This window comes from Callorhinchus milii, unplaced genomic scaffold (assembly GCF_018977255.1).
Source record: "Callorhinchus milii isolate IMCB2004 unplaced genomic scaffold, IMCB_Cmil_1.0 Scaffold3, whole genome shotgun sequence".
NCBI classification, from domain to species: domain Eukaryota; kingdom Metazoa; phylum Chordata; class Chondrichthyes; order Chimaeriformes; family Callorhinchidae; genus Callorhinchus; species Callorhinchus milii.
In genome coordinates this window covers 90,584,843-91,028,121 of record NW_024704744.1, presented here as the reverse complement: position 1 = coordinate 91,028,121, position 443,279 = coordinate 90,584,843, and the positions used below count along the sequence as shown (strand labels likewise).

At 42.5% G+C, this 443,279-nt stretch overlaps 1 protein-coding gene and 3 non-coding genes across 5 annotated transcripts; 1 reads left to right on the top strand and 3 right to left on the bottom strand.

Annotated features, from left to right (window-relative positions):
• Positions 1–23,244: 23,244 nt before the first annotated feature.
• trnat-ugu lies at positions 23,245–23,317 on the bottom strand. Its single transcript has one exon. It is a non-coding gene; the product is annotated as a tRNA-Thr (tRNA).
• A 59,082-nt stretch (positions 23,318–82,399) lies between these two features.
• On the bottom strand, positions 82,400–82,473 carry trnat-cgu. Its single transcript has one exon. It is a non-coding gene; the product is annotated as a tRNA-Thr (tRNA).
• Positions 82,474–108,009: 25,536 nt separating this feature from the next.
• Positions 108,010–108,083, bottom strand: trnat-cgu. Its single transcript has one exon. It is a non-coding gene; the product is annotated as a tRNA-Thr (tRNA).
• Positions 108,084–134,777: 26,694 nt separating this feature from the next.
• Positions 134,778–417,914, top strand: arid1b (AT rich interactive domain 1B (SWI1-like)). 2 transcript variants are annotated; one of them, XM_007905499.2, is made up of 20 exons: positions 134,778–136,407; positions 158,927–159,112; positions 202,468–202,593; positions 234,406–234,516; positions 321,100–321,340; positions 334,798–334,887; positions 344,159–344,338; positions 355,853–356,195; positions 376,144–376,277; positions 385,784–385,896; positions 389,820–390,026; positions 390,804–391,008; positions 396,993–397,119; positions 399,045–399,217; positions 401,168–401,318; positions 403,618–403,737; positions 405,070–405,166; positions 405,904–406,687; positions 409,681–409,811; positions 414,656–417,914. In XM_007905499.2, the coding sequence occupies exons 1-20, from the start codon at positions 134,824–134,826 to the stop codon at positions 416,378–416,380; spliced, it is 6,828 nt and encodes a 2,275-aa protein (XP_007903690.2). In that variant the 5' UTR covers positions 134,778–134,823; the 3' UTR covers positions 416,381–417,914. The 2 variants fall into 2 exon arrangements, with proteins under 2 accessions (XP_007903690.2, XP_007903689.2); XM_007905498.2 differs by having other exon boundaries at positions 202,465–202,593.
• The last annotated feature ends 25,365 nt before the right edge of the window (positions 417,915–443,279 follow it).

The window sequence follows — 443,279 nt, the reverse complement described above, 5'->3', positions numbered from 1 at the left end:
TAAATTATTCTGGATATAGTTTACCATTAAGTCTCAAACCCACTGTTTAATAATAATAATAATCCTTGCATTTGATACAAAGCCTTATCATGTCTTCAAGACATCTCCAAGTGCTTCACAGAATATACTATAAAGTGTATATTTTGTGGGTGAAATTTATAGTTGTATTGTGCAACTTTGGAATTGACTTTGGAAATTCAGTGAAAATTCTACAAACAAAATGCAGTAATCTAGAATAGAATACCTCTAGACTTTTTTTCTCTCTCAGAACAGCAAATAATTTATATTATTGTTGATACACACAAAAAAATTTGTTTGAAGAATTATAGTGGGAAACCTTCCTGTTTGTGTATAGTTTTAATCATTCAATATGTAGCTTTATCTGGACTACTATGTGTAAGTATCTTACATATACAACAACAACAACTTGCATTCATATCACGCCCTTCATGCTGAGTATCGTCCCAGAGAGCTTGTGATATACAATAATCAATATACTTTAATCAACAGCTAAAAAATCAGCAAACTACTTAACTAAATAGTATCTCCTCAACAAGTTAAATATAAAAAATCTGCTCTCTAATTAGTTGAATTCAAATGATTTGTTTGATAGTCAAAATTCAAATCAACTTAAAGCTTGCCGCTTAAAATCGTCCTTCGTAATGAAGTAAAATAAATAATTTTCTTCTACGTACTTTACTACTGTATTTCAAACAAATAAAACATCTCTTCACATCAGCAACAGCTTACAATACAAGATTTACTACAATTTAATTTACAAAAACAACTTGGATTTATATAGTGCCCTCTCAGGCAGGGCAGCGTTCCAGAGTGCTTGATATTGGCTCAGCCCAACGCTGAGCCAGGGTGGGTGGGTGGGTGGCGGGGGGCGGGGGTTGACCATAGGCACGGTCAAAGAGAAAGGTCTTCAGGCGCGATTTGAAGACACGGAAGGAAGGAGAAAGGCGAAGGAAAGGTGTTCCAGAGTTTCGGGGTGTAGTAGCTGAAAGTGCAGCCACCAATGGTGGAACGGAGGCAGAGCCAGTCGAGCGTAGGCAGCGGGTTGTGGCTTAAGCACGTCGGAGAGGTAGGTCCTATTCCCACATTTTCATAGAGAGATGCGTTCAGTTCTAATACTAATAACAGCAACAACAACGAATCATACCGCTTTTCACACTGAGAGGGCGTCGCAATGTGCTGGACAGTCAGGGATTTGAGAAAAAATGCAGAGTTTCGGGGCATAGTGGTTTGTCAGCCATTATAATTATAATTTATAAATAATTATTTATTTGCGCAGGCCTTTCACATAAATAAAAAACATTTTGACTGAATGAATTTAATTCAAAATTAAGTCAAATTTATGTAGGCAAAGGTGGTGGCTCATGTTGGCCAGCAACATCCCACAAAGAGCAATGTGATGAGTGGTTTCATTCAAATAGTGGTTGAGGAGTGATGGAAACGGGACAGGTTAATTAATAATAATAATAATCTTTGCATTTGATATAATGCCTCTTCATGTCTTCATGACGTCTCAAAACGTATATATATATATAAATGCACATATATACATATATACAGAATATACTGTAAAGTGTAGTGACTGAATATTTTGTGGGTGGCAGACAATTGCGCACGGCAGTGTCCCACAAATAGTCGTGGATTGAGTGACCAAATTATTATTATCTGCCAATCAACTAGCAACCGTATTGTTACTTACTGCTAGGTAAACAGAGGTGTGTGGAGTAAGGAAACTTGCCCGATGTTTTGCCCTGCCCAGGAATCAAACCCAGGTCTCAAGGCAAGTGCTGTAACCACTAAGCTACAGGACTCCACAAATCCTCTATGTTGGAACATTACATTTGTAGTCTAGGCCAGGGTGGAACGACCAGCGGCCCGCGGGCCACATCCGGCCCAGGACTGATGTCATCTGGCCCGCGAATACAGTCGCACTGTGTGACCGGAGCCAAGACTTCATCTGATCCAGTGGGAAAAACAGAGGAGAGAGGTGCTGGTTAACAGCTGAACCTGTCAATCACTTTCAAAACCGTGAGTGAGGGAAAGGAAGAGAGATACATACAGACAGACAGAGAGATGCAACAAAACAACAACAAAATTAAATTTATAGAGCACCTTTCACGTCGGGAGGACGTCCCAAAGCGCTGAACAGTCAGGTGCCGGGGCCTGAGCCTGGGGAGGGGTGGTGTAGAGGTGAAGGAAGGGAGAGAGGTGGGAGGCAAAGGCACGGTCGAAGAGAAGGTTCTTGAGACCGGCCTTGAAGTAGGCAAGGGAGGAAGCGAGGTGCAGGGATCGTGGGATGGAGGTCCAGAGTGTGGGGGCAGAGAGGCTGAAAGCCCGGTCACCGATGGTGATGATGATGCACACACACAGACAAACAGAGAGAGAGAGAGAAACATAGACACACAGACAGTCAGACAGACAGACAGACAGAGAGAGAGAGAGAGAAATACACACACACACAGATAGAGAGAGATATAGACACACACACACAGACAGACAGACAGACAGACAGACAGAGACACACACAGCGATACACCCAGACAGACAGAGAGAAAAATACAGAGACACACACAGAGACAGAGAGGGAGAGATACAGAAACAGAGAGAGAGAGAGAATACAATGACAGAGAGAGAGACCGATACAGAGTCATGCATAGACAGAGAGAGTGACAGATATAGACACACAACAGACAGACAGAGAGACAGACAGATATGTCCACTCTAGTCTAGGCTGACCCTCCAGTACAGTACTATTCTGTGAAAGCAGCATTGAAAACAGCAATAAAAACAGAAGTGGCTGGGAACACTCAGCAGGTCAGGAAGCATCGATGGAGAGAGGAAAGTGAGTTAACGTTTCAGGTCAATAATCTTTCGTCAGAACCTCATCGGATCATCGACCTGAAACATTAACTGTTCAGTTGAATGTCAAGGATTTCATGACACTGTCTGAAAATTAAAAAAAGGAATTTCTTTTGCTGTTCTGTCGAACAATCACTGAAATAGGAGTTAGAGAACATATTAAACAACTTGTTCTTGGAGGTTTTTACCACGAAAAACGTGTTGCACAGAAAACAATGTTTGACACAAGTATGCCTAACTAAACTAAATAATAATAATAATCCTTGCATCTCGTCTCAAAGCGCTTCACAGAATATATTGAAAAGTGAATTGATGAATTGACTGTATAGTTTGTGGGTGAAACGCGGCAGCGAATTGTGCACAGCAGTGTCCCATAAAGAGTTGTGGATTGAGTGACCATATTATTATTATTATTTTTATTATTATCCCCGGAAAAGTGATCTGCCATTCGACTAACAACCAGGTTCCCACTCATACACTCACAGAGGTGTATGGATTAAGTAGACTTGCCTAATGTTTTGCCCTGCCCAGAAATCAATCCCAGGTCCTCTCACTTGCAAGGCGAGTGCTCTAACCACTGAGCTACAGGACTCCACTAAAGTTCAGCTTCCATAAACAACGTGTTAACCATCAGCCTGCTTTCTGGCTGGTTACATATAAATATTTGAATGAAATGTTTATCATCCTTAGAGCAGGTTTGAAATCCAGAAGCCCTTTGATGTTTCTATATCCTCCTACTTATTTAGCAAGGTCACTTATAGTTTTTCTTTTTACTTCCTGGTCCTCTCTTAATCTTGTCTGACTGAGAAACATACTAATTTCAGACATCAAAGAGGCACTATCTTCCAGGGGTTGGTAAACCCTCTGCCCACAAGAAAATTATATTTGGGGCAAAAAATGTTTTAAGTCTGATTTTCTGCCATTGCAAACTTTAATCCGTAATGTTCAATTGAGCAGAAACTGTTTCCCACAGTGTCAAACCGCTAGCTTATCTCATTACTCGAGGGCAGAACTGATCTACTTTTGACTCCTGCAATAGTGCACTAAAAAACTGTAGTCTTTTGCCACAAACAGAGCTCAGAGCAGTTCAGAGCAGGGCCAAACCAATAACTCTTTATGCTCTGATGAAGGGTCACATCTGAAACATTTTAACTCTAGCAAACATTGTTGAGTACTAAACCTTTATATATTAAAGGTTATGGCAATGCATTACTGGGAATAAGAATTTTGAATCCTGCAGCTTAGAGGTGAGAGCACTCGCCCTGCAAGCGAGAAGACCTGGGTTTAATTTCCGGGCCGGGGGAACTCACCTCTGTTTACCTAGCAGTAAGTAGGAACCTGATAATAATCCCTTGGAAAAAATAATTATTTGGTCACTCAATCCACGTCTGTTTGTGGGACACTGCTGTGAGCAATTAGCTGTTGCGTTTCGCCCACAAAAGATACAGTCGATTCACTTTATAGTATATTCTGTGAGGCGCTTTGAGACAGTGTTATATCAAATGGAAGGATTATTATTATTATTAATCAAATCTAAATGTTACAAAAAACAAAATTGCCCACAGACCACATTGGACTGCTAGTTGGGAATATTGGCTTACCTCAACCACAGAAATCAGAGTAAAGTTGGTGTATTTATTCTAAGCCTTCTCAATATCTTTCCTTGAAACCTCCTTTGCTGGTCTAGTTTTTGAGGTTGGTTCTGTGGCTCCCATATCATCATGATTGCCGCTGCCTTACTATGCCAAGTTGTCTTTAGCGGGGCCTCCCACGGCATATGGCTGTTATAAGTAACATTTAGTTGTGAACGTGGAGATGTATTTCTCAACATAGCTCTACAATGTGATCTGTGAAACAATTATTTGCGAGTAAAGGCATTTCTCCATCTTATGATGTATTCCTTTTCTTGACCATAATAATAATCCTTGCATTTGATATATAGTCTTATATCGTTGAGATGTCTCAAAGTGCTTCACAAAATATATTATAAAGTGAATTGGAGTATTTTGTTCCAGGCAATTTTGATGGCTATCAATTGATTTCTAGTCCTCACCAGTAAATTCAGTGCTGACATAAAGATAACTGAGAGGGATACGTCTCACTAACTTATGACCAATATTCATCTGACATTTCTAACAAAATCTAACGTTTTATGTACCATAGCAATGAAACTAAGATTAGTCAGTAATGGAATTTCACACACACAATACTCTACACTGCATCCACCCACTGCCCGAGTTAATCATTTATTGATTTATGGAACAGGCTCCCTAGGGAGACAGTAGAAGCAGAAACTGTTCTTGTTTCAAGAACAAATTAGATAGATTTTGGCTAGGAAAAATTCTGAAAATAATTATTATATAAAAGAATTTATAATAATATAAAGTGAATTGACCGTATATTTTGTGGGCAAAAAACAGCAGCCAATTACGCACAGTAGTGTCCCACAAACAGTCGGGGATTAAGCGACCACATTTTTTTTGGTAATTTTTTTGAGGAGGGATTATTACCCCCAGAAAAGTGATCCACCAATCGACTAAACAATCAGGTTCCTACTGACTGCTAGGTAAACAGAGGTGTGTGGAGTAAGAAAACTTGCCTAAGGTTTTTCCCCTCCTGGAAATCAAACCCAGTTCTCTTAATACCATAATTTATATAGCACAGAAAGTAGCCACTCACTGTTCCTGGGCTCTTTCGCTCTTTGAATCAGTTATCTGAGTAATCTGTTAGTGTGTGGAGGTGTGTAACATTTTAAATGGGATTGAAAAAGTAAACCTATATTCAATACTTAGGACGCACCAAGACAGTAGAACAAGAAGACATAGGTTTAGAGTGGAGTCATGTAGCTTAGTGGCTAGAGCAATCGGCTCGCAAGCTAGAGGACCTGGGTACCCTGGGATAAAAGAAAAAGGTAGTAACCCACTGTACCATCCCTTCATCATGAAATGTTTTATAACATGTTTGCTTTTCAACATATCGCTCGTAGCCATTATTACAGTGTAGAGGGCATCGCTATTTTGGCTTTTCAGAACTCAATAATTGTGGATATGTTTCATTCATGGAGATGATGATATTAAGTGAAAGTCTCTGATTTCTTCTGTTTTCCCATCTTTCGGAATACATGATGAAAGATTTTCTCTCATGAGAAAACACATGTTTATGGCAACTGGAGGGAATGTCAATATTCATCAAATATGCTGGAAGATATTGCTGGACTCCTAGAATCATACAGCACAGAAGGAGGCCATTCAGTCCATCGTATCTGTGCCAACTCTTTGAAAAGAGCTGCCCAAATCAATCCCACTCCCCCGCTCTCTCCCCATAGCCCTGCAAACTTGTCATCCAAATAATTATCCACTTCTCTCTTAAAAGTGGTTATCGAAGCGGCTTCCACCACCCTTTCAGGCAACGCATTCCAGATCCGAACAACTCGCTGTGTGAAAAAAATTCTCCTCACCTCCTCTCTGATTCTTTTAACAACTATGTTAAATCGGTGTCCTGGGTTACCAACTCAACTACCGGTGGAAATAGTTTCTCCTTGTCTACCCTCAAAAATTTGAAAACTTCTATTAAGTTTTCTCTTAACCTTCTCTGCTCCAAGGAGAATAATCCCAGCTTCTCCAGCCTCTCCTGATAACTGAAGTATCTCATTCCTGGTACCATCCTTGTAAATCTGCTTTGCACCCTCTCCAATGCCTTGACATCCTTCCTAAAGTGTGGGGCCCAGAACTGAACTCAGTACTATCGTAGTGTTTTATAAAGGTTCATCATAATTTCCTGACTTTTGTATTCCATGTCCCTATTTATAAAGCCTAGTATCCCGTATGCTTTTTTAACAGCTATATCTCCCTGTCCGGCCACCTTCAAAGATTTACTTATATGAACCCCCAGGTCTCTTCACCCTTTAAGATTGTACCATCAGCTTATATTGCCTCTCCTCATTCTTCCTCCCAAAATCCATATCTCCACATTAAACTTCATCTGCCACATGTCTGTCCATTTTACCAGGAGGCCTATATCTGTTTGCAGTCTACTACTATCCTCCTCACTGTAGCAATGTACTGTACTGAATGTGCAAGAATATACTGAATCTTTCTGCTGATCGTACTTTTCAATTATCTCCGTTGGACGAACTTGTGACCTATTTTGGAAAAGTAATTTTAAGTAATTTACGATTTTTTAGAAAACATCGAGAAGGTTTATATATGCCAAGGATTAGTCAATAAATAAACATTTCATGGATTTGAGAGTGGATTTAAAACTGTGCCCTTACAATACTTACTTACAAATATTGATTTGAACAATCATAGACATTAATAAGGTTAAATGCATGAAAAAAAGACACTAACATCTCTCATTAACATTTCTGAATCACTCTGTTGCATTTATAAAGCGCTGTATCAAATGCAAAGATTATTATTATTGTTATCATCTTCAAAGAGTAAGTTTCCTTACTCCATATGCCTCTATTTACCTAGAGGTATGTAGGAACCCAGTTATTAGACAATTGATGGATCGCTTTTCTGGGGTAAATAATCCCTTGAAAACAAAAAATAATTTGGTTATTCAATCCACAACTGTTTGTGGGACATATACGGTCAATTCACGTTACAATGTATTGTGTGAAGCGCTTTGAGACGTCCTGAATGTGATAATGCAAGGATTATTATTATTAAGACGGAAACTTCCATACACTTTATTACTGATATTGTCCTTAGGTGAATATTAATATGAACGTGTTGCTTTATTTAAATTGAGGAAATTAGCAGGCCTGCCCTTGTCACTAATCTTTGTTGATGTGCAAATTACCACCTTTGCTAACAAATGAATTACAGACTTTTCAAATGCTAATTTGCTGCAATCTGTATGAATCCCCTGTAGTTATTTTCCTGTACGTTTCTGTTTGGTTAATTTCCTGTGTCTTTTATTTTCCCCAACGGTAAAGATATTTGATTCTCATGTTTAGATCTCTCTCAATCATCAACCACGAATGAGAGGGTAAGTAATAATAACGATAATAATCCTTACATTTGGTATAGCTGCTTTTACGTTAGGAGGACATCCCAAAATGGTGCACGCGATATATTGTAAGTAGCAGTTACTGTGTTTTGTGGGCAAATGCGGCAGCTAATTTGCTCAAACAATAATGAAATGAATGACCAATTTTACTTGGGGTTTGTTGGCCAAGACTCCCTGCTTTTTTCGATTAGAGTTCATGGGGAGGTCAGAATTTTTTTCACACAGAGGGTAATTAAATCAAAAAAGGTTTTGCCAAATGTGGCTATTGAAGATAAGACCAGAGGACATTTAAAAGGGAATGGGTAAGTATTGAAAGATGGAATAATATGAAAGAGTACTGGAAAAGAGTAGGAAATTGGGATTGGAACAGATTTGTCGATCAGCATAGATCAGGTTTTTTTCTGGATGCAAATTTTTCAATTTTATGGTTTTGTCCTATCGTGGTTTGGGACACCTCAGCAAGCTAAGAGACTATTATTTAGTTGCATTGCCTAAAAGAACAATTTGCATTATCAGCTTCAAAGATACAAACTGGAGTCCTGTAGCTTAGTGGTTAGAGCACTCGCCTCACAAGGGAGAGGATCTGGGTTCAATTCGCAGGCAGGGTGAAACATTAGGCAAGTTTCCTTACTCCACACACTTTTGTTTACCTAGCAGTAAGTAATTGTTACTCAATTTCCAGTATATTCTGTGAAGCGCTTTGAGACATCTCGAAGATGTGATAAGGCGCTATATCAAATGCAAGGATTATTATAAACTTCCATACATTTTCATGGTACCTTATAGATCGGAAGGACATCTCAAAACGCTCCACAAATTATTTTTCAGTTTTATACCAAGTTCTGTGAGTTGCTGATGCAGTGGTTAGAGCACTCGCTTTGCAAGCGAGAGACCTGAGTTCAATTCCAGGCAGAGGGCGAAACCTTGGGCAAGTTTCCTTATTCCACACAGAGCCTAATAATAATCCCTCCAAAACCAAAAACAATAATAAATTGGTCATTTTCAATCTATGACTGTTGTGGGACATTGCTGTGCGCAATTGGCTGCCGCGTTCGCCCACAAATATACAGTCAATTCACTTTACAGTGTGTACTGTGAAGCGCTTTGGGATGTCCTCCTGACGTGAAAAGTGCTATATCAAATGCAAGGATTATTATTATTATTATGTTCTATATATGGTTAGAGCGACTAGTTTGAGAAAAGTATTCCCATGAGTAAATTTAGACAGAATAGTGAATTCTTAATCTATCCAATAACTTGATCATGCTCTTTTGTGAATAACATGAATGTTTACTTTGCAGTTAGAGTGTCCCAGCACACAATGAATCATATTGTCCTTCTAAATTCAATGATATTTGTGCCAATTGATATGCACAGATCCCCAGAGCAATGGTTACTTGAAGGCGTCAAAATATTTTTGAGTTCATAGCATTTGCCATCACCAATATCTCCCATGTCTCCTTCTCAAATATAAGAGCAAATAGAATAGACCACTATCTGGGGCAACATTAATTTTCACTTGGACAAGCATGGGTTAATAAAGGACAGTCAACACAGATTTGTTAAAGGCAAACAGTGTCTCACTAATTTGATTGAGTTAGTCAATGAAGCGAGAGGACGAAGAGGGTTGATAAAGGTATTGCAGTTGATGTTTGTTTATCTGGATTTCCAAAAGATGTTTGACAAGGTGCCTCGTAATAGATTCATTAGCAAAACTAAAGCCAAGGGGTTAAGGGAACAGTAGCAGCATGGATACAAAATTGGCTGAGAGACAGAAGGCAGAGGGTACTGGTGAATGGTTGTTTTTCAGTATGGAGGGAGGTATATAGTGGTGTCCACCAGGGGCCAGTATTAGGACCTCAGCTCTTTTAATATATATTAATGACCTGGACTTGGGTATAAAGAGCAACATTTTAAAGTTTGCAGATGACACAAAACTTGGAAACGGTAGTAAATAATGAGGAGGATGGTAGCAGACAGCAGGAGGACATAGACAAACTGGTGAAATAGGCAGACACATGGCAGATGGAATTTAACAACAAGAGTTACATTTGGATAGCAGCTTAATCGTCGGGAGGATGTCCCAAGGCGCTGGCCAGACAGAGTTTCGGACCTAAGCTGGGGGTTGGAGTTGGGGAGGGTGGAGGGCACGGGGAGAAGCAGGGAGATCGAAAGCACGGTCGAAGAGGAGGGTCTTGAGATGGGTCTTGAAGGAGGCAAGGGAGGGGGCGAGGTGGAGGGACTGCAGGATGGAGTTCCAGAGGGTGGGGGCGGAGTGGCAGAAGACCCGCCCGCCAATAGTGGAGCGAGCAAGGCGGGGGACGTGAAGCAGGCTGGAGCCCGCTGAGCTATCGGAGCAAGCAGGATGGTAGGGAGTTAGGAGGTCGCAGATGTAAGGGGGAGCAAGGCCATGGAGGGCTTTTAAGGTGAGGACCAGGATCTTGAACTGTATCCTCTGTGTGATGGGAAGCCAGTGGAGTCAGGAGAGAATGGTGGGGATTAGGGTCACGGAGCCTAGTGCGGGAGAGGACGAGTTCTGGATGATCTGCAGTCTATGGAGGGAAGAGCTAGGGAGGCAGACAAACAATGCGTTTGCATAGTCGAGTCTCAATGTAATGAAAGCATGTATGAGGGTATTGGCAGCCTGCAGAGTGAGATAGTGGCGGAGCCGGGCGATGTTGTGTAGTTGGGGGGAAGATAGAGAGGGTCATGGTGCAGATATGGGGTGAGGTGAGGAGGCGCTGACGGGAGCCAATAAGGAGAGCCTCGGTCTTGTTGATGTTCAACTGAAGAAGATTACCTCTCATCCAGAATTTGATGTCTGACAGACATTCTGTCAGGACAGCAGTGGCCCTGGAGTCAAGGGTGGAGGCAGAGAGGTAGAATTGGATGTCATCCATATACATGTGGAAGTTGATCCCAAATCTGCGGATGATGTCACCAAGAGGGAACATATAGATATTGAAGAGGAGGGGACCAAGGACAGAGCCCTGAGGAATGTCGCACGAGACGGTGTGGATGCTAGAGGAGAAACCATTTGTGGAGATGAAGTGGAGGCAGTGTGAGAGGCATGATCTGAACCAGTCAAGGACAGAGCCGTGAAGGTTGAGGTGAGAGGAAAGGCGGTGGATGAGGATAGAGTGGTCGACAGTGTCGAAGGCAGCAAGGAGGACGAGGAGGCAGAGGGACTCTTAGTTGCAGATGGACAGAATGTCATTTGTCACTTTGACTAGGCCTATTTCTTTGTGGGCAGCACGGAAACCTGATTGGAGGGGTTCGTGAAGGGAATGGCGGGAGAGCAAAGCTGGGAAGCAACAACTTGTTCGAGAACCTTGGAGAAGAAAGAGGTTGGAGATGGGGTGGTAGTTTGGGAGTAGAGATGGGTCCAGGGAGGGTTTTTTAAGGATATAAGTAATGATGGCGATTTTTAATGGGGTGGGAACAGTACCAGTGGACAGGGATTGTTTATGATGTCTGTGAGTAGAGTGCCAAGGAGGTGAGCTGGGAGGTAAGGAGAGGGGTAGGGATGGGGTCAAGGGAGAAGGTGGTTGATTTCATCGGAGTTATAGTGGTGATGAGAGAGGAAGGGGAGACAGATTCGAAGGTATGGAGGAAGGGATGGGTAGGGGGTGGAGTGGAGTGGAAGGGGAGATGGGGAGGGGGTAGCACATGAAATGGCAAAGGCAGTTGAGTGGATTCCCTCGACTTTAGATTTGAGGAAGTCCAGCATCGCCTTGCAGTTGGTATTTGAGGTGAGGCTGGGCGAGGCTTGAGAGGTTGGGTGGAGCAGCTGTTTCATGATGGAGAAGAGGAGCCTGAGGTTGTCCTTAGCCTCTAAAATTGTCTTGGAGAAGAATGACGATTTAGCGGAGGCGGTAGGATTTGATATGGTCCAGCCAGATCTGTTGATGGAATGTTAAGTTTGATTTAAGTCACGTGCGCTCAGCGGCAGTCACCTGTGCTTAAAGGGAGCGGAGGTGGCTGGTGTACCATGGTGACTTACGTAAGTAGGAGACGGTTCGGAAAGAGAAGGGAGCAAGGAAATCGAGAGTGGAGGAGAGGGAGCTGTGGAGTAGAGTGACCAAGGAGGATAGGTAATTTGGGGGAGGAAGCCCAGAGTGGAAGAAGTTCAGATGACTGCAAGGCAGCCAAGAGGGAGGTGAGGGAGGGATTTTTTTCCTGGGGCAATATGAGATGGAGGTGGGTTGGGTGGCGGTGAGGAGAGGGATTGAGGAGTTAAGGGAGATGAATTGATGGTCCAAGATTGCTTTGTCGATAATAGTGAGGTCCGAGACGGTGAGGCCCTGAGTGATCACCAGGCCGCAGACATGGGTGGTGGAGTAGATGTGGATGAAGAGGTTGAGGGAGGAGATAAGGGAGGAAAAGTCAGCAGAGGTAAAGCAGGAGGGGGTCAAGTGAAGGTTGAAGTCACCTAGGATGAGGAGGCGATCAGAGCAGAAGGAGATGGAAGATAGGAGAGTGGAGATATCAGGATGAAGGTGGGGGAGGGCTTGGGGAGACGATAGAGAAGGAGAATTTTGAGGGAAGGGTCGGATGGGTGGTAAAGGATAAGGTGCTCAAAGGAGGGGAAGGTTCCAGTGGATTAAGGGAATAGGCTGAGTGGTGACCGGGAGATGAGAGTCACCCTGCCATTACAACGGTTAGTTCGGGGGGTATGGTGGCAGGTGTACCCGGGTGGTGTGGCCTCTGTCAGAGGGAAGGTGTCCCCTGGAGTGATCCAGGTTTCAGTGAGGGCGAGAATGTCGATTTTTCATCGACGATGAGGTCTTGGATGGTGAATGTTTTGTTGGAGAGGGAATGGACATTTTAATGCAGAGAATTGTGAAAGTGATGCATTTTGGGAACAGGAATGAGGAGAGTCAATATAAGATAAATGGTACAATTTTAAATTGGTTCACGAACGGAGAGACCTGGGGGTTCACATCCACAAATCTTTGAAAGTGGCAGGACAAGTTGACAAATAAAGCATATGGGTCCTTGTCATTATAAATAGAGCCATAGAATATAAGAACAAGAAAGTTATGTTGAACCATTACAAATCGCTGGTTAGACCTCAGCTGGAATATTGTGTCCAATTCTGGGCACCACACGTTAGGAAGGATGTCAGGTCCTTGGAGAGGGTACAGAGAAGATTTACAAAATTGATACCAGGGATGGAGGGACTACAATTATGTGGAGAGATTAGAGAGGCTGGAATTATTCTCCTTAGAGCAGAGAAGGTTGAGGCGAGATTTAATAGAGGTGTTCAAAATGATGCAGGGTTTTGATAGAGTAGATAGGGAGAAACTGTTTCCTCTGGCAGGTGGGTCAGTAACCAGAGGACATAGTTTTAAGATAATTCGAAAAAGAACCAGAAGGGAGACGAGGAGATTTTTTTTACCCAGAGAGTTGTTACAGTCTGGAATTCACTGCTTGAAAGTGAGGTGGAAGTAGATTTGACAATAGCTTTCAAAAAGGAACTACATTGGTACTTAAAAAGGAAAAAAATGCAGGTCTATGGGATAGGACTAGTTGTAGCTCTTTCAAAAGTGCCGGCACAGACCGAATGGCCTCTGTCTGTGCTGCAGGATTCTATGATTCTATGATTCTATGCCATTGGCTTAAGGTATTCTGTTCACCTCAATGAACTGGACCCTCTTCTTTTCAAGCTCAATTGACAGGCCTGGGAAAAGCATAATGTGCATCCTGTTATGCCTCAGTTCCCCTTTCAATCAAACATTGCAAATATTTTAGTCTTAAATGAGAATGTGGGAGTTTGAAATTACAGCCCTCTGATCTCTCCATGGAAGCATGTCTTGGTTGGAGAGGCCAGAAGTTTCAAGCTGCAGTTACAATCTTCACCTGAGGATAACTCCAAGATTTTCAAGATTTTCTGCTGTAGGAATTCTCCCTTCTCCCTCAGGAAGCATTGTCAGTCACACCAGGCATTTACAATTTTTTTTTTTTTAGCGACCACCTCTGTGATGGCATTTCCACATGGGATGAAATATTGGGTAAGTTTCCTTACTTCACACGCCTCTGTTTACCTAGCAGTAGCTAGGAACCCGGTTGTTAGTCGATTAGCGGATCATTTTCCGGGGGTAAAAGTACCTTAAAAAATATACATTTGATCACTCAATGCACATCTGTTTGTGGGACACTGCTGTGCGCAATTGGCTGCTGCATTTCTCCCACAAAATATACAATCAATTCACTTTACAGTATATTCTGCGAAACGCTTTGAGACGTCTCGAAAATGTGATAAGGCGCTATATCAAATGCAAGGATTATTATTATTATACAGTATAGTGTCTCAGAGTGCAAATTGATCAGACAGCTAGACCCATTGCAATATCTAGCCCATAAATACATATTCAATTCACTTTACAATATAATAATATTCCATGCATTTGATATAGCGCCTCATCACCTTCAAGACATCTCAAAGCGCTTCACATGATATACTGTGAAATGCGGCAACCAATTGCGCACAGCAGTGTCCACAAACAGTTGTGGATTGAGTGACCCATTTATTTCTTTTTTGAAGGGATTATTACCCTCGGAAAAATAATCCTCCAATCGATGAACAACCGGTTCCTACTTACTGCTAGGTAAACAGAGGTGTGTGGAGTAAGGAAACTTGCCCAAAGTTTCACCCAGAAAAACTTACTGGTGGAAACTGTGTAGAGAAATAGGAGTCTAAAGATGATGACATTGGGGACATAGATTCAAGATAATTAGCAAAAGGACCAGAGGGGAGATAAGGAGAAATTTTCTGAGATAGTTGTTACGATCTGGAATGCATTGTCTTAAAGGGAGATGGAAAGAGAGTCAATAACAACTTTCAAAAGGGAATTGCATAGGTACTTGAACAGGAAAATTTTACAAGGAAATGGGGAAAGAGCTGAGAAGTGGGACTGATTCGATAGCTCTTCCAAAGATGCACTGGGCCAAATGGCCTCCATCTGTGCTGTAATATTCTAGGATTCCATGAAAAGCACAGATCAAAAGATATGTTTTTAAGTGTTTTTTTAAGTCAGAGAAATAGTGTTATCAATGCAAAGTGGTTTGGGAAAAATTGGGTTAGAGTTTGCTAAAGTCTATTTCAGCACTCACTAACTGCCAGTAGGTGGAGTATATATCTATGCAGGTAAGCGATTTGTGGCCCTGGTCTCAGCCCTTAAAGTGTAAGCTTGCACAGAATGGCAGAAAATACTTTGATTCAATGGAAGCTGGTAGTTCTGAAAAATACCAGCTTCCAAATTAAAATTGAATTTAGGAATTTTCTACAGTTCTGCTGTTTTTAACCAGATAATAATAATAATAATCCTTGCATTTGATAAAGCGCCTTATCATGTCTTTGAGATGTCTCAAAGCGCTTCACAGAATCTATGTGAATTGACTGTATATCTTGTGCGCGAAATGGGGCAGCCAATTGCACACAGCAGTGTCCCACAGCAGTGTCCCACAAACAGTCGTGGATTGAGTGACCAGATTTTTAAAAAAATATATATTTTTACCTCCGGAAAAGTGATCTGCCAATCGACTAACAAGCGAGTTTCTGTGTACTGCCAGGTAAACAGAGGCGTGTGGAGTAAGGAAACTTGCCTAAGGTTTCACCCTACCCAGGAATCAAACCCAGGTCCTCTCGCTTGCAAGGCTCATCTCAAAACCTTCCTCTTCGACTGCGCCTTTGGCCACCCTCCTACCCCTACCCTCCCGGCCCTCCACCCCTCCTGATCCCAAACCCCTACTCAGGTCCAAATCTCTGCCTGTTCAGCTCCTTGGGATGTCCTCCTGATGTGAAAGGCGCTGCGTAAATGTCACTTGTTGTTTGTTGTATTTATTTTGCATTTTGTTCAGTTCAAGAGAAATTTCACAAAACATTCTGTACAGTGTTACTTTCCATAAACATTTACTCCTCTTACAGCCTCACAATGGACTCCATGAGTAGACTTCCTTCCCCTATGATTTGATCCCTGTTGAGTATCTCCAACGCAGCATGTGAATAATAAATATTTCTGTTTCCTAATTGCCTTGCCACGTTTTTGCCAAGTTGGATGGGTATTTTAGCACAAAGCAGAACATTACATATTATATTTCGCCACAAAATATACAGTCAATTCACTTTACAGTATATTCTGTGAAGCACTTTGAGACATCTTGAAGATGTGATAAGGCGCTGTATCAAATGCAAGGATTATTATTATTATTATTATTATCCACTCTGAGACGTCGTCCTAGCATGAAAGGCTATGAAACGTAACAATTATTATTATTATATATTAAAATATTAAAATAAATACTAATTATTATACAGCCCATTGTTTCAATGATACAATTATTACTGCTTTTATTCAACACAATCAATTTAGCAAAAATTATTTTCTCAGTCTCTCTAAATTGGGTCGGCTGTAGGTTTTTCCTCTTCTGATCTTCAATGTAGTGGGATTTTCTTTGTCAAACACCAATTTCAATGGAGTAACAGAGCTAAAGAACTTGTTTTACCTTCTCCTTTACAAAGCTTCAAAATAGGTCATTAACATGTTCAGTTCACACTGGAATTTTCTTCTTCCCACGACATCAAAAGACCTTTGTCTAATGTCGAATTAACATAGGATTTGTCTTTCAGATATTCAGTGTAACGTTGGGCACTCACATTACATTAGGCACAGAAAACATACTTTACAGAGAAACCAGGCAATCTGCTCAATATGAAAGAAATCAAATCTGGAACATTCCTGAAAAATTACCAAATAATTTGGGAGCAAACACCTTTTTGTGGAATACCAGTGGGTTCCTTTCAGCTATTGATCTTGTCGTGTCTGACTGTGATTTGCAACAATGTTTGGTTAGCCTTTTTGTACTTCGCAAACCGTAACAGGAACTTTTAAATTCTGGTTTGGTTGTCCCTCTCCAGAGATGGAATGGTTGAATACAGCACGTAATAGATCATAGGCTGGATGGGCTGAATGGCCTGTCCTACAATAACAACTTGCATTTATATAGTATCCCTCACCCAGGTAGCATCCCAGAGCGCTTGACAGCTACGGAGCACAACGCTGAGCTGGGGGCTGGGGGAGGTCATGGTTGAATAGGAAGGTCTTCAAGCACAACCTGAAAATGGGGAAGAAAGGGGCAACGCGGAGGGATAGAGGAAAAGTGTTCCAGAGTTTCAGGGCATAATGGCTGAACACGCAGCCATCAATGGTGGAACGGAGGGGATGAGGCAGAAGGCCGAAGCCAGTCGAACAGAGGCAGTGGGTTAAGCACGTCAGAGAGGTAGGACCTATTCCCACTTTTTCATAGAGAGATGCATTCAGTTATAATACTAATAACAGCAACAACCACAAATCACATTTGTATAGCGCCTTTCATGTTGGGAGGATGTCTCAATGCCCTGGACAGTCAGGGATTTGAGGAAAAATGCTGGGCAGCATGAAAATAAATAATATCAATAATCCTGCATTTGATATAGCACCTTATCACTTCATTGAGACTTCTCAAAGCTCTTCATAGAAAATACTGTAAAGTAAATTGACTGTGTATTTTGTGGGAGAAACATGGCAGCTAATTGTGCACAGTAGTGTTCCCACAATCAGTCGTCGATTGAGTAACCAAATTATTACTATTTTGCTTATTTAATTTTTTTGAAGAGATTATTACCCCAGAAAAAGCGATCCATCAATCAACTAACAACCAGGTTCTTACTTATTGCTAGGTAAACGCGGGTGTGTGGAGTAAGGAAACTTGTTCAATGTTTCACCCTGTCTGGGAGTGAAACCCAGTCCTTTCGCTTGCGAGACGAGTCTCTAACCAGTAAGCTACAGGAGTCAAACTTAAAGGTTAAAATTTTAAAAATTCCTTCCTTCCCATCCAAGAGATCCTGGCTTCACCCTGTCCTGAGGACATTGAACAACCATGAGTGGAAATAGCTACATTGACCTAAAAGGCAGCAAAGATGCATTGTTGCATGCAACCCTAAAAACTGTCCACATGTTAGCAGTCAAAGAGCTACAGAGAGAATAACAAGCTGTGCCTGATTAATGCTGGTAAATCTCTCCCTGTCCTTATGAACAACAACAACTTGCATTTATACAACGCCGTTCACGTGGGGCAGTGTCTTGACAGTGGCAGAGTCTGACTCCGAGCCAGGTGGAGGGGGAGGTGACCATAAGCACGATCAAAAAGGAAGGTCTCTATGTGGGATTTGAATGTGTGGAGGGAGGGGGCAAGGCAGAGCAATCGAGGGAGAGTGTTCCAGAGTTTTGGGGTGTAGTGGCTGAAGACACGGCCACCAGTGGAGCAGAGGGGACAAGGGACAAACAGGAGGCCGGTGCCGGCTGAGCAGAGGCACCAGGTGGAGGGATAAATAAATTGGTGAGATAGGGAGGTGCAAGGGCAGGAAGGGATGTGAATACGAGTGAGAGAATCTTGAAATCAATCTGTTCTGTAATCGGGAGAAAGTAGAGCCTGGCAAGGACTGGTGTGATGGAACTCAAGTTCCCCACCTCTCAAAGAGGACACTCCACGTCTTTGCTTTCTATTTACTTCCTATCCTTCGAGTTATTCACCCCACCCTTCTCAAACAGCTTTCAGACAATTCTGCCACTGCTCTCTTTATTTTTATAATCAATTTTATTAAGAACTTTGATGCATTTATTTTGTGTGGAATGCAACAATGCTGCTTTATTGTTCACCAATACCTTTGATCCTTCTAGCTTACATATTGAAAGGTAAAACATTATAATATTAGCCAAGATATTTGTAAAATTATTTGAAGGATGTATTAAAAAACAATTTTGAATCGAAAGTTCTTTGTGCATCTCTCAGATTTTAACCTCAGGTCAGAATGTGTTGAGGGGAGGGGAAAGGGTCACAACTGACATGATAAAATGGAAGTGGCTAAGATTCCTACTCATTTACCTTAATCCTTCTTGGGGGACAGGAAAGTGGGGTCTCCTTGGAGCTGAACTGGCCCCAAGGTGACTTAGCTGGCAACAGAATGTGGGAATCGAGCCAGCCCTCTGTGACGGTCTCTAGTCCGGTTCCTGAGCCAGGAGGGTCTGCAGTATTCCAGAGCACTGCTGATGACAGCACAGCCCAGCCCATCAGCAGGACCTAGAAGGGCAGACCAGTCATTTAGGGAGTCGTCTCACTCAGCTCCTGTTAATCCTACAACTCAAAGCACTAACGGGTAGGGTGATCCTAGCTGGACAAGCAGCGGGAAAGCTTGTCAGACAGCAATATCAATGGCAAGCTATGCAGTTTTAGTTGGTTTGACCACAGCGGTTACTCCAACCCACACTCTGGGGTCCCCAAATCTTGCCTCTTGCCAACCTGTGCCTAATATTTTCCGGAATTAGGTAAGCAAGATGCGTCCTCCAGGGAGAGAGAGTGCATTCCATTCCAACAATCTATCTGGGATTTCCATGTATAGGTGGGATTGTGGAGTTCTGTAGCTCAGTGGTTAGAGCACTCATCTCGCGAGCGAGAGATCTGGGATCGATTCTCGGCAGGGCAAAATGCTGGGCAAGTTTCTTTATTCCACAAACCTCTGTTTACCTAGCAATAACAACTGGGTTCCTACTTACTGCTAGGTAAATAGAAGTGTGTAGTATAAGAAAACTTGCCCAACATTTTGCCCTGCCCGAGAATTGAAGGCAGGTCCTCTCGGTGGCGAGGTGAGTGCTCTAATCATGAAGCTGTAGGAGTCCAAAAATATCTCATGAGAACACAGTCAAATCCTGAAACAAGATTTGCAAAGAAGCACAAGTGCTAAGGAGGTATGTTCTGGCTCCTCATTAAAACAACTAATTGATCATTAAGGTTGTTCCAATGCCAAATTGGCAACCAACCACCGTGAATGCCGCTGTGAGTGACTAATCAGAAATGAGCTGTGGTCCGAGGTGGATGTTGTTGAAAACCTAATTGGAAAAAAGCTGCTATTGGATCCAGCACACTAAGATTAGGACTGATAATGACAAAGAGAATTCGAGCAGCTGCTGATGATTTCTAATACAGAACGAGCAGCTCCAAAGCTATTAAAAGGCACAACAACAACAACAAATTACAATTACACAGTGCCTTTCAGGTCAGGAGGATATCCCAAGGCACTTGGACAGTCAGGGATTTTGACCTGATCTGGGGGTTGGGATCAGGGAGCGTGGAGGGCAGAGAGGGTAGGGGTGGGAGGGTGGACGAAAGCACAGTTGAGGAGGAGGTTCTTGAGACATGCCTTGAAGGAGGCAAGGGAGGGAGCGAGGTGAAGGGCCTGTCTGATGGTGTTCCAGAGGGTAATAGCAGAGAAGCTGATGGTGACCAATGATGGTGGGGCAGGGGATGTGGAGCAGGACGGAACCTGCTGAGCAGAAGGAGAAGACAGGTCAATATTGCTGAGGTACTGAGGGAGAACTAGATATGTGAAGGAATTAGCTGTGTGACAGAAGCACTTCTCAACATTTGTAAAGTACAGGATATTTTGCACATAAGAAAAGTGATTGCCTAATGAGGAACCATGAGCTTTTAGAAGTAAAGCAAAACAGTTAGAAAATTAGCTTTTAAAGCTTGTTCGAACCAAAGGAAATGCCTTGAGATCCTTGAGAGTCTTCTATTATTGTCTGTGGTTGTATGTGTGGTTTGCTACATCAAGCTTGAATTGTCCTCAGCAATATGGCTAGCACCAAGTATTTCAATTAATTATATGCTGCTGTTAATTCTACTGGGGGCTTTGAGACAAAGAAATGTTATCTAGGTACAGGAGTAGGCCAATTAGCCCCTCGAGCCTGTTCTGCCATTCTATAAGTGGAGTCCTGTAGTTCAGTGGTTAGAGCACTCGCTTTGCAAGTGAGAGACCTGAGTTCAATTCCAGGTAGAGCGAAACCTTGGGAAAGTTTCCTTACTCCACACACCTAATAATAATTCCTCCAAAGCAAAACAATAATAAATTGGTCATTTTCAATCTACGACTGTTTGTGGGACATTGCTGTGCGCAATTGGCTGCCGCGTTCGCCCACAAGTATACAGTCAATTCACTTTACAGTGTGTTCTGTGAAGAGCTTTGGGATATCTAGAAGATGTGAAAAGCGCTATATCAAATGCAAGGATTATTATTATAAGATCATGGCTGATCTGTACCTCAATTCCAATTACTGCGCCCTTGTCCCCATATCCCTTGATTCCCTGACCTAACAAATATCTTATCCACCTCAGTCTTGAAAACGTGAATGGATTCAGCATCCACAGTCTTTTGGGGGAGAGAGTTCCAGATTTCCACTTCCCTTTGGGTGAAAAACTGCCTCCTGATTTCACTCCTAAATGGCCTGGCTCTAATTTTAAGATGATGACTCCTTGTTCTGGATTCCCCACCAGAGAAAACAGTTTCTCTGCGTGTACCCTATCGAATCCCTTTATTATTTTTAAAAAAACTCAATTAGATCATACTTCAATCTTCTAAACTCAAGGGATATAGTTACATATAGTTAATCTGTGAGATTTCCAGTTTTAGAAAAAACGACACCAGTAACAGGAACAAAGTTCACAGGTAGGTAGGGATGCCAGTGGTGACTTGACAACCCAGAAGTGGTAGCCTTTTTATCATGGACCCGTTATATAATAAAATACAAAATGACATTTGTATAGTGCCTTTCATAACATGGTACTGAGACACACTGTTGCCAGTATGATGGTACACGACTCTGGCCAAGGTAGAATGCAACAAAGCACCTGTTAATAATAATCTTTGCATTAGATATAGCTCCTATCAAATCAATTCAAAATTACTTTACAGATATTGCTACCAAGTGTATTTGTAGAGGCAGCAACCAATTTTCGCACACTTCTAATAATAATAATTATCCTTACATTTGATATAGCACCTTATCATATTGTTGTATTGTCCCAAAGCGCTTCACAGAATATACTGTAAATTGTAGTGACTGTGTGTTTTGTGATTGGCTGCTGCACTGGCCTACAAATAAAGAGCCATGAAGTGAATGATTAGGTTATGGAGACTTATCAGCGGGACCCCAGTGGGCATTTCCTTTTCTTTATTTTTATTATAAAGATTCGACATACAAAGAGCAGCTAAGATGGATAGTAAAATGAACATTAAAGCCATGTAGGATAACAATAATAACAATAATAACAATATGACCTTGTTATCAAGAAAGACAGATAACTTTTATTATTAAATATTTACAGCTTATAATAATAATCCTTGCATTTGATAGCGCCTTATCACGTGTTCAAGTCATCTCAAAGCGCTTCACAGCATGTACTATGAAGTCAAAATTGAGCATATATTTTGTGGGCAAAACGTGGGAGCTAAATGCGCATAGCAGTATCCTACAAACAGTCATGACAATTTTGTTTAAGGGATTATTACCCCCAGAAAAGCGATCCACCAATCGACTAACAACTGGGTTCCTATTTACTGCTAGGTAAACAGAGGCGTGTGGAGTAAGGAAACTTGCCCAACATTTCTCCCTGCCCAGGAACCAAACCCAGGTCCTCTCGCTTGCGAGGCGAGTGCTCTAACCATTGAACTACAGGACTGACTGTATGGCATCCCTGAGGAAAACCCTGTGATTCTGGAAGATGATGAACTTCATAATTCCTTTAGCTATTGCCTATCGATATATAAGTAAGTAATATAAGTAACTTCTTTTTAAGTAAGTTTCATAGTGCAATATCGATGAATAAGCCATGAACTATGGTTTAATCTCATATGAATGTTTTTCTATTTACCTACACAAATGTATAGTTAGCTGCATAATTCTAGCTTTTGCTATAATTTGTCTATTGAGCTTTAATGATTTGCTGCCACTTTCATAACCATTATGTTGATAATGCATGGCACTCTACTGCTTCCCCTGTTTGCACCCTTTGATAATATGCCTGAATGATCCTTTCCACAGTTATAATAATAATAATCCTTGCATTAAATATAATGCTTCATCTTGTCTTCAAGACGTCTCAAAGCACTTTAAGGATTATACTGTAAAGTGAGTTGATTGTATATTTTGTGGGTGAAACACAGCAGCCAAATGCGCACAGCAGTGTCCTACAAACAGTCATGGATTAAGTGACAAATTAATATTATAATAATAATAATAATCCTTGCATTTGATATAGCGCTTTTCACGTCGGGAGGACGTCCCAAAGCGCTTCACAGAACACACTGTAAAGTGAATTGACTGTATATCTGTGGGCGAACGCGGCAGCCAATTGCGCACAGCAATGTCCCACAAACAGTCGTAGATTGAAAATGACCAATTTATTATTGTTTTTGGTTTTTGGAGGGATTATTATTAGGCTCTGTGTGGAGTAAGGAAACTTGCCCAAGGTTTCGCCCTCTGCCGGGAATTGAACCCAGGTCTCTCACTTACAAAGCGAGTGCTCTAACCACTGAGCTACAGGACTCATTATCCCTGGTAAAGCGATCTGCCAATCAACTAACAAGCAGTTAGTCCTACTTACTGATGGTTAACAGAGGGTGTGGAGTAAGGAAACTTGCTCAACGTTTCCACTTGTTACCATTTCTGCTGATGCTCCTTTAAACCTTTTAAAAAAAACAAAAGTTTTATATAACACTACCTCCAAACATGTGTATTTTCAATTTCAAGGGATATGATATTGTGTCTGTCTGGTTCAGTTGTTAGCACTCTTACCTCTGGGTCAGAAAGTTGTAGATTAAACACCCATATCAGGGACTTTGAGCTCATGGATTAGGCTGATACTTCAGTGCAATGTTGGAGGAGCACTGTATCAATAATAATAATAATCCTTGCATTTGATATAGAGCCTTATCACGTCTTCAAGAGGCCTCAAAGTGCTTCACAGAATATATTGTAAAGTGAATTGAATGTATATTTTGTGGACGAAACAGCACAGCAGTGTTCCACAAACATTCACTTTACAATATATTCTGTGAAGTGCTTTGAGACGTCTTGAAGACATGATAAGGTGCTATATCAAATGCAACGATTATTATTGCTTTTATATCACCTGCATGTCTCTGGCTCTGATCTATCAGTCCCCATGCCTGGTGAAGCAGGTTATGCATATTTTTGGTGTTCTTCTCAACCCTGAGCTGAGTTTCAAACCTCATGTGGTCAGTCACTGTGAATTATTTTCTATCTCTGCACCGTGGACTCCTTACAATAACCACTTAAATTTACACAAGTGCCACTCACGCAGGGTAGCGTCCCAGAGTGCTTGACAGTGGCAGAGCAGGGCGCCAAACCGGTAGAAGGTGACCATAAGCATGGTCAAAGAGCAAGGTCTTCAGGTGCGATCTGAAGGTGGGGAAGGATGGGGCAAGGCAGAGGGATAGAGGAAGACTGTTCCAGAGTTTTGGGGTGTAGTGGCTGAAAGTGCAGCCATCAATGGTGATACTGAGGGCATGAGAGACGAGCTGGAATCCTTATCTCACCTTCGCTGCTGCTGAAATTTTTCTTCATGCCTTTGGGACTTCAAAAATAACTTTTCTCCGATACTCTCCTTGCCGTAGCCCTACATCAGAAGCTTCAATAGAAGAATTCTCTTCCGCAAAAGGTGATGTAGATCTATTAACAATAACAACAGCAACAAATTACATTTGTACAGTGCCTTTCACATTGGGAGGACTATTTGGGATTTGGACCTGAGCAGGGGGTTGGATCAAATGATAAATCCAGCAATTGTCCCATTGGCTCACTTGGTAGCTGTGGGTTAAAGCCTGATGGTCAGGACTTGACCCTATAATTGACACTCAAATTCATTCCTGGGAGAGTATTGCCAGAGCACAGTATTTATTATCAGAGATGCCGTCCTTTGGATGATGTGTTAAACTGATGTTCAATCTGCCTGTCAACTGGTGCATATTAAAGATCCCATGTCTATTAGAAAAATAAAGGAGTTTCACCTGGTATCCAATGTATCAAGAGCTTTGAACTGTTCAATGTTGTTGTTATTGCTGTGGTATTCAAAATCTGATGTTTTGTTTCAATACTAGGCGTATAAAAATTCTACTTTTCAGCATTCTCAGTCAGTCTTCTTCTTGACGAACGCAAACTTCATCCAAAATATTTAAGCAAATAGATTCACAACATGAAACATTTTATTAACTCTCTCACATAGCCAGAAGCCAATCCTGAATTCTGCTGTAGTAATGCCTGATGATAAATATCTGATGAATCAGTTTTGCATTGTACACACAGAGGGAAAGTGAACTTTTTAAACCAATCTGTTTGAAACCTAATGCAGTGTTAATTTAAATGGAATTGGTCAGACTCACTCTCTGCCTCAGGCATGTACAGATTAAGACAATTCAGATTGATCTCTGTAACTTTATAAATAAGACTATTCTCCATAGAGCCTTGATCTTCTGACTTAAGGATTATAACAATGAATCCTGCCTTGTGAAGTAAATAATTAGGTTGCAGTCTTTGATCTGTACAGTGGGATAGATTGGACACAGTTTAGCTAAATCACTGCAGGGTGAAACTAATGATCATAGTTTTGTAACATTGAACACAATTCACCATTGAAAACATTTAAATGCGTGTCATTTAAAAATGGAAAATATAAACATTCACTTATTGAAAATATAATAAGAAGAATCATCGCATTTGATACAGGGCCTTATTACGTCTTCGAGACTTTTCAAAGCGCTTCACAGAATATATTGTAAAGTGAATTGATTGGATATTTTGTGGGTGAAACGCGGCAGCCAAATGCGCACAGCAATGTCCCACAAACAGTCGTGGATTTAGTGACCCAATTTTTTTTAAATATGAAGGGATATTTATTCATATATAATCCAAAATGTAGCCTTGTCCAGAAATCTGTGCTCTCTATTCCCTCACATTTGTCAGGCTGCAGCAATTTCCCTGCAAACAATAAAATGATGCTCAAATGTGTCAGCAGATCAGTAAATATACAGCCAATACACTTTACAGTATATTCTGTGAAGCACTTTGAGACATCTCAAAGACGTGATAAGGGGCTATATCAAATTTAAGGATTATTATAATTAAAAAAGGAGTTTCATGATGATCATTTCACTTAGATACCAAAGACCATTTTGAGGTAATTTTAAAGGCATGTAGACCTACTTTTTTTTTACAGAGTTCTGCAAAATAGCCAAAGAACAACCATTGCCCCAATTTCTCTGGATGACTTGAGGTATTATCAAGTGAAGCTCAGTAATTGCCACATGACGTTATCAAATCCAGGTATCATCCGATCTAGAAAGACACTTTCAATAAGATTCATGCAGTCTTACAGGTCAAGTCTATTAATGTCAAGAAGACCTGCTGGGATTGCTTTGAGTAGAACAAAAGTATAGGGCAGGGAACCCTGCTACATTCACAAAATTAATGTCATCTACAGCAGAAGATATAATAGATCTTTACCCAAAACTATAGTTGATATGGTTGGAATAGATTCTATTGACTTCCCTTACTGGATTACTGATTTTGATTATTAGATTTCTTATGTTTATTGGAAATATTTTTAATTTAAAATATTCTTTATACAAAATGAATAGTTTAATGGGGAATCAGCTTCATGAAAATATGTTTGGCAAACATTTTTTGTCTGTTTATAAACAGTAAAAGTAATTGACCTAAATCTCAGTGAAGTGTTTAGTCAAATCAACATTACTACAAAAATGATAATAATAATAATAATCCTTGCATTTGATATAGCGTTTTTCACGTCGGGAGGACGTCCCAAAGCGCTTCACAGAACATACTGTAAAGTGAATTGACAGTATATTTGTGGGTGAACGCGGCAGCCAATTGCGCACAGCAATGTCCCACAAACAGTCGTAGATTGAAAATGACCAATTTTATTATTGTTTTTGGTTTTGGAGGGATTATTATTAGGCTCTGTGTGGAGTAAGGAAACTTGCCCAAGGTTTCGCCCTCTGCCTGGAATTGAACTCAGGTCTCTCGCTTGCAAAGCGAGTGCTCTAACCACTGAGCTACAGGACTCCAAGGATAATATCCTTGCATTTGATATAGTACCGCCTTATCACGTCATCAAGAAGTCTCAAAGCACTTCATAACATATAGAAGTAGGAGTAGGCCATTCGGCCATTCGAGCCTGCCCCGCCATTCAATCATGGCTGATCTTCTAATCTAACTCCAGCTAATAACCTGACCCTGCCTTATCCCCATATCCCTTAATCCCTTTTGCAATAAGAAATCTATCTATCTCAGTCTTGAATATGTTCAAGGACTGAGCGTCAACAGCCCTTTGGGGTAGTGAGTTTCATACATTCACCACCATTTGAGTGAAGACGTTCGTCCTCAACTCAGTGCGAAAGGGCTGCCTCTGATTTTAAGGTTGTGACCCCTGGTTTTAGTTTCTCCAACCAGGAAAAACAATCTCCCACTATCTACTCTATCATGCGCTTTGATGATCTTATTCTTCTATATTTTAGAGAATATAGGCCCAAATTGGTCAGCGTATCCTCGTAACTCATCCCCTTCATCCCTGGCACTAACCTAGTAAATCTTCGCTGCACCCCCTCCAAGGCAAGTACATCCTTCCTTAAATGAGGAGACCAAAACTGGACACAGTATTCCAGGTGTGGTCTCACCAGGGCCCTGTACAGTTGCCTGTACAGACTTCCCTCCTCTTATACTCTAATCCTTTCATAATGAATGCTAACATACCGTTCGCCTTCCTAATTGCTGCTGCACCTGCAGACTAACTTTCTGTGATTGGTGTACAAGGACACCCAAGTCCCTCTGGACACAAATACATTCCAATCTCTCCCCTTCTAAAAAATAACCCGCTCTACTGTTTTTTGTCCCTAGGTGGATGACTTCGCACTTCCCTACGTTATACTTCATCTGCCACCTACCTGCCCAATCACCTAACCTATCTATGTCTCGCTGCATTTTTTTAATGTCGTCCTCTGTGTTGGCACTTCCTCCTAGTTTTGTGTCATCCAAGAATTTAGATATATTAACTTCGATGTCCTCATCTAGATCGTTGATGTAGATGGTAAATAGCTGAGGCCCAAGGACTGATCCTTGTGGCACTCCACTAGTCACATCCCACCAATCTGAAAAGGACCCGTTTATCCCTACTCTTTGTTTCCTACCCGTTAACCATTCCCCAATCCCCGTTAATATGCTCCCCCAATTCCATGGGCCCTTATCTTTTGGACTAACCTTTTATGCGGCACCTTATCGAATGCCTTCTGGAAGTCCAAATAGACCACATCCACTGATTCACCCTTATCTAGTTTACTGGAAATGACCTCAAAAACTCTATGAGATTTGTCAAACATGACTTCCTTTTTGTAAAGCCATGTTGATTTGGCCTAATTATATTGTGCTCCCCTGAATACCGCACTACCACATCCTTAATCAATGATTCTAAATTTTTTCCTATCACTGATGTGAGACTAACTGGCCTATAGTTCCCCATCTTTTCCTTTCCACCTTTTTTAAATAGTGGTGTGACATTTGCGATCTTCCAATCCATGGGGACTGTTCCAGAATCCAAGGAATTTTGGAAGATCAGACATGAGGCCTCCACCATCTCATAAGCTCCTCTTTTAAAACCCTGGGATGCAAACCATCCAGACCAGGGGATTTGTCACATTTTAGTGCTAACAGTTTCGCGAGCACCAATTCTCTACTAATGAAAATTTCCCTAAGTTGCTCTCTGTCCTTAACCCTTTGGTGCATCTCTATTGTTGGCAGACTTGTGTCTTCTCGGGTGAAGACAGATGCAAAGTACCCATTTAGGGACTCTGCCATGTCCTTGTCCCCTATTACAACTTCTCCCGTCTCTGACTGTAGTGGACCTACATTTACCCTCACTAGCCTATTCCTCTTAATATATTTGTAAAAACTTTTAGAATCTGACTTAATGTTCCTAGCGAGCTTACCCTCATATTCTTTTTGCTCGCTCTTAATGAATTTTGTAGTTTTATTTTGCTGGTTTCTAAAACTCTCCCAATCTTCAGATTTTGCCGCTTTTCTTGGCAGTTTTATAAGCCTTTTCTTTTAATTTGATGCTTTCCCTAACGGCTCTAGTTAGCCACGGATGAATTGCTTTCCCTGTGGTACTCTTATTCCGCAAGGGAATATGCGACCGCTAAGAATTTTGCACTACATCCTTAAATATTTGCCACTGTTGGTCTGCATTTTTACCTCTTAATCTTATTCTTCAGTCTATTTTACCTAAATCTTTCCTCATACCTACAAAATTAGCCCTATTTAAATTTAGAATACTTGCCTCAGATTTAACTGTATCCCTCTCTAACGTAATGCAGAATTCAATCATATTGTTATCACTCTGCCCTACAGGATTCTTAATACCTACACTGCCGACTAGCCCTGTTCCGTTACGCAAAACAAGGTCTAGGATGGCCTGTCCCCTAGTTGGTTCCTCGGCATGCTGCTCTAGAAAATTATCTCTTATACACTCACATGCACTTCACTTAAAAGACCACAGCAGCCAGTAATAATAATAATAATCCTTTCATTTGATATAGCGCTTTTCACGTCTTCTAGACGTCTCAAAGCGCTTCACAGAATATACTGTAAAGTGAATTGGCTATATATTTGTGGGCGAAACGCGACAGCTAATTGCGCACAGCAGTGTCCCATAAACAGTTATGGACTGAGTGACCAAATTGTTATTGGATTTTTTTCTTGAGGGATTATTATCAGGTGTGTAGAATAAGGAAACTTGCCCAAGGTTTTACCCCTGCCAGGAATCAAACCCAGGTCTCGCTTGCAAAGCTAGTGCTCTAAGCACTGAGCTACAATATGCACATCCAACAAACAGCCATGGAGTGAGTGGCCAATTTTATTTGGGGGATTGTTGGCCAGGACACCGGGAGAGAGAAACTCCCTTCTCTTTTCGAATAGTGCCAATAGATCTTTAAAGTTCACCTAAGTAAGCAGACAGGACCTCGTTCTAACATCCCATCCGAAGGACAGCACTTCCGACATTGCTACCCACAAGCCAGCACTGCATTGAAGTGTCAGCTTGGTCTCTAAGTCCCGATGTGGAGTTTGAACCTAGAACCTTTTGACTCAGAGGCAAGAGTGCGACTCAAACACCCTCCTCGCCGGTCTCCCCTCCTCCACTATTCACAACATTCAACCAATTGCAAACTCCACCGGCCACATTCTCACCCGCACTAAACTCTGTACATCCATTATTCCAGTCCTTGTCAATCTCCATTGGCTCCCTGTCATAGAGCGGATCAATTTCAAGATCCTCACTCTTGTATTTAAATCCTATCATACCCTGGCACCCCCACACCCCACTCCCCAACTTCCTCTCTCCCTACACCACTGCCTACTGCCTCCGCTCAACTGGCTCCAGCCTCCTCCCCCGGACCCTCCACCCCACCAGCCGTGCTTTCAGCCACTATGCCCAGAAGTTGTGGAACTCTCTCCCTCAATCCCTTTGCCTCTCCCCATTTTCAGGTTCCCACTTGAAGACCTTCCTCTTCGACCATGCCTACGGTCATCTTTCCCCTCCCCTTGGCTCAGCATTGTGCTCCCCCACTCCGCCACATCATGCGTCAGGCTGGCACAGTGATAGCAATTAGCTTTGAGATGCCGTCAGGTGTGAAGGGCCAAATGCAAGTTTTTGTTGTTGCTACCACTGTGCCAGCTGACACATGATCCATAGTTGCAGTTTGTCCTCCCTATTTTCATTAAGACAGTGATCCAGTTTTCTTTATAAATGGTGAATTCAAATCTATTTGTTTATATCTCTCTGGCAGGGGCTGTTAAAAAGGCAGAGGCTACTTTAACATGTATCCAATCATGTCAGCTGCCTCTCTCTAGACATGGATTGTCAAAGTTTTTGAAATCTTTTAAGCAGGGATGAATTATTAAATTTACGGGTCCCTCTTGGCCCAGAAATAGAACATTATTACCAGTGAGCCAAGAAGCTAGGATAAGATAAAAGGCAAAATACTGCAGATGCTGGAAATCTGAAATAAAAACAGAAGTCACTGGGAACACTCAGCAGGTTCAGGCAGCCTCCATTCAGAGAGGAAAGTGAGTTAACTTTTCAGGTTGATGACCTTTCGTGAACAGGGAAAAATGGAAAAACTTCAGAGTAGAGTAGAACTTCTGCAAGCTAGGCAATCCTGGAAGAGAAGTGGCAGTAAATTAAACAATAAACAAAACAACAACATCAAAATTACATTTATATTGCACCTTTCACATCGGGAGGAAGTCCCAAGGTGCTGGAGTCAGTCAGTGTTTCAGAGAGGCTAAAGGCTCACCAGCCAATGGTGAGGCAGGCGAGGCAGGGACGTGAAGCAGGCCAGAGCCTGCTGAGCAGAGAGAGCAGGCAGGTTGGTAGGGGGTTAGGAGATCGCAGAGGTAGGGGGAGCAAGGCCATTGAGGGCTTTGAATGTGAGGACCAGGATCTTGAACTATATCCTCTGTGTGATGGGAAACCGATGGAGTCAGGCGAGTATGGGGTTGATAGGGTTGCAGAGCGGGAGAGGATACAGACTGCAGAGTTCTGGATGATCTGCAGTGTATGGAGGGAGGAGTTGGGAGTTTGCGTCAAGCCTGGATGTTACGGATACATGTATGAGGGTTTCGGCGGCCTGTGGTGTGAGAATTAGTAAGGTGGAGTGTGCATCCTTGGATGGTGATGTTGTCAGCGCCTGAGGTGAGGAGGCGCTGATGGGAGACAATCAGGAGAGCCTCAGGCTTGTTGACTTTCAACTGAAGAAAGTTAGCTCTCATCCAGGATTTGATTTCTGAAGCATACAGATATTGAAGAGGATATTGAAAAGATTGCTCTTTTAGGAGCCAGCGCAGACCCAATGGGACGAATGCCCTCTTTCCGTGCTGTATGATTCTAGAAGGGGACCAAGGACAGAGTCCTGAGCAATGCCACACAAGATGGTGCGGGGGCTCGAGGAGAAACCCTTTGCTGAGTTGAAGTTGAGAGGTATGAGGTATGATCTGAACCATTCAAGCACAGAACCATGAAGGTTGAGGTGAGAGTAGAGGTGGTGGATGAAGATAGAGTGGTCAACAGCAAAATACTGCAGATGCTGGAAATCTGAAATAAAAACAGAAGTCTCTGCGAACACTCAGCAGATCAAGAAAGTCATCGATCTGAAAACATCAACTCAGTCTCCTCTCTCCATGGATGCTGCCTGACCTGCTGCGTGTTCCCAGCGACTTCTGTATTTATAATAATCCTTGCATTTGATATAGAGCCTTATCATGTCATTGAGACATCTCAAAGCACTTCACAAGATATAACAGAGTCCTGTAAACTCGCAAGCGAGAGGACCTGAGTTCGATTCCCGGGCAGGGTGAAACATTGGACAAGTTTCCTTACTCCACACACTGCAGTTTACCTAGCAGTAAGTAGGAACCTAGTTGTTAAGCAATTGGCGGATCGCTTTTCCAAGGGTAATAATCGCTTAAAATACTTTTAAAAAAATAATAATAATTTGGTCACTCGATCCACGACTGCTTGTAGGATACTGCTGTCCGCAATTGGTTGCCACGTTTCGCCCACAAAATATACAATCAATTCACTTTACAGTATATTCTGTGAAGCGTTTTGAGATGACTCGAAGACATGATAAGGTGCTTATATCAATGCAAGGGCTATTATTAATATCATTATTATTATTGCTGTAAAGTGGATTGACTGTCTATTTTATGGGCAAAACAATCCTTCAATTTTAAAGACCATTTTACCCTTTCATCTCTCTATATCAAGTCACAGGGCTAAAACCTCAGCCTGACTCTGACTCAGTGCTGCAACTTGTTCTATTTTTGGGTCCAGATGCCCCCAAGCTGACACAGAGATGTCATGAATGTAGAAGCTTTAAACTGTAGCTGAAGCTCGCTCTTGTATCCCCCGTTGTGTTGGAGCAGTGCTGTACTAGAGGACATTGTCAGTTGGACAGAATTCCAATATAATCTTGATTCACAATGAGTTGGACTTTGGAAACAATCATTTTCTTGCAATTAATTTAACTTCAAATTATGAGTCAAAATTGAGATACCAGAAAAAAAATTGAGCTAAAATTGGAACACTGTTAAAATAGTGAGATTAACAGGAGCCATTCAGCTTCTGTTAACCCTGCAAAACCCAAAGCCCTAACAAGTAGAAGAGGATGCAGCCAATGTCACAGTATCGGAGGAGAGGGTAGAGAAATTGGATAAGATAATAAACTGAGAGGAGCTACAACAGAAAGTTAACAGTGCTCAAGGTAGATAAGTCATCCGGTCCGGACTGGATGCATCCTAGGTTACTGAGGGAAGTAAGGGTGGAAATAATGGAGGCTCTGGCCACAATCTTTCAATCCTCCTTGGACACTGGGGTGGTGCCAGAGGACTGGAGAGTTGCAAATGTTATTCCCCTGTACAAAACGGGCAGAAGGATAAACCCAGGAACTACAGCCAGTCAGGCTAATATCAGTGGTGAGGAAACTTCTATAGACAATAATCCGGGACAAAATTAATTTTCACTTAGAAAAGTATGGGTTAATAAAGGACAGCCCACATGGATTTGTTAAAGCCAAATCATGTCTAACAAACCTGATAGAATTTTTTGATGAAGAGAGGGTGGATGAATGCAGTGCAGTTTATGTAGTTTATATGGATTTCCAAAAGGCATTTGATAAAGTGCCACATAAGAGACTTGTAAGCAAAATAGACGCCCAAGGTATTAAAGGGACAGTGGCAGCCTGGATACAGAACTGGCTGGGAGACAGAAAGCAGAGAGTGGTGAACGATTGTTTTTCTGACTGGAGAAAAGTGTACAGTGGTGTCCCCCAGGGATCAGTATTGGGACCACTGCTGTTTTTGATCTATATAAATGACCTGGACTTGGTTATAGGGAGTATAATTTCCAAGTTTGTATATGATACTAAGCTAGGAAAAGTAGTAAGCAGTGAGAAGGATAGTAGCAGACTGCAAGAGGACATAGACAGACTGGTAAAATGGGCAGACATGTGGCAGATGAAGTTTAATGTGGAGAAATGCATTTTGGGAGGAAGAATGAGGAGAGGCGATATAAGCTGATGGTACAATCTTAAAGGGGGTGAAGGAATAGAGAGACCTGGGGGTCCATATAAGCAAATCTTTGAAAGTGGCAGGACAAGGAGATAAAGCTGTTAAAAAAGCATACGGGATTCTAGGCTTTATAAACGGGGCATAGAATAAAAAAGTCAGGAAGTTGTCAAAAGCCTTTATAAAACACTGTTTAGGCCTCAGATAGAGTACTGTGTTCAGTTTTGGGCCCCACACTTTAGGAAGGTTGTCAAAGCATTGGAGAGGGTGCAAAGGAGATTTACCAGGATGGAATCAGAAATGAGGGATTTCAGTTACGAGGAGAGGATAGAGAAGCTGGGATTATTCTCCTTGGAGCAGAGAAGGTTAAGAGGAGACTTCATAGAAGTTTTAAAAATTTTGAGGGGATTTGATAGGGTGAACAAGGAGAAACTGTTTCCACTGGCGGGTGGTTTGGTAACCCGAGGACACTGATTTAAAATAGTTGTTAAAAGAAACAGAGGGAGGTAAGGAGAAATTTTTCACACAACAAGTTGTTAGGATCTAGAATGCATTGCCTGAAAGGGTGCTGCATTCCAGATCCGATGCATCCGATGCCAATGATTTCTGGATCAGAAGCCGATTCAATAACAATTTTTAAGAGAGAAGTAGATAATTATTTGTGGAGGACAAGTTCTCAGGGCTATGGGGGAGTTGGATTGATTTGGATGGCTATTTTCAAAGAGCCAGCACAAACATGATAGGCCGAATGGCCTCCTTCTGTGTTGTATGATTCTATGAATCTATGAAACAGTCTTGGATTCAATGACCAATTATATAAAAAAAATTTTAAAGGATTATTATCCTGGAAAAGCAATCCACCAGTCGACTAACAACTGGGATCCTATTTACTGCTAGGTAAACAAACATGTGGCGTAAAGAAATTTGCCCAACGTTTCGCTCTGCATGGGAAACAAACCCAGGTCCTGTCGCTTGCGAAGCGAGTGCCCTTACCACTGAGCTACAGGACTCCCCGAGACTGATTCTACAGCTACAACCTTACGCCACTAACAGGAAGACTGTCTCTTGCGGGTGTTTGGCAGAAATTGAATCTAACATTCTCAGTTGTACATTTTACTCAAACCCACATGGGTCCCACTGGAGGACTGATTATTTTGAGGATTGATTAAGATGGAGGTGGCCTGGCAGCAGACAACTATCAGTTCCACAGGCGGCAGCAGAAGAGACAAAGGTTAATTGGCCATAATACACTTTAGAAAGAAGACAATTAAGTCAAGAGCTGGATCTAATTTTGTGATATGAACAGATGAACTATAAGTCAGTTATTAATAGGGTAATTAATTTATTAATCAGCTTGGAGCCTAGAAATAGCGATTGAACTTGTAAGTGTGAGCATTTCTTTACCCCACCCCCCACACACCCTCCAACCCAAAACGTGCCACCATCAGTGAAAGGCAATTTAACTTTGAGTGTAGGGACATGGGTTCTTGAACCCAGCTTTAATACTATTCTAATAGAATGAGTAGTACAGACTGTCAGTTGCTAACTAGTCTGATAATATGTAACCAAACCACCCCATAAATATTAAAATAAGGCAACGTGATGAGTTAAACATCATTGCAGTTAGAATCATAGAATATTACAGCACAGAAGGAGGCCATTCGGCCCATCATGCCTGTGCCAGCTCTTTGGAAGAGCTACCCAATCAGTCCCACTCCCCGCTCTTTCCTCATATCCTTGCAATTTTTTCTGTTCAATAACCTATACAATTCACTTTTGAAAGTTGTTATTGAATCTGTTTCCACCTCCCTTTCAGGCAGCGCATTCTCTAAGTAAAACAAATTCTCCTCTTATCCCCTCTGGTTCTTTTGTCAATTATCTTGAATTTACGTCCTCTGGTTAACAATTTATCCGTTACTTAAACATTACTGAACTCTGTTGCGCACAACACAATACACATTTTTACTTATATAGCACCTTTCATGTTGGGAGGACATCTCAAGGCACTTAACAATCCTGACTTAATAATAATAATCCTTGCATTTGATATAGCGCTTTTCACATCTTCTAGACGTCCCAAAGCGCTTCACAGAATATACTGTAAAGTGAATTGACTGTATTTTTGTGGCACCCAAGCTGGAGGTGAGAACCAAGTGAAGGGGGTTGCGTAGGGGAAAGGTAACCAAAGGCAAAGTCAAAGAGATAGGTGCCCTTGAAAGACGTGAGGGAAGGGTCAAGTTGGAGGGAGTCTGGGATAGAGTTCCCGAAAGTGGGGGACACTCCACTGAAATCCTGACTGCCAATGGTGGGGAGGGCAGGGCAGGGAACATGAAGCAGTCCAGTGCCCGCTAAAAAACATAGAAGCTCAGTTTGTAATAATAATATAATAATAATCCTTGCATTAATATAGCGCCTTATCACATAACCCAGCTACTCTCACTTGCAAGGCGAGTGGTCTAACCGCGAAGCCTATTTAATGTAATTGTCCAGCATGATACAGTATTGAGACTTTGATCATGGGGGTTCATTTCAAAGTGCTTTGAGACATTTTGACTTTGCAATAAGACTCAATATCAAATAAAAGGGGTTAGTATATAGATATAGTTTTACTTGCTCTCGGGTGGATTACTAGAAATATCATTGTTTGGCTTGGAGTGTCCAAATGCCAGCCCTCATTGGCAGATGAAGAGTGGGAAAGAAATATTAAACCAAAAAAAAGCTACAGGCTTCCACAATATATGACTATAAACTGAATCCAGTGTCTTAATTTTTGCACACTCACTTATTTATTTCCTTCTTTAGCATTTAAACCCCCTTCTGCTCTATCTCCTCGGAGTTCTCCTCTTTCCTCTCACAATCTCTCCCTCCACATCCACTCTGCCACCCACGTTCATGGCCATCCACTTGACCTGGTGGTTACCTGGGGCCTCAGTGTCTCGGACATCACAGACATAGCCATCTCTGATCACCATTTCATTTCCATTAACTCCTCAATTCCTCTTCCCATCGCCACCAAACCCACCTCCATCTCCTATCGACCCTGGAAAAAAATCTCCCCGCATTCCCTCTCCGCTGCCCTGGAGTAAGCTGAACTCCTCCACCTCTGGTCTACCTCCCCGCACCGATTTATTCTCCACTCTACTCTCCGACACCATCATTCTCTCCCTTTCAAAACAGTTCAAAATCCTGATCCTCACCTTCAAAGCCTTCCATGGCTTTGCTTCCCCTTACCTCTGTAACCTCCTAACCCCCTACCATCCTGCCTGCTCCATCTACTCAGCGGGCTGGCTCCAAGCCTGCTTCACATCCCCCATTGGCAGGTGGGTGTTATGCCACTCTGCCCCCACCCTCTGGAACTCCATTCCATAATCCCTCCACCTCACTCCCTTCCTTGCCTCCTTCAAGACCCATCTCAAGACCCTCCTTTTCGACCGTGCTTTTGATCACCCTCTATCCTCCCCAATTCCAACCCCCAGCTCGGATCCAAAACACTCACTGTCCAGCGCCTTGGGACATCCTCCCGCCTTGAAAGGCGCTATATAAATGTAGTGTTGTTGTTTCATCTGGCACCATTCCCATTTCCCCTAAAACAACTACAATCACCCTCATCCTGAAAAAATCTTCCCTGGACCCATCCCTGCCTTCTAACTACCGGCCCATCTCCAACCTCTCCTTTCTTTCCAAAGTCCTTGAAAGAGTCGTTGCTTCCCAGCTTCGTTCATTCCTCTCCTACCATTGCCTTTACAAGCCCCTCTAATCAGGTTCCTGTGCTGCTCACAGCACGGAACCTGCTCTGGTCAAAGTCACAAACGATATTTTATCCATCTGTGACCAGGGCTCCCTCTGCCTCGTCATCCTCATTGACCTCTCTGCTGCCTTCAACACAATGGCCCACACATCCTCCTCCACCACCTCTCCTCTCACCTCAACCTTCAAGGTTCTGTCCTTGAATGGCTCAGGTCTTATCTCTCACACTGTCTTCAATTTGTCTCTGCCAATAGTTTCTCTTCCAGCCCTGCACAATCTTGTGCGTTTCCTGAGGGCTCTGTCCTCAGCCCCCTCCTTTTTCAATGCCTACATGCTCCCCCTTTGGTTACATCATCCGCAGATATGGAGTCAACTTCCACATATACGCGGATGACACCCAACTCTATCTCTCTGTCTCCACGCTCAATTCCAGGACAACTGACATCCTGGCAGACTGCCTGTCAGACATCAAATCCTGAATGAGAGTCAACTTTCTACAGCTGAATGTCAGCAAGACTGAGGGTCTCCTGATTGGCTTACGCCAGTGCCTCAGCACCTCAGGCATTGGCAGCATCAGCATCCACGGAGACATACTCCACCTCACCAAGCCAGTCAAGAACCTGGGTCTCTTGTTCGACCCTCAACTGTCCTTTCTCCTCCATATCCATGCCATAACCCGCTTTACCTTCCCCCACTTCTGCAACATTGCCAGACTCTGCCACTGCCTTAACCCTCAGGACGCCGAAACCATCATACACACATTCGTCACCTCCAGGCTCAACTACGGAAACTCCCTCCTTGTCGGCCTCCACAAGCTGCAGATCATCCAGAACTCTGCAGCTCATGTCCTCTCTAGCACTAGGCCCCATGATCCCATCACTCCCACCCTCGCCCGGCTCCACTGGCTCCCCATCCCTCAGAGGATAGAATTCAAGATCCTCTTCTTCACTTTTAAGGCCCTCCACGGCCTTGCCCCCGCCTACATTTTTGACCTGCTGACTCCCTATCAACCTGTCCGTTCCCTCCACTCAATAGCCTGATCCATGTCTCCTGTGCAACCTGCCCTACCATCGGCAGCCGAGCTTTCAGCCTCTCTACATCCACTCTTTGGAACTCCATCCCACAATCCCTTCATCTTGCTCCCTCTCTTGCCTCCTTCAAGGCACAACTCAAGAGCCTCCTTTTTGACCGTACTTTCAGCCGCTTCCTACCACCCTCCCTCATCCCAGTCTTGCCCCCTCCCATGCTCAGGTTTTGATCCCTGACTGTTCAGCATCGTGATATTTCCTCCAGACGTGAAAGGCGCTTTACAAATGTAATTTTGTTGTTGTTGTAGACGGGAATATCATTGAAGATATTTTTAGCAAGTTTATGGTTTAAAGTGCTGACGAGCCAGTCTAATACATTGAGAAGCTTGACATTTAGTTGAGAGAACATCAGACTCAGCACATACAGACGGCACTAAGACAGGGTAGTAATGACTGACTGGGAAGTGAACATGAGGAGATCAGTTCTGAATGGTACTGACGAAGTGGGCCAAGGACAGCCCCGAGGGACAGCAACCAATGAATGCTAGAAATTGGACTCAACGTCCTGTTAGTCATGTCGTTTTTCATGTATGTTACCAACAAAACTTTCTAGATCCTACAAGACAAATGGTGAATATGGTACTTGAGAACTGTTTGATTGAAAAATTAAAGCTCTCACCAATGTTTTCTTGTTAGTTTTCTCCCGTCCTTTGCGGAAGTTATTTCACAAAATCATAAAATCCTACAGCACGGAAAAAGGTCATTCAGCCCATTGTGTCTCTGCCAGCTCTTTGGAAGAACTACCAACTAGTCCGACTCCCCCGCTCTTGCACCATAGCCCTGCATTGTTTTCCTTTTAAGTACCTATCTAATTCCTGTTTGAAAGCTATTATTGAATCTGCTTCCACCACCTTTTCAGGCAATGCAATCCAGACTGTAACAACTCTCTGGGTAAAAAAAATTCTCCTAGTCTCCCTTCTGGTTCTTTTGCCAATAATCTTAAATCTGTGTCCTCTAGTTACCGACCCAGCTGCCAGAGGAAATAGTTTCTCCCTATCTACTCCATTAAATCTCCTCTCAATGTTCTCTGCTCTAAGGAGAATAATTTGGCATTTGTTTCCATCCAGTGGGATCTGGTTTCACGATCACCCTCCAGTATCTCAGTGAATTGACTATATTTGGTGGGCCAATTGCACAGAGCAGGGTCCCCCAAACAGTTGGGGATTGAATGACCATATTATTATTTATTAATTATTTATTTTGAAGGAATTATTATCTCCGGAAAAGTGATCTGCCGATTGACTTACAACCAGGTTCCTACTTACTGCTAGGTAAACAGAGGTTTGCGGAATAAGGAAGCCTGCCCAGCGTATCGCCCTGCCTGGATAAACAAAGCCAGGTCCTCTCGCTTACGAGGCGAGTGTTCTAACCACTGAGCTACAATGAAGAATGGAATCTGACCCTTAATTGAGAATCCTTCTACCTAACTGACTCATTTTTACATGAAGATATTTAGTCGAGCTACAGAGGTAGTTAGAAGAGAATAATGAGGCGTTATACTGACCTATTAGCTGAACAATTAATACTGTTGATCTATAAAGGTGAACTTTGGGGGCTAGCAGCTTCTTACAAAATGTGCGCTATAGTGCAAAATGACGCCCTTAATCAAATACTGTCATTACAAGTCTCAGGAGAGAAATAAATTGGGTGGAAAGGTTTCAAAATCTACATATTAAATCCAGGCAAAAACTACAGCCACTCAATAAGTGCAAATTGGCATAACATTTTGCCCACAAAATGTACAGTCAATTCATTTTACAGTGGAGTCCTGTAGCTTAGTGGTTAGAGCACGCGCCTCACAGGAGAGAGGACCGGGTAGGGTGAAACGTTGGGCAAGTTTCCTTACTCCACACACCTCCATTCATCTTGCAGTGAGTAGGAACCCAGTTCCCTTTTGACAGCTATTACCGAATCTGTGGATTGTTTGGTCATTCAATCCACAACTGTTTGTGGGACACTACTGTGCACAATCGGCTGCCGTGTTTCAACCATAAAATTTACAGTCAATTCACTTTACAGTATATTCTGTGCAACGCTTTCTAAGAGATATCTCAGAGACGAGATAAGGTGCCATATAAAATCCAAGGATTATTATTATTATCATTATAACTGCTTAAAAACACTAATACTTTAGTTTGTTGAAAATATGTTTTCTATTTACACATTGGTTCATGCCATTTTGCCCACGTCCTGGAGTCTTGTGGCTTAGTGGTTAAAGCAAATGTTTCGCAAGTGAGAGGACCTGGGTTCAATTCCCAGCCAGGGCAAAATCTTAGGCAAGTTTCCTCACTCTGCATGCTTTTGTTTACCTCTACAGTAAATAGGAGCCTGGTTCTTAGTCATTTGGCGGAGCGCTTTTCTGGGGGTAATAATGCCTTCAAATATAAATATATAAAAACAATTTGGTCACTCAATCCATGACTGTTTGTGGGATGCTGCTGCGCTTCACCCACAAAACACACTAGAAGACATGATAAGGCGCAATTTCAAATGCAAGGATTAATATTATTACATTTTCATCAAACAGCTTTTGGGGAAAAAAATTAGTAGAGTGAATCTCTGCTGTGGCTGGAGGCGATATCTCTGTATGATCACGTGGCAAGGTCAGGACTTCAGAGAAACCTGGGGAGCAATGGCAGAGCAGATGTCACCACGGCAACATTAGTCCTCTGTGTCTTACCTGCACGGACTTTTCCACAGTCATTTGATTCAGCTTCATCGAGGAGAACTTCATTCAGCCTTTCAGGTGTTAAACCATGTGTGTCCAATTCTCTTATTTTACTTCTTGGCAAAATATTACAGATGCCGGAAATCTAAAATCAACTTCTGACCAAATGTCATCGACCTGAAACATTAACTCACTTTCCTCTCTCCATAGATGCTGCCTGACCCGCTGAGTACTCCCAGAGACTTCTGTTTTTATTTGCTTTTGCTTCATAATTGCCTCTCTTTCCTTAATTTTCTTTCCTCTCCATCACCTTTCCCATTTCAATAGTACTTTGCTTTGAATCATAGAATCATACAATTTTACAGCACAGAAGGAGGCCATTTGCTCCATGGTGCCTGTGCTGGCTCTTTGAAAGAGCTATCAACTAGTCCCACTCATCCACTCTTACCCCATAGCCCTGCAGGTTGTTTCCTTTTAAAGTACAGTCCAGACCGTAACAACTCTCTGGGTAAAAGCTTCTTCAAGTTAATTTCAACCCATTTTCTGCAGACCTATAATAGACTCTTATTCCTTGTGAGATGTTATGTATTATCACAACATTGAAAAATGGCGTCCTTCAGGTGAAGTGTTCAATCAAGGAATGTTCTTCAGGTGGACGTTGAAAAGATTCCAAGGTGCTATTCAAAAAAGGAATAATTTCTCCAAGTGGTCTTGGCATATGGATAAGCATTAACTTCCTTCAGCTGAACCTCAGCAACACTGAAGCTTGATTCCTGTTACTGCCTTCTTGACTCTAGCACTAACTCCATCAATCTCCCAGGTTTCTCACTCCAGCTCATTATGGAGTCCTGTAGCATAGTTGTTAGAGCACTCGCCTCGCAAGCGAGAGGACTTGGGTTTGATTCCTGGGCAGGGCGAAACGTTGGGCACGTTTCCTTACTCCACACAGCTATCTGTTTACCTAGCAGTAAGTAGGAACCTGGTTTTTAGTTGATTGGTGGATCGCTTTTCCGTGGGTAATAATCCCTTCCAAAAAAAATTTATAATAATAATTTGGTCACTCAATCCATAACTGTTTGTGGGACACTTCTGTGCACAATTAGCTGCCATGTTTCACCCACAAAATACATTCAATTCACTTTACAGTATATTCTGTGAAGCGCTTTGAGACATCTCAAAAATGTGCACCATATCAAATGCAAAATTATTATTCTATCATTCATACATAATAACCTTTGCATTTGCAGGACGTCTCAAAGAGCTTCAAGGGATTTAATGTGAAATGGGGTGATTAGGCAAATGTAACAGCACATTTCTGCACAGCAATATCCCACAAATAGCTTTGAAATGAATGACCAATTTTATTTAGGGGATTGTTGGCCAAGGAAGAAACTCTCTTCTATTTTCGAATAGTACCATGGAATCTTTAATGTCCACCTGAACAGGCAGACAGTACCTCGGTTTAACGTCTCATTGACAATGCAACAAATCTCCAGCATGCCATTGGAGTATCAGCTAATAATATGGGAGTTCAAGTCCCCCTTGAAAGACCCCCTTGAAACAGACCAGTTATTTTTTTCAAAACAAACAACAACAAAATGACATGTGTCTTTTACGTCGGGAGGACATCGCAAGGCGCTAGACAGTCAGTGTTTTGGACCCGAGATGAGGGTTGGGATCGGGGAGGGTGAAGGGCAGTGGGGGAAACAGGGTGATCAAAAGCACGGTCGAAGAGGAGGGTCTTGAGATGGATCTTGAAGGACTGTGGGATGGAATTCCAGAGGGTGGGGGCAGAGTGGCAGAAGACTGGCCGCCAATGGTGGGGCGGCAGGCCGGAGCCCGCTGAGCAGAGAGAGCAGGCAGGTTGGTAGGGGGTTAGGAGGTCACAGAGGTATGGAGGAGCAAGGCCATGGAGGGCTTTGAAGGTGAGGACCAGGATCTTGAACTGTATCCTCTGTGTGATGGGAAGCCAGTGGAGACGGGCGAGGATGGGGATGATAGGATCATGGAGCCTGGTGCGGGAGACGACAAGGACTGTAGAGTTCTGAATAATCTGCAGCCTATGGAGGAAAGAGTTGGGGAGGCCGACAAGCGGGGAGTTTGCACAGTCAATCCTGGATGTTATGAATGTTTGTATGAGGTTTTCGGTGGCCTGCCGTATCAGACAGTGGCAGAGCTAGGTGATGTTGTGGAGGTGGAGGAAGACAGAGCAGGTCATGACATGGATGTGAGGTAGAAAGGATAGTTGAGGGTCAAACAAGATGCCAAGGATCCGGAGTGGCTCAGTGAGGTGGAGTGTGCATCCTTGGATGGTGATGCTGTCAGTGCATGAGATGTGGAGGTGCTGACGGGAGCCAATCAGGAGGGCCTCAGTCTTGTTGAAGTTCAACTGAAGAAAGTTAGCTCTCATACAAGACTTGATGTCTGACAGACATTCTGTCAAGACAGCCGTGGTCCTGGAATCAAGGGTGGCGGCACAGAGGTATAGTTGGGTTTCATCCGCATATATGTGGGAGTTGACCCCATTCTTCACATTGAAGAGGAGGTGACCAAGGATAAAGCCCTAAGATGGTCCGGGGGCTAGAGGAGAAGCCATCCTCACCTTTAAGGCCATCAATGGCCTTGCCCCTTGCTACCTCTCTGACCTGCTGACTCCTTACCAACCTGCCCACTCCTTCCGTTCAGCGGGCTCCGGTCTGCTCCATGTCTCCTGCCCAACCTGCCCTACCAATGGTGGCCGGGCTTTCAGCCTCTCTGCCCCCACACTCTGGAACTCCATCCTACAATCCCTTCACCTCGCTTCCTCCCTTGCCTCCTTCAAGGCCGGTCTCAAGACTCTTCTCTTCGATCATGCCTTCAGTCACCCTCCCACCTCTCTGCCTTCCCTCACCCGTACACCACCCCTCCCCCATGCTCTGGCCCTGACACCTGACTGTTCAGCACTTTGGGACATCCTCCCAACGTGAAAGGCGCTCTATAAATGTAATTTTGATGTTGTTTGTGGAGATGAAGTGCAGGTGGTGTGAGAGGTACGATCTGAACCATTCAAGGATAGTATACCATGAAGGTTGAGAGGAGAGGCGGTGGATGAGGATAGAGCGGTTAACGGTGTCGAAGTCAGCAGAGAGGTCAAGGAGGACGAGGAGGCAGAGGGGGCCCTGGTCGCAGATAGACAGAATTTCATTTGTCACTTTGACCAGGGCTGTTTCTGTACTGTTGGTGGCACAGAGACTCGATTGGAGGGCTTCGTGAAGGGAGTGGCAGGAGAGGAAGGGGCGAAGCTGGGAAGCAATGACTCATTCCAGGACCTTGGAGAGGAAAGGGATGTTGGAGATGAGGTGGTAGACACCAGGAAGCATATCTTTACACAGATATTTATCAGCTCCAACAGGTTGCTATGAAGTCAGTTGAGGCCAAGACTCATTTAGGTTTCATGCTGTAATAATAATAATCCTTGCATTTGATATAGCGCTTCATCACATCTTCCAGACGTCCCAAAGCGCTTCATAGAACACACTGTAAAGTGAATTGACTGTATATTTTTTGTGGACGAACGCGGCAGCCAATTGCGCACAGCAATGTCCCACAAACAGTCGTAGATTGAAAATGACCAATTTATTATTGTTTTTGTTTTGGAGGGATTATTATTAGGCTCTGTGTGGAGTAAGGAAACTTGCCCAAGGTTTCGCCCTCTGCCTGGAATTGAACTCAGGTCTCCCACTTGCAAAGCGAGTGCTCTAACCACTGAGCTACAGGGCTCCACGAATTGAGTTGTGAATTGAGTGACCAAATTATTATTATTATTTTTTTGAAGAGATTATTATCCCCAGAAAAGTGACTAAATTGACTAACAACCGGTTTACTACTTACTGCGAGGTAAACAGAGGCGTGTGGAGTAAGGAAACTTGCCCGGTGTTTCGCCCTACCCAGGAATTGAACCTAGATCCTTTGGCAAGTGCTCTAACCACCGAGCTACAGGACTTCCGCCTCCAGATATAACATCTTCTTCATAAAGCCAACACTAATCAGCATTAGTGCTTGTCAAATCATGTGATTCACTGGTGACTTCACCTGTCAGTTTTCACCAAGGTACCCTGTTGGGAAATAAAGACACGTCGCAAACAAATCAATCATTTTGTGTGTTGCACAAAATAACATAACTGCGGTTTGTTTCAAGGCAGTACAATGTCTCACTTAGGCTGCTGTGACATTAGTAAACAGCTAGAGCCTTACAACATTGTATTAAACTTTTGATGCCTTACTGCTTTGTAAACATTGTACATTGTAAATATTGTAAACAGAATGTTAATATATCGCATATATTTTCCAGGGGGTAATAATCCATTTTTAAAAAAATTAAAATAATAATCTGGTCACTCAATCCATATCTAATGTGGGAAACTGCTGTGCGCAATTGGCTGCAAAATATAAACGATTCACTTTACAGAGTATTCTGTGAAGTAATAATAATAATAATCCTTGCATTTGATATAGCGGTTTCGCCCTCTGCCTGGAATTGAACTCAGGTCTCTCACTTGCAAAGCGAGTGCTCTAACTACTGAGCTACAGGACTCCACAGCTTTGAAACGTTTCGAAGACGTGATAAGGCGTGATATCAAATGCAAGGTTCAGTATTATTATATTATACCCTGCAAACAGAGCATTATCCTGTAATTCACTGCAAACAGGATAGTACCCTGAGTGTAGCAAACTGCTAACAGGACATTATTCTGTTACACACCACAAACATGGCATTATCCTGTATGTAACATAATACAGATTGACTGTGATGTTAGGCAAGTTTACCGAGCAGTAAGTAGGAACTCGGTTATTAGGCGAATGGCTGATTGCTTTCCAACGGTAATAATTTATTTTTAAATAATCATTTGTAATATGTAAAGTGAAATGCAGAGTAGACTGGGCTTTGGCTTGTATTATTGTGCTTCTCACCAAGTGACATTCTATTTCTTATTTTCTTCATATTCATTTATGCCTTCAGGATAACAGATCTCCCTCGTCTCTTCTCTTTTTGTTATTACCATTTTGGTTTTTCCACCATTTAATTTTAGGTTTTCTTGTACTCAAAAGTTTTTAAGCTTTGAGAAATACCAATAACACATGTTGTGATTTGGGACAGCATTTGTTGAACAAGGGAAGAACGAACGACAGTCTAATCCAATTGCCTAAAATATTGGTTCACATTCATCTAGTAGGTTTCCACCGTGATCACCCAGTAAGCCCCAAAGGCAGAAGAATTGGATATTAATCATTATTATTATTTTTGGGGGCCAGCCAGGTGTCTGACACATGTGGAAACCCGTCACCGTGCTAAAGAGTCTCCAAACCAAACTGAAAATTCCATGCATCCCACCTACACATAGAAATCCTAGAGATGGATTGTTGGAATGGAATGTGCACTCTCTCCCTGGAGCAATATATCCTGCTTACCTAATTCTGGAAAGTATAACGTTCAGGTTGGCAAGAGCCAAAGCTTGAAGACTCCAGAGTGTACGCTGGGGTCCAGATATCAAGGACCTCACCAAGCTACAAGGACTGGATGACGTGATGAGGCGGTAACCCAGAAAGACTGACCTTTCTGATGTGCGTTTATACAGTGAGCGCTGTAAATTTATGTATCATTTCTATCGAGTTGGGTTCGAAATTGCCCTATGTGCAGTTGCGTTACATCATTCAGCAAGCTGTGCACACAGGTCATTGCATTAAACATGAGTTGCGGGTTCCAAAATGAGGTTACAATGGAAGGGAAACGGGAGAAGCCATACTGAAATTGGAGAGTCCCACAGCAGGCAGAGGACACCCCACTCTAACCTCAATGTCTTTTTGTTTTGGGTTGCATTATTTATGTTTCTGAAGGATCGATTTTCACCAACAGTGCTAAGCACAAGCTGCCAAATGGTGCATCCATTAAAGATCACAGTCACAGTGAGAGGAATCCAACTCGAGGCACTCACTTGCCTTATGGCAGAGGTTTCAATGTTTCAAAACCACAGATGTCTTGTCTTGTAAAACGCACTTGTCTTTTTACAGTTTTACAGACGTTGGTGCTGGTTGAGAAAAAACGAAACAAAAATTTAATCTTCGCTAATTACATTTGAACAAAGATGTTGAAGGCAAATGTTTCACAGAAGTCTAATTATTGGCAGCATCAATGTGACATTATCAGCCTTACACTGGGTTGGGGGGACAAGCTTCATAGAAAGCAGTTTTTGTGTTGTTTATAACACAGTGAGCCTCTGGATAAGTGACAAGTTATTTTTACTAAAGGCAAAATATTGCATATGCTGGAAATCTGAAATAAAAACAGAAGTCGCTGGGAACACTCAGGTAGGTCAGATCAGGCAGCATCTATGGAGAGGAAAGTGAGTTAACTATCAGGTCGATGAACTTTAATCAGAACTGAGGGACGTTAGAAGGGAGGCCAGAACCATAGTCATATTTTACAATGGGAATGGCAGCACACTCTCATACAGGTACTATTTGCCATTAGGTCTATAGGTCGATGTGGAAAACGGATGCTTTTCTCACTGCAGATGATATGCTAATAAAACAAAACAGAAGAGAGATTTACACTTGCAGTGCATACCTGTTATATCCTTCTCGAATTTCTACATCAAGAGGTTCTGTGCAAACAACAGCCCTCTCTGGGTGCTCACCACACAGTGCAGTGAATATTTTAATTCAGAACTTTATTGTATTTCTCTCCCAAACCGTTGTATGGACAGGATGCGCGATAGTTAACCTTCAAAGCACCAGTTTTCAACACCATTCATGCCCTCGCAGCTCCCTACCTCTCCGATCTGCTTACCTCCCCCACTCCACCACCTGCTGCCTTCGCTCGGCTGGCTCTGGCCTCCTGTTTGTCCCTCATCCCCTCCGCTCCACCATCGGTGGCCGTGCCTTCAGCCACTGTGCCCCGAAACTCTGGAACTCTCTCCCTCAATCCCTCTTGCCTTGCCCCCTCCCTCCCTACCTTCAAATCCCTAGAGACCTTCCTCTTTGATTGTGTTTATGGTCACCTACCCCTTCCCTCTATTCCTGGCTCAATGCTACCACACAAGAAGGGCTCTATATAAATGCAAGTTGTTGTGGTTCTTGTTATCTTGAGTTCTTTGTAAAGAAATGAAGGTTGCAAAGGAGAGGCTCCCTGTGTAAAAGTAAGTGCTCTGAACACAGATTCTTCTGATTGACCAAAAGACAAGCTACTGCACAAGCTATTGCTGTACAAGTCAGTTCAGAGAGAGCTGGAAACCATCCAGGTAAAAGGAAAGAAGGTGCACTTAGAAGAGATAAATTTACCACAAGTCGAGGCTCTTTGGGGAACAGTAAGGCACTCATCTGCTTCTCAGTAGCACATAATGGCCCATAAGTCACTATGGAGCCTGGAAAATATCAATAGCAATACCAATCTTCTCTGTACAATATGAGATTTCTTCCTTTCTGCGAACTACCATTAACTCTCAGAAAGCTTTGCTTCAATTAGAAAAATGACACAACTCAGAAAGCTAGTCACTGTAATGTTCTGCTTGTCTGTTCTCTGTCAGCAGATTCGGATCAGAAGTGCCATACATTCCACATCACCACATTCCCAGCATTCAAAACAGCGCAATCGCAAAATACAAATGGCGTTTACCAAAAGTAATATACTGTCAGAGTCTTATTCACAGTCATCTTAACCTTATTCCTTAATGCGCTACCTGTTGTGAAGGACGCCATATAAATGCAAGTTGTTGTTGTTGTTATTGTTAATAAGCAATCTAATTCACACAAACTTTCCTGTAATTGGAAGCATACCACAATCTACTTCCAGAGCAGAGACAATAGGAATGCTAATGTGATTCTTTATTAAGGATTCCTGTAAAGAAACATTATAAGTTGCTTGTTCATCCTGTCTAATATTAAGGGATGTGTAGAAAAGAAGTGACCATAGACTAAATGCTCGAGCAGGTTCAATAATAGTAATAATAATTCTTGCATTTGATACAGCATCTAATAACGTTATCAAGATGCCACAGAGTGCTCCACAGAATATTGCAGTAAAGGGATTAACTGTATTTGCAGGCAAACGCAACACTAATATGCGCACAGCAATGCCCAAACAAACAACAACAAATTACAAATTATAGCGCCTTTCACTTTGAGAAGGTGTCCCAAGGCGCTGGACAGTCAGGGATTTGGACCCGAGCAGTGGGTTAGGATTAAGAGGTGCGGAGGGCGGGTAAGGAGGCTGACCAAAGGCATGGTAAGAGGAGAGTCTTGAGACATGCCTTGAAAGAGGCAAGGAGGGAAACAGCCATGAAGTGAGTACCCAATTTTATTTGGAGGGTTTGTTAGCTAGAAAAGTGGGAGAAACTCCCTTCTCTTTTCAGATAGTGATATGGGATGTATGACGATCCACATTGTCAATTGTTTAAGCAATCCCCCAGTGCTCGATCTGATGATCACCTAATAGTTACTGTTAGGCCGGGGAGAGCATGAATGTCGCCTCTCTTTGGAGGATCAAACCCTAAAACAAATATTAAACAAAAAACCTTAGAAAGTCAACAACTAAGCAACTAATAAAACATTTATTTTAAAAATCAATGATTAAAAAAAACAGCGGTCAAGAGAGCTAGGAGGAGGTTAGGACAGGCTAGGAAAGGTGATTCCACTCCCTGCGAAAAGAGTGTTCCACCTACTGGTGACTATCGAGGATCTCTTAATGATCACCTTCAACTTTTCTCTAATAAATCTCTTGAATCACTTTTCATAGCTTAGACTCTTAAGCTCGGTAATAATCAACATTATTCTTCTTTGAACACTTTCAGTGCATTTATGTCAGAATAGTTCTCAAATGTTTTGATGAGACAGTAAGTGGATTCTTTGAGTGAATGATCAATAATATCCCTCAAATCACCAATTTCTCACAAATTGGCCACATAGCTTTGTGTCATCCATCAACAAATATTTTACTATAAATAACCTTGTCTATATCATTGACAACATTGTCCCCTCAAAAATAAGTGATAATAGTTTGGTCACTCAATCCACAACTGATTGAGGGACACTGGTGTGTGCAATTGGCTGCTGCGTTTTGCCCACAATAATAATAATAATCTTTGCATTTGATATAGCACTTTTCACGTCTTCTAGACGTCTCAAAGAAATTCACAGAATGTACTGTAAAGTGAATTGACTGTATATTTGTGCGTGAAACGCGGCAGCCAATTGTGCACAGCAGTGTCCCACAAACAGTCGTGGATTGAAAATGACCAATTTATTATTTTTATTTGGTTTGGAGGGATTATTATCAGCCGTTTGGAGTAAGGAAACTTGCCCAAGGTTTCGCCCTGCCTGGAATTGAACTCAGGTGTCTCGCTTGCAAGGCGAGTGCTCTAACCACGGAGCTACAGGAATCCACAACATATACAGTCAATTCACTTTACAGTATATTCTGTGAAGCGCTTTGAGATGTCTTGAAGACTTGACAAGGCGCTATAACAGCTGCAAGGATTATTATTATTATTTAGGATAAATAAAGCACCACTAACCTGAATGGTTTCCAAGAACTGCTCTTCATCTCTATTTAGCAAGAAGTTTAAATACTTTGCTTCTTAAAGCCTCAGTCAGACCAAATAATCATAAGGTGGCAAAGTCAGAGAATAGCGTTCCCTTTGAACAATCCAAAATACTGTAATACAATTCCAAACTCTTTGGGATGTGGTTTCAGATTGATTCAGGCTCACCTTTCCCATAATGTTATTAAAGTTACTGGGAACCCAATTCAATTCAAAGAGCAAGCAGCAAGAAGCAGATTATTTGCACATCTCATTAATTTTCTTCAATATAAATTTCTTGGAACAAGTAAGTGATTGAATTCACAGTGCAATTCACTGAGTGCCCAGGGTGGTGTATGGTTTTGTCCTTAGCCTTAGTTTCCAAGTGCAGCTGTTACATAATGAATTGAATTGGACTTCAGGATTAACACATTTTGTCAGATGTATTGGATTTCCCTTGACAACAATTAGGACTCTCCATCATAAAGGGTAGCTTTCAATAAGACTGTTGCCTTTCCATCCTGTCCCTCAACCCATTCCCATCAATATTTAACGTTTAACTGTTGGAGACTTAAAGAGGGATGTTTACAGCAGAATATCTGCATGCCAGTCACTATACTGCTGTATTGCTTGCAATCATTCTCTTTCTTTCATTTTTAAAATGGAAAAAAAATACTACTATTATTAAAGAATTTCAATTTAATGTGCACTATCAGAACAACACCAACAACAAGATTCCATTTATAGAGCGCCTTTCACGTCGGGAGAACATTGCTATTTGGCGAGGGGTAATAATCCCTTAACAAAAAACCAAAAATAATAATAATATGGTCACTCAAATCATGACAAATTGAGGGACACTGCTGTGTACAATTGTCTGCTGTGTTTCGTCCACAAAATAAGTCAATTTACTTTACAATATATTCTGTGAAGTGCTTTGAGACATCTTGAAGACTTGATAAGGCATTATAGCAAAAGCAAGGATTATGTTGTTATTAAAATATACTGTCTTGTGTATATATACTTAGTATGTTTTCCTAAAAATATACTGTAAATCCTGTGAAGCTGTTTGATGCATCCTGATGTGAAAGGTGCTAAATAATAAGGAGTCCTCCCAGATGAGTATAGATAAAGATGAAATATCTGTCTGTGTGTTTGTCTGTATATCAATCTACATTCCATATTGGATCCTTTGGTTGCAAGTGAAGCTGCAATGGGTACAGGTAGTTTGATATAGCTCCTTTCACATTGGGAGGATGTTTCAAAGTGCTTCACAAGATTTACTGTACAGTGTAGTGGCTGTCGAATGGAAAGGCTATTATTTCTATATGTTAGGCTATTATTTTTGAGGGAAAAAAATGTTCTCATACCCCCAACTTAACCTTTACTTGCTGCATCCACCTTCCCCATGAACCACACACGCAGTTAGCTGCTAGGAACTCTGGTTGAACTTTTGCCCTCTTTCTTCCTCCTCTCCTGCTGGAGAGTAGGAAGAAAGTGAGCCTTGCTAATCCAGTTCCTGAGGCAGGCGGGTCCACAGTATTCCAGGGCTCTGCTGATGACAGCACAGCCCAGCCTGGCTTATCGGCAGGACCTGGAAGGGTAGACCAGTGACTGGGGGCAGGGAGTCATCCCACTCAGCTCCCAATAACCATGCAAGTCAAAGCCATAATGGGTCCTAGCTGGACAAGCAACGGGAAAACGTGTCACACAGCAATTTAAATGGCAAGCTATGCGGTTTTAGCTGGTTAGACTCCAGCAGTTACCCCAACGCATACTCTGGAGTCCCCAAGCCTTGGCTCTTGCCAACCTGTACCTAATACTTTCTGAAATTAGGTAACCAGGAAGAGAATGTGCATACCATTCCAACAATCTATCTCTGGGATTTCCATGTGGAGGCGGGATGCACGGAAATCTCAGTTTGATTTGGAGACTCCTAAGCACGATGATGGGTCTCTACATGTGTCAGACCAAACACTGGGTGACCACAAAAAAACAATGTCAAACATGCTATAAAAGCATCTTCTCACTTTATTCTGTTGTTTGATGTAAAACCAGGATATTTTGTTCTTCTGTACAATGAATCTTAACACAGACCGTAAGTTGAATCGCCAAACAAGCACATTGATTAATTTGGTAGAGTGACTGCTGAATTAGGGTTAGCCGTAGTGATGGAAGGTGCACTGCAATTGGCCTTTGTGTTTCTGGGCTGGACAAGCAAAAATTGTGTCAGTGACTCATGCTGGAAAGTGGACATCAGCTAAAGTCAGGATGAGGCTTGACTGTGATGTCCCCCCTTCCACAGCAGAGCAGAGGGGAATGCTCACACTCACTGTCCAGCGGCACAGAGGATCATTCACTTTGCGGAAGTTTGTGGAACATAAATGTTGTGCATAAATTGGCTAACGCATTCAATACACAGTCACTACATTTTACATTTTACAGTCACTACATTTTACATTTGGAGCTGTTTCAATGATGTGATAAGGCCCAATATCAAATGCAAGGATTATTAATATTATTATCAGATACGCCACTTGGACCAAGTACTGGGGGGAGTTTGATAATAATAATATTCCTTGCATTTGATATAGTGCCTTATCACATCTTCGAGACGTCTCAAAGTGCTTCACAGAATATACTGTAAAGTGAATTGACTGCATATTTACGGGTGAAACATAGCAGCTTATTGCATACAGCAGCATCCCACAAACAGTCGTGGATTGAGTAACTAATTTATTATTTTCTTTTGAATAAATTATTACACCCAGAAAAGTGATCCGTCAATCGACTAACAACCAGGTTCCTACTTCCTGCTAGGTACACAGAAGCATGTGGAGTAAGGAAACTTGCCCAAATTTTCGACCTGCCCAGGAATCGAACCAAGGTCCTCTCATTTGTGAGGCAAGTACTCTGACCACTAAGATACACAATCTCTGACCCTGCATTGCAGAGGTGTTGTCTTTCAGGTGAGATGTCAAACCAATATCCCGTTCCACTGGTTCAAGTGGTTGGTAAAGATCCTATGGCCTTTGTTGGAAGAAGATCAGTGAGTTCTCCCTGAGGCTGAATCCATATTCCTCCCATATTCACCAAAACTTACAGATTAATTGGTCGTTCATCACATTATTGTTTGTGTGATGGTTCAGAATATCTACTGTGTTCATTACATTGGATAGTGAGTAGGAACCCTAACATTGATCCTTACCCCAGTCCAAGAGCACTGCATTCAATAAAGTATGCGATGGGAAACTTTAGGCTACTAGCAAATATTTCTTTACACGGTAGAGTGGTGGACAGCTGAAATAGTTTAACAATACAGGTGGTTGAAGACATGAACTTGACTCACCTAATCGGAAGGCAGTAGAGTTGGTATTCCGGAAGGATGAGATTGAAACACCTCCTTCATCCGAACCTCTCGTACGTAATCTCTCTTGTGAATTGCTCTTCGTCCTCTATTACATCAGCTGAGACCAGCTACCACTGCCAGGCCAGAGATTCATCCTGACATTTTAGTATTATCATCACAATTTATTGTGCAAAGTGTTCGAGAGATATAATAATCCTTCCATTTGATGTAGAGCCTTATCACATCTTCTAGACGTCTCAAAGCGCTTCACAGAATATATTGTAAAGTGAATTGACTATATATTTTGTGGGCGAAATACAGCAGCAGTGTCCAACAAACAGCCGTGGATTAAGTGACCAATTTATTACTTTATTTTATTGTTTGAAGGGATTATTACCCCCCCCCCAAAGCGATCCGCCAATCGACTAACCACCGGGTTTCTACTTAGGTAAACAGAAGTGTGTGGAGTAAGGAAACTTGCCCAACGTTTTGCCCTGCCTGGGAATCAAATCCAGGTCCCCTCGCTTGCAGGTCCTCTCAAGGTGAGTGCTCTAACCGCTAAGCTGCAGAACTCCACTTTGGACAGGTGTCTCATAGAAGACGCTGTGTCATAGGCAATATGGTATCATAAGTAGGGGCTGACACAACGAGCAGATGACAGAACTGGTCGATAAATAGTACTGCAGTGAGAATTTTGGCCAGTGATGTGTTAATTAATACCAAAGTTGACAGCAATGTTAATGAGCACACTTTTGAAAAATTCAGGCAATTGATGTGCGTAAATCCTCTTACCTCGTTTCCCCCCACCCCGTTCCACTCCCCCCACCTCCTCCTCCTCCATAACAATGGTTAGACCTACAGTTTGTTATTTGTACCTCTCTCCCAGTGCCAGTTAATTGGATATCTGGATATCCCTAGTTGAAGCTTTCCCTCCTGGCTACACCTTCCACCACACCGCCCTAACAAACGCAGTGGCGAGGTGGCCCTCATTTCCCAAGCTTCCCTCGGTATATCCCCTTATTCCTCTGGCTGCTTCTCCTCATTTGAATACCTCATCCTCTACCATCCCTTCTCTCTCTCACTCAAAATTTTCCTGGTTTATCGCCCCCCAAAACCCCCAGGCTCCTTCCTCTCCGATATCTCCACTCTCCTCTCCTCCCTATCCCTCTGCTCAGAACGCCTGCTCATAATGGGTGACTTCAAGCTCCACCTAAACTCCCCTTGCACCACATCCTCAGACTTCACTGCTCTCTCTCCTCACTAAACCTCACCCTCGACATCAGCTCGTCGACCACAACCTTGGCCACCCCCTCGACCTTGTCATCACACATGGCCTTGACATTTCCGACTCATTCATCACAGACACGGACATCTCGGACAACTTCCTCATCTCCTTCTCCTCTCACATCCCTCTCTCTCCTCCATCAAGCCCTCAACCATACTTTTCTGCCCATGGAAAAGGCTTGCCCCGAGACCTTTACAAAGGCCCTTTCCTCCTCAGACCTCCTATTCCCTCTGGCCTTCCACCCACAACGACTCTGAAACAGCCATCAAGCTGCTCCATGATCGTCTCTCCTCCACCTTCAACGCCCTCATCCCCCTGAAATCCAGGACCGTCTCCAAACACACCAGTACAACAGCCATCTCCGCTCCCTAAAATCCTAAACCCAGCTGCTCGAGCGCAGGTGGCAGAAAACCAGCCTCATGGTTCACCACCAGCTATGGCTCGAGCATCTTCGCACTTACCACCGCTCCCTGTCACAAGCCAAAACTATGCACTACTCAAACATCATACTGGATGCCAACAATAACTCCAAAATCCTTTTCTCCACCGCCTACCACCTCCTCCATGCGCTCCCTCAAGCACCCACAATCGTCACATCTAATGCCAAAGGACTTCTTTGCCTCTAAAATTGACAACATTTGCCTGGCAGCTTCATCCTTCTGCCCTGTGTCGCCTACTACCACTCCCATTCCGTCTTCCTCACCACCCCTCCCTCAGCTCCTACCATGGCTCCCATCTCTCCTTCCTCCCTCTCATCCACCATCACCACAATGAAACCCACTACCTGCTGCCTTGACCCCACCCCACCCAACTGCTGGTCACCCAGCTCCCCCTCCTCTGCCCACTGCAGGCAGACACTATTAACCAGTCTCTCTCCTCAGGATCAATCCCACTCCCCCTCAAAACCGAGGTCATCAACTTCCTCCTTAAAAAACCTACCCTCAATCCCTCCAACCTCGGTCCCTACCTGTGCTTTCTTGCAAAAGCTCTGGAACACTGTTGCCAACCAACTTCGCGCACACCTCTCCCTCCACACCCTACTTGAACCCCTCCAACAACAACAATAAAATTACATTTATATAGCACCTTTCACGTTGGGAGGACGGCCCGGTCCGGTTTCCGCCCTGCCCACAGTACAGAGACAGCGTTCGTGAAAGTCACAAACAATATCCTCTCTATCTGTGACCAGAGCTCCCTCTGTCTCCTCGTCCTCATGGACCTCTCTGCCTCGTTCGACACAGTCAATCATGCCATCCTCCTCCACCGCCTGTCCTCCATTATCCACCTCAGTGGTTTGAGTCCGCCAGCACTACATTTCTGCAAATGGCTTTTCTTCTCTCTTCCACCTGGTCACCTCTGGGGTACCCCAAGGATCCATCCTTGGCCCCCTTCTCTTACTCATCTATATTCTCCCTCTCAGTGATGTCATCCGCAGACATGGGGTTAACTTCCACATGAATGCAGGTGACACTCAACTCTACTTTTCCACCTCCAGCTGCGACCCCCAGTCCCCTGATGTTCTGTCAGCTTGTCTATCGGACATCAACAGTTGGATGAGCGCACATATTCTGCAGTTAAACGTCAACAAGACGGAAGCCATACTCTTTGGCTCCTGCCGACATCTTCTGTCCCACAGTTCCGACCTCCTCAATCTACCCGACCTGTCCTTAAAACTCTCCAATCCTGTGCGCAACTTAGGCGTCAGGTTCGATCTCCAGTTATCCTTCCTCCCCCACATCCGGTCCCTGACCAGCACCACTTTCTTCCACCTCTACCACATTGCCCGTCTTCGATAATACCTCACCCCAAAAGCTGCCAAAACCCTTGTCCATGGCTCTGTCACCTCTCAGTTGGACTACTCTAAGGCACTCTACACTGGTTTCCCCTCCACTATTCACAAAATTCAGCTCATTCAAAACTCTGCTACCTGCATTCTCACCCGCACCAAACTCCGCACCCCGATTATTCCAGTTCTTGCCAAACTCCACTGGCTCCCTGTCACAGAGCGAATCGACTTCAAGATCCTCATTCTAGTGTTTAAATCCCTCCATTCCTTGCACCCCCCCCCATCTCCCTAACCTCCTCTCTCCCCACAGCAGTACCATCTGTCTCCGCTCTACTGAATCCGGCCTCCTCCGTGTCCCCCGAATCCTCTGCACCACCATGGGAGGTCATGCCTTCAACCACTACGCCCCAAAACATTGGAACTCCCCCCTCAACCACTCCTTCTCCATCTTCAGGTCGCGCCTGAAGACTTTCCTCTTCGACCGCGCCTACGGTCACCTTCCCTCTCCCCCTGGCTCGGCCTCGGGCTCCACCATTGTTAAGCGCTCTGAGACGCCATCTAGTGTGGAGGGTGCTATATAAATGTAAGTTGTTGTTGTTGCTGTTGTTGTGTCTTTTGGATTTTTAAAATGTAGTTAAGCTTTTTGCTTCTCATGGTAGTTAACACACCCCAGTTTTAACCCACTGTTGATTTTCATTTTAAATGAGATTAGAAAGAGGTCAGCTCCAGAAAAAAGGGCAGGAAAGTCACCAGCAAGGAAACTGCAATAAGTAGAAGCCAGTGAATTGGAGAGCATAGCGAGAAACACATAAATACATATATATCTGTACCTGTTAGGGGGGATTTCAAACTAATGGCCACTTAACTCTGCTTCATTACAATTGACACAATACAATCAGCCTGGGATCTGGAACAATTACTTGTGTAATTTTTTTTTTGCACTTGAATTAATGACCAAACATTGAAATGCTTTTTCGGACCAGCTTTCCGGTGTCAAAAGCTTTCAGTCACCTTTCACATACACCACCCCCCCACCCCCAAACACACACACTGAGCCCCTGTCAAGCGTGACTGTCTACCTCAGGCATTTCATCCTTTGCTCTTGTCACACTGTTACTGAACCAAATTACACTGTATCTCTGCTGTCAGACTCAACGTGCCTAACTCCACCATTACACCAGCATTATTTATTCGGCTTCCGGTGTTTCGAAAAGCATTTGTTTCCAAACAAGTGACAGGGCCACTAACATTTTAGTTTACTCCAAGAGACTCTATTACTAAAGGTACAGATTTTGTACTGTTTTCCCATCTTCTTCTGTAATGATTTAGTGTTGTGTGTCAGAGCGATTTGTTTCAAGAAACAGAACAATTCTGTGGTGTTAACAGTAATCCGATATATCTTTCTCTCCGGCTGGATTATACATTGTGGCTTTATCTCCAGCAAGTCATATTTTGCTGGTTTTCTGAAGGTGTGTGAGGCTTCAGAATACATTTAAAGAGCACTTAGTGTTCAGTGATATTCATCTTTAAGCTTGTAATTTCATTTCCATTTAAAATACCTGAAAACCAATGAAATGTTGTGAAAATTATCAATAGGTCAATAGTGTAAAAGGTCAATTGTAGAGCATGGAATCATACACGATAGGAAGCAAATCTCCAGTCAGGTACAATTTTCGTTGGCAGGTCTGTCACATCAAGGGCCATTAAGAAAATAGGGTCAGACTGTCACTTTGGCACCTCGTTGCTGGTCTACCCTAACGCCTTCCTCGCTGGTCTCCCCTCCTCCACTATTCACAAAATTCGACTCATCCAAAACTCCGCTGCATGCATTCTCACCTGCACTAAACTCCGTACCCCGATTACTCCATTCCTTGCCAAACTCCACTGTCTCCGGCCTCCTCTTTGTCCCTCGAATACTCTGCTCCATCATCGGCAGCCGTGCCTTCAACCTCTACGCCCCGAGGCTATGGAACTCCCTCCCTCAACCCCTTCACCTTGCCCCTCTTTCCCCATTTTCAGGTTGCGCCTGAAGACTTTCCTCTTCAACCACGTCTATGGTCACCTTCCCCCTCCCACTGACTTAGCATCGGGTTCTGCCATTGTGAAGTGCTCCAGTTAGCCGCCCGGCGTGGAGGGGGCTATATAAATGCAAGTTGTTGTTGTCATAGCTGCAGATGATGTGGCACCTTTGTTTCTAAGGTGACGCAGTATCTAATCAGTTATTAAAGTCCTGTAGCTCAGTGGTTAGAGCACTCCCCTCGCAAGCAAGAGGACCTGGGTTTGATTCCCTGGCAGGGCGAAACGTTGGGCAAGTTTCCTTATTCCACACACCTATGTTTACCTAGTAGTCAGTAGGAACCTGGTTGTTAGTCGATTGGTGGATCCCTGTTCCAGGGGTAATGCTCCCTTCAAAAAAAAATTATAATAATTCGGTCATTTCAATCCATGGCTATTTGTGGGATACTGCTGTGCACAATTGGCCGCCACGATTCGCCCACAAAATATACAGTCATTTGACTTTATAGTATATTCCTGTGAAGAGCTTTTAGACGTCTTGAAGACGTGATCAGGTATGAAATCCAAAGATTATTATTATTATTACCTGGAAACCAATGAAATGTTGTGAAAATTACTAATAGGCTGCTGTGTGAAAGGTAGATGTCAATTGTAGAACATGGAATCATACACGATAGGGAGCAAATCTCCAGCCAGGTATAATTTCCGCTGACAGGTCTATCACATCAAGGGCCATTAAGAAAATAGGGTCAGACTGTCATGACTGCAGATGATATAGCACCTTTGCTTCTAAGGTGATGCAAGATCTAGTCAGTTATTAAAGGGCAGGGTTAAAGGCAGTGTAGTGGCTTAGAGTGCTCAAACACCAGCACATAGTGAAGTGCTGCTAGCCAAATTCATCCCCTCCACCCACACACTCCTCTGCTGTCAGCATACTTATTGTGTGTGGTGGGGGAGGGGGGGAAGAGAAGGATACACTGAGCAAAGACTGCCTTCACCTCAATATAGCTCCACATTTCTTCAAAATGATAATATATAATTAATAATATAATAATCCTTGCATTTGATATAACGTCTGAGACATCTTTGAAAACGCTTCACAGAATATACTCTAAAGTGAATTGACTGTATGTTTTGTGGGCGAAACTCTGTAGCCAATTGCGTAGAGCAGTGTCCCACAAATAGTCGTGGATTGAATAGATTGAGTCGTGGACCTGCCAATATTTCACCGTGTCATTGATCCCACCAAAAACAAATTTGCCATATTAAATACAATGTCCTTTCTAACAAACGAAGCTCTGAGGTAAATTTCCACCCAGTCCAGATAATCCATTATGTTACACTTTTAGAACCACAATTATGTGGCAAATTCTTGTAGCTGGTTTTCTGTAAATTTCTTAGTTAAAAAAACACTGAAAAACAACTTCAAAGACTCAATTCAATAATTTGCCAAATTTGCTCACATAATATACAGTCACATCACTTTACATCACTTTACATATCCTATGAAGGATTTTGAGACATCTCAGTGAAGTGATCACGTGCTATATCAAATGCAAAGATTGTTATTATTAGATTATTCTCATTTTAAATTCTGAATGCTTTGAAGTGCCAAATAGAGTAAATCTAGATCCAGGTGGAATTTCTCTTCTAAATGGCTAATAAGATATATTCTTCTTTGATTGTCTAAGGTTAGTAGTCTCCCCTTTTATTTCTTATGTTGCTTTCTTTAACCATCTCACAAATCAGTGCATACCTACATTCCCATCACTAAAGGATCAAATAACTGCTATTAAATTACTGAGGCTTGTCTGACTGGCAGTAAGTGTCAGTCAAGGCAATATGCACAGTACATCGTCAAGTACAATCTTTAAGCGCATCCTCTGAAGAGTTTTCCATTACACACACACACATACACAGCCAGCTCCCAGGCTACATTTAATGTCTTTGAAGCTTTTTCTGTGAAGAATTGAAACATGATGAATTCCTTGTGGAAAATATAAAACCTTCTTGTAGCAACTGCAGAGCTATCACTCTGAAGTATAAAATTGGCTGTTTTCGCTGGCGTTCTCTTCAAGGACCTTTGTCTAGATTTAAGTAATCTGACCCCAAAGGCCAGGAAAGGCTATTAGAGGGTAAATAGCTGGCAGAACATTAGATTGGCTTTTGGTTGGTGGAATGGTTCCTGTCATTGTTCAATATCAAATACTAAATGCTTTGCAGTGTGAACTTGTTTGACCCTCAACTATCCTTTCTACCCCACAACTGTAGCATGACCCGCTCTACCTTCCCCCACCACTGCAACATTGCCTGGCTCTGCCACTGTCTCACACTGCAGGCTGCCGAAACCCTCATACATGCTTTCATTTACAGCGAGGCTTGACAATGCAAACTCCTTGCTTGTGGGCCTCCCCAACTCCACCCTCCACGGCTGCAGATCACCCAGAGCTCTGCAGCCTGTGTCTTCTCCCACACCAGGCTCCGTGACCCTAACACCGCCATCGTCGCCCAACTCCACTGCTTCCCATCACACAGAGGATACAGTTCAGGATCCTGGTCCTCACCTCCAATGGTCTTACTCCCCCTACCTCTGCGACCTCAAAACCTCCTACCATCCTGCTCGCTCCCTCTGTTCAGCAGGATCCAGCCTGCTTCAGGTCCCCCGCATTGCTCGCCCCACTATTAGCAGGCGGGCCTTCTGCCACTCTGCCACCACCCTCTGGAACTCCATCCTGCAGTCCCTCCACCTTGCCCCGTCCCTTGCCTCCTTCAAGGCCCATCTCAAGACCCTCCTCTTCGAACATGCTTTCGATCTCCCTGTTTCCCTCCCTGCCCTCCACCCTCCCCAATCCCGATCCCCAGCTCAGGTCTGAAACTCTGAATGTCCAGCACTTTGGGACGTCCTCCTGATGTGAAAGGATTTTGTTGTAATTTTGTTGTTTTTGTTGTTGAATTGTAGTACATTGTAGAACATAGGTACAGTTGGTATTGTAAAAGTAAATTACACAATTAAGGTAGATATCAAGGGCAAAGAGTTTCCTCAGCTACAGTCAACAAGAGTGTAAATTATAATAATAATCCTTAATAATTATCCTTAATAATAATAATCCTTGTATCTGATACAGTACTTTTCACGTCTTCAAGATGTCTCAAAGTACTTCAAAGAATATACTGTAAAGTGAATTGACCGTGTATTTTGTGGGCGAAACGCAGCAGCCAATTGTGCCCATCTGTGTCCCACAAACAGTTGCGGATTGAGTGAGCAGATTATTAATTAAAAAAATTTTGCTGACGGGATTATTATCCCCAGAAAAGTGATCCGCTAATCAACTAACAACCGGGTTCCTACTTACTGCTAGGTAAAAGGAGGCGTGTGGAGTAAGGAAACTTACCCAACGTTTTGACATACCCAGAAATCGAACCCGGGTCCTCTCGTGAACGAAGTGAGTACTCGAACCACTAAGGTACAGGACTCCATTTAATTATTGCTCCTAATAATGGTCTCTCCTACAAACGTGGGATTTGACTACTATTGCATCAATTTCAACAACATCTCAGCGAGGTAAAGCACAGAGCTTGTGGGTACATTACTGTAAAAGCATTCTCTCAACCTGCTGAGTGAAACCAACAAACTGGATTGCTATACAATCATTACTCTTAGCAGAAAACATGGAGCCAATGGGAAATGCATCAAGAACAAGCACTTGAATTAGCTCAACACCCTGATTATTCTATAATATTGCTGTGTGTAAATTTCATACAATAGCAAAGGAACCTCAATGCCACACGGATTTGCCAATGACTTGTTAAGTATCTGGAGAAGAATAAGAATGATACCAGGGATGAGGGACTACAATTATGTGGAGAGACTAGATAGGCTAGGAATATTCTCCTTAGAGCAGAGAAGGTTGAGGGGAGATTTAATAGAGGTGTTGAAAATTATGAGGGATTTTGATGGAGTAGATAGGGACAAATTGTTTCCTCTGGTGGGTGAGTCAGTAACCAGGGGACATAGAATTAAGATAATTGGCAAAAGAACCAGAGGGGAGACGAGTAGAAATTTTTTTTACACAGAGAGTTGTTACAGTCTGGAATGCACTGCCTGAAAGGGTAGTGGAAGCACATTTGATAATAGCTTTCAAAAGGGAATTGGATAGGTACCTAAAAAGGAAAAAAAATTGCAAGGCTATGGGGTAAGAACGGGGGAGTGGGACTAGTTGGTAACTAACAACTGGAACATGTTGCTTGGAAGGTTGGTTGAGGCCAGGACACGACTCATTTTAAAAAGGAGCTTGTTGCTGTGGTGGGAGGACAATAGGGTGTTCTGGAAGGTTGGACTGAAGGAACTCTTTCATCCAAACCATCTTGTGATCTGGCAATAAAGATTCCAATTGCTTGGATCACTGGAGATACTGCTTGGAAAATGTAGTGTCATCCCATTAAAGTAAGAACATTTATCAATACTGTATATATTACTTGTTAAAAACATTGCTGAAAGTATAGGGATCAATATGATTATAGATGAACAACATTGGCAAGCTTTAGTTGCACAAAGCTTAAGAATGAGTGCATGGATTGCAATATGGGTCCAGCCAACTTCTCCTCACCTTCAAGGAACTTCAAACAATGCAGAAAATAATAACACAATAATGATAATCCTTGCATTTGATATAGTTCCTTATCACGTCTTCAAGACGCCTCAAAGTGCTTCACAGTATACACTGTAAAATGAATTGACTGAATATTTTGTGGGCAAAACGCAGCAGACAATTGGGCATAGCAGTGTCCCACAAAGAGTCCACAATTGGGTAGAAAAATTTTTTAGAAAAAAATTGGCTAACAATTAATTCTTTTACTGCATTTAATGTAATGGGATACCAGGGAATACAGAGGGTTAGTGACTTGACAATGGATGTGAACCTCAAATTAGCTAACACAGCTATTTATCAATTTAATGACAATGTCATCAGCAGGTCCTTGAAATGAGCGGAGCCCATAAAAATGCAATGCTACACTGATCCTCAGCTCAAACAGGTAAGGCTGAGCTCATGTTCCATGATGGATAAGGTCACAGAGCTTAGTATGATGGGGATACATGTATTAAACTCGATTTTGGAAATGTTTATGAACAAAAATTAAAATGCCTAAGACTGAAATAAGGGTTATGAAAAGAGAGTACAGGGAAAAAATAGCCTCTGAAATCTATAAATGTTACAGTGTTAAATCAGGCTTGGAGAAATGCCTTATCACGCATTCTAGACATCACAAAGCGCTTCACAGAATATACTGTAAAGTTAAATAACTATATATTTTGTGGGCAAAACCCGGCAGACAATTATACACAGCAGTGTCTCACAAACAGTCATGGATTCCTTATTTATTTTTAAGGAATTATTATCCCTGGAAAAGTGATCTGCCAGTTGACTAACAACTGGGTTCCTACTTACTGCTGGGTAAACAGAGGCGTGTGAAGTAAGGGAACTTGCCCAATGTTTCGCTCTGCCCGGGAATCAAACCCAGGCCCTCTCACTTGCGAGTTGATTGCTCTAACCACTAAGATACAGGACACCAAATATAGTTCTGGCACTGCATCATGCAGCCATTTTAAAATGAACAAACCAGATCACTTTCAACTTGCCATCCCAGGTATCAAATGTTAGCAACCAAATGCGCCTTACATTGTGTAACATTCCTTGTGGTCATTGCCAAACCTTCTTAACACTAGTGAATCGATAAGCAGCTGAGAATGCAGGGTGGAACACCATGATAACAGCACACCATGTCCAGATAAACCAACTTTTATCCTTGAACAGTAAGTAATGTTAACTCCAAGTTCTACGTTATCCCATGAGATTGATTTCTGTTCATTGAACAAGAGAACATTATGGAAAGACTTCATTATACTACTATAGATGTACCATCCAGATGGCAATGTAATAATAATAATATAATCCTTGCCTTATCAGGTCAGAATGACATCTCAAAGAGTTTCACAGGATTGACTGTGGAATGAAGTGACTCTGTATTTGTAGGTAAATGCAGCAGCACAAACGCTCACAGCAATGTCCCACAAATGGCCATGAAATAAATGACCAATTTTATTTGGGGGATTGTTGGCCCGGATACCGCAGTTCAGTTCCATATGACAGGGGCAACAACATTACCTTAAAGCTGGCAGTAATGAAGGGCTGGTGCCACTGAGATTTAAACTCACCCACAGGACTGTAGCAGCTTTGTCTATACCTGTGCCTGTAGTGTCAGCTCTAACAACGGCTTTTATTTTATGATCAGTGAAATGAACGTTTTCTCACCAGGCTTGCGGGGTGAGTGCTCTACCCACTAAGCTACAGGATTGCGATGTGGGAAAATCTGCCTGACTTTCCCTTTCCTAACCCTCGGTTAAGCTGAGGGAACTCAATTATAGCACCCAAACCGCTGCCAGACTAACTTAGAACTATCGACTTTTCAATCCGCATGGTCCATTACTGCACCAATCATAGAACCATAGAATCATAGAATTATACAGCATAGAAGGAGGCCATTCGGCCCATCGTGTCTGTGCCGACTCTTTGAAAAGAGCTGTCCAATTCAATCCCACTCCCCTGCTCTCTCCCCATAGCCCTGCAAACTTGTCCTCCCCAAATAATTATCTACTTCTCTCTTAAGAGCTGTTATCAAATCGGCTTCCACCCCCCTTTCAGACAATGCATTCCAGATCAGAACATCTCCTCACCCGCCCCCCCCGATTCTTTTAACAACTATTTTAAATCAGTGTCCTCGGGTTAGCGACCCACCCACCAGTGGAAATAGTTTCTCCTTCTTCATCCTATCGAATCCCCTCAAAATTTTGAAAACTTCTATTAAGTCTCCTCTTAACCTTTGCTGCTCCAAGGAGAATACTCCCAGCTTCTATAGCCTCTCCTGGTAACTGAAGTCCCTCATTCCTGGTACCATCCTGGGAAATCTCCTTTGCACCCTCTCCAATGCCTTGACATCCTTCCTAAAGTGTGTTGCCCAGAACTGAACCCAGTACTCCAGTTGAGGCCTAACCAGTGTTTTATAAAGGTTCATCATAGCTTCCTGACTTTTGTAGTCTATGGCCCTACTTATAAAGCCTAGTATCCTGTATGCTTTTTGTAACAGCTTTATTTACCTGTCCTTCAAAGATTTCTATGTTCTTGAAACATTGAAAACATATAAGGACATAAGATATGTTGGACGAAAAAAGACCAAGATCCATCTAGTTTGCCCTCCACCTTCCTGGCGGTCACATGCACATATGTCCCAAACTGCCTATGTACTATACCCCATAAGGTTATTTCCTAAAAGAAAACTATCTAATCTGTGTTTGAAGGAATCAACACTTCCTATAAAATCTACCATCGACTAACAACCTGGTTCCTACTTACTGCTAAGTAAACAGAGGCATGTGTCTGGAGTAAAGAAACTTGCCCAACATTTCACCCTGAAGTGACTGTCTCTCACTCATTCATTGGGGGGAGTTTTTACCCAGCTTCAGACTGTAGATCAGTTACAGATGATTGAAAGTTCAGCTGCATTTTCTCTCTTATGTTTCCCATCAACACACAGGGAGTCACTTCAGAATTCAGGTTGGCTAAAACTTCCTGGCATAGCAACAGACAGAAGTTGTTACTAGTATTAATTGGCTCTATCGTTTTTAATTTATTTGCTGGCAGCATTATTTACTTAGTAAACTCACAATTACTGGGCTCCATCTTGTGTCTATTGCTGAATATAACAATCTTTTCATTACTTATTTATAACAGGACAAGTAACAGAAATAATATGTAGTCCATTGAGAGTTTAACTAAGCCTGTTACCCTACAATGTGCCATGTAAGTAATTGCATGTGTCGTTATTATTGATTTAGCAATAATCTGCTGAATAATATGCTTAAATGAAGAAATTAAAATAATGTGCTTAAATGAAGAAATTAAATGAAGAAATTAACCTGTAATTGATAGATATCAGCGAACAGCAGCACCACAGTACTTGTTACACATACATAGAAACATTTTTAAATCTATACTTAAAAGATTTGTTTTGGAATAGAGGCCAAAATCATGATGTCCCAGCCAAGACAGTTGCATTAATGGATAGGCAGGATAAGATTACCCTTGTCTAGTAGCTTCTCATGTGAATGGCTATTTCTTCTTGCCAAGCAAGATGATGTCAAGATTCATTACTCTTTGCTGCTAAACCAAGGTATTTTCCAAGGTGGCTGACAGCTTGAATCTGCTGTGACCGTAATTTAATCCAATGTCACAATGGACTTCTCTGTTCTGCGTGGTTAACTTGCTAATGTCGTGTCAAAACTGTTGCTAATGTTTAGCTTTCAATGGTTCACATATTGAGCCGAAAATCGGTAAATGTCAAATGGTGTGTACCTGATTGAGGAACAACAATTTGGTTGAGAAATCCTCAATGTTTAGAAATCATTTCATTCACTCACACAAACACACACACACACAAACAAACTGATACCTATCAATTGCAAGTTGTATCTGTGACATTTTAATTTCTTCATTTAAGCATACTATTCACAAACACACACATACAAATGCACAAACACACACGCACACGCGCATGAACACACACACAACCACACAAACAAACACACAAACACATATACAAACATACACACAAACATGTGCGCATGTAATGAACAGGTGCTTTCCATTGCCTTGTTCAATAGAGCCCACAAAATACATATTCAATTGATTTTACAGTCCATTGTGTGAAGCACTTTGAGACAGGTTTAGTCGATTGGCAGATCGCTTTTCCTGGGGTAATAATCCCTTCAAAAAGAAAAAAAATGTGGTCACTCAATCCACGACTGTGTGTGCGCAATTGGTTGCCAAGTTTTGCCCACAAATTACACAGTCACGCCACTTTACAGTATATTCTGTGAAGCGTTTGAGACATCTCAAAGAAGTGATAAGGCGTTATATCAAATGCCAGGTTTATTATTATTATTATAAAACAACAACCTCTTAATGCAAGGAAAACTTCAGCTACAACCTGTGCATTACCAACACATTTCGGGGCAAAGATCACTACAGCTGATACCATAACTGCCAAACATGCATGGCTGTAACTTATGTTTAAGTAGATTAGTAACATCCAAGACGATAACTTTACTTATCAGACTTGCAGAAGCTTCAATGCTCCTATTCTTAGTATTTGGATTTGATTCAGTCTCAACCTTGATATAGCTACTCATTAAAATACCGTAGTGATAAATCACATCCAGCTTCCGGAAGATATAAATAACGTACTGTCTAATGCAGAATGCAGACTTGCTGTGGCAGCTTTAGAGAATTCCGATATTGTGCTTTGATTCTCTATCAGAAAAATAATTTGTGACAGAAGAGATGAATGTGAGCTACTTCATTTCAGGAAAATGAATAGGCAATGGAAGTTTAGTGTGAAGGGTTCAACACTCAATGGAGTGGAGGAGCAGAGGGATCTGGAGGTACAAATATATAAATCACTAAAAGTGGGATGGCAGAAACAAAAAGCTATCAAGAAAGCAAATGGTGTTCCAGGATTGATGAATGGGAGTGTTGAACAAATAAAAAGTAGGGAAGTTATGTTGGGATTATACAGACCCTGTAGTTCAGTGGTTGGAGCACTCGCCTCGCAAGCGAGAGGATCTGGGTTTGATTCCCAGTCTGGGCGAAACATTCTGCAAGTTTCCTTACTCCACACACCTGTTTACCTAGCAGTAAGATCACTTTTACAGGGGTAATAATCCCTTCAAAAAAAATAATATTAATTTGGTCACTCAATCCACGAATCTTTGTGCAAAATTGTGAAATTGGCTGCCACATTTCGCTCACAAAAGATAGTCAATTCACTTTACAGTATATCAAAGAAGTGATGAGGCGCTATATCAACTGCAAGGTTTATTATTCTGGGTGATTGTGAGGTAGCAGTTGGAATATGTTCGGCTTGGGTTCACCATTGTGAAAGGATGTCATTGACGTGGTGAGTGTTACAACGCAGATCCACTAGGATAACATCTTGTCTCTCCAGCCTAAACACTAGCTCCTGGCAGCAGTAGCTGTGCATGCATTGGAAGAGATGAGCTCCACGTGGTCTATTCCCTTGAAGGAAGACTGAGTTAAACCCAGTAGTCAGAATCAGTTCATAAGAGGTAAAGCTTCTGTGGCCTTTGTATGGAGGTTAATGCCTGTTTTTTTTCTAGGCTGCAATATAATGGGATAATCTGCCAGAAACTATGTTTCGCTGGTTTTATCTGGCTGTCTGTAGCAATTGCTATTTGCGTTAATAAAGCCACATAAGAGTCTGCTATGATGTCTGCAACTATTTCTGTTTCGCTCCTGTCATCTGAGATGTCCTAAAACTCTGGAACTCTCTCCCTCAATCCCTCCGACTTGCCCCCTCCCTCCACACTTTCAAATCCCACCTAAAGACCTTCCTTTTTGATCATGCTTATGGTCACCTCCCTCTCCCCTGGCTCAGTGTCAGACTCCGTCACTGTCAAGTGCTCCGGGATGCTACCTCATGTGAAGGGAGCTGTATAAATGCAAGTTGTTGTTGTCCGACACTATGTGGAGCCATTGAATACAAGAGCAACAAGATTATGTTTATTTGTAAAGGAGTATCTATGAACTCCTTCCAGCTTGAAAGCCAGCAGTATTGCATTCAGTTATGGGCACTTCTTCACAAAAAGAACATCACAATCATGAAGAGGGTGCAGTGGAGATTCACTAGGATGATACCAGGGATGAAAGGCTGTAGTTATGTGGAAATAATTCATAAGTTGATTTTGCTAAAGTTGAGAAGTTTAATGGGAAAATCTAATGAGTTTTCTGTGGAGTCCTGTGGCTCAGTGGTTAGAGCACTTTAACCACTTAACCATTTAACCATTTAAGCGAAAGGATCTGGGTTCGATTCCCGGGCAGGGCAAACATTAGGCAAGTTTTCTTACTCCAAACGCCTCTGTTTACCTAGCAAGGAACCCTCATTCCTACTTACTGAAGTCGATTTCATCCCATCCCATTTATAATGTGGGCACTCAATGACACTGCTGCGCCTCATTTCGCCCACAAAATACACAGTCAATCCACTTTACAATATATTCTGCGAGGCACTTTGAGACTTCTGGAAGACATGATAAGGCACTATATCAAATGCAAGGATTATTATTATTATTAATATTTATTATTATGTCACCTTGGAGCCAGCTTAGTCCTAAAGACACCATTTAACATTCTTAACTCCAATAATAATGCCTGTCCTACAGTCACTTGATTCTAATAGTTCATTGATGTAATATGCTAATTTTGACCAAATCAATTGACTTCATTAGGGTTGATTTTCATAAATTATTTATTTAAGTGACTACAACTAACTTGGAAAATATATGATTCTACAATAGCAGAATAGTCACCTCACTGTAGGTTCCGTGGCATACTATTATGTATTAACCTTTGATTCCAGGCAACAGCTCAGTACTGCGCATCATAATTTTACATCTAATTTATATAAATTATTTTACCAAAAAAAATCTTGGCTTAGATGCACAGACTGGAGAAGACAAGGTTCGAAAGGTTAATGATTTTTTCCACAATACATGCTTATAGTTTAATAAGCATATTTTCTAAAATATGTAGATTACCTTTGGTGGCATCATAAATCATCTGAACATATAAAGATTCTTCCTGGAGAGATACTGTTCACTATCAAGTTAATGAATAAGAATTGCTCTGTTTCTCTGAAGCAATCACCTTGGTAAACAGGGGTCATCCTTCGACTTATCCATCCGCTGCGCGGCAATGAGAGGTGAAAAGATTCTTTGCCCGACATTCAGAGATGATATTAAACATACTGAACTGCTTAATGCATTTCTCAATCGCCAAGATGCTTTAACTGCACTTAGGAATTGATATGCAAGGCACTGAGCAGTAACAAAATAAAGCTTTGTTTGTTGCTCAGCCGGTTGTCTGACACAGGCAGAAACCCATCATCGTGCTTAAGAGTATCCAAACCAAGCTGAGGTTTCCATGCATCCCACCTACACATGGAAATCCCAGAGAGAGATTGTTGTAATGGAATGCGCACTCTCTCCCTGGAGGGATACATCCTGTTTACCTAATTCCGGGAATTATAAGGCACAGGTTGGCAAGAGCCAAGACTTGGGGACCCCTGAGTATGCGTTGGGGTAACTGCAGGAGTCTAACCAGCTAAAACCACATAGCTTGCCATTGATATTGCTGTCTAGTAAACTTGGTAAGATGTCCAGCAGTGAAAGAGAAAACTGAGCAGGTTTTCTCCACCCACCTCTGTTTACCTAGCAGTAAGTAGGAACCTGGTTGTTAGTCAATTTTCTGTGCGGTTTTCTTCTTGTATACTGACAAACAATCCTCCAGATTAATTAGCCACTCACCTCATGGCTATTTGTGGGACCTTGCTCTGTGTAAATTGGCTGCCATGATTTCTAATGAAAATAGTCACTATATTTGATGGAAATTACAAGTGAACTGCTTTAGACATATTGACATGATAACAAATAGGAGAACTTTTCAGTTAACTTGCTACTGCCCTGTGTACCCGAATATCTTACCTTAGGTGAAGGGATGAAGTAAAGAGAAAACATCTGGTGGAAGATGATGGGCGAGTTTCTGTTCCTGTCAAGGCACTGAAGTGTCACATGATAGGGTGAAAATTGTTTGGTGTGAAGTGATAATTCTTATCAACAATGACAATGATCACATCACACCTTGCAATTTTCACTCTGTAAAATACTCTAAGATTTTGATCTGATAAAGAAGGTTAAAGTGGAGAAAGAAAGGCCTGCTGTCATCTGACAAAGGTCCATTTTTGCACTGAAACCACCAGCTTCAGTGAAATAATAAGACATCCAGCCAATAGCAGAAATACCAATTTACATTATATCACACCTCTCATACGTTATATAACACCTTCCCCATATTAATCCCATAGCTCAGTAGTTAGAGCACTCGAGTGGGTTTGATTCTCGGCAGGGCGAAATGTTGGACAATTTCCTTACTCCACACGCCACCGTTTACCTATCAGTAAGTAGGAACCTGGTTGTTAGTTGATTGACGGATCATTTGCCCGGGGATAATAATCCTTCAAAAAAATATAATTCTGTCACTCAATCCATGACTGTTTGTGGGACACTGCTGTGAGCAATTGGCTGCCGTGTTTCGCCCACAAAATTTACAGTCAATTCACTTTACAGTATACTCTATGAAGCACTTTGAGACATCTCAAAGTCTTGGTAAGGCGCTATATCAAATGCAAGGATTATTACATCAATGTTATTATCTTGATATCTCATCTCCAGAGAGACTACACATACCTTTCTCGGTTCCTGCTGTCTGGTTCAGGGCCTGTGCTATTGTTTGCACCTGTGGGAATTGGTGCATATCATATTGGGCTTGTGAGAATTAAGTACTTCTGAAACAAAGTAATTGGCTCTGAAGTAAAATGATTAGTGAGGGCATTCTCCAAGCTGAAACTAGACATGAACCATTATGACACCCTCTTGTGGGGCCCACACTTTACCTGATTATTCTCTTCTTTTCATGGTCTCTATAAAAGTCTTTATTTCTCTTATTTTGTCCACCTGTCTTATTGTCTACTCTCTCTTAGCTTGCCCTAAATCTCTTTGCTTCTGCACCGAGTTAATAAATAATAATAACAATCCTTGCATTCAAAGTAACCCTTTATTGCTTCTTCAAGCCATTTCAAAGCGCCTCACAGAATAGACTGTAAAGTGAATTGACTGTGTATTTTGTGGGTGAAATATGGCAACCAATTGCGCACAACAGTGACCCACGGTAACCTGCAGTGCAAATAACTGTACTTGCCTCCAAGTGACCGACAGTCAGACCATAAAGACACTTGCCCAATGAGTCCCCTACACTAGTGCAGGTATGTGTTGTCGCATTGAATAACATGGTGTGAAATAGCTGCTCCATTAGTTCTGCAGCAGTCTGTAAAATCAGTCCATAACATTTCAGCTATCAACATGATGTCATGCTATCCTTGCATGTAATTAGCTCAAAAGCCAAGTGGTGTAGAAGACACTCTGCAGGATTAATGTGTTTGGCCTCGGAAAACTGTACCAATAAAGCTCAAGTGTTTGAAATGTAAAATTGAGCTCTTAAAATGCCACTAACAGTGACAAATGTTGCCGGCCAAACCAGTGGCTGAACAAATGCATTTTTAAAATTTTGGCATCGATGAGCAATTTTTTTTTCCTCCATGTTAAATATTGCTATCGGTATAATACATCATTTGAAAATATAAAGATTCTGTCAAAATTAACAGCATTTCGATTTAAAAGCTCTTTTTAAAATGTACATGCTATCATCCTATGGGCACTGCCAGAAAGGCCTAGTCATCAGTTCTAAAGATGTACTCAAACTCAATGTCACTGTAAAATCCCTAGCAACAGTTTAATCAAAAAGAACACTTACCATTATTGCCTCGATGGGCTTCAACATACAGTCCCCACACTTCGCAGTAAATCCTGTGAAGCGCTTTGAGTCACGGACATGATGAGGCACTGTAAACTAATCCTTGCATTTGATATAGCGCCTTATCACGTCTTCAAAGTGCTTCACAGAATACACTGTAACGTGAATTGACTGCACATTTTGTGGGCGAAACCCAGCAGCCGATTGCGCAGACGCAGTGTACCACAAACAGTCATGGATTGAATATAATAATAATAATAATAATAATGATAATAATCCTTGCATTTGTTAAAGCGCCTTATCACGGCTTTGAGATGCCTGAAAGCGCTTCACAGAATATACTGTAAAGTGAATTGACTGTATACTTGTGGGTGAATGAATGGAAAATTATTTTTACTCTAAACACAGAGGCAGGTGGAGTGAGGAAACTTGCCCAAATTTTCGGCCTGCCCAGGAATCAAACCCAGGCGAGTGCTCTAACCACTGAGCTACAGGACTTTTTCTTACATGCTATTCAAACGAAAGCGGTTTAAAAACACTTTAAAAGCTAAAGGCTTAGTTCTTAAAATCAGTTAGAGCTGAAGACAGGAAGCATTTCTTTACAAAGTGGGTTGTGAAGATGTGGAACTCTCTGCCTCAGAAAGTTGTCAAGGCAGAGTCAATAGAGATGTTTAAAAGAGAGGTAGACAAATAGATGGGTAGTAAAGCTATCAAGAAATACGATAAAAGAGTTGGATTAAAAGATCTGGCAAGATCCAATAAACTGGAACAAGCTTGATGCACTGAATGGCCTTTCCTTGTTCCTGTCTTCCTATATTTCTAAGACAAACCAATGGACTGCTCCTGTTCCACTTTTAACCGTATATAAGACTTATAGTTCCCACAAGTTACAGCAACTCAATTTCTTCTCCAGCAGTGATTAACTTCTGAAACAACTTATTAAAGAGATAACTTCAAGAGCCGGCCTCAAATGATGCAGCTAGCCCTCACAGCCCTCAAATCAACTCCAAAGCTGCATGGTAAACGGTATATTTGTCTTTCTTAATTTTCTTTTTGTTTGGTCTCTACCTCTTCTAAATTAAAACAGAATTTCCATGGTCAAAACTGCCTTCAACTACACTTGAACCAGATATGAAAGATCATACCTTACCAACCAAGTAAGGTGATAGAGGCAGAGTCGTTTGTGGATTTCAAGAGGGAAGTAGAGAATTATATAAAGGATAAAGGCTTGAAGGGAGGATGGGGATCAAGCAGGACAGTGGGGTTCAATAAACAGCTTGCTCTGAGAGCTGTTGCGGACTTGATGGGCCGAATGGCCTTCTTCTGGGCTGTAAATGTCTACGGTTCTATTCTACTTCCTCTTTCCTCTTTTGTGTCAAACACTTCTTTTTCTTCTAAACGATTCTTAACTCTCTGGAAAGGCTCAGTTGTGCAATTATAATAATCCTTGCATTTGATATAATGCCTTATGATAATAAAGGTATTATTATCTCCAGAAAAGCGATCCACCAATTGACTAACAACCAGATTCCGACTTACTGCTAGGTAAACAGAGGCGTGTGTGTGGAGCAAGGAAATTTGCCTTAGGTTTCGTCCTGCCCAGGAATCGAACCCAGGTCCTCTCATTTGTGAGGGCGAGTCCTCTAACCACTAAGCTACAGACTCTAAATAATACCTTGCACACACCTCCACTTCTTTCCTGCATTAGATTTACATATATTTACATGAAATATGGAAACGGGCCATTCAGCCCATGCCGGCATACTCCACATAAGTCTCCGCCCACTCCTTACTCCCACCCCCATCACCTTCTATTCTCACTGTTCCTCAGTGTGTTTCCAAATGTTCTTCGGAGAAGAGAAGATTGAGGGATAATATGATTACTCTCTTTAAGATTCTGAAGGAACTAGATAATGTAGACCATGATAAGCTGTTTTATCTTGTACTGAACAGTAGAACCAGTGCCTGTGATTGAAGGGGGGTAAATTTGGAACATATCTGCGGAATCACTATTTCAGTGAATGGGTATGGAACAGGCTCCCTAGGGAGACAGTGGAAGCAGAAAGTGTCGTTACTTTCAAGAACAAGTTAGACAGATTAGGCTAGAAAGTAAAATTTCGGGATACAGTATATAGTTTGGGACACGACATGTCAAGCGACTGCCAGGATGGAGGACGACGAACTGAATGGTCTTCTTTTGTCTACAAATTCGTATGTACTTATGTTCCTTTATTCCATGCATTCTTTCCCAGAAGTTCAAACTGAAAAATTCCATACTTCCCTCAGTTTTCCTCCACTCTATATTTACTAACCACCATGTTTTGATTTAGCTGTTTTCTGTACTACCTTATGTTTTACAATATTCCCAAACTGTTTGAGATAACTACCAAAAGAATTAAAGGGAGATTCGAAGAAATTTTCACAGTGGTAATGAGAATTGTTTGTGGTTTCAGGGATCGGAGGCACACATTACAGAGTGTGATATTACCCCAAATAACCTGAGGACTGAACATATCACATCTTGGCGCAGATTGAGACTAGTGGCCCCAGCTATCTGCCACAAGAAATAATCCACTTCAATCCATGACACGTTCAACGTGTGAGTTCATTTGGGCTTTTGCTGTATTTTTTCTGTCCAAAAATTTGATAATACTACATTCTGTAAGATATTTCCCATCCCTGACAAATGCATGTCACTATAGTAATTTTCATCATTACTACATGCCCTTGGGGAATATACACACTAATCCAGTGCCAATGCATTGCATAGACTGCCAACGTTTACTAAATACAACAACAACAACAACAAGATTCCATTTATAGAGCGCCTTTCACGTCAGGAGGACGTCCCAAGGCGCTGCACAGTTGGGTCATGACCCGAGCAGGGGGGAAATGGTCAGGGTGAGGGGAGGGAAGGGAGGGAGCGAGGAGGAGGAAGAGAGTCGAGAGGGGAGCTGAAGGCACGGTCAAAGAGAAAGGTTTTGAGACCGGCCTTGAAGGAGGAAAGGGAGGAAGCAAGGCGAAGGCACTGGGGGATGGAGTTCCAGAGCCTCGGGGCTGAGAGGCTGAAGGCCCGACCACCGATAGTAGGGCGGTTGGGGCGGGGGACGTGGAGCAGACCGGAGCCAGAGGAACGGAGGTTACGGGCAGGTAGGTAGGGGGATAGTAGGTTGGAGAGGTAGGAGGGAGCAAGGCCGTGAATGGCCTTGTAGGTGAGGATGAGGATCTTGAAATCAATCCTCTGGGGGATGGGGAGCCAGTGGAGGCGAGCGAGGGTAGGAGTGATGTGGTCCCGAAGCCTGGTGCGGGACAGTACACGAGCTGCAGAGTTCTGAATGACCTGCAGCTTGTGGAGGGAGGTGCGGGAAGGCCGGCGAGGAGAGAGTTCCCATAGTCCAGCCTTGAGGTGACAAAGGCGTGAACCAGGGTTTCAGCAGCGTGAGGGGTGAGGTAGTGCCGTAATCTGGCGATATTCCGGAGGTGATGGAAGGCGGTGCCAGTTGTGGTGCGGATGTGAGGGAGAAAGGACAGCTCAGGGTCGAACAAAACGCCGAGGTTCCTGACTGGCTTTGAGAGGTGGAGAGTGCAGCCTTGGATGCTGATGGTGTCAGCGCCTGAGGTGCGGAGGCGCTGACGTGAGCCAATCAGGAGGGCCTCGGTTTTTCGCACGTTGAGCTGAAGAAAGTTGTCTCTCGTCCAGGACTCGATGTCGGACAGGCAGCTGTCAGGACATCGGTGGTCGTGGAGTTGAGAGTAGAGGAGGAAAGGTAGAGTTGGGTGTCATCCGCATACATGTGGAAGTTAACCCCATGTTTGCGGATGATGTCACCAAGGGGAGCATATAGAGGGTGAAGAGGAGGGGACCGAGGACAGAGCCCTGAGGGACACCACATGAGACAGTACGGGGGGTGGAGGAGAAGCCATTCGTTGAGACGAAGTGAAGACGGTGGGAAAGGTAAGAGCTAAACCATTCAAGGACAGTGCCTTGAAGGTTGAGGTGGGAGGACAAGCGGTGGAGTAGGATAGCGTGGTCGACCGTATCGAATGCTGCCGATAGGTCGAGGAGGACGAGGAGACAGAGGGAGCCCTGGTCACAGATAGTCAGGATATCATTGGTGACCTTGACCAGGGCAGTTTCTGTGCTATGAGCAGCACGGAAACCTGACTGAAGGGGTTCAAAAAGAGAATGGGTGGAGAGGAAAGAGCGCAGTTGGGAGGCGACAACTCTTTCCAAGACCTTGGAGAGAAAGGGGAGGTTGGAGATGGGCCGGTAGCTTGATAGCTGCGACGCATCAAGGGAGGGTTTTTTCAGGGTGGGCGTGATGATGGCAGTTTTTAATGGAATGGGGACAGAGCCAGAGGAGAGGGACAGGTTTATGATGTCAGTGATGTGTGGGGCAAGAAAATGGAGCTGGGAGATAAGGAGTGGAGTGGGGATGGGGTCAAGGGAGCAGGTGGTTGGTTTTAGGGATAGGATGAGTTCAGTGGCGAACAATAGCGAACAGTCGTTGTTTATTCAATCTAAGTTAGTAGGCTCTAGACTAGAAGGAGCACCTGGGGATGCTGCATATTATTTATGATTTCCTATTACTTATCATGCAAGAGGCTCAGGAGAAGACACCAACTGGTTGTCTATAGATGTTTATTGATCATAGACTAAGTCAAACATGTACAATGTTTCAGCGATATTAACAGAGAAAATACACGGTATTGTCTGGTCCTCTGGGTATAGTCGTAACCTTTCTACTCTTGTTCTTAATCTTCTTCTCTACACCTAAGTTGTGTTTAACTCGAACTCTTACACTGCCCTTGTCAGGTTTAAAGTATGGACTTGTTTTTTTTCACACTTGACCTCTTCTTTCCCTGATCAATAATTTGGTCACTTAAATCCACGACTATTGTAGGACACTGCTGTGCGCAATTGACTGCTGCGTTTCGGCCACAAAATATATAGTTGTTACACTTTACAGTATATTCTGTGAAGCACTTTGAAACGTCTCGAAGACGCGATAAGGCGTTATATCAAAAATGCAAGGATTATTATTATTGCAGGACACTGACTCATACCCTGATCAACCAATTCACATTAGTTTAACCAGAATGAGACAAAGGGAAATGATAACCAAGGGAATCGAGACACGTTAATCTTTGTTACAATATTAGACCCCACCCCTCCCTCCCCGCATTCAAATCCAGCCTAAAAACCTTCCTTTTTGATTGTGCTTACGGTCACTTCCCCCTCCCTCTCCCCTTGGCTCAGTGTCAGACTCCGCCACTGATAAGCACTCCAGGACGCTACCCCACATGAAGGGCGCTGTTGTTGGTGACCATGTTATAGTAACTTATTAAACCCACTAACCCCGATTAATTGCCCAATACATGTATCCTATTGATTATTAAAAAAAACATAATTAATTGAAACAGCTTGTTAAAACGACCCCACTACAATTTCAATCAGTTACATAGATTATGAATCGTAAAGGTGCCTAACCCCAAGGTCAGGAAGCTGTTAGTATACAATACAATACAAAATTACATTTGTATAGTGCTTTTCATGTCGGGAGGACGTCTCAAGGCGCTGGAGAGTCAGGGATTTGGACCCGAGCTGGGGGTTGAGATCAGGAGAGGTGGAGGGCAGGGAGAGTAGAGGTAGGAGGGTGGCTGAAGGTGCAGTCGAAGAAGAGGATCTTGAGATGTGCTTTGAAGGAGGCAAGGGAGGGAGCGAGGTGAAGAGACTGTGGGTTGGAGTTCCAAAGGGTGGGGGCAGAGAGGCTGAAGGCCCGACCACCAACGTTGGGACAGGATAGGTGGGGGACATGGAGCAGACCGGAGCCTGCTGAGCATATGGGACTTGTAGTACACACAAGTTTTACATGCTGCGACCACAACACAATGCTTCAATTTAAGACACAAGATTGATCTTGATGAGGAAAGGCACTTTGGCCCATCCGATCTCATCCCTCCAGAATACCTACCATCTCCCCATCACTGTATCAAACTGCATTCTAAATGAGTTCACTTGTGATCACTTGATGGAATTTCAGGATTGCACCTCAGGAGGATTACATTCTAAAATCTTGATTTGGTTGGAATATCAAACATTAGTTTTGCACCACTCTTACTGATGTACAGAAAATTCTACAGAAGGAAAGACAAATACTGGACTAATGAAATTGAAATGTACGGCAACTAATGCAAGCACAGTAAGCGGAAACCCGGTTGTTAGCCAATTGGCAGATCACTTTCCAGAGTTAATAATTCCTTCAAAAAATAATAATAATTTGGTCACTCAATCCACAACTATTTGTGAGACACTGCTGTATGCAATTGACTGCCACGTTTTGTCCACAAAATATGCAGTAATTCACTTTACTATATATTCTGTGAAGCTTTGAGATGTCTCAACAATGGGATAACGACAACAGCAACAAAATTACATTTGTATAGTGCCTTTCATGTCGGGAGGACGTCTCAAGGCTTTGGACAATCAGTGTTTCGGACCCAAGCTGGGAGTCGGGATCGGGGAGGGTGGAGGGCAAGGGGGGGGGTAGGAGGGTGACTGAAGGCATGGTTGAAGAGGAGGGTCTTGTTGACGTTCAACTGAAGAAAGTTAGCTCTCATCCAGGATTTGAAGTATGACAAGACATTCTGTCAAGACAACAGTGGTCCAGGAGTCAAGGGTGGAGGCAGAGAGGTAGAGTTGGGTATCATCCGCATACGAAAGTTGACCCCATGTCTGCGGATGGTGTCACCAAGAGGGGGCATATAGATATTGAAGCTGAGGGGACCAAGGACAGAGTCCTGCGGAACCCCGCACGAGACGGTGCGGTGGCTAGAGGAGAAGCTGTTTGTGGAGATGGAGTGGAGACCATGTGAAAGGAAGGATCTGAACCATTTAAGGACAGAACCATGAAAGTTGACGTGAGAGCAGAGACAGTGGAGGAGGATAGAGTGGTCAACGGTGTCGAAGGCAGCAGAGGGGGCAAGGAGGAGTCATTTGTCACTTTGACCAGGGCTGTTTCTGTGCTGTGATTAGCACAGAAACCCGATTGGGGGGTTCATGAAGGGAGTGGCAGGAGAGGAAGGAGTGAATCTGGGAATCAACAACTCATTCCAGGACCTTGTAGAGGAAAGGGAGGTTGGAGATGGGGCAGTAGTTTGAGGGTGTTTTAAGGATAGGAGTGATGACGACAGTTTTTAATGGTGTGGGAACGGTGCCAGTGGACAGGGAAAGGTTTATGGTGTCTGTGAGTAGAGCGGCAAAGAGATGGGAGGTAAGAAGAGGGGTAGGGATGGGGTCGAAGGAGTAGGTGGTTAGTTTCCTGTGAGTTATGGTGGTGATGAGAAAGGAGGGGGTGATAGTTTTGAGGGTGTGGAGGAAGGAATGGGTAGAGACCGGGGTGTGAGGGGGAGATGAGGAGGGGGTAGTAGACGGAAGGGCAGAGGTAGCTGAGCAAATCCCCTCGACTATGTGTTCCCAGCGACTTCTGTTTTTATTTCAGATTTCCAGCATCTGCAGTATTTTGCCAATCTTCATTGTTCTGACAGACACCAGTAGCAATAACTCACTCACCTACTCATTGAGCAGTGAGCACTCCATGTAGCAGAGTGTCATACTGCACTGTACTTTCTGTCCCAAGGGATGTTGGTAAGTACGGTAAACTTTTAAATTAAATTAAGTGTGTCATCCAATTTTAAATTAGATCTGGCCCACAACGTGCCTAAATAGGGTACGGATGGACCATGAGATGCATTAACTCTCAAGGCAGTAACCTTCACAGCACCTTTCTCTCCTCCGACTGAAGCCAGACTAGTTCTGTGGGGAAATCGTTTATGTTCAATGTGCTTAAAAACAAACATTTTAAAGGGGATTTGCTAAATGTTTGAAGAAAAGCAATACAAAGGGATAAGAGAAAAGAGCAAGGAGTCGGCATTAAAGTGAAAGAAAGATTCAGTGGGTAAGCCAGGATGGATGGATGAATAATCCTCAGTTTCTAGAACACACAGAGTGCCCTCAGGTGAATACCAATCAACAAAAGGATTTCAAGTTTGAGGCCAGCAGCCCCTCCCCATCTCAACTAGTCAAAATAAAAGGAATGGCAAATTAAAATTAACCTTCAACCATAACACAGACATCCCTCTCCCCAAACAGAGTCTTATTAACAATAATAATCTTTACATTTGGTATAATACTTGCATTTGATATAGTGCCTTATCACGTCTTTGAGACGACTCAAGGCATTTCACAGAATGTACTGTAAAATTTAGCGACTATATATTTTGTGGCCGAAACATGGCAGTCAATTGCGCACAGCAGTGTCCCATAAACAGTCGTAGATTGAGTGACCAATTATTATGATTCATTTTTTGAAGGGGTTAGTATTCCTGGAAAGGCGACCCTCTAATTGACTAACAACCTGGTTCCTACTTACTCCTGGGAAAACAGAGGCGTGTGGAGTAAGAAAACATGCCTAACGTTTCGCCCTGCCAAGGAATCGAACCCAGGTCCCCTCGCTTACGAGGCGAGTGCTCTAACCACTGAGCTACAGGACTCCACATGTCCACATTCCATTCCAACAATCTCTCTCTGGGATTTCCATGTGTAGATGGGATGCCTGGAATTCTCAGCTTGGTTTGGAGACTCTTAAGCACAGTGACAGGTTTCTGCATGTGTCAGACATCCAGCCGAGCAAAAAAAAATGTGACATCAGTTTAACAGCTTATTTGACAGACGGCACCTTCAACAAATCACTGCTCCTCAATACTGCACTGGAGTATCAACCCAAACTGAGCTCCAAGTCCTGACATAGGATTTGAAGTCACAACCTTCTGACTCAGAGACAAAGTACCACCAACTGAGCAAGGCTGAACCCTAAAATATGTGCTCAAAGCCTGGGGCCATCAATATTGGACAGATATTAGCAGAGTTTTTTTAAATTGTGTTAATGAAGAAGCAGGAATTTTATTTGCATTGTAAAAAACATGCCACAACAATATCATAGCGCAGCAAACATAGAAGGGCATTATTTACTCCTACAACCAAAAAGGACTCAGGCTTCTTTCCACCCACAATACACTGAGGATTCCCCCCTTTAAATCCCTACAAGCGTCTGTCTGTAGACTGGAGGGATAATAATAATCCTTGCATTTGGTATAGCACCTTATCGCGTCTTCTAGACGTCTTAAAGCACTTTGCAGAATATACTGTAAAGTGTAGCAACTGTATATTTTGTAGGTGAAACGCAGCAGCCAATTGTGCACAGCAGTGTCCCACAAATAGTGGTGCATTAAGTGACCAAATTATTATTTTCTTTCGCAGAGATTATTATCCCCGGAAAAGTGATCCAACACTCGATTAACAACCAGGTTCCTACTTACTGTTAAATAAACAGAGGTGTGTGGAGGAAGGAAACTTGCCCACCATTTCGCCCTGCCTGGGAATCGAACCCAGTTCTTAGCTCGTGAGGCGAGTGCTCTAACCACTGAGCTACAGTTCTCCACAAAGTTGAATATGGATGTTTTATGGATTATAATGTGAGTCATGTGACCATTGGTTGTCTTTTCGACAATCAAAATATAATTCCAGATCATAGAATTATAGAATTACACAGCACAGAAGGAGGCCATTTTTTGAAAAAAGCTATCCAATCCCACTTCCCCGCGCTCTCTCCATTGCCCTGCAAACTTATCCTCCACAAATAATTATCTAATTATAATTATCTAGATCTTCCAATTTCAATATCTAAATGCTTCAAGCAATTAACGATTTTAATACTCTCCGCAAAATCATTTTGAAGAGCTTTGCTTATTATAGAATATCTTAACTAATTTTATCTAATCTGGTTGGTTGAAGGGTGCTTGCAATGGAGAATATCATATTTGTCCATGCTTTTACAAATATAGTCATTATGTCTTAATCGCATTCCAGTGAATTTACATCAAATGTTGATGACCCGACTGGAAAAATTCGAAACTGCTAAGTAAGTGAATTGTAAAACACAATGGAATTTACTGGTTTTATTTGCGCCTTCATATCAGAACGGCTAGATTGCTTCTTGCTATGTGCCGGAGGATGGTTTATAGTTAATCTGCATTCAAAACACCAACACTGTAATTTCTTACTTCAGGATAAACAGGTAAGTCCGGCAATTGTGAATACAGATAGTGAATCATGCAAAATGGGCTATAATGAAATGAATCTCTGCAGGATCCTCGAATCTACAGATCGTCATGATGTACTTTAAGTTACTAGAAGGAGTCCCTAATTGCCACTTGCTGTCCTTTAAAAGGAATCCCATTAAAAATCTCTGCCTTAGACCACACACACCCCACCTCCCACCATTTAAATGAGATATGGATTAATTGTTTGAAGAGAAACAATATTAAAGCAGATGTAGAAAGAGTAGGCAATTGGGATAAGAGTACATAGCTTAGTGGAGGAGCCTTCAATAGAGAAGAGGAGCAAGAAAAAATATTTATACATGGGCTGCTAAATCAGAATCTGAAGGACATAAATTTAAGATTATTACCAAAAAAAAGCCTAAAGGTTGGTTAGGAAATTTTGTTTTACACAGAAGGCTACTGGGACATAGAACGCATGACCAAACCAATGCTGAAGCAGAATTCATGACAGGGAATTGGACAAATATTAAAAAATAAAAATATAAAAGGTATGCGGAAAGGGACTGGGACTAAATAGATAACTGTTTTAAAGGACCAGGGCCAATAGGATGAATGATCTCCTTCTGTGCTGTAAAATTGTGGTGTCCCGTAGCTCAGTGATTTGAGCACTCGTCTCGCTAGCGAATTCAATAAGTTCGCTTGTAGACTTGGATTCAATTCCTGGGCGGGTAAAATCTGAGGCAAGTTTCCTTACTCCATATGCCTCTGTTTACTTAGCAGTAAGTAAGAACCTGATTGTTAGTTGAATGACGGGTGCCTGCAATTTGTGGTTGCAAGAAAATATTAAGAAAACTATTGCGATAGTTGGATAGTTGTGAAAATGTTTTAGCTCAGATACGCAGAAGTAGCACACCCGCATTGTACAAAGCTGTTTGGCTACAGCTGTCAGCAGAATACCCATTGTGCTTGCTCCCGTTGCAAAGTGTGTAAGTCGTGTGTGTGGTGTGATTCACAGAACTCTGATCTGCACTGCAGGAGAGACGAGCAAATTTTGTATATGTGCAAGCAGCAATTACCTTCTGAAATTCACAAGCTGACAGTTGCACCTCCAGGGCAGATGAATCCACTTCCTGCAGATGGTTGCTTTATCCTCACGGAGGTGATGAAACCCGAAGGCAAGTCCCAAACAGGTGGTAATGGTGCCTGACACAATGACGAGCTGTGTAGACTTGTAAACCATGGACAAAAAAAACCTTGCACTTAGCTAACAAGGTCTCTGTGCAGTTTTTACATGATCTTTCTCTATCATCTGTAGTCAGGCTCCGCCACTGTTAAGGGCTCTGAGATGCTACTCTGGGTGAGGGGCGCTATATAAATGCAAGTTGTTGTTGTCTGTCAAGTCAAAACAGAAAATGTAGTTGGACCATCTTATTGGACTCGTTAATAATAATGATAATCCTTGCATTTGATATCACACCTTCAAAGCCAAAACATCTCAAAACGTTTTGCCTACTTGCCAACAAGTATAGTGACTGTGTAGTGGTTAGAGCAAGCGAGAGGACCTGGGTTCAATTCCCGGGCAGAGCGAAATATTAGACAAGTTTCCTTCCTCCACACGCCTCAGGTTTACCTAGCAGTAAGTAGGAACCCGATTGTTAGTCGATTGGTGGGTCACTTTTCTGCGGCTAATAATCCCTTCAAAACAATAAATATATAATCTTAAAAATAATAATTCAGTCACTTAATTCACGACTGTAAGTGGAGCACCACTGTGCGCAATTGGCTGCAGCGTTTCAACTGCAAAATATACAGACAATTCACTTTACAATCCATTCTGTGAAGCGCTTTGAGACATCTAGAAGACCTGAAAAACGCTTTATCAAATGCAAGGATTATTATTATTATTTGTATAGCGCCTTTCACATCAAGGTCCCAAGGTACTGGACGATCAATGTTTCGGACCCAAGCTGGGGGTTGGGATTGGGGAGGGTGAAGAGCGGTGGGGGGGGAAGGGGGATGATCGAAGGCACAGTCGAGGAGGAGGGTCTTGAGATGGGTCTTGAAGGAGGTAAAGGAGGGGGCGAGGCAGAGGGGTTCGGGATGGAGTTCCAGAGTCTGGGGGCAGAGTGGCTGAAGGCCCTGCTGAGCGGAGGGTGCGGGTAGGTTGGTAGGGGGTTAAGAGGTCACAGAGGTAGGGAGGCACAAGGCCATGGAGGGCTTTGAAAGTGAAGACCAGGATCTTGAACAGTATCCCCCGTATGATGGGAAGACAGTGAAGTGGGGTGAGGATTGAGGTGATAGGGTTGTGGAGCTTAGTACGGGATGATCTGCAGCCTATGGAGGGAGGAGTTGGGGAAGCTGACAAGCAGGGAGTTTGCGTAGTCAAGCCTGGATGTGATAAATGCGTATATGAAAGTCTCGGTGGCCTACGGTGTGAGACAGTGGCAGAGCCGAGCAATGCTGTGGAGATGGGGGAAGGTGGAGCAAGTCATGGTACGGATGGGGACTATGGCGACAGTTGAAGGTCGAACAGAATGCCGAGGTTCCCTATTGGTTTTGTGAGATGCAGAGGGAGATGCTGGTACCTAGAGAGTTAACTCATGGTAGGGAATTCTCACATGTGATGGCCTGGGAAGCCTTGACATTTCTTCCCAGTTTATGTTCAGTTCCTCAGGGATTAAAACCCCTTATGTTCTCAGTCAAGCTGGAGACCACATTTGGCTTACAAACTACGGGAACCAGGGAAAATATAACTTGGGATATCCCACTTCAGTCAGTATAATAACAACATTATTTTCAGATATGAGGTGAATCATTTAACGTAATAATAATAATCCTTGTATCCTTGTAAAGTACTCAAAGTACTTTAGAGAATATACTGTGGGTGAATCACGGCAGCCAATTGCGCACAGCAGTGTCCCACAAACAGTCATGGATTGAAGTGACCAATTTTTTAAAAACACGTTTAAGGAATTATTACCCCCAGAACAGCGATCCGCCAATCGACTAACAACTGGGTATCTACTTACTGCTAGGTAACCAGAGTAATAACTGGTATTCAAGTGCTAAGTCCACTTTGGGTGAATAGTTTCACAGTTGGCATCAATAACTGGCAATAATTGGTTACGTTAAAGTAATTGAGAAATCATTGAGCTGCAAATTAAACATTGAGACAACTTAGAAATCATCGTTATTGTTTTCTATCATTAATTCTAGGGTCAAATGGCTTTTTGAGCTGGGGTTTGATACAACGTCTTTATCAAAATCCATACAAATCTATTGTGCCACATTGACTCCACACATCTTGAACCCTGGAAAATAATTTTCCTTCATTGTCAGGTAATACCAGAGGTATTGTAGATATCTACAGAGTCCACAGTGTTTAAATACATTTACTGCCTGGGGCAGTTATTACTGTGATGGTATAAATTTCTTCTATTAAACATGCTCTTGAACCCAATCATTTATCATAGCTGCGGACACTATCCCAGCACAGTCTGGTCAAAGTAAAGGTTGATAAGCTTTCGTATACATACTACAACAACTTGCATTTATATAGTGGCCTTCACGCTGCACGGCGTCTCGGAGCGCTTTACAAGCATTCAATAAGTGCATAAGGACCACCCTCTTTGAAAATAAGGCAAACATCTAAAGCAAATCCCAACAACAACAACAAATTACATTTACACAGTGCCTGTCATGTCAGGAGGACGTCCCGAGGCGCTGGACAGTCAGGGATTTGGACCAGAGCTGGGGCTTGGGATCAGGAGGGTCGGAGGGCAGGGAGGGTAGCCGAAGTTGTGGTCAAAGGGGAGAGTCTTGAGATGTACCTTGAATGAGGCAGGTGGGGAGCGATGTGGAGGGACTGTGGGATGGAGTTCCAAAGGGTGGGGGCAGAGAGGCTGAAGACTTGATCGCCAATGGTGGGGTGGACCAGGTGTGGGATATGGAGCATTGCACAGCTCAGGTGCTACACACACCAATGGACGTGTTTTCCTTTTGCTAAAACAAATATGTGAGAGGTTAGACTAATGATTCTGTCATGTGTGCTCGATAGATGACCTGTCCGCTTATGTGTATTCATCTCATAGATCACAAAGTGGGACTTCTATGTGAATAAGTGGCCAGAATCCCGATTCGATCCTCACATTCCACAGGATCACGGCGAAATGCGTCAGTTGTTAAATGCATTTGAAAAGGTCTCAATCAACCATCTTGGTGACCTGTTCCAGTCGTTAATTACCCTCTGAGTAATAATAATAATAGCTTTCTCCGTATGCTGGAGACTACATATTTTGCAATCTACCATGAAAGTCTGCAATAAATGATCTGGCTCAACAAAGTAAACCTTTGCGGGGGTTATCTATTTACCCGCTGAACCAAGAAAGGACTGGAGATCTGGTTAGTTGGTTAGTTTCAACAATCTAAAAGGAATTAGTGCATCACTTTAAAATGTTTACATTAATAATAATAAATAATCCTTGCATTTGATATAGCACTTTATCATGTCTTCAAGACATCTCAAAGTGCTTCACAGAATATATTATAAAGTAAAATTTACTGTATATTTTATGGGCGAAATGCGGATGCCAATTGCGTACAGCAGTGTCCCACAAACAGTCGTGAATTGAGTGACCAAATTATTATTATTTATTAATTTTTTAAGGAATTATTACCCCTGGAAAAGCGATCTTCCAATCGAATAACAGGTTCTTACTTACTGCTAGGTAAACAGGAATGTGAAGTAAGGAAACTTGTCGAGAGAAAACCTTTCTGCTATCTCTCCTGAAATTGCACTTTGCAACTCTAAATTTCAGTGCATCCTAAAGTATTGTTCTGAGTTTACTTTTTCAATCCCATTTAAAATTTTACACATATCTTAGATGTCCCCTCTGACTAATCTGTTTAAACTATTCAAACTGAGTAGCCATCAGAATACATTCAAATGCTTGCCTACAAGATACACTGTCACTCTATTTTTTACAGTATTTCTTGCGAAGTACTTTGAGACATCCTCATGGGGGAAAATCTGGTAACTCCGATGAGTTTTAGTTAAATAGCGCAACACTGACACGATGTATTATAAACAAGATATACCATCTTTCAAAATTCCACACTTTGGGACTTTCAGAAGATTTATTTCATGCTTCTAGTTTTGTCATTTAAACTTTGTGCTCCAAATATTACTTCTGTCTGCTTTATTTTGCCCCATTTTGTAATGTAATAATAATAATCGTTGCTTTTGATATAATGCCTTATCACATCTTCGAGATGTCTCAAAGCTCTTCACAGAATATACTGTAAAGTGAATTGACTGTACATCTTGTGGGCAAAACACAGCAGCCAAATGCGCACAGCAGTGTCCCACAAGCAGTCATGGTTTGATAATTATTATTATTATTTTTACTGAAGGGATTATTATCCCCGGAAAAGCGATCCGCCAATCAACTAACAACCGGGTTCCTACTTACTGCTGGGTAAACACAGTCGTGTGGAGTAAAGAAACTTGCAGAATGTTTTACCCTAACCGGGAATCAAACCCAGATCCTCTCGCTTGCGAGGCGAGTGCTCCAACCACTGAACTACAGGGTCTGTATAATCCCAACATAACTTCCCTATTTTGTATTTGTTCAAAACTCCCATTCATTAATCCTGGAGCACCATTTGCTTTCTTGATAGCTTTTTGTATCTGCCATCCCACTTTTAGTGATTTATATATTTCTACCTCCAGATCCCTCTGCTCCTCCACTCCATTGAGTGTTGAACCCCCTTCACACTAGACTTCCATTGCCTATTCATTTTCCCGAAATGTGGCAGCTTATATTCATCTCTTCTGTCGCAAATTTTCACGTCGGGAGGACATCCCAAGGCGCTGAACAGTCAGGAATTTGGACTCGAGCTGGAGGTTTGGGGTCAGGAGTGATGGAGGCCAGGGAGGGTGAGGGTTGGAGCATGGCGTGGTTGAAGAAGAGGGTCTTGAAATGCACCTTGAAGGAGGCAAGGGTGGGAGTGAGGCGAAGGGACTGTGGGATGAAGTTCCAAAGGGTGGGGGCAGATAAACCGAAAGCCCGACTGCTGATGGTGGGGCGGACTGGGCGGGGGACATAGAGCAGGCTGGAGCCAAAGGTAGTGGACAGGTTGATATGGGGTTAGCAGGTCACAGAGGTAAGGAGGAGCAAGGACGAGGATTTTGAATTGTAAACTGTGGGCGATGGGGAGCCAGTGGAGCAGGTTGAGGGTGGGGGTGATTGGTTCACAGATCCTGATGTGGGAGAGGACACGAGCTGCAGAATTCTGGATGATCTGCTGCTTGTGGAGGGAAGAGTTGGGAAGGCCGACAAGCAGGGAGTTGATGTAGTCGAGCTTAGGTGTAATAAATGCGCGGATGAGGGTTTCGGCGGCCTGAGGGGAGAGGCAGTGGTGGATTCAGGGTCTTGAAGGGATAATTTGAGGACAGACACCAGGAACTATTTATTTAGAGGGTTTCCATAAAAGGTGGTTAGATCATTGGACACATTTAATAAATCGCTTGATGCTGTAATGTAATAGACATAATTATTATATTAATAAATTATTAGTAATAATAATCCTTGTATTTAATTTATTGCTATATCATGTCATCAAAACATCTCAAAGGGCTTCAGAGGACTGTATTTTACAAGTGAATGCCAATTTGCCCACAGCAACATCCCACAAACAGCCATGAAGTGTATAGTATGGGTTTTCTTGAAAGGGTGAGATCAAATGTCCGGAAGGGTCTGATTTATCTGAAGCTTTCCTTGAGCTACCAGCATTTAATAAATTCCACAGTGAACACACAGAGTCCTTCCTCCCTGAAATGTGGTTTGCACGGTGCTCGCTTTTATTGCAAGCAGAAATGACACAAGTATCTCTTGAAATGATCAATTGGTTCAATTCCATTTTGTTAAACTGATTCCTTTGTACATTTCCAACGTGCCATTAAATGGGAACTTTAACTTATCGCTGGCAGTATTATTGCAGCACTGAAAGTCAGAAATAACATGGTTACAGTTCGGTGGTATTACTATATTATTATAAACTACTGTTCAAATAACCTGAACGGACTAACCCATTGGAATATCCAAGCCTACGGAGGGCTCTGCGGAAAATGCTCTGGAGGGCAGTCAAATGTAACTTTTATATCTACTTATAAGCTATTGGATCTGCTTCACTAATGGAAATTAAATTATATTTGATATTATTCTATGGTCTTGCTCTCAATATTATAATGGACATAAATTTCCAAGTAACTGATTTGAAATCATTCTATTTTCCGGTAACAGAACCTCAGATAACAGAAATCACAATATGTTTCAATACCTTTCGATTATAATAATAATAATCCTTGCATTTGATACAGCGCTTTTTCTCAAAGCGCTTCACAGAATATACTGCAAAGTGAAATTAATGTATATCTTGTGGGTGCAACGTGGCCGCTAATTGCACACAGCAGTGTCCCACAAAGAGTCCTGGATTGAGTGACCAAATTATTATTGATTTTTTGTGTTTTTCTTGAAGGATTATTATCAGGCGTGTGGAGTAAAGAAACTTGCCCAAGGTTTCGCCCTGCTGGGAATCAAACCCAGGTCTCTTGCTTGCAAAGCGAGCGCTCTAATCACTGAGCTACAGTAGTGACTGAGCTAAACATCACGAGGCACTTTTCTCAGTTTACTTTACCAAAGAAACTAGGAGATTTAAGATCTAAGACTCACAGCATCTGTTTTATAAGAACAACTTGCACATTCATAAGCAAATTTCTCTATCCAATTTCACAGCTAGATTTTATCCTTCCCCCCCCGCCCCCATTATCAACAAAACAACAAATTGCATTGATACAGTCCCATTCATGTCAGGAGGATGTCCCAAGGTATTGGATCACAGTGCAAGTTAACCCATCGATACACAGAATCTCCTATTAAATCACTATCAGCCAAGCTCAATTTGCAGCACTCTTGCAGCACTCTGGTTGTGAGTTTTATTCCAATGTTGGGGACTTAGAATTGTGGTCGAAGTTGACACCCCAGTGCTTTGCAGCTTCACCAAAAGGATGTTAAATTAAGGAATAAACAAAAGACAAAATACTGCAGATGCTGGAAATCTAAAATAAAAACTGAAATGGTTGGAAACACTCAGCAGGTCAGGCAGCATCTATGGAGAGAGGAAAGTTGGTTAACGTTTCAGGTCGACAACCTTTTCTCGCTCGTCATTCTATCAAAAAGTCATCGACCTGAAATGTTAACCCTGACATTCGGGCCAACAATCCTCCAGTTAAATTGACCAGTATTGACTGACATATTGCATGTCGCAATTCTTAGAGCATACTTAACTTTAAATAACTAAGCTGAATTAGAGTAGTGATTAACTGAAGTGGACACCCATCAAAAGCAATTAAGAAATATCAAATGACTTCTTCATAAAAAGGATATATGGATAGATGCAAATTGTGAGAAGACCTGGGTTTGTTTCCCAGGCAGGGTGAAGCGTTGGGCAAGTTTCCTTACTCCAGATGCCTCTATTTACTTAGCAATAAGTAGAAACACGGTTATCAGTCGATTGGCAGATCGCTTTTCCAGGGGTAAGAATCGCTTTTAAAAAAATAATAATAATAATAATTTGGTCACTTAATTCAAACTGTGTGTGGGACGTTGTTGTGGCTGGCAAGTTTTGCCCACAAAATATACAGTCAATTTACTTTACAGTATATTCTATGAAGCGCTTTGAGATGTCTCGAAGACGTGATAAGGCTCTATATGAAATGCAAGGATTATTATTATAAAAACACGAATTCTACCTTACAATTTGCTGGGAATGTTGTACACACTATTTATTACAATTTATTGCAAATGTAATTTATTTTACCACTTAGAGTGTGTTGGAAACTCTTAAAGATCACTGGCAAACATCAATAGCAGTTTCAGCAAAGCCCAATAAGGAGCAAAAATGCATTTTCATGCTAGCAAAATCACTTTGGCAGTCTGAGAAGATTCCTAATTCCTAATTTTCACAGTGAGAATCATTTTATTTGCAGCAGTTACTTTTCAGGAAAATTCTACAAAAGTATTTCACTCATTTATAATTTTAAGCATTTTACAAACAGCAAAAACTGCAGAGAAAGCTGTTTTGATTTAACTAAAGTCAGCTGACAACTATTGTGCTACTGTGAAAATCTATTGGATTTACATCATTAAAAGATAATCAAACAGAACCAGAAAATAGGAGAACTGAAAAACGAAACAGGAGATTGTTGGAGAAAAAATTAGCGTGTAAAAAAGGAATTCTAAAGTATTGTATAAGCATATAAAGAATAAAAGGTTAGTCCAAGGTAAGGTGGGTCCAATTAGGGACCAAAGAGGAAATCTTCTTGTGGAGGCAGAGGGCATGGCTGACGAACTGAATGAATGCTTTGCACCTGTCTTCACAAAATAATAATAATCCTTGCATTTGATATAGCGCTTTTCACATCTTTCTAGATGTCTCAAAGCGCTTCACAGAATATACTGTTATGTGAATTGACTGTATATTGTGGGCGAAACGCAGCAGCCAATTGCGCACAGCAGTGTCCCACAAACAGTCGTGGATTGAAAATGACCAATTTATTATTGTTTTGTTTTGGAGGGATTATTATTAAAAGAAGAGGATGCAGCCAATGTCACAGTATCGGAGGAGAGGGTAAAGAAATTGGATAAGATAAGAATAAACCGAGAGGAGGTAGAACAGAAAGTTAACAGTGCTCAAGGTAGATAAGTCATCCGGTCCGGACTGGATGCATCCTAGGTTACTGAGGGAAGTAAGGGTGGAAATAATGGAGGCTCTGGCCACAATCTTTCAATCCTCCTTGGACACTGGGGTGGTGCCAGAGGACTGGAGAGTTGCAAATGTTATTCCCCTGTCCAAAAAGGGGTAGAAGGATAAACCCGGGAACTACAGCCAGTCAGGCTAATATCAGTGGTGGGGAAACTTCTATAGACAATAATCCGGGACAAAATAAATTTTCTCTTAGAAAAGTATGGGTTAATCAACATGGATTTGTTAAAGCCAAATCATGTCTAACAAACCTGATAGAATTTTTTGATGAAGTAACGGAGAGGGTGGATGAATGCAGTGCAGTTGATGTGGTTTATATGGATTTTCATAAGGTGTTTGATAAAGTACCACATAAGAGACTTGTAAGCAAAATAGAAGCCCATGGTATTAAAGCGACAGTGGCAGCGGATACAGAACTGGCTGGGAGACAGAAAACAGAGAATGGTAGTGAACGGTTGTTTTTTTGACTGGAGGGAAGTGTGCAGTGGTGTCCTCCAGGGATCAGTATTGGGACCACTTCTGTTTTTGATCTATTTAAATGACCTGGACTTGGTTATAGGACGTATAATTTCCAAAATTGGATATGATACTAAGCTAGGAAAAGTAGTAAACAGTGAGGAGGATAATAGTGGACTGCAAGAGGACAGAGACAGACTGGTAAATTGGGCAGACACGTGGCAGATGAAGTTTAATGTGGAGGAATGCAAAGTAATGTATTTTGGGAAGAAGAATGAAGAGAGGCGATATAAGCTGATGGTACAATCTTAAACAGTGTGAAGGAACAGAGAGACCTGGGGTTCATATAAGTAAATCTTTGAAGGTGACAGGACAGGTAGATAAAGCTGTTAAAAAAGCATACGGGATACTGGGCTTTATAAACAGGGCATAGAATACAAAAGTCAGGAAGTTATGATGAACCTTTATAAAACACTGGTTAGTCCTCAGCTGAAGACTGTGTTCAGTTCTGGGCACTACACTTTAGAAAGCATGTCAAGGCATTGGAGAGGGTGTAAAGGAGATTTACCAGGATGGTACCAGGAATGAGGGACTTCAGCTATCAGGAGAGGCTCGAGAAGCTGGGAGTATTCTCCTTGAGCAGAGAAAGTTTGGAGGAGATTTAATAGAAGATTTCAAAATTATGAGGGGATTCGATAGGGTGAATAAGAAGAAACAATTTCCACTAGCGGGTGGGTCGGTAACCCAAGGACAATGATTTAAAATAGCTAAAAGAAACAGAGAGGAGGTGAGGAGAATTTTTTTCACACAGCAAGTTGTTTGAATTCTGTAATGCACTGCCTGAAAGGATGGTGGAAGCCGATTCGATAACAACCTTTAAGAGAGACATAGATAATTATTTGGGGAGGACAAGCTTGCAGGGCTATGGGGAAAGCACGGGGGAGTGGGATTGATTTGGATGGATACTTTCAAAGAGCCGGCACAGACATGATGGGCCGAATGGCCTCCTTCTGTGCTGTATAATTCCATGATTCTAAATAAGATGTGTCCCTTCAGGGAGAGAGTGCACATTCCATTCCAACAATCTCTCTCTGGGATTTCCATGTGTAGGTGGAATGCATGGAAACCTCAGCTTGGTTTGGATGCTCTTAAGCACGGTGATGGGTTTCCGCATGTGTCAGACACCTGACCTGATCCCCCCAATTTTTTTTTAACATTCTCAAAGGAATTAGTGCATCACTTTAAAAGGTTTACTCTAGCCTTTAATGATAATGAGTAGCCTGATGCGGCTGCACAGGTGTCAGTGGTGACTGGTTTGTGGTGGTTTGTGTCTGGTAAAATATGACACTCAACCCTGTTGCTGTTTTCATTTATTATCTGGTCACTGGACAGATAATGATTTTGCTGCATATACATTTGAGGGACAATGGTTCATAATAGTGCAGAGATAAAAGGTCAATATAAGATTACAACAACAATAATAATCTTTACATTTGATAAAGAGCCTCATCATGTCTTGGAGATGTCTCAAAGCGCTTCACAGAATATTCTGTAAAGTGAATTCACTGTGTATTTTGTGAGCAAAACGCAGCGGGCAATTGCGCACAGCAGTGTCCCACAATCAGTCATGGATTCAGTGACCAAATTATTTTATTTATTTATTTTTTTTGAAGGGATTATTAGCCCCGGAAAACAATCCACCAATCGACTAACAACCGAGTCACTGAATGAAAAGTATAAAACCCAGCTGAGTTGTTCACTTTCCCCAGCCCAGAAAGCATAAGGATGTTACACCATCTCCACAGCTGTGAAGTGCTTTGAGACATTCTCCCGACATGAAAGGTGCTGTGTAATTGGAATCGTTCTTGTCGTTGTTACTGCTTTGGATGAGATAGCGGAATAACACAGATTGGGTTCCTGGGAACGTCTCTGTCCACATGGCTCAATTCCACACTAGTTAGTGCTTGCACCTCACAGCTGTCTGTGAAAACTAAGTTAGATGCTTTAATAAATTGGAGTCCTCTAGTGGTTAGAGCGCTCACCTTGCAAGCAAGAAGATCTGGGTTCAATTCCCAGGCCAGGCCAAAACATTGGGCAAGTTTCTTTACACCACCTGCCTCTGTTTACCTAGCAGTAAGTATGAACTCGGTTGTTAGTTGATTGGCGAATTGCTTTTCCGGCGATAATAATCCCTTCAAAAAAAAATAATTATTATTTGGTCACTCAATCCACAACTGATTATGGGACAATGCTGTTCGTAATTGGCTGCCGCGTTTCGCCCACAAAATATAGTCAATTCATTTTACAGTATATTCTGTGAAACGCATTGAGACATCTCGAAGATGTGATAAGATAATATATCAAATATAAGGATTATTAATATTGTTATTAAATGCGAGCTGTAAGAACTAACTATTGTGTGGCCTTGAGATAATGGCAAGGATAGCTTTGGCTCCATGAATCATTCCTGAAACTTACAGTTATTAGCTACAAACATTAGATGGAACTAACAGGAATTTACGGCATTGATGAAGTATGAAGGCGAACTGACTAAACACAAATACAAATACTACAATGTGATAACTGATAGCAAAATAAAATCAAGAGATCTTCTGTCAGTTTTTCTCACAGCACCTGCCAGTTTGGCATGAACACTATGCTAACAGAATATAGAAGCACTATATGTAATGAGATGCACTCATTCACTGCACCCCTAGTGTAGTTTGGACACTACAGATGACAAGATTTATAAGGTAGTTTGCTTCTATTGTTCTGCTGTCATTTCCATGTTTTTATCTTGCATTCAAACTTATTATAATAGCTTTCTATAATAATAGCTGCAGGGAAATTGTAGGACACTCGCTTACATTAACAGGTCAATGAAAACTTTTTTTTATATAATTAGACAAATAGCTGTTTGCCTATCTTCAAACCTTCCGTTATCTATTTAGTGAACTGATGTAAGAATAAATGTCCAGTTCATTGTAGTACACTCTGAGAGATATATAGCATCTGTAAATTATTATAGTACTGACTGGTTTGAATTCTATATAGACCCGAGCTGAGGTCGGGAGGGGAAGGGGAGTGGCCGATGGCATAGTCGTAGAGGAGGGTCTTGAGGAGGGACGTGAAGGAGACTAAGGAGGGGGCGAGGCGGAGTCACTAGGGGATGGAATTCCAGAGGTTGGGGGCAGAGTGGCTGAAGGCTCTCCCGCCAAAGGTGGGGGCCGGTGCGTCAGGAGACATGAGCAGGCCAGAGCCGACTGAGTGGAGGGAATGGGCAGGTTGGTAGGGGGTTAGGAGGTTGCAGAGTAGGGTGGGGCGAGGCCATGGAGGACTTTGTGGAGTCCTGTAGCTCAGTGGCTGGAGCACTTGCTTTGCAAGCAAGACACCTGGGTTCAATTCCAGGCAGGGCGAAACCTTGGGCAAGTTTCCTTACTCCACACGCCTAATAATAATCCCTCCAAAAACCCAAAACAATAATAAATTGGTCATTTTCAATCTACGACTGTTTGTGGGACATTGCTGTGCGCAATTGGCTGCCGCGTTCGCCCACAAATATACAGTCAATTCACTTTACAGTATATTCTGTGAAGCGCTTTGGGACGTCCTCCCGACGTGAAAAGCGCTATATCAAATGCAAGGATTATTATTATTATTATTATTATTTGTATGTGAGGACCAGGATCTTGAACTGTACATACTATGCATTAATAATAATCCTTGCATTTGATATAGGGCCTTTTCACATCTTCGAGACGTCTCAAAGCGCTTCACAGAATATATGGTAAAGTGAATTGACTGTGTATTTTGTGGGTGAAACACAGCAGCCAATTGCACACAGCAGCGTCCCACAAACAGTCGTGGATTGAGTGACCAATTTTTAAATTATTTTGAAGCAATTATTACACCCAGAAAAGCGATCCACCAATCAACTAACAACTGGTTTCTTACTTACTCCTAGGTAAACAGATGCAGTCTGGCCTCCGTCAGTCTGGCAATGGACCTACAATTGGCTTCAGTATCTGCGGGTGAGAGAAGGAAAAAAGCAACCAGGATTCAGACTTCTATCAGCTACCTAGAGACCACCATTAAAATCATTCTCCCCATTACGATCAAAGAGAAAATTCTTCAACTTCACCTGTCTTGCTGGATGCTTATCTCGTTGGCAATGTGGCGCTATTTAATGTAGATTACTGGGTTCAGCTGTTCCACCTGTCTCACAGCAGTGCCCGCAGGGACCTATCACTGGTACAATAATAGCAACACTTCACCTGACTTTTCCCTTTTTATTTGCTTTGTGGTAAGAGCAGCAGAGACAAAACCAAATGGAATCTGTCACCAGAAACATATTTCCCTGAGGTGCAGGAAGACATGATTAGAGACTGCAGCTGTATTCTCTGTGGGATAGCTATGTCTCCCCCTGAGTCTGCAGACAAATATTTTTCTTTAACTCTTTGGAAATAACATTTTATAGAAACAGAATACGTCCCGCGTGGGTATAATTACCACCCTTTGCTTCCTCAGTTCTCCCTGCCGTCAACCTCAGAATATGGCTCATATGGCAGATCCACAGGTATAACTGTAGTTACTCACTAGGTGAAATTTCCATCTTTGGCCACCTTCACTTTGGGAGGATGTCCCAAGGCGCTGAACAGTCAGGGATTAGGACCCGAGCAGGGGGTTGGGATCAGGGAGGGTGGAGGACAGAAAGGGTAGGATGGTGGCCGAGGGCACGGTCAAAGAGGAGGGTCTTGAGGCATGTCTTGAAGACAGCAAGGGAGGGAGCGAGGTGAAGGGAATGTGGGATGGAGTTCCAGAGGGTGGGGCAGAGAGAGACTAAAGGGCCGACCACCGATGGTGGGGCGGGCCGTGCCAGGGACATGGAGCAGGCCGGAACTTGCTAAGCGGAGGAAGCAGACAGGTTGATAGGGGTTAGCAGGTCCGAGAGATAGGAGAGGGCAATCCTTATAATCCTTGCATTTGATATAGTGCCTTATACAGGACTTGTGGAGTCCTGTAGCTTAGTGGTTAGCGTACTCACCTCGCAAGCGAGAGGACTTGGGTTTGATTCCCAGGCGGGACAAAACATTGGGCAACTTTGCTTACTCCACTCTCCTCTGTTTATCTAGCAGTAAATAGGAACCCAGTTGTTAGTCGATTGGTGGATCACTATTCCAGGGGTGACAATTCCTTAACAAAAAAAATTTGGTCACTCGATCCACAAGTGGACATTGCTGTGTACAATTGGCTGCTGCCTTTTGCCCATAAAATATACAGTCGCTACACTTTACGGTATATTCTGTGAAATGCTTTGAGACGTCTCGAAGATGTGATAAGGCGCTACATCACATGCAAGGATTATTATATATTATTGCCAGTGGAACAGGCTAGAATTGCAAAGAATTACTTTGGACAGCCTAACGCAGTGGTCAAAAGTAGCCCAGTCTCAGGTGTGAGCCTGTTTGGATCCATTAGCCCCTTTTGTGATCATCACAAATACTTTAATATCAATGGCAAACTATGCGGATTCAGCTGGTTAGACAGTTACCCCAACACACACTCTGGTGTCCCCAAGCCTTGGCTCTTGCTAACCTGTTCCTAATACTTTCCGAAATTAAGTAAACAGGATGTGTCCCTCCAGGGAAAGAGTACGCATTCCATTCCAACAATCTATCACTAGGATTTCCATGTGCAGGGTAGGGTGCATGGAAATCTCAGCTTGGTTTGGAGACTCTTGGGTTTCCACATGTGTCAGACACACGGCTGACCCCACTCAAAAAAAACTCCCCAATTTTATTCCGTCTTCTCCTGAAGATATTTAACAAATTTTTCCTTCTACTGTAGAACAGCTCCATTACCGCCAGTTACTTTGGGAAATGACCATTCTTCATGTGTGAGTCTTGCCAAAGAGCATCAGGTATTCAATTACAAGAGGACATCCATTAAAGCTGAATCTCATCCAGTGTCCACACAGTGTCCCTAAACACACACACACACACTACTTCCAGCAGAGGTCACTGGATACCAATTTGTTTTTGGTCAGCTGGTTAGTGCTGGAGTCTGACCAGTTGAAATTGTACGGCTTGTATTGATATTGCTGCCTGACAAGCCTTCCCGCTGCTTATCCAGCTAGGACCACCCTACCCATTTGGGCTTTGGCTGCAGGGTTAGCAGGAGCTGAGTGGGATGACTCCGTGCCCCCAGTGACTAGTCTGCACTTCCAGGTCCTGCCAATGAGCCAGGCTGGGCTGTCATCAGCAGTGCCCTGGAATACTGCGGACCCTCCTGGCTCAGGAACCGGACTAGAGACCGTCACAGAGGGCTGCCTCGATTCTGACATTCCATTACAAAACATGTCACCTTGGAGCCAGTTCAGCTCTAAGGAGACCCCGATTACCAATCTGAGCAGGAATTCTGCCTGAGTTTCATACCTCACTAACCCAAGGTAGGGAGACCAATTGTAGTGCGACTCTGATGCAACGCTGAAATTAGTTCAGCACAGACTGTACATCCTATCTGGGCCCTCCACAATCTGTAACAGTTACTTACTGCATAATCTCACTGAGACACCAGCAAAGATGGAAATTTTTCTTACAAAAATCTACAATTGAGAACATGGAACTCACTGCTGGAAGCTGTGGTTCAAGCAGAAAGCAAACACATATTCAACAACAAGAACATCTTGTATTTATATAGCGCCCCTCACCTAGGGTAGCGTCCTGGAGTGGTTGATAGTGGTGAAGCATGATGCCGGCCAGTGGGAGGTGAACATGGGCACGGTTGAATAGGAAGGTCTTCAGGTGGAGGGATAGAATAAGAGTGAGTGATCCAAAGTTTCAGGGCGTAGTAGCTGAAAGTGCGGCCACCAATGGAAGAGGATGTATTGAGAGGAAACTCAATACATACAAGAAGTAGAGGGGAATAGAGCAGTATATAGAGGAGAAGGGATTAGGAGAGGAGACTCATGTGGTGTATAAACACTGGCATGGATTAGTTTGGTAATTTCCGTGCTGTAATAGTCGAAGAAATTTTGTTATTACAGAACTTCACTTGTTATTACAGAACTAGTGTAACTGGTTCTCAACAATATTTGTTAAGTCAGGGTATTAAGGGATATGGGGCAAGGGCGGGTAATTGGACTTGAGGTACAGATCAGCCATGATCTGATAAAATGGTGGAACAGGCTCGAGTGGCTGAATAGCCTCCTCCTGTTTCTATGTCTTTTACTGCATCAAAATTCCCTGAATAAGATAAGAAGCTTTGGAGTGGGTGGGTGACAGTCAATGAAAAGAATGTGGTAATTGCTTCTGGCTTAGTCATCCAATGGTTTGAGTACGCTTCTTCCTAACCTTCTAGTTGCAATAATAATATACAATATCGGCGGGTCAGGCGGGAGACATGGAGCAGGCCAGAGCCTGCTGAATGGAGGGAGAGGACAGGTTGATAAGGGGTTAGCAGGTCAGAGAGGTAGGAGGGCCTTCAAAGTGAGGACAAGGATTTTGAATGGGATGGGGTTAGGGAGCCAGTGGTGCTGGGCGAGGGTGGAAGTGATGGGGTCATGGAGCCTGGTGAGGGAGAGGACATGAGCTGCAGAGTTCCGGATGATCTGAGTTACGGATGTCAGTTTGTCCTGTTGTCACTCTCCTCGGGAGAGATAGAGTTGGGTGTCATCTGCACACATGTGGAAGTTAACCCCATGTGTGTGGATGATGTCACCAAGGGGGAGCATGTAGATGTTGAAGAGGAGGGGACCGAGGACAGAGCCCTGAGGAACGCTGCACGAGATCTCCAAAAATTGGAGATGGTGTGAGAGATAAGACATGAACCATTCAAGGACAGACCCTTGAAGGTTGAGGTGAGAGGAGAGGCGATAGAGGAGGATGGAATGGTCCATGGTATCGAAGGCAGCAGAGAGGTCAAGGAGTATGAGGAGGCAGAGGGAGCTCTGGTCACAGATGGACAGGATGTCATTTGTGATCTTGACTAGAGCAGTTTCCGTGCTATGAGCAGCACAGAAATCCGATTGGAGAGACTCGTGAACAGAATGGTAAGTGAGGAATGAGCGAAGCTGGGAAGCAATGACTCTTTCAAGGACCTTGGAAAGAAAAGGGAGGATGGAGATGGGCCAGTATATAATATAATAATAATCCTTGCTTTTGATATAGCACCTGATCACGTCTTCAAGACTTTATTTTGTAAAGTGAATATACTTCGTTAACAAAACGCGACAGCCAATTGTGCACAGCACTGTCCCACAAACAGCCATGGATTGAGTGACCAAATTATTCATTAATTCAGTAATTTATTTTTGATGGAATTATTACCCCCAGAAAAGCGATCTGCCAATCGACTAACAACTGGGTTCCTACTTACTGCTGAGTAGAAAGAGGCGTGTGAAATAAGGAAACTTGGCAAACCTTTTGGCCTGCACAGGAATCAAATCCAGGTCCTCTCGCTTGCGAGGCAAGTGCTGCAACCAATGTGTCAGACATGTGTCAGACCAATGTGTCAGGCATGAGTCAGACATGGGTCAGACATGAGTGACCAAGAAAAAAATCTTAGCTCCATCCTAACTCCACACACTAGTGTGAATGGCTGGCTATCGGAAGTGGAAACCCTGAGCTATTTATTTTCTTCCATAACCCACTAAAGCTAAACCCTGGCTGAGTTTAGCTATTTTAGCACATTCCAGCTCCCAGGCTATGTAGTTTAATAGCACAATAGCCATTTACACTCAGCCATTCGGAAGGTGCATTTCTATTATTTGTTTTGTGCAACTTGTGGTAACACAGCAAAACAACACGAATAGTGCCTTTCATGTCGGGAGATCATCGCAACTGGGAATCCCAACTTTTACAACTGTGTTTTTGTGCATGTGGAATAATAATATAATAATAATAATAAACCTTGCATTTGATATAGTGCCTTGTCACGTTGTGAGAAGCCTCAAAGTGCTTCACAGAATATACTCTAAAGTGGATTAACTGGGTATTGTGTGGGCGAAACATGGCAGCCAACTGTACACAGCAGTGTCCCACAAATAGTCGATGTGCGTCTGTATGTGAGCGAAGTGGGGAGAGGAGATTGGAGCAGAGGAAACCTTTGCTGTAGCTGGGTTATTATGAAATGGTCTCTATATAATCCAGATCACCATAGGACCCTGGCCAACCTGGAGGTTTAGAGGGGGTGTTTCAGAGGTAAACCACTGCCTACTGCCTCTGCTCAGCTGGCTCAGGCTTCCTGTTCGTCCCTCGACCCTTCTTCTCCATTATTGGTGGCCGTTCACTACGTCTCTCTTAAAAGTTGTTCAGCCACTATGCCCCAAAACTCTGAAACTCTCTCCCTCAATCCCTCCCCCTTACCCCCTCCCACCCCACTTTCAAATCCCACCTAAAGTCTTTCCTTTTTGATCGTGCTTATGGTCACCTCTCCCCCGACTCGGGTGGGGTCAATATTTTGTGGGCCAAATGCAGCAATCAGTTGCGCACAGCAGTGTCCCATGAACAGTCGTGGATTGAGTGACCAAATTATTATTTTTTTTTAAGTGATTATTAACCCCTGGAAAAGCAATCCACCAATTGACTAACAACCGGGTTCCCACTTACTGCTAGGCAAACAGATGTGTGTTGAATCAAACGCAGGTCCTATTGCTTATGAGGCGAATGCTCTAACCACTGAGCTACAGGACTCCAGATTCATTTAGGTTTTAAGTGTAACTGATGAGGCTTTAGCCATGGTCCCAGCCACACGTCAAAGGAAGCTCGTGTCATCATTAATACAACTACATCAGACAGAGGTTCATTCAGGGTTGTCTCTTACCAGGTCTGAGCTGAATCCCCGTGAGACAAGTGTAGCAAATGCAGAAATAGCCCTTAATAAAGACCAAGGCTGCTTCATGACACTTAGAGGCTGTTTCAAATTCACTGCTTTCTTGTTTAAGAAATCCTGCAATCCTTTTATCTGTCATCTTCTGTCCTTCGGATGAGACAAGGCCTGTCTGCTGAGCAACCGGCTTCTACACTGCTGACCCCTGGAACTTTCTCCCTCCACCCTTCCATCTTGCTCTATCTCTATCTGTCTTTAGATGCTGTCTGCTAAACATCTCTTGACACACCAGGCTACCACTGGTGGCTGACCATAGAATCATACAGCACAGAAGAAGGCCATTTGGCCCATCGTGTCCGTGCCGGCTCTTTGAAAAGTGCTATTGAAATCAATCCCACTCCCCCACTCTCTCCCCATAGCCCTGCAAACTTGTCCTCCCCAAATAATTATCTACTTCTCTCTTAAAAGTTGTTATCAAATCAATTTCCACCACCCTTTCAAGCAATGTATTCCAGATCTGAACAACTTGCTGTGTGGAAAACATTTCTCCTCACCGCACCAGTGTTCCAGATTTCCATTACCTTTTGGCTGAAAAACTGCCTCCTGATTTCTCTCATAAATGGCCTGGCTCTGATTTTAAGATGGTGACCCCTTGTTCTGGATTCCCCACCAGAGGAAATAGTTTCTCTGTAGCTACCCTATCTAATCCCTTTATTATTTTAAAATTTCAAATTATACTTAAATTGTACTTCTTTCCCTTCTTATTGTTATAATAATAATATATTCTTCTTATTGGACCTTTTGTTAATTATCCATTCACTCTTAAAGGAGTATCCAACAGCAGTGAGTAAGGCAAACCAGATGCTGGGCGGTATGAAAAGGGCAATTTTGAGCCAAAATAGTAATCCTACCACTTTACAAATCACTGGTGCAACTGCACTTGGAATAGTGTGTGCAGTTCTGGTCACCACAATATAAAAAGGATATTGCAGCGATTGAGAGAATATAGAGGAGGGGAACCAAAATGATTGAGGGGTTGGAGGGATTGGACTATGAGGAGCAATTAGCTAAACTGGGCATGTTTATGCTGGAGAAGAGAAGGTTGAGGGGCAATATGATTACGGTCTTTAAGATTCCGAAAGGAATAGATAATGTAGACAATGATAAGCTGTTTTATCTTTTACTGAACAGTGAACACGGCCTGCGATTGAAGGGGGTAAATTCAAAACTAATCTGCGGAAACACTATTTCAGTGAGCGAGTAGTAAATTTATGGATCAAGCTCCCTAGGAAGACAGTGGAAGAATAAAATGCCATTTGTTTCAAGAACAAATTAAATAGATTTCTGCTAGAAAATAATATCTTGGAAAGCATTGCCTGAAAGGGTGGTGGAGGCCGATTCGATAACAACTTTTAAAAATGCGGTGGGCGGGTATTTGAGGAGGACGGGTCTGCAGGGTTATGGGGAAAGGGGAGTGGAATTGACATTGCATTGCTCTTTTCAAAGAGTCAGCACAGACTCGATGGGCCAAATGGCCTCTTTTTATGCTGTACGATTCTATGATTCCATGGTTATATACAATATATGTATATAACCATGGCGACTGCCAGGATGGTGGAAGGCAAACTAGATTGATCTTAATTTTCTTTCACCAGCAAATTCTTATGTTCTTTGAAGAATTCAAATTCTTCAAAGCCCTCCATGGCTTTGCTCCTCCCTTCCTCTGCGATCTCCTAACCCCCAACCAACCTGCCCTCTCCCTCCGCTGAGCATGCTGTGGCCTGCTTCCTGTTCCCCCGCCTCACCCACACTACCATTAACGATCGGGCCTTCAGCCACTCTGCCCCCACCCTCTGGAACTCCATCCCGCAGTTCCTCCACTTCCCTTACCTCCTTCAAGACCCATCTCGAGACCCTCCTCTTCGACCATGCTTTCGATCACCCTCCTTCCCTCCCTTTTCCCCCACCATTTTTTTCCAAGTTTTTACACTTTCTTTGTCAAACACTTTTTGAGACATTATACTATACGAAAGGCACTATATAGGTACTATATGTGCAAATTCTTGTGGTTCTTATAAATAACTCAGTGTATGCTTCTACGCAAAATAAGATGACAACCATCTACAGGTCCCATGATCAATACACTTGTTTTTCTGTGATCTACCTTCACTGGTATTCACTGACCAGGGAGAGTGGCCTTCAAAGCCTTCCATGGCCATGTGCCTTCCTACCTCTGTGATCGGCTAACCCTACATCAGCCTGTCCGCTCCCTCTGCTCAACAGGCTGCTTCACATCCCTCACCTGTCCCACCCCACCATTGCCAGTTGGGCCTTTACCCTCTATGTCCCCTGTGGAACTCCATCCCAAAGTCCCTTTGCCTCCCTTGCCTTCTTCAAAGTATGTCTCCAGACCTTCCCATCTTTGACCATGCATTTGGTCACCCTCCTACGCTCCCCGCTCTCCACCCCTTCTGATCCCAACCACCAGCTCAGGTGTGGATCCCTGACTGTCCAGCGCTTTGGGACGTCCTTCTGGCGTGAAAGGCGCTGCGTAAATGTAATTTGCTGTTGTTGTTTGGGGAGGTGGGCTAACACAGTGATTGGGCAAGTTTCAAATTGAAAAATAACAGTAGTATTTGTACATGCAGCAGTTTACAGTTAATAGAAGAAAGTTAAAAGACAAAAAATCAATTTCAACAACAACTTGCATTGATATAGCAACCCTCACGCAGGGTAGCATTCCAGAGTGCTTGACAGTGGCGGAGCACAATGCCGAGTCAGGAGGAGTGGGGAACTAACTTGCATTCATTTCAGGTTGAACTAACTTGCTTTAACCGATTGAATTTCTTGTTTGTGATCAATTATAATGGCATAGATTGTGTTGCTTGCCTTGTGACTCTCTCCTACCACGGTCTTCCCACATACAGCAGAGCGCCATCTGCTGCAAGATCAAACGAGGAATGTTGTAATTAAGCCAGGATCAGCATTTGAGGCAAATAATAATAATAATAAACTTCTTGCTTGCGAGGCGAGTGCTCTAATCACTAAGCTACAAGACATTTAAAAAAGTGTTTAAGTAAGACCACAAATATGTCATTTATAATGATAGGATGAAACGAGGTATGATTCATAGAATCATAGAATTGTAAAACATAGAAGGCCATTCAGCCCATCATGTCTGTACCAGCTCTTTTAAAAGAGCTATCCAAATCAGGCCCCCGCTGTCCCCATAGCCCTGCAAACTTGTCCTCCCCAAATAATTATCTAGACTTTGCATGTGAAGACTTTGTTTTTTTTTTCCATTGGAACAGAGGAGATTGAGTGGAGGTTATGAAGTCTTTAAGATACTGAAGAGACATAGCAGGGTTGATGAGATATTTATTTTAGTTGGCAAATCGATGACAACCAATCAGACTGGTTAGCAAAAATGAAGGGAAGGGTTATAGGAATTTCTTCACTCAAAGGGTTTGGAGCTCATTGTGGTAATTAAGACTCTATCAATAGAGTCATTCAAAAGGGAACTTGATAAGTGCATGAGCAGTAAAAACATGAAGGAGTATAAGAAGAGACAGAAAGTGGGAATGGTTAAAAAAGAAGGGCAATTCAGAAAGACAGGAAGCATGGCACAGACACGATGGGCCGAAAGGCCGACTTCTGTGCTGAAAATGTATACAATTCTATGTGAACAGCAGAAGTGCCACCAAATAAGAGGTTTGGAGAGCTATTAACCCTCCGCTCCACCATCAGACTAAATTCTTATTACTTAAAAAAAGCGATTCGCCAATCAACTAACAACCACATTCCTACTGACTGCTAGACAAACAGAGGTGTGTGGAGTAAGGAAACTTGCCCAATGTTTCACCCTGCCCGGGAATCAAACCCAGGTCCTCTCGCTTACGAGGCAAGAGCTCTAACCACTGAGCTACAGGACTCCACAGTGTATCTAACCTATGAGAACGCATCCTGTTGGGTAGCACCATGCATTACTGGGCAACTACCCAAGTAGGTGGTCATTTGGTTCAATTAGTAGCAGCATGTCTGCCTCTGGTTGTGAAGATTTTGGGTTCAAGACTCACATTGGAGACTTTAAGCTCACAGTCTAGGCTGATCCTACAGTGTTGGGGGAGTGTAACATTGTTTGTGATGCCATTCTTCAGATGAGACAACAACAACAAATTACATTTGTACAGCGCCTTTCACATCAGGAGGACATCCCAAGGCGCTGGACAGTCAGGAAGCCACACCTGAGCTGGTGGTCGGGATCAGGAGGGGTGGAGGGTTGTGAGGGTAGGGGTAGGAGGGTGACCGAAGGCTCCGTCAAAGAGGAGGGTATTGAGACAGATCTTGTCTTGTCTGCTTGTTGTAGCTGGATGTTAAAAATCTATGACACTGTTTGAAATGGGAAGGAAATTTTCTTCTGGTGTCTGGTATCCTGCCCAACAACCCCCAGATAAAATTAGTCATTCACCCACTTCCTGGTTGTTAGTGGGACATTGCTGTGCACAAATTGGCTGCTATGTTTGTCTACAAGTACACAGTAATTATTGTAAAAAGCTTTGAGACTGACTTTCTGTGTTATAGGCATTAGGATTATCAATTGTAAGTATTAAATATTATACTTACGAGTTGTTTTCCAGTATTTTGCCTAAGTGGCCTTTATTCATGTGTAAAACTTAACTGTGATTACTGCAAGGCTATTTGATTATAGAAGCATCAAAGCTCAGCCCACTCCTATACTTCAACCTCTATACACATGTATCTTATAATAAAAATAATAATCCTTGCATTTGATGCGTATAGCATTGTTTTGTTATGTATGTTTACCCACCAGCCAACCCCAGGCTTGCAGTGGAGGTGATGAGAAGCAGGTGTAAGAGAGAGATATTCTGGGCTGAGAGAAGGCAGTCCAGGTGATTGATCGTGCATGTAGTTTTAACTTTAGATGAGGGTTGAATCACCATCGGTGGCCGTGCCTTCAGCCGCTACGTCCCCAAACTCTGGAACTCTCTCCCTCAATCCCTCCACCTTTCCGCCTCTCTGCCCACGTTCAAATCCCACCTAAAGACCTTCCTTTTTGATTGTGCTTAAAGTCACCTCCCCTGTGCCTCTCCCCTTGGCTCGGTGTTAGACTCTGCCACTGTCAAGCGCTCTGGGATGCTACCCCACGTGAAGGGCTCTGTGTCAATGCAATGTATCAATCAATTGTTGTTGTTGTTGAGGTTGAGGTTATGCACCGCTGAGTTTCAACCTGAGAGAGCAGCCAGGGAGACAAATGGAATTGGGGATTAGAGGCAAATGTATTTGACTTCAGATGAAGGCTGATTGATGTTACAATGCTGTTGTTGCCATTGCCAATCTTCTCAATATTATTGTTAAATAATGTTTGTGTCCCATCCTCTTTAAAGCACGCTCCATACCTTTAAAAAGAAGTACAAACTGTTAAGAAAGGTGCCTTTAAATAAGAAATTACCCAGCTTTAGGTAAAGTTCTTACCTACCTGGACAGATATTTCAAATTCACACCAACTACAAATCGTACTTCGCTATTCAGACTCGATGTATTATCAAATCCACTGGAACCCTCCAACTCTCAAAGCCAATTTATCAAGCGGATTCATGACATTAAGGAGCTGAGACATTAAGTGCGCTTAATTAGAACAAATGAAAAAGGTGGCAATGGAGTTAAATATGAAATAAAGAGTAAATCAATGAATATCAAAGGCACAGATGCAGTGGAAAGTAATTCTTGCTGACTCAAGTATCTCAGACACTCGAATGACCTAAAAAAAATTGGATAATAATAATACATAATATAATCCTCGCACTTGATATAGCACCTTATCACGTCTTCGAGGCATCTCAAAGTACTTCACAGAATATACGGTAAATATTGTGTATTTTGTGGGAGAAACGTGGTAGCCAATTGTGCATAGCAGTATCCCACAAACAGTCTTGAATTGAGTGACCCAATTTTTTTTTAATTTTTCTTTATTCTTGAAGGGATTATTACCTTCGGAAAAGCAATCCGCTAATCGACTAACAACCAGGATTTCCTTTGGGGAAATAAAGGCATGTGGGGTAAAGAAAACTTGCCTAAGGTTTCTCCCAAACCGGGCATCGAACCCAGGTCCTCTCGCTTGTGAGGCAAGTGCTCTAACCACTACCCTAAGGGACTCCACTCTCTTGTATCCTACAATTTTATGGCACAATACAAGGTAGCCCTACTGTGCTAGCATACAGGCTGGCTCGAACAGTAACTCTTAATACGAGAGCATGTAATTGTTACATTCCCTGTTGTGGGGGGCGGGGGGCTGGGGGAAGTATACTTTTCACAACTAAGTTTCCTTACTCCACGCACCTCTATTTACCTAGCAGTAAGTAGGAGCCCGGTGGTTAGTCAATTGACGGATTTCCAGGGATAATAATCCCTCCAAAAATAATAATAATTTGGTCACTCAATCCACGACTGTTAGTGGGACACTGCTGTGTGCAATTGGCTGCCACGTTTCGCCAACAAAATACACAGTCAATTCACTTAGCAGTATATTCTGTGAAGAGCTTTGAGACGTCGCGAAGACGTGATAAGGCACAATATCAAATACAAGGATTATTATTATTATTATTTGTGACTCACACACTAATTTCTATTTTTCACTTGAAAGAAACTGATTCAACATGGGGCACAGTTCCTAGGGCACTTGCAAACTTTCAATAGCTCATTCACGTGTCCAATATGTGAGCATGGGCATGATTCTTAGCAGCTTTATCTGACCATAGTTAAGAGTGGAGGGAGAGAAATTCTGCCCACCCTCATCTTACATTTGCACATATCCATCCTCAGGAGGTACCACAGAACAATGAGTGCTTTAGCACTGTTTCTCCTAGTAATAATAATAATAATCCTTGCATTTGATATAGGCCCTATCACGTCTTCGAGACATCTCAAAGCGTTGGATTGAGTGACTTTTTTTTAAAGGGCTTATTACCCCCGAAATAGCAATCCGCCAATCTGCCTTTATACTGGGTTCCTACTTATTGCTAGTTAAACAGAGGCTTGAGCAATGAGAAAACTTACCCAACGTTTCGCCCTGCCTGGGAATCGAACCCAGGTCCTCTCACCTGCGAGGTGAGGGCTCTAACCACTAAGCTATACGATTCCACATATTCCAGCTAGTACTTCTTCCACTGCCATCCTCCTGAGTTTGGCTAACTCTGATGGAAAAATTCAATATCATGTGGTGCATTTAATCACTGCACTATCAGCAGAGATCAGAGAATACCCTTCAATTAGCCTCCTGCTCAGTCACTTGGCTTACCTGTTAATTCAGCTCAGGGATTCTGTACTTCAAGGATGTAGCCGATGAACTGACTCACGAGTATCCCATCATTGGGATGACTATTGTAAAGCTGAACGTGTAAATCCACGCTCAGAAAGATGATTTCAACAACCACAAAATTACATTTGTATAGCGCCTTTCAGAGGACGTTCCTAGGCGCTGGGAGTCAGTGCTTTGGACCCGAGCTGGGGGTTGGTATTGAGGAGGGTGAAGGGCAGTTGGGTGAAAAGGAGGGTGAATGAAGGCATGGTCAAAGAGGAGGGTCTTGAGACTGATCTCGAAGGAAGCAAGGGAAAAGGTAAGGTGGAGGGACTGCGGATAGAGTTCCAGAGAATGGGGTAGAGTGGCTGAAGGTCCATCCGCCAATGGTGAGATGGGCGAGGCAGGAGACGTGAAGCAGGCTAGAGCCCGCTGAGTGAAGGGAGTGGGCAGGTTTGTACGGGTTTAGGAGGTCACAGAGGTAGAGGGGAGCAAGGCTTGGCTTGGATCCAAAAACGACTTGAATTTACATTACACCTACAAAAGTCAGTACAATTTACGGTACATTCTGTGAAGCACTTTGAGACGTCTCGAAGATGTGATAAGGCGCTATAGCAAATACAAAGATTATTAATATTATTATATAGTGTCCTTCATGTGGGGCAGCTTCTCGGAGCGCTGCAAATCCAGAGTGGATTTACGCAGATGTTTTGTACATAGCAACATCACTGGGCGAGGGAATAAACAGCCCTAGTATCCCCTCCCATTCATGTCCCCACCCCCACACTTACTGGAATGTCCTTGTGTTTAAACATTAGATGAAGACAGGTTTGGGCACGGCAATGATAAAGGTAAGTCAAATCACTCTCAATGGAACCTATTGTGTGTTGATCACTGAAACACAGCAATCGTTTTACTGCTTCTTTATTAATTGGATTTACCTGCCATAAAAATAGAGTCTGTAACTGTAGGGATTAGGCAGACTGAACTCACACAGTCTGCAGGTGCCTAAGCATAAATCAGCACCTTCTTGCGAGGAGGCGAGACTTTACAGAGAGAGGGAGAAAGCAAACTATAACAGATTGAATTTCCTCGCAATTTTTTCCATCGGCTCGTTTTCAAGACATATTTATTTTCAAATAAAAACAAACAATGAGGTACAATATTGTTGTAAACTTTAATGGGTGAAAATATGATCAGTAATGTAACAATTATCATCAGTGCTAATCATCACACTGGGGTCAGCAACAAATTACATTGACACGGTGCCCTTCACATCGGGAGGACGTCCCAAGGCACTGGACAGTCAGGGAATTGGACCCCAGCTGGGGGTTGGGAATGGGAGGGTGGAGAATAGGGAGGGTAGGGGGAAATCATAGAATCATAGAATTGTACAGCACAAAAAGAGGCCATTCGACCCATTGAGTTTGTGCCGGCTCTTTGAATAGAGCAATTAATGTCAATCCCACTCCCCAGCCCTTTCCCCATAATCCTGCAAACCCGTCCTCCTCAAATATCCATCCACCGCTTTTTTAAAAGTAGTTATCGAATCGGCCTCCACCACCCTTTCAGGCAACGCGTGGCCTTTCAGGGTGGCCAAAGCACTGTCGAAGAGGAGGGACTTGAGACGTGCCTTGAAGGAGGCAAGGGAGGGAGCAAGAGGAAGGGAATGTGGGATGGAGTTCCAAAAGGTTGGGGCAGAGAAGCTGAAGGCCTGACCGCCGATGGTTGGGCAGGCCGGGTGGGGGATGTGGAGCAGGACGGAGCCTGCTGAGCGGATAGGTTGAAATGGGGTTAGCAGGTCACAGAGGTGGGAAGAGGCAAGGCCATGGAGTATCAATGTGATAATAACCCTCACTGCGTTTCTCATTGCTAAATGTGATTTCAGGACTCTGAGAAGTAATGTACCAACTGAACAAGTATTTTACTGCCTTTGAACCGTACAGTTTATACTGACTCATAAAGTATTATCGGATGGACTGGAGCCTTCTAACCATCAGCGCCAATTTACCAGTCAAATGTATGAGAGTGAAAGACAGTAAATGTGTTTATTAAAAGAAATGAAAAGGTACAGACAGAAATAAAAAGGAAATCAATGAACATTGAAGATAACAGCAGATGCACCATAAATAAAGAGAAAGAGGAGGATTGAAGAAAGCAGAACGCTTGATGCAGAATTAATTAATTAGTAATATTCCTTGCATTTAATATAGCGGCTTTCACATTAGGCGGACATCTCAAAGCATTTCACCGATATACTATAAAATATAGTGACTGTATTTTGTAGACGAACGCAGAGGCTAAGTTACATACAGCAACGTCCAACAAAGTGTAGTGAAATAACTGACCAGACAACAATCATTTGCTGTCATAGGAAATTCCTTTAATAAATAAAGGAGTTTCTCTCTCCAGCTGTCCTGGCCAACATTCCCCCAGATAAAATTTGTCATTCCCTTCCTTCATGTTTGTTTGCAGGAAGTTGCTGTGCAGAAATAGGCTTCCACAGAATACCCACATTCACTACACTTTTGTAGTGCGAGTCCTGTAGCTCAGTGGTTAGAGCACTCGCTTTGCAAGTGAGAACCTGAGTTCAATTCCAGGCAGAGGGCGAAACCTTGGGAAAGTTTCCTTACTCCACACAGAGCCTAATAATAATCCCTCCAAAAAAACAAAAAAAATAATAAATTGGTCATTTTCAATGCACGGCAGTTTGTGGGACATTGCTGTGCACAATTGGCTGCCGCCTTCGCCCACAAATATACAGTCAATTCACTTTACAGTATATTCTGTGAAGTGCTTTGGGACGTCTAGAAGACGTGGAAAGCACTATATCAAATGCAAGGATTATTATTATTATTATTAAACAAAGCCTTATCAAGTTATGAACAACAGCACAACAACTTGCATTTATATAGTTCCCTTCACACGGGGGAGAGTCCCGGAGCGCTTGACAGTAGCGGAGTTTGACCCCGAGCCAGAGGGAGAGGGAGGGGGGAGGTGACCGGAAGCACAATCAAAAAGGAAGGTCTTTAGGCGGGATATAAAGTGGGAAGGGAGGGGGCAAGGAGGAGGGGTTGAGGGAGAGAGCTTCAAAGGCTTCAATTTGTAGCAAATTTAGCTCCATTTAATGCTATCTGGCTGCTGATGTTTTCCAAACAGGACAAATTATAAGAGGAAGGATAAAAGAAATTGATTTAATGAATTGATGGTGATATTATCCGCAGACATGGGGTCAACTTCCACATTTATGTAGATGACACCCAACTATACCTCTCTGCCTCCACCCTCGACTTGAGGACCACTGCTATCCTGACAGAATGTCTGTCAGACATCAAATCTGCCTGCTTGGCTCCTATCAGCGCCTCCATATCTTGGGCGCTGACAGCAACTCCCTCCATGGATGCACTCTACACCTCACGGAGCCAATACAGAACCTCAGCATCTTGTTCAACCCTCAACCGTCCTTCATCCCCCACATCCATGCTATAACCCGCTCCACCTTTCCCCACCTCCGCAACACCGCTCGGCTCTGCCATTGTCTCACCACGCAGGTCGCCGAGACCCTCATTCATGCATTCATCACATCCAAGCTCGACTACGCAAACACCCTGCTTGTTGGCCTCCCCAATTCCTCCCTCCACAGACTGCAGATCATCCAGAACTCTACAGCCCGTGTCCTCTCCCACACCAGGCTCCACGACGCTATCACCCCTATCCTCGCCTGACTCCACTGGCTTCCCATCACACAGTTCAAGATCCTGGTCCTCACCTTCAAAGCCCTCCTCGGTCTCGCTCTTCCCTACCTCTGTGACCTCCTAACCCCATACCATTCCCTCCGCTCAGCGACCTCCAGCCTGCTTCACGTCCCCCACCTTGTCCTCTCCACTATTGGCGGGCGTGCCTTCAGCCACTCTGCTGTCCCCACCCTCTAGAACTCCATCCCACAGTCCCTCCACCTCATCCCCTCCCTTGCCTCCTTCAAGACCCATCTAAAGACCCTCCTCTTCAACCATGCCTTCAATCACCCTCTAGACTCCCTTACCCCTAGACTCCACACCCTCCACCCCAGCTGATCCCAACCAGAGCCCTGACTGTCCAGAGCCTTGGGACATCCTCCTGATGTGAAAGGTGCTATACAAATGTAATGTGTTGTTGAATTGCAGAATTTTTAAATAAGTAAGGGTCAGGATTCTGGATGTCTGAATGTGAGTATTTCAGTGTTTCCAGGTCATGATTCTCTCCTTTTCCATCTGCATACCATTTTGCCGAGATTTTTAAATAATAATAATAATCCTCGCATTTGATATAGGTCTTCGAGACATCTCAAAGCACTTACTTATTGTCAAGTAAATTGACTATATACTTTGTGGGTGAAACCCGGCTGCCAATTGCACACAGCAGTGTACCACAAAGCAGCGTGGATTCTGTGACCAAATTCTTATGTTTTTATGTAATTTTTTAAAAATGGATTATTGCCCCTGGAAAAGCGATCCGCCAATCGACTAATAACCGGGTTCCTAATTGCTGCTCGGTAAACAGAGGCGTGTGGAGTAAGGAAACTTGCCTAGTATTTTGCCCTGGAATTGAACCCAGGTTTTTTATTCATTTATTTTCTTTATGGTATAAAGTGTGCAGCGTGCAATCATTTTATTTTGCCAGTATAAATTAACCCCAGTGTTAATTATCACAGTGTTTAGTGTGAACCAACAATGCAACATTCATACTAAATGTAGTGTAATACACTGCATAGCCACGAGGTGGCAGCATCTCTACCTTTCCCCTTCCCCCTAATGCCAGCAATGACTATCATGGTCACCATGTTAATGACAGAAAGATTATTGTCTTCAACTTTGTGGTCCCTAGAAAAATAAAACATTTCTGCATAGCAAGGGTTTTTTCAGCCCATCTTGTCTGTGCAACTGCCTGCTTTTCTAAATCAACTCTTTTTTTACTGTCCCACTTTCCATCTCACTTCCCATATCCCTTCATGTTCCTACTGCTCAAATGCTTAGCCAGTTCTCCCTTCTGAACATTTCCATTGATTCAGCCTCAATAGTCATTCCAAACCTTGACATCCTTTGAGTAAAACAATTGGCTGTAGTTCTTCTCCTTATTTTTCTGCTAACAATCCTGGCACTACACAGTCAATTCACTGTACAGTATATTCTGTGAAGTATTTGAGGTGTCTCGGAGACATGATAAGGAGCTATATCAAATGCAAGGATTATTATTATATCAAATGCAAGGATTATTATTTATTATTATATTGTAAAAAGCAGTGGTCCCAGTGCAGTCCCCTCAGTGCTCACCACTAGTTAAATCCTACCAGTTTGAGAAATACCCACTGATTGCCACTCTCTGCACGCTGTTTCTCAGTCATCCTTCTATTCATTCCACTACTGTAGCTTTAATTTCATCTCTCGTAAGTTTTGGTATCAATCTTTATCTGGTACCTTATCAAAGGTCTTATAAAAACCTATATAGAATATACAACATCCACTACATTTCTCTCATTGAAAATAAATTAGATTAGTCAGACACGATCTGCCCATGAGTTTATCATGACCATTCCTGATCACTTTATTCTTCTCCAGATGTTCATAAAGTTTTTTATCAACATTCTTTTTCCCACCATTGATGTGAGACTAACTTTAATAATAAATAATCATTACATTTAATATAGCTCCGTATCGCGTCTTCGATACGTCCTAAAGCGCTTCACAGAATATACTGTAAAGTGAATTAACTGTATGTTTTTTGGTGGTGAAACTGGCCTGTAGTTTGTAGGTTTATCTAATTCCCCATTTTTTATTTGAACAATGACCACCTTCCACCCCCTTCCTCAACTTCTTTCGAACAGAGTTGAGGAAACACTTCTTCACTCAGAGGGTAGTGAATTTATGGAATTCTCTACCCCAGAAGGTTGTAGATGCTCAGTGCTTGAACATATTCAAGACTGAGATTGATAGATTTCTAAAGGATAGAGGGATTAAGGGATATGGGGATAAGGTAGGCAGATGGAGTTAGGTTAGAAGATCAGCCATGATCTTGTGGAGTCCTGTAGCTCAGTGGTTAGAGCACTCGCTTTGCAAGTGAGAAACCTGAGTTCAATTCCAGGCAGAGGGCGAAACCTTGGGCAAGTTTCCTTACTCCACACAGAGCCTAATAATAATCCCTCCAAAAACCAAAAACAATAATTAAATTGGTCATTTTCAATCTACGACTGTTTGTGGGACATTGCTGTGCGCAATTGGCTGCCGCGTTCGCCCACAAATATACAGTCAATTCACTTTACAGTGTGTTCTGTGAAGCGCTTTGGGACGTCCTCCCGACGTGAAAAGCACTATATCAAATGCAAGGATTATTATTATTATTATGATCCTATTGAATGGTGGGGCAGGCTCGAGGGACTGAATGGCCTACTCCTAATTCCTATGTTTCTATGTTCCTATGAATGCTTACTGATATTATTGAGGACTTGTGAAAAAAAATCAGTCTTCAGTCACTGTTTAGTCTTTAACCTGCCTTAGCACTTTGGGATGAAATCCATCTGCCCTGGGCAACTCGTCCACCTTATGTTACGCCAACCTTTTGTCCAGAACTACTTATTGATATCTATTGATATCTAATTGTGGTAAATTTATTTTTGGTTTAACGTTTATTTTCTGAGTGGGATCTGATGAAAAGAGGTGAAGTTCCCAGAAACCTTTTTTTTTCCACATTTGAGATCAAGACCTGAACTATTAAACTATTAAAAGACTTACCAACTCTCCAGGGGCTACGACATTGGAAACAAATATCTAACAGTCAATGCCGCATGGCTGCAATGAAAATCAGAGCTAGCGTTTGGGAGGTAGAGATGAGGAGGACACCCTATCTGGCCACGCAGTGTCTCACGTAATGTTTAGTGCGAATAGAAACATAGAAACAGGAGGAGGCCGTTCAGCCCTTCGAGCCTGTTCCGCCATTCTGTAAGATCATGGCTGATCTGTACCTCAACTCCAATTATCTGCCCTTGCCCTATATCCCTTGATACCCTGATCTAACAAATATCTATCTACCTCAGTCTTGAAGATGTTAGTGGATCCAGCATCCACAGCCTTTTGGGGGAGAGAGTTCCAGATTTCCATTAGTCTTTGGGTGAAAAATTGCCTCCTGTTTTCACTCCTAAATGGCCTGGCTCTAATTTTAAGATGATGCCCCCTGTTCTGGATTCCCCACCAGAGGAAATAGTTTCTCTGTAGCTACCCTATCGAATCCCTTTATTATCTTAAAAACCTCAATCAGATCACCCCTCAACCTTCTAAACTCAAGGGAGTAGAGACCAAGTTTATGCAATGTGTCCTCGTAATTTAACCCTTTTAGCCCTGGTAACATTCTGGTGAAGCTGAGTTGCACCCCATCCAGAGCCAATATATCTTTCCTGAAGTGCGGTGCCCAAAACTGAATGCAGTCTCCAGATGGGGTCTGACCAAAGCTCTTGCAATATAGGCTCAATCTAAATGATGGTGATAATTTACACCAGGGTCAACACTATCATTTCTATCCCTATATATACCAAATTCTTTTCTTTGTGTATCATATTTATGTGCACTCAAATATTTGTCTTGCTTTCTTGTCTTATTGGAATTTGAATGAGAAATAGAGCCTCTGTAGAGAAACACTGATATGAATTATCAGCTTTTAAAAAATCTTCACAATTCATACAGCACCTTGCATGTCAGGGGGATATCTTAAAGCACTTCGCAAGATTTACTGTCATGTGTAGTTTCTATTTTGTAGGTGAGCACTGCAGCCCATTTACACAAAGCAATGTCCCCACAAAAAGTCAAGGAATGAATGAATAAATTGTATCTGGGGGATTGTTGGCCAGGACTTCAGGAGAAATTCTACTGGCTTTTCAAGAAGTCTCATCCAAAGGACAGCGCCTCCAAAAATGCAGAGCACCCCAGCACTGCATTTGAGTGTCAGCCTGGACTATTTGGGTACAAAATCCCAATGTGGGTCTTGAACGCCAAATGTTTGACTCAGAGGTGAGAGTGCTACCAACTGACCCAAGCGGACACTTAAATCTGAGGGCCTCAATTCAATTATTATCATTATTATTATTATTTCAGTGGTGCAAGTTCATTGCCTGAACTTCTTAGTCAAACGTTTGAGAAACTCAAAGGTTCTTTTTAGAAAACATTCTAGCTCTCAATAAAATAAAAACGTCGTTAATGATAGTTACAAGTGGTGCTCAAATTATATTGACTGAGAACTGTAAGAGATCATTGTAATGTCATCACTACAAGTAATACAGACACCCATTGCAGGCGAATAGGATAATAATAATTCTTGCATTTGATGTAGCACCTTATCACAGAATATACTGGAAAGTGAATTGACTGCATTTTTTGGGACGAAATGCGCAGCCAATTGTGCATGGCAGGGTCCCACAAACAGTCGTGGATTTACCGGGGAAATTTTGTTTTAAGGGATTATTCCCCCCAGAAAAGATATCCCCCAAACAACGAACAACCAGATTCCTACTTACCGCTAGGTAAACAGAGGCGTGTGGAGTAAGGAATCTTGCCCAACATTTCGTCCTGCCCAGGAATCGAACCCAGGTCCTCGCTTGCGAGGCGAGTGCTCTAACCACTGAGCTAATTACTTTGGAAGTTGGGAAGAAAAATTATGGGACAATTCTAAGTGGGATTTGGGTTAGAATAGTATCAATTTCAACAGGTTTCACTGTTTGTTTGCGCTTGCCCTTGCGTCAATGAGATTAATATTAAGCAGGATATACTGATTTGTGCATTCCAAGCAGCACATTTGTTGGTTATTCTCCTGCTTTCAGCACATTTTGCAAATGTGTCTGTTTGTGATTTTATATACAAATTCAGTGGCATTAATGATGTAAAATGAAACGATGCTTGTTAAAAATATATTAAAGGTACTTTAAGGACAAATTTGGAAAACTTGCCAAAAGAAGAAAAATCCTGCTTTATTCCACAAGGAGCAAACAGTGCAGAAAAACCTCCTTATGTTCTCCCAGCTAACCTGTTATTTCTGTTAACGTCGAACAATTTACCTATAATAATCCTTGCATTTGATATAGGGCCTTATCAAATCTTTGAGACGTCTCAAAGCGCTTCACAGAATATACTGTAAAGCGAATGGACTGTATATTTTGTGGGCGAAATTTACAATTTACCTTTACAATTGAAGCATTGATTTTTCATATGATATTTTATAGGAATCTCCAGATAAACATCCTTTTTGATTATTTTCTATCTTCATTCTTTTGACTATTTTGGAGTCCTGTAGTGGTTAGAGCACTTGCCTCGCAAGCGAGAGGGCCTGGGTTCGATTCCCAGGCAGGGCAAAACATTGGGCAAGTTTCCTTACTCCACACCTGTTTAGCTAACAATAAATAGGAACCCGGTTGTTTGTCAATTGGAGGATGCCTTTTCCTGGGGTAACATACCCTTCAAAAAAAAAATTTTTTAAAAATAATAATTTGGTCACTCAATCCACGACTGTTTGTGGGACACTGCTGTGTACAATTAGCTTTTCATATAGTGCCTTCAAGGTTCACCTGAACAGGCAGAAGGGACTTCAGTCTCATCCAAAGGATGGCACCTCTGACAATGCAGCACATCCCCAGCACCGCATTGGAGTGTCACATTAGACTATGCTTAGACAATGTGATTCCAAGTCCCAAGGTGGGATTTGAACCCACAACCTTCACACTGAGTCATAATGATACACTTTAAGTGAGCTGTCACCTCCTTTGGATTTTCAAACTTGCTTGGCCTCAGTGCGAGCTTTTAGTTTGGCAAATTGTAATATTCTCCTCATTTTAATCAAATATTCTAGCACGGTTTCCAAACTGATTTATATCACATTATCCACCTCAATGTCCTCCTCCAACAATAACAACAACAAGATTACATTTGTATAGTGCCTTTCACGTCAGGAGGATGTCCCAAGGTGCTGAAGTCAGGGGGGAGAAGGGTGGGGAGGGGAAGGGGAGTGGCCGATGGCATGATCGAAGAGGAGGGTCTTGAGGCGGCACTTGAAGGAGACTAAGAAGGGGGCGAGGCAGAGTGATTGGGGGATGGAATTCCAGAGGTGGGGGGCAGAGTGGCTGAAGGCTCTCCCGCCAATGGTGGGGCGGGTGGGTCGAGCGACGTGGAGAAGGCCGGAGCCGGCTGAGCGGAGCGAGCGGGCGGGCTGGTAGGGGGTTAGGAGGCTGCAGAGGTAAGGTGGGGCGAGGCGATGGAGGGCTTTGTAGATGAGGACCAGGATCTTGAACTGGATCCTCTGAAGGATAGGGAGCCAATGGAGTCAGGCGAGAGTGGGGGAGATGGGGTCATGGAGTTTGTGCGTAAAGAGGACTCCTATTCAGAGTTCTGGATTATCTGCAGCCTGTGGAGGGAGGAATTGGGAAGTCCGACAAGCATAGTGTTTGCATAGTTGAGCCTGGAGGTGATAAAAGCATGAACAAGAGTTTCAGCGGCCTGAGGGGTGAGGTAGTGGCGGAGTTAGGTTGATGCTGCCAGAGCCTGAGGTGCAGAGGCCCTGGCGCGAGCCAATCAGGAGGGCCTCAGGCTTGGTCACATTCAACTGTAGGAAATTTGCCCTCGTCCAGGACTTGATGTCCGACAGGCAGTCTGTCAGGACAGTAGTGGTCCTGGAGTTGAGGGTAGAGGCAGAAAGATAGCGTTGGGTGTCATCCGCATACATATGGAAGTTGACCCCATGTCTGTGGATGATGTCACCAAGGGGGAGCATGTAGATATTAAAGAGGAGAGAGCCAAGGACAGAGCCCTGGGAGACGCCAGACATGACAGTGCAGGGGCTGGAGGAGAAACTGTTAGAGGCAACAAAGTGGAGACGGTGAGCGAGATAGGATTCAATCCAGGCAAGGGCAGGTCTGCGAAGGTTAAGTAAAGAGGAGAAGTGGTGTATGAGGATGGAGTGGTCGAAGTGTCGAAGGCGGCAGAGGGGTCGAGGAGGACGAGGAGGCAGAGTGAGCCCTGATCACAGATGTTCAGAATGTCATTAGTGACTTTGACCAGGGCTGTTTCCATGCTGTGGGCAGCACGGAAGCCGGATTGGAGGGGTTGAAAGAGGGAATGGCGAGAAAAAAAGGAGCGGAGCTGGGACGCTATATATCCTAAGGAGGGAAGAATTCAGGCAAAGTTTCAATAAAGTCCATTGACACAATCCATTTTCAGAGTCCAGGTCTGCCTGACATGCTTCTGCTTAACAAAGAGAATCCCTATTTGTAGATCAGAGTCCTTATGAAGAAATCCTGTTTTGAATTGACAAGCGAGAGGACCTGGTTTGATTCCCAGGCAAGACAAAACGTTTTTCTTACTCTACACGTCTCTGTTTACCTAGTAGTGAGTAGGAACCCGGTTGTTAATCAATTTGCAGATTGTTTTTCTGGGGGTAATCCTTTTTAAAACAAATTTGGCCACTCAATGCACGACTGCTTATTGGACACTGCTGAGTGCAATTGGCTGCCACGATTCGCCCACAAAATAGACAGCCAACTCACTTTGCAATATATTATTCGTGTATACAATATACAAGAAGATGTGATAAGGCGCTATATCAAATGCAAGGATTATTATTATTAGTAAAGCTGTTTCAATTACCTGCGGCTACTGTCCACACACTTAGTGGAGGTGCTCAGTTTGTACATTTTAAACCTGCAGATTGTCAGTAGGAGAAGTGCAATATTAACTAAACTTTGGCTAACACTCCATCAAATTATGGAGCAAAAATAGCTCCTCTGGTACTGATGGAAAGTGGGAAGTCTGGTCGTTTTTTAAACAAATACCAATGTTAAATAAAATTGTATTTACAGTGCTCAAGGAGCCTGTGGATGTGGTTTATTTTCTTGGAATAAGCTTTGGGCTCCTTTGCAGCATGTCTGCTCTGGGGCAAGCGGAGTGGGGGCTCTCTATTTCTAATAATCACGTCTTTGAGACATCTCAAAGTGCTTCACGGAATGTACTGTAATATCCAGAATATACTGTAAAGTGAATTGACCATATATTTGTGGGCAAAATGTGGCAGGCTTTGCCTACAGCAGTGTCCACAAACAGTCGTCGATTGAGTGACCAAACTATTATTATTATGAATTATTTATTTTTTAAAGGGATTATTACCCCCGGAAAAGCAATCCCAATCGACTAACAACCAGGTTCCTACTTACTGCTGGGTAAACAGAAATGTGTGGAGTAAGGAAACTTGCCCAACGTTTCGCCTTGCCCGGGAATGAAACCCAGGTACTCTCGTTTGCAAGGCGAGTGCTCTAACCACTGTGCTACAGGGCTGCACAGACTCTAGTAAACACTAAAGCTAAAAATATACTAATAATCCTTCCATTTGATATAACGCCTTAACACGTCTTGGAGACGTCTCAAAGCGCTTCACAGATTATACTATAAAGTGAATTGACTGTACTATGACTAATACTTCAATTCAGCTTCTCTCTCAAGCACCTAGCTACTGCCACGCTCACAATGCTGATGAAAAAGAAATCCTGCATTTGATATAACACCTTTGACATCAGGAAGATGCCTCAAAGCGCTTCAAAGGATTTACTGTAAAGTGTAGCGATTTTGTTGTTGAATTAAGGTTGAATGTTTTTTTTTCTCCAATAGCGAATTGAATCTTCAGATGTACTATTCTTGGAGAGATGCACACAGATTCCCTGTGCTAAGGGAATAAACAGGTACCAATACTCTTCTCTTTTCTTAACAGTTATTAATCTTTGGATCCTGACCAAAAAAAGAGTTTGCTATCTTATTCCTATATTGGCTTTGATACTGAAACCAATCAAGAGTATGAGGCCTGAGTGGACTGCTGCTTACAGTTTTTCAAAGAGCAAAGCCTGGAGTGGGAACAGAGGATGTTGAGTCTTTATCAGAATCCATTGATGTTTTAAGCAGGGATTGGGCTCACAGCATTGGGTTCAGATCGCTCAGCGAGTGCCTGAGTCAGCAACACTGAATGTGAGATAACACTGGGATTGTCATTCCTTCCCCACATCTGGTCCCTGACGAAGACCGCCTTCCTCCACCTTCACCACACTGCCCGCCTCCGACCATACCTTGCTCCAGACCAGCCAAAACACTTGTCCATGTTTTCGTCAGCTCCTGTCTCAACTGTTCAAATGCCCTCTTTGCCGGTTTCCCCAGCTCCACCATGCACAGGATCCAGCTGATCCAAAACTCTGTTGTTCGTATAAACTCGGTCCCCATCACACCAGTTGCCAAATGGATCGATTTCTAGATCCTCACACTCGTTTTCAAAACCCTTCATGCCCTGGCACCTCCCTATCTCTCCAACTTGCTTACCCCCAAAACCATTACCCGCTGCCTCCACTCGACTGGCCTCCACCATCGGTTGCCGCGCTTTCAGCCATTACTCCCCAAAACTCTTCCTCTATCCCTCACTTGTCCCCTTATTTCCTCCTCTTCAGATCGCGCCTGAAGAGTTTCCTCTGTGACCATATGTACGGTCACCTCCTCCCAACTCGGCGTCGTGTTCCGCCACTGTCAAGCGCTCTGGGACGCTACCCTGCATGAGGGGCACTATATAAATGCAAGTTTTTATTGTCGTCATTGTTGTTGCTTCTCTTAGAACTAAGCAGAATCCTGTCTTTACCTAATTTACACACAAATTTCTAACAGGGAACCCAAGAGAGCTGTGTTGCATTGGAGCTGCATCTTATTTTCTTTTTCTTAGCCCAGAAATACTGAGGCCAATTGTAATGCTGCAAGTGCCATCCAAACCAAGATCAATTGTTACAGCAATGCCCAGGCATTGAGTCTGTGGCTGCACTAGTCTGTGTGACTCAGTTCGACACAGGCTAGTAGTACCTTTAACAGCCGAGCCAATGGGGCAGAAAGATAATTTAAGTTAAAATTATCCCCCAGATAAAATTAGTCATTGACTTCCTGCTGTTTCTGGGACATCGCTGTGCGCAAATTAGCTGGTACATTTGCCCACAGAATAAATTCTGTGCAGCGCTTTGAGACGACCCTCCCAATGTGAAAGGCATTGTATTAAACACAAGGATTATTATTGTTTATTTATAAATAATTATTAATAATTATAATATAATCAATTGTTATTATAATTATGAATAATTATTCATTATAATAATCCTTGCATTTAATATAGCGCCTTATTACGTATTCTAGACGTTTCAAAGCGCTTCACAGAATATACTGTAAAATGAATTGACTGTATATTTTGTAGATGAAACACAGCAGCCCATTGCGCACAGCAGTGTTCCCAAACAGTTGTGGATTGAGTGACCAAATTCCTCTTATTTATGTTTTTTTAAGGGATTATTACCACCGGAAAAGCGATCCACCAATATACTAACAACGAAGCTCTTACTATTGCTTGGTAAACAGAGGCATGTGGAGTAACGAAACTTGCCTAACATTTCACCCAGCCTGGGAACCGAACCCAGGTCATCTCATTTGTGAGGCGAGTGCTCTAACTATTTAAGCTACAGCACTCCACCATCAAAAAGTCATGTATGTCCAATTTTGTTTTATTTCGGGATTTGTTAGCCAGAAAATTGGGAGAAACTCCCTTCTTTTTTCAATAGTAACATGGGATCTTCAACATCCACCTGAACTTGCAGATGGGACCTTGGTTTAACGTCTCATCCAAAGGATGACACTTCAGACGATGCAAGACTTCCCTGTATAATAATAATAATAATAATAATAATCCTTGCATTTGATATATAGTGCTTTTCACATCTTCTAGACGTCCCAAAGCGCTTCACAGAATATACTGTAAAGTGAATTGACTGTATATTTGTGGGCGAACGTGACAGCCAATTGCGCACAGCAGTGTCCCACAAACAGTCATGGATTGAAAATGACCAATTTATTATTGTTTTGTTTTTTTGGAGGGATTATTATTAGGCGTGTTGAGTAAGGAAACTTGCCCAAGGTTTCGCCCTCTGCCTCGAATTGAACTCGGGTCTCTCACTTGCAAAGCAAGTGCTCTAACCACTGAGCTACAGGACTCCACACTTCCTTTCCCTTCATTTCCCACAGCAGCCACCCATTGATGTACTCTCTACCAGTTCCTTTGCCTACGTACAGTCATCAAATGAATGTGATTCTTTGAGAAGCTTGAAGACTTGATAAGGCGCGATATCAAATGCAACCAATGTTATTGTTAATATCTGTCATCCTCTGCTCTCTATAATCTAATGCTCAGTTTGGGGCATGCCAACTTGGAATTGGACTGAGACAAGGCAAACTTATTTCACATAGACCTCTTGCAGTCAGCACACAAGAAGAGACTTTAATCCATCGGTTTGGCTGGATTTGAGCCCAGGTCTCTGAGATGAAAGCCCATGTGTTAATCCACAGTACCTTCCATATTGTTAAATATCATGTTAAAGCTATCAATCTGTGATCATGCTGGAGAGGAAAAGCTATCATTGGAGCAACTTAAAACAACTGGAAAACTGGAATTGATCAGCAAGGTACAAATGATTACAGTGGGCCATCCTTGGCTTGGCTTCATGCTCCGCCATTGTCAAACATTCTGGGATGCTATCCTTTGTAAGGGGCACTGTGTAAATGAAAGTTGTTGTTGTTGCTGAATAAAGATCAGTAGGAGGGTAGCCAATGTAATTATATTTTTTCATGAATCAGTATTTGTCTGCATGTGTCTTTCTACTTTTCTCTCCTCACTCGCTTTAACCTCTCCCTGTCCACTGGCACCGTTCCCACCCATTTAAAAATGACTGTCATCACTCCTGTCCTTAAAAAACTCTCCCTTGACCCATCCCTGCTCTCAAATTATTACCCCATCTCCAACCTTTCTTTCCTTTCCAAGGTCCTGGAATGAGTCATTGCTTTCCAGCTTCGATCCTTCCTCTCCCGCCATTCCCTTCATGAACTCCTCCAATTGGGTTTCCGTGCCGCCCACAGCACAGAAACAGCTTTGGTCAAAGTGACAAATGACATTTTGTCCATCTGCGACCAGGGCTCCCTCTGCCTCCTCGTCCTCCTTGACCTCTCTGCTGCCTTCGATACCGTTGACCACTCTATCCTCCTCCCTCCCTCTCCTCTCACCTCAACCTTCATGGTTCTGTCCTTAAATGGATCATTTCGTACTTCTCACACTGTCTCTACTTCATCTCCACAAACGGTGTGGCGTATTTCAGGGCTCTGTCCTTGGTCCCCTTCTCTTCCATATCTACATGCTCCCTCTTGATGACATCATCCACAGACATGGGGTCAACTTGGGGACACCCAACTCTATCTCTCTACCTCCACCCTCGACTCCAGGACCACTGCTGCCTGACAGAATGTCTGTCAGACATCAAGTCCTGAATGAGAGCTAACTTTCTACAGCCGAACATCAACAAGACTGAGGCTCTCCTGGTTGGCCTCCACACCTCAGGTGCTGACAACATCACCATCCAAGGATGCAAACTCCACCTCACTGAGCCAGTCTGGAACTTTGGCATCTTGTTTGACCCTCAACTGTCCTTTGTACCCCACATCCTTGCCAGGACCTGCTCTGCCTACCCCCACCTCCGCAATATCGCCCAGCTCTGCCATTGTCTCACACTGCAGGCCATCAAAACTGTCATACATGCATTCAAAACATCCAGGCTCGACTACGCAAACTCCCTGCTTTGTCAGCCTCCCCAACTCCTCCCTCCATAGGCTGCAGATCGTCCAGAGCTCTGCAGCTTGTGTCCTCTCCGGCACCGCTCCGTGACGCTATCACTCCCATCCTCGCCTGACTCCACTGGCTTCCCATTACACAGAGGATACAGTTCAAGATCCTGGTCCTCACTTTCAAAGCCCTCCATGGCCTTGCTACCCCCTACCTCTGAGGCCTCCTAACCCCCTGCCAACCCTCCCCTCAGCAGGCTTCGACCTGCTTCACATCCCCTGCCTCGCCCACCCCACCTTTGGCGGACCTTCCGCCACTCGACCCCCACCCTCTGGAACAACAACAACAACAACAAGATTGCATTTATAGAGCACCTTTCACATCGGGAGGACGTCCCAAGGCGCTGGACAGTTGGGTCGGGACCCGAGCAGGGGGGAAATGGTCAGGGTGAGGGAAGAGAAGGGAGGGAGCGAGGAGGGGGTAGAGAGTCGAGAGGGGAGCTGAAGGCACGGTCAAAGAGAAAGGTCTTGAGACCGGCCTTGAAGGAGAAAAGGGAGGAAGCGGCGAAGGCACTGGGGGATAGAGTTCCAGAGCCTGGGGGCTGAGAGGCTGAAAGCCCGGCCACCGATGGTAGGGCGGTAAGGGGGGGGGATGTGGAGCAGACTGGAGCCAGAGGAACGGAGGGTACGGGCAGGTACATGGGGGTCGGAGAGGTAGGAGGGAGCAAGGCCGTGAATGGCCTTGTAGGTGAGGATGAGGATCTTGAATTCGATCCTCTGGGGGATGGGGAGCCAGTGGAGGCGAGCGAGGGTGGGAGTGATGTGGTCGCGGTGTCTGGTGTGGGACAGTACACGAGCTGCAGAGTTCTGAATGACCTGCAGTGTGGAGGGAGGGCCGGGAAGGCCGACGAGGAGAGAGTTCCCGTAGTCCAGCCTTGAGGTGATAAAGGCGTGGACCAGAGTTTCAGCAGCATGAGGGGTGAGGTAGTGCCGTAGTCTGGTGATGTTCCGGAGGTGGTGGAAGGCGGTGCCAGCTGTGGCGCGGATGTGGGGAAGAAAGGACAGCTCAGGGTCGCACAGAACACCGAGGTTCCTGACCGGCTTTGAGAGGTGGAGAGTGCAGCCTTGGATGCTGATGCTGTCAGTGCCTGAGGAACTCCATCCCACAATCCCTCCGCCTCGGCCCCTCCCTTGCCTCTTTCAAGACCCCTCTCAAGAACCTTTTCAACCGTGCTTTCTGTCACCCTCCTTCCCCTCCACCCTGCCTGATCCCAACCCTCAGCTTGGGTCCGAAACACTGATTGTCCAGCACCTTGGGACGAACTCCTGATGTGAAAGACGCAAAACAAATGTAATTTGGTTGTTGTTGATGTTGTTATCTCTTCCCCCTCTCTATGTCTATCTCATTTCCTCATGGGTTTGTTCTGTCTGTGGGTCTCACTCTTGTCTTTGTGTGTCTGTCTCTTAACAATCTTTCTCTATGAGCTTTTCCCTCTCTCTGTATCTTGTATATTGTGCCTCAACCTCACGCTCACTTGCCCTTCCCGTCTTTTGCTTCCCTCACACTCTCACTATTCCTTTCCCATTTAGTCACTCACACTCTGCATATCTGACTATTCCCACTATCTTCCTTTAGCACCTTATCATGTATGTTAGAAGCAGTTTGCAGGGTTTACTGTGAAATGGACTGACCGTGTATTTGTGGGCAAACACGGCAGCAGAATTGCCATACAAACAGCCATGAAATTAATTTTATTTGGGGGATTGTTGGCCAGGGAGAAGAGAACTCCCTTCTCTTTTCGAACAGTGCAATGGGATCTTTCATGTCCAACAGGCAGATGGGATCTTGGTTTAATGTCCCACCAGAAAGATGGAACCTTTGACAATACAACACCCCCCAATACTGCAGTGGAGTGTCAGTGTAGGCTATTTGAGGTGAAGCCCAAATGTGGGATTTGAACATGCAATCTTCTGACTCAGAGGTGAAAGTGCTACCACTGAGCCAAGCTGACACACATACGCTACTGTTGTGCAATTTACCACCCTCTGGAACTCCATTCCGCAGTCCCTCCACCTCGGACCCCTCCCTTGCCTCCTTCAAGACTCGTTTCAAAACCTTCTTCTTCGACTGTGCCTTCGATCACCCTTCTTCCCTCACCCTCCCCGATCCCAATCCCCAGTTCAGGTCCGAAACACTGATTGTCCAGCACCTTGGGACGTCTTCCCAACGCAAAAGACGCCATACAAATGTAATTTTGGTTTTGTTGTTTTGACCCTTCTTTTGCCTAGTTCCTGTGCGATAGAGGGAAGAATCCCTGTGACCTCCACTGAAATTGTACAGATGACAGAGATATGAAAATGATGCACGATGCTTTCAATGGAAATAGATTTTCTGTTTTAAAAGTATTATCCACATATTTTTGTGCAACTCATTTTAAAATCTGACTTGAAATATTGTTCAAAAGAGAGTAGGGTATCTCCCTGTCTTGATAACCATCTTTCATAATTCTATATTTCTCTTTCACTGTTTTGTTTTCAAGTAGCATTTCTGCTGGAGCCATCACAAGGTAAAAGTGGATATTTAGACAACTTAGTAGAGCGCTGCTTACCCATGCAATCAGTTGTCCGTATTTGGGCTGAATGTGGAAGTGATATACTTTGTAATAATAATAATCTTTGCATTTGATAGAGCGCCTTATCACACTTTCGAGGTGTCTCAAAGTGCTTCACAGAATATGCTGTAAAGTGAATTGTATATTGTGGGTGAAACACGGCAGCCAATTGTGCACAGCAGCATCCCACAAACAGTCGTGGATTGAATGACCAAATTTAAAAAAATTTTTTGAGAGGGATTATTACCCCCAGAAACGTGATCTGCCAATTGACTAACAACCGTGTTCCTATTAACTGCTATGTAAACAGATGTGTGTGGAGTAAGGAAACTTGCCTAAGGTTTCTTCCCGCCCGGGAATCAAACCCAGGCCCTCTCGCTTGCGAGACGAGTGCTCTAACCACTGGGCTAAGGGACTCCACGTGCTGGATAATCATGCATTCAGTTGTCTGTCTTTGGGCTGAGATGCGGAAGTGATATATTTTAGTGAGGTACTGATATTTTTTAGCAAACTTTTTGGAAGGATNAAAAAATATAGAAATAGCTGCATTCTTAATTGAAAAAATATTTTATCTATGGAGAACAAGACATGGTTACTGTACATCTTAAATATTACAGTAAATACACAAATAATTTGTGACTTGGAACATTTTGCTGATCTTTGCGATTCCTGATGTACTATTCGAGGATAGTAAAACTCATATTCTAAAAACATGTTATGTTTATGGAGGTCATTTGTGTTAACAGTGACTTTCTGGGTAAACAGAGGAAACCTGGAAAGGATAAGCCTGGAGATGGAAATAAAAGATACGTTAATTTCTTTTTTTTAACATTTTCTATTTTGATGAAATGTAGCAACAGTGTTCCTTAAAAGTAAATATTTATTATTTGCACATTATCTTTTTAAATGCGATCAATGATCTTTTCAAACAACAAAAAAGAGCTGTGATGACAAATGGAACGTCTAAGTTGTAAAAAGTACCAAACCTCATTTTCCCTTTTAAATACCTTTCAAGAGATGTGATAGATTTTGATATCTGGCCCTGTAAATAATGTATGATATGAAAAATTGTGCAGCTTTAAATTACACCGAAGGACTTTTGTTTCAACACACTGATTTTATTTTACTGTAATAGACGTTTTTAAAAAAAAGTTGCATTTCATTTGCTGCTGTCAAAGCTGCCAATTTTACTTCCGCGCTTGTCGCTAGAAGCCACCCAGCAAGATGATAATGTGGTTCAAGGATTCACTTTCCTCCCAATGAAAACAGACCGTTTGTGTTCATAATAATCCTTGCATTTCACACCAAGACGTCTGAAAAGCGCTAAACAAGAATATACTGTAAAGTGAATTGACTGTGTATTCTGCGTGCAAATTTTTGTGTTGGTATCCATTTTCTTTTTTCTTCTTCTTCTCCTCTTTCTGGTTTAAATTGTGTGGGATAACAGTGCCGCATTATCATTCTTATTTAAAACACTGTGTAAGGAGCTTGTTTGGGCATCAGGAGCCTATATCTATTTGCATTCAAATGCCTTCTCTTTGCCCTTATCCCTCTCTCTCTCTCTCTCTCTTGCCTCTATTGATCGAATTTCAGATCAGCCAGGATTTGCAACTAACCTTCCGGCATAACTGAACCCAACAGACAAGACCGAGGCTGGGAGACATAAAGATCAAAAAGGCTTCTGCAAAAAAAACACACATTTTGGGATTCGGAACCAAACATCGCCTTGACCGAAGTTCAGACCGAATCGCAATAAGCACTTTATTTTTATTTCCATTTGGGATCTTTGGGATTATTTTAATTGCAAACTGAAAGGGGGAGGGAAGGGGGGGGGGGGTTAGAGAGAGAGAACAAAAGAGACATATCTTTTACCCAGGGCTGACGTCAGTTAGATTTTACTGACAACTATTGATGCGTGTGAAGCAATTGCAACCAACTCCCTTTTCTTTTCATTAGGTAAATGTGGGGGGAGAGAGAGAGAGAGGGAGGGAATGGTGGGGGGGAGAACCTGGCCATAAACTTTTGAGATGCTTTTCAATGTCAGCAAGAAAATACAGTTTGGAAATGATCACTGTGCTGTGTTCCCCCCCCCCCCAAAAAAAAAGATTAAAAAGAACATGTCCTCAATTTTGTTTTGGATGGAGAGAGAGAGAGAGAGAGAGACCTCCAGAGGGAGGGAGTGTGCAAGAACAGCAAATAGGCACTGAGCTGAGCAGAGCTGAGCTTCAACCCAGGAATGTTGTTCATTACCACTGAAGGAAAGGACACATTAGAGAAAATAGTCCCTGTGATTTGGGTTTGATTTGCCCTAACCCCGCTGCTCAGACCCGGCCCGCAACACCAGAGTGTGGTGGGCAGTTTGAGGGGCAATGTTTTTTGGCGGCAGAGTTTTGATTTGGAGGCTGGTGGCTGTGTATAAGTTAATAGCGTAAGGATCCAGTGATCCTGTGATTATGTCTAACTCTGAGGCTGGAGAGGAACAGATTGAACCCGGGGAGGGAGAGAGCGAAGGCCTGGACTGGATCACTCTGCCACACAGGCAGTTGGAGGAAGCAATATAATAATAATAATAATAATCCTTGCATTTGATATAGCGCTTTTCACGTGGGGAGGACGTGCCAAAGCGCTTCACAGAACACACTGTAAAGTGAATTGACTGTATATTTTTTGTGGGCGAACGCGGCAGCCAATTGCGCACAGCAATGACCCACAAACAGTCGTGGATTGAAAATGACCAATTTATTATTGTTTTTGGTTTTGGAGGGATTATTATCAGGTGTGTGGAGTAAGGAAACTTGCCCAAGGTTTCGCCCTCTGCCGGGAATTGAACTCAGGTCTCTCGCTTGCAAAGCGAGTGCTCTAACCACTGAGCTACAGGACTTCACCTGAATATGGAATGAATTGTCCTCCCCCCCCCTTAAAAACCCCCCTTTTTTAAAAAACAAAATTCGATCTTGACCAAGCAAGATGTTTCTATTAGTTTGAAAAGCTCGGTGAAGCAGCCCCCCCACCCCAATCACTGAAACAATAATAATTCCGTCGCTCGATCTCCGACCGCGCGTCGCGTTTGGACACTGCCGTGCACAGTGCCACGAGACGCGCAGTCGCTACACTCCACGGTGCGGGCCGGTCAGTCCGCGCGGCGCTGCCCACGGGCGCCTCGAAGAACGCGCGGGCGGGGGTATGGCCGGTGTTGCAATTCACGCGGCTATATCCGCGCAGCGCTCTCTCGCGACGCCGTGAAGGTGTGATGGCGCGAGGATCGAAATGGAATGCGAGGCTGATGATGATGATGATGATGATGATGAGTGTCAGTGTTGGGGTGTATTACATGGGGGGGGGGGCTCCAGGCCGGGTTTTGCTGTAAGCTGTGCAGTAATGAGAGGGATGGCTCATGGCTGTTGGAGGGCCGGGCCATGCCGGGCCGGGCCACAGCCACAGCCACAGCCAGACATGTATTTACCCATATCCGGGTTAGAGAGGAAAGGAAGGAAAGTTTGATTTTTAAAACAGATCCTGGAGGAGGAAAGTTTACTGCCGATTAGAGGAGAGAGAGAGAGCGAGAGAGTGAGTGAGTGAGACAGAGAGAGAGAGGGAAAGTAAAGAGAAGGGTCTGGAGAGCAAAAAAAAAGGGAGAGAGAGACACGGACAGACAAACAGAGAGAGAAAGAGGGAGAGAGAGGGAGTGTGAAGAGAGAGAGAGAGAGCAACATTTAATATATTGTAATAACTATCACTATGCAACGAGAGAGAGCCCTGTGAGCTGAGTGTGTGTGAGAGAGAGAGAGAGAGTCTGGTGTGAGTTGTTTTTTTTTACTTTGCAACTGGAAGAGGAAGGAGGGAAGGAGAGAGAGAGAGGGAGGGAGGGAAGGAAGGAGAGAGAGAGAGAGAAGGGGAAGGAGAGGGTGGGAGGTTGGGGTTTTTTTTCGATGGGGGAAAAATAATATTTAATGATCGGGTACTGTAAAAGGAAGAGAAGGAGGGAAAGAAAAGGAAAAAAAAGAGATAGACGTGTGTGTGTGTGAGAGAGAGAGTGAGTGGCTGTGTGTGTGTGTGTGTGTGTGTGAGAGGGATGATCATGGCCGCTCAAGTAGCAGCAGCTCCGGCCAACAGTAACAACAACAACGGCTCCAGTGGAGGCGGCGGCAGCCCCGGCGGCTCCAGCAGCGGCAGCCTGAGCGGCCGCGAATCCGACATCAACAACGGCAGCAAGTCGGTGGCGATGGCGGCGGCTTCTTCTTCCCCTCCTTCCTCAGCAGCGGCGGCGGGTCTGGGACTCGCACTGAGCGGCGGCGAAGGGCTGACACTCAACAGCGTTGATCACCCTCGCCTTCCCCTCCGCCATCATCACCATCATCATCACCAGCCGCCGCCGCCGGGACAGGGAGAGCCCGGGATGATGGGACACTCGGCGGTTCCCGGCGACAACAATAACAACAACAACGGCGGCGGAGGAGGTGGAGGCGGCGGCGGCTCCTCGTCGTCGGCCTCGTCCAACAACAGCGACCCCGACCCCGAGCTGCCGCCTCACAAAGACACCGCCTCGGCCTCGCCTTCTGCCGGATCCAACTCGTCGCCTTCTTCCTCCTCCTCCTCCTCCTGCTCCGGGGCAGTGATGGCGGCCCCAGAGCCGGGTCTGATGATCCCCAATCATCACAAGCTAAAGCCGGCGGCGGGTGACCTGCAGCTGCTGCCGCCTCCCCCCCATCACCAGGGAGAAGGAGAGGGAGGCGGCGGAGCGGACAGTCAACATGGAGGCGGCGGCGGCAAAGACAGTGGCGGCGGGTTGTTAGCGGCCGACGGTCAAGGCAACAACAACAGCGGCGGCGGCGGCGGGGGCAAGACCGACGAGGAGCTGCTCAAAATGGGCGACCAGAGATACGAGCACCCGGCGGCGGCTACTCCGGGCCAAGGCCAGGGCCAAAGCCTGGGCCTAGCGCCGGGATTGGCCGACTATAACTACTACCGAGCGGGCAGTGCAGGAGCAGGAGGCCCCGGCCCCGGGCCTTATTTCGATCAACATGGCGGACAACAAAGCCCCGGACTCGGCCTTCACCCGTCCCCTGGCCCGGCTCAGGCTCAGGCCTCGGGTCAGGAGTTACAGGCCGGCGGTGTTAGTGTCAGCCCCAGCCCGCTACACAACTCCCACGACGGCTACTCGAGCAACAACAGCTACAACCACCATTACTCGGCCTACAGGCCGACCTACAGCAGCGGGCCCGCCGCCTACAGCATGCTCAGCTCTCCCCGGGCCAACAGCAGCCCCGGCCTCCACCACCACCCGCACCATCACCACCCTCACCTGGGCAACAAGCAGCAGCCGCTACAGCCCGCGGCCGCCTTCCAGCGCTTCTCGCTGCAGAACCAGCACTCGGGGGGAGCCACGCCGACCCTCAACCAACTGCTCACCTCCCCCAGCCCCGCCATGAGGGGCTACGGCTTCCCGGACTACGGCAGCGCCGCCGCCGCTGCTGCGGGGGCTTCTCAGGCCTCGCTGAAAGTTAGCAGCGGCGGCGGCAGCAGCGACATCATGGCCAGTCAGTATGGAGTAGCGAGTAGCCAGGGCTGGGGATCGGCGGCGGGAGGACAACCAGGCCGGAGCCCCCACCCCGCCATGAGCCCAGGCAGCACGGCACAGCCTCTGGGCAGAGCGCAGGTAAACAACGGGGTCGCTTGTGTGTCTTTAACTGTGTGTGTGTGTGTGTGACCTGTGGTTAGAGAGGTAAAGACAGGTAAAAGATGCATCTCTCGTCCTATACCCTCCACCACCCCCCAAAACACACACAGGCAAAAGCATCTCCTCTTCCCCTACCCCCCCCCCCCCCCCCACCAAAAAAATCCCCAAAGACAAAAGCATCGCCCTTTCCCACAAAGCACACCCTTCCGATCCCCCCAAACCATCACCTTCTTCTTTCCTCTCTCTCCCCCCCCCTCCCAACACAGCCCAAATCATCTCCCTCTCCCCCCCCCACACACATACAAAAAAGCACAAAAGTATTTCCCTCTCCTCTCCCCCCTCCGCAAAAACACAGCTCAAATCATCCCCCTCTTCCCTCGCCCCACCCCACAAAAAGCAGCACAGAAGCATCTCCCTCTCCCCCCCCCCACCCGAAAATCACAGGCAAAAACACCTCCCTCTCCACCCCCCCAAAAACAGCCAAAATCATCTCTGTCTCTCTTCCCCCCCCCCCCCCCCCCGCCCCAAAACTGCTGCCTCTACCCCGCACCCCGACAGGACAATCTTTCTCCCCTGTTGGAAGGTAAAGTTACAGAGCTTGTTTTTGTTTTACACGAATTGTGAATATATTGACGAGTTTTTTTCACATCTACAAATATTTATAAAACCAATCAATTGAAGCCTACACTAGCGCTTTAGAAGCGCTGTAAACAAACATGAACTAACTGCTCGTGTTAAGGATAATTCCCAAACGGCAGCGTTTGAGGTGTAACAATAGTTAAAATAACATTTAATGACGCTTCTATTCTCTCTCCCCTCCCCCACTGGAGTTTGTATGTTCTCTCTCTTTACCCCTCCTGTCTACATGTCTGTTTTGCTGGTTTGCATCCCCCACACCTTGTCTCACTGTTTTAGTTGGTTCACCCTTCTCCCCCTTCTCATCTCCTGCTTAGTAAAACATTTGGTTGCCAACAACAACCCCTCTGCTGCTTCTGCCTGTGGTCATCTTTCTGGAAGCAAGTTGTCCTGTTTGTAAACCAGTAATGTCTAATTAAGTTAAAGGGAAATGATCCTGTCTCCCCCTACCCCCCACCTTCCCTTCCTCCCTGCCTAAAATAATAATAATAATTATTGCATTTGATATAGCACCTTATCACATCTTCCATACTCTCAAAGCGCTTCACAGAATATACTGTAAAGTGAATTAGTATGTTTTGTGGGCAAAAATTCTCTGCCTCTTGCTCTCTCTCCCCCCCCCGTGCCCGGGTTCTGCTGACCGGGGTTGTTGTGCTGTGCTCTGGTGGAGCCGCGCGCGGGCGGCTCAGTGAATGACTGACTAGCTTGAAATTGTTGTGCAAGGTTTGCAGTTTGAATTGTGGAGGTAAAAGGCATGGAATCGAGTCTCCAGACAACTGCCTCCGAGCTGACATCTTATCTGCCAGCTGATTGGCTCCCACTCTCACCACTGGGCATTTATCAGGGCGGATGTAAATACAACTTGCTGAGTATCAGTCGCAACCATCCAGCCAGCACCTTCCCTCCCCATTGCACATTCCCCAACAATCTGCAAAGCTTTGCTTTATCCAACACTTGATGCATTCTTTTAAAAGCAGAAAATAAAAATTCCTGGTTCATTTTCTCCGTTTTAGTAATCTGCTGTCATTATTTCCAACCTTTTAATATTTTTTTTCGAGAGGATACATTTAGAATCATCTTTACATACCTCCCAACTTGCACAGAATTAAACATCCACACTGGAACAAATATTGATTTGTTAAAAAAAGCTGTTGAAAAATATTTATAACGTTCTGCAACAAACGACAGCTTGTACAAATTTAGTAAAAATCAAGTGTTAATTATAAATATTATTTTATGTAACACAGTAAATTGTACCGTATGTTTCAAAACCTGTTCCTCATAACCAAGGGATATAAATGCTTATTAGGCTAATTGATTATCACTAAATTAGGCCTGTTTAGTATTTTATTAATGCATTCATACAGTGGAAACTAGAGTGCAATCTATTTATAAAATTAAATCTTTACTACATGTACGATTTTTTGTTCATTATACAAAAAGTGTACCTTTTTGACATGCAGAAATATAGGTAAATGATCATTTCTATTGAGTAATTCAGTTCTATTTTAAAGCTATATTCTTTTGATCCCACATTAATTCAACAAATATTCCTTATAAGCATCAAAACATTTCAAAGTGCTTCACGCATAAATTGTGTCAAGTGTAGTGACCATGAGGGAACATGGTAGCCAATTTGCATACAACACTGGCTCATAAATAGGAATAAAGTGATGACCAATTTATCTGGTTTATCTTCAGCAATGCAACACTTACCTAGAGATGAAGCTTGAATCCACAATCTCTGACTTAAAAATGAGACCTCTGATTTTAAAAATTTTTAAAAATGTTTTAGCTTTTATTACAATTTGACCCCATGTCTTAAATGTATCTTTCAAAATAGTTTTGCCGCTTTAAATGGCACAATGAATAAATGTTGCGTAATACTGGACAGCAAGACCATAAAATTCTTAGGCTAATGTATATTGATTTCAGTTGAATTGACGATGGAGAATTGTCTTAGGATCTCACAGCTAAGAAGAGGCAAACAGTATTCTCTTTATTGACACCCAGCAGTTTCTGCTGGAAATACATCTGCAGATATTAGTGGTGGTCAGGATTGGGTTCAGGGTGGTTTCTCCTCTTGGTATGGAATATCCAACTGACACTCATCATTCTGGACATGCTCTTGCACGAGTTACCAAAATGAGAATGGGGGTGCACCACTGTGATTCCTGGATCCTTGTTCCTGAATGAGTCACTCCCATCAGCAGGGACCAGATGGAAGAAAATGCAGTTTTCTTTAATTGTTTACTACACTTTTTAGGGATATTGTATTGGTTGTTGAATTTTTGATTCAGCAGCATCTTAAAGCTCTCTAATGTCCACTGTGTAAATCATTGAGTCATGCGGACCAGAAGGTTGCAATCCTAGTGTGCTGAATTTAGTCAGGGAAGTTGGTCAATGCTACAGTTGGCTTTTGTGCCACTGGGCCAGGGAGGTAAAAAAAAGCTGATTTCTTATTCCTGATTGCTATACAGTCATTCCTGCTAGAAAGGCTAAACAAAGGTATAAACATTGGGTGATGAACGACTGGTTTGGATGTGTTGCATTCTGTAGTTGAATAACTGCCAGATACCAACCAGACTTGTAAAAATGGCCACTTGGGAGAGATATCACCTGTAACCTGTAGAGCCAGACCCCCAGAAGCCTGCACTTTCAGTGGAGAAAACTGTCTATGTTAAAATCATGCCACGTGAAGTTAATTGTTATATTGTTATTATCAATAATAATAATGGTAATGATGAATTTGATGACTTGTCCTATTCGCTACCTATGTCAAATATGATCTAACAAATTCAATTTATTTTTCAATTTCTTTCAATTCACTTCACACATGAAAAATGTGCCTTAGTAAGAATTAGCCTCAATGGGCAGCTTTCTTAAGTATCCATTTTTCACATGGGAACTGAGATATGGGGTCTATAACATGGCACATTTTGAAGGGATTTCTGAATACGGACTTGATTGTCAATGGGGAGGGGTTCCTTTGGGTAAATGGCAGTATGTTACATTGTGATGTGATCTACTTGCCCTGTGGAGTTTCTGCGAACTGTACTTTTGCCAACTGGAAGGAATCCTCAATTGTTACTCAGGAGTCCTTAATAAAAAATCGAGTTTGAAATGCCGCCTTTTAGACCCCGGTGAGAATTGGCTCATTTTGAATGTGGGAATAGCACGGTTGAGCCTGGTGATATCCTTATCCTTTGTGTTTGTGGGACACTGCTGTGCGCAATTGGCTACCGCGTTTTGCCAACAAAAACACACAAGTCAATTCACTTTTCAATATATTCTGTGAAGGTTTTGAGACGTCTCGAAGACGTGGTAAAGTGCTATATCAAATGCATGGATTATTATTATTCACACACATGTCCATTTTCCAGCAGGTGTCACTAGTTAGCAACAAGCGAAAACCTGGAGACTTTCTTTTCCCCTCTCATTGCAAAGGCACATTGAGGGTATATGTCTTGCCCATCTGAGCTCAGCTAACTTGGCAGACTGGGAGTGGAAACTGTGACCTGGTCTGTATGGATTACTGTTGCACTCAGTGGTTGATTTACCCACAAGGCCATTGGGAGGGGTGAGGAATAGCACCAATTTATTTTTGTTAATACTCCAGAAGGCAAAATATTCTTTTTGGAGAACGCCAAATCATAGAAAAAGCGTTTCTGCCAATATTCCTCTCCGCCCCCCACCAAACCAATACTAATTTGCGATATGGGTGATTGATTTTTTATTGAAAGGCTGAGAAAATCTGAGCATACATTACTACATTCTTGACAACCTCTGTAAATTACTTCTAATTGACCTGCATTCTTATAGCTGGTGTATGTTAGTGAAGTGTTTCCTCTTTATGTTAAATTGTTCTAATGCTATTTTGGTGTTTGCTAACTAACTACGTTTTGAACATGAAGCATTGTACCGTATATTGTAGGTTGAAGGGAATGATCTATTTGCAATACCTGTGTTCTCATGTCTGTTGAGATTAAGTTATCGCAGGTCAGTCAAATAGAGGTTGTGTTTGCTGCTTTTCAGATTGTTCAGAGACTACTGTGGAATTAAGACAGAAAAAAATAAGCGATGTGTTTGAAAGTGGACTTCTTAAAAGCAATGGAAGCTATTTTTGTAAACAATGCGACTTTCCATTCGGTTTGTTTTTATTTGCTTTGTGTTCTATAGTTAAAGAAGTAGCACTAAAGACTTGCTCACATTTTGATGACTAGCTTGTTATTATTATCTGAGTTCACTGAATGATGTGAACTGTGTAAGACAGCAGTTGTCTCATAAGTGATGAGCAACCATCACTTGCAAGCAAGAGGACCTGGGTTCGATTCCCGGACAGGGCAAAACGTTAGGCAACTTTCCTTACTCCACACACCTCTGTTTACCTAGTAGTAAGTAGGAACTTGAGTCGATTGGCAGACCGCTTTTATAATAATTCCTTAAATAATAATAATAATTTACAGAAACTCAGAAGTGTTTTGTGACAATCTCATAGTTTCAGTGGTATATTAAGTTCAATGATTATTATTTCTTCCCCCCCCACGCACCCACATACACACGCACTCACATACATACACTCTCTCTCACTCTCACACACACACACATATTCCATAATGCCATGCTCTATTTTTCAGATTGAGAAACTAGGAAAGTGCTCCAAGGCCTCTTCATATTGATGTTTCTTTGACAAGAAGCATGACAGTGATGGAAAGTGACTGATCCCCTTGTTTTTCTGCTTTGTGCCCTCCCACAGTGGCACACTGGAGTTTTGAAAGTGGAACTGCAAGCATGAGCGATGTCCCAGGGCTATTGTAGTGCTGTGTTTAGGAGTTTAAGTACACCGTTTCACTCCAACTACCCGTCCTTGAATGCATGTGTATAAACATCACTGATTTCTCCTTCCCACCTGTGGGGAAGTGCCAGTGTTTCCTCATTTCATCTTCCTTTTATGATGTGTGTGTCAGCTTGGTTCAGAGAACAACATTCTTGTTTTTGAGACAAAAAGTTGTGGCTTCAAACCCCACGTTGGTAATTGTAACTCATTGTCTAGGCTGACCCTTCAATGCAGTGCTGGGGGTGTGCTGCGTTCATCATATCCAGATTCAACTACCAAACTCCCAGCTTGTCAGCCTCCCTGACTCCTCCCTCCACAGGCTGCAGATCATCCAGGACTCTGCAGCCCTTGTTCTCTTCTGCATCAGGCTCCGCGATCCTATCACCCCCATCCTTACCTGGCTCCGCTGGCTTCCCATCACTTAGTTCAAGATCCTGGTCCTCACCTTCAAAGTCTTCCATGGACTTGCTCCTCCTTACCTTTGTGACGTCCTAACCCCCTACCAATCTGTACTCCTTTGAAAGGTGCTATACAAATGTAAATTGTTGTATGGAAGTGTCATCCTTCAGATGAGACATTAAACCCAACTCTTGTCTTTCTGTTGATGTGGATGTTAAAGATCCTATGACAATTCTAAAAGAGAAAGGAACTCCTGGGGCCCCCAAATAAAATTGGTGAGTTATTTCATGGCTGTTTATTGGACATCACTGGGTACCAACTGGCTGCTGTTCTGGACCACAAAAAGACAAGGTCACTACAGTACATCCTATGACGTGCTCTGAGGTGCCCTCCCAACGTGAAAGGTGCTGTGTGAATGTGAGGATTAGTATTATTGAATAACTGTTAGTATTCGCCGTTTTAGAGAGGAATGAAGGAGCTTCACATGTTCTTCAGGTGCAGCGCTATCCTATGTGAAGGGCGCTATATAAATGCATTTTGTTGTTGTTCAGTGTCATAAGGGGAGAGAAATATTAAACTGCTATTTGTTCTTGTTTGCAATAGTCCTGGCATCAGAGTTCACAGGAACATGCAAAGGCTTCTTTTCAATTAAGTTGCTTAAATGGGCATCGTGCCATTAGGGAGAGGTGAATTAATGAGTTGTCTTGCTCATTGAAGTGCCCCTCTTATTAACTGCTCCAGACTGCAATGTTAATCTTCAGACCAAAAGAAATATCCCGTATCAGATTTGTGTCGAGGTCAGCACATGATGAGAGAAAGGTGCAAAGTAATTTTAAATCTAGATCATTCAACCCGCTTATGTGCTACTGATGTTCCTTTACAAGTGTGAAAGATACTTGTGAATTGTGATGAAACGTCTTCTTCAAGTGCGAAAGTAAACTACTAATAGAGCAGCAACAGAGCATCAGCTGTCTAACACAACTTTTATTTTTCATGCTTCTGGTTCCTAGCACCATCACTGTTCGATTTCTCTCTTTATTTAGCCTTGTGGTTCCTTGGCCCAGCTTAAGGTCTTCTGGCTTTGAGCAAACAAGAGCTTGTATCACCAAGGAATTAGTCCGAGAGAACTATTCTGTGAGAATCTTTCTTTACATATACACAACCTAGGTTTGGTACTGCAGTGTGGATGTTGCCACTTTGATCTCTTGATCTAGCTGATGCTTTTCTCCACAACAGCCTGTCTGAAAATATAAAGTAAATAGATTTCAAAAGAAAAAATGCTGCACATGCCATAATGCACTATGCTTGTGCGGATTCAACCGTGTGTGTGTGCGTGCTCGCCTGTGTGTGCTGTGTGTGTGTAGGATAAATAGTTCTCATTATTTGTGTTCAATTTGTTCCCAAGTGTATCTTACATGTTGAATTCGTATTTGTTAAGTTGCTTCATTAAAAAGTTGACTTTAGTGGAAGGAAATTGTTAAATGGCAGTTCTTGATTCCAGTGAAAGAATTGCTGGATATTGAATCCGTTAGTTACTGTGAGATTACTTTGGTCTATTTTCAAAAATGACCAATTTATTAATAATTCTAGTATTCCCAAGTTGGCGCCAGCCTGTGAAATGTCCTGTTTTATACCTGGTGGTTCTCGCCAGCTTGCAGGTGGAAGTAGAACTGGGTGTAATTGGAGGAAATATTCATTGCATTGCAAAAGCTGAGTGCTTTCTCCTGTGAGAGTGGAAGGCAGGTGGGAGACTTTTGTGTGCATACAGCGACAGGAGAGAAGGTGTGATTGGGTTAGCAGCATTTTCTCTTCAAGCCACATGAGATTCAAGTGTTGAGTTTGCAGCTCGTTTTTTTTTCTTTGCCAAGTTTTACTTCATTCTGGATCGTGCAGATTTTTGCTTGAGGCTATTCATCTTTTTTGGTCCGGTCCTCCCTACTTCATGTACATTTTGCAGCTAAACTAGCTATTGTTGGTGAAAGCGTGCTTGAGAATCTTAAGTATCTGGGTATTGAATAAATTGAGAACCAATGTAGGATTGGGCTACCTTTCGGCCCCCATTGCTCAGCTGGCTTGGGCCTTCTGCACATCCCTCAACCTCTCTTCTCTGCTGTAACATTGATATCCTTGCCTTCAGCCAAGATGCCCTGATCCTCCAGAACTCCCTGCCTCAATCCCTACCTCCACCTTGCACTCCCCTTGCCCATCTTCAGATCTCACCTGAAGATTTTCCTCTTTGAGTGTGGCAATTGTCACCTCCTCTCTTTTCCTGCCTTGGTGTCAAATTCCGCCATTGTTAAGCGCTTCTAGATGCTACCCCATGCGAAGGGTGCTATATAAATGCAAGTCGTTGATGTGCTGCATTAGTTTGCAATGTCAGATCTTAATTTATCTATAAATCTGAGTTTTTTTAAAAAAACTTGAATAATGGTAGTAATTTAGTGCCAATTGTGCATTATCCATCTTTTAAAAATATGGCTAAATGATGCATGAATGTGTATTCTAAACAATGAATAACTGGTAATAAGTTAAATCAAATCTGGTTACATTTTAACTGTTCTTCACCATGTGATGTGAACTGTTAAACGTGCAAATTAACTTCAGTTAATTATCACATTGCTGGGGTGTGGGATTGTGACAAACAACATCCTTTTAAACTTTTTAATGAATTTTGGAAAAACTTTATTGATGTGGTTGCATAAGGTCAGATAATATTAGAACAAGGGACTAATTTGACTGATTAATTTTAGAATAATTACGTGGAATTCAAATCACTGAGTACTTTCTAATCTGGTAATATCTCTTGTCTTACCTGTGATGTACCCCAGGGCTTCATCTTTGACCCCCTCTTCTTCCTTACCTATATGTTCCCTCTTGGCAATATTATCCGCAAACACGGGTAAACTTCCACATGTCTGTGGATGACACATAAATCTACTTCTCCTCCAGATGCGACTCCAGGTTCATCAATGTTCTCTTGGCTTGTCTGGCTAACATCAGGGTTTGGATGAGCTCAACTCTTTGGCTCCCTTCATTGTCTTCTGTCCTGCGGCTCTGACCTCCTCAACCTCACCGGGTTATCCCTCAGACTTACCGAGCCAGTGCACAACCTGGGTATTAAATTTGCCCCACAGCTGTCCTTCCTTCCCCACAACTGGTCCCTGATCAGGACCGCCTTCCTCCACCTCCACCATATTCCCGCCTCCGTACCTTACCCCAGACATGGCCAAAACACTCGCCCACGCGTTCGTCACTTTCCCGCTTGACGATTCAAGTATTCGCTTTGCCGGTCTCTCCAGCTCCACCGTCTACAAAATCCAGCAGATCCAAAACTCTGCTGCCCGCATACTTACTCGTGCTAAGCTCCGTACCCCGGTCACACTAGTTCTAGCCAGGCTCCATTGGCTCCCTATCGTAGAATGGATCGATTTCAAGATCCTCACGATCGTTTTCAAATCCCCTCATGCCATGGCACCTCCCTACCTCTCTGACCTGTTTACCCTCCAACCCACTATCTGCTGCCTCCGCTCGACTGGCTCCGACCTCCATCATCGGTGGCCACGCTTTCAGCCACTACGCCCTGAAACTCTTACTCTATCCCTCTGGCTGGCCCCTTCCTTTCGCCTCTTCAGATTGCACCCAAAGACCTTCCTCTTCGACTGTACCTACGGTCAACCTACCCTCAACCCCGGCTCCGACATGTCAAGCGCTCTGGGACACAACCCCTGTGTGAGGGGTGCTGTGTAAATGCAAGTTGTTGTTGTCTCTATGATCCCAAACCACATCTCGTGTGCGAATTTCTCATTGTCAAGCGCCTTGTGCCGTCCTCCCGATGTGAAAGGCAATTTGTATAAATTCAGTTTGTGTATCTGTGTCTCTGTCTATCTGTTGGCCTGTCTGACTGCCTGCTCGTGTCTCTCTCTCTCTCTTGCTACCCCTCCCTCTCTCGACCACTCCATCTCTCCCTCTTTCTCTCATATCCAGCCTCTCTGTTGCACACATCTCATTTTCTCTGTCACATCCTCAAATTAGAATTAAATCTGCAACTTTCCCTGATTTGATCTGGCAGCGTGCTAGACTGAGCAATGACTATCCACAGGAGGGCTGAGGAGAATGTTCTGTTGTATCCGTTGTTAACTTCACCTAACCCTGACTTCACAGCAGTGAGCTATACTGGTGCTAACCGTAATAGTAGTAGTGTCAGTTTTGATTCATCCAGATATGAGTTTACAAGACTCACTCTGATGTAAAGAACACGAGTGATTTGAGTGCGTTGGTGACTCAGCATGGAATCAATTCATGAAAATAATTTGTGGTCAATTCACAAGACTGTCTTCTGAAATATCTGTGTTTAAACAAGTATTATGTTGAATTATTATCCATGGAGGGAGGGGCGGTGTCTGGGGGGTGTGTGTGTGTGTGTGTGGTGAGTTGGTGGGGGGGAGCAGACAAGGTAAACAGGTTCATCTTGTGGCTGAACTAGCTCCAAGGTGATGTGGTGCTTGGCCATATGGAATACTGGGATTTACTCGATCCATTTTTCGTCGTCCCATTCTTGAGACGTGTGAATACAGTACTCCAGGGCACTGCTGATGACGATCCACTTTGTTGTGTTTCTGTATATTTTGTCACCTCCTGCATCTGGGTGTCTACTTGTCCTGCATGCATTGAGTAATGTACTAATAAGAGTGTCCATTTATCAGTTGAGGAAACTTCGTGGATGGAATTGAACTCATCAATGGGGGAAGCCGAGAGATCTAGGGTGCTAGTTGGTCTCGTCACTCACTATGTCAAAGCAGCATGACGCAGCAATAAACAAGGCAAACGGGATGCTGGGTTGTATTGCTAAATCAGTTGTTTAGATCCCTAGGCTGTACAGTTCTTTGGTCAGGCCGAAAACTGTATACAGTTCTGGTCAACACTATGTAAGAGCCCTAGAGACAGTGCAGAAGAGCATCAAGGCTGATCCCTAGTGTTAGAGCTGTGAGCAACAATTAGACAAGCTCGGGCTCTTCAGTCATGAGAGAAGACAACTCAGAGGGGACATCGTAGAGGTGTGTACCGTTTTGAATGGGATTGAAAAAAAGTAAACAAAATACTGCAGATACTGCAGTTCCTTACTTTTGGATGTATCAAGACAGTAGAACAAGAAGACAACAACAAAAACAACTTGGATTTATATATATATGATGTATGTTTAGAGTTGTAAAGGGCAATTTCAGGACAGATTTTCTTTACTCAGTAATCAGTGACTTAACAAGTTTGCCAGGAAAGATGGTAGGAGGCAGGACACTGGATATTGAAAAGGGCCTTCTTCATCCAAACCATTCTTGTGAAAAAAGGACGAACTGTATTCATGGATCATAATAATAATAATAATAATCCTTGCATTTGATATAGCGCTTTTCACGTCGGGAGGACGTCCCAAATCATGTTGTTTAGAGGGTGGGGGGTTGTCTGGAGAAGATAATGATGAGAGACATGGTGGACTGATGTGATGCAGTGGGCTAGTACAATCCATCCGTATATAGATAGGAAGACAGAAAAGTATAGAGTCGTCGCTAACCAGAACACACAAAGACGTGAGCTTCAGCAGTAAAGTTAATGCAGTGATGTTAATGTTTTAAGTGCTCTGAGACGCCGTCAACAAGTTGTTGTTGTAATGCATCATCTGATCAGAGTGACACTGCCATGAACTGATGGCCAGTATTGCAAGTAGGTTCCGTGCCCCCAAGAAAGGTGTTAACACCTTGAGGATCAGAGAAAATCAATGGAGAAAAATCAGTAAGAAGTGAATTGATTGAACATCCAATCTTTTTGCTGTATCACCTTTTGTTCAACATAATTTATCCAGGTGTCTGTTTACATGGAGTTAAATACTGTTTTCTCAGTGATACCAGTTGCTTTTTAACTAATGGATTGCCTTCAATTAGTAAGTCTGTGATCCTCTTAACGAAATGATACATCATGCAAACAAATGATTATCAATAACGGCTTTATCCTGTACAGAAAGCAAACAGTTAGGTGGCAGGTGAACAGTGTGAAATCTGCTTTGTGAGACGATCGCTGTTGGAATCACATGGTCAGCCTTTGTTGCCTTGTTTTCTCTCTGCTGCCAGAAGCTATCTATTGCTTTTCAGCAATCTCTCTTATTGGGCACCAATCCAAGATGTTTAAGACAGCCCCTTCTGTGAGCTGTTCCAAACTTAACCTCTTTGACTAGAGTGCCATGACCTTCACATATGTAGATTAGCCATGTGCTCTTTCAATTCAAACTTCCAGCATCAGGAAGAAAAGGCTTGTGAGAATTGACAGGCATTCAATTCACTCTGACCTGCCCAGAGAGTGAGGCAAGGGAGATTAGGACTGACTGGAAAATATGGAAAATGGAATTAGGCGAGCACAGATCTTTCTTTCAGTGGTGGATGTCTTTCTCTTCTGCTCTCTTTCCCCCCCCCATTAAGAAACGGATGTAAACACTTGTTCCTCACACTAGAAGGGACTAACGCACTGAACCTTTCTGTGGTGACTGACCTTGTGGAGGTCAAAAAGTGAAACGTGAGGACTGGAAGATTTTGCTTTAATTTATTTAGTTAACGGATTTTTTTAAAAAAAATGAAGCAGTGCTGTTTATTCTGTTATTTAATTGTTCTTTTAACTTCTATTTTGTTGCATATTCCAATATTCAGTGTAGATTTTTGAATTTGAATAGTTACTTAGTTCGGGGAGAAGAAGAGAGGCAAGAGAGTGGGTATGTATAATCAGGATGATGAGTGTAGTGATCAGCAGCAACGCTTTTGTGTGTCCATAGTTTTATGTTCAAGATACAGTTCTCTATGAACGTAGCACTCTATATAATAATTTTCAGTTGAAACATTTTGAAAGAAGTATATAGTACATATATGTAAGGTTATTGTTTGCACTGAAGAAACATAGGAACAGGAGAAGGCCATTCAGCCTCTCGAGCCTGTTCCAGCATTCTGTAAGATCATGGCTGATCTGTACCTCAACTCCAATTAACCCCCCTCCCCCCGCCCCATATCCCTTGATACCCTGACTTATCTATCCACCACAGTCTTGATATATATTTGAGGTATAATTGAGAGAGCAGAGTTGACTCCTTGCTCTGTCCTAACTAACTGAAGTTGTAGTATTGCTTGTAAAACCAAAAGGGAGATAGGTATTAATTGGAGTGAATTGGAAAGGAATGTAATCCTTAAGACCGATATTTTTATTGTAAGGAGGTAAAATCCATGGAAAGATAGTTTGTATGATGCTTTAAACTATTGAGAAGGTTTGAAAAGATTACTAGGATACTAAGCAGATTATAATATAAAACAGACTGAGTTTCCTTTCTTAATATCTGAACACAGTTAGCTTAGCTGTCTGTCGAGTGTGTTCACTCAACTGAAGATTCATCTTCCAGGAGAATATCGTTGAACGTGTTTCCTGCCAACAAAAAGGAACGGTTCAGTGAATAAAAGAAACTATCAACAGTATAGTTTTGTTTTAAAGAAGAGAAATTGCTGTAGCTGATGTAGATGAAACAATTGTTCAATGTGAGAGACTTCTTAATTTCAGATAGAAGAACAGGATACATCTCAGAAGGCGAATATTCTCTTATGAAATGAGACAGGTTACACTTCTGACTGAGTGGTTACACCTCGAATGAGTACTTTGCTTACATATGTAAAGTTACATCAATTTTTCATCCGACGGCATTCCAAAGGAGCACCAGATTTCCTTTCTTTGATACTTTAGTGTTGCTGCCTGATCTTGTCCCAAGTTTTGAATGAGCAAAGATGAAGGCTTTGAAGATCAATTTCTTGGCACTACTGTTGAATTTTGTCAGGTCTCTCTGTGATGTTGAGTAAAAGATTGGCTTTGTGTAATTAAGGTGACTTTATCCTCACTGCGTTTTTGATGGTGGAGGGATTTTCTACAAAGGAAAGGTAACATCTGTTCTTCCTTTCATAGAAAAATCAGCATCAAAAGCAAATGCAGCTACCTCTGCACTACTTCATTTGGCTCCAGGAATTCATCTCAGTATTATGCCTTAAAAAATGTTCACATTTTCCATGTAAGTTTTTAGTTTAAATAATGAATATATTTTTTGATTAATTTTTTTGCATGCAAGATAGATGGTGTGTTATAGGGAGTGTTTTGTGGATGACCCTGATAACTGTTTCTGACTGGTTCTAAGGGTCTTGGTTTTGCTGCTGTGGTTGCTAGTTGTGCACTGGGCTCTTTCTACTACATTGCTGTTGTGGAGTCCTGTAGCATAGTACTTTAGAGTACTCACCTTGCGAGCGAGAGGATTTGGGTTCGATTCCTGGGCAGGGCGAAACTATGGACAAGTTTACTTACTCCACATGCCTCTGTTTACCTAGCAGTGAGTAGGAACCCCGTTGTTAGTCGATTGCGGATTGCTTTTCCGGGGGTAATAATCCCTTCAAAAAAAATAATAATTTGGTCACTGTTTGACCAAACACATGTTTGACCACAACTGTTTGTGGGACACTGCTGTACGCAATTGGCTGCTGCGATTTGCTGACAAAATGTAGTTAATTCACTTTACAGTATATTCTGTGAAGCGCTTTGAGATGTCTTGAGGCCATGATAAGGTGCTATATCAATGTAAGGATTATTATTATTGGCTTCCACAGCTATGGAGGATGTGTGCACTGTAGGTAATACCTGTGCTATGTGCAAACCCTTATTGGGCAATGTGCAGAAACCAGGTTGCAGGTTCTGCAGAAATTCTCTTGATTACCATTAGTGAGTACATGATCGACTTTGACTGAGTTTTGTTTGCGAAGCATATTCTGTGAAGCGCTTTGAGACGTCTCGAAGACCCAATAAGGCACTATATTAAATGTAAGATTATTATTGTTATAAAACATGATATTACAACACGATTGGTTTGTCGGAGGTAATTCATTGTTGTAGTTCAAGCAGGATGCTGCCCCATGTGAAGGGCACTATATAAATGCAAGTTGTTGTTGTTGGGTGAAGTCAAATTGAAGGGCTGTGGGAATGGAAACAAAGCGAAATTTGGGTGATCAGATGTGAAAAGAAAAATACTTCACATTCTGATTTTGTCCACAAGGATAAAAGTATGGTGTTTCATGATTTGTTTAATCGATTGTCAGTTTGAACATCTCTATTCAGGTAGGAAAACTTTTTATTTATCTTTTATGGAATGATTTCTATTTTTGAGTGTCTTAAGCGGGCCAAATGCATTATTTATGTCGAAGTGTTTTCGTCCTTGATTCAGATTTAATGTGTTATTCATATAAAATAATCCAGTCATAACAATGTAGTAATTGTTTTGTTCAATCTTTTCATGTGTACCAGATGATTTTGTCTGTTAAATAATCTCAAGGGGATGGTCTTTCATATTATTTATCAGTCAATTTCAACAGCAAAGTCTTAATTGTTGAGATAATGGACTGGAATCAATTGCGACACCATTTGTTAAAACTTATATTTTAAATATATTGATCATTGAATTTTTCAATTATAGTAGGAAGGAGGGAAATGTTTATATAATTGGGACAGATATAAGTGTTAATGTCTTCTGGAATAGAAGATGTGAGATAGAATCGTTTGCATAAATGTTAAAAGCTGAGTTGAGAGGCTGGTTCCTGTGTCAACTGCTTATGGCAAGTTATGACCATTTGTGCACAGTTTTGAGTCTAGCACAGAGGGGTCCAACCTTTTGGCTGCTGAGGAGCGGATGCTGCATTTGAGAAAAATCTGCGGACACATAAGCAATATTTAATCCGATCGGCCAGTACTGTTGTTGGGCACAGCTTGAGGCCATGGTGTCCGTCTGCTGATTTCAGTGCTTTGGGACGTCCTCCCGACGTGAAAGGCGCTCTATAAATGTAATTTTGTTGTTGTTGATTGGCCGCGTCTGTGGCCTGATCTGGCCCGTGGGCTGCCAGTTGGACCCCCCCGTATTTCAAACGAACACCAAGGCAAAGGTATTTTACTACTAAGTAAAATTTGAAAGCCATTACCAAGACGTGTCCATTCATGGTTCAGTTTGATTGATGCTCAGCTGTTTTGCTCACCACTTCCAAATGTCGCCTCTCTCAGGTGTTATTCACACTTCGGGTAGTTTGTGTTGGCAGTTACTGGCCGTTGTGGAAGTCCTGCCTGTCCTTCTATTTCCTCATCAAAGCTATTTCTTGCTTTTCTTCCGTTTACTGTTTTTTTCTGCTTGAAAGTATTTGATTTCTTTACTTATTCAATGTTCCCCTCTCAGTTGTCTTGCACTTTGTATATGCACATACTTCTTTTTGTGGTTTTAGCTGTAATTCTCTTGTCTAATGGAGATAGAGGTTACCCATTCTCCTTAGTGCGTAAGAAACTACTCCATGTTAGAAACTTAATCGCTGAGGAATATGGATAACCTCTGGCTCCATTAGTATGTAGTGTTCACTGGCGAGAGGGCAATGGGATTGGAGTGGATTCTTCAACAGGAAGATGATGGGGATTGCTGCTTGTGATGCATTAGATAATAATCCTTGCATTTGATATAGCGCCTTATCATGTCTTCAAGACATCTCAAATTGCTTCACAGAATATACTGTTGAGTAAATTGACTGTATATTTTGTAGGAGAAATTCTGGGTAATAAGAAACCGGCCGAGGGTGGGGTGATCGGCTCACAGAGCTTAGTGTGGAAGAGTTCTGAAAAACCTGCAGCTTGTGGAGAGAAGATTTGGGAAGTCTTGTGAGCTGGGAGTCAGCGCCGTTGAGCCTGAATTTAAAGCATGGATGAGGGTCTCAGAAGCTTGATGGGAGAGGTAGTGGTGAAGCCGGGCGATGTTGTGGAGGTGGGGGGTAAGGCAGAATGGGTCAATGCATGGATGTAGGGTTCAACAGACAGTTGAGGGTCAAATAAGACACCAAAGTTCTGTACCTGTTTGGTGAGTTGGAGTGTGCATCTGTAAATAGTGATGTAAATAGTGATGTCCTCAGCACAAGTGAAGAGGCAGGAGCCAAGCAGGAGGGCCTCGGTCTTGCATGTGCAGTGTTCTGCTCAGCAAAGGCATGGATGTGATTAATAAGGGCTAAAGGAAAGAAAGGTCAGGGTAGTTATAATAAACACGACTGTTTGTGGGACGCTGTTGTGCGCAATTGGCTGCTGCTTTTCATCCACAAAATACAGTTAATTCACTTCACAGTATACTCTGTGAAGCGCTTTGAGACATCTCAAAGGCATGATAAAGAGCTATATCAAATGCAAGAATTATTATAATAAGGAGAATTTGGTTGAGCAGGGTAGCTACACTACACTATACAAATATTACCAAAAGGTTGTTTAAATTTACAGGTGACATCAAGTTAGGGTGTAGAACCAGCGGAGGCAGCCAACATCTTACACAGCAAGCTTGACAGGGAGTGCATTTGGCCTGATCACTAGTGTATTAAGTTCACTACAAGATGAAGCTTATGGAAAGTCAAATAGGAGGCACATGAATTGCTTGGATGGGATGGAACTTACTAAAGAGAAAATTAAAGTGGTTCCAGAGATGTCAGTTATTCATCACTCACCATGTTAAACAGCATGACGTAGCGATAAACCAGGAAAACAGTTCAAATCTGTTGAGTCCTGCTCAAATTGTACACTGTCTGGTCCAGGTGGTATCTGGAGTCCTGCAAACAGTTTTGGTCACAATGAGGGAAGAAGAGAGACAGTTGGTGCAAAATCTGCTCCCCCCCCCCACCCGACTTTTACAGGCAAAATCTGTATTTTTATAATGATAATCCTTGCAATTAATATAGCGCCAGATCACATCTTCGAGATGCCTCAAAACGCTTCACAGAATATACTGTTCAAGTAAATTGTACTGTATATAAATCTAGTAGGTAAAGTCCGATTTGCCAGCAGGTGTGCCGCGATTAAAACTCTCACACAATATAATGCAGAAAAAAGGTTTAATTAAATTACCATATATCCTCACAGGAATTCATTAGATTTGTGAAGTAATTGTTTTTCACTTTAATACTCACCTAATTGGTTGAGCTCAATTCAACAATTACCTTTGTAAAGTACTTTAGCAATGTTATCTTGTGTTTTGTCTTTCTTTAGTATTTACACATTGTCAGTGTAACACGTTAAGAATGTAAGGGATCTTATTTACTGCCCAGTTGTAGAGCTTCTGACAGAATAGAGAAATATCATGGTTTAAACATCACACAAGTTCCAGCCAAGTTCCACTGGCTCTTTAACGCCAAACGGATCGATTTCAAGATCCTCACACTCGTTTTGAAATCCTTTCGTGTCCTGGCACCTCCCTACCTATTCAACCGGCTTACCCCCGCAATCTACCATTCGCTGCCTTTGCTCGACTGGCTCCAGGCCTCCTGTATGTTCTTCGTGTCCTCCGTTCCACCATTGTTGCTGTACTTTCAGCCACTATACCCGAACCTCTGGATCACTTCCACTGTCCCTCAGTTTTGCCCTTTCCTTCTCCATCTTCAAATCGAGTCTGAAGACCTTCCTCTTCGACCGTGCCTGTGTTTATCTCCCTCCGGCTCGGAGTTGTGCTCCGCCACTGTTGAGAGCTGAGGGGCGCTATATAAATGCAAGTTGTTGTTGTTAGTTTCCTGTTTGTATAAATCAGCACTGGAGAGGAGAGAGGAACAACACCACAAACTTTTAGGCTAAGACTTGATAGTAGTGAATTATTAAAATGTATCAGCTTGGTCTGAATGAGCTTCTGGTTGGACTTGTGTAAATTAATAAATTAAATTACGGGAACTCCAGGATAACAAATTTGAAATTTGTAAGGTCATGGGGAAAGAGCGGAGAAGTCGGACTGATTGGGTAGCTCTTCCAAGGCACACGTAGCTGGCACAGGCATGATGGGCTGAATGGCCTCCTTTTGTGCTGTGACGTTCTATGACTCTTCAGGAGCTTGGCTTGGAACTTTCCTTGAATCTTTGCATTATTGCCATCACAGCCTTGTAATTCAGTTTGTTTTGTGATTTTTTTTATAATAATCATTACATTTAGTATAGCACCTTTCAGGTCAGGAGGATGTCTCAAAGTGCTTTTCAGGAAACACTGTATGGTGGAGTGACTATTTGTTTTGTAGCATATTTTGTTAAGTTTCACCATGGCATCGTAATATAATCCTTGCATTTGATGCATTTCCATCCTATCATATCATTGAGACATCTCAAAGCGCTCCGTAAGATATTCTGTAAAACGGTGTGACGATTGGAATTTCAGAGATTGCAGTTAAGGCACATTGTTGGGGTAGAGGAAATTTTGCTCTATTATATTGTCCGATATCTGACCTGGGAGTGCTTGTTATTGACTCGGTGCACAATTTGGGAATGATTCCATTTCCCAGTATTAAAGTGTTTCACCTTGATGAAGTCAAAATGTGCTTAACCTTTAACTGCCTTTGTATACTCTCACTCTTCATTCTCATCTACCTTGTGGTTCCTGAAACCTCAGCGCTCAAGATTTTTCCCTCAGGTTAGTGCTGCCTCTCTCTTTCATTCTTCAGTTTAGTACTAAACAAAAGTGGTTCAATTTTTTAATGTTTATATGTCTACATTCTTTTGTGTCCAAAATGAACAGCTCTAGAAGACATTCTTAGTATGCTGAATGGAAGCTTTGTTCCCCTGAGGCGTGTATTAAGCAAAAAAAGTCTGTTGTATTTTACTATCATAATAATGAAGCACCCTTGAAAACTCCAGAGTAGACGGGGGAAACCCTTTGTTTAGTTTTTATGCTTCAACTGTTTAACGTTTCCTAGTTCCAAACACCACAAATCTGCTGAAACGGGAAGAGATACCAATAAAAGAGAAGGTGCGTCACTTGAATATTCATCACTGTGAAGTCTATGGTTCCAGTTGAACCACTGGAATGTTTAGTATCCTTTACCTTTTAACAACAACTTGATTTATATAGCACTTTTCACGTAGGGTAATATAATCCTTGCGTTTGATGTAGCGCCTTATCACGTCTTCAAGAGTCTCAAAGTGCTTCACGGAATATACTGTAAAGTGAATTGACTGTATTTTGTGGCTGAAACATGGCAGCCAATTGAGCACAGCAGTGTCCCACCAACAGTCGTGGATTGAGTGACCAAATTATAATTTTTTTGAAGGAATTATAATGTCTCAAAGTGCTTGGAGACTGCGTGCACAGACTGAGTGTACACTCAGATCTGCTTTGAGACTGAGTATATAGACCGATTGCGTTCTCGCACCTGGGACACTGCCCTATGTGAAAGGCGCTCTATATGCAAATTGTTGTTGCTTTGAGAGATGGAGTGGAAACCTGAGGAAGGTGGGAAATAGGAGGTGGAAGAGAGTTGACCCAAGTCACAGTTGAACTCGTTTTTTTTTAGAAGCACTGAAAACCAAGAGGGAGGGTACAAGGTTGAGGGATTCTAAGAAGTAGTTGCCAAGAGCAAGGATATAGTGGCTGAAGGAATGGTGGGCAGGGGGATACAGCAGTCCTGAGATTGTGGAGTGAGGGTATGGCTGGAGGGGGAATTCAGAAAGTCATCCCATTAGGGACCAGGGAGCCAGTGAAGCCTGGCAAGGATGTGGATGCTGAACATGCAGCACTTAGTTTAGGAGTTTTGTTTTAAATAATTCTGTTTTATTCACATTTATATCCTTTGAAAATAAGAGATTGGTTTTGCAGATGTAATATTCCACGAAAGGAAAGTAAGTGTATGTTTTAAAAACTAGAAATGTTTTTTTTTCTGAATTGCTGAATCTGCAGTGTCCTTGCAGACAGAGATAAAGGGAGGTTCAAAGTGCCCTGCATGGCAGATTATGCAACAAAAGAACTTCACAAGAAATACTTGGGCTAATGCGATTGTCAGATGAGTTGTGTGTAAGGAAGGAAATTGACAACTGCTGAGCAAATCTGGACATCTGAGTATGTCAAATGTATCCGAGTTTGTGATCTACATTTTAGTGGATGATACATTTATTGAATGATCACAAAGTAGGTCAGAGGTCTGGAGTGCTTCACTGAGCTGATTTGAAGAAGGAATGAGGTTCAAGTTTATGAAGGACATTGTTATGAGAGTGGTAAACTCCATCCAATAATGTTGTTCAACAAAATGCTAACATGCTATAATCTCATCTTTGTTTTTTAAAAAAAACCTCCAAGACAATATTAAGAGAATTATTTGTGGATTTTGTTTTTAATATACACAAAATACCATTGACAATTACAGCATGACGTTTATTAAAAAGACGTGATATTACATTCATTGTATAATGAGATTGTCATTCATATCTTCACCATGTTACAGCAACACTAATGAAGGTTGTATTAGGTGTGTTTTGTTAAAGCATGTGCCTTGATACTCTGTGCTTATGATGTGATTTTAGTGCTATATTCAGCTACAGACTATCGGAGAGCTGGTCTTATTTAACACGGAGACTGCTGGCACCAGGAGTCTACTTTGCTTTACTTTACTAGGTAGAATTCCTGCCAGTAGCAAGAGCACAAAAACTACTGCCATGTGCTTTTATTTCTTAAGTTACCATTTTTTCTCGATTTCTAGCTACGGACCTTTGCAATTTGACCAGCTGCAAAGTTGAAAACTCATTAATCATCAGAGGCGAGGCGAGTGCGCCAACCACTGAACTACAGCACATGTGGAGTCCTGTAGTTTAGTGGTTAGAGCACCTGCCTCACAAGTGAGAGGACTTGGGTTCGATTCCCGGGCGGGACGAAACGTTAGGCAAGTTTCCTTAATCCACATTCACCTAGTAATAAGTAGGAACCCAGTTGTTAGTTGATTGGCGATAGCTTTCACACAATTGCATGTATGTGAGCGTGTTGATGTGCAGCTCTCTGTTGCCATCATTTGTATATAGGATAAATTACACTGAGCCAGCACCTCAGGGTATTGTTAAGGTGCGTGTAATTGAGGTTGTTCTGCATGACACTACAAAGTATAGGTAGGAAGAGAGAACTGAGGGCTTCACTGTGAGAGTCCCTATGAGTTGCAAGAGTCCAGGAGGAGCTGGATTGGGAGATTAATATGTTGGAGGATCTGAGTGAAACGAGGGTTGGCAAGGACTGAAAAATCATTCATACAGCTGTATAATAGTTGTCATTTGAGAGTTGCTCTTGAACGTTAGCCACATCCAGGTGATTGTCAAATATCCTCCAATTAATTATACATTACACTGTTGAGGATTGTTGCATTAGTAAAGAAAGTTTTTTTTATATAAATGTAATAATAAAAATAATAATCCTTGCATTTGATATAGTGCCTCATCACGTCATAGAGACGTCTCAAATCACTGTATATTTTGTGGGTGAAACGCAGCAGCCAATTGCACACAGCAGTGTCCCACAAACAGTCGTGGATTGAGTGACCAAATTATTATTTTTTTAAGATAATTTTTGAAGGGATTATTACCCCAAAAAAGATGTGCCATTCGGCTAACAACCAAGTTCCAACTAACTAGGTGAAGAGAGGCTGTACAGTATATTCTGTGAAGTGCTTTGAGACGTCTCAAAGACTTGATAAGGATTATTATATTCCTTCATTGTTGTGCTTTGCACATATTCCAGATTTCTTGGTTAATAATTGTCTTTATTTTGCATTGCTGATAGGCCAATCCAATGGAACAGATGGGTATGAAGAGATATGGGATGAGCAACAATCCTTATTCACAGCAGCAACAGAGCGGACCCTATCCTGGGCAGCCATATGGGCCTTCGACAGCACAGCGGTACCCAATGGGTATGCAGGCCAGGACCCAAAGCAGCATGGCAGCAATGCAGTATCCACAGCAACAGGTAAACCCAGTATGTCAAGCAGGTGGGAATCTTTGAACGTGACAGGTGAAACCGTTTTAAAAATCATATGAAATAAAAACAAAAGTTGCTGGGAACATTCAGCAGGTCAGGCAGCATCTATGGAGAGAGGAAAGTGAGTCAACGTTTCAGGTCGAGGTCGATGATCTTTCATCTGAACTCATTTTTATTTCAAATTTCCAGCATCTGCAGTATTTTGCCTTTTGCCTTAAAAATATTTGAGATCTCTTCACTCTGTCTTATATAATTTTTTAAAAATCTTCCTGTTAAGTGCTTATATGAGTAAATATGGAACCCTGTTTTAAGAGATACAATTCCCAGAGCTGAGTAACTGAATCCATCCTTTGTGAATTAGCCTACAGATTAGACTACTGTAAATATTGTAGGTGTAGAACTGAAAAAACAAAGAAAAACTGAATCTCATTGAGAACTTCAGATTTTTCTCAAAACAGAGAGGAAGTTCATTAATTTATGAACTGGGTCATCTGATTCCTTCAGTCTCAGAGTCTGTTTATGAATTACTCCTGTTGGTTTCTGTAAGTTGGATTCTGTAGATCAGCAGTTTTATTGTCTCCTTCCTGGCAGGTTTCATGATGCATAGAAGCTCTTTGTTGGGTGATTCACAGACTGAAGGATTACCACTTGTGACTCCATCCATCGAGTAACAATTTATAGATAATTACTAGAAAATAAATTCATTTATAAATATAATGGTATGAATTGAGGGTACAATATCTTGGGATCTTCATGGTATCCAATGAGAATAATGGGAATGGATTGTTTATTGACGACCCAGCTAACCATACAAGTGATATAATTAGGCTTTATCTGAATCTTTGAATAATTTCAAACATTGTAAGGGTAACTCAAATCAGTCCTCCCAGTATCATTATGAGCAAAGCACACGTAAGAGTCCTGTTGTTTAGTGGCTAGAGAACTCGCTGGATTCGTTTCCCAGACAGGGCAAAATGTTGGGCGAGTTTCCTGACTCCACATGTTTCTGCTTACTTAGCAGCAAGTAGTTGTAATTGTAACTGCAGTAAGTAGTTGTTATTCGATTGGTGGATTGTTTTTCCAGGGGTAATAATTCCTTCAAAATAACTTTGTTGGACACTGCTGTGTGCAATTGGTTGCCTGTTTCGCCCACAAAATGTACAGTATATTCTGAAAATATACAATCAATTTACTCTGCAGTATATTCTGTGAAGTGCTTTGCGATGTCTGGAAGACGTGATAAGGCGCTATAGCAAATGCTATAGAATACTGGGGCACACGGGACTCTACCCTGGCCCTTGCAGCATGGGAATGGGGATCGGTTCTGCATTTCACTGGAGTAGGGACAAGTGGAGCCTCATGTATGGATCCATTCATTGATGCTTGACATCTTGGCTCATTATATCACTTTACTCTTGTGAATATATTTACCAATGTGAATTTGAATTTTTGTTGAGTGAAATTTGTCAGGGAAATAATGATCGTTTCTGCTGAAGGTTTTGGACTGCAGAACAAATCCTGATGAGAGCAGAACTGAAAACATTCCAAGGTGTAAACAAACCGCTGATAGAAAATGCCTTCAATCTAGATCACTGATTTACTCAACAACCACAATAACAGCAACAACAACTTGTATTTATATAGCGCCCTTCACACGGGGTAGCGTCCCGGAGCGCTTGACAGTGGCAGAGTCTGACACAGAGCCAGAGGGAAGGGGGAGGTGACCGTAAGCACGATCAAACAGGAAGATCTTTAGGTGAGATTTGAAGGTGGGGAGGGAGGGTCCAAGGTGGAGCGATTGAGGGAAAGAGTTTCGGGGTGTAGTGGCTGAAGGCAAGACTACCGATGAAGAGGGACAAACAGGAGGCTGGAGCCAGCTGAGTGGAGGCAGCAGTAGTGTAAATGGGGGGTAAGCAGGTCGGAGAGGTAGGGAAGCGAGAGAGCATGAAGGGATCGAAAACGAGTGATAGGATCTTGAAATCGACACCTGCCTCATAAAAAACACAAGCTTTGCTTTTTAACATTTACAATGTACAATGCATTTTTCTTAAAAAAAAGATCAGTTTTGACCTGAAAGTCTGGATGTGTATTTTACAAAAACACTTAAATTCAGATGACCTCCCTCCAAACTTTGACAACTCTTACACTGACTGATCAGGAAACTAGTGGTGGGGAGAGAAGAAAACTGATAAAAAACACACAGATGTAATCTACCCGGTGCTCCCAATCCATATGTTAAATGGAAGTTGTGGAGCAAGACAGTAAGAACAGTAGAAATATATATATAATAAACCAAAGGTTATTTCCCCTGCCTCCACGTGCAGTCTCTACCTAATAATGTGTGAGAATCGCTGGAAATGTGGCTTTCCCACTTTGCCCCCAAGCTTTGAATCTGTACTCCTGCCCTCCCAGAATCAGACCAGTCAGTAGGAATAGAAAATCTGGCAATAGCCTAACTCATTTGGCACAGCTCCCAAAAAAATCTGAACCAAGATATTTAGGTTTTTTTTTTAAAAAAAGGCCATTTGTGGAATCCTGTAGCTTCGTGGTTAGAGCAAACGAGAGGACCTGGGTTTGATTCCCATGCAGGGCGAATTATTGGACAAGTTTCCTTACTCCACACGCTTTCCTTACTCTGTTTACCTAGCAGGAAGTGGGAACCCTGTTGTTAGTCAATTGGCGGATTGCTTTTCTGGCTGTAATAATCCCTTCAAAAACATATACATATAATAATTTGGTCAACCAACCCACAACTGTTTGTGGGACACTGCTGTGCGCAATTGGCTGCCACGTTTGGCCCAATAAATATATTTTCAATTCACTTTACAGTATATTCTGTGAAGCGCTTTGAAACGTCTCGAAAACATGATAAGGTGCTATGTCAAATGCAAGGATTATCATTACTATTGGAAGGTAAAGTTAGGAAAATGTGTTCTGCGTTTACAAAATGAACTATAGTGAACTGCTTCCTTAACTCTCTGTACTATACCCATTTCAGTGTTTTGGGACCTCAACTAGTTTGAAGACCTGCACACAAACTGCCAAATCCTTACATACTTTGACAATATTGGCTGGCCCAATCTCTTCCCCCATCTCTACACTTTTTTTTTGTTCCTGCCTATAAGAGGGACTTGCTCAAGTAATTGCTGAAGAAATTGTAACTAAAAATCCATTTTTAAAACAAACTGCAATTAATTTCACATCATGCTTGCCCACACATAGCAATTTTTAATTTGTCATGATTTCTTCTGTTCTCCTCAGCCAGATGGGGGAGGGGAAGTGGACACAGACGCTAGTTGCCTATTCCTGATTGGAGATTCTTAGATACACTCAGTTTGGGGATGTGCTTCCATAGAAGGAAAGCATACCTTTGAGGAGGGGCAGAGCAGAGCTGAACGTGTGCCTGTTTTACTGAAATATTATTTACTGGGAGTAGAGATATTTGGTAAGCAAAGACTGCCAACAGGGAATAAATGTTCAGATTTCCTGGCACAGTGACTGTGCATTGCACTCTTGACTGGAGATTAGTAATAATGGCAAGAATTGAGAGCCCCAATCAGCAGTGTGATTCCAAGGCCTGGCCTGGAGACAGGATATTGGCTTTCTGTTGTTGGATACCATCCTCTGTTGCAATACTGATCTGAGGATGCTGATTCAGGGCCGAAACTGGCAGCGTCTGCTAATGTTACAGTCAATTGGAAGTGGAAACACTACTGTGTGCTACAGGAAGCAAGTTTGAGTACTCGCCAGGGATGTGACTGTATTCTGGTACTGATAATCTATTCAGGTTATGTTCCAGAACATGGCTCCCTATGGCCGAACGGATTGATTTCAATAATAATAATAATCCTTGCATTTGATAAAGCGCTTTTCAGTCTTCTAGACATCTCAAAGCGCTTCACAGAATAAACTAAAATGAATTGACTGCATATTTGTGGGCGAAATGTGGCAGCCAATTGGGCACAGCAGTGTCCCACAAACAGTTGTGGATGAGTGACCAATTTATTATTATTTTATCTTCTTGGGATTATTATTAGGCAAATGGAATAAGGAAACTTGCCCAAGATTTCACTCTGCTGGGAATCAAACCCAGGTCTCTCAGCGCTCTAACCGCTGAGCTACAGGACTCAAGATCAAGATCCTCACACTCATTTTCCTGCCTCTCTGAACTGCTTCCTTCCCCCCCCCCCCCCCCAACCCACTTCCCACTGCCTCCTCTCAACTGGCTCCGGCCTCCTGCATATCCCTCGTGCTCTCCGTTCCACCATCGGTAGCCGTGCTTTCAACGCCCTGAAACTCTGGAACATTCTTCCTTGAACCCTCCACCTTGCCCTTTCGTTCCCCATCTTCAGGTTACGTCTGAAGACGTTTCTCTTCGACCGTGCCTACAGTCATCTCGCCCTCCCCCTGGTTCGGTGTTGTGCTCTGTCACTTGGGTGAGAGGCACTGTATAAAGGCATATTGTTGTTGTACACTATCTGGTGATCATAATTGTTGACAAAAGTAACTTTTTAGCAATATAACTGCTCTGTTCTGCTCAATTTATTATTTACTGACTGCAGAGTTTCCTGATGACTGGTGCAAACGACTGCAACTTTGTCAAAATAATTATACCACAGTAATTAAGTTGTTAATATCTTCAGGCATTAACAGAACAGGATTTGGTGGAAGTCGCCAACTGTTTGTGTTCACAGACACAGAACTGAACAAATAAAATTCCACCAATTGGTGCCCGTGATCAATAATATCATCTAATACCTGGAGTCATTTGAAGGCTGTCTGTTTTGAGGATCCTATAGCTTGATGACTTAATGCTTTGATGACATTGTGATCACTCCAAGGTATCTGTTCTCTATTATCCTTGTTTACCCCCATCCACGTGATGGAAGTATTGTCTAAGCGAGAAAGTCACAAGGTTGACCTGTCCTATGTTTCTTGTCAGTGGTGCTCTGAACCTGGCCATTTGGAGGCAGGATGAAGGTTACAGATTGACTGGTATCCCTTCTAGGGCAAACCATTTATACTAACATACCGCATCAGGAATTACGTGAGAGAATTGCGTGTGGCTGCTGTCTGGCATAGCACATTAATGTTGTACCATCCAGTAGCACCACAGGGGCCTTTCTTCTGGAGATTCAAGTAAATAGATTGGCGGATCGCTTCCCGGGAATAATAATTCCTCCAAAATAATAATAATTTGGTCACTCAATTAACGACTATTTGTGGGACACTGCTGTGAGTAATTGGCTGCCGTGTTTCACCCACAGAATATACAGTCATTACACTTTACTGTATATTCTGTGAAGCACTTTGTGAGGTCTCAAAGATGTGATAAGGCACTATATCAAATGCAAGGATTATAGTTGTAGCTAAATAAAAGCAGAGGGGACAGAGAGGCACCTAATTGCCAGGTGGTTTCACTTCCGCTTTCCCGAACCAACTTCATCATTTCACACCTGGTTCCGTGTGAGTTCCAGAAGCAAATAATAATAATAATCCTTGCATTTGATATCATGCTTGATCACATCTTCGAGACGTCTCAAAGCGCTTCACAAAATATACTGCAAAGCGAATTGGCTGTATATTTTGTAGCGAAGCGCGGCAGGAATTGGTGGATTGAAATGACAATTTATTATTTTTTTGAATGAATTATTACCCCAAAAAAGTGATCCGCCAATCGACTAACAACCGGGTTCCTATTTACTGCTAAGTAAACAGAGGCGAGTGGAGTAAGGAAACTTGCTCAACGTTTCACCCTGCCCAGGAATCGAACCCAGGTCTCTTGTTTGCGAGGCAAATCCTCCAATCACTGACTGAGCTACAGGACTCCACGGTGACCTACAGTCGAAATGATTGTACTCGGCTCCAAATGATCTACAGTCATACCATTTTGGTAGTAGGCGTTGGAACCTGGGAACTGCTCTGAATGAGACTGAACGACAATATACTGGGGTATGCTGGTGAAGTAAATGGGGCTATCATTGTTTGTTTACATCTTCAACATGACAATCTATAAACTAAAGCAGGTATTGGTGAGCCAGAATCTCTGGCAAGATTCCTTCCAACACGAGTGAGCACAAAATGTTACACCAAACACAGTTTTAATGAAGGCACTAATAGATTTATTATGGTGCTATACAACTCCTGTTTTTTTAAAAAATCAAGATATGAAGAAGGGAGGAAAACACTGCAAGATGCAGGTTGGTGAGTGATTAAGTTACAGTATCACCTTTCTGAGACTGAGAACTTGTCATCAACATAAGAAATATTATAAATGCACAGCAGTAGAAAATCTAGCTTTAAAATAACTAGAAGTTGGTTTTCATTTGGCTTTCACTCATATGTTGAACCTACACAGACCTGATACGTTTCTTTAAAATGAAAGCAGTGATGCTAATGTATCCTCCTACCATTATCAGAGGTTGCGACTTTCAAATGAAGTGTTAAACCGAGGTCTTGCTGGTTCAGGTGGATTTAAAGATCCTACGACCAAAGCAAATTTCCCCTGATGTCCTGGCGAACAGCCCTTTCCCCATACCTGTAGGTGTCCTAAAGCTTAGTGGTTAGAGCACTCGCCTCACAAGCGAGAGGACCTGGGTTTGATTCCCGGGCATGGCGAAACGTTGGCAAGTTTCCTTCCTCCACATGCCTCTGTTTACCTAGCAGTGGGTAGGAACCCAGTTGTTAGTTGATTGGCGGATTGCTTTTCCGGGGTAAATAATCCCTTCATTTTTTTTAAGTGATTGGCTGTCAAGTTTCGCCCATAAAATACGCAGTCAATTCACTTCTAAGTTTTTCTGTGAAGCGCTTTGAGACGTCTCTAAAGACAAGATGCTATATCAAATGGAAGGATTATTATTTCCTATGACTCGATATGTGTCCCAACACTTTCTGGTAAGTGGGTATGCAGCAATGGGGAAAAACACATAGCATCATGAGAAATGTAGATTAGACCCGTCACCACTTGCGCACTTACCGGTTTGTTGAATTACACATGTGTGGTGTAGATTACTACAACAACAACTTGCACTATCGTAGCGCCCTCAACTCAGGGTAGCGTCTCAGAGCATTTAACGGTGGCGGAGTTGCAGGCAAACTGTAGAATTGGTATAAATCGGATTTTATACCAATTCTACACTTTGCCTGCAACTCAGACTTCACGTAAGTCATATGAAATGTTATGGTCCTGACTGATGACTTGTGTGAGTTTCACTTTACTGTACTTAAGCGAGTTTTAACAAATAAACTGACAGTCGCAGGGGTTGGAACCAGAGCCACTCTGTCACACTAACAGCTGCTTGCTCTGTGCAGGCACAGTGTGTGCTGGTGTAGGGCCTGGGCTCTCCTGGCCACAGCACCCCCTAGTGGCCCTGGAGGACACATGCCTATATAGTTACTCTTGATGAAGAATCACTCACTGAGCTCTTTTCCTGTGGAGTGATGATATATGAGGAGTTTACTATAATTATTCTGTGAACAAATTTCTCCTAGATTACCTATCTGCTAACTATCTTAAACCGATGACGTCTCCTCACTGATTCACCAACCAGGGGAAATCATTTCTCCATGTTGACTGTGAAGACCCTTCATAATTTTAAAGATGTCGGTCGGGTCACCCCTCAACTTTCTTTGTTCCAGTAGAAAAAGTCCCAGTTCCAAGTCTCCGTTCATAGACCAAACCACTCATCTATGGTGTCATCCTAGTAAATCTCCTCTGTATCCACTCTATTCCTTGATGACTTTCCTAAAGTGGGTGATCAATACTGGCCACAATATTCTAACAGCAAAGTGCAACCTGATTTCGAATTCGATCAAAATCCCATACACTTATCAGCAGAGGTCATTAGGTAGAATAGGGATCAATTGATAATTCTCACCAGCCCAGAATAGGGCACCAAGGAACTGTAGGAGCCATTGCTGCTGCCCAGCTAACTCAGTACATATCGGCAATCAAACCTAAAATTGGACACTGCCTTTACTACACTAGAAATTTGGGAGTTAGAATTTTTATAGTTCCATCAGATTATAAGTTTGAGCCTAATTTTAATGCATGTTTTTCATGTGAATCGTTGTCTCCACACCTTAATCTTCTGATAACAAGAAAGAGCCAAATAGTTTAGCCGGGGGCTGTGTATCCAGCACTTTGTTGGAAAATTAGTTGAGGTTGGTTACCCTTTGATTATTTCTCATTCACTTGCTTTGGCTTTCTTCACCTCCTTTTCCTTTTGCTGTTTGAGAATTGTCAGACAGTTTGGTGGGGAGGGTATTGGAGATGTAGTATATTATCTCCAGTTGGTAGTGTATTTGTTTGCAGTCCAGGTACCCTATGCTGCTTGCTTTGTGCCAGTTCCTTAGCTCTGTCACTGAATCAGCAATTAATCAGCTTGAGATTGATGTCTCTTGGATTGGAGTTGCTGTATGCACGTGGAGTACTTGCATTTTTGCATCTAGCACATTGAATTTGCTTTTCAAAGTAGGTCTGAAACCTGGCTTGGTTACATGTGAGGGTGTGTTTACAAAAACAAACCTGATAATGGTACATTTTGAGGCATAGGGAGCTTTAAAACGCTACAGAACTCTAGTCTATTGGCTAACCGTGTGGCACAGAAATTGCATGTGTGCATCTGAAAGATGAGTATCCCTGTGAACATCAGAGTCTGCAGTGAGTCTTTCTTCTCCAGCTGGAGTGGGTTACACAGCTTCCCCACTAATGTATAATGGAAGATGTTTTTGCACTGTCTGATTCCTGTTGAAGCTTGAATGTTTCTCCTGCAGTTTGGCTTGGAGGCACAGGTGGATCCTCGCTGAACATGTTCTAGCAGGTTTTTGTTGGTGGTAACGGGCTGTCTGCTTTCCTGCACCTGGCCTGAGCTGCTGTTTGTGCAATGGAAAGGAAACCCTTTTGTCTGATGTAGATGACTTGTGAGTATAAACTAAAAAAAGTTATTTTGTTCCGGTATAAAGTGTTAATAATCCTCCTCTTAACAAATCTTTTTTTCCAGTGCAGGCTGCCTACTTTTACACAGATGATTCTTTCAGAATTTGGTCTCTTTCTAGTCTCTATTCTCGTCATTTTTAAAGTAGACAACAATGTTAACAACAGAAATGAGCAACGTGAATTTTTTTTGACAGAATGAGAGTGGAAGAGAAAGGTCAGAGAGTTCTGTGCTTTCTCTACACACTGGGGAAATGATGCTTAAGAGATGTTTGAATGCCATGTGTCCCAAGCGCTCTGGGTGAGGGACACTATGTAAATGCATGTTTGTGTTAACTATACCAAAGTGTAAGCTCCTGTTGCTTGCTGGCTGTTGCATGTTACAACAACAACAACTTGGATTTATATAGCGCCCTCCACGCTGGACGGCGTCTCCGAGCGCTTCACAGTAACGGATCCCGAGGCCGAGTCAGCAGGAGGGGGCGGAGCCAGGGGGAGGGGGCGGAAGGTGACCAAAGGTGACCAAAGGTGCGGTTGAAAAGAAAGGTCTTCAGCAGAGACCTGAAAATAGGAAGAGAGGGAGTGAGGTGAAGGAAGTGAGGAAGGCAGTACCAGAGCCTCGGGGCGTAGTGGCTGAAAGTACGGCCGCCGAGGGTGCAGCGGAGGACTTGGGGGGGGGGGGGGGCGCGGGTCAAGGAGGAGGCCAGAGCCGGAGGAACGAAGGCAACGGGCACTGTTGTGAAGCGAGAGGAGGTCAGAGAGGTAGGGGAGTGCAGAGGGGTTGAGGGATTTGAAGACAAGGGCGAGGATCTTGAAATCGATCCTCTCTGGGACAGGCAGCCTGTGCAGTCTGGCAAGGACTGGGGTAATCGTGGACCGGAGTTTGGTGGGGTGAGAATACGGCCGGCAGAGTTTTGAATAATCTGGATTTTGTGGATGATAGTGGAGGGGAGGGTGGCGAGGAGGGCATTGGAATAGTCCAGCCGAGAGGTGACAAAGGCATGGACCAGGGTTTCAGCGGGAACGTCAGTGGTTGTACCAGCCCATTTAGAACCCCATACTGTATAGTAGGAGGGTGACTGTAGATCTGTTTTATTGAACAGTTCATTTGTTTGCATCTTAGAAAAAAATAGCATTCTTACTATTTTATGTTTTATGAGTTGAGTAAGTCCAGTTGCAATGTAGGGAATATTTTAAAGTTTCATGGATGCGCTCACACACAATTAGAGAATCAGAGAGTGACAAAGTGACAAATGCACACAGACTATTATCTGCATTGTTTTTCTTGCTTATCTCTCCTTGGGGAACAGGTAAATCAGGTCTCCTTGGAGCTGAACTGGCTTCAAGGTGACATGTCTGGCAGTGGAAAGTCGGAATCGAGCCAGCCCTCTGTGACGGTCTCTAGTCCGGTTCCTGAGCCAGGAGGGTCCGCAGTATTCCAGGGCACTGCTGCTAACAACACAGCCCGGCCCGGCTAATCAACAGGACCTAGAAGGGTAGACCAGTCACTGGGGGCACGGAGTCATCCCACTCAGCTCCTATTAACTATGCAAGCCAAAGCTCTAACGGGTAGGGTGGTCCTAGCTGGACAAGCAATGGGAAAGCTTGCTGGACAGCAATATCAATGGCAAACTATGTGGTTTTAGCTGGTTAGATTCCAGCAGTTACCCCAACGCACACTCTGGGGTCACCAAGACTTGGCTCTTGCCAACCTGCACCTAATACTTTGCTAATACGGCATTAGGTAAATAGGATGCATCCCTCCAGGGAGAGAGTGCTCATTCCGTTCCAACAATATATCTCTCGAATTTCCATGTGTAGATGGGATGCAGCGAAATCTCATCTTGGTTTGGATACTCTTAAGCACGGTGATGAGTTTCCACATGTGTCAGACATCTGGCTGCCAACAAAACAAATCACTGAAGTTTCTCAACATTTGAGGCAGCCTAATCTTATTGGACATGTCAACATGGGTGAGATTAAAATCTTGCCATCTAGAGAATTTCAGGCCTGATAACAGCTTCCCACCACAACAGCAAATCAGAGCACTAGTGTCCTACAGTGCTCTCTGTATTTCTAATCATAATTTGTTCTTAATATCCACTTTTTAGAAATTGTTATGTAATATAGCACATAACTTATTCTCCCAGTAAAATCTAATAATTCACAAATGTGAACACATTTACAGTAGGGTCATGTTATAATAAGTAACATTGGTGCTCAAAGGGAAAGCATCGATTGGTGTCTGCATCGATTTATCCTTCAGGATCTTAACCTTTCATTCTAGAGGATTTAATAAATCTGAAAGTTTATTTTTGTCTTATTTTTCTACAGATTTGCATAGCAATAGACAAAAAGCCAAAGAAACTATATCTCTGATTGTACACTTAAGGCTTTATGAACTGATTCCAACATGTAGTAAAATAGATATTTTTAAAACACTTTGGAAGTCTGAGTCGGTCCTGTTTCGTGATTAAGTTAATAACATTGTTGGCTTGTTGCATGTGTTCCGACCTTAGGCATCTCTTGACACTTTCCTTGGTTGGGAGATAGTAATAATATTCCTAACAATAATAATAACAATAATCCTTGCATTGGATATAGGCTTTATCACATCTTTGAGACGTCTCAAAGAGCTTCACAGAATCTAAACTAGCTAAAACCACATAGTTTGCCATTGATATTGCTGTCCAGCAAGCTTTCCCGCTGCTTGTCCAGCTACGACCACCCTACCCACTTCACACAAAGTAAATTGCCTGTATATTTTGTGGGCAGAACGCGTCAGCAAATTGCGCACAGCAGTTTCCCTTAAACAGTCGTGGATTGAGTGACCATATCATTATTTTTATTTATTTTGAAGGAATTATTACCTCTGGAAAAGCGATCCGCCAATTAACTAACAACCGAGTTCCCACTTACTGATACGGAAACAGACACGTGAGTGTAGAGTAAGGAAACATGCCCAATGTTTCGCCCTGCCCAGGAATCGAACCCAGGTCCTCTCGCTTGCAAGGCGAGTGCTCTAGCCACTAAGCTACAGGACTCCAGCTCCAGTAACAACAACAACTTGCGTTTATATAACGCCCCTCATACAGGGTAGCGTCCCAGAGCACTCCACAAGATGGAAAGATGACGTGCTCCTAGGCTTCTTTGAGCGATGCTCTGATTCAGCCCTCTTTTCTGATAGTCTGGAAGTTGACCTTTTTTTTAACGGGCGGAATGTGTCGGCTGGCTCTTTAAAGTGAGCTCGCCAACCATCTGCTTACATTTGCTGACAATTCTGGTGCTTCCTTGCCTCCCTGTGGGGAAAATCTGTATCTCTGCTTGATGTTTTCCCAAGTTGACATCACTGAAATAAGCAATTGTTTGTGTGCCCAGATGTTCTGCTGCTCTTGTCACAAGTTGTGGCTGCAAAGCATTGTACCATATGCTGTTTGAAATTGGTTTCAAATCTGCCTGCTGTGGGTATGACTCATGTCAGGTTTAAATTCTAATTCTATATTCCAAGTGACTTCTATACTCTTAAGTGGTGTTGAGCTATGAAACATATTCCCACCGTTCTCGAGTCTGATATGGCCTGATATGTGGAATGTTGCCAGAATTGCATATAGCGTTACCTGTAACCACATCAAGTTAAAGAAAAAATTGACTTGGTGAAAATGTGCAAGGGAATTTTTATTCAAATGCATGCTGTTAACTGTACAGTAAAATCTGTCTTAAAGGAGCTTTCCTGTGGTGTCAGTAAAAATGACTGACTGAAAATTGCAGCAGTCAGTTGCGAAAAAGCTGAAACGTCCTTTTTTTTAAAAAAAACCTTCAATATTTGTACTCTGAAATTGGTCCAATTGTGTGTACTCCAGGCAGGTCCACCATTTCCACTTTCCTGTCCGCAGGGGGGTGCTTGTCTTATTCAAAGATTCCCTGCTCTAGATTTCACGATTTAGCATGAAGTAACAGTGATACTGACATTTCCTGATTATTAAGTGTGTTTTAGTTGCATCTGTTCTCTTCCAAGTCAATCTTCAAAAGCTCAGGCAGCTTTGGGTTGTTATTGCTAAACTGCTACATTACACCCCGGGTAACGGCAGCAGTAAACAAAATTATTTCATGTTGTGAAAATTCAGTGATGCTCATAAATTAGGTGGCATAGTGGCATCTTGTACTGGCGCTCAGGGATGCAACCCTGCATGAAGGGCGCGTATAAATGCAAGTTTGTGTTGCTATAATGTGTCATAGCGTGATGCAACATGCATTTATTTACCTCTATGTGGGCATCTACCCACAGAAACACACAGTCACTGCACCTTAGAGTAATAATAATAATAATCCTTGCATTTGATATAGTGCTTTTCTCAAAGCGCTTCACGGAATATACTGTAAACTGAATTGACTGCATATTTTTATATCCTGTGAAGTGTGTTAGAATATCCTCTCAACATGAAAGGTGCTATACAAAATGCAAGGATTATTATTATTGTAATTAAATTTGACATCAAATTTTTCATTTGAACCATGGTACAAGTTGGAAAGGGTCTCCTTGATATCAGACTGTGAGAGTTGTAGAGACGAGGAACAAATACGTCCTAATAGGAGGAATTACTTTATATAGAATACCCGTGAATTAAATCATTCAATCAATATCACCCCTTTCATAATCCATTTAAGAATCTTAACCAAATAAAATTGGTCGCTCACTTCATGGATGTTTGTGGGACTTTGTGTGCGCAAATCGGCCGTTCCGTTTGCCTACAAATGTACAGTCACCACACTTCACAGTAAAATCCTACGAAGCGCTTTGGGAGTTCTCAACAATGTGCTAAGATGATATCAAATGCAAGGATTATTATAAACACATCAAGAAACTCGTTTTGTTTAATATTTAGGTGACTGGCCAGGAGGAGAGTTTGCATTAGTATGGAAGTGAAGAGACTTTGGGTGGGGAGAGGGTTATTTGTTTGTCAGATGGGTGATATTCACTTATATATACAGTCACTGCACTTTACAATAAAATCCTGTGAAGCACTGAGACGCTTTAACGACTTGATATGACACTATACCAAATGCTAAGATTATTATTTTCTCACAACTTCTCCCTGACGTAGTATCGGATTTCAAAGTGCTTCTTATATCCAGTCTGGAACTTTTAAAAAGAATTTAACCAAAATGGTGGGGGAGTGGATGATTTTTAAGGAAGATGAAAAAGAATAGGATTTAAAACCGTGTTAAGTACTGAACTTAAAGTGTTCAATCATGATGCCTAATGTAGGTTTAAAATTGTAAATCACTGCCCTTCTCAGACCACGTGTTTATATTAAATGCTGAGTATCAGCCCCAACATTAAATGCAGTGATTTTTAATAAAAACAAAATCTGCAGATGCTTGAAATCTGACACAAAACCAGAAACCAACAGCAATTGAAGCGAGACTGAACATTAACGTTTCAGGCATAACTCTCAACAGAACTGAAACAGTAGATTGGGGAGAGCCTTTCTTCAGGATAGATCCTGTGGAATGTAATCTCAGGGCCGTTGTTACTCATTGTAGAGTATACCTGTTTCCAAAAACTGCAGCGACTGGAAAGTGGTGTCTTGTAGCTTAGCGGTTAGAGCACTCGCCCTGCAAGCAAGAGGACTGGGTTTGGTTTCCGAGCAGGGCGAAACTGTAGGTGAGTTTCCTTATTCCACACGCCTCTGTTTATTTAGCAGAAAGTAGGAACCTGGTTGTTAGCTGATTTGCAGATCGCTTTTCCAGGGATAATAATCCCTCCAAATAAAATAAATAATAATATGGTCACTCAATCCACGACTGTTTGTGGACACTGCTGTGTGCAATTGGCTGCTGCATTTTGCCGACATAATATACAGTCAAATTTACTTCACAGTATATTCTGTAAAATGCTTTGAGATGTCTTGAAGACGTGATAAGGCGCTAAAATCAAGGCAAGGATTATTATTATTATGAAGCATTGTTGCCATGCTTCTGGTTTAACACATGGCAAATAGACTCACAGGTCCTTGTATGAATGTAGATTTTTTTTACTCACATTGTTGTAAGGTATTGATTTTGTTATTAATTAAAATTGTGTGTCTGAAGTAATGTCATTGCTGATAACTCATACACGCCCCCCCCCATCCACCACCACACCGTAACAATGTAACAGTTTCAAGTACTTATTAATGTTCTTGAAATTAATCAATTTTTATAATAAGTTGGTCAGAGGTGAATTTAATAAGCTTTTTAATTATAAACACAGCAGTATGTTGTTTAACCCTTTCGAATTATGGATCACGTTTCAGAATTATGTTGCAGGTGAAATTGAAATGATTTAAGAAGTAGAATGGAATTGAAGTTGTAGGTCAGATGATTCATTTTAACAGAGGAAGTGTGATTTCCATAAATTTTAACTTGTTCAATAAAATCCTTCGATGGGTGCTTTCATGGAACGCATTTATCAGACTTCAAATGAAGCAAGACTCCCCATACTGAGTATCAGCCTAGCTTCAAAAGGGAAGTGTACGTTGACAGGCAGATCTGCTATTTGGATAGGCAGCTGCTTTGCAGGTTGCTGCCGAACTTTTGCCCAGTCAGAACAATATATAGGACTATGTGGAGTCCTGTAGCTCAGTGGTTAGAGCAATCGCCTCGCAAGCGAGAGGACATGGTTTCAATTCTTGGGCAGGGTAAAACATTGGGCAAGTTTCCTTACTCCTTACTCCACATCCCTCTGTTCAGCAGCAAATAATAACCCGGTTGTTAGTCGATTGGCGGATCGCTTTTCCGGGGGTAATAATCCCTTTAATAAAGAAATAATATGGTCACTCAATCCATGACTGTTTGTGGGACACTGCTGTGTCCAATTGGTTACTGAGTTTCGCCCACTAAATATACAGTCAATTCATTTCACAGTATATTCTGTGAAGGACTTTGAGACATCTCGAATACGTGATAAGGTGCTATATCAAATGCAAGGATTAATATTATACGACGTACTCCACTGGTGAGAGTATATTAAATCTCTATTAGCTGTTTTTAGCACCTGGTATTCAATTCAAATATTTTCCACACATGCAGTTATTGGCCTGAGGCTGCTGCTGGCATCTCTCTCCGTTGGTTGGTCCAAAGGTGGTGTGGTACCAACAATTCTGAGTCCACATTAACAGCACAAGTGTGGGAAACCACGGAGCAAATTGTCTGTGTAGCTTCAGCCGAGAATGTGGATGTTCTGACTAGATCTGAACATTGAAATAGATGATTACAACATGTTTGGAGCCGATTTGTTGACTTGTCTCAAATATTTTAAATGGGCATCAAACTTGAGTCTGCAGTGATGCTATCTAGGAGTTAATGGAACTCTGTGGAACAGATTATCAGACTGCGAAAGGAAGTTGGACAAGACAACAATAGCTTATGAGGTTTGCGATACATCAAAGTAAATGCAGGATCAGTCAGGGTCATCTCTTTATGCTTCATTTTGGCTTAGACCACATTACAGCGAAAGTATGAGGATGTAGGCCAGATCCCAGTAAAGCTTCTGGAATAAGACTTGAGATTTAGTTGCTACAAGAGTATTATAATTACTAAGTGATGTATGTAGTATGAGGAAGAGTATTCGTAAAAAATAATAATAATTTGGTCACTCAATCCACGACTATTTGTGGGACACTGCTGTGCGCAATTGGCTGCTGCGTTTCCCCACAAAATATACAGTAAATTCATTTTACAGTATGTTTCCTTGAAGCGCTTTGAGACGTCAAGAAGATGTGATAAGGCGCTGTATCAAATGCAATGATTATTATTATTAGATCATTGAAAAATGGAAGACTAAAGAAAGGCGAAAGTGATGTTCAACAGGTGGGAGTGGTGGATGCGTTTATATATGAATCTGCTGAACATTGAGGATGAGCTGAGAGGTCTGATTCTGATTGACTAACACCAAAGTTATGGAAACGAATGGCCTGTGTGAAGTAATGACTGTGTTTCAGGTGAGAAGATTGTGATGACAGGCTTTTGAATCTTACAAGTGAAGATTGATACACATAGAACTTGAAGGAATGAATCACAATTTTGAACAGACCAAATAGAAGGCAGAGCTGTAAGAAAGGTTGACAATGGACAGAAAGGGGTTCGGGATGATTATTGTTGTACCAATTATTCAATGACTGTTTCCATGCCCCAACAGCACTGTGCCTTCTCACTCTTGCGCTGCAACTTTTCCTTTCAAAACAGAGGCAGCAGCTGATTTGTGGCAATGAAGAGTTAAGGTAAGGAAAGCGATGAGAGCTTTGGTTGCTGTTCATTGCGCTTTGCCTGCACAGGTGGTCTTTCTTCTGCAAACTTGCAATAGAAAAGTAAATAACCGGTGCTTGAGATGTTGAAGATAATAATGATCCTTGCATTTGATATAGTGCATTGTCACGTGTTCGAGACGTCTCAAAGAGTTTCACAGAATGCACTGGAATGTGTAGTAACTGTATTTTGTGGGCGAAACACAGCAGCCAATTGAACAGTGGTGTACCACAAACAGTCGTGGATTGAATGATCAAAAATTATTTTTTTTTTAAGGGATTATTACCCCCGGAAAGGCGATCCACCAATCGATTAACCACCAGGTTCCTACTTTACTGCTAAGTAAACAGAGGCGTGTGGAGTAAGAAAACTTACCCAACGTTTCGCCCTGTCTGGGAATCAAACCCACGTCTTTTCACTTGCGAGGCAAATGCTCTAACTACTAAACTACAGGATTGAGTTATGGTCCATGCCTTAAACAATATTAATCCAAAGTTGCAGTCCTGCCTTTTGGCCCCTGTTGGGTTTGAAAGCTGAAATGCTCGTGCCGTGGATCTTCCTCTGCCACTGAGGAAGGTAGCCAATTCTCAGGAAATAGTTGCAAACTAACTTTAAAATAACGGTGCTTACGAATGTGCATTTATACTGTGAAGAGGAGCTGTTTCACAGTGTAAATGGGAGCTATAATTAATATAGCAAAACTGAAGGCATGGTGCAATGTGAATGTTGCATTAAAAACAGAAGTCGCTGGGAACACGCAGCAGGTCAGGCAGCACCTACGGAGAGAGGAAAGTAAGTTAATGTTCCAGCGCGATGACCTTTCGTCATAGATTTCCAACATTTGCATTATTTTGCCTTTTGTTTAAATGTTGCATTATCTAATATCATCAGTAACTTAAAGCAATGGCGTATACATTGAGTAGCTAAAGTTGCTGTTGATTTACTTATTCTTATTTTGGTTTCCACCCCTTCCCAATTTCTATTAATAATTATTGCATTTGATACATAGCCTTTCACGTTGGGAGGATGTCTCAAAGTGCTTCACAAGATATACTGTAAAGGGTTTTGCTGTGAAGTGCAGTAACTATTTATAGGCAAACACAACAGTCAATTTGCGCACGGCATCAACCCACAAGTAAATCACCAATTTTATTTGAGGGATTGTAGGCCAGGACCCAGTGTGAAACTCCGTTCTCTTTTCAAATAGTCCCATGGGATTTTTAACGTCCACCTGAACAGGCAGATGCAAACTGGGGTACTGTCTCATCTGAAGGACGGCAATATTCTGCCCAGCACTGGACATAAGTTAAGGGGAAAAACGATCCTCTACCCAAATTTTGGAAGTCTTAATTTGTGCTGATATAATTGTAGTGAACAGAACTTGATGGGAGATGACAATAATCAGTGCCAGCGATGCTGTTTTGATGTCGCTCTCAATTTGTGCCTAATCGTGATGCTCAGGAAAGCAGATGTAGTTTGGAAAATATTTTTTTTTACCCGAAAAAAAGGCCCTTGTAAACTGAACCTAAGGGGAAAGTCTGGACTGAGGAAACTTTCAACAACAACTGCAAGTTGCATTTACACAGCGCCCCTCGCACAAGGTAGGGTCCTTGACAGTGGCGGAGCACGATTCCGAGGGGAGGGGGAGGCGACCATAGGTACAATCGAAGACAAAGGTCTTGACTTGCAACCTGAAAATGGGGGGAAGGAAGGGGCAAGGTGGAGGGATAGAAGAAGAGTGTTCCAGAGCCTCGGGGAGTAGTGGCTGAAAGCCACTGATGGTGGAACGGAAGGCACGAGGGATATGTAGGAGGCTGGAGTCAGTCGAGCGGAGGCAGCAGGTCATGGGTTGGGAGGCTGAGCAGGTCAGAGAGGTAGTGAGGTATATTCTGTAGTATGTTTTTCTTTCTTCCAGTGCATTCAGAAGAAATATGTCTTTGTATGGGTGTAGTTGTACACACATTTAAAGATTGGTATAGTTTCACCTGTGCTTAGCATTGTATAAATAAGTTGCTATGTGACTACTTGGCTAAGCCTGTATTTGGTAGTCCTACAATTAACATGCTTTCAAGCATAAGCATTTTGACGCTTATTTATATACTTACATTTGATGCTCACCTATAAGTGAAAAACTTCCTGCTAGCAGACAGTTATTGTAAAACGAATGTGAAAATGTATTTTTACAGCTGTTCTATGATGGAAGCGAGATGTGTGTATATCCTTAGTGAGATGGGTCTTTCTGTATCCAAAGGGTAAAAAGGACACAATTCATTCACATTTCATAGAAAGGGCCAACACCGTGTGTATTGAAAGCTTTCATTTCTGTGCCCTGAAGTTCTGAACTCCCAGGGATTTAACTTCCCACCTCAGTGGAATCTAATAATTTGAACAGAGGTATTGGCTTCAGTGTTTTAACAGTGTATGAGGGAAATTGAGCTTGACTAAAAATGTGTAAATTTTTGATCAGGCTAATGAGAATGTTACCTTTGGGGGATAATCGTACTAAATAGTATATAAATGATTGCACTACATACTATATAGCCTCCATAATCATTCTTTTGCAACTTTTAAAAAAAAAAAGGCAGACTGCTAGGTATTCCCTGCTCCACTATTAAACCGTTGATGATGGAAAAATTAAGCGAAGTTTAGAAAAGCAGGTAACTACATTTAAGGCAAAGGAGAAACATCTTTGCAGATGAGGGAAAAGCTTGGCAAGGTTATTTAGAAAGTGGGTCACCGTGACACAGGAACAATAAACTGAACGGCCTCCTTCTGTGTAGAAAACCTTTTTTTTTAATTTGATGACATTGTTGGAAAGGTTTAACTACAACCTTTTGGAACTTGATGTGTGCTAATTCGGGAAACTTACCTTGTTGTCTCTCCTGCCCTGGCCACGATTTTGAAGATGCATGTTGCAGAATGCCTGGCCCAGTTTACGAGGTAATGTGCAATATTAATCCTCAATAAGCGTGTCTATCACACATTAGGACGGTGGAGGAAGTTGGCATCATATGTCAATTTTTTTTAAAACGCCCGATTGGCAAAATAACTGGAGATCTTTTAATAACAAAAATGGCCTGCTCAATGCATCTGAACTTGTGTTAACTTAAGCAAGGTGCTGATCACATCAGAACTTTCCTTTTCAGACACAAGGTCAATCTTGTCTCAGCCAGAAGGTTTGTGGGTTCAAGCCCCACTTAGGTACTTGAACTCACAGTCCACAGTGACACTAGTGCATTATTGGGGGAGAGCTGCATTGTCAATGGGTCGGGGTTATGTCTTTCCATGATACGTTAAACCAAGGTGGAGTTATGTAGGAGTGGTTAGAGCATTCGCCTTGCAAGTGAGAAGACCTGGGTTTCATTCCCGGCAGGGCAAAAGTTTACTCCACACGCCTCTGTTTACCTAGCAGTAAGTAGGAACCCAGTTGTTAGTCGATTGGCGGATCACTTTTCTGGGGGTAATCATATCTTCAAAAAAAATAATAACCTGGTCACTCAATCCATGTGAGTTTGTGGGACACTGCTGTGCGCAATTGGCTGCCTTGTTCGCCCACAAAATATACAGTCAATTCACTTTACAGTATATTCTGTGAAGCGCTTTGAGACGTCTATAAGACATGAAAAGCGCTATACCAGGTGCAAGAATTATTATTATTATCTAGAGGATGTGATAAGGCTTCAAATCAAATGAAAGGATTATTATTGCTACTATTATTAAGATTGCATCAACCTGTTCTTCCAAAGGACATTTAAAGATCCAGTGTTGCTATTCAAAACGGGAGTTTCTTCCACTTTCCTTGTCAATAATTTTCCAAATGAATTACAAGTAAAGAGGTTTACAGTTTTGACATTATAAGTGCATTAAAAATATAAGTTCTTTCATTTGCATATTCACCAGAGCCATGGAAACGTTCCACAGGTGGTGGCATAGTATCAGTACGTATTAGATTTGTCCATTTATTTATTGTAATCTTCGGTGGCATACGTCTGAGATTGGATTAAGTCCCTTCATAAATTAGAAGTGCTTGCTGTCAGAGTGGAGCAAAATAAGGTCACCCAAGTGCTACTGGATAACTGAAGCTGTTTATACGGTTAAATTCTGCCTTATTACATTTATTTCAAGTCAAGATAATTGATCCTGAATCCAATCCCTAATGGCTTTACACCGAGACCCTGTTTTACCCTCAAAAATATTGCCTGCCCAGATCGTTGTACTGACAGTTCTTGGAGGGTAAATCTAGTCAGAGATGAGAATCTTTGTAGTGCAAATCAACAAACAGTCTTCAGTGTTTCACTTCCCTTGTGCTGTGGTTTTAAAAGAACAGCCCAAATCATTTAGCATGTTCTGAAGTTTGTCAATTGGCAATTTTAGGGCAGGTGCAATAATGTAACTAAAGAATGGAGGTTTTGAGAGTTGACATTGTCTATATAATTGGATGTCAGCCTGTCACAGTTGGTACCACTCTTGCCTCTGATTCAGAAAGTCGTGTGTCGAAGTCCTATGCTAGGGCTGATAGACTAGGCTGACACTGCTGTCTCCCAATATTGTTGGTGCTGTATTGTTGGAGATGCCTTTCCATGGATGAGATTTTAAACTGAGGTTCCGTCTGCTTTTTTTGGTGGGCGTTAAAAATCCCATCGCGCCATTCAGAAGGAGAAAAGAGTTTTTCCCAGTGTCCTGGCTGATAATCAGGCAAGTAAAATTGGTCATTCACTTTATGGCTGTTTGTGGAGTGTTTGCAAATTTGCTGTTGTGGTCACCTATAAATACACTACACTTCACAGTTAATCTTGTGAAACGGTTGCGAAACATTTTGACAATGTGATGAGGAGCAATATCAAATGCAAGGATTATATCATTTATAATGAGCCAAACAAAAATCAAGCAACTCACCTTTGCACTCTTAACCTCCAAGTTGGTGAGACAACAGACTTATTTAGCAGCTGAGGTGAAATCTGTTAAAACTGCTATCTGATTTGAAATTCCAAACTTCCAAAAACCTGAGTTATACTGTCTTTATGAAACCATTATTGAGACTGTACCAGTATAAAGCTGGTGGTGTAAGCATGCTGGTAGCATTATAAGATTCTATTGTTTACATGCCAAAAAGCATGCAGATAATACAAAGTATGTGAACTATAAATTTACCTTGGGAAAGTAGGATTGTTCATTGGAAATCTTTTTGCAAAATAAGATATGTCTGGTAATTTTTGTGAAGAAGATCTTTGTGGAACTATTTTTGGAGAGGAGCAGAAAGTAAGGTATTTGAGTTCAATTTTATAAAACTATAGCAAAACAACCAGCCATGTGATCAATAATAATAATAATTCTTGCACTTGATTAGCTTCTTATCACATCTTCAAGACTTCTCATAGTGCTTCACAGACGTTGTCTCAAAGACGTGAGAAGGCGCTATATCAGATGCAAGGATTGTCATTATAAAATGTTGAATTCGCAAACTACTTCTGCTCTGCTACTGCTATGATCTAAAGGAAAATTTGTAATTGAACCTTCTTTGGCTTTTGAGGCAATATTTTCGTCACTACTAGAGGTGCAGTATCTAATAATTCCATGACTTTCTTTAAGAAGTCCAATGTAAGAGAGACATAATAATAATATATAATAATAACATCTCCACAATCCAAGTCCAAAATACTACAGTTGCTGCCATACTGAAATTGCTTTGCAGCCGCCCAGCACAGAGAGAGTTGTCATCTCGCTCAAGAAATGTTGGATCATAGTGAAAGAAATTTGGATATATTGAAACAAGCGAATTGCCAATCAAAAAACTGTCATGCAACCAGGACTGAACCTATAGAAGTGCAGTACAAAGAACTGTTGATATTTTTTAATGTTTCTGTATTCGTATGTTTTCAGTACTCTGTGCAGCTTTCTGTGGCTGAGAAGCTAGCTCGGTAGTTATGCTCCTCATCGATCAGGGAATATCGTGTTTTCAGCAACTGGGAGGGGGTGGGAGCCTCGGCCAAGCTCCTCAATCTTCTCTTTCTCTCTTGAATGACCCAGATGAAACTACGAACTTGTGTGGTGAGGACTTGGCTTGGATTAAAAGCAGCAATAATAAAGCAGCAGCAACCTGTTGTGCACCAGATGCAAAATAATAACCCTTGCATTTCATACAGCTCCTTTCAAGTGGGGAGGATGTCTCAATGCTCTACACAGGATTTACTGTGAAGTGTAGTGACTCTATATTTTGTTGGCAAATGCGGCATCAATTTGTGCACAGCAATGTTCCACAAAGCCATGAAGTAGGTGAATGACAAATTTTATCAATAAAATTAATTGTGAATAAAAGCACAAAGTATCTGTTATTGCATTTTTCTATAAATATAAGGGAAGAATCCTAAAGAAAAACTGAAGTACTGTTTGTGGATCACTGTTGTGCGTAGCTGGTTGGCATGTTTCACCCACAAAATATACAGTCAATTCACTTTACAGTATATTCTGTGAAGCGCTTTGAGGCGTCTCAAAGACGTGATAAGGCGCTGTATCAAATGCAAGGATTATTATTACTTTGCTACACACATCTTTTGGTGCTGTCAGTAGGTTTACATTCTAATCATTGAAAGTTGAGTTGATGTGTATGTTTCTTGTAGCAGTGAGTGTTACTCTGCAAAATAATCCTGGTCCCTGCCCCTCTGTCACTCCAGTGGCCTTGTCCTCCACATGCCAATCTGCGATCTGAGTTTGTCTAACACAATTTAATTGTTGCCTTAAAATCTTTATTGTTTCTTATTTTTGCTGGATTTTCAATATTAGACAAGTACAGTATTTGTTTTTTTATGTATTAGTTACACTTTTTGTTTCTTATTTCAACAAGCAAATCATGTGGATTTGACGCTCTCAATTCTGTCGGTCTCACAGAAACATGCAATCCAACTCCCTTCATCCACTTGTAAGAAAAGCGGAAAATAACAAAGATAAAAACTAAATTGATTCTATTCAATTTCACTGAATTGTAAAAAAAATGACGTTACTCTGTATAGAGTGATGTGCCCACTAAAAATACAGCTAGTTCACTTTACAGTAAATTCTGTGAAGCACTTTGAGACATCTTGAAAACGTGATAAGGTGCTTTATCAAATGCAGGGATTATCATTATTAGAAATATTTTTAGGATTTTGATGTAACCATAAAACTTAATTTTTAAAATTGCACTTTTGTGGTTTTTAACAGTCAGAAATGGAACTGTATTAATTCTATGTTAAGGTTACACACTTGTATTATGGTGCACTGGAGAGAGTATTTTGGAATCTGAAAAGCCACTATATCTTAGCTGTCTCGTTCTTTTATTTGAACAATTCAGTGTATATATTTAACAGAGAAATAACCTTTTAAAGTTGGCACGCGGCAGTGTTTTTTTGGGGGGGAAGTAGAAAGCGGTGATTGCATATTGAGGTTATTCATCTAACAATTTTGTCTGAAAATGTGCTTAAAAATGTAATGTTTCTAATTATAGTACCAGAAAAGTCTGGCATCCAGGCACAACTTATTTACCACTGAGCTGGTAACTCTAGCTGTTATTAAACCGTTGTGGATTAAGTGAGCCAAAGTGCGTGATACTGTGAAATTCCAGTGCCTGGGTATGATTCTGTTGCAAGTATACCTCAGCAAGTGCTGAAGTGAAGTTGTTTTACATATTTGTTACAGCTTGCATACACACAGCACCCTTCACCCAGGTTAGCATCCCAGAGCGCTTGACAGTGCAGAGTACGATGCCAAGCCGGGGGAGGTGACCGTAGGCCCGGTCGAATAGGAAGGTCTTCTGGCGCGACCTGAAGATGGGAAAGGAAGGGCAAGGCGGAGGGATAGAGGAAGAGTGTTCCAGAGTTTTGGTGTGTAGTGACTGAAAGTGCGGCCACCGATGGTGGAGCGAAGGACATGAGGGACATGTAGGAAGCCGGAGCTAGTCGAGGGGAGGCAGCGGGTCGTGGGTTGGGGGTTAGGCGGGTGGGAGAGGTAGGGAGGGTATGAATGTTGGCATGAATATCACATTTATTGCTCTGAAAGGCACTATACAAATGTCAATTTGTTGTTGTTGTTCCCTTGTACCTGGGCTACCTGTTGTAGATGAGAACCAGACTGCAAGTATTTTTCTCGGTTGGAAACTGAGAGGGTAGCTGGTAGTGAGTCTCCCCTTCAGTTTTTCCTTCAGTTTGGCTGACGCTGGAAACTTCAACTGAAGCTAAATGCATCCCAACTAACCTTTCCTCGGAATGAGATTGGTTAGAAGTCAAGGAAATGTAGCAACTAATTTGCACGACCAGCGTCCCCACAAAATAAATTGCATTTACACAGCGCCTTTCACATCAGGAGGATGAACCAAGGCGCTGGATGGACAGTCAGGGTTTTAGACCCGAGCTGGGGGTTGGGACAATTGATAAAGCCATGATGGTGGGGCGGGCTGGGCGGGGGTCATGGAGTGGGCCAGAGCTTGCCGAGCAGAGGGAGCAGGCGGGTTGATGTAGCCTGGGAAGACAGCTTAATCTGCTGCGGCATTGCTTATTACAGCATAGTACTTTGTGACTGGCTAAGGTGTCAGCTTGTTTTATAAATGATAGCCGACACAGTCCCAGAGCTGCAAATTGTTTGATGCCTTCACTTGCCCATAACATTAATTGCTTTATCCATTACTGTTCGCCAGGGCTCAAACAATCCAAGGGCAATGAGAGACTTGTAATTTTTAATAACTGGGTGTGCTATGAAGATGCAGAAGTGCTCATTTCTTTGTGATACTTAGAACTTGGTAACAAACATCTGGAGGTTTATTTACTTAGTAAATAGGTAAATAAACTAATCTCTCTAAATGCCTGTGGTCTTCTCAGTTTCTTAATACTTCAGAAGTACTTGTACTGAGCACTTGGGAACAGAAACATACTTTATGACCAAAGCGTTATGGAAGATGAGAATTGTCATTTTCAGAAACCCAGCATAGTGCTCTTCTGGTTGTGCAAATTTTTTTTTATAAAATTAAAATAAATTGGGCCTGAGTCCGCGACTGTTTGTGGGACGACACTGCTGTGCGCGATTGGCTGTTGCGTTTCGCCCATAAAATATACAGCTAATTCACTTCACAGTATATTCTGTTAGGCACTTTGAGACTCTTGATATAAGGCGCTATATCAAATTCAACGATTATTGCTATTAATATTATTCATTCACGATCAGGTTTTCAGAATTATGCAGTGATGTCTGAGCCTGCGTTCTTCTGAAAACCTGAAAAACCCACCCAGTAAGTCATGCTGGTTAACTATGTTATTTTCTGCCTCTCTGTTGGTTGGTCAAGGACATTTTTTATTACCAGCGCAGAGTTGACCTTGTTTTGAGGAATTGGCTCTAGGAGTCAAGAGAGTATGGAATAAAAGGACAGAGCTGAAATGAATGGCTGGCTGTTGGAATGCCCAAAATTTGTGACTGGTTTCAGTTCCCACATGCTGTACAACTGAAATCCTCCCAACCCCATCCCATTGTCAGCATTTGCTGTCTTTTCATTCTTTTTGACAAAGTTCTTTAAATCCTCAGAACAAAGTGTGCCAAAGTTGAAGAGAAATACGCCACTCATTTCTCTTTGGAAAGTAATACTGCAGTTGATATTCACTTTATTGCACCCAGAAACTCTGGAACACCTCACAATCCACTACCCGCTGCCTCCGCTCAACTGGCTCCGGCCTCCTGCATGTCCTTTGTGCTCTGCGTTCCATCACTACGCCATGAAACTCTGGAACATTCTTCCTCTATCCCTCCGCCTCGCCCCTTCCTTCCCCATCTTCAGCCTTCCTCTTTGATTGTGCCTATGGTTACCTCCCCCTCCCCCCAGCTCGACATCGTGCTCCATCACCGTCAAGCACTCTGGAATGCTATCCAGTGTGAGGAGCACTGTGCATTTTGTTGTTATGAAAGAGCAACCAGGGCAAAACTTAAACAGTGGCACAATTAGCTAATGGAAGCTTCACCTACTCGAGGAAACTTGGGGAAGCAGTGGTGGTGCAGGTTATAAAACCCTCAGTGTTAACTGTTACTACTTCATGTGCTGAGCATTTACTTTTTTTATTTTAAAACTTCCAGTGAATGTAAAATGAGATTGAAAATAAGGTCAAATAAAGGCTAGGAATATTAAGTAGGACCATACTCTGAATAAAAGGAGACCGCTTACGATGGAAAAGTTAAGATTAGGCCGAGACCATAGGTAAACCACTTCATCAGCCAAGCAAACCAGAACAGAAGCACAGCTTTGTAAGTAAGAACTAGACTGCGGATACTGATTGAAATAATAGTACTTGTCAGCCCCTCACCGGTGAGGCTGGTGTATCTAAAGTTATTAAAAACTATAAGTCTCTTCTGTCTTCCTATTTTTCATGGTTTGTGATCTATTACTACATTGTAGTCCAGCAATAAATACTCCTGGGTTTCCAAAACTGTGCTTGAAGATGCTAAACTGTTTTTGGCCTTGTATGCATTAATATTAATAATCCTTGGATTTGATACAGCGCCTTATCACGTCTTCGAACATCTCAAAGCGCTTCACAGAATATACTGTAAAGTGAATTGACTATATTTTGTGGGCATTGTACTGCATTTTCCAATCTTGTGTTTTAGATCAAACCAAGTATCATACTTTTAGATGATTGAAAATTGGCTTGACCAGCTTCATTAGATTAATCTAAAAGTATGATTATTCATATTCATACTTTTCCATGGGGCTGATTTATGGAACTTGTGAAGGCAGATGTAAACCATCTGAATTTCTTCTGCTTTTTGGAGGGTCTAAATTTGGTTTGTTCACTGATTACCAACCTAACAAATCATCACAGAGTTTTACAACAAAGACAGTAAAATCTTGCCAAAAAGCAACTGTAGGTTATATGTGGTGCTACATTATGATAACGATGCATTTGACTCTGGAAACATATTCATGAATTCGCCATAAATAATTGAGTAAAAGATGTATAAATTATTTTATAATCTAATAAAAATATATCTGGACTTTCCTGAACTCTAGCCCTTTGGAGTTCAGGTAGTCCTGCTGGAATATCACACATTTATCTGAGAAATTTATTATGTCAATAGCAGCATCGTTCCACACTTCAATGTATCAAGCCTATAAATGTTTTGTTGGTAAAGTAACTGTTTCACATTATTGGTCTGCAACAATAAGAAATTACATTTACCAGCACCTTTCATGCCGGAGGATGTCCCAAGACGCTGGGCAGTCAGGGGCTTTGGGATCAGGAGGGGTGGAAGGCAGGGAGAGTGGGGGTAGGAGGGTGGCTGAAGGCGCGGTTGAAGGCATGGTTGAAGAGGAGGGTCTTGAGATTAACCTTGAAGGAGGCAAGGGAGGAGGGAGTGAGGTGAAGGGACTGGGATGGAGTTCCAAAGAGTGGGGGCAGAGAGGGTAAAGGCCTGACCGCCGATGGTGGGGCTGGCCGGGTGGGGGACTTGGAGCAGGCTTATCCACCTGGAAATGTAAGATTATTTGTCCAATCCTTAAGGCTACATATAGGCCAAATGGTCCTATGACTATAAATATATAAATAAGGATTTTCTTATAAATAGTGTGTCATTTATTTCAAATCCATATATGTTTAAGCGGGTCTTGTGTCCCTAAGATCTCTAGTGTTTCAATCTCTGCACAAAAGCAATTAGGTAGTAACTGCCGATGACTCGATCTAATTCAGAACCACTCTCCAGAGAAGAGAAACTATGGATAGAATTTCTTTTACCAGAACAAATGAGACAGTTTAGTGTTTAACATTTCTGTTACATTACCAAACAAACCACAGTACTGAATAGTGCGGATAGATTGGTGAAGCTGCTGTCTTTTGCTGCTAGCATTAACCCCAGTGAGCAAACCTTTAAAATACCAACAATACAACAGCCACATGGCCGCAAATGGCCTTCCACATAAAAGTATGTTTCATTACAAAGAATGTGTTGCACAGAAACAGACCACTCGGCCCAGCCAGTCCACATGAGTCTTCATCCATTCCTTACTCCCTCCCATACCCAATACTGTTTGTGCCCAATTGGCTGCTGCGCTTCGCCCACAAAATATTGTCGATTCACTTCACAGTATATTCTGTGAAGCGCTTTGTGACGTCTTGAAGATGGGATAAGGCGCTATATCAAATGCAAGGATTATTATTCTTATAGCCAACCAGCTTCATAACATAGAAAAGTTCACAAGAGCGTGTTGTAGTTCTTTGATCGTGTTCTCTCATGTACAAGCTGGAAGCTGGCTGGTCAGCGCTGGAAGTATAGCACTATTCTAGTCACTGCAGGTCCACAGGAGATCTGCTTATAAGTGACCTTTGCTCCAGCAAAACTCCTTATAATGGGGTCACACTGTAACTTGCAAAATAATTCTGAAATGGGGAACTTGGGTGCCATTTTAAGTATTCCAATTAATTAACCGAATGTGTAAATGCTACAGTTCTCGTTAGTCTCTTCATTATCTTGGATGTTGCATGATGACTAATTCATTAGGGCCTGGTTTTGTACCTTAAACTCTTGCACATCAATTGGTCAGTTAGTGGAAAAGGTGGAATTAGCAGACACTCACTTATGAAACTCAATTTTCGTGGCTGAAATTTAACATTAATATTTCTCCACTTTAATGAGAATTGTTTCACATGTAACATTAATCATTTAAGGCTGCTCTTTTCTTGATTGTGGGTTCTCTGTGCCTTTATGGTGAATTTAGTAACACGGTCTTGAGAATGTTGTTGCGTATCCCCAGTACTTCGATATCCCAAGGCAGCTCTTAAAAATCTGAAGTTGCAAATGGGGAGGGGGTTGGGTGTGGGGACACATGCAGTGCTCTGGGACTCTACCTCGCGCGAAGGGCTCTATCTATATAAACGCAAGTTGTCTTGGGACGTCCTCCCGACGTGAAAGGCGCTCTATAAATGGAATCTTGTTGTTGTCAAGATTTCGGGTCAGCAAAAAGCAATATTTTAGATGATTCTCTGAAACTCAGGAACATACTCTTCGTCTATCTTTCCACCTTACCCCTTCCTTCCTCATTTTCAGGTTGTGCCTGAAGACTTCCTCTTCGTCCGTGCTTATGGTCACCATCCTTCCCCCCCGTCCCCCCACCCCGGCTTGTAAGATTCCGTGCTTGGAGAATTTCAGTGAACTGTTCCATGAACTGCTGGAGGGAGGTTGGTTTATACCCAAGTCGTACGACTTGATTTGCCGAGTGCTCAACCTCTTCATTGTGAGAAATTATTGAGCAGAAGTTGAATGCTTCCCGGCGGGACAGACAGAGGAAAAGCTAGTTTGTCCCTTTCAGTGTTCTGCTAACTCTGAATAATTGGTTACATTGTCAGAGGTATGCAAGCATGTTACCCATTAGCCCTTTCTAGCTGGCAATGGCCAGTGGATGAGCAAGGGCTAAGGGGGAGAGGGAACAAATTGAATGGAGTCCTGTAGTTCAGTGTTTAGAGCACTCACCTTGTAAGCGAGAGACATGGTTCAATTCCTGGCAGGGTGAAACCTTGGGCAAGTTTCCTTACTCCACACCCTGATAATAATCCCTCAAGAAAAAAAACAATAATAAATTGGTCATTCATCCATCATCCATCCATCATGTTTGTGGGACACTGCTGTGCGCAATTGGCTGCCGTGTTTCGCCCACAAAATATACAGTCAATTCACTTTACAACATATTCTATGAAGCGCTTTGCGAAGACTAGAAGACGTGAAAAGCGCTATATCAAATGCAAGGATTATTATTATATTATAAAAAGTTGTTTTGTACCAAAGCTATAATTAAATTAGCATTGTCGGAATTTTACACAAAATCAATTTTACACAAAACTTTTATACCATGAGATGAGAATTTTTAATGATGAGAGTAAGTACATTTAGAATTTGGACCTTCCTCTTTGACTGACTACTACAGTCACCTCCCTTTTCTCTCTGGCTCAGCATCAAGCTCTGCCACTGATAACTTCTCCGACATGCTACCCCACATGAAGGGCACTATATGAATGCAAGCTGTTTTTTATAGAATAGCACATTTCATGGTTTGATACCTAACTAGTAGGACTGATACTCTGGAGTTGTGCCAAGTACCTTTGCTGCTACGACAAACATTTAGATTTTAACTGTTGGAAGTGCTAACTCAAAATCAGGCCCAAGAATGAGTGTTGTCTACATAGTTCATGTTCAGTATATAAACAAACTTTTGATTGATGATTGAGTCCTGTAGTGTAGTGGTTAGAGCACTCGCCTCGCAAGCGAGAGGCCCTGGGTTCGATTCCCAGGCAGGGCGAAACGTTAGACAAGTTTCCTTACTTCACACCACACACTTCTGTTTACCCAGCAGTAAGTAGGAACCCGGTTCTTAGTCGATTGGCAGATCGCTTTCCTGGGGATAATAATAATTTGGTCACTCAATCCACAACTGTCTGTGGGACACTGCTTTGTGTAACTGGTTGCCGTGTTTCGCCCACAAAATATCCAGTATGTTCTGTGAAGCTCTTTGAGACATCTCGAAAATGTGATAAGGCGCTGTATCAAATGTAAGGATTATTATGATATGCTATTGCAGTAACTAATGACCTATATTGATGCAATCGTTAATAGTCAATTGTCTTCATACTTGTTTCACGTTCCCGTAGCACTGAAATGAGGAGATGAAGAATTATGGTAATATACAGAAACGGCTATTTCTGTTTGTGATGTCACTTCGTAGAAGACTGAAAAGATTCAAGATTTTATGAAAAAATTGCAGTTTAGTTACCGGTCTGTTGCAATTGCCCCACAAAGCATGGTCTCTCCACTTTATCCTCATCCACCGCCTCACCTCTCGCCTCAACCTCCACGGCGCTGTCCTTGATTGGTTCAGATCGTATTTCTCATACCATTGCACTTCATATCCTCAAGCAGTTTCTCCTCTAGCCCCCGGACTGTCTCGTGCGACGTTCCTCAGGCCTCTGTCCTTGGTCCCCTCCTATTTAATATCTGTATGCTCCCTCTTGATGACATCATCCGCACACATGGGATTAACTTCTACATGTACACGGATGACACCCAACTCTACCTCTGTGCCTCCACCCTTGACTCCAGGACATCTGTCAGACATCAAGTCCTGGATGAGAGCTAACTTTCTTCAGTTGAACGTCAACAAGACCGAGGCTCTCTTGATTGGCTTCCGCCAGCGCCTCCACACCTCAGGTTGCACATTCCACATTCCACCTCAGGTAAGCTGGTCCGGAACCTTGGGGTCTTGTTTGACCCTCAACTATCCTTTCTACCCCACATCTACTCCATGGTCTGCTCTGCCTTCCCCCACCTCCGTGGCATCGCTTGGCTCTGACACCGTCTCATGCCGCAGGCCGCCGAAACCCTCATACACGCCTTAATTACATCAAGGCTCGATTATGCACATTCACTGCTTGTCGGCCTCCCCAACTCCTCCCTCCATAGGCCGCAGATCATCCAGAACTCTGCAGCCTGTGTCCTCTCTCGCACCAGGCTCCAGGACCCTATCACCCTCATCCTTGCCCAACTCCACTGGCTTCCCATCACACAGCAGATACAGTTCAAGATTCTGGTCCTCACCTTCAAAGCCCTCCACAGTCTTGCTCCCCCCTACCTCTCCGACCTCCTAACCCCCTACCATCCTGTTTGCTCCCTCTGCTCAGCAGGCTCTGGCCTGCTTCACGTTCCCCGCCTTGCTCACCCCACTATTGGCGGAAGGGCCTTCTGCCACTCTGCCCCCACCCTCTGGAACTCCATCCCGCAGTCCCTCCATCTCTCCCCCTCCCTCGCCACCTTCAGGACTCACCTTAAGGCCCTCCTCTTTGACCGTGCTTTCGGTCTCCCTGATTCACCCCCTGCCCTCCACCCTCCCCCACCCCGAACCGCAGCTCGGGTCCATAACTATGTCTGTCCAGCGCCTTGGGACGTCCTCCCGATGTGAAAGGCGCTATACAAATGTAATTTTGTTGTTGTTTACTGTAAATCCTGTGAAGTGCTTTGAGACACAAAAGGTGCTATACCAAATATAAGTATTATTATAATTATACTGCTGACGGGATTGAAGAACAAATTCTAGATGTTGATGCTGCTTATCCTTTATACGTAGATTTGGAGAGTACAGGCTCTCTAATTATCCATAATATTACCACAATTCAAAATGGGATGTTGAGGAGGGTTTTAACGTGCTTTCTCACTTCAGAGTTGACAACAATTAGATAGTGTAAACTCTACAATTTTGAGTTAAACGTCAGCCATTGTTTTCTTCAGCACACTTACTCTAAATCTCTCTGACCTCTGTCCAATGAACCACTAATCCACTTGGTATTTAGTATTCCAGGAGTGTTGGTACCAAGCATTTTAATGTGCCAACATCTTACTGGTTGGCTGATACCATATGTCATTCAAATGGAAACCTTAGTTTAACAAGGTGAGGGACGTGAAGCAGTGATTGATCAGGCGTACGATAAAATGACAAAATTATGAAAAGTGTCTTTGACCAGTGGTGCAGCTGAATAAGTGAAGAACTACATTTCTCAACAGTTTCTGCACCGCAGATTAAAATAGCATCAGAGTGACTTAAGCAAAGTGTGGTTATCCTATTTTATGCTAGTCGTAAGTCTTCTGTAACTAGCTTGGGCAATATAACCCTCCCTCGTTGGGGAAATAAATGGCCTTTCCTACAATTCTCTGCTAAATGGCCCCTGTTTATGAGTGCTCTTTATTGCTTTTGCTTAATAAAAGGCTAAATATCTTTCTTTTTCTGGTTTAGGGGGTGGTCCAAGAGAGGCAGAAGTAAAGTGGAGGGTGTTAAAGTGCAGTGCACATTTACAGCTGAATTTCACCCACTCTGATTCTTTTCTGAAATGGAAATGTTTTGAGCCTGCTCAGCTGCAGTGAAGGAAACCTAGTTTGTTAATTCGGGAGTCTCTTGAGCTAATGATCTGCTTTTATGTTCCCATTGATAAAATGCACTGCTTATTGTATGGAGTTCTGTAGCTTAGTGGTTAGAGCACTTCTCTCATAAGTGAGAGTACCTGTGTTCGATTCCTGTGCGGGGCAAATTGTGGGGCAGGTTTCCTTAATCCACACACCTCTGTTTACTTAGCATTAAGTAGAAACCCGGTTGTTAGTCAGTTGGAGGATTCCGTAGATAATAATCTGTTCAAAATAAATAAAAATAATAATTTGGTCACTCAATCCACAATTGTTTGTGGGACAATTGGTTGCTGTGTTTCGCGCACATTATAGACAGTCAGTGTACTTTACAGTATATTCCTTGGATTGGGTGACCAAATTATTTTTATATATAGCGCGTTATATCTTCAAGGCGTCTCAAAGCGCTTCACAGAATATAGTGTAAAGCGAATTGACTGTATATTTATTGGGGCAAAAAGTCTTAATGATAGTTGGAATTTAAAATCTCTGCTTCTTCATTGTGTATAATTTTCTGTGTGTGTTGTGCAATGTTTAAACTCATTGCTACAAGAAGCAATTCTGTGATATGAATTACAATCTGAGGGTTATGGAATTATTTTTACTTTCAGGGTTACATAGCAAGAGAATAATAGGAGAGTAACTGCATACAGCAGTGTTGCTTATATCACATTCTGCGCCTTCTCCATTTCTTGGCAAGAAACTGCATTGCTGGCATATATGTGCAGACTTAGCTGCTGGGAGTCAGACAGAGTGGTGGCATGCGCCCTGAAATTTCAATGAAACCTGTTTGTTTTAGATGAGTATGTCCATAATAATAATAATCCTTGCATTTGTCTTCTCGACGTCTCAAAGTGCTTCACAGAATATACTGTGAAGCGAATTGACTGTTTTGTGGGCGAAACATGGCACCCAATTGTACACAGCAGTTTCCCTACAAACAGTCATGGATTAAGTGACCAAATTACTATTTTTCAACATTTATTTTTGAAGGGATTATGGCCCCAGTAAACTGATCCGCCAATCGACTAACGACCAGGTTCCAGTTTACTGCTAGGTAAACAGAGGGGTGTGGAGTAAGGAAACCTGCCCAACATTTCACCCTGCCAGGAATTGAACCCAGATCTCTCGCTTACAATGTGAGTGCTCTAACAACTGAGCTACAGGACTCCACGGCATCAACAAATATGCTGTACAAATGGGACGCACTGTGAACTTGATTTGTTTTTTGCTGAAGAGCAAAAGATTTGGCAATTGTGTCTGCATATTTTAAGTGACTTTGAACAACTTGTCGATCAGTGTACTCATATCGCTTCTCAGTCAATAATTCAGCTAATCTCCTTGTCCTTTTCATAATCCCTACCCTATCTGTTTCACACTTCTGATTAATTTCTTGTGTCTATTTTGCAAAATATTCCTCAGCCACCACATTCAGTCAACAAAAGTTGAGTTGTTTGGTACTAGATATCAGCTAACGAGCAGGGTCTTCAATAAACCTTTGCACCAAATGCTACTTGCCTTTTATGCTTCTGATGATAGTGTCAGTGTAGTTAGTGGCCAATGGTTACTCAACAACATCAGTAATGATAAATTCAGATGTGGGGAAATTACTGGAATCTCATCAGGAACAGAGTGATTGAGCACTTAGACAAGTATGAGCTGATCAAAGAGAGTCGGCATTAATAATAATAATCCTTGCATTTGATATAGCACTTTTCACGGATAGGTCATGTCTGACGAATCTAATTAATTTTTTGAGGAGTTCACTAACAAGGTGGATAAGTGCGTATCTATGGATATCGTCTTCACAGACTTCGAGAAGGCATTTGATAATGTTCCGCCAAGAGGTTATTAGCAAAAATAAAAGCGCATGGAATCAGAGGTAACCTTCCGAAGTGGTTTGATAATTGGTTGGGAGGCAGGAAACAGAGAGTAGGGAGAAAAGGAACCTTCTGTGATTGGGAGGACGTGACAAGTGGTGTGCCCACGGGGTCTGTACTAGGGCCTCAGCTAAATGATTTGGATGAAGGAATAGTGTTTTATATTCAAATTTACAGATGATGCAAAGTTATGAGGCACAGTAAATTGTGTAGATGGTAACAGGAAGGGACATAGACAGATTTAGTGAGTGGGCAAAACTGGCATATAGGGTTCAATAATAATAATAATCCTTGCATTTGATATAGCGTTAATCGTTGATATTAATCACATCTTTGAGACGTCTCAAAGCACTTCACAGAATATACTGTAAAATGAATTGACTTTTTTGGGCGAAACGTGGTGAAGTGTGAGGTCATCCACTATGGATCCAATAATTCTGGCAAAACAGAATATTTTCTAAATGGTGAGAAACTTAGGAACTGTGGAGGAGCAAAGGGATTTGGGTGTCCACATACACAAATCACTAAAAACAAGTTCACAGGTTTTAAAAAAAAGTTATCAAATAGGCTAATGGAATGTTGGCCTTTATCTCAATAGGGCTGGAATATAAAGGAGAGAAAATGATGCTTTAACTGCATAGAGCCTTGGTCAGACCCCATCTGGAGAACTGCGTTCAGTATTGGGCATTACCCGTCAGGATAGATACTTTGGCTCTGGATGGGGTGCAGTGCAGATTCACCAGAATGAAACCCGGGCTTAAAGGGTTAAATTACGGGGACAGGTTGCATAAACATTGTCTCTATTCCCTTGAGTTTAGAAGGTTAATGGGTGATCTGATTGAGATTTTTAAAACAATAAAAGGATTCGATAGGGTAGCTACAGAGAAACTATTTCCTTTGGTGGGGGGAATCCAGAACAAGGGTTCATCTTAAAATTAGAGCCAGGCCATTTAGGAGTCAAATCAAGATGCAGTTTTTCACCCATCGCTACATAAATACAAGTTGTTATTGTTTTAAAAAAGGTTAAAAATCTTCTCGATTCATTCATTTTGTCCTACTATTGCAGGATGTGAATTTTATCTTTCATACCTTCATCAGAGCATATATTTCCTGGCCCGATTTTTAATTGTCCCTCTTATTATCTATCTAATTCCTTTCCTGTCACTTCAGTCTCTCCACCTTCTAAGTCCATCTGTACTTCTTGAAAATTTGCTCATGCTCTTCAATACATCCTTCAGGAGTCCTGTAGCTCAGTAGTTAGAGCACTCGCTTTGCAAGTGAGAGACCTGAGTTCAATTCCAGGCAGAGGGCGAAACCTTGGGCAAGTTTCCTTACTCCACACAGAGCCTAATAATAATCCCTTCAAAAAACAAAAAACAATAATAAATTGGTCATTTTCAATCTACGACTGTTTGTGGGACATTGCTGTGCGCAATTGGCTGCCGCGTTCGCCCACAAATATACAGTCAATTCACTTTACAGTGTGTTCTGTGAAGCGCTTTGGGACGTCCTCCCGACGTGAAAAGCGCTATATCAAATGCAAGGATTATTATTATTATTATTATTATTATTCAAATTACTGGCTTATTACCATCACATATATACTTTCTAAAGCTATGGAAGCTGCCATAGCAAGAGGATACAGTCCTGGTCCTCACCTTCAAAGCCCTCCATGGCCTTGCTGCCATCTACGTCTGCGACCTTCTAACCCCCTACCAACCTGCTCGCTCCCTCTGCACAGAGAGCTCCTGCCTGGTTTAGGTCCTCTTCCTCACCCCCCTCAACATTGGCAGCCGGACCTTCTGCCACTCTGCCCCACCCTCTGCAACTCCATCCCGCAGTCCCTCCACCTTGCCCCCTCCTTCAAGACCCTTCTCTTCGACCGTGCCTTCGGTCACCTTCCTTTCCTGCCTGCCCTTCACTGCTCCCAATCCCCAGCTCGGGTCCAAAACCCAAGCTGGGGGTCAGGATTGTCCAGTGCCTTGGGATGTCCTTCCGAAGTGAAAGTCGTTATACAAATGTAATTTTGTTGTTGTTGTTGCCATGGTTTATCTTGAACATTCTTGAATATGAAGTTGTGACCTATTGTGCCCCAATTACTGTTGTAGTTTTACCATGAACTTCAACTACAACAGCTTGCATATGTCGCCCTTTGCACGAGATAGGGTTTCGGAGCACTAATGGCACAGGTGGCGGTGTAGTGCTGCTTCTCTTGTTATTGATATACGGTCAATTCACTTTACAGTATATTCTGTGAAGCGCTTTGAGACCTCTAGAAGACGTGGAAAGCGCTATATCAAATGCAAGGATTATTATTATATTATTGAGTCTCCCAATCTCCTAATCTCAAAAGGAATTGTCACTTCTTCATTGCTAAATTGCCTCCCAAGAATCTCAATTTTCTTTTTGTGCCAAACTTCCCCCTCGACAAGCATTAATATTGCTCTCAATTCTGGGCAAGTTCTTCTCGCACTTCTGAACACAGAGGAGGCTTGCTGTCTGATAGGGGATCTCCATTGTCTTCTCTCTATTGTGTTACATGCCTATTTTAGCAATACACCTGTGATCATTGCTCCTCTCTTGCAGCTTCTCTCATTTCTTCCAGGGACAAAGTATATTCACCTATTACGCTTTTCTGTATCTTTATGTTGGTGTCATCAAAACGTATTGCACTGTCTCCTATTCCTAACTTATTCTTTCCCCTAGACCTCAAGATTAGAATTCCTTACCCCCTTCAATCTTTTACACTTCCTTTTACTCTATACAAGCCTATATGGCAAGCTATGCGGTTTAAGCTGGTTAGACTCCAGCAGTTACCCCAGCAGTTAACCTGCGTCTAATACTCTCTGGAATTAGGTAAACAGGATGTGTCCCTCCAGGGAGAGAGTGCGCATTCCATTCCAACAATCTGTCTCTGGGATTTCCAAGTGTAGGTGGGATGCATGGAAACCTCAGCTTGGTTTGGAGACTCTTAAGCACGGTGATGGGTTTCCGCATGTGTTAGACACCCGGCTGAGCAAACAAAGCCTATTTCAAGTTTTTAAAACCCAGACTTGGTGTCACTTCAGTACTTATTGTCTTGGTTTGTTTCCTCTGCTGCGTTTTGCAGCCTTGGTGTACTATCCACGTGCTTCTCAATTGTTTAGATATGTTATCTAGATTGTGGCTGTAGGTTGGGACACCAATAATCTGTTCTTCAGAAATTGAAAATTTACAGAGTAAATGAGTGAATCCGAGATGAAAAACACACTAAAGTATTGCAACTGAAAAGCAAATTCTCAATTGTCACACTCCAGATAGCAGGAAGCAGCTGCTAATTGAACTGTTGCAAATAAGGGTGTGCGTTTTGTGTTTAAGGTCATGGCAGTTAACACATTTGTTCTCAGGCCATCAGTCCAAACTTTGCAACATCTATAATATATATTATATATATATTAGTTAGTAGTCTCAACAGGGGGAAAAAAAGCTCTCTCTGCATTTCGAGTCGCTGATTGTAAACGAGCTTCTGTTTGTTCGTTGCTAGATTTGACAGTTGCTTTTGCACCTATTATACAGAAATGTGACAGATTTGTGTGCGCTGGTCTGCGTTCAGAGGAATAGAACATTACAAGATCTTACCCTCCTGTACTGTAATTGGAGTTTCATGTAGTTGTCTACCTAAATCATAGCATTCTTAGACATATCACTAACATTGACTGATGTTCCCTTTTGTTTTCTGTCATTTCTTTTTAAATGAATGTTTTTGGCAGACGCTTGAATATAGAAAGTCGCCGGTAGTCTTGCTGAATTAAATATAGTAAATTCTCATGTGAATGCTTGATAGGTTATGTTTCTGGTGGAACTTTAATATGAAAGATGAAGTGACATGCTTTCAGGTCAAACACTACCATTAACCTTGTTGTTCTTTTTACCTGTTATATTGCATGTCACACAGCAATGGCTATGCAGGATATATAATAATAATCCTTGCTTTTGATATAGGGCTTTATCACATTTTCGAGATGTCTAAAAGCGCTTCACAGAATATAATAATAATAATCCTTACATTTGAAATAGCATCTTAGCACATTTTCGAGATGTGTCAAAGCTCTTCACAGAATATACTGTAAACTGAATTGACTGTACTTTTTGTGGGCAAACTGTGGCAGCCAATTGTGGTCAGCAGTGTCCCACAAACAGTCGTGGATTGAGTGACCAAATTATTATTATCATTAAGAGTCGGAAACGTAAATATAAAGCAATGTTTTTACACATTGCAGCTAGTATTTTGCACCTAATATAAGATTGGCATCAGCCTGGGTGTTTGTAATGTTCTTGTGTGTAACCCAGAGATCCAGCAAAATAAGTATTAACCAGAATTTCCAGTGGATCTTTAATTACTATGGCTGTTGTGTACCTTATATCTACTTCACATTTTGGCAAAGAAAGACTTGTTTCAACCATTTGGTTTGAAAATCTTCACAGAGTGGTTTGGAAGTAATATTGTTTTGCCCCCTCCCCCCCAAAGTAACTGGCAGCAATGGAATGTTCTGCAGTGGAAGGAAAAATGATTTCAATATCTTCAGGACTAGAGGGGATAAAATTAGGGAGATTTTTTGGGGGGCGATCTGATACATGCGGAAACCCATCACCACGCTTAAAGAGTATCCAAACCAAGCCGAGATTTCCATGCATCCCTACATGTAAAAACCCCATAGATAGATTGTTGGAATAGAATGCATAAACACATTCATATATATTTGAATATTCCAGGCCGGGTGAAATCTTGGGCAAGTTTCCTTACTCCACACGCCTAATAATAATCCCTCCAAAAAAACAAAACAATAATAAATTGGTCATTTTCAATCCATGACTGTTTGTGGGACATTGCTGTGCGCAATTGGCTGCCGCGTTCGCCCACAAATATACAGTCAATTCACTTTACAGTATGTTCTGTGAAGCGCTTTGGGACATCCTCCCGACGTGAAAAGCGCTATATCAAATGCAAGGATTATTATTATATTTTAAAAAATTATAAGAAGCTCTCTGGTAAATCAGTAGATTAATGAAAGCAATCCCTGGGGATGTGTATTGAGCAAGTGATCCAGCATTGTCTGATTGGTGGAACTGTACAGTAATTCAAAATCAAGTAAAGGTGTTTTCTGTTCTTGGAGCATCATTCAGCTGTTGAAGTCTCTGATGTATTATCCCATGCACATGAGAAATTTTTCAGAACGAAGCCAGAAGTTCACTCCCAAGAATTTTTATGTAGACCATAATAATAATAATAATAATAATCCTTGCATTTGATATAGCGCTTTTCACGTCGGGAGGACGTCCCAAAGCGCTTCACAGAATATACTGTAAAGTGAGTTGACTGTATATTTGTGGGCGAACGCGGCAGCCAATTGCGCACAGCAATGTCCCACAAACAGTCATAGATTGAAAATGACCAATTTAATTATTGTTTTTGGTTTTGGAGGGATTATTATTAGGCTCTGTGTGGAGTAAGGAAACTTGCCCAAGGTTTCGCCCTCTGCCTGGAATTGAACTCAGGTCTCTCGTTTGCAAAGCGAGTGCTCTAACCACTGAGCTACAGGACTCCACTCCATGATAAGCTATCTCATCTTGTACTGAACAGTGGAACCACAGAACAGCCTACGATTGAAGGGAGTACATTCAGAACAATTCTATGGAAAGAAACACTACTTTAGTGAGCTAACAGTAAACCTATGGAACAGACTCCCTAGGGAGATGGTGGAAGCAGAAAGTGTTGTTTGTTTCAAGAACAAGTTAGGTAGATTTCTGCTATAAAGTAATATCTTGTATATACAGTATATAGTTTGGGGGCACGACATGTCAAGCGACTGCCAATTTTGTGGAAGGCGAATTAGATGGACCTTTGTTTTCTTTCGCCAAGCAAAATCTTCTGTTCAAATAAAGTAACTCTTATTGGCATCCTTTCTATAATAAGACATGTTTTTTTTTCGCGAAGTCTGAGTGAATTTGGGAAGTACTTTATACCCAAGCTCCCACTGCCATGAGTCCTGAGAGAATGTATTTCATAGTTGTTACTCCTGCAAGACTTGGGTTGTTGACTGCTTGAAATGATCTCCATCAAGCACTACATCTAATAAGCCTAATAATAATCCCTCCAAAAAACAAAAACAATAATAAATTGGTCATTTTCAATCTACGACTGTTTGTGGGACATTGCTGTGCGCAATTGGCTGCCGCGTTCGCCCACAAATATACAGTCAATTCACTTTACAGTGTGTTCTGTGAAGCGCTTTGGGACGTCCTCCCGACGTGAAAAGCGCTATATCAAATGCAAGGATTATTATTATTATTATTACATCGAACAAACTCTTGAAAGTAACACATGTGCAAAGCTAGTTCCACAGCCACCACAACATACTTCAAGAAGTGTTGCGAAATTTGTCAGGATAAGAGATGGAAATGTATGTTCTCATTTCTATTGAAAAGGCATCATGGGGCTATGGTTCCCTGCTCTGTTCAATCCTAGCAGAGATTGCAGGTTTACGTGATGTAATCCAACAACTGAGCCACATTCCAACATAATAATAGTAATAATACTCCTTGCTTTTGATATAGCGCCTTATCAGAATGCTTCACAGAATATACTGTAAGGTGAATTGACTGTGCATTTTGTGGGCGAAACATAGAAGAATACTGAGCGGAGGAAGGTTGTACTACGATATTGAGTTGTGTGCTTTCTGGTGTACGTTAAATATTAAAAAGTTAAATAAATGCTGGTGATTCTCATGACACCTGGTGGCCTGATGTTGTGTGACTCCAGACAAGACTAGTCAGCACACCTCAACGCTCTTACTAACTTAGCAGTAAGTAGGAACCCGACTGTCAGGCAATTGGCAGATTGCTTTTCCGGTGGGGTAATTATCCGTTAAAAAAACATTTGGTCACTCAATCCATAACTTTTTGTGGGACACTGCTGCACCCAATTGGCTGCCACGTTTCGCCCAGAAAATACACAGTACTTCCACTTTGTAGTATATTCTGTGAAGTGCTTTGAGACTTCTTGAAGATTTGATAAGGCGCTGTATCAAATGCAAGAATTATTATTATATTCACGCTCACACTTATTTGACCGTTTGTCTTGAGAAAGTGAGAATTTTATGGAATATACTAAGCCACCACTGAAAGATTTTTTAAAAAAACTTGAATGGAAAAGTAACTGAAGGTTAAGACGATGAGTTTAAAAATAAACATGTATCAGAGTCCGTGCACTGGCCTTTCATATTTTTTTCTTAATCAAATTCTGTTTTGACTCTCTTTAGCAGATGCCCCCACAGTACACTCAGCAAGGTATGAGTGGCTACTGCCAACAGGGACAGCAGCCTTATTACAACCAGCAACAGCAGCAGCAGCCGCCTCCCTATATACAACAGAGATACCAATCCCAACAGGTAAGCAACTCACCTGAACTTCTTGGAAACAGTCGTACTTATGCAGGTATAAGAAACTAGTGAACTGGCAGATTTGGGGAATAGTTTGTGGAGTCCTGTAACTCAGTGGTTAGAGCACTCGCTTCGCAAGCGAGAGGACCTGGGTTCAATTCCCGGGCAGGGCAAAATGTTGGGCAAGTTTCCTTACTCCACATACCTCTGTTTACCTAGCAGTAAGTAGGAACCTGGTTGTTAGTTGATTAGCTTTTCCGGGGATAATAATTTGGTCATTCAATCCTCGACTGTATGTGGGACACTGCTGTGTGCGATTGTTTGCTATGTTTTGCCCACAAAATATGCAGTAAATTCACTTTGCATTATATCCTGTAAAGCGCTTAGGGACATCTCGAAGACATAATAAGGCGCTATTTATCAAATGCAAAGATTATTATTATAATAATAGAGGGGTATAAATGAGGGGAATAGAAGAAGTGGGAGCATAAATGCTAGCCTTAGAGAATCCGGTCTTGTTTATACAGCTCGGGAATCTGGGAGTGATGTGGTGCCTTTAATGTTACTAATAATTTAGTAACATTAAATTAATCTTCAGAGAAGACTATATGTTTTCATGAACTAGTAATGTCTTGGTATCCGTGGCTACCTGAAACCTGTGGTAGGTGCCTTTAACTTGGACAATGAAAAAGAACACAATGTTTGTAATCTTGTTGTTCATTAGGATAGAAGTTGTTAGGTATAAAGTTGTTTCAAGATCCTGACGCTCCCTCCCTACCTCACCGTCCTGCTTACTCACCAACCCACTACGCACTGCCTCCGCTCGACTGGCTCCGGCCTCCTGCATGTCCCTCATGCCCTCCGTTCCACTATCGGCGTCTGCGCTTTCAGCCACTAAAACTCTGGAACACTCTTCCCTTAGCCCTCCATCGTGCCCCTTCCTTCCCCATCTTCAGGTCACGCTTGAAGACCTTCCTATTGGACTGTTCCTGCGGTCACCTCTCCCTTCCCCCTGGCTTGGCGTTGTGCTTCGCACTGTCAAGCTCTCTGGGATGCTGCCCTGAGTGAGGGGCGCTGTGTAAATACAAGTTGTTATAAAATCTGGTCTTCTAGGACTGGATATGACTTTGGCATCAGAATTAGACAGTTTTTTTTTGCTAATTTACTTGAATGTATTTGGATTTATGAACCTTTCCAAGGAAAAAAAACTTTACTAACAATTACAGAGCAGAGTCACTAACGCTGGAAGCACTGTTCCAAAACACCTAATTTGTCTCGTGGTGGGAGTTCCCCCTGACATCTTAGATCAAAGGTCTTTATCAACAGACCCGTGATTTTTACGTTGGTATCTATTTTGGGTACAAACTCAAGTTTTCCTAGATATACACCACTTCCTGGTCCAGATTTGAGAGATTGCCAGCTGTTAATAAAATGGACACATAACTCAACAAGAATTAATGCTAAGTCACCTGAGGTGTACTGTATCTTAGTGGTTATGGAGTCCTGTACCTCAGTGGTGAGAGCACTCGCCTTGCAAGCAAGAGGACCTGGGTTCCATTCCTGGGGGTCAGGGTGAACCGTTGGGCAAGTTTCCTTTCTCCACATGTCTCTGTTGACCTGTCAGTAAGTATCAACCCGTTTTTTAGTCGATTGGCAGATCGCTTTTCTGAGGGTAATACCATATGTAAATTTTTTTAAAAAAAATCAGTCATTCAATCCGCAACTGTTTGTGGGACACTGTTGTGCACAATTGGCTGCTATGTTTCGCCTACAAAATATACAGTCAATTCACTTTGCAGTATATTCTGCGAAACTCTTTGAGACGTCGCAAAGATGTGTTAAGGCGCTATGTTGAATGCAAGGATTATTATCAGTTTGATTATAATACCACAAATATAAAATCAGTACAACTTCATAATGAAAATGAATTTCTTAACATATTCACTGGAGCAACATTTGAAGATTGTGTTAAACTGCAAAATTACACTTTTATTAAACTTCAATAAATAATAATCTGCGATTCTCCGCATCCCTTCATGATCCTCAATGATCCTCAAGTAAGCCACCAGTCACCAAGGGCGACATTGTTCCATTCGTGTTCTCTGGTCTGTAAATAGAGTATCTGACCTTGTGAAATAGTGAAGTCATACTGAATCAACTCCTCATCTTCAATGCACCTTATCTTACCGATGAGTGACGGACGCACTGTGAGCCACAGTTAAAATCACAGCATGGAGAGTTGCTCCACAACAAATTGTCTTCATGCTGGAAGGTGTAATCCACCAGTCAAGCAAAACACCAACACATACCGTACCTTCTACTCCATTCAGAAGCAATGAATTGGAATCGAGTGAAATTTGTTGGGATAATACTGTGTGATTACATCTCCAGACTGGTGCAAGTTTGCATATCTACAACCATTTTCTGCATGATTTTTTTGGGTGGGTGTATGTTATTGAACTGTAATACACATGCAGTTTACTCATTGGTGATGAGAATGTCTGCCCTAATGCCTTTTGCGGTGGTAGTCCAAAATGATGATAAGCTTTGATAAGAGTCAGCTTTTGTGATAACACACAGACAGCAATGAAATTCAAGATATTTAAAGCATTTTTTCTTGTTCAGTGTCAAAATGTATTAACTGCAAAATCAAGCCAGTAACCGTAGACTGGTTGAATTAAATTGTACCACACTCTTTATAAGATATCTGGCAATACCTACGCAATTGGAAGCCTGACCTATATTGAATTCCATGTCACTGATGTGCTTTATACCTCTACTTTGAATCTATCCATTATAGAAAATGAGTTTTGACTTATCCAACACCATAGTTAAATTTATGTTGTTCACATCCATCAAGCTGTGAGTGGAGTACGAGAAAATGAAAGCTTTCTCCACTTTCGATCAAGATCAGGTATAGCACAGGGCACATTTAGAGTAAAACTGCATTTGCTTTGCCAAAATGGTCTGTTTTCACAACTTCAGAAGTTTTTAATTTGCAAACTTGTTATTTTTGGGGCCTTTCTGAATGAGAACAGAAGTTTTGTTACAAACTTCCAGGAGAGATGGAGAAAATTGAAGGAGAAACAAAAATAAATCAAAACTGGAGAAGTGGAGCAATTTCTTTTAAATGCGCCCATCTCGTTCAGTGTAGGAATGCAACTTCATAATTGGTCTACAATTTCTGATGACATTAAGTAACTTTGTTTAGCTGAATGGGGCTAAAGCACTGAAGGGGTGGAGAAAGGCTGTAAGATTGATGGTGAACTGATAGATGAAGCAATGCAGAGTGAATACAATACAATATTATACTTGTTTAGCATCTTTCATGTCGTGGGGACGTCCCAAGGCCCTGGATGCATGGTGAGAGGAGGGAAATCGTGTACTTGAGGGAGTGTGGTGCTTGATGGAGTGGAGGACAGATGTATGGGGAGAATGTTAATTCTACCTCTGAATAGGTAATAAAGGAGATTGTAGTAAACAGCTGTAAACAGCAACAACAACAAAATTAAATTTATAGATCGCCTTTCACATCGGGAGGATGTCCCAAGGCACTGGACAGTCAGGGGTCGGGACCCGAGCATGAGGGAGGGGTGGGGTAGCGGTGCGGGAAGGCAGAGAGGTGGGAGGGCGACCGAAGGCACGATCGAAGAAGAGGGTCTTGAGATCGGCCTTGAAGGATGCAAGGGAGGAAGCGAGGCAGAGGCACTGTGGGATGGAATTCCAGAGTGTGGGGGCAGAGAGGCTGAAAACCCGGCCACCGATGCTAGGGCAGGTTGGGTAGGAGACATGGAGCAGGCCAGAGCCCGCTGAGCGGAGGGAGCGGGCTGTTTGCTAGGGAGTCAGCAGGTCAGAGAGGTAGGAGGGGGCAAGTCCATGGATGACCTTGAAAGTGAAGACGAGGATCTTGAATTTGATCCTCAGGGGGATGGGGAGCCAGTAGAGTCGGGCGAGGGTGGGAGTGATGGGGTCGCGGAGCCTGGTGCGCGAGAGTACACGAGCTGCAGAGTTTTGGATGATCTGCAGCTTGTGAAGGGAAGAGTTGGGAAGGCCAATGAGGAGGGAGTTTCCATAATTGAGCCTTGATGTGACGAATTCGTGGGTGAGGGTTTCGGTAGCCTGAGGGGTGAGGCAGTGGCGGAGTCTGGCAGAGGTGTTGGTAGGCAGTGCTGGTCATGGCGCAGATGTGGGGGGGAAAGGACAGTTCAGGGTCAAACAAGACACCCAGATTCCTGACTGGCTTAGTGAAATTGAGTGTGCAGCCGTGGATGCTGATACTGCCAACGCCCGAGGTGTGGAGGCTCTAGCGCGAGCCAATCAGGAGGGCCTCGGTCTTGCTGATTTTGAGTTGGAGAAAGTTGTCACTCGTCCAGGACTTGATGTTGGACAGGCAGTCGGTCAGGACTCTAGTAGTCCTGGAGTTGAGGGTGGAGGCAGACAAATAGAGTTGGGTGTCATCCGCAAACTTGTGGAAATTTCCCCCATGTATGCGGATGATGTCACCAAGGGGGAGCGTGTAGAGGGTGAAGAGGAGGGGACTGAAGACAGAGCCCTGAGGAACACCACACGAGACAGTGCGGGGGCTGGAGGAGAAGCCGTTAGCTGAGACAAAGTGGAGACGGTGTGAAAGGTAGGACCTGAACTAATCAAGGACTGAACCTTGGAGGTTGAGGTGGGAGGAGAGGCGGTGGAGGAGGATTGAATGATCCACAGTGTCAAAAGTGGCGGAGGGATTGAGGAGGACAAGGAGGCAGAGGGAGCCCTGGTCACACATGGTCAGGATGTCATTTGTGACCTTGACCAGAGCAGTTTCTGTGCTGTGGGCAACACGGAAACCCGATTGGAGGGGCTCATGGAGGGAGTGGGAGGAAAGGAAAGAGTGAAGCTGGGATGCAACGGCTCTCAAGGACCTTGGACAGAAAAGGGTTATTGGAGATGGGCCGGTAGCTGGATAGCTGTGTTGGGTCAACAACAACAAGATTACAAGATTATAGCGCCTTTCACATTGGGAGAATATCTAACATTTTGCATGGCCCAGGAATCGTAACCATTAAGCTACAGGACTCCACAAGATAGTGAGTTATAGAAGGGTACAGAGTATGTTGTTTTATGGGTAAAGAGTGTTAGTGTGTTATTTTACCATCTGGCTTTGATAAGCTTGTAGATCTGATGTGTATTTTATCACCCCAATCCACAAACCCATACAATTGTAGCATTGTAGAAATAATGAATTTATTAAACTTTTAATGATACAATCTTTCGAGCTCGGCATGATCCTGCTGTTTGTTGTCCTATTTGATAATATTGTAAATTGCTTTGCCTCACTTTTATTTACTTAGCATAATGTGAAGGAATAAAATTAATTTAGCCTATCCAGCCACACTGGACTTTACAATTACTGAAAAGACTGGAACACTTGATAGATCCTTGAATGAAAAGCCTGTCTCCAAGTAAGGAGAGGACACATTGATTAATAATAATAATAGTCCTTGCATTTGATAAAGTGCCTTATCACATTATCAAGAACTCAACTGATGAATAAATTGATCAAACTGAAATTAATTGCAATGGGTTCAGGTGTTTCGGAGAGATCTGAATGGGGTTTTTGTTATTTAATGAAGGCTATTGACAAAGTAAATAGGGAAAGACTTTTCACTTTAGTTGGGAAAATAACACTAATAATTCTTGCATTTGATACAAGCAAGTTTCATGCAAGGTGGAAGGTTCAACGAACCTCATAGGATATTTTGTGAAAGTGTAGTGACTGTTTATTTTGTAGGCAAAATCTAGAGCAAGAAGACATAAGTCCGTAAAACATTCCTTCACATATATGATCATGAGAATATGGTTAGAAGACCATACTATCTAACTCTACTTTATCTCTACAACCCCCAAGACCCTCATTCATCCACCCCTATACTCCTTGATCCCCATCCCTCTTGATTCCAACCCCCAACTCGGGTGCAAATCCCTGACCTCCCAATGCCATGGGACATCCTCCGGACATGAGTGTAAATGCAATTTGTTGTTGTTTTATTGTGGCTTGATGAATTCTGAAGTGTTAGACTTAGATAATCAGAGTAAAGGCAGAGAAATAAAATTAAAGAGAGTTGCCAAAGATTTAATGGGGAAAAACTTGAGATGCTGAATGGCCTATTTCTGTTTATTTCAAAATTGGAAACTAGTTTTCGCAAAACTAGATGCTTTGTTCTGTTTTTTTTAAAAAGTAGGATGAATGCAAATCAAAATTAAGCAGATTTTAGTTTTGGCCTGTGTCAAATCTGTGCTGATATAAAAATATAAAACAAACCTGTTTACCTAGCAGTAATTAGGAACCCACTTGTTAGTCGATTAGCAGATTGTTTTCTGTGGGTAATAATTCCTCCCCCAAAATAATAATTTGGTCACTCAATCCACGACTGTTTGTGGGACACTGTTGTGCGCAATTGGCTGCCGAATTTTGTCCACAAAATATACAGTCACTTTACAGTATAACCTTGAAGCACTTTGAGACGTCTCAACGGCATGATAAGACGCTATTATCAAATACAAGGATGATTATTATGCAAACTTGAGTTTGCTGAGTTTGCAACTGGCTCTGAAGTTGGGTCACCACAACAATAATGACAACAGCAGCAGCTCACATTTACATAGGGCCCTTGACGCAGGATAACATTTCTGAGCGCTGACAATAGCAGGGTTGGATGCCAAGCAAAGGAGAAGGAGTAGGATGATGTGACTAGGTGTAGTCGGAAGAGGTAGATTTTCGAGTGGGATTTAAAAATAGATAAAAAGGTGCAAGCCGGTGGGATTAAGGCAGGCAGTTCAGAAATTGTGGGTGGAATGGCTGAAGGCAGAGCCATTGATTGTGGTTTGGATACACTTCCATGTCTGTCAAAACCTAGTTGATCCAAAAAGGACTGTATCTCAATGCAGTGGGGAGAGGGGGTTGTGCCTTCAGGAAGAAAGATAATTTGTTGGAAACATATTCCCATTTGGGGTTGGTTTTCATCACTGACCTACACAACGGATCTTGGGGTGGGGGAAATTTGATGTCCTCCCAAATGTTTTCACCATTGTGATGTCTAGTTTGGTAAAGGTAAAAATAATATTTGTGTAAATTGTGACCAATAAATCGTGTTCAATATCTTATTTTGGTTTCTTTTTGCACATTCACTTCATAGCTATCTGTGACACATTTCTGTGCGCACCTACAAAATACACGGTTGCTTCACAGTAAATCGTGTGATATCCCACAATGTGTCCTCCCGATGTAAAAGCCTCTGTATTAATTAGGAGGTTTATTATGTTATCATATTCATTGAATCCTACCACAGCTGACAGCAGTTGAGTCTTCAGTAATAGCATTGTGCTTCTCTTTTTGCTCAGCCGGGTGTCTGACACATGCAGAAACCCTTCACGGTGCTTAACAGTATCCAAACCAAGCTGAGGTTTCCATGCATCCCATCTACACATGGAAATCCCAGAGATAGATTGTTAGAATGGATTGCGCACTCTCTCCCTGGAGGGACACATCCTGTTTACCTAATTCTGGAAAGTATTAGGCACAGGTTGGCAAAAGCCAAGGCTTGGGGACCCCTGAGTGTGTGTTGGGGTAATACTGGAGTCTTAACCAGCTCAAACCACATTGATATTGATATTGCTGTCCAGAATGCTTCCCGCTGGTTTTCCAGCTAGGACCACCCTACTTGTTAGGGCTTTGGCTGTAGAGTTAAAAAGAACTGAGTGGGATGACTCCCTACCCCCAGTGACTGCTCTGCCCTCCAGGTTCTGCTGATGAGCCAGGCTGGGCTGTCCTGTCATCAGCAGTCCTGGAATACTTCGGACCCACATGGCTCAGGTACCAGACTAGAGATTGCCACAGAGGGCTGGCTCAATTCCAACTTTCCACTGTCAGGCATGTTATCTTGGACCCATTGCAAGTAAGATAATGGAGGAGTCAACATCCACCTGCAGAGGTGGTTTGTATTGGCAGCTCTGTGTGCAGTCATGTCAGCAGAGGTAGTCTAAACTATTGTGGCTGTGGGTAACCCAAGTACTCAGCCCAACAATGTAGAGCAGCAGAGAATCACAACAGCACTGTACACTGGCCTGGTTAGCCAATGGGGACTTGCCCAGTACCAGGGAAGTTCCCGGAAGCTAAACCTCAGTTTACTGTGATACAAACGAAACAGCCCACAGGACAAACCTGCAAAAAAAACGTGTAAGATATTAAAGAGCTACATTAAATTGAAATGACTTTAAATTTAAACTTCGGTAAAGAGAGAGAGAGTTATAGAAAATAACTTTTTTTTTATTATTTGGATTATTATTTGGATATAGAAAAGTCCAATCTCGGCCAACCTTGGTTCAAGNTTTTTTTTTGGTCCAAACATTTTCCAGCGAGCACTGTACTTTTACTTTACAAATAATCTCAGTGTTTAGGGTTCCAATTGGATATGATAATTTAGATTACTGTTTGACAATATGATAATAATAATAAAATAATAATCCTTGCATTTGATACAGCGCCTCATCGCGTCTTCAAAATGTCTCAAAGTGCTTCACGTATTCTAATAGAGTAAGCTTTGTCATCATCCTGTGAACACTGTGGATCAAGATGCATACAAAGAAGGTTTCCTTTACAAAGTGTTACAGTGTGTGAGGATGACAAACGGTGCTTGCCCAGCCATGATTTAGCATACTGTACCCTTTCCAAGTGCAATAGATCCATCAGAGTGTATTCCTGCCGTTGCATTATTGTGCCACGTGTTGCAATCCCTTATAACATTTCTTGGATCTGTATCTTTATGTTTTAAATTATAAGCGGTTAATTAAAATAAAAGTCCAATTCAGCAGTTGCTGCAAAATGTTCCTCTCAAAAGCGCACATTAAATCACTGATGTGATTGAATTTTATTTACCTTGTAAAACTTGCTTCAAGAATGTAGATGGGGCCGATTAAAGTTCACTATAATTGCCACAATTTCCTGGTATTTGGGTATTAGCAAAGAATCGTATTGCCCTAATTTCAAGAAATAATGAGAAATGGAGCAAACCTGGTTTGGGCCAACAAAATGGTAATAAAAAAAGCATTTCTGCTTAAATCTTGAAAATGTTGAACATATTGAGGAAAGTTGATGCATATATGAGGGAGAAGGGAATAGTGGGGTATATGAAAGGGTCATGTGTAATATAAACATGTGTTGGGCAAATTGGGCTGTTTTCCTGCTATAAATCTGTGTAACTGTATGTAATATTCTAAAGGGACTAGATAATGTAGATCATGATAAACTGTTTTATCTTGTCCTGAACAGTAGAACCAGAGGACACGGCCTGTGATTGAATTCAGAAAATTCAGTAAATTCAGAATAAATCTGCAGAAACACATCAGTGAGTGAATAGTAAACTCATGGAACAGGCTCCCTCGGGAGACAGTGGAAGCGGAAAGTGTTGTTTGTTTGAAGAACAAATTGGATAGATTTCTGTTAGAATATAATATCTCGGGATACAGTATAAAGTTTGGGATACATGTGGAAGGCGAACTAGGTGGACCTTGGTCTTATGTCTAGCAAATTCTTGTGTTCTTTGTATGTTCTGTCACAAGTATAACAGATGCATAACTTGATCGCTACAGCATAATCAAGTTACAGATTACTTAATTACTGCTAGTAATCACCTTTTCTATTCCAGGGGTGCACAAATAGTCCCAAACCGTTCAATGAAACCCTCAATACTAGGCCTTGCTAGGTTTCAGTAATATCGGTACATACAATAAATAATAATAATTCTTGCATTTGATATAGCGCCTTATTTTGTGGGCGAAACACAGCAGCCAATTAGGTACAGCAGTGTCCCACAAACAGTCGTAGATTGAGCTACCAAATTATCATTATTTCATTTATTTTATTTTTTTGAAGGGATTATTACTCCTGGAAAGTGATCGTCCCATCCGCTAACAACAACAACAAGATTCCATTTATAGAGCGCCTTTCACGTCGGGAGGACGTTCCAAGGCGCTGTACAGTTGGGTCAGGACCCGAGCATTGGGGGGAAATGGTCAGGGTGAGGGGAGGGAGGGAGCGAGGAGGGGGTAGAGAGTCGAGAGGGGAGCTGAAGGCACGGTCAAAGAGAAAGGTCTTGAGACCGGCCTTGAAGGAGGAAAGGGAGGAGGCGGCGAAGGCACTGGGGGATAGAGTTCCAGAGCCTCGGGGCTAAGAGGCTGAAGGCCCGGCCACCGATGGTAGGGCGGTTGGGGCGGGGGATGTGGAGCAGACCGGAGCCAGAGGAACGGAGGGTACGGGCAGGTAGGTCGGGGGATAGTAGGTCGGAGAGGTAGGAGGTAGCAAGGCCGTGAATGGCCTTGTAGGTGAGGATGAGGATCTTGAAATCGATCCTCTGGGGGATGGGGAGCCAGTGGAGGCGAGCGAGGGTGGGAGTGATTACCTAACAACTGGGTTCTGATTTACTGCTAGGTAAATAGGCGTGTAGAGTAAGTAAACTTGCCCAACGTTTCGCCCTCCCCGGGAATGAAACCTCTCGTGTCCTGTAGGTTAGTGGTTAAAGCAATTGCCTGGCGAGGCGAGTGCTCTTAACCACTAAGCTACAGGACTTCACAAGCCTTTGATGGGGTTAAAGCCACGTTTTCCACTTGTATGTTCTGCTTGCATTTATGTGAACTAGGCACAAAGAAAATTCATAATTTGTTCCTAAGATTCTATTTCCATTTTAGTGGGCAGGATTTTATTAGGTATTGAGCAGAGAAACCCATTAATAGAAACTGCAGTAAAGTTTCACTGTGGAAGCTAAGATCACTGACTCAACTAAGAGGATCCTATTAAAATGTAGTATCCTTTGTAGAGTATGTGTCTGTGTGTGTATGTCTGTCTGTCTGTGTGTGTGTAGATGGTAGAAAGTTACTGGACTAATTTGTAGGGTTTGGCTGTTGATAAATCCACTTCTATCATTTTAATCCTTCAATACAATCCCTTTCATTCTAGCTGAGAGAGAGAGAGAGAGGACATCCCTGAGAAGCAAGTGCAGCCTATCAGTTCCTTTTAGATTGTTGTGTGCAGCTGTCAGTTGTCAAGGACTTGTTTTTGTGTGAGAATTATCACCCTGTTATTCAGCAAAATTTTCATTCATTCACTTCTCTCAAACAATCACACAGGGAGATGTGTAGTTTGTTCTGTGAGTGAGAAAAGCCTTCAAAACTATGAAGTCATGAATATGACACATGAAGGCTAAATTTTTAACTGGAATAAACTCCACCTTTTATCCCATTGTGTGTTCAGGAGAAGACGGTGATTTTTTTTGGGGGGGTGGGGGGTTGTCAGCCGGGTGTCTAACACGAATGCGAAAACCAAACACTGCTTAAGAATGCCCAAGCCAAACTCGGATTTCCATATATCCCACCCACACATGGAAATCCCAGAGATAGATTGTTGGAATGGAATGCGCTCTCTCTCCCTGGAGGGATATATCCTGCTTACCTAATTCCGGAAAGTATTAGGCGCAGGTTGGCAAGGGTTGGGGACCCCAGAGTGTGCATTGGACTGCTGGAGTCCAACCAGCTAAAATAGTTTGCCATTGATATTGCTGTCTGACAAGCTTTCCCACTGCTTGTCCAGCTTGGACCACCCTACCCGTTAGGGCTTTGTTTTTCAGGTTTAACAGGAGCTGAGTAGGATGGCTCCCTGCTCTCAGTGACTGGTCTGCCCTTCCGGGTCCTGCCGATTGGCAGATTGCTTTCCAGGGGTAATAATCCCTTCCCAAAAAAATTGGTCACTCAATCCATTTTGTATGTTCTTAATCCATGACTGCCGTGCGCAATTGGCTGCTGCATTTCATCCACAAAATATACAGTCAATCTACTTTACATGATGCGCTTTGCATCTCAAAACAAGGCGCTATATCAAATATGATCAGGCGCTATATCAAATGCAAGGATTTTTATTTTATATCAAATGGCTACCTCAACCTCACTCCTTCCAGCTGTATGCATTGCAGTAGATTCATCCAGCTTTAGTCTACTTTTCCTGTACACTGCAGTAGATGCAATAGATCCAGCCCAGCCTGCCTTTATAGCGTAATGGATGCACTTTGCTACAAGCCTGCCTCTCTGCTGCAGTCGACCCACCATGCTGCAGTAGATACTGCTCCTCTATACACTGCAGTAAATCCAGCCCAGCCCGCCTCCTCTCTGCTTTGTCGTAGATCAGCCTGCCTCCTTTATCCACTTCAGTCTACCTACTGTACGTTTTACAATAAAATCTTGTCGTGTTTAAGTTGGATATTAACATACAGTACTTGCTTTTACAGCATTATGTTTGGTTATCACCCATACTGACCCTGAGAGGAGAAGAACTGGTATTATTTGCATTGATCGGGAAATTGCTTTTTTTTTACCTCTACGGAATGATTTAGTTTACCTAAAGCTCAGAATGTACCAGAAATTGGATTTCCATAATCCACCCCTGATATCGTTTAGGATCACGCAGCTCGTATGGTTATAGGAAGCATAAACACCCTCTATCTACTAACTTTCTTGTCTCACCTTATCCATTGCATGATACGAAGATTGCATTTGTATTCGAAAATAATTTCATTGTAGAGTTGTGTTATCATTACAGCTCACTCAAAATATTAGGGTAGAATTCAGACTGGTGGGAAATGAGCAGTTTTGCATTTTTCATCAGATAACACTACTGAATAACCTAAGTCAGGTATACCATGGGTCAGCAGTAATGGTAGTTTTAATGTCATCATTTTATTATTGCTAAGTAGATCTAAAATACATTTTTTTCCATGAAGAATGCATAACTTGACAGGCTTTGGAGATCAAAAGAATTAATGCACTTTAATGTTTCAAAATGAGTCTTCGTTGCATACTCACTGCCCGCAGGACAGTTTGGGGTTGGATTAACTCTTTGCATCCTGAACTCCCTTTACATAAGAACGTCACAAAACTTGTAAATAACTATAAGATTGACATTAATGGAACAAAAGTAAAAACATAGAAACAGGAGAAGGCCATTCAGTCCCTCGAGCCTGTTATGCCATTCTATAAGATCATATCTGATCTGTACTCAAGTCCAATTACCCGGCCTTGCCCCATATCCCTTGATACCCTGACCTAACACATATCGATCCACCTCAGTCTTGAAGATGTGAATCCACAGCCTTTTGGGGGAGAGAGTTCCAGATTTCCACTCCCCTTTGAAAAACTGCCTCCTGATTTCACTCCTAAATGACCTGGCTCTAATTTTAAGATGATGCCCCCCTTATTCTGGATTCCCCACCAAAGGAAATAGTTTCTCTGTAGCTACCCTGTCGATTCCCTTCATTATTTTGAAAACCTCAATCAGATCACACCTCAACTTGCTAAACTCAAGGGAATAGAGGCCAAGTTTAAGCAACTTGTCCTGTTGTATTGTGTTGAATGGCACTATTTTAATACCTTGATCTAGTGCAGTTAGATAGTAAATCTAATCTGAATCTACGAATTGAGAGGCAAATAGCACTGCCTGGCCTCACTTACACCCACAAAATAGACAATCAATTCACTTTACAGTATATTCCATGACTTCTCAAAGACGCGATAAGGCTCCATATCAAACGCAAGGATTATAATAACCAGCGTGGCTTTTTTGCTATTTATCGCAGTTCTCATATAAAGAATGACCACTTGGGCAGGAAATCAGAGAGCTGCTCTCACATGATGTGAACCCCCCCCCCCCCCATTCTCCTAACCCTAAGTCTGTGTCTTTAGGAGAGATGGGGAAATTATGGCAAGGGGAAGAAAAAGACAACTTGTTATGAATTTCATGTGTCAGCATTTTAATATTTTGCTTGCTGTGCGAGCAACTACAATCAATTACAGAAAAAAACTAAGAATATAGCAGCATCAATGAAGCTCGACAGAAATGGACAAGGGAGATGTAGAATCTGAAATTAGTGTACACTTTTGTCACCCACTTGACAATGGGTTGCAGTAGTTCTTTCATGTCTGTTCCCAGTCTTTGAGTAAATAAATGCCTTTAATGTCATTTTTATATTGCTACTTTGACTGGAGTTGAGCCTTTCTCTAGAATTAATTGGTAATACCCAAATGACAATTTTTTTTGCATTGAGGTGGATCAGCTTTTGGCTCTCGCACAAATTTGTGTCTAAATACTCTACAGAGGAGTCAACAACTGATTGCTTGTTAATGTTTGAGTGATTACTGTTTGAGGGACAGGTTATGCTGATTCATAGGCAGCTCAGCAGACAGGAATTACTTTTTTAGTATTTTTTGGCATGTATCTTTTATTTTGAGTCCTGTAGCTTAGTGAGACCTGGGTTCAATTCCCGGGCAGGGCGAAACCTTAGGCAAGCTTCCTTACTCCATACACATGCCTCTGTTAGCAGAAAGTAGGAACCCAGTTGTTAGTCAATAGATGGATTGCTTTTCCGGGGTAATAATCACTTCAAAAATAATAATAATAATAATGTGGTCACTCATCTCACAGTTGTTTTTGGGACACTGTAATTGGCTGCCACGTTTTGCCCACAAAACATACATTCAATTCACTTTAGTGTATATTCTGTGAAGCGTTTTGAGACGTCTCGGAAGACTTGATAAGCGCTATATCAAAGCGAGGATTATATTATATTTGATTGCTGTTATGGTGATGACACTTTTTAATCCTACTAGTGGCAGCATATTTGTAGGCAATGGTCTGAAAGGCAATGAATATGCTGCTAGACTTATTTTACTAACTTTAAAATGAGCCACCAATTGTGTCTGGCACTGTAAATTTATTTGAGCAAAATCTGAGAAAACGTGTGATAAATGTTTGCACAGCACCAGATTTCACATTACCCACAGTACAAGTAGTGCGGTGGCCAATGTAACACTGGTAGAATTACTCAGCAAGCATTTTAATGCTTAGTTTCTGCTGTATCTTCTACAGTGAATCCCCAGGAAAAGCTCAGGGTAAATGAGGTTCAGAAGTACAACTGTGGTACACATACAGGTGGTGTGAATCAGTTTGGGCTCCACTGAAAAATAGTCCCTTAAAAGTTCATTAGCTAGCCTAAGAACCTTCAAAGTACCAATTTGTCATCTTAACCAATCAGTCTAATTGCTGGTTCTTCAATTAAGTTAAAATTGATCCGTTAATATAGGAGTGTTGTGAGTTTTACATCAGTTGTAGGCAAATTTTGGGAGTCCATCATCAAGTACATCTGAAGATCTGGGTAAATCAGGCAGAGTCTGCATGGTTTTGTCAAAGGTGGATCATGTCTTAAAAACCTAATCGTTCTTTGACAGAACCACAAAAGAGATTGATAATGAAAGATCGAATGATGAGATTTATTTGGGTTGTCCGAAGGTATTTGATAACGTGGCAAATAAGAAATTACTGGCTAAAATTAAGACACGTGGATTGAAGGCAGTATCTGAACTTGGATAAAAAAAACATGTTGGGAAATGGCAGGCAGAAATTTGGAATAAATAGTACATTCCCTGATTAGGTGGTGGTGCCCGCAGGAATTTATCCTGGGATGCCAGCCTTTCACACTATGTATAAATAACCTGGATAATAATAAACCTTGCATTTGATATAGCACCTTATCACATCTTCGAGAATTTTAAAGCGCTTCACAGAATATACTGTAAAGTGAATTGACTGTATATTCTGATGAAAGGTCGTGGGACCTGAAACGTTGACTCACTTTCCTTTCTCCATAGCTGCTCCCTGACCTGCCGAGTTTTCCCAGCTCTCTCTCTTTTTGTGACTGTATATTTTGTGAGCGAAACACGGCAGCCAATTGTGCACAGTCCCACAAACAGTCGTGGATTGGGTGACTAAATTATTATTTTAAAAAAATTTGAAGGGATTATTAACCCCTGGAAAAGCGATCCGCCAACTGACTAAAATCCGGGTTCCTACTTACTGCTAGGTGTGTGTGGAGTAAAGAAACTTGCCCCATGTTTTGCCCTGCCTGGGAATTGAACCCAGGTCCTCTCGCTTGTGCAGCAAGTGATGTATCCACTAAGCTACAGGACTCCACATATAGATATGGATATAGGAAAAGAGACAAGTATTTCTAAGTTAGCCAAGGAAACAAAACTGGGAGGTATGAACAATAGCAGAAAATTACAACAGGATATATAGATGGATTAAGCAAGCGGGCAGAGTTTTTGCAGATAGAGTTTGCAAAATGTGAGATGCTATACTTCACATACAAAATAGCGGATGTGAATATATTTCAAATAGAGAAATGCTAAGGAGAGTAGTTGAGCAAAGGGAATTAGGGGTCCAAGTCCATAAATCATGAAAATCTAGTTTACAGAAAGGTTAATGGAATTCTGGACTTTATAACAAGAAGTCAGAAACAGGAAAGCAAGGAAGTGCTGCTCTAGTTCTATAGAGCACTGGTCAGAGCACGTTTGGTGTATCATGTTCAGTTTTTGTCACCCAATCTTAAGAAGGATAGCTTAGCCTTAGAGAACATCCAATAATCATTCACTAGATTAACACTTGGAATGAAAGGCTAGGGTTGATTGGATAGGATTTACAAGATCTGAGGGAGGTTAAGATGTGATCCAATAGAATTGTTTAGGATAATGAAGGGGATCAATAAGTTATTTTCCAGCAGAAATCTATCTTCATTTATTCTTGAAATAAACAGTACTTTCTGCTTCCACCATCTCCCTCGGAAGCCTATTCCATAAGTTTACTACTCGCTCCCTGAAATAATGCTATGATTTACTAAATTGGTGAAATAGACTCAACTGACCTCAAAATCCACCTCCTTTTTCTATGTTCCTAACCCTTCCTCAGCTCAGCCAAAGCGAAAACAAGGGGCAACTGTAAACTAGAAAACTCCTTGTGTGACAATTATACCCTGTGTCTGAGGCTTTTATTTCTAGCCTAACATTCTTGAGAAATGGCTGAATTAATGTAACTAATGCTCTGTAACATTTGCTGATCAATTGCAGGAACAAAACTGCGTAGCTAGTCAATCAAATTGAAGTTCTCTGTTAAGTCTTATGACACTGACTGTATTGCTGCACCAGATTATTACCCAAATGGAAAATGTTTCCTTACAATACACAACATCAGTATTTGTGATTGACATACTAATAGCAATACAAGAATTTTTAGGAACTGGAAGAAGTGATAAGGACTAGGCAATATCCTTTTGATGATGCATAGCTTTTCAACACAATCCTTAATCCATTCTCCTTCCTGATAGCCAACCTGGGGCCTGATATAGAGCAGGATTCTCCCATTATAAGTGCACAGTCAAGTCTTTACAGATATCGGCCAGAGGAATTTTTAGAAGCAACTCTTAGTTGCTTTAAGAACTCATTTATATAAGGTTGTAAAATAAACCGGTCATTGTTCAGAATGATTGGGACCTTGTGAGATCGATTCCATTTATGCAGAAGAATATAAGAATTTGCTCGGCGAAAGAAGACCAAGGTCCATGCAGTTTGCCTTCCACCATCCTGGTAGTCGCTTGACATGTTGTGCCCCAAATGCTGTGGTTTTATGAGAGAACCTCTCATTCCAAACAATACCCTGCATTGTTTGGAATGATTATCCTTCTCTGATTCTGACTTTCTTCACGTGGATGTTCCTCTGTGTCTCTGTGTATCTAACAAACATAATCTGGTGTAGCACAGTACCTAACGCACTGCATCGGGCATTTTTTTTTATTTCATGAGTTGTCTCAGAAGATTAGATCAAGCCTACTTTCACATTGAATGTTGTTGCTATGAAAATTATCAGCCTGCTATGAAAATTGCACAAAACAATAGTATGAAGGTTGTCAGCAAAATTTACATGTTTTATTGGACAGAATTAATTTTAGCAGAAAGCAAATTGGCATTGGAACACATTACTGATTGTCAAGTACTTTGCAATAAAATGGTATATAATGAAGATTATATTTTATAAGAAAGATCAGTTCAGCTCGCTGTATATGTTGTAGGATGTTATTTCACAGGCAGTGAGTGCGCAGTAGATTGTCGTGTTCCAGTTAGAATTACAACAACTTGCATTTATATAGCTCCCCTAACACAGGGTAGCCTCCCAGAGCGCTTGAATTTGGCTAAGGATCAGAATTAGACCAGCTGAGCAAGTATCTGCTGATGTATAAATGTGGCGTGTTACTACATATACTAGGGCTTCATTTAGAAAAGCAAAACACGGTAGCCAATTGCTCACAGCAGTGTCCCACAAACAATAGTGGATTGAATGACCAAATTATTATTATTTTTCTTTGAAGTGTTTATTAGCCCAAGGAAAACAATCCGCAAATCGACTAACAAGTTTACCTACTTATTGCTAGGTGAACAGAGGTGTGGAGTAAGGAAACTTGCCCAACGTTTCACCCTGCCCGAGATCAAACCCAGGTCCTTTCGCTTGCGAGGCAATAAACTTACAGGACTCCCAAGTTTGTAGCCAAGTGCTTACTGAACAATGTTCCCAAACCCTGCTGTTCAGGAAATAAAAATTAACTGATTTAGTACAATGAACTGCATCTATTCCCTCAGCTAATTTCTTTGAAGGTAGTGTAATTTAGGTTTCCTATATTCCACAGAAAGCTTTATTAAGCCTTTGAGAATTAAAGTAGTGTCGTCAAATGCCATTTTTTAAAAAAAAATGTATTTGGGTTATGACATCAATTTGATTGCCAAATTTTCATATTTATATGTTTGCAACATTGAGTGAATGTATATAAAATAAATTAAAAGGAAGCTCCATTTCTGACAGAATGAAATGTAGGTGGATTCATCCGACACACAGATCTCTATTTGCCACAACATACTTTCCCACTACAATCTCCCAGTTAACATTTGTGTAAGCACTTTGGGGTTTGCTCTCGAACCAATCCTGATTGATACCACTCAATCAATATACAGTAAATGAAACCGGACTTCAGCAAGGTTTAAAGTTTCCATTTAAAGACAATTGACTGTGAGAGGTTTTGGTTTCTGGGATATTTAAAGAAGCATTGTGGAATCCTAACCATCATCCTATTTTATATAAATGTAAATTATATTGTATTGTATTTGGTATTGTTGAGAACATTGTTTTCGCGGCTGTGCAATTGGTCCCCATTCGTGTAAATGTTAGGTGTATTGCCGTATTGTTTCTTTCAAAGAGCCTATCATTTTCAAAACTGTCTTAATAGGCAAGTTGAACAAGTGTTAATGCCATTTCAGCTAAGATATGGTGTTAGGTATGAGCATTTTATATGCAGTTGCACTGTTAGATTTTTCTCATTGTGACTTCAGTATTAGGTAATTTTTACTGTCCACTTGGAACTATATGAAAAAGGCAGCAGCACAATTTGAGTGTCTGATGAGTGCATTGTACCACTGGAGTACACTGCTGATGGTTACATGCTGGTGGTAGAGGATGAGAACAATTTGAGGTGATGAATTAATAATAATCCTTGCATTTGATATAGCGCTTTTTACGTTTTCTAGACGTCCCAAAGCGCGTCACAGAATATACTGTAAAGTGAATTGACTATATATTTGTGGGCGAACGCGGCAGCCAATTGCGCACAGCAATGTCCCACAAACAGTCATGGATTGAAAATGACCAATTTATTATGTTTTTTTTGGAGGGATTATTATCGGCCAACTAATATACAGTCAATTCACTTTACAGATTATTCTATGAAGCGCTTTGAGACATCTAGAAGACGTGAAAAGCGCTACATCAAATGCAAGGATTATTATTAAGCGTTTCACATATTCTCTCACACACAAAGTATTGGCTAAAACATAACTTTTCTCCTTCACTCTTACCTATTTATACCAATAATACTGACAATCCTTGCATTTGATATAGTGCCTTATCGTGTCTTTGAGATATCTAAAAGCGCTTCACAGAAATATACTGTAAAGTGAATTGACTGTATATTTTGTGGGCGAAACGTGGGAGCCAATTGCACACAGCAGTGTACCACAAACAGTCGTGGATTGAAGTGAACAACTTTATTATTTTTTTCTTGAGGGATTATTATTGGGCGTGTGGAGTAAGGAAACTTGCCCAAGGTTTCGCCCTGCCGGGAATACAACCATCTCGCTTGCAAGGCGAGTGCTCTAACTACTAAACTGCAGGACTCCACGACTAAATAAAATCTGGTAACTGCATTGCAGTCATTTCCCTGTTTTTTTAATATTTTTAGGGAAGAGATATGCTATCTTCTGCAACTTGTATGGCATTTTCTAGCTATGTAATGATAGTGTAGTGATTGAATCGCTCATAAACAAAGCCTATCATCACACCATCAAACAATGGTTTGGTGATATAAACAAACCCAGCCTAAACGATAGTTTTGAAATAAAATTTGCATTTGCAAATAGTTTATCTATTGGCAAATGTTATTGATGACTACAATAAAATAATAATAATAACAATCCTTGCATTTGTCATAGTGCCTTTCATGTCAGGAAGATGTCCCAAAGTGCTTCACAGGATTTTACTGTGAAGTAGAGTGACTGTGCATTTATGGGTGAACGTGGCAGCTAATGTGTGCACAGCGAACATGGTAGCTAATGTGTGCACAGCAGTATCCCACAAACAGCCATGAAATAAGTGACCAATTTTATTTGGTGGATTGTTGGCCAGGGTTCTGAGAGAAACCTTTTTAGAACAGTGCCATGGGATTTTAACTTCCCCCTGAACAGGCAGATGGGACCTCGGTGTTACATCTAGACTAGACTATGCCAACTCCGGGCTAGTGGGCTTTTCCAACTCTTCCCTCCACAAGCTGTAGATCACCCAGAACTCTGAAGCCGATGTCCTCTCCTGCACCAGGCTCTGTGACCCCATCGCCCCCACCCTCGCCTAGCTCCACTGGCTCCCCATCCCCCAGAGGATAGAGTTCGAAATCATCGTCCTCTGCAGCCGGTGTCCTCTCCTGCACCAGCCCTCCATGGCCTTGATCCTTCCTACCTATATGACCTGCTAACCCTATGTCAAGCTGTCCACTCCCTCCGCTCAGCAGGTTCTGGCCTGCTCCATATCCCCTGCCCCGCTCGCCCCACCATCGGCAGTTGGGTCTTCAGCGTCTCTGCCCCCACCATTTGGAACTTCATCCCATAATCTCTTTGCCTCGCTCCCTCCCTTGCCTCCTTCAAGGCCCATCTCAGGACCCTCATTGACCGTTCCTTTGGTCACCCTCCTACCACTGCTGATCCCAACCCCCTGCTCGGGTCCAAATCCCCAAGTGTTCAGCGCCTTGGGTCGTCCTCCCAGCGTAAATGTAATTTGTTGTTGTTGGCTTAATGTCTCATCCAAAGAACGGCATCTCCAAGAATGCAACACCCCACCCCCCCAGTGCTGAACTGGAGTTTCAGTTTAGACCATGTGACTTAAGCCCACAACTTTCTGACTCAGAGTGCTACCACTGAGCTAAGCTAATGTACATCCTACATCACCGAGCCAGGCTAACACACACAACTGACCTTGCTCCTGTGAAATAAATAACCCACTGAAACAGCCAAAATATGCAATGTTTAGACTTGCAGGACCTGAAATAGTTGGGAGTGATGAGTCTATATGGGTATAAACCCTTTCCTTCCAGCTGAATCATCTGATTTTAAATACTCATAGGGATTTAAAATGGTAAAGGCATTTGATGAGGTGGAAATTGATAGGCTGTTTCTACTCTTTTGTAAGTCCAAAATGTAGGTGGGGGCTGGTAAATAAAGCCTATCCCACACTATCAAACACAATGGTGTGATGATGCACTTTGTTTCTGAGTGATCAAACCCAGTAACCCCTTTGTAACTCTTGACAACCGAATGGATCGACTTCAATATCGTCACACTCGTGTTCAAATCCATTCACTCTCTGGCACCTATTTCCATTTCTATTTCTATTTCCGACCTCCTCACTACCCAATCCACTACCTGGTGACTCCGCTTGACTGGCACCGGCCTCCTGCTCATTCCTCGCACCTTCTGCCCCACCATTGGAGGTCATGCTTACATTGTGCTTACAGTCACCTGTCACCCCCCCCCCCCGGCTTGGAGTCACTGTTAAGCGCTCTCAGACGCTGGCCTGGAGGGAGCTGTATAAGTGCAAGTTGTTGTTGTTGCCCACAACAGCGTGTTAAGAATCGCAATGGTTTTGTTTATTGCACGAAACATCATCAGAAGATGTTCTTAACTTCTACAGAGCATCACCCACTCCTCCACACAATTAGATCTCACTCCCCAGACAGTTTGATATCCAATATGAAGAGACAATTGCAGATCTGACTCAGAGGTAGGTTTTTCAAAATTCGTCACTATTTTTCCTTTACATATCGTGTAAAAATGGAATAAGTCGCTCATTAAGAGAAGATTTTACCCTTCCATCTTTCAAGTTACTGAGGCTTTGAAAAGGTTTATCAAAATTAACTGCAAAATGCTCATGTTAATTTGTTTAGATCTCCGTCAACTACAATTTTCACTTCTTAGTCAGTTTAAAGTTTTCCCAAGATGTATTGTACACTTAACAGTCTTGCTTGTTTACAACAAAATTAGGGATTTTTATGAAGAAAATAGCTGAGAATTCCTGTTATTATTCTTATTAAACACTGAGCTTTCAAATTACACCTAAAGACCATGCTTCCCTCTGACTCGGCGTTGATTCCGCCACTGTCAAGCACCCTGGGACGCTATCCTGCGTGAAGGGCGCTGTATAAATGCAATTTGTTGTTGTTGAGCTGATCTCACTTGGTGAAAAGACCAATTTGTTACATTCCTCAAAGTGACAGAAATATTAAAAATTCATAAATTAAGTAGGATGTTAGAGTATGGAAACAGAACATTCAACATAACTGGTTCATGCCACTGCTATCCTCCACATGAGACACCATTCCTCCTAATCTCCACTCTTATACCATTCTCCTAAGCATGAGTTTCCTCTCAAATGTGTTGATACTTTTTCTTAAACCACAGCTTCTGATGGTGAGTTCCACGTTTGACCATTCTCTGCATGAAGACCTTCCTCCTAAACTCCCTATAGATCCACTTTACAGTGGAGTCCTGTAGCTCAGTGGTTAGAGCACTCGCTTTGCAAGCGAGAGACCTGAGTTCAATTCCTGGCAGGGCGAAACCTTGGGCAAGTTTCCTTACTCCACACGCCTAATAATGAACCCTCCAAAAAAACCAAAAAAAAACAATAATAAATTGGTCATTTTCAATCCACGACTGTTTGTGGGACATTGCTGTGCGCAATTGGCTGCCGCGTTCGCCCACAAATATACAGTCAATTCACTTTACAGAGTGTTCTGTGAAGCGCTTTGGGACGTCCTCCTGACGTGAAAAGCGCTATATCAAATGCAAGGATTATTATTATTATTATTATTTAAGTGCTTTGAGACACCTTGACAATGTGATAAGGCACTATGCCATATACAGGATGACCAAAAAGTTGTGATATCTATCATATTATCTAAATAAATCATAATTTCTTTAAGACTTTGTTAGACATTGTACTGGTATCACGAATTTTGGTCACCTCGTACAAAAGTTCTCATGCATACATAGAAAGTTGTTCTGCCACAATCATCGTTCTGCATTTATGTAGCGCCCTCACACAGGGTGGCGTCCGGGGTACTTCGATCTCCGGTTTGGGGTGGATCATGAGCTGCCATATAGATCAGAATACAATCAAGAAGGTTTGAGTTTTCTGAACAATTTCATCCCAGGGTTCCAACTGGCTTATGTGTTTGCAGAGTTCACTGGGATTGGGTCAGGTTCCAGAGGTTTTCAAGATAGCAAAGGGAATGTCCGATCTTCCTATTGGTGGTGGATGAACTATAAGAAAAGCAATGATGATAAGGGATAGTAACTGAGATCCTTTTGAAGCACGCATGTTAATCAGAGGCAACCAGCATGACTTCAGAAGTGGAAGGTCATGCTTAACACAGGTGATTTAGGTGAATGAAATGGATGGCAATGTATTAAACTTGACTAGCACATGGCTGCTTGATAGAGTAGTGATGCACGAGGAAATATCTGGCTTACAGCCAGTTGTTTTTTTTAGTGGTGTGAGGAATCACTACTGAAACCATTAATACTTACTATTTTTATAAACAGTCTGGAGGCTGCTATCCCTTGAAAGATGTCTGAATTTGCAAAAGTACCAAATTTGGAGAAGTGGCAAATAATGCAAATCATTGTGCATAAATTCAGAGAACTTGAGTAAGTGGGCAGAAAGGTACCAGATGCAGCTTAACGCAGAAAAATATGAAGCTATGAATTTTGGCAGAAGAAAGCGGAGCGTAGAATATGTTCTGAATGGAAATAATAATCCTTCCATTTGATATAGCGCCTTATCACGTCTTTGAGACCTCTCAAACGGCTTCACAGGATACACTGTAAAGTGAATTGTATATTTTGTGAGAAGCCAATTGCACAAAGCAGTGTCCCACAAACAGACGTGAATTACAACAACGGGGCCCGAGCATGGGGGAGGGGTGGTGTAGGGGTGAGGGAAAGCAGAGAGGTGGGAGGGCGACCAAAGGCATGATCGAAGAGAAGGGCCTTGAGACCGGCCTTGAAGGAGGAAGTGAGGCGAAGGGACCGTGGGATGAAGTTCCAGAGTGGGGGCAGAGAGACTTTGAGGTATCAAAGTAGGAGAGAAACTTTGGAAGATGATCATTAAAACCATTAGTACAACATTTCCAGGTATCTATGAAAGCGATATGCAGGCAAGCACCTCATATTTTCATGACTAGCAAGTGAAAATGCACCCAACCACAGTGGTTACGGTTGAGATCACAAAATAATGTCAGCAAAATCAATATTGCGATTTGTGCAGAGAGAGAGACTGGTACTGTGGAATGGGAGAGAGGGGAAAAGAGACATACTGGCACCGTGTGTTGGAGGCAGACATAAAGTGCTTGCGAGCACTGTGGTATTTTTGAGAGAGATTGGCTGACAAGATGCACTCAATATAATTCCTGTAATTTTAATTTGAGTGATGTGATGGGTTATATCTGAACTGCTATTATATACACAAGGGAACCAGTCCCAGATAGTGGAAGATATTGGGCTCTCTTCTATACAGGTAAGGGAGTAACATATGCATTTTAAAATTCTATCTGGCTTTGGTTAGACTTTTGCCTGGCCTCCCTATCTCAACAAGCTATTCAGATGCAGTGAATTGCTACTAGATTATTTCCAGGACATGTGGGCAGCTATGAGGATCCCTGGCCACCGTGACACATCTTCAGCAGGGGCACTTGATAAATTGCGTTAAAGTGGTGAAGAGTTTAGAAAATGTTAATCCTTTAAGAACAAAACAACAACAACAAAATTACATTTGTGGAGTCCTGTAGTTCAGTGGTTAGAGCACTCGCTTTGCAAGCGAGAGACCTGAGTTCAATTCCAGGCAGAGGGCGAAACCTTGGGCAAGTTTCCTTACTCCACACAGAGCCTAATAATAATCCCTCCAAAACCAAAAACAATAATAAATTGGTCATTTTCAATCTACGACTGTTTGTGGGACATTGCTGTGCGCAATTGGCTGCCGCGTTCGCCCACAAATATACAGTCAATTCACTTGACAGTGTGTTCTGTGAGGCGCTTTGGGACGTCCTCCCGACGTGAAAAGCGCTATATCAAATGCAAGGATTATTATTATTATTTATAGAGTGCTTTTCATGTCAGCCCAAGGCGCTGGATAGTCAGGGGTCAGGACCTGAGCGTGGGGAGGGTAGGGGTGAGGGAAGGCAGAGAGATGGGAGGGCGACTGAAGGCATGATCGAAGAGGAGGGTCTTGAGACCGGCCTTGGAGGAGGCAAGGGAGGAAGCGAGGCAAAGGGCCTGTGGAATGGAGTTCCAGAGAGTGGGGGCAGAGAGGCTGAAAGCCCGGCCACCGATGGTAGGGTGGGTCAGGCAGGAGACATGGAGGAGGCTGGAGCCCACTGAACGGAGGGAGTGGGCAGGTTGGTAGGGAGTCAACAGGTCAGAGAACACCCCACCATGGGTGTTCAGGCTTTCAGCATGTCTGCCCCCTCTTTCTGGAATTCCATCACCGAGTCCCTCGGCTTGCTGCTTCCATCAACTCCTTCAAGATCTTCCTCAAGACCTTCCTCTTTGACCGTGCTTTTGCCATCTTTCCTCCCCCCAACACCCACCTCCAGCTCAGGTGCGAATCCTGGATTGTCCAGCGCTTGGGATGTGCTTCTGACAAGACAGACACTGGATAAATGTTACTTTGTATTGTATTACCGTCTCCCTAAGGAGATGCTATTTGCAGGAAAATGAGTGAGAAGTTGCATTCTAAGGAATGAGAAGTTGCATTCCGCAGGTAACTCTGATCGCATCAGAAATCAAACAGCTTGAAGTGTCAGCGGTTGTGAAATTAGCTCAAACAAGTATTTTTTAAAACCTTTATATACTTCGTAAAAAAAGAGTAATAATTTGGTTACTCAATTCACAACTGTTTGTGGGACACTGCTGAGCGCAATTGCCTGCCGCGTTTCGCCCACAAAGTAGTCAACTCACTTTACAGTATGTTCTGTGAAGCACTTGAGACATCTCGAAGACGCATATCAAATGCAAGGATTATTAAGGATTATTTATATCTGATCCATTCGTTCTGTTCTAGAATGTTTATGGTGCATTATCTGTGTATACATATACTTTTTGAAACATAATTAGCGAGCTTGAGGGACATTTGCTTCATACAGTATTGACATGGACCATATACATTGAAAAATAATCTGTAATGACATTCAGAAGGGGATTTGTTGAGGAAATTGCAATGCAGACATAGGAGCACATGGAGCACAGATCCACTTGCGTGCGGTTTGTGACAAAGATTGGTTGAAAGTAAGGTCTGTTTCTTGTTTGCTGGGTGTACACCAACTACCGGTAATTGTCAGTGGTTATAATGAACTGAATCATTCCCAGTTGAGCCAATCCAAAATACAGTTGTTCAAGCCACAGGAGGGGTGCACAGTTGGCTCCTTTCCTTGAGGGGCTTTGAGGTTGGTCATTCAACCATGAACATGTTTAACCTCTTACATCCCCTCCTGTATAGTTTTTAATTTTGCCTGCTAACTTCTGACGTACCTAGCAGTAACTGACTTACCTAGCAGTAACTGACTTAACCTAGCAGTAAGTAGGAACCCGTTTGTTAGTCGATTGGCAGATCACTTTTCCGGGGGTAATAATCCCTTCAAAAATGAAGCAATTGGGTCACTCAATCCACTGAAGGATGGGTTGGTGACCCGAGGATACCGATCTAAAAGAAACAGGGGAGGTGAGGAGAAATATTTTCACACAGCGAGTTGTTCGGATCTGGAATGCATTGTCTGAAACAGTGGTGGAAGCCGATTCGTTAACAACTTTTAAGAGAGAAGTAGATGATTATTTGGGGAGGACAAGTTTGCAGGGCTATGGGGAGAGCGTGGGAAGTGGGATTGATTTGGAAGCTCTTTTCAAAGAGCCGGCACAGACACGATGGGCCAAATGGCTTCCTTCTGTGCTGTATAATTCTATGAATTCATGACTGTTTGTGGGAAACTGCTGTGTGCAATTGGCTGCCATGTTTCTTGCACAAAATATAGTGGAAATTCACTTTACAGTGATTTCTGTGAAGCGCTTTGAGACGTCTCAACAACGTGTAAAGGTGCTTTATCAAAGGCGAAGGGAAGGATTATTACTGAATGCAGTATTTTAAGTAGTCCCGGAGCTAGCGATCAGCAGTGTCGGTGGAAATCAATTGGAAGACAATTTTTGTAAATTCTGAGAATGTTTCTTTTTTAAAAAAGACACGCTTCCCCAAATTCAAAAGCCTTCTTTTTAAACTTATGAACAAGCTGCTTTATCATATCTTTGATAATAATAATTATCCTTCCATTTGATATAGTCAAATCACGTCTTTGAGGCATCTCAAAACACTTTACACAATATACTGTAAAGTGAATTGACTGCATTTTGTGGGCGAAAGTCATGTGGAAGTATTAAAAAAAATCCAGAATGGCTTATGAAACAAGCAGTAACTTTGAGCCATCAATTCCTGCACACAGTTTTACTCCAAGCAGCAATTGAGCATTTAAGAGATGGTCCATTTTAGTTATCCTGTTGTAAGCCTGTAATACAAGTCTGATGTGGTAGCATCTCCTTAGTCCAGGCACATCACGTCTGCCATTTTGTGGATTGTGGTGGACATTTTGTATAGTGTGCTAAATGCTGGGCTCGTTTTTAACTGTGGTGCTACCGACTGTAAAACAATACAATTTTGATGCTTTCAAAAAAAATCAAAAGCTTAGTTTTGAAGGAATCTACACAACAGTCCAGATTGCACAGCAGCCTGTAGAGTTTGTATGAAGAAGAGCAATTTAGAGGAGATGTTAGAGGCCTCTCCTGCCTGTGAAATTCTGCCATCATGAGTTGATCTTCAGGATAGGGAGGCAGCAAACTGAAGGGAAAATAGCTTTAGAGTGTGTGTGTGTGTGGGGTGGAAAGTCAGCTAGAAGTCACTCCCTTCACACCAGCTCCCAGTTCCTGAACAGATCGATTTTAAGATCCTCTCACTCGTTTTCAAATCCCTTCATGCCCTCCCCTCACCCACCCACGCACCTCTCCAACCTGCTTAACCCCCACTCCACCACTCGCTGCCTCCGCTCGGCGGGCTCTGGCCTCCTGTTTGTCCCTCGTCCCCTCCGCTCCACCATCGGTGGCCGAGCCTTCAGCCACTATGCACGAAATTCAGGAACTCTCTCCCTCAATCCCTCCACCTTGACCCCTCCCTCCTAAAGACCTTCCTTTTTGATCGTGCTGACAGTCATGTCCCTCTCCCCCTGGCTCGGTGTCAGACTCCACCACTGTCAATTCTCCGTCATGCTACTCCGTGCTTATGCCGCTATATTAATGCAAGTTGTTTTGTAAATTTCTTCATTATTTTAGCTGTTTGTGAAGTGAATTGCTAATGACACAAAAAGTCTTTTCTATTCTTGCTCCAACTGTGGAGTGAGGGCTGAAATTACGACATGGTGAGTCACCTCATTTGTATCAGTCTACAAATGGAGGAGAACAGGACCAATCAAAAATAGGCAAAGTGACACCTAAAATGCAAGGGAATGTAAGAGTTGCCTTGTTCTTGCAGAACCAAGGAAGTTGATTGATGGCAGGGCCTGCAACTGAGAGTAAGACTAAAAGCACCCCCGCGGGACTGTGGAGTCCTGTAGCTCAGTGGTTAGAGCACTCGCTTTGCAAGTGAGAGACCTGAGTTCAATTCCAGGCAGAGGGCGAAACCTTGGGCAAGTTTCCTTACTCCACACAGAGCCTAATAATAATCCCTCCAAAAAACAAAAAAAAAACAATAATTAAATTGGTCATTTTCAATCTATGACTGTTTGTGGGACATTGCTGTGTGCAATTGGCTGCCGCGTTCGCCCACAAATATACAGTCAACTCACTTTACAGTATATTCTGTGAAGCGCTTTGGGACGTCCTCCCGACGTGAAAAGCGCTATATCAAATGCAAGGATTATTATTATTATTATATCCAATACCCGCCTCAAGTACTCAAACACTCTGCTTGATGCTGTGTTTGCCTCTAAATTACACAGTCACTGCACTTTACAGTACGTATGTCCTCCTTTGAGGTGCTCTGACACCTCCTCCTGACATGAACGTCATTGTATCAAATGCAGGATCATTGTTATTATTTATTATTATCTGGAGAACCATCGAAATGTATAACCCAGTAGGAGGTCATTTGGCTCATTTTTTGCATTAGTATTTGCTTATTCAAGAAGCCATCCATCCTAATCCCAATTCCCTGCTCTTTTCTTTGACCCTCTAATACTCAATTTGAGCAGAATAATTTCCTACAAACAGCCATGAAGTGAATGACTGGTCTATTTTTTATCTGAAGAACCATTGGCTGGGACACTGGAGAAATTCCCTCCTGCAATGGTTGTTATCGAATTGTTAACATCCAACTGAACTGGCACAGGTGGGACCTCGGTTTAACGTCTTCTTTGAAGACGGTGTTTTTCTTGAATGTGTACAGGATAGTTCTCAACAGCTTGTTTTATAGACAAGAAGGGGAACAGGCTTAGGTCTGAGTAATGAGCCAGAAAGAGCTACCATTCTTTTGCTAAGTGAACATCTTGGGAGCAGTGGCCAGCATGTAATTGAATTTAATATCTGGCTTGAAGAGGAGAAAGGAGGATCCAAGCTTTTGGTCTTAAGCAACTTCAACTTTGAAGGGACGAGGAAGGAATTAACTTGAAATTGTTCGTTGTTAAATCAATTGCCAAAAAGTGGGATCTATTTCAAAGAAGTAATTATTTTCATAGCAGAACAGGTATTTATCCCTGAAAGTCAAAGTTGTATTTCTGGTGTGAAGGAACGTTGGTCTAGTAATTTAGAATGAAAACAAAAGAAAACGGTTTACGTGAAGGCATGGGACAATCGAGACTGAGGAATATAGAAAGCAACAAAATGAGACCAGGAAAATAAAGTAGGAAAAAGAGCAAACATGGAAATAAAGCTGACTCACAGATTAAACCTGATATAAGTCTTCCACAAGTGGAGCAGGTGTGAATAATAATACTGCTTACATTTGGTATAGCGTCTGTCACATCAGAAGGACATCTCAAAGCACGTCACAGTATTTACTGTAAAGTGTAGTAACTGTATATTGATCGATGAATGCAGGAGCCAATTTGCACACAACAACAGTGTCCCACCGACAGCCATGAGGTGAATGACCACTTTTTTTCGGAGGAATGTTGGCTAGTACCCTGGAAGAAACTTTGTTCTCTTTTCCAATAGTGCCATAGGATCTTTTAACATCCACCTGAACAGGCACAGACGAGACCTCAGTTTAACGTCTTAGCCGAAGGATGGCGTCTCCAACAATGCAGTGCTCCCTGGAGTAGCACTTGTACTGGAGTGTCAGCTTAGATTATATACTTCAATTCCCAATGTTTCCATATGTACTAACTGAGTCTTTCCCATGTGTACTTTGATGTTGTTCAATTTCCATCAAATATTTTGACTATATTTGAGGCTGAAAATTTCACCTAGTCATAGTCTTACTATATAAAATAATTTTGCCCTAAAATTTAAGTGTGTGTGTAGAACTGTGACAAATTCTTAAATTCAGAACTTAATTTGCAAACTCTTTTTAAGATCTCCAGAAAATCAACTTAAAATTTAAGACTAAATTTCTGAATTTTCTACAATTCTACACTATTTTAAGACAATGACCTTCTCGGTTAAGTCGAAGACATGATAAGGTGCTATATCAAGTGTAAGGATTATTATTTCTGTCTGTATTTTTACTTTATATATAAACACTTTTTGAAAAGTGGAGAAAAGCACAAGGATTTAGCTAAGTTTCTGTTTGTGTGTACCTTCTACATTTACATCTTACATCTGTAACTGTCAGCCGTGGTGTATATAAAAAAGAAATGGGATGCAAAGTCTGTGCTTGCTCATTGCTCATTTGTTTGCCCATTGTAAAGCTGTCTGTAGCTTTGTGTCCCATTGTAGCGGGGTGGGGGATCTGAAAAGAAGCCTCAGACGTTTGTTGGTTTTAAACATTGCTGTTAATCCCCTGCGACCTGCTGGCGCACACAGTGGGAGATCATTGTGCCAGGGGAAACGGTGTCTGGCAATAGAAGATAATCACTTGTCTGCTTTTGTCACCCTCTAGTTGAATTGTTTCCCTCTGCTGGTTATCTCATTACATTGCTAGCCTTTGCCCTAATGCCCATGTAACTGATAAACAGTTGCAGGTAGACAGAGTAGCCTTATTTAAAAATATGGGTCTTGTTTACACAGGATATGTCTCAGGAAGGTTATGGAGCCCGCACTGCACCACCATTGACACCTAGCAAACCCAACCATGAAGACATGAGCCTTTTACAACAGGAGCGACCTTCCAGCTTACCTGTAAGTAGCTCTTGGTTTTAATGTTTGTCACTAAGTTTATGATTCTTTTTGATCGTAGTGCTGTGGAAAACTTGTTAGAAGGATGGCCCAATGTCACAAAAAATCAGGGAATTGTTCCATGCAAAGTTCCAAGATGCCATTCATTTGTTCTTAATTCCATATGTGGCTTGAGACATCTTCATATCAATATTTGCCTCAAACTGTGTTCATCTACCTCTTTTGAGTTCTCCTGATGTGAAAGTTGTCATACAAATGTAATTTTGTTGTTGCTGTTGAGTCAACTTGGGTGGGAGAGTTAATAGCTGTTTAGTAATTGAGTTCAGAATACAACGTAGACCATTTACAGAGGAAAATCCATTTGCATGTGTATCCAAAGTAAATTCAGCCACTTGCTCTGGTCTTTGTGTGCATTACTGCAGCTGTTGGGCTTGAGACATCCATTGAGACAGATGCAAAAAAAAAGGATCCCTCCTTAGGGGGCGAGGTAAGCGGGGTCTCCTTGGAGCTGAACTGGCCCCAAGGTGACATGTTTGGCAATGGAATGTCGGAAATGACCTATGGCGGTATTGGTAGTCCAGTCCTCCCAACATGAAAGGCGTTGTACAAATGTAATTTGTTGTTGTGTCTGGATACTTGAGGCTAGACATTTCTCAGATTGCACAGAATTGTGGATAATTCTTGAATTAATATTTAATCGTATGCCAGTTTTCTGCAGTTTTTAAGAAGATTGGCTTCCTAATTAAGACAGGTTTTAAGAAATTCTGTGAATTCTTAAATTTTGAAGTGAAATAATCTTGCATGTCTCACAAGCAATAAGCAAAATGTAGTGAACAGCAACACAACTAAACTTACTGAAATGCAAATAGTACAGGGTGACCAAAACATTGTTTAGCTACCCTATTATCTAAAAGAAAAGCATCATTTATTTAAGACTTATTAGACATTGTAATGGTATCATGACTTTTTGGTCACCCTGTAGAACTAATAGCTTTAGGGAAGTCGAGTTTCTGGCACGACCTAAAGATGGGGAAGGAAGGGGCAAGGCGGAGGGATAGAGAAAGAGTGTTTCAGTGTTTCATGGCTTAGTGGCTGAAAGCATGGCCACCAAGGTGGAACGGAGGGGATGAGGGACAAGCAGAAGGCTGGAGCCAGTCGTGCGGAGGCAGTGGTTTGTGGGTTGGGAAGTAAGCAATTCGGAGAGGTAGGGAGATGCCAGGGCATGAAGGGATTTGAAAACAAGTGAGGGTCTTGAAATCCGTCCGTTTGGTGATAAGGAGTCAGTGGAGCCATCATTTCCAGTGACTTGTGAAGTCAGTGGTTTGTCTGGGTGGTAAACAAAATGAAGACAGCTTATTGGTGGGGGCAGGTCTCTTTTTAATAGTTTACAAAGGCTAACTGACCAACTAAAAAATAAATAAATAAATCAGCGTTTAGGGCTCCACCACCCTGTGTGTACTTGCCAATATAAAACTAAATAATAAATATGGCTGCATTTTACTGGATGAATTTGGCATTATACTGAGTACTGATGTTAGCCAATTTTTTTGTTGATGGTTGAAAACCTATGCAACAAAATGTTAATGGTTGCCTGGCAAGCATAAAAATGTTGTAATTAAAGATATCCTGCATTTTAATTTTTATATGTGCATTAACAGCATGTTTCACAAATCTTAAAATGATAACATCTGGCTCTCTGTATAGTTCAGTGGATAAATGTGTTTTATGGTGTGGTGCTGGTAAAGCAATACAGGCAGCTCCTAGATTTGATCCCTGGTCTGTGTTGAGTAAGTTCAGCTCAATCAGTCTGACAGTGCTACAGATGCCCTAATGGCCACTGCTTATAATTGCTGTTCAGTGAGGTTGCTCTGATCTCTCCCTCTGCTGAACAACTTATAGACTAGGAGTGGCCAACGACAAAATACTTTTTCTTGATTGGCTATATGCCATAAGTCAAGAAATATTCAATCAAGAAAAAACTGAAAACACACAACTGATCCAACACGGACTTACCTAGACTAGTGCGAATGTTCGTGGGTGGGGAAGTGCTTCTTGATAGCCCTGTGGGCCACAGTTTGGCCACCAGTGTTATACGGGGTCACCAAAAAGTTGTGATATCTACCCTATTATCTACAAAAAAATCTTTAAGACTTATTAAGACGTTGTAATGGTATCTTTAACTTTTTATTCACCCTGTAGATATTCCCATCTAAGTTTACACACAATGGCCATTTCGATGAGATACTAGATTGTGTCGGTACCCAACACGTGTCTTGAACAATCTCCTTCGTAATCTTAGGTTTTATAAATAGGGGTATAGGGTACAAAAGCAAAGAGGTAATGCCAAACGTATGTAAATTGTCAGTTAGCCCGCAGTTAGAATCCAGTATTCGTCACCCAAATTTAGGAAAGATGTTAAGCTAATGGAGGGAGTGCAGAGGAGATTTACTAGGATGATACTGGGGATTGAGTGGTTTGGGGAAGATTAGGAGAACGTTTTCACGTACAGAATAGTTAGGTTATGGGAAGCCCTGCTGCAAGTGGTGATTGGGACGGTATCCATATTGGCCTTCAACAGGGAACTAAACAAATAGCTTAATAAGAGTCAGCTACAGAATGGACTGAAAGGATTGCTCTCAAGGGAGCTAACACAGCCACGATGGGCCAAATGGCCTCCTGTAATGCTATATAAATGTCTTATGATTCTTTGGTTCTAACCCTGAGGCAAAGCTATTGCCAACTGAGCGAAGCTGAGACATTGAAACTCTTAAAGATCAAGAGAAATAAATCCTTTGTTGGAGTTGTACGTATTCTGCAACCTAAATTGCTTATTTTAATATAATCCAACAGTAAGGTGTCTGCCAATCTCTAATTCTGTAGTTTAGTGGTTAGAGCACTCGCCTTGCAAGCAAGAGGACCTCGGTTTTATTCCCAGCAGGTTGAAATGTTCGACAAGTTTCCTGACTCCACACGCCTCTGTTTACCTAGCAGTAGGTAGGAACTTGGTTGTTAGTCGATTGGCGGATCGCTTTTCCGGGGTAATATTCCCTTAAGAAAAATAATAATAATTTGATCACTCAATCCACAACTGTTTGTGGGATACTGCAGTGCCCGTATTTCGCTCACAAAATACAGTCAATTCGCTTTACAGTATATTCTGTGAAGCGCTTTGCAACGTCTCGAAAACATGATAAGGCGCTATATCAAATGCAAAGATTATCATTATTAGCATTAATTCCTTTGCTGCCGGTGTGTTCCATTTGAATGTTCAATAGATGCCTGATGCTGGATATGGATGGACAGTGCAATGGTGACTTTGGGCTGCTGGCTTACTGCCAGTGTTTTGACTTCTGGGATTGCTAATGATGTTGTAAAAGTGGGAGCAGCCACTTTTATAGGCCTCAGTGGACTGTAAATCTCAAGCTATTAAAAAAAATTAGTCTATAGCAAGCTCCCACCATTGCACATTTTTTAATGTTTGCATCCATTAAAAACTTTTAATTTTGGTGAAATTATTTTGGATTCAGAGTCTAAAATATGGACATAGGAAATGTTGTGAAAGAAAAACAGCAGCTCAGCCTGTGATTTGTATTTTGGGAACTATTTCTATTCGGCACTGAACGGCACTGAAAGGATAGCCCTGCCAGGTAATGGAACATTTCATTCTCACTTTGTCCACCCTCTGAATATAGGCAAGGCATATATAAGACTTCCTCTAATTTGCACCAGCAATATTCATTAGTGCCATTCCATTTCCAGCAGCCTTTGCAACTCCAACCATTCTTGTTGCCTTCTAAAATGATGAGAATTGATTTGGAACTCTGGCCGGGTTTATATTGGGGTCTTTCATCAACTGGGCTGAATTTGATGAGTGTGTTTTAGTTTAGGTATTCTTTCAGATTACAGAAAGATGTGGCTCATCCCATTAAATGGGGTAATAATAATAATCTTTGCATGTTTCCTGCCATCAATGTCTTGGTAGTGCTTGATAGGATTTCACTGTGAAGTATAATTACGGTGTATTTATAGTCAAATACAAATAGCCAATTTGCACACAGCAATATCCCACAAACAGCCATGAAGTGAATGACCATTTTTGTTTCTCTGGAGGATTGTTGCCCATGACACCAGAATAAACTACTGGGTAGAAGTCCAGCTTCCTAGCCTACTGAGCTTCCACTGTTAATTGTAATATTTATATCCTGTTTGGTAAATAAGACCTTTAATAAATGCTTCATTGTAGATCGTGTGTATATTATATCAGTGCTTCAAAGAAATGTCCTACCAATTTCACCAGTGGTAGAGGAAATTTAATGGGGATATCCCAGGACATCTCTACATTCTTACTGAAACATGCCACAGAACGTGAGTGAGTGTGAAAGACTTTATTGGAGAGCTTACATTCCTTTGGCAGAGAGAGATGTAGAATCGAACCTTTGTTCCCCATTTTGAATTCGAGGTGTTTAAGCACAAGCAAGTCATGCTATTGTTTTGAATATTCTCCTTTCACCTCTGGGACCTGGTTACGGACTGAATAAACATTCTCCTTCGTCCAACCTGCTGTAAGGATCCCAAGGCAAAATAGGTCAGACGAATCTCAGGCCAGAGTCCAGTGTCCATCAATCCACACGTTGATGAGGGAGGGGGAATTGCTGCTGTGCTAAGATGTGATAAAATTCCCACATGTTGCCAGGGAGAGATGACGACAGCTTGATATTTAGTCATCAGGAAGGAAGTCGTCAACAAAAGCTGCTGCTATTGTTTCCCAGTTGCTTCTTGGAAGAACAATATTTGGCAAAGCCCAGATAGTGGTCCCCAACTGTCTGCCTTCTGTGATAGAGATGCTGCAAATTATAGACATGTGAAGAAAGATAATAACATTCTAATATTATGCTGGAAGTCTTTGTTTATGCTAATGTTTCTTGTAATACATTAGGCAGTGTAAAATAACTTAGGTATAGCGGAACACAACAATTTTTCAATTCCAAGGATGAAACATTCCGCAGATTCATATAATTCTGTTTCACTCAAAATGAAATTCATTGTCATTTTTCCACGCAGAAGAGATTTTTAAAGGTTAAAAAGAACAAGTCAGTCCAGTGGTGCAGTGTATTGGTGCATTCATACATCGAGTCGCACATTGATAGAATTTGCGTTATTAGACTCATTCCTTTCAGTAAATGCCTTGAATTTAGCCAATCTGCTGATCTGGGGGAAGAGGGTTTAAGGGGTAGGTTAGCTCATACCTGTCTCTTAACAATCATTTCAACAGCAAAATAAGTTGATTCGGAGATAGAAGTTCCAGCACTCCAACTGTTATATAATAATAATCCCTGATATAACGCCTTATCATGTCAAGTCGTCTCAAAGCTCTTCACTGTAAAGTGAATTGACTGTATACATTGTGGACGAAACAAAGCAGCCAATTGCGCACAGCAATGTCTCACAAACAATCGTAGATTGAGTGACCAAATCTTCTTCTTTTATTTTTTTGAAGGGATTATTACCCCGGCAAAGCAGTCCACCAATCCACTAACAACCGGGTTCCTATTTAGGTAAATAGAGGCTGAATAGAACAAGTGACTTTAAAAATGGAGAGTGAGAGACGTATAAGTATACACTATATTTTACAATCTATCTGCCCGGAGGATGAAATCTGTTCTCAAAATAATTAAGCAGGTTTGCTTCACTGAATGCACCTTTATAGGATTGCTTTCTGCAAGTGTTTCTTCTGCAGACTTCAGTAGAGATTATTTAAGAAGCGTAGAATATTTGAAGACTTGTGTACTTTTAACTGATTAGCAAACAGCTGAAGTAAACAGAAAGGATAATGCATCGAGGGAAAGCGAATGACTCACTGGCAGAATCTCTGACGCGGAAGTGACTTTCCATCATTTATAATAATAATAATATTCCTTTACGGGAAGAGGAAACAATATGGTAGCGAGACCAGCGAATGCTATTATTTTTCGACAACAGAATAAACTGGAACTGTGCAGTTATTATAGCAAATGCTGCATTAGCCTCACAATGAGGTACATGGTCCAACAAATTCAAAATCTTGTAAGTGTCTTTTCAAGGCACTATAAACCAAGGAGATTTTACAACCCATCAAGATGATTAAACAGCGTATTTTTATGGGACTTTTGATCTGTGTGCCGGTACTTAACTAAGAAACAATATACATGTATTGATTGACGCTTAAGACTGTGGATTTGCATTGTATATCCCCCTTCCCCTCCCCTCCCTTCTCCCCCCGCGACCCCAGCTCGGGTTGAAATGCTGTATACACTGTCCAGCGCCTTGGGACGTCCTCCCGACATGAAAGGCGCTATACAAATGTAATCTTGTTGTTATTGTTGTACACACCATATTGATATCTTGGATTACTTTCCATTGCTATGCTGTTGCTAGTTTAGGACACATCTTTTTGGCTAAGATCCGAGGATAGTGATATAACCGAAATTCTTGCTGGATTTAATGTAAATAAGCCATGTATGTACACACACATGTTACATTGGAGCAAATCCATCGCAATGCTCCTATCTATTTTGTCCACAACCCAATGAATTACCCTGAGCTTCATTTTTCAAGGCAATTGATTCAAAATTGAATCAACAACCTGATTTTCATCTCTGTTGTACCCAGATAAACAGAAGAGAACAAAAAAAGGTTACGTGGGCGTGAAAACCCGAAATTCAAAGGATTAGATATAGGTTCTCCAAGTAATAATTTGAAATTACTTAGATAGCAAGAAAACAAATTATTTGAAAGATCTTTGCACGTCTCTTGCATCTGAGAACATTGTGTAATGGGCTGCCTCATTGACTTAGTGAGTAAAGAGATTTTGGACGAAGCTATACAAAGCAGAAAGGCACAGGCTAAATTCTCAGTCTGTTGAGTTAGTTGGCCTCTGGAGCACAGCGATAGGAGCATTCAAATTGGCATGAGGATCGCTAGGTAGGAAAAAATAGGCAAGGTTCTCACTTGTGAATTTTTTCATTAAATAAAAAATTTGCTCACTCAATCCATAACTATTTGTGAGACACTGCTGTATGCAATTGGCTGCCACGTTCCACCCACAAACTCCACTTTACAGTATATTCTATGTAGCGCTTTGAGATGTCACTGTATCAAATGCAAGGATTGTTATTATTATGAGAGGAGTCCACAAGATAGTTAAACACGGGAGTATTAAAGTGATATGGGTGATCGTAGGTTTAGATTAGTTGACTTGTGTGGAAAAACAGCGGATTTGATGGGTTGAATGACCTCTTTCTATACTGCAAAATTCTTTGGTCTTTAGGTCCCCTTCACCCTTCCTGAACCCACCACTTGACTACGGATCCCTGACTGTCCAGCGCCTTGGGACATCCTCCTGACTTGAAAGATGCTGTACAAATGTAATTTGTTGTTGTTGTGTGGGTGGATATTGGGCAAGATATGGGCTCGAATATTACATGTGCAACTGCTAAATAGAATGTTGACGCTTAGCGCTCAAATGCGCAGCAAAGAATAGACTGGGTTCAATTCGTGGGCAGCGCAAAGCGTTGGCAAGTTTCCTTATTCCACTCACCTCTGTTTACCCAGCAGTTAGTAGGAACCCGGTTCTATTTCAAATGCAAAGATTATTGTTATATTCTGACTCAGCCCCCAAGGTTGTTGCACTGCAAGAACACCTTATAAGAAACAAAGTTTCTTAATGAATAGTTCATGAATTTCACACATTTAATGTCCAGCATTTGGTGTAGTTTTTCTTTTTAATAGTGGGATTTGAAAATGTAAGACATGAATTTGCCTCCATTAAAACAATATTCTCTTTCTAAATGACTTTCCCTGCTGCTGTACAAGGCAAGGCGAGTGAGAGCTGTGTGTTGGGATGACCCATGACATGTGCTCATTTAATAATAATACTTGCATTTGATATAGCACTTTATCAGGTCTTCAAGACGTCTCAAAGCATTTCACGGAATATACTGTAAAGTGAATTGACTGTATTGAATTGTATTGAATTGCACACAATTGAATTGTGTGCGAAACGCGGCAGCTAATTGCGCACAGCAGCGTCCCACAAACAGTCATGGATTGAGTGACCTGATTTTTTTTCAGGGAAAAGCGATCCGCCAATCGACCTTGCAAGTTGGTTCCTACATACTGTTAGGTAAACAGGAGTGTGGAGTAAGGAAACTTGCCCAACGTTTTGCCCTGTCCAGGAATCGAACCCAGGTCTTCTCGCTTGCGAGGCCAGTGCTCTAACCGCTACGCTAAAATACTACTGGTTAGAAAGGTTCCTTTAAGTAATTTCTCTTGCCATTGTTTTACTAGCACATTAGATAGCTAGCAGTATTGTTGGGAATTATCTTCGCTTTGCTCCTCTGGCTGCACTATATCGCTCTCCGTATGGATTTGGAGGGTTGTCCTGAGCTTGTGTTTTACAGTGTGCTTCTCTCCCTCCCCCCCTGCTCTCCCCAGATTAGCTCGGAGCTGTGCTGTGTTGCTTTGCCTTCTCTCTGACCAGTCTGATATTTTCAGCTAAACGTCTGTCAGGTGACATGGTGGGTAGAATTTTCCTACCGCTCCCTCTGGCTGTTGGAAGCCTGAAATTACATCTGTGCCTTTGAAGTTGGGCAAACTGTTAGGGTTACTATAGCGACAGGGTGGAGAATGTCCTCCACAGGCAGGAGATTGGTATTTAGCTTCTCAGAGCTGCTGTACAAAGAGCCTGACGGCCCCCGCTATCCTCAGTGCTGAGCTGCTGAAGTGAGACAGCTGATTACTGGGGGGTGGGGGAAACAACCCGGTAACTGTTTAATCTAAACTCCACTCTGAGGGTATTTCTGCAAACCAAAAACAGCAGTTAGTTCCATTGAATCGGTACAAAAACTAGAAGCTGTTACACATAGAGAGGCCAGGATTATTCTCCTTAGAGCAGAGAAGGTTAACGGGGTGATTTAATAGAGGTGTTCAACATTATGAGGCTTTTTTCAGAGTAGCTAGGGAGAAACTGTTTCCTCTGGCGGGTGGGTCAGTAAGCAGAGGACACAGATTGAAGATAATTGGCAAAAGAACCAGAGGGCAGAGGAGGAGATTTTTTTTTACCCAGACAGAGAGTTGTTACGGTCTGGAATGCACTGCCTGAAAGGGTGGTGGAAGCAAATTTGATAACAGCTTTCGAAAGGAAATTGGATAGGTACTTAAAAAAGGAAAATTTGCAGGGCCATGGGGTAAGAGTGGGACTAGTTTGTAGCTCTTTCAAAGAGCCGTTACAGGCACAATGGGCTGAATGGTATCTTTCTGTGCTATAAAATTCTATGATTCTAAGTTTGGGGGAAAGTAGCTGTTTGGCGATGGAGTAGATAATCAGAACCTGGTTTTGATTTGCTGCAGCACTGAAGTGCTTTGCAGGAGGCCTTGTTCCTGGGAGGTGATGCACCCCATATACAGGCGCTTGATTTAATTAGGTAATAATAACAAAAATAATCCTTGTGTTTAATACAGCACCTTATACTGTGTTCAAGACGTCTTAAAGCGCTTCATAGAATATATTGTGTAGTGAATTGACTATATATTTTGTGGGCGAATTGTGGCAGCCAATTGCTCACAGCAGTGTCCCACAAACAGTCGTGGATTGAGTGACCAAATTATTATTATTTTTTTGAGAAGGATTAATACCCCCAGAAAAACATTCCACTAATCGTAACAATCAGTTTCCCACTAACTGCTCGGTAAACAGGCGTGTGGAAAACACTACTAGTTTCCCACAAACATTCATGGATTGAGTGACCAAATCATTTTTTTTCTCTTTTGGGGGTTTATCACTCCCAGTCCCTTACAAAGGATTGAAAGTTCTCTTCCCCACCCCTTTCTTTTACCACTGCAAATGATTGTGTCCTATTAAAAAAAATCTTTAACACAGTAAAGCACTGAGAAGCACTGTAGAGTTGTGTTCCTTTCTTGTAGAAGGACACATGATGTACTGGAAGCACTGGTAACCTAGCGGTGACTCATTAGCTTGTTTATGTAATAAGATTTAAAGCTACACTGTCCCCTTTTGGACAGCTTCCGTACAATTCTTTTTTTTGCAAGTTTGCAACTCATTCATGACAAAATTGCTCTTGGAATGGTTCAGTGGCAATATCCGCACTAATTGGGTCCAGGCTCATTTGGATATTTAAAGCGGTGCAGATGTGAGGTCATCACACGGAATAACATGTGCAGTACTAACCCACACCAGCTTCCATCAGGAGTTCTGCAGTCACTATAGTATGTATAATATCAGCTCTTCTCTGTTTGGCATTCTCTCTCTCGTACGTCTCTCAGTGAGTGCCAGTTTTTTTTTATCTCTCACCTCTCAGAGTGGGTATGATGTCTGCCTGTCGCTTGCCTGCTTTCTCTTTTTCGTATTTTGATTCTGTGCCTCACTGTCACTGTCGAACTCTTGTATTCTCTTTCTCTCTCTCTATCTGTTGGCCAGTTTTTATTCCCTCTGTCTCTGTGTGTCGGCCTATGTACTTGCCCGAGTCATATTTCTCCACTTTGCTCTGCTCAGTTAGAATTACACTTGTTACAAAGCACGCATGCGCAACTAGAAATTCCACTGACTCTCTGCACCTTACTTCTGCAATTGAGCTCCATTCAGGATATGGGTACATTGCAATTGTCTAATGTGCTATATTGCAAGCTGATCCAACTGGCTGCCCATGGGCCAATTTTATCCAGCCCTACCCTCCCTACATATTATCTGGCCCACCTGCTTCCTCCATAACCCGTAAATGTTATGTTTCTGGAAAAGAAACACAAAAATATTGCTTGTGAGGCCCGCTTATGTGGATGTTTCTCAAAGAGGGCATCCGGTCCTCACCAGCCAGAAGGTTGGATGTCCCTGTGTGTACTGTATATACTGGGGTCTCAGATCACAGTTTAAAAGCTCCCACCTCTGGACACGCAGTGTAAATTGGTCATGAGTAAAGAGCATCAGCATAGTTGGTGTGAATGGTTTAATACAATCTGTTCATTTTGTACACACCATTCTGTATTCACTGGCTGACACTCCAATGCAGTGCTAGGGGGAGCATTATATTGTTGTGGGTATCTTCAATCAAATGAGATGTTAAACTGAGATCACTATTCAGGTGGATGCTAAAGATCCTATGACACTATTCGAAAAGACATGAGTTTCTCCAGATGTCCTAGTTAATAATCCTCCAGATAAAAATTTGGTCATTAACTTAAAGGCTGTTTGTGGGATTCTGCTGTGGGCAAATTGGCTGCTATGTTTCTCTTTCTCTATTAATGCACAGTTACTACACTTCCGAATAAAATGCTGAGAAGTGCTTAAACATGTTTCCACAGTGTGATAAGACACCGTAATCATTATGTGAGTGGATTTTATTCTCATGCAAGTTGGTAGTACAAAGGAATTAAAATGTCTTTTTCCTGCCCCTTTCACCCTTCAACCCCTCCCCAATAAATTACTCCTAATCTGAAGTAAAACCTGCTAGTACTGCTTCAGGCAGCCTCAGTAAAACATCCCAGCTGGATCAATGAAATATGTCCATTTTCCAATCTAACCCTCTCTAGGCATTTATGAATGCTTTAGTGTGTTGTGGACTTGTACTCATAGTATTGTTGTGGCTAATATCAGCTAATTCAACATAGATCAGGAACCGTGAGACTTGGCTCAGTACCACAGTCTTCATTTACCAAATGAACTATCAGTCCTCTTACTGGTCATTAACAACAACAACAACAACAACAAGATTCCATTTATAGAGCGCCTTTCACGTCAGGAGGACGTCCCAAGGCGCTGCACAGTTGGGTCATGACCCGAGCAGGGGGGAAATGGTCAGGGTGAGGGGAGGGAAGGGAGGGAGAGAGGAGGGGGAAATGGTCAGGGTGAGGGGAGGGAAGGGAGGGAGCGAGGAGGAGGAAGAGAGTCGAGAGGGGAGCTGAAGGCTCGGTCAAAGAGAAAGGTTTTGAGACCGGCCTTGAAGGAGGAAAGGGAGGAAGCAAGGCGAAGGCACTGGGGGATGGAGTTCCAGAGCCTCGGGGCTGAGAGGCTGAAGGCCCGACCACCGATAGTAGGGCGGTTGGGGCGGGGGACGTGGAGCAGACCGGAGCCAGAGGAACGGAGGGTACGGGCAGGTAGGTAGGGGGATAGTAGGTTGGAGAGGTAGGAGGGAGCAAGGCCGTGAATGGCCTTGTAGGTGAGGATGAGGATCTTGAAATCAATCCTCTGGGGGATGGGGAGCCAGTGGAGGCGAGCGAGGGTGGGAGTGATGTGGTCCCGAAGCCTGGTGCGGGACAGTACACGAGCTGCAGAGTTCTGAATGACCTGCAGCTTGTGGAGGGAGGTGGCGGGAAGGCCGGCGAGGAGAGAGTTCCCATAGTCCAGCCTTGAGGTGACAAAGGCGTGAACCAGGGTTTCAGCAGCGTGAGGGGTGAGGTAGTGCCGTAATCTGGCGATATTCCGGAGGTGATGGAAGGCGGTGCCAGTTGTGGTGCAGATGTGAGGGAGAAAGGACAGCTCAGGGTCAAACAAAACGCCGAGGTTCCTGACTGGCTTTGAGAGGTGGAGAGTGCAGCCTTGGATGCTGATGGTGTCAGCGCCTGAGGTGCGGAGGCGCTGACGTGAGCCAATCAGGAGGGCCTCGGTTTTTCGCACGTTGAGCTGAAGAAAGTTGTCTCTCGTCCAGGACTCGATGTCGGACAGGCAGGCTGTCAGGACATCGGTGGTCGTGGAGTTGAGAGTAGAGGAGGAAAGGTAGACATTAAACATGTCTACATGTTTAAACATCTCAATACAGTGGAGAGTCAATACTGGCCTAACTGGCCTAATGTGGACATGGAAACCGGACGGATACAAATTGGCTTACAGAGCTAACTACAGAGCTTGCTCAAGAGTCGCACTGCCACTAACTGGACCTGTGCTAGCCCTTATCTCTGACACTCATTTCTTCTCATCATTAAAATTTGCAAGGATATGGGGAAAGAGCGGTGGAGTGGGACTGATTGGGTAGCTCTTCCAAAGGGCCAGCATAGGCACGGTGGGCCGAATCGCCTCATTCTGTGCTGTAATATTCAATGATTCGATGATTATTTTTATTTTTTCCATTGGGGAAACCATCCTGTTTGTGCCATTGGTTTCCCCAACTGGAAGGGAAAAAAATCCAAATCCTCCCAATTCCCAACGCTCCAGTAGGACAGTGTGGCATATATGCAATGGAACTGTTTATATGTGGAGCATTTGCAGTGATAAATTCAGTGCTTGATGCTGAATGCCATTCCCAGCCACGGCAGTTCTTGATCGGTCAGTTGTGTGCTAAATGCTGAAACAATTGTTTGAGTACAATCAACAACTTGCGCCCTTTACGCGGGACAGGGTCTCAGAGCGCCATCAAAGGGGGCCAAGCAGGGAGATCAAAGCACGGTCGAAGAGGAGGGTCTTGGGGTGGGTCTTGAAGGTGGCGAGGGAGGGGGTGAGGTGGAGGGACTGCGGGATGGAGTTCCAGAGGGTAGGTGCAGAGTGGCGATAATAATAATCTTTGCATTTGACATAACACTTTATCATGTCGTCAAAACGTCTCAAAGCATTTCTTTACAGGAAGACCTTTCGTTTTTTCTGCTGACATTGTTATAATTTTTTACTTGATTAAAGTCAGTAAATGAACTGTTTTTTAATGTAAGTTCAGCCGGCTGTGTGTGTCCTGTATCTTTCCAGAGCGTGCCTCACCCCGTCTATAACCTCCTGACTGTTTTTAACTCAGCACCAGCTTGAGGTAGTGCGGTCAATGTGACCAAACGACCAAGACCTAAGTTAATCTTTTACAATTAGTGCTGTTGAGAGCTGCTTTGAAATGTTTTGCACCAGAACAGAAATAGTATTTTAAAAGTGACTAAAAAGTCAACATGATCTCCAGCTATGTCGATACAGTTCTTCAGACCTGATTTGTACTGCACTTCACGATGCAGTATTAGCAAGTCTTGCGATTGAAAGGTATAAATGCAGAAGAAATGCTTTGCAGTTGTAATAGCTCTTCACTTGTTTAAGAATAGAGTACTTGAAAAGAGCAGGTCCATTAATGTAATCATGAAGAGCGCTTGGATATTTTCTATTCAAGTTACAAAATAATAGTTTCTGAATAAGTGCAGCATTGAAAGTCAGCAAATGACTTTGCATGCGTTTTTCAACCCTTCCTTGAGGGATTATAAATAACAATTAGGTGTTTACGGTTGAAGCTATATTGGGTATGTAGGAAACTGTTATAATGAAATAAGTATTTTAAAAAAAGGAATGCCTTTCTTTCAGTAGACTTTCAATTCAAGACTAATTTACTGCAGTTATGAGTACAAGATTCCATACATCCTTAGGACAATATATTTGTCATGCTTTTAAAAGCTATCCTACCTTCAGCTTGTAATTGAATCCTTTGCTTAGTTTCACTGAATAATGGGTTTATCATTTTTACTGAGATTTTCTCCAATTGTGTATTGTCTACAATATGTACAATGTGAAGTACATTGATATGGACTTTTTTTCTATAAGCTTCTTAATTTAGGCAGTCTTTTATTCCAGAAAATAAAGTGCGTTCAGAATCTTACACCAGCCTATTACCCCTGTAACCCTATCTGATATCACTCCAGAAATGAGAAAGTGCTCTTCTCTAGTGCTCCTTTTTGGTCTACTTGTCAGATTCTGCTACGGACATTCTCTGTATCATTTCTGAAGATGAGTTGTATTACATCCAAGTGTGTTTGAGATTATATAACCAATTCCTGCCTACAGTATTTGATATGCATTTGATAAAGTACCTTATCAATTTTTTCAACATTGTTGAAATGTTTCAAAGTGCATCACAGTATTTTACTGTAAGGTCCAGTGACTATTCATTTATAAGCATATGTGGCAGCCAATTTGCACACAACAGTGCAACTACAAACAGCCTTTAGATGTTATCCAGGGTATATGCTTAACTGGAGCACATTTTCTGTCTTGTTCAGTCCAGACCCATTACAAATATGGAGCGAGTAAAATGCTACTTTACATATGGTGGATTAGGGCAGTATTATGCCATTTACGGTTCATGAATAATGAGGTGTTAAACTGACCAGTTTAAATGAACAATTTAGCAGATTAGCGTTTGCAAAGATTAGAATGGGAGCCATTTATCTGCCATTCAAGTGCACATTGTCTGTAAGGATTGCAAAATGATGCACTCAGACAGATTACACTTACTATTATTATAGATTTGACAGAACAAGCTTCCATGAAATGAATGGATAGAATATTGGCTTATGAACTTCCAAAGAGGCGTATAGTTAACTGGATATGTGCTTCAATGAAATAGAGTGTATCTGATGGTTTAAGAACATTAGTTATAGGCTGGGCCCTTGTATCAGAAGTACTGAAGCTTCTTTTAGGAAATGAACACTGACATTGTCCACTTCACTATGCTGCCATTGAACCTCTTGACAGATGGTATGCTTGTTGCTTGTGCAGGTGAATTTGTATTGAGGCTAGAGCAGGAAGGGCTGTTTGTTTGGGGAGCAGCTATATTTAAGAATATACATGTTTGTTTTTGGTCAACCTGTATCTGGAGCTATGCACAGATTATTTTGGCTGCTGATAAATTCATTTCATAATTTCTCCCAAGGCGCTGGACAGCCAGAGGTAGGGGGAAGCGAGACCATGGAGCGCTTTGAAATTGAAGAGAAGCAATTGGAGCTCATGGTCCAGGCTGACTGCAGTGCTGGGAAGCAACGCATTGCTGGAGGGAGGTGCAATCTTTCAGAATCAAACTATCTGCTCATTCAGATGAACGTTAAACACCCTGTCACACAATTCAAAAAGAATAAGCCAGCAATCCTCAAAATAAGTTGGTCATTCACTTTATAATAATAATAATCCTTGCATGTGATATCGCGCCTTATCACGTCTTTGAGACGTCTCAAAGAAATTCATAGAATATACTGTAAAGTGAATTGATTGTATATTTTGTAGGCAAAACACGGCAGCCAATTACACACAGCAGCATTCCCCAAACAGTCATGGATTGAGTGACAAAATTCTTCTTATTATTATTGAAGGAATTATTATTCCCGGAAAAGAGATCTGCCAATTGACTAACAACTTGGTTCCTACTTATTGCTAAGTAAACAGAGGTGTGCGGAGTAAGGAAACTTGCCCGATGTTTCGCCCTGCCTGGGAATCAAACCCAGGTCCTCTCGCTTGTGAGGCGAGTGTTCTAACCACTGAGCTACAGGACTCCGTAAATTTTGTTTGGTAGCAACCTAATAACATGGAAGTTTTGTTAGTTTTTAGTGCGTGCCAGTGTACATGTGCAATGACTGGCACTCACTTCCCATTATTGCACTGACCGACAATCCTTTCCCATGATAGTGCTGTTTAGGATTTTATGCATCCAAATAGTGTTATAACAGGGCTCTACTGTATTTGCTCTTCTGTATTTGCTCCCACAGATTCTGTGACTGGCACCAGTCTAATTCAGGCAGCTATAGTTATGCCGCAGAGGATATTGGTGCCTGAAGGAAATATGTCGAGTTGTCTCTGATTTAGAGAATTAGATGGTCAGCAAAACTTGCCATGTCAAATGTCTGGCTCTGGTGGAATATCTGTCGTATATTATAAGTAGAAATGGTGCAATGAGCTTGCCAATGAGGTTCAATTTTCTTCGTCTACCAGTGGCAACATCTCCTCACTGTGAAAAATCAGAAGTCACTCCTTTGAATCTATTCAGAACAATTCCACAAAATGATTCCTTTGAATTGTTTCATCCACAAAATACGCAGTCAATCCACTTTATAATAATAATAATGATAATAATAATCCTTCCATTTGATATAGCGCCCTATCACGTCTTCAAGACGTCATAAAGCACTTCACGAATATACTGCAAAGTGAATTGACTGTATATTTTGTGGGCGAAACGCGGCATTCAATTGCGCACAGCAGTGTCCCACAAACAGTCGTGGATTGAGTGACCAAATTATTATTATTTTTTGAAGGGATTATTACCCCTGGAAAAGCGATCCGCCTATCGACTAACAGCCAGGTTCCTACTTACTGCTCGGTAAACAGGCATGTGGAGTAAGGAAAATTGCCCATCGGGGATCATACGCATGTCCTCTCGTTTGTGAGACGAGTGCTCTAACCACTGAGCAACAGGACTACACACTTTACAATTTATTCTGTGAAGAGCTTTGAGCTGTCTCAACGACGTGATAAGGCGCTATATCAAATGCAAGGATTATTATTATTAAGGGTTATTATTACTATCATTAAAGCATTGCTTTAGTTTTTACACATTCCATGTGTGAAATGTCACAGCTGAAAATATGGTGTCTGAACACATAGCTGGTAAAGGCCAAATCAGATAATTTGGAGTTTTTAAAGGCATGAGTTTCCTGAGTGAGATGTTGTTTTTAATGATGTATAGTAATAATACATCATTAAAATGTATAGAGCACATGTTTAAGATCCATTTCAGTTCATGGTGGAGAAAAATTAAAGGCAATGTAATGTTGAAGAGGAAGTCCAAGTTATTGAATTGTCACAGAATGTTTTAGAGAATATGCTTTGACACTCTGCCCTTGTTACGCTGTTTGATGTTTCAGAGCTACTGGTTTCAGCATGCACACTAGAGACGAAAGACTGGGCAAAACTCACTCCCGCACATTACAAAGTTTTCTCTAGTTACGAGCATAACCCATCACTTTCCATCCCTATTCACAAAGTCACTTGGAACACTATAATAATAATAATAATTCTTGCATTTGATATAGCGCTTTTCACGTTGGGAGGACGTCCCAAAGCGCTTCACAGAACACACTGTAAAGTGAATTGACTGTATGTTTGTGGGCGAACGCGGCAGCCAATTGCACACAGCAATGTCCCACAAACAGTCGTAGATTGAAAATGACCAATTTATTATTGTTTTTGGTTTTGGAGGGATTATTATTAGGCTTTGTGTGGAGTAAGGAAACTTGCCCAAGGTTTCGCCCTCTGCCTGGAATTGAACTCAGGTCTCTCGCTTGCAAAGCGAGTGCTCTAACCACTGAGCTACAGGACTCCACTACTGTGAAGCTGTTGAAAGAGAGTTCTACATATCATGTCTGTTGCCACTACATCTAAACACCAACTATAAATCGCTAAGCAAGCATTATCTTTATTATTATCTTCCATTTTCACCCACACGTTCCCTTACCATCAATAGTCGGATGATCTGGGCAGAAACATTTACAGTCACTGCTTTATAGAATTCAAGTAGGTCAGTGACTTCAATATACAAGTTGTGTAAAAAACATGTGTAAACACATGTGTGCAGAGGGAATTACAGGCGTCCTTCATTATGTGATTCACAAGCCATGAAAAGATTCAGGTAATTCTATAAATCCTTTTTCAAAGGTAGTTAATGACGCAATTAATGGTGCTTTGCAATTCCCTCTGTACACAAACATAATAGATGGCAGAGTCACTGCTTTAGTCAGATTATGAGTGAAGTCTCATAATATTATTATTATAATCCTTGCCTTTGATAAAGGGATTTATCGCTTCCGAAAGCGCGTCACTGAATTTTTAAGCAAAAAGGTAGCAACTGTTCGTAGGTGATGTTGCAGGCCTCAGCACCCCACAAACAGCCATTAAGTAAATGACAGGTGGTTTTGAATAGTGCAATGGGATATCTAGTGTCCACCTGACCTGGCAGATAGGACCTTAGTTTAGCATCTCTTCCAAATGACGACATCTCCAACAATGCATTGGAATTTCAATATAGACTGAGCTCACAGTCTTGACATTAATAATAATAATCCTTGCATTTAATATAGTTTGATTTGAACCCACACCTTCTGACCTCGAGGCATGAGTGCTACCACTTATGCAAAGCTGACACTATTTCTCCCAAAGCTGCTTGTATTCTGGGTTAATTGCAGAGGTTTTAGCCCTATGGAGATCTTTTTCAGCCTTAATAGAATATTTCTTGCTTGCGCTGTACAAAAGCTGATATTAATGCTTTGAGGCAGTGTCACATATAATAATATAATAATAATCCTTGCATTTGGTATAGCGCTTATCACATCTTTGAGACGTTGCCAAGCGTTTCACAGAATATACTGTGAAATGCAGTGACTGTTTTTTGTGGGCGAAACGCGGCAGCCAATTGTGCACATCAGTATTCCACAAACAGTCGTGGATTGAATGAACACTTTTTTAAATTTTTTTTTAGAGAAAGGATTATTACCCGGGAAAAGTGATCCACCATTTGACGGATTCCGGGTTCCTATTTACTGCTAGGTAAAAAGAGGCATGTGGAGTAAGGAAACTTGCCCAATGTTTCGCCCTGCCCAGGAATTGAACCCGGGTCCATGTGTGGCATTAAAATGATCACCAGAATTTTCCAGAAGTCGAATAGAAAGTGTCTTACTAGTAACCGAGTGAACACAGGTCTTTCATGTGTTAAGTTCCTATAATTCATGAGTGTTGCAGGCATGAGTGACTTATTATGTTCCCCAGCAAAAGAGCACCTGGAATTTTCTGTTGGCAGTGTTTATTTTATGGGGGCAGGACCGTAAAAACTCCTTAAACTGAATTCTACAGCACTGCACAGGTAACAACTGTTCTGTGTAATTTGCACATGTTGCTCTTCTGGCAAGTTCAAACTGTCAAAACATGCCAATACAATACACGTCGGTTTCTTTGCCATTAATTCCTTGTAGTTTGTGGCCAAATAGAAAATCGCTGAAGAGAATAAGTGTGTGAGATAAAGCTACAGGTAACAGCAAATAACATGTTATAAATGCCGGTTTCCTCTTCTTCCCCCCACCCCCTTCAGAGGTGACATTACAATGTTGGACTGTCATGTTGTTCCCTTTAGAATCAAAGATGTTACTACAGACATGTACAATCCTCATAATAATACTAATAATAACCTCGCATTTGATATAGTGCCTTATTACATTGTCGAGATGTCTCAAAAGCGCTTCACACAATATATTGTAAAGTGAATTGACTGTATATTTTGTGAGCGAAACACAGCAACAATTACGCACAGCAGCGTCCCACAAACAGTCAGATTGAGTGACCAATTATTATTTTATTCATATTTTGAAGGGTTATTATTCCGGAAAAGCGATCCGCCAATCAGCTAGCTTACTGGGTTCCAACTTACTGCTTGGTAAACAAGCGTGTGGAGTAATGAAACTTGCCGAACGTTTCACCCTGCCCAGGAATCAAATCCAGGACCTCTTGCTTGTGAGGCGAGTGCTCTAACCACTGCGCTACAGGTCTCCACTATTATCCTATCATTTGATATAGCACCTTTCGCATTGGGAGGACGTCTCTAAGCGCTTCACAGGATTTACTCTAAACTGTAATGACTGTTACGTCAGCAGCATTACCCAGGGTGGAAATTATTTGCTTGTTTTTCTTATTTTTATTCTCTTTCTTCGTTTTCCTTTACTACATTTTCTACTTGAATATTGATTTTTTTATTGCTTTTATTGTATACAGTTTATTTTCCTTGTTTATTTCTCTACTACATTCTCGATCCAATCTGGTATTTACTTTTCTTAACTTTTTGACCTTGTACTTATTTATTTGAGACGATCTCCTGACTTGAAATCTGTTTATATAAATGTAAATTGTAAAATTGTATTAGTATTTTAATCCTTCCTTCTCAAATCACTTCTAGTATCTCATTGTCTACCTCTACAACTGAAGAGAGGGTTTGATTTAAGGCCATTGGAAGCCACGTTTATTTAAAACTATTGTTTATTTTCCTAATACAATATAAAAATGTCAGAAAGCAACACCCTAAGTTAGGGAGGGAGATTCAGTCTTGAAACTAGAATGCTATGCAGTCAGCAACTAATAGCTACTAATTGTATACCCAAACTCTCCACGTCCACAATCTTCACTGACACACAAAGCTCCGCACACCCATCACCTCAGTTCTTGTCTGCATCCTCACCTATAGATCACTTCAAACCCTTTGAAATGTAAAGTGGAACGTCATCTGCACAAAGGAATATTTTCCTTTACTGAGCAGGGAGCCACGTTTTATCCTGTACTGCTCACTAGAATTCAAGCACTCTGGGACGGTACCCCGTGTGAAGGGCGCTATACAGGTTGTTGTTGTTGTAGAGTGAATCTGTGCTATAATCAGCGCAGATTAGAATGGTTTTGCTCTGGTTGGTTGAAAAACTCTTCAATCTAACCTGCAGACAAGCGCTGTGTCCATTAAATATGAAACCTTGTCCTGTTATGGGAGCTGCCAACAATGTATGCTAAGGTGTTGAGCCATGTCCAGTGTTGACTGTCGTATGTTAGACTTTGCTACCCATAATGAGTTTTGTGACAGCCAAGTGTTAGCACACTGACATGTGTGGAGTGGACATGTAGATCAGCATTAGCAGAGGCTTTAGGAACAAGATGTTCTGTAGGCTTGGGGGAAGGTTCATTTGGTATAGCATAAGGCTTAAAAAGCAGAGGCAGATTAAATGCAGGTATAGCTCAACAGGTACAGTTTCTAGTTGATTTTGTTTAATTAGTAGGTATCTCTTGGGCACGCGTTCACTCTTCAGTACCTAGGTTGCTAGTTGATGTTTGTCTGGCTCCAGCAGTTCTGATTTCAGAAGAAAAAAACATTTCAGTGTTAAGTATTATAAGATTCAAGTAGTGGGTTGAGCAATATTTAATCCTATGATTACTCATATTAATGGTCTCATTAATGGATGCTAGATTTAATAGTGAAATCTAATAGCTTCATAATTAATTAATTTGCACGCGCAGCCCTGTGCTTCCTTGCAGAGCAAGAATACGACAGAAATTTCCGGGTCCTAATTTCCATTGGGTTACCTTCCGCCATCTTTCAGCGGTCATTTAACCACAGAATTCAGCACATTTGTTCCCACGACGGCTACTCGGTAAAGGCAGAACAAAACGAGGCCAATACAGATCAGCTTTAAAACCCTGGTTTCTATTGAGTTGCCTGATCTCATCTGGGCAACAACTGACCTACAATTAGACTCAGTGCCCCCTAGTTAAGGCGGGGAACAGCGATCAGGTTCCGATTGCTATCCATTGACCCACACTGGTAAGTGTGTGTGAACGTTGGACATGTACAGAATTAGGTCCAGCTCTAATGCCCCCTTTTTCTCTCCCATCTATTCACAAAGGCATTAACTACTGCTGAATACAATTGGAGCACAGTTTTCAGGCACCTAACACTCTCTCATACATGAAGAGTTCAGAAATAATAATAATATATCTCACGTTTGATAGAGCACCTTTCACATTGAGAAATCTTTAAAGAGCCTGCACGGGATTTACTGTAAAGTGTAGTGACTGTGTATTTTGTGGCTGAGATTCCTCGGGGAACTCTTGAGGCTTTAGGAACAAGATGTTCTCTTGAACAAATATAAATACTATAGCAGAGGTAAATGTTTATTTTCCCCCATCCACTAAACTTCAGTTTTGCCTCACAGAAATAAAAATATACAGAGGCATGCAAGTGAATAGGAACATAATTTTTCCTACTTTGTTAATTTTTCTAATTCTAACTTAATTTATTAAAGCAGCCCCCAGGCTATAGTTTTGTTTAGTAAATGGTAAACAAATTTGACTTACTCATCACAAACATCTATTTGGAAAAATTAATTCTTACTTTGGTATAGCACCAAAACGTGAGGAGGGCAGGTCAAAGGATTACTATGAAGTGTTAGTGACTGTGTATTTGTAGACAAACATGGCAACCGATTTGGGCACAGCAATGTCCCAACAATTTGTCATGAAGGAATGACAAATTTTATCTGGCCATTGATCCTTTCGTCTTGCTCCCTCCCTTGCCTCCTTCAAGGCACTTCTCAAGACCCTCCACTTTGACCGTGCCTTCGGCCTAGCGTACCTGCCCTCCACCCCTCCCGTTTCCAACCCCTCAGCCAAATCCCTGACTGTCCAGTGCCTTGGGACTGCCTCCTGATGTGAAAGGCACTATAATAAATGTAATATGTTATTTTTGTTGGATGCAATTCAGTGCAAAATTCCAGCAGACTTATTCTGCAGCATCATCTCTTGTGAGATCTTAACAGTAGCAGTTATTTAAATGCAAGCCTGTTCTTGTTTTAGTCATTGCCTTGTTTCATTTTAATGGGTAAGCCAAACTGGTAAACAGGCAGTGCGGGTGGAGAATTAGACAAACCCTGTATTGAGTATTGAGCATGGATGCCAAGGATGGAAAAGCGCAATTAGGGTAAAGGAATGGAGGGTAGTGAAGTTCTAACATGAACAGCACTGAACCTTGCTTAGAACGAGCATAGCTTCAGAATGCTTGAAGTTTTGTTAAAGCTCTGCTCGTAACATCTGGCTACATTGCAAATATTTGAATATATTGAAACAGACTTTAAACACATTAAAGGTTAAAGAAAGATTGATGGGACAATTAAGAAACTGAACCGTCAAATCTTTTACAGGGACATACATATAAAATTGTTCTTCTCTCTGATTAAGTGTGCAATTTCTATTAATTGTTTTCTTCCATGTGGAACACCATGGGTTGGGATCCATTTGAAAGAAGGGCTCAATCCTCCATCTTATTGCAAAAGGTAAACTGGCCAAAATACAATAATAATCCTTGCATTTGGTATAGTGCCTTATCACGTCTTCCAGAAGTCTCAAAGCGCTTCACAGAATATACTGTAAAGTGAATTGACTGTATATTTTGCGGGCAAAATGCCAAAAATATTGTCCATTGAGGTAAAGTGTGCTCTGTTGCTTTCCATTTGCAATTAATTAGGGTAACTGAAGGAGTGCTGGATGAGCTTGGGGTAAGTGTTAGATATTGTCAGGGCAGTGTGCCGAAATTGGAGTGTTGTAAGAGAAAAGCTGTGTTTGATGTGTTGAATTCAAATGTTGAGGCAATAAAGGTGAAGAGGGTGTGTGTAGGTCGTCCATTTAGACCTTGAATTTAGATTTGGTCTTGCCCAGGCCAAGCTGTCCAATTTTTCAGGGAGAAAATGTGCAGTGCATATAAATTTCTAGGCCTGTCCTCACTATATTTTTAAGGCCTGTCCCTCCAAGGTTCATGGGAATGCTTGCTTTGGAGTCAACAAGTCAATAGTCAGTTCTCATGCTCTCCTCTATTTGCTTGTTGTTACACACTAAAAATGTCAAGTATGTTGTTCATGATACAGAACAAAACAAGGCCAAAAGTGGCAAAATATAAATCTTTGCCCAAAAAACTCAGGCGCACAAGATGATGATACCCAGCAATAATTTCACTGCTTCAGCCGAAACAGCGTCTATTTCTGATCTCTGAATGGAAACCAGGCACAGTTTTATTTTATAAGTACCAATTTACAACAACCTAGTGTCTCGACTGAATTTAACTTGTATCCCATACACACTAAACATTTTCTCCACACTATTTTCTGCCATTGCTTTAAGTGATAAGATGCTTAGTTATTTAGAAATATAAATAAGACGGCAAACGAGTAGATGTTTTATGGATCTTGCCCTTCATTCATTTTACAAGTTTTATCTGTGGAATGCTCCAGCTTCCCAATCGCACTGCAGGTAATGCCACTTTGTGGAGCCCTGTAGCTCAGTGGATAGAGCCCTCGCTTTGCAAGCGATGGGACCTGGGTTCGATTCCTGGTTTCCTTACTCCACACAGCTCTGTTTACTTAGCAGTAAGTAGGAACCCGGTTGTTAGTCGATTGGCGGATTGCTTTTCCGGGAGTAATAATTCCTTCAAAAAATTAATGGGTCACTTGATCCATGATTGTTTGTGGGACGCTGCTGTGCACAATCAGCTGCCGTGTTTCACCCACAAGATATACAGTCAATTCACTTTACAGTATATTCTGTGAAGCGCTTTGAGACGTCTTGAAGACATGATAAGGCGCTATATCAAATTCAAGGATTATTATTATTATCTTACCTCTAGTGAAACTGAGCCATAGAGAACTGAAGGTCTCCAGGTTTGACTCCAGGTCTGTGCTTATCCAATTGGGGTGTAACAATCATCTCAGTCCCCAGGGCTTATTGACTCTCCCTGGATGGTGCACACATATGGAAGATTAGTGAGAACGTTATTGAATTCCCTCACCCCAGCTCCTGTCTGTGATCGACCCTTTGGGTAAGGTCCCAATTCCTTTGTCCCTTGAATCCTCCAGCACTACTAATTGACAATTAGGACAATTGACAATTACTAACTAGGAGAGAAGCAGAAAATACAAAACAAGATGATTCATTTACAACACTTGTGCCAACTTTCACCCCTTTTCACTCATTGCTGCTATGAAGCATTGTGAGCGCACTGTATAATTGTACTGCTTATCCGCATCGGTCTTAAGATTGCTGCCAAAACAGCATTAAAGATCATTGTAAAGATATATTGCAGCATTAAAGATAATTGTAAAACTGTAGTGCCCTAAATAGTACGTCCTCGAAAGTGAATGTTTCTTTGAATTTTGAGCATTCCCAGGACCAGACAGAATGTAAAGTTCTGCTCTGCCCCAGCTATGAATCTCAACTTTATCCTTGGCCTATATTCCTTCCTCCATTCCATTCAATCTCACGCCCTTCCCTAAGTCAAATTGCCTACATTGTCCCCGTTTCCAACCACATGATGGAATTCAAAGGAGAACTGTGGTTGAGAGCTGGTGTGACACTGCTAAAATTCACTGCAGAGAACGGAGTTTAATTCCAGCCGTCTAGACTGAGTTTAACTTGCATTCCAGAGGTGAAAGGTCATAAATCTCACCCACTCGTGCCCTCATTTACAAGGTAAGGTTTTGATATCCAGCCAGTGATGTCTGCACGAGTCAGCCTCTCATTAAGTTGACCTCCATGGTTCCCTGCTGAGTTGTATCATGTGGCTGGAAACATAGACAATGTAGGCACTCATTGCAACACAAGCTGTGCCTTTTGGATATCTGTCTTCGAATGGAAGATATTGTTAAACCACCAATCCTTATTATAATAATAATAATAATCTTCATTTCATATAGCATCTCATCACGTCTTTGAGATGCCTCAAAACGCTTCACAGAATATACTATAAAGTGAATTGACTATATTTTGTGGGTGAAATATACAGAGGGAAGGCTGGCAGGGAGGAAATAGCACAGACTAGGACCACAATCTTTCAAACATTCTTGGATGTGAAAGTTGAGTTGGTGGACTGGAAGGTTCCCAATGTATACCCACTGAAGAGAGGACGACCCAATGTGCTTAACTACTGGCTAGGTGGTGGAGAAAAGATGGCTAAAAACATGATCAAACCAATCCAAACCAAACAGCTCCATGCATTCCATCTGCAAGTGGAAATTCCCATGAATTAGAATAGGATGGAACTCTTTCCCTGGAGGGACGCATCCTGCTTACCTAATTCCAGAAAGTATTGCATGAGGGAGAAAGGAATAGAAGGTTATGCTGATACGCTTAGTTGAGGAAGGGCAAGAGGAGGCTCGTGGAGCATAACTGCCGGCATAGACCAGTTGGGCCGAATGGCCTGCTTCTGTGCTATTTATTCTACGTAATTTTATTAGGCATGGGCTGGCATGAGCCAAGGTTTGGGAATTCCAGAGTGTATGTTGGGGTAACTGCTAGAGTTTAACCGGAGTGTCAATGAAGGCAATGTCTGGTTGAGAGTTAGCATTCCTGCTGATTGTCCAGCTAGGACCACCCCACCTGTTAGGGCTTTGGCTTGCAGGGTTAGCAGGAACTGAGTGGGAAGAGTCCAGTGATCCCAGCTCCCACTGTAGTGTGTAAACGTTCAGAAGACAGCATTCAAGATAAAATTAATAATCACTTAGAGAGGCATGGGTTAACTAACATCACCCAGGGCGGAAGGACGTCAAACTTAACTGAGTGTGTTAAAAGAGGGAATACATTGAATGTTGTGTATGGTTATATGGATTTTCAAAATGATTGGATAAGTGCCAAACAGGAGACTTGTTGAACAAATTGAGCTGCAATATTGAAGGGAATAGCTTTTAAAAGGGAATTAGATAAATATTTGAAAAGGAATAATGTGAAAGAGAAATGGGACTAAGAACTCTTCCAGAGAGAAAGCATAGGCACAATGTACCAAATAGCCACATCTCTGTTGTAAAATTCTGTGATCTCTGCACTTTGTTGCATGTAGTGGAGTCCTGTAGCTCAGTGGTTAGAGCACTCGCCTCGCAAGCAAGAGGACCTGGATTCGATTCTCGGGCAGGGCGAAACATTGAGCAAGTTTCCTTACTCCACACACTTCTGTTTACCCAGCAGTAAGTAGGAAGGAACCTGGTTGTTAGTCTTGAAGACTTGATAAGGTACTTCATCAAATGCAAGGATTATTATTATTATTGTTGTTATTGTTGCTAGGACATTGCTGGTTTATTGCTCACGCAGATAATATTCCGCTTTTGCCAAAGTCTTTATTTCTGATCAATTATGTATTGTAAAAGCACTTCAAGGAGCATGTTTTTATGTTAGATATATAAATGCACATCATTATTATTAGACGAGACAGTCAGCTTTAAGAATCGGAAGTGCTAAGGTGTGCTAATTTGGTTTGAGGTAAACTGCAGATTTCATTACCTTTTCTTGCTTATTGGCGATTCGACTCATAAAACTGTATTGAAAGAACCCTCCAGTCCTGTAAATACTGATGATCTCCATTATAATGTCCATAAACCCGAATAACACCTTGTAACATGGCAAGAAACCAAAATGGCAACTATGACATCACTTTTGTACATCTATGCAAGAAACCTACCTGATGCCATTACCCAAGAAATATTGAGTAGGAACTCAATATTTATGGCATCCTAAAAACGAGAGTAACTTATCTAATATGAGTTACTGTGGCAATCAGACGATTGGAGAAGATTGTAATATTCTTTTTAATGTGTCTTTCACACTCCTAGAATTGAGCTTGTCTTGTGTAGTGTCCAGATTGACCTGCCTTGAATTCTGATTGGAATGGCCAATTTATTCTGGAGTCAGGATGGAAACTGCTACGCCTGCCTACCTACTGTTTGGCAAGCTCACAGCATGTTCCATGCTGGCTTCTATCTTGCACAGGTCAAGATCTGAAACGTTTACTCGCTCATGCATGACCACTTCAGTTCCAGCAGCCAAGCACTGGGAGTCAAGTTAGGTATCGGCTCAGTGATTTTATAAAACTGTGTGCTCATCTGAAAACTACACAAAATTACACCAAAAACTCAAATTATATTAAAGTAGAAACGCAACCTGATTTATCTGCTCTCCAGATTCCCTTCTCCACTGGGGCAGTTGCAGGACCAAATGTTGCCCTTGCTTATTCAGCAGAGATCGGGATTTATACCTATAATGTCCTATGTATATGGTTTAGTGTTACCAAAATAGCCTTAGGAATACTAGGCCACAGGAGGGGATGTGACGTTTAATTGAAGAGACACAGTTACTGCACCCATCTCCAGCTTCAACAGTCACCAGATCCTTGTCCTGTAATCTGCACTCGTTGGGTACTGGTACCCTTACATATCTTACAATTGCCCTCACTTGAAGTAATATGAGGAGTCCTGATGCTTAGTCGTTAGAGCACTCACCTCGCAAGTGAGAGGACCTGGGTTTGATTCCCGGGCAAGGTGAAACATTGAGCGCTTTGAGACATCTATATCAAATACAAGGATTATTATTATTATCTCGAAGACGTGATAAGGCGCTATATCAAATGCATGGATTATTATTATACACTTATTTGATTGCCGTAACCTTGCCTACTCTAGCAAATCCCCTCGAAATGGCAGCTATTCCTACACAGACCCACAGTTGGACACTAAAATAACTGCAGATGTGATTTACAAATCGCAACACGATACACGAATCCTGAAAAGCACATTACTACGCACACCATAAAATAATATTTTGATGAGATTAATTCTTCTGTTGATAAACACTGAGCTTGTGTGGTTCAACTAATACCATTTTTTAGGCCATGAGTTTGCTTTCTCAGGAGGACTCAAGCTGCTTTTTTCATGTGCCAAATTTTAGAAGATGTAACTGAGCTACTTCCACATCTACAGAACACCAAGCATGCAGTGAAAAATTACAGCATCAGAGTGGCTGTTTTGGACAACATTGCACACAGACACACACGTAATTTTCTGCAAGCAGTCTCTGGAGGTTGCGTAAAGGTAACAGATGCTTGAAATGCATTAATGGCTGCATTTAGCACCACATCTTGAGTCAGGAGAATTAGAATGTGTAATAGAGTTGTACATTATTTTCTGGAAATCATCTTTCCCTCAAGAAGGGTTCCTGGGTTCTATGCTGCGTGTTGTTGAGTTGCTTCTGTTGAGAATTGCCACCTGTTACTCCACTTTTCGCCTATTAAGTGTCAAGTCCATCATCTTTGCAAGTCTTCTTTAAGTAAAAGTTTTCTCTAGACATCAGAAGCACTTCTGATCTTTTAGTTGTTGGCGTTGAACATATTTTTCTCAGACATCAACGATTCTGTTCTCCAAATTTTATTCAATATGCACTATATACAAGTTTTTACAAATGTTAAGAAGGTGCTATATATAGCATTGGTCAACTGGCCATTTTGAACATGAAGAGTTTGAGAGTGACTTGAGCAATTACATGCTTACTCACAACCAAGAAGTACATTTACTTCTAATCCGCTGTTTAGAACGCGCACCTCAGCCAAACATTGGATCCTCCAATCGACTAACAACCGGGTTCCTACTTAATGCTAGGTAAATAGAGGGGTGTGGAGTAAGGAAACTTGCGTAAGGTTTCGCCCTGCTTGGGAATCGAACCCAGGTCCTCTCACTTGCGAGGCGAGCGCTTTTAACCACTACTCTACAGGACTCCAAAATCCTATAAGTCTAGTGTTTACTGTAGATAATGGCTGGTTTAGAGTTTAGGAGGCATGATTCAGTCAAGATGTGCTGATTGAGTCATACACTCAGAGTTGAAGATCCGATAATTTACGAAAGTCAGCAAAATCCTCAACATTAAATTGCTCTCAAACAAAACTGGAACTTTTTTTATTCATCTTTAAACTCATTGTACGCTTTGTTTCCGAAATGTCCTTTTTTAAAGCTTAATTGAGAAAAGGTTTGTGACCAAAACAGTTGTTATGAGGTAAATATGACATAACAGCAGCAATTTATAGGTTGGGAACAAGAGGCATGGAGTGACTGATACTATAGAAACAAAGAAAGAACTTGCATTTTTATCACGCTTATAATGTTGATACCTCTCAAAGCGCTTTACAGTAATATCTGTCTACTATCCTATATAGTGGCTGATTTTTGTTGCTAAATTAGCAGCCATTTTGCAGATAGCAATATCCCACAAGCAGCCCTGAGATGAATGATCCAAATTAAGTGGCCAGAGAAACTCTCCTCTCTTTTCAGCTGGTGTCACGGGATCTTTAACTTCCAATTAACATCTCATCCGAAAGACGGCACCTCCAACAATACAACTACCCCAGGACTACACTGGCACGTCAGCCTACGAGTTCCAGTCCTGATTTGGGGTACAAACCCACAACCTTCTGACTCAGAGGGCAAGAGTGCTACCAACTGAGCCAGGCTCAAATCTAGACCTAAGTGGAATATCTCCCTTGCTTTGCATAATATTATTTTGGTAGTGTATGATAAAATATTGATTAATATGAACAGTGGCATTGCAAAATAAACCTTGTACAGTAATACCACAGCAGCTATCCACATAGAATCATAGAATTGTACAACACAGAAGGAGGCCATTCGGCCCATCGTGTCTGTGCCGGCTCGAAAAGAGCTGTCCAATTCAATCCCACTCCCCCACGCTCTCCTCATAACCCTGCAAACTTGTCATCCCCAAATAATTATGTGCTTCTCTCTTAAAAGTTGTTATCAAATCAGCTTCCGCCACCCTTTCAGGCAATGGATTCTAGATCCGAACAACTCGTTGTCTGAAAAAATTTCTCCTCACCTCCCCTCTGTTTCTTTTAACAGCTATTTTAAATTGGTACCTTGGGTTTCCGACTCACCCGCCAGTGGAAATAATTTCTGCTTGTTCACCCTATCGAATCCGCTCATAATTTTGAAAACTTCTATTAAGTCTCCTCTTAACCTTCTCTGCTCCAAGGAGAATACTCCCAGCTTCTCCAGCCTCTCCTGATAACTGAAGTCCCTCATTCCTGGTGCCATCCTGATAAATCTGCTTTGCACCCTCTCCAATGCCTTGACATCCTTCCTAAAGTGTGGGGCCCAGAACTGAACCCAGTACTCTAGCTGAAGCCTAACCAGTGTTTTATAAAGGTTCATTATAACTTCTGACTTTTGTATTCTATGCCCTATTTATAAAGCCCAGTATCCCATATGTTTTTTTAACAGAAATCATGATCTGAATTGTTACATCCCAGATTGCAACCCTCTGTTTAATCCATTCAACTACTTCAAGATTGTTCCAAAGTGCTTACTGCAGAATAATAAGGAAGGGGATACAATATTTTCAATAACGTGGAGCCTACAATATGAGCCTGTAAGCTAGTGATTCAGTGTTGGATTTAGACGACTCAAGAATACTTTGCTCTGTTTGTGCAGTCCTGCAGCTTAGCGGTTAGAGCACTAGCCTCGCAAACGAGAGGACCTGTGTTCAATTTCTGGGCAGGGCAAAATGTTAGGCAAGCTTCTTTACTCCACACGCCTGTGTTTATCAAGCAGTAAGTAGGAACCCGGTTGTTAGTCAATTGGCAGATCAATTTTCCGGGGGCAATAAGCCCTACAAAAAAAGGTTTTTAAATGTGCTCACAGAATCCACTATATCAAATGCAATGATTATTATTATTATTGTTATTGTCATTATTATTATTATGTCCTCCCAAGCGGCTCAGCTGAATTGCAGGATAGTTGCACGCTCTGAGACTTCTGGCTTGTTTGCTGTCTCATTGGACCCTGCAGCTCTGTGAATGACCTACATTGTTAGCTGCAATTTGGACTGCTTTCATCATTCTGTTGGATTTTGAAGCTGTAGCAGTATTCTACACTAAACTTGAGATCCATTGGTTACTGGTGATGTTTAGAGGCAGCAGGAGGAGTAAGGATTTGGTGGTTAACAAAGCCTTGAAGTATCATAGATTATTACAGGAACAGAAGGAGGCTATTCGACCCATCATGCCTGTGCCGGCCCTTTGGAAGAGCTACCCAATCAGTCCCACTCCCTTGCTCTTTCCTCATATCCTTGCAAATTTTTCCTTTTCAAGTAGACTTATGATATGATCATCAAAGGCATATTAGAAAAATGATTCCTTAATGCTCTGTCGCAGCCTTAGTTAATAAGAAATCTGATTCTACACATGTATGTGATTTTTTTCCACACAAGATGAGGCTGTTAATTTTGGAAAGCCATTTACATTTTATAAAATGCTACAACTTTTTTTTTAATTTTTACCCAGATACCTATACCTGCTGTGCGCAATTGACTGCCGCATTTCGCCCATAAAATATACAGTCAATTCACTTTACAATTTATTCTGTGAAGCGCTTTAGACGACTCGAAGACGTGATCAGGCACTATATCAAATGCAAGGATTATTATTATATCATTATTATATGCTTATTTGATTGCCGTAACCTTGCATTTGATTTAGCGCCTTTCATGGCTAGAAGATATCACCAAGCGCTTCACAGGATTTTACAATAACGCATAGTGACTGTATTTTGTAGGCAGACGTAGCAGCCAATTTGCACACATTGATGCCCCACACACATTCATGAAGTGAATAATCCAATTTTATCTACAGGATTTGTTGATTTGAACACCAGGAGAAACTCCTTTCTCTTTTTGTGTGGTGACATAGAATCTTTAACGTCTACCTAAACAGACAGATGGAATCTCAGTTTAACATCTGATCTGAAGGACGGCACTTTTGATAATGCTGCTCTCCCCCCAGCACTGCACTGGATTGTCAGCAAAGACTTACATGGGGCTTGAACCCACAACTTTTTGATGAGAGTGCCACCAACTGCCCCAAATTGACACCTGACTCAAATAAAAGTTGGCACGACTTGATACCAAATAAAAGTCATTGATGAATATCAATGTATTATTTTTAACTCAGAAACAATGCTGATAACATCACATCATAGGGTTGTGTCACACTGCATTGCAATCGAAACTGATGTATCCAGCAAAGTAATTCAAAATCATTGACTAGGTCCTGTTCCTGTAAGGTAGAGAAATATCCTCAATCATTACATTGGGGTGCGTCAAGAAGGTGATTTGATATATATATATATATCTATATATATATATATGGTTTTGTATAATGTACATTTTGTCCTTGTGATCGTGAACTGTGGAAAGTGTCCTTCATTTTTGATGAGCATTAGCTGTCTCAGCAGTTCTCTTAGGAAGTCCTCATGCCCAGTGGAAAATGTGTCCAAGGGTGTTTCTGGCATTGTAGCTCAGTGGTTAGAACACTCGCCTTGCAAGCGAGAGACCTGGGTTCATTTCCCAGGCAGGGCAAAACGTTAGGCAAGTTTTCCTTATAATCTAATAATCCCTTCAAAAACAATAATTATTTGGTCTCTCAATCCATGACTGTCTGTGGGACACTGCTGTGTGCAATTGGCTGCCGCGTTTTGCCCACAAAATCTACAGTCAATTCACTTTACAGGATATTCTGTGAAGCGCTTTGAGACGTCTTGAAGACATGATAAGGCGCTGCATGAAATGCAAGGATTATTATTATTGACACAAGCTCTTTAAAGCCACTGAAATATCAGTGACACAGCAATTTCTCTTGAGTGCAGAGACGGTGGGTTTAAACATAGTGGCCAGTTAAGTGTCTCACTCCCATGCTGTGGGTGGTTAGTATCTTAGAACTGTTGTACAATCGGAAATTGCAATGTATTTCAGAATCAACTGTTTCATGTAAACAAAACACCATGGAGTGCGGTGCCTTGAAGAGAGCCTGTAATAAATCATGCTGCAAGTATTTGGTTATCATGGTTGTAAAAAGTAAGGAAGCAAAGAGACTGAATTGGCAAGTAAATTAGAATTAGGTCATTGTAATATCATTCCATTCCATTCAAGCAATCTTCAATGGAACACACATCATAGAGAACCAGAAACCAGCTTTAACTCTCCCCTCAGTGTGCCAGCACTTTCACACCAAGCAATAACTGGGTGTCCTCCTTCAGTTTGCTACAACTAAAATAAAATCTTGAGTAATAGTGCAATAAAACTCTTTCATTCTGCCTTCCACCATCCATCGGTAAACGCGTACTGAAATAGAATTACAGAAGCTTTAGTGCGTCTACACTTGTAGGCAGACAGCTCAGTGATCCATAGCCACTTCACTGGAATTGTTCAGATAACGCCTGTGCACCCTCGGTTTCCAATGACTAGAAATAAAGGGCAGCCTTTGGAAACAGCTGAGATTGCAAAGAGAATTGTTATGTTGACCTTTTTTTTAATATATAAAAGATTCAGTTTCTCTAACTTCTAATTAAGTCGGGTTTCTCTGGGGGTTCAGTATACTGTGTTGTGGTCTTGGTGGGATTCCCCTTGTCCCGCTTTCTACAATGTTTCATTGTACTACTAGTGATAGACTGACTGCTACTGGGCGAGGCGTTGGGCGGGTTTCCTTACTCCACACGCCTCTATTTACCCAGCAGTAAGTAGGAACCCGGTTGTTAGTCGATTGGCGGATCACTTTCCCGGGGGTAATAATCCCTTCTAAAAAATAATAATAATAATTTGGTTACTCAATCCACGACAGTTTGTGGGACACTGCTATGCACCATTGGCTGCCGCGTTTCACCCACAAAATATATAGTCAATTCACTTTACAGTGTGTTCTGTGAAGCGCTTTGAGACGTCTCGAAGACGTGATAAGGCGCTGTATCAATGCAAGGATTACTATTATTATTATTACAAGGAGATTCAGCTCTTATTCCATGGGATGAAATAAAGGTAGTGACCTTTTCCTGTTTAATAGCCACACTGAGCCAAGCTAACAGCACGACTTGCATGTAACAAAGCAAAATGGCTGCCTCCTGGCTTTTTACTATTTGCAGTTTTAGTCTCTCAACTTCTTTTTTTCATAGCCTGACACCCCTGGGTTAGTGTGAACTCAACGCTGTGTATAGTGGTGGGAGGAATTCTCACCAAGCAGTGTTAAACATTAGCAGGGCATTTTTGTTCATTAAATTAATTGTGAAACACTTTAAGAAGTTATTTTTAAAGAAAGATCACTGCATAATTGAAAGTCTATAAAATAATAATAATCCTTGCATTTGATATTACATTTATTTGTGGAGTCCTGTAGCTCAGTGGTTAGAGCACTCGCCTCGCAAACGAGAGGACTTGGATTGATTTCTAGGCAGTGCAAAACATTGGGCAAGTTTCCTTACTCCACACACCTCTGTTTACCTGGAGGTAAGTAGGAACCCGTCTGTCAGTCGATCGGCGGATCGCTTTTCCGCTTATTCCAAAAAATAATAATAATAATAATTTGGTTACTCAATCCACGACTGTTTGTGGGACACTGCTGTGCGCAATTGGCTGCCCACAAAATATACAGTCAATTCACTTCACCGTATATTCTGTGAAGCGTTGAGACGTCTTGAAGATGTGATAAGGCGCTATATCAAATCCAAGGATTATTTTATATTATTATATCATGCATTTCATGCCGAGAGGATGTCTCAAATCAGAGAATTTACATTAGATTGTATTTTTTGCAGATGAATGTTTTGCAGGCTGGTTTTCTTTTAAAGATTCATTTGAATTTGTTGCGGGAGAGATATTTGAAGGCCTGGGAGCTGGTGAGGGAGATTTGGAATGTGCTAGTGGTGACTTATTTCCACGCGCGTGATTCTGTTTGTACTAGAGTGAATAACAATGGCAAAGAACACACCAAAGAAGGCTAGGAATTTATAGAAAATACATTGAACTTTAGTGTATTTGAATGTTTTACTGTTGAAAGAAGCTATACCTCTCTCCAATCCAATTGGTATAATATCGTTCCAAACATTAAACTATTAACGGAGTGAAATGACATGGGTGAATAATAATAATAATCCTTACATTTGACATAACACCTTATCACGTCTTCGACACACCTCAAAGCCCTTCACAGAATATACTGTAAAGTGAATTGACTGTATGGGTGAAATACGGCAGCCAATTGTGCACAGAATGTGCAATGTTTTGTTCCTATATTAGTTCGTCGAGTGAGGACTCTGTTGCTCATCACTGGTCTCCATCCTCTCCTTCTGTCGCTCTAAACCCTGAGGAGCAGAAGGCCAGTACTAGGCTTTGCCGACTGCGATGGGAGTATTTGAACTGGGATCCCCATCTGTCAGGCCTTTGCCTTTATAAAGGCTGCAACAGCTGGCAATGCTTTGTGCTAATCCATTCATATCATGTGTACTTCAGAAATGAGTATCATTTCCTTTAACTTTGCAGGAGTTTTTTGGGAGAGAAATAAACACCATTTTGGTTCTACTGGTGGTTTTGTTTTGTGAACATCTCACAACGGTTGTTCTTCACTGTTTGTTGTTTTTTTCTCTTTGAAAAACAGCGTACAGAACATTTGCAGTTTAGTCTTGTGTAATTGCATGACGCTCCTTTCTGTTTCAATCCATTCCCCTGGCAGTCACATGGGACCACAGGATACAAGAAGAACTGACAGCCTGGCAAGAGCAAATCTACTACAGGGCTGACACTCCAGTCAAAGTGGAAAGGTTCAAAGGAGGGACTAATGTAATATTTCTAATAAAATTGAATCAGAATAGATTATGCTAATGGTGTGTAACCTTCAGATGCCTTCCACTCTTTGGTTTTGAAATTTCCTACAGTAAGTGACCGGCCAGAGTGTAAATGATAGTATGGGCAGTCCGAGACGTTAGGCAAGTTTCCTTACTCCACACACAACAGCAAAATTACATTTATAGAACGCCTTTCACGTCGGGAGGACGTCCCAATGCGCTGTACAGCCAGGTGTCGGGGCCTGAGCATGGGGGAGGGGTGGTGTAGGGGTGAGGGAAGGCAGAGAGGTGGGAGGGAGACCAAAGGCACGATCAAAGAGAAGGGTCTTGAAGGAGGCAAGGAAAGGGACCGTGGGATGAAGTTCCAGAGTGTGGGGGTAAACACACCCTTGTTTACCTAGCAGTAAGTAGGAACCTGCTTGTCACTCGATTGACGGATTGCTTTTCCGGCAATAATAATCCCTTCAAAAAAAAAGAAAACTTTTTTAAAAAATTGGTCACTCAATCCAGGATTGTTTGTGGACACTGCTGTGCGCAATTGGCTGCTGCGTTTTGTCCACAAAACGCACAGTCAATTCACTTTACTGTATATTCTATGAAGTGTTTTGAGACGTCTCGAAGACTTGATAAGACGCTTTATCAAATGCAAGTATTATTATTATAGTACAGTACAGCATCGTTGCCTCGTCAACTGTTGATTTACAAAGGACTAATAGCTACACTGGTTAGTACAGTGAAGGCTACCTTCAGACTTTTTTTTAATAATAAATGAAGCAGCTTAATAAACTCTGCTGGTTATGAAGTCTGTTGTGTTATTTTTTGCCTCAAGTATTTAGAGGAAATCAGAGAATATGAAATGTTTAAATTGAATCAAAGGAGGAGGAAGAAAGGGTGGGGGGTAGGAGATGGGATTGTTTATACGTAGCCCCCTACTGGTTACATGACAGCGATAGCATTGAGTTCAGGCGACAGTTCAAGTACTTTTGCTAATTCTTCACTGGATTGTAAGCAGCAAAATGCCTGGTGATAAATTTCTGCAACCCCTCAAGCAAATCTGTGCTGACATAGACCGTTCATCTTGATTACAAACCTGAGTTCTGTTGCACAGCTATGATCAACTATAATAAATATATAATATAATCCTTGCATTTGATATTGCGCCTTATCATGTCACTACTGTAAAGTGTAGTGACTGTATATTTTGTGGGCGAAACGTGGCAGCTAATTGCGCACAGGCAGCGTCCTGCAAACAGTCGGGGATTGAGGGACCCAATTTTTTTTTAATTTATTGATTTTCAATTTTATGGGATTATTACCCCCAGAGAGGATTACAATCGGAAATTGAGCCCTGCGTGATTTCCGCATTTTCCCCTAAAGATGAGAAACACTGAGGGTCTTTTATCACCAATGTAACTGCGCTGGCTGAGATCTCCTAACTCAACACACAGAGAGGGATTCAAACCTGGAACCTTCTGAGTATGTCTGACTCAGCTGTGTAGCCTTGCTGAGCTATTGGGGGCAGGGAAGCTATGATGTGAATAGTACTATAATGGCAGCTATGAATATGTCTGGGTTCATTTTGTTCTCTTAAGTAAATAATGTTTCACGCAGGCATGCAGCAAACAAAAGAGATAAAACTGGTCAAGGGGTGGGAAGGAGAGTGTAAATCTAACACGGTGCTGGAAATAAGTTACAAACCTGTCTGATGCAGAAGGAGCATTACTGAGTCAATACAAAGCATATAGCACATGAGGCAGCAGAAATGTTGACATTTCTGAAGTCTGGTTACATGGTAAGGAAAACTGACCAACACTGCATTGCATATTTTGTAAGGAAGTTTGGAGGGAGGACTTGTTAGCTTTGGATTCGAAATGACTCCCGCTGATGAGCATTTTACCTCATTGTCTTCATCGGCAGTGAAGTTAGAAAGAGAGGTCATCTTTGTAGTGCTGTGATTAGGTAAAGAATTGCAGTCCTTGACACTTTGTCCAATTCATGAAATGCGCACCACAATAATCCTTGCATTTGATATAGCGCCTTATCATGTCTTCGAGACGTCTCAAAGCGCTTCACAGAATATACTGTAAAGTGAATTGACTGTATATTTTGAGAGAGAAACATCACCAAAGTATGGAAACAAGTTCCTCAGCAAACCACTGAATCTGCATCTCTTCCCCCAAATTTTTTTCTGCAAAACTTCTTGAAACATTTTCATCCAAAAACATCCTAGAAGTAACGACACAAAAGCAGTGCTTGTGTTATCGATCGCTATACCCCTATCATTGAAGCTACAGTTTCTAGTTCTGAACCGGAAATGAAGCATTGTGCAACCTAGAAATATTTGGTGGGATTTCTGTTGCCTCGAGCCCTTACGCATGCTGCTATCTGTCCGCTGTGGTGTAAATCAAGCAAGGGTTGTATGCGTGAGGTGAATCCATTATGAAAACATTTTCAATATAAGCCGTGCTAGCCTAGGAATTTAGTACAAAATCCTGAGGACCTGTGTGTTTCGCCTGGTTTTACCCTGGAAGTTAGCCAGTATAAACACTTGGCTAATGTAATGCCAGAATAGGCACCCTACCAACCTTTACTATTGCCTGGCAACTCGAATGCTGGTGGGTGGTATCAGAAACCCACTGCCCTATTGGCTTCCATCCACAGCACTCCGTATGAAAGCTTTGAGGTTTAGGACATCCACCTACACACACCACCATCAGGTGAGACCAGAGTGTAAACAAGAAACTTGGTCTGGCTATATTTCTCAGCTATATAAGTGTGGTTCCAGCGCATGATTCAACAGTGGCACATGTCCGGGACTACAAGTTAAGCTTGTTACATCTAGCTAAGAAATGGCAGTGCAGGTTTCCTCTCGTTAGAAACTGAATCACGAGCGATACAATCTGCTTTGTTGCATTGCCTGTAAATGATGTTTCCTGTCTAAGTATGGTTTAAAAGCTTATATTTCCCTGTCTATAGGTTGGCAGTTCTGGAATCTTTGCTTGCATGTATTGTAGGCTTGAAACAGAAGATTAATGGCCCCAAGCTACACCTCTGCAAAAGATAAACCATTAAAGTGGCCTGTTGCGATAAATGATGACTAGCTTGTTATTGACTAACTACCACTCTAGCCAGTGGAGATGGTGCACTTAGCACCAATCCTTTATGCTTCTTTGTATAATATATGGAGAGGAAAGGAGCCTGTTGGGTGTTCAGTGCAGGGAGAGAAATCTTGTTTTACAACAACACTAAAGAATTCAGTAATTTGCAAATGATAATCTTACTGTAATTTTCTAATTAAATCATGAAGCTGCAGAGATGAGAGAAACAATAGCTTTATAACATGTGATTATTTCTCAGTGTGGATTGGTGGATCAATGTGGACCGTTCAATCTCTAACTAAACGTCGGAAATTGTTTCTGAAAAACAAATTTTCAACTTTTTTTTGTATTAGATAACAATAATAATCCTTGCATTTGATACAGCGCCTTATCGCATCTTCGAGACATCTCAAAGAGCTTCACAGAATATACTGTAACGATCTGTAGTTACTGGTAAAATATCTTGCTATGCAAATGTAGTTTTGTATTGTATTGTGGTTCAAATCTTTCTTGAAAGCACCCTCTTGTCAAAACTTATCCATTTATACCTCACATAAGTCAAATCAGTTGGGACCATACATTTAATGTAACTTATGCAAAGTGTGAGTTATGTGAAACTTACACATGTTATAGGGACTTGGGCGGATTTATGACTTGGGCAATTATATGAATTATTCAGATCAGAGTTATGCGAGTTTTACTCTATTGCAAACCACAATGGTATCCCTCTTGATAAATGCAAAAACTACAATGCAACTCCATTTAACATACTTCATTACAACACAGGTTGTCTTGGGGTGTGAACCCCTACATTCTCTTGCTCAAAAGAAACACAAACAGTTGCAGAAAGCTAGCTTCTCAGCAGAAATGGTCATCAGGTCAACACCAAGGTCACTTCATACAGTGGATAGGAAATGACATTGGGGGAGACCTGGTGACCTGGAAGACAGACAGTGTTTAGTATACAGAAGCCAACTGGCAAGAGGAAAAACAACTGGCTTTCTGCACACACGCACAATTAATGCAGGAACACTGGCCAACAATCATGCCCTGTTATAAAACAAAAACAGAAGTCGCTGGGAACACTTAGCAGGTCAGGCAGCATCTATGGAGAAAGGAAAATGAGTCAATGTTTCGGGTCCACGACTTTTCATCTGAAGGGAGCCCTGTTTTGTGCCCTGCTATAATGCTGGTTGGGATTTTATGAATCCCAGATACCATGCTATAACAGGGCTCCACTGTACGGGAATGAATTGTATGGGGTTTCTTTACAAATCTATTAATGAGCTACTGAATTATAGACACTAAATATTTTCTAGTACTGTATTCATTGTTCAAAAAACACATTATAGGACTCTCAGGCTATATGGTTTTAAATGGTTTATACTGTTCCGGAAATGTCTGTCAGACATCACGTCCTGGATGAGAGCTAATTTTCTTCAGTTGAACATCAACAAGACTGAGGCTCTCTTGATTGGCTTCCGCCAGCGCCTCCACACCTCAGGTGCTGACAGCATCAACATCCATGGATGCACACTCCACCTTGCTAAGCCGGTCCAGAACTTTGACGTCTTGTTTGACCCTCAACTATCCTTTCTACCCCACATCTGCGCCATGACCCGCTCTGCCTTCCTCCACCTCCACAATATCGCCCGGCTCCGCCACTGTCTCACACCACAGGCCACCGAAACCCTCATACATGCTTTCATTACATCGAGGCTCGACCATGCAAACTCCCTGCTTGTCGGCCTCCCCAACTCCACAGGCTGCAGATCATCCAAAACTCTGCAGCCCGTGCCCTCTCCCGAATCAGGCTCCGTGACCTTCACCCCCATTCCACTCCTCGCCCGACTCCACTGGCTTCCCATCACACAGAAGATATAGTTCAAGATCCTGGTCCTCACCTTCAAAGTCCTCCATGGTCTTTCTCCCCCCGACCTCTGTGACCTCTTAACCCCCTACCATCCTGCTCGCTCCCTCCGCTCAGCACGCTCCGTCCTGCTTCACATCCGCCGCCTCGCTCGCCCCACTATTAGCGGGCGGACCTTCTGTCACTGCCCTCACTCTCTGGAACTCCATCCCACATTCCCTCCACCTCGCCCCTCCCTTGCCTCCTTCAAGACCCATTTCAAGACCCTCCTCTTCGATCGTGCTTTCGATCTCCCTGTTTCCTCCCCACCCGCCCTCCACCCTCTCCGATCTCGACCCCCAGCTCGGGTCCAAAACTCTGTCTGTCCAGCGCCTTGGGACATCCTCCCGACGTGAAAGGCGCTATACACATGTAATTTTGTTGTTGTTTGTTGTTGTTGTTGTTGTTAACGTAAAGAAGGTAAATTCCTCTTCTAGTGCTGCAGTCCTTTCATATTCTGGTTCAGAACTGCCTCAAAAATGCTTTGCTTTCCAAACCGGTTGGACATGATTGCTGTACTGTGCTGCAGTGTTAGGTTTCACTCCACCAGAGGCTTTGTAGACTCAACTCCTGAAGTGTGATGTTAACAATGTCTGATTCTGGATCGCAGTAGATGAAAGGGATGAATGATGTATGGGAATTAAATTCACCTTGAGTTGTCCTCTCTTTTTTTCCCCCCTTTAGAAACGTGTGCTATAAAGCTGAAAGGGATGAGCTTTCTTTCTGCCTTTTTAAGGGGAGTGCATAACAAATGCTAACTTCTTTAGTTATACTCAAACCGAACTCTTGTCAAAATCACTAAGGCATCTTCAGTTTCTATCCTATTGAAAATAATGCCAGTAAAATCCAGGAATTTCTGCATTTAGTCTCTCTCTCTTTCTCTCTCTCTGTATTCAAAGTGGCCATTTTAGAACTGCTGTACAGGCTATGTGACAACCTTCAACATAAAATACTGCTGAGGATTAATGGTCATGTGCAGTGGAATACCGTAAAAAAAATTCTTGTAGATATGTTATACTGTCATGGGACAATGATTTTTAAAAAAAAAATTGGGAGGGCTTCAGTACAAGAACTCAGATAACAGTGTGAATTTCGCTGCTTAACAGTGTTGGTATCAATAATAATTCTCACCTTCAAAGCCCTCTATGGCCTTGCTCCTTTCTACCTCTGATCTGCTAACCCCATATCAACCTCTCCGCTCAGCAGGTTCCAGCCTGCTCCACCATCGGTGGTTGGGTCTTCATTTGGAGCTCCATCCCAGTCCCTTCGCCTCGCTCCCTCCCTTGCCTCCTTCAAGGTACATCTCAAAACCCTCCTCTTTGACTGTGCCTTCGGCCACCCTCCTACCCCTACCCTCCCTGCCCTCCTCCCCTCATGTTCCCAAACCTTTTTAGCTTGGGTCTAAATCCCTGACTTTCCAGCACTTTGAGATGTTTCTGAGGCCTTGTTGTGCACAAAATGGCTGCTATATTTGCCTTCAAAAACAATCATAACACTTAATGGGATAAAGCACTTCTGAAAATGCAAGTTCTTTGTTTCTGGAATTTTTCTGTTCTCAACACGAGCCTATTCAATGACATACTAAAGAGTGCCTCTTCCAGTGTTTTCTAGAAACATTTTAAAGTTTCCTTTTTTGTAGACTCAACTTTGAACAGTTCTGAATGTTAGAGAAAATGTAATTTTGGGGTGATTAGTTCCCCTTAAGGCTCAGTTGGTAAAGCCATTTCCCCCAGGTGGAACAACTCCACAAGACACAAATGTTCTCTAGTTCAATCCGTGGTCTGTGCTGAGTTAGCAGATCTAAGCTGGGAGAGGAGAAGGAGCTCCAACTAGTCTCAGTGCCCTAGCCGAGATAGCAACAAAAATCAGCCTGGGTTTCTGTAATTGATCCTTATCCACTAACCCCTGCCGGCAAGTGTTTTGTGTGTTGACATTGGGAAGGACAGCGTCGAGCTTGGCTGCAATACCCTTGTGTAGTGTTTAGCCTGACAACACTGCCTAGGCTTACGTATGAACAAAGGTGACGCGGATCAGGTATCAGAGGATGACTGTTGCAAATGGAACTACAGTAAACTACTGTAGTGCTAGATAGACTCTGGGGATCTGGAATAAGAACCAAACCGGGTCCGAAACCGAAATGTTTTTTTAAAAAATGTCCACAGGCATGTAGAATCCCAACTCCCAGCCCTCTCAGCACTTGCCAACACTGCACTGAGCAGCATCACCTCACCATCCTTGCTGGCTTTACCATGGCCAGGGATATTGTCTTTGAATCAGATTGTTTGAATCGCACAAGCAGAAAATAGTGGGAATCAAACAATTGCAGTGCCGATTAGTCCTTGTACTTTTACAACAACAACTTGCATTTTGCAGAGCGAAACTGTAGGCAAGTTTCCTTACTCCACACACACACACCTCTGTTTACCTAACAGTAAGTAGGAACCCAGTTGTTCGTTAATTGGCGGATCACTTTTCCGAGGGTAATAATTCCTTCAAAAAATGTTTTTTGAATAATAATTTGGTCACTCAATCCATGATTGTTTGTGGGACACGACTGTGTGCAATTGGCTGCCGCGTTTCGCAAAATACAGTCAATTCACTTTACAGTTTATTCTGAGAAGCACCTTGAGACATGGGACAAATGTAATTTGTTGTCTTGAAGTTGTGATAAGGCACTAAATCAAATACAGGGATTATTTTATTATAACAACAACTTGCATTTACATAGCACCTTGCATGCAGAGTAATATCTCAGAACACTTAACAACAACCTGCATGCATCTACTGAGGTTTGGGGGGTAAAGTAGATTGAGGAACAGAAAGAAATAGAAAATAAATGCTTGTGAGTCAAAGAATATCTTGTGACCTGAATCAAATCTTTTCTAGAGCCAATGAAACTGTGGTGTTAGTTCCACCCACCAGCTGCAGTGTGTTCACTTGCCTTCACGCCCTGGCTGTTTCTCTTGCAGTTGTACTCTGCACCCTAAAAAATATATACAGCAATGACTCGAAGAGGAGAATAATCCAACTTTTACTTTCCCCTCCTGTTATATCCTCAGTGTGAACAGATGACTTTCTGCATAAACACGGGCTGGCTGGGCTGTATCTCACTATTCCCAGACAACCAGGGAAGGGACTTTGTCCTTGTTTTCATTACAAGCACATTTTTAACTGGTGTTTAATTAGAGGTTCAAGACGAGCGGTGTCGTTTTTTTAATACCTCACTGTGTAAGAAAAAGTGTAGTGAAACTCTTGAGAGCTGCTGTCGTTGGGATAGTTTATTTAGCTTTATTTTCCACTGGATATGCAGATAGTTTAGAAGGAAGCTGTGGTCGGTTTGAAAGCCTGACTTTTTGGAGCCTACCATTAATGCTGTAGGGTGAAGATGGTATCTGTTGGCTTTTGCTGTGCAAATAGGGCCTCCCAGAGGGGCTTCCCTGCATGCACTCAGTCTCAAATTGCACATGCTAGTTAGTTAATAGCCAGGCTGCTGAGGTAAAGTACAGCACCGAGGATTAAGCTTAAGTGTGTTTGGTGATCTGACATAAATTCTATTGTTCAAGAGAGTACAACTTGTAGTGACTATAATTAGTAATCCTTGCATTTGATGCAGCACCTTATCACGTCTTCGAGATGTCTCAAGGCGCTTCACAGAATAATATTAATAATAATCCTTGCATTTGATATAGCGCTTTTCACGTCGGGAGGACGTCCCAAAGAGCTTCACAGAACACACTGTAACGTGAATTGACTGTATATTTGTGGGCGAACCCGGCAGCCAATTGCGCACAGCAATGTCCCACAAACAGTCGTAGATTGAAAATGACCAATTTATTATTGTTTGGGGTTTTGGAGGGATTATTATTAGGCTCTGTGTTGAGTAAGGAAACTTGCCCAAGGTTTCGTCCTGCCTGGAATTGAACTCAGGTCCCTCACTTGCAAAGAATATACTATAAAGTGAATTGACTGTATATTTTGTGGGTGAAATGCGGCAGCGAATTGCGCATAGCAGTGTCCCACAAACAGTTGTGGAATGAGCGACCAAATTATTATTATTTTTTTCTGAACCAATTATTACCTCCGGAAAAGCGATTCGCCAATCGGCTAACAATCGGTTTCCTACTACTGCTAGGTAAACAGCGGTGTGTGGAGTATGGAAAGTTGCTGAACTTTTCGCCCTGCCCAAGAATTGCTCTAAATGTAGCTGCCACTCCATTTAAGCAAGTTAGGGAACCAAATCAGAAAATGTTTAAAATGTTATAAGCCCCAGTTTTCAGCTTTTTGTACATGTTGATTTGAGATTTTTTTTCAAATCAACTGTTGGAAATGTACCATTTTGTCTTGACTTTCATCAAAGTCTTTAGGCAAAGAAGTTTGGTTTATGTTTTAGATCCATTTTGTGTTTGAGTTAGCACTGTATCTCTGTTCAAATCAGGAAGTATTACTGTACGTGTGTTCTCTGCAGTTAGAATTTCAAAGAGAGTAAGTAAACCAAGCTTTTTTTCCCTGCTTTGATGTTTGTCCTGTGCTATTGACATTTTACTGGTCCCGGCAGATACATTTATTAATCACAAATATCAATTGATAAATTGTAAGGGGTAACAAGGCTATATTGCTGAAACCATTCTGTATAATTACAGTAATCAATGATAGGAAGAGGGTGAAACTTAAAGAAAATCACATCAATGAAAGGAAACATTTTCCTTTGAAATTCATTTCTAAAGTATTTAGCAAAGCAACTGTGCTTTCTGCCAGACTGCTGACTGATGTGTGGAAAGAATTGTAATTGCCAAGGTTAAAACTTTGGTTCCGACTAAGGGAAGATTTAATAAAACTGGAGTAAGCTGTGCCAGATAATTTAAATGTGTTCTGACACACAATCCTTTTAATAAAATCATTAGATCCTATAGCTCACTTGTGTAATCGTCCATATTTTACAAACATCTTTGGCAATCACCCTGTACTTGCTTGATCCCAATATTTTGTTGGTGCATCTTGTTTTCCTATAATAATATAATACTTGTATTTGATCTAGCACCTTAACACATCGTCAACATTTCAAAAGGCTTCACAAGATTTATTGTAAAGTTTAGTGACTGCATTTGTTGATGAACTCCGCAGCCAATTTGCACACAGCAGTGTCCCCACAAACGACCATGAAGCGAATGACCAAGTTTATTTTGAAGGCAAACTTCATGGAGAATAATGCATTTGATGGAGAAAATTGGAAGAGATCTTAGTCTGGATTGACTACATTGTAAATTCACCAATAACAGGCCTGGATTAACTTTGTGGCGTCCTGTAGTTTAGCGGTTAGAGCACTCACCTTGCAAACGAAAGACCTGGCTTCGATAGCCGGGCAGGGCAAAACCTTAGGCAAGTTTCCTTACTCCACATGCCTCTGTTTACCTAGCAGTAAGTGGGAACTCGGTTGTTAGTCGATTGGCGGATCGCTTTGCCGGGGGTTATAATCCCTTCCAAATTTTTTTTAAAAAATAATAATGATTTGTGGGACACTGCTGTGCGCAATTTTCTTTACAGTATAGTGAAGGGCTTTGAGACGTCTCGAAGATGTGATAAAGTGCTATATCAAATGCAAGGATTATTATATACATATTAACACAAAATGCAGGATAGGAATTGTTCACATTGGTACAATGGAACTACATTAAAGGAGCTGTTTTGCAGTCAACGTGTATTATACATGAGGGAGTAGAGAAACAGTGGCAAGGACTAGTTGGGCTGGATACTGTGTTGTAAAACACTGCCTAATTCTATGTTATCAATCTTGCATTTTTCTGGAGTCTTGGGAATACCCTCAGGAAAAGGAAACTCTATGGATACATGAGGGAGATGTGAATTAGGAGGGGTGGAGGTTCATATGGAATATAAACACCAGCAAGGAGTAGTAGTTGGGGCTGATTGTCCTGTGCTGTAACAGTCTGCAATTTTATGTCATCAATCTTTCACTTTCCTGGAGCCTCAGGAATATCTTCAAGAAAAGATTCAGTGTGACAATGACTCAAAACTGGACCTTTTAAATCCACTTTATTTGTGTTTTTAGCTAGCAGCAAGTAGGAACCCAGTTGTTATTCGATTGGCGGATCGCTTTTCTGGGGGTAATAATCTTTTTTCAACAAATTTTTTAAAAATAATAATTTGGTCGCTCAATCCACGACTGTTGTGGGACACGGCTGTGCGCAATTTGCTACCATGTTTCTCCCACAAAATATATAATCACTCTACTTTATTATTATTATATTCTGTGAAGAATATAATAGTATCTGAGAAGTCTCGAAGATGTGATAAGGCGCTACATTAAATGCAAGAATTATTTTTTGAATAAAAAAAATCTCAACTTGAACCTTACAAGTTTATTCAGTTGAAACTGTTGAGCTTACAAGACAAGAACCCTTGCCTTTACTGCTGTTGCTTTACTTCAGTGCCTCTCTGCTTCCCTCGTCCGTCCATCCGCCTGTCGTCCCCCCCGTCCCCCCACTGGTGCTCATTCTGTTAAATTTTATGAAATATTATTGTCTTCCTTGCTCTAAATGCTCTCATGATTTTGTGTTAGAAAAAAATCTCTTATCTATAAGTTTAGATGTTACAGCGCAACATTTTGGAAATGGAGGGCTTTTTCTTTTGGGTTCTGCGTGGTTTAGAATTGACGCCAGGTTCAGTTCCGCTGCTCTGGAATCTCCCTTTGTGGGGCCCCTCTCTCTCTCTTCATCACCCCCTCCCTCCGTCCTTTTTCCTCTCTCCCTCCCTCTTGCTCCTTCTCGTTTTCTCTCTCTGTTCTAGACTGCATGTCAACCTCAGAGTTAATCATTCATCGGGATGACAAGTTATTTATTTTTATTGGTGCCTGGATTTTAGTAAAAGGGGAGCCAGAGGAGAGGGGAAAGAAATGTGGCCCAACCTAATCAAGTTCAAGCGCTCTGCTGTGCGGGTTATTTTAACTGGGGGAAGAAAATGAAACATTTAAATTGCTTGGGAGTGAATCAGTCAAAAGGAAAATGAGCAAAGCGGGAGGGGGGGAAAACAGAAACCCAATTGAGAATTCTGAGCATGAGATGATTAAAAGATCTTGTGAGGGATATACATGTGCCCGGCACTATTTTCAAGCCAAGTGCTGGCTGTAATAAATAAACCATTACTGTACTCACTGACTGATTGTAAAAGGAAGGCTACAACAGAACAGCAAATTGGAAAAATGCAACAAAACCCCCTCAAAAAGAGCAAACCCCGTCTTCTCCAGCAAAGATGATTTTCTTTCAGGCACACTTTTTGGTTCGAAGGGGACTTTGTTTCAGCTCTTCTGTGCCTCCCTCCCCCACACATAACCCCCGTGTGCAACAATCCTCGTAGCCTGACTTGAAAATCTGCCTAGTTTCCTCAGAAACCACAGCTGCTGCTGGTGGAAAGCGCACCCTGGCCCTCCAACTCTCACAGATGTGCCTTTGTAAGTGCAGAGAAGTGCGGAGATGGATTGCGTGTTGAGGGTAGATATCCTCCCTCAGAGGAAGGGGCCAATGCTAATGCTAATGGAAGCCTCCCGCATTTTTGAAAGACTTGTTTTCCTGCCCCTCATCTCAGCAGCCATGGTGCTTGGCTGATAAGCGTAATCATAAGGGCTGCTCTCTATACTTTGTAAACCAACAATTATGTGGAAAGTAAATATTAATCCCAACATCTTTCACGTCGGGAGGGCGGCCCAAAGCGCTTTACAGAATATGCTTTGAAGTGGAGTGACTGTGATATTGATATTTATCAGAGGTGGCAGCTTCTTTTCTCCTCCCTCCCCCACCACCCCCCCGCATTGAAATTTTTATTTGAAAATAATTCCAGGTCTTTTTTTTTTTAAAAATTAAGAAAAAAGGAAGAAGCGAGAACTCGCTGCAATTATTATCGCTCTCGTTTTATTTATCTTTCTCCTGTCGCAAGTTTCTTTTTATTTCGCTTTCATTCTCCTGGCTGACATTTTGCTGGCTGTGGATTTATTGGTATCTGCTGACGTGCTCTACTTTGAATAATGTCCCATTCAATTTACTTTTAAGAGAACAGCGTTGTTTATCATGCCATCTCCTGCCAAATCTCCACCCTATTTTGCTCTCAGTCTCACTCTCTCTCTTCGCCCCCACCCCCCAACCTTTCTAAGCCAGATGAGTTGCAGCTCGCTTTGTGTAATTAAAATGAGTGCATGAGGATGGTTTGAGAGAAAGGGAAAAAAACACACCAAGCTAACAGAGGGGCTGAAGCTTTGCTGAACCAGACAAAAACAGGGCTGGTTGTATGAGCGAGCGAGGGGGGGGGAAGGGTGGCAGCACTATCATTGGAGGAACTCAAGGCTTGGAGCAGCTGTGGGAGCAGAGTGGTAGATGGCAGTTACTGCTAAAGCACTTTAGTTCCATTTGTTTAATAGATGCTGGTCAGAGCCAAATGCATGTTCATCAGCCGTGACTGGCGGGAAAACTGAGTCAGGGCATATTTTTTCAAAAAGGGGGAGGAGAGGGTAGGCAGGACATTTTCATCTTAAAAGGATATCGTTGACCTTGAAGTCGCTGAGCTCCCTTTTGTTCTCACACACAGACTGTATTTGGTAACTTTTTTTTAAAAAACACCACGCAGATGAGATACCATCTTGCTTCTTAACCCTTTGTCAACCATAATGTCCCTGAACGTGGTTTACACTGCTGGCTGGTGTCGCTTCTGATTCTTGGCAAAGGGAATTGGGAGACATTAAACATTTGCAAATGAGGAACTTTGAAAAAAGGGAACAAAACCGTGTGTATAGAAGTAAAGGGAAATTCTACTTCCCCAGTTTATCCCACCCTACAAACCAACACCTTTAACCAGCAGGGTGATCCCAGCTGGACAAGCAGCAGGAAGCTTTGCCCTACTTCATACTTGCAACGCTGCATTTATCTCACCACAAAGACTTGAATACCAGTTCTCAAGCAGCCCGAGGCTACTGCTGTCTGGGATTCGGCTTCTTTACTTTGTAGGCAGAGATTCCAGATACCACGGAAATGCCTGCGTAGGCAGGAACCTGCCCACAAACTAAGTCACAACTCACTGCTTTTTTGGGAAATGTCCAGATTGTCAGGAATGCCTGGTTCCCAGTCATCCTGGCAGTCACTCTCAGTGTCTTTGAGGTTGTTGTGAACTATGGCCATCGATAACACTGACAGTGTGCTTCCTAGTGCCTTGGTTTCTGCCACCCTTGCTTGCCCTCCGTTCCACCATTGGTGGCCGCGCTTTCAGCCACTACCCTCCGAAACTCTGGAACACTCTTCCTCTATTCCTCTACCTTGCCCCTTCCTTCCCCATTTCAGGTTGCGTCTGAAGACCTTGCTCTTCGACCGTGTCTATGGTCACCTCCCCCAGGCTCGGCATTGTGCTCCGCTGCTGTCAAGCGCTCTGGGACGCTACCCTGCGTGAGGGGTGCCATGTAAATGCAAGCTGTTGTTGCGTTATCCCCTCAGAGCGAGATGCAGATAAAGAGGAACACTAGGATTAGTTGTTTGTAGATGAGGCAGCACGTGCTCACTGTGGGCGAGTGCTTTGTCCAGCCTTTCTACATACAGCAATAATGGTAACCAGACTTTGAAGTAGTCCCAGCTCAGTTTGCTTGCTTTTTAAGGTTGATTGTGCTTTGAAGCCTCAAATAAAAGTTTGGAGCTGGATGTTGTAGTCTTCCTGTAGATTACACTTGGCTTCTCACACTGTCCAGAACTGAGACAATTTGGGAAGTTGTGCTTTGAATCTATATAAATTGATGGATCTGCTGGTAATTCTCTGGTTAACTCCGCTTGTAATTCTCTCAAACAGCCTCCCTCCGTTCACGAGGAGTTTATATTCAGGGCCTTGGTCTGTCCTGTCTGCAGCTGGTGTTCTCCTGTCCATGGCTTCATTCTCACATGTTGAGGGTCTGATCTGTTAATTATTCATCAATCCGCTTAAATCTGGTCAGTGTTTATGTCAGTCTGAGCTGCTCTCTCGTGCCTTGTTTAGCTTACAGCAGGACCAATGGTGGAAGCATTATTGTAAGCTAAACCAGACAGAATTGGTGCACTTCATTTCCAACGCGCCAACTTCATTTTGACGTCTCGAATTTCCAAGCACTTTGAGTCGTCTCAGTTGTTCAAGCACTCGTCTCACAAGCAAAAGGACCTGGATTCGATTCCCAGGCAGGGTAAAACGTCAGGCAAGTTTCCTTACTCCACACACACGCCTTTGTTTACCTAGTAGTAAGTAGGAACTCAGTTGTTAGTCAATTCGTGGATCACTTTTCGGGGGGTAATAATTCCCTCAAAATAAATAATAATTTGGTGACTCAATCCATGAATGTTTATGGGTCACAGCTGTGTGCAACTGGCTCTTGCGTTTCGCCCACAAAATATACAGTCAATTCACTTTATTTTCTGTGAAGTGCTTTGAGACGTCACGTCTCGTGGAGTCCTGTAGCTCAGTGGTTAGAGCACTCGCTTTGCAAGTGAGAGACCTGAGTTCAATTCCAGGCAGAGGGCGAAACCTTGGGCAAGTTTCCTTACTCCACACAGAGCCTAATAATAATCCCTCCAAAACCAAAAACAATAATTAAATTGGTCATTTTCAATCTACGACTGTTTGTGGGACATTGCTGTGCGCAATTGGCTGCCGCGTTCGCCCACAAATATACAGTCAATTCACTTTACAGTGTGTTCTGTGAAGCGCTTTGGGACGTCCTCCCGACGTGAAAAGCGCTATATCAAATGCAAGGATTATTATTATTATTATTATGAGGCGATAAGGCACTATATCAAATGCAAGGATTATTATTATTACATTGATTCCTGCTCTTTCTCTGGTGTCGACACTAGTGCCCTTCTCTCTTCCACCAGCTGCCACTAAATGCAGCACAAGTTGTCCTCAAACTGCTACAATTTGTCACCATTCACTGGGCCTCCAACTTGCTCACTCTTTCAAGGTCCTTGTCAAGACCTTCCTTTTTGCCCTTTAACCACCTTTGCCAACCCCACCCCACCTCACTCGGCTCCCATCCCAGATCAGGTACCAGGCCAGCACTATCCAGTCCCGTGGGACATTCTCCTGACGTGAAAGGCATTGCATGAATGTAAATTTGTATTAAATTGTATTGTAAACTGTTGTAATATTATCTTAGGATTTCTGTACTCTGTTTCCTTACAATCATGCAGTAACGTGTAGCACGGACTATAAAGGTGCTGAACTCGCATTTGAGTGCTCGAGTTTGAATCTGTCACAATTCGTCATTCAAACCCAATTTCCCATTGATGTAGGTTTTGTTAGGCCTCACTAATGTTGCTGCGACAGATTGTGGGCAGAATGAAGAGTATAAATCTGCCCTGTGTGTACAGTGTACAGAAAATAAATTGTTTGTTTTTTGATGGTACGGATGTTGTATATTTAGTGTGCATTTTTTTAAAATAACCTTTAATGAATCTACAACACTTTAATAAATCTGTTAACACTTCCCAAATGCTGCACGACTCAAATACTGGATCTCAACCACTTGAGGTCCTCAGAGAGTGATATAAATGCAGCTCCCTCTCGTGGCACAACATAGACAGTAAAACATTTCTTGAAACAATTGAAAGTCTTAATCTCTTTTTAAAAAAAGCTGTTTCCACTTTTAGCAAGAAAATGCTGCAACATTAATATGCAGCTGAACACTGAACATAAATAGGTGTTCTAAACAGTTTTGAACTCTGCTAATTCTGAGAGCCTGATACAACAGAACCTGCAAACTGCAACAGAGTTGCACTTGTTTTTTTTTGCTGAAGCACCAAACTTATATTTTTGTTGCTCCTAGCAATAAAATAAACAATCCTTGCATTTGATATAGCGCCTTTTCATGTCTTCGAGATGTCGCAAAGCGCTTCAAAGCGAGTTGTTCGGATCTGGAATGCATTGCCTGAAAGGGTGGTGGAAGCTGATTCAATAACAACTTTCAAGACAAAAGTAGATAGATATTTGGGGACGACAAAAATTTGCAGGGCTACGGGGAAAGAGCGGGGAGTGGGATTGATTTGGGTAGCTCTTTCAAAGAGCCGGCACAGAAACAACTTTTTTAGAAACAACTTGATGGCCGAATGGCCTCCTTCTGTGCTGTATAATTCGATGATTCTATGATTCACAGTAAAGCGAATTGACTGCACGTTTTGTGGGTGAAACGTGGCAGCCAATTGCGCACAGCAGTATCCCACAGACAGTCATGGATTGAGTGACCAAATCACCACTGGTAGGTTTTGATATGTTTACCATGACTCGCGAGGTGGGTAATTACTTTAAGTAAGCCAAGGTTGAATTTAATTTGGGGCAAAGCAGTAGCCCATTGAGTTAGAAACGCGACTGAGCTGTGACAGGGAGCTGGGGGACATGGGCTGTGACACAGGATTCTCCACACAGTCAGTCTCTGATCACAGCTGCCCCCTGTGGGGAAGTGGAAGGAACAACAACAACAACAAGATTCCATTTATAAAGCGCCTTTCACGTCAGGAGGACGTCCCAAGGCGCTGCACAGTTGGGTCATGACCCGAGCATTGGGGGGAAATGGTCAGGGTGAGGGGAGGGAAGGGAGGGAGCGAGGAGGGGGGAAATGGTCAGGGTGAGGGGAGGGAAGGGAGGGAGCGAGGAGGGGGAAGAGAGTCGAGAGGGGAGCTGAAGGCTCGGTCAAAGAGAAAGGTTTTGAGACCGGCCTTGAAGGAGGAAAGGGAGGAAGCGGCGAAGGCACTGGGGGATGGAGTTCCAGAGCCTGGGGCTGAGAGGCTGAAGGCCCGACCACCGATAGTAGGGCGGTTGGGGCGGGGGACGTGGAGCAGACCGGAGCCAGAGGAACGGAGGGTACGGGCAGGTAGGTAGGGGGATAGTAGGTTGGAGAGGTAGGAGGGAGCAAGGCCGTGAATGGCCTTGTAGGTGAGGATGAGGATCTTGAAATCAATCCTCTGGGGGATGGGGAGCCAGTGGAGGCGAGCGAGGGTGGGAGTGATGTGGTCGCGAAGCCTGGTGCGGGACAGTACACGAGCTGCAGAGTTCTGAATGACCTGCAGCTTGTGGAGGGAGGTGGCGGGAAGGCCGGCGAGGAGAGAGTTCCCATAGTCCAGCCTTGAGGTGACAAAGGCGTGAACCAGGGTTTCAGCAGCGTGAGGGGTGAGGTAGTGCCGTAGTCTGGCGATGTTCCGGAGGTGATGGAAGGCGGTGCCAGTTGTGGTGCGGATGTGAGGGAGAAAGGACAGCTCAGGGTCGAACAAAACGCCGAGGTTCCTGACTGGCTTTGAGAGGTGGAGAGTGCAGCCTTGGATGCTGATGGTGTCAGCGCCTGAGGTGCGGAGGCGCTGACGTGAGCCAATCAGGAGGGCCTCGGTTTTTCGCACGTTGAGCTGAAGAAAGTTGTCTCTCGTCCAGGACTCGATGTCGGACAGGCAGCTGTCAGGACATCGGTGGTCGTGGAGTTGAGAGTAGAGGAGGAAAGGTAGAGTTGGGTGTCATCCGCATACATGTGGAAGTTAACTCCATGTCTGCGGATGATGTCACCGAGGGGGAGCATATAGAGGGTGAAGAGGAGGGGACCGAGGACAGAGCCCTGAGGGACACCACATGAGACAGTACGGGGGGTGGAGGAGAAGCCATTCGTCGAGACAAAGTGAAGACGGTGAGAAAGGTACGACCTAAACCATTCAAGGACAGTGCCTTGAAGGTTGAGGTGGGAGGACAAGCGGTGGAGTAGGATAGCGTGGTCGACCGTATCGAATGCTGCCGATAGGTCGAGGAGGACGAGGAGACAGAGGGAGCCCTGGTCACAGATGGTCAGGATATCATTGGTGACCTTGACCAGGGCAGTTTCTGTGCTATGAGCAGCACGGAAACCTGACTGAAGGGGTTCAAAAAGAGAATGGGTGGAAAGGAAAGAGCGCAGTTGGGAGGCGACAACTCTTTCCAAGACCTTGGAGAGAAAGGGGAGGTTGGAGATGGGCCGGTAGCTTGATAGCTGCGACGCATCAAGGGAGGGTTTTTTCAGGGTGGGCGTGATGATGGCAGTTTTTAATGGAATGGGGACAGAGCCAGAGGAGAGGGACAGGTTGATGATGTCAGTGATATGTGGGGCAAGAAAGTGGAGCTGGGAGATAAGGAGTGGAGTGGGGATGGGGTCAAGGGAGCAGGTGGTTGGTTTTAGGGATAGGATGAGTTCAGTGACAGAGGGTGGGGAAACGGGTAGAAGGAAGAAGCAACTTGCGCTTGTTTCATTGCAACTCCTGGGACCAAGTCCAAAGGGGGAGTACAGGGAGCTGGTTTCTGCCCTGAATGGTAAGGTGTGACTAAAAGTGACAAAACCCACAAGTTAGCCAACATANTTTTTAGAAACAAATTGGATTTCTGCCATATTTTGATCCATTTTGAAGTTAACCTACTCGAGTACTTCAAAATAGTAAATTTAACACAGGAGGTGAGTGCATTAAAGTATGACGAAGTGCCCAATATCAGCAGTTAAAAATGATTTCCTTCTATTTGTTCAACATAATTGTATTTGAGCTTTTAGTGTTTTTTTCCTGATATATGGAGAAAAAAACATGTTCTTGAGCCACTTGCATCCTAGCGAAAGTGTGATGCCTGAGAGCATTTAGCTCTTTATACAAATAAGGTAGACGATTTTTATTGTAGATGTAGTCAAAAGATAAATACTGCTATGGTGAGACTGGGTTCTCTGCCTCATTGAGGTCCAAGATGTCTAGACATCAATTGATATGACTATGAAGGAGATTAATATTGCGGGGAAATTGAAGTTGGGCAGTGTCTAGGAATGAACTAGTGGGCAGCCTGAAATGTATGTGTGTCTCTCTATAACAAATAATAACGATCCTTGCATTTGGTATAGCGCCTTATCATGTCTTTAAGACGTCTCAAAGCGCTTCACAGATGATACTGTAAAGTCAATTGACTGTATATTTTGTGTGTGAAATGCGGCATCCAATTGCACAGCAATGTCCCTCACGTCGTGGATTGAGTGTCCAAAATGATTTCTCTCTATCTGCCTCTCACTAAGTTTCCGTTTGTGTGCATTTCTTTCTTTTCTCCTGTATACTGCCGGTTCACCATCCAGTTCCATTAAAATTCCAATCCCGGATTCATTATGCATACCTTTTTTTAAAAAATCTCGACTTCTGCATTGGAACCCAGGCCTATAGATAATTGGTGCATGGATACCCAGAGTTCTACTGGAGTGCAGTAAGAGGCCGAGCAGCAATGGATAATGATACTGCCTTGTGTATCACTAGGTCAAAGAAATTAGAAGTTATATGCTGAAGATCCACATCCATCCACGGAAATATACTACAAGCTTTAGTAGGGATAGTGGGGGGAGGGAAGAGAGAAAACGCCAGCAAAAATAGTCTACTTCCTACTGTTCTGGTGCCTCTTTGACTGTGCCTTTGGTCATCTTTCCCATTTCCCCTCCCAAACCCGTCCCTTCCCAAATCCAATCCCTAGCTTGAGTGCAAACCATTGCCTGTCCAACACCTTGTCCTGACATGAAAGGCACTGGGATGCATTGCCTGAAAGAGTGGTGGAAGACGAATCTTTAATAGCTTTTAAGAGAGAAGTAGATAATTATTTGGGGAGGACAAGTTTGCAGAGCTATGGGGAGAACGCGGGGAGTGGGATTGATTTGGGCAGCTCTTTTCAAAGAGTCAGCACGGACACGATGGGCCAAATGGCCTCCTTCTGTGTTGTATAATTCTATGATTCTATAATAAATGCAATGTGTTGTTGCTCACCACTAGAGGTCACTAGTGAGCACTTTATCGAGTCTTTGCGATGTGTACCAGTGCTCATTTCATAATAATAATCCTTGCATTTGATACAGCCCTTATCACGTATTAAGGTGCCTCAGAGCGCTTCACAGAATATATTGTAAAGTGAATTGACTGTATATTTTGTGGGCGATATTTGGCAGCCAATTGTGCACAGCGATGTACAAACAGTTGTGAATTGAGTGACCAATTTTTTTTGGAAGTCATTTCTTACCCCCGAAAAAGCAATCCGCCAATCGATTAATAAGCAGGTTTCTACTTACTGCTAAGAAAACAGAGGCATTTGGAGTAAGGAAACTTGCGCAACGTTTCACCCTGTCCCGGAATCGAACCCAGGTCCTCTCGCTTGCAAGGCAAGCGCTCTAACCACTGAGCTACAGGACTCCACATAATAATCCTTGCATGTGATAAAGTACAGAATTGTGTCACGGATGTGTCTCAATGTGCTTCACAGGATTTCTAACTGATGGAGTGACTTCAGATTGACTGTGTGAGGTCATACCAAAACACGCTCTATATCTCACATCAGTGGATTTAGGTTTAGAGCTTTTACCATTTTTCATGAATTAATTTTGATTTCTCTTCAGATTAACTGGTAGGAGTATCTAGTAGAACAATATAGACGTGTGCCAGATAATCAAGCAGCATTAAACAGAATGTCACTCTTAGACTAATGTTTATTTTTTATTTCTTCCCTCTACCCCTGTACAAGCTGTTAAGTCATTTTTAAGTTGCCAGTTCCCTGATGTAAGGGGCCTGGCATGAAGAGGGTAGATTAATAAATGAAACTGCCCATAGGTTTACATTAGCGAGGAGTTGGGAATGCTAAAGTATGCGTTTTGGATTCCCTTAAAATTGAAACGCCACATATTGACTTAACTGTTGCGGAATTCCCTTGTTCCCCCAAGTGTTTCTGTGCTCCTAGGAACTGGCAGGGTCAATTCCGTGAGATTGCTGTCCTATATTTACAGTATATTCTGACTGTACTCTGTTCCGCTGCTCAGTGTCTAACTGTGCTGTTACTTTGCCAATCAAAATATTGGACAAGTGGACTTAACCAATGGGAACTGCGTAACTAATCTCTTATCAGGTGTAAATTGCNTTTTTTTTACTAAAGCCCTGTCCTTGAGTTGCACTGTTGCCTGTGTACAAGAAAAGCAGCTCAGTTTTACCAGGAGCAGAGTGTAATGAATAATAATGATAATAACACTTGCATTTGATACAGCGACTTATCACATCTTCGAGATGTCTCAAAGCGCTTCACAGAATATACTGTGAAGTGAATTGACTGGATAGTTTGTGGGCGAAACGCGGCAGCCAATTGCTCACAGCAGTGTCCCACAAACAGTCATGGATTGAGTGACCAATTTTTTTTACTAATGAGCATTGAGGACATACTGTGATTGAGTAAGAGCTACTGCTTGAAACTCTTCCATCTCCGAGTTTGAAGGTGTATTTTCAAGATGAGTATGACAAATGAGATGTTTGCAAATGCTTCTTCTACCACCCCCACCCCCCCCTCAATGTGATATGATTTCTAGCTATCTGATAAAAGTAATAATAATAATAAACCTTACATTTGTTATAGTATCTTATTACGTCTTCGGAATATCTCAAAGCGCTTCACAGAATATACTGTTAAATGAATATTTTCTGGGTGAAATGCAACAGCCAATTGCGCACAGCAGTGTCCCACAGACCGTCATGGATTGAGTGACCAAATTATTATATTTTTTGGAAAGGATTATTACACCTGGAAAGGCGATCCGCCAATCGACTAATAACCGGGTTTCTACTTACCTCTAGGTAAACAGAGGTGTGTGGAGTAAGGAAACTTGTCTTAACATTTCTCCCGACCAAGAATTTTAAGTGTTCCGAGACTCTACCCCGTGTGGAGGACACTACATAAGAGCAAGTTGTTGTTGAATTGAACCCAGGTCCTCTCGTTTGTTAGGCAATTGCTGTAACCATTCAGCTGCAGTGCTCAACTAGGATAACCACAAAAAGGTTTATATAATTGATCTCAATTACAGGCCACCCATTAGATATCTACAACACAGTAAGAGACTTGTCCTGTTGTATTAGTAGAGGTGTTTGCTCCTCAGATAAAGCCATCTATTCTAATCCCAATACCCTAGGATAGATGGCTTCTTTAGAAGAGCAGACACCAACACCAGGCTATATATAATTATGGTAAGGGTACTAATAGCTGCAGAAGGCTAGTAGTCGATTTTAGCAGAAGAAAACTGGTGCTGCAAATTTACATATAACATCATAAAGGTGCAAGTATTAATAACCTATAACTTTGACCAAACCATACACAATTATCAGTGGCCTAAATCTGTGAAGAAGCTATTCACGCCCCCCCACCCCCAACCCCATCACCGAGTGCGCAATTGGCTGCCGCGTTTCGCCCACAAAATACACAGTAATTCACTTCACAGTATATCCTGTGAAGCGCCTTGAGACTTGACAAGGCGCTTCAAGACGTCATCGAATGCAAGGATTATTATTGTTAGAAAAGTCTTCTGAATGCTGCCAGTTCTTTCTTGTACCATCTACTGGATGTTCCTGAGAATTGTTACATAAACCTCCCTGCACTTATTTTTCAAAGCATTTGGGTGGTGGGGGTTGAGAGGGGGAAGGATTATGCTCATGTTTGAGAGAGGGAACGTGACCCAAGAACTAGCATGTTCACCAGTTTCAGAGTCTTAATATCTCTTCATAACATTTTCATTTCTAATCCTATTTCCAGTTTAGTTTAAAAGTTTGTTTTTGTTGAATTGATACTGCATTCTTAAATTTTCATAACGCTGTAGATTCGTGGTTAGAGAACTCACCTTGCAAGTGAGAGGGCCTGGGTTTGATTCCCGGGCAGGGCAAAACATTAGGCAAGTTTCCTTTCTCCACATGCCTCTGCTTACCCAGCAGTAAGTAGGAACCCGGGTGTTAGTGGCTTGGCGGATCGCTTTCCCGGGGGTAATAATCCCTTCAAAAAATAAATACATTTTTAAAAATTTAAATAAGAATAAATTGGGTCATTCAATCCATGACTGTTTGTGGCGCACTGCTGTGCGCAATTGGCTGCTGAGTTTCACCCACAAAATATACAGTCAATTCACTATTATGGTATATTCTGTGAAGCGCTTTGACGTCTTGATGTTGTGATAATATATCAAATATATATCAGATGCAAGGATTATTATTGTTATAGTATGTAGTCCTGCTTCTTTCCACTTGAGAACACATCTTATTAAAAGGCTGGTAAACGTAAACTGCACAAATAATAGCATGGGTTTTTTATCCTAAATACCGTGCCTGAGACTAAACAGAATGCAAGAGCTGGTTTCAATTATCACTAAGAATGAAGCTAATACATTTTGAGTGTAGATGAGAGCAGGGCTGCAGAGCGCTGGCAATTGTTGGAGGCTGTTTTTTCTCTCTTTTCTCTTCCTCCTTCCCCCATGTGAGTAGACTATCACTTTGTGTCAGCAGTTTGTGTGCTGCATAGTTAATGAAGGCAGCGTTCAGCTCTGCACAATCTTCTCTTTACGTTTACTGAATTTCGATTACATGAGATTTTCCTCGGGAGAAGGAACTGGAGCACAGTATTAGCCTAGAACCCTAGGCTGGTTTGAAGTCTCATCCCACCCCCCCACACCTCCGCCCCCACTTCCACAAACACCATCCCCAATAGGAAGAAATTGACTTTTTTTTCTTTCTTTTAAAAATCCTTTTTATAAATTTAAAATAAAAAAAACACTTGAGAGCAAACCTGCTAAATAGGGCACATAACAGCTGACTCGGGAGTCACGGGCTGGAGCATGGCTTGTCTGATCTGCCACTCAATTTTTATTCTGTGAGTTGGAAGGTTTGTGATTAGTGAGGCTTTTGCCCAATTATGCCGTGATTATTCTGGCGCACTGTAATTGACTGGGGAGATATGCTAAATCCTGTCATTTGGGATGATAAAAGATGAGTGGAGGATGCAATGCATTATTTAGCTAGCTGTGTGATAGATGAGGGATGCTCCAAGTGCTTTAATTGCTGAGAAGAGGTTAAAATGAGGGAAGGAAGGAATTGAAAATGAGCTTTTTTTTAAAATAGAACTACAGAAAAACAAAACTTTCATCCATCTGCATAAAATTGGAATTGTAAAGAAAAGGCAACTGGCTAGATCTTACACGGACCGATTCCAATATCAGAGTCTGAGCAGTTTAGTAAATTGGGAGCCTTGGCGAAATATAATATTCAGCTTCCGTTCAAAGGACTTTTAATAGAAAAGCTATTTGGGGGGAAAGAGAAATGCAGTACCAGCAAAGCACTATGTCTGGTGTAAAAGCAGCATTAAATCGTAAGCTATTAAAGCTATTGACAGAACCTTTACATCTTGAAACCCCGTTTTAAAAGAATTGCTGTTCAATTTTGCATGACTTGTCTTACTACACAAGCATGAAAACTGTTTACACACTACAGAGTAACAACCAACCGTGTGGACATGCATTCAAAGCCCATTTACTACAAATTTGTTAATAGTTTAAAAAAATACATCACTAGTAGGTAACCTGAAACTCCGAATGTATTTGGGGCATTTATGCAAACGTCAGCTAAAACCTTCTAACGCACTGTTTCTTTGTATGCCTGACCCGTGAAGTTTAGACATACAGCAATTGGCTATTAGAAAACCTGTAATGCTTAGAAGTAGAATGCTAGGCCTTTTTTTTTGCTATAGGTTTTCTTGTGATGAGATATAAGTCAGTGGATGGCTGGAACATTGTTGCTTACACATTTTCCAGATCCTCTCTTTATTGTGATGACAGGGGAAGCCAAATGCATCCCTATAAAGAGGAAATGAAAATCACTGACTCAGCCTTGATGCGGTCGACTGGAGTGGAAATTGTCAGGTGGTTGGAAACATGTTATAAGGCAGTGGAAAGCCAAGGGAGCTGCATAGAACAACAGTTTACAGTTAAGGAAGGTCTTTAGGTGGGATTTGAAATTTTTTTTGGGGGGGGGGTGTGGTTACGGGCAAGGCAGAGGGATTGAGGGAGAGAGTTCCAAGTTTCAGGACAAAGTGGCTGAAGGCACAGCCACTGATGGAGCGGAGGGGACAAGGGACAAACAGGAGGCCAGAGTCGGCTGAGTGGAGGCAGCAGGCGGTGGAGTGGGGGGTAAGCAAATCGGAGAGGTAGGGAGGTGCGAGGGCATGAAACATGAGCTGACTAACAAGGTTTAAGGAAGAGGTCTTTTAAATAGTTCTGAAAATTTAGTAATCTACTTCATGAAAATCATGTGGTTTCTATTTGGCTTTCTGTCCAACTTGTCCTACTAGCACAGGTGTTGCTACAAACACTGTGAATCTACACTCATCATTTGGCTCAGAATTACCCTGACAATCCAGTCTTCATTTTTTTTGTTTGGAAGTGAGAACTTGTATTCAAACTGGGAATTCGTTGATGAATCTTAATAAGATATTATTAGTTTGGCTGTAGCTGGAATCTGATGTGCGGTTTTCGGCCTGCAATATAGAGAGGATATAACAACAACTTGCATATGCCTCTCTTGCAGGGTAGCATCCAGAGCGCTTGACAGTGGCGGAGCATGATGCCGAGCCAGGGGGAGAGGGAGGTGACCGCCTGACAATCTTATTCATGTTTCCAATGACAATTTGCCAGTTTTTGTGTTGAACAATGATTTTCTGAGTCTCAGTAACAGTTCCCGTAGCGAAGTGGTAAGAGCACTCACTTCGCAGGCGAGAGGACCTGGGTTCATTTTGCAGGCTGGGGCAAAACCTCAGACAAGTTTACTTATTCCAAATGCCTCTATTTACCTTGCAGTAAGTAGGAACCCGGTTGTTGGTTGATTGGCGGATCGTTTTCCAGGTTTAATACTGTTTGGGGGATACTGTTGTGTGCATTGCACATTGGCTGCCACATTTTGCCCACAAAACACAGTCAATCCACTTTACAATATATTCTGTGAAGCACTTTAAGAAGGTGATAAGGTGCTAGATTCAAATGCAAGGATTATTATTATTATAGCTTACTCCTGCAGTCCCTGTGAACCTCACGGGAGATATGTTTCAACCATAAAATATCGTCAATTCACTTTATAATCTATTCCGTGAAGCTCTTTGAAACATCTCGAAGACATGATAAGGCACTATATCAAATGCAAGGATTGTTATTATGTTTATAGTTGTTCGTGGGATAAAAGTAAAATGACAATAAAAAAGTAAAAATCTTTCCCACCCCAATAATACCAGCAGTTGCAGTCCAGGTGTAGCCAGTCAGCCCATTGAGGCCAGGGAAAGTCTTGGCTCCTCTAATGAAGCTAAATACTCTAATCCCAGTTCTCTGTTGCTGCTTTCTTCCCTTTTATATTGTTCTTTTCAACTACTCATTCAATTCCCATTTTAATGACACGGTTTTCCTTCAGTAGCAAAAAAAAGTGTTCAAATAACCTTCTGCAGGGGAAAAAACGCAATTACCCCCCACGCCAAGATAATTGGGATTTTACACTGGTTATAGTTGGAATTTAAATGTTGAGAATTGAGCCAAACTACAGTAGAATATGGCCCAGGTCTGGATGTAAACTGTTGCAGGTTGCACGTTGGATAGCGCGTCCTATTGTGGATCACTACGTTCAAATCATTTTTTGAAGTAGGGAACCAGTTTGAGAGCAGAAGCTTTTCGGAATCTGGTATCAGTTTGGATATTGAAGAGTGCTGCCGTCAGAAGCCAGCATACTTCCATCAAGATGAAGTGCACAGACCAGGGTGTTCATTACACCAGTGTGTGATATTGTGCATGTCCCATCTGGAAGCTATAAACCTTGAGCAAGGATCTGCCCTCAATAAATTGTTCCGGTTCTATTACACCAGCCCCAGAGGATAGCTACAAAATATCTGTGAGGCAATACTTTTCACACACACACCACCACCACAACCCCTCCCCCCCACAGACACACACACCCATACCAAACACCCACACATGCGTGCACACCCACACCATAAAGGAACAATGTTCTCAATGTCCAACATACGGAATTTACTGAAGTTTCTGGAGGTAAATTGAATATTTTGCCCAAGCCTGTCTCATTTTTATATATTTAAAAGTCTACAAATTCTAATAGTCAAACCGTCACCTCTCTTCCCCCTCTATTACAAATGTTTGCCTTCTTGCTGTGATCCACACACACAAAGCACACCTAAACCTCAGATTAATGGCCATGCTTTCTCCTTTACAAATGCTAATCGGTTAATTGTTACATTTAAATGAAGCAGTTTAACACCCCATTATTCACTAACTGCACGAGACTAGCCAGTTGTAAATGTCCTACTTCAGTGTCCTGAACTACCTTTGTTGCCATTGTAAATATCAAATATTTTTCCACACACTGTAAGTGTCTTTGGCACAGTCTGTTTAGCCCCCGTTTGATGCTGGGTTTGACTGAAGTACTGACAATCAAATGGCTTTGCAACCAAGTGTTTATTTTAACTCACCCCCCACCCCCCAAAACCCGTTTAGGATTTGTTTCTATACAATTACACCATTGCATTACAGTTGGCATTGTACACAGAATATTGTGCACTTTCTACGCACGTGCTGATTGATACTGGTAGTTTTCTTGATCTATAACTAATTCACCACTACCTAAATTTGGAATAGCCAAGTTCAGGGGCTGTCTTGAATATCAGGTGACTTGTTTTGGATTCCTGCTTCCTCTTTGGTATTAGGAGCAGTGAAGTAGCAGTTATTGACATCTTTATGCATACTGACCCGGACCAAACTCCGTACCCCCATCTCACCAGTTCTGGCCAGGCTCCACTGGCTCTCCATCACCGAACAGATCGACTTCAAGTTCCTCACACTTGTGTTCAAATCCATTCACTCTTTGGCACCTCCCTACCTCTCCAACCTCCTCACTCCCCAATCCACCACCCGGCACCTCCACTCAACTGGCACCAGCCTCCTGCTCGCCCCTCGCACCCTCTGCTCCACCATCGGAGGTCGCGCTTTCAGCCACTACACCTCAAAACACCTCAAACACTCTCCCTCAATCCCTCCACCTTACCCCCTCTACCCTTTTTCAAGACCCGTCTGGAAACCTTCCTCTTTGACCAGGGGGGTGCTCACGCTCTGAGACACTAACCTGCGTGGAAGGCACTATATAAGTGCAAGTTGTTGTTGTTTTGCACGCCACGAGTCCACACTCGTATCCCAGGCACAATGCTGTTTAGATCCTTACGTCCTGAGTTGCTTGACTTTGGGGATGTTCAGTCTAAGTTTTGGATGGACACCAGGAAGTATTTCCTTAAACAGCACCTATAATGTTGTAGCTGGTTGCCAGGGAGAGACCAGGGCACTGAACCTTGTGATGAAACAGGAAAGCGAAAAGAGTTGGTATTCTAGAAGGATGCAGAATGACAGATCTGCAGTGCTGCATTTCCTGGGGGTCCCAAGAGTTCAATTGTTATTCAGACTCGTCCAGTGTCCTCTTGCCCACGAAACTCAGTGGACCTGCTGTGTTAGACATCACTGGGGTGACCTGTGCAGGAGAAGCCAGGACAAAGTGGTTGGATTCTATTGATTCTTTTCTTTTTTCTCTATTTATGGAAGGAGTATTTTGAACAAAGGGTACTCTCGTAAGTCTTTTTATCCTTTTAGGTTACAGTGGAAACCTTTTTTCCTCTGTTCTTGGTCGCTAATAAAATGTTCCAGATGAGCCACAGCACTTGGCTGCCAAATATTTCCTTTTTAGGATGTAACTAAGAGTTTTTGCCATTAAAAGGTCATTTGGTGAATATCTCTCCCCTAGAACCTTTCAATTAGTATACAAGAGCACCAATTGAGGCTAAAGCTTCTTCTGGTAAATATCTAGGAGATCGTACAGTCCTGTAGCTTAGTGGTTAGAGCACTCGCCTCGAGGGAGGACCTGGTTTCGATACCCGTGCAGAGCAAGAAGTTGGGCAATTTTCCTTTCTCAACACACTTCTGTTAAATAAAAAGTTGTTGTTGTTACCCAGCAGTAAATAGGATTGTGGTTGTTAGTCGATTGGCAGTTCACTTTTCCAGGGGTAATAATCCCTTCGAAAGAAAAATAAAAATAAATAATAATTTGGTCACTCAATCCGCGACTGTGGGACACTGCTGTGCGCAATTGGCTGCCACGTTTCGCCCACAAAATATAGTTTTGTCAATTAGAGTCAATTCACTTTAAGGTATATTCTGTAAAGCACTTTGAGACGTCTCAAAGACGTGATAAGGCGCTATATCAAATAGAAGGATTATTATTATTATAATTGTCAATTGATCTGGAATTAGGTCAAAGGACACAGCCCACTGCAGGGAGAATATAGAATGCTCAAAGACTAGCATTTACTTTGACATTCAACACTCAATTTCCTTCTGTAATGTTTATGCCATTGGGTCTATTTTATTTAGCCATTGATGTTTTCCCATTTGTTAAAATTGGGTGATTTGTGTAACAGAAATGCAGACTACATATATATCCGGTATATACACAGGGATTTATTTTTTGTTTGGAGCCAGATACACTGCTCATTACAAAGCTTGTGTTTTAAGATCAATGAACCAGTTGGTAAAACTGAATCTAACAGACCAAGAATGTACTATATTTGATCCCTGGTCTGTGCTGAGTTTGCAACAGAAAATATCAGCGAAGATTTTGTTCCTAATTATAGAGTCCTGTAGCTTATTGGTTAGAGCACTCGCAAGCAAGAGGACCTGGGTTCGAAAGATTGTGGCAATTTCCTCAATTTAGTGTTAATTCGGAAACCGTTTTTCCACAGTTGCTCCACTGGCATCCAGATGAAGAGTTGATTGAACTCTCACAGACTGAGGCTGTGCGTGTGACTGTGTGTATGTGTCTGTAGTAGCTAGTGCATCCATTCAGATCACATTTGAGCTGAACCGGGCACAAACTCACGCTCGCAGTGTTCCTCCCTTGTTTGAAGGCAAGGAGCGTCTTCAATATTTAAAGAAAACAGAAAGCAAGTGGTACTTTATTGAGAACCAAGGTTTGCACGATGGTGATGTTCTCAGGAGCTGCAAATAAATCCTTCATCTCCCTCCAGATGTTTGACTGAGAAACATCTGGAAGGAGATGAGGAATACTATAATAATCCTTTCATTTGGTATAGGGCCTTACATGTTTGGTAGGATGTCTCAAAGAACTTTACAGGATGTACATTGAAGTGTATGCGTGACTACATGAGCGAATAAAGGGTGGTTCCAAGGCACCTAGTCAGAGGGGGCAGATATTGGTTGCAGGCAGATATTGAAGACATTCATCTTCAATGTAGATGAAGATTGCAAATAAGCTTTCAGATCACAGCTTTTCGTCCACAAAATACAGTCAATTCACTTTACTGTATATTCTGAGAAGCGCTTTGAAACATCTTGAAAACATGATCAGGCGCTTTATCAAATACAAGGATTATATTATTATTATATCTCATCAAACCACAGAAATGTTTCAGAAACTAGTTTGAAATGCAGTCCCCCTTCACACACTTCATAGGCACACAAAACCCACAAATTAAATCCATTCACTGATCTCAGTTCCCAATTGTACAGTTGCCTGTTTTTTTCTACTGTGACAACGGCTTTCAGTAAAGTAGCAAAAGGATGTAGCCTGACTGTAATAGGGTCTTGGCAGCCTACCAAGTAATAATAATAATAATCCTGGTATTTGATATAGCGCTTTATCACATCTTCCAGACGTCTCAAAGCACTTCACGGAATATATTGTAAAGTAAAGTGACTATGTTTTGTGGGCAAAACATGGCAGCCAATTGCACACAGCAGTATCCCACAAACAGTCGTGGATTGAGTGACCAAATTACTATTATTTTTAATCTTTTTGAAGGGATTATTACACCCGGGAAAGCGATCCACCGATCGACTACCAACCAGGTTCCCAGAATCTCACACTGTTGTAGCACAGAGCAGCACACAAGAGAGCTGTATTCAATAAAATGAAAAAAATAAACTTGCATCATTTTTGTAGCTGATCATGTTGCAACATCTCAAAGAACTAATGACAGGACTATCAATTATAGTGACTGGTTTATTTTTGAGATTGTTTTAAATTGATGGATGAACTGACGCTTGAGCCACCTGTTAGCCAGACACCACACAGCAGTGTACTTGGACCAGGCTTGATCTGGTAGTTCAGTCCTTGTGACAGAAAGATAGTTAAGGTAATTGATCTAACCCTGAAATATATTTGGCTGTTTTCTTTTAAATCTTCAGAAACGTGTAGTACAATTTCAACCCTCAAACAAAAGTAAACCCCAGAATTGGACATTTTTTCAGTACAGTGCGGTTGCATATATTAATATTTGCTTGAAAAAAATATTTTTGCTGGCTATTAAAGAACAAACAGTTTGGTATGAACACTGAACAAGTCTTTCACTATTCATAGAGTGGCAAGACAATTGACAGACATTGCATATTGATTGAAAAATACAAAATTAATTAGCAGAATAGTAACAGTAATTATCCTTGTGTTTGCTGCGCAATTGGCTGCCGCCTAACGCTCACAAATATAGTCAATCCACTTTACAGAATATCCTATGAAGCGCTTTGAGACGTCTCGACGATGTGAAAAGCTCTGTATTAAATGCAAGGATTTTATATTATTATTATATTATATTATAATTTGATGTAGACATCTTCCAGACGTCTCAAAGCGCTTCACAGAATATACTGTAAAGTGAATTGACTGTATATTTAATTTGGTGAAATGTGGCAGCCAATTGTAGACAGCAGTGTCCCATCAACAGTTGTGGATTATAACCAAATTATTATTATTTTTTGAAGGGATTATTACTCCTGGAGAAGCGATCCGCCAGTCAACTAATAACCGTGTTCCTGCTTATTGCTAGGTAAACAGAGGCGTGTGGAGTGAGGAAACTTGCCCAATGTTTCGCCCTGCCTGGGAATCAAACTCAGGTCCTCTCGCTTAAGAGGCGAGTGCTCTAACAACTGAGCTACGGGTCTCCTGTGTTACTTTTTTGTTCAAAACTATGCTTAACAGGGAAGCAATAAGATCTATCCACTTGATGCTTCAATACATCTTGATTACATGGGTAATTGTTTTGCGTTGTGTGTACAATATGCCGTTTGCCCTGTGCGTACAGCACTTACCTCTGTGGTGAGTTAAAACTTCTGATAAAAGAAATCCATCTGTTGGCTCTGATTGGCTTTAGTTGTATTGCTCCTGCCTGCCCCAGTGGACTTTTGATCAAACACAGAGTTGCTAAACCTGTGAGAAATGGACCAGAAAAGGGAACCCAGAGCGCTAATAATGAGAACTGACAGGACGATCCTGCTGTGTTTATTTATGACCTTAAGCTTTTGTTAGCTCTTGTGAGAAATTCCTGTCTAAACCTAATATAAGTGCGGTTTGGCACTATATAGAGGATCCCACTGAGCCATGTAGGCCAGCCTTTGGCAGAGATTCATCACTGAAGACTTTTTAATGATTTTTATATTTAATTTTGTTTGACGCCAGTTGGATTTTATGCATCCCAGATGAGCATGTTTGTTCTGTTGTTGTCTCTCCAGACACAATTGATCATTTACTTCATGGCTGTTTGTGGGACATTGCTGTGCACAAATTGGCTGTTGCATTTGCCTGCAAAAATATACAATCACTACACTTTACAGTAAATCCTGTGAAGCGCTCCGAGACATTTCAACAAAGTAATATGGCGCTGTATCAATTACAAGGATTAACATGCCTTGTTCTATTTCTATCATTTAAATACAGAGTAACTTGTGATCCTGGATGTTCCATAATTACGTTTGCCACTGAATGACACTTAAAATCCTTCCCTCTCCCCTTTTAATTATCCTTGCATTTAATATAGCGCCTCATCACGTCTTTCAGACGTCTCAAAGTGCTTCACAGAATATTCTGTAAAGTGACTTGACTATATTTTTGTGGGCAAAATGCAGCAGCCAATTGTGCACAGCAGCGTCCGACAAACAGTGGTGGATTGAGTGACCACATTATTAACTTTTTGAAGGGATTATTACCCCTGGAAAAGCAATCTGCCAATCAATTAACAACCAGGTTTCTACTTACTGCTCGGTAAACAGAGGTGTGTGGAGTAAGGCAACTTGCCCAACGTTTCGCCCTGGCTGGGAATCGAAACCAGGTCCTCTCACTTGCAAGTCGAGTGCTCTAGCCACTGAGCTACAGGACTCCCATCAAGAAGACTGATGCTGTTAACTTTAAATTCTGAGTTCTCTTCTTAAGGAGTATTAAGTCACCACTGTCAGAAATTCTTGCTTCACTGCAAACCTTTTGAACGAAGATCCCATTCAAGATAGTTGATTTGAACGCTATCCATGCTCGCGGGCTTGCTCTGTTGTTTACTCAAGCGCCTGCATAAGATGCTGTGATGGCAGGAATGTATCTTATGAAAGCAGTTTTCAAGAAAAATATAAAAGACCAGGGGGAAGTTTTTTTTAACTGTAGATTCATATCATACATTCTTTTTGTATTAAATCAAGCCCTTACTCTGGCCACAATGGCCTCAGGTGTAGAGTCTATTTTGCAATGACAAAATATACATTCCAGCTTTGATGGGACTTACTTTAGCAAAGAAGATTTAATGTTAGATCTACCTAAGGTCCAGGGACCTTGCTTCTGAAGTCAAAAAAAAATTAAAATGTGGTCACTCAATCCACAACAGTTTGTGGGACATTGCTGTACGCCATTGGCTGCTGTTTTGCCCACGAAATATACAGTCAATTCGCTTTACAGTATATTCTGTGAAGCGCTTTGAGATGTCTGGAATACCTGATAAGGTGATATATCAAATGCAAGGATTATTATTATGTATCAGAAGGGAATTAACAAGCTTAGTGCAGAATGACAGACTCGAGTGCTGAAAGTGTGTGAAGGGAGGTGGACACTTTGTCGGCAGTTCTCTGTCATGGGTTATCTTGTATAGGCAAGGGTACCTCCGAAGAGAGAAGAGGTATAGCAATTTTTTTTTGTGAGCTGGGTGCCTGACATGCGTCATCATGCTTAAGAGTATCCAAACCAAGCTGGGAATCTAGCACTTCCCCAGAGAGAAGCTGGGTGAAGAGGCTATTAACATAAAACACCATCTAGTGCCCTACAAGAGATCAAGTGATGCCCTCTCCTCCCCTCTCTGTGGAAATTTGAGTGTATGTGTTGGGGGGAGAGAGTTGGGGGGAGAGAGGGAGGGAGTGAGAAGGGAGAGGGAAGACAATAATAATCCTTGCATTTGATATAGCCCCTTCTCACATCTTCAAGACATCTCAAAGCGCTTCACAGGATATACTGTAAAGTGAATTAACTGTATATTTTGTGGGCAAAATGTGGCAGCCAATTGCGCACAGCAGCGTCCCACAAACAGTCGTGGATTGAAGTGACCAATCTATTATTATTAAGATGGACTCAAGAAAGCAGAAAAAAGTCTTTAATTTCTAAGGTGACACCAGCATTTCACAGGACAGAAAGACAAGGGAGGGCAGAAAATGTTCCGAGTTTTGCTTGTCACTGCTGCGTGAGGTACTTGAGATAATTCAATGCTGCTAAAGTACTATTGAGGTGTGTGTCGGGGAAGTGTTCCCAGTGTGAGAGGGAAAACTTAGTACAGTGTTCCTGTTTCAAACAGGTTAGTCAGCCAGAGGTCACTCTGTATTTGAGTTGGTTTTTAGCCAATTCCTCGAAATAAATCATTGCCTGGCTAATTGTAAACTTTATAAAATTAACAGGAAGGTCAGAGAGAGTACAAATGGCAAGCTTGGGATAAAAAAAGTTCCCATTTAACCACCTGCAATATTCTCATCAGCCTTGGTTCCTCTGAACTGCTACAGCTGAATGAACTGGGTGAGTTGGGAGTGTTATTTGTCAGGATCTTGTCTGGCAACTCTATTCCCAGTTTCCACCAAAAGGTTGGCAGCCCAGTGGTGTATAGGATTGGTATCTGGGGAGCTCTAGTCACCCTCTTGCACTTGTTACTGGTCAGATATAGTCACAAAGGCCAGATGAGAAACAAGGGCTTATAATTTTACGACGACAGCAACAACATTTATATAGCACTCTTCATGCGGGGTAACCTCCCGCAGCTCTTGACAATGGCGGAGTCTGACCCCAAGCCAGGGGGAGAGGCAGGTGAGAGGCATCTATAAGTACGATTGATAAGGAAGGTCTTTAGACAGGATTTGAAAGTGGAGAGGGAGGGGGCAAGGCGGAGGGACTGAGGGAGAGAGTGCCAAAGTTTTGGGGCGTAGTGACTGAATGTAGCAGTACCAGTGTACCAGTGGTGGAGCGGAGGGGACAAGGGATAAACTGGAAGCCAGAGCCAGCCGAGCGGAGGCAGCGGGGGATGGAGTGGCAGGTAAGCAGATTGGAGAGGTAGGGAGGTGGGGCAGGGGTGGAGGGCAAAAGGAAGAAATATAACACAGCGTTAACAAACTGTTTGCTACATGTGTTGTGCACAATGTTTGTGTCTTGTTGCTGTTATGTCCTTTCGACCGCTGGGTTGCCCTTATTTATTTTCAAGTTATCAGGGTCAGCACCATGGGAGCCGCTGTGTAAGTAAAGATGAAAAGTTGTGAGTGGGCGATAGAGGAGACTGAGCGATCATGTTCGCACCACTTGTCTCAGGGAATCGCAGTGGTGCAATGGGTTGAGGAAGTATATAATCCTAGTCCCTCACTGGACTCTGACCTTTTATACCTGGTTTATTGTTGTTGTCGTCATTTGTGATGGGAATCTAAAACAGGAAGTTGTTGTGTCTAATTGTTTGGCTACATTCCAAAAGCAGTAGTTAACATTTTGTCAGTACCAGCTTTTTGCATTCTTTTCGAATGTAATCTAAAGTATTTTGGCACAAAATCTTTTACACATTACCAGTTGTTTTCCTCACTGGTAATCAGGGATACAAGACATATGGGCCACAGTAATATGGTGCAACATTCACTTCATGCGTTCGAATCGTAAATTGTTTAAAGTAAATTCCTAAGCTTAAGTAGTTTTTCGATTGGAGTGCTTATTTCTAGCTTGCAGTTTGTTTGAATAACCTAATTAGTGCAACAGAAAATGGTAATGATTGCATTATTTCTACATTTTGCCTGTAGCTCAGCAGTTAAAGCACTCACCTCACAAGCGAGAGGACCTGGGTTTGATTCCTGGGCAGGGCGAAACATTGGGCAAATTTCCTTACTCCACACGCCTCTGTTTACCTAGCAGTAACTAGGAAACCAGTAGTTAGACAATTGGCGGATCGCTTTTCCAGGGGTAATAATCCCTTCAAAAAAGTATATACACACGTAAAAAAAATGTGGTCAGTCAATCCATGATTGTTTGTGGGACACTGCTGTGCGTAATTGGTTGCTGCACAAAACATGAAGTCAATTCACTTTGCAGTATATTCTGTGAAGCACTTTCAGACATCTCGAAGATGTAATAAGGTGCTATATCAAATGCACAAGGATTGTTATTATTAAATGTTTGGAAAAAAAGAAATGGCTTGATGTGACCATTCGCTAAAAGTGTCAATAATAATAATAATAATCCTTGCATTTGATATAGTGCTTTTCATGTCGGGAGGACGTCCCAAAGCGCTTCACAGAATATACTGTAAAGTGAATTGACTGTATATTTGTGGGCGAACGTGGCAGCCAATTGCGCACAGCAATGTCCCACAAACAGTCGTAGATTGAAAATGATCAATTTATTATTGTTTTTCGTTTTGGAGGGATTATTATTAGGCTCTGTGTGGAGTAAGGAAACTTGCCCAAGGTTTCGCCCTGACCTGCCTGGAATTGAACTCAGGTCTCTCGCTTGCAAAGCGAGTGCTCTAACCACTGAGCTACAGGACTCAAATGGAAAGCTTCTCTCAACAAGATGAACTATTGTGATGTTTCAAGGGCTTTTGACTACAAGTCAAACCAAATTATTGTAACCTTGCACAGTTGATTAGCAAGGACATGTTTGGGATGTTCTGAGCAACTTTGGAGCTTGCATCTTCAAACTGCTATTAGCAATAGTGTGGAGAGTGACCAGAGTTAGCACGAGAATCTCAGAATTGAACTTGGAAAAAATTTGAGAGGGGATCGGAAGCAGATTTCTAAGATGTGAAAGGAATGGATCATTTGGTGCAACAACGACAAAAACAAAATTACATTTGTATAGTGCCTTTCACATCAGGAGCATGTCCCACTACGAGGACAGAACCAGTGGATTTGGGTATACCAATGGCTCAAGATTCAAAATAGTTTTTACCACAAAGAAAGAGATACGTAGAACAGAACATCAGCTAAAACAAAGGATAGAATCATTTCAGCATACATATTACAGCACATTAGGAGGCCATTCGGCCCATCGTGCCTCTAAGGAAGAGCTGCCCAATCAGTCCCACTTCCCCGCTCTTTCCCCATATCCTCGCAAATTTTTCCTTTTCAAGTACCTATCCAATTCCCTTTTGAAAGTTGTTATTCAATCTGTTTTCACTACCCTTTCAGGCAGTGCATTCCAGACTGTAAAACTCTGTACTTATTTCCCTCAATCAATTGGATTAAACGTTTAGAATATTTGATGAAGAAGTTCTGTGCTCTTTAGGGCCTGCTTATTGCCGTGCAGCTTTTCAGTGTGTGAGAAAGGGAATGTCCTGGCGAGCTCAGTGGTTTGAGCTTCCATAAAATGCTGTATTTAAATCCTAGTGGGTAAAGTGAACCCTTCACCCTTTCAAGTTGTAAGAAGCAAATCCCCTCGAAAGAAAAATAATACTTGGCAAGAAAAGTAATGGGTTCTTCAAAAGGTGCTGACTATACTCCCAAGGAGACACAGCAAGGAACATTCCTCAGGTCCATGAGTCTGTTGATGACGATCAGCCTCATTGGTATTTTCTCTTCAACCGTGCCTTCAGCTTCCCTCCCGACTCTGTACCCCCTCCTCGCTCCCTCCCTTCCCTCCCCTCACCCTGACCATTTCCCCCCTGCTCGGGTCCCGACCCAACTGTCCAGCACCTTGGGACGTCCTCCCGACGTGAAAGGTGCTCTATAAATGCAATCTTGTTGTTGTTGTATGTGCTTAACCCTGTGAGATAAAGCCTTGAATGCTAACGTGGGTTTGCTGAACAAGTGTAAAAACTATTTTTCACAGCCCTGATAATCACATTTGTTGCTTAATCTAATGGGTATAAACAATTGTAGATGATTCATTGGTGCCTGAAATAAGATCCATATCTTTATGTAAATATGCTTATAAGGGAACTAAATATAATAATACAGTTAGTTTTGAACTTATCATTTAGTTAAGTTGCTCCAAGTTATATATATATATGGAGTCCTGTAGCTCAGTGGTTAGAGCACTCGCTATGCAAGTGAGAGACCTGGGTTCGATTCCCAGCAGGGTAAAACCTTGGGCAAGTTTCCTAACTCCAAACACCTGATAATAATGCCTCAAGAAAAAACCCAATAATAAATTCACTACTTCAATCACTTCAATCCACGACTGTTTGTGGGACACTGCTGTGCGCAATTGGCTGCCGCATTTCGCACACAAATATACAGTCAATTCACTTTACAGTGAAGCACTTTGAGACGTCTAGAAGATGTGAAAAGTGCTATATCGAAAGGAAGGTTATTATTATTAAGAACTGTGCTGTGATTTGAAATTTTTGCAAAATTCTTGCTTTTCAAATGATGAACTTCCTCCTTTTTTTGTGGAGTCCTGTAGCTCAGTGGTTAGAGCACTCACCTCGCAAGCGAGAGGACCTGGGTTCAATTCCACGGCAGGCCAAAACATTGTGCAAGTTTCCTTACTCCACACCCTTTGTTTACCTAGCAGTAAGTTGGAACCTGGTTGATAGGCGATAGGCAGATTACTTTTCCAGGGGTAATAATCCCTTCAAAAAATAAATAAAATAATAATTCGGTCAATTAATCCCCGATTGTTCGTGGCACACTCCTGTGCGCAATTTACAGTATATTCTTTGACACATTTCGAAGACATGATAAGGCACTATATCAAATGCAAGGATTATTATTATAACAAAGTGTTATACAAAAAAGGAGACCAAGAGACACTGAGTATTGCTGTAGAACTTTGTCTTGGAGATGAGGACATGGGTTTATACCCCGTCATTCGTCTTGTGCTATGGACATGATCTGTGAGCTGGTACAAGTAGTGCACAAGAACAATCTGGAATTGCTTGCTCCTGTTGCCATGTGGGGGGGTTAGAAGTCTTGCCTCTGTACAGACAAGCAGACATACAAGCCAAGAACAATGAATAACAGACGTGAAATCTACACGCTGCCTCTGTGACCTAACGTTGTACATTTCACATGAGAGAACTGAGGGGCGCTTCCTGGAAACGTGCCATTTCTTTCACATTTCCTATTATTGAATAATCTCACCTTCTGTTGAAATGTCACTTTGGATAACGCTGACTTGTACTCTGCCATGAACAAGAACTCCTTGTCTCGTACTTTGTTGAGATTGAATAGTGATAAAACGTGAATCACATGTGTGCAAGTGTTGTCGAGCGCACGCACACACATCCATACTGGTGAAAGTGAAAGGTATTCCTGAATTCAGCTTACCATCTGCTCTATGCTTTGGGTTCATCTGCTTGTTTCATTTGTACAGCAGGTGGCTTTGTAATTGCAGCCTATTTTTATAAGCCAGTTACCACCCAGCTGAACACATCAACTGAAGGATAAAGACTGCTTTCTAAATAAGTGCCTCCTGCCCAATTTATACAGCACTTTTGCTCCACTTTGAATTGCCACAGAAAGAACTGTGGGGGGGTGGGGGGTGGGGGCAGTGTCAGCAATTGAACACTGCAGGAGCACAACTGCTGAAACATCTCACGGAGCGAGTCCTTTAAATGTGTGGAGAGAGAAAGAGGAGAATGGTCAATGCTGCCAATTGAACTCAGCATCATGATGCATGTTGAGGAAGCTGAGTCCCTCCCCCAGCCTTTCCCCACCTGATAACACAAGTTGCACATTCTACAACAAAAACGAATTAGATTTGTACAGCATCTTTCTCATCAGGAGGATGTCCCGTGGTGCTGAACAGTCAGGGATCCGCACCCCATACTGGTAGTTGGGATCAGGAGGAGTGGAGGCCGGAGAGGGGAGGGGTAGGAGGGTGACCAAAGGCGTGGTCGAAGAGGAGGGTCTCTACTAAGTTGCAAATATAAAGAACTCACTTCAAGCCTAGCCAAAATGATGTATCATTTTAGCTTCCCCCAAAGTATCACTGACACTCGAACTCCTCTCCATCAAGCCTCGCAACCCAACAAACAGACAGGCATATAGAATTACTTCTGCAAGAGAAATAATAAATATAATAATATAATAATAATCCTTGCATTTCACATCTTCTAGAGGTCTCAAAGCGCTTCACAGATTATACTGTAAAGTGAATTGACTGTATAATTATGGGCGAAACACAGCAGACAATTGCGCACAGCAGTGTCCCACAAACAGTCATGGATTGAGTGACCACATTTTTTTTTGTTGAGGGATTTGATGCAATGACGTGTGTGTTTGTTTGAATTTGATGTTCCTGTAGTGCAGCAATCTGCCAGTGAAATTATAATGCCAACCGGGAGAGAGAGAAATTCCATTTTGTTTTTAACAGAGTATTAAAATGGAGAATAGCTACCACAGGTGGGCTCCTGGGACCGTCTATGGTTCTGAAATGGTAAATTATAGTCTTGATCGAAAGAGCACTAAACGGGATCAAGATTGGAAATAAAAACAGAAGTTGCTGGGAACATGCAGCAGGTTAGGCAGCATCTATGGAGAGAAGATCAAGATCTGTGGGCAGATAATGAACTGGATGCCTAGACCTACCAGTGTAATCTGCTCTTCTGGTTAATACAATTATAGCACAATAACAATGACTTGCATTTGTATAGTGCACTTCACGTGGGGTAGCGTCCCATGGCGCTTTGAGTAGAAAACTAATGAGTACATGTCCACTGCATTGCTGTCTGCAAACCGTCTTTAACATTAATGTGTGCGAAGCCTTTTTCCTGTTGCTATTCTGTTCATGTAGCAGTGAGGGTGCAGAGCTATGTGCACCTCCGTGATTCTAAAGTGGCGTTTCATACTTCGAAAACATAGTCATGGAATTTTACAGCACAGAAGGAGGCCATTCGGCCCATCGTGCCAGTACCAGGTTTTTGGAAGAGCCATCAACTACTCCCACTCCTCTGCTCTTCATAGAATCATAGAAATATACAGCACAGAAGGAGGCCATTCGGCCCATTGTGTCTGTGCCAGCTCTTTGAAACGAGCTGTCCAATTCAATCCCACTCTTACCCCCAGCCCTGCATATATTTCCTTTCTAAATCCCTTTTGAAAGCTGTTATCAAATCTGCTTCCACCACCCTTTCAGGCAGTGACAACTCTCTGGGAATCTCCCCTTCTGGTTCTTTTGCCAATTATCTTAAATCTGTGTCCTCTGGTTAACGACCCACCCACCAGAGGAAACGTGGAATTTATTTCCCCGGAAAGACCAGGACCACAGGATTCGTTCCCTCTTGCGTCAATGCTATCACTGCGACTCTTACCACCCAACCTGTTTGTTTTCAGTAACTTTTCGACAAAATAATCTTTGCTTTTTTGCAGTCTCTTCAGAAAACACCTCAGTGGAGCAGGGTTAATAATATAACTAAATAATAACAATCCTTGCATTTAATATGGCACCTTTTATATCATGAGGATGTTTCAAAGGCCGTCAAAAGATTTACTGTAAAATGTAATAATAATAATCCTTGCATTTGACGTCTTCCAGACGTCTCAAAGTGCTTCACAGAATATACTGTAAAGTGGATGTTTTGTGGGTGAAATGCAGCAGCCAATTGCGCACAGCAGTGTCCCACAAGCAGACATGGATTGACTGACCAATTTTTTTTATGTGTGTGTATATATACTTTTTTGAAGGGATTATTACTCCCGGAAAAGCGATCCGCCAATCGACTAACAACCAAGTTCCTACTTACTGCAGAGATTTGTGGTATATGGAAATTTTGGGGGGATTTTTGGCGATGATACCAGGAGAATTTGTAAAGAAAAACTCCTCTCCGGTGCCCCAAGTCCTGGAGAGGCTCTGTTTGATTTCTAATTTCGATAGACTTAGCGATTAATATACAGCAGCCGTTCAGGCTTTCAGCCCCAGTTACTGTTCAACGGGATGTTTGAACAGCTGTATATAGGCCATAAAAGTGACAAGTTCAGCTTTGATGTTGCTCTGTCAACAGGAACACACACTGTAAATTCGCATGGATCGGAAACTGTTTCTTCAGAATAATCTTCAGGGCATGAATGGTGACGAGCAACAGGACGAGCTTTTAATGAAAAGATTCGGCATATTTCAGTGATGGCATTTTCCGCCCAGGCCTTAAAATAACTCTGGAGTTCTATATTTTTATCTCTTCTTTGCTCAAAAGAACATTGGGGACAAGAGCAGGTTGTTGTTATTCATTTAAGTTGTCAGGTGCTACTTTTTCAGACCACAAGCAAAAGTCCCTTATTTTTTTATAATACCACAACACAATTATCCCTTTACTGCAAACGTTACCATGTAGTTACAATAACAGTTGATATTTTTACTTTAATTGCATTTTTGTGTCTTGGGACGTCCTCCTGACGTGAAAGGCGCTCAATAAATGGAATCTTATTGTTGTTGTTGTTAAAATGCTGGATTTTTTAATAGGATTCCTGTCCATTAGAAATCTCAAAGGAATTCCTTCCTCTCTGATGCAATCTACCACTGCAAGAGAGTTCCTGTGGGTTGATGTATTGATCTTACAGTTTCCAGATGGAGTCCTTGGGATGAGCAGTGAGACAAGTCACTGGGAGCAGGGATTTTTCCCATTCATCTCCTGTTAAACTTGCAAGCAAAAGCACTAATGTTCGTCCTCGCTGGACAAGCAGAGGGAAGTTCCTGGACATGAAAGAGTTCAAAGCATCATTGTAGGAATTCTGCTTGCGACTAACTGTTGATTGAGACTCTAGCTTTGAGACATCTTAATGGCATGATAAGGCATTATATCAAATGCACGGCTTATTATTTATTGTTTCATTCAGACCTTGGTTGAACCAGATGATAATGAACTAAATCACTTTTTAAATCAGGTTTTTGTGATATCATTGGTATGATTTCTAAACTGTTCCCGCCTGCAATGGTGATGAGATGCAATTGGTTGGCTCAAGTTGAGCACATTAATGTGGCATTATATCACTTTTCTGGGGGTAATAATCCCTTCAGTAAAAAAAATTAATTAAAAAAAATAATCACTCAATCCATGACTGTTTGTGGGCTGCTGCTGTGTGTAATTGGCTGACACATTTTGCCCACAAAATGTACAGTCAATTCACTTTACAGTATATTCTGTGATGCTCTTTGAGATGTCCACTTTTTCTCTCTTCCCCGAAGGGCACTGAATTGTGCTATGACCCCACAGGCGGCAGCAGTGACCCTCTAGCACCTCATCTGTGTGTCCCCTCCTTTGCCAGTCCAGAATATTGCAACCTCTTTGACTGGAGAATATCACAATCAGCAATCCTCATTCTCTCGGGACGCTCAATCGACAAACGTACGCTTTCCATTAGGCGGTTCCCAGATAACAATTTTTCCTGCTACCACCATTAAATATTACACTGACTGATGAATTAATCCATTAGCTATCAGATAGTTCGGCCACTTGTTTATTTTTTTTAACCACCCCCACCTCATACCTCCATATATATTCTTTTGTGCACAACAGTACCATAGGTTTTGATACTCGGCCCAATTTGAGACTGATCACCTCGTCTCTATGGATAGACACCAATGCAGCAAGTTGCAAATGTTACATAAATTAGCAGGCAACTCCTGGGGTTTGGGATATGTGAGAATCTAAACAGAAACATGATTTCCTGTGGTTTTCTCTGTCACAATTTTCTCCCCCTATTTTCCCATTACTCTTTCAGTGGCTCGTGCTGGGTACCAAAATACCTCCAGTCCCTTACTCAAGTAAGTAGGGACCCAGGTGTTAGTCGATTGGCGGATCGCTTTCCCGGGGTAATAATCCCTTCAAAAGCTGATAATGATGTGGTCACTTCAATCCATGACTGTTCCTGGGACACTGCTGTGCACCATTGGCTGCCACATTTCGCCAACAAAATACAAATTCACTTTAAGATATATTCTGTGACACGATTTGAGACGTCTCAACAACATGATAAGCCGTTATATCAAAGAAAGGATTATTATGTGACGATTCATAATGTGTGAGACTTCAAAATGAGTGTTGGCAGGTTATTTGAGCATGAAGAGCATCACACCTGAGTGCAATCCTATCCTGACCTCATACTCACAGTGTTGACAGAATAGGTGACCATTTGAGATTTCCTTTTTAGTTTGCCTCCCAAAAATCTCAGTACACTTGACAGTAGTTCCTGATGTGAAGCGCTTTGAGAGGTTTCACTGAATAAGGCATTATTGAAATGCAAGTTCTTTCTTTCTCAATTCAAAGGATTTAAAAAAACGACTTCAGCAAACTAAGCAAAAATGTGAAATAAATAATTTATGCAGTTATTTTATTCCTTTTACCAGGGCTGTTTGATCTTGCAGAAAGATCTGTTAGAAAATGATTGTAAAATCTTCACTGTGCGATGGTAAACTATGTCCCTAAGTTATTCATTGTACATTTTCTGCCTGGTTTACATATATATAATAATTACATATAATCATAATAATAATCCTTGCATTTGATATAGCGTCTTATTACATTTTCAAGACGTCTCAAAGTGTTTCATATAATATATTGTAAAGTGAATTGACTACATTTTATTGGCGAACTGGGGCTGCCAATTACACACAGCAGTGTCCCACAAACAGCCGTGGATTGAGTGACCAAATTATTATTTATTTTTATATATTTTTTTGAAGGGATTATTACCCCCAGAGAAGTGATAGTATTAAAAACACGTTAAATAGTAAAAGGGCTAAAAGATCACATGAAGCCTTTAGTAATTGTATTTAGAGCTGGGCAAATCAGTCCTCCTGAAAAGTCTGTTAGGTTGAAGTCAAGCTCTGTATTAGGGAGTTATTCATCGGCTTTCATAAGATCTGATGTGTCAGACACTTCTGTTTTATGGTACTGTTAGTAAATGTTCATGAGGTTGTGTGACTTTTCAGTGACTGAGGGCAACTGCGTCGATAAAGCAGCAGGCCGCAGACTTCTGAGTTCCCCTTTTCCCAAAAGAATTCTTCATCTCAGTACCACTAGTATCATTTCCTGCACACTGCACATACCCGCTCTGTGTAGGAAGTGCCACTGACGTCACGTTACAAAATAAATGGTGTTAGCGTCTCTGCTTGCTCATAGCACACATAATAATAATAATCCTTGCATTAAATTAGTTACAGGACACTTGCTTTCACATGCAACTTGTAATCTACATTTAACTTGTTGTCATTCTTTCAGAATTGTGGCATCAGTCAGCAATGAAATATCCCAAGGCTTTTCTTTGCTGAGATGATATGTGACCTTCAGATTATTGAAGCCCTTTTCTTCTGATCCCAGGTGCTCCAGAAACGTAATTTTAGTGGCACCTTAATCTCTGATTTTTGTACCAATATCAGAGTTTAATGTGGAATGATGATATAGCAAAGAGACTTCTTCACATTTCCCAGTCTGTAGTAAGTATGTGGGGGGGGTGGGGAGCGGGGATCTGGGGTGTATTCACTAGATGATGTGTTCAGCGAGAGTCTGGGAGGCTGTGAACCAGCATACTTCAATTGTGACAATGATTTCAGGTATGATTTAACCCATTGATCATCACTCCAGGACTCTTATTAGATTAGTGACAGACCTGCCACACCAGTAACAGTATCTTTGTGATACCAGAACCTGGAGCACATCCAGAGATACCACAATGATGTTTATAAGGCCCACTTTCTCGTTAGGCTAATTATTTGATTGGTTGGCTGTGGGTAGTTCTTTGGTCTCCCTGCAGGATTCCAGACTTTCCCACGGTTGGATCCTGATCACTGCTTGGGTTACTTTGCCAGTAAATATTGTCGTTGGATCAGGATTTCTATAGACTGGTTAAAAATAGCTCATTTGTATCACAGTCCGTCATCAGTCAAAAACAGCTGGAGCTCCTTCACAAAAATCTGGCTTTGCACCAAAGCAGTTAAACATTCAGAGGGGGAGCCTCCAAATGACATTGGGCAGAAAACTGACCTAACTTAATGTTTGTTAGGGAAGGGTTCAGTCATGGGCAGGACATTTGTTACAAAGTGTTTAGTGGAGAAGGCTTGATCAATTGGAATCACAAACTTGGATCAGGATTCTGCTGAATGAGGTTTGTATTTATTTGGAATTGATTATATTCGGGGGGAATTTTGGCCAGATGACAAAACAGTTAGTTATTCACAGAACCATTCTGCCGTGATACCCACGAGTGTCCTATAAAATTGCTGTTGGCGAGCTTCCAACCAGAGCTTTAAACCTTGCAGAAAATCCAGTAAAATAGAAATTGAAACTGTGGAGAATAGGGGGGCTGGGGGTGGGGCAAGTGTTGTTAGTGGGAATTCTCGGTTATTAACAATGAACTGAGAGCCAATGGTGCAAAATTGTAACCCATTGCACGATGCAAATCAGCTGATCAAAACCTGGAATCTAACCAAGTGCGAAAGGTTGCTCAGGGTAAAACAAGTTAAAGCTTTCTGCCATGTAATTGAAAAATATCTGTGCTGATTTAGTTTGACGTAGTACAGTACATGTGAGGGTGGAACATATTGAGGTGACGTGAGGCACTTGATTGTAAATGAGTTGTCAGATCTGTGAGAAAATCCCAGGAAGGCACACACTCGAGGAAATGCCACTGACCTGTCATTCGTTCCTCCCCAAAAGGAACACAAAAGTGATAGCTTGTTAAAAACTGACTAGATCGGAAATAGCTTAAAACCAAAAAACGAATAGTCTTGATTTGTGGTAAACTTCACGAGCTGCAACAGCAGCAATGTGAGTACTCTTCGCATCACTGAATAGATTATGTTTTCTACCATTAAATGATACATTGTCTTTGGACCTGGAAGTTTGTGGAGTTAGGTCCAGTATTGTTACTTTGAGCTCATGTTTAGACTGACCCTCCGGTGCAGTTCAGTGCAGTGGGAGTCCTGCATTATCCTGCATTAATACCTTTCTTCCACATGCGATTATCTAATTCCCTTTTAAGTGTCTCAGTTGACTCTGCTCCAACACCTACCCCTAGTAATTCATTCCATTTACTGCTTAGAAAAAGATCTTCCTAATTTCCCCCTTCTTGCTTCAAGTTTAATCTTAAATTCATGCTCTTGTAAGTTGCACTAGGGGATCAGTTGCTGATTTAAGCTTGTTTCCCACAGTTCTAGTCCTTAAGCTTATTAGAGTATTAGTTATCGCCATTGATAGATCACAACAAAATTTTGCCCATTGTTGATTTAAAGCTTTTTCTGTACATAAATGCATAGGACATTTATCTTTTTCTGTTGTATTAATTTGCTGTATAATAATTGCCCTCTTGTCTAGTTGCACATCCACATTATAAAGGTCTGTTGCATTATCTGGCTCAGAAAGTTGTGGGTTCAAGTTGCACTTTGGAGGTTTGGAGCTCATTGTCTAGGCTGACCCTCCTATGTAGTATTGGGGGAGTGCTGCATTGTCACAGATATAATCCTTTAGATGAGATGTTTAACTGACATTCTGTCTGCCTGTTCAGATTGATAATAAAGATCCCATGACACCCTTTGAAAAGAGAAGGGAGTTCCTCCCATAACCCAGCCAACCTTCCACCAGATAAAATTGGACCTTCATTTTATGTTTGTGGAACATTGCTGTGTGCAAATTTGCTGCCCACAACAACCACAGTCGCTGTACTCAACTGCAAATACCCATGAAGAGTTTTGAAACGTTTAGATGCTTAAATGCAAGTATTATATGTCCTGTTCAGATCGTAAGCCTCAATTGGTAGGTCTACGTTGAGATATATTTGTTCAGTGGTGGAATTCTTTCTCGCTAATTCATTTGCATTGCAGGTTATTGATCTACATGTGAGATAGTTGAGCTGGTCAGCCTATTTTTGGTTCTGCATTAGGGCTAATAGTTACCCTTCACCGTAAAATGTACAGTTGAGTTTATCTGTAAATGCAGTCACTACACTTGACAGCAATTACCTTTGAAGCACTTTGCAATGTTTTGATTTATGAATTTTTTTGAAATGCAAGGATTATTCTCACTAACTGTACTAAGCTATCTTGAGGTACGTTGCAATGGATATGGAACGATATCCTATAGGTCAAAGGCCTTTGTGATTAGAATATTCTGGGTAGCTCTGACTGAAGATCGACTAAAATAGATATAAAAGTTAATTTCACTCTTTCATAGTTCTTTCGGAGCTGGTGTCACCAATTTGTAAATTATTTTATAAGTACTCAACAGTAAATACCAGTCATTTAATGCAAGCTCATTCGAACATGCATATTTATGTAGAATTTGCATCTGACTAACCCAAGAAATATACAGCACGCAGAAGACCATTCAGCCTGTGATGTCTGTACTGGCTCTTTGAAAGAGCCTTTTACCTTTTCCCTTAGCCTTATACATTTATTTTTAAAAGATAAATCTCAGGTGTGCTAAATTCTGCTTTAAAAATGCAATCTAAACATACTGTGTGCAATTGGCTGCCGCTTTTTGCCTCCAAAATACACATCATTCCACTTTACAGTATATTTTGTGAATCACTTTGAGAAGTCTTGGAAGATATGATAAGGTGCTATATCAAATTCAAGGATTACTATTTTTTATTTTTATTAATACTGTTTTAATTTTGTTTGGGGAAAATGAGGCATTGGGTACTATTATAGAAGAATTCAAATGAGTAATTATGCCCTGTTTTTTTCTTTTCTCCCTCAGGATTTGTCAGGATCCATTGATGATTTGCCAACAGGGACGGAAGGAACATTAAGTTCTGGAGTTAGTGCGTCAGGATCCTCAAGTGGCCAAGGAGAACAGAGCAACCCTGCACAATCTCCCTTCTCCCCTCACGCCTCACCTCATCTCTCTGGTATCCGTGGCCCATCACCCTCTCCTGTTGGCTCTCCTGTTGGGAGTAACCAGTCCAGGTCGGGACCGCTTTCCCCTGCAGGTGTACCAGGTATATTGATTTATGTTGGTTCAACATGTTGTGCAGTTAGCAGTACCTTTTTGCAGCCGTGTTTTTCCAGGCACTTCCAGAAATATTATTGCTCTAATTAATGTCAACTCAAACAACAGCAACATGTGTATAGCTCCGTTCACATCAGGAGGACTTCCCAAGACGCTGGACAGTCAGGAATCCGCACCCGAGCTGGAAAGGAGCTCATAGAGAGCTGCATAGAGCTTCTTTAAAGGGGAGAACTCTTAACCGAGTTTGAAGATGAATTGCTTTTAAAATCCCCGAAGCTTACATCACATTCCCAGTTGGTAATCTTTTTAAAATACTAAAATGTTAAAGTCCCAATGTCATAGAAATGTGCCTTTATACAGATTGCACCTGTTTAATATTTGTCATAGAAATGCAGTTGGTTTGGTCTGCCTCCTTAATTGTCTTCTGTTGAACACTCTTCCTCTATTCCTCCGCCTCACCCCTTCCTTCCCCATCTTCAGATCGCGCCTGAAGACCTTCCTCTTCGACCGTGTCTACGGTCGCCTCCCCCTCCCCCGGCTTGGCGTCGTGCTCCGCCATTGTCAAGCGCTCTGGGACCTCTGTGTGAAGGGTGCTATATAAATGCAAGTTGTTGTTGATTAAGTAAGCTGTTGATGGCTTATACAAATGGCATTTACAGAAGTGCTTGCTCTCAGATACAAGAAAGTTGGAGGGGAACCTTTAATATTCAGTGTTGTACTGTACTCTGAAGATAAAATGTGAGCCATATGGGTGATGTGAACAGAGACAAAAACATGTATTTTTTATGTTAAACCAATGTAAAATGGTACAACGCTTTGTGTGAATGCTGCAAAATGATGGTGTCTTTCTGAAACTTTTAATTCTACCATGTGTGTAGTCTCTGAGTATATAAGCCTGTGCAACGTTGCAAACACAACACATCAGTGCACCTGTTCAGTACACACCACTAGGAAGCCCAGCAGTTAATGTATTCCTTCCTCTTTAACTAGTGTGTGTGCGGTCACAGCAATAACTTGAAAGTAATTATTAGATTTTCATCAAATTTGAACTTCCTGCCTGCCTGCTTTGTCATCAGAGTCTTTGTGAAAGCACAGTGAATCTCCACAAATGGGTTCCGAATTGCATGATTTGCAGATAGCAAATCTCACAGGGCTGCCAGGCTGTCCTGCTAGAACTCTGCTCAGTTGCCAATCTCAGTCCCAGTTTCCATGAGCTTGGCGCCCAAGCTGAATCGCATTCGGGTTGGCCCTGACACGTCCGTGAATCGCTGTTTACAAGCTCTAATGCAAATCCTGCCAATTTCCAACCCAATGAGTCCTGTCAACTCCAGGACCACTGCTGTTGGACATCATGTCCTGGATGAGGGCAAATTTCCTACAGTTGAATATGAACAAGACTGAGGCCCTTCTGATTGGCTCGCGCCAGCGCCTCTGTACCTCAGGCTCCGGCAGCATCAACCTCCATGCACACTACAACTCACCAAGTCAGTCAGGAACCTTGATGTCTTAAGAGCATAAGAATATAAGAATTAGGAGCAGGAGTAGGCCATTCGGCCCCTCGAGCCTGCCCCGCCATTTGATAAGATCGTGGTTGATCTTCAAACCTAACTCTAATGACCTGCCCTATCCCCATATCCCCTAATCCCTCTATTTTTTAAAAATCTATCAGTCTCAGCCTTGAAGATGTTCAAGGACTGAGCATCTACAGCCTTCTGGGGTAGTGAGTTCCATTCCTCAGGCCTCTGCCACTACCTCACCCCTCAGGCCTCTGCCACTACCTCACCCCTCAGGCCGCTGAAACTCTTGTTCATGCCTTCATCACCTCCAGGCTCAACTATGCAAATGCTCTGCTTGTCGGCCTTCCCAACTCCTCCCTCCACAGGCTGCAGATAATCCAGAACTCTGCAGCCGTGTCTCTCCCGCACCAAACTCCGTGACCCTATCTCCCCCACTCTCGCCTGACTCCACTGGCTCCCTATCCTTCAGAGGATCCAGTTCAAGATCCTGGTCCTCACATACAGAGCCCTCCATGACCTCGCCTTCACCCTATTTACGAGGATGGTACCAGGAATGAGGTACCTTGATTATGAGGAAAGGCTAGAGAGGCCAGGATTATTCTCACTGGAGCAGAGAAGTTTACGAGGAGATCTAATAGAGGTCTACAAAATCATGAGGGGATTTGATAGGTTAGAAAGGGAAAAACTGTTTCCACTGGTGGGTGTGTCGCAGACTCGAGGTCATAGATTCAAAATAGTCTCTAAAAGAAGCAGAGGGGAGGTGAGAAGAAATGTTTTCACGTAGCGAGTTGTTCGAATCTGGAACACATTGCCTGAAAGGGTGGTCAAGGCCGATTCGATAACTACTTTTAAAAGCGCGGTGGACGGGTATTTGAGGAGGACGGGTTTGCAGGTTATGGGGAAAGGGCTGGGAAGTGGGATTGACATTACATTGCTCTATTCAAAGAGCCGGCACAAACTTGATGGGCCGAATGGCCTCTTTTTGTGTTGTACAATTCTATGATTCTGTGATACTTCTGCGACCTCCTAATCCCCTACCAACCCGCCTATCCCCTCCGCTCAGCCGGCTCTGGCCTGTTCCACCTCCCCCGACCCACTCGCCCCACCATTGGCGGGAGAACCTTCAGCCACTCTGCCCATAACCTCTGGAATTCCATCCCCCAGTCAATCCGCCTCGCCCCCTCCTTAGCCTCCTTCAAGTCCTGTCTCAAGACTCTCCTCTTCGACCATGCCATCGGCCACCCACCTTCTCCTCCCCTCCCTTTCCCCCCCAACCCCAGCTCGAGTCTGAAAACTCTGTTCAGCGCCTTGGGACATCCTCCCAACGTGAAAGGCGCTATACAAATATAAGCTTGTTGTTGCTGAATACTCATTTCCCAGCTCATACCCTGTGCTCGAGGTTTGAATCTGGACTAATAATAATTCTTGCGTTGGATATAGCACCTGATCGTGCCATTGAGACGTCTCAAAGCGCTTCACACAATATACTGTAAAGTGTAGTTTTGTGGGTGAAACGCTAAATTTGTGCTGAACTAAGTGACCAGACCTGGATTAAGTGCGTAACAGCCGTCATTGGTCTCTTCATGCATTTATTTTGAGCTATTGATGTATATTTGGGACTTAAAGTAATTATTCTACTGTACTATATGTAAAGTTGATGGATGACTTCCTTTTTCCAAACTTTTGAATGCTCTCCAAAAAGCGTATGGGCTTGCAGCTGATAACCTACATCAAATGCAAGGATTATTATTTCACATGTTAACGTTTATTCTAACTCGGTTGATGGCACTCTCTCATCTTGGTTAGAAAGTTGTGGATTCAATCTAGGTAGAATTTCAATACAGTGCTGGGATGTGCTGCACTGTTGGAGGTGTCATCTTTCAGATGAGACGTTAAACCGAGATCCCATCTGCCAGTTCAGGTTAAAGACCCCATCGCGCTATTTAAAAAGAGAAGGATGCTTCCCCTGGCCAACAATCCCCCAGATAAAATTGGCCACACAACTGAACCATGTTCTGACGAAGGGTCATGGACCCGAAACGTTGACTCACTTTCCTTTCTCCATAGATGCTGCCTGACCTGCTGAGTTTTCCCAGCGACTTCTGTTTTTGTTTCCGCCTTTCTCACATGTCTCCTGGTCAAAAATGAAAAGAAAAGGCAGAGTATCATTTGTTTAATTTAGGTTTTAAGCATTATTGCTTTGTCTCTGATTAGTGAGAGTGATTGACATATTATATCTATTATGCCCAGACGTTTACATCCATTTTATGCAGCAAACCTTGAATGCTATTCAAGCCATTGGATCAGTTCAGTTAGTAAAACTATTTAGTCACTGAGCCAAATCAGCGTAGAGTTCCAGTTCTGGCTGCTCGAGCACAGATGGTGGAAAACTGGCCTGACAGTTCACTGTTGCCAACTGTGGCTCAAGCATCTCCACAGCTAGCATCGTTCTTTGACATGCACAAAAACGGCCTTCTACTCCAACATCATCTTGGAGGCTAAACACAACCCTAAAATCCTTTTTTCTATCACCCACTACCTCCTCCGTGCCCCCCCTCGGCCTCCTCAATCTTATAATAATAATAATAATCCTTGCATTTGATATAGCGCTTTTCACGTCGGGAGGACGTCCCAAAGCGCTTCACAGAACACACTGTAAAGTGAATTGACTGTATATTTGTGGGCGAACGCGGCAGCCAATTGCGCACAGCAATGTCCCACAAACAGTCATGGATTGAAAATGACCAATTTTATTATTGTTTTTGGTTTTGGAGGGATTATTATTAGGCTCTGTGTGGAGTAAGGAAACTTGCCCAAGGTTTCGCCCTCTGCCTGGAATTGAACTCAGGTCTCTAGCTTGCAAAGCGAGTGCTCAACCACTGAGCTACAGGACTCCTCAATCTTCATATCAAATGCCTAATGCGAGGAGGTCATGGACTTCTTTTCATCTAAAATTCATAACATCCGCCAGACAGCCTCATCCACCTGCCCATGTCACCCACCACCACCCCCTCTCTGTCCCCCTCACCCTCACCATCATCTGCTCCTACCACCACCCCCATCCTACATTCCTTCCTCCCCATCTCTCCCTCCTCCCTCTCACCCACCATCACTTACATGAAACCCACCACCTGCTGCCTCGACCCCCTCCCCACCAACTTGCTGGTCACCCAACTCCCCCTCCTCTGCCCACTGCTGGCTGACGTCATCAACCAGTCCCTCTCCTCCGGATCAGTCCCTGTCTCCCTCAAAACTACTGTCATCACCCCCTCCTAAAAAAACCCTCTCTAAATCCCTCAAACCCCAGCCACTACCGCCCTATTTATAACCGGCTCTTCCTCGCAAAAGTCCTAGAATGCATTGTTGCCAACCAACTTCGCGCACACCTCTCCTCCCACTCCCTCTTCGAACCCCTCCAGTCCGGTTTCCACTCTGCCCACAGTACAGAAACTGACTTGTTAAAGTCACAAACGGCTTCCTCTCTATCTGTGACCAGGCCTCCCTCTGCCTCCTTGTCCTCCTGGACCTCTCCGCCACGTTCAACACAGTCGATCACGCCATCCTCCTCCACCGCCTTTCCTCCGTTATCCACCTCAGTGGGACCGCACTCGCCTGGTTCGAGTCCAACTTCACAAACGGCTTCTCCTCCCGCTCTCACCCTATCCATCCTTGGCCCCCTCCTCTTTCTGATCATATGCTCCCTCTTGGGGATGTCATCCGCAGACATGGGGTACATTTCCACATGTATGCGGATGACACCCAACTCTATTTTCCATCTCTCTTTGCGACCTCCAGTCCCCTGATGTTCTGTCAGCCTGCCTGTCGGATCTCAGGGGCTGGATGAGCGTACATTTCCTTCAGCTGAACGTTGACAAGACGGAAGCCATACTCTTTGGCTCTCGTCACGTCTAAAATCTGACGGTTCTCACCTCCTCCACCTACCCGACCTCCCCCTAAAACTCTCCGAACCTGTACGCAACCTAGGCGTCAGGTTCGACCCCCAATTATCCTTCCTCCCCCACATCCAGTCCCTCACCAGCACCGCTTTCTTCCACCTCCGACGCATCGCCCGTCTCCGCCAACACCTCTCTCCGAAAGCCGCTGAAACCCTTGGTCCATGTCTTTGTCACCTCTCGGCTGGACTGTTCTAACGCCCTCCTCACCGGCCTTCCCTCCACTACCATTCATAAAATCCAGCGTATTCAAAACTCTGCCGGCCGCATTCTCATCCCACCAAACTCCAGTCCCCGATTACCCTAGTCCTTGCCAGACTGCACTGGCTGCCTGTCCCAGAAAGGATCGGCTTCAAGATCCTCACCCTTGTCTTCAAATCCCTCCACTCCTCTGCACCCCCCTACCTTTCTGACCTCTCTCCTAAAAGCAGTGCCCATTGCCTTCGTTCCTCCAGGTCTGGCCTTCTCCTTGTCCCCCGAGTCCTCCACTCCACACTCGGCGGCCGTGCCTTCAGCCATTATGCCCCGAGGCTCTGGAACTCCCTTCCTCACTCCCTTTGTCTCGCTTCCTCCTTTCCTATTTTCAGGTCTCTGCTGAAGACCTTTCTCTTCGACCGCGCCTTTGGTCACCTTCCTCCCCCTCCCCCTGGCTCGGCCCCAGGATCCATTACTATGAAGCGCTCTGAGACGCCGTCCAGCATGGAGAGCGCTATATAAATCCAAGTTGTTGTTGTAGCTCAATGGTTAGAGCACTCGCCTTGCAGGCGAGTGGACCTGGGTTTGATTCCTGGGCAGAGCAAAACCTTGGGCAAATTTCCTTAATCCACACGCTTTGTTTACCTAGCAGTGAGTAGGAACCCAGTTGTTAGTCGATTGGCGGATCACTTTTCCAGAGGTAATTATCCCTTTTAAAGAAAAATAATAATTTTGTCACTCAATCCACAGTTGTTTGCAGGACACTGCTGTGCGCAATTGGCTGTAGAGATTTCCCACAAAATATAGTCAGGTCACTTTGCAATATATTCTGTGAAGCGCTTTGAGAAGTCTCGATCCAGAGACTCCTGCTAGAATATGCATGTGCATTACGATATATTTTTAACCATAATCACCCAGAAACAGCAGCCATACAAAACCTAAAACTTTTGAATGTGGCTCAATGTCAGGTGAGGACAGGATCAGTCTTGCCTGTGACGTACGTATGGTTGAATATCCTATTCTATTGGAGTCCTGTGGCTTAGTGGTTAGAGCACTTGCCTCTCAAGCGAGAGACCTGGGTTCGATTCCCGGGCAGGGCGAAACATGGGCAAGTTTCCTTCACACGTCTGTGTTTACCTAGCAATAAGTAGGAACCTGGTTGTTGATTGTGTTTCAGGGTGTAATGGTCCCTTAAAAAAAAAAAAAAATTTGGTCACCTCAATCCACAACTATTTATGGGACCCTGCTGTGCGCTATTGACTGCCGCGTTTCGTCCACAAAATATACATCAACAACAATAAACAACAACAACAACAACAAGATTCCATTTATAGAGCGCCTTTCACGTCAGGAGGACGTCCCAAGGCGCTGCACAGTTGGGTCATGACCCGAGCAGGGGGGAAATGGTCAGGGTGAGGGGAGGGAAGGGAGGGAGAGAGGAGGGGGGAAATGGTCAGGGTGAGGGGAGGGAAGGGAGGGAGCGAGGAGGAGGAAGAGAGTCGAGAGGGGAGCTGAAGGCACGGTCAAAGAGAAAGGTTTTGAGACCGGCCTTGAAGGAGGAAAGGGAGGAGGCGGCGAAGGCACTGGGGGATGGAGTTCCAGAGCCTCGGGGCTGAGAGGCTGAAGGCCCGACCACCGATAGTAGGGCGGTTGGGGCGGGGGACGTGGAGCAGACCGGAGCCAGAGGAACGGAGGGTACGGGCAGGTAGGTAGGGGGATAGTAGGTTGGAGAGGTAGGAGGGAGCAAGGCCGTGAATGGCCTTGTAGGTGAGGATGAGGATCTTGAATTCGATCCTCTGGGGGATGGGGAGCCAGTGGAGGCGAGCGAGGGTGGGAGTGATGTGGTCCCGAAGCCTGGTGCGGGACAGTACACGAGCTGCAGAGTTCTGAATGACCTGCAGCTTGTGGAGGGAGGTGGCGGGAAGGCCGGCGAGGAGAGAGTTCCCATAGTCCAGCCTTGAGGTGACAAAGGCGTGAACCAGGGTTTCAGCGGCGTGAGGGGTGAGGTAGTGCCGTAATCTGGCGATATTCCGGAGGTGATTACATTTGTAAAGCACCTTTCACATCGGAAGGTCGTCCTAAGACGCTGGACAGTCAATGATTTGGATCCGAGCAAGGGTTTGGGATCAGGAGGGGTGGAGGGCAGGGAGGATAGTAGAGTGGTCGAAGAGGAGGATTTTGATATGTGCCTTGAAGGAGGCAAGGAAGGATGACAAGTGGACTGTGAGATGGAGTACCAAAGGGGGCAGAGAAGCTGAAGGTCCAACCACCGATGGTGGAGCTGGCCGGGTGGGGGACATGGAGCAGGCCGGAGCCTGCTGAGTGGAGGGAGTAGACAGGTTGATGTGGTGTCAGCAAGTTGCAGAGTTAGGGAGAGCAAAACCGTGGAGGGCTTTGAAGGTGAGGACAAGGATTTTGAAGTCTTATCCGATGGGAGATGGGGAGCCAGTGGAGTCGGGCGAGGATGGGGGTGATAGGGTTCTGGAGCCTGGTGTGAGAGAGGACACGAGCTGCAGAGTTTTGATGATCTACAGCCTGTGGAGGGAAGAGTTGGGAAGTCCAACAAGCAGGGAGTTTGCATAGTTGAGCCTCGATGTAATGAAGGCATGTATGAGGGTTTTGGCGGCCTGCAGTGTGAGACAGTGTCAGAGCCGGGTGATGTTGTGGAGGTGGGGGATGGCAGAGCGGGTCATGGCGTAGATATGGGGAAGAAAGGATAGTTGAGAGTCAAACAAGACCCCAAGGTTCCGTACTGGCTTAGTGAGGTGAAGTGTGCAACCGTGGATGGTGATGCTGTCAGCGCCTGAGGTGTGAAAGTGCTGACGGAAGCCAATCAGGAGAGCCTCAATCTTGCTGACGTTCAACTGTAGAAAGTTAGCTCTGATCCAGGACTTGATGTCTGACAGACATTCTGTGGTCCTGGAGGAGTTGAGGGTGGAGGCAGAGAGATATGGGTACGATCCAGATACATGTGGAAGTTGACCATGTCTGTGGATGATATCACCAAGAGGGACTAGGTACAGGTTGAAGAAGAGAGGACCAAGGACAGAGCCCTGAGGAACACTGCACAAGACAGTGCTGGGGCTGGAGGAGAAGTTGTTCGTGGAGTCAATTCATTTTACAGTATATTCTATGAAGAGCTTTGAGACGTCTCAAAGACATGATATCAAATGCAAGAATTATTATTATTTGCAACACTTGTTGCCTGGGTTTACACAATAAGAATGTCCATTGAGTGAAGTAATGAAGGGCAGCTGGTGCGTGTGGAACTGCGTGAGCCAGTATTTTCAGAGAGAATAGAAAGATATTGCGGCTCGAGAGGAGATAGGTCGTCAACATCTTAAAATAAATAAAAGGACGCACATTTTTCTAACTTTAAAATCCTTTGTTCACAATATTTTCCGTTTTGTCAGTACTTTATAGATTTTCTTCTCTTGCTTTTCCAACTCCACAAGCTCCACCCAGTGGCAAAGATATGCACCAAAGAATCACTTGAAGTGTTAGAGATGAGACTCACGGATCTAGTCCCTTTTAAATGACAACAAAAGGTTATAATGTTTAATGATAATCCTCGTATTTGATATAGCACCTTATCACATCTTTGAGACATCACAAAACACTTCACAGAATATACTGTGATGTGAATTGACTGTATATTTCGTGGGCGAAAGGCAGTATACATTTGTTAAGATATTTAAATCTATCACATGTATTTAAGAGGTAACTCAATGCATATATGTGGGAATAGAGTGTTGTAGGAGAGGTTGATAGGAAAGCTTGTGTGGATTACAAACAGCGACATGGGCTACTTGAGTCAAATGGTTTGTTGCTGTGCACTTTATGTAATTCTGTGTGAGATAAAAGATCCACATAAAATTTCCATCTTATGCTCCGGAACTGTGTGTTTAATAATATCGATCCTCAGATTACATAATATCATAAAACTCCAGATTGTATTCCAACATCATGATACACTGCGTCCGGCTAACCTTTGATTAAAGTGTGGTTGGCAATGCGATTCAGCTTTTATGCTGAAGTCATTTTGTGTGCGTATGGTCATTTGGTCTATAGTGGAGTCCTGCAGCTCAGTGGTTAGAGCACTCGCCTTATAAGCAAGAGACCTGGGCAGGGCGAAACGTTAGGCAAGTTTCCTTACTCCACACACCTCTGTTTATCTAGCAGTAAGTAGGAACCCGGATGTTAGTCGATTGGCGGATCAAGTTTCCGGGGCCAATAATCCCTTTTTTTAAAAAAAATTGTGACTGTTTGTGGGACGCCGCTGTGCGTAATTGGCTGTCATATTTCGCTCACAAAATAGTCAATTCACTTTACAGTATATTCTCAAAAGACGTGATAAGACGCTGTATCAAATGCAAGGATTGTTATTGTATATAAATATATATATGTAAATATATATATGCCTGACATGGACTCCGGCTGTGAGGATAAAATGTGGCCATCAAGACAGCTTCAGGAGGGAAGTTGTGTGGTCGGGCACAAATTCCGGTTAATCCATGAATCCTTATTAAGCAGCTCAGACAACATAAATTTACATTTGCTAAAGGTTGGCCAAAGGATTAATGTTTTCTCCCCTTTCTGAAAGTAGAAGTTGATCCATTTTCACCGACTAATTCTCCTCTATTTCACCACTGGCGGCTGAGCATTCAGTTGCGACACCCGCCCAGCTCTGCATTTCTCTCCCCAAATTCTTCTCACTTTTCCTTCAAAACCTTCCTCATTACATCTCTTCAGTTATGCACTTGGTCAACACTCTTAATTCCCTTCCTCTTCACCTTGCTCAGTGGCAACTATCATCTCTGTCAAGCATATTCGCTCCACGTGAAAGACATTGTGCATGTTGTAATTTTAGTCTTCTACCCCTTCTGCCCTCCTCTCCTCCATCTGGGACGAGCAAACTCAGCACAGGCTACTGGGGATCTTCTTGGTCTGCAGTGGAGTCCTGTAGATTAGTGGTTAGAGCACTTGCAGAGCGAAACGTTGGGCAAGTTTCCTTACTCCACACGCCTCTGTTCACCTAGCATTGAGTAGGAACCCAGTTGTTAGTTGATTGGCGATTCACTTTTCCAGGGGTAATAATTCTTTCAAAAAGTCGAAAGTAAGTATTTTTTAAATAATAATTTGGTCACTCAATCACAACTGTTTGTGGGACACTGCTGTGCGCAATTGGCTGCCACGTTTCGCCCACAAAGTATACAATCGATTCATTTTACAGTATATTCTGTGAAGCACTTTTGAGACGTCTCGAAGACATGATAAGGTGCAAAGATTATTATTACACACAGTTTAAACGTCACAAGTTGTGCAGATAAAGATGGCTTTTTGGCCCATTAACAACGACAGCAACTTGTATTTAAATAGCACCCTCCACATGGAGAAGAGTTTATTTATTCATCTGATCCTTCTAGAATGCCAGCGCTGTCGTCTTTCCTTCCAGCTTTTAAATGAGTTCGGTGTCCTGGCCTTTATGCTGTTATGAGCTATAACGTGTTCCAATTACTCTGTGAAGAAATACATCTTGTATCAAGTTTTAAATTATCCTTCACAATCCAGAACAGCGTCCTCGTATCCTGCTGCGTCGGCGTATCGTGAAGTGGTTGTTCTAGGTTTCCTTCCTCTGACCCATTTGCCTTTATAATGTCCCCTCTTTTGCTGAAGGCTGTGCTTAGGATTCATTACATTCAGTAAAAGCCAGTGGCACCACAGACTATTGAGAAGATGACTGGAGGAGTCTGACACAACACCACACAAAATTGGTCTGACCAAAAGATCAAGTTGACTTTAATTTTCCTTACCTTGGTTCAGACATGAATGGATTCAGTTTACTAACAAAGCAAAAATTCTGAAGCGCTGGACAAATTGTTATTTGCTGCAAGCATTTGTCAGCCGTTTCATTCTGCTGAGTAAACACGGAACACGTTTAAATATTAAATAGAGGGCTGGAAGCAGCAGAACTCATTGTTTTGACGGAGTGTGTTGGCTTTCTGTTGCAGATTTGTTCCGAGAGCACATGCCCTTTTTCTATCACAAGGTCACATTTTCAGGATAAGGAAATAGCTCATAACAGCATAAATCAACGTTTATTGGTAGGAAAATCTGTGCTGTTTATGAATGTATACAGCAAGTTTGCAGACTGTAGGAAATTAGGCCCCAGTCAGCTGGAGGGTTACATTCACATGACAAATGGAGCCCCAACAGAATTAAATTCTGCCTGTAAGTTAACACACAATGCCTTAAATATTTTATGTGTAGGGTCCTTCTCATACTGCTGTTAACTTGGCCATGAGATGTGCCTGAAAGTGCATACCAGTTTGAAAGTGTTATTTCCAGTTAATGTATTCTAAGTTCATCTGTAATTTCAAAGAACAGATCATGGGGCAAGGAAATAAACCTCCCACCGATTTCAATAGTTCAATAACTTAGAGAATCTGGGTTCGATTCCCCGGCAGGATGAAACCTTAGGCAAGTTTCCTTACTCCACATACCTCTGATTACCTAGCAGTAAGTGGGAACTCAGTTGTTAATCGATTGGCGCTATTCCGGGGGTAATAAATCCCTTCAAATAAATAAAATAATAATGTGGTTATTCAAACCACGACTGTTTGTGGGACGCTGCTGTGCGCAATTGGTTGCCGCGTTTCACCACAAAATATACAGTCGATTCATTTTACAGTATGTTCTGTGAAGCGCTTTGAGACGTCTCAATAACGTGGTACGACGTTGTATTAAATGCAAGGATTGTTATTATTATTTTATTCTATCCAGTCATGCCTCTTGCCTCTGATAGAGGGATCCAAAGTATAATCTTTTGGACAGGTGGAACACACTGGGCCAGAATGTCATAGAGATGGAATCAATTAGGGTATTTAAAAGGGAGATAAATTACATTAAAACAAATTACATTTTATGACAAGAACCTGTCTCAAAGCACTTCACAGTTGATATTGTAAATTATACTGACTTTGGTATCTTTACAGGCAAATGAGGCAGCCAATTTGCACACAGCAATGTCCACAAAAACTCATCAAATGAATGACCAACTCTGTAGTTTATTAGGCAGTCAGCTGCTGGAGACGATTTGGAAACAAAATTATTGCATTTATCAAATCGCTAAAATTATACAAGACACAATTTAGAAGATGTCAACGCTTGAACTTGTTGGTATCTGAGAATATTATCCAAGCAATTATTGTCCTCTTTAACTGTATGCCAAACAAATCCCACCTTTTTATCGGAATCTGTGGAACAGAATGTTTTAAGATTTGTAGAGTTTTATTAGAAATCTTTCTTGACGTCAGCCTTTGTCTCTGCTGATGTCTCTTGCCTCTGCCCCCACCCTTTGGAACTCCATTCCACAGACTGTTCGCCTTGCTCCCTCTCTTGCCTCCTTCAAGGCATAACTCAAGACCCTCCTCTTCGACCGCACCTTCTACCACCCTCCTACCCTCACCCTCCCTGCCCCTCCATCCTAACCCCCTGCTCGGGTCCAAATTCCTAACTATCCAGGGCCTTGGGACATCCTCCCAACGTGAAAGGCGCTGTGCAAGTGTCATTTGTTGTTGTTGTTGGGCAAATGGTCACCTTTTCTCCTCCTCATAACATACCAAAGAATAAGTTCTGCTTCTAGATTTTTTTTGTCTCTAAAATTAGAAAGGAAATCCCGGGAGCAACCATGATGTGCTTTAACATTTTGTCTCTTCTTTGTGTAACTGATGAACTAACAACTTCTTGTGTTATCTCTGCCCTGTTTTATTACAACACAGGCAATCAGATGGCACCTCAGCCACCGAGTAACCAGTTAGATGTCGGCTCCCATCCTGCCATGAGTCAATCCCCTATGTCACAGGAGCGAGGTTAGTTGTTTTCTTACTATGCCTTGTTTTAATGACGCTGCTATCATTGGGATGTTAAGTTAATACTAAGTACTATCAGGAGTAAGTATACAATAGACAATAAGCATATTTATTTTTAATCGTGTGCATGTATATTACATATAATAATAATCCTTGCATTTGATATAGCGCCTTATCACGTCCTTGAGACGTCTCAAAGCACTTCACAGAAAATGCTGTAAAGTGTAGTGACTGTGTTTTGTGAACAAAACGTAGCAGCCAATTGCGCACAGCAGTGTACCACAAACATTTGTGAATTGAGTGACAAAATTATTACTATTCTTATATTTAGATTATTTCAAGCAATGACCTAACGGTCCACTTCACGAGACACAATATCTTGTGTCCCAATAATCGCAACCACATCAGCTAGCAAGTGTCCTTGGGACATTTTTATATAGATTATATATATGTGGGGAACCCGGGTCCTATCGCTTGCGAGGCGAGTGCTCAAACCACAAAGCTACAGGACTCCACAATGGGAATTTCAGACCTGTGGAGCCCTTTAAGATATCTCAAAGACATGATAAGGAGCTCTGTCAAATGCAAGGATTCTTATTATTATTCTCCTCCGGCAAAAAATTATATTTACGCATCAGCCTAGAGGCCTCAAGCCCGACCTGCCTAGATTAATTCAAAGTTCACTTGTGGTCGAGGAACGCACAGGTTTCAACCTTTATCAAAAGGTCAGTGGAAATAATTTTTTTTTAAAACCTCCAAACTTAATGTATGGCTAAAGATTCACAAGGTAACAAAAACTCATGTCTCAACTCAAATGGTTAGCGGGCACCAGAACCTGGAGAGGAAGGGATTACTGACCTGACGTGTACTGCCATCTCGTGGCTAAACAACGATACAGCAAGTTTGTAACTGGAAGCTGCATTTAAATAAATTCGCCGACAGAATACACAGTCACTACACTTTACAGTTTATTCTGTGAAGTGCTTTGCGACATCTCAAAGACATGATAAGGTGCTATATCAAAATGTAAGCATTAGGAGACAGTGAACAGTGGTCAGATTCAAGTGAAAAGGCTTCATTTAATCTGTTGTTAAAATCATGCACGAGTTTGTAACAAATTCTAAGGAAGCACATTTTGAGCTGGAATCATTCTTGTAACAAAGGGCACATTAAACACATTGAGTTTTGATTCTGCTGGTTGCAAATTTTAATCCCGTGATTCAGAAATCATGCAGGGCAGAAATGGCATTTTAAAAAGGGGTAGTGACTGCCAGAATGACTGACGGGGGTGGGGAGAAACAAAAAACCTTGGAGAAGTACATTTTGTATTTGTGGTTGCTAAGATTATGTTTTAAAAAGTCTGAGAATCCAAGAATGTTTCTTGAATTGTGGTGTTGATAAATTGACAAGTTAAAATTGTACAAAGGTATTTGTTATCATCGTACAATGTATCACCGCGTAACTTCTATCCAAACTGTTGTGCGATTCAAGCATTTGCTTTCAGCGGAACGTTGATGTGTACCGACTACTGTGGGCATAATTGTGAGCTCTGAATTCGTTAAAACTTCTCTCAGATAAGGTTCCTCAAAAGCTCTTTGACGGTATTGTTTATTGACTGAATCGTTAGGGAAACATTTCTAGATCAATTTTATATCAGCTGCATTTACACTGAGGCAAGCTGCCGCCAATCCACCTCAAGGTGGTCTCAGCAGGCAGGCTCCAGTTCTCTGATCATCCCACTCAATGCCACTTATATACTGTGTGCTTTTCACAGCAAGTAGCTCTCAACCTTGGGTGATAGCAATTGAGAACAGAACATTTTAAATCCAAACCACTGTTCCAAACCAGTCTATTGTTGGATATAGTGATGTTTTCAACAGTCGCTTCCAACAGTATAAGCTAAAAGAAAATGATTTTAATTTTTATAGAGTCTTATCAGATCCAAACATGTTAGAAACAATTACTGTTGTATGCAATAACTTTTTTTTATGGGCAAAAGAGGCACCCGCCTAGACCAGCAAAGACTAACCAATCAATCTGGAGAAAGTCCTTTCTCCTTTCAGATAGTTTATGGGATTTTTAAAAATTCACTGTCTCCACAGTACTGAACCAGAGACAAATTCTCCTGATCCAAGCTGACAGAACAACAACAACAACAATAAATTAGCTTAATGGTTAGAGCACTGGTAAGGCAAAATGCCTTTGTTTACCTAGCAATAAATAGAACCCGGTTAGTCAATTGGATCGCTTTCCAGGGATAGTTATCCCTTCGAAACAAATAATAATAATAATTTGGTCACTAATTCCACAACCGTTTATGGGACGCTGTTGTGCGCAATTGGCTGCCACGATTCATCCACAAAATATACAGTCCATTCACTTTACAGTATATCCTGTGAAGCGCTTTAAGACGTCTCGAAGACGTGATAGGCAACCAAATGCAATGATTATTATTATTAATAAATTACATTTGTATAGCGCCTTTCACATCGGGAAGACGTCTCAAGGCGCTGGGAGGACAGAGGGCAGGATTTATTTTCTTAAACGCTAATACTGTTCCTAATAATCAGCAATGTCACTCAGCAATTCAGTCACCAAATCAATGATCTGATCACCCAAAGGATTTGACCACAGAAATCTTAAATGTGACAACATCATCAATGACCAGATAAATGCCCGATGCTTCCAATCAGTCACCTTCACTTCTAGCTTCTGATAACTTTTGTGGCAGCCTTACAGTGGAAATTGTTAAATTAAATTAGTGTGTTTAAAAGTTGTCATGGAATTGTTCCGAACCTTTTGATCATTAATAAAAATAATGTATTTAATGTTGCGCCTTATAACATCGGCAGCATCTCAAAGGGCTTCACAGCATTTACAGTAAAGTGTAGTGACCCTGTATTTGTAAGAGTGCCTGGACACCAAGTTGCACACAGTAATGTCCCACATATATTCATGAATAACTGGTTGATTGATGGCCAGAACACTGGGAGAAACTCTTCTCTTTTCGTATAATGCCATGGGATCTTTTAAGTCCACATGAACAGGCAAATGGGACCTCATCTTGTGATGTCACCTCAGCCAACTAAAATTAGATCTAACTAAAGTGTCAATTCTTATGAAGGTTTCAGACAATGAGCTAACACTGATATTCCCCCTCCAATCCTTTCCTCCTGTATCATACAAAAGAATGGACCAATATTTTGTGACATTGTAATAATCTTTGCATTTTGAAATAGCGCCTTATCACTTCTTCCAAGACATCTCAAATGGCTTCACAGGATTTACTGTAAAGTGAATCAACTGTATCTTTTGTGGGCAAAATTGTGGATGTTAATCTGAGACCGAAACATGTGCTTGTGTGTATTTCAACACTGGATGTTCTGTTTCTGAGAACATGCAGTTCAGACTGAGCCAGACTAACAGTGCATTCGTTTCTGAGCAGATTAGCAAAAAATCAGTTGTATGTTGAGCAGATGGTGATAAGAAGCACAGACACTCCACTAAAGTGTCCTACTGATCAGCTTTTTCACAGCTTTTTTTTGAGAGGAGGAAGGGTCTGATGCTTTTTTCTGTTCATTACTGTTCCCGTGACTGTTTGTGGGACACTGCTGTGCACAATTGGCTGCCGTGTTTCGCCCGCAAAATATACAGTCAATTCCTTCACAGTATATTCTGTGAAGTGCTTTGAGACGTCTCAAAGACATGATAAAGCGCTGTATCAAATGCAAGGATTATTATTAGTCGTTGCTTTTGAAAAAGCTGTCTGTTACCCTTTGAGGGCAAAATTTTAAAGTAGGTAAGTGTTGGGCCTAATTTTCAGCCAAATGCAATCTCCGAATGAATGACAGCGTCAATGCTGTATACATCATACACTCGAAGAATAAAAAAATGTGATGTATCTTTTAATTAATATGTATAGTATATATACATGCCAGTCATGTCCATTTGGCCTCCTGTTGTCCCTCGTCTCCTACTCTCCACCTTCGGTGGCTGTACCTTCAGCCACTAAGCCCCGAAACTCTGGAACTCTCTCCCTCAATCCCTCCACCTTGCCCCCTCCCTCCCCACCTTCAAATTCCGCGTTCATTTTTGATCGTGCTTATGGTCACCTCCCCCCCCTCCCTCTCCCCCTGGATCAGGGTCAGACTCCGCCACTGTCAAGCGCTCCGGGACGCTACCCTGTGTAAAGGGTGCTGTTTAATGTAGCACACATTGAGGTCGAAATTGCACAAGTTTAAGAATTACTTTATTTTCCTTGCATTTCAGAGTGTGCAGAATTGGACAAATTCTGAAACAGTCTTTAATTTTGAAGCCAGTTGTCTATAAGTTCTTTGTAAAGCACTACAGAAAAACAGGTTATAATAATAATAATCCTTGCATTTGATATAGCGCCTTATCATGTCTTCGAGACGTCTCAAAGCGCTTTACAAAATATACTGTAAAGTGAATTGATTGTATATTTTATGGGCAAAATGCGCTAGCCAATTGTTCTCAGCAGCGTCCCACAAACAGTCGTGGATTGAATAACAATAATCATACTAGGTTCATACTTGAGACTGAATTGAACATTTGCTAAATTCGGTACGCTTGGAAATACTAACAACAACAACAAAATTACAGATGTATAGCGCATTTCACATCGGGAGGACGTTGCAAGTCCTGGACCCGAGCTGGGGGTTGGGATCAGGTAGGGTGGAGGGTAGGCGAGAAAGGAGGGTGATTGAACGCGCAGTTGAAGAGGAGGGTTTTGAGATGCAGCTTAAAGGTGGCAAGGGAGGGGGCAAGGCGGAGGGACTGCGGGATGGAGTTCTAGAAGGTGGGGGCAGAGTGACTGAAGGCCCGCCCGCCAATGGTGGGGTGAGTGAGGCGGGGAACGTGAAGCAGGCTAAGTAAATAAGGTAAATTTAGACCATCTATTTTGTAACTGAATGCCCAGGGATAGTTAGATCAGACAGACATCGGATATAGCCAGCAGGTTTTTTCACTTACCCGATGGATCCCCAGAGAACCTATGCACAAATGTGCTTTGCAGGTGTATTTATTACTTTAACCATTTCTGGTGTATACAGTAGAATTTGGAAGTTTACCCAGAGAATATGGTGTGTAGTAGCATTGCCAGCAGGCCTGATTATCAGGGCCATGGTTGGTTGGTCTAAGCACAGAAATAGTCTTTGAAGAAATGGGCTGAATGGCTATGTATTATATATATATATAGTGAACTATAGTCAGCTGTTGCTTTATTCCCTTCAAGAAGTCCTGTAGCTCAGTGGTTGAGCACTTACCTCGCAACATGGGTTCAATTCCCGGTAGTGCGAAACCTTGGGCAAGTTTCCTCACTCCACATGCCTGATAATTATCCCTCAAGAAAAAAAATAATAAATTGGTCACTTCAATCCACGACTGTCTGTGGGACACTGCTGTGCGCAATTGGCTGCCGTGTTTCGCCCACAAATAAACGGTCAATTCACTTTACAGTATATTCTGTGAAGCACTTTAAGATGTCTAGAAGACGTGAAAAGCGCTATATCAAGTTCAGGGATTATTATTATATACATGATACAGTGCTAGATGTTGGAGATGGGTGTATTACTGGGTGGTTTCAAGCAAAGCTGTGTATCTTTTTTCAAACTAGTGTTTAGGTCCTTTTGTTCAAAATCGCTGCTGAAATATTACCTGAATCAGCTTCCAACTGCTGAACGAGAAACGGTGGGCGCAGGCGGGAGAGAGAAGGCAATGAACAGTCTGTTGAGGAGTGAACAATAAATAAATAGTTTAGTTAATTTGCCCCTTTCTGTGTAATTAGCTAGAGTATGAGATTAGGTGTGGCAGGTTACCTTACTACTGTTTTTAATATGCGAGGATATAATTTTTTGCAAATCTCAGTAAAAAAAATAAGCTGTTCTATTGCACTTCTGAGAGCTGTGATTGGACCCTTTAGCGTTTATCAAAGACCAGAACAGGTCACACAGCACATGGAGTGTGGGTTGGGGGGAGCTGATGTTCTCTTTACTTTCTCTCTGTACAGAGTAAGGAACCTGAAAATTGTTGAGAATTGGAAGCTCAGCTAAGACAATTACACCAGCCAGCCAGCAGGCATCAGGCCTATTATGTTACACCTCAGGGGGCCTGGGAATGTCCCAAGTAAAGGGTACAATTTTGCACAGGCAGAGTAACATGAATTCTAAAGGAAACTTGAGCCAGCCGTTGCTTTCTTCTCTTGGCAGATTGGAAGGGTGGAGCTTGCCCACAGCAAAACAGTTTGTATCGTTGATTCCTTGTGGCTATATCTTAACTAGATCCCTAATTTACCTAAATGCCCAATTCAGTGCTACGCTTTTTTCCACTGGCGTTCACCCTTCCTGTGGGTCTGAACTCCTCAACCTCCCCAGGCTCTCCCTCAGACTCGCTGAACCCGTGCGCAACTTAGGCGTCAGATTCTATCTCCAGCTTTCCATTCCACCCCACATCCGTTCCCTGACCAGGATCACTTATTCCCAACTCCCATCACATTGCCCACCACCATCCATACCTCAAACCCACAGGAGCTGAAACCCTCGACAAGCTTTCATCATTTCCCACTGGACTATTCCAATGCCCACCACATTGGTCTCCCCAGCTCCACCATACACAAAATTCAATTAATTCAGAACTCCGCTTCCCGGATACTTACCCGCACAAAACTCCATACCTCCATCACACCAGACCTAGCCAGGCTCCACTGACTCCCAATCACCGAACGGATTGATTTCAAGATCCTCTCACTCTTTTTTAAATCCCTTTATGCCCTGTCACCTCCCGACCTCTTCGATCTGCTGCCCCGCCCACCCCTCCCCCTCTGCTCGGCTGACTCCAGCTTCCTGTTTTTCTCTAGTTCCCTCTGCTCCATCATCAGTGGTCAATGTCTTCAGCCTCTACACCCCAAAACTCTGAAACTGTCTCCCTCCACACTTTCAAATCTCGCCTAAAGACCTTCCTTTTTGATTGTGCTCATGGTCACCTCCACACTCCCTCTCCCCCTGGCTCGGGGTCAGATTCAAGCAAGTTGTTGTTGAGAAAGTTTGTGCAGATCTTGTGTTAAAATTAGGCTTCCCTATTGAGAATCAAATTGGTGAGGTAACTTTCTGGGAGACTAAAGTAGAGGAAAGTACAAAGCCGTTAGGCGCAGTCTCTAGCAATACAGCCAAAATGTTAGTGAGAATATTAAGTGGGGCTCATTCAGTTGTATTGTCGTGTGGTGCTGAGCAACCAGATCAGGTTCCAGGTCGGCACTGAGTCTATATTGCATTCATTCATCTCAGTTGTTGTAGCAGTGACCTGGCCTGAGCTCAGATAACTTGATTTACTGTGTTCATTTGCCTTGTTTCTTGCAACCAGTGAAGTAATGTGTTTCTCAATGGTTTATTGGACCAAACCGATTGGAGCAGATGGTCACCCTGCAGGAAACAGCACCAACTACTTGGAGCTGTATTCATGGCCAAAGAGGAGAGTTCCTCTGTATCTCAGTGACTGACTCACTGACAACAACATGGCTTTATTCGCCTCGTAAGCGACAGGACCTGGGTTTGATTCCCGGGCAGGGCGAAATCTTAGGCAAGTTTCCTTACTCCACACGCCTCTGTTTACTTAGCAGGAAGTAGGAACCCGGTTGTTAGTCAATTGGTGAATCAGTTTTCCGGGCGTTTCACCCACAAATATACACTTGCAGTATATTCTGTGAAGCGCTTTGAGACGACTCGAAGCCCTGATAAGGCGCTACATCAAGTGCAAGGATTATTATTATTAAACTCACTAATCAGGTTAGCAAATGGACGAGCAATTTTGACCACATTAGTGGGGTGACCTTTAGGTGAGTTTTCACTGTATTTGTAAAGGAATTTAGAATTGAAACAAGTCAAAAGTTCTACTTTTCTACACCTGCAGGCATCGAAAAAGTGACTGGTAAACACGACTCTTGATGTTCGCGCTGAGTGATGAAAGGCAAACTTTCTATTCTCTGCCAACTCCTTATCTCAATCCTGTTACACTGGTTTCTTCAGGAACAGCCTGCATATGTAGCTTGAGGATCCGTTGCTGTGAAGCGCTCTGAGACCCCGTCCGGCGTGGAGGGCACTATATAAATCCAAGTTGTTGTTGTTGTTGTTGAGGATATAGCTGTTTGACCGGTATAGCCATAACGGGTCCTCTCCCTCCACTCAGCAGGCTCCAGCCTGCTCCACATCCCCCGCCTGGCCCCCCACACCATTGGTGGTCGGGCCTTCAGCCACTGTGCCCCCACCCTCTGGCACTTCATCCCACAGTCCATTCACCTCGTTCCCTCCCTTGCCTCTGTCAAGGCAAGTCTCAAGACCCTCCTCTTCAACCACGCCTTTGGCCATCCTCCCAAACCTACCCTTCCTGGCCTCCATCCCTCCTGATCCAAACCCCCAGTTCGGGTCTAAATCCCTGACTCTCCAATGTCTTGGGATGTCCTCCCGACATGAAAGGTGCTGTGTAAATGTCATTTGTTGTTGTTGAAACATAAATGGTGCTCTGCTATCTGTATGTTGACCTACCTTATGCATAGCACTGTGCACCCAAGAGGAGGAATAGATGACCTCATGGTGGAAGCACTGTTGAGTATGAGATTAGCAGGGCACCTTATTGAGTGAGACCCATCCTGAAATGTTTATAGAGGAAACTATTGAACTCTCAATAGATCAACAGCAGCACGGTGGTTTGAGCAAGCTTCGGCTGATTTGTGGATGACGTTAGTCGGTATAATGGAGAATAAGCAGGACATGTTGTTTTCAAAAGATATTAACCCTGCAAGCCAAAGCTCTAATAATGGGCAGGGTGGTCCTAGCTGGACAAGCAGCGGGAAAGCTTGGCAGACAGCAATATCAGTGGCAAGCTATGCGGTTTTAGCTGGTTAGACTCCAGGTTATCCCAATTCACACTGTGAGGTTCCTCAAGCCTTAGCTCTTGGTCAACCTAATACTTTCTGGAATTAGGTAAGCAGGATGAGTCCCTCCAGGGAGAGAGAGCGCATTCCGTTCCAACAATCTCTCTCTGGGATTTCCATGTGTGGGTGGGATACATGGAATTCTCAGCTTGGTTTGGATACTCTTAGCACAGTGATGGGTTTCCGCATGCATTACACACCCAGCTGAGCAAAACAAAAATTCGAAAGGGCTTGATTTCTCCAGGATTTGGAGTTCTGTGACCCAAAAGTTTGGTGCATAATTGACTCCTTTTCTCTCTCTCTCTCTCTCTCTCTCTCTCTCGAAAGGGTTTATGTCAAACATGCAGCGAAACACACAAATGACACAGTATGCATCCCAGCAAACCGTGCCTTCCATGTCTCCACATCCTTCGCCAGGAGGTCAGATACATCCAGGGATGGGTCCTTACCAGCAGAGCAACTCCAGCAGCACTTATGGCTCCCAGAGTGGCCAGTATGGACCACAAGGTAAGAGAGGACCAGTTAATTCCAACTGAATCAAGTCAATAAAATTAAATAATAACAAAACAGATTTTTTTTAGGGATCTCAATAACAACTATATAGCACCTTTTATGTAGGTAGTGTCTTGGAGTGCTTAGCAGTGGTGTTAATAATAATAATTATCCTTGCATTTGATATAGCACCTTATGTCGTTGAGAGGTCTCAAAGCATTTCACAGGATATACTGTAAAGTGGAGTGACTGTATTTTGTGGGCGAAACGCGGCAGCCTATTGCGCACATTCAGTGTCCCACAAACAGTCATGGATTGAGTCTCCAAATTTAACTTCATTAAATATAGCGAAGTTCATCAGAAACATTCTTGACATTGACGATGGCATCTCAATGCTTACAAAGAAAGAAGTGGGTCAAGAAACATTATTCAGCTATCTTCCCCCCCTTTCAAGGATAGTAACTGTAGATTAGTGGAGTCCTGTATATTAGTGGTTAGAGCACTCGCCTCGCAAGCGAGGACCTAGGTTCGATTCCCGGGCAGAGAGAAATGTTAGGCAAGTTTCCTTACTCCACACGCCTCTGTTTACCTAGCAGTAACTAAGAACCTGGTTGTTAGTCAATTGTCAGATCACTTTCTGGGAATAATAATCCCTTTTTAAAAAATAACAATAATAATTTGGTCACTCAATCCACGTCTGTTTGTAAGACACTGGATGCCGCGTTTCACCCACAAATACACAATCAATTCACTTTACAGATTATTCGGTGAAGCGCTTTTGAGATATCTCGAAGACGTGATAAGACACTATATCAAATGCAAAGATCATTATTATAGACATCAAAAAGTATTGCTTTGCACAGAGTAATTCTCAGTTGAAACAGGTTAGCAGGTATTGTAGTGACCCTGGATTGATTCATTTCGGAAACAGTATGATGCCACAAAGGGGAGAGCAGATGGAGGGTGAGTATTTTGAAAGGCTGAGAACAAATGGACCGAACATTAATTAAGATTTACCATTGCCCATTTCTGTCCCATAAAGTACAATATCAAATGCAAGGATTATTATTATTACAGTAGTCCTCAAGCAATGTTTCATTCTGACAGATAAATGATTAAAACTGCGAAACCCAACTGATTTTATACTCAAACTTCATTGTGAGAGCATGGGATTGGAAGTTAACCGGCAAATGAGTCATGTATTAGTTTATAGTTTGCTGTCCTTACTGACTGAATAAACCCATATAAACTTTCTCCATAGATTCTTCCATATACTGTAGTAATAAATCTAGTTATTGACCAAGGGTAGAAATGTTGCTTAACCACATAAATAACCTTTTGAGTATCAAGTGCCTATTGAATTCCCAGCACCCTTTTGAGCAAAAAACACCTTTTTACAGTTTTAAAAATTATGCAAGAATTAAATAAAGAAAAGTGAGCATGTGGCACATTTCAAATGTGTTGAATTTTTTTTAAAGATTGGATTTAGTGTAAAGAAATGCAGCTATAATCTTCTACGTTTGATTTTTGTACAAAAGGTTTCTTTATTAAACATTCATTGGATTAAACAAAGGCATTAGATTTAATAATAAAATAATAATAATCCTTGCACTTGATATAGCGCCTAATCACGTCTTCAACAGATGTGATGTTGATTAGCCAACCTGAGTTGTTAGGCCCATCTCAAACCTCCATTTCCTATCCAAGGTCCTCGAGAGAGCTTTTGCCTCCCAGCTCTTTCCTCTCCTCCCACTCCCTCCATGAACCCCTCCAATCGGGTTTCCGTGCTGCCCACAGCATGGAAACTGCTCTGGTCAAGGTCATAAACGACATCCTGACCATGTGTGACCAGGGCTCCCTCTACGTCCTTGTCCTTCTCGACCTCTCTGCCGCCTTCACACCGTGGACCACTTAATCCTCCTCCTCTCCTCCCACCTCAACCTTCAAGGTTCTGTCCTTGACTGGTTCAGGTCCTACCTTTCACACCACCTCCACTTCGTCGTTTCTCCTCCAGCTGCTGCACTGTCTCGTGTGGTGTCCCTCAGGGCTCTGTCCACGTTCCCTCCTCTTGACCCTTTACATGCTCCCCCTTGGTGAGCATGTAAAGGGTGAGGAGGGGACCGCAGACATGGGGTAAATTTCCACAAGTATGCGAATGACACGCAACTCTATCTCTCTGCCTCCTCCCTCAACTCCAGGACTACTGGACATCGAGTCCTGAACGAGGGACAACTTTCTCCAATTCAAAGTCAACAAGGCCCTCCTGATTGGCTCGCGCCAGCGCCTCCGCACCTCGGGCGCTGGTAGCATCAGCCTCCACGCCTGCACATTCAACCTGACTAAGCCAGTCAAGAGCCTGGGTATCTTGTTTGACGCTGAACTGTCCTTTCTCCCCCACATCCGGGCATGACCGGCACTGCAACATTGCCAGACTCCGCCACTGCCTCCCCCTCAGGCTGTCGAAACCCTCACCCACGCATTCGTTACATCAAGGCTCGATTACGGGAACTCCCTCCTCATCGGCCTTCCCAACTCTTCTCTTCACAAGCTGCAGATCATCTAAAACTCTGCAGCTCGTGTACTCTCACGCACCAGGCTCCGCGACCCCAGCACTCCCACCCTCGCCCGACTCCACTGGCTCCCCATCCCCCAGAGGATCGGGTTCAAGATCCTTGTCCTCACTTTCAAGGCCATCCATGGCTTTTCCCCCTCTCTGACCTGCTGACTCCCTACCAACCTGCTCACTTCCTCTGTTCATCAGGCTCCGGTCTGCTCCATGTCTCCCTCCCGACCCGCCCTACCATCGGTGGCCGGGCTTTCAGCCTCTCTGCCCCCACACTCTGGAACTCCATCCCACGGTACCTTCGCCTCGCTTCCTCCCTTGCCTCCTTCAAGGCCAGTCTCAAGATCCTTCTCTTCGACCGTGCCTTTGGTCGGCCTCCCACCCCTCTGCCTTCCCTCACCCCTGAACCACCCTCCCCCATGCTCGAGCCCCAACACCTGACTGTTCAGCGCTTTGGGACATCCTCCCGACGTGAAAGGTCTTCTATCAATGTAATTTTGTTGTTGTTATAGGTGTATTAGGAGAAGTACAAAGCAACCAAGCTAGTGACGTGTGTTAAGAAAAGATCATGGTTTCTGGAGTCCTGTAGCTCAGTGGTTAGAGCAATTATCTCACAAGCGAGAGACCTGGGCTTGATTCCTAGCAGGACGAAACCCTGGGCAAGTTTCCTTGTTCCACACACCTGATAATGATCCAAGAAAAAAAAACAATAAATTGGTCACTTCAATCCACAGCTGTTTGTGGGACACTGCTGTTCCCAATTGGCTGCCGCATTTTGCTCACAAATATGCAGTCAATTCACTGTACAGTATATTCTGTACGGCACTTTGAGACACCTAGAAGACATGAAAAGCGCTATATCAAATGCAAGGATTATTTTTATTTATTATGGTTCCTTGAAAAAATTAATTATGAATATTGACTACAGGCGAATGAGGAGAGCGAGGGAGGAGAGAGAAGGGAGAGAGTGAAGTGGGGGAGTGAGGTGGGAGAGGGAGGGAGAAGAGTGAGGGGGGAGAGCGGGAACCTGACCCAAGGGGAGAGCGAAAGGGGAGAATGAGAGGGGTGACCCAGAGAGAGAGCAAGGAACTTGACCCTAGGGAACGCAGGTCTTTTTGGGGCGAGAGGGCTTTTAATTCCAGGGGAGACTGAGTCAGGGCCATCCCAGCTCTTCGACGACGACAACTTGAATTTACACAGCGCCACTCACGCAGGATAGCATCCCAAAGCGTTTGACAGTGCAGGACGGTAGGGAGGAGCGAGGTGACAGTTGGCACACTCTTCAACCCACCCAACCCCCTTCCAAGCGAGCAGCTTGTGTAACCACTTCCCAAATTACAAAATTTGCCATTTGTTAATGCTCCGAGAACTCATCGTTCTTGTGTATAATTTATTGTTTTTCTTTTTCCGCCCAACCAGAAAATTCCCAGAACCCAAGCACTCTTGTTGTACAAAAGAGCGAAATGGGTTACTTTGTGGGACAGTTTGAGGCTGCTGTGTTGTATAATATTTAAAGCCACAGCCTTCAAAGTGTTCGTGTTTATGCAGGAGAAAACCGTTATTTATATAGATCAAGGGTGGAGGAGGAAGGTTCCAGTACTGTTCTTTTCCTATGGGCGTGGGGGTGCGGAGTGTTTGAAAGCATTTATTTATGTGGAGGGTGATTTTCTAGCCAGACTTTAGTTACGTTTATAAAGAAATCGAAAAGAAATCCAGCTCCACCACCTAAAACACTGTTTTTATACTAAAATATACTTATCACGTCTTTGTGGCATCTCAAAGTGCTTCGCAGAATATACTGTAAAGTTGATTGACGATATTTTGGGGGTGAAACGCGGCAGCCAAATGCGTACAGCAGTGTCCCATAAACAGTTGTGGATTGAGGGATAAAATTATTATATTTTTTTGAAGGGATTATTTCCCATTGAAAAGCGATCCGCCAATTGACTAACAACCGGGTTCCTACTTATTGCTGGGTAAACAGAGGAATGTGGAGTAAGGAAACTTGCCTAACGTTTCGCCCTGCCCGGGAATTGAACCCAGGTCCCCTCGCTTGCGAGGCGAGTGCTCTAACCACTAAGCTACAGGACTCCACAGTGCAAACGTGTGATGATGCACTGCATATTACTTACTGAGAACTAACCACAGCGCTTTCCCACACCATCTTCCATGGTTCAAATTTACATGACATTTACATTATATAACAGACAGGGCAAGAAAACAATTGAACAAGGGTTCAGATAAGGTCAACAGCTTTGTACAATCAGCCACGGATTGTATTACTGCTATCTACACACCTCCAAAGATTTTTTTTGAACATAAAATGAACTACCGGTTTGATTTATTTTCCCGAGCTGCCCTTGCTCCAGAAGAAATTTACTGGAACTTATTTCTAGTATTTCCACTTAGGTTCTGAACTGCACCTGTCACGGTAAGGGAGTTTATATTATAGCTTAGTGATTAAAGCACTCGCCTCGTAAGCCAGAGGACCCAGGTTCAATTCCCGGGCAGGGCGAAACGTTGGGCAGGTTTCCTTACTCCACACGCCTCTTTACCTAGAAGTAAGTAAGAACCCGGTTGTTAGTCATTTGGTGGATCGTTTTCCGGGGGTGATAAAATAATAACATTTTAAGCAGAGTGCTTGACAGTGGCAGGGTCTGACCCTGAGCAAGGGGGAGAGGAAGGTGGGAGGTGACCGTAAGCACAATCAAAAAGCAAGGTCTCTAGGTGGGATTTGAAAGCGGGGAGGATGGAGGCAAGGCAGAGGGATTGAGGGAGAGAGATCCAGAGTTTGGTGGTGTCGTGGCTGAACAACAATAACTTGGATTTATGTAGCGCCCTCCACGCCAGACGGCGTCTCAGAGCTCTTCACAGTAACAGATCCCGGCGCTGAGCCAGGGAGAAGGCGCATATATAGCTATAGATACTGCCATCTCATTCTGGTAGCCTTTGTAAGTCTCGCTGCACATCATAACATTTCAAAGTAACCAGTTGAAAGAAGATTACCCCTGGAGACATGCCATTCATATTGTATGTAACTCAGTTACCTGGGTGGGATGGATTGACTCCAACCATACATTAATGTGATTGACTTCTGTGAGTTTTCAAAATCTGCAGAGTGTAAATCGTTATAGCTCCTCACGGTCCATGCTTTATTACTACAATGACGCTGAATCTCCAACAACAAGCATTTTTTTAATAAAACCATCATTTACTGACAGATGACCTTAAAATCATCCTGTTCCTTGCTGAGTTGCGCTTCACGACAAAATGCTCCTGATGTGTCCCTGGCACTTGCTGACCTCCTTGTAAAGAGAGAGGGGAGGGTGGTGGGAATGGTGACTCTGTGGCTGAGCTGGCTCTAAGGTGACATGCTTGGTATGGAATATTAGGATCGAGTCAACCTTTGGGGCTTGATAGTCTGGATAGAATCATAGACAGAAAGAGGCCATTCGGCCCATCGTGCCTGTGCTGGCTCTTTGGAAGAGTTACCCAATCAGTCCCACTCCCGCACTCTGTCCCCATATCCTTGCAATTTTTTCCGCTTCAAGTACCTATCCAATTCCCTTTTGAAAGTTGTTATTTAATCTGTTTCCACCAGTTTTTCAGGCAATGCATTCCAGATCGTAACATCTCTCTGTCTTTTAATCTAGAGTCTTGTTACTCCTGCCAATTCTGTCTATTCTCGTCTCCCCTCCTCTCTGGTTCTTTTGCCAATTATCTTGAATCTATGTCCTCTGGTTACCAACCCACCCGCTAGAGGAAACAGATTCTCCCAAGCTACTCTATCATAATTTTGAACACTTCTATTAAATCTCCCCTTAACCTTCTAAGGAGAATAATCCCAGCAGGGCTGGATCCTGAGCATTGGGTGGCAGGGAGGTCTGCAGTGCTCCAAGGCACTGTTGATGACAGACCAGCCAGCCTCAGCATGACTTGGAAGGGTAAATTGGTCACCGGGGGTAGAGATATTTCCCCACTCCGCTCCTGTTAGCTGTGCAGGCCAAAGCCTTAACAGGTTGGATCATCCTCACTGTTCAAGCAGCAGGAAGCTTGCCAGACCGAAATGAAGTTCTTCTTTTATGTGACATTATGCAAAATTGACACATATAATGAAGAATAGAAGGAATTGGTAGGAGTAACAAGGCTCTAGATTAGGGAAACTGAAGAACATTTGTTTTTGTGTTTAGCAATTTGGCCCTGGAAAACCCAACACTTCTATTTGTAACACTATCAAATCATTCTCCATATTAGTTGACTCCCATCTGCAACTACAATGTGGAGACCTGTAGCTCAGCCTCACAAGCGAGAGACCTGGTTTTGATTCCCGGCAGGGTGAAATCTTGGGCAAGTTTCCTTACTCCACACAGCTGATAATAATCCCTCAAGAAAAAAAAACAATAATAAATTGGTCACTTCAGTCGACAACTGGTTGTGGGACACTGCTGTGCGCAATTGGCTGCCGTGTTTCGCCCACAAATATACAGTTAATTCACTTAACAGTATATTCTGTAAAGCGCTTTGAGACATCTAGAAGACATGAAAAGCGCTATGTCAAATGCAAGGATTATTATTATAACAATGGGAATTTCAACCTCGGTAAACATCCCCCAATAATAAAAATGAATAGATTTAATTGAGAAAGCACCCCTAATCCACCAATATGGTTTCCTCAATTTTATATGTCACTGACTTTTCTGGTTTCAACAGTCTTGTGTTCACACCCAATGGGAACTGTGTTGAGTCTGAATTCGTTTCAGGTAGGGTTCACACAGAGAGAATACATCTGAGAACTAAACCAGGTCTCAGGGTTGAATGGACTCCCTTCTAATTTATAAAGCCATGCAGTTCTGTAGAATGATTTTTAAAAATTTCAAAGATTGGGGTGGGTGGGGAGGCTGTGTGATTTGACTATGACTATTGGAAAATGTAGCAATCTTGGGCACTTATTAAAGTAAACCCCTTTAGAAAAACATGATAATTTCGTCACTCAATCAACAACTGTTTGTGGGACGCTGCTGTGCCCAATTGGCTGCCGCATTTTGCCCACAAAATATACAGTCAATTCACTTCACAGTATATTCTGTGAAGAGCTTTGAGACGTCTCGAAGACGTGATAATGCACTATATCAAATGCAAGAATATTATTATTATAGAAAATGTAACCCTTGGATGTTACCCTTGTTAAAGCCTTGGATAAAGTTAATAAAAAACTGAGTCTCTCTCTAACGCTCTGAAGGGAGTCTCACACAGCTCTTTGAAGTAGAATTGTTACTGGTGTCTGAAGAGGGAGTTCTTTGTTAAAGCATCCAGCTGAACTGTGTTGATCAGGTATCTGTTCAGTTCATTCCCATGTAATCGCTTACCCATCTGTTGTCCATCAGGATTGATGCCAACAAATTACAAACCAATTATAACATGAAAGTGATTATACGCTGCTTTCTGGGGGGTTCTTGGCATTTTTCTGGCTATTTGTCAGTTCTTGTCTTAAATATTTCTGCAGAAACTTACCATAATGTAAATGTGGTGAGGAAAGTGCAGGTTTTGAAGTGTCAAAAGTTTGCATGCAGGAGGCCGGAGAGCTACCTGGCACAAGTGGTGTTCCTTTACTTTCACCTTTTCCCATTTAACTGTTAGAATTATAATAATCCTTGCATTTGATATAGCGCCTTATGTCTTTGCGACGTCTCAAAGTGCTGTATACTTTGTGGGCGAGACGCAGCAGCCGATTGCACACAGCAGTGTCCCACAAACAGAGTGACCAAATAATTTTTTATTTTATTGTATTTTTTGATGGGATTATTACCCCAAAAAATCAATCTGCCAATCAACTTCACAACCGGGTTCCTACTTACTGCTAGGTAAACAGAAGGGTGTGGAGTAAGGCAATTTGCCTTGACATTTCGCCCTGCCCAGGAAACGAACCCAGGTCCTCTCGCTTAGTAGACAAGTGCTCTAACCACTGAGCTACAGGATTTCACTGTCATTTAAGTATTTTATCTGTACTAGTTTCCCAGATACTTCATTTTAAAATTTTGAATTCATTCAAGTTTTAACAAGTCTTGCATTTGAATCTAAATGTAGAAGTCATTGAGTAATGAGCAAATATGTTTTCTGGATGTATTGAAAATGGCTATGTCTGAAATTATTTTGGTATTGAAGAGAAACAAAAATAAATGGACTAAACAATTAAAACCAAATAACTTTTTCATGACCCATTTAATTTCTCTGTATTTGCCCTTATTCGCCAAGTTTATAAATATACACCAGACAAGCGCAATTCATTGTGACTTGAAACAAAACTAAAGGACCTCAAACCAAAAGAAGGATTGTTGTGCTTCAAAAGGCAAACAAGTGCATGATAAACAAAAAGTTCTACAGTAAATAAATAAATGTTGTTGAACCCAAGAGGGGCAAAGGGAGAGCAAATTTGACATATTTAGGCTCAGCTGGAAGGATTCCACTGCTGCGGAGAACGTATGATGTAATTGTCCCATTAGCACATGATGTGGTCACAATTAGGTAGTATTGCATTGTATAGTATTCTAATAATAATTTGATCACTCAATCCATGACTGTTTGTGGGACACTACTGTGCATAGTTGGCTGCCATGTTTCGCCCACAAAATATACAGTCAATACATTTTACAGTATATGCTGTGAAGCACTTGGAGACATTTCGAACATGTCAAATGCAAGGATTTTTATGATTGCATGCAGAAATGGCAGAATTTTGTTTAAAGGCCAGGACTTCAGTATCAGTGAGACTGAGTTGAGTGTCAGTGCTGCCATCTGAACGCCGAATGCCCATTATAGCCACAGGCCAGGTATAACCCCAGCAGGAAAGGCAGCGCAAGTGCCACTCAATACAGCTGGGTGCTGTACTTTTTAAACTGATTGCCTGTAGTTAATGTTCAGTTTACAGAGATCTGCATGATGTAGGTTCTAATTGTATCCATTTTACTGGTCTGTAAAAATCGTTGCAGTGAAGATTGTAAACAGCTGATTTCCTCATGTTAAAACAACATCTATATAATATGTATAATAATAATACTTGTTATATACTTCAAAGATTGATGAGACTCAATCTTCAAATGAGCATAATAATAATCCTTGCATTTCATACAGCACCATGTCACGTCTTCGCACTGTTGCAAAGCGTTTTACAGAATATACGGCAAAGTGAATTGACTATATATTTTGTGGGCGAAATTGCGCACAGCAGTGTCCCATAAACACTTGTGGATTAAATGACTGTATTATTATTATTTTTGAAGGGATTATTATCCCCGGAAAAGCGATCCGCCAATCGACTAATAACCAGGTTCCTCCTTACTGCTATGCTAGGTAAACGAGACGTGTGGAGTAAGGAAACTTGCATCATATTTCGCCCTGCCTGGGAATCAAAACCAGGTCCTCTTGCTTGTGAGGCGAGTAATCATTAAACTACAGGACTGCACCTCAGCATCTCCAGTGCAAACTGTACTGGCAGTTACCAGCTTGAGAAAACCTGCAGGGCTTGGAAGAGTTTAAGAACTCTGGCTGAGAATGTTAAGTGTGAATCTAGTGCCTGGATATTGTTCCCACTCAAGGCAATCTAATGCTGGAGTGTGAAGGGGGAAAAAAGTGTTTAAAGGAAGTAGTAGTATATTAGCAGTATAATCCAGAACTAAGGCAATAAATCTGAAGTATTCCACGAGGCACATTTAATATTTATTATTATTTATTAACTGAGATAAATGCCTTAGCGGCCCAATGTTACAGGTGGTGTTTGTGTGTGTGTATATATGCACAGATACTGTGTTGAAGGAGAGAGGGTCCAGGTTCAAGTTGCTTCGTTAGTTAGATCATGTTTGGATTATGAAGCAGCTCGTTACTATATGCTGAGTTAGATAAACCACCACACTAACCGTGTCCCACCTTGGACAGGTGTAAAGAGATGAAATTTTGTTGTAAATGTAACGTTGTAGTCTTTTTGTCCTCAATTATATGAATTTGTGTTTTAGAAATAAGATGGTCACATTAGTAGTTTAAATCGTAGTTTTGGTGGAGTCCTGTAGCTCAGTGGTTAAAGCACTCACCTCGAAAGCGAGAGGACCTGGATCTGATTCCGGGGCAGGGTGAAATGTTTCCCACTCCATACACATCCTTGCATTTGATCACGCCTTCGAGACATCTCAAAGCACTTCACAGAAGTGAATTGATAGTATATTTTGTGGGCGAAACACGGCAGCCAATTGCGCACAGCAGTGTCCTACAAACAGTCGTGGATTGTGTGACAACATGTTTTTTGAAGGGGTTATTAACCCTGAAAAGTGATCTGCTAATCGATTAACTCCCGGGTTTCTATTTATTGCTGGGTAAACAGCAGAGGTCGCACCCAAAGACCTTCCTCTTCGACCGTGCCTACGGTCACCATCCCCTCCCCCCAGCTCGGTGTCATGCTAAGCCACTGTCGAGCGCTCTGGGACCCTACCCTGCGTGAGGGGCGCTATATAAATGCAAGTTGGTTGTTGTATTTCAAACCCAGTAACTATACTTCGCGTAATTATTTCTGAAGTGCTTTCAGACAACCTTCGGCAAGTTTCCATACTCCACACACAGCTTTGTTCACCTAGCAGTAAGTAGGAATCCAGTCGATTGGCAGATAGCTTTTTCGGGAGTAATAAACCCTTCAAAATAATTTGATCACTCAATCTATGACTGTTTGTGGGACACTGCCGTGCACAATTGGCGTCACAAAAGCGCTTCACCTGAATATACTGCAAAGTATGGTGACTGCATATTTTGTGGGCGAAACGTGGCAGCCAATTGCACACAGCAGTGTCCCACAAACTGTCGTGGATTGAGTGACCAAATTATCATCATTGTGACACAACTCAATTTTCAGGTAGAGACTTGACTGCAGGCTGGCACAAACCGATTTGATTCAATTTTGTTTGTTTGTGTGTGTGTGTTTGTTTCAGGAAATTATCCCAGACCGCCAAATTATGGAGCAGTTCCAAACACCAACTACAGTGGTCCTGGTCCAGGCATGGGCAACAGCATGAGTATGACTGTCAACAACCAGATGCATGGGCAGGGCCCAGCTCAGCCTTGCAGTAACATGACAGTGGGGAGGATGCCACCGTCAGGGATGTCCAACTGGCCCTACACAGGCAACATGACCTCAAATTCTCCCAACATGTCACAGCAGCAGCAGATGGTGGTGGGGGCAGGAATGGGGCCACCGATGGGGACTGTGAACCGCAAAGCACAGGAGGCGGCTGCCGCAGTGATGCAAGCAGCGGCAAACTCAGCCCAAAACAGGTATGTACAGCAAGCTCTGCATATACTATAGCTACAATCTGTCGTATGTTTTACCTAACCAACTGTGGTTACAGTTTCTGTAACAGTTACAGTACCATAACCTTGGGATGCCCTCCTAACGTGAAAGGCGCTATACAAATGTAATTTTGTATTCTATATCGGTGATACGTTGTGCCCAGAGTTCCAGGGTGATTCAGCCGTTGAATACAAGCAGTTCTTTCTAAAAGGAAGGAATGTTTCGCAATATTTTCAAGGAATAGCATATTATGCGATCAGCAGTCATTTTCAAATCTTGAACAAAATTAATTCCTACTTTGTAAGATATCAAAGTTGTTTCTCTGCTATATGACGTTCAGAAAACAATTTAATAGTCAGGATGTCTCTATTGATGAGTCAACGTATCTAGTTTTCATAGCTTGTGATGATGGTTTGTTTACTGTTATGTTTGACTTTGATGATCTAACAAGGATCTTGCGTTTTGAGCCTCTAGCATTCGTGCAACATTGGGGCTGGGCTTGTTGGCCAGATTTACAGAAGGATTTGTAAAGAACAAACCCTGAAGATAACCCAAAGCATTTCAGACCATCGCTCTGACATTCCATTCAAATGCCAACCTTGACTTCCTTCAAACTGGACTGGAGGTTCAGCTGACAAGTGGAATTCTGAAAGATGCCCTGAGACACATGAGAGGACCTCTATGGCCCTTTGTAAAGCTTCCACATTAGATCCCATTGTATCTTGGTGTGAATCAGTTTTACAGATTCTTGTGGGGTGGGTTTGTTACATGGAGCTTGACTCAGTTGGAAGTGCTTGTGTAAGAAGCATTGACCTCTCTGGTCTACCTACCCTTGTTTAGTTAACCCCTATTCTACTCTAGGCATTCCTGTAGATGGATAACTTTTGTAAATCTTCCACCCCCTCAGCTTTCAGGCAGAAAATGTTCGAATTACAAGCATACCCAAAAATGGCTTTCAGTATTAATCTAACCAGAAAGGGTGAGATGACCTCCCTTTAATTTGCTGTGTTCTTGAACCTCTGGGGTAAGGCTGACAGATAGCATTTGAAAGAAAGTTGCAAGGATCTGGAGATTATTAACAAGTATCTCAATTCAAGCTGCCATCGTCTCCAAACAAGGTACTATCTCAACAAGAAGACACTTTGAATATATTTTCCCTCAGATTCTAGATTTTGAAGTTATGCAGTTAGTCCCCTTAAACATTCTGCAGTGTGTATGATAGGAGTTACATTGTTCAGCTCCATGTGATAGAATCATAGAATATTACAGCACAGAAGGAGGCCGTTCTGCCCATCGGTGCCAGCTCTTTGGAAGAGCTACCCAATCAGTCACAATCCCCCGCTCTTTCCCCATATCCTTTGCAATTTTTTCCTTTTCAACTATCTATCCAATTCCCTTTTAAAAGTTGTTATTGAATCTGCTTCCACCTTCCTTTCAGGCAGTGCATTCCAGACCGTAACAACTCTGTGTAAAACAAAATGCTCCTCATCTCCCCTCTGGTTCTTTTGCCAATTATCTTGAATCTGTGTCTCCAATGAATTGGGTTTCTGCCTGAGACTTCCTGCTATGAAACAGTTTTGAAACCAGAAGCACAGGAAGTAACATAAATGACCTCCTGTTGGAGGTCACATCCCTTTCCTTAAAGTTCCTGCCAGTTCCACTATCACTCATCCTCAATCCCTCAGCGTAATGAGAAGCACCCACTCACTCCCTGCTCATAATGCTGGTTTTGTTCATTTTTATAAATGTTTTACTGAAACAAAACCACTTTGGTGGCAGATGGTTTCCCCAAATTACCTAAGGATTTCCCCAAGATTCACTGTTGATCACTGCGGTATGTCCTCTGGCTAGTATGTTTGAACTAAATATTCAGCACAAGATGTTTACTCTGGTAGAGACTTTCAATGAGCTGCTTGGTGGATTGAAGTGAGTTAGCATCCCTGGGATTTGACCACCTGGTCAGCAGCCAGAATTGTAACTGGAGAAAAGTACAGCGAAGCATAGTTTTAATTTAAAAATTGTTTCGAACATGTATTCTTTCCTCTTCAGCTAAATCTTTATGCTGGCAACAACTAAAATGTTTCCATGAGATTTGATCAATGATTGATTACTTTAAAAAATATTTCCAGTACATTATTGTGAACATTTTATGGTTATAATAATGAGGCAAAGATTAAGACAATAAATATGTAAACCAACATAATCAAATTCCAATGTGTTTAACCTGCCCTTTGTTGCAAGAATGATTCTATCTGAAAATGTGCTTCCTCAGAATTTGTTACAAACTAATTAATGATTATTTACAACAGATTGAATGAAGCCTTTCACTTGAATCTGCCCACTGTTCACTGTCTCTCCTAATCCTTGCATTTTGATATAGCGCCTTATCACATCTTCAAGACATCTCAAAGCGCTTCACAGAATATACAGTAAAGTGATTTGACTGTATATTTTGTGGGTGTAAGGAGGCAGCCATGTGCGCACAGCAGTGTCCCACAAACAGGCGCGGATTGAGTGACCAAATTATTATTATTTACTTTTTGTTCATTTTCGTAAGTATTTTATTGAAACGAAACCACTTTAGTAGTGGCAGATGTTTTTCAAAATTACCTAAAAATAGTAGAACTGGCAGTGGATCTGGCAGGAGTTATAAGAAGGCGGATGTGACCTCCAACATGAGGTCGTTTGTGTCACTTCCTCTGCTCCTGCTTTCTCCTGGCACTGGATAGAACATAATACAAAAATAAAACTTTGTCTCATGCTTGGGAGCCGACCAAACATCTGGTCTGCTGGCTCATATATATCACGCCCCCACTGGGATGGTTAAGCATTGCTGTCTATACTGTTTTTGGGGAGGCTCGCAGTTTGATTTGTGATGAAGTGCGTGGCCACAAGTCAACCATAAGAAACAGAAAATTATTTGAAATAGCCGATATTCAAATACAGTACTGGGGAACCCCATTGGACCATCTTTTGATACAGCACTGTCTTACTTATAGCTTGGGTCTCCTGTAAATCAGAGCCCCTTGTGTTTTTTATTCCTGGATGGAACTGCCATGCATAACCAGGTTCAGATGGGGGAATCGGGGCTACAAACGTAATCAGAGCGAAGCAGACCAAATGATTTCTGCACCAACCAAGCATGTGACAGACTTTTACTTCCTATTCTGTGCTGTTGCATTGAAATCCCAACATTCCACCACGAGTTACCAAAGGGTTATCCTCGCCAACCACATGCATAATGTCAACTGTTCTAGCTTTCTCCATTTGTTGCTCCTTAACAATTTTTCACCAGAGGTTCGGCGGTCAAGAGAGAGGAGTACAAATAATTTTTCTAGAGGTTTTTTTTGGTGTGAGGGGAATGTGGGCTTTCTGCGACAGTGTGGGATTAAGATACTGTCCTTCAGCAATACTGGAATGAAAAGCTCTCTACATGTGTTGTGTGGGAGTGAGCAGTGACTTGTGTGAAACAACTCTGAACAGCAATTCTGTAAGACGATGTTGCTGTGCTGTGCACTGGATCATATCCAAAGATGTTTTTGTGCAGTTGAATGCATGGTTACAGTGAACAAATCTGTTTTCCATATAAGAAATGATATGACAATGGAAAGTGTAACATTTTGAACCTACGGTTGGAATTGAAGACATTCATTGGCAACATCAGTTTGACTGTTTGGTTAGCTTTCCGGCGAATACAGAGAAATAAGAGTCGCGGCTGTTGAATGTCAATGGTGCGACGTGATGTTTTATTAAGGTTCGCTTTAATTTGGCAATTTGTCCAAAATGCTTGTTGGAAGATTTTTTGCAGATGTGCTGTGGTTAGCGGATAGTGTGAATGGAAGTGTTATGATAAGTCAGTGTAGACTCTAGTCATGCAGAGATTGCATGGCTGCCAGACCAGGTGACCAATTCCCAAGCCTGCTTGACATCTGTATACCCGGTCATTGGGGACTGTTCTTGGTTGGGTGTTCCACCTTGGGCGGAGGGGAGAGAAAGGGGGTAAAATGGAACCTGAACAGGCATACAAGTTAGTGGCACAGGTGAGAGAAAATGGAGAGTGAAAAAAGTAAATAAATTAAACCATTTATAGAATCATAGGATATACAGGACAGAAGGAGGCCATTCAGCCCATCGTGCCTGTGCCGGCTCTTTAGAGCTACCCAATCAGTCCCACTCCTCCGCTCTTTCTATCCTTGCAAGTTTTTCCTTTTCAAGTGACTATCCAATTCCCTTTTGAAAGTTGTTACTGAATATGTTTCCACTTCCCTTTCAGTTTCTCCCATCTAACCTATCAAAAAAAACCTTTGAACACCTCTATTAAATCTCCCCTTCTCTGCTCTAAGGAGAACAATCCCAGCTTCTCTAGACTCTCCACATAACTAAAGTCCCTAATCCTGGTATAATTCTGGTACATCCTCTGCACCCTCTCCAAGGCCTTGATATCCTTCTTTAAATTTTCTTCAGTATTGCAGATTGAAGCTTTTCCTGCATCTGCACTACTTTAAGAGTTTCCTTTTTTTGTTCTTCAACTCATTTTAAATCTTCATTATTCACATTTTGTTTGAATACATGGCTTCCAAATTCACTTTGCGATCAACATTAACAAACTCGCTTACATTTTCAAAAGTGTTTTTTTTCAAACCTTGTGGACAGAAGTGTACAGCTATAAGTTTTCATAATATTAATAATAATCCTTGCATTTGATATAGCGCTTTTCACGTCGGGAGGACGTCCCAAAGCGCTTCACAGAACACACTGTAAAGTGAATTGACTGTATATTTGTGGGCAAACGCGGCAGCCAATTGCGCACAGCAATGTCCCACAAACAGTCGTAGATTAAAAATGACCAATTTATTATTGTTTTGTTTTTTTGGAGGGATTATTATTAGGCTCTGTGTGGAGTAAGGAAATTTGCCCAAGGTTTCGCCCTCTGCCTGGAATTGAACTCAGGTCTCTCACTTGCAAAGCGAGTGCTCTAACCAGTGAGCTACAGGACTCCACTTATCACATGCGACTTATCACATCTTCGAGACATCTCAAAGCGCTTCACAGAATATACTGTGAAGTGAATTGACTGTATATTTTGTGTGCAAAACGCGATAGCCAATTGTGCACAGCAGTGTACCACAAACAGTCGTGGATTGAATGACCAAATTATTATTTTTTTTTATGAAGGGGTTATTACCCCTGGAAAAGCTGAGTAATGGAGTTGGAAATCAACAAATAAAAATGGAGGAAAATCCTATAAACTGTACAGTAGGCATCTCCATTTGAAGTGCACAGTTCTGACAAAAAAAATGAGTAGTTGAGTGTAACTCAGAAACGTTTATCTATTTTTGTGAACCTTTTGGTTTGAATGCGAAAGAAAGTTAAATTGTTATTTAGGTGGGCGATGGGAAATCTACACGGCTGTAAATCTGGTCGCCTTTTGAGAGAAGCCCTGTCTTGTCCAGGCTTAGATATCCAAGCAGCTAATACCTTGTGCCAATCCATGAGGCTGTTTATTCTCAATTTTCTAAGCCCGTATATGTTTTGGAATTACTATTTTGTGCATCACGCTCTTAACAGCTTGTGGATTTACTTCAAGGTTTGAGTTTTGGATTTTTGGGGGGAAGATAATAAGCTTCCAGTGCATTACCAACCAGCTACATAGCACTGCTTTTTAAAGCATTACTTGTCAATACTGCTATTCGGAAACTTATTTGGATCTAAGATCACACAATACTTGGGGTATTTAGAAACTGTCTGGTTGCTAATACAGACTAAATCACGTCCATCTTCAGAGCTTTTCAAACTCAATCTCCCAGTACCACAAATTGACGATCCTTTCATTTAGCAACATTTCCCTTAGAAGCAAATACGGACGATGTACAAAATAGTTGACTTCTTTTGGGGTTTATTTACCTCCACCTACTTTCCAATTTCAAGTCAAAATTTTCCCCCTTTTTTCACTGCTCTCTGAACATCAACATCTTCTTGCTGAAGTACAGTCTCATGGAGCCTCTTGTAATTTACCTAATTGCAATAACAACAACGATCCTTGCATTTGATATAGCGCCTTATCATGTCATCGAGATGTCTCAAATATTTGACCATTTTGTTGGGTGATCAAGCTTTTTGGACATTGCAACTCAGCCCAATCCTCTTCTACACATCATCCACATGATCACTTTCCGTTTCATAATAGTCAGAAATGAGATGAATGAATGACTTTTTTCCCCTGCAACCAATCAACAGTTACTAAAGCCAATGACAGCACTGCACGAGAGATTATGTAATAACAAGTTTCAAACCCAGAACATTCTGGTCTGTAGTCTCAGTGCCAAACTATGTGATCATTTAACCTCGTCAGTTACCAAGAGAATTAAATTTAACTTCCCAGTCAAGGCAAAAACTTAGGCAATTTTCCTTACTCCACACGCCTCTGTTTACCTATCAATAAGTAGGAACACGGTGGTTAGTTGATTGGTGGATAGCTTTCATTGGGTAATAAGCCCTTCAAAAAGAATAATAATTTATTCACTCAATCTACAACTGTTCGTGGGGACACTGCTGTGCGCAATTGGTTGCCACGTTTTGCCCACAAAATATACAGTCAATTCATGTGAAGCGATTTGAGACGTTCTGAAGACTCGATAAGGCACTATATCAAATTGCAAGGATTCGTCTTATTATTTCACTTCAATTTGCGAGAGCTGATTACCTGCCATATTTGCCTACAAAACAATTTTCTGTATTATGTACAATACTATTTACTTCTAGATCATCATCTCATTTGTTCATTAATATTAGGGTACATTTGCGTTGTAGTTCATTATAATCTCCCTCCTCATCCAAATCCATGTCCAAATTCATATTAATTGACTGTTCATCTCATTGTTGTTTATGGGATGTGCTGCCACAGATTAGCCAGTGCTTTTGCCTATAAAATAACATTTCTGATCAATTATATGTTACAGCACTCTAGAAAGTTTTATTTCTATGAGAAAGTTGCTCTATTAATATAAGTTATTATTGTTTAGCTGCGATTTTATAAACAACAACAGCAACAAATTACACTTGTTGACAAATTACGTCCCAGGGCGCTGAACAGTCAGGGGCTTTTACAAATTGTTCTACCCAAGTGTGGTGAATAAAAGTGCTGTGCTTGTGGGAAATTGGGTTTGGAAAATTCAAAAGAAAGTTATCAGTGTTTTTGATTCATTATTTGATTCGTACAAAAACAAATGGGATCCTTTCTTGAGAGAGGAACAACGAGAAGTCATCGTAAATGAAACCATCCAAAAGAACTCATACACTCCAGAAAGTTTGCAGTTGGCACCATCTATTTTGACTTTCCATTCCTAGCTGTTGTGGACGTTTGATATTTTCAAAGCAAAATCGCAGTTTTGCTCGCACTCTCTACCTTAAGTGCTCATCATTTTGAAAAGAAAATTATTTTAGGGGCAAGGATTTGTACAGCTCACAAAAATGAAACTGTGCTCAAATTTGGGCTTGATATTTAGCTCTCAGTTAAATGAACAGTGATGATTAGATGTTTCACGGGTCTGTGCAACAAAACTCGGAACTGACACAGAATAAAGACAAAGGAGCTATTTTTATTCCTGATTTAGGCCACCCTACGTTAGGTCGCCTGGTTATCCCAGTCAGACTGGGCCTGGGGGAAGGCTTGCACCACAGCAACCCAACTATGGCAACACTCAGGCTCCCATGATGAACCGGCCTGAACAGTACTGGTAGGTAGCTATTGTGTGATTGGAGCTGCTGTGGGACCTTAGCGTTCCCTGGAAGGACTTGTAACCCAACCGCCAAAAAAAACCTTGGATGTTTTTGTGATTCTTTTTTTGTTCAGTTTGTGTTTTGTTTAGTACTAACCAGAGCTGTGAGGTTTGCATGCCTTACACACCTACCTACCTACTTGCATGGCTTCTGGCATGGCTGGCTTGTCTTCCTGCTGTATCGGGAAGCTGTAAAGTGCAGTGCAGAGTTATTACGTTGCAAAGACGGGGAACTACTGTGCATTGCAGAATAAAAGGCTACCTCACCATCCACTCATTGCCTAGTTCCATTGATAGACCTGAACAGGCTGTGAAAAAACAAGTCTTGTTTCCAAACGACCTTCAATTTTCTGATGTCCTTCAAAGGCAAGTGAGATCAAGCCCACCTGGAACTGTTGTACTTCTCGCTGTACATTCAGACTCTGCGAATCTAGAAAGTCTAGGTTTAGTATTCTGCTAAAACTGCTCAGGAAGTCTAGTACTTGTAAAACTGTTCAGTTTGCTTGTACAGCAACTACTGTAAGAACTCGCCTTCAGGAATGCCTGTACTCAGTAGTACATTTATTTCTGGGATGAGGCAGGTGGAGGGGGTTCTCCTTTAGTTTTTCTGCCCTGTTCTGATCAGGGCTCAACTAAAAGATGGTCAAATTTCACTTGTGTAATGCAGGATAGTTCTGAACTAATTTAGTCTACCATCCCCCCACTCACTCCTGGTAACTGCAAGCCAAAACTCTTAACAGGTAGGGTGGTCCTAGCTGAACAAACAGTGGGCAAGCTTGCAATATCTATGTGATTTTAAAGTGGTTAGATTCCAGAAGTTACCCCAACGCACACTCTGGGGTCCCCAAGCCTTGGCTCTTGCCAACCTCTACCTAATGCTTTCCAGAATCAAGTGAAAAAGGATGTGTCGCTTCAGGGAGAGAGTGTGCATCCATTCCAACAATCTATCTCTGGGATTTCAACAACAACAACAACTTGGATTTATATAGCGCCCTCCACGCCGGACGGTGTGGTGGGATGTATGGAATTCTCAGCTTGGTTTGAATACTCTTAAGCAAGGTGATGGCTTTCCGCGTGCGTCAGACACCCGGCTGCCCCCACCAAAAAAATCCCCCACTTGATGCCCCATTTAAAAATCTGTACAAATGGATTGGGATGAAGAAGAAACACTCTTTATAGTGCTGTATTATATCAAAACAATTTTCATAATTGATGACAGTGACATTTGTAGATAAACAGAGCAGCCATTTGCTCGAGAAAGTTCCCACAACAAGCCAGGAGGTGAAGGAACAATTTGTGGTGTCCTGAAGCTTAGTGTTTAAAGCACTCACCTCGCAAGCGAGAGGACCCGGGTTCAATTCCTAGGCAGGGTGAAACGTTGGACAAGTTTCCTTACTCCACGCACCTCTGTTTACCTAGCAGTAAGTAGGAACCCAATTGTTAGTCGATTGGCAGCTTGCTTTTCCAGGCATAATAATTCCTTCAAAAAAAAATCATAATTTGGTCACTCAATCCACAAATGTTTGTGGGACACTGCTGTGCGCAATTGGATGCTGCATTTCACCCACAAAGTATACAGTCAATTCACTTTACAGTATATTCTGCGAAGCAATTTCAGATGTCTTGACGTGAAAAGGCACTATATCAAATGCAAGGATTTATATTATTATGTTAATTTAAGGAAAATGGGTGCTAATATTTTGTATAATTGTAAAATTCTTTTAACGAACTTAAAAGCTGTAATTAATATAAATTTTTCATGTAGAGTCCTCTGTAAAGTAAACCTCTCGATTATGAAACTACACAAGTGACAAATTTGACCTCGGGCCACTTGTATCATAAAGTGCAAACAAGTGAACACCAATAAGTTGAAGCAAGAGGAAATATTGACACTGAAATGGTTTACTTCCTCCAAAAGCTTAATTTTTTATGTGGATTTGTCATTTCAAGAGCTGAGATGGCAATGCTATTAAGTGTTGTGTGTCATATTTCTTGCTGTTTTTATGATGGGAGGAAACTTCTACACCATTGCGACAGATGCACCAGAATATATAGTTCAGTAATTGTCCCAGAGTCGCTCAGTTAGTGCTTGCTGCAAGTTCGTTGTTAGTCAGTTAATAATTTACAGTTTTAGGAAACCAAAGGAAATGGACTTCTACTTGGCTTCCCTTCCACCCGTAGCTTTCCAGTTGACATAAAACTCTTCAGAGAAACGGTATTCTGTCAATGAATGAAAGATTCAGATCTGCTGTGCTGTGCGTTAGTCAAATTAGAAAGGGAATAAAATAAACACGTGTATTATCTCTTACCCAAGAAAGTTGCTTTGATATGTTGCCAGTGTTTCCATTAGGTGCACAAAGTGCTAGTATTACCACTGATCCCTCTCTGTGCACAACTTTTTGGAGAGAACTATTCACACGTGTTTCTATGTTCGCTGCTGTTGTCTTTGCTCCTATTATGGTGCAGAGAGCTGCACTTAGAGTAGTATCACAAGTCCTCAGGTGAGCAGCTCTGTGTCAAAACAGTAAATATGAGTCCATATGTTTATTAAGAAAAAATGGGGCTTTTTTATTGATACAGGAGACTGAGAAGGCATATGACAGGAGTAACTAAAAATCTAAAGTAGCATTGCATGTTAAATAATAATTATAATAATAATCCTTGCATTTGATATCGGGCCTCATCACGTCTTCGAGTTGTCTCAAAGAGCTTCACAGGATATATGTCAAGTGAATTGACTGTTAATTTTTGTGGTTGAAACACGGCAGCCAATTGCACCCCAAACTCCTTTTCTTTAGCTGGGGAATCATGTAGGAGGGGCACAGACACACTCTCAGGATTGTGACCAGAAGAATTGGGAGAGGTTAGAAGGAATGTCTTCACTTAAAGGGTTGTTAGTTTGTGGAATTCATTACCATAAGTGGCTATTGAGGTTGGATCAATAGATTCATTCAAAATGGAACTGGATAAGCACCTGAGTGTAAAAACGTTAAAGGATATGGGAAATGAGCTGAAAAATAGGATTATCAAAAGTGAGTTTTTAAAAAAAACGTTAAAGGATATGGCACAGATATGATTGGCTAAATAGCCACCTGAAAATGTCTGTTGTGCCGTGTTTAAGATCCTTGTTCTGTCCTTGAGATAACTAATAATAATCCTTGCATTTCATATAGCGCCTTATCACGTCTTTCACAGAATCTACTTTAAAGTGCATTGCCTATATATTTTGCCAGAGAAACATGGTAGCAAATTGCGCACAACAGTGTCCAACAAGCAGTTATGGATTAAGTGACCAAATTTTGTTTTGATCCGCCAATTGACTAACAACTGGGTTCATATTTATTGCCAGGTGAGCAGAGAAAGGCCCATGGAGTAAGGAAACTTGTCCAACTTGTCACTTATGTTTTTCATTTACTATGAAGGGAGCTCTTTCTTTGAACATATCTGATGCTGACAGATAAGACTATATGTGGATGACAAGCCATGGAATATATGTAGTTCAGGAGTTGTGGACAAACTTATTTGAGGCCTTTAACTAGCATTTGCTTGGATTTGAAAGCATGAATTGACCTATGATGGGATTTCAGGTGTTTATAGGTTTTAAAAAAGCTTTAGTTGCACTGTTTTTCTCTTCGTTTACAAAGTTTCCATGCAAAAAAACCTTTTAAGACTTCAAAGTATTAGCAGCCCAGCTAATGTGCAGTCAACTCCCTGAATCTTTGATGAATGAAGTCATGAATAAAAGGAATACAAATTGTACTGCAACTAAATTAAACTTCTGTGCTGAAAATGCAGGATAAGACTTTAAACATTGTAACGAGATTTTGAATGTTGTTTTACGTAGAGAAGGGAAGAGAAACATATCAAGCAAGGTCAATGCCTTATGTTTAAGTTTTATTGTTGTAAATTTTGAAGCCTGCCTTGCTTACTAGTCTCAAGAGGCCACAGATTACAGAAATGGTCAGGGAGGAGGGTGTCTGTGGGATAAAGCGTGCTTGTACTAAGGAAGATTTGCCAGAAGCAGGAAGCAAGCACGACAATCCTAGCTTTATCTCCAATGGGTTGACATTGCCTCTCGTGTCATGTGACGTGACCTGCACAGCGGGGGTTAATGAGAAAAAATCTGTGCACTAAATGATGTTTCACTTTATGGCCTTTTAGGGCAGTCCAGTAGCTTTTTACAGTCTTTTGAAGTTGACTCAGGATCACAGATTGCCTTCAGTGGTTGACAGTACTGTATTAAGGCAGGCTGCCTATATATATAATTCATACCCAGGGATGGCTGGTGCCAGCAAAGCACTTTTTTCCCCTCTTATTTTCTCAGAAGCCCTGTTAATGTGGTGGTAATGATGGGCTGAAAGTTACTGGGGACATTAAATGCATGTTGTGCATTAAAACGTCAAAGCAAAAAAAAAAGTTCTCTGCCAACAGCAGTTAATGATTGTAGTGATGTTGAGTTTTTTTCACAGAATGGTTTAACGTGTTGTGTATAGAGAATAAAGGATTTTTTTATAAGCATTTAGATAAAAAGTCCATTACAATGACATTTGAGACTAGTTATTTCTGTGCTCCCCTTAATCATTATTAGAATTATTTGGTGGCTTTTATGGATTGTTTAATACTCTCATTGCTCACAGCAGGAGAGTTTGTAATGTGCTGCTTTGCTTGGCTATCCATCTGTCTTTGAAACTAACCTTTCACCTTGATAACGTTAAAATAGAATTGGATACTGTCCAGACTTCATAAGTGGCTTCTTCTGGACTGACGTTTTTTATTGCGTGGTGCTCCGACTTGATAATCGGTGTCCTTTGGGTTCTTTCCAAACACTGGTATACTGGATACTCTCTCCACGGTATAGCTGTGTTTCGGTAAAATAGCCTAACTGTCAATGCTAATTTCTGACCATAATAATTTTTCAGCTTTTAAGAGACTGTGTTTCATAGTAAGGAAACTTGCCCAACGTTTTGCCTTGCCTGGGAATCGAACCCAGGTCCTCTCGCTTGCGAGGCAAGTGCTCCAACCACTGAGCTACAGGACTTCAGAACTGTCTCCACTCCAGTTAGAAATTATTTGCGCATTCAAGTTTACACAAACACCTCAGTACCTTCAAAATGTTTTATACTGTTTTATGAAACCTGATACAACAACCAGATCTGAAGTCTGTGGAAGCTAAGAACTAAGCTTTACTTTTAAGTCCCTTCAAATGAGAGCTATTGGGAAGAATTTTGAGCTGGGGAAATATTTAACATGCTAGTGGATGGTCACTATGCATTACAGTTTGTTTAAAAGTTGATTTGAATAGGATCTAAATTTTAGTTAACAAAAAAAACGGCTGAATGGCCCTCTTTGATGTAAATTTCCACGGCTCTTCAATAGTTAACTCTGAGGCTTATTGAATTCACCATCAGTACATCTGTGCACTGTATGGATGCCACATACACCCAGAGCCGTGGAGTCGTGTAGCTTAGTGGTTAGAGCACTCGCCTCACAAGTGAGAGCACCTGGGTTCAATTCCCGGGCAGGTCGAAACGTTGGGCAAGTTTACTTATTCCACACACACGCCTCTGGTTACCTAGCAGCAAGTAGGAACCCGGTTGTTAGTCGATTGGCGGATTGCTTTTCCAAGGGTAATAATCCCTTAAAAAAAAAGAATAATAATTTGGTCACTCAAACCATGACTGTTTGTGGGACACTGCTGTGTGCAATTTTTTCGCCCACAAAATACACAGTCAATTCACTTTACAGTATATTCTGTGAAGCGCTTTGAAGCGTCTCGAAGACGTGATAGGTTGCTATATCAAATGCAAGGATTATTAGTTTTTATTATTGCAATTTTCAATTTATAGATATGTTTCCCTGCCTACTTTCTTTTATTATTGCTTAGTTTAAATTGTAAAAAGTGGGCTGGTGTCCATTGGTGAGTGTCATTGATGGCACTGATGGAGGAGTGTTGCATGTTGGTTGGGGTTTGTGAACAAATCAGATTTATTTTCTGGTTTGTGTTAGAATTTTGAGGCTTTGAAGCCAAATAAATATCATCTTCAGAGCATTGCTACACAGCAGTGAGGTCAATACCTGCACTGATTTGGAACAGGCCCAATTGTGGATATGAAAACAGTACAGATAATAGGTCTCTCTTTCTCTCTCTGCCTCTCTGTTTGTTTCTCCCTCTCTCTTTATCAGTCTCTTTCTCTCTCTCTCTCTCTCACTAAAATCTTATACTTAACTGGTTGGGATCTCTCCACCTTGCACTAACAGTTCTCAGTCCCACTCCATTAAATATCATGATTTTGTGTACCTCATGTGAATGAGTACAAAACGAATTCCGGCAACTTGACTTGTGGGCACAGTTGGAGAGTCGGGATTTTATTAAAGTTCAATACCCTTGCCGTTTGCAGGGGCAGGAAGAAGGAGTGATCTTACAGATTAATTTAATGTTGGTCTTTCTGACACGCTTTTTGTGAGTGTCAAGCAACCGTATCCATGGAAACATTCACAGCCGTGCTATGACTTATTTGCTGCTGTGGTAATTGACAGAAAAAAGTGCTTATTTGGTTGGAAAGATCGGTGAAGCACATGATACAAACCATGCGGGGGGGCAACAAAACTGTGGCCCATGTCTTCCCCCTCATGCCTTGCTTCGGAATTGCTCATGAAGCTTTTCTGTCATTAAAAAGGCTGACGTCAGGCTGCATGTTAGTGCAGCCCTCCCCACTACCAAGCCTGCCTGCATCATCTTCAGAGTCAAGTTGTGTGCAGTTCCATTGAGCAGGCGTTGTAGATTCTGTGGAAACTGCACACAATAGGAACCTCTGAGGTTAGGAATTTGCTGATGCTTTCACCACCAAAACGGCACAAAGCTTTCAGAACAAATGTCACAGATATTCCATACATTTTTAGCGATAAACGATAGAATGCAATATTAATCCTAGACGAACTGGGGTCCATGAAGTGGCTATTTTATACTGGATACACTTTTCCGTTCAAAGATTGACGAGACTCAATCTTCAAATGAGCATAATAATAATCCTTGCATTTGATACAGCTCCTTGTCACGGCTTTGAGACGTCTCAAAGCGCTTCGTAGAACATGCTGTAAAGTGAATTGACTGTTTATGTACCACAAACAGTTGTGGATTGAGGGACCAATTTTTTTTGAAGGGATTATTAACCCCCAGAAAGCGATCCACCAGTCGACTAACAACCGGGTTCTTACTTTACTGCTAGGTAAACAGAGGCGTGTGGAGTAAGGAAATTTGCCCAACATTTTGCCATTCCCAGGAATCGAACCCAGGTCCTCTCGCTTGCAGCACTGTGCTCAGTTGGCTACCACGTTTTCGCCCACAAAATACAGTTCACTCTGTGAGGTGCTTTGAGACGTCTCAAAGACGTGATAAGGCGCTATATCAAATGCAAGGATTATTATTATTAAAAGTGAAAGTCAAAAAGTAGGCTGATTCCAGATTGTCAGGTTCCATCAAATCTAATTCCTGCACTAGCTGCACGAAGCCACACTGATACCGCTTCCTAACAAGAGTTGTTGTGGTCTGGAAGACACTGTCTGAAAGGCTGGTGGAAACAGATTCAAAAGCAATTTTCAAAAGGGAATTGGATAGGTATCTTGAAAAGGAAAAATTTGCAAGGTTATGGGGAGAGAGCGGGGGAGTGGGACTGATTGGGTAGCTCTTCCAAAGAGCACGATGGGCGAATGACCTCCTTCTGTGCTGTAATATTCTATGATTCACAAAGTGACATTGGTGGAGTTTCTTGCATGCAGATATCAGGAATGATGTTAGCTTTGCTTCCTGTACACATGCAAAGCAACTTGATGATGCAGAACTCAGCCATTTGTTAGGGCAGGAAGTTGGTTGGTCCATACCAGATGCCAGACATTACTGTACTTCCAGTAACCAGAGGTCCACAAGCCACCAGCATTGAAAGTAGATTTGCACTCCAGCCAGGCGTTTAATTATAGGCTTTCCCTGTGTATTAGGACAATTACTATCACCAACCAAACCTCTAATGAGATTTTGGCTCCATGCCTACACGTTTGTTCCAGTTGTACAGTAGTGCTATTTAGCTTTTCGTAAGCACCGTCCGAGATTGCCAATAGGAAAAGCATTTCAACGTCCTAAGTGAGTTTGCGAATTTGCAGGTGCTGCTGTAAAGCCACATCCTATAAATTGTATTGTTTGGTGTCGTTCTGCTGGCAGTTTAGTACATCAGTTTAAAATTCCCTGAGGACTTGTTTAAGAAACAGCTTATTGCTATAATGGGAAGATGGTGTAGTTGGTATACTTGACGGATGAAGTCAAATGGGCCAGAAATTCCTGTGCAAACTCCTGTGAACCTGAATCCGCTACAGTTTGAACAATGTCATATTGAGCAGATTGCTGAAGGTAGAATCTTTCACAACTGTTTCAAAATGTACAAATGATAGCAGTGTGCTTACCCCCCCCCCCCCCTTCAGCTGTGATGATCTTGAATTGGTTATTGATTGGCAATTCTGACAGCATGCACCTTTATATGATAATAAAAGTCCTTGCATGAGTCCTGTAGCTTAGAGGATCGAGCACCTGAGTTCAATTCCCAGGCAAAGTGAAACGTTAGGCAAGTTTCCTTACTCCGCATGCCTCTGTAACTAGCAGTAAATAGGAACCCAGTTGTTAGTAGACTGTTGGATTGCTTTTCCGGGGGTAATAATTCCTTTAAAAATTTATTTATTAGGTTATTATCTTTACCAGAAAGGATCTGAAGGTGAGCCAGTGGGGCAGTGTGTTATTGAGTGGTCAGTCATTCAGTCAGTCATCAAAAGATTGATCACTTCAATCCACGACTGTTTGGGGATATTGTGCGCAATTGGCTGACACGTTTCGCCCACAAAATATGCAGTCAGTACACGTTACAATATATTCTGTGAAGAACTTTAGACATCTCGAAGATGTGATAAGGCGCTATATCAAATGCAAGGATTATTATAGGTTCTTCTGTAATAGCCTTTAGAGCGATCTTGGTCTCATTCCATTCTGAGGGAAGAGAGACAAAAAAAGATGAGAATAAAGAAAAATGTGAAAATCTGAAGGCAAGGGAATTAGATAAACACATAGTCAGGAAGTGTATTAGAGAATACAGGGAAAGAGCACAGAATTGAGATTATTATAGATGGCTTCATTGGAGGAGAACAACAACAAATTACATTTGTATAAAACCTATCATGTCAGGAGGACTTTGAAAGGCGCTGGACAGTCAGGGAGGGAACAAGGCGGAGGGATTGGGAATTGGGATCAGGAGGGGTGGAGGGAGGATAGGTGTAGGAGGGTGACTGTAGGCACGGTCGAAGCAGAGGGTCTTGAAGGAGGCAAGCGAGGGGGCGAGGCGGAGGGACTGTGGAGGGTGGGGGCAGAGAGGCTGAAGGCCCGACCTCCGATGGTAGAGCGAAAAGGCGGGGGATGTGAAGCAGGCGGGAACCCACTGAGCGGAGGGAGCGAACAGGTTGGAAGGGGTTTAGGAGGTCACAGAGTTATGGAGGAGCAATACTAACATAAATAAAAACAGAAGTCGCTGGGATCACTCAGCAGGTCTGGCAGCATCTATGAAGAGAGGAAACTGAGTTCATCTTTCAGGTCGATGACCTTTTGTCAGAACTCCAAAGCTTTCAACTGTGTTGTCTATTTCTATGGTTCTATGATTCCTCCACTCCAGAGTATTTTCCTTTTCAGGCCAGATCTTCACTCCCTATTCGTTTTCCCAAAATGTAATAGCTTGTATTGATCAGCGTTACCTAGCTCTGCCACATGTTCAGCCATTTCTCCAGTCTATCAATGTTCTACTGAATCTACAGCCAATCTCACAACTTGCCAATCCACCCAATTTAGCATTTCAGAAATTTGGAATCAAGCCCTCCTATCACCGTATCCAAGTCATTAATGTGTATTGTAAAAAGCAGTTGACCCAGTAAAGATCATGAGGTGTGTGGTGAGGAGACTTGCCTAACGTTTCACCCTGCCCGGGAATCGAACCTGGGTCCTCTCGCTTGCGAAGGCGAGTGCTCAACATTGATTTCAAGATCCTCTCATTTGTTTTCAAATCCCTTCAGGCCCTCGCACTTCCCTACATCTTCAATCTGCTTACCCCCCATTCCACCGCCTGGTGCCTCCGCTCGGCCAGCTCCAGCCTCCTGTTTGTCCTTCGTCCCCTCCGCTCCACTATCGATGGGCATACGTTCAGCCACTACACCCCAAAACTCTGTACTCTTTCCTTGAATCTCTCTGCCTTGCCCCCTCCCTCCCTACTTTCAAATTCTACCTAAACACCTTCCTTTTTGATCATGCTTAAGGTCACCTCCCCCCTCCCTCTCCCCCTGGCTCGGTGTCAGACTCCGCCACTGACAAGCAATCCAGGACACTGTATAAATGCAAGTTGTTGATGATGATGCATACCACTAGTTATATCCGACCAGTTTGAGAAACATTCATTGATTCCCACTCTGTGCCATTCGTCCATCCACTTTAATACTGTGAGCCTCTATGTACGTGACAATAAAGCCCTCCTTTTTATACATTCTGTAAACCCAACACCAGCTTCCACAAAAGTATATATTTTTACACTTAACATGGTTACTTATATACTCGGCAAGTCTGTACTTAATATAAAATAGCGTAACATAATAAGAATGCTTTAAAAGGGATTGTTTCCCCTGATCCACATAGTTATGCTTCAGGACCGTCCTGTGGCTGCATTAAATCAATGATTCAATTGTTACAAGTTGTTTTGGATTTGTTTCAGTCTGTTGATGTTAAAAGTGAAGTAATTAATTTGTGTCAGCTGAAGCAATCGAATGTCAGACTGTCATAAAATGAAATTGAATTAATAATAATCTAATGTCCACATGCTGTTTTATCTTTTATCTTTCCGTGTATTTCAGCAAAACGTTAGTGAGATGCAATACATATGAGACCATGGCATTCTGACAAAGTGGGGAATAAAATATAGATATTTAGTGCTAAAGAATCACTAAATGGAATGAACTGTGAGCATGGACTTGTGTGTGGGGGGGGTGCCATTTTAAGATCCTAAAAGTAGTGTTGTGTATTTGTTTTGAACAAAGCATCTAACACCAGTCCTTGCCGGGCTCCACTGGCTCCCAATTACCAAAAGGATCGATTTCAAGATCCTCTCACTCATTTTCAATTCCATTCATGCCCTGGCACCTCCCTACATATCTGATCTGCTTATCCCCCACTCCACCACCTGCTGTCCCCGTTCCGGCCTATTTGTCCCTCATGCCCTACATTCCACCATCGGTGCCCATGCATTCAGCCACTACGCCCCGAAACTCTGGAACTCTCACCCTCAATCCCTCCGTGTTGCTCCTTCCCTGCCACCTTCAAATCCTGTCTGAAGACCTTCCTTTTTGATTGTGTTTACGGTCACCTCCTCCCTCCCACTCCCCCTGGCTCGTTGTCAAACTCTGCCACTCTCGAGCATTCCGGGACGCTACCTTGTGTGAGGGGTGCTGTTCAAGTTGTTGTTGTTGTTGTCTCACTCCTGGTCTGAATCTGAAAAATTCTGAATTCTGGAGAGACAAATCAGATTGCTTTTTGGGAGTAAACCACAAATTTTAGTGATTGTCCAACAGAGTAGATAGCGAAGTTGAGATTTCTTTCACTTCATAGAAATCTCTGTGCAAGTTATGTTTTCTGGGACTACATTATCGGGCAGGATTCTGGCAAATAAATGAATATGGCTCTGAAGTAATACAAGCCGAGCAGTTTTTGAAGGCTCTAAAAACGATGTAGTTAGTGTACATGTGTCTGCGTATTGGCACTGTACTGCAGCATTGACGTGACGTGTGAGCTGGCGTAACAGTAAACAGTTGTCGTGAACTAATGCTGTCCCAGTGTTGTGCTTGTTGTGCCTTAACACTGACTTCATTCATTCTTTCTCTTCCCTCTTGCTCCCTCTTTGGTGTTCTAGTGTTGCTTTCAATCCAGTCTCCAGTCCTGGTGCCTCTCCACCACTATAACCGATCCCAGAGCAGAGCATGCTGTGGCTGCCCAGCCTCCACTTGCCCTCAGTGTAATTTGTCTTTTAGTGCTTGGATTCTACACGCATCAGCTTTACTCAAATAACCCTGTCTGCTGTTTTTTTTGCAGGCAAGCTGGATACACTGGTATGAACCAAAGTGGTATCATGGGCTCTAGCTCCCCTTACAGCCAGTCTATGAACAACAGCTCTGTCCTGATGAACCCTCAGGCAGCTCCCTACAACATGGTCAACAGCTCCTCAGGTAATGCACTTTTTACATGAATGAGCACAGTTAAGTTGTTTGAGAACCACACCGCAGGGAAATCGCTTAATGGGAGGAGCACTGAAATAAATGCACCGCACGCACATCTTTCTTGTATTGTGACGAGTTATTGTCGTCTCTTAAGTGATAAGGTGGGTAATCAACCAACGACCTGCAGATATCGGCCTTGGAACCTGAAGGAGGCAGAAGGCGAAGATGACACAGAACGACAGCCGGTCTTTGGAAAACTTTGATGAGCTGAACGCTATCTTTCACCTTGTTGATTTTTGCAGATTTATCCGATCCTACCAAGATGTTCCGATGTTTGTTTGGTGACTTTGTTTCCACGTTCCCCACTAGTTAGAACCAGCCTTCACATCATGGAGCCTCTTTGGGGGGAAAAGGGTTCCCAGGGCTGAGCGCCCACTGCCAGCGTTCTCCAACTTTGGACACTGGCTTGTTGCTCTAACGTGGTGGGGAAGAGAGTCATACCCTTCTCAAAGAAACCAAGACAGTATGGCAGCATCAGACTTCTTATGGCAGCATCAGCATTTCCTAAGAGCACTTAAGAATGTTCGGTACCATAACATGAGCTTGTTACAGAGTTTGTAGGCCTTGATAATGGGGGAGACTTGCACTAGAAGAGCCTTCCTTCTGAGGACTACCATTTAAACTGCTAAATAATAGGTAGGCGAATAATGGACTTTTTCGAACCAAGATGCATTTCAGAAGCAGCTTGGTACTGTATAAGGTAAGGTGAGTATTCTTGAATGATCAGATTAAATACGTGACGAACCTATTCATCATCCAAGTACTCCTGTGAGCTTACATCTCCAAACAAAGAACATCACAACAAGGTAGCTCTCACAGCCACATGATGTCAGTATTTGAGGGATTCTAGTCTCGAAGATCTATGATTTTACATGACCAGGGAAAACCTCCATCCAAAACCTGTTTACTTCCGATTGGCATGCATATGCCAGTAATAGTGCCTTTAATTGCATTCTTAGAAGTCTAGAATGGATCTCTGAGCACCACATCTGTACCTGGGGGAGCTGTACACCTGGCCACACATATGGAGAGCAGTGTTTTTCAGGACATAACCTAGAACTGTGATCCCAGACAATTCAACTTGCCAGTGAACTTGGAGAAGTTCCACTTGGAAGTTTCCCAAGATATTATCCCCATAGGAACCCGATTGCAAACTATCTGGAGGAAACCATCGGAAGGTGATCTGGATGCTCTACCAACTCCCATGCAAAATAATACAGAATTGACTCTCAAACTCTGACTTTACATTTGAAACAAAGTTCAAACTTGACTTTCTGTGCCTCATCGGATAAAGATAGCAAAAGCAGAAATGTTCTATTTGTCCATGTATGATTTAATCTTTGTTTATTGTGCACATGTATAAACTAGTCCAAAATAAAATCTCTGAAAAGCCCTAGGAATGTCCCTGTGGGATTGGCCAATTTATCCGTGACGTGTGAAGAATAAATTAAATTGGAAAATATATCTCAAGGTGAGTGATGTGTCTGTACGTGGAGCGCTAACTTCACTTTAGTGACTTTTATTTGGTTTGTAATATAAGAGCTTATTGTCATCGAAGACTCCTATGGATACTAATTGAGCTGGAACCTGCTTCTATTTGTTTAAAGTGTTCATTAGCTCAAGCTCGTGAGTTTACATTTGACAACTTCATTTGATTTTAATCTAATGTACAATCGCAGGTTACTGTGTGTGTGCTCACAGTTACTGCTTTACTATCCACCACTGTTAAGCGCTCTGAGACGCTACCCTGCGTGGAAAGCGCTATATAAGTGCAAGTTGTTGTTGTAATACTCAATCCAGAAACAATCATGTGCTCAGTTCTGCTACAAAAGATGCTTTGATAAAATGCACACACACAAAAAACCAAAATAAACCATGTGCACAAAAAAGGAGCTCTCTTGGTCCATAGTTCTAGTCACACATTTGTATTTTTTTCGTAAGATTTTGCTGCTTTTTATAATTGCTACAAACTTCTCAAGTGACCTCTGAAACTCAACTTTTGTGTGAGGGGAATGTTTTGGGTTGAGTTTTGCTGCTGTTCTGAATGATCACAAATGTATTATCAGTCAGGGCTGAAAGTGGGTGGGGGGGGGGTGCTTGCCAATGCATTGTTCATCGTTTTATACTTAAATACCATAAAGGAGATGGGAATGGAAAAGACTGGATGGGATGGAGGGAGTAGATTGTTTCAAATGTTATTTTGTTGTGTGTAAAAGAGCAGCGGTAAGACAGGTATTACAGAATTACTAATCTCACCCAGCAGTTGTTTCATTTTGACCCAAGAGTGAGCTCAGCAAACGGTCACTCAGTCTGTGGGAAGAGAAGGAGCTACATGGTGATGAGAAAAGTGCTAAAATTATCACTTGCTGCTATCAGACAGGAAGTGCTGTGCTGTAGGCCACAAGCTGCAGATCAACTCAGTGCTTGATCGTGAATTCCGTTAAACTCAACTGAAAACAGCCCTGACAAGCAACGAGGCTTTGACAATGGTCTGAGCAGCATTTTAGACAGTGTTGGCTTAAATAACCACATTTAAGACTCCCCAAGTCCTACAAAGAGAGTCAAAACTGTATTTTTTTGTTTCAACACAATAGCTATTATTTGCTCTGGGGCTACATTTCACCCACTAAATATACAGTCAATTAACTTTATAGTATATTCTGTGAAGTGCTTTGAGGCACCTCAAAGACGTGTTAAGACGCGATATATGCAAGGATTATTGTTATTATTAGAAATGCCGTTAATATGATTCGTTTTAATGAAGCTAATTTTTTCCTCATGCGCAGAGGTGTTTAAACAAGATTAAACATTTTGTTTCACGTTTTAGCAGGAGTTAAGAACTTGTGGTCAATTAGATTTCATGTTTAGGTGGTGAAATACTGCAAGGGCTCGCTGCCAGAAGAAACGTGTTACTTCTCTCTTTTAAGACTTCGAGAGGTTGGGGGGGTGAGAGCAATCTTGGAAAATCTTGGGGAGAAACATACAGCAACTGTAATAACAAATGTAATCACACTTGTAAATTATTGGTTACATTTGAGCTTTTCATGAAGCAGTTTGTATCGCCTATGTTATGCCTCAGTATTCCCCTTCAATCCAGGACGCCACTCAAATGGANTTTTTAAGAACCATTAAAGTTGGTTTTATTTAACCGATTTTCAGTGAAAATATCATTTTCTTTGGTGACACTCAAGTGTTAAAAACAGATTTTCTCCTGAAATTGTTTTTTTTAAATTGAATGAACACACTTTTATCCAGCGTGTGGATAAAGTGCGCACTGATTCCTGGGGATGTGTACATTGAGAATGTGGGTGTGTGTTTGGGTGCAAACTTCACCCCAGTGGATTTTTTTAAGGACGAATAATGTTGACACAATTTGACTTGTCAGGCTGGCCTGGTGGTTGCGCTCTTGTCTCTTATATCAGAAGGTTGTGGGTTCAAGCCCCATGTCAGGATTTAGAATCGCATAGTCTAAACTGACAGTGTAATGCAGTGCTGGGAGGTGGGGAGGTTATTTTCGGAGGTGCCGACCTTCAGATGGTATGTTAAACGGAGGTTCCAGGTGGACCTTAAAGATCCCATGTCACTATTCGAAAACAGAAGGGTATCTTGCCAACAAATCCCCCAATTAAATTGGTCACTCACTCCACAGCTGTTTGTGGGACACTGCTGTGTGCAATTGGCTGCCGCGTTTCGCCCACAAAATACACAGTCAATCCAATTTACTATACATCCTGTGAAGTGCTTTGAGAGGTGATAAGGCAATTTATCAAATGCAAAGGCAATTTAAAGTTGCAAACTTTTGAACAGTGTAGGTTTAGAGATAGAAAAAGATAGAAAATTAGACACAGCAAGAATCAGAGCAGAGAAACTCAAGAGAGAGAGAGAGATATTGGCACCGAAAGTGACAGACAGGGACTGAGAGCAATGGAGAAACAGAGAGTGAGATTGTGTGAGAAAAAGTGATAATATCTGAGCGAGATGGAGAAGGGTTGGCACAATAGGGTACCACAGTGACACCAAAGTCCTAAAGGAACATTTTTTTAGTTACTGTTGTAGGCAATTGGCATTTTGTATGAAACTATCTGTCCCTTTGATTATCTGCATTTAGTGTGCATTTAATTACAACCTTCTGAGAAGCTCATTGAGACGTCTCGAAGACGTGATAGGCACTGTATCAAATGCAAGGATTATTATTATTAAAATTGGTTCTTGTGGATGAATCGATGATTGTGTGTCATTAAAGCAAATGTTTTGTTTGTGTCCGGATTATTTTCTTATGTTTTCAATGTTCAAAATAAAATCTGATTTTTACCGAATTTACTCGGGGGGGATGGGGGGCTGCTTTTTATATCAATTCCAACTCTCTTTCCCTCTCCCCCCAATTTCCCCCCCCTTTTTTGACACAAAAAATTGACCCCAAGAAATACTGGCGTTTTATATTGTGGATAAAATTAGCCTTTAATGGTCTTTATGGATTTTCAATCAGTTATCACTGCAAATGCTGTCTTTCTTTGCAAACCACATTGTCTTAAAGCCATGTTTGATGACCTTGCCATTAAACCTGGACCTGATCCAACCATAACATTGCTTTTCCCATTTGACTCTCATCATGCAGACATTCTGATCTGAGCATGATAATTCTTGGCATATTCCTTGTGCGTTTATCAGGATTCACTTGTATTTCATGCCAATCATCCATAATTTTCACATAGTAACCCAGTCTTTGACTTGTTCCGCTTCTTAATCCTACAGCACTGCAAGATCATGCATGGGTGGGCTGCGTTTTGATGTGTGAAATTGATCTCAATTTAATGCACAACTCTCCTTGAAAGGGGATGGTGCTGATTCATCCAGTTTACTCTCTCTCCACCCTTTGCTTCCTACCTCTGTGTTTCACCAGCAGGCAGAAGGATAGGCTAGAGAGAGCCACGAAAGGGCCCCATCAATTTGCAGTGAAATCTGCACCTTCTTTGGGCAGCAGAGTGACTCGAGGGGAGTTTGGTTTTAACCAATGCCTGAGAGATCAACATCTGGCTGTTGTGTGGCACTTCATCTATCTACTCTCTACCTAAGTCATCTTAACGGCTGTTAAACATTTTGCAGCTGAAACAAGCAGGTCTGAGAGAAGTGGGCCAGCAAGCAGCCTGGCATTGGAACTTGTAACCTTGTGTCTGGGATCAGATATCAAATACAAGGTATATTAATTACTACATTGGGGGTGATTTGCTAGCAGTTATGCCATTTGAAGTGCTTTTTCAACTCCACATCTCTAAGAAAGTATTGGATAGTCGTTTTCTGAAAGTAGCAGGGAAGTAATTCGATTTGAAAATCAGCAGTTCTCTTGGTAATTCAGGTCAACTTGCTCTTGTTTTTTGTCCCCCACCAATTTACTGCCCTCATCTACTTTTGGGCTGCAATTATTGAGAGTACAGTTTTACAAGAATACGACCTTCCAGTACATCAGCAGACTTTGTGGATTAATCTAGATAATGAGTGTCTGCAGATTAGCAATTTGGGGCGGGGGGGTGTCAAAGCCTCCTGATTGTATCCTTACACAAAACCACACTCCCTGTAGGAGGCATTTGATGGCATTTAGGAGCAGGAACCCTGGAGAATTTATTTTCTTTATGGTGACAATTATGGTGTAAAACTGACATCTCAGCTCATATCAGCTAATTCAGCACAGACCAGTGATCAAACCTGAATTGAGTTATACATTTCCTGTTGCATTCATACTGCTGGGAATGAGGCTGCTTTTCTCCCAACACGTTGTGAGAAACTGGGTTTAAACTGCATGCTCCACGTCACTTTCAGTTGCACCAGAATCAGGTGTTTGGTTTGTTATCATCAAAGAGACAATTTTGTTATGAACTCAATATTGCAAATGCTCCTTCAAAGTTCTCGGGCCACTCAAACAGTAACAGCTCAGGGGCTTTGAAGGCAGTGGGAGTTGCTCTCACTGTTTATTCTGTGCAGGTATAAATCGCATCTCACCTGCAGTAACATCCTTGTGTTGTTAACAGCATGACTCAATGTGATTTGGACTCTCAAAGTTCCTGTTAACCCTGCAAGCCAAAGCCCTAATGGGTAGGGTGGTCCTAGCTGGACAAGCTTGCCAGACACCAATATCAATGGCAAGCTATGTGGATTTATCTGGTTAGACTCCAGCAGTTACCCCAACACACACTCTGGTGTCCCCAAGTCTTGCCTCTTGCCAACCTGCATCTAATACCTTCCGGAATTAGATAAACAGGATGTGTCGCTTCAGAGAGAGAGTGCACATTCCATTCCAATAATCTATCTTTGTGATTTCCATGTGTAGGTGGGATGCATAGAAATCTCAGCTTGGTTTGGAGACTCTTACGCACAGTGATGGGTTTCCGCATGTGTCAAACACCCAGCTAAGCAAAAAAAGTCCCCTGTTTATATTGCACATTTGGTGTTGCATCACCAACAAATTTGCTGCAGTTTATGGTACGTGGAAAACACCTAGGAAGACCTAACAGCCTCATTTATCATGACTGTTTGCGGGACATACACAGTCAATTCACTTTACAGTATATTCTGTGAAGAGCTTTGAGACGTCTCGAAGACGTGATAAGGCGTTATATCAAATGCAAGGATTATTATGACAGCCCAGTGCTGTTTAAAATGCTACTTTGTTCTAATCTGTTATGTGTGAGAGCATTTGCACTTGTTTGGCACAATTCTCATCTCCTGCGTGTTAGCAGGTTGTTCAGGATCCCGCTCTATTCATTTTGAATCCCAGCATTCGTTCCGAAGTGGCGACAACGCCTTCTTGCCCAACGCAGCTGAGCAAATCGGATTGATGCTCGCATGTAGATGATGAACACACACGGCAACTTCTGTGCCAAAATCTGAGCGGAGGAGAAAATAAAGCTGTCGCTAAAATCCATTCACAGATCGCCCACTATAAAACTGATTACACTACACATCCGTGTAGAAACACGTCTCGCAAAACAATTAGTTTTAATTACACCAGCCATAGAGCGAGGCCCTAGTGAATAGGCTGGCAAGCTCTGGCACCAATCTGCAATTCTGTAAACATCCCCAACTGATCCGGGCAGCTGTCCTTGCCAAAATCATACTTGAATGTACCAGTGTGCTTTGTACATTATGGTCGAGGTGCGAGCTGCTTTCAACTGAGCATAAAAATGCTTCTCATCCTGTCTGTTCACGGTCTTCTTATGAGCCTTTTGAGCTCCTGAAGTGCTTAAAGACTCAAAATTGTTTGCATTGCTCTGGAGCTTATCATTCAGATGCCAGAGTGACTATTGGTGTTTTCAAATAGTACCTATTGGATGTTTAGACTGAGCCATGTCTAAGCTTTACTCCTCTGTATCACAATACTTGTCCTAGTCCTACAGTTCTGTTCCCCTCCCCGCCCCCGGCTTGTTTGCAGTTACTCCTGTGTGTGTGTGTGCGTGTGTGTATAAGGACAGTACAGTATACAACATCCAAACTGATGCACCTAGACTGCACCACAGTGCCATCTCTAGGCTAACAAAGTGCATTCACTGAACCTTTTACTTTCGTTCCCCCAAACATTGTTGACGACTCTTTAAATTAGGCATTGCAGTAATCTACAGTTCAGGGCATCACAGATCAGTACTTTTTAAGCTACCACATACATTCAAATTAGTGTGGCACAAAAATTGTAATGGGTAGATATTTATCTAGAAGAGATAAAACTACATGGGCCAAACAGTATTGGTTAGATCTCACCTTATTACATCTCGTTGCATTTTCCTTTCCTGTTCCTGAAATGTTATATATCTGAAAGCTTTGTTTTCATCCAGCAGCTCTTTAACGCTGAGCCATGGTATGCTATAGTGTTGGCACTAAGCATAGCCAGTCATTCCACCACAAAGTTAAAAGAACCATACTGCTTTGTGCCTTTCTTTTTAAAAAAATTTACACACTGATTTCTTCCATACAGAAGCCGCTTGTTCCCATGCAGCTACCTTCAGCCAGGAGGGTGGCTTGGTCTGAGCTGTGGACTGCTCCGCGGCTAACGTCAGCACCAGCCACTCCGCGATCCGGCTAGCATGGTGGTACTGCGAGGTGAGCCAACTGGGCCATTATTCCCTTCCTACCTTCCAAGATGGACTGCCAGCGCTCACAGTGCCAGGCACAGTCTTTAACGCAGGAATGCCCAACAACAAATTACATTTGTATAGCGCCTTTCACATCAGAAAGACATCCCAAAGTGTCCAGTCACTTTCTGGGGTGGGGTGGGAGGGGTTCATTGAGCTGAGTGACATTCTGGAAGAGAGACCACAACTATTCACAGCAATGTTAAAGCCACCGTCTTTTATATGCGTTTCCATAAACCTGATCCAATGCTCGGTCACTCTGGCATCTGAATACAAGTTGTGGAAATATCTAGGTACAATTTACTCTGCTTATTGAGTATGGATGCATAAATTATTTGGAGTGTGCCAAGCATTCTGAAATTAAGCCTGTAACAAGAGTTTTATAACTACACAGAAAACATGAAACGAAGAAAGACGAACAATTCACCGCCATCAAGCCTGCTTTTCCCACAGATGATCAACTCCTTAACTTACTGTGGACTACACTATACCTGCCATCTCCTGCAGGGCGTTCTGTATAAATACTCATAGGTTGGACCAGACCGGATTGTCACCTTTTGGCGTGATTGACATGAAGATTGGCACTCAAAACTGCTGTGAGTGGCCAAGGTGCTTTTAAACCAAGCCACGACTGAAAACAACCAACTGGATTAGGATCTTTCTGGGCTGTAGCTGTGTCTGGCTACTGAATACTGCAAGGACGGACGTAAAACTTTCGCTTATCAAAATCCTGAAGGCGGTGGTTCACATAAGCCCTTTAGTAGCCAGACTGTGTGCATGTGCACAGGCAAAGTGAAGACATCAGCTTTCACAGTCAGACTCACAGGGTCAATGTCAACAGACCATGATAAATACTGCGAATTGTCGGGAAATCTCTTTTAAATCTAGATTTATAAGTGATGGTAAACTAGGGACCATGTCATTTTGTGAGTATTGTTGATTGTTTTTTTCCCCCCAATAAATTGCAAGAGGAATGAATGCAGGTTTGAATTCAGTTGCAGAAGAGCAACACAGAGTTGATTTGGAAAAATAACTGGCTGGTTTAGATCTATGATAAACTGGTGTGAGTTTTACACAATAACAGTATTAAAATTTTCCTGACGGGAGATTCAAGAGGTGAGGAAGCATGCAATACCCGATTGGTGTCCGCCATTGGAGCCATGCTGTGTGCTGTGCTTCCACTGATTTCTGCCTTCGTTGCTATATAATGGCATTTTGTGTCGGTACATACAACGGTGCCCTTTCTGTTTATTTGAGTCTATTAGTCTGCAGAATTGTGACTCGATCATGTCTTCTTAACCACTAATTGTAGTCTCTCAATTGTTTTTTTCTGAACAGCTTCAATGAGTCTTGGAACAGACATGATGACCCAAGGGGAATCCAAACTGCCTGTAGCTCAAAAATTGGACAGCAAAGAAGATGGGCCACCTTCATCTGAGACCAAGTCTAAGGTATTTCTTCAGCATGTGGTGTTGGTCTTGGCTGAGCAAGTCTGCGCTGTTAAAATCATTTGATTTTCAGCCTCTTTGTTTTCTGCTTTCTGCATGCCATCTTCTGTGTTGGATTTGAATGTTCTTAAGATACTTGAAGACAGCGGGGAGTTTCGCTTTATGGTGGTAGAAAAACTCTTGCCTGGTTCTGGAAACTGCAGCCATTTTTCCTGCCTCCTCTGCAGTAAGAACAGCAACAGACGCATATTTATTTAGTATGTTGCTTTCCCTGCCTTTTTGTTTTGCAAAACTGGGTGAAGCGGATTCCTTTGGGGTGACAATTCCTGTGCTGAGCATCTCATGTAAGCTTGGTGGCTCAGTGATTCCGCAAAGCATTCCACAATTTTCTAAATCCTACTCATTTCTAAATGTTAGAGGAGTTCTTTTTCTTGCAAGTAAGAGTTAAAATTGGACAAACTTGTAAATAACTTTTTTTTCCTTCTTTTGACTGAATTTTGTGCCCTAGCTGTTTTATATTTTTGTCCCTCTACTACAGGATAGCTACAGCTCTCAGGGTATGTCTCAATCTCCTGCCCCAGTCCCTTGCCCCATGTCCCCAAGTCCTGCTAGCATCTCCTCATTGCATGGAGATGAAAGTGATAGCATTAGCAGCCCTGGCTGGCCAAAGACTCCATCAAGCCCTGTAAGTGGCTCTGTTTATTAACTGGTCAGTATACTTGTGGAATGTTTTGTTTTCTTGAAGTATTATTTGTCATAAAATTTGTTCTGATTTGAGCAACACGCTCCCTCCACCCCGCAAAAAAGCCTTTCAATTGTGGGGAAAATGTTGTGTAAAATGAGTAAGATGTTACTGTATAAAGTTCCTTCCCAGGAAGAGATGTGACCACTGAACCTGGCTATAACCACTGCTCCTGGGCAAAACCTTTGTTCAGCAAGTTATATATATATATATAAACGCAATATAATAATAATAATCCTTGCATTTGATATAGCGTCTTATTACGTCTTCGAGGCGTCTCAAAGCATTTCACAGAATATACTGTAAAGTGAATTGACTGTAGATTTTGTGGTCAAAACATAGCAGCCAATTGCAATCCAATTATACATGTGTATTAAAGATGGTGTTGAAGACTTAACAACAACAACAGCTTTCATTTATAAAGCATCCATCGTGTGGGGTAGTGTCCCGAACCGCCTATGGTCACTTCCCCCCCCCTCCCCGGCTCAGCATCAGACTCCACCACTGTCAACCGTGGGACTGCAATACACTCCTCAGCAGCTGAAACTAAATCTAGTTTCCCTGGCACCTCCCTACCTCCCCGATCTGCTTAACTCCCCATTCCACCATTCTCTCACTCCGCTTGGACGGCTCCAGCCTCCTGTTCGTCCCTCGTCCCCTCAGCTCCAGCATTCATCGGTGGCCATGCCTTCAGCCACTATGTCCCAAAACTCTAGAACTCTTTCCCTGAATCCCTCCGCTTTGCCCCCTGCCTCCCCACTTTCAAATCCCGCCTGAAGACCTTCCTTTTTGAATGTGCTCACTGTCACCTCCCCCCCTCTCTCTCCCCCTGGCTCTGTGTCAGACTCCGCCACTGTCAAACACCCCAGGATGCTACCCTGTGTGAAGGGCGCTGTATAAATGCAAGTTGTTGTTAATTACATGATGAATAAATCCCTTTTATTGGTTGTTAACTACATATTTATGGGCACCTAAAGTTCTCTCTGCACACATGGGTTACACATGGCATATACAGGTAATGCACATGGTTATACAGGTTTTGCGCTTGGCACATAATGTACCAGTACCCAGCCAAAGTGAGACCTACTCCATTGGCACATTAAAGCAGACAGATAGGCAGATACACACAATCATGTTTTTTATGACTTAATAACTCCTCAGTTATGAACTAATTTGATCGAAACAAGACATTAGTACATTTTATCACTCACTTATTAGTACCTGTTCAACCGTCTGTTGTGCCTGCGCTCATGGGCATTGAGACACTCCATCTGGATTCTTCCTGGATTGGAGTGCTGTAGCTCAGTGGTTAGAACCACAAGCGAGAGGACCTGGGTTCAATTCCCGGGCAGGGCAAAACTTCAGGCGGGGTGAAACAATGGGCAAGTTTCCTTACTCCACATGCCTCTGTTCACCTAGCAGTATGTAGGAACCCAGTTGTTAGTTGATTGGCGGATCTCTGTTCCGGGAATAATAATCCCTTCAAAAGAATAAATTAAAAAACTAACAATAATTTGGTCACTCAATCCATGACTATTTGTAGGACACTGCTGTTCACAATTGGCTGCCGTGTTTTGCCCACAAAATATACAATCCATTCACTTTACAGTATATTCTGTGAAGTGCTGTGAGACATCTCGAACACGTGGTAAGGCTCTATATCAAATGCAAGGATTATTATCATTATTAGTGAAGACACTGGAGTAGCAACATACACTCATCCCAGCTCTGTTTTTAAACAGGCCATTCAGAGTTTGCAGCGAGCCAAAATATTGCATTGTGTTCAGCATAGTCGGAGATTCAAAAGGGACTTAATTGGCATTCACAGGTCAATAGGTTCATTGACCCTAAATAAATGAAAAGGCTGATATATATATTAGGGGGGGGGCAGATAAACACTGCCTTATCACCTTGGGATAATAATACACCATTGTCAGCAATTTTACTTCGGCTCTGTTGCTGTGTGTTTTCCTGCAGTGACTACAGTAGATCAGAACTCCCAACTCGGAGACAAAGAAAACACAACAGCAAATTCTCTCTTGTAGTAACCATGAACTGGGCCAATAGAAAAGTGCAGAAACAAAATATATTTGTACTTTCATGTCCCAAAAATTGCAGGGAGATTTGGCAAATTTTGCGGAAAATTGCGAGGGTTTGATTGGTGATACTGAGGTACATTTTACTGCCAACCAACAATGTTTTTACCTTATTGATAAAACTAAACAAGGAAATAACACGTTAGATTGTTGCAAAAAAATATTTTTTTTCTTTAGCGAAAACTGGGCAGCCAATTTGGGTGGGGTGGGGAGGGCACCAACACAGGCCCAAAGGGACTGGTGGTCTGCCAAAAAACAGACACTCAGGACCAGTGTCTGACTGTGGAGCTACAGGTGTTCATCACCTCCTGCCTTTCACAGCCCAGTGCCACACACAGACCATAGACAAAGAGACATACACACAGACAAAGGAGAGAGAGAGAATGTGTGTATACACGTTCACACAGACATTCATACACATCTACACACTCACAAACACATACATACAGAAGAGACACAGGCATACTCACACAGAGACACTCACAAACACACATACATACAGAAAGAGACACACACTCACATAGAGACATTCACTAACACGTAGAAGGAGAGAGACACAGATAATTTCAACAGCCGGGCCTCCAAGTGGAGCGAACAGAACCCGGGGCCAGAAACTTAATTTTAACGGGTTTGTAGCGGATTCCACCGAAAAATTACAGCCACACTTTTCTTATCAGCCCAAGTCATATACAATGTTAGACATCATAGAACAATCAAATAAGTATTCTTGATGTTCAAATGTTTGTTGGGCTCTCTATGATATTGATTGATGTGGGCTCCACCAGCCCGCCACCACTGAGCTAAAAGGTTCTCACTGTATAAATGAAATGTGAGAGGTTTGAGTATGAGCATGGAAATGAAACACGGGAATATAAAAACAAAAGTCGCTGTGAACATTCAGCAGGTCAGAATACCTGCAGTATTCTGTCTTTCGAAATAAAACGCTGGTCTCTTTTACCTGATGTTTCTCTCCCTGAACTAGGAGCTTTATCATTTCTCATTTGTTTTTTCAAATAGCAACAGGAAATGCAGCATTTTTAACGACAGTTGATCACTTGAGTCACTATGTTCTACATGTTGCTTTACAGAAGTCAAACTCATCCACAACCGGTGAGAAGATTGCCAGGCTGTATGATCTGGGGGTTGAGCAGGATCGCAAGATATGGATTGACCGTTATCTGTCTTTTATGGAAGAGAGAGGAACACCGGTTGCCAGCCTACCTGCCGTGGGCAAAAAACCACTGGACCTTTACCGACTCTATGCCTGTGTGAAGGAAATCGGTGGTCTGGCACAGGTAGGTAATAAATGCAATTGAACCTAGGCTCAGTAGTTCAAAGGCCTCATCTTAAGCTGAGAGATATGGATGACACCAAAGAATGTATTTTTAATGACAGCTAAACTAATTCTTCTCATTCAAACATGGACTAACTCTATTTGTCGTTCACAGTGGTAGATTTTACTTTTTCCCCTCTCCTCTCCCACCTTTCTGTGCACCTCACAACAATGGTCCAGTCCCAGGGGATCCCTACCCAAAGCTTTGCCCGATGCGGAACATCAGGATTCGGAGTTCAGAAGAGGATACCGACTGAATTAAATTGGTTGTCTCTTCTACTTCTGGCCTGCTTCACGTCCCCCCACCTTGCCCGCCCCACCACTGTGCTCGTTATCCTAATCCATGGCCCAAGATACTACGGCCAATTGTATCCCTTCTGTGACCCCAGCTCAGATCAATAACTGAGTACAGACATTTCACATTGAAAATGGGAGCTTACACTATAGCTCAATTGCACACTACTGGACATTGCTAAAGCCCAGTTTTGTGATATCTAGTTCAATTCGGGGTATTTTTTAGCTGTGCATGTACCTGCCTTTAGACCTTCCAGTGTCAATTCATGACCTATAGACCTGAAATCCCCAAACTTGTATCTGCAGTCGACAAGCAGTCGTCCTAGCTTATTAGCAGTGAGCGCATCAATCTGACCCAGATGACTTAGCTGATGTGGTTGTGTACAGTGAGTGATGGACAGTACCAGACTGGAATGTCGCTGAATAATTTTAATGATCTCCCTAGGTTAACAAAAACAAAAAATGGCGTGAGCTGGCGACCACCCTGTGCGTGGGCACGTCCTCGAGCGCAGCTAGCTCTCTGAAGAAGCAGTACATCCAGTACCTGTTTGCCTTTGAATGTAAGATTGAACGTGGAGAGGAGCCACCTCCTGAGATGTTCACTCCTGCAGAATCCAAAAAACAGCCCAAGATCCAACCACCATCGCCAGGTCAGTACCCATTTGTCACACCAAAGCCAACACTTAATTTGTGTTGTTCTGCAGGCGGGTTGATTACAATCTCCAGAAAAATCTCTGCGCGGTGGAAAGCACCTTAAAAAATGTGCTTGTTCGTTTAAGAGCAGTATTGTTGATGTTAATGTATGGAGTCCAGTGCCTTACCATTTAGAGCAATCGCCTCGCAAACAAGAGGACCTGAGTTTGATTCCCGGGCAGGCGCAACGTTAGGCAAATTTGCTTATTCCACACGCCTCTGTTCACCTAGCAGTAAGTAGGAACCCGGTTGTTAGTTGATTGGGGGAATCACTTTTCCGGGAGTAATACTCCCTTTAAAAAATAAAGAATGATAATACTTTGGTTACTCAATCCACGACTGTTTGTGAGCCCAATTGCCTGATGCATTTCACCCACAAAATATAAAGTCAATTCACGTTGCAATATATTCTGTGAAGCTCTTTGAGACTCTCGAAGACGTGATAAGGCGTTATATCAAATGCAAGGATTATTATTATAAGCCTGGGGAAATCTTCCTTCATCAATAGTACATATCACTGACAAACAATAGAGGATCCAAAAATGAAATGTACAAAATGAATTAAAATTAAAACGTCACTGCATTTCCCCATCAAAGTCACAGTCATGTGATTGTATATTCTCTAATTATCTTCTACCTGCTTCTCGTTTAATCTTACATTTTTACCATCATATTTGGAGGCTGTCTTATCCTTGATTCCCTCTGTGGTAGAGAATCCTGATGTTCCGCATTGGGCAAAGTTTTGGGTAGGGATCCCATGGGACTGGACCGTTGTTGTGAGGCCGCACAGAAGGGTGAGAGAGGAGAGGGGAAAAAGTAAAATCTACCACTGTGAACGACAAATAGTTAGTCCATGTTTGAATGAGAAAAATTAGTTTAGTTGTCATTAAAAATACATTCTTTGGTGTCATCCATATCCCTCATCTTAAGATGAGGCCATTAAACTACTCATCCTAGGTTCAATTGCATTTATTGCCTACCTGTGCCAGACCACCTACACATGGAAATCCCAGAAATATATTGTTGGAATGGAATGCGCACTCTCTCCCTGCAGGGACGCATCTTGCTTACCTAATTCTGGAAAGTATTAGGCGCAGGATGTCAAGAGCCAAGGCTTTGGGATCCCAAAATTGGGGTAACTGCTGGAGTCTAATCAGCTAAAACTGCATAGCTTGCCATTGATATTGCTGTCCAGAAAGCTTTCCTGCTGCTTGTCCAGCTAGGACCACCCTACCCATTAGGGTGGGACTTGAAGGATTAACAGGAGCTGAGTGGGATGACTCCCTACCCCCAGTGACTGCTCTGCCCATCCAGGTCCTGGTGATGAGCCGAGCCGGGCTGTGCTGTCATCAGCAGTGCTCTGGAATACTGCGGACCCACCAGGCTCAGGTACCGGACTAGAGACCGTCACAGAGGGCTGGCGCGATTCCGATATTTCATTGCCAGATATGTCACCTTGGGGCCAGTTCAGGCTGGTCCCTGCTGTGACAAGTCAGGCTGGAGAAGTCGCCGCCAAACTAAATGAAGTGCAATTGGTTTTGTTGGAACGCCTTAGAGTATGAACTGTCAGGGGAGACTGCCCTTCTTTGCCAGTAACACGTTCCTCTTGTTCACTGACAGGTAATGTCATTGACATGTGTAAAGATGGGAATCCCCCCACGTTAAGATGAATGGGAGGGAGGGGTCTTGATGATAAACAAAACTAACCGAGTGACCTCTGTTCAGAGCAGATCAGTTGCTAGTCCCCGGACATTCAGCTCCTAAAACTGGGGCAGTGAGTTCACTCACATTGAGTAAATTATCTTCCCAGCGTGATGGCTGGCTATGCTGCCTGAAGTATGTGAACATACTTAACCTCCAGTAACCTTTCCTTTGTTTACTTTAGTGAATATATTGTAGCTTCTGGCAAAAGGTAGGGATGTCCTTGCAGTGTGCCAGCTCTATATTCAGAAGGGTTTAAGAGTCATATTTCACACACATCCTGAAGTAAAAGAGCTGGCAGGGAATGTGGAAATGGCATGAATGAATAAACGCATGTTAATCTGTTTCAGCCAAGGGCTCACATTAACTGACGCAACATTCTTTATTAACTGATCGAATTATTTTCAAACTGTTTACGACAGAACGGATTAAAGCAGGGTCATTCAGCCAGCCCTTAGAGTAGTCTTTTTTAAATGGATTATCATTTTGACAAGTTTATAGTAATAATAATAATAATCCTTATGATAATTCCTGACAAAGGGATTCAATGATGCTAATAATAATCCTTGCATTTGATATAGGACCTTATCAGTCTTCGAGACATCGCAAAGCGCTTCACAAAATACGCTGTAAAGTGTAGTGACTGTATATTTTGTGGGTGAAACGCAGCAGCCAATTGCGCACAGCAGTGTCCCACAAACAGTCGTGGATCAAGTGACCAAATTATTATTATTTTTGGAAGGAATTATCATCCCCGGAAAAGCGATCCGCCAATCGATTAATAACCAGGTTCCTACTCACTGCTGGGTAAACGGATGTGTGTGGAGTAAGGAAAATTGCTCAATGTTTTGCCCTGCCCAGGAATCGAAGCCAGGAATCGAAGCCATTTGCTTGCGAGGCAAATGCTCTAACCACTGAGCTACATGACTCCTATTTGCCTCTTTTCCAACCATTTCTCTAGTCTGTCAGTATCCTTCTGCAGTTTTATTATTTTCATTCGGTTTCATGGTTTCCACTTCTCTTGGTGATTGGCAAGTGCAAATTCCATGGACTGAATGGCCTCCTGTGCGGTAAATTACCATGATTCTATTTTCACAATTTGCCAATCCATCCAATTTAGTATTGTCAGCAAACTTCAATACAGCCCCAACCCAACCCCCGAGTTCCTCCCTCTTGCCTCGTTCAAGTGTTTCAAGATCCTCTCACTCGTTTTTAAATCCCTTCATGCCCTCGCACCTCCCTACCTCTCCGATCTGCTTACACCCCACTCCACCACCCGCTGTCTCCGCTCAGCTGGCTCCGGCATCCTGTTTGTCCCTCGTCCCCTCTGCTTCACCATTGGTGGCCGTGCCTTCAGCCACTCCACCCCAAAACCCTGAACTCTCTTCCTCATTCCCTCCGCCTTACCCCTCCCTCCCCACCTTCAAATCTTACCTAAAGACCTTCCTTTTTGATCGAGCTAACGGTCACCTCCCCCCTCCCTCGACTCCTGGCTCAGGGTCAGACTCCGCCACTGTCAAGCGCTTTGGGACGCTACCCCGGTTGAAGGGTGCTGCATAAATGCAATTTTTTTTGTTGCAGGCTGTAGCTTTATGTTGGTCTCTGGTTCAGTCGTAGCTCTCAGGTCATAAGCTACGTGATTTATGTTTCTTTTATAATTTCCTGAATTCACTTACACTTGTTATATATATGTATATAATAATAATAATCCTTGCATTTGATATAGCGCTTTTCACGTCGGGAGGACGTCCCAAAGCGCTTATATATATCGCTTATATATATATATATCTGTCTGCTTGTATTGGCATACACACACACACTCATGTGGGCACACTCCCAAACAAAATGGAATCCGTGGAACCGATGAAAAACAGTTAACCATTTTATGTGATTTAAGTAGGATATGGAGTAGTTGAATTTTAATGTCTTAAAGTAATTGACATCAATTTCAGAAGTTAATGATTCCAATCTGTTTTGAACGAAGAATGGCACAGTGGGTAAACACACGCTTGAAATGGTAATATCAGTTTGGGGAAAGAATATCACTATAAAGAAATTGTAGATTAGTTTAATCTTTCTTTTCTTGCTTCTGTACGGTGCTCCCTGACAGGCTCTCTAGTGCACGTCTGTCCGTCTGCCCAGTCAACTAGGGGTACCCCAGGCCTCCATCCTTGGCCCTCTCTTCTTTTCCTCATAGACTCATAGAATTATACAGCACAGAAGGAGGCCATTCGGCACATCGTGTCTGTGCCAGCTCTTTGAAAAGAGTTGTCCAAATTAATCCCACTCCTCCACTCTTTGCCCATAGCCTTGCAAACTCATCTATATGCTCCGTCTTGGCATGTCATCCGCAGACTTCCACATGTATGCAGATGACACACAAATCTACTTTGCCTCCTCCAAGACCAGCTTCAGGTTCCCCTGATGTTCTACCAGCTTGTCTAGGGTCTGGATGAGTGCAGCTGAATGCGGCTCCAATGAAGATATTGATGGGAGCCATACTCCTTGGGTCCCGTCAATGTCTTCACTCCTGCGGATCTGAACTCCTCAACCTTCCTGTGCTCTCCCTCAGAGTCATCAAAAGAGTGTGCAGTCTAGATGTCCTGTTCGACCCCCAGCTGTCCTTTCTCCACCACATCTGGTCCCTGCCCAGGAGTGCCTTCATCCACCTCCGCCACAATGCCCACCACTGACCGTACCTTACCCCAAATGCAGCCGAAACCCTCATACATGCTTTTGTCACCTCCCGCTTGGATTACTCCAATGCACTCCTCGCCTGTCTTTCCAGCTCCATTATTCAAAAAATCCAGCTAATTCAGAACTCTGCTGCCCGCATACTGACCCGAACCAAACTCTGTATCCACATCTCACCCGCTCTGGCTCCCCATCACCAAATGGATCAACTTCAAGATCCTCACACTAGTGTTCAAATCCTTTCCCTGGCACCTCCCTACCTCTCTGACCTCCTCACTCCCCAATCTACCACCCGGCGCCTCCGCTCGACTGGCACTGCCTCCTGCTCGTCCCTCGCACTCACCGCCCCATCATTGGAGTTCGAGTTTCGCCTGAAAAATATACAGTCAATTCACTTTACAGTATATTCTGTGAAGCGCTTTGAGAAGTTGCAATGACGTGATAAGCCGCTATGTCAAATGCAAGGATTATTTTTATTATTATTAATTCGTACGAATTCAAATGAACCACAAATAGCTCCTCCAGCGGGCAAATGGGTAAAGATATTAGCCAGCACAGTGTCAGACCATACAGATAAATGTGTAAGGTCTGTGCTGCGATAGTTGACCGGGGAAAGAGTTGGGACACAATTCAATAACAACTTTCAGAGGAGAATTAGATAGGTAACTTGAAAAGGAAAAACTTGCAAGGATATGGGGAAAAACTAGGGTAGTGGGACTGATTGGGTAACTCTTCTAGAGAGCCGGCACAGGCACGATGGGCCAAATGGCCTCCTTCTGTACTGTAATATACTCTGATTCTGGGTTAGAGAAATGGGAACCAACCATTGTTCCCACTTGTGATTACTATCCCGAGCTGGAAAGTGTGCAGATATCGAATATCCCCAGAAAGCTTTGGAAGCAGAATCAATAGGGATGTTTAAAAGAGAGTTAGATAGATACTTGAGTTGACGAGGTATCAAGGGGTATGTGAAATGCCAGGGCATTGGAATTAAAATATTTGCAAGTATCTAATAAACTAGTGGAACAGACTCAATAGGCGGAATGTATCTATTTTCCTATGTTCTTGTGTTCTTATTATAATAATAATCCTTGCATTTGATACAGCGCCTTATCACATCTTCGAGACATCTCAAAGCGCTTCACAGAATATATTGTAAAGTGAATTGACTGTATATTTTGTGGGCGAAACGCAGCAACCAATTGTGCACAGCAGTGTCCCCCAAACAGTTGTGGATTGAGTGACCCAATTATTATTATTATTTTTCTTTGAAGTGTTTATTAGCCCAAGAAAACGATCAGCCGATTGACTACCCACCAGGTTCCTACTCACTGCTGGGTAAACAGATGTGTGTGGAGTACGGAAACTTGCTCAACGTTTTGCTCTGCCCAGGAATCGAAGCCAGGTCCTCTTGCTTGCGAGGCGAGTGCTCTAACCACTGAGCTACAGGATTCCACAAAAGCACCTTATCATGTCATCGAGATGTTTCAAAGGGCTACCCAGGAATTTACAAATCATATAATACTGAATAATTCTTGTTTTATAGCTGGTTCAGGCTCTTTGCAAGGGCCAATGACTCCACAGTCCACCAACAGCTCAATGACAGAAGACCTGAAGCCCCCAACACCTGTATCAGCACCACACGGGCAGATGACGCAGATCCAGGGGAACAGGTATGAACAGAGTACTACTGAATCCTTTTCTGTCAGCATTACACAAGATCAAATTGGATCAGGCTGAGGAAGTGGGATTGTGGAGCATTACTTTAGCAATAGCCTTACTCTATTGCTAAATGGGTTACCCACAAGAGAATGATCTATTATTTCTCTGTCCCTGTTTAAAACGCAACCTAATAAAGCTTAACAGAATTGTAGCCCACTTAAAGAAATAGGATATTCGAAGGGCAAATGTGTCAATTGCCCTTTTTCACGTGGCTCTTTTATGCAAATAATAGAAAAATTGATTTTTTTCAACTAGTCGTAAAAAAACTAATTTAATTGAAGTGGTGAATCAAGAATTCATTGCACCAAATTGAAAGACAATAAGTGACTTTGAGGCACAGTCTTTCATTTAATAATAATAAATAATATTAATCCTTGCATTTGGTATAGTGCCTTTCAAGTCGGGAGCCCTTTGCAGGATTTACTGTAAAGTATAGTGACTATTTTATAGGCAAACACCTAAGGTAACAAGCAGCAAGGTCCTGTGACCCAAAGTTGAAGAGGGAAAAGGGTCTATGGTGTGAAAAGGTTAATATCGACTTTTTTATTTTATTTCCAAGTGCATGGCAATGTAATAAATGACAGACTACTGTGTTACCTTCTTTTTTAGAAAACTTACAATGAATAACAATGAGTAGTGACCCCGAACAAACTCAGTAATGTCATGTCCAATTAAGGTCCCCCAGTAACGGCCTTTTGACCGTTATTGGATTGCAATGTGTGTCATCTCACAGAACTAATGCTGGACTTCAAGTGTCCCATGTCCCCAGTATTGGTTGGGCCCACTGAATCCCTTCTATTAATCTGAGTGAAATGAGTTCTCAGCAGTCTCTCTATCTGAATGTAAAGGCACATCACAATGATTCTTCAGTTCCACAGGCCATTGATAAATGGTTGTAAGCAGCTTCAAGGGGCATTAGGCTGAATGTCAGGTCAAGCCAGTCCCAATGTTTGACGACCAAAGCTATAACGGTGGAAAGTCTGAATGAAGATTGATGTTTTTGTTTCTATAAAAGTCCTATCTCAACCGTGCTGCTTGTTTCTGGCATAGTATGTCTGACAGAGTGCTTTCTGACGCGTATCAGAAGGAAGATGACACAAACCTCTTGTCAGGGATATAACAGGAGGTACCATTCTTGCTCCACTGCCATTTGATTTCAGGGACTGAAATAAAAACCAGGTAAAACCAAAGCAATTTCCTGACCCTCAGACTTCAGCCTTTCTCTTCTGAATGTAGACCCTCAGCCACTCAAACAAATAAAGAAAAATACTAGATTATAATATAGAATCCTTGCACTTGATACAGCGCCTTATCACGTCTTCGAGGCGCCTCAAAGCGCTTCAGTAAAGTGAATTAATTGACTGCATATTTTGTGGGCGGATCTCAGCAGCCAATTGCTCACAGTAGTGTCCCACAAACAGTAGTGGATTAAGTGATTGATTAATTAATTAACAAACAAACAAACACCGCAAGAGGTATAGTTTTTTTTAAAACTATTATTTCAATTGACATTGAATGCAGTGGAATCCTGAAACTTAGCGGTTAAAGTTGTTAGTCGATTGGCAGATCACTTTTCCAGGTGTAATGATCCCTTAAAAAAAATTAATAATAATTTGGTCACTCAATCCACGACTGTTTGTGGGACACTGCTGTGCTCAATTGGCTGCTGTGTTTCGCCCACAAAATGTACAGTCAATTCGCTTAACAGTATGTTCTGTGAAGCGCTTTGACACATCTCGAAGACGTGATAAAGCGCTATATCAAATGCAAGGATTATTATTAGTATCATTGAATCCCTTTATCAGGAATAACTTCAGTCAGTTCTCAGTGCTATTAAATCTAAACTGCTGGTGTGGGGGGATTGTTGTATGAACAGGAACAATGCAATCAGTGTCCAGGACCCCTTCTCTGATGTTAGTGACCCAGCCTTCCAGAAGAGGACTTCCATGACGCCCAACCCACAGTACCAATCGGGGATCAACATGCCGGAAATGATGGGAAGGATGGGGTACGAACCCAATAAGGACCCATTCGCTGGGATGAGAAAAGGTAACCTGTTCCTTTATTTATCCAATTATGTAACTTACATGGGAGGGAGATGAGGAAAGGCCAAGTAACCAATTGGATTGTTTTGGGATCATTCTGGTGTCTTGACACACGTAGAAACCCATCACCGTGCTTAAGAGCATCCAAACCAAGCTGAGAATCCCACCTACACATGGAAATCCCAGAGATAGATAATGGAATGCACACTCTCTCCCTGGAGGGACACATCTTGTTTACCTAATTCCGGAAAGTATTAGGCACAGGTTGGCAAGAACCAAGGTTTGGGGACCCCAGAGTGTATGTTGGGGTAACTGCTGGAGTCTAACCAGATAAAACCACAGAGCTTGCCATTGATATCTCTGTCTGGCAAGCTTTCCCGCTGCTTGTCCAGCTAGGACCACCCTACCTTTTAGGGCTTTGGTTTGCAGGGTTAGTAGCAGCTGAGTGGGATGACTCCCTGCCCCCAGTGACTGGTCTGCCCTTCCAGGTCCTCGTGATGAGCCAGGCTGGGCTGTGCTGTCATCAGTAGCACCCTGGAATACTGTTGACGGGCCTGGCTCAGGAATTGAACTTGGGACCGTCACAGAGGCCTGGCTCGATTCTGACATTACATTGCCAGGCATGTCATCTTGGGACCATTTCAGCTCCAAGGAGACACATCTTATTGGATTGAACTGTCATGCATGAATTCATACGTCATGCAGAGACAGAGAGATCACATCTAATGATGCAGAGAGCTTCCTATACTATTAGTAAGAGTTAAATCTACTATAATAACATAAATCCTTCCCCCCTTCTATTTGTCTGAAATGGATTGATTCATTGTGACTGGTTGAAGACTGAGGGATAATCCATCGCTAATTGGAGCTGTTTGAAAATCAAAAAATCTGCATTCCTCCACAAACGCAAGGACTTAAAAATTGGAATATTGGAAAGTCACAGAGATGGCACGAGCCTAGGAAGGGAGTCATAAGAAAAGCGTTGTGCATTTTGTCTTTCCTAGTCTTCTGTAGGATTCTTGCCCTTCACCCTCTTTCCTAGGGAGATGGATGCATCTGTTCTACCTATTTGTTTGCATTTGCAAGCTTTCTGCAGGAAAATAACCTTATTAATCAGTTCTATTGTGATGTTTCATGTCTTGGTTCTGCAGGACAACTTGCATCTTCTCCCTCCCATTCCCATCCCACTAATATTTTTTAATTTCAATTCTGAGACTTACATTGGGGCATATTGCAATCTTCCCGGGATTCTGCTTTTCTTCGCAAAACAATGTGCTGCACAAAATCATAACCATTTCAATCACAGAGGAAATATTAATGGAATTCCACAATGCAAACAGGTGTGATGGCATGCTGTTGAGAATGCTGTAGGAAGTCAACAACAATAACTTGCATTTATATGGCGCGCCTCACGTAGGATAGCGTCCCAGCGCTCTTGACAGTAGTGGCGCACGACACCGAGCCGGTGGGAGGTGACCGTAGGCACAGTCGAAGAGGAAGGTCTTCAGGCGTGATCTGAAGATGGGGAAGGAAGGGGCAAGGTAGCGGCACAGAGGGAGAGTGTTCCATAGTTTTGGGGCGTAGTGGCTGAGAGGAAATGGCACTGGCTCTGATCATAATACTTCAAACTTCCTTGAATATGAATGTTTTTGCTCGAGGACCAAGGGATGCCAATGTGGAAAGTGCGTAACATACAGCAGGCAGCCTAACTGCCGTGCTATACTGTTTTGTGGAATTCTATGTAATTGTGACAAATAGGTCTTTTTTATTTTGAGTCTATGTTGTGTGCTGTGTCAAACGTCTGCCAAAATATGGAAAGTTGAATTGGCATAAAATAAGGTTTTATTCTGTCCGTCTTCTGTAACAGAAGTTAGACAATATCCAGTGTTTTCACTGCTTGTTCTACTGTGATGGATTATTTGTTAGGTACTAAGATTAATTTATTCTATCCTAGTGCCTGGGAGTAATGACCCCTTTATGCCTCCTGGAGTGATGCCTAATAGTGGGATGCAGGATCTGTACAACCGTACGCCATCTGCAGCAATGGCCAACATGAGCATGGGCCAAAGGCAGCAGTACACTTATGGACCTGGCTATGATAGAAGGTAAATGACATCTTTAATTCTGCACAATTTTATATGATTGATTTTTAACAAAAAAAGTGTTGCACTCATCAAAGTGGGAGATGTGGACGCAACAGATTCCATTTTCCATTTAAAACTTTTCCAATTTTATCAACTTAGTTTTAGCCTTATACATTCCCAGGGTGGGTTTTGTTAACAGCAACAACTTGCATTTACACAGCGCCCCTCACATAGGGTAGGGACCCAGAGCACTTGACAGTGACAGAGCACGATGCTGAGCCGGGGGAGTGGGGAGATAACAGTGGGCACGGTCGAAGAGGAGGCGTGACCTGAAAATGGAGAAGGAAGGGGCAAGGTGGAGGGATAGAGGAAGAGTGTTCCAGAGTTTCGGGACACAGTGGCTGAAAGCATGGCCAATGATGATGGAAGGGAGGGCACGAGGGACATGCAGGAGGCCGGAGTCAGTCGAGTGGAGGTAGTGGGTTGAGGGTAAACAGGTCGGAGAGTTAGGGAGGTGCAAGGGTATGAAGGGATTTGAAAACAAGTGTGAGGATCTTGAAATCGATCCATTCAGCCATAGGGAGCCAGTGGAGCCTGGCTAGGACTGGTGTAATGGCTAAGTGAAGCTTATTGCAGAGGAAAGCTTCTGGGAACCAGCCTTGTTAGAGCTGGATTTATGATGCTATTAGTTCGAATCGAATTAAAAAGTGAATGTTCAAGCCTCCAGTTCAGACAAGACAAAACATTAATGCAGTGGCATCAATATTCCCTGCCACCCCCATTATAACACAGTGTTTTGAGTCCATAATATCAAATCCCGCTTTACAACAGATCCCTCAATAGAAAAATCAGTCATTCCCACGTCATCACGGACTTGGCTTCTGGTGCAGACAGATTGGCCAACTTCCTGCACTGCCATGCAGCACACAGAATTCTTGCCGAAGGGTAACATACCTCTGGTGAACCCGGTTCCCCAAGGGCACCAGCTTTACAAGCTGACTCGCACTCCAGTGAGACGTGTTACAACAGAGTCAGCCTGGGTTGAAACCATCCCAATTCAGGATGTGCATCACTGCCAACTGAATGTTTGTGGATGGACTCTACGACCTATTGCTTCATTGTGAGCCAGGTTCGGTGAGCCTGTTCTTCCCCTCCCCCCTCACTAATTATAAAATGTGGAGTCCTGCAGCTTTGTGGTTAGAGCACTCGCTTTGCAATCTGGGTTTGATAACCGGGCAGGGCAAAACATTGAGCAAATTTCCTTGCTCCACACGCCTCTGTTTACCTAGTATGTAGGAACACATTTTTTAGTTGATTGGCGGATTGCTTTTGAAGGGGTAATAATCCCTTAAAAAAATAATAATAATAATAATAATAATGTGGTCATTCAATCCATGACTATTTGTGGGACACTGCTGTGTGCAATTCTCTGCCGCATTTCGCCTACATTTCACTTTATAGTATACTTTGTGAAGCGCTTTGAGACGTCTCGAAGACGCGTTAAGGTGCTGTATCCAATGCAATTATTATTATTGTTGTTATGAATCCACAACAGTTTAAATGGAAATACTGAGATAAATTTACTGATACTATGGAATGGAGAAAGGAGAAATCGTTCAATCTATTCATGATGGCCGCATTGTCTTCTGTTCGTGTGTGGATTTTATAGAGACTATTCAGCGCATCATATCTGTGCTACCTGTTTGTCTCAATTGCTTCTTTGTTTTAATTCCATTTTCCAGTCCTTTCCCAAATCCCTTGATAATTTCACTGCTCAGGTGCTTTTTCAGTTTCCTTTTATATGATTCTATTGATCCACCCTTAATAGCTCCTAACATTCATTACAGTAATAACATTCATTATCATATATTTCAACAATAACAATAAATTACATTTGTATATCGCCTTTCATGTCAGGAGGATGTCCCAAGGTACTGAACAGTCAGGGATTTGCACCCGAGCAGGGGTTTGGAATCAGGAGAGGTGGAGGGCAGGGAAGGTAGGGCAGGAGAGTGGCCGAAGGCACGGTCAAAGAAGAAGGTCTTGATATGTGCCTTGAAGGAGGCAAGAGAAGGAGCAAGATGAAGGGACTATGGGATGGAGTTCTAAAAGGGTGGGGGCAGAGACGTTGAAGGCCCGACCGCCGATGGTGGGGTGGAGGACGTGAAGCAAGCCGGAACCCGCTAAGCAGAGGGAGCAGACAGGTTGGTATGGGGTTGGCAGGTTATTATTATTTCACAATAATGTTTACATGCATCAAAGAAGCACAATTCTCCAGCGATCTTACATACCCAAAGTAAAACTATTGTTTTTGTTTTAGGCCTGAGCATGGGATGGGTCCTGAAGGCAGTATGGGACCTCCAGGAGGTCAGTCTAACGTGGTGCCTTCCAGCAATGACCCGAGCATGTACTCACCAAATCGTTACCCTCCACAACAAAGGTAACCAAGAACAAGCAGCATCTTTCTCCCATAGGGACAGCTATGACAGATTATTTTTCATTGGGTTTTTGTGCATCGAGGAACCAATGTATTTTATGTAAATCCTGTAGCTTAGCGATTAAAGCACTCGCCTCGCAAGCGAGAGGACGTTGGTTCGATTCCCAGGCAGGGAGAAACGATAGGCAAGTCTCCTTGCTCCACACACCTCTGTTTACCTAGCAGTCAGTAGGAACCCAGTTGTTAGTCGATTGGCAGATCACTTTTCCAGGGATAATAATCCCTTCACAAAATAGCAAATAAATAAATAAGAATAATTTGGTCGCTCAATCCATGACTGTTTGTGGGACACCTCTGTATGCAATTGGCTGCAATTGTTTTGTCCACAAAATATACAGTCAATTCACTTTACAGTATATTCTGTGAAGCGCTTTGAGATGTCTCAAAGACGTGATAAGGTGTTATATCAAATGCAAGGATTATTATTATTAATGACTCTCTGACCCTTTATCGGAGTGACAATCCTCCTGAAACAGGTCATTGAATTTTAATAGCTAGAGAACAGCTGATCCACTGGATGTCTTCTGCAGTTTCAACTAAGATGAACTGTGATTTGGGGAATGCTAATCCAAATGGGGGGGGTGAGGAGGTTGCTCTGCAGCTTCTCATAAATCACGTAGTATTTTCCAAAAGCCCAGTCGTTAGGCATTTTTATTCAGCTTGTGGCTATGTACAAGGCTGCAAAGCAATGGGGGTGGGCCGTTCTTACCAATGCTGCTGTTTGCCACATACATCTGTTGCTGTGTGTTGCAAGCTGATATTTAAATGAAATTGTGCACAGTATATTGCGTTTCAATTAGCCTTAAATGTCAAGAGCTTTTCGTTCCCATCAGCTGGGCTTTTATTCAAAGAATCAACCAGCATACCACTGCAACTAACTACTTATTCTAATATTCGCTATCACACAGATAGAGACACCTTTAACGCTAACAAAACTGTATATGGGATACACAGCAACACATCAGCAGTTATCACGTTATACGGCTTCACTGAATTCCACTCTAAATAACTCATTCACACAATAACTCTTTTACCTGTCAGCACGGGTTGATGTGAAGGTAAAATCCGATCTATAAATATTAATTTTACAAAACCATTGAGGCCTTATTTGTCAGGCGCTCATTGGTAAGATGATTAATGAGGCTCGGTGGTTTCATTGACATGACGGGTGACAAATCAGCCCCCGCACAGGCCTGCTTGTTTTATCAAGTCCAGCGAAGATTGAGCCCTTTGCCGAGAGATGTAGACTGGTATAATGAGAGTGATCTGTTACAGGCACGATCCCTATGGACAGCAGTACCCAGGCCAAGGCCCTCCCTCGGGACAGCCACCATATGGAAGTCATCAGCCTGGAATGTATCCTCAGCAGCAGGTAACAGCAGCTTGTCAGCTTCGTTTAACATCCAACTTTCGGGAGCTTCCACTTACCAGAGTTCCTATTTGTAAAATCAAATTCATTACATGCAGTAGTTGTATTAATATTGTGGAGTCCTGTAGCTCAGTGGTTAGAGCATTCGCCTTGCAAATAAAAGAACCCGGGTTCGATTGCCCGGAAGGGCGAAACGTTGGGAAAGCTTCCCTCTTCTACAAGCCTCTGTTTACCTGGCAGTAAGTAGGAACCCGGTTGTTAGTCCATTGGCAGATCGCTTTTCCTTCCAATTTAAAAAATAATAATAATAATTTGGTCACTCGATCCACAACTGTTTGTGGGACACTGCTCTGCGCAATTGGCTGCTGCGTTTCACCATACATTCAATTCACTTCACATTCTGTGAAGCACTTTGAGACGACTCGAATACGTGATGAGGCGCTTTATCAAATGCAAGGATTATTATACTGTTATTACCTCTGTAGTTTTTAAATAATACAACCCCGGGTCACTGCAGTTAACACACTACCTCACCTCTCTAAAGCAGCTCATTTTTCCGTTAGCTGAGTTTGCATTTCTTTGATATTTTGTCAGGTACCTGCTTTTTTCCTCGAGTGCAATTGGATCTTAATCCAGATTTTATTCAGGTTAAACGACACATTAAAATTAACATGAAAGGTGATCGCTTGCTACCCGTGTGTCCCGAAGTGTTTTGTAACTATCACCTCCTTCCTTTGCAGAACTATAAACGTCCCATGGAGGGCATGTACGGTCCTCCACCAAAGCGTCATGAGAATGACATGTACAACATGCAGTACAGCAGCCAGCAACAGGAAATGTACAATCAATATGGAAACACCTATTCTGGACCAGACAGGAGGTCCATGCAAAGCCAATACCCATTGACATACAACAGAGACAGGATCCAGGGTCCAGTTTCCATGCAACAGCATACAATACCACCCCAAATGATTGGAGGGCCAATGCAAGCAGCCTCAACCGAAGTGCCACAGCAGGGCATGTGGCAGTCACGGAATGATATGCCTTACCCTTACCCCAATAGACAAGGCCCTGGAGCACCTCCGCAAGCATCACCATATACAGGGATGAATCGCACTGATGAGATGATCTTACCCGACCAGAGAATGAATCATGAAGGTCAATGGCCTTCCCACGTGAATCAGCGCCAGTCTTCATACATGTCTCCTTCAGCCTCCATGCCTCCGATCACACGACCTCCGCAGTCCTCCTATCAGACACCTCCTTCGATGCCAAACCACATCTCCAGGGCTCCCAGCCCAGCGCCTTTCCAGCGCTCGCTAGAAAATCGAATGTCCCCCAACAAGACGCCCTATATGTCATCGATCAAGATGCAGAAAGTTGGTCCTCCAGTCCCGGCCTCACACGTTGCTGTTCAACATCAACCACCACCAATAAGGCGGGAAATCACCTTCCCTCCAGGATCAGTGGAGGCAACGCCGCCAATGTTAAAACCCAGACGAAAACTTACCTCAAAAGACACTGGTAGGTAAATTTAATAAAAGCCATTTACACTGAATGAAGTTTTGATATAAGGAAACAATTATATCAGTTCTTGTGCTTCTCAGTATTTTTGGTGACTCATTATAAAATAAATGACTGCATATTGCATTCCAGATTTTCAGAATCTTTATATATGGTTGAATGAAAGGGTTTTATTTTAGAGAGAGAGTGTAATTGCTGAAAGAAGTTATGCCAGGGAATCAAAAGTACTGACTGCTTTTTACGTGCACCCTTCTTTTTTAAAAGCCTGAACCGAATAATATCAATAATGTATTTGACCGGACTTGCTATTGTGTGTGTTCGTGCGTGCGTGCATTTGTTCATATTTAAGAAAAGAGAGCGGGGTGGTGGGGGGGTGTTGGGAAGGGAGAGATACAGTTGTCCCTGACTACAGAAGAAACATTAGCATTACAAGCACAAATAGTCACTTTTTATTCACTCTCTCCAACAAGCTACCATTTTGAATCTATGACTTAGCTGAGAGGGGTAACACTAGAAGTTGAAGTTCAGAAGTGTATGCAGTGGGTTACTCAGGGTTTAAGCGCTCCATGACACTACCCCGTGTGAAAGGGTCCAGTATAAATGCAAGTTGTTGTTTATGGAGCATCTAAAGCTGAAAAGTATGAGCTGTGGATGGAGATTTTCCCAAATCAAAGTCTGTTAAATAATTGATGCCACTTGGGCCTGAATGCAGTTTCATGCCATGAATTCTGTTGACATGATACCACATTATCCTCACTGTCACTTACTCCTCCAAAGAAGATTGTTAATGCCTTTGGCATTATTGATTTACATGAACACGGGAAATGTTTTTAAAAAATTCTGTTACTCTATTGTTTCCATCATACACGTTATATACCAAGTTGTTGTGGGCAAATAATTCTGACTCCTGACGTATTATAAAATCAATGTCCCGCATTCCCATGATTTGACTTGGATCACACCAGTGTTTCAGCTGCAAGCACATGAATTTACTCTTTGCACCAGAATTGATCCATATTTTGGATTGTACTGTGAATGATAGTGATTAGTATAAAGCTGGTTGCACCAGTTTCTGTAGCCACACAGTCAGGACACTGGTTCTGGGTGGCTGTTTTTTGGCGGATCTCCACTCCCTTCAGGTTTGCGCTGGTATTCTGTTCCCCCACCCCTCAAATTTGCCACCCAGTTTTTGTTAAAAAAGCAGTTAGGATTTTTTTGGAACAATCTAACACGTGTTATTTCTTTGTGTTTAGTTCTTAGCAATAAAGTGAAAAAATGTAGGTTGGCAGTAAAATGGTTTTCGATATCACCAATCAACCCCCGCAATTTCCTGGAAGTTTTTTGCAAACGCCCCGCAATTTAGAGCAAATAGTTCCGCAATTTTCTATTGGTCCATTCATTGCCAGCAACTGACCCCCTTGAATCAGTGGAGAGCAGCGTGAGTTCTTTGAGTCAATGCCACGAGTGGAAGTTATTCCATTTCCTCGGCCTGTGTGTGAGAGACGGGTCTTGGTGTCTAGAAAGATTTGGATATGTTTACTGCTTGTACATGAGAGAGTTTGTTTATTCTGGGGACTTCAACTTTTTGGCAGCAACTCCAGCAAACGTTTGAAGAGTGGATTGTCACTTTGGTCAGTGCATAACTTAGTCAGAGGTGTGAGGGAATACAGGGCTTGGGTTACCTGGGTTTGATGCAATAAAATAAACTTTTGATTGAAAGTTTAGCTCAATTTCAGGTGCTGCATGTAAGACTTGTATCCTAGACTTCTAGCAGAAGCTCATTGATGTTGCACTGACTTAATTGTTGACTCGAAATCAAATCAGTGTGCTAAAACAGTGCTGATGGCTCCGCTTCAAGTGTTTCAACACCATTACCTCAGCAAAATCACAGCATTAAACAGTTTAGTGTTGCTCATGTCAGCTAACAAGGTGCCCTGATTTGTGGCAGAGAAGATTGGTTGACACAATGATTTGGTTACAAGCTATTTCGGTTGCAGAAATACAAGAAATCAATTGTGAATGACTCAAGTGCTGGGTTTACTCAGCTGCACTGTGACAAACACTTAAAAGGCAGCACTGACTCGGAAGCATTGCTCTTTTATATTTCAAAATCCTGCCATTTTCTGGAGGCCTGAAGCTCAGTGGTTAGAGCACTCACCTTGTTCGATTCCCAGACTGGGTGAAATGTTCGGCATGTTACTCCACACGCCTGTTTACCTAGCAGTTGTTAGTCAATTGGCAAATCACTTCTCCGGGGGTAATAACCCCTCCAAATTAATTTTTTAAAAATAATTTGGTCACTCAATCCATAATTATTTGTGGCCCACAAAATATACGGTCAATTCACTTAATAGTATATTCCGTAAAGAGCTTTGAGGTATCTCGAAGACGTGATAAGGCGCTGTATCAAATTCAAGGATTATTATTATATGTGTGCAAGGAGGGGAATAAACATCAGTAGATCCACAAACGTGCAAAATGTGTGATTTAAGCACACAATATAGACTCAGTACATTCACCTTTCTGAATGACAGTCACTCCATTTTTTTTAGGGCTTTGGCTTTGCAGCGTTAACAGGAGCTGAGTGGGATGACTTCCAGGTCCTGCTGATGAGCCAGACTGGGCTGTGCTGTTATCAGCAGTGCCCTGGAATACTGGAGACCTGCCTGGCTCAGGAACCGGACTAGAGACCGTCACAGAGGGCTGGCTCGACTCCGACTTTCCATTGCCAGACATGTCACCTTAGAGCCAGTTCAGCTCCAAAGAGACCCCACTTAAGCATGATCTACTTTGATATGTTGCTTTTTGTCATGTAAAAACATTCCATATATTTAAATGATGGTTCGCTTCACGTTTGGGTTATCATAAATATAATTTCTCATGGGGCCTCTTATTTTAACGGGTTCCCTGAATGTCAGTTACATTTTATTCTTGAGGAACTACATACGGGTGTTGGTAAGAGATGATTTCTGATGTGTTTCTGATGTTTGCAGGAGCCCCAGAGGCCTGGCGTGTTATGATGTCCCTCAAATCTGGTCTTCTGGCTGAAAGCACTTGGGCTCTGGACACCATCAACATCTTACTGTACGATGACAGCACTGTAGCCACATTTAACCTCTCTCAGGTACACCAGCTGCTTTGTAATTGTATTTTCCCCCTACCTTCCCTGCCCTCCACCTCTCCTGATCCCAACCGCCTGCTCAGGTCCAAATCTCTGACTGTCCAGCACCTTGGAACGTTGTCTCGACATGAACATAAGAATTAGGAGCAGGAGTAGGCCATTCAGCCCCTCGAGCCTGCCCCGCCATTCGATAAGATCGTGGCTGATCTTCAGACCCAACTCTAATTACCTGCCCTATCCCCATATCCCCTAATCCCTCTATTTTTTAAAACTCTCTCAGTCTCAGCCTTGAAGATGTTCAAGGACTGAGCATCTACAGCCCTCTGGGGTAGTGAATTCCATAAATTCACTGCCCTCTGAGTGAAGAAATGTTTCCTCAACTCTGTTCTAAAAGGCTGACCCTTAATTTTAAGACTGTGACCCCTGGTTATAGATTCTCCTACCAGGGGAAACAGACCCTCAGTGTCTACTTTATCCAACCCTTTAAGACTCTTATATGTTTCAATAAGATCTCCCCTAATTCTTTTGTACTCCAGAAAATATAGCCCTAGTTTATTCAGCTTATCCTCATAGGTCAGTCCCCTCATCCCAAGAACTAACCTCGTGAATCTACACCCCCTCTAGGGCAAGTATGTCCTTTTTTAAATAAGGAGACCAAAACTGCACACAATACTCTAGGTGTGGTCTCACCAAGGCCCTATACAGTTGCAGCAAGACTTCCCTACTCTTGTACTCTAAACCTTTTGCAATGAACGCTAACATGCCATTCGCCTTCTTAGTTGCTGCTGCACCTGCAAACTAACTTTTTGAGACTGGTGTACAAGGACACCCAAACATTATCTAATCTCTTCCCCTCTAGAAAATAATCTGTTTTTCTATGTTTTCTACCTAGGTGAATAACTTCACACTTCCCCACATTAAATTCCATCTGCCACCTACTCGCCCACTCCCCTCGCCTATCTATATCCGATTGCAATCTTTTTGCATCATCCTCAGAGCTTACTTTCCCACTTAGTTTAGTGTCATCCGCAAATTTAGATACGTTACATTCAATGTCCTCGTCCAGATCGTTGATGTAAATTGTAAATAGCTGAGGCCCAAGCACTGATCCTTGTGGCACTCCACTAGTCACATCCTGCCAATTCGAGAATGACCCGTTTATCCCTACTCTCTGTTTTCTACCCGTTAGCCACTCTTCAATCCATGCTAATATGTTCCCATTAATCCCGTGGGCCTTAACCTTGTGCAATAGCCTTTTGTGTGGCACTTTGTCAAATGCCTTCTTAAAATCTAAATATACTACATCTACTGGTTCCCCCCTATCTAACCTGCTAGATACATCTTCAAAAAACTCTAAAAGATTAGTTAAGCATGACTTCCCTTTTGTAAAGCCATGTTGACTCTGCCTAATCTTGTTATGGTCTTCCAGGAATCCCATAACAACATCTTTAATTAAGGACTCAAGAATTTTCCCTACCACTGATGTCAGACTAACTGGTCTATAGTTCCCCATCTTTTCTCTCCAACCCTTCTTAAATAGTGGTGTTACGTTTGCAATCTTCAAATCAATGGGAACCGTTCCAGAATCCAGAGAATTTTGGAAGATCAAAGACAAGCCATCCACTATCTCCGTAGCCACCTCTTTTAAAACCCGAGGATGTAGGCCATGAGGTCCAGGAGATTTATCAGTTTTAAGACCTGACAATTTACCTAAAACCATTTCTTTACTAATATTAATTTCTCCAAGTTGCTCACTAATATTGTCTTCTTGGTTCCCCTCTATTCTTGGTAGGTTTTCAGTGTCTTCTAAGGTGAAGACAGTAGCAAAGTACTTGTTTAATGACTCTGCCATGTCTTTGTCCCCTACTATAATTCCCCCCATCTCTGCCTGTAACGGACCCACATTTACCTTCGACAGCCTCTTCCTCTTATATTTATAAAAACTCTTGTAATCTGTCTTTATGTTCTTCGCTAGTTTGCCCTCATATTCCATTTCTCCCTCTTAATCACTTTTTTGGTTCTTCTTTGTTGATTCCTAAAGTTCTCCCAGTCCTCATCTTAGCTGTTTTATAGGCTTCTTCCTTTAACTTTATACTTTCCCTAACTGCTCTAGTTAGCCACGGTTGGGCCACCTTTCTCATGGCATTCTTATTCCTCAAAGGAATACGTGTTCGCTGGGAATTTTGCACTATCTCCATAAAAGGCGCTGTACACATGTAATTTGTTTTTGTTGAAATTGTAAAATAAAAAGATATAGTGAATCAAATGGAACTCCTCAATAGCATGAACAGTATCTACAGTACACATGTCAAGGCATGTACCTTTGCAGTTTAAATCATTGGCAGTATTTCTACTGAATAAATTGCTGAGAACCAGCAATCACTGGCCAGGAGAGAATTGTATCCAGTAGCAATAACTAGAAGAGGAAAGCTGAACCTCTTCAGACAAGACTGAATGTTTCCTTCACTTCTTCCATTTATTACTGGCTCATGTTTCATCCCATTCCGTCATTCTGAATTTATAGTTTATGTTGCCATCTCCAGACTAATGCCATTACTGACTCTGCTAAACCCATACTTAAAGTGAGCAGTTAATATTTTACAGAACAGATATTATGTGGCTGATTTTATACCCATATGCTTATAATAAGGAACATACATCACCTGGTAACAGTTTTGCCCACAATATATACAGTCAATTCACTTTATAGTATAATCTGTGAAGCTCTTTTGAGATGTCTCGAAGACGTGGTAAGGCGCTATATCAAATGCAGGGTTATTTATTATTATTTTAATACAACGTTTACGAATGAGATTTCCATTCTGCTCCTTGAGCAAGGCCTACATGCAACTAAAACTCTGACAAAGTAATGCATCAAGTTTTTTTTTCTTTTGGAAGCACTCATAACAGTAGCAGATTAGAATTTTTTTAAGTCCCTAACATGATAGGTAACCCATCTTCAGAGATTACTCATTGTATTTTATTGTATGACAAAGATGATTTGATGCCAAAATGTCTGCCTGAGTTGAGTCTTGATGATAATTCCTGTCAGTCACTATAGCACTCTGTTTCTCTCCCTGTACATCTTTGTGTTTTCATAATCCTCTGGTATGGACACGGTACAATGAGTGGTGTGCACATTTGATAACCTACCATTAACTAGTATTTTTGAGTTTCAGTTTATTAGTTCAGTAATGAACATAAATACTGGACTGAAAATGTAACGTGAATGAGCTGCAGTTCATTGACCATGACAGTAACTTATGGCCCTCAAACATGCTGACGGCCTGTTTAACCAGCAAGTCGTACTGTTTTTATAATTTAATATACAGGAATATTCAGTGAATTACTTCAGTAGTCACTGAAATAATTAATAAGTAAGTGAATAAATAAGTAATCACTGAGAGAGAGGGGGAGAGTGACTGAGAGAGAGAGAGACTGAGTGAGAGAGACTGAGATATATAGGCAGAGGCATGTGGAATGGGAAGACTTGCCTTGGATTTTGTACTTAGCTAGAGGACCTGGGTTCGATTCCCGGGCAGGGCGAAATATTAGGCAAGTTTCCTTACTCCGCACGACTCCGTTTACTAAGTAATAAGTAGGAGCCTGGTTGTTAGTCAATTGCAGGATCACTTTCTGGGAGTAATAATCTCCCAAAAAACAATCATAATAATAATTATCAGGTAACTGAATACAATACAAAATCACATTTGTAAAGTGCCTTTCACATCGAGAGATCGTCCCAATCCATGACTGTTTGTGGGACACAGCTTTGCTCAATTGGCTGACGTTCGGCAAATGTCCTTACTCCAAACGCCTCTGTTTATGTAGCAGTAAGTAGGAACCCAGTTGTTAGTTGATTGGCAGATCACTTTTGCGAGGGTAATAATTCCTTCAAAATAAATATAATAAAAATTTGGTCACTTAATCCACAGCTGTTTGTGGGACACTGCTGTGCGTAATTGGCTGCCGCGTTTTGCCCACAAAATATACAGTCACTACACTTTACAGTATATAATCGGTGAAGCGCTTTGAGACGTCTCAATGACGTGATAAGGCGCTATATCAAATGCAATTATAGCAATCAATGCAGCCCACTAATATTAACGTAGGATGATTTTAAAATGCATTCTTTTTACACTTCCATTAAATTTCAGACTAACGATTCCCCACCCCAGTGTGTCCTCAGTCTTGCCTGCTCCTCCGCCCAGCAGGACCCCAGTGAGGCAGGGACACCTGTACCATTTAAATCTTCTAATAAGATGCAAAATAATGCTCCCCCGTTAGAATATGAAAAACAATATTAGTATTAACTCCGTTTCAAACCTCTGACAGAAGCTTCAAGCCACTTGTGGAAGAGCATTGCAGCATCTTGAAATGCCCTGAATCCATCAGTGAATTTCACAGGTTTCCGAGCAATTCTTCAGAGATAAACTTCTCAGATATTTCTAAAGTTTTTCTTTGATCATGCCTTCAGCTCCCCTCTCGACTCTCTACCCCCTCCTCGCTCCCTCCCTTCCCTCCCCTCACCCTGACCATTTCCCCCCTGCTCGGGTCCTGACCCAATGGTCCAGCGCCTTGGGACGTCCTCCCGACGTGAAAGGCGCTCTATAAATGAAATCTTATTGTTGTTGTTATAAAGTCCTGGATCACTTTTTTTTCCCAAAATGCCAATGATTTGAATTTTGACTTTTTAACAGGTGNTTTTTTTTGCTAAACATAACAGTCGGTGATCAATGAGAGAATTCTATTCCCATCCAACAATGACCTGTTTCTTATCAGTAAAGCTTAGTAATCACCCAGTGCTTGGAAACGTAATGACCCTTGTTTCTGTTTTTTTGCAACAGTTGTCAGGGTTCTTGGAGCTTTTGGTGGAGTATTTCAGAAGATGCTTGATAGAAATATTTGGAATATTAAAGGAATACGAGGTTGGGGATCCACGTCAGAAAGCTCTCCTGGATCCAGATGCATTTCAGAAGGATGATGACAGCCTTAGTGAGGACGAGATGGGGAAAGAGGAGGAAGAGGACGATATTGATGATGAAGATGAGGACGAGGAGGAGGGAGACGGCAGATCATTGAGCGAGGAGAACCGAGTCGCCTTTGCAACGAGCGTTGCACAATCCGGTGACGAAAAGCCAAAACAAGCCAGTAAATTTGACCGGCTTCCATTGAAGATCATGAAGAAGAAGGATCTCTTTGTGGTTGACCGCTCGAGTAAGCTTGGCCGCGTTCAACAGTTTGACAGTGGACTGCTTCACTGGCAAATCGGTGGGGGTGACACAACAGAGCACATCCAAACCCATTTTGAGAGCAAGATGGAATTGCCGTCACGCAAGAGAGCTGTAGGGTGTTCAAATCCTCCAAACAAAGAGAGGAAAACCAGGGAACATGGGGACAAGGAAACGGTGAATGCAGAAGAGCAGAGAGAGAAGAGTATAACAGCGACTATAGATGATGTATTGTCAGCTCGTCAGGGAGCCTTGTCAGAAGAGCATTCCAACGACTCAGCTCCCGTCACAGAAGGCAGTAATTTCCCCTTTCGCATCCACCAAGCAAAAAACCACAAAAATATAAAATTATTGGAGGATGAGCCTTGCAGCCGTGACGAGACGCCGTTGTGCTCGATCTCTGGTTGGCAGGACTCCTTGGCAAAGCGCTGTATCTGTGTGTCAAATATAGTTCGTAGCTTGTCTTTCGTGCCTGGCAATGATGCTGAGATGTCCAAGCACTCGGGCCTCATACTGATCCTGGGAAAGCTGATCTTGCTTCATCACACACATCCGGAGAGGAAACGGGCACCACAGACGTATGAGAAGGAGGAGGAGGAGGACGATGGAGTGGCCTGCAACAAGGATGAATGGTGGTGGGACTGCCTTGAGGTTTTACGAGAGAACACCTTAGTTACGTTAGCCAACATTTCTGGGCAGCTAGACCTGTCTATATACCCAGAGAGCATTTGTTTGCCAATTTTGGATGGTTTGCTACACTGGATGGTATGTCCCTCTGCAGAAGCCCAGGATACTTTCCCAACAGTGGGACTTAATTCATTCCTCTCACCGCAGAGACTTGTGTTGGAGACCTTGTGTAAACTCAGCATCCAGGACAATAATGTGGATCTCATCTTGGCTACCGCCCCTTTCAGCCGTCAGGAGAAATTGTACGCTACTCTGGTTAGATACGTGGGAGATCGGAGAATCTCAGTCTGCCGAGAGATGTCAGTGGCTCTGTTGTCAAACCTTGCCCAGGGGGACACGTTAGTGGCGAGGGCTGTTTCTGTGCAAAAGGGAAGCATCAGCAACCTGATAAGTTTCCTTGAGGATGGCCTCACAGTGGCCCAGCTTCAGCACAGTCAGCCAAACCTGATGCACATGCAGCCCATTGAGCCAACAAGCGTGGACATGATGTGTAGGGCAGCCAAGGCCCTGCTGGCTATGGCTAGAGTAGAAGAGAACCACTCGGAATTTGTTTTATACGAGGGCCGCTTGCTAGATATCTCAATATCATCTGTTCTGAACTCTATGGTTGCATCAGTCATTTGTGATGTTCTGTTCATGATTGGTCAGTTATGACAGAAGTGGGAAGCCAAGCATGTATGAGAGGAGACAAAGAAGTTACATTCGATTGGCTATTTCTGTTCTTTATTTATCCAACAACAACAAAAAATAATCTTTGCTCCTCTGCCTCATTTACTAAGGAAATTGGGCATTTAAAAACACAAAACAAATTTAATCTGGACAAATATAAGATGGAAATAAATATTTGCTGTCTATGTGTGTAAGTACTTTTTAATTTTTTTTAACCAAAGTTGCTGTCCAGTACATCCGACGGATTTACCTTGATCCCGACATTCTTTCCCTTCGGGGGTGTTTCTTTCATGTTTGTATGATATTTTTGGAAGCAAAAAAAAAGGTGAATATTGAAAACGTGGCAAAACATTGTACAATTATGCTTTACCACTTAAAAAATAGAAAAAGGAAAAAAAAGCACTGAAATAATTTTGAAATATGTACACACCACACACAGAAAGCAAGCGCTGTGCAATAGAATTTAGTGATCTAGGTGTAGGGGATCAACAGAGGTGTGCATAGTCCACTGTAAATCAATTGATTTCTACACAGAAGAAATTAAGATGCATTAGTCTAGCAGCAAATGAACTGTTGACTCGGGTTGGGTGGGGGGAGGGAGGGAGAGAGAGAGTGAAGAACATTAATTACTTCCTCATAATACTGTCAGATTCATACCTTCCTTGACCTTCCACAGTATGGCAGTTCCTCAACCGTCTTTTAATTCACTCAGTTTATCTTTTGGTATTGTTTCCCTACAGCCCAAGAGCTGTACTGTATATAGAAGTTGTACATTGCACATACCCTCAGATTTTTTTTTGTTTCTTTCTTTTAGAATGAGGTTTACAGGTTTTTTTTCCATGATGTGGTAAGGTTAATTAAAAAAAACAAAAGTGGTAGATTTAAANTTTTTTTATTATTATATTTTTTGGCCATATTTCCTACGAGGGTGATGTACAAGTTTCTGTATGTATAAAGTCATGCTCTATTTCACGGAGAGCAGCTGAGCACATTTTGCTTCATAATCAAGGTGTGGAAAAAGGTTTAAGTTCCGATGATGAGCAGAAATTTCAAAAAAAATTAATGAAGAAACACAATTTCAGAAATTTTTCAGTGATGCGATCAGCATATTTGTATTTCAGATAATGTAGTTAAAAAAAACTTGATGTAAATTCCTCCTTTTCCTCTGGCTTAATGAATATCATTTATTCAGTATAAAATCTTTATACTATATGTTCCACATGTTAAGAATAAATGTACATTAAATCTTGTTAAGTGCTGTGATGATTGTTCCTGAATAATTTTTTTTAAATGGTTTTTAGCTGGGATTGGATCTGATTAGGAGAGATTATAACTGTACATTGTAGAAACCAATAATGAGCAGTGACTTGGATTCCACCTTCACTTCTGTCACTCCTGTTTGTGCCTGGTAATGGGGGTTACTGAGTTCACTGAGTAAACTGGGATCTACAGTTTGATGGCTGATAATAAATAGCGCTAACCACAAAATGCAGGTCTTAAACCCAGTCCACATAGAGTAGAAGGGAGTTACAAGAGGAGCAGTGTTTTTGATGGATTGCTCTCAGATTTCAAATGTCCTGAATATTTCACCCAAATGTATTTTGTTCAAATCATTGATGTATGTGGATCCTTCCAATGGGACTTGCAACATATTTTGAATTTGGAGCTGGCTCACAATCTATTTGCAGTGGTTTCAGTAAGTGCCTGTATTGTGCAAGCCTTTGCAAAGTAAAATGTGTGAAATTGATCAGTTGACTGGTTGAAGGATAAAACGTTAAACAAGATTCCTTATTCCACACGCCCCTGTTTACCTAGTAGTAAGTAGGAACACGGTTGTTAGTCGATTGGCAGATCCCTTTTCCGAGGATAATAATCTCTTAAAAAAAAATAATTTGATCACTCAATCCACGACTGTTTGTCGAACACTGCTGTGCACAATTGGCTGCTACTTTATGCCCACAAAATATATAGTCAATTCACGTCAGAGTATATTCTGTGAAACACTTTGAGACGTCTCAAAACGTGATAAGGTGCTATATCAAATGCAAGGATTATTATTTACAAGGTGTGTTACCTTGTTGTTTATTATAGCAGACAAAATATTCTGGCATTCAGTCAGAAAGAATTTGTATATATTTAATAAACCTGGTGGCTCTGATCTCTTGCCCTCAATACTGAGGTGAACATTTAACAATAGAAAAGTGAACATTTCCCATTAACTGGATGCCAGAATGCTGTGCCATTAGATACTGTGATTGAAAGCAGATGCATTCTTTAGTGGTGTTTCTCATCAGACTTCACATTGAAATCTGAGCCATTAAACACAGAGTTTAACAACAAGAAGCCACAAATAACACAAATACTCTAGGTCTATTAAGGGCCCTGTCTGCTCTAGGGCTATTAAGTGACCAAAACAGCATTCACCAGTAAGCCTTTTAAAAAGCCTCAAAAATTTAAGTGGCGCTCAAAGCACTTTTACTAATTGTAATAATGTAATGGCAATACAAGTTAGTTGTGTATAGTAAACCTACACTTGTACTCATGGACAAAGTGTCTTGAGGAGCATTTAGGTAAAGCACCAGCATAGTGGTTAAAACACTCATCTCGCCAGTGAGAGGACCTGGGTTTGATTCCCAGGCAGAGTGAAACATTGGGCAAGTTTTCTTACTCTACACGCCTCCTTTCACCCAGCAGTAAGTAGTTAGTCGATTTACGCATCTTTTTTCCGGGGGTAATAAAAAAATTTAAAATGTGGTCGCTCAATTCCACGACTGTTTGTGGGACGCTACTGTTGTGTTTCACCCTCAAAACACTTCACAGTATATTCTGTGAAGCGCTTTGTGACATCTCGAAGCCGTGATAAGGCACTATATCAAATGCAAAGATTATTATTATAGGTAATAAGGTCTACTTTATTAATAAAATAAACTAACCATATATTTATTTGACACTTTCTGTTCTGTTAGATGCTGCTAGTCCATGTAACTGCGCAGTACATGCTGCAGATCTTGACTTTTAAATGAAGAGTGCTCCTCAAGACACTTTGTCCATGAGTGTTTTAATATATGTTTTTTTTTGACTTTGTTTGACTCAGTCCCTATGACACTGAAGAGAAAAAGTTCTTTCAACATTCACACTTACTTAATATTGTTTTTTAAATGGACAGTGTAATACAAGCTATTGTGTGTGGGGGAGGGGGGTCTCTGGGACGCTACCCTGCGTGAGGGGCGCTATATAAATGTAAATTGTTGTTGATACATCTAGGGGTCATTGTCCTCAGCCTTTTTTTCTGGTATTGGGGATTCAGAATATAGACCTAGTAAATAAAGGTGATTTTTTCCACACAGAAAAGACACACTAAATGATAATAATAATCCTTGCATTTGATACAGCGCCTTATCACGTTTTTGAGAAACGCTTCATGGAATATATTGTAAAATGAATTGACTGTCTATTTTGTGGGCAAAAATGCTTTATTTAGTACATTGCAATACATTGTGGTTCGTATATGGGCATTCCATTACAAATACTGCAATATATTACAAGGCCAATAAAAATATTTATCTTGTGGATACCCAGTATTACACTTAACTGCTATGTAAAATATACAAGCACTTAGTACATACACTGTCCAGCGCTGGAACATCTTGCCCCAGCCTACTTACAACCAAGAACTTGCGGCCAAAACAGAGGCTCTAACCAGAAGGTGAGGCTAGAAGAATTTTAAAATGCTTACTTTAAGTGAAACAATTTTCCTCTCGACTTTCTCCCATGCTAGCGTATGGCTCAGGTGCCCTTTTATTGGCAGCAGGAGTCATCCAACTACCTTATCTCCAGTGGGTAAGTGACCTTCATATTTGAGCCAAGAAGATGTGCTAATAATAATAATCCATTTGATATAGTGCCTTATTATTAATTATTAATTTTATTCAATAATAATCTTTGTATTTGATGTAGCTCTCATATTGAAAGATCTCAAAGCACTTTTAATGCAGTGATTTATCACATCTTTGAGACGTCTCAAAGTGCTCTACAGAATATACTGTAAAGTGAATTGACTAAATTTTGTGGGCGAAATTTGGCAGCTAATTGCACACAGCAGTGTCCCACAAACAGTCATGGAATGAGTGGTCAAATTATTATTATTTTGGTGGGATTATTACCCCCGAAAAGTGATCAGCCAATCAACAAGCGGGTTCCGCCTTACTGCTAGGTAAACAGAGGCGTGTGGAGTAAGGAAACTTGCCTAAGGTTTCGCCCTGCCAGGGAATCAAACCGGGGTCCTCTCACTTGTGAGGGAAGTGCTCTTACTACTGAGCTACAGGACTCCAGATAACATAACTAGTCACAGCCAATTTATACACAAATATTCCGCAAACAGCCAGGATGTGAATCATCAATTTAATTGAAGGATTATCAATCAGCACACCATGAGAAACTAACTCCCTTCTCTTTTTGAATGATGTCATGAGTTCTTCAATGTCAACCTTGACAGACAGGATGTCAGTTTAATGTTTCACCCGAAGAATAACACCTCTGACAATGCAGCACTACCCTAATACTGCACTGTAACATCAGCCAGGCTTGCAGTTGAGTCAGACTAACCCTGCTGGTACATTGACTGAATTAGGTAGCTTGGTCAATTTACATGCAACGTTTCTCAAGAAAATGTTAACGTTATTTGAATACTGTTGCTCAGTGGTTGGAGCACTAGCCCCGCAAGCGAGAGGACCTGGGTTCAATTCCCGGGCAGGGCTAAACATTGGGCAAGTTTCCTTATTCCACACGCCTTTATTTACCTAGCAGTAATAGTAATCTGTTTGTTAGTCAGTTGGCGGATTGCTTTTATGGAATAATAATCCCTTCAAAAAAATTATAATAATTTGGTCACTCAATCCACGACTGTTGTGGGACATTGCTGTGCGCAATTGGCTGAAGGGTTAGGGTGTAGCGGAGAGGACGAGTGACAAACAGTGGGGATAAGCATTTTGCTCACAAAATGTGCGGTCAATTCACTTTACGGGATAATTTTGGGAAGCGCTTTGAGATGTCTAGAAGATGTGCTATATGAAAGGCAAGATTATTATTTTAGCAAAGTTTTCAATGACACGAATGGTTGATTTTCACTGAGGTAATTGTTGAACCTGCTGTGTTCTGTGAGCAGTTGGCTCTGACATCGCTGCCTGTGGTGTTGTACAGTTCAAAACACAATGTAACAAACAATGCAAATTATTTTTTTTTCGATTTGGAAAAAATTGGAAAATCTGCTGAATACCGATTTTAACGATTAAGATTGGAAACCGACAAATTTAAATGTGTAGCAGTATCATCTCCATCCCTGCCAGACTGCACTGGTTCTCAATTACCAAACGGATCAATTTCAAGATCCTCTCACTCATTTTCAAATCCCTTCATGCCCTCGTACCTCCCTAACTCCGATCTGCTTATCCCCACTGTTTGTCACTGGTCCCCTCCGCTCCACCCTAACCCTTCAGCCACTACACCTCAAACCTCTGGAACTCTCTCCCTCAATCCCTCAGACTTGTATCTCCGCACCTTCAAATCCTGCCTAAAGACCTTCCTTTTTGATTGTGCTTACGGTCACCTCCCCCTTCCCTTTCCCTCTGGCTCGGGGTCAGATTCCACCACTGTCAAGCGCTCCGGGACACTACCCGGGGTGAAGGGCGCTATATGCATGCAAGTTGTTGTAGAGTTGCAGAGATGCATATTGCACTTAGATGTAGGTCATTCAGCTTGACATGTCCATGCTGATGTTCATAGTCCGCACTTGACCCAACCTCCTATTTCCCTCACCTCTGTTCCCTTCTCCCTTGGGTATGTATCAAGTTTTCTCTTAATACTTGATACATACCCAAGGGAGTACATGCCTTTCGCTTCAACCACAGTTTCCGGCAATGAGTTCCACATTCTCACTACCCACTGTATGAGCAAGTTTCTCAACTCCCTATTAGATCTATTATTGACTATCTGACATTTATGCCCTCAGATTTGAAGTGAAACCACGTGTTGTTAATCTAGCAAGAACTTTCCTCCAGTCACAGATACATAAGCATGTAGGACGTGACCTTGAATTGGATGCTTAAATGGACCAGCCATTAATCCCTCTGAGGTACTCAGAGCTGTTGATTCTTCTAGCTTTATCTCTTGATTGCCACGCTGGGACAGGATTTAAATCTTTGCTCAGCATCTAAAAGGAGGCTAAGCAAAGACAGCGTAGGTGATTCCAGTTCCCATGATATGAGTGATAGTCTGATCATGTAAATGAGAAGAGGATCTTAATCCTTGGCACAAATTTATACAAATGCTCACAGGCCATAATATACGCTCTCCCCCCTAATCTCTTCTAACCCCTCCCCCCCACACACACATCTGCCTGAACTAAGAATCTTTTGTTTTTGAAGATCTTCCATTTTCCTGTAGCTTAGTGGTTAGAGCATTTGTCAGAGGACCTCGGTTTGATTCCTGGGCGGGCGAAACCTTAGGCAAGTTCCCTTATTTCACATGCTCTTTACCTAGCAGTAAGTAGGAACATGGTTGTTAGTCGATTGGCAGATTGTTTTCTGAGGGCAGTAACCCCTTCAAAAGAAAAACAAAAAATGATAATGTGGTCACTGAATCTACAACTGTTTGTGGGACATTGCTGTGCGCAATTGGCTGCTCCGTTTCACCCACAAAATATACAGTCAATTCACTTTACAGTATATTCTGTGAAGTGCTTTGAGACGTCTGCAAGATGTGATAAGGCGCTATATCAAATGCAAAGATTATTATTATTAACGATTAAAGTCAAGATTAAGAATCATGCAGCCAATTTATCCATTGCAGTGTCCTACAAACAACCATGAAGTGAATGGTTTCTTTTTCTCTGGATGATTGTTGGGCAGGACACGAGGAGAAACTCCTTTTGCTTTTCAAATAGAGCCATGGAATCTTTAATATCCACTTGAACCAGCAAACGGGACCTTGGTTTAACATTTCATTTGAAGTACCTGGATTCTTAAACCACAGAGCTGACACCTGCTACCCCTCCAGGCTTAGCTCTGATTACAAAACCAGATGCATCAGCAAATAATACCAGTGAAATGGTTAAGGTTAAAGAAAGGAATGGGATAACAGTAGAGTTATCAAATCTAATAATAAATTGGTCTCCCACTGTTTGTGGGACACTGCTGTGTGAAATTGGCTGCTGCGTTTCGCCCGCAAAATATACAGTCAATTCACTTTGCAGTATACTCTGTGAAGCGCTTTGAGACATCTCGAAGACGTGATAAGGCGCTATATCAAATGCAAGAATTATAATAGAGTAGTAATAATAATCCTTGCATTTGATATAACGCATTATCACATTGTTGAGACGTCTCAAAGTGCTTCACAGAATTTACTGTAAACTATAGTGACTGTATATTTGTAAGTGAACTGGAAGCCAATCTGTACACTACAATGTCCACAGAAACAGCCATGAAATTAATGAACAAACGTATGTAAAGCAGACCAGTTTTTAACTAAATGAATATTTTTTGCCAGGACTATATGTGTTAGCCTGTTGCGCTGTATATATGTGGTGTGTGGGGGTGTTTTCTCATATATATTTCTTGCAGCTTCATTGAACTTTTGTTCCTGCGTTACCAGTAAATGTGTCAGTACAGGTTGGAAGGGACTTTATAAATATTCATAACTTTGACTCGGTTGCTTATCCCTTGAAACTTCTTACTCATCCACAGCCCATTCATCACCGTTACAATGTTACACAATACCAATAATCTTTCCACACTCGACCTCCTATCTTTGATCAACGAGAAAATGAAGTTAAAAAAACTTTGAATTATGTGCCATTTATCAATATGAGGCTGCTGGTCATGGTATATATACATAGTAAATATATATGAATGGTTTCCTCTGTTACTTCATCAAATGAGCAGCAGAGGGTTCAATCTGTAAAGCCTACATGTCTGTCTCGTTTCAACTGGAGCAAGTTTAATAATATAACAATAATCCTTGCATTTGATATAGCGTCTTATCACTTCTTTGAGACGTCTCAAAGCTCTTCACAGACTTGAATGTAAAGTGTAGTGACTATATTTTGTGGGCGAAATGCGGCAGTCAATTGCACACAGCAGTGTTGGAAGAGTATCTTTACACAGAGGATAATCAACAGCTGGATCGGGTTCCCCAGACTGGTAGTTGAGGCCAGGACATTGGCCGCATTTAAGAAATGACTTTGGTACTATATCAAAGGTCTCAAAGGGCATAACATAGCACACGGCAATGTCCTACGAACAGCCATGAAGTGAGTGATTCTTTTTGTTATTTGGAGGATTGTTGGCCAGGACACTGGGCGAATTCTCTTCTCTTTTCGAAAAGTGCCATGGGATCTTTAATGTCCACTTGAAATGGCAGATGAGATCTCAGTTTAACGTCTCCTTTGAAGGACAGGACCTCCAACATTACAGTAACATGGAAATGGAAAAGGAGCCGGCCATTCAACCCCTCAAACCTATTCCGCCATTCCATAAGATCATGGCTGATATGTACCTTAAATTCAATTACCCGCCTTTGCCCCATATCCCTTGATACCCAGACCTAACACATATCTATCCACCTCAGTCTTGAAAATGTGAATGGATCCACAATGTGAACAACTGCCTCCTGATTTCACTCCTAAGTGGCTTAGCTCTAATTTTAAGATGATGCTCCTTGTTCTAGATTCCCCCATCAGAGGAAATAGTTTCTCTTTTCCCCCACCCCCAGCAATACACTAGAGTGACAGGCTAGAATGTATGATCTCAAAGTCCCTACATGGGGCGCGGGGGTTGAACTCTCAACCCTCTGACTCTGAGGTGAGAGCGCTGGCAACTGGGAAATAGTACAACTTCACTCCTGCAAATATGTGTTTGAATTGTAGAGTTTGGCTCTGAGGCAGATTTAGCACCACATGTTACAAAAAAGAAAGAGACAGCAGAATCAAGATGATAAAAAAAATAATTTGCACTGCATTCCTTTGTCTGTCTCCTGTAGGTTTATTTGAAGGATGTTGCAAAAGCATTCCACTCACTACTCACTCCCCAACAGAGCTCTCCACTCACTTTCCTGTTCTTTTCCCCCACACCATTTAATATCTCAAGATGTCAAGTGCTCATTGAGTTCTCTCTTTCCACATGTGTATTGCCTCCTTGAAACTTTCCCACGCTACAGAATCGCATGACATTAGCTGAGTATTTCTCCAGGGAGGAAGTTGAGAGATTAAAGTTAAAGTATATACACTCAGTTACTATTTGCTCAAATAATTGTTAATCCACTTGGGGAGAGAACTTTTCAAGAGTCAAAAGGTTAAGCTTTTATAATAAGTATTGTAAATGTTTAACCCATTTTAATATAAAAAATAACTCCCTCCCACAGCTGCTTATTCCAGGTGACCAGTTTGTTTCTGGGATGAACAAATTTATATCCCTTTTTCACTAATATAAATGGGAACAATACTTGGGTCTGGGTATTGGTTTCTTAAACATTTAATCAGTACGCCTGTCCTAAGGGATTCGATGGGTTAATCGTTCTTCATTTGTTCAGTGCTACAAACCATAAGAATGTACACGAATGGTAAAGTACCATTGCAGTCCACAGTTGTCCGTTCACAATGCTAAACCACTTCCTACATCAATCTCTCTTACTGAATGGATTTCTTTGCTGAATCATTATTTAATTCCCCTCTGATTCAATCTGTCTCCACCCCTTCCTGCGAGATCCATTCTACATATTCACCACTCTCTGTAAAGGTACTGATGATAACAATAATAATAATCCTTGCTTTAAATGAATCTTTAAATGAAGAACGTTCATTTTTTTTTTACATGTTATGGGGATTCATTGCCTAAATCTTTTGGATACTCATGGTTTCACACATAAACTGGTACTTTTGCTTCTTATTTGCAAAAGAACCCAGATGGAGATCTGCTTGCAAGCCTGCTCTTATCAGGAATCCCGTTGCTCAGTGGTTAGAGCACTCATCTTACAAGTGAGAGGACTTGGGTTCGATTCCCGGTCAGGGTGAAACATTGGGCAAATTTCCTTACTTCACATTCCTCTATTTAACTAGCAGTAAGTAGGAACCCAGTTGTTAGTCGATTGGCAGATCACTTTTCTGGGGTAATAATCCCTTCAAAAAAAATAATAATAATTTGGTCACTCAATCCACGACTGTTTGTGGGACACTGATGTGCACAATTGGCTGCTGTGTTTCACCCACAAAATATACAGTCAATTTACTTTACAGTACATTCTGTGAAGCGCTTTGAAACATCTTGAATACATGATAAGGCGCTATATCTGAGTTCAATTCCAGGCAGAGGGCGAAACCTTGGGCAAGTTTCCTTACTCCACACAGAGCCTAATAATAATCCCTCCAAAAACCCCAAAACAATAATAAATTGGTCATTTTCAATCTACGACTGTTTGTGGGACATTGCTGTGCACAATTGGCTGCCGCGTTCGCCCACAAATATACAGTCAATTCACTTTACAGTGTGTTCTGTGAAGCGCTTTGGGACGTCCTCCTGACGTGAAAAGCGCTATATCAAATGCAAGGATTATTATTATTATTATTATATCAAATGCAAGGATTATTATTATTAATAATAAAGGCATTGATGCTTTATGCTTCACCCACAGCTTTAAACAGTGAGTTCCATATTATCATCATCCTCTGTGTAAAGTTCCTCCAAAACTCTCTTTTAGTTCCAGGATTATTATTTATTCCCCCTTGTTATGAACTCACCAAGAGATGGAAATGGTCTATTTTTGTTCACCTTATTGAACCCCTTCATCATTTTGCCCACAAAATATACAGTCAAGTTACTTTATAGTGTATATAAAGTATACTTTATAGTATATTTTGAAACGTCTCGAAGACTTGATAAAGCATTATATCAAATGCAAGGATTAAAATTAAATCACTGATGAGGAGCCTTATTCCCCAGCATGCTGTAAACTAGCAGAGTTTGCCCATTTTGTTAATTAAATCGTCTGCCTGCATTTCAATTGGGACACAGTGTATAGTCGCAGATCCATGGTACAGAGAGAACTGACTGTTTATTTGGGAATTTGTCAGTGATTACAATCTCAACTCCTATGCTCCAATTTGTATGGGATGCAGAAGACATCATGCCTAATGCAGCATACAGAGCTACATGTCTGAGAGATTGAAACTGAATTAGCAAGATAATGCTGAAGGAGTACATTTTCATTTATCATTTAAACATAAATGAATAGCAATTTTGATCTGGAGCTACAACTACTCTATGAGTAATTGCAAGCGCAACCTATAATGTCAGCCTTCTACATACATTACGTCATTCTTGCATGTTAAATTAAACTGTTTTAGGTTCCAAAATATTTAATAATGACTTTGTTCATTTTTCTTTGTTAAGATATAATATGTTTTTCATCAATCACTCTGATAGAGGGCAGAGTGCAGGTAAGTGGACTTGGGAGAAGCTTGTATGATCCTCAGTGTGATGTCCTTTCACTCGTTTTCAAATCCCTTCATACCCATCTCATCTGCCTACCTCTCCCATTTGCTTACCCTCCACTCCACGACCTGCTGCCTCTGCTCGGCTGGCTCCGGCCTCCTGTTTGTCCCTCGTCTCCCCCCTGTCCCTGTCCCTGCTCCACTGGCCAACAGTAATAATCCTTGCAACAAAAACAGAGAGAGCTGGGAACACTCAGCAGGTCAGGCAGCATCTATGAAAAAAGGAAAGTGAATCAACGTTTCGGGTCCACGACCCTTCTTCAGAACTGGGGCATGTTGGGAGAGAGGTTTTTAAGGATAAGTTGAAAGGGGGAGGCAGGACAAGGAAGACAAAGGAGAGAATGTGTTAGTTGATGGGTTAAAGAGGTGATAGCGGCGTAAAACAAAAGGGGGGGTGGGTTGAAACAAAATGGAAGAAGAGGTGTTAATAGTGCAGAACAGGCAACACACTAGAGAGAGGCAAAGAGTGTCTGGGGTGATGCTTGCAATGATAACAGAAGATAACAGAAAGAGGGGAGGGGGTAATGTGAGCTGTTATGGTCTAAAGTGGCTGAAATCGATATTAAGGCCAGAGGGCTGTAGGGTCCCTGGCAGATAGATAAGATACTGTTCCTCAAGCTTTCACTGTTAATCTTCGGAACAGCGTAGGAGACCATGAATGGAGAGGTCAGACTGTGAATGGGAGTGTGAGTTAAAATGGCCAGAGACTGGAAGATCAGGGTTGACCTTGCGTACAGAACGAAGGTGTTCTGCAAATCGGTCTCCCAATCTGCGCTTAGTCTCCCCAATATAGAAGAGACCACACCGTGAACAAAGGATACAGTAGACTACATTGGTGATAGTACATGTAAACCGCTATCTGATATGGAAGCTGTGTTTGGGGCCTTGAATAGTGGTCTGGGAGGAGGTAAAAGGGCAGGTATTACGTCTCCTGCGGTGGCATGGGAAGGTGCCAGGGGAATGAGAGAAGCTGGTAGTGCTGACGGCGGAATGAACGAAGGAATCCAGGAGGGAGCGATCCCTTCAGAATGCGGAGAGGGAAATATGTGTTTAGTGGATGAGACACGCTGGGGGTGCCGGAAATGTCGGAGAATGATGTGCTGAATCTTGAAGCTGGTGGAGTGGTTCCGGGATGGAGGGGAAGGGGTGAGGGCAGAGGTGTGGGAAATAGGACGGACACGGTGAAGGACCTTGGCTATTACTGTCGATGGGAATCCTCGATCAAGGAAAAATAAGGACATCTCGGTTGCTCTGGCGTGGAAGGTTGGATTGTCAGCGCAGATGCAGCAGAGGCGGAGGAACTGGGAAAATAGGATGGTGTCTTTGCAGAGGCTGGGTGGGATGAGGTGTAATCAATTTAGCTGTGGTAGTTGGTGGACTTATAGAAAATGTCTGTGGATAGTCTGTTACCTGACGTGGAGATAGTGAAGTCGAGGAAGGGAAGTAATAATCCTTGCATTTGATATAGTGTCTTACCACATCTTCAAGGTGTCAATTTCCCCGAATAAAAATTGGTCGTTCTTTCCTGGTTTGCAGGACATTGCTGTGCACAAATTGGCTGCTGTGTTCACCTACAAATGCATAGTCATTATACTTGAGTTTACAGAATATCTGTGAAGCTCTTCTGAGACATCCTCTTGAAGTAAAATGCACTATACAAAATGCAAGCATTATTATTGTTGTTGTTGAGGAAAGTCAATGATGAAGTTATACAGGCTATTATTTTCCAGAAGTCAGAGAGGACTGGAGTCATTCTGTTTAGGAGTTATTAATAATAAGAATCTTGAAACCATAATGGTCATAATCCCTTCAAAAAATAAATAAAAATAATAATTTGGTAACTCAGTCCATGACTGTTGTGTGAGACACTGCTGTGCGCAAGTGGCTGCAGTGTTTTGCCCACACAACATACAGTCAATTCATTTTACAGTATATTCTGTGAAGCGCTTTGAGATGTCTCGAAGACGTGATAAGGCGCGATATCAAGTCCAAAAGATTATTATAATTTATTATTATAATACCTTGAGTATTTTGTGTGATTTCTCCTTCATTTTGCTCTGCAAATTAATTATTTAGGTTATCCTTATCAGTTAACTAAATGATTCATTATGTATTCAGCAGGTCAACACAATTATAGCACAAGGGGGTTTCAAATTGAATAAAATTTCTGACAAAGATACATGAGCTTATTTTAGCACCACCTGGAGGCAAATTTTGGGTAGTACATCTTCACATGGACACTAAAATGAGAACTGAAGATAAAAAATTCTGATAAAGAGCTGTATTTGAAATGTCTACTTGTCTTTCTCCTTCAGAGGCCGATCGACCTGCTATACACTGCCAGGAATTTCTCTTGGATCTCCAGTCCTGCTTGGATCAGCGGTCGAGGTTGAGCCTTCCTCTCTGCTCCCACCCTTTGGAACTCCAACCCAAGTCCCTTTGTAAATCATGTCTTCACCATGTCTCCTTCATAATAATAATCCTTGCATTTGATATAGTGCTTTATCATGTTTTCAAGATAATAACAAATTACATTTACACAGCAGCGCCTTTCACATCAGAGGACATCCCAAGGCGCTGGATAGTCAGGGATCTGCACTCGAGCTGGTCATTGGGATCAGGAAGTGTGGAGAGTGGGGAAGCTAGGGGTAGGAGGGTGACCAAAGGCATGGTTGAAGAGGAAGGTCTTGAGACAGGTCTTGAAGGAGGCAAGGGAGGGGGCGAGGCGGAAGGCCTGTGGTATGCAGTCAAAGCACTTCACAGAATAGACTGTAAAGTAAATTGATTATATATATCATGGGTGAAATGCAGCAGCTAATTGCACACAGCAGTGCCTCACAATCAGTCATGGATTGAGTGACCAAATTATTATTTGTTATTTTATTATTTAAAAGGGATTATTACTCTTGGAAAACCAATCCGCCAATCAATGTAACAACTGGGTTCCTACTTACTGCTAAACAACAACTGCAGCAAAATTACATTTATGTAGCGCCTTTCACATCTGGAAGACATCACAAGGTGCTGGACAGTCAGAGGTCAGGACACGAGCATGGGGTAGGGGTGGGTTTAGGGGTGAAGTAAGGCAGAGAGGTGGGAGGGCGACCGAAGGCACTTGAGACCAGCCTTGAAGGAGGCAAGGGAGGAAGCGAGACAAAAGGACTGGGATGGAGTTCCAGAGTGTGGGGGCTGAGAGGTCGATGGTAGGGCGGGTCGGGCGGGAGGCATGGAGCAGGCCAGAGCCTGCTGAACGGAGGGAGCGGGCAGGTTGGTAGGGAGTCAGCAGGTCAGAGAGGCCGGAGGGAGCAAGGCCATGGATGGCTTTGAAAGAGAGGACGAAGATCTTGAATTTGATCCTCTGAGGGATGGGGAGCCAGTGGAGTCGGGCGAGGGTGGGAGTGATGGGGTCACGGAGCCTGGTGCGCGAGAGTACACGAGCTACAGAGTTTTGGATGATCAGCAGCTTGTGAAGGAAAGAGTTGGGAAGGCCGATGCAAATTTCCATAATCAAGCCTTGATGTGACGAATGCGTGGGTGAGGGCTTTGGTAGCCTGAGGGGTGAGGCAGTGGCAGAGTCTGGCAATGTTGCGGAGGTGGTGGTAGGCAATGCCAGTCATGGCGCGGATGTTGGGGAGAAAGGAAACTCGTCCAAGGTTTTATCCTGCCTAGGAATCGAACCCAGGTCCCCTCACTTTAGAGGCGAGAGCTCTAATCTCTGAGCTGCAGGACACCATTTTTCATGTTCCCGTAGGTCACCTGTGGGTACCTCAGGGACTTCTATTCACTCCTTTTCATCATCTACAATGTCTCCCTCGATGGGATCAACTTCTACATGTATGTCAGTAACATCCAAAGTGCTTTACGTGCACTATGTGAGGCAATGAGTAAGATTGGAAAGAGGGAAAGGTGGCTGAAGGCACTGAAGGAACAGCCAAAAAGGAAAGTGTTTTTACATTTTTGGAGACAGTGAAAGAGGATGTGAGGTAAAGGGATTTTGAGAGAAAGGACCAGATAACAGGAGATTAGTAGCAGACCTGAACTAGTGGACCAAATAGGATGACTTCAATTTTGTTAACATTCAGCCGAAGGAAGAAACAGCTCATCCAGAGCTTGATGTTTGACAGACAGACAGCTAAACTGAAAGAGCAATGCTGCAGAAATCAAGGATGCAAACAGAAAGCTAAAGTTGGGCATTAATAGGTGTTATTGTCTGCGATCTGAAGAATGGGCAAACAGGAAGCAAGACGGAAGGATTGAGGCCGGGAATTCCAGAGGTTTGTGGTGTCGTGGCTGAAGACATGGTCACTGATGGTGGAACAGAGGGGACAAGGAACGTGCAGAAGGCCTAAGCCATCCAGTGAAGGGACAGGTAGAAAAGTGGGGGGGGTGAGCAGGTTAGAGAGTCAGAGAGGTACTGGGGCATGAAGTGAATTGTAGGCGAGTGTGAGGATCTCAAAATCAATGTGTTTTGTGACAGGGAGCCAATGGAGCTTGGTGAGGATTGGGGGAGCAGAGTTTGACACAGTGTAGTATAGGGCAGTGGGGATTTGAATCAATTGGTGGAGCTGGGGAGACTGGTGAGGAGGCCATTGGAGTCGGAGGTGCCGAAGGGGTGGTTGAGGGTTTCAGCTGTATTGGTTGCGAGGTGGAGGAATATCTGAATGTTCAAATTCTAAAATAAAGAAAGAAAGAGCTGTAAATATGTAGGAGAATCCTGGTTTAGGTGGACCCAAGAACATCTGAAAGACGGGTAAATGTTTCATGTGTGACTTAGTCATCAGAACTGAGAGAAACAGACTTGAAGACGTTGCCTCATATGCTGTGTCTTTCTCACATTTTGTGTAATTAAACTACTACAGAAGGACTGGAAGGAGAGTGATTTTGTTTTTAACATATAGTGATCATGTCTATGACAATCATGATTTACTCCAGCCTTTAGATGGTAAAAATGTGTTAGAATCAATAATAATAATAATCCTCGCATTTGTTATCATGTCTTTGAGGCGACTCAAAGCGTTTCACAGAATTTACTGTAAAATGAATTGACTGTATTTTGTGGGCAAAACGCGGCAGTCAATTGTGCACAGTAGTTTCCCACAAACAGCCGTGGATTGAGTGACCAAATGATTATTTTTTGATTTTTTTAAAGGGATCATTAACCTGGGAAACGTGATCTGCCAATCAACTACACAACAACAACAACAACAAGATTCCATTTATAAAGCGCCTTTCACGTCAGGAGGACGTCCCAAGGCGCTGCACAGTTGGGTCATGACCCGAGCAGGGGGGAAATGGTCAGGGTGAGGGGAGGGAAGGGAGGGAGCGAGGAGGGGGGAAATGGTCAGGGTGAGGGGAGGGAAGGGAGGGAGCGAGGAGGGGGAAGAGAGTCGAGAGGGGAGCTGAAGGCACGGTCAAAGAGAAAGGTTTTGAGACCGGCCTTGAAGGAGGAGAGGGAGGAAGCGGCGAAGGCACTGGGGGATGGAGTTCCAGAGCCTCGGGGCTGAGAGGCTGAAGGCCCGACCACCGATGGTAGGGCGGTTGGGGCGGGGGACGTGGAGCAGACCGGAGCCAGAGGAACGGAGGGTACGGGCAGGTAGGTAGGGGGATAGTAGGTTGGAGAGGTAGGAGGGAGCAAGGCCGTGAATGGCCTTGTAGGTGAGGATGAGGATCTTGAAATCAATCCTCTGGGGGATGGGGAGCCAGTGGAGGCGAGCGAGGGTGGGAGTGATGTGGTCCCGAAGCCTGGTGCGGGACAGTACACGAGCTGCAGAGTTCTGAATGACCTGCAGCTTGTGGAGGGAGGTGCCGGGAAGGCCGGCGAGGAGAGAGTTCCCATAGTCCAGCCTTGAGGTGACAAAGGCGTGAACCAGGGTTTCAGCAGCGTGAGGGGTGAGGTAATGCCGTAGTCTGGCGATGTTCCGGAGGTGATGGAAGGCGGTGCCAGTTGTGGTGCGGATGTGAGGGAGAAAGGACAGCTCAGGGTCGAACAAAACGCCGAGGTTCCTGACTGGCTTTGAGAGGTGGAGAGTGCAGCCTTGGATGCTGATGGTGTCAGCGCCTGAGGTGCGGAGGCGCTGACGTGAGCCAATCAGGAGGGCCTCGGTTTTTCGCACGTTGAGCTGAAGAAAGTTGTCTCTCGTCCAGGACTCGATGTCGGACAGGCAGCTGTCAGGACATCGGTGGTCGTGGAGTTGAGAGTAGAGGAGGAAAGGTAGAGTTGGGTGTCATCCGCATACATGTGGAAGTTAACTCCATGTCTGCGGATGATGTCACCGAGGGGGAGCATATAGAGGGTGAAGAGGAGGGGACCGAGGACAGAGCCCTGAGGGACACCACATGAGACAGTGCGGGGGGTGGAGGAGAAGCCATTCGTCGAGACAAAGTGAAGACGGTGAGAAAGGTACGACCTAAACCATTCAAGGACAGTGCCTTGAAGGTTGAGGTGGGAGGACAAGCGGTGGAGTAGGATAGCGTGGTCGACCGTATCGAATGCTGCCGATAGGTCGAGGAGGACGAGGAGACAGAGGGAGCCCTGGTCACAGATGGTCAGGATATCATTGGTGACCTTGACCAGGGCAGTTTCTGTGCTATGGGCAGCACGGAAACCTGACTGAAGGGGTTCGAAAAGAGAATGGGTGGAAAGGAAAGAGCGCAGTTGGGAGGCGACAACTCTTTCCAAGACCTTGGAGAGAAAGGGGAGGTTGGAGATGGGCCGGTAACTTGATAGCTGCGACGCATCAAGGGAGGGTTTTTTCAGGGTGGGCGTGATGATGGCAGTTTTTAATGGAATGGGGACAGAGCCAGAGGAGAGGGACAGGTTGATGATGTCAGTGATATGTGGGGCAAGAAAGTGGAGCTGGGAGATAAGGAGTGGAGTGGGGATGGGGTCAAGGGAGCAGGTGGTTGGTTTTAGGGATAGGATGAGTTCAGTGACAGAGGGTGGGGAAACGGGTACGAAGGTGTGTAGGGGAGGATGGGTAGGAGTCGGAGTGTGGGAGGGAAGGGGTGGGTGGTGGGTGGAAGTTGGAGGGGAAGTGACCGCGGAGCGGATTCCCTTGATCTTGGATTCAAGGAAATCCAGCATCTCCTCGCAGTGAAGGTTGGAGGAGATGACCTGCGCGGGGTGGCGGGGGGGACGGAGGAGTCGGGTTGTGGTGGAAAACAGTAGCCTGGGGTTGTTCTTCGCCTCCAGGATTATCCTGGAGTAGAAGGACGACTTGGCCGAGGCTAGAGTGGAGCGGTAAATTTTGAGGAGGTCCAGCCAGATTTGTCGGTGGACCGTTAGGCCAGATTTGACACAGGTGCGTTCAGCGGCCCGCACCTGGCTTTTCAGTGAGCGGAGGTGGGTGGTGTACCAGGGGGAGGAGCGGGAGTAGGAGACAGTGTGGGAAGCGATGGGGGCAAGAGTATCGAGTATTGTCGGTAATAGTGACATCCGAGACACTGAGGCCCCGGGTGATCACCAAATCGAGTGGGTGGCCGTGACTGTGAGTGGGGGAGTTTATGTGTAAGGAGAGGTTGAGTGAGGAGAGCAGGGAAGAGAAGTCTGTGGAGATGGAGCAGGAGGGTGTGAAGTGTAGGTTAAAGTCGCCCAGGATGATGAGGCGACCGGAGCAGAGGCAAAGAGATGTGAGGAGTGTTGAAATGTCAGAGATGAAGGTGGGAGAGGTTTTAGGGGGCCGGTAGAGGAGGAGGATTTTAAGGGAGAGGAATGAGGGGTGGGAGAGGGTGAGGTGCTCAAAGGAGGGGAAAGAGCCAGTGGAGTAGGAGGATAGGGCAAGTGGTGTCCTTGAGATAAGGGCAACACCACCGCCACGGCGGTTGGGGCAGGGGATGTGGTGGGAGGTGTAGCCGGGTGGCGTGGCCTCCGTGAGGGGGAAGGTGTCGCCTGGGGTGAGCCAGGTTTCCGTTAATGCCATGATATCAACGTTCTCATCAAGGATGAGATCGTTGATGACCAGGGCCTTGTTGCAGAGGGAGCGGACATTTTGCAGTCCGATGTGGAGGGAGCGGTTGACAGAAGGGTGTGTGGGAGGGGAGGGGGCTCCAGGTTGTGAGGCAGGGGTGGGGGGAATGGGGATGAGGGAGGAGAGGTTGACTCCCCGGGTCTGTGCCCGGGGTGGGTGACGAGTGTGGTGGGGAATGGGGCAGTCGGTGTGGCTGCTGCTGGACAGGCAATGCCGAGTGCCGTGGTGAGCCCGGCGGAGGATTCCCAGACTGGAGCAGAGGAAGGTTGTGGGAGGGTCAAGTGGGGATAGAAGACGAGAGGGACGGAGAGAGAGGAGGAGAGAGCGGGAGAGATGCAGAGGGGGGAGGGTTTGGGGGGAGAGAGGAGGGGCGCGGGAGGGAGGGGGTGAGGGGGCTCGGGTCAAAGCGGCAGCCATAGTGTGCACGCAGGGACCGGGAGCGAGCGGTCAGGTGGATGGCATTATCCCATAGATTGGGGAAGCGAACCCAACAGGACCATAGTGGGCTCTGATGTGAGCCCTGGGGGGGGGGGGGGGGGGGGGCGCAGAGGTTTTTTTTTAGAAGGAACTAACAAACGGGTTCCTTCTTACTGCTAGGTAAACAGAGTCATGTGGAGTAAGGAAACTTGCCCAACATTTCGCCCTGCCTCGGAATTGAACCCAGGTCCTTTTGCTTGCAAGGCGAGTGCTCTAACCACTAAGCTACAGGACTCCACTATCTTGGAGAAGAAATGCAGTTTCTTAAAAGTTGTAGAGGTAGAGAAAAACGGGATCTGGATTTTATTACAGAAATACAGCATACAAAAATAAGGAAATGATAACATTTGTTAGGATGCAGCTGAAATACAGTCTTCTCATGTTCTAGAAAATATTTTAAATCTGTGTAGATGGTGCAACTAGGTTCAGTAGGATGGTAGTGGAGCTGAAAGGATTTGTGGAGTCCTGTAGCTCAGTGGTTAGAGCACTCGCTTTGCAAGTGAGAGACCTGAGTTCAATTCCAGGCACAGGGCGAAACCTTGGGCAAGTTTCCTTACTCCACACAGAGCCTAATAATAATCCCTCCAAAAAACCAAAAACAATAATTAAATTGGTCATTTTCAATCTACGACTGTTTGTGGGACATTGCTGTGCGCAATTGGCTGCCGCGTTCGCCCACAAATATACAGTCAATTCACTTTACAGTGTGTTCTGTGAAGCGCTTTGGGACATCCTCCCGACGTGAAAAGCGCTATATCAAATGCAAGGATTATTATTATTATTATTATAGCTATGAGAGCTTAGATAGGTAAATGTCACTTGAGCAGAGAGCCCAAGAGCGTGAGGAGGGAACTGAGTAAGGTGGAACAGAGTGAGAATTCTGTTAAGGAATTTGGTGAGAGTGGGAATCCTTCAGCAAGAGAGATACCAAAGAGTAAGAGAGAACTCTTTCATTCAACAGAAGAGTGGGAAATCTATCTTGAGGTAGAGGCATACGTAAGCAGTCAAACAAGTCAATTAGCAGTTAATTATAGGCCAGGTGTTGTGAATTAAAAAACTCTGATGACCAGTCGAAACCTGGTGCTTTTGTTTGAGTCCTATATAAAGGGGAAGACTTGCGAGAGCCTCACTTGAGCAGAGACTCTAGCAGTATGATAAGAGAACAGAGTAAGAATTCTGTTAAGAATTTGGTAAGAGTGGGAATTTAGTGCAGAGGTGAAAGAGGTGCCTAATTATAAAATATATAAGTTATATTAAATTAATATAAAACATGTCTGGGAATATGGCAGGGTAGCTGAGACTGGTTGCATGCACAATGTGTGCCATGTGGGAACTCCATGATGCTTTGTGTGCCCTGGACAGACACGTGTATAGGAGAGGCCTCTGGCTGCTCAAGCTTGGACTCAGGGTTTCTGAGCCGTGGGGGACACTACTGCATACCTCCATCCAGTCAGAAAAACAACCTTTCACCACCACTCTCTGCTTGCTATCTCCCAGCCAGTTCTGTATCCATGTTGCCATTGTCCCTTTAATACTGTGCTTCTATTTTGCTTACAAGTCTCTTATGTGGCACTTTATCAAATGCCTTTTGAAAATCAGTATAAACTACATCAACTGCACTATCTTCATCGACCCTCTCTGTTACTTCATCAAAAAACTATCAGGTTTGTTAGACATGATTTGCTTTTAACAAATCCGTGTTGGCTGTCCTTTATTAACCCATATTTTCTAAGTGAAAGTTTATTTTGTCCCGGATTATAGTCTCTAGAAGTTTCCCCATGACTGATGTTAGCCTGACTGGCCTGTAGTTCCCGGGTTTATCCTTCTGCCCCTTTTTGTACAGGGGAGTAACATTTGCAACCCTCCAGTTCTCTGGCACCACCCTGGTGTCCAAGGAGGGTTGAAAGATTGTGGCCAGAGCATCCGTTATTTCCATTCTTACTTCCCTCAGTAACCTAGGATGCATCCCGTTCGTACCAGGTGACTTATCTACCTTGAGCACCGACAACCTTTTTAGTACCTCAGTTTATTCTGATCTTATCCAATTTCTCTACCCTCTCCTCCAATACTGTGACATTGGCTGCTTCCTCTTTTGTGAAGACAGATGCAAAGTACTCATTCAGTACATCAGACTCCACAAGAAGATTTCCTCTTTGGTCACTAATTGGTCCCACCCTACCTTTGACTAACCTTTCATTCTTTATATGCTTATAAAATACCTTAGGGTTCGCTTTTATGTTATCCACTAATCTTTTCTCATACAATCTCTTTGCCCCTCTTATTTCCTTTTCAGTTCTCCTCTGTGTTATTCTATTTGATTATCTTCTGTATTTTGGACCTGACATTTATCATAACCCTCCTACTTCTGTTTTATTTTAATCCCAATTTCCTTACTCATCTAGGGAGGTTTGGATACACTACCTTTCCCCTTTGTTGGAATGTATCTGTTCTGTCCCTGAACTATCTCCTCCTTGAAGGCTTCCCATTGCTCATTAGCTGTTCTAGCCGCCAATCTTTCTTTCCCGTTCACCTAGGTCCCTTTTCAACTCATTGAAATTAGCCCTCTTCCAGTTGAGTATCTTCACCTTTGATTTTTCCCTGTCCCGTATTCTAACCTCTAACCCTAATGATGTTGCGATCACTGTTGTCCAGATGCTCTCCTACTGAAAGCTGCTCCACTTGCCCCACTTCATTCCCCAGAACTGGATTCCTTCATCGTTGAACTGGAAACATACTGTTCCATAGTTATCCTGCACCCATTTCAGGAATCCTTCCCCCTCCTTGCCCTTTACACTATTATTTTGCCAGTCCATGTTAAGATAATTAAAGTCCCTCATTATCACTACTCTATTGGCTTTGCATCTTTCTGAAATCTACTTGCAGATTTGCTCATCTATCTCCTTTCCACTATTTGGTGGTCTTTAGTAGATACCTAACAAACAGCTCTTTTTCTGCTTTCTAACTCTTACCAAATAGATTCTGATTTTGGACCCTCTAGCACATCATCACTTTCCACCATGCCTTCAGCTCCCCTCTCGACTCTCTACCCCCTCCTCGCTCCCTCCCTTCCCTCCCCTCCTTGCTCCCTCCCTTCCCTCCCCTCACCCTGACCATTTCCCACCTGCTCGGGTCCCGACCCAACTGTCCAGCGCTTGGGACGTCCTCCCAACCTGAAAGGCAGTCTACAAATGCAATCTTGTTGCTGTTGTTGTCAATATTGCCACCACACCTCCTCTTTTTCCTTTCCTATCCCTCCTGAATACATTGTAGCCAGGAATATTCAGCTCCCATTCCTGCCCTTGTTTGAGCCAGATCTCCGTTATTGCCATTACATCATAACCCCATGTGGTAACTTGAGTCTGCAGCTCACCAATCTTATTTGTCACACTCCGTGCATTTACACACATGCATTCCTAGACCGACTGAGTCTGCTCTGCATTTCTCTCCCATCTAATCCCTCCTTTTTCTGGACTACTCCTTATTATATTGCTATTCATCTCTCCCAGCCCTCTATGTAACTTGTTTGTCCTCTCTAATGCTAAATCCTGATTGCTTTCCCCCCTCAAAATTAGTTTAAACCCTTCCGCACAGCGCTAGTTAACCTCCCTGCAAGGACATTGGTCCCAGCCGTATTCAGGTGTAACCCACCTACCTTGTATAGGTCCCACCTGGCCCAGAACTGGTCTCAAGGAAACTGAAGTCCTCCTTTGTGCATCATTTCTCAAGCCATACATTCATGTGTTTGATCCTGCTGTTTTGATACTCACTTGCATGGAGGCACTGGGAATAATCCAGACATCACCACCTTTGACATCCTACTCTTTAGCTTATTCCCTAGCATCTGATACTCTCCCTATAGGATCTCAGCACTTTTTTTCCCTACGTCATGGATGCCCACATGGACCATGACTTCTGGATGTTCCCCTACTACCTATAGAACCTGTTGCACTGGTTCTGTGATGTCTTGGACTTGGTTATAAGGAGTACAATTTCCAAGTTTGCGTTTGATACTAAGCTAGGAAAAGTAGTAAACAGTAAGGAGGATAGTAGAAGACTGCAAATGGACATAGACAGACTGGTAAAATGGACAGACACATGGCAGATGAAGTTTAATGTGGAGAAATGTGAAGTGATGGATTTTTTGAGGAAGAATGAGGAGAGGCAGTATAAGTTAGATGGTAGAATCTTAAAGGGGGTGAAGGACACAGAGACCTGTGCGTTCATATAAGTAAGTCTTTGAAGGTAGCAGGACAGGTAAATAAAGCTGTTTAAAAAAAATTGTATGGGATACTAGACTTTATAAATAGGGGCATAGAATACAAAAGTCAGGAAATTATGATAAAGCTTTATAAAACACTGATTAGGCCTCAGCTAGAGTACTATGTTCAGTTCTGGGCACCACACTTTAGGAAGGATATCAAGGCATCGGAGAGGGTGCAAAGGAGATTTACCAGGATGGTAAATGGGGACTTCAGTTATCAGGAGAGGCTGGAGTGCCTTCAGCTCCCCTCTCGACTCTCTTCCCCCTCCTCGCTCCCTCCCTTCCCTCCCCTCACCCTGACCATTTCCCCCTCCTTGCTCCCTCCCTTCCCTCACCCTGACCATTTCCCCCCTCCTCGCTCCCTCCCTTCCCTCCCCTCACCCTGACCATTTCCCCCCTGCTCGGGTCATGACCCAACTGTGCAGCGCCTTGGGACGTCCTCCTGACGTGAAAGGCGCTTTATAAATGGAATCTTGTTGTTGTTGTTGTTGTTGTTGGAGAAGCTGGGATTATTCTCCTTGGAGCAGAGAAGGTTAAGAGGAGACTTAATAGAAGATTCAAAATTATGAGGGGATTCGATAGGGTGAAGCAGGAGAAATTATTTCCACTGGTGGGTGGGTTGGTAACCCAAGGACACTGATTTAAAATAGTTGTTAAAAGAAACAGAGGGGAGATGAGGAGAATTTTTTTCACACAGCGAGTTGTTCGGTCTGGAATGCATTGCCTGAAAAGCTGATGGAAGCCAATTCGATAACAACTTTTAGGTGAGAACTAGATAATTATTGGGGAGGACAAGTTTGCAGGGCCATGGGGAGAGAGCAGGGGAGTGGGATTGAATTGGACAGCTCTTTTCAAAGAGCTGGCAGACATGATGTGCCAAATGGCGTCCTTCTGTGCTATATAATTCTATGATTCCATGAGGTAAGGACTCTGGGTTTGAACAACGTTGAGTGGTGATCTGATAAAATTGTTTTAACATAAATAAGAGGTTTGAGAGAACTAATTGTGAAAAACGTTTTCTGTTGGAAGGAGATTTGAAAGCAGAGGGCATTGTATAGAAGACTGCGATTGAGTAAAAGTAGATGTTTGAAAGACACTTCTCCCAGAGAACAATTATTTGTCAAGGATGGCTGATAGAACAAGTCAATTGGAGCTTTAAAAAAGTTGGTCAAGCATATGCAGAGGAAGGGTATTGAAGGGTACAAAGAAAGAGCAAGGAACCAGGATTAGGATGGATAGACTTTTGGAAGAGCAAACACCAACAAAGAAAAATGGGCCAAACATCCTCCTACATTTCTATGGATTTTATATAAAGTTTGCTCTAATGTCTCTTGCAGAGCCCTAGTTTATTTAATTGTTCTTCATAGGTCATTCCCCCTCTAAAACTAGGGATCAGCCTCATTGTTCCTGTGTATTGTCTCTAGTCCCATAGTATTAAATGACAACAACAATAAATTAAATTTGTATAGCGCCTTACGCATCAGGACAACGTGCCAAGGCGCTGGACAGTCAGGGATCCGCACCTGAGCTGTGGTTGAGATTAGGAGGGTTGGAGGGCGACCGAAGGCACAGTGAAAGAGGAGGGTCTTGAGACAGGTCTTGAAGGAGACAAGGGAGGGGGCAAGGTGGCGGGACTGTGGGATGGAATTCCAGAGGATGGGGGCAGAGAGGCTGAAGGCCCACCCACCAATGGTGGGGAGGGCAAGCCAGGCTGGAGTCCTCTGAGCAGAGGGAGCGAACAGTTCGGCAGCTGGCAGGTTGGGAGGGGGTTAGGAGGTCACAGACGGTGGGAGGCAATACAATGAGTCAATTTATACTTAATACTCAAAAGTACCATACTTTCCTCTTCTTTCCTCCAGCACACCTCAACAGTAACAATTCCCTTCAAGACAGATATTAAATGTCAGCTATTCTGTTACAGGAAGGTTCTTTTCTCTGGGGCATTGTTGGTCTTTTTCTGACTTTCATAGCTATATTCATTCCACTTCCGAGTGAATCTGCAAAAATATTCAACTGCTTGCTTCAGTTGTAATGATGAATATCAGCCAAAAGGTGGCACTGCTAATATGCATAACTCATTGAACACAACTGCAATCTTATAATAAAAGCTCCTATGGAGGCCCTCCAGACTGTTGCTTTTAGTTTAATAAACTATCTTTATTTTCCATTTGACAAAATATGAATACATTTCACACAATAATAATCCTTGTATTTGATTCAGCGTCATCACGTTATCACGTCTTCAAGTCTCAAAGCACTTTACAGAATATACTGTGAAGTGAATTGACTGTATATTTTGTGGGCAAAACACAGCATCCAATTGTGCACAGCAGTGCCCCACAACGGTCGTGGATTGAGTGACCAAATTATTATTTATTTGAAGGGATTATTATCCCCAGAAAAGCGATCTGCCAATCGACTAACCTAGGTAAACAGAGGCGTGTGGAGTAAGGGAACTTGCCTAACGTTTCGCCCAGCCTGGGAATTGAACCTAGGTGTCTCGTTTGTGAGGTGAGTGTTCTAAACATTAGGCTACAGGGCTCCACAAATGTGCTATTAGATAGATTAGATGTCAGTTGGTAGTAAGCATGCTATGTTCAAGCCAAATGTCATGATTTTGAACTTCCAGTCTCAGCA

Excerpts from the sequence above, each read along its gene's own strand:
- arid1b (XM_007905498.2), top strand. The coding sequence starts at position 134,824 with ATGATCATGGCCGCTCAAGTAGCAGCAGCTCCGGCCAACAGTAACAAC. Across the intron at positions 202,594-234,405 it reads AGAGATACCAATCCCAACAG|GATATGTCTCAGGAAGGTTA; the intron begins GTAAGCAACTCA and ends TTGTTTACACAG. Across the intron at positions 399,218-401,167 it reads ATTCGCTGGGATGAGAAAAG|TGCCTGGGAGTAATGACCCC; the intron begins GTAACCTGTTCC and ends ATTCTATCCTAG.